At 44.5% G+C, this 463,744-nt stretch overlaps 2 protein-coding genes across 3 annotated transcripts in view; one reads left to right on the top strand and one right to left on the bottom strand.

Moving 5' to 3' along the window:
• The first annotated feature begins 17,252 nt into the window (after positions 1-17,252).
• On the top strand, positions 17,253-404,889 carry SLC2A13 (solute carrier family 2 member 13). 2 transcript variants are annotated; one of them, XM_075016269.1, is made up of 10 exons: positions 17,253-17,953; positions 112,555-112,714; positions 145,734-145,942; positions 215,931-216,039; positions 289,394-289,557; positions 303,610-303,730; positions 340,214-340,339; positions 400,982-401,103; positions 401,242-401,394; positions 402,765-404,889. In XM_075016269.1, exons 1-10 carry the CDS (start codon positions 17,401-17,403, stop codon positions 402,989-402,991), a joined length of 1,944 nt encoding a protein of 647 aa, XP_074872370.1. In that variant the 5' UTR covers positions 17,253-17,400; the 3' UTR covers positions 402,992-404,889. The 2 variants fall into 2 exon arrangements, with proteins under 2 accessions (XP_074872370.1, XP_074872378.1); XM_075016277.1 differs by lacking the exons at positions 400,982-401,103; positions 401,242-401,394; positions 402,765-404,889 and adding an exon at positions 345,836-346,379.
• A 57,945-nt stretch (positions 404,890-462,834) lies between these two features.
• REDIC1 (regulator of DNA class I crossover intermediates 1) overlaps positions 462,835-463,744 on the bottom strand; it is a 48,359-nt gene continuing 47,449 nt past the window's right edge. Inside the window, exon 13 of the mRNA XM_074984138.1 lies at positions 462,835-463,744. This exon is cut by the window's right edge and continues 233 nt beyond it. Within this exon, the coding sequence (XP_074840239.1) occupies positions 463,357-463,744 (388 nt within the window). The 3' untranslated portion in view covers positions 462,835-463,356.

The raw sequence follows: 463,744 nt of genomic DNA, 5'->3' as shown, positions 1-463,744 counted from the left end.
AGATACTGATACAGATGCACTCCCTCTCAGGGATGTCCTTTTTTTGAATGTTCAAATATCGTAATCCTGTTTCAGCCTCTGCTTTCAATTTACTTTGAAACTACACTGTTATTTTAAGTCTTCCCATCCCTTATATTATGATACATATTTAAAAACTTAAATCCGGTCTAACAAATTGTTTTGGCTGGGAATACAAAAATCGGATTTATGTCTCTTCACAGGGCAGATGAGCTTTACTTTTCTTATCTAAGTACAGGTTGATAAATATCTATTACAATAATCCTTTCTGGTAAGCAAATATTTTATGTTATTTTTAATCTGTTCACAAAAAGGATTTATTTGAGCATCTAGTACCAATGAGCAGATGGAAAAAAAAAGAAACTGAAATTAATCCTTTGTATTGCATGTAAAGAGTGAAAGCTCATAAAAGCTTTTTGTTTGTTCTGTTATAGTGATATTGGTTGCAAGATCTGAGAAAGGCAAGCTAGGTTAAGTAATATTTTTCCTAGACCATATTCAGTTGATGGAAGGGACAAGCTTTCAAGTTTCACACTGCTCTTTTACAGGTCTTGGAAAGGTAACCAGGGTCTAAGCTAAATCCAAGTTGGGACATATATACAGGGCTCATGCAACTCTAGGGGTATGTCTACACAGCAAAGTTATTTTGAAATAACAGCCCTTATTTTGGAATAACTTTGCTAGCATCTATACAACGCAGCTGCTCTTTTGAAATTATTTTGAAATAAGTGGTTGTGTTATTTTGTAATATGTAAACTTCATTCCATGAGGAATAGCACCTATTTTGACCTATTTTGGAATAGCGATTTTAAAATTGCGGGTGTTTAGACAGAGAATAGAGCCTATTTTGAAATAAGCCATAGTGCGCCTAATGGCTCTATTTTGAAATAGGTTACACTGTGTATCGATACTCTGTTTCAAAATAGATGAGGGCTATTTCAGAATGCATTTTGTGTGTAGCAGTATTATTTCACAATAAGATATTTGGGAATAGCTCTGCTGGAATAGCTTATTTCGAAATCAGGCTGCTGTGTAGACCCTAGAAGACCACTTGAAATGAAGTGGGCAATTAAGAGGTACTATGGTATGTTACAAATTGCACTGTTCCATAAAACCAGCGCCTGTTTAATCTATGATATTTAGTGTTTAGCAGATGTATGAATTTAGTTCCCGAATTTGTCTTTTAAGGTGTTGTACAGAATTTCTTTGAGAATGAGGATTGAGAAGTCAAATGTGGAACGATCACTTTGTGAAAAGTGTTTGCCCACTGATGACATGAGGTTTGTGTCTTTTATCATTTGTATGTACAACTTCATTCAAAAGTACAGTGATTGTCTGGTTTCGCCTATATACACTCATCCCTTGCTCTGTCAGCACAGTTGGTTGCCAATTTTCTGCTCGTAGGTGAAAACTCGTAAGAGGGACACTAAATTACCATTAAATACACATTAAAGTCTCCAAGTGGTTCCTAGTGCTCCTAACTTGGCAAAGGAGTGGCAGCATGTGGCACTGCTTTTGAAAGGTAAGTGAACCTTGGGGTGGTGGGGTGCGGGTTGGTGAGGGTTAAAGGCTGGAGGCAGTTTAGGACCGTGAGCAGTAGGGAGGGTTAAGACCTGGTGGAGGCTCTGGTGGAGGAGGTGGCTCGTTCCTCTGGGCTGCACCAGCAGTACCTGGGAGGGGTGCAGCTGGCTGGGAGGTTCGGGGACCGGGTGGGGGTGGGTGTTGGAAGTGGGCCGGGCCCGGGTGTGCTGTGGCCAGAGGAGTCTTGGGAGCGGGCCAGGCTGGGCCAGACGGTGTGGGGGGAGCTGTGAGCTGGGGGGGAGGGTGTTGGGCGGAGCTGTGGATCATGGCTGGAGGTGCCTGAGTGCATTGCTGCAGGCACCCCACTGTGCTGCCACAGCCACTTTGCAGCACTCAGCCGTGGCTGCCCCGCCATGAGGCAGGAGCCTCTTTGACATGGGTGGCTGGAGGTACTGGCGGCTCCTGCGGGCTGCACCAGCAGTAAGTAAGTTCTTAACTTCCTTGGGAGGGTGCGGGGAGCAGTGAGCCAGGGGGTGGGGGGGTGGTTCAAGACCCGGGGTAGGTGTGGGGAGTGGGCCTAGCTGGGCTGGAGGGTATGGAGGGAGCTGTGGGCTGGGCCAGGCTGGAAGGTGAGGAGAGAGCTGCACAGCGTGGCTGGAGGCACCTGACCACATGGCAGTGGGCACCCCGCCAAGCAGCCAAAGCCACTTCGCAGCACATGGCCGGCTGCCCAGCCAAGCAGTGGGAGCTGCTTTGCCACGTGCAGCTGGAGGTACCGGCAGCTCCGGTGGAGGAGGTGGCAGCTCCTCCAGGCTTCTCCAGCAGTCAGTCCTTAACTTACCTGGGGGGTGGTTAGGGGATTGGGCCCGGTGGGTGTTGGGAGTGGGTCAGGTCGTGGGGTGGGGTTGGAGCTGTGGGCTACAGGAGGTTCAGGCTGCAGCTGGTTGGGGCCACGGAACCGGCAGGGGATCAGGCTATGGTGGGATGGAGCCATGGGGAGTGGGGTAAGGCTCATATTAGTGAGGGGAGTTCACTTGTCTAGTGAACAAAGGTAGGTATATGTGTCCCTCATTTTAATGAGTACTTGTAAGTAAAGTATTCGTTTAATGAGGGGTGGGTGCAGCTGTTGTTTATGCAGTGGATGAGGTATACCACGTGTTGAGAGGCGTGTGTAGGGCCAATGGACCTTGAAAAGTGGATTTTGAAGGGTATTGATCATTGTAATAGGAGAAGGTATGTCTACCACTTTTGAATCTGTTGTCTCCAGGGTCTGGTGCTGTCTTGAGCTAACACAGCAAGGGATGAGGAGCTGGTTGAAGGCTAGATGGGGAGTTGGGAAATATTTATTTCAGGATCTGGTTCCTATCAAGGATGGGTTGTAATTGTGTGACTGTATCGGAGGGGTAGCCGTGTTAGTCTGGATCTGTAAGAGCAACAAAGGGTCCTGTGGTACCTTATAGACTAACAGAAAAGTTTTGAGTATGAGCTTTTGTGAGCAAAGACTCACTTCATCAGATGAAGTGAGTCTTTGCTCACAAAAGCTCATGCTCAAAACTTTTCTGTTAGTCTATAAGGTGCCACAGGACCCTTTGTTACTGTGTGATAGATACTCAACGTGATTTCTAGAGTTGGATGGTAAGTGACAACTAGGAGTGTGTGGTCAGTCCTCCCCGCTCCCACCACTGTATTAAAGCAGGTTCTCAGAGTTTTGGGTGGGTTATTCCATGGTGCAATCTACTTTTCTGGTGGAGTGTCCTTGTTTTACTAAAGTGTAAGGAATTTGCCAGCAGGAACGCAATGCTGCTGAAGGCTGGGAGGAATGTGTCACCCGGAGATCATTTGCATGACAATGAAAAGATGTGCATATGCGATATCTTGCAAACAAAGCCTGATGGGTAGCAAGGAAACAATGAGGTTTTGTCTATTGTAAACACATTGTAAAATCACAGTTTATGCTAACACTCAGTATAAGAATTGTGAAATCTCACCAATGCTCCAAGTCGTTGTGGGGGACAGGGTAGTCATCATAACTGCATAAAACATGGATTACACAGGGCTCCCCTGGTTTAAAGTGTTGTAAAGTAGAAGAGGGATGTGGGAGTGGACTAGCTATCTAACTGTTGTGGGCCTGCCTAAGTTTTAGCTGTAAGCTTGGCTTGAGTAGCTCTTTCTCCCTTTCTGCTAAAACATAGAAGGGGATACTTGTGTTCACATTTTGTACAAGACTCTACTTTGGTAGATGCTGCAAGCTGAGATCACAGGGTTTTGCTTCAGGCCAAACCTAGAACAGAGAGTACATCTGGTGGCCAGCTAGTAGGAGGAGTAGCAGTGGATGGACAGCGTGGCCAGCAGGAGGGGTGGCGGACAGATGGATGGCGTGACTGGTGGCCAGCTGGTTGGAGGAGAAGCGGATGGCTGGTAGGAGCAGGGGATAGATGGACGGGCGGATGGATGGTGCGACCGGCGGCCGGCGGGTAGGAGCAGTGGCGGCCGGCCGGCATGACTGGCGGACAGCTGGTAGGAGCAGCGGCGGATGGACGGTGTGACCGGCAGCCAGATGGTGTGGCAGCTGGCAAGGAGAAAGCAGAACACCGGATCAGCACAAAGGTGGCATTGCCTCAGATTCCATGAGGGAATGCATCAGCATGAGGTGTCAGGGCCTGCACGGACTGGACCGAGTTGTAAGTGGGGCATTTGAAATGGGGGTACGGAGAAAGTTGGGGGTGTGGACTGGACATTTACAATATTGGACTGGTGAGCCTGAGAAGCCCAGGACACTGCTCAATCTGTTTGAGCTGGGACAGTTACCTGAGGATTGTTTATGAACTCTGGATGTGGTATTTTCCCAAGCTTATGCTAATTGATCTTTTGTCCTCTTTCATAAAAGTTCTTTTCTACACTCCGGCTCTGTGCTTGCGAGTGGGGAGGTATTACCTCTCCGAGGTGCCCAGTGGTGTGTGAATTTTCGAGGCTACTGAGTGGGGGCCTTAGCTGGTTCTGTGTGAGATGGATGAAAAGGAACCCCTAGATGTTGAACCTGGCGCTGGTTGCTGCCAACTCCTTCCGGCAGAAGGGTTACAAAAGGTAGTTTTGTGTTTAGGTGTGCATCACAACTTTTATTCTTGGAGCACATTCTGTGATATCTAAGTGCCCAGCTGCAGAGAACAGATTTCTTGGGGTGTCTGGAGTGGAATGTTTTAGATGGAATTTGATGGATGGGGGGTTGGGAAGCTGGTTGTGGAAACTGATGATGGAGGTTGGCTGTTTGGTCCAGAGGTTAAAAATAGCATCATTTTATCTCAGTTATTTTGGTGATTTTATGGTGCAGTTTCCAGAAATTCCTCCTTGAGATGGCCTATTAAGAGGTTTTCATTTTGTGAAGCTGTTTTGTGTGAGGATGAAACAAATGAGTTTGGCAAAGTGTTTAGGCTGGATTTAGAAGTGTTGTAGGTTATATGATAGGTATTTGAGCTAAGTAGCTATGCCATCATGTTGAGGGAGGCTAGTGTAAGGGCAGTGACATCCATGGAGGAAAGGGTGGTATTCTAAAGGAGGTGGTTGATGCAGAGCTTCTGGAGGAAGTCAGTAATGTCTTGAAGGAATGTGGTCCTTGGTATGGAGAGTGATTTTTGCCATTACTGTCAGTGATGAAGAAATGTCCTTTGCATCTGCAATAATATCAGTATTACAAATATAAATGTAGTAGCTATAATAAAAATGAATCTTGTAGTGCCTGTTCAGTGAAGTGAGTGTGTTGTGGATTGGGTTAAATCTCCTGTTTGTAACCACCACTCCCCATTGAAGATAATGGTAAAACAGTTAAGCAGGCCACACACAAAGCGAAAATATATGGGAGATCACTGAAAGAATTAGAACTGTTTGGATGGAGGGCTTTGCTGAGGGTACATCTTCATTACAGCGATGATTGATCCTGACGCAGTCAATTTTCAGGAGTTCGATTTAGGGTGCCTGATGGGGACACACTAAATTGAGCTTAGGGTGCCCCATCAACCCTGATACTCCTGCCCCCCAATTAGGAGTAAGAGAAGTTGACGGAAGTATAGGCTCCCATCAACTGCCCTTATTGGAGATGGCATGGAAACCTGAATTAAAGTTACATAGTTAATGTAACTGGAACCACGTACCTTAATTCCACCCTCCTCTATAGTATAGACCTGCCCTGAGTATTGTTTCTGGGTAAAGTGAGTGTGGAAGTGCGGGGAGCTGGACAAGAATAGTAATGGTAGTGTGGCTCTGAGGAGCTACGTCTACACGTGAAGCCTACTTCGAAGTAGCCTATTTCGATGAATAACGTCTACACATCCTCCAGGGCTGGCAACGTCGATGTTCAACATCGACGTTGCGCAGCACCACATCGAAATAGGCGCAGCGAGGGAACGTCTACACACCAAAGTAGCGCACATCGAAATAGGGATGCCAGGCACAGCTGCAGACAGGGTCACAGGGCGGACTAGCGCTTCCGGGGCAACAGCTAGCCGCTTCCCTAAAGGGCCCCTCCCAGACACACTCAGCCTGCACAGCACGCGGTCTGAGGAGCCATAGGCACACAGACCTCGGGCGACGCAGTCATGGACCCCCAGCAGCAGCAGCAGCAGCCACAGGTCCACCCAGCCCTCCCTGCAGGAGCAGTACTCGCCCTGATCCATGCCATGCGGGAGGCAGCTGAGCACCTCCTTGCCACACCGGAGGAGGAGCGGCCCCCAGGGAAGCAGGGCTCAACCCCCAACCCAGCAGCACCCCGACCCCCACCCCGCCTCACACGCCACTGCCTGTGGAGCTACCCCACCAGCACCGACTGGTGGGAGCGGCTGGTGCTTGAGGAGTGGGACGATGACCGCTGGCTCAGGAACTTCAGGATGAGCCGGCAGACATTTATGGAGCTGTGCCAGTGGCTCACCCCCGCACTCAGGCACCAGGACACTGCCATGCGGCGTGCCCTCCCTGTGGAGAAACGGGTCGACATCGCTGTCTGGAAGCTGGCCACTCCAGACAGCTACCGATCCGTGGGACAGCAGTTTGGCGTCGGCAAGGCCACCGTCGGGGCTGTCCTTATGGAGGTAAGAGGACCCACGGGGGGGCAGGGGGGCCCTTGCAGGGGAGAGCAGGACAGGGCAGGGCAGGGCAGGGCAGGGGAGGGGAGGCAGGGGGGCCCTGGCAGAGCAGGGGAGGGGAGGGGAGGGCAGGGCAGGGGAGGGCAGCGCAGGGCCACGCACACCCCTCATTGGTGCTCTCCCATGTGCTTTCCCTGCAGGTCGCGCGTGCCATCAACGCCATGCTCCTCCACAGGCTCGTGAGGCTGGGGGACCCAGATGCCACCATCGTGGGCTTTGCCATGCTGGGCTTCCCCAATTGCTTTGGGGCTCTGGATGGGACTCACATCCCCATCTGCGCCCCGCAACACAGTGGAGGACGGTACATCAACCGCAAGGGCTACCACTCAGTGGTCCTCCAGGCCTTGGTGGACAGCCGGGGCCATTTCCAGGACATTTATGTGGGCTGGGCTGGCCTGGCAGCACCCATGACGCCCGGGTTTTCCAGAACTCGGGCCTGTGCCGCCGGCTGGAGGCGGGGACCTACATCCCCCAGTGGGAGGTCCCTCTGGGGGACACCACCATGCCCCTCTGTGTCATCGCAGATGCGGCATACCCCCTCCGGCCCTGGCTCATGCACCCATACACGGGCCATCTCTCCGCTAGCCAGGAGCGCTTCAACCAGTGCCTGAACCACGCGCGCCAGGTGGTGGAGCGCTCATTTGGCCGCCTGAAGGGACGCTGGAGATGTCTCCTGACCCGCCTGGATGCGGGCCCCAACAACATCCCCCAGATTGTGGGTGCCTGCTGCGCCCTACACAATTTGGTGGAGAGCAAGGGGGAGGCCTTTTTTCAGGGCTGGGCTGTGGAAGCCGGCAGGGGCGACGTGCAGCCACCCGCTGCCCCCAGTTGCCAGGTGGACCCCGAAGGGACCCGGGTCCAGGAGGCCCTGTGGGCCCACTTCGAGGAGGCCGCGGGGTGAACTCTGCCAGGCCCCCCACTGCGCCCCCCCCCCTTCCTCCACAACACTCCCTGCCCCTACGCCCACACCACGGAGCACCCAACAGCACAACCCCCCCGCACTTCTCCTGGACAAATAAAAGCACGCACTTGTTGGTAAAATGAAACTGGTTTTCTTTTTTCAACTGGTTTTTGAACTAATAACGACAAAACTATGTACAAGACCTACTAACTAAAGCATAACATAAGTGAATAATAAAAAAGTTTCCATATGTTTACATGTAACAAAAAACAGAAAACCAGGGATTGCAAGGAAGGGGAGAACTATTTACATTGGGGGGGGACTGGGCAAACGGGGGGCACAAAAACATAAGTCCAACTATATACAAGGGCGGGGGGCCATGTCCTGGGCCCCACGCCCCTATAGTCCAGCACTGGGGGTGGGCGGCCGGGAGCCCTGCCTTGGCTGCAGCCCTGTCCGGGGCTGGCTGGGGGCCGGGCGGACCGGAAGATACGTCCGGTGAGTCTCAGCTGGCCCCAGGTGTCCCTCGACAGTCCGGCCCTCGGTGGCGGGTGGCGGGGCGACAGCGGACGGCACGGCGACGAGCAGAGCAGCGGGTGGCGCGGCAGGTGGCGCGGGCAGGACGGGCACTGCGGCGGCCGGCGTGGCACGGGGGGCCAGGTAGTCCACGAGACGGTTGAATGTCTCCATGTAGGCCCCCCATGCCTCTTGGCGCCAGGCCAGCGCCCGCTCCTGCAAGTGGAGGCGGCGTTGCTCCACCTGCAGACGCTGCTCCACGACGTCCAGCTGCCAACGATGGATGGCCAGCAGCTGGGGGTCCATCGCCGCCATGTGGTGTTGCGGGGTCTGCCGTCTTGCCCGCCGTGGGGCCGGTTGGTCCTCCGCCGAGGGGCTGGCCTAGAGCGATGGCCCCGGAGGGGATTCCGGGACCACTGGAGCCTCGCCAGCGCTCTCCGGTCCTTCCGATGGTGCAGCTGCAGAACGCAGGAGGGGGGGAAGAAGAGTGGAGACAGGCGTTAGTGTGGGCCCTGAGCCGTGGCCCTTGTCCCCCCACCCCTGTGCTGTAGGTTCCCCATCCCCGTCCCCGGGAGATGCTGCTGTGATGGGGTTCACGAGTCCCCCTGCACTGCACCCCATCCCCTGGTGGGAGCGACTCTCACTTCACTCAGCAGGGTCTGACAGGAGAGGTTTCTTAGGCCACAGGTGCCCAGTTTCTCCCAGGAGTGACAGTACAGCAGTCAGAGACAGTCCTTCCAACCCGTCCTGGGGAGAAGACCCCAAGGGGTGCCCCTCTGGGGTGTAGCTTTCCCCCTCCTCAGGCTGGCTGCCTTCCAGCTCTCCCTTCCCCTAGCCTCTACCTGCGGTCCCCCCTGATTCAAAGCCAGTTCGGCTCCTCCCCCCTCTTTGTTCAGGGCAGGGGTGTCACCTGCCAGTTGTAGCCCCAGGATCATCCTTTGCCCCTGGGAACTATTCAGCTTGCTGCTCATATCTAGCCTGAGTCTCGCATTTGCACTCCCCCCACTCCATCACATGCTGCTGCGGCTGCTGCTGCTGTGGGGTGTCCCACCCACTCCTCCCGGGGGACCCTCGAGGTTCCGCTCCCCCTTGCCCCGGGGATGGGGCCTGGCACTGTCGTGCTGTGGGGGGGGAAGGGGCTGATGCCCTCCTGTGAGGGACATTGCACTGCTGTCCTTGGGGCCATGGCCATCTGGGCATGTGGAGGGCCCTGGCCACATATCTATTACCCCCGCCCCTCAACCCCGGGGGTGTACACCGGAGGGGTACATACCTGTAGGTCCACTCCCACGGTCCGGGGACACCCGGGGGGCGGACGCCCGGCTGCTGCTCCAGGAGGGGAGGATGATGAGCAGCCCCGTCTCAGCGGAGGAGGACTCCCCCTCCTCCTCCTCCTGCTGCTGCGATGCCCCTGGGGTGGGCTCCAGGGGGGGGCCCCCGGGGTGCGGGGCTTACCTCCGGGGCGGACTCCAGCTCTGAGGCCTGCTGGGGCTCCTCAGCTGAGGTGTCAAGAGTGGCCGGAGGGGAGGAGATATGCCGGGGGCCCAGGATGTCCCTGAGCTCCCTGTAAAAGGGGCAAGTGACGGGGGCGGCCCCAGATCGGCCGGCCGCATCCCGGGCCCGGGCGTAACCCTGCCGCAGCTCTTTCACTTTACTCTGGACATGGTCCAGAGTGCGGGCAGGGTGACCCCGGGCGGCCAGGCCCTCGGCCAACCGAGCGAACGCATCCGCGTTCCGCCTCTTGCTCCCCATTACCTGGAGCACCTCCTCCTCACTCCAGAGCCCCAGCATGTCCCGAAGCTCGGCCTCCATCCAGGAGGGGCCCCGCTGCCGCTTGCTGCCCTGGCTGCCCTGGCTCCCCTTGGGGGGGGTCCCCTGAGGGTACTGGGGGGGCTGCCGTGCGGCCATGAGGTTGGTTGGTGGTGGTTGGGGCTGCTCAAGAGCGTGCAGGCTGGCCGCGTGTCTGGGCTGCCGCCTGCACGCTCTCTCAGCTTCCTGCACAGAAAGGGAGGGAGAGGGGACCTTTAAGGGGCCACTCCATGCGGCCACCATTGAGCTGAGGGGCTGAAGAGAGCGTCTCTCAACCCCCCAGCTGATGGCCGCCATGGAGGACCCCGCAATTTCGAAGTTGCGGGACGCGCAACGACTACACGGTCCCTACTTCGACGTTGAACGTCGAAGTAGGGTGCTATTCCCATCCCCTCATGGGGTTAGCGGCTTCGACGTCTTGCCACCTAACGTTGATGTTAACATCGAAATAGCGCCCAACACGTGTAGCCGTGACGGGCGCTATTTCGAAGTTAGTGCCGCTACTTCGAAGTAGCGTGCACGTGTAGACACGGCTAGGGAGAGATCTCTGGGGACAGAGCACTGGCTAGAAAGACAGATTTGTAACAGTGAGGAAAGAAACTGTATCTTGCTGTTCAATTCTTACTGTAGTTGGGAAACCAGACTTTATGTATTGTCATTCTCAATAAACAAGACTGCATCAAAGAAAATACCTGTGTACCACCAGTTTCTCCTACCGTTGGAAAAAACTCAGATTTTGCTGAGCTTCTTGGGCAAGGCATAACATTATCTTGATTTCCTTCACTTGAAAGGAATACTTTCAAGTGAATAGGAATATAAATACTTGCATGGTATTTATAAAATAAATACTTGCATGGTGTTTATAAAATTAAAGAGCAGCTGTGCACATACCAAAAGAATTTGAATGGAGCAGGACAGTGGACCTGTCAGAGTTCAGCAGAAGGGCATTTCCACACTAGGAAAAAGTTACCTTCAGGAAACGGAAACTGTAAGCTATTTTGTACTGTGCCAGCTATATCCATATTAGGCAATCAATACCTATATCGGCGCAGGAAGAATGGGGTAACTTGTTTCAGTAGCGAAAAGTATTAGGGTTCTAATCCACCATGTGATGTCTGTTTTTTGCCTGTTTGTGAGCATTTATCATTGAAGAACACTTTTCTAAACTCTATTCCAGTTACTGCAAAGGTTATAGTTGTAAGCACCTGAGCGTTAGCCATTGTAAATTTTTTTTCCCTATTGAGTGGGAAGAAAGGAGAATCCAGAGCATTACTGTGTATGTCACTGAACAAAGGTAAGTGTAAAAACAAGTACAGTCCAAATTACTATTGTACCCATATAAAAATAAAATACATTTACCTTTGCTCTTGGCTGATACCTTAATTTAAGTCCTATTTGTTGATCAGGTTCTTACAGTGAAAACCCAAGAAAAGGCAGATAGACTGTGGCTGAGATTTTGAAAGCTGAAGATCAAGGCACACAATATCTGTTAATGTGAATAAATGTTGAGTGTATGTCTAAATCCTCTAGTTGATTTTCAAATCTCAACAAATGTATGTCTAATTTTGATCCAGCTTTTAGAATGCAAATCATTTTGTAATGTTAAATTAGAAATGGTCCCCATATATCATGCTTACAAATCATACGTATTTTTATGTTGCACATCTGTATGTCAGTATTTCTAAGGCATCTATTGCTGTGAAATCTAGACATTAACATAGATTATATAAGACGGTGGCAATCTGCCTAAAAAAGATAGGCAAATCCTCCATGTTTCTATTTTAGATTCTATTGCAGAGGTTGTTCTTGCTTTGGTTCTTTAGGGAATACTTTGAGGAGGTGAGTATTGCAGCATAATCTGAAGATAGCAAGACTATTTCAGCTCTCCTTTAGGAGAGTGTTATAGCATCAAGGGATAATTATGTAATTTTTCCACTGCCTCTGTTGGGTACATTCCTAGTCTATGTTAATGAGGACAATATACAGAATGATTGCAGCTTTTGGAGTGGTTGCTGTAAAGAGAGGTGGTCAGAGTAGTTGTACCACATTTTTTTTGTTTTTAATATGATTCTTCTAGTTTGTTTAATGCACTGTCTCCTGCACTTGGGAGCTGGGGTATATGAGAGTACTGAGTACTGAATCTGTAACACAAAGTTAAGATAGCAAATCAAGAGATTGACCTAACTCTGGAATTGTCATGTTCTCCTGACTGCTGGCATTTTGGGCTACATCTAGATTGCTGAGAACTGTTGGCAAAAGATACACAAATTGCACGTTGCATTTGTGTATCTTTTGCTGACATTTCTGTTGGGAGAGGCTTTTCCAACATTTAGTCCATCCACACAGGGCCAAATATTGGAAAAAAACCCTCTGTCAAGACATCCCTTCTTGCTTGTAGAACAAGGTATACAAAGGTGTTGACAGAATGGTCCCGACTGGCAGGTCTTTTCCAAGGGATCTGCAGTCTGAATGCGTGCTCTGTTAACAGAACTTCTGTTGACAGTTTTGTCGACAGAAGCCTGCAGTCTAGACATAGCCTTGGAGTTCCAAGCCACTCTATCATTGCACAGTTCTTGTCTGTGAAAAAAGACTATTTTGGCTCAGCATGGGTGTGTCTACACCAGGAATTAACTTTGAAGTTAAATTCGAAGTTAGGCACTACATCGAAGTAGCCAGCAGAGAGTCTACACACATTTTTTTTTTCCCCTTACTTCAAAGTTAACCCAACTTCGAAGTCCCTACTAGATTCCCGGGAATGTAGTAGTGCCCTACTTCGAAGTGTGCGTAGATGCTCATCTTCAGAGTTGCTTACTTTGAAGTTGTACTTCGAAGTAAGCAACTTCAAAGTTATTTTTGTAGTGTAGACACAGCCGATATGTCTCATAGCAAAGTAAAGCATCAGACCTTGATCCTGCAATCTGAGCCGTGGGATTGAGTGAGGCCCAATTGGCTTAGCATAGGAACTAGATGCTGCCTGTGCAGATCAAATTGCGTGATTCAAACAATAATTTAGAATAAATGAATGTTGTTAATTGTTATATAGGGCTGATATTTGCCTGGTGCAGGTCTCACTTTCCAGTATATATGTAATTAATATGGGAATGATTACATACCTTTCCAAGTTAAATACAGTCCCAATCTCTAATTGAGTGAACAAAAGACATAATTAATTGTTACCTTTTATTTTTAAAAGTCACTGCACACTTTTGAATCTACCCATTAGTACCCAAATCACTAGCTAATTAGTTAAATCTTTCATATTGTGTCTGGGCTCTATCAATCCAACACATACTGAAGTAAATGGAAAAGAAACTTAGGTTGCTTTCAAATGATGCTAAATCAGACCCAAGAGTGTAGCTTGAATGCTAGAGAAGTAAAACTGAGGCTCTTGCATTTTAGAGGCAGCATTTTTGCCACATGAACTAAAAAAAATAAACAAACAAAAGACAAAAGAAAAAAACCCTAGTCCTTTGATATTTGCACTAGCAGGGGCTCTACTAAACTTCCCAGGTGACAGTCACTTAGATTTGACTTAAACCTAACATTTTAACCACCAGGAGGCATGGTTTTCCTACCAATTCCATTAAGTTTACAATAATCTCTTTTCTGAAGTGAAATCTACAGATATTTATGGTTGGAGAAAACCCTAGTTAAAAACAATTCAAATGGAATTAAAGACTCATCAATATTTTATAATTTAGTTTCAGTTCAAACTCCAGGAACAAAAAATCCAAAATTGGTTCTGCATACTTTAAAATGTTAGTTTTACAATCTGAATGGATGCTTTTTTAAAGAGAAGAGATTATTGAATGTCTTCTCAAAAAGTGACTTCAATTATTTAAAAACTTATTATAATTTTGTGAGGTAGTAACTCTACTAAATCATATGTGCTATTAAAGGGAAACTTACTAATTTCATTTCATATTGTGGCTGTGCTACTATAATATAAACAATTTATACATTTCATATAGCATCTTCCATCCAAGAATTTCTAAGCACATTAAACTTCTAAGGAAATTGACAGCCATCATCTGAGATATGTAAGTACAATTGGAAAAATAAGGTAGAAAAGTTTCTTGCCCAAAATGATGTTGGCAAAGCTGTGACTATAAAATAGATTACCTGAGCCCAATGTGTCCATTAGCTGCCTAACCCCTCACCCTCTTCCTGGATAATAAAATCTGATTTTACAAAACATCACAGAAAGGTTTAAATGAAAAGAGGATTTTCTGAATGAGATTACAAGTTTGGGTAATAAAGGTAAAAGTGTTGATATAATATAGATTTCTGTAAGGTGCTTGATATGGTACTGCATGACATTTTCATGAAAAAAAGAGAGCAAGATAAAATTAACCTTGCACATATTAAATGGTTTAAAAATGGTCAACTGATAGGTCTCAAAATACAACTGTAATTGGGGAATCTGCAAGAAATAGACATGTTTCCAGTGGGGTCCAACAGGGATTAGTTCCTTACCCTGACAGGCAATGTTTTTAATCAATGAATTGGCAGAAATCAAAATTGCTGATAAAATTTGCAGATGGCACAAAATTTGGGAAAGTGGTAAATAATGATGAGGACAGATCAGTGATTCAGACTTGTTGCAAGCAAACCATGTGTTTCTTTTAATACAGTGAAGTGTATATGTGTATGCCATTCTCAATGTCCCCTCTAGTTTTTATGTCTATGTATGGACATCACCCCTGACACATCACTTCATATTGGTGCACATAACAAAATTTATTTTGCACATAGATGATCTGCAGTGGGAGTGTGGGTGAGGGTTTCAGAGTTGTGGGGGGATGAAGGCACTGGCTGGGGGTGCAGGCTCTGGAGGAGCAGGAACATGTCTGGGATGCAGAAGGGGGCTTCAGGCAGGGTCCAAGAGGTTTGAAGTGGGGTAGAGGGTTCAGGGCAGTAGATTAGGGTGCAGCATCTAGGCTGGAATCAGAGTGCAGGAGGGGCTCAGGGCCGTGGCGTACGGTCTAGGAGAGAGCTAGGGTGGTGGATAGTGCTCAGAGCTGGGGCAAGGGATTGGGATGTGTGCTTATCTGGGGCCCCTCCCATTCAGTGGCAGTGGGGAAACAGGTGGCTCCATTTGGATGGCTTTCACCTGTAGGTCACCCTCACATCTCCCATCAGCCACTACGGAAGTTGTTAATATCCTTGCCTGCCTGCTTGTTGAGGCCATGGCTGCTCACAGGGAGAGGAGGAGATTTAGTTGGCTATCCCATCCTAGAAAGAGTTGAGAAGGTAATGTGGCAGTCCTATCCCAAAAAATAAAGGGGTGATGGGTTATTTCTCATGCACGGCTGGCACATACACCCAGACTCCAGCTTTCTATTTTGCTGGTGGGAAGAGTGGGTGAATGCCCACAATGTTGTGATTAGGAATCCTGCCTCCACATGTCACACAGCAGCCCCTTCAATCTGTGAAGAGACTCCATACCAATGGCTGGCAAAGAGCCAGAAAGAATCAGGTGTGGGGGAGGACAGCTCAGTGGTTTAAGCCTTGGCTTGTTAAACCCAGGGTTGTGAGTTTAATAATTGAGCAGGCCATTTAGGGCTCTGGGGCAAGTAGATTTATTTAAAAAAAAACAAAAAACGGTTATTGGCTTTGTCAAGAGAGCAGGGGACTAGACTCAATGACCTCCTGAGGGGCCTTCCAGTTCCCTGAGAAGTGTATGCATGTAACTATTCTTTCTGCCCCTTAACCAGTGAAGTCCTGAATCCCAAGCAGAGACATGGGCCCAACTGCCTTTGAAAAGGGCAGGACTCTAATTGGAATTTCCTAGTGGCTAGGTTAGGGAGGCTGCTCTCAACTTGGTATCTGGCTTCAGTCAATCTAATTCTTAGAGCCGAATTCTCCTCATTTGGGCAAAATTTCAAAAGGGCCACGCTAATGGCCAAATCAGAGAATACTAATGAGGCACTGAAATGGATGCCACCAGCTGTTTCAATCACACACAGCTTGTCTACACAAAAGGACCCCTTAAGTTCATAGGGTTTTGAAAAAGGCCCCATGTAGCCTCATTAGTATTCCCCAATTTGGTATTAGTGTGGCCTTTTCAAAATTTTGGCCAAGTGTAGACACCGCCTTATTGTATAAGTAGTTTAAGTGCTTAACTCTTAAGTTGAGGATTTCCCGGGGCAGCAGACTGCCCAGAGTTGGGTGTTGTGAAGCTGAGCTTTAGTCCCTGCTGGAAGATCTAGCTCCAGCAGGAGGCTGCCTGGCAGAAGAAGAGACACTGGTTAGACGAGAGGACAACAAGAAGTCCTGTGGCATCTTATAGACTAACAGATATTTTGGAGCATAAGCTTCTGTGGGCAAATACCTGCTTCATCAGATGCATCTGATGAAGGTCTTTGCCTACGAAAGCTTATGCTCCAAAATATCTGTTAGTCTAGAAGATGCCACAGGACTTCTTGTTGTTGAACCTACAGACTAACACGGCTACCTCTCTGATGCTTGGTTAGATGAGAGGCAGACCAGTATTAAATGCCTACCCCTCCAGTCCTGGTATGTACATAGGTAAATATCACAGGGACATTGCATCACAATACATGCTTGGACTTTTAATTTTGCTTGCAGCTGAGAAACTGAAGTAGAAAACTAAGCAGACCAGGGACCCTGGCAGGGGTTTCCGCTGCTGCCCACTACCTGCCCTGCCCAGTTTATCTCTGTAATCTCCCCATTTTAGCCCTTCCAGCCATAGAGTAGCCTCAGAGGGGCGGCCTTGTTAGTCTGTAGTTTTAAAAAACAAGCAGTCCTACAGCACTTTAAAGGCTGACCATACATTCCTTGGGTAACAAGCTGCCGTGGGTGAGACTCGGGGAATCTGGAGAAGTGGGTCTAACCCACTGAAAGTGCTACAAGGCTGCTTGTGCTTTTAGGGCCAGGTGACTTGTTGCCACGTCCCAGGCTCCGGGGCGGTGAGTGTTGTGGCATGCGCGCACTGCTGCGAGCCTTGCCCCGCCCCCCGTGGCCAGGAGTCAGCATCTCACTACTCCACGGCGCGTGGCCGGGCGGCTCCCTGGTCGCTAGTCACGTGAGAGACCTTCAACATTAACGTGGACCCAGCCACGCTCCCCTCCCCGCCCCGTTTACATTTCCCGCCCTGCCTCCCCTTGTCGCTCAACTTCGGGCACCAGGTTAAGGCCGGGTGGCTTCGGTGGAGCTCATGCGCATGCGTCAATTTATCGCGCATGCTCAGTGAGAGCCAAGCGGCTCACCCTGTAACAAGGCAGCCAGGCGACCCCGCCCCCATGCCGGCTCCGCCCCCCAGGCCAGCTGGGGTCGAGTCTACACCCCGCCCGCGCGAGCCTCCCTTCGGCTCCAACTCCGCCTGAGCGCCGGCCGCAGCTGGTAACTTTCCCCCAAGTGCGGGCGCGGACAGGACCTATGCGCCCCGGCTGATCGCGGCCTCAGCAGGGCAGCAGCAGTGGCCCCAAGCCCGCCCCCTCGCCAGGCGGGGGGCGCTGAGCGCTGAGCGGCGGCTGCCCCATGTCCCGCAAGGCCAGTGACAATGTGGAGTACACGCTGCGGAGCCTGAGCAACCTCATGGGCGAGAAGCGCCGGAGGCAGCCGGACGGCTCGGCCGGCTCCAGCGCGGTGGCGGCCGGGGAGCGCAGCCTGATCGCCGCCGCCGAGTCCTGCTCCAGCATCAACAGCCAGGCGTCCGGCGGGGAGCTGGAGCTGGCGGCCCGGCGGCAGTTCCAGCAGGACGAGACCCCGAGCTTCGTCTACGTGGTGTCGGTGTTCTCCGCCCTCGGGGGCTTCCTCTTCGGCTATGACACCGGCGTGGTGTCCGGGGCCCTGCTGCTCCTCAAGAGGGAGCTCAACCTGGGCGCCCTCTGGCAGGAGCTGCTGGTCTCCAGCACGGTGGGCGCCGCCGCCCTCTCGGCGCTGGCCGGCGGGGTGCTCAACGGGCTGTGGGGCCGCAGACCCTGCATCCTCCTGGCCAGCTGTCTCTTCACCGCAGGGGCCACCGTGCTGGCCGCCGCCCAGGACAAGGAGACGCTGCTGGGGGGGCGCATCGTGGTGGGACTGGGCATCGGTGAGTCCTGCGCTGCCAGCCAGCGCCTCTGCGCCCCGGTTCCCCCCTTCCCGCCCGGCCTTCCTCCCTCCCGCTGCTTGGCCCTGCCAGTGACGTGGGACTTAGTTTCGGGAACTCGGCAAGCCGGATCTGAGTTCGGAGACCGGGCGGGGAAGCGCCGGGACTAGAGGTGCTTTGGCTGTGTCTCTGCCCGCCCCCACCGCACAGGGAAATGCCACCCGTGCGCAGAGTGGCGTGGGCGGGAGCTCCAGAGCGGGGACGCTCCTGGCACGACTGCTTGGGGCCATCTGGTCACCAGCACTGGCCCGCGAAACTGGGGCTTTTCCCTGGGGGTGACAGCTACTTCCCGGGTAGCTTGAGGGTCGGCTGGGAGGCTGGGTTCTCCCCCGGTGGTGGGGAGGAGTGACGGGGTTGGCGATCGGAAGGGGCTGAGTGTCATAGCGGGTTTTAGTCTGGATTTATCACTGTAGTATCCGATGCCTTCTGGTAGCAGTGTCCCTACATCATAGCTATACTGTGTGCTTCCTTTCACCATTCCTTTTCCCGTTGGGAGAAGGGGGTGGTAGAGTGGCAGGTTTTGTTAAGCTTTTTTGTTCCTTTTTTTAAATGCAAATATACCTGTTGCTATGTGTGTGTTAGAGAAGGCAAGGTCAAAAATGGTTTTTGCGTTTAGCAGAAAGCTATGGGGCTTTGGATGGAATGCTGATTGGGGCTCTGCAGTGGACTTGTTATATGGCCTTTGGCATGTTGCTTTGCCTTCCTCCCTCGATTTCCCCATCTGTAAACAGGGAATAATGGTGCTTCCCAAAGGCACTTGTGAGGATTAATGTCTGCCTATGGCTTTGAGTCTGAAAAATAATGTATCCGTGCTGAGTATTTGCAGAGCCTGTGGATAAGTATTTCTCCCACCACTTTATTTAGGCTCAGTATCCTGATCTGTGTGTTTCGCCAGTGTTCTGATTCTTTTCCATGTACAGTAGATGGCTGCGTACATGGATTCTCTCATTTGTTAGACAGCCACTTTCAAAGCTGCACACAGAATGTTGCTTCTTCCGAAATTGCCTCCAGAGATTTTCTTCTGGAGTCATGTGCCATGCCATAAAAAAAAACATTAAAGTACTTTATGTGAAGAACAGAGCCGTTATGAGTGGGTGGAGAGGCCCCTGGATATGTTATAAATAGATTTTTAATAGTTTCAGAATTTGTACTGAATTAGATAAATTATCTCTACGGATTCTATTATCATAGAAGATTAAGGTTGGAAGACACCTCAAAAGGTCGTCCATCCACTTGCTCAGAGCAGGACCAACCCTAACTGAGTCATCCCAGCCTCAGCTTTGTCAAGCCTGGTCTTAGAAACCTTGGACGATAGACGTTCTGCCACCTCCCTATGTAACACGTTCCAGTGCTTCCCCACTGTTCTTGGTATTTGCTTAGCAGTGATTATAGCTGTCTATATTTACTCAAAATATTGATTGGGAGTGTGACTGTGTGGGAAAACAAGCAAGTAGCAGCTCTCCAAATGGCAAGAGAACATAATCTTTAGGCTAGGCCTGCTCTAAAAAGTAAGGTTGGCTCAGTTGTGTTGCTCATGAGCCATGTAATTAAGTCAATCTGACCATAGGGCTGGACAGAAGACACTTTCTACCAAGCTGCTGCCTCTTAGGGAGGTGGATTAACTGGAGTGAGGGAAAATCCCTGCCTTTGCTGTGACGAGTGACTACGCTGAAGAGCTACAGCTGCTGGTGGGCTGCTGGGTTTGTTTAAGCACAGACATAACCTTATATTGTTTGTGCTAGGGCACCCCACAACCATTTTTAAAGTAGTGCAAGTCTGATGCAAATGTGTTAAGCAGCATAACAGTTGACCTTTTGACATTTATGGGACACACGCCGTGTAGAGGTGGGCATGAGAGTTAGGAAGTCGTGAGCAGTTGAGAGAGAGTGTGTGCTGTTTCTTAACTCTGCTTGGGAACATCATCTTTATTTGACCTCTGGTTAGTGTGGGATTGTATTCTATCTTTCCAGCCACCTAAGAAGGGAAGAGTGCTGCTTTTTGTTGCTGTGCTTCTGGTTAATGCAGTAGAATGGGAGAGAAGTTACTCTGCGATTCCCTTTTCCAACTTCTGGGATGACATTTTTGTCCCCTTTCAAATCTAGAGGCAAAGAGTAAGATGAAAGTAGAGAATATGAAGAAAAAAAAATAGATTCTGGATTAACACACTTAAAGAGTGTGTCAAGGTATCTAATCGTCTTACAAAGGTCCCTTCTATGTTTCTCTGCTTAGTTTTGCTCTGCTGGATACATAGTGAAAAATAACTGAAAATACATTAAAAATCTAATGGAGTTCTTTGGTTCAGCTAGACAGCATTTGTTTTGGAAGGCAAAGAATCAGGCTTTAGATTCGATTAGTTCATTTTTGAGCAATATGAATTGCTATTTTGTTTGTGTGTAGCTCGATACACCTGTCTATTGTACAGTTAATTCTGCCTAATGGCTTCTTCTGAATTCTTTTTCAAGGTGAGCATTACTTCAGTGGTGGGCAGCTTGCAGCGTGTGGGCCACCTGTGGCTTGTGGTAAGTGGCTGCGGGCTGCCAGACACATTGTTTCCCTTGTGTTTTCAGGTATCGCCTCCCGCAGCTCCCTTTGGTTACATTTTGCCATTCCCAGCCAATGGGAGCTGTAGCTGTATTTGTGGACGCAATTAAACAGCTTGTCTGGGGGTCTGCCACTGGCTTACCCTGATGAGCTACAGGGTGCCCACCACTGACTGACTGACTTCATTTTAATCTTGATGTGGGGAGGCTCTGCCTCCAGCACCCCCTAATGGCCTGGGGGCTGTGCCCCACATCAGTCACCTCTGTGGCTTGGAGGCTGTCTAGGGAGGGCAAGTTCTGGGTTTGGGGGAGGGAAGCTACTTACCTAGTCTTTGTGGCAGGTTAGATGGTGGAGCCCAAGCCCTGCTGGCCTCTCTCTTGGTGCTGCAGCTGACCCCAGTCGCCACTTGAACTGTTGTGTCCATCCTATCTGTGCCCCTCCCTTTTTCTTCCTTCTGCCCCTTTTTCCATGTTCTGTGAAATCCTGGGTTTTCAGGCATTTCCCACTTTCCAGGCACAACCAGGCTCTGAATTTGGCTTAAGTTAGGGTAAGGGGAAGCTGCATACCAAATTTTGTGGCCGTAGCTCTTATGATGTAAGAGGAATTCTTGAAAAATGTAGTGTGTGTACACACACACACACACACACACACACACACACACACACACACACACACACACACACACACACACACACACACACACACACACAGGCCTGATTCTGTATAACCTTATAAAGATGTTAGTTATGCTTGTGTACAACCAGTGTAATATTAGATTTTGTTTCCATATTTTTGAATATAGTATGGCTTTATGGGTTAACGTACATACTGGAAATCAGGAGGTCAGGATTTTGTTTGTGGTAGAGTCACAGACCTTCTGTGGCACGCTGAGTAAGTGACTTTACTTCTCTGTGCTTCCCTTTTCTCATCTGAATACCGGAGATACTACTTGTCTTGCAATGTCCCTGTAAAGTAAATAAGCTGAGTTTCTTGGATGTCACACACCGCAGAAAATGAATAAAATTCTTGGCTTCTCTTTTAAATGTGGCGGTTCTTTGTACATGTGGTGAAATTTTAATGCTGCTTTTTTTTTAAGAAAATGAGAAGCTATTCATTTATAATAATCTGAGGAAAAAGTTATTAATAGAATATTTAATGATCCCAACAGGATTTGAACATCCCACAACCTTCTGTATAAAACTAACATCCAGCACGTTACAGCCTTTTGTTAAATTTTGAGTTTTAAATTAGCCACAAGAGGGAGCTTGGATAACCTTATGAAGGCAGCAGAAATTTGGAGATATGCAAAATGTAGAAATTTAATCAGTATTTGGCAGTTCAACCAAATTGGAATCCTGGCATTACATACAAAAAGGAAGGGATAGCAGATGAACAAAAACTCTTCTTTTTCTCATATACTTTTGTGTAAAGAATTGGATGTGTTATAAAATTCGGTCCTATAGGGAAAGCAATAGGAAAGCAGAAAAATATTGTATATCTTGCCAATTCTGTGATGTTTAATTGTACCCTAATTTCATCTAAATGGGTTTTTATATTCTGGCAGTTGTCTAAGATGCATATCTCATTGCTTTTTCAAAAACGAAATCACAGGCTAGGCAAGAATGGTCTTGCATTTGAATTAGGATTACGCTGTTACACGTGAGTGACAGCTTTTGCAATCCAAAATAATTTGCCTCTGAATGGGGAAAAAAGCAATGACCAGGACTGTGTACTCATATCGAACTTCCTTTTTTCTGATTCTCCTCCTGTACCACTGCTAACTAAAGATTGTACCATACTTTCAGCCACCCAGTAGAGCAGCAATGGGCAACCAAGAAGAGTGAGTGGGCTGCATGAATGGCCCTCCTTCATCTCAGAGGGCCGCAGCATCCTGTGGCTTATTGGGATGCCACCTGTGGCCTGTGCATTCACTGTCTGCCCCTTGTTGTGCACTGGGTCCCTGGAGCCCAGCTCTTCATACTTCTCTCTTTCCTTTCCAGAGCTGGAATGCAACAAACCAGCTGTTTGGGCTGTTCGAGCCCTGGGAAGTGTGTATGTGGTGGGCGGCGGGGGGGAGACAAGAGCGAGCAGGGACAGAGTGCGAATCAGTTGATTTGTGGCCTTTCAAAAGTGCTGGGAGGGTGAGGGAGGTGTCAGAGCAGGGCTCCAGTGCCCCAGTGCATAAGAAGCATGTGGGGAAGGGGATAAAGGGGGGTCTGCAAGTCACAGGTGGAGCCTCGGTGGGCTGCAGGCTGTCCACCACTGCAGTAGAGCATACTCAGTAAAAATGAGTTAATACACATGAGTATGTGTGCAATAGCTGTGGTGCGATCTGAAACATTCACTGGAGTTCACACTAACTGCTCATTCACTTCTGGTGCAACAGAGACACGTCCATGTGTTAAAATGATTGTTTCTTTTCAGATTAATATTAAAGTGCTCAGAAAACTTGATCGTCACAAATATTGGAAAAGAGAACCAGTGAGTGAGGGGCATTGATATAGAGGCAAATTGAAAGATACTTACTCTTTCTAGTTTAAAAAGAGCCTAGTGTCCACAGTGAAGTTTTCCCTTCTTGTCAATGACTTGGATTAGGAGATGTTTTTGGGAAAGAGAAGCTTACTGTTCAAGGATTAGTTGAATAGTCTTTATATTGTGCTGGCTCCTAAAATGTATGTGTAGTTTTTGTCTTGAGTGGACAATCTGGAGAAAAAAATGACAAAAAACTGAAGGGTGGCATTTGAAGGGAGACTGTATGCAGACTGAATGGTTCCTGAATTGTCCATGTTAATTCCATGGATTCCGAAGTGTGTATTGTATTCATATTATAGCGTAGTTTTAGATAGTTTAGGGATGTTGAGCTGGCAGAGATGAAAGGGTTGTTGGAGTAAGAGTTCTTGTTTGTTTACAAAAGCACCCTGCTGGAATTCCATGCCACTACCCTACACAGAATTTGAATGAAATTAATGTTCACCGCAGAACTTTATTTTTTCATGCAGAATTTGTAATTTCTCCTCCTCCTCCAGGCACTCCTGCCTCTGCTGTCAGTTCCAGCCCAGGTCTGATGACAGGAACATCATTATGTTGTTTTAACAAATGAAATATGCAGCATTTTAAAATATTGTGCACAGAATTTTTAATTTTGATGCAGCATTCCCCTCAGGGTGAACCAAGAATATACATAAATTGCTGTATCCTGGAACACAGTAGGAGACAGTTTGCTTGCTCTCTGTTAAAGGCCTGGTTTTCCAACCAGCACTTTGCACCTAAAGATTTTTTTCTTTTAGGTGTGTCCCAGGGAAACGTTACTATCACTTACGCTGCTCTGTTTGGCAGTCTTTCTGGCTTGTTATCCTGATCTCCCTCATAACATTACCCAAACAGCACCTGTTGACCATCCTGCTTAAGTAGTTAAAATTTCTGAGGGTGTATCTATTCTGCAGTTAAATGACAGCAGGCCCATACTGACTGTCTTGCACTAAGGGGCTGTTAAATTGAAGATATTCTGGGGACTAGGCTGAAGCCAAAGCTTTAGGACCCTATGAATTGGGAGGATCCTGGGGGCTGCAGTTCAGGCTGAAATGTCTGCATCCCAGTTAAACAGTCTCACAGCCTGAGTCCCATGAGCCCAAGTCTCCTGTCACTGGCCAGCCATGGGAATGTAGTTACTATGTGAACCAACCGTAAACAGTGTTGGATATCTGTCTTGGTTGAAGACATACTTCTGTGTTTTGTGATGGAGTCCACTTAATTTTGTTCAATACCTGATCACAGTGGCTTCTTTACACTTAAAAATGTAAGGTGGTAGTTGTGCCCCACCCCTAACAGTAAGGTTTAATGTAAACTGTAGCAGTGTCCTGCTGAAACTGCTTCCAGCTGTGCCAGGCCTCTGAAAGCTCACAAAAGGTGGACCTTTGTCACTGTTTGAAAAGTTGGTGAAAGTAGGTATGTCAGGAGCAACTTGCCACGTTAAGTAGTAATGGTAGAAGCTCTGTCATCCACGCTTTGTGTCTGTATTCCATCAGCTACTGTCTCTCTTATGCTCCCCTTCCCTCTTCATCCTCCCTGTCTACCAGTCTGAAGTGTACCCTTCCTGTGTGGCACCAACACTCAAAATGTTTGCCAAATGCAAGAAATTTTTGTAATAGGTTTTTTCCTCAGTCTGTGTGGGTTACATTAGCTTTGTACATGCACACCCAACATGTGTGACCTCAGTAAGGCTTATGTAGCTACTGGAGGAAGCAAGGTTTAGGATTCGAAAGGGCTGGGCATTAGAGGTTGGGGTATAGTTCATGCAGGATCTCTAAACTGAGAGACTGAGTCCCCTTGACAGCAAGGGTCTGAACAAATATAATCTTGACTCTAATGCTTGACCAAAGTATTGTCTATTTAATACTGACCCCATGTGTATTCCACTGTTTTAAGATGCTTCAAGTGCCCTGGACCATTATTTATATTAAGAACAGTGCAAAATCCCTATTAAAATGTGGGCTTATTCCTCCATAATACCTACACATCATCTGGAAGTTTGAGCCTGCTTCTGCCTCTTGAGCTAAAGGCCTTAAGGCCAGATTTTTAAAGCTATGTAGGCACTTAGGTGCAGATAGCTGCATAGTGTGGTTTTTAAATAAATAAGTAAATTAAATAATGATCGTTCAAAAGGTGTGGGTGCCTAACTCCCCTTTACTCAAGCTGTGTATCCTCATGCTTTTAAATCTAGAGGTCTCAGGCTTATTCCCCTAAGAAATGTGGTTTCTTTGTGTACGGCCTGTAAGAAACAAAAGCTGAGCTGTCAGAATGGGTTATGTGTTTCTCCATGACCAGAGATGTTCATCCCAAGGTTTTAGAGAGCCACAGATACTCAGATCTTCGTGTGTCTGAAGGGATTCATTCCCTTCATCTCGAAGCCTGACCTGCTAGTACGTAGGTAGAAATGTCCGGTCCATTAGCTCAAAGGCTACAGTTGCATCTTCTGAAGACTTTTGCCCTCTTAATAAGCAGATATATTTTGTATATTACAGCATCCTGACCCTTTTGTTGTAATTCCTGTGCTGCTTCCATAGTTTGTCATAAGTAACAAAGAAGATGCTAACTTTTAGGAAGATTAACTATTAATACAAAACATAATATTTTTAACCCACATTTTGGAAAATATTTGGTTATGTAGAGCTTTTTGAAATATTTATTGGTAACATCCTTTTTTCCCCCTTCAGCATGCCCCTGGAAATTCATTTAGCTCACTCATGAATATGCATTTGAAATTGATCTTTTAACTGAATGCACATGTCTTGCAGAACACATTCAAGTTGTTACCAGGGAGATATGGCTGTGAATTTTTTCCCTGGGATGCCAGAGTTTTCTTGTAACGTAAGACGTTATTTGTACAATGGGTAGATTAAAGTATTTCAGTTCATATTATGAAGCATATCCCATGAAACCCATGTGTCTCTTGGATCCAGGTTAGCATGTTGTGAAAACATTAGTTTTTACACTTCCTGACTGATTTGAGCTGTGCAACTTTAACATTCTTCTTTGAATGCTTGCTCGTGTCTTACCCAAAACCTCCTGCTTCCCAGGGGCCTCGGTCCCTTCATACTGTAGAAGTTAGCCTTCGGGCCTTAGCCTTTTACCTAGAGCAGACAAAATCTTTTAGAAAGTCCATACAACTGTTTGTGGCAGTAGTGGACAGGAGGAAAGGTCTGCCTGTTACCTCTCAAAGCATTTCTTCATGGATTGTAACCTGTATTTATACTTGCTATGAATTGGCTGAGGTTCCGGTGCCTACTTTATGCACCCATTCCACGGAGCAAAAGCTTCTTCCTTGGCATTCCTTGCTCAAATTCCTATCGAAGATATTTGCAAGGCAACCACTTGGTCCTCTGTGCATACTTTCGGGATTCATTATGCAGTTTATCATCAGGCCAGGGATGATACCACTGTTGGGAGAGTGGTGTTGCAGACAGTTCACCCCTCCACCTGATAGCTGCTTGGGAGTCACTAATTGGACTCAACATGAGCAAGCACTCGAAGCAAAAATGGTTATTCGTTGTTTTTAACTGTTGCTCTTGGAGAAATGTTGCTCATGTCCGTTCCAAAACCTATCCACCTCCACTATACCAGAGTAGTTCTGTCAAGAAGAAACTGAGTAGGAGGACGGTTGGCTGTGGTACTATGCACTGTTATCTTGGTGCCGCTGTAGGGGTCTCCATAGCTGACCAACAGATGCTGCTGGGGGGAGAAAAAACTTCCGTGCATGTGGTATGCACACTCCTAACTGGAATGGCAACAAGCAACACATCTTGAAGAACAACAGTTACCAAAGGTGAGTAACTGTATTCTGTATTAGAATAATGTTCACATTTAATTTCCTGGGAACAAAGAGGTGCAGAAGTGAATTGTCAACTCTGTTTTTTAAAAAATAACTAATGTAGTTGAAGACGAAATTGTGACTTTTTACTGCTATTGCCAAGTTCATGCAGTTGTTATATATGATCTCGCTGCCAATATTTGTTTCTCCCCAGGGAGGAGATGGGTGACATGAGTCTAGTAAATATAAAGAAAATGATAAATTTAAATGAGCCAGCTGGACCTCCAGCAAATAAATTGCACAAGTGGAAGAGTGTTTATAAACGGTTTTGTCAGTAAATGTACATAGGATCAAGTATGGTATTGAAAGGCAACTACAACAGTAGCATTGAGTTTTGAATGATTTATAAAACCTTCTGGTATAGATTATTAGCATTGAAAGTGTATGTAATTTTACTCCTCAAATAATATTATTTGTGTTATGCTTCTGACGATGGTGAGGACAATATTATAGGATAGTTCTCTTAATTAAAAGTGGACACTGAAATGCTTAGTTTTTTTTACTTGAGATGTCAGAATCACTAACATTTCCCTGTTTAGATTCAAATAATTGAATTGACCTTGAAAACACTTTTTAGTAACAAGTGGTTCCATATTCTTGTGTGAGAGAAATTAGTGAATATTTAGGATTTGTTAATCTTCAGGAATTATATTTAATAGAAATGTGTTGGGCCTCCAGGCTGCAGAACCACACAACAGCTCTGAAAAAACATTTTTTTCAATTGGGTTTGCTTATTCTTGTGTAAGTCAGATTGTATCTTTGCTCTACATATCAATAGCATCAAAAAGAAAAAATTATCTGTAAATTTACAACCTTGTATAAGTTTTCAAATCATATTTTATAAAAAGAGTAGAAAATGCATGATAAAGACTTTTTGTTTGCTTCAACTCAGTTTAACAGGTCAGTTGTACCCACTAAAGCCAACTTTCACATGACAATTAGCGGGACGATAAGGAAATTTTCACAATGGAGGATTCATCCAAGCATTTAAAAGTGACTCTCAAGCTGATGTTTCACTGTGACTGATTTGCGCTTCAATCATTGCTTCATGGCAACAAACTAAATTCCTAAGGTTTCCAAAATATGTATCACTTCCTATGACATGGGCATATGGTGGACCATACTTGGGCTAATTAATTCAAAAGGGTTCCCACCCTATTTAAAGAATGCTTCAAAGGAAGAAGGTAAAAAATGGATCACAGCAAGCAGCTATTGTGACATTTCCTCCTATCTAAAAGAGATAAGATGTCACAGTGTGCCTGCTAAGTTTGAAGTGAGGAAACCATTGCAGGATTATTGATTGCATGGCATGGGTGTATCACTGTCCTTAAAATAGATGGCCTGTGCCTACAGAGCAATACAATTTTTGATAATTGTTTTGGTGCATTCCCTTATTAAATATGAGCTATGACTTTCATTATGGTGCAGTATGAGGTCACTGCTCTGTTCTGCAGCACCTGTTACTTTTTCTGGGAATAGGCTTTTTTGGGGTAACTTCCAAAATTGCCATTTTTAACATGGTGAAGAATTCCGAGAGTGTTTTTGCGGCAATTGTACGCGACAAGATAGGAGTGCTGCCTTTGTTGGTATACAGCAGTTACCTAAGGGATTGGATGATGTGGGAGAACAGCATGGCGGCTGTGGGACAGACCAGATGAGTGACTTTCAGGAATGTGGGTGCATGTGCATTTTTTTCTGTCTCTGCTTATGGTGAATGGTGTCTAGGATTTTGCCTTTGAAAAAGCAATGAAGCTAGTTTCAAAGTGCCTGCTCTCGCTGTTTTCAAGCTGAGATGAAAGCCCAAGAGAGCACTTATTTTGGACTGGAATCCAGTGCATTTTTTGGTGTGGATGAATGCCCTGTAAGGAAAACATGAAATATTCAGACTAAATTATTTTGAACCAAAGGCTTTTCTGCATGCTTTCTGATGCAGCTTATATTATTGTCCCCCAAAAACCTTTTAAAGTAGATTTTTGCTCTATGAGGTACAGAAAAGGCTAATTAAGAGAAGATTTGTTCTCTCCTTAGAACTGTCAGTGATTTCAAGCTTGATATGCCTTGATTTTGGTTGGAGAAGTTAAGGTTCTACATATACTGAGGTGGGAGTTCACAATACATATCTTCTAAAATAACTTTAATTTTCCTTCCTTGCTCAATATCTTCTGGTGCCCTTCTCCTGTTTTCTTTGTCATTTATCACTGTTGCCAGGTGGGTTGCCTGATAGAAAACCTGTGTTCTTTAATCTATTTGAAACAGAATAACTTGAGTTATCTGAGTGCAATCAAAGTAGTTTTGGTCTCCTAAGAAAGTCCTAATGAAGCACAGTGTTTTTTTTGTTTTTGTTTTGGACACTATGACTATGGTTACGCTGACCCAAAATGCTGGCAGCAGTATGCAAATGGGCGGTCTTGAAAATGCAAATGGCCAATCATTTGCATATTTACTCACCAGCAGAGCCTGCTGCCGGCAGAAAAAGCAGTGTAAATGTGGTTCTGCTGGTGAAGCTGCCCCTTTTGTCAGCAGCCTCAAGGTGTAAGAAGCTGCCGACAAAGTGGGGGCTTCACTGGCAGAGCCACGTTTACACTGTTTTTTTTCCCCCTGCTGGCAGCAGCCTCTGCCAGTGAGTGAATATGCAAATACACATTCATATGCATTTTTGAGACCGTCAATTTGCATACTGCTGCCAGCAGTTTCAGGCCAGTGTATCCATAGCCTAGTAGTTCTTGTCTTCCTGTTTTAATTTTTGTCTTCAGTGAGTTTAGTCACAAAAGCATGGATCTGACCTTGGATGAGACAGTTCTTTAACCACCTAACAAGCATGACTCCTGCATGGGCTGCGTGCACCTAATATTTTCCCTACATTGTCCAAAATAAGAGAGACAGTTCACTACCATTGTAATCCATGAATAGAAGCTGTAGTGTTAGAGTTCAGAAACAGTTAGCTCATGTCCTCTAACTTGAACTTTAGACAAACATGTTAGTAAAACCAACTGTGTTCTGACTGTTACAGCTTCCCTCTGGCATGGATTGGTGATGACCCATGGATTCCTCTCCCCTTATTTTTTTTTTGCCAGTGTAGGGTCACCATTATCTTTAACAGAGCATATCTAAAATAGGTCAAAACTTGGAGTATGGCCAAAATAAAAGTAGGAGTGAAAGAAAACAGTTATATATAGGCTATGTCTACACTTGCCCCCTTCTTTGAAGGGGGCTTGGTTATTAGGCTGATGGGAGAATACTAATGAAGTGCTGTGATGAGTATGCAGCACTTCATTAGGTTAATTCTCCCCCATGGCAACTTCAAAGTATCAAACTTCCAAGTGCCGGCATGTCGTATAGCAGCTGGCACTTCCAAGTTCCCGTGCTACTTTAAAGTGCCTTTACTCCCCCAAAATTTCATATTCGTCGGAGCACTTCATTAGTAATCTCCCGTCAGCCTGATTACCATGAAGTTTAGGGCAAGTTTGAAGTTTAGGGCAAGTGTAGACATAGCCATAGAGAGCCAAAAATATACATTTAGTAAATATGAGTGTGAACACTGAATTCCCAGTGGGTGACTTGATGACCAAGCAAGAGTTAAAGACTGATATTAGGGCAATTCAGAAGTCTCAGGACTGTGGCTTAACACAACCTGCATCAGGGGACACTTGGCATCCAGGATGAGGCTATTTGCGGGTGTAGTTTTTGTTGCAGTTAGGCACTATTAGCTATGAAGGGGCTTCATCTTTTTATCCACTGTTCTTTAGTAAAGAGGTTCATGTTAACATACAGTATTAAGTTTTTAGCTTAGTTATGATTTATATTCTGTTCAATCACTACTCTTCATTTTCAGTTTTATTTTCTATGTAAGCCAACCGTTTGAAATATAAGAAATTTAATGGTTGTTGAAGGAATTCTCAGTAAGAGTCTGGCATCCATGTAGAGAGAGGACCATTATAAAAATATTTGGTTTTCAAGGGAATCGGACAGAGAGCTCAGCATGTAGGCACTTAGTTAAACTGAGTGAACTTTGGGTGCTTTAAGGGGGAGCCCAGGGAGAGCGTAATAACCAGAAGGAATTGTAAGGTTAACACTGAATGAAGGGTTAACATAGGATAAAAAAGTACATTTGATATTTTAACCTATGAAGGTGGCATCGTGTGTGTGAACTTTAGCAAATGCTTTCATTAAAACAAAGAAGTAGTCCAGTAGCACTTTAAAGACTAACAAAATAATTTATTAGGTAATGAGCTTTCGTGGGACAGACCCACTTCTTCAGACCATAGCCAGACCAGAACAGACTCAATATTTAAGGCACAGAGAACCAAAAACAGTAATCAAGGTGGACAAATCAGGAAAAAAAAATTATCAAGGTGAGGAAATCTAAGAGTAGAGGGGCGGGGAGGGGAGGGGAGTCAAGAATTGGATTAAGCCAAGTATGCAAACGACACCCTATAGTGACCCAGAAAATTCCCATCCCGGTTCAAACCATGTGTTAATGTGTCAAATTTGAATATAAAGGAGAGTTTAGTAGCTTCTCTTTCAAGAGTGATGTGAAAATTCCTCTTCAGTAACACGCAAGCTCTTAAGTCATTAGCAGAGTGGCCCGCTCCATTAAAATGGCGGCCAACAGGTTTGTGGATCAGGAGTGTTTTTATGTCTGTTTTGTGCCCATTAACACTTTGTCTAAGAGAGTTTGAAGTCTGTGTGTTTTTGTGTGTTTACAGGTCCTTGTTTACTGGACTTTTGAGGTCAGTAGTAGCTATGTGAGCACAGGAATGGGGAATCTGCCTGAGGAGAAAAGGTAAGTGCAGTTTTATTCACTACCGAGTTGAACCTCTGAGGTTTTTCCTCGTAGATAGATTCCCTGCTCCTGCATTGATCATAGGTGCTGCTGACCTCACCAGTCCTGTTCACACTGGGACTGCTCACACTGAGTGAGAAGCCGGAAACTGCAGGACAACTACTTCAGGAACCCATCCAAGGACTAGAGGCAGATATCACATGGCTTATGCCTGGACGTTTGTTTTACAATTTGCAAAAATAGGCTGTGACTCTATGGAAGTGTTTGCTCTATGTACGTGGGGAATAATATGCACAGAAAACAAATCCTATCCATTCAAAATAGTGACTTCAGTGTTGCAGCTGGATTGGTGCCAGAATATAGGGGAAACAAGGTGGATGACATATCTTTTATTGCACCAACTTCTGCAGGTGACAGAGACAAGTTTTCAGTTTCCATAGAGTTCTTTTTCACATCTAGAAAACATGCTGAGAGCAGGTCCTCATTTAAAGTGCTGTATCTGCACAGCTGCAACACTTAAGTGACAATGCATCTACCCAGACATGAGAGCATCTCCTGGTGACGTAGTTAATTCCCCTCCCAGAGAAGAGGTAGCAATGTTGATGAAAGAAGCTCTCATGTTGACAGATCTGTTTACATGGAGGATTTAAGTTACAGGTGCTTTGCCAGTATTCATAATTTCAGATACAAAGATGGCATGTGCATATAAACAGAATAATCATACTCCGCAAATCATAACTTGACACCTTACGTGGCATACTTTTGTAAAAGATTTATTTAATTATATAACCATGATAGCAACAATGGTACACATGGTCCTCTTTCTTATACACAGCATCACAAGCATAACTACATTGCTTAGACATGTGGGTTTCTCATATCCTTGAGTGACACAGTTTTGTCACTAAAGGTCTGTTGTGTAGACCTGGCCTCAGCGTATGTCAGCGAAATACAAGGGTTAAAGAGATAAGGAGATAATGTGTTGCAAAATACCAGGGGCCTGGCAGACTTGCAAGGACGGTGGAGTTTGGGGTAGCCAGTCCTCAGCGCTGTCAGGAGCATGCTGTGCTGCCTTCTTCACCCCCAAGGTACCTAGGAGTCACTCGGAGCATGCCAGATAATGCTCTGGCAGTGATTTAAAGGGCTCAAGGCTCTGGCTGCTGCTGCTCCTGCAGTAGTGGCGATGGCAGCCAGGAGCCATAGACCCTTTTGAATTGCTGGGTCCTGGGGCAGCTGCCCCTTTTGTTTCCCCCAGTTGGCAAGAGACCATTCAATGCAAAGTGGACAGCTAACTTCTCTACAGTCACAGGACAAAGGAGGGTTAGTGGGTTACAGATGATTTTAGTGAGCTGTAAGTCCAGTGTCTTTATAAGCTCTGTTTTTCTGGTTTCTAATAGAATTATAAGTGTATATTTCCAGTTTCACCTTTTCAAAGTTGTTGTGAAGATTTCCTTCGTGGGGAAAAACCTGAGAGGTCAGATAAGTGATCATTTTGTGAAAGGTGTGTTCGCCCACAGATGACATGGTTTTCCTCTTATAGTTTTTTATGTTTAATGCATAGAGGACTGGGAGTCAGGTTGCTGTTTCCAGCTCAGCAGTTGGTGTGCTTTAAGCAAGTAATTAAATCTGTTTGTTTTCTTGCCTTAGCTTCCTCTGCTGTAAAGTGGGATGGGAGTATTTCCTCTGCCAAATACTTGAAAGCTTTTGCTGAAAGGTGATCTGTAAGTGCAATTTTATCTAAAATCTGTGTTCTAAACAGCTTTCTAAAAACTTGGAATTATTGAAAAACACATTTTAATAGTCTCAGAGGGGTGGCTATGTTGGTCTATAACTTCAAAAACAAGCAGTCCTGTTGCACCTGAGACACTAACAAATTTATTAGGCCATGAGCTTTCATTGGTAAAACCCACTTTATCAGATGGGTGGAAATAACAGGATCCAGGGTGTGTGTAGCAGGCAAAACAAACAATCCTTTTTTTTTAAATCGGTCATTAGTAGGACCAGTTAGTGAAGCAAATTAAGCTGGATGTGTCTGATTCATAGTGTGTGATGTATAAGTGCAAATATCAAAGGTGGGGAAATTGCCCTTGTAACGTCATCTCATTTTAAAAAACACATCAGCTCTGGGGGGGGCAAAAGCCAATGACAGGCTTAAACCAAAGGCGTTAAATTTTAGAGCATTCTAAGCATTTGAAGCGCGCTGCACTCTTGGAGCACAAATGCTCACTGAGCCAGAGTACCCTGCAAGCACTCAGAACAGCCAGAAAAACAGTACAGCAGACAGCCGGTGCTGTGCCAACTACTGGCTCGAGTTATGCAGCAGCGTCCAGACCAGTGCTGACTCTGGTAATCTCAGGGGAATGTACGAGGGCATCAAGAAGGCATTAGGACCCACCCAGAACAAGATGGCACCTGGTGAAGTCATCACTGACAAAGCCAAACAGATGGAGCGCTGGGTTGAGCACTACTCTGAGCTGTACTCATGCGAGAACATTGTGGTTGATACAGCCCTCGATGCCGTCGAGCTCCTGCCAGTAATGGATGAACTGGATCAGGAACCAACTGTGGACGGACTGAAGAAAGCCATTGTCAGCATTGCAGTAGGAAAGGCCGCAGGCCAGGATGGTATACCACTAGAGGTAATCAAGTGTGCCATGGACACCCTCCTGGAACCCCTACATGAGCTACTGTGCTGTGCTGGAGAAAGGGAGAGGTTCCATAGGATATGCACGACGCTAACATTGTAACCTTGTATAAGAACAAAGGAGACAGAAGCGACTGCAACAATTACTGTGGAATCTCCCTCCTAAGCATCACTGGTAAACTGTTCACTTGCGTCATCCTCAGCAGACTCCAGAAGATTGAGAGCGTGTATGCCGAATCACAGTGTGGATTCCGTGCAGAGAGATCTATCATTGACATGGTCTTCTCTCTGAGGCAGCTGCAGGAGAAATGCAGGGAGCAGAGGAAGCCACTCTATATTGCCTTTGTCGACCTGACCAAGGCCTTCAACTTGATCAGCAGGGATGGACTGTTCTAACTGCTCCACAAGATAGGCTGTCCGCCACGGTTACTCAAGATGATCCAGTCTTTCCAGGAAGACATGAGGAACCATCCAGTATGACGGCACATTATCGGATGTTTTCAGCATCAGGAGCGGCGTCAAGCAAGGATGCATCCTTGCTCCGACGTTGTTCGGGATTTCTTCACACTCCTCCTGAAGCATACCTTTGGATCTTCAACAGATGGCATCTTTTTGCACACAAGATCTGATGGGAAACTGTTTAATCTTGCAAGGCTGAAAGCTAAGTCTAAGATGTGGGAAGTCCTCATCAGAGATATGCTGTTCGCAGATGCTGCTGCTGGAGTGTCACACAGAAGACCAGCTTCAGAAACTGCTGGATCGGTTCTCCAAAGCATGCAAGGACTTTGGGCCTTCCATCAGCCTAAAGAAGACAAATGTTATGGCTCAGGACGTCGCTGAACCTCCATCAATTAGCATTGACAACTATTCATTAGAGGTTGTCCACGAGTTCGTTTACCTCCGGGTCCACCATCACTGAAACCCTGTCATTGGAGACTGAGCTAACTAGGAGGATCGGAAAAGCAGCCACAACTCTGTCCAGACTCAGCAAGAGAGTGTGGAATAACATCAAGTTGTACACCCACACCGAAATGCAAGTTTACAGAGCCTGCACCCTCAGTACGCTCCTTTACGGCAGTGAGTCTTGGACTCTGTACGCCTGCCAGGGAAAGAAGCTGAACGTCTTCCACTTGCGCTGCCTCAGGCGCGTCCTTGGAATATCATGGAAGGGACAGAGTGCCCAACACCACCTTCCTTGTGCAAGCTGGAATCCCAACCATGCACACCCTCCTCAGGCAGTGGTGACTCCGCTGGCTTGGCCATGTCCACACGATGAACGATGGAAGGATCCTAAAAGACATCCTGTATGGCGAGCTAGCCTCTGGCAAAAGACCTCCCAGATGCCCCTAGTTGTGCTACAAAGATGTTTGCAAGAAGGATCTCAGGGAGGTAGACATCGAGCTGGACAGCTGGGAGGAGCTGGCAGACGATCGCAGCAGATGGAGGCAGGATCTACACAAGGGCCTTCAGAAGGGTGAGATGAGGATCAGACAGCTAGCAGAGAAGTGAGCCCACAGAAAGCACAGTAAGGACCTGCCAGACACCCACTACACATGCAACAGATGCAGCAAGGACTGTCACTCTCATGTGGGCCTGCACAGTCACAGTCAAAGTCAATGCTGCAAATGATGATCCCAAATGGAACTACGAAGGGCGCGATCCAGAGTCTACGTAGACTGAAGGATGCCTACCACTAAGAGCATTCAAAAAAGGGCTTAAAATGGAAGTTCAGCTTCACCTACAACTGTAGTGTCAGTAGAATTAATATGAGCTGGATCTTGCAAGTGCTGAATGCCCTTGATTCCTGCTCAACACAGTAAGATTTGGGAATGGTGCTCTCTTTTCTCCCTGGTCCATTCCACTCACTCATATCTTCAGAGCAAGAAGGTTGGTTGATTTATTTTTAAGCCAGGCTGTTCAGTCTTTTTTTCAATGGTATCCTCAACTTTTGCAGAAGGTGTGTGGGTGGGCAATTCAGTGTGAGGCACCTCCAACTCCAACAAAACGATCTGTTGTTCTGTGCAGAAATGCTCTTTGTTCGAGATTAAAATATTGGCTTATGCTGTCGTTTAGCTATTTGGCCAATAAGCAAATTATCGAGGGACCCTAGTCTTCTGGTCTGTTCTCCTGCAGTGACTGAAATTATTTTGTGTTCTTCAGGTATGGATTTGAAACATAATTGGAGAATGATGATATTTTCCTGAAAAGCTAGTTTTTAGGCTTGTAGTATTAATTTGAATGAAAACTTGCTTTGCAGAATCAGTGTCCATATCTTTGGAACAAATACTAACTTACAGAAGGTGCTCATTGCAAGAGAAATGCATAACCCCTCGAGCCACTATGGATGTATAATCCAAAGGGATCTAGGTAGGTGAGAGGAACAGGTAGAAAATAATTGTGACGGGGCCTGGGTCCGTGCAGCTCAATAAGCAAAGAGAACCTTCACTGAAATATTTCAATTAAATACATTTTTTTTGTTTTTTTTTATTCATTGCAAATAAGACTTCAGTCTCTGGCCCCATTCCCCTTACACAAGTGAACAGATATATTATCTTGATGTTTTGAATAGGGCCATTTCTGAATATCCAGGAAGAAAGATGGTGGTTTAGCATTCTATGACCAGTACACACTGGCCGTGTCTACACTTGCCCCCTCCTTTCAGAAGGGGCATGTTAATGAGGCAGTTCAGAAGATGCTAATGAGGCACTGACATGAATATGCAGTGCCTCGTTAGCATAATGGCGGCCACACGCAATTCAAACGTGCCACTTTCAGAACACATGCCATGTGTATAGACAAGGACTTTCAGAAAGACCCCCCCCCCCAACTTCGAAAGCCCCCTTCTTCCTAAAACCAAATAGGAAGAAGGGGCTTTGAAGTTGGGGGGCCCTTTCGAAAAGCCCCTGGCTATGTGGGTGACATGTATTCCAAAAGTGGCACTTTCGAATCTCATGTGACTGCCATTATGCTATTGAAGCACTGCTTATTCATGTCAGCACTTCATTAGCATCTTCCTACCTGCCTTATTAACGTGCCTTTTCCGAAAGGAGGGGGCAAGTGTAGATGCAGCCACTGTTTCATGGGCCTGAAATTAATCCTGTCAAAACTGCGATGGAGTTTCAGTTCCATTTTAAACAGGCTGCCTGGGGGAGAAGTGAATGAAAATCACTGCAGTCCTGGTGTCTTCCTAAGTCTGTAGAAAGCAGGTCTACTGATTTTGGGGGGGTGGGAATAGAGGAGGCAGGGGACGACTTGAGGGTTGGGGAACAGAGAGAGAGCAAAGGGGGCACTTGCCTGTCAGCTGGCCTGGCTGCTGTGTGTGGCTTGGAGGCATTGGGGTGGGTGGGGCTAGTGCCATGGTCCCAACAGCACTGAGGCTTGAATGCCTCTTCTGCCATCAGCCCTGCCCCTTCTGAGGTATGGAGCCAGGCTCTGATTTTACCTTGTCCTGGGACCCATGCTCTCGGCAACGCTGTTCATCTGAGCCAGGAGTTCTATGGGCTCCATGATACCATAAATTGTCTTATTCCCAAGATCCTGCAGAATTCAGCATTTCTGTCATGGCATTCAACATTTTGTTGGGGTCAGAGTACACAATATTGTTTTGTCTCTCTGTCTTGCCAGGAGCTGCTGACACTTGGCTCTTTCTCCAAAAGTCTCTCAAAGGGGTGTCTTAACTGGAGTACAGTGCATATTTCCTGCATTGGTCATGGAGCCAGGCATCAGGATGCTGGAGTCAGTCCTGCTTGTGACCTTGGGAGCAGGTGTAATCCAAAGCAGTCTAGCCGAAGCAGTGAAGCAGCCAAGGCTGACACAGACAAATTTCTAGCTACCTTCTGCAACTCTGTTTTTCTGGCTCATATGGAGGAAATAAAATTTAGAGCTAGGCTATCTAGACAGCTGGGCGCACAAAAAAAAAAAACAACCAAAACCCACCAGTGAGCATTTTCAAAGATGAGGCATAGTTATGTGTTCTTTTCATGTGTGGAGAGATGGGAATGAAAGGGGTTTCACTAAGAGAGAGAAAAAATTAACTTTGCGGAATTTTAAGGCTCTTGCTGTTAAAATTGATCCTACTGTGACGTTTGACTATATGAGGAGGCACTGCTTATAACATGCTGTTTTTTCCCCATACAGAGGAGTTCTTTTGGAGGATAAAGAGCTTAGTTGACTTCATCAAGTATGAATAATTTGCTCTGGATAATGTAGAACAGGTAATTGTACATGCTAATTCCTACATGGAAATAATGAACTGTCATCTGTATAAGGGTGTTGAATGGAAAAGCAAATATGTGAAACTGAATTCACTGTTCTTATTTTACAATAGAGACCACTCCAGGGTTACGTTCATATGTATTTTATTTTTATTAAGTATCATTATTAGATTAAAGGAGAAGGGGGAAATAGCTTTCAAGCACACGCCCACACACACTCAGACCCTCCCGCAGTCATACACTTACGCAGCTGAACTCACACAGGTGAAGCATTGCACAGTGACAGCTGCCGGAGCGTAGTGGGTTCAAGTATTAGAGGGGTAGCCATGTTAGTCTGTATCCTCAAAAACTATGTGAAGTCCTGTGGCACCTTATAGGCTAACAGATGTATTGGAGCATAAGCTTTCATGGGAAAAGACCAATTTCTTGACATGAATCTGTTAGTCTGCAATAGTGGTTCCCAAACTTCAGCATCATGCCCCCATTTTGATTTTTGAGAAACCCTTATGCCTCCTACCTCTTCTTACCATCATCCAACCCTCATTTTAACAAAAATTCAGTTATTTACAATTTAAAACAAACTAAAAACTTGGTATAAAATTTTTATTTAATATAAAAAACACAAATAGTTTTTCTTAGCGCAGAAATGTAATAAAAGTGTAATTTAACCTCAGAAATGGCAGAAACAAAATGAATTTAATGTGAAAGACGATGCTGAATTTTCTTCAGGAGTTTGGAACTGCTAGGTTTGAAAAATGAAAGTGTGCAACGCAAATAGTTTCCAACATCAGGTTGATTTTTGTTCAATTTTTAATGTGACTATATTTGAAAAGTTTTTTTTTTCCACAGAGGTATGTTGACAAAAACAGAAGAATAATGCATAGCACTGCTTCTCCAACTTTCAAATACATTGGGAAATATTTTATCCAAAATTCCTCCAAGTTTTGTGTTTTCAAAATTTTATTTTTTGCAATTGAATCATATTTGATTTTGTGAGTGCTTGTTCTTGCAGTACTTCTGGCAATGAGTCAACATCAGCGTTGAATGGATTGCATAGTAATTTGTGAATGGGGTGGCCAGCAAAGTTGCCTGGAAAATAGGGGAGGAATTCATCAGCAAGGTAGTCCAGATTAAACGCAATTTTGGTCTTCGCATCCTCTTTACAAAGTTCTTGAAAACTTTCATTTTCAGCGAATGATGAAAACGTCAGAAAAGGTGACAAGTTAGGCATCTGAGCTTGTGTTAGACATTTCCAAAGCTGGATTTTTTCCCTAAATGCTTTGATGGCATTGTGGTGTGCTATGATGTTCGTAGCGTTGTTTCCTTGTAGCTTCAAATTGAGGTTATTGAAAGATTCAAAAATGTCCATGAGGTGTGCCAATGAAGGTTGAAACCTTTGGTCCATAAATGCATGATATAACTCTTCTTTGTTCTGTTGCTTGAGGAAAATTTCCACTTTGTCTTTGAGTTTGAATAATCTCGAAAGCATGTTATCTTTGGAAAGCCATTCTACCCCTGTGTGAAAGAAAGAGTTTTATAATCCACTCCCAAATCCATGTAAAGAGCTGCAAAAAGTCTTGTTTAAAGCCCTGGGCTTCACAAAATTGACAACTTTGATGGACAAATTCAACAAGTCACATAGGTCATCTGGAAGTGTTTTAGCAGGCAATGCTTCTCTGTTTATGATGCGGTGAGTTGTGGTTACAGCTGGATTTTTTTCTTTCGCCAATGTCACAAATCCAGAGTGAGAACCAAGCATCACTGGAGAACCGTCTGTGCATACACAACCAGTTTTCTCTGTGAAAGTGTTTTGTTCAAAAATAAAAAAGTCAGAAATCGTTTTTGTAACATCAGAGGCCTTTGATGTGGTCATTAATTCCTTCGAAAAAAGCAGTTGTTCTTTCACAGCTCCATTGTTAATGAATTGAACATAGACAAGCAACTGACAACACTGTGCTCCACCAGTGGTATCGTCACACTGAATTGCGAAAAAAGAAGTAGCCATCACTGACTTTTGCCAGGTCATCAATAGAATGTTTAATGGAATTGCCAGAGGAAAAAAAACTATCGGAAATTTTTCCTTGCTTTCGACACCAAGAACACTATCAGCTGCTTTCAACAAGCAAGGCTTCACTAGAGTTTCTCTGACTGTGTGTGCTTTCTTGGCTTTAGCAATGAGCAATGACTGTTCATAAGATGCCTCTACTGATTTTGCTGTGCCTGATGAAAAGTCCCAGTCGTGTCCATTTCAAATTTTGAAGTTTAGCAACAAAAAACTTTTGGTTGTCTGTCAAAGCGCTGTGGTTTTTCAAGTGTCGCTCAAGATGACTAGGTCTCGAGGTGTCGTTGCTGAGAACTGTGTGGAGTACTGTGCATTGAACATGATCGATCCCATTTTTTTCCATGGCAGTGAAGTCCTACTTAATGTAGCCTTCATCATACTTCCTTTTCTTAATCATGGCCATAATATATTAAAAAAAAATTAAAAAATCTATAAAAATAATTTTCCTGATTTTTGTGGGCAAAGGGGCAGGGTACTTGTGGGTGTCTGGGCAAGGGGGCAGGGTACTCATAGGGGTCTGGGCAAGGAGAGGGGACAGCTTGGCTTGTACTTTGGGGGGGCGAGGTCCCGCAGCTGCATGCCACCTCTGGGGCCTCAGGAAGTGTGTGCGCTGCTTCCCTTCCCCAAACAGCTGGCGCGTTTCCTGAAAGGCTGGGTCTGTTGCCTGCTGGTGACTTCCTTCTGCCTGCTGCATTCCTGAGTTGGGGGAGTGGGAGTCCTGGGGTCTGTGCCAGTTCCCAGTGCTCAGGTAGTGCACAACGCACTGTCTGTTTGGGGAGGGCAAGCAACCCACACGCTTCCTGAGACGCTGGCTGTGGTGTGCAGTTGTGTGACTCCCCCTCCACACCTTTGGAAGCCAGCACTACCTCCATTTTTACAGGAGGTGACACCAGGGCAGGCTCTTTCTTTGGATGGAGTGGACTCATGGGAGGGCTGCATCACCTCCCGCCCCCAAGAATTTCTCCACGCATCCCCAGTTCGGGAGCCTACAGTTTTTTACGGTGTTTTGTTATAGTGGGTTCAGTGTGTCTGGCTGCAGTCCTGAATCCAGGGTGGTAAGCTGTAGTCTTCGTCTTGGCGGTCACTGGATAACGAATAGGATGTCTTCATGTCACCCTCCTATTTGTGAGTCCGTTGATGGCTGATCAGCCCAATTCTGGAGCTACAGATCTTATCACAGAAGAGGCAGGGGTTAATAGCTGTGGGAGGGGTATGGGACAGTTTTTGATGCATTTTTCTTCCTCTCCACCTCTTGTCTGCAGTGTGGTGGGACCTCTCAAATTGCACAACTCCCTCATGGATTACCGTTCTCCACGGGGGATGGTCTTGGACAAGGTTCTTCCAAGTATTGACACTGATGCTCCACGTTTTCATATATGTCTTCAGCATGTCCTTATCGCTTCCGCTGGCCCCCAACACTCCTCTGTCCTTCCTCCAATTCAGAAAACAATCTGGTTTGGGAGGCACTGATCAGGTATCCAACTCACGTGACCAGTCCAACGAAGCTGTTGCTGAATGATAATGGCTTCAATGCTGGTCATGTTCAATTCTTCCTGGACGCTAATGTTCATGCGCCTATCCTCCCAAGAAATATTTAGGATTCTTCTGAGGCAGCGTTGATGATATTGTTAAGTGCCTTCAAATGATGCTTGTATGTTGTCCAGGTTTGACATGCATATAGTAGCTTTTGAACAATCACTGCATGGTATACAAGGAGCTTTGCCTTGCGATAGATGTCCCAGTTCTCGAATACCCCGTGTCTTAGGTGGGTGAAAACAGAGCTCGCATGGCTCAGACGATGCTGGATTTCTGTATCGATGTCGACTTTAGTGCAAAGATGACTTCAAAGGTATGGGAGGTGCCCTGCATTTTCCAGCGGTTGTCCATTGACTTCAGTGGAAGGTGCATGAGATTGTCCTGTTGGCAAAGGTTGGTGGAGTACCTTGGTCTTTTTGATGTTCAGTGTGAGGCCAAGATTCTCATATGCATCAGCAAAGGCACTTAAGATAGTCTGAAGTGCTGTGGGGGAGAGAGCAACAACCATGTTGTCATCCGTGTACTGGAGCTCCATGATTGAGGTTGTGGAGGTGGCTTGGTTGTGTTCACAACATTTTTCTTGCATTTGCTGGGCAGTGAAGATCATGTCTGCTGTTCCTCAGAATGGTCAGAAACCACACTGAGATTCTGGGAGAATTTCTTCTGAGAGTAAGTGTCAGTTTGCGAGGATTTGAGCTAAGATTTTACCTGCTGTTGCCAGGAGGTATAGGCCACGATAGTTTCCACAGTCTGACTTGTCACCTTTCTTAAACAGACTGGCGATCAGTGTGTCTCTGAAATCTCATGGCATCTGCTTCCTCTCCCAGATCTTGAGAATCAGGAAGTGGAGTTGTTTGTGGAGCTCTAGCCCCCTTCTTTGAAGACATCCATGGGGATTCCATCTAGTTCTGTTGCCATGATGCACTTCATTGCTTTGGTGGCAGCTTGGACCTCACTCGGGGTAGAAAGTTTTGCAAGATTCTCTCTAGGCGGTTGCTGAGGGATTTGGTCAAGAGATTCTAGAACTATGGTGGAGGGTTGATTCAAGAGCTCATACTAGTGCTCCCTCCAATGATAAGTGATGACTTCATTGTCTTTGAAGAATCGAGTACCATCCTTTGATCTCAGGGAATTGATTCCATGGTTTCTCAGTCCATAAATAGCTTTGGCAGCATTGAAGAAACCTCTTGTGTCATTGATGTCTGTGAGATGCTGGAGTTCTTGTGCCTTCTCAGTCTACCACTGATTTTTCGGAGTCCTTGTTTTACGTTGCATTTCTGCCTTGGACTTGGCATGCATTTCTCTCTTTGTCATGCAACTGATGTTGTTTTGCCAGACCCTAAACACTTTGCTTTTTGCCTCAGTCAAGTGTTCAATTTCCATATCATTCTTATCAAACCAGTCCTGATGCTTCCTGGTGTGGTAGCCGATGGTTTCTCCACAAGCTCCAATGGTGGCATTTTTCAGTTGACACCAGAGTTCTTCCTCGTCTTCAGAGTGTACTGTCAGCAGCTTCCTTTGCAGCACTATCTGGAAGTCATTTCATCTGATGGGGTCCTTCAAGTCTTATACATGGATTTTTTTGTTGGATCTGTTTCCTCTGACTTCTCTGTCTGATGACAATCCTAATTGCCATTGTGGATCGAATAAGGTGGTGATCAGTCCAGCAGTCATCAGCACTAGTCATTGCACAATGCTTGGGATTCTTCCGCTCCAGGTGCAGGACTCTACACTTCTCCTTATTGAACCGCATCAGATTTCTTGTGGCCCAGTCCTCCAATGTATCCAGGTCCCTCTGGATTCTCTCTCTACCCTCCAACATATCTACCTCTTCCCCCTAGCTTTGTGTCATCCGCAAACTTGCTGAGGGTGCAACCCAGTCCCTCATCCAGGTCATTAATAAGGATGTTGAATAACACCAGCCCCAGAACCAAGCCTTGCGGCACTCCGCTTGAAACAGACCGCCATCCAGATATTGAGCCATTGACCACTAGCCATTGGGCCCGACCACCAAGCCAGCTTTCTATCCATCTTATCGTCCAAGGATCCAATCCATATTTCCTTAACTTATGGACAAGAATGTTGTGGGAGACTGTATCAAAAGCCTTGCTGAAGTCAAGGTATATCACATCCACTGACTTCCCCATGTCCACAGAGCTTGTTACCTCGTCATAGAAGCTAATCAGATTGGTAAGGCAGGACTTGCCCCTGGTGAATCCATGTTGGCTACTTTTGATCACTTTCCCCTCTTCCAAGTGCTCCAAAATGGATTCCTTGAGGATTCCCTCCATTATTTTCCCAGGGATTGAGGTAAGGCTGATGGGTCTATAGCTCCCTGGATTGTCCTCCCTTTTTTTTTTCCTAAGATGAGCACTATGTTTGCCTTCTTCCAGTCATCCGGTATCTCCCCCGATCTCCACGAGTCTTCAAGGATAATGGCCAAAGATTCAGCAATGACCTCTGCCAATTCCCTCAGTACCCTGGGGTGCATTAAATCCAGACCCATGGACTTGTGCACATCTAGTTTTTCTAGATAGCTCAGAACTTGTTCCTTCCCCACAGATGGCTGCCCTCCACCTTCCCATACTGCATCGTCTAGGACTGTCATGTGGAAGTTGACTTTGTCCATGAAGACTGAGGCAAAAAAAGCATTGAGTACTTCAGCTTTCCCTGCATCATCTGTCACTAGGTTACCTCCCTCATCCAGTAATGGCCCCACACCTTCTCTGATAACCTGTTTATTGTTCACGTGCCTGTAGAAATCCTTCTTGTTACTCTTCACGTCCCTTGCCAGCTGCAGTTCCAATTGTGCTTTCGCTTTCCTGATTACTGCCCGGCGTTCTCCAGCAGTACGTTTATACTCCTCCTTCATCAACTGTCCACGTTTCCATTTCTTGTTTGCATCCTTTTTGAATTTAAGCTGACTAAGGATTTTCTTGTTAAGCCAACCTGGTTGCCTACCATGTTTGCATTTCTTACTACACAGAGGGATTTTGTTCCTGTGTCTTCAGTAAGACTTCTTTAAAATACTGCCGGTTCTCTTCAACTCTTTTTCCCCTTCATCTTCGTTTCCCAAGGCATCCTGCTCATCCATTCTCTCAGGGAGCCAAAGTGAGACCTTCTGAAATCAAGGGTCTGTATGTTCCTTTTCGCCTCCGGAAGTGTCCTGTATGTTTCTCACAAAGCTATGCATTGACCCTCCAAGTCTGGCTGCTTTGTTGTGCGTTGCCGTCAGGTGTGCAGGAAGAAGGTCAAAGTAAGCCCGCAGAGTTTTGATTGAATTTGAATTAGAATTTAGCAGCCCAGCCCTGCAAATAAAAAGGATGTCCGTTATGAAAAAATCCCTTTGTCCATTGTGTCACACTTCATCGGTAGCCATCGCACTCCAGAGATATCAATTTTTGGTAGACCTGTGCTGCAGTCATTGAGCACTCAGGGTAGTGATCCGACTAGCACTTCTCAGGCTCACAAGAGAGCCCCCAGTTGGACCCCCCAGGAGATTCTTGATCTCATTGCCATTTGGGGAGACTTTGGGTGGCCAAGAGAAACATGGCTGTCTATGATGAGATGGCTGCCCAAGGTTACTCCCAGGACTCTATGTAATGCTGGGTGAAGGTTAAAGAACTCCTGTCAGGCCTATCAAAGTCCAGGAAGCCAACCAGTGGTCACGGTGGCTCCATGGTCCTGCTGCTATTATAAACAGCTGCACGTATTTATGGGGAGTAACCACACCACGGATCCTGGACTGAATTATGACACTTGTGGAGACCCTGGTATGGAGTTTGGGGTGCGTCAGAGGAGCAGGGTGGCCCGGAAGAGGAGAGCAATGGGGAGAAGGAAAGGAGCAACGAGCAGGGGACAGAGGAAGCTGTTCCAGACAGCTCAGACCTCTTCCACAGCAGGTCCCTCCACACCGGTCCCTGAACCCCCTGAAGCAAGCGGTTCAGGTGAGTATTTATTCTGCATGCTAGAAGCAGTTGTGAGTGTCTATAGCTATAGGGCTGTGTATAGGTACAGGTTTGCTAGCTGTGTTTTTGTGCCCCTCAGGACAGCGAGTTAATTTTTGTTGGGATGGAGCGCTTCTCCATTCTGGAGATCTCCTCAAAGGCCTCATCCAGGCACTGTTGTATTTTTTTCCACAAGGTTCTTGTGAAGGCCTGATTTGTTGCGACTTCCATGGTAGCACACCTTGCCATGCCATGCAACCAGGTAGCGATCTGGTGTCATGGCACCACACAGGATTTTAGTAAATTTTCCAGGCTTTTGGTCACACAGCAGGAGTAGCTGTTCTTTCTCCATATCTGTTAGTTTCAGGAGGGTGATGTCATCTTGGCAACCTGCAGAAGCATGGGAATTCTCATCTTTTTTTTTTTTTTTCAAAAACATGCTTCCTGCCCCTCTCCATTGGCCTGCAGCAGCCTGCAGGCTCTCCATTCCCCACACCACAACATGGTTTTCAGCCTCTGGGGGGGTTCCCCCCATGTCCCTTTCCAACCAGTATTTCTTTTCATTTTTCATGACCCCTGCTGCTGCTGGGCTCTGCTGTGCTTTTACTATCTATCCCATGTCCCCTTTCTGCAGCATTTCTTTTCATTTTCCTGGGCCCCCACAGTGCCCCACAGCTGCTGGGCTCTGCTGTGCATTTTGCCTCACAAACCCCTTTCCCCCAGCATTTCTTTTGATTTCCACCCCACCCCCCCAGGACTGCCTGGTGCCATGTGGCTGCTGGGCTCTACTGGGTGTTTCCTCTTTCATGTTCCTTTCCAAGCACCATTTGTTTTCACTTCTCAGGAATGCCATGGGGGATTCCTCTGCTGTGCTTTGCCCCTTTCATGTCCCTTTACATGCAGCCGTTCTTTGGATATTTATTTTTATTGTGCATTGAAGCCCCACATGCAGCCATCCATTTTTCACTGCCACAGGACACCCACCCAGGACACCTGGTGGCTCCCCCTGCTTTGCAGACCTTCCCATTTCCACCTAAAGAGAACAACTGCTTATAACTTACCATGTCCACAAAGCCATCTGCTGGATAAGTGATGGTAAGTGAGGTATTATGAAATGTATGCTTACTGTCCTATCCTTAACGCATCTGTCCTTCAAAAGTATACTTTCAGTGATAGTACACACAGAGACCCATTCATTGCACTTCAAAGCCCATTGTCAATTGTATCTTAACTTTGACCTTCATTTTCCAGGCCCAGTGTTTCAGAGAAAATCAGGAGATGCAAGAAGTGCACACAAGATCTGATCCTGCAGCATGTAGAAAACACCGAGGCAGAGCACAAGAACCTCACAAAGGCCACTGCTCAGTGGTGTCATAGTGCAGCTGAGTGGCCTCAGAGTAAAGTAAACTTTAATGAGAGAATGCTTGACCTGCAGCAGGAGCAATTGTTAAAAATGAGTGAGGTCGTGGCAAAGCTTGTAAAAGTGGTTACTGAGCAGACAGAGGTCCTGCGCTCCCTGCTGCAGCTGCAGAGGCACTCCCAACCCAGCAGGGCATCACCTGACACCTGCTGGCCATAGTCTCCTGTGGAGAGGGCACCCACCCCCCATCTTCATGGTCCCAGCATGGGGGCACGGATGGCCAGGCTAGGCTGCTGCTCCAGTCCCAGAGGACGCTGCAAAAGGCTCTTCAAGCACCCTTGAGAAGGCTTCTTTTCCTAGCCATTTAAACCTCTCCTCCTTGCAAAATAAAATCATTCCTATGAGCTTGCTGTGATTGTCCCGGGGGTAGCGGGGCCGGGGGAGATACAAATCAAACCCAGGGCGTGGGTGTGGGGGTGAGTGGCGCTGAAGGCACAGCTGGGCAATGATCCTCCCTTGTCTGCAGCAGACATGTGGCTGAGGGAGTCAAACAGGTTGTGGGGACGGGGGGCTGAAGGCACAGCTGCCTGCCACATCCATTCCGCTTACTGCAACGTAGCCCCCTCCCACCAAGTAAGAGCATTCATTCATTACGGTAGGGTATGATTTATTGGCATTATGGCAGAGACATACATAGCTAGCGTGTGTGCTACAGCTCACTCATAATACTGTTTCTTAAAGTGTCCCTGATTGCTGCAGCCTGCACATGGCTGCTGGTGGATGGCAGTGTAGACAGCTGTGAGTAAGCCCTGCCTATTGCCTCCACTTCAGAATTCCCAATAAACGGGAAAGTCTCCCCTCTTGATTCATGTATGTTGTGCAAAGTAGTGCATGCTGTAATAATGGTGGGGACATTAGCTTCAGAAATGTCCAAATGGGTCAATAAACATCTGAATCTTGCTTTCGGATGTGCAAAGGTGCATTCCGTGATCATTTTGCACCTGCTCACACTGTGATCATAGTTTTCCTTGCGGGGGTCCAGAGCTCCTGTGTATCAGGCAGGGAAGCAGAGGGTAAGCAGGGTCACCCACTATGATTATGGGCACCTCCAGGTTGCCGATTTTCACTTTCCAATCAGGGAAAAAAAGTCCCATCCAGGGGCTTTCGGTACAGTCCCAAATTTTGGAACATGCACATGTTATGAACCCTCCCTGAGCAGCCAACGTTGATGTCGGTAGAATGACCTTTGTGATCTACCAACCCCTATGTGACTAGGGAGAAGTACCTCTTTCAATTAATATACTCTGAGGCCAGGGCCATGATGGGGATGTGCGTGCCATCTATTGCCCCACTGCAGTAAGGAAAGCCCTGGGCAGCAAAGCCATCCACTATGGCCTGTACATCTCCCAGGGTCACAATCTTCCCGAACAGATGCTGACAAATTGCATGAGCCACCTCCCTCACCATGGACCCCATTGTAGAGCTGCCTACCCTAAACTGATTTTTCACTGACTGGTAACTGTTGGGGGGTTTCAAACTTCCACAGTGCAATTGCCACTCGCTTCTGAATTGTTACAGCCTGCCTCATTTTGGTTTGCTGTGCTTCAGGGTGGGTGCCAGCACATCACAAAGTTCCATAAAGGTGGACTTGTGCATGTGAAAGTTCTGCAGCCACTGATGGTCATCCCAGGACTCCAAAACACTGTGATCTCACCAGTGTGTGCTGGTCTCTTGTGCCCAAAAATGCCTCTCCACTGTCAGCAATGCAGTCATAGCAGCCACCAGCTCTGAGTTCTTGGACCACAGCTGGGACAATTGCTGTTCCAAGTCACCATCCTCGTCATTGTCCGTCGTCGTTGTCAAGAGCAGCAGCAGTAGGATAGCCAAGTGTCACTGAACTTTGGAAATGAAGGACAAATTGCATGACAGATGCTGTGGTTGCTGAAATGATCTGTGCTATGAGATGGAGTGTTTGTGGATCCATGTTTGCACTGGAATGCTGTAGCAGGAGATGGTGCGATCTCCAGGTTTTTTTTTGCGTGGTTAGTGATGTAGAGAATTCTGGGACAGTGCTTGGAATTGTTGGATCCACATGAAACACCCACAAGCAATTGGGGCTAAGGCACTGTGGGCTAGGTGCCCACAATGCAGTGCTCATGCTGTCACACTTGCATGGGGCAATGGGGACACAGAGATTCGACATGGAAAAAAGATGGGTTGAATTTCAAGAAGCTTTGTGGACACTTTATTTGAATTCATAATATTGAGTTCAAGTGTTCAAGTGTATTATATATCGAATTTATCTCATCGTGTAGACACAGCCTTTGTACAACACATTTCACCAGTTTTAGGCCAACATGACTGTCATTGATATCACGCAAGTGTGGGACTAGTATAATAGAATGGTAGATCAGACCAGTGAAGTGATAAAAATAAACAAGCTACCCATTTGAATTTTCGTATGTCATCCTGCAGCTTTTTAATGTTCAGCCTAGAAATAAATTCTTGGTGAACATGCTGCATTGTGCTGAGATGTAGATCAAAACCTTACGTTTTGGGTTTTCTTTTAGCATCAAGTCACTTCCTGATACAATAAGAGAATGAGCAATTTTGTCATATTCATTTAGAAACACTTATACTAGTGGTCTTTTGTATGAAATCATTACTTTTGTGTAGTTTGTATTTCTTACCTTGAATTTGAGGTTTATTTTTCAGTAGCATTGCTGTTAAAGTGATAGCTTCCAATCTTGCTCATCACAATGCTGTGTTTCCTGCTTAACGCAAAGGATAAATTTTATTCAAGCAAAAATATTATGTTTAAAGTTCCCAGTTAGGGCTGCTGTTACACTACCATTGACCCATCGGAGGGGGCATGGTAATGAGGCAATTGGAAGCAGGCTAATGAGGTGCTAACATGCATATTCAGCACCTTATTAGCATAATGGTGACCACACCAACAAACTGCGAATTTCAGATTGACAGTAAAACTGGGGGTAGCTTCAAAATAAGCACCCCACACTGACATTCCCTTAGTCCCACAGAACTAGATGGGAGTCAGTGCCTCATTAGGCTGCTTTGAATTACCATGCTCCCTCTGACAGGACAATAGTAGTGTAGCAGCAGCCTAGTTCTCTGCTGGTAGTGGCGAATCTTGTGTGTTTACACAACCTGATTGTACGATTTCGTAGCGCTTTTACAGGATTTTTAGTTTGCACCTTGGACTTTTATTTAACTCATTATTTGGCATAAATTTCTACAAAGATACATTCTCACATTAAGTAGTGTAGTACAGTGGCTCTCAACCTTTCCAGACCGCTGCATTCTATTCAGGAGTTTGATTTGTCTTCTGTACGCCCAAGCTTAACCTCACTAAAAAACACTGGCTTACAAAATCAGGCATAAAAATGCATAAGTAGCAGCACACTATGGCCGTGTCTTCACTAGCCCCAAACTTCGAAATGGCCACGCAAATGGCCATTTCGAAGTTTACTAATGAAGTGCTGAAATGCATATTCAGCGCTTCATTAGCATGCGGGCGGCTGCGGCACTTCAAAGTTGAGACGCCTTGCCGCCGCGCGTCTTGTCCCGACAGGGCTCCTTTTCGAAAGGACCCCGCCTACTTTGAAGTCCCCTTATTTCCATGAGCTGGAATAAGGGGACTTCGAAGTAGGCAGGGTCCTTTCGAAAAGGAGCCCCGTTGGGACAAGACGTGCGGCAGCGACGCGCGTCAATTTCGAAGTGCCGGGGCCGCCCACATGCTAATGAAGTGCTGAATATGCATTTCAGCACTTCATTAGTAAACTTCGAAATGGCCATTTGTGTGGCCATTTCAAAGTTTGGGGCTAGTGTGGACATGACCTATTGCTGAAAAGATGATTGCTTTCTCCTATCTACCACATAAATATAAATGTGCTGGAATATAAATATTGTACAGTAAACCCCCAGTTTAGTGGACTTTGGGAACCATGGACATCCCCCCCCTTCGTTTCCAAAGTTTGCTGGGGTCTGTAAAATCACTCCCCATCTCCACAAGAAAAGGAAGAAACAGCAAGATTGAGACTTACTGCTGCTGCAGCTTGGAAGAATTGCCACCACCCCTGCCAGAGCTGCTATATGCTTCTCCTACCGGGGGCGGGGGGCAGGCAGGCGTATTTACAGGCAGGCTGGCAGTCAAGTATGCACCCCCACCCGGTGGGCGGAGCATGTGGTGGCTCCAGCGGCAGTGGCTCTGAGTGGCAGGGCTTTTTTGGGGGTGGGGGAGAGGGGTACTGGGCTGGAGGAGCCTGGCAGAGGTGGGTGGGCAGTAGACCCTCACATTTAACGGACTTTCAGGAATAGCCGGCACCCCTCCCCAACATTAGTTCATTAAATTAAAGGTTTACTATATTTGTGTTTGTCTCTCATATATAGAAGAGCACAAAAAAGTCATTGTCTCAATGAAATTTTAGTTTGTGCTGACTTAGCTTGTGCTTTTTCTGTAGCCTGTTCTAAAAGTAGGCAAATGAGTTGATGTACCCCCTAGTTGGGAAACACTCATGTGTAGACTTCATGAACCTTCACATCTGAGCACTTGCACTTCATAACAGTGAATCGGTAACTAAACAATAAAATCAGCTCTCGGTTTTAGCCTTGGTCTACCCTCGGCTTCTCAGTGAACTGCAGATACACAATTCTAACTATGGCAATTGGGTAGGTGGTATCGACTTATCTGCAATCAACTTACCTGGCCGTCTTCACAGAGGGAGGTCGATGGGAGAAATTTTCCCATTGACCTCCCTTACCCTTGTGATATAAAGGAGGACAAGGGTCGACTGCCAACCTCAGATAGTTTGATTTTTTTTTTGTGTGCCTCTACTAGGTGTGTGAAATTGAACTCCAGAAGATTGTCCCAGACCGGGTTGATCTCGTGTGTAAGCTAGACGTACCCTTAGGCCAAAGAGGATAGAACTGGTATTTAGGTCTCTCTTCTTTACGTTAAATGTTTATGTCGCACACGTTTGACAGAAGAGCAGTGGCAATATTTGAAAGAAAATTGTCCTAAACTATCATCTGATTATCTTGAATACTGTGTCTAGCTTTGCTGTAGGAGTTGCTTCCTACTTGCCTCAGCAGCTCTGTTTCATAGAAGTGATTCTCTTTCTCTTTTTTCCTTCAGGTAGATTATTTTAAAAGCAATGAGGCAGAGGGTCCTCAGATGGCATTGGCTCACACCTCCTCCAGCGACCAGGCTGTTGGGTGGGGGTATGTCCCCTTCCCTGGGTTACTGCGCCCCCAGGAGCTGTTGAAAAGGATGGACTTAAATGTGGGCATATAGGCAAAGCCTGATCAATATTTGAGCCAGTGCAGGTCCAGAAAGAGTAGCCTTGCTTCTCAATGAAATCGTTCTGCACCCTGTTAAAGCCTAGTGGCAGATTTCTGCATTCCTTCCCTTCCCATGTCAAAAAAAGAAATGAATGAAAATACTTTGTACCAGCCTGGCATTATGAGTTATTTTCAGGGTGAGCATCTGTCCCATTTTTGGCAGGATGAACCCATATTTGGCATCCCGCCTTATTTTAAAAAAGGGACTAATTGTCCCATATCTGCTGTGCAGGCACAGCCGCCTTTGGGAGAGCACATACTGTGCATCAGTATGTGCTCTCCAACAGAGGGAGCCAGCAGGTTAGCTGGGGGAGGGCAAGCGCTGTGGCTGCTCCGTCGTTGCTGCTTCTCTGAGGCTCAGGGAAGGGGAGTGGGGGAGATCTGCAGTTGCCCTGTTCCTGCTGCTTCCCTGAGCCTTGGGGAGGGGAGGGGAGCGCCCACCCCTTCGTCCCATATGTGACCATGGAAGATATGGTCACCCTAGTTCCTGTGCACTTGTCCCTGTCTCTCTCGTCCCCCGGGGTCGTATTTTCTGCTTATGAAAGAGAAAGGGTGGAGTCATTAATCCCAAAAACAAAGGACTCAAGAAATTGGATTTATTCAGTGGAAATCTTATTCTACTGGAAGGGTTACAGCTCAGGATTGCCAACCAATAGGCATTGCTGGGCAGATATGATTTCAGTGTTGAGGCATCCATGCAGACGTTCAAAACCCTACACCTTCATAAGGCCAGGCCAGTGTTCTCCTTAGTGGGGGACAAGGGAAAATCAGCAGTTTCCTCCCTGTGTCAACTGTAGGAATTTGGTATAGCTCATTTAATTAACCGTTTACCTTCAGAGAACGCTAAATGAGCAGGCAGATCAGTTAAGCGGTACCTTCTCCAGTCACCACACGTGGTCCCTTTTGCCTCTATGTGGCGAGGGACATTTTTCAGCAATGGAGAACTCCGGAGAGAGCTCTGTTTGTGACTCGCTACAACAGAAAGTGTCACCAGTTCTGCTCCCTGACAGGCCACAGTTCAGAGTCCAATGAGCTATCAGGATAGCGAGAGGTGCTACTCCTGCTTTACTGTAGCAATCGCAAATGTACAATGACAATCTAGGGTGAGACTGTCAGCAAAGGGATTGGAAGACTCTTCATCCGGTTCGCGACAGCTATGAATAGTTGGATGGACTTTTCTGCATGGGTTAGTCCGTTTTACACAAAAAGCTAGGGCTTGCGTAATATCCCGTGAGGGAAGGTAATGTACTTCTCTTTGTGCGTGTGGCTTCAGGTTATGACTGGTAGATTGCCTCATAATATCTTCAGTAGGCAACTGGGATGAAGATGTAACTGAACTTTGTGTATAAAGAAGTCTGTATATGGAGGCTTTGATGTGAGGACTCTGAGGTACAAGACTTCCCTGGCTGAAATGATGGCGACTAGGAAAACCACTTTCCAGGAAAAGCACAATAGGGGGCACATTTGCCAGTAGTTCAAATATGTGTTCCATGAGCTATGATATGACCAAGCTGAAGTCTTAGGGAGAAATGGGTGCTCTCACTTTAACTCTCTAGTCCCTTCAGAAATCAGATGCATATTCATGTGAAAACATGGACCGTTTATCAACCCGTAGGTGGAAAGCCACTATTGATACAGGGTGAACGTTGATAGAGGAGGCATTTAAAGTGTGCTGCTTTGGGTGTAATAGATACTTAGCTTTTCTTGTAAGGATGACAGTGTGGGTGAGACCGCACATTAGAATGCCCAGACAGAAAAGTACTTCCATTTTGGAAGGTAAATATCTCCAAAGAAGGGTTTCTTACAATGTAGTAGGACCTGACAAACTTCCACGGAGCAAGCCTGGGACTTAGCCATAGAGCATCCAGGCTCTTAAGTGAGTGGAGCTTTGGTTCAGGCAGTGGCCGTGTCTACATGTGCCCCAAACTTCGAAATGGCCATGCAAATGGCCATTTCGAAGTTTACTAATGAAGCGCTGAAATGCATATTCAGCGCTTCATTAGCATGCGGGCGACAGCAGCGCTTCGAAATTGACGCGCCTTGCCGCCGTGCGGCGCGTCCAGACGGGGCTCCTTTTCGAAAGGGCCCCGCCTACTTCGAAGTCCCCTTATTCCCATGAGCTCATGGGAATAAGGGGACTTCGAAGAAGGTGGCGTCCTTTCGAAAAGGAGCCCCGTCTGGACGCGCCGCGCGGCGGCAAGGCGCGTCAATTTCGAAGCGCTGCTGCCGCCCGCATGCTAATGAAGCGCTGAATATGCATTTCAGCGCTTCATTAGTAAACTTCGAAATGGCCATTTCGAAGTTTGGGGCACGTGTAGACACGGCCAGTGAGAGCACTTGTCCACAGACCTGAGACATCAGGTCCAGGTGTAACAGAAGCAGGACTGGAGCTGCCACTGAAAGGCCTAGCAGAGTGGCTAAGTAGTGTTGGCAGAGCTATCATGACTTGGTCCTGCTAGATCTTTAGAAGCGCTCTATGTGAGTGCAATGGGGGTCAGGGGGCGGAAGCATAGTAAAGGTGTTCAATCCATGGTACAGAAAGGCATCTGTGGTGCTTATCCACCCTGAGAGACCTAAGGAAGGACCCTCTCCCAGCTGCTCTAATATCTCACTAACTGCAGAATTAGAGAAGTTTGAAGTTTCTTGTACAACCCATCAATGGAGAGCTGCTTTACCACCGTACCTTCAACTACAAGGCTGTTAGATTTCTACGGCTGCACAAAGGATACAGTGACTTGTCATTCTCCTCTCATAACTCCTTCCTAAAGAATGTCAAGATAGTATCTCGGTCTGTTCCATGTATGCTGGACCTGCAGCTCACCTGACTGCCAAACTGAAGCATCCGTCAAAACTTCCTGGATTTTGAAAACTTAATTATAATGTAATCCCTACTAGGGTCTAACTAGATTTCTAGGTTTTAAAATGAAGTTTTCTCTATTCTTTAAAATCTCTTCGTTACATCAAGGCAAGAGCTGATGGTGCTGCTCCGGAAACATACAATGCAGAGCAGTATGAAGGAAACAGTGAAGGGAGCTGGGTTGAGGATGTAGCCCAGTCCTCATGTGGCAATTGCAGGAGGGAGAGAAGCAACTGTTGACTCTTTTAATTAGCCACAGTTAGTAAGGCCCAGACAAACAAAGGTATTTAGGGTCCTAATTGCCAGTGAAATCCTTCGTGGATCTGGCCCTAGGTTCATTTTAGTGCCAGTTGCTGGCAGCAGAGTTAGGAACCAGCTAGTCTGGTGACGCACATGACTATTTTAACACTCTCTCCTCTCCCAACTTCCTTTTCTCTCCCTTTTTCCATTCTCTGTATCTGTCCAGCCTGGAATGTAAACTTTCTGGGTCAGAGAACCATGTCCTTTCACATTTCTGTGATGTGCCAGGCCAAGCCATTGTGCTATGCGAATAAAGAGAAAATAGTGCAGCATTTGAAGTGCAGTGGTTAAAATTAGTGTTGCAAGCTTTTTCACAGTTGATGATAGAGGCTTGCACATGTAGAGTAGATTCATAAGAAATCCACATTCTCCAATACTGTCCTCTTATTCCAAGCACCCATGTAGAAAATGTGATCATAGGATTTTTTTCTAGGAGTATAATCCTGCTGATCCCTTTCCATAGTGGCACTCACTCCAGTGTAACGTAAGATCTAAAATTACTGCTCTTGTCTAGTCCTGCCAAATACATTGTGCTTATCTACAAACAGTCATTCAGAATTCTGCTGCTTACTGCACATGGAGATAATAAGGTTGAACCTTATCTTTAAAGATCTCTAGAGTTCAAATCAGTGAATGTGGACTTCTCTCTTTAATAACTATTTAGGAACTTTGTTTGCCAGTGAGTAAAAATCTCCTGAATCTTCCCTAGCTGTTCTTTGAGATGTGTTGCACAGGTCAGTTCCATGCCTGGTGTACGAGTGTCCCAAGCACAGTTACTAGATCATTTCTAGTGCCCTCTTGTGCCATGCTGTCAAAAGTGGCATGAAGTACCTGCTTGAGCCTGCAGCCCCTCAGATTTTTCTTTCCAGAAGACTCCCATGTAGAGTAGGAGGGAAGTTCATGGAATGTATTTGTGCACTGTCTCAAAGAACAGCAGTTACTGAAGGCTAGCAACTTTTACCTTCAAGTCTTTGCACTTGTGCCTTTCACCCGAAGTGACTACCAAGCAGTTGAATAGATAGAGAGATTGGAGTTCAGGGACACATGGACTTCAGGGTAACTCAGCCAAATTTGGCATCACCTCTGAACAGCTCCATGTTGATATCACGGGAGAGAACACATGCATTGCTGATAGTGAGCTAGCAGGAGAGGTAGATATACTGGAAGGTAGGGATAGGGTCCAGAGTGATCTAGGATGGGCCAACGAAAACCGGATGAGGTTCAGCAAGGACAAATGCAGAGTCCTGTGCTTTGGATGGAAGAATCCCATGCACTGCTAGAGGCTGGGGACCAACTAACTAAGCAGCAGGTCAGCAGAAAAGGACCTGGGGATTAGAATGGATTAGAAGCTGGTTATAACTCAACAGTTTGCCCTGGTAGCTAAGAAGATTAAATGCATAATGGGGTGCATTCATGGGAGCATTGCCTGCAGAGCTAGGAAAGTGATTACTCCCCTTTATTCTGCACTGGTAAGGCCACAGCTGGAGTACTGGGTCCAGTTCTGGACCCCCAATTCTGGAAAAGACGTGGAGAGATTCCAGCGGAGGGAGACAAAAATGATTAGGAGCCTGGAACACGTGACTTATGAGGAGAGTTATGAGGGATTTGGGCTTAGTTAGTCTACAGAAGAGTGAGGGGGGAATTTGATAGCAGCCTTCAACTAGCTGAAGAGGTGTTCTAAAGAGGATGGAGGCAGGCTATTCTCAGTGGTGACAGATGATAGAACAAAAAACATTTCCAAGTTGCAGTGTGGGAGGTGTAGGTTGGATATTTGAATAACTATTTCACTGGGAGAGTGGTGGAGCTCTGGAATAGGTTACTTTGGGAAGTGATGGAATCTCCATCTGTAGAGGTTTTTAAGGCCTTGCTTGACAAAGCCCTTGTTGGGATGATTTAGTTGAGATTGCTCCTGATTTCAGCAGCGGGTTGGACTCAAGGCACTCCTGAGGTCTCTTCCAGCTCTGATTCTATGACTGACTAACTAGGTCCCTGCTTTGCAAAGGTCCTGAATAGAGACCTGTGCTATGTATGCAGTTGCAGATGCTGGCAACCTGATAAGCTTGGCTGTGGCTCCACACAAAGTGCACTGATCTAGACTCTATTTGACTTAATCCTCTGGTCTGTCACACTTCATAGTTGCTCAGTGGTTCATTTGCACTGGCATAGGTGGAAGAACTTGGGAGGGTTCTTACACTTCTTTGCAAGCTTTTCTGGTGTTATTTCACTTAAAACTAGAAACCCTCGCTGCAGTGTCTTCTAAATCAGCAGCGATCAGCTTCACTTCAAAAAAAAAAAAAAACCCACTGCAGCCAAAATTGAAAATGTCCAGATAGGTGCAAAGGAAATTTCAAAGTTAAGATTGTTTGTGTGAGGGAGATATGTAAAATAATGCACATGGCAATTTTTAACTTGGGGAGCCTGGTACCCAGGTTCCATAATGTAGAAGTGATGGCTCCATTCTCTTTAGAACACCTCTTCAGCTAGTTGAAGGCTGCTGTCAAATTCCCCCTCACTCTTCTGTAGACTAAGCCCAAATCCCTCATACTCTCCTCATGTCATGTGTTCCAGCTTCCTAATCATTTTTGTCTCCCTCCGCTGGATTCTCTTTAATATGTCCACATCCTTTTTGTAATGAGGGGGCCAGAACTGGACCCAGTATTCCAGCTGTGACTTCACCAGTGCAGAATAAAGGGGAATAGTCGCTTAATAGAATTGAAAGAAAAGTGTTACCATTACAGTCTATTGAATCATCTGGTTATATCCTACAATGAAAATAACCGAGGCCAGAAAGATTTTTTTTTTAATCTTAAGAGGGACAATCATTATTGTTATGTTATCAAGATTCTACCAGACCTATCACTTGAAAACCAATTCCTAATTCATTCTTGCTTTCAAATACTGGATGAAAAATGGATTTTTCACTACTGTCTTTAGTAAGATTTATGGACAATTGCAAGTGGCAGAGTGCCGGACTATAGGATAGTGTAGGTGCTTTGCCACTGCAGTGCTCCAATTCTTATATTATACGGAATAGCTTTTATTAGGTTACAATTACTGGAATACAATGCTGATGGATTTTTAATTTTTTTCTGTTTTCCATAATATTTCTCTAGGTCACTTTTTCTCTTTCCGGATGATGTCCGTGTTATCACTTGCCATGGAAGCAGTCTTGGAAGCAACATTAAACTGTGTCCTAAACATATTCATAGAACTATCCTGAATTCTTTGTTGTTTGAGCTGGAACATGTCTTTTAAAAAAATCTTTCGTTGGACATAAACAGCACTGTATGCCCATAATCCTAGTAAAAATGCTTATTTTCATGTGTGACTGATCGGAGGATTACACCCCACGGACCAGCATCTGATGAAGTGAGCCTGTGCTCACGAAAGCTCATGCTCAAAACTTTTCTGTTAGTCTATAAGGTGCCACAGGACCCTTTGTTGCTGCTACCCCATGATAATGAACACCAACCTGATCATATGTTTGTGAATATCAGACTCTGACAATTGCAGCTCCTTCTTTAGGAAGGAAGCCAGAGACCTTGGAAAAAGCTCCCGCATAATTTAGAAATGCAGGTTTTTTTTGAAGGATTGTCCAGCTCAAGGTCTCTGTCTTAAAAGTGAAAACTGTGTATGGGATTGGCTACTGCCTTTTGTGGTCATGATCTTGTGCTACAGCTATATTCCACTGCAACTGTGAAACTGACCTCTCTTAGGAGGAGACTAGTGACTATGAGAGAGAATTTATATGCTTATTGGACCTAGATGAAGGAGCTCACTCCCGCAAAAGGAAAGAAACAGAACTTTCAGAACTGCATGAACTTCTTTATTTCATCTTGGCTATAACTTGAAGTTCACCACACCACAGTATTCCCCTTACCTCTTTCTGTTATAAAATGAACCTGTGAAATTAATCAAGCTATCTCCTCTCCTAGAAAAAGGGGGAGAGTTTTTGATTTTTAGGTACTTTAGAGGTGCTTAGATACCACACTGTTGAAACTCAATGATGTATGTAGACAAAAAGACAGGCACTATACAAAAATAAGGTAGTACTGTGTTGTGCCTCTGCATAAATCAGGTTTTCTTTTGAATTTGGCATGCTAGATTCAAATGTGAAACATTTTCTGCATAATAGGAAACTGAGTGTTTACTGAAAATGATTTAAAAATAGTTTTTAAAATAAAATATGTGGACCCAAAATGTTTTTTTAGCTTACACAATTATTTAGCTCTTAGTGAATGAAGGCTTGTGATTTTTTTTTTTAAATGGTAATACAGGATTTATAAACCCCAATTTGGTACCTATCTTTGTAAATCAGATTTTTGCCCTTTGTATAAATAAGTAATTACCTATGTGTAGGTACTTCATTTTCAGATAAAGACATTTGTGTCGTAACTATTGCAAGACATAAATTTTAGTCTGCTACACATAACAATTTTGTGCTTTTCATTGTCAGGGATGCAACAGAATTTTGCATCCTCCTTTAAAATTTTGGACCTTATTCTTTGCAGAATAATAGATCAATGCTTTGTTCATCATATGAATCCAAAATATCAAGGACATTTATCTTACAAATATCCTTGTATTGTTTGTTTGAGATTTATTTTTAAAGCTAATCCTGAGAGTCAGACTAGCGATCTGTCAAGCAAAAAAGAAAGAGGATTTCGGTCGTCGTCAGTGACAACTGACCCTAGTAGCAGATTCTGGGTTATCGCTCTCATATTAGTACTCACTGAAACTTTACAGTATTCTATTTTTGCCTAGGCATTTTAATGGCACATTTACAAATCACTGCAATAGCTATTCTCTTCCTTGAAAGAGTCATTGTTAAAATAAAGAGAAGTTTTTATTTATTACTTGAGCATCAAAACACATCAAAAATTAAAGGAGGCAGTTTGTAACTTGTCGTCTAGCTTCCGCCTTTTAATTTAACAGTAAGCTTCATAAAACATTGTGATTAATGTTAGGTTTTATAGCTATGTTTTACTGCAAAGAAATTAGTCTCTGATTTGCATATACACATTCTTCTGCACTGTATGACCCAAACACATTGCTGCATGAGTATCAAAGTGCCACCATCATGAATGAATGTATGAATGAAGGTCATGAATAAAGGTAAAGCATTAAACCAAGAGAGAGTGGGTTCTCTGCCAGCCAGCTGAGCCCATGGGAAGAGAGAGATCTTTTGAATTGAAGCAGGTGATTGCTAAGGGTCGGGGGGGGTGTCTTTCTTGTGTGTGGTTGGAGGAGAGAGAGAGAAAGAGATATGTTTAATCCTGAGCAAGTTCAATGACTCCAGTAAAGGTCCAGGCCACAAGATCTGGACACAGAAATATGTAAGTAGAAAGGAAATGTTTAGTCAGAAGTGGTCAGCTTATTTTTTATTTTGGGTTTGTTGTGGAACTTCTTAGGCTGGCTGCGATACCCCCCTGTACAGTGTAACTTTTAAACTTAATGCCAGGGAAGTAATTCTCTGTGCTTTAACCTACTTTTTTTTTTTTTTAAGTTGCTCTGTAACACCTAGAATCCAAGTATGCTTTATCATGTAAATCTTTTGTTAATAAACTGTCTTTTTTTAAAGGCAGTGGTTTGATTCCTGTGCCCTAGAGAAGGGTCATGTACATACATGTCTAAATTTTAAGGCCATCTATCAGATTATGTCTTAATTTCTTTCTCTTTTGTTTTCAAGATCTCTTCTCAGGGAGGGTTAAGAGCTTGGGGCTGCTCCACAGGGAGACATCCCAAGTGTACCTTCCTGGGTGCTAGAGAAGGGTTTTCTCACTTGAGTGGTGGCAGCTACCTCCCAAGGTTGGGGAATCTGTGACTTTGGGAGACTTTTAAGCAGAAGTCTATAGTAGCAAGGTATTTCTAAGATCTTCTGTGGGCCTCCACCTTCTGCACTCTCTGAGTCAGAATGAAGAATAGCCTTGACAGCCATTAGCTGGAAAAGGATTGTATAGCTGGAATGAAATCGATAAGTTAATTTGATCCAAGCTGATTGTTAGTTCTTGTGTTGTCTTTAATTAAACTTTTGTTTGTGTGTTTTCCTGTTATGGCGTTTTTGGGATACAGGAGAGCTATTCTTGTAGTTAACCTTTGAGAATTTGCAGGGTGAATAGTGGACTATTGCAGCCCAGAAGAAGAGGCTTCTTTCTTTGGTTTCAAAGTAGTGGAATGATGATATAAAATCCTGGTTTAACTGTTTTTTCCATAATATGGTTATACATTTATTTCCTTTTAGAAATAGCATATATGATACAAAACATTTCACATTCAAGTCAATTTAAAGAGAATAGTTCAACCATATAAAGCTTTGATATTGATTAAAAACATTCCCATTAAAAAGGATTAAGCTTTTTTGGTAGGACATAGTCACATGGGAATTTTGAACTGGTCTTCCTGAAAACATTTTTATGGGGAAAAGAAATGACTTCACTATGTCTTTGGACACATAATCTAAACATCTGAGCCTCTTTTCTTACATGCAATGATAGACGCAAAACTCACTTACCTTGCATGAAGCTTAATTTGTTCACATTTGTACAATTTTTTGCAATCCTGCAGTGCTGTAGCATTTTTTGTTTTTAAAAGGCAACTTACATGGTAGTAATACCAATGGGATTGCCCGTCATGGCATCTCTTTAGTGCAGTCACAATGGCAAGCACCTATGTAATTATTGTAGTTCAAAGAACCGATTTATGGCTGTTAGTAAACACCTTCCAACATAACAGCATCCTGGCCTGATCTCTGCTGATCCTTCCGATACAGTTTTAAGATATTGGCATCCTAGAATCATAGAATCATAGAATGTTAGGACTGGAAGGAATCCTATTTATCCCATATGACTTATCTCCCAGACATAAAGCTGAAAAGAAATCATAGTGGTTGGTGAAGGCGTGAGGGCACATAGAGTCCAGAGAATTAGAAAGAGATTAAGGGGTCCTCACATAAGGGGAGTGAGGGCCTTACAGCCCCTTGCAGGAGAAAAAGGAGTTGTGAATACAGTCTGTAAAATGGCGGGGGCGGGGGGGTGAGGGGCACACAGAACCCCTGACAGAAATAGATGGGGATGGAAGGGTGACAAAGTGTGGGAGAGGCAAATGGGAGAAATACAGTGAGCTTCTTGTGTGTATAATAACCTTGGCCTACTGGGTGACACCCCACCCACCCCACACATTATTACGTATTGAGACTTCTCAAGAATAGGAAGCTTAGTAGCTCCGGAGTAAGTTAAAATCCTTATGTAACTTCCTGCCTTCTTTATCCCTTCTTAAAAGGGTGGTTTTGTGTTTGTGTATATATAGACAACATTCAGAAAATGCTCAGTGTATTTTCTTAGTAGGAGATAAAGGTTTGCGTTACTATACCATTCCATTTTTTTCTCTTGAAATCCTTAACTTGCCCAAGTTTAATTAAAAATTAAAATGGTTGTATGTTTGAAATACAGTAAAACCCCATGTTAGGCAGGGGATTTGTTCTTTGCAATCTCAGCGTAACTGAAATTTTGTGTAAGTTGGGGGAGTGGGACCTCTCCCTCCTCTTTTGAGCCCCTGGGAGCCTGGAGCCAAGCGCAGCAGCGCCTGGTCACTTTTCCAGCTCCCTGCTGCTTGCAGGAGCCAGGAAACTGACCAGGCGCTGCTGCACCTGTCTCCTGTCTCCCAGGGGGATGAGGGGCTTCCCCCCCTGCTTTCCTCTTCCACCTCCCTCCTTCCCAGGGCCCCTGGGCAGCTGGGAGCCAGGTGTATCTGGACCTGGTCAGTTTCCTGGTTCCCCGCTCGGGAACCGGGAAACTGACCAGGCACTACTGCACCTGGCTTGCGGCTCCCGGGGGCTTGGAGGAGGGGATGGGGAAGGAAGCTGCTCAGTCCTGGGGAGCAGGGAGCCAGGTGCCGCAGCACCTGGTCAGTTACCTGGTTCCCTACTCCGGGAGCTGGGAAACTGACCAGGCACTACTACACCTGGCTTGCGGCTACTTGGGAGCTGGGAGCTGGGGGTGTGTGTGTGGAGGGGGGGGATAGGAAGCTGTTCAGCCCCGGGGAGCAGGGAGCCAGGTGCAGCAGTGCCTGATCAGTTTCTGGGCTCCCTGTTGCTTGTGGGAGCCAGGAAAGTGACCAGGCACTGCTGCTCCTGGCTCACTGGGGCTGAGGAGCTTTCCCCTCCTCCTAGCAGCGGCATCCTTCCAGCTTCCCGCAACTGGAGGAAGCCAGTGGGAAGCCATGCCCCTCCAGGCTCAAGCTGCCTGTGTACCGCAGGTGGGGGAAGCAGGCTGTTGGAGCCCGGGATTTTGACATTTGTGTTAATACAATTAAGACGTATGTCGAACTTGCATAAAGCGGGGGTTTGCTGTACATTACTGGTTTGTCACAGGTTGTTGTTAAGCACCTAATCTGCAGGTTATATCTTTGGGGAGTCAATTTAGCTCATTGAAAATGTCTACACTGCCACTAGACATCCATGCCTGGCCCATGCCAGTTGATGTGAGGCTTGGGTTGCAGGGCAGTTTTAACTGCAGCCTAATTTTAGGCTTCTGGCTCAGGCTGCAGCTAAGATCTTGGCTCTCCCACCTTGTAGAGTCCTATAACCTGCAAGTCTTACAATGCTACTAAACTCTATAGCCAGAGTCCCTGGGTCCTGTCAGCTGGCATGGCTCAGCCATATGTTTTTCATTACACTGTAAAAACGCCTAAAGAGGTGTAAGTCTCCTTAATTTTTAAATCATTGAGAAAATTATTACCTAAATTGGAGTTAAGTGCCAACCCTTGAAACAGTTTTTAAAATGCATTGAATCATTTTTAGAGTACTTGACTGTCTTAAGTAAACATAATCAAGTAGAGTTCTTTCTGGAAAACCTAGCTTGATGAGGATGTATTGCCTTAATATCAATCAAGAGAAGTTCTGAAAACGTTGTGCTAAAAATAATTTTTCGCAAAGCATCCAGGGCGGAGCAGTTTGACTGAGATGTTAAAGGGTGTAGGTTATTAGAGACAATACAGAAAGAGAGCTGTGTCAGTGCTCGTGCAGAAGACTGTTTGCTAGGAAAGCCTTAGTACCAGACAGGAATCCAGAACTCTGCGTGTCAGTGTTGGACACTGATACTGGCAACTGGCTATTTAACCACCTGTTTTCTCTTGTGCTTTTTTAGCTAAGTTGTAAGCTGATTTTATTTTTTTACTGGTGAGCTTTGTGCCACCAACTAGACTGATGTGGGATAATCGTACGTACTTCTTGTAACGGAGAGATAGCTGTGCGAGTCTATATACTATCGAAATAAAAAAGCAGTCCAGTAGCACTTTAAAGACTAACAAAATAATTTATTAGGTGATGAGCTTTCGTGGGACAGACCCCCTTCTTCAGATCATAGCCGTACCAGAACAGATACAATATTTAAGGCATAGAGAACCAAAAGTAGCAATCAAGGTTGACAAATCAGAAAAATATTATCAAGGTGAGCAAATCAGAGAGGGTGGGGGAGTCAAGAATTAGATAAAGCCAAGTATGCAAAAGAGCCCCTATCATGAGCTAGAAAGTTCCCATCCTGGTTCAAACCACGTGTTAGAGAGTTCAGCAGCCTCTCTTTCCAAACTACTGTGAAAATTCCTCTTCAGTAGAATGCAGACTTTCAGGTCATTAACAGAATGGCCCACTCCATTAAAGTGCCGGCTGACAGGTTTGTGAATCAGGAGTGTTTTTATGTCTGTTTTATGCCCATTAATTCTTTGTCTTTTTGTGTGTGTATGTGAATTCATCAGGTTTCTTTGGGATTGTTTTAATATTTGGAGTGGAGGTATTTCTGGGTAAGATACTAAATACCCATTTTTATATATATATATATATATATATATGAATGACTCTTCGGCAAGTGAGTATGTACTGTTTCATGTGAAGCTTAGTTTGGCATGAAATGTCATAATTTTTCTGTTCTGCAAGGATTCCTAGGCAGCTCTGTATGGAGTAGTATCTTGAGCGAGATAGACTCTGTGGCAGATGTAAAATAGGTGGAGTTGCATAGTATCTTCTTTCTGTTGTGATGAGCCTATTGAGTGACCTCAGGAAAGTGTAAGCAGAAACCATGTGACTCACTTCCTCCAAGGAAGCGATAACATTTTGTGTGTGTTTTCTGGGCTAATCATGAATTTCCCTCCTCCCCCCGGGAGTGAATTATGGCATTCCCTTCACAATTACCCACAAGGATAAATGGAGTTCTTTCCAGGGTCTTTTGATCTGCAGCAGTAGTAAACAGCATCACGTGAGGGCTGCTTATCTCCATCTTCTCACAAGACTACCCTGGGGTATTGTGGAGCAGGAATTTGGCATTTCTCTTAAGGTCCTGGGAGTGGGTAGCCAAGCTACTTTTTTTTTTTTCCTTTTGTCCCCCTTTGTGGAAGAGGGTCTGTTGGAGGTGGCAGTGTTGTGTGGGGATAGGGCCTGCTGTCAGCTAAGTTAGCTTCAACACCCAAACTTTTGGGTTCATAGTCAAACTCATCTCAAAGCTCTTTGTATGAATTTCATATATTTGAGCAAGTTGTCTGAATATTAACCTTGTTTAGTTCCTTCAGTGATACTGTTTTTTCCTGACAGCCTCATGTAGTAATTTTTCATTCTAACTTCACCAGTTGATGTGATCAAAGCACATTGTTTCAAGTTTATTGATCTTGAACTGAACTGTAAAATTGTTCACAGCTCCATCCAACCCTTATCTTGTAGATCAAATAGGTGCTCTAATACCTTATTTTTTTGTTGCGCTCCTAAATGCGTGTTGCCTATGGAGAAGTGTGTGTTGAAAAGTTTCTGTCAGTTGATAGAGGAAATAAGTAGTTAAAGCCACAGTCTTGAGTTGATGCTTTCAGCTTTGAAAGTGCCTTCAAGTGACAGAGACTCTATAGAGAATTCTTCCTTTTACTACCTTTCTAGTGCTCTGTTCAGAGAGTTCTAACATTTACGAGTAACAGAGAGAACGCCGTGCTAGTCTATATACTACCAAAACAAACGAGCAGTCAAGTAGCACTTTAAAGACTAACAAAATAATTTATTAGGTGAGCTTTCCTGGGACAGACCCACTTCTTCAGACCAGAGCCACACCAGAACAGTTCAGTTAAATTCAGTTAAATTAGTTCAGGTAAATTCAAGATTGTGGTTGGCATCCCTGGAGCAGCTGCACGTGGTGGACATTCAATTTCAGGTGAGAGAAACAAGGACCGATGTTGGGATTGTGTCGTTATGGAGGTATGGGATCGCGCGCTGCACTCAGTGGAGAAGCACGTGGCAGCTGGCAATTCCAGCCTGCTGCTGATTGGTTGTGAATCAGTGTGGACTCGGTAAATCCACCATAGGGGTTGCTATGATTCGAGCATGCAGGGCCATTAGCTATCTCATGCTGTGAAAGACTGTGACTCTGGGCAGTGTGTGAGAAATAGCAGATGGTTTTGCAGCAATGGGGCTTCTGAACTGTGGTGGGGCAATAAATGGCATTTATATCCCAGGTGAGACCCTTGACCATCTTGTGACAAAGTACAGTAATGGAAACAGCTGCTTTTCTGTGCGTTTGGAATGACCCGTGTGGGGATTCTGAGTGGCCCCCACCGGTCACGTTCCCCTGCTGCACCCTTTCCCCATCCTCCCCTGACGTCTACCTCTACTCCACCCTGTCTATCACTTCTGGTCTGTGCAGGCCGTTCACCTCTCTCCTGAGTGGTGTGGTCTAGGAGTAGCAAGAGCTAGGAAGCTCGTACTGCTCTCAGGCTGTTCCACTCTGGAAAAGGCCCCCACACTCGTCAGAAGGGGCATGACACTGTTTGTTATTGCGGGGATGTGGGTGAGGACACTGGGGGTGGGGTGTGTGGTCCCCTGTGCACCCGCACACATTGCCTATGATGATATTGCAAGTGTTGGTGGATCAAGAGGATTATTCCACTAACATCCCAAATTGAATGCTCAGGGAAGGTGCATGATGCGTGGGTCTTTAGGAAAACAGGCCTGTGCAGAAAGCTATAAGCAGGGGCTTTTTTTCCAGACAAGAGTATTACCACTGGGGATGTAGAAATGCCAGTAGTTATCCTGGGAGAGAGATTCAGCTTAAATCTTGGTCTAATGGCTCATGCAGCAAGTTGTGCTTCAACAGTAGTTCTCAGCAGGGGCAGAAGGACTGTTGAATGCACCTTTGGCTGTTTCAGGGATCGCTAGCATTGTCTCCCCTGCAGGTTAGACGTCAGTGACGACAGTATCCTCATGGTCATACCTGCCTGCTGTGTGTTTCATGATCTCTGTGAAGCAAAGGGGTAGCAGTTTTCCTGGAGTAGAGGTGCATCAGCTGTCTGCTGATTTTTGTTATTTAGATCTGGGTGGCTTTGAAGGAGCATTTTAACAGTGAGCCACAGGAATACCTGTTGAACCTGTCTTTTGCATAACAGTGTGAAACTTGTAAGGATAGTTATAGTAATGTATAAATGGTGATGCAAATATACCTGTTGTTACTGTCTCTGCATATTAGCAGCAGGCACCATATGTCAACTGTCTTATGGCTACCTAACTTTAGCTGCGTCTACACGTGCACGCTACTTCGAAGTAGCGGCACCAACTTCGAAATAGCGCCCGTCACGTCTACACGCATCGGGCGCTATTTCGAAGTTGAAATCGACGTTAGGCGGCGAGACGTCGAAGTCGCTAACCCCATGAGCGGATGGGAATAGCGCCCTACTTCGACGTTCAACGTCGAAGTAGGGACAGTGTAGACGATCCGCGTCCCGCAACGTCGAAATTGACGGGTCCTCCATGGCGCCCATCAGCTGGGGGGTTGAGAGACGCTCTCTCCAGCCCCGCAGCTCACTGGTGGCCGCGTGGAGCGGCCCCTTAAAGGCACCCTCCCCCACCCTGACTGCAGGAGGCTGAGGGAACGTGCAGGCTCCTGCCTGCACACGCGGTGCAGAGCCTGTCCAGCCCTCAGCCCCTGCAGCAGCCATGGCTGCCCAGCAGCCCCCCCAGCGCCCCCAGGGGCCCCCCCCCCAAGGGCAGCCAGGGCAGCCAGCAGAGCCAGAGGACCAAGCAGTCTGGCAAGCGGCAGCGGGGCCCCTCCTGGACGGAGGCCGAGCTGCGGGACCTGCTGGGGCTCTGGAGCGAGGAGGAGGTGCTCCAGGTAGTGGGGAGCAAGAGACGGAACGCGGATGCGTTCGCTCGGCTGGCCGACGGCCTGGCTGCCCGGGGTCACCCTGCCCGCACTCCTGACCATGTCCGCAGCAAGGTGAAGGAGCTGCGGCAGGGTTACTCCCGGGCCCGGGATGCGGCCAGCCGATCTGGGGCCGCCCCAGTCACTTGCCCCTTTTACAGGGAGCTCAGGGACATCCTGGGCTCCCGGCACACCTCCTCCCCTCCGGCCACCCTTGACGCTTCGGCTGACGAGCCCCAGCAGGCCCTGCAGCCGGGCTCCAGCCCGGAGGTAAGCCCCGCACCCCGGGGGTCCCCCCCGGAGGCCATCCCCGGGACATCACGGCAGGGGGAGGAGGAGGAGGAGGAGGGGGGCTCCTCCTCCACTGATTCCAGCCTGCAGATCCTCCTCCTGCCATCCCGGAGCAGCAGCAGGGCCTCCGACCCCCGGGGATCTCCGGACCATGGGAGCGGACCCACAGGTAGGTACCCCTCTCTGGTGGATACCCCGGGGCTGGAGGGGCAGGGGGAACAGAGATGTGTCCAGGGCCCCCCACACGCTCACATGGGCATGGCCCCAAGGACACCAGGGACAGGGCCCTCACAGCACTGCAGCCAGCAGCCCCTGCCCCCCGCCACCCTGCATGACAGTGCCATGCCCCATCCCCAGGCCAGGGGGGAGCGGAACCTCGAGGGGCCCCCGGGCGGAGGGGGTGGGACACCCCGCAGCACCAGCAGGCGATGGAGTGGGGGGAGTGCCAAAGGGAGACCCAGGCTACAGATGAGCCACCCGAGCCGAGGAGCTCCCAGGGCCAAAGGAGGATCCTGGCGCTACAGCTGGCAGGTGACACCTCTGCCCTGAACAAACAGGAGGGAGGAGCCGAGCTGGCTTGGAATTGGGGGGCGAGGGCGGGGGCCACAGGTAGAGGCTAGGGGAAGGGAGAGCTGGTAGGCAGCCAGCCAGAGGAGGGGGAAAGCTGCATCGCAGAGGGGCCCCCCCTTGGGGTCTTCTCCCCACGACGAGTTGGAAGGACTGTCTTTTCCGACAGCTGGTGCTGTCACTCCTGCCAGAAACTGGCCAGCTGTGGCCTAAGAAACCTCTCCTGCTCTCAGACCCTGCGGGCTGAAGTGAGAGTCGCTCCCACCAGGGGACGGGCTGCAGGGCAGGGGGACCCCTGAACCCCATCCATCACAGCAGCATCTCCCGGGGACGGGGATGGGGAACCTGCAGCACAGGGCGGGGGGGACAAAGGCCACGGCTCGGGGACGACACTAACGCCTGTCTCCATTCTTCTTTCCCCCCTCCTCTCCTGTGTCCTGCACCTGCACCGGCACCATCCGAAGGACCGGAAGAGAGCGCCGGCGAGGCGTCGGTCGTCCCGGAGAGTCCTCCGGGACCCTCGCTCCAGGGAAGCCCCTCGGCCGAGGAACCACCGGCCCCGCGGAGGGCAAGACGGCGGACCCCGCGCCTACTGCCGGCGGTGGCCACAGACCCCCAGCTGCTGGCCATCCATCGCCGGCAGCTGGAGGTGTCGGAGCGGCAGCTGGAGGTGTCGCAGCACTACATCCGGCTGCAGGAGCAGGCGCTGGCCTGGCGCCGCGAGTCATGGGGGGCCCTGGTGGACACTGTCAACCGCCTGGTTGATTTCCTGGCCCCCCATGCCGCGCCAGCCGCGCCACCGCCCGCCATGGCCGCTCCTGCAGCCCCACCACCAGCTGCTGCAGCCGCCGCCGGCCCGTCCGCCATCGCCCCACCACCTCCCCGCGAGGGCCACTGCGCCGAGGGACCCCTGGAGCCACCCGAGACTCGCCGGCGCCGATATCTTCTGGTGGAGCCCGCTCCCACCCAGCCGCGGACCAGACTGCAGGCCCGCCGGAGCTCCCGGCCGGGAACGCCCACTGGGGGCCTGTAGGGGGTGAGGGGCCCGGGACGTGGCCCCCCCCCCCCCCGATGGACAGACTTTGGGGACTGGGTGGGTGGGTGCTGCCCCTGCTTGCCCCGTCCCCCCTGTAAATAGTTCTCCCCGTTCTCCTCCCTGCTTTTTGGTTTCCTTTTGTGGATGGCGCACCCTGCTTGGAGTTTATTGTTGTACATAGTTTTATTTGTACCCATCTTGCTTTTGTTACATGTTTGTCCCTCCTTTTTGCTTTCCCTTTCACATGTGTATATTTTTCTATTTCAAAAAAAAAAAAGGTTCAGCCAAAGAAAACATTTACGTTCACGCACAAGTTCGATCTGTCATTTCTCCTGGACAAGGGGGGGGGGCGGTGGGGTGCCCCATGGTGGTGTGGGCGTTGAGGCAGGAGTGTGGGGGAGGAAGGGGCGGGCAGTCGGGGGCCTGGGCAGAGTTCACCCCGCGGCCTGGTTGTCGAAGTGGGCCCGCAGGGCCTCCCGGACCCGGGTCCCCTCTGGGTCCACCTGCCGACTGGGGGCAGCAGGTGGCTGGAGGTGTGCCCTGCCGGCCTCGGCGGCCCAGCCCTGAAGGAAGGTCTCCCCCTTGTTCTCGACAAGGTTGTGCAGGGCGCAGCAGGCACCCACAATCTGGGGGATGTTGTTGGGGCTGGCATCCAGGCGGGTGAGGAGACATCTCCATCGTCCCTTGAGGCGGCCGAAGGAGCGCTCCACCACCTGGCGCGCACGGTTCAGGCGCGCGTTGAAGCGCTCCTGGCTGGCGGAGAGGTGGCCCGTGTAGGGGCGCATAAGCCACGGCCAGAGGGGGTAGGCCGCATCCGCAATCATGCAGAAGGGCATGGTGGTGTCCCCCAGAGGGATCTCCCGCTGGGGGATGTAGGTCCCCGCCTCCAGCCGGCGGCACAGGCCCGAGTTGCGGAAAACCCGGGCGTCGTGGGTGCTGCCAGGCCAGCCCACGTAAATGTCCTGGAACCGTCCCCAGCTGTCCACCAAGGCCTGCAGGACGACTGAATGGTAGCCCTTCCAGTTCACGTATCGGCCTCCGCTGTGGTCCGGGGCGCGGATGGGGATGTGGGTCCCATCCAGAGCCCCGAAGCAGTTGGGGAAGCCCAGGGTGGCAAAGGCGGCAATGGTGGCATCTGGGTCCCCCAGCCTCACGAGTCTGTGCAGGAGCATGGCATTGATGGCACGCACGACCTGCAGGGAAAGCACATGGGACAGCCTCAATGAGGGGTGAGCAGGGTGTGCATGGCCCTGCCCTGGCCCCCCTGGCCCCCCCCCCCCCGGCCTGCCCTGCTCTGCCCTGGCCCCCCTGCTCTGCCCTGGCCCCCCTGGCCTGCCGTGCTCTGCCCTGGCCCCCCTGCTCTGCCCTGGCCCCCCTGGCCTGCCCTGCTCTGCCCTGGCCTGCCCTGCTCTGCCCTGGCCCCCCTGCTCTGCCCTGGCCCCCCTACTCTGCCCTGCTCTGCCCTGGCCCCCCTGGCCTGCCCTGCTCTGCCCTGGCCCCCCTGGCCTGCCCTGGCCTCCCCCTGTGGGTTCTCTTACCTCCATGAAGACAGCCCCGACGGTGGCCTTTCCGACGCCAAACTGCTGCCCCACGGATCGGTAGCTGTCCGGAGTGGCCAGCTTCCAGACAGCGATGCCGACCCGTTTCTCCACGCTGAGGGCACGCCGCATGGCAGTGTCCCGGTGCCGGAGTGCGGGGCTGAGCCACTGGCACAGCTCCAGGAATGTCTGTCGGGTCATCCTGAAGTTGCGGACCCAGTGCTCGTCGTCCCACTCCCCAAGCACCAGGCGCTCCCACCAGTCGGTGCTGGTGGGGTGGCTCCACAGCCGCTGGCGTGTGAGGCGGGGGGTGGAGCGGGGTGCTGCAGGGGTAGGGGCTAAGCCCTGCTGCCCCGGGGGCATCTCCTCCCCTGGGGCAGGAAGGTGCTCAGCTGCCCCCAACATGACAAGAGCCAGGGCAAGCCCTGCTCCTGCCAGGAGGGCTGGCTGGACCTCTAGCTGCTGCTGCTGCGGCTGCTGCGGCTGCTGCTGCTGCTGGGGGTCCATAACTGCGGCGCTCGGGGTCTGTGTGCCTATCTGGCTCGTCAGACCGCGTGCTGTGCAGGCTGAGTGTATGTGGGAGGGGCCCTTTAAGGGAGCGGCTAGCTGTTGCCCCGGAAGCACTAGCCTGCCCTGTGACCCTGTGTGCAGCTGTGCCTGGCATCCCTATTTCGATGTGTGGTACTTTGACGTGTAGACGTTCCCTCGCTGCGCCTATTTCGATGTCGGGCTGCGCAACGTCGAAGTTGAACATCGACGTTGCCGGCCCTGGAGGACGTGTAGACGTTATTCGTCGAAATAGCCTATTTCGATGTCGCAACATCGAAATAAGCTATTTCGATGTTGGGTGCACGTGTAGACGTAGCCTTTGTGGTGTAAATAAGGCCTTCATTTATGGGGAAGATTAATACATACAACCTGGAAAATTTAAATTGAAGTTGCTGGATGTCCTTTGTTTGCTATATGCCTGAAAAAGAAGGCTGCCTTCTTATTGTTTGTTCTTCTGTCTGATCTTTCACAAAAGCAGTCTCATTTGGACCTTTGCTACCATAGAAGCCTATATGAACACTTTTTTTTCCCCTTTGTAGAATGGCATTGTAAGTGTGTCTTCATGCGTCACCACTGAGAACACCAAGTTCAGGACACACTGCTGAGAAATAGACAGATACACTCCAAAACGCTATTGATTATTGTTTCAGAAGATTTGTTAAACCAGCCACCAAAGTAAACTTTTGTCACGCCCCACTGCCTAATGAGACGTCATAAATTTTCCTGAAGCATTCCAGTTGTATCACCAAAAACATGGATTCAGAGGTGTGTACTGCTTCGGAAGTGTCCTTTTGCTGTGTGCACATCTTTTTCTCTATACTTGGTGAAGGTGGGTTGCTTTACTTTTCTGGCTGGCTTATTGAGGAAGGTAGATGGTGCATCACTGAAGAAATGAAATTGCTTCCATATCTCATCTATCAAATTAATTGTGACATTGAGTTGTCACATGTACACTGTTGTGCATGACACATTTCAATGCTTCTCTGTATGCTTTGATACAATATGCTGTGTTGTGAGTTACAACTGTTCAAAAATCACAAGGCTGAGCTTGGTTCCTATTCGTTGACTCTAGGACAGCTTGTGAAAATGTGGAGTGGTTACAGATCTCCAGGAATATGACATCAGTCAAATAGTACTGATCTTTAATATCCAGAAAAAAAATCTATTTCCATCATTTTTCTACTTGTTTGGGACTGCAGGTTTTTGTTGAAGAAACACTCAGTAATGAAAAAAAAGTTCAAAATCACTATATAGTAAAGCCCTGGATTTACATGGAGGTGGTGTCCTGGGTAACCTCTGCCTAAATCAAATTTCATATAGATTGGGGGAGGGGGTTTGGGGAGAGCCCCAGAATTCCCCAGGCTGGGGGAGCAGGCAGCTGGAACCTCTGCAGAGCTCTGCTGCTCCCCGGCTTGCCCCAGCTGGGGGAAGCTGTGGAGCCACAGCGCTTCACCGCCATTCCAGCTGCCTGCTTCCCCTGTCTGGGAGAAGCGGCATGGCCGCTGGCTCCAGCTGCTAGCTTCCCCCAGTTGCGGGACGTGGAGGGGGCAGCCACATGGCCCCTGGCTTCTCTCAGCTGTGTGCCGGCTGGGCTCTCCCAGCTGGGAGAGAAAGGGCCTGGAGGTGGCGGAGTTGCGGGGGGAGGGCAGTTTTGATTTGCACTTAACTTAGCATTAATGCAAGTTAAGCTCAAATCAAAATTACGCTTCTCGAGGGTTTACTGTAGTGTTATTTAATGATAAACTATATACATATAACATTACAGGTATGTTGCAAAACACAGATTTCCCTGTGCATGTTAATTACAAAAGGCACGATATAATTTATTAACAAGCATCTAATAGAATGGCTCCAAAATCCCAGTGTGGTGGGTTTTGTTATCCCCCTCTTTCTGTTAGATATTTTAAGGAATTGCAGCATCTTAAATATTTTTTTCTAAAATTATCTGTACTTTAAATCCATACAAATGATTAGTCTTCTCAAAACATATTGTTTTTGTAAAGGCCAAAAATGCACATGTTATAAAAAGCCATCTTAGGAATCTGTCATTATAATAAAATAAGAGAACTTTCCTGTGACATTATTTAGCACATTGCTGTCTTGGATAGCTGTAGTTTTGTCAGTTGTCACTTTTTTCCATGATTTTGGCCAGTACTGTCACCATCTGCTCTTGATAAATGCTTGGCAGGTGAATCTGCTGAAGTGCGACTTCATTTTCAGGCAATGCCTCCACTCCCTGCAGTGTTCTAAGAAGAAAAGTTGATGCTTCTTCATTTTTTCCAACAGGGCATCAGTCTTAGCACAGACTGCAACGAAATCTGCAACAAACTCCTGTGTGGCATCTGCAGATTTCATACCATCTGCATTTGTTTTCTGGAGAGAGAGAGAGGTCTCTAATGATTCTCATCATATTTGGTGTGATTTTTAGGTGGGTTTCTGACATTAGCTGATTTTTGGAGGCATCCTTTCAGGTCTGGGCTATCGTGTGTAACTGCATTTCTTAGCTTTTTGTATGTGCATCTTGTAGTTGCGGAAAGCCTTTTAGACATGTTTAAGTCATGTACTGAGCTGTGGAGGGCAGAACTGCACTGGTACTGACACCTAATCTACAGTGATGGAGAAGTGCAAACATGCATATGCAATACAGCAACCCCTTGCTTTATGCTGCTTCAAGTTTGCACAAAATTCGCTTTAACGCAAGATTTGCACAATGTGAAGCTGCTGGGTTCTCAGCCTGCCTAACTTCCCACAGCTGCAGGCAGCTAGGCAGGCTGAGTCCCTTCCTCCTGCCTTCCCAGAGCGATGCTAGTTACTACTCTGGTATGGTAGGGGAAAGGGCTTTTAGCTCTCCTAGCTGCCTGCCCCTGTGGGCAGCCAGGCAGGATACAACCCCCTTCCCCCTGCTTCCCAGAATGACACCTGTTGACAGCCATGCTGGTTCACCCCCATTAAACCCCCCCACTGGCTGAATCCCCCCAACTTCCCCACCCCCATGGCTCCAGCTCACCCCCCCAGCACGTCCCGGCTCACCTCCCCCAGCGGGGGCTCCAGCCACATGCATGGGGCTCCCCTCCAACACCCGTGGACCTGGCTACAAGCCCCATGCCCTAACTCCCTTTGCATGTCCTGGCCCCAACCCCCATGGACCTGGATCCAACTCCCCCCAACTCCTGTGCACCCCCAGCTCACCCCTCCATGTGGCTGGCTCAGTGCATGTGGGGCTCCAAACCCTCCCTGCTCAAGCACCCCAAACTGGTGCATCCCCATTCAACCTCTCCTCCACCTAGCTCAACCCCCCTGTAGCCCCACCTCACTCCTCTGCATCCAGGGTTCCAACCTCTTCACTCAACCACCCCACCCTGTTGCAACCCCCCCATTCAACCCCTTTCTGCCATGGCCCCAGCTCACCCTCTGCACGGGGGCTCCAGCTGTCAGCTGCCAGCAGCATGCGCAGGGGCTCTAAACCCCCTGCCAGCTCAACCAACCCCTGCCCAGGTTCATCCTCATTGAATCTCCCCTTGACCTGGCTCAAAACTGCCCCCACCAACCCCATCTCACACACCCCGCTGCTGGCATGCGCTGGGATCCCTGTCCCCACACGTGCTGGGCTCCAGCTCTCAGCTGCTGCAGGCAGAGGAGATACCAAAGAGAGATGTGTTGATCATTGGAGGAGATCGGAACGTGAAAGTCAGAACAGATAACGAAGGTTGGGAGAGAGTGCTGGGAAGGTTTGAAACAGAGAAAGAAATGAATGAGGTGAGAAACTACTAGAGTTTACTGTGGAGCAAGAGACGTGATCAGTAACGCAAGATTCCAAAAAAGGACTGTAGGAAGTGGACATGGCGCTTGAATGATGGGAATTCGAAGATCATGATAGATATGATATTGAGAAGAAGATGGGTAACATCAATACAGCAGTGCTGAACTTTCCAAGGAGCAGATATAGACTGGACCACAGTCTCGTGATTGCAAACATCAAGATGAAACTCAAGAGAAAGTATAAGATACAGTTTAAGAAAAGGAGATATGGCAAGGCTAGGTGAGGAAGAAATAGCGAATGCATACAGAGCAACGTTCAAAAAGAAGATTAGGAATGCAGGCACAGAGAAAGTCCTAGATAAGAGAGTCGAAGGGATAGCCACGGTGGTAGAAGAGGCAATTGAGCAGACTGTTCTGGAAGAAGAGAAGATCAATAAGAAGTGGATTAACCAGGGGACATTGAAGTTTGGTTCAAGAGAAGAGAGCTTTGAAGATGAGAAGAGATGTTTCAGAGAGGGCAGAACATCAATATAGGTGAAATGCAATGAGGTAAGGAAAGCATCCAGAAAGTATAAGGCAAAATCGTTAGAGGAGCAATGTGAAGATAGAGGTATTCTGGAGTGTGTAAGACTAGCAAGGTGTATAAAATTATCAGGAATATTAATAGGAAGCGGCAGCTGAAGCAGATGGCGATCAGAGATGAGAATGATGACATGCTCATGAACAAGGAAAAGGTTGTGCAGCAATGGACGAGGTATTGCACTGATTTGTACAAAGTACAGTTGGACCTGAGTGTCTCAAGGGGACTGATCAGAGAACTGAAAGATCTGCATCGAGAACGAGACCGATATTTTGAAGGAGGAAGTAGAAAGAGCAGTGAAACAACTAAAGAACAACAAGAGCCCCGGAATTAAGATCACAGGAGAGATGGTCAAATATGATGGAGAAAGTATGATTCAGGAAATACACTGACTATGTAATATAGCACAGAAAAAGGGAAGGCGCCTGAGAAATGGACAAGATCTGTGTTAGTGACAATACACAAGAAAGGAAGTGCATTGGAGTGCAAGAACTACAGAACGATTGCCCTAATAAGTCATCTAGGCAAGGTGCTGGTGATGATACTGATGGAGAGACTGAGATCGCAGATAGAACAATATCTATCAGGTGAGCAAGTGGGATTCAGGAAAGATATAAGTACCATACAGAAGATATTGGCACTAAGACTGGTAGCGGAGAAAGCTTGATGAAAGAACATCTACACTTGCTGCGTCGATTTTTGGAAGGCATTTGATCGTAAAGATCAGAAAGTGACTTGGGTGGTGTTGGAGTTGTACAGAGTGGAGAGCAGACTGATACGGTTGTGGAAGGATATAAATGACAATGTGGAGGCAGTGGTGAGAATTGGACGTAACTTGAAACTAAAAAAGCAGCTTCAAACAGAAGTGGTTAATAGAAATATCTTTAAATTTTGTGTAGATGCACACCTATGTATTCATGGGCTTATAAGAAAAAGAAGTCAATGCTGGCATAGGCATAAGAGACAATATTCAGGAATATAACTATTCCCTGAGAAATTCTACTAACTTTTAGCAGAGCATGGATTAGCTACAGCCAACCACATGTGTTCAGCAGTCCCTCCCTCTACCCTGTTTCATCTGCAGCGAAGGTGCTCCTGCAATTCTCCTGCTAGCTGAATAGAGAGGGAAGTGGGTGGAGGAGAGAGGATAGTGCTGAAGAGAAGGTGTTCCCTGTTCCTATACCCTACCTCTGCAGAGCAGGGATCAGGGAGAGGAGGAGACACACAGAGCTGCTCCAGTCTGAAGCATGGATGGTAAGTGACTCAGAAGTACAGAGCAGGGGAGGAGGGAGACAACAGAGCAAGATAGATTTTCCTTAACGAGACAGAAACTTATCCAGCACCCACCAGTACATACACAGTCATGCCACGCGGTCACCATCACGTAGACACTGCAGCATGCAATCCGTGTAACTAAATTTGTCACGCACAAAGGCTACATCTACACTAGGCAAAGAAAGTTGACCACAGATATGCAATTCCAGCTACAGCAATTATGTAGCTAGAATCAAGGTATCTACGCTTGGCTAACTTGGCTGTCTCTACTGGGGAAGGTTCACGGGAAAAACTCTGCTGTCGACCTCCCTTACTCCTCATATCTTGTGAAGAGTACATGGGTCGAGAGGTCAATTTTGCGTGTCCATACTAGATGCCTGAAATTGAACCCTGGAAGATCAACCCTGATCTTCTGGGGTAGTGTAGACATAGCCAAAGCATTTCGCATTCACACTTGTACAATGTCCCTCCCTTTAGCCCCCAGCCTCATCCCTTCTGTCTAAGGCCCCGCTTCTTTCAGGGAGACCAATGCTGGCCTGCGACCAGCACCAAAATTCATGGAGAGGACCTTCTGTGAACATTACTGCCCACCCTGTTGTAATATTTAAGGTGCAGATTTGAGGCCGTTACATCATATTACCCAGAGCTTTAACATAAATTGTGAATTACTAGCTGTATTAGTGGGGATTTTAATCTTAGAGCTGCAAGGCAAAGGTTTGTTATTGAATATGAGGATATGGCCCCTTTTCATCTCGTGAGATGGTGGTTAGCAGTGGTAGTGAGGATCTATGGGCATTGTTTGAGTCTGCAGCTTCTCTTGTGGCTTATCTGTCCAATATTGGATTTGCACTGTTGATTGCAATAACCACATGTCAGTCTATTTCCGAATTCTTGAGTGTTAAAGTTTTTCCTTGTAAGACGAAGTTCTTTTGCATGGCTTGCACATGTACTATTGAAGGATCACGTGCCCTGTCGTAGCAATCGTTGCCAGGTATTTTGATCTGAAGATGTAGATTCCCAGGATTTTGGATTGATGTTGAAGTTTTTCATGGTGTTTTTGCATATATCCTTGAATCTTAGTTTTGTTCTCCATCTTGTTCTCAACCCACATGACAGTTCACCAAAGAGGATTTCTTTGGGATGATGTTCGTCACCCATTCTTCTCACATGACCAAGCCATCATAGTCTTCTGCTGTTGAAGATCTCTAAGAGGCTGGGTATGCCAGATCTTGACAGCACATCTGCATTTGAAACTTTATCTTGCCAGTTGATATTCATAATTCTGCAGAGGCAGTGAGGATGGAAGCTGTTCAATTTTTTCTTCCTAGTTTGAGTAGTTGGTCCATGACTCAGAACCATATAGCAGGATACTGAATATACATGCCGGGTGGATTAGTGTCTTTGTATTCACTGTGAGCTTCAGATTGTTCTATGCTTGTTTTGTAAGTCTGCCAAAAATGGTAGCTACCTTCACGATTCTGATGTTCGGTTCTTCGTCCATGGATAGGTTTGTGATGACAGTAGATCCAAGGTAACAGAATGGTTGAACCACATCTATTGGACTGGTACCCAGAATGACATTGGGTTGCTCTGGTGCATCTTGTGTGAATAGAACAGTTTTCTTCATGCTTATGTAAAGGGAAAACAACTTACAGGCTCTAGATAGTGAATCCGTCAGTGACTATAGCGTGTCTTCATTGTGAGTGACAAGAGCTGCATGATCTGCGAAGAGAAGTTCCCTAATGAGGACTTTCTTGACCTTAGTTTTGGCCTTGAGGCTTGCTAGGTTGTATAGAGAGCCATCTAATCTTGTTTGGAAAAATACATTGCTGCGTGAGTTTTGAAATGCACTTATGGAATATACTAATTTGAATAACTATCAAATGCACAGCTTCCTTTAGTCTTCCCTAAGCAAGCCTAATAATGCACTATAATCGTCTCTGATGTTCACATTGTCATTGTTAATAACACTTCAGTTTTCTATAACAGCACAAAAAAAAATCCTGGCTCTGGAATATTAACAAGCTTGATTAATTTTATTTTGCATCTAACAGAAAGTTGTCACTAATGCATCAGTGTGGGAATAACTGTAAAATGTAGTTGTTCTGAAATAGATTGAGGTAGCATGGGGGAGGAAGGGAAGGAGAAATACTGTGCTTCTGATTAAAATACACTTTACAATAGTTGTCCAAAAGTAGATTTTTTTAAAAAATATTTGTTTTCATCTTCCCTTTCTTACCTTTTAAACAGCTTCTCCCCCAGATGCAGAATAAAACAAATACTGTGATCATTTTCAAATGTGTTACTCCTTTTAATATGTTAGCTAGTTTGTGGACTTGTTAAAGGCCTTGAGTGACACAACTCTGAAATAGGAATACATTTTTCCCAAATAATTTTCCAACTGGCAACAGTGACTCATTTAAAGGTTTCATATAGAGAGTGGTGTCCTATTTGTTTCAGAAATAAGCTGTAAACCCTCAGGCATAATCCATGGGAGTAAATTTGAAAGGAAATACTTGATGAAAATGTCTTTTGGTCTGTAGATTTTGCTGTTCTTCTGGCACCAAAGGCATAGGCAGAAAATTTGGTGCCTCAAGCCTTGTATTTTATTCTAACTTCAGGTTACAAATCTGATAAATTTCTTGTATCTTGAGTAATAGTGTCATGCAAAATGTCTGGAAGAACGCATTATTTTGGTGTTCATGTCTAGCTTGGGAAATGTAATTAGTTTTTAGGCTTAAATCAAAACCAACACATTTATTAGACTAGCTCATGTCACAGGAACATCTGTTTTTAAGTTTTTTATAATTTTTTTTGATTACTGAAAAATAAAAGCATTTAATTCCTGATTTTGGTTTGCTCTAACCTTGAGCATCAAATTACTTCTGCACACCCTCTGTGCTTTACTTATGAGACAAAATATTTGCTAGCAGTTAAAGCCATGAAGGGCCTTTCTGTGTATGGTAGGATTTAGGACACCATGTAAATTGGATACAAGTGTTTATTTTTAGGGCTGTCAAATGATTAAAATTGATTACAGTTTAAATCACACCATTAAACACTAGAACAGCATTTATTTAAACATTTGTTTTTCATTTTCCATATATTGATTTCAGTTATATCACAATAGCGTTCAATGCTCACTTTATATTATTTATTACAAATATTTGCACTGTAAAAAAACAAGAGAAATGTTCAGTTAATCTCCTACCAGTATAGTAGTGCAATCTTTATTGTGAAAATTGAACTCACAAATGTGGGCTTTTGTTGTATAAATGTGCTCAAAACCAAAGCAGTATAAAGTTTTAGAGCATACAATTCCACTTGGCTTCTACTGATTGTTTAGCTAGTCACTAAGACAAGCAGGTTTCTTCACAGCTAAAGGAGATGAGGCTTTTTATCTACAGTTGTAGTGAGTTGAGGCTCCTGGGATGCCAACTGTGGTGCTGAGATGCCACTGAGTCAACCTATTCTGTCATCATGTCTTGCTGAGGTAGGCTCTAAGGCCTTGTCCAGCATACGTTTATGTAGGGCCATGCCAAAAGCAGAAGATTGGGACTGAGATCAGCTATGGGCAGACTCAGCTAAGGGAACTTATTCCAACACCCAGATGTTCATCTCCCTCCCAACCCCACCTTGAGTGCAAACTAAGTTATATGAGTAGTAACAGAGAGATAGCCGTGCTAGTCTATATATACTATCAAAACAAGAACAGCAGGACAGTAGCACTTTAAAGACTAACAAAATAATTTATTAGGTGATGACCTTTTGTGGGACAGACTCACTTCTTCAGATCATAGGGCCTATCTTGGAGTAGCTGGTCTCTGTGTATTCGTCTGGCCCTGCCAATTTGTTCTTTTATTTCTCCTGGTAGGTAATTCAGGTTTATGAATATTTGGTAAAGATCTTGTAGTTTTTGGTCTCTGTCAGTAGGATCAGAGCAAATGTGATTGTACGTAAGGGCTTGACTGTGAACAATGGATCTAGTTATGTGTAGGATGGAAGCTAGAGGCGTGTAGCTAAGTATAGTGATCAGTGGGTTTCCGGTAGAGTGTGGTACTGATCAGGCCATCCTTGATTTGTACTGTAGTGTCCAGGAAATGTATCTTTCGTGTGGAGTAGTTGAGGCATAAGTTGATGGTGGGATGCAGATTGTTAAAGTCTCTGTGGAATTCTTCTAGAGTCTCTATACGTGGGTCCAAATCATATATATGTCATAAAGGAGATCAAAACCTACCAGATCTCTACCAAATATTCATAGACCTGAACTACCCACCAGGAGAAATAATAATAATAAAAAAAAAACAAATAGACAGGGCCGGACGAATGCCCAGAGACTAGCTACTCCAAGATAGGCCCAAAAAAACCAATGAAAGAACACCACTGGTCATTACCTACAGCCCCCAACCCAAGCCACTGCAATGCATTATTAAAGACCTACAACCTATCCTTAATCAGGATGCCACACTCCAGAAGGCCCTAGGTGACAGGCCTGTCCTTTCCTATAGACAGTCTCCTAACCTGAGAGATTCTCACCAGCAATCACAGACTACACCACAGTAATACGAATCCTGGAACTTTTCCCTGCAACTAATCCCACTGCCAACTTTGTCCATATATCTATTCTGGAGATACCATCACTGGACCTAACCAGGTTATTCACAGAATCACGGGCACATTCTCATGTTCCTCAACTAACATCATATATGCCATCATGTGCCAACAATGCCCAGATGCTTTGTATATTGAACAGACTTCAAACTGTCTTAGACAAAGAGTTAATGGACATAAAACAGAATAAAAACACTCCTGATTCACAAGCCTATCAGCCAGCACATTAATGGAGTGGGCCGTTCTGTTAATGACCTGAAAGTGTGCATTTTACTGAAGAGGAATTTTCACAACAGTTTGGAAAGAGAGGCTGCTGAACTCTTTTTTATATTCAAATTCGACACATTAACATATGGTTTGAACCAGGATTGGAATTTTCTAGCTCATTGTAGGGGCTCTGTTGCATACTTGGCTTTATCTAATTCTTGACTCCCCCTGCCTTCTGCCCCCTGCTCTCTGATTTGTTCACCTCGATAATATTTTTCTGATTTGTCCTCCTTGATTACTATTTTTGGTTCTCTGTGCCTTAAATATTGAGTCTGTTCTGGTATGGCTATGATCTGAAGAAGTGGGTCTGTTCCACGAAAGCTCATCGCATAATAAATTATTTTGTTAGTCTTTAAAGTGCTACTTGATTGCTTTTTTATCAGTTATATGAAATTTGCCTCTTTCCTCAATCTGAAGACACAAAACCCTTTGCCTCCCTCTTATTAGAAATGACATAAATTGGGTTATATAATAAATCAGAAATATGTTAAACTAATAAAAGGTGCATTTTAAATGGCCAAAGAGGAAGCAACCAGAACAAAGCAGATTACTGAGAAAATAATGCAAATTACACAATTTAAGTTTCACTAAATAAACTTGTTACAGCTAATAATTTCTCACCCTCTAGACATTATTTCAGATAGAGTTCTTCATAAGCCAGATAACTCTTTAGTCTTTGTCTAGTAATTCTTCTCCCTCTCAGCTCTCTCTCATCTCCCAGTTACAATCCTTTTGTTTCTAGATGTTTTCCAATATCTCTTTGGGGTGGGCAGGCAGAGATTAAAGCAAGCTGAAGAAAATAATTTTCTTTTCTCATCTTATATAACAGTTCCGTAAGTTCAGCAAATCAAGATGTAGGTTAGTGTCAGGTGACCTGGTCACCTGACTCTACTGTCCATGAGCCAGTAGCAATATGGAATGTCTGTAGGAAGGCCAAGCCTACTCACAGTCCGTTGTACTAGCTGATGGGCCATCAAGCCCTGTCTGACTTTTCCACTGTAGTCTTTGAAATGTCAGGAGTGGGAGCGACCCAAAGCAGTGAATATGAAATACAGTAACACAGGCCAGTATTCCTAACTTCATGTGCAACATTGATACGTGCGTGCAAGTGGGATGATCATATTCAGTAAAACATAACCTTTCCAGTGATACCATATGTGAACCATCTTGCATAAGGCAATCTGTTATTCATGCCATAAGCATATTTTCATAAAGCATATGGAATGCCACCTCACAGGTGTCACCTGAAAATAACAGGTGTTTGCATGGCACTGTGGAAACTGGCTAGACGTGGTTAAAACATTCATATGATCCCTTCGTGCTTCAGCCACCATTTCAGAAGATGTGCTTCCATGCTGTTGATGTGTTCTGCTCAATAAAGATCCAAAGCAGTGCGGATTGAGGCATACTCATTTTCATGAGCTGAGTCAGATGCTGTGACATTGCACTCTGTATTCTTCATGGAAATATGCTTTTGAGTTGAAATGTGACAAAACTCAAGTACACTTTGTACAAAATACTTCATGTAATATATTTAAAAACTTATAATCTGCTGAATATGTATATTCTGTTTGTGTGCATGCATTATTCCTGTATTTGAAGTTAGAAATATGAGGTATAAACCTCTTTGGTTACTTCCTGTAAGTCTGGACTACGGTTTGTCCTGCCAAGACATGTGGTCAGGTCACCTGATGCCGGAACCTGTTTTGATGTACTTTTCCACTCAAGGTGTGAAAAGTTAGAACTGAACATAGAGGATTTCTGCTTCGTGCAAAATCTTTATGTAGGTGGGAAACTAAATAACTGTCAGTTGCCATATGCCAGAATACTTTGTTTGCCATCTAAGCTGTCTGCTTGCAAACACCTGGAACTGAATATTTAAGAAGGCTTGGGCCCAGGCAGGTAAGGCTATCCAGTCTGTGGGGAAAAAAGCGGATCAAAAGAACTTGAGGGAGAGATTTGTGTGTTTCATTTTGCTTAATAACTTACTTTAAGTTGTTTGCTATCACTTGCAACCGCTTAATTTCTAATCTTTACTTTTAATAAAATCACTTGTCCATTAAATAAACCCAGTGTAAATAATTGTCACATGGTGAGGGAGAGACAACAACTGTTTGTATCTTTCTCCCTTTGATAAGGGGAGTGAACAAGCTTGCTTGATATAATCTTTATACTGAGTAAGATGGATTTATCTGGGGTTCTGGTCCCATTGGGGTTGTGCGCATGAGTGCCGTGTCAAGTCCCTTTGACTGAGCCTATCCAGAGGTGATGTCAGTGTCTGGGTTGCTATGTTCTGGGCTGTGACCCCAACTTCGTACCATTGCTGGAGGAGATTGCCAGGTCTGGGTCAGCAGGACTGGGTGGTGGGGCACACCAGAGGGCGTCTAGGTAGACTCATTGGTATTTCGTACATGAAGTGACAATCTCAAGGAGATCTCCGAGACCAAACCCATCTTGGTAGATGTCACCAATAGAATGTTCGTTTTTGCTGATTTAGGTTATTTATTTTCCAGACTGGAGTGTTGCTCTTTGAAGGCTTCTGCCAGCATGTTCCATTATTCCTCTCAGATTTTGGAAGGCACTTCAGATTCTTAGGTGGAGTGCTCTAGCTATCTTTATAAATCTCAGATTGGTACCTTCTCTGTGTTTTATGAAACCTGCAATGAAAGCATTCTTAAATCAAACAACATGTGCGGGGCCATCATCTGCAACTGCCATAACACAAAACTTATTGGCAGAATTAAGATAAAACCATGGAGTAGCAAGCATACAGTTCTCTACCAAAGCAGCTCAGTCACAAATTTAATTCATGATTTATTGTAATTAAGGATAATATTTCTGGCCTTAATTGTAATTTTTTATGAGCATCATAATCATGGAAACATGTCTTTTACAATGGTGCTCATAAACATGATATGGTACATAAATGTTTTGTATATCTGACACATAAATACCTTGCAATTCTGGATATAGAAGTGCTATGTGAACACCTGTTGTCACTTTCAGATGACAGTTGTGAATAAGAAGCAGGTAGCATTATCTCCAATAAATGCAAATAATCTTATTTATTTTTGTCAATTGACTGAACAAGAAGTAGGACTGAGTGGACTTGTGAGCTCTGAAGTTTTATATTTCGTTTTTGAGTGCAGTTATGTAACAAATTCTATGTTTGTAAGTTGTACTTTCGTAATAGAAACTGTACCACAGTACTTGAATGACATGAATTGAAAAATACTGGTTTTATTTTTTTACAGTGCAAACTACTACTGATCACACAGTGAACATTTTGTATTTTGTATTCTGTATTGTCACTGAAATCAGTATATTTCAATATTTTGAAAACGTAGAAAAAAATCAAAACTAAAAGAAACTTCAGTTAGTATTCTACCAGTATGATTACAACCGCAGTTAATCATGATTAATTTTTAAATCAAGTCAGTTTGTTAGTCACTTGAGTTAAATGTGATTGACAATGCTATCTCTTTTTATTATAAACTCAATTGTGCAGTACTTAGTGTAAATCTTCCGTTCATAGGCTGAAGTAAAGCTCTGAAAACTTGATATTACTAAGCATTTTGGTGAAAAAATTGACCTTTTGATGTCTGTATGACTGTCTGTACATATATGTGGACCATGTTTATGTATTATAGTAGTTACCATTTAACTTGCATTTTTATTCTTCTTTCTTAATCTTAAATCTGCTGTGGAAACTTTGAGTGTGGAAGCTGAACCAGTTTTTCTCAGGTTAGGCTAATCTGAGGGGGAGCAGCCACCCTGAGAATATTTGAGCAACCCAGAGTGATTCAGTTAGTATCAGCTAAGTTAGACTAAAACTCAGATTAGCACTTCTTCCTTGACTGGTCTGTCAGCCTGAGTTAAAAGTACCATGACAATAAGGGTTTTTATTTGTGGACGGAATTGGTATTTTGATAGATTAAGGCCAGAAAGGACTATTTGATTATCTAATCTGTTGTCCTATATATTACAGGCATTAGTATTTTGCACAGTTGCTCCTATAATGAGCCCAGTAACTTGTCTGAGTAAAACGTACAGAACATAGTAAGATAGTTGAAAGTGCCATTAATTTATGTAACATTTTTTTCCACTAAGATGTTTATACTGCCCATCCTTTTCCCCTGTCCTCCGAGTGGTTCCTCCTAACTTTTGAGTTCAGTACTTGAGGGGAAGCTTTCAAGGGTCTGGGGCAGTTTAAATTATAAAAAAGTCCTGCTATGAATGCAAGGGACTGGACTCAATGACCTCTTGAGGTCCCTTCAAACTTTTTGAGATATGTATAGGATGCCCCATTTTGCTGTTGCATCTTCTTCAAAATGGTACAGATCTTCTTGAGAAATGAGAAAGCAGTTGCTATAAAATATTGTTCAAGGGACTGAAGAGTGTGATTTTTGTCAAGAAGGCAGTACTTCACAACTCCTGCTGGATTTATTCATCCTTGTTTTTATGAGCTGAAAGTTATGAGTGTGCTTTCACCACTTACCCCCCTGTCTGGCTCAACCCCTCCCTCATGCAGTCCCAGCTCAACCCTCCCTTCTGTGCCTGGGGCTCCGGCTGTGAGCCAGCCGTGGCATGCGCAGGGGCTCCGTCCTCCCCTGCCAGCTCAACCCACCCCTGCCTTGGTTCACCCCAGTTCAATCCCCCCTCTGCTCCGCTCAACCCACCCCCCATTCCCAGCTGAACACCCCTCCCCCCCACACACTGGGCTGTCAGCCACCAGTGCGTTTGGGGCTCCAGCTGTCAACCACTGCAGGCTCATGGGGCTATACCCCCCCCGCCCCCATTCAGTCCCCCTAATCCCACGTGGCCCCAGCTCAGACTTCCCGGCACACACGCTTTGGCTTCAACCTATTCCTGGGGCTCCTGGTGCCCAGGGTTCCAGCTCCAACCTCCCTACCCACCACCCCCGCAGCCCTGGCTCCAGCCCCTTAGCCGGGCTCAACCCCGTCCCAACCCTCTGCTGTCTGCATCCAGTCTCCTGCAAGCCCCAGCTCAACTGCACCCTCCCACCACCCTGCTGCCCTAACCCACCCCAGGTTTAACCCCCCTGCTCCCTCCAAGGCCCTAGTCCAAGCCCTCCCTGACGTACGCGAAATTCAAGGTACGTGAGGGTTGTGTGGAACCTTGAGGGATTGCAGCGTAAGGGTATTTCCGACCTATGACCAAATCGAATTACAACCAGGTGTTTGGAATGTCACCCGTTCGTTAAGTTGGGGACTGTCTGTATTGGTGTAATACACCCATCCCTTGTTTAATAAGTACTTTACATATGAGTATTCACTAAAAGGAGGGACACGTATACCCACCTATGTTCACTAAATGAGTGAACTTCCCCTGCTAATATGAGCAAGCTGTGGGGTCCCCGGCCAGGGAGCAGGGAGACCTGTAGCTGGCTTTGCTCCAGCCACAGGGTCCCTGGCTGGGGGGTGGGGAGACCTGCATCTCCCAGCAGCCCCAAACCACCCCCAGCCTTAGATTCCCTCACCCTCACCTTACCAGAGCCCTAAACGGCCCCAGCCTTAGACACTCCTCCTCCTTCCATAGCCTTTTCACTGGGGCTCCTAGGCTGGGTGGCTCCCGCAGCCCTCCTGCTCCCAGTAGGTAACAGTCATTAAAACCAATTAACTCAAGATTAGCATGGCTTTCTCTCTGTTACCAATTTACTCAAGTGTTAAGCTTCTAGCACCTAGGCAAAAGGTAACTGCTATCTCTAATGACAGATATCTGCCTGAGGCAGCTGTGTTAAGAAACTGCAAATGACTTCTTTAACAGCCACATGTAGCTCAAAACTGCCCAGCTGGTGACCCATAACAAATCTAATGGTGACCCATGGTTGGGTCCGGACCCATAAGCTGGGAATCCCTGCTCTACATACATACACTACATCCTATTTCTGGTGCCAAACTATTCAAATACATCAGAAAAGTACCTAAACTCAACTGATTTATGTCAAGTTACAAGCACTTGGAACAAATCAGAGACTTTTACATGTATTTTAATGGGAATTTAGTCTCGCTCTTATGAGTTTTTGCCTACAAGCAGAAATTTGGGAACCAGTTGTGCTTGTATAGCGAGGGATGAGTGTACTGATAACGCCATACAACTTGACAGTTAATTACAACATGCCTCTGACCTCATTTGGCTTGATGAAAAACAAATGGGATTCATATGTTCAGATAAAAATAATCTTTGCAATCCTTGAACACATGAATCCTTATGAAGAATAGTTGTGGAAAATCATATTTAAAATGATGTAACTTGAGGGGAAAACATCCTTAGTGTTAGCAGTACAGAGAGTAATTTATATTAGCATAAGGGATTAATGGTATAGATGGTAGATCTGAGTTATTACCACTCGCCAGTAATAGTTTGTGTCTTCCATGACAGCAGTAGAACTTCTGTTATTGGGCCTCAGTGTCATTTTTTTCTATACTTCCTCTGCATGGATATTTCTCATACCTATCCCTGCAGGATCTGTGGAGGAGCAAGGCTGTACAGAACTGTAATGCCAAACACAGTGTTCAGATTCAGATTCTCTCAGAAGCACTTACTTTGTATCCGGATGGAGGACCTTATTTATCTTGAAACACCTGCTCTTCTGAAGAGCAGTAAAAGCTACCCTACCACCTACTTCTTTGATCGTAACCATTCTGCTTTGTTAATCAGTAAAGCATCCTTTAGTCAGAGCTCAAATGATATCCTGCTTTGTGGACTATTACTGACTTTATCCACATTTAATGATCTAATGCATAGACTGTGGTGTCCAGGCGAGTGATGAATCCCTTTGTTCCAGAGAACTTTCCAGTGTAGCCAGTTCTTGTGATCTTATCAATAGGATTCTAGGATTCTGCCTAATGCCTGCCTTAGAACAATACCTGAAAGTCTGAAGCTGATTAAATACCATCTTCAATTATTGCATTACATCCAGCTAGAAGCAAAGAAATGTTATCAAACTGAGCAAAAGTTTTGCTTTGATCTGTTGGTCAGTTTTCTATTTTGTTTTTATATTAGAATTCATATTAAGATGCAGGGATTTGGGTCCATTAGTGAAAGACTTTTTTCCTTGATCATCACCTGGGTACTGTGCCAGAGTCTTACTCTTTGGTGGAAAAATAATGGAATCCGGGGACTTCCACAGTATTTGATCTTTTTCTTAAAGCCTCTGCCCCCAGAGTCTTGTTATTTATTTACGTGAAAATCTTATCTATTTTCAAAAATTAATACTATGTTTATTGTCCTCATGATTGTTGAGAGAAGCTTAAAATCATGCAGTAAGTAGCATCGTAAAGGCTTAGTTAGCAGAGGTCAATGAACCCCATCTAGTAAAACACCATAGAAGCTGTGTACACATACAGCCTGAGGAATGGTCTTGTCATGCATTTTTTGGAAATCTAAAGAGTTGTGTGTTTCCACCATCATGCAACCTGTTGTAAAAATGTTAAGAACTTTTGCTAAAGTTTACTGCATTAAAACTAATGTAAAACATCAGAAAGTGTGAATTGTGGGTTGGCTGCTTGATTGGTCAATGCTGGATTTCTTTGATGCATCTTTTCTTAGGTCATAATTGATGGTGTCTATACAGAACTTAGAATAGTTGCTTGTGTCAGATCCCAGCAATTGCTTTTAATGTTTTTGTTTCTAGCACATTGTGTCGCTTATTGTTACGTAACTGATAAGGCAGACGTTCTTGCCTACCTCAACAAAGCTCATGTGGTGAGAAGAGTTTAATATCGAAAGCAAATTAAAAAATGTCTTCTAAGTGTAAATTACAGCACTTTCTTATGAGAGACTGAGGGGTGATTACTTCCCAGGCACATTTCCTGTGCTCAGAATATTTGCCTCTTTTCTGGTTTAGTTTTAAGTTATTGTGAAAAATTATTAAAATAAGATTAAATGAAGTAATGATTAATTATATATTTCTCAATGTTATTAACATTGTAGTCTTAAAAATTTAACACAAGAAACACCATACAGAGAAATTCCATGCTTCGTATCAGGCTTTCTGTTAGTTCTCTCTAGGATAATGACTTTTTCCTATCTAAAGCTGAAAATAAAGAACAAAAACTGTTCTATACTGATATCTCAAATGCAAAGTAATATACTTAAAATAAATCACTAATTTAAATGTTACCATGTCAAATCTTAAATGTGGTTATAGTTTCTCCTCAAGTTGTGTATTCTTTCTGTGAGATGGGCTGATCCAGAATAGATCATGATGGTTTTTGAACTTGTTGCTGGCCCAGTAGATTTTGACACTCCCATCAATATTTATGTCCAAGCACCTTGCTGAATGACAACTTACCAGGTTAGTTTCTCTTTCAATCTTTTCCTCCCTTTTCCTTCTTAACTGTATTCTCACCTCTCTGTGATCTCAGGGAATGCATATTATTAATTTCAGAGTCCTGCCTTCGTTTCTAGCAGCCAAGAAGCTTGGCATTTCAATGTTACTTCTTATAATGGGAATCAGTTGGAGCAGTGGTTTTCAAACTGTGGTCCATGAATCCCTGGAGGCTCATAGACTATGTGTAAGGGTTGTACAAAAACTGACTGTAAAAATAAAGTTTCAGATACCAGAAATGGCATTCTGTTTTGTGACCACTCGTGAATATTTGAATACCCGCTTCTGCAAGTCAGAACCAGAAGTGTTGTTACCATAGAAGCCCACTGTTGAGTGACCTTTCTCACAGTGTTAAATGCCGTGTCAAGCGTGCAGCATTTGTAGTTGAATTGTGCTCTTAAAATTTTCAGTCTAAGACTTCTGTTCTAGGGGTTTGCAGATCACAGAGTGAAGTTAGCAAGTTACTGCATTATACCTTTCTCACTTGGGCTGTGTAAAAAGAACACTTCTCCCTCTCCAAACACAGCAAGTTACAGGGCCTGTAAAGAACCAGTGAAAATATGGCTCCCAGTGCAGGTGCCATGACCACGCAGGTAGTACATCATGTCCGATGATGACGTCTTGAGCTTGCACAGGCTCATCAGTTGTGCAATCGCATGTGGCTGAGGAGTCCAAGCTTTGAACAGCATGGGCGGTCTCGGTGGGGGCAAGGGAATTGTCCTGGCTCTGTTGGTGCGGCTGCTGCTGTTGCTTTCTTCCTCTTACGAGCATCAATGAGGCATACATCTCTGCTCTTCAAAGTTGTCATACACGTGTCATATGAGAGCACGCCAGCCTGTTGGTCTTTTGCATGCTGCTCTAGCTGATCTGGTTTTAAACCAGCATGAGCAATGTTAGCCTTCACACAGTCTTTATACCTCTTGTGAGGCCTACCTTGATTCCTTTTGCCTTGGGAGAGTTCACAGTAGAGGAGTTGCTTAGGGATTCTTGACTCCTCCATTCATATGACGTGCCCTGTCCAGCAAAGCTGGGCTTTCAGAATCATGGCTTCGATGCTCATGGTTCCTGCTCTGTCCAGGACTTCCCGGTTCATAACACTGTCCTGCCATCGAATGTGCAGTATTGACCTCAGGCTGCGTGTGTGGAAGCGCTCCAGCAGTTTTATATGTTTTCTGTGCAAGGTCCAGGTTTCACAGCCATACAGGAGACTGGTCAGGACTACAGCCTTGTACACTTTCAGTTTAGTGGACTGTCGGATGTTGTGCTGATTCAACACTCATGCTCTCAGATGTCCTAGTGCCCGGCTGGCCTGGCAGATTCTGGCATTGATTTCTTTGTCAAAGGAGCCATCATTGGCTATCACACTGCCAAGGTACTTGAACTCCTCTGCTATTTTTAGTATCAGAGGGGTAGCCGTGTTAGTCTGGATCTGCAGAAGCAACAAGGGGTCCTGTGGCACCTTATAGACTAACAGAAATGTATAAGCATAAGCTTTCATGGGGTTTTTAACTCTGTTACTTCAATAAAGTTTGAAGCGGGGAGAGCAGCAGATCTTGGAGCAGGTTGAAACAGTACCTTGGTCTTTCCTAGGCTGATGGTCAAACCAAAGAGGTGAGTGGCATCAGCAAACTTGTCGATGATGAGCTGGAGATCAGATTCCTTGTGTGCCATAAATGCACAGTCATCAGCAAAAAGGGCTTCGAAGATGAGCCTCTCAAGCATCTTGGTTTTAGCATTCAGACAACAAAGGTCGAAAAGTGACCCATCAAGTCTGTATTTTACGTAGACTCCGTGGTCCAGGTCCCTAACTGTGTGGCTGAGGACGCACGTGAAGAAGAGATTGAATAACACTGGGGCCAGTACTCACCCTTGCTTCACACCATTCGATATCTCAAATGGATCTGAGGACTCGCCATTTGAAAGAACAAAGCCAGTCATGTCATTGTGGAACAGGCGTATGAAGTTAATGAATCTTCTCGAGCAGCCAAGTTTTGACAGGATAATCCACAGGGCTTCTCTGTTGATGGTGTCAGATGCCTTGATCAGGTCTATAAAGACAGCGTACAGATCCAAGTTCTGCTGTATGCACTTTTCCTGGACCTGACGAACAGCAAAGATCATGTCAGTGGTGCTGCGGCCTGGGCAAAAACCACACTGTGCCTCTGGTAGGTTCTTCTCTGAGATGCTCGTGGTCAGATGGTTGCGGATGACTCGAGCCAAGATCTTCCCAGCAGTACAGAGAAGGGAGATGCCCCGGTAATTTCCACAGTCAGCTTTGGTGCCCTTGTTCTTGAAGAGTGAGGTGATTGTGGCATCCTTAAAGTCTTTGGGCATGTTGTCTTCTTCTCAGATGCTGAACAAGATGTTGTGAAAGGCTTCAAGTGACACTGGTCCTGCTACTTTGAAAATTTCAGCAGAGATACCGTCCATCCCAGGGGCTTTGCCAGAGCTGGTCTGGCTGATTGCCTTTTTGACCTCATCCATTGTAGGGGCAGGTCAAGATTGCCTATTGTGGGTTTCTGAGGGGTCTGGTCTAGGACCACAGTGTCGACAATGGAGGGTATGTTGAGAAGGTTGCTGAAGTGCTCTCTCCACCTATTGTTGATGCTGTTCTTCTCCCTCAGAAGGGTCATGCCATCTGCAGACAGGACAGGTGTGGTACTTGGCTTTGAAGGTCCATATATAGCTTTGATAGCACCGAAGAACATCTTGGAGTTCTTGGCGTCAGCGTAGTATTGGACTTCATCAGCTTTACTTTCCCACCACTCATTTTTTGATGCACTTTTTTCCTGGGTTATCTATGGAGATGCCATAACATGGCAAGCATGGATCCTGCTCAGCTGCAAACGGCTGTGGAAAGCATTGCAAACATCTGGTGCATTATGGAGCAGTTTCTCCTGAGCCTCGCTAGGAGCCAGCAGAACCAGAAAGAATGTGAGGAGGCTGCTAACACAGACATTCTGGAAATCATTGAGTGGAGCAATTGACATGTGCTGGAAGTACTCAATCCTGTTGACGCAGTGAAATACCAATTTTGATCACATGAGACAAGCACAGACTGGTGGGACTGCATATTTATGCAGGTATGGGATGATCGCCAGTGTCTGCAAAACTCACATGAAACTTTGCGAATTGTTTTTCCCCGCCCTGAAGCTCAGCAGTACCAGAATAAGACCTGCTGTGGCAGTTGTGAAGCAAGTGGCCATAGTGCCATGAAACTTTGCAACACCAGACTCTTACTGGCCTTCCAGAAATCAGTTCAGAGTAGGGAAATCTACAATTGGGGCTGCGAGCAATCAATATCCTTCTGCTAGGGTAGTGACTCAGGGGAATGTGCAGGAGATTTTGGATGGCTTTGCTTTGATGGGGTTCCCTAACTCGTAGGCATATTCATATCTTGACACCAAGCCACTTTGTCAAAGACCACATAAACCACAAAGGGTACTTCTCGATGGTATGCTGGCACTATCGGATCAGAAAGGCCGTTTCACCAGTGTCAGTATGGAAAGGTGAATGATGCATGTTTCTTTAGGAATTCTGGTCTCTTCAGAAAGCTACAAGATGGAACTTCTTTCCCAGACTGGAAAATTACCATAGGTGGACTTTGAAATGCCAATAGTTATCCATGACGCTCTAGCTTACCCTTTGCTCCTGAACACTTATACATGTGCCACACACAGCAGTAAGAAATAGTTCGACTACAGGCTGAGCAAGTGCAGAATGGTGGTAGAATGTGCCTTTTGCTTTCTAAAGGTTCAATTTTTAGCACTACTCTTCTCACCCAGGACGAGTACAGAAATCAGCTTTAAACACCCTAAAGTCAGTGGGAGGGGCTTTGTAATATGGACTTGGTTTATAAAATTGACCTAACACAGCTAACATCAACCTACATATGTAGTGTAGACTAAGCCTCAGTTTATCATATAACTGTTGCGACAGAGACCATTCTAGTTGCTGGTTTGTTAAACAAAGTTGGGAAGATTCACGATAAGCACACAATTATAGTAAATCTTCACACTTTCCTGGTGCCTTTCAACCAAGGTCCTTGAAACACTTTGCAAACATGAAGTAAGCTTTACAGCGCCCTTATGATGAAGATATAGTGATCAGCATTATATTGACAATTACCATTTCCAGGCAATAATAACTGTAGTGTTCATAGCATTCAGAGTACTCAGAATGCAGATTATTGAAAATACCATGTTAATTGTTAAACTTTAATGGCATCCATTGTATCTTGTAACAGTGGAGAAACAGGTAGATTGGTTAAATGGCTTCCCTCAGGTCATGCAGTAATTCTGTGCTTTACTGGAATCTAGAACTTCTGAATTCTACTCTCTTGCTTTTGCACTAAACTATGTTGCCTCCCATATGTCTATTTCAGTGTCTTTACATTAAATATTCTATGGTCAGAGTGTAACGGGTGACTTCTGATATCCAGCTAGACAGAATAATTTTCTCAAGTGTTTTTTGTGTCTCTTGATAATATGAACATTTATAACTTGGCATGAGATCAAAATATCCTTTTTATGATTTCATAATGATGCGTACATGATTGGCCTTGTTCAGCACGAACAGAAAAAACAAAGCCTTCTTACACTGAGCTATTTGAAGTATCACAGCTTGAAACAAAATATTCTCTATTTTCCAATTAGGCAATGAGTCAGAGTTTTTGTAATACTGGGATATTATGGTGCCTCAGGTATGAGGCCAATTGTCATGAACCTCCTAAGAGGTAGGAGAGTCCCAGCATGACACATGCCATAGAGTGTCTTAGGCTGGCTTTATTATTCCAATATTTCATTCTAAATTAGAGATCCAACATTTTTAAAAGCATTGCTTAGTTATATTATTGCACAAAAAATATGAAGTAAATAGAGTCACTAAAATGTTTTTTAACATTATGTATGGAGCTTCTTTTCCACTGTACTGGAGTCCTGTTTCCAATTCTATTAATCAGGTTGTCTTACAAAATGAAAATTAAATGCACACATGAGATACACAGCTGGCAGTATTTGGATCTCTGCTTCTTCCCCATGCGATAGTCCTCCAGGTAATCAGACTGGCAGGGAAACGATGTCTAGGGGCAGCTGTTCTGCACATTTTAGTGAATTCAGCTTACTTTAACGAGAATATTGCCACTGAGAGAAAGTTAGAAGTATTGGGATGGGCGAGCATCTAGGAATTTGATTGCTTCTCTGGACCTATGAAATCATTCTGTCAAGTAATTCAGTCTTCAGAAAAAGTTCTTGTAGTTTTTGGTCTCTGTCAGTTGGATCAGAGCAAATGCGATTGTACCTAAGAGCTTGATTGTAAACAATGGATCTAGTCACGTGTGCAGGATGGAAACTAGAAGGGTGTAGGTAAGTATAGTGATCAGTAGGTTTTTGGTACAGTGTGGTGCTGATCAGGCCATCCTTGATTAGTACTGTAGCGTCCAGGAAATGTATCTCTTGCATGTTGTAATCGAGGCATAAGTTGATGGTGGGGTGTAGATTGTTAAAGTCTCTGTGGAATTCCTCTAGAGCCTCTGTACCATGGGTCCAAATCATAAAGATGTAATCAATGTATCTTAAGTAGAGGAGTGGTAATAGGGGACGAGAGCTGAGGAATCATTGTTCCAGGTCAGCCATAAATATATTAGCATATTGTGGGGCCATGCGGGTGCCCATAGCAGTTCCACTAATCTGGAGGTTTATACCTCCAGATTAGTGGAACTGCTATGGGCACCCACATGGCCCCACAATACATTGTTTAAAGTCAAGCTCTTAGGTACAATTGCATTTGCTCTGATCCAACTGACAGAGACCAAAAACTACAAGAACTTTACCAAATACTCATAAACCTGAATTACCCACCAGGAGAAGTACAAAAACAAATCGACAGGGCCAGACGAATACCCAGAGACCAGCTACTCCAAGATCGGCCCAAAAAGTCAAGAACAGAACACCACTGGTCATCACCTACAGCCCCCAACTCAGACCACTGCAACGAATTATTAAAGACCTACAACCTAGCCTTAATCAGGATGTCACACTCCAGAAGGCCCTGGGTGACATGTTCTCTCCTACAGACAACCTCCACACCTCATGAGGATCTTCACTAACAGCCACAGTCTATACCCCAGGAATACTAGTCCTGGAACCTTTCCCTGCAACAAAGCCCGCTGCCAGCTTTGTCCACATATCTTCTCTGGAAATACCATCACTGGACCTAACCAGGTTACTCACAGAATCATGGGCACTTTCTTATGCTCCTCTACTAACATCATATATGCTATCATGTGCCAACAATGCCCAGATGCTTTGTATATTGGACAGACTTCTAACTCCCTTAGACAAAGGGTCAATGGGCACAAAACAGACATCAAAACACTCCAGATCCACAAACCAGTTAGTCAACATTTTAATGGAATGGGGCATTCTGTCAATGACCTAAAGGTATGTGTGTTACTGAAAAGGAATTATCGCACCATTTTGGAAAGAGAAACATCTGAGCTGGCTTTTATATTCAAATTCGGCACATTAACACATGGTTTAAATTGTGATGGGAACTTTCTGAGTTACTATAGGGGCTTGTCTGCATACTTGGCTCAATCTAATTCTTGACCTTCCCCCCCACCCCTCCACTCTCTGATTTGCTCACCTTGATTATCTTTTTCTGATTTGTCCTCCTTGCTTACTGTTTTTGGTTCTCTGTGCCTTAAATATTGAGTCTGTTCTGGTCTGGCTATGGTCTGAAGAAGTGGGTCTGTCCCACGAAAGCTTACCTAATAAACCATTTTGCCAGTCTTTAAAGTGCTACTTGACTGCTTTTTGTTTTAATGTAATTTATTAGTTGAGGAGTGTTGTGGGACAGACCCACTTTTTCAGATCTGGAATAACCTGATAAATAATAACTAAATTGATGAGAATTTAACAGAGAGGGAAAAAAAAAGCCTGAGGAATTAGCTAGCTAGGACAGCAGGTGGGGAGCAGAAAGAGGGAAGAAAAATCGTTCCTGCAAGTGTCTATTAAGTTAAGTGGGTTGCCTGGGATCACTACGAATATCAAAGGTGGGGACACTATCTTTGTAATTCGTAAGGTAATTGATATCTGTGTTGAGTCTGAGATGATAAGTATCAGATTTAAGAATCATCTCCAATTCAGATGTCTTGCTTTGTAAGCTGGTGTTTATCTCTTTGATTTAGAATGCAAACGCTCTAAGTTTTGCATGCTGTGACCTGCTAGATTGAAGTGCTCGCTTAAATGTTTCTGTGTATTCAGATTCCTAATGTCTGATTTGTCTGATTCGTTCTAGGGTGAAGTGATTGTTCAGTTTGTCCAATATACATAGCAGAGGGGCATTGATGGCACATGATAGCACATATCACATTGGTGGAAGTGCAGAAATATGAGCCCCCATTGATGTAACTGACGTGGTTAGCTCCAGTGATGATGTCTCCAGTGTAAATATGTGGCCAGAGTTGGCAATGGGCTTTGTTGCAAGGAAAAGTTTCAGGATTAGTGTTCTGTGGTGTGGCATGTGGTTGCTAGTGAGAATTTTTCTGTGGCTAGGAAGTTGTTAAAAGGATAGTTTCCCCACCTTTGATATTCGTAATGATCCCAGGAAGCCCACTTAACAGACACTTGCCGAAATTCTTTTTCTTTGCCCTTCCCCCACCATGTGTCCTATCTAGTTGATTCGTTAGTTTTTATTTCATTTTATTCTGTTCTGTTCATTCTGTTCTTTTCCTCAGTTGTCATTGATTAGGATTTTCCCGATCTGAAGAAGCGAGTCTGTCTCATGAAATCTCATCACCTAATAAATTATATTGTTAATCTTTAAACTGCACCAGGACTGCTTTTTTGTTTTGCGAAGATACAGACTAAGACGGCTACCTCTCTGAGACTATTCCCCTATATGCAATCCCACCAATCCTTGTTTTTTCTCACGAGTGATTGAAGAAGGTAGAGGCCCTCAGTCAGCCTCTGGCCAGAAGACATAACTGCTCTATTAACAAAGGCTGATTTTGCAGCTTTGAAAACCTTCAAGGCTGGGGCTACACTAGAGAGTTTTGTTGACAGAAGGGGCATTCTGTCGATATAACTCAGGGAGCAGCCGTCGACAGATTCTTAACAGAGCTCTGCATTTGCCTTGATAGCATTATTCCTCAAAAATCCGAGGCATAACAATCTCTCGATAGAGTACTGTTCACAGAGGACTTCTGGTTGCTGGGCCGACTTGTTTACAGAGCTGCCATTCTGCTTTCTGGCACCAGAGGGCAGTGCAGTCTGGCAGGTCTCTGTCGACAGAGCAAGTTGTACGTAGATACAATCTGTTGACAGAGGTTCTGTTGAGATTTCCCCATCGAGAGTAACTTCTGTCAATGGATGCTTCTAATGTAGACATAGCCTAAAAGTTTTAATCTTATGTTTATAAAACTTTATAACATATTTCATTTTATGTTATTTACTTAGGCTATGTAATAACATTAATAGTGTAACGATCCTGCATTTTTAATTTTCACAAATCTGCCTTATTTTTAAAATCAGCCTGCAGCTGCCACAGAGTTCCAGCCAAAATATCCCCTTGACCAGATCAACAGATGGCTTTCTAAACGACTTTGCTTTGAATGTGATAGATGTCTCCCGATGTCCACTTAGCATTTTGACAAAAAAAGCTTAGACATTCCTGACCTTAATGTGTTAATAAATTAATGCTAGTTACAGGCAGAAAGAGCTGCATGAAGACTTTTTGAGCCAAAGATAGGAAGGAATATATGCAGAGTCTTCTCATGATCATCCCTAATATGGTTTCTGCAACCCATCCCTGCCAAGAGTTGAACTTGCTTTTAGTTAATCATGATACCTCTGAAGAACATATTTCTTGCTTTTTGGCATACACCAAATGGCATACATTTTTGCAAATGCGCTGGCTATTACCCATGAAAGCTATTATTTTTACTGCTAGCACATTAACCCATTTTATGATGGACCCAAGTTTAATGGGAGGGAAGGGTACAAAATAGATTACATATTGAAAAAAAATTGTGAAGTCATCACACCATTACATTTGTCTACATACTGTACTTATTTACATTTTATTCTGCTTTTACTGCTCTGAATTCTTCAATTTTTTTCTCTGGTTTTAGTTGAGGAAAGCCATATCATCGTAATTCAAAGACCTGACAGTTTTTCTCAGCACTCAAGCACTGAGCTGGTCTAGAGTCATGGTGGACTAGAGGATATTTTTGACCCTTGTTAGAAGAGAGAAGGAGATGATTTAAATCACCTAAAATAATTGATTTAAATTAAGGTACCAAAAAAGTGAAGATTGACTGCACCTAATTTTGGAGTAAGCCCCATTGAATTCCCTTGCACTTCCATTTTTTTAGAAAACAAGCATACAATGGGTTTTCCTGGGGAAAGCTGAATTATGCTGAAATGAAATAGAAAATAGTTTTTTGGTATGACCATTATGGTCTGTTGCCAGGATGTTCCAAAATAATAGGCATGTATTATGTAGTATAAGAACATGACACTCAATGTCAGCTGGCAACTCAACATTTCTCTTACTGCAGCTTTGTGTACTGTATACTTGAGTGATAGATTCTGAACTTAGTTAAGTAATTAAACAAGCCATAAGGATTAGTTAAGCTAAACTTTTATTTCTAGCAACATTCAACACATCAACCATCTTGAGGGTTTACTTGTCAAATCACACTTATACTTGTCAAATCACACTTATATTAAAAGGCATAGAAAAAGTCTTGAAGATTTTCATTGTAAAGTCTTTGCATTGTAAAGACTTTGCGTTGTAAAGTTAATTATTTAAATTACTACTAACCCGTTGAGCCATTCAACAAAATGCACACCTTCATCCAAATCATTTTCTCCTAATAAGCAGTTTTCCTTATGTGGTTTCATTCTTGCAGCTCGGCCCTGCATCATCTTCTTGAATTGCTTATACTTGTCTTGTTTTCGTTTTTTTTACCCAGGGAATGATCAATCAGGGCTGTGGAGGGCGGGAGAGCGGGGGAATGGCAAGACCCATGTGCCAGCAGAGAAGGCCCAGGGTTGCAGCAGCTCTGCCTGCCAGTGTGTAGGTGTGTGTGACACGCCCCTTGCCCCAGCACGGTTGGCAGCTGGGCAGGGGCCAGGGAGCATACAGTGAGCAGGCCAGAGGCTGCCAGGCAGGGCAATGGAGTGAGTGCACTGCCCCCCACCCCAGCCCCCTCTCTTTCCCGGCACAGGCAGGGAGGAGATCTCCAGAGCTGCTGCTGCAGCAGAAGTACCGCTGCGTTCCCTGCCCCTGCCTGACCCTCTACTTTCCCTCTTCCTCTGCAGCCCCACCATGAACCCCTTCACTCCCTGTCCAAATCTGAGTGGGGAGGGTGTGAGGTGGCACATGGCTTGTGGGGGGAGCGGAAACTGCAGCCAGAGCATGCAGTGCTGGGGGGCAGTAGTGGGGGGGGAGGGAAAAGGAGTGCAGTAACATGGGAGGCAGGTGTGGCATGAGTGGGTGGGTGGGCGGCAGGTGGCTGTGAGCCTGGGGGTGCTCTGTGGGGAAGAGGTAGTCATGCATGGGGAGGTGGTGATGTGAGGGAAGGACAGGTGTGTGTAGGGCTGACATTGAGAAGAGGGGGATATGGGGAAGTGGTGATGGAGAAGATGGGGCATAGGGAGAGGGTTGTATGGGAAACTGTGCGGAGGCTGGAGTGTGGGGAGAGGGATAGTTGTATGGGAGCAGTGCTGAGGAAGGGGCAGTTGGGGGCTAGGGGAGCAGTGGTGGACTGGGCTGAGGTGTTGGGGGAGAAGACAGCAGCATATTTTCATTTTCAGTGAGGGTACAAGGAATGGAAAAAGCACACAGAGGTGTGTGCTTTGCGTATAACTGCATTTCTAGCTGGGCTCCAGTCAGTTTGCAGATGTGTTCATGACCTTAGGGAATGGGAGTAGAACGCAGGATCCAGAGAGTGAGATTGGACAGTGAATCATCACTCCCAAGAAAGATGGAGCTAGGATGCAGCAGGAGAACCCTTTTCACCCCAAACTCCACTGTTAATGAAGGAGAACAAAGAAGCAGAAATGTATCACTTTAAAGACTAACAAAATGATTATTCGGTGATGAGCTCTCAGTGTCGTGGGACAGACCCACTTCTTCAGATCAATTTCATTTCAAATACAGACTAACATATATAGTACAGAGGACCAAAAAGAAAAAAAAATTGAAATAAAAACTGACAAATCAAATAGGATAGAAGGAAGCGAGTGAGAAGCGAGGGGATGTTAATTGTCCTGTCTGAGATAATTACGAGTATCAAAGGAAGGGAAGCAGTCCTTGTAATGAGGTAGTTGATGTCTCTGTTCATACCACGTGTTAATGTGTTGAATTTGAATATGTACTCTAACTCACAAATCTTTCGCTCTAATCTGTTGTTAAATTCTCTGTGTTACAGGACATAAATTCTCAGGTCTTTAACAGAATGGCCCACTCCACTGAAGTGTTCAGTAACAGGCTTGTGTGTATTGTTTCTTGCTGTCTGCTCTGTGTCCATGTATTCTTTGGCGAAGGTTTTGCCGAGACGGTCCAATGTATATGGTGGCAGGGCATCGTCGGCACATAATAACATATATAACGGTGCTGAAAGTGCACAAGAATGTGCCTTTGATCTTGTAACTAACATGATTAGGTCCCGTGATGGTATGCCCAGAATAAATATGTGGACAAAGTTGGCAGCGGAGTTTGTTGCGGGGAGAAGTTCCAGGATTCGTATTACTGTGGTGTAGTCTGTGATTGCTGGTTAAAATCTTTCTCAGGTTAGGAGGCTGTTGATAGGAAAGGGCAAGCCTGTCAGCTAGAGCCTTCTGGAGTGTAGTTTCCTGATTCAGAATAGGTTGTAGATTTTTAATGATGCATTGCAGGGGTTCGAGTTGGGGGCTATAGGTGATGACAAGTGGAGTTCTGTTGTTGATCTTCTTAGGCCTATCTTGAAGTAGCTGGTTTCTGGGTATTCGTCTGGCCCTGTCAATTTGTTTTTTCACTTCTCCCAGTAGGTAGTTCAGGTTCATACATACTTGGTAGAGGTCTGGTAGTTTTCAGTCTCTAGCACTGCTATGGGCACCTGCATGGCCCCACAGTACACTAACATTTTTATGGCCGACTTAGAACAACAATTCCTTAGCTCTAGTCCTGTTACCCGTCCTCTACTTATGCTACATCGATGGCATCTTTATCATTTGGACCCACAGTAAAGAGACTCTGGAAGAATTCCACAGAGATTTTAAAAACCTGCATCCTACCATCAAGCTCAGCTTTGACTACCTCACCGGAGAAATACATTCCCTGTATACCACAGTACAAATCACTGATGGCCACATTGACACCATCCTCTACTGGAAACCCATTGATTCTTACACTTACTACGTGCCTCCAGCTTCCATCCAGCTCACAGCACACGATCCATCATTTACAGTCAAGCCCTTAGATACAGTCACATCTGTTCTGACCTTACTGCCCGAGACTGAAAACTACAACCAAGTACCGACTAACACGGGCTACCTCTCTCTTACTATTCAGTGAAGAAGCAGGTCTCCTGTACTGAATGAGCATGTAGCACCACTCAAGTATAGTGAACCTGGATACAGAGCAGTGAAACACAAACTGCAGGGCCAAAACTCATGACAACAGCAGGTGAATGGCAACCCTAATGGGGTGGGGGTGGGGTTTAAACAGTGTCACTGGAGGGGCCACTGCTGCAAGGCTAGATGGTTACATGATGCAATGCCCTTCTTTGCAGTGCTGCCAACCTGTAGGGGGCTCATGTGACAACCCTCACTTCTACCCTCCCCCCCCCCCGCCCCTGCTGCCTAGGAGTGGCCTCTTTTTTGAAAGTGTGAATATGGTAACCTTATCTGAGACCTAATCAGCACAGATCACTTCTCCAGTTTGTCCAGATCATTTTGAATTTTGACCTGTCCTCCAAAGCACTTGCAATGCCTCCCAGTTTAGTATCATCTGCAGATTTGATAAATGCACTCTGTGTGTCATTATCTAAATAATTTATGAAGATATTGAACAGACCTGGCCCCAAAACTGACCCCTGCACCCAACTGGTCATTCCCTTCCAGCATGTCTGTGAACCATTAATAACTACTCTTTGAGCAATTATCCAACCAGGTAGTCACGTGATAGTAGCTCCATCTAGATTACATTTCCCTAGTTTATAGATAAGGTCATTTGATACTGTATCAAATACTTTATTGAACACTAGGTATACCGCATCCACTGCTTTCCCTTTATCCACAAGGCTTGTTATCCTAGCAAATTAGTGGAGAGCTTTCTCTGTGTAAGTTGTTTCTGTGGCAAACTGCCCCAGGCATTTCAGAACGCCTACAGACTTACTCGGCTTTTGGTGGAGTTGAAGTTGATTTGTAAGTCCCTTCTAAAATGACAATCAAATCTGCTTCTGCTTAAATTCTAAAGTAAATAGTCTTTCTATGAATATTTAGTTTAACTCTCCAGGCAGGTTCAGTCATCAAGTGATAGATACAAGAATTAATGGCTGTTGATTATCTGTAATCATGGCTTGCTGAACTAAAATGAGACAGGTAACAGCTGCAAAACCTCCATATTTCTACATTTATTACATATTTCACCTTCTGTTGGACACAGATGATGAAGTGGGTCTTTGCCCTCGAAAGCTTATGCTCCAAAATATGTGTTAGTCTGTAAGGTGCCACATGTCTTCTTGTTGCTCTTGATCTATGACATTTTCTATGCCATATACGTTTATTGTGGAAGGCTTTGTGGACTGCCTGGAATCTGCCCCTCTTGGCCTTTGTGGTTATGGGATAATTACTTTTATAATTCATGCTGTTCGTTTACAGATTCCAAATGATTTTCTTTCTTTTCATGTTATCAGGTTTGTTCTGCTCTTTCACAAGTTCAGTCTACTTTGCTATTTGGCTTGCTGAGTTTAGGGTTAAATCTGTCTTAAATTTTAGTTGCTGGCAATGGTTCCTGTCTGCATGACCTATAATTAGCACCTCTCTGACGTTTGTCCATTCCCCAAAAATCAGTTTTTGGCCAATGCGTACAAAACTCTTCCAAAAGATTGAATATTTTCTCTTGGCTCTTGAGTTCTCTGGCAACAGCATGCTCTTAAATAAACCACATTTCTCTGATGTATAAAGTAAGAATCAAAAATAACCAGAACCCTTTCATAGTTATCTTTGTAACTATGATACAGTAAAGGCAAAAGATTTCAAGATATGTGCTGCATGCTTTCCCATAGCATAAATTATGGAGAATATCTGAGTATTTTCCATTTCTTTATGGGAGTCTGTAGCCATTCAAAATCTTGCAAAATACTGTTTCCAGTCTCTCCATTGTGAAGGTTTATCAACATGGAAGCTCTCTGGGGAACTAAGTGGCATACTGATGAAGTTGTTCTGATTGTCAACTTCATATTGATGAAGTTGCTTTCTTGTTCTTCTGTTTGCATCCTTTATTGCTGCTTTCCTTCTATTTCTGGCATAAATTTACTTTGACACCATTTCATGGAAACCTTGTGCATGGTAGTTTGCAGGAATGCTACTACTAGCAAGTCAGGATTCTGTACCAGATACGGAGTAGTCATGGCTTCCTTCTCAGGGCTTGTCTATACTTACCAGAGCCTCGACTCTCTGGAGGTTGATCTTTTGGGGTCCCATTTAGTGGCCCCACTAAATTGAATGCTCGGGGTGGCCCCATTCGTAGTCATGAGGAGTAAGGAAAGTTGATGGGAGAGTTTCTCCTATTGATTTTCTGCACTGTCCCCACCACAGCAGGTCAGTGTAAGGTATATAGACTCCAACTGCACAGTTCACATAGATGGAGTTGCATATCTTACATTGATTTTCTCCCCTAGTGTAGACCTGGCCTCAGAGATACATACATTTTGTTCACTATAAGATCCTTTCATATATTGCCAGGTATGAGTATTGTATGTTCAGATAAGTTATTTTACAGAGCACCACCTAGTGAGTCAACAATATAACTTGGTTGATATTCCATTAACTCCATGGAAAGGAAAAAACGAAGGGGACTGGGTACAAGGGAAGAAGTAGCAAGCTTTAAATGCCAGCATCTCATCCTCTTGGCTCTTCTGCAGCCTTTTGTTGTCTAACAGACACCTTCCACTGTAAGAACAAGTGGTTAGACCAGCGGTGTCCAATAGGAATTCAAAGATTGTCACACTTGTGGTTGTTGTCTTTCCATATTCACCGCATATTATACAAGGCTTTTTAGAGCCAGGCATCGCCAGTGCCACTACCCAGACATTCTAATTCAATGCAGACAGCACACCATAGCTGCTGGAGCTGCATCCAGGGCCACTGCCTCTGCTGCCACCACATGCTTCTCCCATCAAGCAGTGGGGCAAGTGGCGGATGGCACTCTTTGCATGCGCCTCTCAGGAGGAGTCTTGTTTAAAGGCTCCAAGAGCTGCATGCAGCTTGAGAGCCTCAGGTTGGCCACCCCCGTATTCACCGCAGCGTAGTGTGAGATTTGGTACACGTGGTGAGTGGTAAACCTATTGGACTCCCCTGTCTTAGACCCTGCAATGAAATCCAAGTGGAAGGATTCTTGGAGAATCGTATTGAACTCAAGAAACCCTTTGCAGGACTGAGGCCTAGAACAGGGGTATTGACCAGCTCCTGGTTTTAATTACATTACAGAAATAGAGTCTGAAGTGGCTGCTGGATCACAGATCTCTACAAAAAGGACACCTGGACTGAAGAAAGACCAGTGTGTCCAGGATATTAAAATTAGTAATAAAAACATTTTAAAAGATGTATACTACTTTCTTCTGTTATTTCTCTAAAAACTATTTTGCATAGTTTTAAAGGGTTTAATGCTATGGATTTAGGAAAAATCTTCTATTTGTTGTAAAAGCTTTTACATTGACTAACCTCACTTTAATAGCAAGAGATTTTGCAATGGTGTGTTGAAGCTAATTTCCTTTTTTCTTATGCCTCAGAGTGCACTTGAGGTGTGTAACTATGTCTTAATATTGAAGAGGCTCTTGTAGCTTATCATTATAGGCACACATACCGAGCAAGGGGTTAGAACATCTGATTTGAACATCTTTTCCAGAAAAAGTAACACCTCATAATCCGGAAAGCAACATGATTCACAAGTATCCTGCTGTTTGACTGATTCACTACACTAAGATCACAAAATTACCTTTAGTATGGAAGTTAGTCTTACATGCCTGCAGGAAGCCTTCTGAAGCTTGAGTGAGGAATACAAATTTTTTAATACAGTGGACTGGAAAAATATTTTGTTGTGATGGGTAAATGGTTGTGACCATCAGCATGGCATCCCAATCTACAGCCAGTTAAATTACTGGAAACACATCAGTACTTCTCTTAATGCTACCCACTGAGTGACCCATACTAATAAAAAGATTTGAGAGAGATATTTCAACCACTCAGTGCAAAATTAGTTACATGAAATATAAAAGCACCCAAATAGCTCATTACATGTTCTGTATTTTGCCATGTAATCAGATGACCAAGCTTTTACAGAGTCAGGTCATATATTTCAATAACCAGTATGATCCAGAGTTACTTAACAGATTGATATGTACTGAACTCCAAAGATGGCACAATAGTGTGCATTTTTTAAAACATTGCAAATGGTAAGCATGTAAAACTTTAAGAGGGGGAATATAGTGGGATATTAATCTGTATTATACTGTTTAGTCACTAGATGGCACTATTTGTAAAATACCTTTATCTGAGCATAGAACAGCTATATTTGGAAGTTTATTAAGGGATCTACTAATGAGCAGACCTGGTATGCCTGTCTCTCAACTGAGAAGGAAGCTTTGTGATCTGTCCATAGGTGGTACAGCAGCCTGACCTGCTTGGTGGTAGAATCATAGAATCACAGGGTTGGAAGGGACCTTAGAAGGTAATCCAGTCCAGCCCCCTGCTTCAGGCAGGACCAACCCTAACTAAGTCATCATAGACAGGACCTTGTCAAGCTGAGACTTAAAAACCTCTAGGGATGGTAGCAGCTCTGCAATCTATCATGAGCCAGGCATATGTGACGGTATAGACTTTCTATTTTTAAGCTGAGCTGAGAGTTCTGAAACTTCTTATAATTAAGGTTTAAATAATAGCTAACTTACAAAAAGAATTTGGGCGTTCCTGTAGCACTGCCAAAAGGATGGAAGAGGAGGAAAAGACAGTAATTTCGATGGCTGCAGGAATTTTGTTACATTTTAGTGATGAGGTGCCATCTGTGCTAATGAGAGGTAGTACGTATCAGAGAGGTAGCCGTGTTTGTCTGTAGCTTCGAGAGCAACAAGAAGTCTTGTGGTGCCTTATAGACTAATAGATATGATTGGTAGTGCATTGCTATAACGTCATCAAATGGCTCAGGCATACATTTAGCATGGGGCTTCCCCTTTGGACACTGTTTGTTCTGTACCTGAATGGTGCATTTCATTTAAATAAACTCCAACTCCTCTTCTTGTCCCTGTCCCAAAATTATCTTTAAATTTAATTAACCATATATAACCAAAAGCTGTTAGCTGCTTGTTTCTCTCTTCACCATCATTATCAACAACCATGGGCTCAGTGCTCATTGGTGTCCAATGCCTCCCTCACTATTTCATTCCATCGTTCCCTGTCCAGTGTGACGTGGCTTAGTTTCTGTAGACTAGCTCTGCACTAATCTATTATATCGTCTACCCTGTCTCTGTGGGGTCTGCCTCTCCTATTCGAACTGTACATTTTGCCAATACCAGGGTCTTGAGTTTTCACTCATCATTCATTCTACATATGTGCCTGAATAGCAGTAACTTCCATTGTATAACTTTCTGCAGTAGGTTCTATTTTGGCTGTATCTTCCTATATGATTCCTCATTGTTGATCTTCTGCATCCATCCTAGTCTCAGGATCTTTCTATAACAACTCCTCTTGAATGCCAATACCCTTCTCTTCAGGTCTTACATTATTACCTATGCCTCACATCCGTACAACATGCTGCTGAAAACACACGTTTTCAAGACTCTCACCTCCGTTTCTAATCGCTTTGCTTTTGCAGATCTTACCCATCGTCTTCAAACTTGCTCTTGCTTTCACTATTCTAGGAGCTATTTCCTTCTTACAATCTATATCATACGTCATATTGCTCCCCAGATGCATAAACTTTTCTACGTTCTCTAGTTAATCACATCTGCACTGATCTTTCATCATATTTCCTTATCTCCAGATACCATTGTCTTTGTTTTATCCACGTTCGTAATCAGCATGTACCACTTCCCTGCCTCATTTAACACCTGTACCCGTCTCACTAGGTTCTCTTCATCTTCCTCAATGATCACCATATAATCCATGAACCTCAAGATGTTAACTTTCATCCCGTGCACCAATATCCCTTCTGCCTGTTCCTTGATGTTGTCCATTGCTTTCTCTAAGTGCTTGATGAAGATACTCTGTAATATTGGATCTCCTTGTTTTGTACCTCTACTCATTCTAAACCAACTGCCCAACGCTCCACACATTCTCATCACTGCCTCTGCATTGTCACTGATGTTCTTCAATAACTGTGTCAGTCTGCTATCCACTCCATATGACTCCAACAACGCCCAAGTCACTTTCTGACTTATACTGTCAAATGCCTTCTGAAAATCAATGAAGCTTGTTTCTCTCTGCCAGAAAATATTTTTGTTCCCTGGAAACTATACCACACATTTGTGTAATACGTTCAGATTTTCTGGTTAGATACAGTCATCTGCTGTTGATATGCCCTGACGTTCTGTTTAATTCCTATTTTTCAACTTTTAAAAAAGTATGATGTTGTTTTCTTGCTCCAAAATTATATGTTTGGAAGCATTCTGTAATTTATAGAATCAATTCATGGAAGCTTTTAGCCACATTATGATAAAGCAAGAGACAACCATGTGTTAGCCAGAATATTACACTTTATATTTCTGATACAATATTTCAATGCAGTGGTATGAATTGCTCCTTTTAAATTATTTCAAGCTTCACAAGTCTTTTTCTTTATCCCATATGAGACAGCTACAGTTCAGAGAACTGTCATACAGCAGTGTTCCCTGGAAGCTGAGCACTTGGGCGATCCACCCAGGTGAGGTTTCAGGTGCTGCCCAGACCAGTGTTTCCCAAATGGTGTTCTGTAGAACTCCAGGGTTCGACAAAATGAAAATAAGGGTTATGCAAGAAAATTCCGTTACAACAGCTGACTCCTCTGCAGCTCCCTGCTGCCGCTGAAACAGTAGAACTATACTTAGTTGGTTTAATGGCCATCAGGGTGGGGAGAGGGAGCCATCTGTTAAACCAACTAAATATATTTCTATTATTTTGGTGGCAGCAGGGCAGGGAGCCACAGAGAGCCTCTCACTCACCTTGCTAGCTGAGTGGCCACACCCCTCCGGTGCGTGTAACTCGGCTAACCCCTGCCAGTGGAACGCTTCCATGCCAGCCTTCCTTCTGCTGGGCACATGTGGTTGCCCACCAGAGGCTCCCCAGCCAGTGCCACAGATGGGTTAATCCTGGGGCTGAAGGGGTGGGTTTGCAAGAAGGGGTGAGGGAGATTCAGGGATGGGGGGGCAGATTTGAGGCCTGAGGTGGATAAAGCCTGAAGATGGGGGCAGTGTTTGAGGGCTGAGGGCGGGGGTAGAAGCTGGGAGTGGAGTTCAGCAAAAGTCTTTTGAGTTGAAAGGGTTCCATGGCTAAATAAAGTTGGGAAACTCTGGCCCAGACAATTAGCAGAATGCCCCAAAGCCACTCATAGTGGGGCAACATGTGTTTCCTTTGGTGGTGCACATGTACACATGCCTTGGTGCACAAAAGAAAACCATTTCCACCCATGGATGGAAAAAATTAGAGGGAACACTGTCGTACAGTAAATGTTAAATTCTGCTAAATGTAAATGAAATTCAATACCCATATGTGAGCATGGGGCTGATTTTTTCATGAGGCAGAGAACAATTACAGTTTCCTTTAAAGCCAAGGAGAGTTGTGATGGTACAGCATCAGGCCCTTATTTGTTAATCGAAGCTTTTACTACATTGCTAATGATTGTCATGTATCTGTGTAGATTATAAATGTCTGACTCTATTTAATTAGAACTCAGTTTTGTGTGGTACACTACCAGCTTGTTTTCCCTTGAACTGAACCTGGGAGAGAGAGTGTGTGTGTGTGTGTGAATATATATTTGCTCATATTTTTGTTATCTTTAGTTCGGCTTAGAAGATGTTTGATAAAAAAAAATCTGTGATTTATTTCATTATATGAAACTCATTTTTTAAATTATTTTCCATATTGTGAATCTGTCAATATTCACAAAAACACAGTAATTATTATTACTTCCCAGTGCCTGTGTCCATCTGCCTCAGATAACCATTCTCTAGATCTCATTAGCAGCATAACAAAAGTGCTGTTGTTTGTTTTCTGAGGTTGGAAGTCAGAGAGCTAGCACTTACTGTTTCTTGTCTGATTTATTATATACTGTACTTTGATGTTTCGTGACTAAAACGAATATAGTGTACAGTTTTGTAAGTTTAATTCCACACTTTTCTTGTAGGTGTGGCTTCTATGACAGTACCGGTATACATCGCAGAGGTCGCTCCACCCCACTTAAGAGGCAGATTAGTTACCATTAATACCCTCTTCATCACAGGAGGGCAGTTCTTTGCAAGTGTTGTTGATGGAGCCTTCAGCTACCTCGCAAAGGATGGATGGAGGTTTGTAAATCTTACATTTAAAATGAAAATTGGGTTGTCATGACTTGGGAAGGAATTAGATCCGTGGTCTCCAAATTGTGGGAGATGCATCTTACACCCAGACTCCTGTTTGTGCACCCCTGTTGTTACCTGGGGCTTTCAGAACACAAAATAGTTCTAAGTTAAGTTTCACTCCAGGCAATGTCAAGAATATATCAGTTGGAATACAGTAGTTCTGTCTGATTAAAGATCAGTACAAATAAGTGTGCTCTTATTTAATACTACAGTTTATTAGCTATTAATACCACACACAGGTGAAAGCAATTGATTTGGGACATTACTGATATACAGGTTGAACATCTCTAATCCAGATCTCTCTCCTTGGCAGCATCTGTAATCCAGCATAATTCTAGTTAGCTGGACGCCCACTTATCATGGGTGTGGCCAAGATCCCGGTGGTCCCATAAAGTTTGTTTCCAGCCCTGCAGTCTTGGTTCTTAGTGTTCTGTGCTGTTATTTAGCTCTAATTTACCCCTTAAATGTCTTCTAAGAGCCCAGTAAGCAGTGGAAGTGTTGGTAATGTGCTAGACAATGTTGGTCTCCTGTAGTCTGGCAAATTGTCGCATCCGGCATTGGTCAGGTCCCCAGGGTGCTGGACTAGAGAGGCTCAACCTGCATTAGCACAGGATGACATGGCTTTGAGTGATCACCAGACAGACTTCTAGGGACCTTCTTTCCATCCAGCTGATGGGGAGTTTAGGTGTCAGCACCTTTCCTGAAGAAAAGCTCCCTTGGATTGCTCTGAAGCCTTTACTTTTACATAATCTTTAATAACTAACTCTAACAAAATACTTAACCTATAGTAGTAATTCCTAGTAGGTCAGCATAATAACCTCTGCTGGGTCACTAATTCTCCTAATTTCAGTAAATGACTCCTCTCAAAACATTGTCAGTTTTTCTAGGCATAAGAACAATATGTCAGGGCCTCCTAAAATCAAGGACACTACTCATTCATTTTCCTCTGTAACTTTCTTTCCCATCTTCTCATTCCTATTACCAAACTACAGCCATACAGCTATCTGACTTTGTCTCACAAAGACTTAAGATTATGCCTAGTTATGTGATGTTTGGTCTTTAGCTGCCAGTGTCTGAACATATAAAATAGCTGACTGTGGCACGGTCAAGTTCTGAGGTACACACAGGAATGTCAAATTGTGGGACAACACGAGGAGCCCCAGCTCCTGACTAAATTCCTGGGGGGGTGGGGGTGGAGATGAGTAAAACGAAGCACGATGTGAAAAGTTTGGAGACTGCTGAGCTAGACAGATAATCAAAATAAATCTAAATTTGTTGATAAGTACCATAGTTCATGTTTATAAAGCAGAGCTATTTGTTTGTATCTGCCTACTGCCATGCCCAATATCCTTCTCTCACTAGAAACATCAGTGTATCTAAACACTCTGCTCCCCCCAATATTTTGATTACAGTGTCCCCCAAAATAAAATTGTCACCCACGACTCAGAAATTATAGTAATCTCCAGCCATTCCATTTGAAACTCTTAGGTGGGGGCTTTTTCAGGCGGCGGTTATAACTTATGAACCTCTCCATCAAATGACCCTAAATGCTGCTAATAAATGCTGCATGAAACCCCTAAGAGGCATGCCAAATTTCATATGAGACAACTCATAATTTTATTTCAGAGCACTTACAAGAGTCAAATTTAAAGCTATATGCCGTAGGGTTTCAGTTCCTGCTATGTCATATAATGATGGGAGTGGAATCCCTATAGCCATTTTCTTTATTAATCCATGCACAATGTAGAGAAATGTAAATTGTCTTAAATACTCATTAGTTTGGGCCCCATGAATATTTTATAGGTGCCATGCACTGCCTTGAGTAAAACAAGTCATTTTTTGACCTGCTTCACATCAATAGATTGCTCTCCAATTCTGCGGCTGGGGAGGGTGAACTGCCTCCAAGAATTTAATTTAATTTAAAAAAAAGCTGCTTTTTTGGATCCTCTGTCTCCAATGAGTGAGTGGGCTTAACTGTTTGAATTTGAACTGCCATTTTGATTTCAGGAGGGTGAGTTTCAGTTTCAGCTTCAGCTTCTGTGGCAGTTGGGACTGCGTGCCTGACCTTTGTTCCCTTGATTGCCTTGAACAGCCTTCCCCTGTGTGACTCACAGCGGGGAGGGCCTGACCCAAGCCAGCAGGCTTTAAAAGCCAGAGATGCAAGGGCGACCAGGGGAGCAAAGCGGACAGGGAGCTGCAGACAGGGCACTTTAAGAGGGAGTTTGACAGAGGGAGGCCTACGATGGTTAGGAAGACCCGCAACACCTGTGCCAACACTACTACTGTCTCCTCCACCTGTGCCTGTAGCCAGACAGACTGCCTGACCATGGATGCCTCTACCCAGATCCTGGTGTGGCTTTGTGGGGACTGTGGCTTGCAATTCCCACTCACTGATATCCAGGCTGGGGGGACCATCCAGTGTGAAAGGTGCCTGCTGGTGGACTCTTTCAGACAGCAGGTGGGAGAGGTACAGGAGGAGGTAGCCAGGTTGAGGAGTATCCAACTCCATGAGCAGTTCCTGGGTAGTATTCATGTGGAGACAGCTGAAGTAACTATCCCAGTACACAGGACAGCTGATAAACCACTGGTGGAGGAGGAGATAGATCAGGGTGGACACTGGCAGCTTGTTACTTCTGGCAGTAGGCAGTGTTCCACCCCTGCTCAGAACCCTCCCACCGTGGTACTAGGAAACCGTTATGATGTACTTGATACAGGAGACAGAGAATCATCCCGTACAGCAGAGGAGAAGCCTCGTACCCCCAAAGCTGGGAAGTCTGCCACCACCACTGCAAGGAGGAAACATAGAGTAGTGGTGGTTGGGGACTCTCTTCTGAGGGGAACGGAGACACCAATCTGTTGCCCTGACATTTCATCTTGGGAGGTATGTTGCCTTCTGGAGGCCCGTATCTGAGATGTTTGGAGGCGTTGTGGAGGATTATCCGGCCCTCTGACTACTATTCCATGCTTCTCATCCATGTGGGCATGAATGATACTGTGAGCTGTGACACTGAGCAGGGTGAGTGACTTCAGGGCTCTGGGGGCACGGGTGAGGGAGTTTGGGGCGCAGGTGGTATTCTCCTCAAACCTGCCTGTCAGTGGTAGGGGCCCAGGCAGAGACAGGTGCATCCTAGGGGTGAATGCCTGGCTTTGAAGATGTTGTCGCCAGGAAGGCTTTGGCTTCCTCAACCACAGGATGCTATTCCAGGAAGGACTGCTGGGCAGGGATGGCGTTCACCTTTCGAGGAGGGGAAAAACTATTTTTGGACACAGACTGGCTAACCTAGTGAGGAGGGCTTTAAACTAGGTTCGACAGGGACAGGGGAGCAAAGCCCACAGGTAAGTGAAGAACATGGAAACCTGGGAGATGGGTCAGAAGTGGGAGGCAGCACGGACAACAATGTCAGAGTGAAAAGAGGGTCAGGGCGAAACAAGGAGGCAAGATCAAATCAATGTCTTAGATGCTTACATACAAATGCAAGAAGTATGGGTAATAAGCAGGAAGAACTGGAAGTGCTAATAAGTAAATATAACTATGACGTTGGCATCATGGAAACTTGGTGGGATAATACATATGATTGGTATGTTGGTATTGAAGCGTACAGCCTGCTTAGGAAGGATAGACAGGGAAGAAAGTGGGGAGGTGTTGCCTTATATATTAAAAATGTACACGCTTGGACTGAGGTGGAGATGGACGTAGGAGATGGACGTGTTGAGAGTCTCTGGGTTAGACTAAGAGGGGAAGAAACAAAGGTGATGTCCTGCTAGGAATCTACTACTGGCCAGCTTACCCACATGGAAGAGGTGGATGAGACCTTATTTAAACAACTAACAAAGTAATGCAGGGCCCAGGATTTGGTGGTGATGAGGGACTTCAACTATCTAGATATATGTTGGGAAACTAATACAGCAGGGCACAGACTATCCAGTAAGTTCTTGGATTGCATTGGAAACAATTTTTTATTCCAAAAGGTTGAAAAAGCTACTGGGGGGAAGCTGTTCTAGATTTGATTTTAACAAATAGGGAGAAATTGGTAGAGAATTTGAAAGTGGAAGGCAGCTTGGGTGAAAGTGATCATGAAATCATAGAGTTCACATTTCTAAAGAGGAAGGGAAAACAACAAAATAGAGATAATGGATTTCAGGAGTGCAGATTTTGGTAAACTCAGAGAGTTGGTTGGTAAGGTCCCACGGGAAGCAAAACTGAGGGGAAAAACAGCTGAGGAGAGTTGGCAGTTTTTCAAAGGGACATTATTAAGGGCCCAAAAGCAAGCTATCCCGCTGCATAGGAAAGATAGAAAATATGGCAAAAAGCCACCTTGGCTTAACCAGGAGATCTTGCATGATCTCAAAATAAAAAGGGAATCATATAAAAATGGAAACAAGGACAAATTACAAAGGTTGAATATAGGCAACCAACACAAGAATGCAGGAGTAAGATTAGAAAGGCTAAGGCACTAAATGAGCTCAAAGGAGCTACAGGCATAAAGGGAAACAAGAAGGCTTTTTATCAATACATTAGAAACAAGAGGAAGACCAGGGACAGGGTAGGGCCATTGCTCAGTGAGGAGGAAGAAACAGTAACAGGGAACTTGGAAATGGCAGAGATGCTTAATGACTTCTTTGTTTCAGTCTTCACTGAGAAGTCTGATAAAGATTTGCCTAACATAGTGAATGCTAGTGGGAAAGGGGTGGAGTTAGAAGTTGAAATAAAAAAAGAGCAAGTTAAAAATCACTTAGAAAAATTAGATGTCTGCAAGTCACCAGGGCCTGATGAAATGCATCCTAGAATATGCAAGGAGCTGATAGAGGAGGTATCTGAGCCATTAGCTATCATCTTTGGAAAATCATGGGAGACAGGAGAGATTCCAGAAGACTGGAAAAGGGCAAATATCGTGCCCATCTATAAAAAGGGGAATAAGAATAACGCAGGAAACTACAGGCCAGTCAGCTTAACTTCAGTGCCAGGAAAGATAATGGAGCAGGTAATTAAAGAAATCATCTTCAAGCACTTGGAAGGTGGTAAGGTGATAGGGAACAGCCAGCATGGATTTGTAAAGAACAAATCATGTCAAACTAATCTGATAGCTTTCTTTGATAGGATAACAAGCCTTATGGATAGGGGAGAAGCGGTAGGTGTGGTATACCTAGACTTTAGTAAAGCATTTGGTACAGTCTCGCATGATATTCTTATCAGAAAACTAAGCAAATACAACTTAGATGAGGCTACTATAAGGTGGGTGCATAACTGGCTGGATATCCATACTCAGAGAGTAGTTCTTAATGGTTCTCAATCCTGCTGGAAAAAGTATAACAAGTGGGGTTCCGCAGGGGTCTGTTTTAGGACTGGTTCTGTTCAATGTCTTCATCAACGATTTAGAGATTGGCATAGAAAGTAAGCTTATTATGTTTGCAGGTGATACCAAGCTGGGAGGGGTTGCAACTGTTTTGGAGGATAGGGTCATAATTCAAAATGATCTGGATAAATTGGAGAAATGGTCTGAGGTAAACAGAATGAAGTTTAATAAGGACAAATGCAAAGTGCTCCACTTGGGAAGGAACAATCAGTTTCACACATACAGAATGGGGAGAGACTGTCTAGGAATGACTACAGCAGAAAGGGATCTAGAGGTTATAGTGGACCAAAAGCTACGTATGAGTCAACAGTGTAATGCTGTTGCAAAAAAAGCAAACATGATTCTGGGATGCATTAACAGGTGTGTTGTGAACAAGACACGAGAAGTCATTCTTCCGCTCTACTCTGCACTGGTTAGGCCTCAGCTGGAGTATTGTGTCCAGTTCTGGGCACTGCAGTTCAAGAAAGATGTGGAGAAATTAGAGAGGGTCCAGAAAAAAGCAACAAGAATGATTAAAGGTCTAGAGAATGTGACCTATGAAGAAAGGCTGAAAGAAATGGGCTTGTTTAGTTTGGAAAAGAGAAGATTGAGGAGGGACATGATAGCGGTTTTTAGGTCTTTAAAAGCGTGTCATAAGGAGGAGGGAGAAAACTTGTTCTTTTTGACCTCTGAGGATAGAACAAGAGGCAATGGACTTAAACGGCAGCAAGGGAGGTTTAGGTTGGACATTAGGAAAAAGTTCCTAACTGTCAGGGTGGTCAAACAGTGGAATAAATTGCCAAGGGAGGTTGTGGAATCTCCATCGCTGGAGATATTTAAGAACAAGTTAGATAGATGTCTATCAGGGATGTGTTAGACAGTACTTGGTCTTGCCATGAGGGCAGGGGGCTGGATTCTTGAGCTCTCTTCCAGTCCCAGGGTTCTATAATTCTATGATAATTATTCTACTTTCAGGCTACCAACTTTACCAGGCACCCTCATGAGGCATAGTCATTTAAGACTAAGCTTGTCAATTTTATGAGACTTAGAACACCTTTAAACAAAGGTCATGGCACAGCCTTAACCTTAGTGGTGCTACAGCTCTACTATAATAAAGCCAGCTTGCTGCCTCTTGTATTTAAAATATATTAAAGTAAATGCTGATTCCTTAAAAAAAGAAATCTTCAAATAAATGCGCCACTTTAAAGATTACATGTGAATGTATGCCTAACAGTCTTGTTGGAGCAATTGAGAATTGGATGTCATTTGTACTTGAGGGCAGAATTCTATTTAAACTGTGGGATGAGACTGTTAGCTAGTATCTTTTGTTACATTTTCTGGATTTTGAGTTTGTCTTTTTTAGCTTTAGTCTGTTGAGCTTTGAGTGAGTGTCCTTCCTACGAGGCTGTATATTTCAAAAGAGGAGATTAAAATAGAAATGATGTTTGCAAACAAAATGTACTAAATTCTCAGTTAATGAATTATAACTTTGGCTTTCTTTTTAAAAGATGATTTATAAATGTGTTAGTGCAGGATAATTAAAATTGACTACTCATTAAAAGATCATTCCCATGTTTAAAATCTTATTTTTATTTAAGTTGGGGAGAGTATCAGGAACTTCTCTTGGGGAACAGAAATGCACTGAATCTTCAGAAGAACTGATATCTAGTATGTTTGTATCTGTATTTTGTAACTTTTTAAACATATCACCATGGAACTTCACTAATTGTCACTTTAATACAAGTTTCAAATGTGAGTAAAGGGAACCTTTCCCTTCACCTAATCTCTAGTGTGTAAAGGAACAAAAAGGCCTTTTACTGATATAAAGCATTTATTTCTAAGTTCTTGATTGATCACAGTTGTATCTGAGCATGAAATAATGATCATTGCTACAATATTGGATTATATTTTAAGAGTGCAATGTTGCATTGTATCTAGTTATAGAAGAGGGATAGGTTATACCTTTAGAGCAGTCATTTTATAGGCAGGCTAAACAGTACCTTTTATTAAGCCTTCCCAAAACTTCTCTTTGAAAAGTTCTCTTTTCAGCTGCTTATAATTTTGACAAAATTAGCCATTTGGACTGAAATTTCCATGCAAGGTGTCTGCCTTGGGCAGATATTTTTCTTCAGGAATAAAGATGCAGCCATTTCTCAGAATGAAGCAAGAGAAAAATACATTATCCAATCTTAATTAGGTGTCCTTATGTGCTGTGTGAGTAATCTTTAATGATGTAATCCACACGATCCATGCTTTATACTGTTCAGAGGGTAGCAGTGCTCATTTAGTAGGTACCTATTCAGTGTTCTGTTTTCTTCTTACTAGTCAGAGAGCAACACCATGCACACTATACAAACTCAGCCCTATGGATAGAACTGTTACTTGTCTCATGATCTCTTCTATGGTACTTATTGTTCTAGTGTTTCACAATTATTAACACATTTGTCTTCTCAACACACTTCTGAGAGGAGGAGATATTTATTATCCCCATTTTACAGATGGGGAGCTGAGGCACAGAAAGGTGAAGGTTAAAAGTGTCCACTTATTTTGAGTGCTCAAGTTTGTGACCTCCAGGCCTTATTTTTCAGACTAAATAGAATTACATAATACTTTACATATTCAAAGCACAGCACTTTTTGACTTGTTAATGCAGATTACACTCCAGAGCCTTAAGTTGAGCAGCCAAAAAATGAAGAACATACAGTTAATGACAACCTGTGAAGAGTTCCTTTAGGTGACTTAGCTACCATCACATGGCAAATCTGTGGCAGAAATAGGCTCCCATTTTTTAAAAGAGAAATTCGGCTGCTATAATCAAGAAACCATCTTTTCTTTCCCTGCAATTCTTGCCCTGTTCTATACACACCTTCTCATTTCTGCAGCAAGTTAAGTAGGCGTGCTAGTGACAACAGCTTCCTTCAGTACACAGCCATGATTGATCCGTGCCTCATGAGCTATGCTGTGCGCTGAATGAGGCAGGGGTTCTTTGGAAAATTCAGTTTGTGATCATTTCTTTATGACAATACTTGTGCGTAGGGGTCAGAGTTAAGTTTTCATCAGCCATGTTAATTTTGACATTTCCTAAATGTTAAATGCTTAGCTTTGCAATCCTAATGACATTCTTTTAGTTATTGTGTGTAAAATATATTCATATGTGTAAAATATTCCCCCTCTTTTTTGGCTATTAAATACTATAGCTCTTGGAATCACACTGTAATCCATAGTAAAAAGAAACATCCACCAAGGTTCCCACAGAATGAGCCCCACTCAGAGCTACCTGGCTGGGGAGATGCACTTCTCCCTCAGCTGCAGCAGCTGCCTGCTGGGGCGCAAGGACCAGGCCTCTCCCAGCTGCTAGGGAGGGGACATAAGGAGGAGGGAAGGAATGAATTAGTGGTTGGTGGAGGGTGGGGAGAGTCAGAGGGGAAGGGAGTTTCTCCTGGCTGGGAGAAGGGAGACTAGTATGATTATAGATATGTGGTTTGAGCATTGCTCTTTTAAACCCCTGGTTGTGAGTTCAGTCTTTGAGGAGGCCATTTAGGGGTCTGGGGCAAACAAATTTAAAAAAACCAAATCTGTCAGGTATGGTGCTTGGTCCTGCCAAGAGGGCAGGAGACAGGACTCAATGATCTCTCAAGGGCCCTTCCAGTTCTATGACATATGTATATCTCCATATATGGCAGCTGGGTTTGGCTGAGCATGCCTCTGAGAAACCCAGAACTCTAGGCTGGGCTGGAAGGAGGAGCAGCAAACTGCATGGGGTGGGTGAGGGAAATAGCATGCTGGGGTGGGTGAAGAAGGGCTGGGGAATTCATTTGTGGCATGCTCCTGACTCCTGTCCCAGCTGAGATTCAGCAGTCAGTGCCTGCAGTTCTGAGAGGTGGGAGACTACACCCCTCTGTCCTGGCTGGGCTGGGGCTGGGGAAAGCAGACTGCATGGAGAGAGGTGAGTGCTGGTGTCTCTGTGATGAAGTGGGGATGGGAATTTGTTTGGGGTGGTTTGACTCTCTCTATCTGGGCTGCAGTAGCTGCAAGGCAGAATTAGGCTAATGAAGTGCTACGTAGGCATCGCAGCACATCATTAATAATCTCCCATCAGCCTGATTACCGTGCACCCTTCAAAGAAGAAGGCAAGTGTAGACGTAGCCTCTCTGTCTCAGTACAGCAGCTCTTGCTGGGTTGCCAGCTCCTGGGAGAAAGACAGGAGACAGGACTCTCTCTTGAGCTGCGGGGAGGAGGAGGGTATTGGCATTAATATCAGATTTTTGCTATCCAGTATAGTTCAGGTCCTTATGAGTCAGTGAGCACAGTCAGAAATAGTAAACAGTAGGTGCAGTGGTAGGTATTGCATGCTATCAAGACCTTATTGGGAACTCTTTGAACCATGGATCTGTCTACTCTGAAGCCGCGAGTTAATGTGCTCTGGTGCTTCTACTTTTTGGCCGTGTCTACACTAGCCCAAATCTCCTAAATGGCCATGCAAATGGCCATTCCTATCTGCTGAATAAGGGGATTTCAAAGTTCCTGGGGTCCTTTCAAAAAGGAGCCCCATGTGGACGAGCCGTGCAGCCGTGGCAATTTCGAAGTGCCGTGGCCGCTGGTATCCTAATGAGGAGCTGAATATGTATTTCAGCACCTCATTAGTAATCTTCGAAATGTCCATTTGCATGGCCATTTCGAAGATTTGGGATAGTGTAGATGATGTCTTTGAGTTGGTAACACACAAGGAGGAAATTTCAAACCAGGAGAACTTTTGTGTGTTTTTACAGATCTCTGTTTCAGTGAATCGAATGGATTCAAAACATTCATTTAAAGTATCCTTAACTAACAATCTGATGTTTGACTTCCATTCCTATTTTCAGTATTGTCACGTGTTTGTGACTTTATTTGCTGCCTGTGTTGCTTTAGTATTCTGCAAGTATGTCCACACTAGGAAATTAGGTTGCATTTGTTAGGGTCAGTTTTGTAGCACCCAGTTTTGTAAAGCTGGTGATGCATGTTAATATTGGCATATGAAATCAATGGAGTGCATCCCCATTAGTGTGGACAGTTTCTACTTTGTCATCAAGGAACTGTGGGATAGGTTCCCACAGTGCATGCTCCCTCCTAGCATTGTTGAGTAAGCTCCCAGTGTCTGATAAGACAGAAAAGTGCCACGAGTGGTTCTGGTGCTCATAATGTACTTCTCTCCTCTCTCTCTCCCCTTGGAAAGCAACAGCAGAAAGTGTATTCATGCTCTTTTTTTATATCCATGTATATGCTGTTGCAAGGCTAGCACAGAGCCCGTTCATCTTCAACTGTTGTGGCAAGTATTATGAGCACCTCATAACATTGTGCTGTGGTGTGTGCAGAAGCGAAGCAGCTGTGAGAGTGATGAAGGCTGAGGGGGACACTGATGTATGTGAAGTGAAACACAAGGGAGGAGAAATGGGGAAATACTAACTGCTCTTGATGCTTTACAAATTGCTTCCCCCACACACGCTCTGAAGCTCTGCATGCCAAGAAGAGACCTGCTCTGACAGTTCAGAAGTGAGTGGCAGCAGCTCTGTGGAAGTTTGCAACACTGGGTCAGTGGGCAGTCAGTTCGGAGTGGGCAAATCTGCAGTAGGGGCTGCTGTTATCTAGGTATCAAAAGTAATCAATGCACTTCTAAGAAAGACAGTGACTCTTGGAAACGTGCAGGACATAGCGGATGGTTGTTCCTCCAATGGGGTTCCTTTAACTGTGGTGGGGAGATAAATGGTATGAACATCCTTATCTTGGCCCCAGACCACCTTGCAGCAAGCTTCCTAAACTGCAAGAGGTACTTCTCCGTGGTGTTGCAGGCATTGGTGGATCACAAGGGCCGTTTCACCAACATTAATGTGGGATGGTTGGGAAAGGTGCGTGATGCACGCATCTTTAGTAATTTCATTCAGTTCACAAACCTGCTGAATGGAACTTTCTTCCAAGACCAGAAAAATCACTGTTTGAGTCATGGAGATGCTAGTAGTGATCCTTGGATATCCAGCTTGCTTCCTTGGCTCATGAAACCATGCCAGGGCAGCCGGTACTGCAGTAAGGAGCAGTTCAGTTACAGGTTTGAGCAAGAGCAGAATGGTAATTGAATGTGCCTTTGACCATTTAAAAGCCAGATTCAAGAATCTCCTGACTTGGTTAGACCTCAGAGAAAGCAACATTCACCTTGTGCTGGCAGTCTCTGTGTGCTCTATAACTTACGTGAGAGTAAGGGGGGGAATTTCATGCCAGCCTGGAGGGTAGAGGCAGTGAGGATATAGGCAGTAATCTGAGCAGCCAGACACCAGGCCAATAAGGAGAGCGCAGCAAGGGCTCTACAGGTAAGGGATGCTTTAAAAAATAGTTTTATGAATGACCTGACAGCGACATGACAGTCATGTCAGTTGCTCTTAAGGAAGTGCCCCCTGTGTGATGGCCTGTAAACTGTTTCCTGCCCCCGCACCCAATGCAACACAAGCAATAAAGACACTGTTTTGTGATCTTAATCATGTTTGTTCAGGGGACTGTAAAGGAATTCGTGGCAGGTGCTTCGTGGCTAAGTAAGCAAGGGTAAGAAGAGTTTTGCCATCACAGAGGGGGAATGTCAGCTATGAAAAGCATCCCTAGGAGTGGAACACAAGTCTGTCCTTGACTCCCCCCACCCCCACGTTCTGGGCTTCCAATGGGGGGTGGATAGGGAACATAGAGAGGAGGGCATGTTGTTTATTGTGGGCTGCAGTGGGGCTCTGTGCTCTTGTACCAGGTACCTTAGGAGCTTTGCCTGCTGCCTCATCAGCTGCAATGTCTCCTCCAGGGTATGGACTTCATGCTCTCTGAGTGCTCTCCTGTTCTACCGATCTGTCTTCCTGATCCACCCTGCTCTCTCCCACCATGGTTCTCTGCCATGCATTTTAACGGTGCCTTGTCGGTGGGCGGCATATTTTTCCACATTTGTTTTCTTTTTTGGATCAGTGCCAGTCTAACAGTTGGTAGCGGGGAGAGCGGTGGTCAATGAGTCCACTGTAGAGCACACTGCAACAAAACATAAGTGATGGCGAGACATTAGGAGATACATTTACTGTAGAGCCGTGTCTACACGTGCACGCTACTTCGAAGTAGTGGCACTAACTTCGAAATAGCGCCCGTCACGGCTACGCGTGCCGGGCGCTATTTCGAAGTTAACTTCGACGTTAGGCGGTGAGACGTCAAAGTCGCTAACCCCATGAGGGGAGAGGAATAGCGCCCTACTTCGACGTTCAACGTCGAAGTAGGGACCGTGTAGTCGTTGCGCGTCCCGCAATTTCGAAATAGCGGGGTCCGCCATGGCGACCATCAGCTGAGGGGTTGAGAGACGCTCTCTCTCCAGCCCCTGCGGGGCTCTATGGTCACCGTGGGCAGCAGCCCTTAGCCCAGGGCTTCTGGCTGCTGCTGCTGCAGCTGGGGATCCATGCTGCAGGCACAGGGTCTGCAACCAGTTGTCAGCTCTGTGTATTTTGTGTTGTTTAGTGCAACTGTGTCTGGGAGGGGCCCTTTAAGGGAGCGGCTTGCTGTGGAGTGCGCCCTGTGACCCTGTCTGCAGCTGTGCCTGGCACCCTTATTTCGATGTGTGCTACTTTGGCATGTAGACGTTCCCTCGCAGCGCCTATTTCGATGTGGTGCCGCGCAACGTCGAAGTTGAACATCGACGTTGCCAGCCCTGGAGGACGTGTAGACGTTATTCATCGAAATAGCCTATTTCGATGTAGGCTTCACGTGTAGACGTAGCCTAGATGAGCTAAGTTTTATAACACAGAAACGCATTGCATGACAGATGCTCTGTAGCACGCAGTAGGGGTGTGTTATGTGCAAGGACAAGGTCTGGCTTTTAAGTGTCCTCTGTGTAGCTGGTACTACACAGAAATCTTAAGGGACCTGCTTGACTCGGTTCGATTCCAGTGCTGGTAAGGGATAGATTGGGGCATGCTTTCAGGCCTGTGAAGCCTGCACTTTTAAGGTACACGAGCAATACTGTAGTGATGCTGGCTTCCTATTTGTATTCTTTGTTACTTTATTTTTGGCTCACATTTAAATAATCTGAAATAATTTACTAAGACATTTAGTTCTGTAGCCATAGATAAGAAAATGATACATCTTTAAAAACCATTTTGTTTGATATTTTATGGCTCGAGTATTAAAAGTATCAGAGGTAGTTAATTTTATAATTTAGGTTTGTAGTATATGTAGACGTTTCTAATGGGATGTTTTATTAGCCACCATCACTGTTTTCATATCCATATTATAAGTCACATGGATTGACCTAGGAGGTATCTGTATGTGGATATGTTTGACCTCTCTGATCACATTGCTTAACTGGTGGCACAAGAATTTAATGAAGAGCAGGAAATAAAATGCCTGCCACCAGTCTGCTCTTTGTCTAATCAGGAATTTATAAGGCAACTTTCTGTGGACATGCTTACTTCGAAGTCCCATTATTCCCATGACTAGGCGGGGTCCTTTCGAAAAAGAGCCCCGTTGGGATGAGCCGCGCGGCGGCGAGGTGCGTCAATTTCGAAGTGCCGCGGCCGCCTGCATGCTAATGAAGCGCTGAATTAGTAAACTTCGAAATGGCCATTTGTGTGGCCATTTCGAAGTTTGGGGCTAGTGTAGACGTAGCCCTAGTGTGCTTGTGGAAAGAAAGTGAGCTCTTTTAAAACCCTAGTGGAAAATACACAAGAGAGTGCCACCCACACCAGAATTACCAGTAGTCCTATGGTTAGGTCGTTCACTTTGTTATGTGGGAGACCTAGGTTTAAGTCCTTGCTCCAAATTAGGCAGAGAGGGTCTTAAACCTGTGTCTCCCATATACCAGGTGAGCGACCAAAGTATTGAACCCACACACAGTCTGCAGTTTTTCGAGGATAATTTTTTAAAGCTCAGTTTTTTCATTCCACCTTACTATTAAGATTTAAATACCTCTCCGCCTAATTTGGAGGAGAGACAGAACCTGGTTCTCCCATATTCCCAGTGAGCCCCCTGAGTACCCACTTGTTGGTTATTCTGAACTTGGGACATGCGTGTGTGTGATATGTTGATAAGAAATCCTGTCCCCATCCTGAGAAATCTCCATGATGACATTTTAGCCAAAACTGATATAATATTTTGGTTTTGAGGAAATGCCATGTTTCAATGGAAAAGAACTTAAAATTAAAGTGGTAATTTTTTTGGAGAATCGGGATTAAAATGTATTGCTGTCTTCATGCTCTACAGATCTGACTTCCTAAATTTAAGCAGGAGGAGATGGAAGATGCACTTGCTAGGGTGACATGGTCCTTTTTCTCCCCTAAGCATTCTCTTCCTAGATTTAAAACTCAGGGTGGTTTTGATATCTGAAAGGTCTGTTGGGAGCAGTCTTGAGAGATTTTTGCAAAATACATATTTTGTTGTTAGTTGCTTGAATTACTGTTGCAATAAACATGAAAAGGAAATTGCTGCTTTTATTTACTGGACAAATAGCTTACCAAACTTTGAACCATAGAAAAAGTTAATCTAGAAGTGGTACATACGTATTCTTCAATGTTCTGCTTCATTATTGAACTGAAGAAAAGTGGTTTATGAAGCCTTTGCTGAATTACACTTCTTGCAACATTTTTATCTATGCATACACATGCACACACTTTTTTTTGGGTAGAAGTTTTAAAGTAACATTTTGGGTTTTTGTATTGGCTGGGAATTGAACCCAGGTCAACTGCTAGGAATGCAGTTACACTAACCACTATCCCAGGTATGGTGCGGTGTGTGTGTAATATAACTGTGTTCCTATCAGTTGACCTGGGTTCAATTCCCAGCCAATGCTTTGGTCTATTTTGGATTATGTACCTTTCTCTTGGCATTTACAGTCACAAATGAATTATAAGCGGTTTTTACTATGGCTTTGTTTACAGTAGGAGATTAATTTGAATTTAGGTGACTGAGGTAAAATTAGTAAGGAATCAGGCCACACTAGAGAGTTCATTCTGTCAACTTTAAGGGCTCCTAAAGTCAACTTTTGTACTCCTACTTTTCATGAGGAGTAACATCAAATTTTACTTTGTATGGTTAACCTTAGGGTAGTGCAGAAGCACTATGAAATTCGACATTCTTAGCCTCCTAGTGGTGTCCCACAGTGCCCCAACATGATCAGTCTGGCCATCATTTTGAGTTCCACTGCTCTCCAGGTATTCCAGAAGCAGCCTGGGAACATTTGAATGTCATTTCCTGTTTGGCTACCATGGCAAGTAGAGCAGGCAGCACACCTCAGCAGCATGTCTGCACAAGAATTCTCAGGGTCACAGACAAGCTCCAGCACGGAGTGTGAAGGAGATCTAGGACCTTATGGCTGTGTTGGGGGATGAATCTGTTTTGGGAAACTATGAAGTAGCAAAAGAAACACAAACATATGCACAAAGATCTCTCAGGACATAGAGGAGAAAGGATACACCAGAGATGCCCAGCAGTGTTGCATGAAAATAAAGGCGTTCAGGTAGGTGTACCATAAAACAAAGGAAGCAAATGGATGTTCCGGGTCATCACAGCAAACATGCTGCTTCTTTCAACAGCAGGATGGGATTCTAGGGAGTGACCCAACCAGTGTCTCCAAACAGTCTGTGGACACCTCTGACGAGATTCCTCGGAGTGCTGCTGGCAACAGGGATGAGGCAAAGGAGGAAGAGGACAGTGGTCAGCAGGCAGATGGAGCAGCTGATCTTGCCAACAGCCAGGGGCTTTTTGTAACATTGGATCACATCCCCTCCACTCAGGATGTTTTGTAGCTGGACCATATTGGCGGGTAGGGCACTTCTAATAAGTTCTGATTTTTGATAATGCTACAAGTGGGTTAAGGAGTTGGATGTCGTCTGTGGTGGGTTCTATACCCACACAAACTGGGGCCCCAGCATAGCTTGTTAATCTGGCTGGGGGTGGAGCATGGAACCTCCTTGCACATCTCCATAAAGCTCTCAGACCAGTAATCTTTGATTCTTATGAGGCTTTTGGGGAGGCCTGCCTTATTTCGAGCTCCTCGACAGAACACCTTTCCATGCCAGGCTGGAATCATGGGGCCACAGAGTAGTGCAGCATAATGACCTGCCCCGTTCCCCCATTGAGTTGGCATTCGTTCCTTATCAATTTTTCTTAGCTGAAGCAGAACAATGTCTCTTTTTGCAGCCTAGAAAAATCAGGGGGAGGAATATTAAGCTTCTATACGATAGCGCGAGCTGTTCCATCATGCCTGGACCACCTCATGCCTTTCTCCAGGCTGCTAGGTGAAGGGAAATTTTCACAGTTCCAGCAGAGCAGGGAGTGGAAGCACGCTGTGACTGCAAGAGACGCAGACCCCCAACAGCACAACCATGCTGCCATGCTTGCCCCGCCCCCCTCCTTTTCTTTCCCCTTACCCCTGGAGGAAAGGCTCAATGCCCCAGCAAAGGGGAAGGAGAAGCACATGGTGACTGACACTAACACAGCCCCTAAGCCCCTTCCCACATGCAAGCATGCACAGCTGCAGAAACTGCTTTTGCAATCACAGGCTTTGAAGCATGCGCCCCGGTCTGTGCCTTACCATGACTGGAAGCAAACTGTGTCAGGCAGGTCCCATTAAATCTCGACATAGTGCCTGCTGCACAGAGGATGCTTAAAAGCCAGATTTTGTCCTTGCAACGAACGACATCCCTATTGTGTTTCACAAAGGTTCTTTCATGATATTTCTTTGTGTGTTGTTACATTTACTATAGACAAATTTATCTCCTTAATATCTGGCCTTCACTTATGTGCTGTTGCAGTGTTCTCAGCAGCAGGCTTTTTGACCACCGCTCATCTGCCCCCAGCTGTTAGACTGGCAGAGATCTGCAGGAGAAAACGCACGCAGGAAGACATGTCCCTAGAGCACATGAAAGCTGCCCACAGGGACAGGGCGCGTTAAATGTGTGGAGGAGAATCATGCTGGAGGACAAATGAGCTGATTAGGATGAAAGGAGAGCCCGCAGCATGAACTGGAGACCCAGAAGGAAGTGGTGAAGCTGATGAGGCAGGAAACAGAGCTCCTGTGGTTCCTGGTAAAGGAGTACAGAGCTCCACTGCAGCCTGTGGTGAATCACATGCCCTCATCACCATGTTCCCTAATGACCCCCCATTGCCATCCCAGAATGTAGGGTGGAAAGTCAAGGGCAGCCTTGAATTCCACTCCCAGGACTCTTCTGAGACCAGACGGTGGACATTCACCCTGCTATTAACCCCTCTCCACTGTGTAAGACCCTTTGGTGAGAGAAGTCATCAGAGGTTTTCAGAAAGTTCTAGTACTGCACATCAGCTGGGTTATCCTTGTCCATGTGCTTGTTGACCATGTCAAAGAATTGTAACAGATTGATGAGGCACATTTTCCCTTTACAAGAGCCATGCTAACTTTTCTCCTAGTTTACAGTATCCATATGTGTATCTGATAAAGCCATTCTTTACTGTAGTTTCAACCAGTTTGCCTGGGATTGAAGTTAAATTTACCAGCCTGTAATTGACAAGATCACCTCTGGAGCCAGTACAGAGGCTGATTGAAAGTGATATGTTCATGGAACCGTTAGTAGTTCTTCAATTTCATATCTGTTTTTGCAGAACTCTTGGGTAAATGCTGTCTGGTTTTGAGGACTTTTACTGTTTAATTTATCAATATATTCTAAAACCTTCCTCTATTGACACTCCAGTCTGGAACATTTCCTTAGATTTGTCATTTAAAAGGCAATGGCTCAGGTATGTGGGAATCTCTCTCATACCCTCAGCAGTGAAGACCTATACAAAGAACTCGGTTATCTTCTCCACACCAGCTGTGACTTCCTTAAGTACATCTTTGGCACGTTGGTCCTATGGCCCCACTGATTGTTTGGCAGGCTTCCCACTTCAAACATTTTTTTGTTGTTAGTTTTTGTGTGTTTTGCTTGTTGGTCTTCATATTCTTTTCTAGCCCTCTAAGCTTTGCTTTTACATTTGAGTCACCAAAGCCAAAGTATATGCTCATGTCTATGTTCCTCAGTGGGATGAGACTTCCATTTTTAAAGCTTTTTTTTTTTCCCCCTGTAACTGTCTTTTTTACTCAATAGCTGTGTCTACACATGCACGCTACTTCGAAGTAGCGGCACTAACTTCGAAATAGCACCCGTCACAGCAACACATGTTGGGCGCTATTTCGATGTTAACATCAACGTTAAGCAGCGAGACGTCAAAGCCGCTAACCCCATGAGGGGCTAGGAATAGCACCCTACTTCGACGTTCAACGTCGAAGTAGGGACCGTGTAGTTGTTGCGCATCCCGCAACATCGAAATTGCGGGGTCCTCCATGGCGGCCATCAGCTGAGGGGTTGAGAGACGCTCTCTCTCCAGCCCCAGCAGGGCTCTATGGTCACCGTGTGCAGCAGCCCTTAGCCCAGGGCTTCTGGCTGCTGCTGCTGCAGATGGGGATCCATGCTGCAGGCACAGGGTCTGCAACCAGTTGTCGGCTCTGTGGATCTCGTGTTGTTTAGTGCAACTGTGTCTGGGAGGGGCCCTTTAAAGGAGCGGCTTGCTGTTGAGTGCGCCCTGTGACCCTGTCTGCAGCTGTGCCTGGCACCCTTATTTCGATGTGTGCTACTGTGGCATGTAGACGTTCCCTCGCAGCGCCTATTTCGATGTGGTGCTGCCCAACGTCGACGTTGCCAGCCCTGGAGGACATGTAGATGTTATTCATTGAAATAGACTGTTTCGATGTCGCTACATCGAAATAAGCTACTTCGATGTAGGCTTCACATGTAGACGTAGCCTATGTGGCCATGGTGGAATATTTGTTGTTTTGTTTTTTTTTTTAATTTTTCCTAAAATTTTGATCGTGTGTTCATGCTTGTGTATTCTGTTTGAGGGTAGGTCTCCACAGGTTAGTAATTTTGAAATAGCTTTGCTTGTATCTTATTTCGAAATGGGTAAACCTCATTCTATGAGCAGTAGCGGCTATTTCGAAATAACAAGAAGTCTGGTGGCACCTTATAGACTAACAGATTTATTGGAGCATAAGCTTTCGTGGGAAAAGACTCACTTCATCAGATGTGGACACAGACTAACACAGCTACCCCTCTGATACTGTTTTCAAATAGTTATGTTGAAATAGGTGCTTTTAAGAAAGGGAATAGCGCCTATTTCGAAATAAGCCATAGTACATCCAATGGCTTCATGTTGAAACAGGCTCTTTGTATGTGTAGATGCTGTATTTCAAAATAGCTAGGTGCTATTTCAAAATGCATTTTTGTGTGTAGGAGCATTATTTCTAAATAAATTATTCCAGAATAGCTCTTCTGGAATATTCTATTTGAAAACAGGCTGCTGTGTAGACATACCCTGATCCTTTATTATGTAGTTTCTAAACAATTCCATGCAATTTATAGGCATGCTAGTTTAGTGAATGTTCCATTACATTTCTGCCTACCTAGCTTTCTCATATTTATATAGCTCCTCTTTCTAAAGTTAAATCCTACCATGGTGGGTTTTTCAGTATTTTCCTCTCCCGCAAAATGTTGAATTTAATTACATTATTGCCTTTGTTACTGAGCAATTTAGTAATAGTTAAGCTTAAGATTTTGACCATGGTTATTTTTAGTAAAAGACAAGGGCAGGTCCTAGGTAGTAAACAGAACTTCACGGAAGCCCATGATTCGTTCAAACTTCACTAAAAATGAATGTGGGGGAAAAAATGGGACCAATAAGAGAATGAGAGCCTAAGCTCTGATGCAGAATGAGGGTCCTGCAACAGTTGACACAGTGACTGGGAGTTGCAGGGCCCCCTGCTGCTGCCCTGAGACTGACCCTGGTAGCATAATCATAGCCTTCGATATAGTCACCTCTTGGATTAGATCCTGTACTCCCCTTATGATTATATCAAGCGTTAGCTGCTCATTTGTGGAAAAAAATAAAAGCTACAAAAGAACAGCAAATATAAAGGGCTTTTTTATGCTGTGAGGATATCTGTATGACAAGCATGAAAGGCCTTATTATCTGGGCTATATTTTTATATAATTATGCAGCTAAATTAAACATTTTGCATACCTTACAGTTCACTGCAAATAAACTAATGAGCAGGCATATTTGGAAAACCTCTGTCACTAACTGAAGAATTAGTTTTTACAGTTTGGAGAGTTTGTTTTTAAATTTAAATGAAATATAGACAGAAAAACAGAGTACAGCTGAATGTAAGTCAGAACAGTGACCTTTTTAAAGTGCAAACTACTATTGCGATTGATTTCAGGTGTCAGTTATCTGTTTGTTTTCCTATGTAAATTTATTAAACTGAAGTAAAAGGTAAAAAAGCCTTTGTTTTTTCATCTTTTGCCTTTTAGTTTTTGAGAGATTCTAAATGCATGACTTATTGTAAAAGCATTTACCTTACTAGTATTCGTGACAAAATTATATTAGTTATTAGGCAGATGGCTCTTTACCTAACACCTGGAATTGAGCCCCCTTAATGAACTTGGCTTAGACAGAGGTCACTGGATCAGGTATCACAAGTATTTTCTGGCTGCCAGGAGTTAAAGAAGTCTGGGGTTTCATCAGAAGTAAATCTCACTACACCTTTTCATCAGGGCAGAAAATACCTGCGATCTCTGGGATGCATTTCCCAGTGTTTCATTAGGAACTAGTTGGTGGAAGTGGATAATGCCAAAAAAGCCTCACACAGTTAAGACTAAGGTTTTCAGAGTGGGGACTCTTTCTAATTTATGGAGAAGATGATATTTATTTGTGAATAATATATATTATATAAATGTCTATTGTCCTACCAAAACGGAAATAAAAGGAATAGCACAAACATGCAGGGACAGAATTAGAAAGGTTATGTAACAAAATGAGTTACCTCGAGCAGGGGATGGAAAAGGTAATAAGAAGAGGTTCTATAAATACATCAGGAGTAAAAGAAAGGTGAAGGAGAGTGTAGGTCCTCTACTTAGCAGGGAAGGGAGAGCTGATAACTGATGGCATCAAGAAACTTGAGTTTAATGCCTGTTTTGCTTCAGACTTCACCAAAAAGCTAAATTATGACCATATACTCAATGGTATTAATATTAACAAGGGGAAGGAATGCAAGTCAAAACTGGGAAATAACAGGTTAAAGAACGCTTGGATGTTCTTGTTTATACATATCAGGAGGTGTGAATGAAGCAGAGAAGAGAGTTAAAACAACCAAGACTTTACACAAATCTGATGTTACTTAAACCTTAATTTTTTCATTACTACTTCTGGCAATTTTCCCTTAGCCCAATAGCATCCATTCTGGGCTAGGTGAGAGACACTGCCTTCCTGAATTTTTCTCTGTTGCTCCATAAGCAGTGATTATCCATGCTTCCTTCCCTCCTCCCCACAACCACCCACGAACCCTAGACTATGTCTACATTACAGAATTAAGTTGACTTAAGTTACACTGACAATCCTAAACCATTGTGATTACATCACTTTGTGCATGTTCCAACAATGCTCCTGGTGTCAGTGGAGCACATCACAGTTGCTGCTGTATCTTCAACAGAAGCCGTGTCTACACGTGCACGCTACTTCGAAGTAGCGGCACTAACTTCGAAATAGCGCCCGTCACGGCTACACACGCCGGGCGCTATTTCGAAGTTAACTTCGACATTAGGTGGCGAGACATCGAAGTCGCTAACCCCATAAGGGGATAGGAATAGCGCCCTACTTCGACGTTCAACGTCGAAGTAGGGACCGTGTAGTCGTTGCGCGTCCCGCAACTTCGAAATAGCGGGGTCCGCCATGGCAGCCATCAGCTCAGGGGTTGAGAGATGCTCTCTCTCCAGCCCCTGCGGGGCTCTATGGTCACCGTAGGCAGCAGCCCTTAGCCCAGGGCTTCTGGCTGCTGCTGCTGCAGCTGGGGATCCATGCTGCAGGCACAGGGTCTGCAACCAGTTGTCGGCTCTGTGGATCTCGTGTTGTTTAGTGCAACTGTGTCTGGGAGGGGCCCTTTAAGGGAGCGGCTTGCTGTTGAGTGCGCCCTGTGACCCTGTCTGCAGCTGTGCCTGGCACCCTTATTTTGATGTGTGCTACTGTGGCGTGTAGACGTTCCCTCGCAACGCCTATTTCGATGTGGTGCTGTGCAACGTCGATGTTGAACGTTGACGTTGCCAGCACTGGAGGACGTGTTGACGTTGCTACATCGAAATAAGCTATTTCGATGTTGGCTTCACGTGTAGATGTAGCCAGAGAGAGCAGTGCTACTTCACAACCCTGCTGGGAGTTCGGGAAATTGGTTGCAGTGCATCATGGTTGAAAAATGGGTGGTAACTGCTGTGTGGAAGTTGGCAACTCCAGATTGCTGCTAATCATTATCAAATCATTTTGGAGTTGAAGTTTGTGTTGATTTTTGCCTTTGGGTCCAAAAAAATTCCAAACATTGAAAGAAGAAAAATCCAATGTTTTGTTTTGATGTTAAATGGATTTAAATTTATTTGAAATGACCCACTTCAAAATTTATTCCAATTCTATTTTGAAGAGTTAAAAATATTTTAATGACTGTTCAGCATGAAGTATTTGGTATTTGCATCAAGCAAAACATTTTATTTGACTCAAAGGTTTTTCCCCCGTTTGTGTGTGCCAAAATATTTCAAAACTATTGTTTTCAGTTTAATCCAAAATGATTTTTTTCACAATTGCCAACTAACTAAAAAAACCAAAAACATCAGTTATCAGTTTTGCTAACCAATAACATTGATATTTTAAAATATTTTTAAATATTTGTATTACTTAGACAAAAATGACAATATGAAGATTGCAGTACATTAACAGTATTGGAAGGTGAAACTAGTGGTTTAGAGATCAGTCAGTAGGTGGAAGTAAACAGTAGCTGCTTAGTTGATAAATAATATGATGCTTATAGGTCTATTTAAGTTGGTGCTAAGTAGCTCTAGGTTATGCATGGCGCAGCTCTTACTCAAATGCTCAGACGTCATTAAAATTTTACTAGCATAGCTGTTAGTAAAAGGGATTTTTTTTGCAAAGACTAAGTAAGCCAGTGAAAGCCCTATTTATACCAATATAGCTTTTTCTGCTTTGCCAAATTAGACTTACTGTAATGGCATAAGCATCTTTACACTGATATAATTGTGGATGCACCTGGCAGTGGTGCCTGTTTAGCTACACTGGCATAAAGGGGCAACAGAAGGCCCAAGAGTTGATATTTTTATTTTTTATTGCAGAAGCATCTGATTGGGACAGATGGGAGGATGAGGAAACATTCACCTGTTTGAGTTTTTTTTCCCCTGTATAAAAATGAGACTCTGGGCTCTGAGAAGCAGGGACTGTCCTTGATTATTTTGTACAACTCCAAAAAATAATTGGGTTATAACCTTTTGATTGAGGTTTCCAGATACCTACGCAATCACAGAAATATAGAACAGGAATGAACTCCGAGATGTCGTCTAATATGGTCCCCTGTGCTGACACAGGACCTAGCTTACCTCGATCATCCCTTACAAGTTTTTATCTAACTTATTCTTAGCAACCTTCAGTGACTGCCCTTTGGAAGCCTGTTGCAGTGCTTAACTAGCTTTGTGCTGGCCATTGATTATAACCCTATTATCCTTAGATGCTTACAGTAATTTTGTTCCAGTAACATTCAAGGTTTCAAAGTTGGGCTGATGGTTCAAGAACTCCTCAGCCATCTTTATTCCCCATTTCAAAGATCAGGTGCTATGTTTGCCCTTCTCCAATCCTCTGTGACCTCGTCCATCCTCCACTAGTTCTTAACAATAAGTGCTTAAGTGTTTCAAGATTGTTTCATCTAGTTCTTCAAATATCCTAGGCAGAATTGCCCTCTTGGCTTGAATACATCCAACTTATCTAAATATTTTTTAACCTGCTAATGCTAATAAAAATACAGGTTGACTCTGTCTAGTCCCCTGCCCCAGGATCTGATCTGTGCCAGACCATGGGAGGTCAATAATGTTTAGCAGTGCTGCCAACACTTCCCCTGCTTACTGGGCTCTTAGAAGACATTTAGGAGTAATTTACAACTGAAAAACAGCACAGAACACTGAGAGCCAGGACTGGTAGTAGTAGCATTGTAGTAGCATCCTTCAGTCTATGTAGACTATGGATCGTGCCCTTCATAGTTCCATTTGGGATCATCGTTTTCAGCGTCGACTGTGACTGTGAAGGCCCACACGAGAGTGACGGTCCCTACTGCATCTGTTGCATGTGTAATGGGTGTCTGGCAGGTCCTTACTGTGCTTTCTGTGGGCTCACTTCTCCTCTGCTAGCTGTCTGATCCTCATCTCACCCTTCTGAAGGCCCTTGTGTAGATCCTGCCTCCCTCTGCTGCGATCGTCTCCCAGCTGCTCCCAGCTGTCTGGCTCGATGTCTGCCTCCCTGAGGTCCCTCTTGCAAACATCTTTGTAGCACAACTGGGGGCATCCGGGAGGTCTTTTGCCAGAGGCTAGCTCACCATACAGGATGTCTTTTAGGATCCTTCCATCATTCATCGTGTGGACGTGGCCAAGCCAGCGGAGCCACCGCTGCCTGAGGAGGGTGTGCATGGTTGGGATTCCCGCTTGCTCGAGGAAGGCGGTGTTGGTCACTCTGTCCCTCCACGATATTCCAAGGATGCGCCTGAGGCAGCGCAAGTGGAAGACGTTCAGTCTCTTTTCCTGGCGGGCGTACAGAGTCCAAGACTCACTGCCGTAAAGGAGGGTGCTGAGGATGCAGGCTCTGTAGACTGGCATTTTGGTGTGAGTGTACAACTTGATGTTATTCCACACTCTCTTGCTGAGTCTGGACAGAGTTGTGGCTGCTTTTCTGATCCTCCTATTTAGCTCAGACTCCAATGACAGGGTGTCACTAATGGTAGACCCAAGATAAATGAACTCGTGGACGACCTCTAATGTATAGTTGTCAGTGCTGATTGATGGAGGTTCAGCAATGTCCTGAGCCATAACATTTGTCTTCTTTAGGCTGATTGAAAGCCCGAAGTCCTTGCATGCTTTGGAGACCCAATCCAGCAGTTTCTGAAGCTGGTCTTCTGTGTTTGACACGACAGCAGCATCATCTGCGAAGAGCATATCTCTGATGAGCACTTCCCACGCCTTAGATTTAGCTTTCAGCCTTTCAAGATTAAACAGTTTCCCATCAGATCTTATGTGCAAAAAGATGCCCTCTGTTGAAGATCGAAAGGCGTGCTTCAGGAGGAGTGCAAAGAAGATCCCGAACAATGTCGGAGCAAGCACGCATGCTTGTTTGACGCTGCTCCTGATGCTGAAAACATCCGATACTGTGCCCTCATATTGGATGGTTCCTCTCATGTCTTTGTGGAAAGACTGGATCATCTTGAGTAACCGTGGAGGACAGCCTATCTTGTGGAGCAGTTTGAACAGTCCATCCCTGCTGACCAAGTCGAAGGCCTTGGTCAGGTCGACAAAGGCAATATAGAGTGGCTTCCTCTGCTCCCTGCATTTCTCAGGCAGCTGCCTCAGAGAGAAGACCATGTCAACGGTAGATCTCTCTGCGCGGAATCCGCACTCTGATTCAGGATACACCCTCTCAGCAATCTTCTGGAGTCTGCCGAGGATGACGTGAGCGAACACTTTACCAGTGATGCTTGGGAAGGAGATTCCATGGTAATTGTTGCAGTCGGTTCTGTCTCCTTTGTTCTTATGCAAGGTTACGATGTTAGCATCGCGCATATCCTGTGGAGCCTCTCCCTCTCTCCAGCACAGGCACAGTAGCTGATGTAGGGGTTCCAGGAGGGTGTCTGTGGCACACTTGATTACCTCTGGTGGTATACCATCCTGGCCCCGGGCCTTTCCTACTGCAATGCTGTCGATGGCTTTCTTCAGTTTATCCACAGTTGGTTCCTGATCCAGTTCGTCCACTACTGGTAGGAGCTCGACGGCATCAAGGGCTGTATCAACCACAATGTTCTCGCGTGAGTACAGTTCGGAGTAGTGCTTGACCCAGCGCTCCATCTGTTTGGCTTTGTCAGCGATGACTTCACGAGATTTGGATTTCAGAGGTGCCATAGTGTTCTGGGTGGGTCCTAATGCCTTCTTGATGCCCTCATACATTCCCCTGAGATTACCAAAGTCAGCACTGGTCTGAATGCTGCTGCATAGCTCGAGCCAGTAGTTGTTGGCACAGTGCCTGGCCTTCTGCTCTGTTGTTTTTCTGGCTGCTCTGAGTGCTTGCTGGGTACTCTGGCTCGGTGAGCGTTTGTACTCCAGGAGTGCAGCACGCTTCTTTTCGATGACTGGAATCATCTCATCGGAGTTGGCTTCGAACCAGTCAGCTCTTCTTCCAAACACCGACAAGGCTGTGTTGTAAATTGTATCCCTCAGATGCTGCCATCTGGATGTCACATCGGCACCCCAGGGCTGCTGTGCAGAGTCTCCTTGAGGGTCTCTCTGAACTTTTCGACTCTCTCTGAGTTTGCTGTCTTTCTGCCATCAGTGCGGGGCCTTCCAGTTGATTTAAAATGGTACAGCTTCTTGGGAATCACCTTGAGTTTGGAGCAATCTAGCGAGTGGTCTGTATCGCAGTCGGCACTATGATAGCTGTGTGTCAGAAGAACATTTTTAAGGTTATCACGTCTAGCGATGACCACGTCTAGTTGATGCCAGTGTTTTGAGCATGGGTGTCTCCATGACACTCTGTGCTGTGGCTTGGTTTGGAATAATGTGTTTGTGATGCACAGATTGTGGTACGTGCAAAGTTTGAGAAGATGCTGTCTGTTTTCATTCATTTTTCCCACACCGAAATGGCCGAAGCAGGAAGGCCATGAGTCACGATCGGCTCCAACTCTTGCATTGAAGTCACCCAAAATGTACAGTTGTTCGTGAGCAGGTATTTGCGCTATGGCAACACTAAGCACGTCATAGAACTTGTCTTTTACTTCCGGTGCGGCGTACAGGGTTGGAGCGTAAGTGCTGATCAGGTGGACAGGACCGGCGCAAGTTTGAAGTATGACCTGAAGGAGTCTTTCTGATCCGCCCATGACTAATTCCACCATTTGTAGAAAGGTGTTTCTGATGGCGAAGCCAACACCATGCTCCCTGGGTTCTTCTTGGGCTTTACTCTGCCAGAAAAAGGTGTAGTCCTTTTCCTTTAGAGATCCCGAATCTGCGAGTCGCGTCTCCTGCAGAGCAGCAATGTCAGCTTGGAGCCTCTTCAGTTCCTCATTGATGACAGAGGTCTTTTGGGTGTTGCTGATGTCCTGAAGATCTTCAGTCAAACCGGTCAGCATGGTCCTCACATTCCAGCAAGCAAGCTTAAAACTTTGATGGTTTCCTTTTCTTGTTGATTTTCTTATTGGTTTGCCTGGTGCTCAAATTTCAGTCACTTGTCAGGTTTGGGAACCTTAAGCCTCACGCACCCAGTGAGGCAGGTGAACTGTGGCGGGACAGTACCCTACTGGCTGGGGGCTGCCCAGCTTGAGGTGGGCGGTGACTGTCCAGTGAGATGCGACGATCTCTCCCACCGTCGAAGGCAACCCCTGGCGCTCGTTCTCTATGCCAATCGAGCAAGAGCTTATAACTGGTATCTGTTATCTCCCGTGTTGGTTCAATGCTGTTAACCGATGCTGGAGTACATCTCCAGGCGCGAGTCTGGGCAATTTTTTGGGACCCTGGGCTGCCCAGATGCCAGTGTTCTCCTCTTGGCTTTACTGATATAGTCCAAAGGAGAGGATAACCTCTACGTCTGGTACCAGCTCAGCTGCAGGAGTTGCCGGGTCAATGCCAGAAGTTGGCACAGAACTGTCTTAGGACTCCCCTCCGGATTTTCTGTCAGGGTTTACTCCCTTAGCCTTGCTCCTTCCCAGGGTAACCCACAAGGCAGGACTGGTGGCTGTAAACAAACTATGGGACCATGGGAAACTTGGCCACACCAATGATAAGTGGTAGTCCAGCTAACTAAAAGCATGCCAGGCATGGACGTTGCCAGACCAGAGAGTGCTGGACTAGATAGGTTTAACCTATATCTTCCCTAGTATCTACATGCTCTTGCAAATGGTGAGCATTAAATTACAAACAAAGCAAAACAAAGCAATTTGATGTGACTCTCCTCTCACGTTTATAAACTCTCCTGGTGCCAACTCAGTAGTAATATAAGATACGTCTCTGAGGATGTAGAATGTTACAGAAGATGCTTTAAATTTCGTGCTGTTTTTTTATTTCTGTTAATCATTTTGTTTCAAATTCAAAGTCCTATTCTCTCTATGGAAAAGAAATATATTTCTGAATGCTAGCTTATTAGATATATGTTTTAAAAATTGCATTAGAACTTTTCTGTACTGTAATATACCAAATATAGGCTGTTGTCTACACTTACATGCTAATGGCCAAATTGAAGAATACTACTGAGGCACTGAAATGAATATTCTGCACCTCATTAGCATGCGGCTGTCTACTGCACTTCGAAAGTGCCGTGTTTCACTCGCCTGCGGCTCATCTACACGGGGGATGCTTTTTGAAAGGACCTGCAAACATCGAAATCCCTTTATTCCTGTCAGCTGATAGGAGTAAGGGGATTTCGATGTTTGCAGGGTCCTTTTGAAAAGGACCCTCATGTAGATGAGCTGCGGGCAAGCGAAATGCAGTACTTTTGAAGTGCCGTGGCCAGCGGCATGCTAATGACGGCTGAATATTCATTTCAGCACCTCATTAGTATTCTTCGATTTGGCCATTAGCATGGCCATTTTGAAGTTTTTTGTAAGCATAGACATAGCCATAGACTGAAAGTTATTCCCATTTCCAAACCTGGCACCTAATCAGTTTGCAGTAGAGTTATATTATTGGCTCCTCAGACATTTTTCCTCTTGGCTTTCTTTCCATACTCCATTGTGATTACAGACATAGAACTCAGGGATACTGTTTATATTAATAAAGCACTTTATTGTGGACAAAACAGGAACTGTGTACTTACTGTCTATAATCTAGAGGACTAAGCCTCATAGACCATGTTGAAAATTTGCTGTGCTGCCATGATCTTTGTAATTTAAAGGAATAAACCAGTTATGTATTATATATAATTGTAATATTCCACTCTTTTAAAACCTACAACTTACTAGTAGGTCTTGTCAAGTGGTTGAAGAATTAATTAGAATCAAAATTAGAATACGCAAATGACATACCAAATAAGCAATTTTATACCTCATTAACATTTTTGATTCACCTCATTTGCATACCTCTTTCGAAAGAGGAATGCAAGTGTAGACGCACCCTAAATGAAGGAGGACTGAATTTAAATTTTAGTGTTTGAATAATTCTTTCCCACTCTCCCCACTCCTCTTCACCCCCATGGCACTTTCTTTGGTCATCTCTCTTTGTACTGTGCTTTATCAAATGTTGAGGAATGACATTTTTATACCCCCGGTGTAAAAGCATGCATCTTAAGACTGAACATGTGTTTTGAAAGCACAGTTAAAATAATCAGTGTTAATTCTGTTAATTCATGGAATCAGTTAGAGGTACAAGGATAGTTTTTCAATAAATTTTGCTGGATAAACAATCTAGTAGAATTATTTTTGCAGCTAGTATAGTTGTGGTAATTAATGAAATGAACAAGGTGTTAGCTGTATTTAGAGTGGTTCCAGGACAAATTGAAGTAAAATACACAGATGTCTTCAGGTTTCTTCCAATGCTTCACAATTGTGTTCTCACGTATAATAAAAAGATTAATTTAAAAATAAATTACTTAAATTATGCTCTGTTACCTTCCCGGATGCTCTTTTTGGAATATCCATAATTTTAAAACAAATCAAACTTTGAATATAAAAATGGAATGACATTTTACTGTTTATGATTTTTTTTTTCAGATAGGTCATGAAAGAAGTCTTCTGCCTTTGCATGACCTTCTGTGACATTTTAAGTGAAATAACTTTTTGTAAGCTAAATAACTTTTATTTTGGATTTTTTCATTGCTAGTCTGAAAAACCAGGAAACTATATAAACTGTATACACATGGGGATGCTTTGGAGTATATTCAAAACAAAACTATGTGTAGAAATACTTTGTAATGAGCACATATTGTGAAGGATAGTTATGCATAGGTGGAAAACTGCTATAGGATTAGATATTGTGGCATAGCCTGGATTCATTTTACAGCTGAGACAAATGTCTACTCCTACAATTGTGTATGATTGGATCATTTATTTTATATAATTCTTCAGCGTAGTATGCTAGAAATATGTCATGGTTTTTAAAAGAGTAAAACTGAAATAAATATGCTTGTTTACAAATACATTATTATTGCCCATATCTGTCATTTTATTTTTAAAGAAATAAGCAAGCACACAGAAGGCAGTGTCACCCTAGTACTCCATGCTGTCAGTTTCCTTCTGTATTTTGTTCTCAGATCCCTGGCTAGGCCGGGCAAGGCATGATACAAAGTCTTTAATCGTTACTGGGTTACAGATTTGGCAGCCTTACTAGTTATCTGAACCATGATAACCCTGAAGATGATCATAGAATTTTGGATCAACCAGCATATTGGATATGGTCAATAAAAACTCGGTATATGGATGTTGTTATTTTCCATAGGACTTTTCATAGGGCTCAATAGAATCTGAACTTAAGAGACAAAACGTTTTCTAAAAGTCAGAAATCAACTCCTTGTTACATGGGCAAATGACATTTTACTGTTTGAGATCTTTTCGGAGAGGTCATAAAAGTGGAGGACTTCTGCCTTTGCCTGACCTATCAACTGTGACATTTTAAGCGAGACTTTTTTGTGAGCAAACTGCTTGCCAAAAGTCAGAAATAAACTTCATTTTAATTGACACATGATCGCCCATGTAACAAGGAGTTCATCTGTGTTGCATTTGTGCATATAGTCAGAAAATTGTAAATGTTTACCCCATCAATCCTTATTCTTGTGTATATTTAGATTCATACCAGCTTTACTGACAAAGTAAGTATGTTACTTTTGAGCCCTGTAAATCCAATATGACAATGGGAGGGTGAGGAAGATTTTATTTTAACTTGAGTATCAAAAACAGAATTTGCTCTCTTTCCCTGTAACCACTTTTCTTCTCTTAAAATTTGCTTTTCATATCCTCCCCTCCCACCTCTCACAGAGGAGACATACCCAAGTTCTAAAGTAATCAATATTGTAAATACCTCAGGTGCTTGCGTGGGCTATATATCAACCCAAGACTCTTGGTTACCGTGATTATGGACATCCCAGCTTTTTCCTCCAGCCTCATTCCTGTCAGCCATCAGGATTGAAATCAATGAGCATTGATTTCAGTGAGGTTCATTCTGATTTTTCACTAATGCTAAGTAAATACTATGTTTTCATGGGTGCTTGTAGTCTCAGTCTAGAATCATAGGACTGGAAGGGACCCCAAAAGCTCATCTAGTGCAGTCTCTGAAGTTATGGCAAGACCAAGCACCAGTGAGACTATCCGTGACATGTGTTTGTCTAACCTACTTTTAAAACCTCCAATAATGGAGATTCCATAACCTCCCCAGGCAATTTATTCCAGAGCCTAACCATCCTGACAAGAAGTTTTTCCGAATGTCTAACCTAAACCTCTGTTTCTGCAATTTAAGCCCATTGCTCCTTGGCTTATCCTTTGAGGATAAGGAGAATAATTTTCATCCCCACTTCTTGTAACAGCCTTTTATATACTTGCAAACTATTATGTCTCCTGTCAATCATCTGTTCTCCAGACTAAACACACCAGTATTTTCAATTTTTTCTCATATGTCATGTTTTCTAGACCTTCAGTCTCTAGTTTGTCCACACCTTTACTGAACTGTGGTACCCAGAACTGGACACAATATTGCCGCGTAGACCTGATTAAAGTGGAAGAGTTATTTGTCACATCTTGCTCACAACACTCCTGTAACACATCCCAGAATTGTTTAGTATTTTTTCCCAATAGTGTTGCACTGTTCATTAATATTTAGCTCGTGATCCACCGTGTCCCCCAGATGCCTTTCTGTGGTGCTCCTTTTTAGGCTGTTTCCCATTTTTTAGGTGCATAACTGATTGTTCCTTTCTTGTTGGCGTATTTTGCATTTTTGCTTATTGAATTTCATTCTGTTTATTTCAGGCTATTTCTCCAGTTTGTGCAGATCATTTTGAATTTTAACCCTAACCTCCAAAACACTTGCAACCCGTCCCAGCTTAGTATTGTCCACAAATTTGTGTGTTCTCTATGCCATTACTTAAATCACTGATGAATACAATGAATAGTATTGAACCCAGGACTGATCCCTGTGGGATCCCATTTGATAAGCTGTTCCAGCATGACTGTGAACAAATTTTTGAGTCTTCTCTTGATGGTGCTGAGAACTGACATCAGACATAAAGGCAGATATGTTGTAGAGTAATTGTATGGTAAAGAGCTAAAATTGAAAGTTGTCTTAGCAGTGAATTTTTTTTCTTTTTAAACCAAAGTTATACTTAAGCATCAGAACAGTCATTTCAAGATTCCTTTTGATTCTGATAGGAAAATCCTGGAAGCTGCTTTTATAAACCATACATTCATCCTTTTGGTTATTTAAGCTGCATGATGTGTTTTCAGAAAGTGGCTAATGGGAGCTGAAGCACTGGCATAGCTCACTATTAATGCGAGCATTTCTTCAGTTTGAATTAAAGATATTTTTGTTTGTTTGTAGGTACATGCTGGGCCTCTCAGCAGTTCCAGCAATTATACAGTTTTTTGGCTTCCTGTTTCTTCCTGAAAGCCCCCGCTGGCTGATTCAGAAAGGCCAGACTCAGAAAGCACGACGAATTCTGTCTCAGATACGTGGCAATCAGACAATTGATGAGGAATATGATAGTATCAAGAACAACATTGAAGAAGAAGAAAAAGAAGTTGGAGCAGGTAGGTTAGAAATTTCTTGGCATCTCTGTAGGAGACAAATAACAGGAAATTGTACATTGTGATAATTTAATGTTATCCTTTCCTGATCTTGTAAATATTTCAAGAATTACCATACTGGCAATTTAAGTCTAAACAAATTCATCTGTAGAACTGAATATGCTGGTGTAAATATTATGGGAGCTGGAGCACTGATTTTTTTTTTTAAAAAGTGAATAAAAATGTAGCTATAATTTAAGAGTCTACATTGTCACTTTTACTTTTTTGATATATGTCTATAATATTTATGTTTAAAGAAGGAATAAACAAGGCACATAGTTCACTAATAATTTGTATATTCTAAGATGCAGATGAGAAGTAGATGTATACTAAAGTGAAGTGTATCTATTTTATGTATCATTTTTGGAAAAAGAGATAGTGATGTAGGAAGAGGACAAAGTAGAGGCCATGGAATGATAGGAGGGTTAATTTCTCAAATGCCTGAAGTTATCCACAGCGTATGTCCTGGCTGATCAAAATCTTAGTGAGCAACTGTTGGCAAGACTTACTGAACTAGACGTGTGTAATACTAACAAGATTTTAGCAGTAGTCATTTGCAGTTTTTTATGCTCTACCTTTAGAATGTAGCATGTTCTTCAAATTCTTTGTATTTCTTTTACTTCTTTAGGCTCTGATCTGCAAATACTCAGGCATGTTTAAGTCTAAGCACGTGAACAGTTCCATTGGTTCCTTATTTTTCCCCTCTACGTTGTCTGTGGTTGACAACTAAGGGACAGTATTAATAGTACAGTAAACTTTCATATCTGGCATTCTATCATCCAGAATTCTCAAATAATCAGCATTTTAACCATAAGTAATTTAGTTACATTTTCCATAAGCATAGTATAATGAAAATAAATACAAATATATATAGTATAAGTTTACCATGCACGATACTACTGTCATTGGTAAATAAAGTACTCTACATACGTTTTTGTTAGTCTGTTAAAATCTGATCTTGTTTTTCTTTAGTGTTATGCATTGCTAGGTATACCTCTCTATTATCCAGAATATTTGAATAGCCGGCAACCTCCCAGGCCCAGTGGATGAAAGAGTTTACTGTAGTTATATAAGGGAGCAAAAAGTACAAGACAAAAGCTTTGAAATAATTACTTCTGGAATCACTACGGAGAAAACATCTGCCACTTAGAAATGGCAGGAAGTATAACAGGAATTTCCTAATAGTAGTGTAGCATTTACATTTTTCTCCTCTGATGGTATATAACTAAATTCCTTTGTTGCTGTTGGCTTGGCATCTGCCACAGGTTAAGCAGTTTGAAGTATTTTTGGAATCTCATACATTTTGGTTGGGATTTTCAGAAATGCATAAATCAGTTCATTGGCACTTGGTGTGGGTCTGCAAGTGTTATTGGGATGACTTACACACTTTTGAAAATTCCACTCCAAAGCAGCCATTTCAACTGCTGTAATTTTTTATGTGGTTTAAAACTCTGGTTCTCATGTATCACTGTATGGACTCAGAGGTACATGGAATCCATCAACTTATCTAGATTAGTGTTTCTCAACTTGGGGGGGGGCCATAACCTCTGGGGGGAGGTCACAGGACAGGTTTAGGGGTGTCTCAAGTGCAGGGTTGGCCTTAGGAGATATCAAGAAAGGCAGCTGTCCAAGGCTCCTTGCCATAGGGGATCCTCCAACCTATTTAACATGCTCATGATCTGGGGATGGGGGGCAGGGCTTGTTTTTCAGTAGCTGGTAAGGTTGAAACCACTGTTTTAAAAATTTGGCAAATACAAGGTCAAGCAATAATTTTTTAGATAAATTCTTTGTCTGATCACGTGACTGTTTACTTTAAAGACATAATCAGATTACAGCTTTTGCAGTGCCTGATTGTTAGAAAAATATGGGAAGTTAATGACCTAGTTAGATTTCACAAAGTCAAATAATGGAAAAGCCTCTGTCCACTTATTTAAATTATTCTGTGAGCTGCTGAAAGTACCCAAAAGCATTGTGGCTTGTGCTCATATATTCACTCCTAGTTCCTAGTGGTATAAAACATACAGTATAACAAAGCACATATTGTGAATGAAGCCCAGGCATGTTTAAATTTTATTCAGGCTCCTGGCAGAAATTTCTGTTTTCCGCATGCAGAGTCAATAACTGGAATTCACATGGATGATGCATGTGTGGGGCTGCCGCAGAATCTCCTCTTTTTTCAGTTTTTTCTCTCTCTCTCTTTCTCTCAACCTCAGGAAGACACAGTGAGGGTGTGTCTACACTTGCATTCCTCTTTCGAAAGAGGTATTCAAATCAGTCAAATTGAAAATGTAAATGAGGCATAAATTTACATATTCAGCACCTCATTTGCATATTCTACTTTCAAAAGAGCTTCTTTCGAAAGAAGAAAGCCGGTATAGATGCTGCTTTTTCAAAAGTAAAACCCATATTTGAAAGAATCCTTCTTCCCATTAAATAAAGGGAAGAAGGATTCTTTCGAAGATGGGTTTACTTTTGAAAGAGCAGCGTCTACACTGGCTTTCTTCTTCCAAAAGAAGCTCTTTTGAAATTAGAATATGCAAATGAGGTGCAGAATATGCAAATTTATACCTCATTTGCATTTTCTTTTTACCTCATTTGCATGCCTCTTTCAAAAGAGGAATGCAAGTGTAGACACACCATGAGTGTGCAGAGGGTCTCCCCTCCCCCTCACACGGCAGCTTCACATGTTGCTCTCCCTTGTAACAGACTGTGGTGCATAAGGGACGCACTGCACTTTTGCTTTTGGATGCAATTCACCCAGAACAATTTAGAAAATTCAAGAACATTGCAGTAGGCAGTGATCAATCTGATACTCTGCTCTTCCAGCAGACTCTACAGCAGTGGCCTTTGCTCTTTGGTTTACCATCTACTTGTGATTATACTATCTCCAATAGTATTAATCTTTTGTTTCTGGAAACGGGAGGGAAGCATCCATCTTTCTTTTTCCACATCTTCACCTTTCAGCCTGGAATGGTTGTGAATTTTTGTGTGTTCTGAACTCGGACCTGACTTTGGGCTGGAGAAGTTTATTTTGGCTCTGAGATGGTGGAGTTGATTAATCCTGGATTTCCCTCAGAACTTGCTGCTGCTCATCAGAGTCAAAGGGGGTGTTCCCACCTCCATGATTGGATTTTATGCTCTCCTGCTTAGGACTGGTGCGTTATTTCTTCTTGTAAATTAGTTCTTCATCGTCACGTGGTTTCAGCTTGCAACAAATCGTGCTGTAAGAGATTTAATTGTTCAGGAATTCTTCCTGGCCTATATTCTGAATAGATGGTTATTCTGGACTGTTATTCTGCTCTCTGGCTGTTCCATTATCAACCTGAACTTTGCCAATATTTTTGCTGAAGGAGAGTTTTCCAGTACAACCTCTTCTATCTCTTGTAACTTTTCCTTCATGACAATGTTTCGTTTCTGTTACTCTTTGAGTCTGTAGCTTTTTGATACATCACTTTTAAGCTGGCCCTCTGGATAAATGTTAGAGGTGTGCTGTCCATTAATTGTTAAAAGTAACTCTTCTGTTATTTCCCCTTGGAATGCCTTTATCTTTACCAAGCGTAGCTTTGTCTTGGCTGGCCTGCAGCCCAAAAAGAAGTTAGTGTGCTTACTGTTGTTGACATCAGCTAAATTTGAGTGCAGTGGAACAGGTGTTTCTATGTTCCTGCATTACTAATGCAGGGCTCATTTTTGTCACCCTTGCTGAGGGATGTTATGGTTTGTCACCCTTGCTGAGTTGTTATGGTTGCAGCCAAGTTTCCCGTGGTCCCACAAAGTTTGTTTACAGCCCCCAGTCCTGGTTCTCAATGTTCTGTGCTGTTATTTAGCTCTGATTTATCCCTAAATGTCTTCTAAGATCCCAGTAAGTGATAGAAGTGTAGGTAATGTGCTAGACAATATTGACCTCCTGTGATTTGGCAAATTCTTTCATTTGGCACCAGTCAGGTCCCGAGGGTGTTGGACTAGAGAGATTCAACCTGTAATTATTTCCAACTCATGCCGGTAAGTGGACCTCCTCTGTAAGCATGGTGTAAAATGGGTTGGTGTGTCTGACTGTATAAACTTAGGGGTTCTGAAGGAAAACCAAAGAACAGTGTGGTTTGTGTATACAGCTTAGCTTGAAGCTTTTGTTGTTTATCACAAACCAAATGTGAGGAAGGGTACAAGTCTGGATTTAGTCTTGTGCGTATACTTTGTGGGGAGCAGACAAAAAAATTCTTGCTTACAGGAAGATTTCACTTTTGTTCTTGGCTTTTCAATTGTTTAAATTCAGAACTGTTTTCTTTACATTTTTGTTCTTGAAAGGAACAAGTAGAAGTCTTCAGATCTTCTATTATATTGTCTGTAGTAGATTTTGACTTCGAGTTGAAGTCAAAGAATGACATTGTTAGATGACCTACAGTTCTGAGAATGTAGGCAAATGAAATGTGAAGATATCTGATGTCCCCAAAAGTGTCAAGGGAGAGCACTAAGCAGCATATTGTGAGAGAACATAATTACAAAATGATTTCTGCTGTCATTTGGCCATGAATGCAGAAAGTGTCAGATATTTAAGACATCTAAAATAGTAAACAGGTGGTAAACAGGGCAGCAAAAAAGTTGTTCTGATGATCCTTCCATTTGTTAACATGCCCTTGAAAGGCTGCCTTAATTTCTCTACTGCATCACTATTCTTCATTGAAAAGTGTACTGTATAATAAACGTAATGGTCATGTCCTCAGTGAGACAAATAAAGTGAAGACTGTATATTTTAAAAGGATATATTTAGTCTATTTCTAGTGTTTCAGAGCAGTGCTAAATTGTTACTCCTAAGTCTGTTCACAATTACCATAAACTCCCCAAAGCTTTTCTGTAGTATTGGAGAATAGATGCTGTGTAGTTGACTGCTATGAAGAAGCCTCCTATCTTCTCAAAATCTAGCAGTGAGCCCGGATTTTTTTTTTTTAATTTTTTTTTTTTTTATTTTAAGGCAGCATTTCGTAAGTAAATCCTTGGTCTGGAAATTTAACCTGCAAACAGAGGCTAATTACTTTGCCCTTTAAAGGTCAGATATCCTTCAGGGAAGGATGTGGTGCTGCACTGAACTACATTCTAGAGCAAAACATCTTTTGCGTACACCCAAAAATGAAAGACTTATTCAAAGGCCACTTCTGAAGACAAGACGTCTTTCAGGAACTCAGTACAAAAGTTCAAATTTGCACATTTCTGCTTCTGCCTTTTTTTAACTTTCTTGGGACAGAACAAGGATAAGGAATAGTCTCGTCTCACTGTAAGAAGACAAATTTGAAGTCAGTTTATTTGTTCAGACCTTACCAGTAGTAGGGGAACCGTATTTCCCTGTGATCAATACAGGACAACTGGTAAAATTACTTGTATTCAACTGAGTACCATGGCAATCAGTCAGAACTATGGAGTACAAATGTTCAAATTAACATCAAGTTGTCTGAGCCCCTGTTAAAAATACTGCATAGTTGGATTCTTTTTATTTAACTTGCTTTAGGAGGAATCACACAAAAGGAGGGATCACACACTTACACATGCCCATACAGCTCTCTCTTGCGTGTGTGTGTGTGTGTGTGAGAGAGAGAGAGAGAGAGAGACCAACCAATCTGTCTCTCTCTGCTCAGTGCTCACCATTTTTTGTGTCTGGCTGGGCCTCTGGAACACACCAACCTCTCCTGATACCTGGCACTCCAGTATTCTGAGGCAATGCATGAGGATGGGGGCAGGGTTGAGCAGGGCTCACAGGGTCACATGCCCCCCTCCCACGTTTACACCAGGGAGTGGCCAGCACCCGCCTTTCAGCACTGTGCTATTGGGAAGGGGCAGGAGCTGCTTCCAGCCATAGAGGAGGAGAAGGTGATGAAGGGGATGACCTGCCCATGTCTTTTCAGAGCTCATCTCTTGCCACCCCTTGTCCCCTACCCTTGTGTCTGGAAAAAGCTGTTCCCTTCCTTCCTACAGTGTTGAACGGTAGCTAGCACCTGCAGATTGCTGGCCACCCACCTAACCCAGCCATCTCCTGTTCCCTGGCTACACAGAGGGCAGGCTGGGATTAAGCCCTGAGGATGAGTTGTGCACCAGAACCCTGAGAACCTGAGTGCAGGGGCTTCAGTGAATCCAGCCAGAGAGGTGCCCTCTGGGGACAGGGCCCAGAGTAGGGCGAGGGTTAGTTGAAGAGAGTGCTGAGGAGCCTGCGGGATCAAGGTGATAACAGGCTGAAAAAAGCCATCCCCCTCTGTCACTACAGAACTTAGTGGGGGATGGCTTATCTTCCCCATGTCAGTGCTGTGCGGGGCTCTGGCACATGCAGGGCTCAGCTCCTCCTGGCCAGTGCTGGCAAGACTAGAGCTTTCTCAGAGTGCTAGAGGCAGTGAGGGAAAGAAGGAGCCTGTTGGTTAGCTGAGCACTTTGACCAGGTGCTGGTTCTCCACACAGTGCTGGGAGCGGGATGCAGCCTGCTGGGGGGGATATGGAGGAGCAGCAGCGCTGGGTGTCATGAAGGGGGTATAGCAGGGAGAGGACTGGAAGAGAGGGAGCATGCTTAAATACGGGACTGTCCCTTTTCAGCATATGATGGAAAACAGTCCCATTCCGGGTACATCCCATTCTCCTGGTGCTACCAAACCTTGACCTGGCTTTAAGTTAGAATACGAAGAAGCTGCATACCAAATTTGGTGATACTAGCTCTTACCATTTAGGAGGAGTTCTTGAACAAATGCATTCATGGCCAGTCAGACAAACGTACAAACTCTCTCAAATACATGGTGAATATTACATTTACTTTGGTCTAGCTGTGGGTCAAGTTTTAAAAATATATAGAGAGAGGCAATCATACTTCGCTCCCATAATGCAAAAAGTAAGAGTAACTAACCTTTTCAAGTCAGTTTCCAGAAGTTAGACGTTCAATTCTAATTTCCATGCCATTTATGAGTACTGTTGAGTTCTAAAAAACAGAAAACTATATAAGCAAAGACTGTTTCTTGGGTTTGAAAGAGAGTCACCCAAATGAATTCAGTGTTGTTAAGTGAGGATTATAGCACTGTACACTTGCCCAGTGATTTACAAGCTTAGTGCACATTCCACACTCCACATTTTTCACAACTTCATGGACAAGACATAGTTGAGATGCAGACAGCAATAGAGTTAAAAGATAATGTGCAGAGGTGGTTGGTTTGTCAGATTTCTGGAACAGGTATGCTTGAAAGGAGGTACAATTGTGTGGCTGACTTCTTCTGGGTTTAGGATAAGTAATGGCAATGGGACAAAAGAAACTGAAAGGAGAGAGGACTGAGGAAAATAAGGAAGGCAGGAGGAGCAAAGATGAAGTGGTAAGGTTCTGTAGAGCTGGGGGGAAAGCTTATTTTTTCTTTGAACAGTTCTGTAAAGAGATTCAAGGGAGGTGACATGGTGAGGTCAGAGAGACAACTTTTGCATATATAAATATAAAAGGCATATTCATATTGTGATTAAAAGGACTTCAGACTATCTAATGGTATTCAGGAATACATTTAATTAAAGAAAAAAAGCTTGTTTTTTTCCTCTACTGACCTGGAGGTTTCATCTTCAGAACTGAATACACAATTCCAAGAATACTCCTATTCTAGTCACATGTCTACAAGTAACAGGGATTTCAGCAAAAAGAATAGTAACAGAGAGGGAGCCATGCTAGTCTATATACTATCAAAACAAAAAAGCAGTCAAGTAGCACTTTAAAGCCTAACAAAATAATTTATTAGGGCTACGTCTACACGTGCACCCAACTTCGAAATAGCTGATTTCGATGTTGCGACATCGAAATAGGCTATTTCGATGAATAACGTCTACACGTCCTCCAGGGCTGGCAACGTCGATGTTCAACTTCGACGTTGCTCAGCCCAACATCGAAATAGGCACAGCGAGGGAATGTCTACACGGCAAAGTAGCACACATCGAAATAAGGGAGCCAGGCACAGCTGCAGACAGGGTCACGGGGCGGACTCAACAGCAAGTCGCTCCCTTAAAGGGCCCCTCCCAGACACACTTTCATTAAACAGTGCAAGATACACAGAGCCAACAACTAGTTGCAGACCCTGTATATGCAGCACGGACCCCCAGCTGCAGCAGCAGCAGCCAGAAGCCCTGGGCTAAGGGCTGCTGCCCACAGTGACCACAGAGCCCCGCAAGGGCTGGAGAGAGAGTATCTCTCAACCCCCCAGCTGATGGCCGCCATGGAGGACCCCGCTATTTCGATGTTGCGGGACGCGGATCGTCTACACGTCCCTACTTCGATGTTGAACGTCGAAGTAGGGCGCTATTCCCATCCGCTCATGGGGTTAGCGACTTCGACGTCTCGCCGCCTAACGTCGATTTCAACTTCGAAATAGCGCCCAACACGTGTAGACGTGACGGGCGCTATTTCGAAGTTACTGCCGCTACTTCGAAGTAGCGTGCACGTGTAGACGCAGCCTAGGTGAGCTTTCGTGGGACAGACCCACTTCTTCAGACCATAGCCAGACCAGAACAGACTCCATATTTCAGGCATAGAGAATCAAAAAAGTAATCAAAGTTGACAAATCAGAAAAAAATTATCAAGGTGAGCAAATCAGAGCAAATCACCCTCTGCTCTCTGATTTGCTCACCTTGATAATTTATTTCTGATTTGTCAACTTTGATTACTGTTCTTGGTTCTCTATGCCTTAAATATTGAGTCTGTTCTGGTATGGCTATGGTCTGAAGAAGTGGGTCTGTCCCACGAAAGCTCATCACCTAATAAATTATTTTGTTAGGCTTTAAAATGCTACTTGACAGCTTTTTTGTTTTGACATCAAAAAGAAGTGTAATGAGAAAGTTAAATGGGCATAGGAGAAAAAATGTTTTGATCACCAGGAGATGGTTGTAAAATTCCACTACAGTTCAGCAATATTGTTTTGTCACAGAGCATACTCTGACAGCGAAAATTGGAAATAAGCTTATAGCCTCTTTGCTCTTTAACCTTACGGATATGAGTGGGAAACTGTAAAATAGATGTTTAAATTTGGTGACTAAAATTCCATAAATTATTGAATACATTGAAAATCCTGTGATGAAAGGACTAGAGTTCAAGGGGTTCTTGTTTAATAAATGTTTGTTGATTCAAGCATTAGTTATGGGGAAAAAATCTCTTCACATTGTTAATAGTCACCTTATTAAGTCAAGGGTGCCATGGTTACAGAACTAGCTGTATCCTCCCCAACCCTTCTTAGCACTCTGAGCTTATAGATTCCAAAGCTAGAAGGGAAGGACCATTGCAATAGTGTGGTCTGATTTCCTAAATAACACAGGCCATAGAACTTTTCCCAGATAATTCCCAGAGAATATATTTTAGAAAAACATCCACTCTTAATTTAAAAACTGTCAGTGACAGAGAATCCACCACAACATTTGTTACATTGTTCCAATAGTTAATTACTTTTTTAAAATTAATAATTTGTTTCCACACTGAATATGTCCAGCTTTAGCCAAATTCCGGCCACTGGATCGTGTAATAACTTTCTCTAGTAAATTGAAGAGTCCACTATAATACATTTGTTGCCCATGTGGATGCTCATGAAGTCTATTCAAGTGAAACTTCTCTTCTAAATAGATTGAACTCCTTGAGTCGATCACTTTAAGACAGGCTTTCTAACCCTCTAATTGTTCTTGTGGCTCTTCTCTGAACCCTGTTTAATTTATCAGCCTTCAATTCTGGGCAGCAGAACTGGGTACAGCATGCCAGTATTGGTGCATCAGTGCCAAATATAGAGGTAAAATTGTCATGCCACCTTAAGTGGCTCACAGCTGTGCATGCGTACTTTAGGGCAGGCACCCTGCACTGGTGGTATGCTCTATAATTAGATTTCACCAAGCCAGTAACAAATGTGAACTCCTGGATCACTCTACCAGTTTTATCCTGGAGTCACCTACTATCCCCTTAGCCCTTCCAATTTTCTTGCCACCCTAGTGATAAATGGTCACTTGTACCAAAGATCACAACACATTTAAATTGCTCCCAGTCCAAGAGACCAGTCAACCCAGATCAATTAATTTGCTGGGCCATACATGAAGTTAAGGCTGGCTGCCAGTTCTATAGAAAACTAGCTAAAGGTTTATTGCTATGAAAAGGAGAGGAGAATTCTTGAGAGGTTAAAGTAGGTAAAATATTGATACAGGTGAATCATCATCTATGATAATAAGTGCTAGAGAAGTAGTAACCTGCCAGAAAGTCTGTCAGGGTTTCCCAGAATATCTGGAGATCTGTCTCATCATTCAGTTATTCTGTCTTTTTAGAATCCAAATGGTCCAGAAATAGTGTCTCTTTCCTTGAGTCTATTAATACAGCTTCTTCTCGTGGAAAACAAGCTTCACAGTATCACTACCAAGGTCGCCTTTTCATTGGATAATGAGTCAGGAATCTATTTAGAATCTTTGACCTCCAATTTATCACACACAATGACCACTTGCTTTCAAATTAGTACCGTTTAGTTAAAATTATTAATTTGCATTCTGCAAGGATTCTTCATCTTCTGGTGGTCATTTAGTTATACGGATATACAAAATGTAAATGTTTGCTATTATATTAAAAGAGGATACAGATAAGTTTGCCTGATAATTAGCATCTTCTCAGGGAAGCAAAGCAAGATGTTATTAAGGGAAATTTTGTACTTCTTGTGAATGAATTTGCTATAGCAGGTGGCTTCAACAGGCGGGAAAAACAGGCCCACAAGGATCTGCAGCAGTCATACCTTCATAGAAGAAAATATATTAATTCATCTCATCAACAGGTATAATAGATTTTATTCCATTTAAAATATTGCTTTCCATAAATGTTGCATTTACAGATCTGTAAAAAGAGGAAGTAAATGTGCTGACTAAAAGCAGAATTTTGTCAGTGTTGGCAATCTTCTCCAGTCCTTTTTTTTCATATATAGTGCCTCAGAATATTAAAACTTTGTTCCACAAAACAAAATGTGTTCAATAGTCTTTAATAACACAATGTATGCAACAGATTTTATCAAACCTTTGCATGGTCTACCTCAGAGGAGTTAAACTCATTGTGAAGCTTTTAAGTTAAGCTCATTGTGAAGATTTTCTCAACACTTGCAGGGAAAAAAAAGGTATTAATTGAAGTAAGAATAAAGATTTTACAAGTAAGAAGGCTTACCTTTTTGCACTGATTAAATTAAGCATTTAATACCCAGGGCCAGAGGTGCTGCAAACAGCTAGACTTTCCCAATCAAAACCAATATCATCTAGGACACTTTGCATAATTTGTTCTCCTGAAGCCTTATATTCTATTACTTAAGGATGAACTGTGTACATGCATACATTATTCTGAATGGGCCTGTAAGGTTTGTCTGTTGCTTACGAATGTTGAATGTATTAGAAAGCATTTAGTCATTTCTTTAAATGTTCCACTGAGAGATTTAAAAGTTGTTAATTTGTAACTTCTTTTAATAGTGTGGCCGAAAATTGCAACATGCAATTGGAAAGATATATGACAACTCATCTCCTTAAAATTTAGAATTCTCTCAGCTGGTATGGACTTGTTTTATGTTTAAGATGACTATAAATATGGAAATTATATTAGGAGGATGTGGATATGAGCCTATCACCTGGAAAGGACTTAAACATAATAAGTTTTTAATGAAGTTTGGCGTCAGTAGTTAGTTAATAGAGGGCATGAACTGTGAATGCATCACTTACATTGCCTCAGGCTTATAATGTGTCAGAACACAGTACCTGTCTTATTCTTTAATTATTAGCTGAAAGAGAATTGGATAAACTCCCTCTGAATATTGTAATTACTTCCTCTGGGTAAATTTACTACATTAGGACAAGTGGGAATGTTAATAGTGTCATCATATAAGGTGCACTGAGGAATCACTTCTGCAGTGTACAGAGTATGAGAGAGAGAGCTTCATGTTTCATTTCCCCGTTTTATTACAAGAACATTATCCCTCTAAGTACATTGCCTAGAAAAAATGGGGTTCTGGTTGCCACTGAGGGCTCTGTGCACATACATACATAATATAAGTTTTATATTAATTTAAAGGTGGTTTATAATAGTTTTGCTTGATGTACATTTTGTACATATTTAAAATCTGTACATCTTTGTAAATGCTATGGCTTTTAATGGCACCCAGTGCTAGAAAGTATCTGGGAACTTTAACAGAAGGTAATTAAAATCTGTGTTAATAAAAAGGTCAGTATAACAGAAATAAATAAAATCAAGCACGACGAGAAACCAGAGTCCTTCCCCTAATTACAGTTAGCGCAGTGCCAGGATTTAAAGCTTTAAATACTAAAAGTAATATTTAAAATATATTGCCCAAGCAGCAGTCCATTGCAGGGCACACAGACATTTCCGATTCATGGGTGAATGCTTTTAAAATAGTCCTCTTGCTGCTCTGCTCTGCAAAGCCGGGAGACCTGAATCTCCTTTGCTGCAGATTAAGCCCATTGCTTCTTGCCTAAGCTTTGGCTGATTTGGGGAACAGTTGATAGTTATCCATCATCTCTAGAACAGCCTTTAACGTATTTGAGGGCTGTTATTGAATTTCTCTTTATTTTTCTTTTCTTAATATCCAGTTTCTAATCTTTCCTCATAAATCAGGTTTTTTAAAACTTTTATCATTTTTGTTGCTCTTCCCTGTAGTTTCCAGTTTGTCCACCTCTTTCTTAATCTCCATTTTGGGGCATATCATTCCAGTTGAGGTCTCTCAAGTGCCAAGCAAAATGGGACGGTTACTCCTGTGTCTGGCATATGACACTCTGGTTAGTACACCACATGATATGAGCCTTTTTTGCAATTGTGTCAGATTTTTGTCTCATTAAATTTGTGATACACCATAGGATGTTGTCAAGGCTGCCACCCCACTCTGACACCCTGAGAGCAGAACGTGGGGACACACAAACCCTTACAATTACTTTGCCTCTACAGGCTCTGCTTCAAAAGAGCTCCCCAAGGTTACAGATTGCCTGACCCTGGGAGGCAGCACAGGAAGACACACTTGGGATGTCTCCCTGTGGGATAAGCCCCAAGCTCTTAACCTTCCCTTAGGAGAGAGCTTGGAAACAAAGAGCAGTAATCTGATAGCTGACCTTTCAGTCTAAGGCATGAAAACACACAGACTCTTCTCTAGGACACAGGGATCAAATCATGGTCTTAAAAAAATGTAATTTATTCACAAAAAGAGAGAAAACACTCAAACATTTTGCTGTTTCACTTTGCTGGGGTTCAGCATAGAAGTCAGAGTACAGTAAACCCTCGATTTTACGGACCCTGATTTAGTGGATTTGGGAAGAATGGACATCTGCCAGCCCCCCGCTCCCCTGTTGTTCCCCAGGTCCGCTTTATTAGGGTGCGTAAAATCCTAAAACCCACCCCCCACCCTCCAAAAAAGTAAGGCAACTTAACCTGAGCTGCCGCTGCTGAACCCTTTGCCATGGCCTGGACAGCTGCCATGTGCTCTTACCAGGGCTGAGGTGTGTTCGCGGGCAGATGGCATTCGTGTATGTGCCCCACCACTGCTGGGAGGTGCACGGGGAGCTCGGGGGGGCTCCAGCCATGGCGGGCTCCAGTGTCAGGGTTGCTCCAGGGCTGCTCTGGTGGCTCCAGCTGCAGGGGCTCTGGCGGTTCCAGCCCCGTGTGGCAGCGGGGCTCTGGCCATGTGTGATGCAGGGCCCCAGTGGCTCCTCCAATGGTGGCAGCAGGCTTCGGCAGCTTCTTCAATGGCAGCTGCTCTGGTGAGTTGCTGGCATTTTTTGAGGGAGGAGCAAAGGGGGCTGGGGGAACCCGGTGGGAGTGAGTGGGCAGTAAACCCTCATATTTAATGGACGTTCAGGTATAACGGACACCCCTTCCCCTCATTCGTCTGTTAAATCGAGGTTTTACTGTACAGGGGAAAAATCATTTACCAGAGAAGCTCCACACCATTTTCAAAATAACAAATAACCTGATTGTGTTGAAATGTTTCCCTTCTATTCACATATCTATGGCTGATTATGAGACAGCCAGGATATTTACTGGACTCCTTCCAACTGCTTCGAAGCAATCATTTCTTTCTGTCCCCTTTGCATCAGCCACACTGAGAAAGACCCTTCAGCCTGCAAGTGTTCTCAGTTCAAAAAGTTTCTTTTCCTCCCATTGGCTTACCTGACCGACCCCCTGCTGAGAGCCCTCTGTAAGGGTTAACCCTTTACAGGCATTCATTCATGGCAGACACGAATCCTTTTCAACAATACTAAACCCTAGCTAGTTATTCCACATTTTGTAGCTGTTCATTTGATATTCTCCTTTCTAAGTGACAACTTTGCACTTTCTTGACTTTCATTTTATTAATTTCCATCCAATTTTCCAAGGTCATTTTGAATTCTAAGCCTGTCTACCACGTTGCTCCATTATCCAAGTCATTAATGAAATAATGGATAGTCGTATACCCATCAATTGACCCCTGTGTGGAACTCTACTCGGTTTACCTTCCCAGTCTAGCAGTGAAGTGTTGAAAACTACTGTGTGAGTTGTCTTTCAATTAATTCTGCATTCACCCGATAATAATACAGCCTAAACTACATTTCTGTAGTTTTCTAATGAGAATGTCATGTGTAATGGTGTCAGAACACTTGATATAAATCAATATATCACATCTGTTTTCATCGCATCCTCTAGGAGAGTAAACCCTGCATACGTGCAGATGGCTGACTGACAGTAGCCTTATGCTGACATTTCCTAACTTTTTCAGTCCTTGGCTGTGCAACTTTCTTAGACAGGCATCACATTTCTAGATGCTAGAGCTAGAAAGGATCATGGTGATTGCCTTGTTTAACCTCATATTTAGCCAAGGCTATGGAACAGGGGTCTGAACTCAATGACTTCCTGAAATCTTTTCCAGCCCTAGGATTCTATGAGTCTATAAACCTACCTAAAATAATTGTGTGTGTGTGTGTGTGTGTGTTTACGTTAACAAAAGACCCCCATCTTGGTATAAAAACTGCCAATGATGGGGAATCTTCCGCAGCCCTTGATAACATGTGAAAATAATGTATTCTTAGTTTTAAAAATTGACTTATGTCTAGTATAAATTTGTCTAGCTTCAACTTTTAATTTTGTCTGCTAGATTGAAAAGCCCATCAGTAAATATTTGTTGCCAATTTAAGACTGTCATTGTCACCTTTTAACCTTCTCTTTGTTAGGTTAAACAGCTTGGGTTCCTTGAGTCAGAAGGAGTCTGTTGCTAGAGGGAATATTTTTTAATCCTCAACAAAACAAAGCAGCAGCAATGTAGCACTTTAAAGACTAACAAAATGATTTATTCAGTGATGAGCTTTTGTGGAACAGACCCACTTCATCAGATCAATCTTATTTCCTATACAGATTGACATTTATAAGTACAGAAGACCAAAAACAAAATTACTCTGTACTTATAAATGTCAGTCAGTATTAGAAATGAAATTGATCTGATGAAGTGGGTCTGTCCCATGAAAGCTCATCACTGAGTAAATCATTTTGTTAGTTTTTAAAGTGCTACATTTCTGCTGCTTTGTTTTGTTGGAGTACAGACTAATACAGCTACATCTCTGTTACTTTTAATTCTCAGTCATTCTTATAGCTCTTCATTGAACCTTCTCCAATTTATTAACTTCCTTATTGAATTGCTGGCACCAGGACTGTACATGTATTCCAATGATTGTTACACCATGCCAAATACGGGGATAAAATAACCCCTCTAGTCTTGCCCCCCAACCCTGCCTTCACTGGTGGGAAGCAGAGCAATGTGGCTCTGCTGTACAGTTGCCATTGAGTCACTCATGGGGAAGATGGGACCTTCCACCCCCATCTCTACCCTGCATGCATACTCTGGTGGGAAGTGGAACAATGTGGCTCTGCTTCACAGCTGCCATTCCTTCACTTGGGGGCCAAGGGGGGATGCGGGACCTCCTCGTGCACTCACTAGTGGAAAGCAGAGCCAACATGACTCTGCTCTTCAGCTTCTGGTGCAGAGCAACGTGCCCAGCAGCCATGGAGTGGAGTCGCATTGCTGTGTTTCCCCTCAGTGCCACCGGTGAGCGCTTGGCAGTCTGATCCCTGCTTGGGTGCCTTCCCCTGGTAGTTCCTCAGGCCACATCATTGAGGGAGGGAGTTTGGGGGAAGAGGCGGAGCAGGGGTGGGACAGGGCTAGGAAGAGGTGAAGCAAGGACAGGCCCGTGACAAAGTTGGGGATAGTCCCATCCCTCCCCCTAGGGAGCATGCGGAGGAGTCACATGGGAGGGTGGTCACATGGCCAGTGCCCCCTGCCCCATGCTTCCGAACCAGTCACCCCTGCTATGAGACCATTCCTGTAACAGAGCTGAGTGTGTTCCTGTCTGTGGATGTCTGTGTGAGTGCAGTGCCTATCAGAGGTTTGTAGCGTGATATGAGCATCATGGTATGAGAGACAGCTCAGGTTGGTGGGCCAGCGGGTTCAGCAGTCCCACAGTTTAGCTTGCACCCTGGAGACCCCATCAGGGATGGATATATTATGAATGCCTAGAGCAGATAAAGGATTGCAAATAAAGTTACTAGAAATGCTTTCAGCTTGTTATTTTGCTTTCCCACCTGTTTAAACTGATTTCAAAAACTCTGTGATGACCCTTTACATGCTAGGGCCAATCTTTTTTTTCGGCTCTCATTTTGCTAAGTACATAGGAGCTAATATGCATTAGGTATGCTGTCGTCCTTTTGCTCTGTGTTATATTCCATAGCAGATCTAGACCATCTTTGTTTACTTTTAGCAATAACGGAATTGTGATGTTAGCACTACATTTGTTAAAATAAATTTGTGCCTTATCGGTATTTTCTTTAAGATAGACACACTACAATCACCAATCATTTTTCATTTAAATATGTAAAAATAGTGTTTCAAAGAGTTTAGTTTGTGTTGCTATAGAGACACAGTATTTTTCCCAATATTTTTGAGCTTCTAGCATTTAAAACTGGCAAGGGAGAGAGAATAATGATGCTTCCATGTCCATATGATTTCTTTTTTCGGTCTTACCAACCACGGGAATGTGTATGAGCGAAAGTATCGATTTATGTATGACTATTTTTGGAATAAATTATTTGAGACAGGTGAGTCCCCCCAAAAGGGGGACATTTACATTCAAATATGTTACATCCAAATGTGCCAAATTATCTTGGAGTGAGCATTTTCATGTTTGAGTTTTAACCAACAAGAACAAATTTAGTGAAAGAAGAAAGTTTTTTAAAAAACTTTTAGGGAAGAAAAAAAACCAACCCTACTATTCTCCTTGGGACATGCTATGGATTTTCCTCTTTTCCTGTTAAACAAATGCTCCAAGGCAGTTTCAGGTTTATAGCTTAGTAGAGACTTTCAAGTATAGCTTGTACAATTCAGTAAATCTTGGCTGCTTTCCTTCTTCATTTTTGAAAGCAAATAAGCAATACTATGTGTACAATTAGGTAACTTGTATTTGTAAATGGGATGGTAGTGACAGTGTTTTAAGGTTACCTAATACTTGGTTGGAACTCGAATGATTTTGAGATTAGTAGGTTGATGGCCCAGGGGGCTTTTTTGCTGTTCCTGTAAAAATCTGTTCAGATTTTGCTGTTTGCAAACGACAGAAAACCACCATTTGCTTATGCACAGTGGGGACCTTCCCCCCCAAATAAAACAAAACAAACTAACTAGATTTGAATTTTCTGAGTATCCCAACAGTTCTCTGCATGCCCCCGATCCCAATGGATTCTCAAATGTCATTTTGAAACACCTGAGACTCAAACCCCTAGATCTCACCTATGTAGTCTCCCCCTCTTCCAGAAAGAGTCTGTGACCTTTGTGGTTAGATGTACTGACTCAAATTGGGGTTACTACTGTATATATAACCTACCTCAGTGTGTTAAATGCCTTTTATTAGTGGCTGGAGAATAACTGCCTACTTCTGCTTTCAGCTACTGGATCTGTTTTTTTAAGATCAACTCAAGGGGTTTGTAGGTCCTGGATTTAGACCCATGATAACCCCTGGGTCAGCTGTCAGTTACACACTGGTAGAATAGTTTTTTTATTTATCAAAAAGAGACTAAATAAAAATATTAAAGAACATTAAGGTTATTCTTCGAGTGGTGTCCCTGTGGGTGCTCCACTGAATGGGTATGCTGCACCTCTAATAGGAGGTTTTTGGTAGCAGTGTCCATTGACCCCATACAGTGCACTCTCCCCCCTGCATGGTACACCTCAAGGCTATCTAGCACTGTCGGGGTGGAAAGCTCCTCACTTCTTTCTCAACTGCCTTTGCCCTCTGAGGGAGTGAGCACTTGTCCTTATCTACATCATTAGCATAAAGATTAGCTGGTTTGAGTTTCTTTGTTCTCCTTAATAGTCTAATAATATAAGTCTAAGATAATTAATGTTCCCCTTCTAAACGCCATTAGGAGTTTTAAAAAAGGCAGCAAAACAGGAAACTTCAGTTTTCTTTTTTCTCCTGTCTGGGGGCTTGCCCCCCTCCCTCCCAGTTCTCTGCCCTTAGAAGACTAGTTGTTTTCTTTTCAGGTAAAGAAAAGAACAAGAGAGAAGAAAATCTTTCTCCTGCATTCCTCACAGCTGGAGCTACTCAGCTCTCAGATTTCCATGATTTCCATGACCAGCATCTGATGAAGTGAGTCTTTGCTCACGAAAGCTCATGCTCAAAACTTTTCTGTTAGTCTGTAGCGTGCCACAGGACCCTTCGTTGCTGTTTCAGCTCTCAGAGTTGCCTTCCTACAAGCAGTTCCAGTAATAGCTAGACACACTCACTAAAGGGCAGTTTCACAGGAACTGGGAGCTGAAGTTAAAATTCCTTATGCAGAGGGCACTTCCATCTGCACAGGACTCCTCTGCTGAAGGACCATCCCAGAGCCCTTAACTGAAAGTGAGGTAGACTCCCCTGTAAAGGACTCCTAAAACAGAGGGCTCCGAGAGATTGGCCAGCCAGAGAGGATTTCCCTAGTGTCTCCCGCCCACCACACTAGCAGAAGAACATGGCATCCAAGGAAAGCAAACTCCAAGTGATTGACCATGCAGAGGAGGCACACACACCCCTGCAGCCCATAGCATTGGAGGAAAGCAAACACTAAGTAATTGGCTATGTGAAGGGTTCCCCCATCCCTCCACCCACTGCTCTGAGCACAGATGAAAAACTCAGAGATCTGAGAGACAGAAAGACCTGCAGCTCTTGGCACCAACACGGGGGGCGGGGGCGGGGGGAAGAGAGAGACTGAGAGAGAGAAAATGATGGAGTATTTGGCCAGTCCTCTGTATCCAGTCAGTACCGGGCCCCCTCCCTCAGCTGTTCTTCATCAGGGGCTGCATATCACCTCAGAAGTAGTCAGGCTGTAAAGAGACAGGCAGTTACCCTTCCATCACTGAGAAGAGTGGCACTCGCAGAAACTTTTGGCACCAGGTGTGACACAAGTCCCATCTAGGACATGCTCCACATCTTCCCAGCCATTGGTCCTGAGAGCGTACTGTGCTCACTTCTCTGTGAGCCCATGGTAACACATGAGCTCTGTTATCCTAGTGAGTGCTCTGTACCCTCTCAAACATTGGTACTGATAAAGTCTCATGGATGCTCCTCAGTGGTACAGAGTGAACCCCGGGTACAAAGTGAACTCTGGTACCCTGGAGACCGGTTGGTTGGGGGCGAATGGCAATCCCCATTAATTGCACTAGAAGCCAGGCACCATGAATCGCTCCTGGCACCGAGCTGTATACCACCAATACCCCAGTCAGTGCTGCCTCTACCCAGAGACAAGTCTGAGAGTTGTCAGGAGGAATTCATGACCCACTGTCACTGTTCCATCCAGCCAACCCATAATTGTGGAATGGGAAAAAGGGGGTAACCCCATCGTCCATCCCTCCTCCTCTATTGCCTTACAACAGTCCATGGGCAATAGGGATACACATGCCACAGCCATCCAGTTTGTCTCAGAGAGAGTCCATCAGGATGGTCCCCATAGCATAGCTGACCAGAGCCCCTGAGCCAGGTCTGGAGGAGTCTTTTCAGAACAGGACGAAGGACTAGAAGGGGAAGCTACGCCTCCAGCAAGCATCTCTTCATCTCTAACAGAAAAGTCCCCTTCTACAGGCCGAAGGACTAGGAGGGGAAGCTACGCCTCCAGCAAGCATCTCTTTATCTCTAACAGAAAAGTCCCCTTCTACAGGCCGTTCTTAAGAGGATCGGATAATGATCACTTTCGGCTAGACATTGTATGTAGCTGTTACAACAGCCTTCCCGATCTTCATGACAGTGATACTGTGGCAGGCTTCTTGGCTGCAGCTTTCTGGTTTGCCCAGAGAGGTGGAGAGGACTTCCAGGATGAAGGGCCCAGACTCTTCACAGAAAAGACATATCCTTCTCTCCAATCCTTTGTTGCATTCCTTACAGATATCCCTATCTCAGCAGTCAGTAGGGTAGTACTTGGACCTCTCCCCACACACTCACAGAACATTATGTGATCATGAAGATTTGACTCCAAATGCCACCTTCAACTCCATCTATGTAGTAAGATTCCACTCTGAAGTTCCAGCCTGCAGCGTCGAGTACTGCTTAGGAGTCACCTACAGTGGAGCACCCATAGTGACACTGCTCGAAGAAGAAGAGGACGTTTCTCACCTTGTGCAGTAAGGATGGTTCTTCAAGATGTGTCACCATATGGGTGCTCCACAAACCACCCTGCTCCCCTCTACTTCAGAGTTCTTCATAGGGCTGTGCGGTAGAGAAGGAAGTGAGGGGCTTTCACCTATGAGTGCTAGATAGCCTCAAGGCAGATCACGTGGGAGGGAGAGCAAGCACATGTGTGGAACACGTCAGCCAGGGGAAGGCCCAAATACAGGACAATTAATCCCGTCTGAAAAATAAATAGGGACTCCTTTTTAGTGTCCCAAATACAAGACTGGCCTACCAAATACAGGACACATGGTCATCTTATCCAAAATCACCAATTAGTGGCATATGGGTGCACGTATACCTACAGTGGAGCTCCCATAGGGGGACACATCTCAAAGAACCATCATTACGGGACAAGGTGAGTCTCTTCCTCCTATGTCTATGTGGCCAAGTTATCTCAAAATAACAGCAGTTATTTCAAAATAATTTTGGCAGGATCTAAATGATACATACACTACTTTGAAATAAATTCGAAGTAGCAGGTGTGTTATTCTGATTTGGTAAACCTTGTACCCCAAGGAATAGCACTATTTCAAAAGAAGCCATAATGGGCTCCAGCAGCGCTATTTTGAAATAGCACTATGGACCTGGAAATGCTATTTTGAAATAGCTGGGTGCTATTTCAAAATGCATTTTGTGTGGTTGTGTTATTTAGAAATAGCTTTCAAGATACCTTATTTTGAAATAGGTCTGCTGCGTAGTTGTAGCCTAAGACTGCAAGGGAAAGCACTCAGACGTTTGAGCAAATAACAATTGACATTATCGGCCTTACTTGCTGCAGATAGGGAAATGAGGGACAGATAGGCAAAGCACCTGGCTCAAGCTTACACACAAAGCTGCTGGTGGCTCAACTCCGTTTTCCAGAGATCTGGACAAGCCGTAAACATGTTGCTTCATGCTTTGAATCCTTTCCTGAAGGATATATGCTCCTGGGGATAATGCAAGTGTCCGTAGGGAGGACTCTTCTTTATAACTGCTTCAGACTTGGTAACGGAAAAGGCCAAAATGAGAAGTGACGTTTTTGTCAAAAGTCCCCGGGCAAATTACTCTAAAACTATTAGTGCTCAGGCTGTTGTGCTGGAGCTTAGGTGTCTGGATGCTTACGTAGGTTTCCCTGCAGCAGTGTGGAAAAGTATTCTTGTTCATACCCTTCACTCAGGATTAGCCTGATTTTATTTCTCTGAATGGTACCGAAACAAGAGTGTCACCACTGCTGCAATGGAAAACCAGGTACCCCTAGGGAATAATTATCTGTGGCCAGAGGTGGCAGGTTTGCAGAAATGTTGGTGGTGCCCAGAATGTCCAGGGCCCGCATCTCTCGTCCACTTTGGGGATTGGTGTGCAGGAGGGGAGAAGTGTCTGACTCTGGTAGGGAATGTGGGTGTGAGAGGAGGTCTGGGGCGCAGGTTCTGGGATGGAGTCTGTGTGCTGCGTGCAAGCTCTGTTCTGGGACAGGTGGTGGGGGTGCAGGCTCTTGGAGGAAGATTGGGTTCTGGAGGGGGTGAGGGAGTTTGGGTCTGGAATGGTGGGTGGGGGAGAGAAGCTGTAGTCTCTGGGCAGGAGTGGGGTGTGCAAGAGAATGCAGGGGGAGAGGGTAATCTTCATAAAGTGTTCTTTTAAAAGAATTATTTGGCAGAAGCCTTACAGAGAAATCATATGAGATAAGCTAAAAACAGCATATAAGTAGTTTATCAGAGAGTCATCCATCATCCATGGTGAAGACAAAGGCTTCGATCCGCCAGGGGGAATGTGATCCACAAAGCCAGAGAGGGACCTAAACTCTCTATGAAATGGTTGGCAAGAGATAGGTGCCTTAGAAAGTGAGCCCTATATCCAGCATGCTAGGAAGAGAGCAGCTTAAATTAATTCATGGGAGATGCAGATGAAAGGGGTATGTCCTTTGCTGTTTCTTTCACGGAGATAGGTGCCTAAGTTCAGGCTGTGAGGACATGGCTCTCTCTCTCTTAACAATCCTTATTCCTTCCCCTAACTTGCATGAGTAGCTGTATCTACTAGGTATGGTCAGAGGCAACCTATGCCACAAAAATCAGCCTGGGGATGGGAGAAGAGCCTTTTTAAAATCTTTAACCTGCTGGCCAGGGTACCCAGTTGGGAGGCGCGAGGCCCCGATTCAAGTCCCATATTTGCCTGACGAGGAGAAGGAATTTGAACAGGGGTCTGCTACCTCTTGTGTGAGCTCTAAGCACTGGCCTGTAGACTGATTTTTGGAGTGGCCCAATTGAATGATTAAATATGAAGTGGAACAACCTCAATAGAAGAGATTGAGGGAGACTTCCATCAAAGTATTCCATTGGCTACTGATTAGAAAGCTCATCTGAGACATCAGTGAAATCCCATGCTATCAGGCAAAGGGAAAACTTGAACTCTGGGTCTCTTGCATCCTAAGTGAATATTTTTACCATTGGGCTAAAGACCATAAGGGAGGGATCCTCCCCAGCTGTGCAGTGTGGAGTTCGGTCATGTCTGATCAGGCCATGCACTTGAGATAGGTGAAGGAATGTCCATTGTCCCCTGACTTGTGGGTCACTTTAGGCTAAGATGGGAAAAACGCATTTGGGTGCCCAGGGGGAGGCAGCTGGATTCATGCCCAGAGGCAGGAACCTAAGTGCTGAGAGAACTTTTACTGCTTAGGGGCCAAACGAGTTTAGATACCTGAAGATTTAGGTGACAGCTGATTGGGTGTTTTATGGTTTGCAATGATGCCTGAAAACAGGGTTTTGGAAATAAGCCCCTGAGTGCCTTTGTGAATTTGGGCTAAAGTACCTCACACTCTTCCCACAGCTGTCTTCATCACAACTGCATGCGAGTTGTGGGACCAACTATGCATTACATCAGGGTGGACCTCTTACACCAGGGGTGGGCACTGGCCTTTGGATACAATCCAGTGGATCCAGTCCACCAGGTTTAGTCCCTGGTGGGCCACCATCATTACACTTGCCTGCAGCTTTACAGTTATCAAGTGATCATAGCTCTCGTTGGCCACACACACTGATCCACAGCCAACCAGAGCTGTGATCGCCTGATGTCTGTGGAGGTGCATGTAAATATAGCAGCGGCAGCCTCACAGGGACTAACCCTCGTGGGCTGCCACTTTTTTCACTGCCCACTCCTGTGTTACGCAACACTGCTTTCTGAGTTTGCAGCATCTCCTGAACCAGATTCACAGTTTTTCCCCCTTGGGACAAAGCTGCTTCACATTAGCTATCTGCTTAGGGACTTGCATTTATTTCTATCCCCCAAGGCTCTATGATTTTAGTTCCTGCAGTAAACTTCTATAATTCTTCGATGGAGCTAAAAAGCAAAACTAACCAACAGAGATATCTGTAAGGTTTATAAAGCTGACACAGTAGAACCTCAGAGTCATGAGCATCAGAGTTACAAATTGACCGGTCAACCACGCACCTCACTTGGAACTAGAAATATGCAATCGGACGTCAGTAGAGGGAAAAAAATAGAAAAATTAGTATAGTAATGTGCTAAATGTAAAAAGGAATAAGGTAAAGAGAAAGTTATTTTAAATATTGTCAAGGTGTAAAGATATTTTCTTTATTTTATTTAATTTAAGATGGTTAAAAGGAGCATTTTTCTTTTGCATTGTAGATTTTCAAAGCTGTATTAAGTCAAAGTTCATTTGCAAACTTTTGAAAGAACAACCAGAATATTATTCAGTTACGACTACTTCAGTTTTATGAACAGTCTCTGTTTCTTAGTTGATTGTAACCCTGATGTTACACTGTACCACAGTTTCAAAGATATCCAATGTGTCTGTAATATGTCACAGGAACCATCAAAGGACACCTGAACAAATTTTAACAGAGATTTGCTGCTAATTATTGAGTGCTTTGCAGTAAAAAGGTAACTGGACTCAAATTAGCTTTAATAATTGTCAAATTTTTAACAAGATTGAGGTGATGGATATTGCTCAGCAATATTTAGGTGGCACCCATATTTTTATGGACTTTTGATGGATCAGTATGCTTAAGCTGTCTTCCTTTGGGATCTTGATGAGGTAGCCTTCCATCCAATCTGTTGGTATATCCTCTTCTTCCCAGATCTTCTCAAACAGGGGAAACAGCATATCTGCTGTGGTGTTGATCTCTGCTTTGAGGGCTTCTACAGGAACGTCGTGTGGGCTTGTGTGAAAATTGAAAATACCTTCCATTAATTGGATGCCTGCACAAAATTGTGCTACTAAAATGCCCAGCACAGTTGTGAGTGTTGTGTTACATAAGTAATAATTCTGTTTTCTCCTTACCTTGAAGAAAGACCTACTTTAGTCTTCTTGATTTGCTCTTGTCTATTGGTGCCCAGTGGCCCTAAGATTATTGTAAAGCCCTTGGAAAGTGGAACAGTAAATATGGATTAGATAAAAATTATTTCATTCCGTTCAGTTTCAGGTCAGTTGCTGTGTTACAGTCATTCATTTTGTTTCTTCGGATCTTCCATATCTGTTTTTTTTTTTTTTGTACTCATGCGAGAACGTTGTGGTTGACACAGCCCTCAATGTCGTTGAGCTCCTACCAGTAATGGATGAACTGGATCAAGAACCAACTGTGGATGAACTGAAGAGAGCCATCGACAGCACAGCAGCAGGAAAGGCCCCTGGTCAGGATGATGTACCACCAGAGATAATCAAATGTGCCGCGGACACACTCCTGGAACCCCTACATGAGCTACTGTGCCTGTGCTGGAAAGAGGGTGAGGTTCCACAGGATATGCGTGACGCTAACATTGTAACATTGTATAAGAACAAAGGAGACAGAAGCGACTGCAACAACTATGGTGGAATCTCTCTCCTAAGCGTCACTGGTAAACTGTTCGCTCGCGTCGTCCTTGGCAGACTCCAGAAGATTGCTGAGAGGGTGTACCCCGAATCGCAGTGCGGATTCCGCGCAGAGAGATCTACTGTTGACATGGTCTTCTCTCTAAGGCAGCTGCAGGAGAAGTGCAGGGGGCAGAGGAAGCCACTCTACATAGCCTTCATCGACTTGACCAAGGCCTTCGACTTGGTCAGCAGGGATGGTCTGTTCAAACTGCTCCACAAGATAAGCTGTCCTCCACGGTTACTCAAGATGATCCAGTCATTCCACAAAGACATGAGAGGAACCATCCAATATGACGGCGCATTATCGGATGCTTTCAGAATCAGGAGCGGCGTCAAACAAGGGTGCGTGCTTGCTCTGACATTGTTTGGGATCTTCTTCGCACTTCTCCTGAAGCATGCCTTTGGATCTTCAACAGAGGGCATCTTGCTGCACACAAGATCTGATGGGAAACTGTTTAACCTTGCAAGGCTGAAAGGTAAGTCTAAGGTGCGGGAAGTCCTCATCAGAGACATGCTGTTCGCAGATGATGCTGCTGTAGTGTCTCACACAGAAGCCCAGCTTCAAAAACTGCTGGATCAGATCTCCAAAGCGTGCAAGGACTTTGGGCTTACTATCAGCCTAAAGAAGACAAACGTACTCGGTCAGGATGTTGCTGAATCTCCATCAATCAGCATTGACAACTATACGTTAGAGGTCGTCCACAAGTTCATTTACCTCGGGTCCACCATCACTGAAACCCTGTCGTTGGACACTGAGCTAAATAGGAGGATCGGAAAAGCGGCCACAACTCTGTCCAGACTCAGCAAGAGAGTGTGGAATAACAACAAGCTGTGTACACACACCAAAATGCAAGTCTACAGAGCCTGCATCCTCAGTGTCCTCCTTTATGGCAGCGAGACTTGGACCCTGTATGCCCGTCAGGAAAAGAGGCTGAACGTCTTCCACTTGCGCTGCCTCAGGCGCATCCTTGGAATATCATGGAAGGACAGAGTGACCAACACTGCCGTCCTCGAGCAAGCTGGAATCCCAACCATGCACACCCTCCTCAGGCAGCGTCGACTCCGCTGGCTTGGCCACGTCCACACGATGAATGATGGAAGGATTCCAAAAGACATCCTGTATGGTGAGCTAGCCTCCGGCAAAAGACCTCCCGGACCCCCCCAGTTGCGCTACAAAGATGTCTGCAAGAGAGACCTCAGAGAGGTAGACATCGAGCTGGACAACTGGGAAGAACTAGCAGATGACCGCAGCAGATGGAGGCGGGGTTACACAAGGACATTCAGACGGGCGAGATGAAGATCAGACAGCTAGCAGAGGAGAAGCGAGTGCACAGAAAGCACAATAAGGACTTGCCAGACACCCACTACATCTGCAAGAGATGCCGCAAGGACTGTCACTCTCATGTGGGTCTTCATAGTCACAATAGACGCTGTAAATGAAGTCCTCAATTGAAACTTTAAAGGGCATGATCCATAGTCTATGCAGACTGATGGATGCCTACTGGTACTACCATATCTGTATGCTTGTGGAATAGTAACAGAGAGAAAGCTGTGCTAGTCTATATACTATCAAAACAAAAAAGCAGTCAAGTAGCACTTTGAAGACTAACAAAATAATTTATTAAGTGAGCTTTCGTGGGAGAAACCCACTTCTTCAGACCATAGCCATACCAGAGCAGATTCAATATTTAAGGCACAGAGAACCAAAATAGTAATCAAGGTTGACAAATCAGAAAAAAAATATCAAGATGACCAAATCAGGAGTAGAGGGGCAGAAGAGGGGAATGGGGGGGAGTCAAGAATTAACTTAAGCTACGTATGCAAAAGAGCCCCTATAATGACCCAGAAAATTCTAATCCCAGTTCAAACCATGTGTTAATGTGTCAAATTCGAATATAAAAGAGAGTTCAGCAGCCTCTCTTTCCAGATTGTTGTGAAAATTCCTCTTCAGTAAGACACAACTCTTAAGTCATTAACAGAATGGTCCACTCCATTAAAATGTTGACTGACCGGTTTGTGTATCAGGAGTGCTTTTATGTCTGTTTTGTGCCCATTAACCCTGTGTCTAAGAGAGTTTGAAGTCTGTCCAATATACAAAGCATCTGGGCATTGTTGGCACATGATGGCATATATGATGTTAGTTGAGGAACATGAGAATGTGCCTGTGATTCTGTGAATAACCTGGTTAGGTCTGGTGATGGTATCTCCAGAATAGATTTGTGGACAAAGCTGGCAGCAGGCTTTGTTGCAAGGAAAAGTTCCAGGACTGGTGTTCCTGCAGTATAGACTGTGGTTGTGGGTGAGAATACTTACAAGGTTGGGAGGTTGTCTGTAGGAGAGAACAGGCCTGTTACCTAGGGCCTTCTGGAGTGTGACATTCTGATTAAGGATAGGTTGTAGGTCTTTAATAATGCATTGCAGTGGTTTGAGTTGGGGACTGTAGGTAATGACCAGTGGTGTTCTGTTCTTGGCTTTTTTGGGCCTATCTTGGAGTAGCTGGTCTCTGGATATTCATCTGGCCCTGTCGATTTGTTTTTTTATTTCTCTTGGTGGGTAATTCAGGTTTGTGAATATTTGGTAAAGATCTTGTAGTTTTTGGTCTCTGTCAGTAGGATCAGAGCAAATGCAATTGTACCTAAGGGCTTGACTGTAAACAAAGGATCTAGTTATATGTGCAGGATTGAAGCTAGAGTCATGTAGGTAAGTATAGTGATCAGTGGGTTTCCGGTAGAGAGTGGTACTGATCAGGCCATTTTTGATTTGTTACTGTAGTGTCCAGGAAATATATCTCTTGTGTGGAGCAATCGAGGCATAAGTTAATGGTGGGGTGTAGATTGTTAAAGCCTCTGTGGAATTCTTCTAGAGTCTCTATACCATGGGTCCAAATCATAAAGATGTCATCAATGTATCTTAAGTAGAGGAGAGGTAATAGAGGGTGAGAGCTGAGGAATCGTTGTTCCAGGTCAGCCATAAATATATTAGCATATTGTGGGGCCATGCGGGTGCCCATAGCAGTTCCACTAATCTGGAGGTATAAATTGTCCCCAAATCGGAAATAATTGTGGGTGAGAACAAAGTTACAGAGGTCAGACACCAGATTGGCTGTGGTGACATCAGGGATGGTATTCCTGATCGCTTGTAATCTGTCTTTATGTGGAATATTAGTGTACAGAGCCTCTAGATCCATTGTGGCAAGGATGGTGTTGTCAGGAACTTTTCCAATGTTTTGTAATTAACTCAGGAAGTCAGTGGTATCTTGGAGATAGCTGGGAGTGTTGGTGGCATAGGGTTTGAGGAGGGAGTCCACATAACTGGATAGTGTGGTGGTAAGGGTGCCAATACCCAAAATGATAGGTCGTCCAGGGTTCCCAGGTTTGTGGATTTTGGGAAATAAATAGAATAATCCAGGATGGGGCTCAGATGGTGTGTCTGAGTGAATAGGGTCCCGAGCAGCAGCAGGGAGTTCCTTAAGTAGTAGTTGTAATTTCTTTTGGAATTCCATACTGGGGTCAGAGGAGAGAGGTCTGTAAAATGTGTTGTTGGAGAGTTGTCTCGCTGCCTCCTGTTCATAGTCTGACTTATTCATGATGACAACAGCACCCCCTTTGTCAGCTGGTTTGATTATAATGTCTGGGTTATTTTTGAGACTCTGGACAGCATAGCTGAGATTGTGTCTCAGTTGGCATTGTTTGCGTATAATGTCAGTCTGAGCACGGTTGTGGAAGCATTGTACATAGAAATCCAGACTTTCACTATGACTGTCGGGGGAGTCCACATAGAGTTCTTCTTTTCACATTGGTAGGGGCGGTCAAGAGAGTCAGACTGTTGTTCATAGGTGTTTTGGTAGAATTCCTTTAGACGGAGGCGGCGAAAGAAGGCTTCAAGTTCACCACGGAATTGTGTTGTACTTTGTGGAGGAAGTAGGGCAGAAGGAAAGACCCCGGGATAAGAGAGACTCTTCTGCTGGGTTGAGTTAGTAGCTGGAAAGGTTAACAATATTGTTAGTTGAGCTGTCATTATTGTAGTTGTAGTATCCTGAGGTATGAAGTAATTTAGAAAATTTATTCTGTTTTCTTTTTTGTAGGAAGTGGAAGTGTGTTTTATAAATTTCTTGTCTAGTACAAGTAAAGCCTCGTTCTGTGGGGTGTTGCGTGAATGCCTGATTGTTGATGAGAATTTCAAGTTCACAGAGTTCATTTTTAATCATCTTTTGTTTATTGTAAAGGATTTTGATCAAGTGGTTCCTCAGTTTCTTAGGGAGCATGTTGCATAGATGCTCGCTGTAGTCAGTATAGTACGTTGATTATGCCTGTGGGTTTTACTTGCTTTTGCAGCTGATACCCAAATATGCGCTCTGGGGTACAGTATATCTCTTTGAAGCAAGGTTCTGATGAGGAAAAGGAATGAGATATTAGTGTGTTTATCGTTATTGGTCCTGACATTTCTATGTGCTGCAAAGAAGCTTGACTGCTGTAGAAAACTTTTATAAAGGAATATGGGAGAAAGGCTTCCAGAAATTAATTGTTTGGGTCATTATGTTTTGGGTGTATTTGTAGTACTTACGACTTCGTGTGCTCTTTGAAACAGAGATTTTCCTTCTTATGTTTGAATAGCTTTTGACACATTTCAGGTGGCACTGCAGTCTAGGAAATCCTCATTATTTATGATGGGATTTTCAATAGATCCTAAGGGAGTTGTGGGCAAGTCTTATCAACTTAATCTTGTGCACAAAGAACAAATACTTCTTTTATTACTGCTAGACTCGTATTAAACTGGAAAATGGGATTTCACATGATGGATTAGGTGTTTTTCTGACCTACAGCAGCACTTTATTAACATTGCTGAACCACCAGCTTTTATTAGTGTTCCAAAGAAATGTCACTTTGAATTGGAATAGCCACTCTACTGTTAAATTTTGTATCAATTAAAAAAATGTTCATTGTCCAGAAGTGGCTCTTTAAGTGTGGGGTCCTATGGATGCTTAATAGGGAAATATTGCTGCTCCATGATTGTATTTATCACAGAGTTGTATATATTCACAGAAATGGCCCCTGCTGATACCATGCAAAGGAAGAACATTTGGCATGTGTGAGGGGGAGAAGGGAGGGACTGGCTCTTTGGTAGTTCACTATCTGTGACAGTAGTTCTTGTCAGGCCTGACATACTCATCATCATCATCATCATCATCATCATCAATAACCATGGGCTCAGCGCCTGTTGGTGTGTGATGCCTCTCTCACTATTCCTTTCCATCGTTCCTTGTCTATTGCAGTTACTTAATTTCTGTGGACTAGCTCTGCACCAATCTACTATATCATCTACCAATTCCCTGTGGGGTCTGACTCTCCAATTCGAACTGTCCATTATGCCGAATACCAGGATCTTGATTTTTCGTTCTTTGTTCATTCTGCAAATATGCCCAAATAGTTGTAGCTCCCATTTTATAGTCTTCTGCAGCAAGGTCTCCTTTGGCTGTATCTTTCTATATAATTCCTCATTGGTAACTTTCTGCATCCATCCTGTTCTCAGAATCTGTCTATAACAACTCCTACAGCTAACTCACTGTTATCAGGTTATATACCCAAAAGGTAGCATGTAACATATCATTTGAAAAGTAGTAACACTGGTCATCAATACTCTTGAGAAATATATGTACAAGATGTGTACAAAAATGTGTGGATATGTACTAGAATTATGTTCTTAAAATGTGTTTGGCAAATGGTGCACAAGCCCAGTCTGTCCTAGACAAAGTAATGTGTGTGTTTATGTGACCAGTCTGGTTGTCAGGTGGAAACATTGGAAGGTACATTTACATTCAAGGTAAACAAAGCTATTAGCCTAGCAAGTGGCAGAGAGAGTCTCTGAACCTCAAATGATAAGTAATGGAATCAACTGATTGTATACAATAGTGTATTAAAGAATATCAAGTAATGTCTTTATTAAAGCTAATGCTGCATTAGCGATTAAAGTCACTGCAACATGTATATGTCAACACTATATGGAGAACTATGCTCACTCACTTATATTATGTTTTAAAAATTGTGACCAAGCACAGAATGAAACAGGCTTTCTCCCAGATAGGAGGGTAGGGGGCTTTCTCATGTGAAATTAAGGAAGGTATGATCAAAAACAATGAAAGCCCCATTTATATATAGATCAGCAGAAGGATGAGAAGTCCACAGGAAGAAGAGTAGAACATGAGACCATCCTGAGTTCTGGGACAAAATGTTGAGTTTGGGGAGATATAAGGAGATACACAAAGCCATTTTGTCCTATATCACTGGACACAAATAAGGAGGCCAGAGCCCTTGAAAGCTAAGAAGGAGGTGGGAGGATTTGGAGGGGGCATCGAAGTCTCTGAGAGCTAAATAGAAGTTAAAGATCTTTCATCTAGGAAGGAACAGGAAACCATCTTATACTTTTGTTGAACTCCCTGTCTAAGGTTGGTCTTCACTATGACAATAACTTGACATAAGTTATGCTGCTCCAGCTACATGAATAGTGTTGTCATAAATCAAATTAACAAAGTGTGGCTGTGTCTATGCTACAAAAATAACTTTGAAGTAAAGCATCTACACATACCCTACTTCGAAGTTTAACTTTGAATTAGGGCATTACTCCATTCCTGGGAATGGAGTAAGGCCTTCGAAGTTGGGCTCCCTACTTCAAAGTTAACTTCAAAGTAAGGGAAAATGTGTGTAGACTGTCTGCTGGCTACTTTGATGTAGTGCCTGACTTTGCAGTTAATTTCTAAGTTAGTTCCTACTGTAGATGCACCATCTTTGTACAACGGTGCATGAATGGGAGATGCTGTATGTTCAATTTCCCTTCCTCTTCTTGGAAAGCTGGATTATCAGATTCAGAGAGCAATCTGCTATCACTTTAGCAGGTCTACACTATACATGAGAAATCAATCTCTGATGCACTGATTACAGCGGGATCAATCTCGCTGATCATTGTGGCCAGCTCTGAGAGAGAGTTAGCCATGATTGGACTATGAAAGATTGTTAAGAATTCTACCAGAAATGAAGGCTGTAGCTTGTTAAGTCTTAGCCACTTGAGAACGCATTTTATTTGCTTGAAATAATTTTGTCTTCATCCATGTTTCTTAAACTCAAGACCAATGTCTTTTGTTCGCAAACTTGTTTTTATTTTTAATCTAAACCAACCCAGTGCTGTGTTTGAATTACAATAGTTGCTAATTCTAGTGAAATTAATAAGATGAGCTTTACTGTCTTCGAAGGAGCAATGGGACATTATTATTGATCTGTATCTTTTAGGAGAGGGCTGGACATTTTAGGGCAGATTGTTTTGGGGAAATTCAGGACTGAGCATGTTGTGGTCACTTGGGTAGTAATAACCAAGGTTGGTGGAGAATACAGTGTGGCTGTGGTATGAGAATCAGGCTGCTGGACTCAGCACTGCTGGATTGGGACTGTTACACACACACACTCATGCATGTTTTTATGCTGACTGGGAGATGCCAGATAGGGAGCTACCACAGCAGAGCATTTTACAGCATTCAGGGTTACAGGACACGACAACACAAGCCCTAACGGGACTGACTTGCATCACAAAATGTGACAGTATATGTGTATTGCTTGTGGCAAACATCTTAGTTATAGGGGCACAGGTTTCTCTCCAGTAATCACCTATTCCAACTGAGTCCAAGAAATGAAAAAGGTGAAAGGAAGATTCTCCTATTTATCTCTTCACCTCCATATTAACTGCACTCTTTGTTGACTGAGGGTGGAAAATGAGCCTCTTCTTATAAACTGAATGTCAGTGAAGGAGCATAAATTGAATGCCAATGTTGAGGTGAATGGCTGTTGTCATCCCCCAAGTACAGCTGCAATATCTCTGAGGAGACTCAGCTTGCCTGTACTTAAAAGGGTCAAAGTTCTTTGTGAATTTCAGTCTCCATAATGTAGCAGACTGCAGTTAATATTGTGCTGGTTTCTCTTGGATTTATTCTCCACTCTGATCTGCAAGGACGAATGAGTCAGCGTGGAAAAAATTCAGTCTGCACCTGAATAGTGTTAAACGTGGCATCTCCTGAGGTTTGTCGTTAATAAACTCCTAGTTCTCCATAGTTGTAGAGATGCTGGTGGAGGATTTGAGTATGTTAAGATTTTTGAGGGGATTTCAACTCTCAGTTCTAGGGGCACCTTAAAAACAGATGTTTGTCAGTACCATTTTGTTCTTTAGCTAGAAATGGGTTTTTTATGAAATTCATCATCAGCTCATTTTTTTAACACTTCACAAATACAGTTTATTAGGTGAGTTAATAAAAGGAATGTACCAGAATAAAATCATAATTTCAAGATGGGTTGATTTAATTCAAAGCAAATTGCAACTAATTTTAATCATGATTTAAATCAGCAAATGATAAACCTTGATTAAACCTAATTTTAATCTTGTTTTGCATTTGTACTTTTTAGTTATCCTAAAGAAAGGGATATATTCATTTACAACTATATATAGCTTGTCCTCAAAATTTGATATTTATTTTTGTAACCAGGAGAATACTTTATGAACATTTGTTTAAGCAATTATACAGGTTAGTATTTATTCAGCATTTTAATTTTTACATACTTGTTAGAAAATGGAGAGTGATGCATTTCTTAATTACTAGAGCAAGTTTTGACATGTGATTTGGATCAAATTCGAGTGGAAGGAAATTGAAATATAGTTCATGCACATTTTAAAGTTGGTTTTAGTTAGATGATTTGACTTTAAATCTGTTGGATACAACAGAAAGAAAATTTCTTTTGCATTTAAAACTAATAATTTGTTAAACAAGGGAATTATTGTCTGTGGTTAGTGAATTGAATTGACAGTTTCTAGTCTCCATGTCCTTGAGGATTTTAGAACTAGTAGATCTTCTCTCTCCCCACCTCATGAGTCGTCCATGAGTTCGTGTACCTGGGCTTGATGATCTCGGACAACTTGTCACTTGATAGTGAGATCAACAAGCGCGTTGGAAAAGCCACCACAACGTTCTCCAGGCTGACGAAGAGAGTATGGGCTAACAATAAGCTCACTGTACACACCAAGGTGCAGGTCTACACAGCCTGTGTTTTGAGCACACTGCTGTACACCAGTGAAACACGGACTTTGCGCTCAAAACAAGAGCAGTGGCTCAACACATGCCACATGCGCTGCCTTAGGTGCATACTCAGTATCTCATGGAGGGACAAGGTCCCCAGTAGTGCAGTGCTTGAGAGGGCAGGCACCGCCTCCATGTTCACCCTTCTCAGACAGAGGCGTATGCGCTGGCTGGGCCATGTCTCACGCATGACGGATGGCCGAATACCGAAGGACCTCCTCTTCGGCAAACTGGCATCTGGAAAGAGGCCAAAAGGGCGACCTAAATTGCGCTACAAGGACACGTGCAAGCGCAACCTCAGCGCTCTCTCTATCAGTGTGAACACCTGGCATTCGCTCACCTCAGACAGGCATGCCTGGAAACAGGGAGTGAAGGAAGCTCTTGTTATGTATGAAACTACCTTGGTGAAGGAAGCGGAAGACAGGAGAGCCCTCAGGAAGATCTGTGCCCGTGATACCCGAGCGACATCTGCCTAGTGCTGCTCACAGTGCGGAAAGGACTGCCACTCCCGGATTGGATTGCACAGCCACAGAAGACGCTGCTCGAATCAGTCCAACTGGGGCGTAAACCCATGATCCCTCGGGATTGAAGGATGCCTACTACTACTACTACTAATATAAAATGTAATTTCAAATTTAATTTTCAATGTCTGGGTTTTACAAAAACACTTCAAAATAAAACTCAAATATAATATTTTGTAAAAAAGAAGGTTTAAAAATAAACCTGTATAATTTTCAAATGGTCTTTATTATATATATTTTAAAAAATTGCTAAGAGCTTAATTTTGAGAAGTGCCAGTAGGGCTCTAGACTTCAGAGAAAGTAGCATTTTTGGCATGCCCAGTAGTTGCAGGAACAAGCCCTATCTGCAGTCAGTTTATCCATTTCTAATATGCCATCTGTATGCAGAAAACTCATTCTGAAAACCTTCACAATAAATAATTCCAGTTTAAAGAAGCATGTAATTGCTGCAGTCTTATACAGATTTTGAAACTGAGGAAAGCACATCAACTTGTCCTTTCTTATAGTAAAAACATCTGATTAAGCTGCAAAGCTGATAATGCTGTTATATCTCTCTATGTAATTGCATGCTATTTGTTCCTTTGAAGATTTTAAGAATATAGAGGTTTTCAAGAATTCTGTTTAAATGAACTGCAGGTTGCACCTCCCTGGTCCAGCACCCACTGAACCTCAGTGGTCCTGAACGAGGGATTTTGCTGGACCAGGGAAGGTTAATGCCATGCCCTGCTGGCCCTCTGGCTGCAGGGCCCTACCTCTCTGGCCACAGTTTGCCACTGCAGCTGGCCCTCCTGGCCCCAGCTCCAGGCGTACAGTTCCCCTGGCCAGGGCCGCAAGGGCACACCGGCACTCCGGCCCCGGTCTCGCGCCCAGGCCTGCTACACCATATCAGTGCTCTGGTCTAGGTCCCCCACCTGGAGTTGCTGGGGGACACCAGCACTTTGGCCCTGCTTCTCTAGTCCAGGAACATCCCTGGTCCTGCTGGGCGAGAGAGGTTGTCATACCAGAGAGTGTTGGCTTTAGGAGGTGCAACCTGTATAACCAAATCAGCTTGACTTCTTTCTTTTGTTTCAAGGGGCATCTCCTTTAGTCTGTGGAGTCCTGTGGCACCTTACAGATTAATAGATTTATTTGGGCCTAAGATTTCATGGGTAAAAACCACTTGTATCTGATAAAGTAGATTTTACCTGTGAAAGCTTAGTTCCAAATAAATCTGTTAGTCTGCAAGATGCCACAGGCCTTCTTGTTCTTTCTTTTGATTTTCATCAAGAAAGTTGGTGGTGGTTGAACATCCAACCCAGTGAATGCCAGTGAAAATGATGTTCGATTAGTGGCTTCATAGAGAGAGAACAAGTTAAAATTTACTTAGACAAATGAAATGTCTTCAGATCACCAGGGCTTGACTAAATGTCTTTCAGAATACTCAAGGAGGTGACAGAGGAGAAATATCAGCCATTAGTAATTATCTTTGGAAAGTCAAAGAATATGGGAGAGATTTGGAAACATTGGAAAAGGGCAACTGTACTGCCCATCTATAAAAAAGATAAAAAGGACAACCCGAAGAATTGCAGACCAGCCAACTTAACTTCTGTGCCTAGAGAGGTGGTGGAATCTCCATCCCTTCAGGTTTTTAAATTCCAGCTTGACAAAGTTCTGGCTGGGATGATTTAGTAAGGGTTGATGCTGCTTCAGGCCAGGGGCTGGACTTGATTACCTCTGAAGGTCCCTTCCAGTCCTAGGATTCTATGATTCTACTGGAAGGAAATGGAGTACATAATTAAGCAATCAGTTTATAAACATCTGGAAGATAATGAGCAACATAATACCTATCTTTGACAGGCTAACGGGCCTTATGGATGGGGGAAGTGGTAGACGTGTATATCTTGATTTTATTAATGCTTTTGATAATATCTTGCATGCTCTCATAAACTAGGGAAATGCAACGAAGGTGGGTGCAAAACTGGTTGGAAAACTATTCTCAGAGATGGTTTACAGTCATGCTGGAAGAACATAAGTAGAATCCTGCATGGATCAGTTCTCGGTCTGGTTCTGTTCAATATCATTATCAGTTATTTGTATAATGGCATAGAGAGTATATTTATGAAGCTTGTGGATGATGCAAAGCTAGGAGAGCTGGCAAGTGCTTGGGGGGATAGGGTTAAAATTCAAAATGATCTCTACAAATGGGAAAAAAGTAGTAAATAAGAATACATATACAAAATGGGAAATGACTCCCTTGAAAGTACTCTGGAAAGGGACATAGTGTACCAAAAGCTGAATGTGATTAGGCTTTGCTGAATAGGCCTGAACTGTAGTAGCATTGTGCCCACTGCTGGACCCCATATTTTAGGAAGGATGAAGACAAATTGGAGAAGGTCCAGAGAAGATCAACAAAAATTATTCAAGATGTAGAAAATGTGACCTATGAAGAAAGACTGAAAGAACTGGATTTCTTTAGTCTGGAAAAGAGAAGATTGAGTGGGGACATAAGTTGTCAAATACCAAAAGGGTTGTTACAAGAAAGAGGGAGAAAAATTATTCTCATTAACCTCTGATAATAGGACAAGAAGCAAAGGGCTGAAATTGCAGAAAAGGAGGTTTAGATTGGATAGTAGGAAAACACTTTCTCTCTCTCTGGGTGGTTAAACACTGAAATAAATTGCCAAGTAAGGTTGTGGTATCTCTGTCACTGAAGATTTTTGAGAGCAGGTAAGACAAATGCCTATAGGGGATGATCTAGGTAATACTTAGTCCTGCTGTGAATGCAAAGGACTGGACTCGAATCCCTCCCAGTTCTATGATTCTATGAAATCGCTGGATGACTCTTTATTCATCCCCATCTTCAGTCTGGGCAGATTTTTGAAACAAAAGAAAATGCCAGGGATTTTTTTCCTTATGGAGCAAATATTCAAGCTCAGAAAGAGCCATCTCCATGCCCCGACTGTCCCCCACTCTACATCTTGAGTTTATGGATACTGCCTGCCAGGGCCTGATCTGCCATGTAAGCAGACCTGCCAAGTGCTTGTTGGCTGAGCTGTCTGCCTTGCGCTGGGGCTTCAGAGCTCAAGCTCCCTGCTCTGGATCTGGGGAGGGAGCACTCAAGGAGGCACTGACTGACAAGCTGGCTATGTCTTCTGGGTGTGCTGCAACTCCCTGCCACCATGATAGGGAGCTTCACATACCCCCTCCAAATATCCCTTCATATCACATACACAGTACACACCCTCCAGCATCCTCCCAAATACTTCCTCCAGTTATAGCCCCCCACACCTGCCCAGAAACCTCCTCCAGCACCTTCAAATGCCAGTCCCATGCCAGTACACAAATACCTTCAGCATCCTAAAATAACTCCCCCAGTACACCCCCCCCCCCCCAAATAACCCCTCCTACCCTCTACCCCGAAGCACACCTTGGCTGTACCCTCCTATGCAGTTATCCTTTGCTGTTCCCCTGGCAATGTTTTCTATTTGAAAAACTGAAATATGTTAACCCTAAGCCCATCTGGAACAATCACTCCTAGATCGTGTCTACACTAGCCCCAAACTTCAAAATGGCCATGCAAATGGCCATTTCGAAGTTTGCTAATGAAGCGCTGAAATACATATTCAGTGCTTCATTAGCATGCGGGCGGCCACAGCACTTCGAAATTGACGCGCCTCGCCACCGCGCGGCTTGTCCCGACAGGGCTCCTTTTCGAAAGGACCCCACCTACTTCGAAGTCCCCTTTTTCCTATGAGCAGATGGGAATAAGGGGACTTCGAAGTAGGCGGGGTCCTTTCGAAAAGGAGCCCTGTCGGGACAAGCCGCACAGCGGCGAGGCGCATCAATTTCAAAGTGCCGTGGCCGCCCGCATGCTAGTGAAGCGCTGACTGTGTATTTCAGCGCTTCATTAGTAAGCTTCGAAATGGCCATTTCGAAGTTTGGGGCTAGTGTAGACACGGCCCTAGATAGCAAGTGTTATTCCCATTGATTCCAGCTAGCTCACACATACTATAGGAAAACAAATGTCAGTGGTGATTTTATTCTGATAAATTAAAGTGTTTTTAAATAAGTGGTCACCACACTCAGAAAACGATGGTGCTGTAAAAGCTACTTTTGTGTAGGAAATTGTGTGATTAGTCAACCCTGCTGAATCAAAAAGTTGCCTATAGTGTGTGTTCAGGAAGTAAAAGAGAGATTTAATGCTATATGCCAGAAGGGCTCCATCCTATAAAAATGTATTTATGGGAGCTAATGTTTTCTGTCATCTCTGTATTAATGAAAAAAAATAGATCTTTCCTATTTGAGCCCTCATAAGATTGTTATTGAATCGTGGGTTGGATATTTTTAGAAAGTGTTAATTTGTAGTGTGTCTTTATAATTGTTCATCAACAGGCATAACATCAACATGTCCTGTTCTGTGCAAAGCATTGAAATAATTTTAAGCAATACCCATCTTTGAAAAATGATCCTTAAATATCACATCATTTGTTGTATCTTTTTATCATCAAAGTATCTGTCAGCTCCAAGCATGGCATCTGTGATAAAACATTTCAATGTCAAGACTCGTTAAAGTGATTTACATCCACTCCTTTAAAATAAAAAAGTCCATTTCATAGAAAGTCTTCAAAACATTGTCCAAGTGTAGTGTTTTAGGATCTTCTGTCAAGAGTCATCTTCAAAGAACAGCAAGAAATCCTGTCTTTGCCCACGAAAGCTTATGCTCCAAAATATCTGTTAGTCTATAGGGAGGCATGGGACTTGTTGTTTTTGCAGATACAGACTAACACAGCTACCCCTCTGATAATCTTCAAAGAAGTGAAATGTCATTTTTCAAAGATGGGGCATTGCATCAAAATGATGTCTTAATGCAGCTAGGAGACTTTTTTGATATCAGTCAGTCTGGGGGGAGGGATAGCTCAGTGGTTTGAGCATTAGCCTACTGAACCCAAGGTTGTGGATTCAATCCTTGAGGAGGCCCCTTTAGGGATCTGGGGCAATTCTGTGAAATACATTAATTTAAAAAAAGGGAGTGGGAGGCAGGGATAGTGCTTGGTCCTGCTAAGAGGGCAGGGGACTGGACTCAATGACTTCCCACAGTCCCTTTCAGCTCTCTGAGATGTGTACATATAGTACTTCAGTCATCCCTGAGTGGAGACAAGTTTTCAGACCAATTTTTGTGCTCCCACTTGATTAACAAAACCTTTGTCATTCATTGGTGTGTAACACTCCTCCCAACCAGGAAAGACAAAGTTTTGACATCCCAAATGAAAGTGTGACTGCTGCTCCTGATGACAAAGTGAACCCCCCTTGTAGAGGGAGGAAGTATTTATTAGCAAAAGAGTTGACAAACAGCATTTACAAAAGCTGAATTTTTAGTGGCAAGGCTGTATGTGTAGACATACCCCTTAGCTGGAATGCTCCCTGGTGAAAAGAAGCTGAAACTCCTGCAGGTAATCCGTGTTACCTCATTCTTCTCACTTTCCTGTGATCTGTTTCTTGGCATCTGCAGCATGTGACTCTAGTCCTATTTTGGCTTATATTAGTGCTATAAATCAAACCTTGCCCACTTAGACACTAATTAAATTAAGCTTAGCAATGTTAAATGTATCCCATTGTACTGCGTGAAAAAATCTTCTTTCCTGGAAGGCTAAAGAATCACTATGAGCTTCTCTAGCTCCCTGCTTGGTTGGCACTCTTGAAGGAGATAGGGTAGTCGGGCATGATTGGCACAGTCATTGGGTGTTCCAATGACTCTTCTATTAGAAGAGGTGGGTGCATTGTATCAGTATTCATTTCCTCAGTGCTCTGGGGCTGGAGCACCCCCAGCCAAAAATTAGTGGGTACAGAGCAGCCAAGATCCCCCTCTGCCCTCCCCCAACTCCCAGTGCCTCTTGCCTGTGGGCAGCTCCTCTGATCAACTCCTCCCTCTGCATCACAGAGTCTTGTGCCCCTGCATAACAGATGTTCAGTGACACAGAGATGTTGAGTGGTGTTTGGAGCACTGTGGGAGGGAGGGGCAGGAGTGGGGACACTGCACGCTTACAGGAGGAGAACAGGTGGGATAGGAGCAAGGTGGGGGTAGAGCAGGGGTGGGAGGAGGCGGAGGCTCGGGGCAAGAGGTGGAATGGGGCAGAGGGGCAGTTGAGCATCCCTCTCTCTCACACGCACGTGCGCACACGCTCTGAGAGAAGTCTGCAGCTGTGGTGCATTGGTTTGTACAATATTCACTAAAACTGGTACCTGGAATGCAAAACCGCGATGAAATATAAACATGAAAGCATTCACATCAGTGCAGGGTTTCACCTACCTGTCATTAATACACAAATTAAAAAAAAAAGTAGAGGACTCAATTATCCTTACCTAAATAAGACTGCACAAATGAACAGAGGAAAAGAAAAGCCTTGAATTGAAATAAGGCATTATATCTATCTGTGCTGCACCTGCATTAATGACTGTCTGAAATTCCTGGGTTAGTAATGCTGGTTACTTTTAATAATTACATCATCTCTGCGTCTTTTTAGCAGTGATACATAAACTCAGCCTTCCCTCAGATCTCACCCACTTTTTAGGGGTCAGAGAATTTCCTTCTATATAGTTTCTTTTAAATGATTAACAAAGAAACCCAAATAAAATATTGCCATATGGAATTTCTTATAATTTCTAACTAACTAAAAGTAGTAAATGTTCAGAACCAAATTCATCAGTACCTACATTCTGAACTGGAACAGGGCAAAGCAGTCGCATCATCCTGTTGATTTAAACTGGTTTACATCTGAGTTATCACAGGTTTTTGGAAGGCCAAAGACAGTAGATTTGGACTTGATGGAATGTAAGAGAAAAGTGGTAGAAAAGTCAAGAGATTTCAAAAATAGCTACGGCACTCGACCCAAGATTTAATAATCTGAAGTGCCATCTCATGATGTTGACGAATTTTGGCAGACAGCCAAAGTGTCACAGGATCTTCCAGAGGGCCTCTTAGTTGACAGTTGAATGCTTTAGTCAAATTGAAGAACACTAGACAGAGGCTGATATCGATCCCTACATTTCTTTTGTATTTGGTGGGCAGAAAAGAACATATCAGTCGTTCCTCACCTTGGTTGGAAGCTGCATTGCGACTCTGGCAGAGCTACTTCTGCCAGTGGAAGGAGATGATCCAGAAGGACTTGGGTGAGAATTTTACTTGCAGTTGAAAGCAAGGAGATCCCTCGGTAATATCTGCAGTCCATCCTGTCACCCTTCTTAAAGATGGTTGCTATGATGGCACCTCTGAACTCTCTGGGTATGGTTTCCTCTCTCTAGATCACCAGAATGAGAGAATATAAGCAAGACAGCAGGGATGGACCTCCCTGGTTGAATATCTTGGCCAAGGTTCCATCAATGCCTTTGGCCTTTCTGTCTTTCATCTTTATGGCTCCTTGTATCTCTCAGATGAAGGGTTCATGATCCATATCAACATGGACAGGCAGAGTGAAGATTATGTTGAAAATGTTGTCATTGAGAGTTGCATCACGGTTAAACAGGTGTCTGAAGTGTTCCTGACACCAGATATTGATGCCCTCATTGGTCTTGGCAAGCAATGTCCTGTCAGCTGAACATAAGGGAGTGGCACCCTGTTTTGATGGTCCATAAACTGTCCTAACAGCATTAAAGAACTCATGACTGTTGTTGGAGTTGGCACAGGCCTGTTTTTACTTAGCTTTGTCTCTTCACCCATAATTTTTAAGGACTGTTAATTCTTTGTTATACTTCAGCCGTAGCAAGCTGATAGTCATATTTCTTCTGCTGAGATATGAAGTTGCTCTGGCAGGCTTTCAGTGCTCTACATTTAATATCAGTTATGCCCTGGATCTCCTTATCATTCATGTCAAAGCAATCCTGGATCCTTCCATTGGTATAACCATGGTTTCACCACAGATTTCCAGGACAGCAGTTTTCAGAAAGGATCATGGCTGAAGACAGTCCTCAGGCGGGTGTTGGCTGCCTAGTTTGTAGCTAAGGCTTTCCTGGGAGAAAAGCCTCATCTCATGGTCCTTTAAACCCTGCATATTAATCCTATTGTGTTGTTTTTTTAGGGTGAAATCATGCATTGGTGCTAATTTGAGCAACATAACGAAACCTATTAGTTGGTGGTCGGTCCAGCAGTCCTCAGCATCAATCATAGCATGAGTGATGCAGACATTAGCATGATCCCAAGACATGACAATGAGATAATCAAATGGGTGCCAGTAGCTTGACTGTGGGTATCACCAGGAGGTCTTGAAATGATCCTTGTGCTATGACAAGACTATGATCAGCACAAAGCATGAGAAGAAGGTGACCATTAGAGTTAATTTTTCCTGCACTTTCCCTCCCAATGACGCTATTCCACAGGTAGTAGTCAGTACCTACTCTGGCACTGAAGTCCCTGAGAAGTACAAACTTGTCCTCTCTAAGGGCATTTCTGATGATGCAGTGGGGTGTGCATAGACACATTCTATCATCATGTAGGGTGGGAGCGTAAGCACTGATTCCTGTTGCAAACTGGTTGTTGGCCAGGGAAAGATGTACTGTCATTAAATGTTTACTGGCACAAGTAGGGTGCTCACTGAGGCTACAATAAAGCTATTTTTATTACCAAAGACGATGCCATGCATGCGGTGCTCATCTTCTCATTTACCTCTTCAGATGAAGATATAGCCACCACTGGTTTCTCTAATTTGTCCCTCATCAGCTAGCCAAGTCTCACTCGAGGCAGTGATGTCAATGTTTTCTTCTTATTATTGTTGCCACCACTAATTGAAAGGTGTTTCCGCTCTGGCTGTAGTTACCAGGCAGGTTGAGTTGAGACAGACTTTTTTTAAGGTAACCTTTTCTAGTCCCCCCATCCCCCAAACTCGTGGTAAACAGAGTAGATCCCAAACAGGGGTACTCAGTTATATTTACAGCTGCCGGGGCATGTTTCTGTCTCGTCCAAATGCACCCCTCACTAGCCAAGAATCTCAGCTGTCTACCTGCAGAGTGTTCAGCTGATCGGCCAAGATCAGGAACCAGGGTGTGCCCAACAATGCATTCAGGTGGCTACCAGGAGGCAAACCTATGAGTTGAGCATGGCACGCAGACCAGTGCAGCTGGACCACCTGAAAGATACAAGCAGGGCCGTCACAAAGGCACTACCAGTCTGCCAGCTCCCCAAGCACCCTATGAAGATCATAGGTGCCCACTGAGTCACAGCGCCTCTAGGAATCTAAACTAGATCTTCTCCTCTGCATACTTTGGTAGTTAGGGAACGTGCACTTTTCCCATTGATTGTTTCCGCCCCCCTCTGTCCCACACCACAGCCCATCTGGGGAGGTACTAGTAGTGCTAGCTTCCAGCAGCTGTTGCTGGATGGAAGCCCAAATAGCTGATTGGCCCTGCACTTTCTTCCATCCCCTGACATATGCAGTGATGCAGAGTTTATCTCAATGTACCTGGGAAACTTGTAATAGTTTAAATAAACAGTTTGAAAAATGTTTGATACTGTAATTGCATTTTCCCCTAAGTAATTTGCTGCTTATTAATTAAAATATGTGATTATAAATATAATTTCAGTTTTTACACTTTGTCTCAGGATGAGATAAGGGTAAGGAATAGAGCATGTAGCCTACCTATACAAATCTGTATGCAGTAAACTGAGTTTATTTTGCATCTCCTATTGCCCACTTGGAAACAATTAGCCACCATCAGAAGCAGCTGGTAGTTGTAAACATAATTTTAAAAACTGGCTGACAGTGAAAATTGAGAAATCCCACCCAAGGCTTGCAATAAATCAAAATATTATCCTTAAATGTGAGTCCTGTTGTGTCTGCTTTCATATACTCTAAGAAAACTTTGGGTTGGTTCGTCACCTTAAATTCTTTTTCTATTTGCATCCTTCAACAAATAAATTATACATCTGAGAAATCATGTGGCACCTTATAGACTAACATATTTTGGAGCATAAGGTTTTGTGGGCAAAGACCCGCTTCATCAGATGCATGAGTGGGGGTTCCAGAGGAGGGTCTAAATTTATAGGCTCATGAAAAGGAGGGAGTCCCAGTCAAGAGGAGGGCCAGAGCTGACAAGGTCAGTTCTGTCACTGAGGATATGGCCCACCAGCAGCAGCTAATGTGGAGTTGTGAACATCAAGAGAGGAGAAACCAGGTCAGTTCAATCAGGGCAGATGTGGCCCATTATCAGCAGGTAATGTGGAGGTGTGAACAGCAAGAACAGAGAAACTGCTTTTCTAATTGGCCACCCACTCTGTTCAATCTTTGGTTGATGGTGTCAGATTCGCATATGAATTACAGCTCTGCAGTTTCTCTTTACAGTCTCTTTTTGAAGTTTTTTTGTTGTAGGATGGCTGCTTTTAAATCGGTTACTGAGTGTCTGGGGAGATTGAATTGTTCTACAGGTTTTTGTATGTTACCATTCCTGATATCTGATGTGTGTCCATCTATTCTTTTACATAGAGACCGTCCAGTTTGGCCAATGTATATGACAGTGGGGTATTGCTGGCACATGATGGCATTTATTATATTGGTAGATGTGCATGTTAAAGAGCCCTTGATGGTGTGGTTGATGTGGTTAGGTCCTATGATGTTGTCGCTGGTATAGATATGTGACCAGAACTGGCAGTGAGGTTTGTTGCAGGGATTAGTTCCAGGTTTAGAGTTACTGTGGTGTGGTCTATAGTTGCTGGTGAGAATTTGTTTCAGGTTGACAGGCTGTCTGTAGGTGAGGACTGGCCTCCCTCCCCAGGTCTGTGAAAGTGAAGGATCGTTGTCCAGGATGGGTTGTAGATCACTGATGATGCACTGGAGAGGTTTTATCTGAGGGCTGTCTGTGACAGCTAGTGGTGTTCTGTTCTGTTTTCCTTGTTGGGCCTGTCTTGTAGCAGGTGGCTACGTCTAGCTCTGTCAATCCATTTCTTCCATTCCTTAAATGGGTATTGTAGTTTCAGGAAAGCTCGGTAAAGTTCTTGTTTGTCTCTGTCTGAGGGACTGTAGCAAATGTGGTTATACCTTAGTGCTTGGCTGTATACAGTGGATCATGTGGTGTTCCCTGGATGGAAGCTGGAGGTGTGTAGGCAAGCACAGTGGTTTCCGGTATAGGAGAGTGTTTATGTGACCATCACTTATTTGCACAGTAGTGTCCAGGAAGTGGATGTCGAGTGGACTGGTCCAGGCTGAGGTTGATGGTGGAGTGGAAACTATTGAAATCACAGTGGAGTCTTCAAGAGCCTCCTTCCCATGGGTACAGATGCTGAGGATGTCATCAATATAGCGCAGGGTAGAGGAGGGGAGCAAGGGGATGAAAACTGAGGAAGTGTTGTTCCAGGTCAGCCACAAAAATGTTGGCATACGGTGGGGCCATCTGGGTGCCCATAGCAGTGCCACTGATTTGAAGGTATAAATTGTCCTCAAATCTGAAATAGTTGAGGGTGATTGGGATGCTCTCCTTTTCATAGGCTATATATTTAGACTCTCCTCTGGAACTCTCACTCATGCATCTCACAAAGCAGGTATTTGCCCACAAAAGCTTATGCTCCAAAATATCTGTTAGTCTGTAAGACGCCACAGGACTTCTTGTTGTTTTGAAGATAGACTAACTTGGCTACCTCTCTGATATATATCTGAGAAGTTGCTTTCTTCCATAGTAGTACAGCAATTTGTACAGTTAATCCCATGAGCAGACTTCAAAGTCATTAGGCCTGGACTTCCCTAGGCAAACTAAATGCAAGTTTTCTTTCTGTCTCCCTCTGCTCTTCTCCTCCCCTCCCCCCCCCCTTTTTTTTTCTTTGTGAAGGTTGGTTTCAAATAAGGGAAACTGAGAAACATGTCACTATTGGTCAGATAGCTATTGAGCTCATCATGTTCCAGATCTGATACACCAAAGGAAAGGGGATTCTGTATCCTAGCAACCAGAACTGAAATACATGGGAAAGATACAGACACACAGGAATCTAAGACCTCCACTGACTATTACAAAACGATCATCTGTGTGTGTGTTAAAAAAAAAAAGACTTGAATCCTGTACAATTTCAGTGCAGATGGTGTGCCTTGAAACCTACATCCAAACTGTCAGAAGCTTTGTGTGGGTGCATGTTAGAGTTGGTGATGGGGGTCAGTTTTTTTAATTATTAAAATTTTTTAAAGGTTTATACTAAACCTATAGCCTGTAGTGTGTTATTTGCATGGAGCAGGAAAGACTGATACCTGAAGTAATCAGATATAAAATATATTAAAAACAGTCCCTGATTTGAAATATTAAAATCTTTAACCATAATATGTGTAATGTGTTTTTTTCTTGTCGATATCTGAATTCCCTGTAGTTGAAAATACAGGCTTTGTTTTATTAAATCCATTAAAGATCAAAGCAGCAGCTTTATTACTAATAAGTACTATTGTTAATTTTTATATAATACACAAATTTGATGTCAGGCATATAGTAGAAAAGATTGTTTAAAATGCAAATCCACTCAGGCAAATACACACATGAACTTATAGTAACAGAGCGGAAGCCGTGCTAGTCTATACACTATCAAAACAAAAAGCAGTCAAGTAGCACTTCAAAGACTAGCAAAATAGCTTATTAGGTGAGCTTTCGTGGGACAGACCCACTTCTTAAGTGCTGGGGCTCAGGGCTTTGAAGGGTGAAGGGTTGGGGTTGTAACTACAGGGTTTTGGGTGGTTCAGGACTTCTCACCCTGGGGAGCGCTGAGGTTCAGGACTTTTGATGGGGGAAGGGGACCTGGGGCTTCAGCCCTGCTTCAGTCTTCCAGGCTTCAGCACAAGGGGGCATGTGCTGGGACCTGGGGCTTCAGCTGCAGAATGCCCCTACCCAGGCTGTAACTCAGAGTGAAGCTGTGGGGAGGCCTGAGTCCAAGCTCCCCATAAAGTGCAGAAGCCAGGAACCTCTGCCTCTTCCTCCCTGTGGGGCAGAAATCAGGAATGGAGCTGCAGGGCTGAAGGTCCAAGTCCCAGTGTTCCTTGTGGAGCTGAAATGAGAACTTAAGGCATGGTGCTGAAGGCCCAAGCTCCAGCTCTCTCTCTGTAGGTCTAAAGACCTGAGCTCTAGTGCTCAGCCAGGGCAGAATCTCTGAGCCCCCACCAGAGAAACTCCAACAACCACTCCCCTCTGCCTCACAGCTAGCACATGTGGCTTAGGGCTATAACCTTGTGCTCAGAGTTGCAGAGCATTTCAGAGTTACAAACAACTTCCATTCTGTAACTCTGAGGTTCTACTTTACATAGGGTTAGTAATGACCTATATTTATTTGTGGGTGTTAAGATGTTAGAATTCATGTATGTTTAGAACATAAGAACATAAGAATGGCCATACTGGGTCAGACGAAAGGTCCATCCAAGCCAGTATCCCGTCTGCCGACAGTGGCCAATGCCAGGTGCCCCAGAGAAGGAGAACGAAAGACAATGATCAAGTGATTTATCTCCTGCCATCCATCTCCTGCCCTTGTACTGAAGGCTACTGTACTGTTTAGTATATTCAGTGCCTGCAGTGAAGGATTCTCCTTGATCCTTTGGTTTTAGTGTAGTGAATCCATCCCATATACCTATTCCAGCTCTGGTTTATGTGGATTTTATTTTTTTGACACCCACACACAGTTCATGTATTATACCAGCAAAATCAAGTAGAAATTCTACATGTGGCTTTCATGTTTATAAAAGGACTCTGTCTCTGTGCAACAGTATTTCTTTTGTTGACTTAACAGAGATTGCTGTGTCAGTAACAGATGGGAACTTCCCATGTTTAGAAAAATAGTGTATGTTCTGGAGTCTTCTGTTACAGAGGCAGGTTTCATGTTCATGTTCAGCCTCCTTATCTACTTACATTTTTCAGTACCAGTCTTCATACCTTCTGTCTGCGTCCTCACCCCTCAGAAACTCTCTGAGGTAGCTACAAAGCTTGTGTGTGTCATAATTTATATGTAGGCCAAAAATATTGAAAAAACAAAATAATAAAAAACCCTGTGATTTCAGTTCCCATCCTTCTATTGGTAGGAAAAGATAGCTTGTCAGAGTGCGCCAGAACAAGTTTTTTATAAAATAAAAAAAGAAAAAACACACACATGCAAATGCTCTATAACATTTATAATCATTTCACAGAATTGTCCGTTTGACTGATTGCATGGCTGTACTACCACGTGTGCAGATGCTGTTTGTTTTCATTTATATACATAGCTCTACATGTCCTGCTCTACTTTTCAGTACTAGTCGTACATCTTCTTTCTTGTATGAAGAAGTGGAGCATAAGAATGGCCATACTGGGTCAGACCAAAGGTCCGTCTAGCTCAGTATCGTGTTTTCTGACCTGATGCCCCAGAGGGAGTGAACAGAACAGGTAATCACCAAAGTGATCCTGTCCTGACATCCATTTCCAACCTCTGACAAACAAAGGCCAGGGGCACCATTCCTACCTGTTCTGGCTAATATCTACTGATGAACCTAACCTCCATGAATGTATCTAGTTCTTTTTTGAACCCCATTAAAGTCTTGGCCTTTACAACCTGCTCTGTGAAGGAGTTCCACAGGCCCACTTTGCACCGTGTAAAGAAAAACTTCCTTTTGTTAGTTTTAGACCTGCTGTCCATGAATTTCATTTGGTGAACCCTATTTCTTTTGTTATGGGAACAAGTAAATAACTTTTCCTTATTTACTTTTTTCCAGTTGAAACAAATCATTTAGAAATGTTTTGATGTGTGTGTGTGCACACATGCGTGGGCATGCGTGTGATCTTTTTATATAGATACTTTCGCAGAGCTAACAATCACACGTAGGAAAAGATTTCTGGCTTAGCATCTCTGTACGAACAGTTTACAGTTAAGATATTGTATCTGTCTCCTTTATTACTGTGTTTCTCAGAAAAGTTATCATGATGATAGTTCATATTTTTCTTCTGTTTTTAGAAGATACCAATGGTACTAATGGGGGAGGGATAGCTCAGTGGTTTGAGCATCAGCCTGCTAAACTCAGGGTTGTGAGCTCAGTCCTTGAGGCCATTTAGGGATCTGGGGTAATTAGGTTATTTAATTTAAAATCAATAAATAAAAGGGGTGGTAGGATAGTGCTCGGTTCTGCCAAGAGGGCAAGGGGAGTGGACTTGATGATCTCCCAAGGTCCCTTCCAGCTCTATAAGATGTGCATCTCCATATATATAAAAGTAGAAGAATCTCAATTTAATGGCAAAGTTTAATTTCTATGATTTTTAAAAAGTAAGCAAAATGGTGCACTGTTTTGTTCTGTGGTGTAAGACAGAGTTTGAGACCATTAGAGAAGACACTATCTGAGCACCTATTCTGTCCTTTGAAATCTCTCCCCAAGACTCTCATCTTCAGCAAAATCCAGAAAGACTAACTTCCATAAGTAAAAATATTCTCATCCATTAGATTTTAAACCCCAAATACTTCAAGATAGGTCATTCCTCTGAGCATCTGATTGCCTTTTGAATATCAATCTTACACTCTGAACTCCTAAGGGAAGGAAGTGCCATTCATTTCTCTGTTATGCCAGTATGTTGCTCCATCTGGCATGGAATCTGGGGGATTTTTCTCCCTTTTCCAAGTGCTGGAGGCAGGAAAAAGGCTCGTCTTCTCTTCTTTTTTGCATTCCTTTCTCCTTGATCCTTTTCCATTGCAGTCTTCATCTTAGGATCCTCTGCAGAGCATCTGGAGAACTGAACTGATATTACTTCCCAGACTTCTGTTTTCATCTTCATAGGCAGAGACTTTCTCAGTATCTCAACAGCTGCCAAGTCAATAAACAGGGGAAGCAATGTGAAAATAATCCCCCACCTTCAAACTGCTAGGGTGGCTCCACTACTTCTGTCCCTTTTCCTGCTTCAACTCCCATCCTTACTCTCACTCCCCACTGCATCTCCTTTTCGTTAGAGAGTTTCCGCATAATCTTTCTGATCAGGAATTTGCTCTCTAGCTCATTTAGTAGATTAGGGGAAGCTGACAGCAGGCATACTCCAGCAACAATACTGATATTGACAGACCTAAAATTATATTCCCAGTGATCTGATAAAGATATGAGCTAACAGGGAGCTCTTATACATGACACATGAAAAATAAGTTTAATTGTTTCCTGGCCCAGTACATCATCAACTGATCTGTTATAATTCATAATCATATGACATACGCTCACTGACATTTTCAGGTTTACCCATCCTTGAAATCTGCCTAAGTTTGGATCGAGCCACTGCTTTCTTTTATTGATGAATGTGAAATTGTACTGATACTTTTGGGGCATGCGGGTTCTTCATACGTCGCTCACTTCCACAGTTGTGTTTTCATAGCAGGCTCCCTGCCTCCTACTGCAAGTTGTCCAATCATTTTGAAAGGTCCCTTCTGTGTGCTGAGAGACTTGCTTTTCTTGTAGGGTCCACTCCAGTCATAACTAAGGCTAAGATTTAGTCAAGGGTAGTTTTTCATACAATGGACAAGTTGCAGACAAACAAAAATTCACATCATCTGTCCTGTCTATTATTACAAATAACCCTGACCAGCCATTGGGGTGCCACTGCTCCATTTTGGGGGATAGTTGCCTCTGACAGCCCTTGGCGCTGCTGCTCTGGCCACTTCAGAGGCAACCCCAAGGACCGCTGCTGCTCAGGCAGTCCCAAGGCAGCTTCCAGGTCTGTTGCACAGGTGGTGCCTGGGCCCAGCCCAGCCCAGCCCAGCCCAGCCCAGCCCAGCCCAGACTGGCTGTTGTGGGGACGGTCCCTGGGCCCAGTTGCCCAAGGCTGCCTGAGCAGTGACCAGTGTGGCTTTCCCAGGGGCCACCTGAGCATATTTAGATCAGTTTACTGAAATCATGATCTAGAAGTTTGATCATGAAAAAATATCAAACACAGTAAGACAGATAATTTTCTTAGAATTTTAATTTGTTTCTTCCAAAGCATAGAATTACTTTGTTGCCCTGTGTTTCTGGGTGCCAGCTGGAATCTGAACAGCCCTGTACTATTGAAGTGATGTGATCTATTGTTACGTGTATCAGCTGTTCCATAGCTCTGAGTGTGTGTCATACTCGGCAAGACAGACATCCACAAATAGCAACTACAGAGCCTCCTGTGGGGCATGGAAGTGGCTCTGGGGAGCCAGAGTGACACTTGGACTTCTGCCTTTGTTCAGAGCAGAAGGCTGGAGTTCTCCAGATCAGGGTAGGGTGAGAGCTGGTCTGCCCCATGGGCAGTGGATCACCACTACAATTCTTAATTACCATCTGTGAAACAAAACATACTTAACAGCAACGAAGGGTCCTGTGGCACCTTATAGACCAACAGAAAAGTTTTGAGCATGAGCTTTCGTGAGCACAGACTCACTTCATCAGATGCATCTGATGAAGTGAGTCTGTGCTCACGAAAGCTCATGCTCAAAACTTTTCTGTTGGTCTATAAGGTGCCACAGGACCCTGCGTTGCTGTTACAGATCCAGACTAACATGGCTACCCCTCCAATACAAAACGTACTTAGTAAGTGGAATAATCCTCAATGTACTGAAACTATAGCATTTTAAGATCAGAATCATGGAATGCTAGAACTGGAAGGGACCTTGAGAGGTCATCAAGTCCAGCCCCCCTGCTCTCATGGCAGGACCAAGTACTGTCTAGACCATCCCTGATAGACATTTATCTAACCTGTGTTTAAATATCTCCAGAGATGGAGATTCCACAACCTCCCTTGGCAATTTATTCCAGTGTTTGATCACCCTGACAGTTAGGAACTTCTTCCTAATGTCCAATCTAAACCTCCCTTGCTGCAGTTTAAGCCCATTGCTTCTTGTTCTATCCTCAGAATATGACATGTAAATAATTAAAAGCCTTAATGTTTTGTAGATTAGAAAAACATTTAAATGAAAATGCGTAAAACTGCCCCCATACAAATTCTGATGTGTGGTGGGCTTTGGTTTTGCTGTGCTTTTGTGTGGGTGAGTTTTATTGGATTTTATTCAGTGATAAATTGTGGTTCAGAAGTGGTAAAATTCCATGGTTTTCTTAGACAGAATAAACCTGTGATCCTGAAGCAAATCTCTCCCATATATGAAACAGACTGAAATACGTACTCTGCCTTTAAAACAGAATTTGTAAACCAACCTTGTATGCTGCCATTCCCTATGCCTGGGGCACATTTGTATATCAAAGCAATGTTCTTACATTATTGTACAAAGTATATCATGTGAACACTGTGTAGTTGCACTGAAATTTATATTTGCCTCTTGAAACACTTCAGTTCTCCTACGTGTATGGCAAACTGTACTTGTTTGTGGGTCTGAGCTGCACTGCTTACTTTACCAGCTGGGCCTATGTTTGCTTTTGTTCTGAACTAGAAATAAATTGTTCCTGACATTCTTCCTTTTTATTAAAAAAAAAAAACAAAAAACATCTATTGATGCAACTTACTGCTAGTATTGTAGGAAACAACACTCTATGTCAATAATATTGTCATTCTGTTATTTTCCTTGATGAGAGCTCTCTATTAAAACTGAGCTTTTATCGCTTCAGAAGTCTGAAAAATTTCCATTTGCTTAACTGGGTATGCATAGTTTGGATGGACTTAATTACTTACACATTGGAATTAAAATACATGTATTTTAAATTATAAACATGCCAGTGGAGCCTAACGCCAATCATAATATTCTTAAACACATGTTGCTATTATTAAATATTTTCATTCGCAAGGTGTCTAGGAGCTCTAATCATGGACCAGGACCCCACTGTGCTTTGGCACCGTACAAGCACAGAATAAAGAGACAGTCCCTTCCTTGCAGAACTTAGTCTGAAAAGACAACAGACAGATGTGAGGAGTAAAAGGAAACAAATGGACAATATGTGGGGAAAAGCAGTGGACATGGTATATCTAGACTTTAATAAAGCTTTTGATATCACCTTGAATGATCTTCTCATTAACAAACTAGGGAAATACAGCCTAGGTAAAACTATTATAATGTGGGTGAATAACTGGTTGGGTAATCATTTCCATAAGGAGTAATCCATGGTTTACAGAACAACAAAAAGTCTTATGGCACCTTATAGATTAACAGATATTTTGGAGCATAAGCTTTCATGGGCAAAGACCCGCTTCATCATGCATCTGATGAAGCGGGTCTTTGCCCATGAAAGCTTATGCTCCAAAATATTTGTTAGTCTGTAAGGTGCCACAAGACTTTTTGTTGTTCTCGAAGCTACAGACTAACACGGCTACCTCTCTGATACTTGTCACCATGGTTTACAGTCATACTGGACGAGCATAATGAATGGGGTTCTGCAGAGATCGGGTCTGGGTCTGTAGAATAGCTTCTTCAGTGATTTAGAAAATGGTCTAGAGCATACTGCAGAATAGGATCTAGGGATAATAGTGGACCACAAGCTAGTACGAGTGTAACACTGTTGCAAAAAGAAAAACCCCAGTCGTCATTCTGGGATATATTAACAGGAATGTTGTAAGCAAGACACAATGGCCGTTTCTACACATGCAACTTTTTCTGAAAGTGGCATGCTAATAAATAGCCTGAAAAATGATAATGAGGCGTGGATGTAAATTTCCAGCACCTCATTAGCATATGGTCACATGATTTGGAGTCCAGAAGATGCACTTCCAGACTCCAAAACAGCATGTAGAAGTGCAGCCCCTGTGGGATCTCCTGGAAGGAAATCCCCCTTCCAGAAGCCCCTTTTTCCTGAAAATTTTCCTTGCAAGATTTCCTTTCAGGAGATCCCCTGGTGCCACACCTCTACATGCTGTTTTGGAGTCTGAAAGAGCTTCTTCCGGACTCCAAATCATGTGACCATATGCTAATGAGGCACCATAAATTTACATCTGTGCATTATTAGCATTTTTCGGGCCATTTATTAGCATGCCACTTTTAGAAAAAGTGATGTGTAGAAACAGCCAAGAAGTAGATCAATTTAAGCACTTCTGTAATGTTGTATTTGTTGTCCAAATGTCTGGAGTTACACAACAGCAATGGAAGCTCCTTGTCAATCATAGAGATTAAGGCCAGAAAGGACAACCAGATCATCTCGGCTGACTTTCTGAATAGCACAAAATATCAAAACTGCCCAGCACCTGCACTTTAAGCCCAACAACCACAATTACATTGAAGTATTGAAACTTGCGGATAACTAAATTTTTCAATGCTCCAGAGAGAATAGGAGAGATCAGGAATGCCAATTTTATGAGTTCCTGCAATGGCTGGGAATTGCTCAACTAACGTTCTCAGGGTCACATAGGAAGACTGTTACAGTGCCAGGAGGTGAATTCAAATCTTTTGAGTGCTAGTCTAGGGTCTTAACTACAAGGCCATTCGTCCTTTCTTGCTTTTCCTAATTATAGACCATTCTAGCCCATAATACATTCTGTGCTTTGTACAAAACTGTCCCTACTTCTTACATTGCCATTAACTCTGCAGCATAGAGTATGATTTGGAAGCTGAATGGCACATGGCATTATGCAAACAGTGGCCGTGTCTACATTTGCCCCCAAACTTCGTTCGAAGTTTACTAATGAAGCACTGAAATGCATATTCAGCGCTTCATTAGCATGCGGGCAGCCGGGGCGCTTCGAAATTGACGCGCCTTGCCGCCGCGTGGCGCGTCCAGACGGGGCTCCTTTTCGAAAGAACCCCGCCTACTTCGAAGTCCCCTTATTCCCATCAGCTCATGGGAATAAGGGGACTTCGAAGTGGGCGGGGTTCTTTCAAAAAGGAGCCCCGTCTGGACGCGCTGCGCGGCGGCAAGGTGCGTCAATTTCAAAGCGCCGCGGCAGCCCTCATGCTAATGAAGCGCTGAATATGCATTTCAGCGCTTCATTAGTAAACTTTGACATGGCCATTTGCATGGCCATTTCGAAGTTTGGGGCATGTGTAGACGTAGCCAGTGGGATCACCTTCTAATACTCCTGACTCTTGTGTTTCTCAACTTTGAATTTTTATCCTTCTGTGTACTGAGAGCAGACTCTTTGGTCGCATCAGCTGTTTGCATCAAAGCACTAATGGGGTGGCTAGATAAAAATTAAAGTACAATATAGTTTTGGTTTTTAAACAAAAACATCAGGATCTTGTACCTCACTTAATATTCCATAGCTTTATAAGGAACTCCAGCCAGTCCATACAAAATATCATCTTTTTAAATGCAAAGAAATTTGATTAAGGTGGGATGTGATTAGTGATATGTGTTTTCTCTTAATATGTAAATGTGATATTCAGCATTCAGCAGTGTCTTTTTGTCTTCATGATGCTGAAAATCATTAGAGATTAGAAACTAACCAGCTTCCAAATTAAATATACTTTGCAATACAGGAGATATTAGTGTGTCTGTTATGTTGATAGTATTTGCATTTTCAGTTTCTGCCTTTCTTCCTTGATGGTTTTGCTGATTTTCTGCCTCACTGTCCTGTGTAACTCTACCCTATACTTGTGAATTCTATTTTATCTGTTAGCCTTCAGTACCTCTTAAATCATTGTTGACAATAAACCTTGTCTTTCTGTTAGTTATTGAAATTACTGATTAAGAAAAGGATTTAATTAGGCCAAAAGCCACAATATACCCCATTGATCAGCTGAAGAAAAATTACTTCATCTTAGTGCATATATCAGGAACAGACTATTTCCTCCAAAATTCAAGTAGATCCAAAAAGGGTACCAAACAAAAAACTCACATAGATGTCAATACAATGACAGTCTTATCCCATAAATCTTGAAAACTAGATAGATGTGAGATCAGGCTTACAAAAACAATCGATAAATTGCCAAAATTGGTTGCTGTTTTCGAGAGTATTATAAAATCAATTATTGGAGAGAGACAGAGATGTTATGGGTTATCCACAACCTTACTCCTTGCGTAGTACTTACCACTTGTGCAAAATTAGAGTAAAATAGTCATTCTGCCTTTGCACTCACTTAGCACAGTTGCTGAAAAGCACACAAGGATGACGGCAGTGAAGATCATATACTTTGTTAAAGAATTAGCGTTCAAAACCCAAACTGTTGTGGACATGAAAATTGAGATGGATAATCCATTTCAGAACTCGGGAGATATCTGAAGCTTGATTGTGGAAGAATTCAGCTTCTGCTCACATCCTGGAGTTTCTGTTAATGGTTACTAAAAGATCTCAGGACCAATACTCAAGTGGTCCAATCATTTATTTCTTGTCCTGTCAAGGTTCAAATTCCTTTCATAATGTGTTACTTTGTTTCACTTAAGTGTAGTGTTTAATAAAATAAGTCAGGGTTTTTGATTTGCTGCATCCTACTTTATGAGAATTTTGGACTTTAGCCACCTGTACTTGGTGGTGTGCATAAGAGGACCTGGGTCTGGCAATTATAGTAGATTCAGGTCCTCTTACGAGTATCACCAATTACAGAGTTTAGTTCATTCAACAGAGGTTATGCTATCAGGCCCTAGTTCAGCAATGTTTTTAAGCATGTATTTGGGTCGTGCTGAGTACAATGATACTTACCATTAAATACATGCTTAGGGACTTTGCTTAATAAAGATTGACATAAGAATATGCTTAAGTCTTCTCAGTGAAGGTCTTGAATTCTGACCCCATTAGATGCTCAATTAGTGATCCTGGTGGTCGTTAGGAAATGAATTATTGCCTTTCTTTTCATGTTAGAAAACCAGATGTTAAACACTGAGGCAGAGAAATTAACTTCTAACTTTTTCTTTCCTGGTGTGTGACAATTTTGGAATCAGCCAGCCATGTTGTAATTCCATTGACTTAAATAGTTACTTCATATCATGCTTCAATGCAACCCTCAATTCTAACTTAATGTAATGTTAAATCTGTTTCATTTTAATAAAACAATATCTCTCTGCTAGGGGCATATCATTTTTCAGAATAAATTTACATAAAATGGAGAAAAAAATTGATAGGAATCTCTCATAAAATTGCATGAATGACCAACCAGACTTCCTAGGAGCCAGCCTATGCTAAACATATCATACTGAAGCAAACAAGGATTGAAGAACAAATCATATCTGAAGTTACCCAGAGAGACTTCCACTGAGCTCTAGGCTACTTAACCAGTTAAAATATTTCACTGCTTGTGTTTTTGTTTGTTAGGGACTATTTCCATCCATTTTAACTTTTCAGAGAAACTGGGTTCCCATTTCATAAATCATGATCCAAAGTAACCAGGAAAAATGAACAGCTATTTGGAAACGAGGAACAGAGACTGACCTACATCTAGCCTTATGTCTAAAGAGTATACATGAGACTGTTTCATATCTCGCGGCACAGGGACTGGGAAGTTGCTGGATATTTAAATATGCTGGATAACAAAGTTCATCTGTGTACCTCAAGCATTGGCTCCTGGTCAACCACTGCCCTGTTACCTTGTTGGTGGGGATGGTGAGGAGCCGCTTGTGGGGCTCAAGCATGAGTGTGCTGCGTGGGGAGGCATTGTTGGTGTTGGGCATTGGGTTGGGAGCTGCTCTGTGGGCAGCTGCTGCACAGCTGCTCAGGGAGCCTCTGTGGTGGCGAGCACTGGGTGGGGAGCTGCTGCTACACAGCTTCTTGGGGAGCTACTGCATTGACGGGCACTGGGCAAGGGAGCTGCTGCAGCGGTTGGCTGCTGCACAGCTGCTCGGGGAGCCACTGATGGCAGCGGGCACTGGGCAAAGAGCCACTCTGGGGGTTGTGGCTGCTCTGGGAGTTGCTTTGGGCAGTGGGCACTGGGTGGGAGAGGAAAGGAGCCAGAGGCCACCAGAGTAAGAACAGGATATCTGGAGTGGGATGAAATGCCAGTTAACTGAGAATTCCAGTTGTTTGAGTACTGGGGAAAACAGAGTTTACTGTATATCCTTCATTTCATCAGTTGGGGAAAAAAAAATCAGGCAAAAATAAACTAATTGAAAACAATATTGGTGTAGCCAGACAGAGTCTCCCCCTTACAAGCCAGCTTGCTCGCTGCGCCCCCCCACACCGAGGAGCACACAGGGCACGGAAATGGCTGCTGACAGCACAGTCTTTGATGCCCTCATTGAGGCCCAGATATGCTAGCTTATCGTGACCCTGAGAAAGAGAAAGTACAGCTAGAAGGCTAACAGGCCAGACTGTCAACATGGGGGGGGGGAACCCTCAGAAATCACCCCAGCTGGCATTGATCTATATGATGCACACACACACAGCATCCCAGAAGGGGAAGTGCCCCGCCCGCACAGAAAAGAATGTCCTGTACTCCTAAATTGCTTATCTCTTGTCTTACAAGTGCAAACTAAGTACAAAATGCCCTTGTAACAAACTGGCGTCACAAAGACAGACCAGTATGATCTGGCACCATAGATAAGAAAGAGAATACGTAACCCAGAAGGGGTATAAAAGATGTGTCCAGCAGAACTCTAACTTTGAGTGCATTCCACCAACTACCTGCTGGTCGGGTCAGGTGATTGCCTCCCGAGGTCCACAGCTGGGGACGCCCAACCTCGTATTCGTCTTTCCGCGGAATTGAGTGACCGATCCAGCTTGGCTACGCTGGTATCGAGAGATGCAGAGAGGGTAAGATACACCCATGCTAGGTCTCCGACTTTTTTGTGCACAGCTGAAGAATTAGAGCTCTGTAACTAGATGTCATTGTATCAAGATATTGTGTTAGATGGTAACAGATATCTTTGTATTGGATTGTAACGTAACTTGTTAACACCTGTACTTTGCTAGCATATAAGAAGTAAACAATAGCCTTTGTAACCCCACGCTTATAACTGTAGCTTAATAAACTTGTAACTAGTTAAGCTCTGAGCCTGACCCTGCTGTTAACCCTTTTGTCACTGCAACACAGCCGGCACAACAAAAAGAACTTTAACCGTTTGGTTACTACAGCCTGGCCGTGGGTGAGAGTGCTAGGAGCTGCCTGCTCTACAAGTAAAAAACTGGGTTGCTTAGGACCCAGGGGAGTACCTCACTGCACATTACCCGGCCACCGGCTAACAATTGGGAACAGATTTCTGAAGTAAAATTCAAAGGAAAGTACCTCGGGATCATCTCTTTTAAATCATACTGTAAACTTTTGCTATATTCGTCTTCTTATAACAGTTTTTCCCTTGTCAAAAGATATTTAGCAAGGCAGAGAAAGTAGAAAGGAAAGTAGAAAGTATGTACATACAGTTTATAGGGTGCTTATTAGTAGTTATAAAATTAAATCTCACATTGTTACCATGCTCTGGTGCTCTTTCTCTGTTGCCTCTGAAAGAGCTGACAAGCTAGCATCACAAACAGAAACCTCTGCTTTCATCTATCCAGTCCACTGCCTCTTCACACACACATCAGTAACTTCTCTCAGCTTCCTGTGGTATTCCTTTAATTGGCACTGTTTGTCTGTGAACCGCCTATTTCGTCATTACATCTGTGGTTTTGGAGGCTTTTATTACAGTAGTTTGTAGGTTCCAGAAATAATGTGTCATGAGGCTAAAATATTATTTCTTTTATTTCTCCCCCATTTTGTTTCCTTGTTTGATTCTACTTCTTGTCCCACTTAAAAGCATTCTTGAGAGATTCATCTTCTCACTTCTTTGTGAATGTGCTCAATGGCTCTAGTCTTCCCATCAACAAAGCTTCAGCTCACTAGAGATGTTCTCAAAGGATAGATTTTTTTTTTCTTTACTGACAAAATAAATTTTTTGTTTGCAGGATTCCCAGGTGACCAAACCTTGCTATTATAAAAGAAAACTTTGTTTACTGCTGGAGGTCTACTAGCTTCCCGGGTTTTTGCTTCTGGAGTTCTGCCAACCTTCCTACATTTTTTGGTCCATACATGTCACAATTGCATCCTGACCATCTATTCTACTAAAAGAAAATAGTTTGTTCTGGGCAATGTAATGTTACCCTAAAACTCATAAATATACCAGTTATGTTTACTGTAATTTTAAATAGGGCTGTTGCCAGTGTGCAAAGTCTCTGCCCAGAAAAAAGGGGTGAAGGAAAAAGACCAAAGTGACCAAGGAGCTTAGAGGAATAAAGCTTGCATCATATCTTGGTCCTGCTATGTTTTAGGCTTAATATGAATGATTATTTTTTTCTTCTCAGGGGATGGCACTGTGGGATAAAGCTGTGGGGATGAGGGGAATGAGGGTGGGGGGGGATGAGCGTACGGGGTAAAAATGGGAGGGGAGAGGGAAGGAGAAGACTCTGGGGTGGAAGAAAGGGACCAAAGTGGCTGGGGGAATGAGGCTCTGATGCTGAGGAATGTAGGTCAGAGGAGCAGGAAAACATCACTGCACCCAACCAGCTGACATGTGGAAAACAACCAGAGCTCAGGAACCTGATAGGGCAACCATTTGCCGCTGCTCCTGACTAATGAGCAAGACATTTTCAAGCTCTGAGGATTTTCTTGGAGCTCCTTCTGCTGGAGATAAGGCCTGTGGCACCTTGATGTTCCTTGTTAGGTCTTACTTGTTCTATTGTGAGGCAAAGAGTGGTTTGGGATGCTCTAATTTTATTCTTCTTACCTTTTGTGTGGTAACAGTGTTGACGTTTGCTTATCCCTAATAGGTGTGCTTTGGAGACTGAAGCAGCGCATATCAGGTGCTGGTTGGGCATGTATGTCTGGTGTTGGGCTAAGATTGGCAATTACAGGAGTTTTCATCTGCATTGGCTGTTCCTTTGTTGGGAAGACTAGGGCAGGGGAAAGCAAACTTTTTACATCCGGGCCCTGGTTTTTATCCCTGCAGTTGGCAGGGCACCCCAACCTGTCTAACATAATGCAAACTGACGAAAATTCCAGTTATGTACATTTGAAAAAAAATAAACAAACTGCCTTTCAGCACGTGTAAGAAAATAAGTATGTAAATAATGTAAAATAAGAATGTAAAAACTTTATTAATTGGTATATAAATGTGACTACTTCAACATTTTAATGAGATGGATGAGCCTGACACATAGCAGCCAATTGTGCGGTGCCCCCTCCTTATGACATTTCATTCATGGGCCCCCCCTCCCAAGGGGGTGTCCAGCCCCCAGTTTGCTCACTCTTGGGCTAGGGAATAGAGCATTGGACACCTGTTAAAAAGCATGAACAGCAGGGCTGATGATGCTGGACTAGGTGTGGAAGCTTCCTCGGGGAATGGAGTAAGTGCTATTGCTCTGTGAGAAGGAGTGAGAAAAGAAACAGACACACTCCTATCTTCCATCCTAAGTAGCTAGCAAACAGAGAGTGGGAAAAGTATTTCCCTCTTGACCTTTGTCTCTGGATAGGCAAATTCCTGTATTGCTCTATAATATGGCCCTTTTCGTCTTGAGAGACAGTGGTTAGCAGCGGTGGTGAGGATCTATGGGTATTGTTTGGGTCTACAGCTTCTGTTACGGCTTATCCATCCACTATTGGATTTGCATGGTCAATTGCAATAACCGCATGTCTGTCTATTTCCAGATTCTTGAATCTGAGAGTTTTTCCTTCTCAGACAAATGTCTTTTGCATGGCGTGCATCTATACTGTGGAAAGATGGTGTGCCCTGTCATAGCAATTGTCACCAGGTATTTTGATCTGATGATGTAGGTTCCCTGGATTTTATATCGATGTTGAATTTTTTCATCATGTTTTTGCATGTGTCCTTGAATCTTAGCTTTAGTCTTCTTGTTCTAACCCACATGACAGTTCACTGAAGAGGATTTCTTTGAGAAAACATTCATACCCATTCTTCTCACATAACCAAGCGATCATAGTCATCTGCTGTTGAGGATCTCTGTGAGGCTGGGTATGCCAGAGCTTGACAGGATATCTGTATAGCTGCCTTCCCAAGTCTGATGTTCAGTTCTTGGTCCATGGATAGGTTTGTGGTGACAGTAGATCCAAGGTAACAGAATTGCTGAACCACATCTAACGGGCTGTTACCCAGAATGACATTGGGTTGCTGAGATATACCTTGAGTGAATAGAACAGTTTTCTTCATGCTTATGTCAAGGGAAAACAACTTGCAGGGTCTGGATAGAGAATCCATCAGTGACTGTAGCGTGTCTTCATTACGAGTGATGAGAGCTGCATCATCTGTGAAGAGGAGTTTCCTGATGAGGACTTTCTTGACCTTAGTTTTGGCCTTGAGTCTTGCCAGGTTGTAGAGAGGGCCATCTAATCTTGTGTGGAAAAATACATTGCTGTGTGAGTTTTGAAATGCACAATTTAGTAGAACTGAGAAGAATATGCCGAAGAGGGTAGGGGCAAGAACAATTGCTTGTTTGACTACGCTGTTGATTGCAAAGTGTTCAGATATAGATCCATCATATTGCACTGTTGCTTTTATGTTTTCATAAAAGGATATTATGAGCTTGAGCAGGGTCAGTGGGCAGCCAGTCTTGGTTAATACTCTGTATAGTTCTGATCTACTGACTGTGTCAAACGCCTTTGTTAAGTCCACAAATGCTAAGAATAATGGCTTTTCTTGTTCTCTGCATTTTTCCTGTAGTTGTCGAAGTGAGAAAATCATGTTCATTTTTGACCTGCCAGCCCTGAAGCCACATTGTGGTTCTGGATAGACTTGATCTGCGAGTTTTTACAGGTGTTTGAGAATGACACGGGCAAATGCTTTGCCTGTGTTGCTCAGTAACGAGATGCCTCTGTAGTTGTTGCAGTCACCCTTGTTGCCTTTGTTTTTATACAGGGTGGTGATGTTTGCATCCTTCATGTCACATGGGACATCACCTGCTCTCCAACATTTTAGGATTAAATCATAGAGGAAGGTGAAGAGCACACACTTGTTTGCCTTCATGACTTCAGCTGGAATTCTGTTTGTTTCCTGGCACTTTTCCATTGGAGGAAACATTGAGAGCTTGAGAAAGTTCCTTCTCCGTAGGCTCTGCATCTAGCTCAGACATTTCTGGCAGAGTTAGGATAAGGTTGTCAAGTTCAGGTTGTATTGTATGCTCATGGGAATAAAGACTCGAGTAGTGTTCCACCCATCTGTACATCTGCAGCTTTTTGTCTGTGATCGCCTGTCCATTTAAATGCTTCTGTGGGGTGACTTTGGTGATGTTTGGTCTGAGTGCTTTCTTTAATCCACCATACATGGTTTTCAGGTTGCCCAAATCAGATGTTTTTTGAATATTAGAACACAGATCGTCCTGATACTTGTTCACACAGCACCTGGATTCTCTCTGAAGAACAGATCTTGCATGTCGAAGTTGATCTCCTGTGCTTTGAGATGGGTTCTTTGTTATTCAGATGTGCCTTGTGTTTTTCTTCAAGAAGAGGCCTAAGAATGTCAGCCTTTTCATCGATCCAGTCTTTGTTAGAGAATTTGAATGTTCCAAAGGCGGATTTGGCACGTTCGTATATTGCATCTGTCAGCATGGACCGCGTTTCATCAACGGTTTGTTGGTCAGGTTTGTGTTCCATTTTGCGAGTGAGATCATCTGTGAAGACAGAGCATTTCAGCGCATCTCTGGTATTGAGGGCATTGATTTTTGGCTTATTGCATTCTTTTGTCACGTAGTTTCTTTGGGACGATTTTCATTGCCGATGATCAAGAAGTGATCAGTGTCACAATCTGTGCTGTGATATGTGCGTGTAATTTTGACAGCATTGAGATGTTTCCTGCGTACCAATATGAGGTCAAGTTGATGCCAGTGACTGGATCTGGGGTGGCTCCATGAAACCTTGTGACACTCTTTCAAGTTAAAGAAAGTATTTGAGATTCAGAGGTGATTATGAGAGCTGAATTTGAGAAGGCTTTGACCATTTTTGTTTATTTTCCTGTTACTGTAATGACCAAGGCAGATGGGCCAGGACTGATGGTTTTGTCCGGCTCTAGCACTGAAGTCACCAAGGATGTACAGTTGTTTGCCATTTGGAAAGGAGTCAATAACTTTCCGAAGATTATAATAAAAGCAGTCCTTGTCTTTGGCGCATAAGCACTGATGATGTTGACATATCCTGACTTGGTGCAGAGCTTCGGGGATATAATGCATTACGATTCCATTGTGTATGTATTGATAGATTTCAGCAGATTGCTCCAAACAGCAAATACAACTCCACAGAAGTGGTGTTCCTCTGAACTCAAGCCCTTCCAGAAGAAAGTGTAGTTGGTTTCTTTTACTGACCCAGCGTCTGCCAGCCTGGTTTCCTGGAGAGCAGCAATGTCGACGTTCAGTTTGTGTAGCTGTTGGTCTATGACTGCTGTTTTGCATATTGAGTCCGTGTTCATAAGATTCAAGTCCTGGACACGTGGTCTGCACGTTCCAGCTACCGAGCCAGAGGCAAGTTGATTTATTATTTTGTTTTTTGGTGGGTACGTCATTTACATGTACGTTTTGATTTTTGGTCTATCCTCATGCACCCAATGAGGAAGGCAGATGTGGCAGGTCAGCACCTTATTGACTGGGGGCTGCCCACCTTGAGGTGGGCAGTAGCTGACCAGTGGAGCACAATGACTCCTCCCACTGATGAAAGTGACCCATGGCGTCATCCTCTTCGCCAGTTGAGGAGGGCTTATAACCTGTAACTGCCACTTCCCGTGTTGTTTCCAGGCTATCAGTAAGGACAGAATGTTCTCTCCATTTGGCACCCTCTGACAGACTACATTGCCTGGGCTAGTGTTTGGAGCAAGTGCGTTGCCCAAGCGGCACTATTCCCCTCTCGGTCACCCCAGTTGGATTCAAAGGAAAGACAGAAGTCTGTACGTTTGGAACTGAGGTGACTGCAAGGAGATGCTGGAAAGGAGGTTGGACAAATCCTCTCTGCTAACCGCTTTAGGGTCTCCATTCCGGATTTTCTGTCTGGGTTTATTCCCATAGCCTTTGTATCTCCTGAACCTACTCACAAGGCAGTGGGGAATTTTCTGACAGGGTTGTCTTCCGTGGGGTGACGTAAGGAGTCACGCTCCCTTGGATGCCTGTGACCAAATCATGGTTCATTCGCCATTTGGATTACCCAAAATAATCCAGGGATCCAAGTATCCCAGACCCTCATCTCATGCAGAATGAGGGTGCAAAAGCTGCTCAATCCGCCCACCCACTGTCACACTCAGAGGTCTGCACTGCTCACCCAGCGTATCTGGGCTGCTGGCACTGTTGCCCCTGCTAGGGGCTTGTGGGGGGACCATGTGAGAAAGAAGAAATACCACATGGCAAATGGCAGGGAGGATCGGGCCGGCTCAATCTTCACCACCACCGCCTGCTCCCCTGTCGCTGAGCTTACCCCCCTGCCGGCAGCCCTGCCTGCACCCAGTCTGCTCCCAACACCCCCCTGTCTGCAGCCCCCCCGCACCCCCTGGCCCAGTACAGCCCAGCCTGCTCCTATCACCCCTCTGGTTGTAGCCCCTGTCCCACACCCCAAGACCCGTCCCACTCCCAACACCCCTGGCCCGGTCCCCTAACCCCCCACCCCCAGGAAAGTTAAGGACTTACCACTGGTGCAGTCTGGAGGAGCTGTCACCTCCTGCACTGGAGCCACCGGTACCTCCAGCAGCGCATGGCAAAGCGGCTCCCGCCACGTGGCAGGGCAGCCATGGCTGTATGCTGTGAAGCAGCTCCAGCTGCACAGCGGGGTGCCCACAGCCATGTAGTCAGATGCCTTGAGCCATGCTGTGCAGCTCCCCCAACACCCTCCAGCTCAGCCTGACCCACTTCCAACACCCCTCCTGCCCACAGCTCCCCCCGACCCACCGGCCCTATCCGACCCTCTCCCCACACCCACCCCAGCCCAGTTCCTGAACGCCCCCAGCCCACTGCTGCCTGCAGCCCCTCCAGGTAAGATAAGGACTTACCGCTGGTGCAGCCTGGAAGAACCACCGGTACGTCCAGCTGCACATGGAAAAGTGGCTCCCACTGTGTGGCAGGGCAACCGCGGCCATGTGCCGCAAAGCGGCTCCGGCCGTGCAGCAGGGCACCTGCAGCCGTGTGGCCAGGTGCCTCCAGCCATGCTCCGCAGCTCCCTCTGCACCCTCCAGCCCAGCCTGCTCCCAACAACCCCCGGCCCGCAGCTCCCCCAGCACCCTCCAGCCTGGCCCAGCCCGGCCCGCTCCCAACACTCCCCCCATCCCACAGCTCCCCCCACACCCTTTGGCTCAGCTTGCTCCCAACACCCATCCTGGCCCAGTCCCTGAAATCCCCAGCCCGCTGCAACCTCCTTCCCAGGAACCACTGGTGCAGCCCGGAGGAATGAGCTGCCACCTTCTCCATCAGAGCCACCATCTTGAATGACCACTATTGAATTGCTTCGTAGAAATAGAAGAAGGTGCATGGTGTGGCATCAGGATAAGATTTAGTCAGAGGAGCTGCTCTATGGATTGAGCTCATTTATGCTAAACTCTTGAGAGGTGACTGTTTTTCTGTGACCTTGGTCCTTGGAAATATTCCTTCTCAGTAACTGCAGGATAAGATTCAGGCAGGCCTCCATTTAAATTGTTGCTACAAGCTGCTGCCTAGGTTATTTGGCAAGAAACTGTTGAAGACTCTGTTGCTAACTTTGCCTTGCCCTATATCCTATGATCATTGCCAGAGTGTAATTTACTTCTCTGAGACCATCACTCTAAATAAATTCAACCAATCTATTTTAGCGGAGGCCACATTTGAATTCTTTTCTATGTCTGGACTTTTTCTCTTGGATGAAGATGATTATAGCCCTTACCAATGGTATAAGACTCCGCGCCATGTTGACATGAACACTTACAAGCTTGTTTGCCTGAGGTGGTCCAACTATGCAACAATGTTGTTAATAGACAGGTGCAAAAACAAAAAAACAGACAAACAAAAAAAAAACCCAGTGACAACTCCTCTCCACTATTTAATGTCACATATCTTGTCTGAAAATTGTTCTGCTAAATTGCTGGCTGTCCCTGTTCAAGAGCACCTTTTATTTTGCTGGCAGAAGGAGATGCAGAGAGAATGCTAAATCCTGAAAACAATTAAGGGCAGGTGTTTTTAAACAATGTAAGAATCATTTCCAATGTCAAAAGCATCTATCTTTCATACAGTCAGGGTTTTTTGTTTGTTTGTTTGTTTGTTTTTGTTTTTGTTTATTTGGATATTCTTGTGATTGCAAAGTGTCTGTAATGCCAAGGTTAATGATGCTTTTTATTTGTTCAGTCACTTTATTGGGTTGTTTTGCCAAAAGCCGTGAATTTTATGAAAGGAAAGTCTTTAATTTTGTTTGTCTAATCATACATTCAACTGCTGTGAGACAGAGTTGTGGTATACCTTCTTTTATCTTCAGCACAAAGCAGAATAATTCTGACATAAGTGTGATTCTAGTCAAAAGCATGAAAAGTTACAAATTTACTGAACATAGCTGATGAGATATTTTAAAGGTATTCATGGGAAAAGACATGAGTCTCTAGGTAGCCATCTATGTTAGAGTCTGTTCATTAATTCTGTACATTCTGTTTTGTCTTATGCTGGCCCATGAATCTTCTTTTAACCATGAAGAGGGAGTTGATTTACAACGTTTGGGTGTCAATAAAAAATATTTTTAAGTTGTTGAAAGTAGTTCTTGCCTAGACCGGTTTGACCAGCTTTTAATAAGAGATTCTCTTTGAACTTGTTTTACTTCAGTTATTGAACCTACTAACAAATGTCCAGCATCCCTAAATATCTGTGTATTGAAATCTGTCTTTCTTTGTTAGTTAAAAGCCCTTAATTTCACAAGAAATTTCTATCATTCATGTTAATCATTAATAAAGAGCAATGCATTGACGTTGAGGAAGATCTAGCAATCCAACCATGAATCTTTGATCCTTGGGAACTTTGGATCTGAGTATTTTTGTGTAGCTTTTTCTGTTATTCCTTGAACTGAATCCATTCTGATTTGTATGCGTACCCTAATAGTTTTGTTAGGTGTTGCAAGTAGGTGTGCCATATCAATCGTGGGCAACCTGTGGCCCGCTGGGGCTCAAGTGCAGCCCACAGACCCCTGGCTATCCGCCACACACGTGGCGTGCCTCCTGCACGCTGCGGAACTGAAGCCCCACACTTCCCAAACCTTTCTCTTCCTCCGAGCACCTACAAAGCACTGCAGATCACCTGATTCACATTCTGTCCTTCCTCGTCTCCCTCCCTCCCAGAGCTGGAATGTGGCGAATCAGCTACTGCAGCCCACTGAGGTGATTAATGGTGCTAGGAGCACAAATTCGTTCTATTAGCTAATGGTGTTGAGTCTTACGCTCTTTTTGCTTGTTTTCATGTTCCACCTTTCTTTCTCAGACTGTTTTAGGACACTTGAACTTTAAAATTAAACTTGGTGGGCAAAGAGAAATGTTTTCTGTTTGGTAAAAGTATTTCTGTCCTCCTTGTGGAGCACAAGGTTATTCTGGCTGTTTTCTTTGCTCCTCTTTTACCATCTCCACATATGGTGGATGCCAGCAGAAGTGTGGAAAGCTTTTGACAGTTAACTTGTGCTCCTTCTGCTGGTCCGACTGCTGAAAAAGCAGAAACCCAGCTAGTTCCAAAATGCATCCTTGTCTGCAATCATTATACGAATGAAGTCAGTGGGAGTTGGAAGTGCATTCTGATTACAGCATCTGAATAAGAACAGTGGCAGAGCACACTCATTTAGTTTCATGGCCTACGTTAATATTAGTGGAAGTTATGAATCTAAATTTGCATAAGCTTTTTATTAAACGAGCCTCTTGTAATCAACGGAATTTATTGGACTGTAACCTTTTTTTGTTTAAAAGTTAATTATATTTTGGGCCTAAATCCCCTGTAAGTCTTCTGTTTAGGAGAATGCAGAAAATGGAAAACTAGATTAAGTATGAGCACTATATTCTAGATTTGATGAAAATATGAGGAAAAATGTCCTAACTGGGAGTATTGAACTGGTGGGTTCATAATATGTTTTGTGCTTTTCTGTTTTTAAAGGTGGTCCTGTGATCTGCAGAATGCTGACCTACCCTCCAACACGAAGAGCTTTAATTGTGGGTTGTGGTCTACAGATGTTCCAACAACTTTCAGGCATTAACACCGTCATGTATGTATCAGTTCCTTATTTTGATAAAATATTGGAAGAGCATTTCATGAGCTTTTCAAGTTTTGATTTTAGACTGAATAGTAATGAAGTTCTGAATGTTTAAATTGGATATATAGATAGATATAGAACCTGAGAAGTATACCTTATTTTAAATATCAATAGTATATTGATAGCACACTATTATTTAAAATTAGATGTTGATTTCCTGGCATCTTGGCTGTGCTCAGAAAGATTTTATTATTGTGCACTTTACTACTCTATGGCAGACCTGTACTTTTCTGGTTGACTAAACTGGATTCTACTGTGACCTTATCAGGAACAAATTGTTAACAATGATTTATTTGCAGAATATTTAGCTTACTGATGCCTCAAAGACATCTATGTGTAATATTAACACGCAACAAAACCTTCATTTGGTTGGACAGGGAATGGTGTATTGGTATACAGCCCACCAGTTCAAATCTTTGGGAGCATGAAAATAAGTGAAGGAAAGTGTTTCCAGCATTCCTTGTCACAAACACATAATCTACACATCTAGCATTTTGTCAATAACACACTCCAGCTCTCCCTTAAGCTTTCATTTCCTTCTCCAACACATACCAAACCCCAGTATGTTCAGTAGCATATATGCCCATGCATGATACCCTCCTGTAATCAAAAATCTGAAGAGCAATCTCCCGTTCTTTTCCATTGACAGATTGTCACTTAGGATTATTGTGGTCCCTGTCTGCCTTAATAGTACTGGCTCAAACATAACTTTAGAAAATGAGCGACTCACTATTTATGTAGGTGGAAAATTCTCCTCACCTCAGAATACAATAGCCAGGAGGGTTTGGCTGACCCAGTGTCCCAGAAGCCAGCAGTTCTTCATGAGGTTCTTTAAAGAGATCGAGTTTAACGTTATCCAGGGACTCTAGATGAATTAGGTGGTTGGCTCTTGAGCCATGAAGTAACATTAGAATAATTTTCAGTGCTGTGGTAGTTTTGTATAATTAAGATGAAACAGGCTCATTTGAGGGATTAGTTTATACTCTTGCCTCTTTGAAACCCTTGCTTCAAGTGGGCAGATTAGATTAAATATGTTGAATTCACACAAAATAGATTGAACTTCATGGATGCACACTGTATTGTCTACGGCATGGATCTGTGATGGCAATCATCTGGAAGACCCACAGTCAAAGTGAGACTGGCGGTTGTTTGGTTTCCTACGATAGACTGGAAAATAAACTGTAGAATGTATCCTCTACTTAATATCTGTAACTCATCAGTATTTTGAGTCCTGTCTTCATATATTGGAAGAACATGTTCCTTTGATCTGACTTAGAAAACCAGGGTGATTATAATCAAATAAATACAGGGTCTGGAATAGGGAGAGTAGGACGTAACTGTATTGGTAATGAATATGACAGCATATTAGAAATATGAAGGAGAGAAATGTAAAAGTTAATGTGTGTAATGTCTATATCGTTTTTTTATGAAGCAAGCAGATGATATTAGTGAATAATACGTGTCATGATACAAAGTTAAATAAGTAAACTTTACATTTTTAAGTCATTTTGTTTACCTCATATCCAAAAGTTCATTACAGAAATATATTTAAATGTCAGAAGATCTATACTCTGCATCTGACTTCGCTTATGCTAAACTGCAAATGTGTTTGGGTCAAACATCTTACATGGACTAGCTTTAACAAACAGCTTGTAATTGACCTAATAGACAGTGAAAGTATGAGTAGAAGAAATTACTTCTGTGCAATATAACTGGACTTTGTAGACTTTGCGCAGAAAGATTTCTTTAATGAACACATTAAAGCAGTGTTGATAAAAGAATAGCCTATACATCATTTACAGTATTCAGTGGTTTTTTTTAAAAATTCAGCGTGACGGAATTTCTATTTCAGTTAACAGATTTTGCAAGCTATTCTTCCATGAAAGCAGTTTCTTTAAATAGGACATTGGCCATATGGTGGTTTGATTGAACATAAATTGGGGATAGCTGTTTTTATTTACTTTTTTAGAAAATGGTTACTTTCAGGAACTGTCAAGCTGTGCAGTAGCTGTCTGTTTAACCGTATGGTCTTATTATCATTGTCCCCATCCTCTTTCTTCCTTTCAGCTTTTTTTTATTTGCTATTCTCACTCTTTATGCTTGATCTCAAATTAGACTGTGTGCCCATTTAGGGAAGGATTGTCTCTTACCTTAAGTTCATGCAGCACTAACAGAATGAGGCCTTGGTCTTGATTGAGACTTTAGGAGACACAGCACAAACAAATAAAAATAGTACAAACTTCTTGTAAACCTAGATTTATTCCACTAAGACCACATCTGCACTAGCCCATTTGCATGGCCATTTTGAAGATTACTAATGAGGCGTTGAAATGCATATTCAGCGCCTCATTAGCATGCTGGCGGCCGCAGCTCTTCGAAAGTGCCACTTCTCGCTGCCGTGCGGCTTGTTCAGATGGGGCTCCTTTTCGAAAGGACCCCGGGAACTTCGAAATCCCCTTATTCCTATAAACTGATAGGAATAAGGGGATTTCGAAGTTCCTGGAGTCCTTTCGAAAAGGAGCCTCGTTTGGACCAGCTGCAGCAGCGAGATGCGGCAATTTCAAAGAGCCGTGGCCACTGGCATGCTAATGAGGCGCTGAATATGCATTTCAGCGCCTCATTAGTAATCTTCAAAGTAGCCATTTGCATGGCCATTTCGAAGAGTTGGGCTAGTGTAGACATGGCCTATGTGACATAGTGATAGTTCCAGTTTGAAAGGATTTCTGTGACCACACCTAATGTTAGTTTCACAAACACCTATTGTGGCTGAATATGCAGCTGTGGGCTAGTGGAAGTCAGCCAGAATCGCTGGAAGGGCAAAAATGGCTTTATTTTTACCTTGAAATTGCCTTGGCTGGTAATGGATCCCCATGAGGCTGTTTTGTCAGATGAGGTCCAGCATAGCAAAGCAGCACTCTGGCATGTTTCCTTCACCCAGCATTATTGTTGGGCGGTGGGGGAGGGGGAGGGAGTGGCTGACTATTCTGGCTCACTGATAAGTGGGTTTTTCTTCCCCAGGAGAGGTCTCCATGTGACCTGGTAGGCTGGCTTTTTACCTTTTCTGAACAGCCAGAGCACACTTTTACTACTTGATTTAAAGCAGCAGGTTCCTTGTCAGTGCGTACTCTGTTCTAGTCTTTTGGCTGGAAACTTCCCACCAGTTGCGAGATAACAGATTCAGAGTAGCTGTGTCCCCTTTTAAGAAGACAGGGCTGTAGAAGCCTTGTAAGTATTGTTTTTAAAAGTCAGCAGTTTAATGAGAAGTTAATGGCAGTAATAAGATGAATTCAAGATAATTACTTAGTAGAAACCTCAGGCACATAATACCCACTCTTCATTATAACTGTGTTAGCACACTGTACTGAAAAGGATAATGCTCTCATCATCGTCCTCATCAATAAAAACAACCATGGGCTCAGCACCTGTTGGTGTCCAATGCCTCCCTCACTATTTCTTTCCATCTTTCCGTGTCCAGGGGCGGAGTGGGTTGGTTTCTGTAAACTAGCTCTGCACCAATCTTCTTTATCATCTACTCATTGTCTGTGGGGTCTGCCTCTCCAATACAAACTGTCCATTATGCCGAATAGTAGGGTCTTTACTTTTCACTTGTTGTTCATTCTGTAGATATGCCCAGATAGCTGTAACTTCCGTTGTATAACCTTCTGCAATACGTTTTCTTTTGGCTGTATCTTCCTATATAATTTCTCACTGGTGACCTTCTGTATTTATCCTATTCACAGGATCTTTCTATAACAACTCCTCTTGAATGCCAATGGCCGTGTCTACACGTGCCCCAAACTTCGAAATGGCCATGCAAATGGCCATTTCGAAGTTTACTAATGAAGCGCTGAAATGCATATTCAGCGCTTCATTAGCATGCGGGCGGCAGCGGCGCTTCGAAATTGATGCGCCTTGCCGCCGCGCGGCGCATCCAGACGGGGCTCCTTTTCAAAAGGACGCCACCTTCTTCGAAGTCCCCTTATTCCCATGAGCTGATGGGAATAAGGGGACTTTGAAGTACGCGGGGCCCTTTCGAAAAGGAGCCCCATCTGGACGCGCCGCGCGGCGGCAAGGCGCGTCAATTTCGAAGCGCCGCTGCCGCCCGCATGCTAATGAAGCGCTGAATGTGCATTTCAGCGCTTCATTAGTAAACTTCGAAATGGCCATTTGCATGGCCATTTCGAAGTTTGGGGCACGTGTAGACACAGCCCCATATCTCCCCGTTGCAAATATGGGACATGGGGGAATGATGCCATCCTGGAGAAAATGGAACGGGTGGTCACCCTATCTGGGAGTCAGGTGGTGGCTGCCCTATGGGGGTTGCCACTCTGCTGGGAGGGATGGGGGCTGTGGGGCAGCTGCAGCTGTCAGCTACCCTATGTCTTGGGTAATTGGAAACGGGACTTCTGCCCTTCCAGCGAAGCTCCCAGCTTCCACCAGCTATGGGAAGCTAGGAGGGAGCCACACTGATCCACCAGCTGGGGGAAGCTGGACAGCAGGCATACCACCATGCGGTCGGCTCCTTGCTTCCACAGCCAGGGGAAGCCGGGTGGCAGCCATGCTGCTGCACAAGTCAGGCCCTTGGCTCCCCCAGCTGGGGGAAGTTGGGCAGCAGCCATGCTTCCGCATGGGTCCAGCTCCCAGCTCTTCCAGCCATGGTGAGCCAGAACTGGGGGCAGCCACCTGCACTTGTAAAAAAAAAAGTGGAATATGGGGCAATAAGCCCCTTTGGCGAAATAAATCAGGACAACGGGATGGTGCCCAAAATGGGAGGGATGGCCACCCTAAATAACACCGTGTCTGGAAAAAAAACAAAAGTTTTGAATCAGAAAGCCAACATGACTAGGAAGCAGGAAAAAAAAAAACTGCAAGCTCATTAGAGCTTCTGAAAAGTTTCTGAACCAGCACTTTGAAATCAGATCTTATGGAGCTGTTGAGCATTGCAAAGCAAATTGACTATAGGAGAACTCTAAATAACACACATAAAATACTGAAAAAACAAATACAAACCACAAGTACCTTTGTGATTCTATATGTTTCCACTTTAAAATCCCAACAAATATATATGGAAAACACAGTAACAGCTGCAGCAAAGAAAGAGGTCACTTGCAATAACCTTTTATTTATTTATTTATTTATTTATTTATTTTTGGTGAGGAATGGACACAGGAGAAATGAGCTCTTGTGAGAATTCCAAGGGACTCTGTTCTTGCAATGCAGTTACATAGTAAAATTGACTTGTTCGACGGCAGTGACATCTGCATGTATCAGACTGCAAAATTCTGCAACGTATCCATCTGCATGAAGGACAAGAACCAAAGACATAAGCGGAAAGCCATTGGGTGTATGCAGTTAAAAACTCTCAGCTGGCCTGTTCCAGGGATTTGAGCATGTATGGCCTGGGTTGAAGGCCTGTTTAATTGAAATATAGACTTCTGGGCTCAGGCTCCAGCTTGTGCTGAGAGACTCTCCTTCCTTTCAGGGTTGTAGAGTCTGGGTGTCAACACAAGCCCTAACATCTATATTGCAATTAAACAGCCCCTTAGCCCAAGCCAGCCTCAGGTGTCTGATTGCAGTGTAGACATATCTTGAAACTGTGTGAGCTGAGTGCTGAACCATATTCTCTCCATCAAGGAAATTGATCTAAAAGAGAAATGAAAAAGCCAGACTATCTAAGCAGACAAATAACTTAGTATTCAGAGTGGAGTAAGTTTTAGAATGCTAAATTTGGGGACTAAAAGAATAAATATCTAGGATCAAAAGTTCTTTTTAGGGGACAAAGACGTCAGCACCATTGTTGCAGAAGAGTCCTCCTGGGACAAATTGGAACATATTACAAACTCTAAAGCTATGTCTACATGGTGATTGCTATCTTGGGGTACAAATGTATCCTGAAATGGAAAGGCCACTGTTTTCCCCTGTGCTCAAAATAGCAGTGCTGTTTTGCCTTGTCATATGAGGGATACTGGAACTTTTGAAATAGCAGCTTTTTTCCAAACTTCTGGTACCATTTGGATGGCATCAACTTTGGAATAAGGAATTTCAAAATTCCTTATGCAATAGTGTTAATATCTTGGATTCAAATGCATAGTGCAAATTGCGTAAATTTCAAAAACAGCTCACCATGTAGACAAAGCCAACGGCAGGGGTCTGCAACTTGTGGCTCCGGAGCCACGTGAGGGTCTTTAAGGACTTCTTCATGGCTCCCAACTCTGTAATTGCAAACTCTCCTGATTATTTTTGGTAAACAGTGAATGTCTCAAAGCCCAAAAATGAACAACAACTATCTAAATAGCAAATGATATGTGATCTTGAAACATTGGATAACTCCCCCTAGTATCCTCCAGAGAAAGAGAAGGTTCGGTGTGAAAATCAAGAAGATAGTGGTACAAACACACATGTAAAGTGTGAGGAAATAGAATATGTAAAAAGTTTGTGAATTTCTTGCAGTAAACATGTATCACATTACAAATCATTCTGCATGCAAACTGTTCTTAAAATAGGGGTTACAAAAAGTGTGGTTTAACATATTTTATTAAAGACTGTCTTGTATTCACATGTATTGCAGCTCTTGAATTATTGAGTTTTTCTACAAAATTGGAAAAAATGGCTCTTCTAGCTATTTTGGTTGTCAACCCCGGCCTAAAGGAACAAAAAAACCATTCCTAATGTACTATTTTACAGTCAGGTGGCTCATTTTGACTCTTCTCTTATTGCCACAAGATATAATATGAGAGCACCAGACCAGATAAAACCTAAACAAAAGATTTTCTTTTCCAGATGGAATTTACATATAATGCTAAAGAGCCTTTTATTTATCATCATCTGCAGTATATTTTTCAATTTCATGAAGTTTTTGAATGGTCACTTCAACAAATATAGCTTAAGTTCAGTGCTTCTTTACCATTTAACTTTGGATTTTCATAAGCCTGTTTGGTGTTTATTAGTCCTAATTAAAATAAGCATGCCACTTCTCTTCATTTAATTTAAATGAAATCCCAACAAATTAATTAAATTAAACTATATAGCTAGTGCAGCTGTGTGTGGAGTTGGTCCATCAACATCTTCAGTCCATAACAAGCTCACACTGATTTAAAAAAAAAGAAGAAGAAGAAGAAGAAATTAAATCACAAATAAGCATCCATTTCCAGCTGGCAAGGAATATCATAAGAGAATAAAAAGTATGACAAAGAAAAAAGCTTAGTAGAAAAAGAAGACAAACAGAATTAAATAAGGCCATTGAGAATAAGAGGTAAAAATGGAAATGGCAAAAGAAGAGAAAAGAGCTGTTGGTTCTAGAAACAGAGAAACTAAAAGAAAGTTAGAAAATGAAAAGTGAACAAATATCACACAGAGTATAAATAAAAGAATGAGAATGGAAACTACATGGAAGACCTAGAATTGGAGATAGGTAGGAATGAGGCCAGGATGCTTTTGAAGATGAATAGGTATTAGAGAAAAGTCATACACACCTAACAAAACGAAGAAAGCCATTTCTCAATAGGTTTAATATCAGCATAGTGCAATTATAGGGCCAGAGCACATGAGGTTCCGTGAGCCTACGGTGTCTGTTAACTTAAAGGGGATGGAGAAATTACTCACCTGCTCCCATGCCTGTGCCCAAAAGTGGTAAAGCAAGCTCCCTGTGCTACTGCATTTGCTAATATTGGCACTAACTGGGTAAGGGTATACAAATGACTTTCTTTACACTAGAATAGGGGTCTGCAACCTGCAGCTCTTTAAGGACTTCTTTGTGGCCCCCAATGCTATAATTGCAAAGTGAAGAATCCCTCTGGTTATTTGATAAATGCTGAACATCTAAAAGCCCAGCAATGAACAACTCATATCTAACTAGCAAACTGTAAGTGATCTCAAAACAGCCCTTTAATACATGCTGTTTTAATACATAGTGCATTGGGGGATGTGATACCATAGATCTGTGTTTTGATCGTGTTATTAATAAAGCCTTGATTTGGAAAGGAAACAGAATGCTGTGACAGGCAACACACTGTTTAAGAAAGAAAACTGAAATTAAATGGGAAGTAAAGTTGGCATAATTAAACTGGATTCAGGAGTGAAAGTCAGGAAGATAGTGGTACAAACACACACATGTAAAGTGTGAGGGAAATAGAATATGTAAAAAGTTTGAGAACGTCCTGCAGTGATCATGTATCACAATATAAATCACTGTGTGTGCACTGTTCTTAAAATAGGAGTTCTAAAAACTATGGTTTGGTGTTATTTATTAAGGACTGTCTCATATTCACATGCATTGTGCTTTGGAATTATTGAGTTTCTTACTGAATTTGGGGGAGAAAAAAGGCTCTTCTTGCTATTTTCGTTGCCGACCCCTGCACTAGAAGGAAGAAGGGTGGGAAAACACTACTTCTAATGTGAATTCGTCTTCAAAAATAAAACAGTGAGCTAGCAATTCATACAGCAACGGTACAGATTAACGTTTGTTAAAGATACTGTGGAAATTTCATGATTCTAATAATGTTCATACTTTAATAACATTTTTAACTTAAGAATAGTTTTAAAGGAAAACAATTATAAGCAACCCTCACCTATTCTCTTGAGGGAAAAAAGAACAGAATTGTTTTCTGTGAGGACCAAGTTCTCCAGTAGCTGTAGCAACCTCAGAGGGCCTATGTCACATTTCAAGATGTAACTGGAGAGTAATACTGGGATTCCAATAGTTTATAAATATATTTACTGTGGATATTGCAAACCAGCTGCTTCCGTTTGACAGTTATGAATAAAAACTTCAGTAACACATGAGCCTTGTCTTGGGGGTTGGATTTATTTTTGCGATTTCTCAAAGTCGGTAGTAAATTCAGGCTGAGACGTGTATGTGTTTTAAAGTATCTGTTTTTTGGAAATATACAACTAGTAATGTGTTCAAAATGGCACCCTAGTCAGGCAGAACAGCCATTCATTCCAGAATGGGATATTTTATTGTAGCATATATTTAATTTCTGATCCAGGAGCCATAGTGACAACCATTATTTATTTCCAATCAGAATACCATGAAGGCTTTATTGTTGTACAAGCAGTATTTTTTTCTAAAATCAATTTATAGCTCTTTGATACTAGAGAGCATTCTGTATATAAATGAATTATTATCAAAATAAGACCTTTGCTGCTCACTATAGCCGTGTCTACACGTGCACGTTACTTCGAAGTAGCGGCACTAACTTCGAAATAGCGCCCGGCACGGCTACACGTGTTGGGTGCTGTTTCGATGTTAACGTCGACCTTAGGCGGTGAGACGTCGAAGCTGCTAACCCCATGAGGGGATGGGAATAGCCCCCTACTTCGACGTTCAACGTCGAAGTAGGGACCGTGTAGTCATTGTGCGTCCCGCAATTTTGAAATTGCGGGGTCCTCCATGGCGGCCATCAGCTGAGGGGTTGAGAGACGCTCTCTCCAGCCCCTCAGCTCAATGGTGGCCGTGTGGAGCGGCCCCTTAAAGGTCCCCACCCCCTCCCTTTCTGTGCAGGAAGCTGAGAGAGCGTGCAGGCAGCAGCAATAACACGCGGCTCGCCTCCACGCTCCTCCGCAGCCATCCACACCCCCACCCAACGCAATGGCCACCCGGCAGCCCCCCCAGCGCCCTGAGGGAACCCCCCTGAAGGGGAGCCAGGGTTCCCAGGGCAGCCAGGGCAGGAGCCAGGCTGGGAAGCGGCAGTGGGGCCCCTCCTGGACGGAGGCCGAGCTTCGGGACCTGCTGGGGCTCTGGAGCGAAGAGGAGGTGCTCCAGGTAATGGGGAGCAAGAGGCAGAATGCGTATGCATTCGCTTGGCTGGCCAAGGGCCTGGCCGCCCAGGGTCACCCTGCCCGCACTCCGGACCATGTCTGGAGTAAAGTCAAGGAGCTGCGGCAGGGTTACGCCCGGGCCCGGAATCCGGCCGGCCGATCTGGGGCCACCCCCATCACTTGCCCCTTTTACAGGGAACTCAGGGACATCCTGGACCCCCGGCACACCTTCTCCCCTCCGGCCATGCTTGACACCTTGGCTGAGGAGCCCCAGCAGGCCCCGGAGCCAGAGTCGACCCCGGAGGTAAGCCCCGCACCCCGGGGGCCCCCCTGGAGCCCACCCCCGGGCCATCGTGGCAGGAGGAGGAGGAGGAGGGGGACTCCTCCTCCACTGAGACGGGGCTCCAGATCCTCCTCCTGCCATCGAGGAGCAGCAGCCGGGCGTCTGCCCCCCGGGTGTCCCCTGACCGTGGGAGTGGACCTACAGGTATGTACCCCCCCTGGTGTACACCCCCGGGGTTGAGGGGCAGGGGTAATAGATATGTGGCCAGGGCCCTCCACATGCCCAGATGACCATGGCCCCAAGGACAGCAGTGGCATGTCCCTCACAGGAGTGCATCAGCCCCTTCCCCCCCCAGCCCGACAGTGCCATGCCACATCCCCGGGGCAGGGGGGAGCGGAACCTCTAGGGTCCCCCGGGAGGAGGGGGTGGGTCACCCAGCAACAGAGCAGCAGCCGCAGCAGCAGCAGCATGTGATGGACTGGGGGGAGTGCAAATGCGAGTCTCAGGCTAGATATGAACAACAAGCTGAATAGCTCCCAGTGGCTAAGGATGATCCTGGGGCTACAACTGGCAGGTTACACCTCTGCCCTGAACAAAGAGGAGGGAGGAGCCGAGCTGGGTTTGACTCGGGGTCTGCAGTTAGAGGCTAGGGGAAGGGAGAGCTGGAAGGCAGCCAGCCTGAGGAGGGGGAAAGCTACACCCCAGAGGGGCACCCCTTGGGGTCTTCTCCCCAGGACAGGTTGGAAGGACTGTCTCTGACTGCTGTACTGTCACTTCTGGGAGAAACTGGGCATCTGTTGCCTAAGAAACCTCTCCTGTCAGACCCTGCTGAGTGAAGTGAGAGTCACTCCGGCCGGGGGACGGAGTGCAGTGCAGGGGGACCCTTGAACCCCATCACAGCAGCATCTCCTGGGGACGGGGATGGGGAACCTGCAGCACAGGGTGGGGGGACAAGGGCCACGGCTCGAGGCCCACACTAACGCCTGTCTCCACTCTTCTTCCCCCACTCCTGTGTTCTGCAGCTGCACCATCGGAAGGACCGGAGAGCGCTGGCGAGGCATCAGTGGTCCCGGAATCCCCTCTGGGGCCATCGCTGCAGGCCAGCCCCTCGGCAGAGGACCGACCAGCCCCACGGTGGACAAGACGGCGGACCCAGCACCAGCTGCCGGCGACGGACCCCCAGCTGCTGGCCCTCCACCGCCGGCAGGTGGAGGTCGCGGAGCAGCGCCTGCGGGTGGAGCAACGCCGCCTCCACCTCCAGGAGCGGGCGCTGGCCTGGCGCCAAGAGGCATGGGGGGCCTACATGGAGACATTCAACCGCATAGTGGACTACCTGCCCCCCATGCTGCGCCAGCCGCCGCTGCGCCCACCCTGACTGCTCCACCCGCCGCGCCACACGCTGCTCCGCTCGTCGCCACGCCGTTGCCCCGCCACCGAGGGCCGTTCCGCCGAGGGAGACCTGGGGCTAGCTGACACTCGCCGGACGTATCTGCTGGTCCTCCCGGCCCCCAGCCAGCCCCGGACAGGGCTGTGGCCGAGGCAGGGCTCCCGGCCGCCCACCCCCAGTGCCGGACTATAGGGGTGTGGGGCCCAGGACGTGGCCCCTCCCCCTTGTATATAGTTGGTATTTATTTATTTGTGCCCCCCGTTTGCCCAGTCCCCCCCCATGTAAATAGTTCTCCCCTTCCTTGTTATCCCTGTTTTTTTTTGTTAATATGTACGTACACTTTTCATATTTAAGTTAGTTAGAAGTTCCTGTATATAGTTTGTATTAGTTAGTTATAGAACAGAGTTGAAAGTAAACCAGTTTGATTTCACAAACAAGTGTCTGCTTTTATTTGTGCAGGAAAAGTGGTGGTGGGGGTGTGCTGTTGGGTGCTCCGTGGTGTGGGCATAGGGGCAGGGAGTGTTGTGGAGGATGGGGGGGACGCAGTGGGGGGCCTGGCAGCATTCACCCCGTGGCCTCATCGAAGTGGGCCCGCAGGGCCTCCCGGACCCGGGTCCCTTCGGGGTCTACCTGGCGACTGGGGGCAGCGGTCGGCTGCACGTCGGCCCTGCCGGCCTCCACAGCCCAGCCCTGAAAAAAGGCCTCCCCCTTGCTCTCCACCAGATTGTGTAGGGCGCTGCACACACCCACAATCTGGGGGATGTTGGTGGGGCCCGCATCCAGGCGGGTGAGGAGACATCTCTAGCGCCCTTTGAGGCGCCCAAATGAGCGCTCCACCACCTGGCGCGCGTGGTTCAGGCGCTGGTTGAATATATGTTCTTCCCACCACAGGAATATTAAATGTTATTACATTATTATCACTATTCCCAAGCAGTCCTGTAATAGGCTACGTCTACACGTGCAGCCAACATCGAAATAGTCTATTTCGATGAATAACGTCTACACGTCCTCCAGGGCCGGCAACGTCGATGTTCAACTTCGACGTTGCTCAGCCCAACATCGAAATAGGCGCAGCGAGGGAACGTCTACACGCCAAAGTAGCACACATCGAAATAAGGGTGCCAGGCACAGCTGCAGACAGGGTCACAGGGCAGACTCAACAGCCAGCCGCTCCCTTAAAGGGCCCCTCCCAGACACAGTTGCACTAAACAACACAAGATACACAGAGTTGACAAATGGTTGCAGACCCTGTGCCTGCAGCATAGATCCCCAGCTGCCGCAGAAGCAGCCAGAAGCCCTGGGCTAAGGGCTGCTGTCCACGGTAACCATAGAGCCCCGCAGGGGCTGGAGAGAGAGCATCTCTCAACCCCCCGGCTGATGGCCGCCATGGAGGACCCAGCAATTTCGACGTTGCGGGACACGGATCGTCTACACGGTCCCTACTTCGACGTTGAACGTCGAAGTAGGGCGCTATTCCTATCTCCTCATGAGGTTAGCAACTTCGACGTCTCGCCGCCTAACGTCGAAGTTAACTTCGAAATAGCGCCCGACGCGTGTAGACGCGACGGGCGCTATTTCTAAGTTGCTGCCGCTACTTCGAAGTAGCGTGCACGTGTAGACGCAGCTATAGTGACCTCATGGACCAGATCCTGCGCTCCACTCAGTACTAAATCGAGAATTGTCCCTCCCCTTGTGGGTTCCTATGCCAGCTGCTCCAAGAAGCCGTCATTAACGGCATCGAGAAATCTTATTTCCACGTCTCACTCTGATGTGACATGTACCCAGTCAATATGGGCGTAACTGAAATTCCCCATTACTGTTGAGTGTTTTATTTTGGTAGCCTCTCTAATCTCCCTTAGCATTTCCACATCACTATCACTGACCTGATCAGGTGGTCGATAGTATATCCCTACTGCTATATTCTTAGTAGAGCTTGGAATTACTATCCATAGTGATTCTAGGGAACATTTTGATTCATTTCAAATTCTTATTTCATTTGATTCTATGTTATCTTTCACAAACAGCGCCACTCCGCCACCCACATGGCCCATTCTATCCTTCCGATATATTTTATATCTTGGTATGATTGTGTCCCATACATTGTCTTCATTCCACCAGGTCTCCGTGATGCCTATTTTGTCAATATCCTCCTTTAATACAAGGTACTCTAGCTCACCCATCATATTAGTCAGACGTCTAGCATTTGTGTAGAAGCATTTTAAAGATTTGCCTTTGCTTATTTGTCTTCCCATCCCAGATGCATTAGATTCTTTTATATGTGATTGTTTGTCTGATCTAGCCCATTGTTTGATATCTCATCTCCTCTCTTTCTTACTAAAGCCTAGAGTATCTCTATTGACGGATTCTCCTCTAAGAGGAGTTTCTGTCCGATCCACGTGCTCCTCTGCACCAATCGGTTCCCCCATCTCTTAGTTTAAAAACTGCTCTATGACCTTTTTAATGTTTAGTGGCAGCAGTCTGGATCTCCTTTGATTTAGGTGGAGCCCATCCTTCCTGTGTAGGCTCCCCTCTCCCAAAAGTGTCCCCAGTTCCTAATCTATCTAAACTCCTCCTCCCTACACCATCGTCTCATCCACGCATTGAGACTCTGAAGTTCTGCTTGCCTACCTGGCCCTGTGCATGGAACAGGAAGCATTTCTGAGAAAGCCACCTTAGAGGTCCTGGATTTCAGTCTCTTTCCTAGCAACTTAAATTTGTCCTCCAGGACATCTCTCTTACCCTTTCCTGTGTCGTTGGTACCAACATGTACCACAAGCACCGGCTCCTCCCCAGCACTACACATTAGTCTATCTAGATGCCTCGAGAGATCCGCAACGTTTTCACCAGGCAGGCAAGTCCCCATACGGTTCTGCCGGTCCTCACAAACCCAGCCATCTATGTTTCTAACAATTGAATCATCCACTACTAACACCTGCCTTTTCCTAACAGCTAGTGTTCCCTCCCACGGACAGGTATGCTCAGTGTGAGAGGATACCATAACATCCTTTGGAAGGAGGGTCCCAGCTATGAGATGGTTTCCCTGAGCTTCCATTGGCTGCTCTCTTCCCCTGAACCTTTCGTCCTCCTTAAGAGCAGTAGGGCTCTCAGACTGGAGGTGGGATAGTACTACAGTGTCCTGTTCACATACCTCTCTGCCTCCCTGAGTTCTTCTAGTTCAGCCACTCTGGCCTCCAAAGCCTGAACTCGGTCTCCGAGGGTCAGGAGCTCCTTGCAACAAGCGTACACATACACCACCCACCCACAGGGCAGACAGTCATACATGTTACACTCGACACAATAAACAGGATAGCCCTCACTCTGCTGCTGGGCTTCTGCCTGCATTTTCTCTATTGAATAATCTGAATATAAATGGGGTTTTTTATTTAAAGGTTTGGGATATATGTTATATGTCAGAAGGAAATGACACCCTCTAACCTCCCCCCCACAAACTCCCCTCTTAAAACTCCCTCCTGTTTGCAGTCCCCCTGGTCGCTATCTAGCAGGGTTTATAAAGCTCTGGCCTTCCTGGTAGCCCCACTTTCTGGCTACAGCTTGATCAATGAGCCGAGCATTTTAGATTTCAATCCCAGTTATGACTCTCAGCTTCCAACTGCCACTCTGAGCACACAGCCTTTCAAACAAACAGACAGCTCAGCACTCAAAAACCTCCAAACAAACAGACAAACACAAGCCCAGAACCCCAAGCACAAAACAGCCACACACTCCAGACAGCCACTTACCTCAAGGTGCTGGAAATTGCCACTCCTTCACCAGGAGAGCCCCTCTCAAAACTCCCTCTTGTTTGCAATTGCCTGTTCACAATCTCCTTGCCCTGTTCCCACCTCCATGAGGCGCATGGCTCTCAGCACTGGGAGCCTGTCTACACTGGCAAGTTACTGTGCTGAAACTTGCTGTTTTCAGTGGGTGATTTTTCACACTTCTGATTTGAGAACGTTTCAGTGCAGTAACTTGCCAGAGTGTGGCTTGTTTAAGTGCCGAGAGGGAGGGATGTACATCCACAGATAAATAGTGTAAACACCCAGGTGAGAGAAAACTTAGTACAGCACAGCTAACACTTGGGCTAAGGAGATGAAACTGAGGCTTTGCCTACACTCGCAATGGAAGAATAGTCCTTTTGTCGTTCAAAGGTGCTACACACACACACACACAAACACACACAAGTGACAAAATGTTTGCTGTGGCAAGTACAGCTGTAAACAGTGCTTCAGGAGTGCTCTTGTGCCGATGGAGGAAATGCCGCTTACTCGTAAGGGGTGGAGGTTTTTTGTCATCAAAAGTGCTGACAAACAGTGTTTATACTCCCTGACTTTTAACAATGCAATATTGTTTAAGATCTAATTCAAAAACAGTAAAGTTTCAGCCTTCCCAATGTCCTCCAGGTCATTGAGAATGATGTGATGTTCTTACCAGTCTAGTTTGGATTTTACCTTTTGGAAAAAAAAACAAAAAACAAACAAACAAAAAGAACCAGCAGTCATGTAAGCACCTTAAAAAGTAGTTTATCACCTATAAATTATTTTGTTAGGCTTTAAAGTGCTACATGACTGTTTATTTAGTTAGAATACAGGCTAACGTGGCTACCTCTCTGTTACTTTTGTAAAAAAGATAAGTGGTACAAAATGCCCCTTCACTCACTATATTGCATTGCACCACTTCACTACAGGTTATTTTCCTTTCTGGAATGTTTACTGTCCCCCATTTTCCCACTATATGGAATGTTTGTCATCCTATTTTCAGACTATACTGAAACAGGCAAATGTAAATTTATCTAATGTATTATGTTGTATAAACCAGTCAGTTATTATAATGACACGTTAAAATAATTGCTATAATCTCTTTTAAATAGTTACTGTAACATCCACCTAACTGGATTGTTAAAGAATAGGACTCTACCACTTGAATCACAGAAGTAACTGTTAGCTGCTAGCAGTCGTAGGTTATCATTCTCAATTTGGACCAACCAGTAGTGAGGGGACACTGCATGGTTAGTTAACATGTAACATTTCATCATTTAGTATATTATGCAGTGCTAGTAAAGTGTTGTCCTATAACTGTGAAGCACCTTTACACTGAATCAGAGAAATGTAGGGCTTAGAAGTACCTCTGAAGGTCATCAGATCTAACCCCGGAAAGTGATTTAGACTGTAACTGATACTGGTTTTGTTCAATCATCTAAAAAGTGGACTAAAATTGGAACTAAAGAGGCTGAATTTTAATCTTAGTCCCAGTCTACACTTAAGTGGAAAGTTGATTTAAGGTATACAGTCCCAACTATGTAAGTTACGTATGTGGAGTTGATGTACCTTAATTTGGGCTTCCATGCTGTCTTCACTAAGGGAGATCAACAGGAGCATTTGATCCCCTTGACTTCCCTTACTCCTTACGAGGGGCATGAGTACTGGCGTTGATGCGGGCACCCTGAAAATTCAATTTAGAACATCACTACCAGGCATGCTCAATCAAACCCCAAAAGATCGAATGCAACAAGCATCCATCTTCCCAGAATTGTACATGTGCCCTAAACAAGCTATTAGTTCAGTCACCTTCCATGGTTAAAATTCATTTAACACTCAGTAAAATCAGGTGTAACTAGTATAAACTGAACAAGGTCAGATTCATTTTGACGTGTGAGTCAGTGTTTTCTATTCCAGGAATCACATAAAATTTCAAAGCACTAACTAATAGTCATTATTTTGAAGGAACGGCCAGGGTTATTGTCTTTTTAATTGAAACATTTTTTTCCAGAAAGAAACTTATTTAAAGAATATATAATAAGTTGTCAGTTTCTCATGCATACCAACATGGTTTATATCAGTAAATCATCCAGAATATTTTCAACAGCTTTATGGGAAATTGAAAGTCAAATAAACTTAATTATAGTGAGAAATGTATGTCTTTGTTCTGCAGTCATTTAACTTAAGAGATTGTACATGGTAAAATCAATGTGCTTTAGACAATTTTAATAGGGCTGCAAAAGCCTATGTAAAGATGGATTTTCACAATGGACAAAACTTGAAAACAGAAACCATTGATTTTAAAAAAAGAAAAGAAACATACCTAGCCAATCCATTTTTAGTGTTCCCTTTGCTATTATTGAAGGCTCTCGTGTTTTAATAAAGATTTCTCCTTCACTGCCCTGCTGCTTCTCCTACTTGAGGCTCTAGTGAAGTCAGAATATTGTTTGATTTCAGTGTGTTGCCTTGGTAATAACAGCAATGTCAAAAATTCAGCATTATACTTTCCCTGCAGGGTCAAAAAGGAGGGAGAGTATGGGTTGTGTTGAAAGGACCAAAGCCTTTGCTGAAATATGCAGCTTTAGTAATTAACAATCATGGGCTACGTCTACACGTGAAGCCAACATTGAAATAGGCTATTTCGATGAATAACGTCTACACGTCCTCCAGGGCTGGCAACGTCGATGTTCAACTTCGACGTTGCGCGGCACCACATCGAAATAGGCGCTGCGAGGGTACGTCTACACGCCAAAGTAGCACACATCGAAATAAGGGTGCCAGGCACAGCTGCAGACAGGGTCACAGGGCGCACTCAACATCAAGCCGCTCCCTTAAAGGGCCCCTCCCAGACACAGTTGCACTAAACAATACAAGATCCACAGAGCCGACAACTGGTTGCAGACCCTGTGCATGCAGCATGGATCCCCAGCTGCGGCAGCAGCAGCCAGAAGCCCTGGGCTAAGGGCTGCTGCCCACGGTGACCATAGATCCCCGCAGGGGCTGGAGAGAGAGCATCTCTCAACCCCGCAGCTGATGGCCACCATGGAGGACCCGGCAATTTCGACGTTGCGGGACGCGGATCGTCTACACGGTCCCTACTTCGACGTTCAACGTCGAAGTAGGGCGCTATTCCGATCCCCTCATGAGGTTAGCGACTTCGACGTCTCACCGCCTAACGTCGAAGTTAACTTCGAAATAGCGCCCGACGCATGTAGCCGCGACGGGCGCTATTTCGAAGTTAGTGCCGCTACTTCGAAGTAGCGTGCACGTGTAGACACAGCTATGGTAAGACAGCTATGAAAAAAATGTGAAGGATAATATGGCTTTAAGTCTTGTATCATCAAGAATTTCCCAGAGTATGTCAGCCAGTTAAACATATTGTATTAATACTTTTAATATGGAAAGCTAATTAATCACATGAAACCAAAATAGTAATGTTGCTCATCAATTTATGAAGGATTGCCAAGGAAGTGTTCCTAAATCTTCTCCCATTTTTTCTTTTGTTTTTTGTAGATGCTCATTGAAGTATTGTTCTATTTATCATGCTCTTCCCACACCCATGAAATGACTATGTCCTGTCAATTTGCCTTTTGCACCCTTGAGTAAAAATTAAGAGGCATAATAAAAAGATAATTTTGTTAGTATATATAGACTATGTTGAACAAGAGTCATTCTTAAGTTAAATAGCATCCCGAAGTCAAATACCTCATTATGGTTTGAAAAATTGTTATGAAATCAAATACTTCTGACATAACCAATTTAAATGTACAACATTTTCCTTCAGATGCAGTATAGACTTGGAATGATGTTTATTTAATGAGTTTTCTGTACTATGGATGGTAGAGACTGTGTAACAAAATGTTTTAACCAATTCATAGTCAAAAAATGGGATACTCTGTAATCTTCAAAGTAGTGGATTGATGCAAATGTAAAATAATTCAAAGCTGACAGTATGAAACCTTAGGAAGAGGAGTAAAAATAAATTGTGAGAGGTAACCTTGTCAGACACTGTCAGTGCAATACGAAAGGTTCAGTGCAACATGCCAGCGAAGACTTTACAAAATAAAAATGAACAAAACACAGCATAGAGTAAAAGACGTGATGCCTTTTGGATTTCTTTGTTCTGCTTTCTCTTGATGACTTGAGAACCAGTTCTCAAGCTCTAGTGTTCAGTGCTCTAGAAATACATTCTGTGTTCATGTAGTCTAGGATTGTCAAAGTTAGTTAGATTATTAAAAAGTCATAGTAGCCTGTTGCATTTATTTTGCTCTAATGATTTAAAGAGAGCTTCCTGTTCTTTCTTATATACTTTGCATTTGTGTATAGACATCAAATATGTTGATCAGATTCCCCCACTGTATTCCCTCTTGGAGTTCCTATGATCCTATTTTAAATTCCCTTTCTCACTTCCTCCAAATGTCCAACTCTCGGTCAAACTTACCTTTTCTTTTTATTGTGGGCTTTTGCACCTACCCCCTTTGAGTCTTGTTTATGGCCCTCCTCTCTATGTTGGTGGGTCTTACAGTTATTTTTATTCGCACACGTCAGTGCACTTTACTAAGGAAAGTATTGTCTCTGCTTTACAAAAGGGTAAACTGAGGCATAAATTGCCTGTAAGCAAGTCAGAGCTGGGAATAAACACCTGATTTACTAATATACAGGGTAGTATTTATATCTATTGGACCATAGTGACCCATTCCCTTGTGTTAATCTTCTGCCTTCCCAAGGCCTCTGTCTTCAGTAGAAACAAGCCCTTAGCTTGGCTCTTGAAAAACAGTTGCCAGTAAACAAAATAAGAAGACATCTACAAGTCCTTTTCACTCTTATTAAACAAGGGATCTCAGCAGCAGCATATTCCCTGGTCCAGAGCATTGTATGCAAAGCCAGAGGTCTTGTGTCTCCAAAGGTCTTCTGAACTTTCTTAGATGAGATAAACAACCACTTTCTATTAGCTCTAAAAGTATGTGCTCTTGCAGAAGGTTCAAATGAAGGAATAATAAAATGTCATTCCTTCATCTCCAGAGTCCTGAAAACAACTGTATTTACATGTTTATATTATAACAAGGATGTGACCTAAATTTAATGTTTATAATTTTAAACTTTACTTTGCATTGTATCTAAATCGGTAATCAAGGTTGTGGCTCGCCCTAAAGAAATTATTATAGAAAGCAAGCTAGTTTTGCTTACACTTCAAAGGACACAGATACAGCCCTCCAAATAAGCAGACGAGCAGTAATTTCTTCAAAAACAAAGATTTAAAGTAAGGAGCGGTTACAGTAATAGAGCAGGGAAAAACAGAGTACAATACAAAAATGATTATAGTTAAAAGAATAAAGGGTGAGGCAAATAAGACACTAACTCTGTAACTCAGTGGTGGGCAACCTGCAACCTATGGGCTGCATGTAACCCATCAGAGTTCTATTTTGTGGCCCATGAGACACGTTGTTTACCATTGCCCACAGGCAGCGTTGCCAGATTCTGCTGGTTTCCGTCTGTACCGTTTTATCCCCATTGGCATTACTAAAGTGACACACACCTAAAGTAAGGGCACACAAAATGCGGTTAATGCTGATTGCAAGACAACACTCACTGTGAAGCCATGCCCTCTTTTTGCATCCAGTCACAGTGTTGCTATGGTCCAGTATCTGTATCACGCAAAATGAATTCTTCAGTTACATCACAGGAAATGGGATTACAATCTCATCCTGTTTCTCAGAGATGGAGTTTTCCTAAATTTGCTGTTTTAGTTAGCTATGTTGGATTTCCTAAATCTAAATTATTAATTTTTATTTAAAGATTAATCTTAAAACTTATTGCTCTTCTATGTACTCCGATGGGTAATGGCACAACCCCCCACCCTTTTATGTTCAATTAAGAAAGTTATAATGTTTCCTGTTTTTAAACACCTTGCGAGGTTTTTCTGCAAGCATTCATTTAAGGTGTTCTAGGGTAAAACCAAACCCCTGGACATTCACTGTCCATTTGATTTGGGGGAAGTTAGTTCTTTTAGCAACCATAACTTAAAGTACATGAGTATGTACTCTGTCAGCCCTCCACTAATCCCATTTCACAAGGATGAGGTAGTATTAGGCATCTGGCACAGAATGATAGAAGACTGGGGTTGGAAGAGATCTCAAAAAGTCATCTAGTCCAACCCTTTCCTCAGAGTAGGATCAGTCCCATGAAATCATTCCATACAAGGCTTTGTGAAACTTGCCTTAAACCCTCTGAGGATGGAGGTTCCCTCTTGTCCTTAGGTAGCCTATTCCAGTGCTTCACCATCCTCCTAGTGAAATAGTTTTTCCTGATAACCAATCTCCCCCACTGCAACTTGAGACCATTGCTTGTTGTTCTGTCCTCTGCCACCACTGATAATGGCTTAATTCCATCCTCTTTGAAACCTCCTTCAGGTAGTTGAATGTTGCTATCAATCCCCCCTCGGGTGCACACACACACACCACACCACCACCACCACCCCAGACACACACTCTTCTCCTCTGCAGACTAAATAAATCCATTTCTCTCAGCCTCTTCTCATAAGTCATCAGTCTTTTTGACAACAAAGGCATATTGTTGAACCATATCCAGCTTCTTGTCTATTGTAATCCCTAAGTCCTTTTCTGCAGACCTGCCACTTAGTCAGTCATTCAACAGCCTGTAGCACTGCATCAGATTCTTCCATATTAAATGCAGGACTGTGCAGTTGTCCTTTTTGAACTTTATCAGATTTCTTTTGGCCCAATGCTCCAGTTGTCTAGGCCACTCTGGTCCCTATCCCTACCCTCCAGCCTATCCTCTCTCCTCCCATATTGGTGTCATCCACAAACTTGTGGAGGGTGCAATCCATCCCAGCATCCAGATTCTAACTTAATTCCCAAGATGTTATCAAAGTTCCATTTAAATTAGACTATTTACCTTCCAAAAGTTTCTCCTAACCCAAAGGGCCTTAAACAGAGGTTTTTGCACAATCTACGTGTACGGTGGGGTCTCAGCATTTGCAAGGGCTTGTTGTTGGTAGCCCTCGTGAATGCTGAATTTTGTGAATAGCATTTTACTTCATGGAGGAGACAGGAATCTGGACCACTGAGCTGTTCCTTCCCCAGCCTTCACAGGGGGATCACCTGGCCCCATAGTGGCAGCAGCAGCTGGAGCTGAGCTGCTCCTTCCCTCCCCCTTACAAAGGAGATTGCTTGACAAGGGGAAGGGAAGGAGTGGCTCAAAATCAGACACCATTGCTGTGGTGGAGCCAGGCAAACCCCATGTCAAGGGGGAGGGAAGGAGCAGCTCAGCTCCAGCCATGGCTGCCTGTGCGGAGCCAGGCGATCCCCTGGTCGTGAATAATTGAATTTGCGAATGTTAAAGTCATGACTGTCGCGACCTTACTGTATAAAGTGCCCAGAGTCCACCTTGCTGGGACATCTTCTTGTAGGATAGTAGTCTTTCTTTTAATATGCTTCTAGGGTCCTCAAAAGGCCACAGCAGCTTTCTGCTTTGCTCATGTCAAATGGGTTCCTGCATCCTTGGAGGATGTAATTTGAATGTCACTTTAGACCAAAATAAATGGTCCAAACGATAAGCAAGGAGTTATCTATGGGAAGAAAGAGAGATGTTTCAGTAGAGGAGCTTTGTAAGGCAGCTAGTTAGTTTTGCCACCACTTGGTGTTTAATAAGCAAAATAAAAAAAAATCATTTTAAAATCATGAGTTAAAATAATAAATGTTAGGTTCTTTTTATGTGCCATATGGTTTTAGACCAAATAGGATTAATGTTTTCAGGCTTTTCTGCACAGTTATGGGAACTATAAACCTTTTTTAAAAATGAAAGCTGAGATTCTGATATATGTGCAAGACTCTAAGCTCTGGGGCTTTAAGAAAAACATCAAATACCACAGAACAGGTTCACTTGGTGATCTTTAAATTTGCTTCATAAGTTGCGTTCAATGACCTTTTTGAATGGAGTCTTGCAGACAGGTTCATAGGGAGGTGATATTAAGATTTTCCCCTGGGGAATCATTCTTAGTTCCATTCGAATATTAAGTCCTTTTAATAGTAGTTTGCTTCCCAAACCTCTAAATTCAGGTAAAGTATGTAGTGTGGGGAGGAACTTGTATTTAGCTGGTTGAAAAGTTCTTATATATCATCCCAGTCAGCTGCAGCTTCTGAAGTTGCATATGGTATGGAGGGATGATGGGAACTGGGAAGTTGGTTGTGTGGTAGGCAGAGAGAAGAGGTGAAAACCTGGCTTTTCAATGGTCATTTCCTTCCTGGCCTATGGAAGAGGAAACTGCTATTGGTGTATATACTGTTATTTTTTTTTTAACTGTTAAACTCTGATCACTTTAGAAAACATGGTAGAAATAAATGCAGTCTACTTTTTCTTTACAGCTGTCTAGATAGGTAGATAGCATGCGTATATCTGTCTATTCTTATCCATATTTTTCTTGTGGTATTTTAAATCTGCTGGTCCAGATTGTCACGTGCACTGGAACACGGTTGGTGCCTGGGAGAGTGGGTAGAAGGGAAGAGTAGGCAAAAATAGCTTTCCATCTTCACCTGTCCCTGATGCTTCAAGGTGCACGTTCAGATGCCAGTAATAATTAGGCTTATCTCACAGCTCCTTCAACCTTGCCATCTTGTAAAAAATCTTGTGGGTCCTTATGCTGGAGAGGATTGCTGGAACACTGTGTTCTCTCCACATCCACTTCCATCTCTAACACACCCTGACTCTGAAGGGGGAGACCTATGCATAGCTACCTTACTTTGTACCAGCAAGAGATTTTACTAAAGACATCCCCAGCTGCCAACTTAGGATAGCTATACATCCTAATTGCACCTCTGGAGCATCAGAAAGGGCTTTGTAACCAGGCTGAAGATCTAAAATTGTCATCAAGGATTCATTTTCCTTACTCAGCTTTACAAAATTTTAGATGTTCAACAAATACCTTAATGTCATTTTAACATTCATGACTCTTACTTGTTCATATACTTGTCATCTATACTGTAACATGCTTTCTTTGTATTAAGTTTGCTTGATAGGTCACTAACTTAAAGCAACAATGCATGGCAGGACAGAGCTTGTATTTTGTCTGTGTCATTTGCTGGAGAATGCAGAGTGGCTTGTTAGGGAAATAGGGCACCTTTCTGGGAAGAAACACTCATTTTGAATCATTTTTCTCTCACACACTTTGTATGCTGGGTCTTATTAACTGTAGTGAAATGACCATCATATGTTAGACTATATGTGGTTGGAAAATTTTGTAATATAGGCCCAAAGCCTGTCCAATACTGTTTGCCTAATTGACATGTTTAAGATTATGTGAAGGAGAAACATTAACAAGGTTTGGCCCATTATATCTTCCAGAGGTAAGTAATTTTGGTTTGAAAATGTAGAATAGCTTTTAATAGAAAAAAATAAGTTTATTGATTCATCTAGCATGAGCATGGGGTCATGTTGTGACAGGTATATTCAAGAAAGGCAACTGTCAAGCACACGTAGGCCTCTCTGCGTGTGGGAGCTTCTGGCTGTTAATGTGTGTCACAGTCTGGCTCTGGAGACTGCAACTCCCATGAAGCTCTGGGAAGGAAAGCGTGTTTTTTGGCTAGGCTGGAAAAAGAAGCTGGTGGTCTTCTGTTGTTGGAGAGTTAAGGCTGACTGAACAGACCACTTCAAGGCAAGTGTGAGTTTTCTCCCAGCCTAGAACTGCAGCCTGCTAAAGAGAGACCTTGCAGGGAAGGAACTTTATCTGTGTCTGGTAGAGTGCTGCAGAGGCCAGCTCCAGGTCAGAGCGTCTGCACCTGGTCTGCTTGTTGCTTTGCCTGGACTGACACACACAGAACCCTCATCAAGTTGTCAGTGATCCAGTGAACAACAGCCGCACGCCCAGGCAAGCAAGTAACTGGAACTCTGGTAATTAAAGGGTGTACACTCTGGGGTGGGAAAACTGATGGCAGTGCACGTGCCACTTATGTTTCATTTCTTTATGTGTATATTGTTAATTGATTTCATTCATGTTTAGTCTGTAACCCCGTCTCCTCAAGTTGTTAAGTAAAGGCTTGTGTTGATTCTAATGTGGACTATTAGACATGTAACCCCTCCTGTTCATTTGCCCAGTGTGAGGTTTATCAGCATAGGGGAAGCCTTCCAAGTTCTTACATAACTTGGGAGACTAGGCCTGAGGCTCCTTGGCATGCTCTGCGTTGTGTATTAATGTGTGTGTACCTCAGACCAGACCCACTCAGACAAACCACCAAGAACAGGCATTATTCTGTACAAAAACACAAAACAGGATCACAGTTCAGCAGCCCTGCTCCTCTTCCTGCAGCCTGCACACTGCTCAGCTCAGTTTGTGCTGAGACCCTGCTGGGTGCAGGGTGCACATCCTGGCAGGAACTAGGGAGTTCTCTCAGCATGCTGCAGTTTGTAGTCCACAATTTGTAGTTCCCCAGGCTGGGGCTGAAGTGCACTGGTCCTTGGACTACAGACATATACTGTTTATAATTGCTGTTTGGGAGTTAAATCCAGATTACCACTAAAATAAGGTTCCTAGAGGTATCCAAAGGCACACCATTAAGTGTGTATAGGGGCCAGCCAGGTGGACGCACTGCTGTTTTACAGAGCTTTAGAAATCAGGGGTGGAAAGGGGATTCCCATCTAGCCAACATCACCACAGGGACACTCAGGATCTCCTTCAATATTGAACCCATCAACACAGAGACACACAACTGAGTGCTGCTTGCTGCTAACTAACCCACACAGGAAGGAAAAGGGGTTACACACAGATGCAGAAACAGGGTGTTTTTGCACAGTATGTGTGACTGGCTTACTGAGACTGTGCTTTGGATATGCTATCTGTGAAGACTGGCACCAGAGAGTTCCATAAGTATTGTGTCATTTTTTGCACCTGAAACTTCCACAGTTTACTAGTTAGAAAAAAAAATTAAGTAATATCCTTACCAGTAACTTCACCTATCACTCCAAATGTCTAAGTGAGTTATTTCCTCCTCAGGCATCACTGTGTGCAAAGACTCTATTCTAAATCATATTTTCAATTACATCAGTGCAACCCCACTGTATTCCACTTATGCACTCAGTCACAACTTAACCCAATTAACCTTTATTTGTCCTGCCTTTTTAGAGACTCTCTTCAGCGTAGAATTTCATTTTAATGTATCAGTCTCTAAATATAAGTAAACCTCTTGGGGTTGAGACTGGACTCCAGTATTGATTACCTCATGGGAGGAGCAACACAAAGAATCAGGGGCGTTAGAGATAGCTGACGATGCTGAAGAGGTGATTGAAGTTAAAGGGATTTGTATGCGGAGATATGTGTCATATAGAGGAGCGTGAGTGAACTACAAAGCATGAAGTTAGAGAAAAGGATAAAGAACACTAAGGAGAGAGGAATACAGATGTAGAGGCTGAGAGATACAGAGCTTAAAAAAGATAGCAGACACCTACTGGACTCATCAGACTAGCCTAATGGTTGAGAGGAAAACCAAAGCTGAGAAGCTCAGGGCCACAGGTGACACCATGCTGAGAAGCTGACTAATAGGAAGGAACAGGGGTTTAGATGCAGTCTAAACTTTTGCTTTATTAAGATAACTTAATAAATAAATATTATTTCTCTGTTCAACACTATATTTTTAAGCTCTCGCTTTTATAACCTTTTGAATTGTGACCTGTGGAAAAAAGTCTTATGCCAAAGTGTTGATTCATGGAAATTCAAAGCCACTGGCTGTCACAGAATTTTAATTCCCCTCTCATGCCCTTTTGGGTATTCCTGGAAGCTATAATCATTCTCTTTGATTATATTGAAGCAGAATCTTTTTCTTGAAGAGTGTAGAGCTTCTGAATTATTCAACTGGGATTGAATAATGAAATCAGTAGCAATAAGACTCCTGCAAGGAACACATTACTTTGCCTTCCTTTTTCACCCACACATTTATTTACTGCATAGGGGTACATAGTTGCATGCTGCTCTAAGTAATTATCTCTGACTCAGTGTAACTAAGTAGTGCCCTTTTGCCAAGGGAGAGTTTTTTCAGGCTGTCTGCTGCGTTTAGTCACCAGTCACAGTGCAGTCCATTCACAAACCATCTATCTCTTTCTTTCTCATTCATGTATGAGGAGGTTAGTTTTAGCAGCCTGAGCATGCTAAAGTTTTCCTTTAAAGGGGCACGCTGAGGGTGTTCCTGGTCCCCAAGAGTCTCTTTAGCTGGGTCTACCTGGAAGGGTATTGCCGGCAGCTTCATACTAATAAGCAGTTTTGCAATTGCAACTGGCCACTCATTAGCATAATCCCATGGCTAATTAGCATAGCTGCGGGAGATCTCACTCCCAGCAGAAGCTGTAAGCAGTAAGCAAAAACTTCCTAACCTGAGAGAGATTCTCTCCAGCAATCACAGGCTATATCACACTAATACCAATCCTGGAACTTTTCCTTGCAACAAATCCCGTTGCCAACTTTGTCCACATATTTATTCCGGAGATACCATCACTGGACCTAATCATGTTAGTTACAAGATCAAAGGCATATTCTTGTGCACTTCCAGCAACATTATATATGCCATTATGTGCCAACAATGCCCTGCCACTATGTATATTAGACAGACTGGGCAAAATTTTTGCCAAAGAATAAATGGACGCAGAGCAGACATCAGGAAACTCAATACACATAAGCCCAGCAGTGAACACTTCAGTGGAGTGGGCCATTCTGTTAAAGACCCGAGAATTTGTGTCCTAGAGCGTAAAGACTTTAAAACAGATTAGAGTGATAAATTTGTGAGTTGGCGTTTGTATTCAAATTTGACACATTAACATGTGGTATGACCAGAGACATCAATTACCTCACACATTACAAGGACTGCTTCCCTTCCTTTGATGCTCGTAATTATCTCAGACAGCACCGTTAACATCTCCCTACCCCTAACCTCTCTCCTTCAATCCTATTTGATTTGTCAGCTTTTATTGCAATTTTTTTTGGTCCTTTGTACTTATATAAATGTCAGTCTGTATTGGAAGTGAAATTGATCTGATGACGTGGGCCTGTCCCGTAAAAGCTCATCACTGAATAACTCATTTTGTTAGTCTTTAAAGTGCTACATTTCTTCTGATTTGTTTTGTTGGAGTACAGACTAACACAGCTACCTCTCTGTTACTATTTTGAAATAGGCACTTCCACATAGAATCAGGTTCACCAGTTTCGAAATAAGCCAACCACTATTTCAAAATCATTTCAAAATAACTGTTGTGTTGTGTATATGCTAGGATAATTATCTCAAAATAACAGCTATTATTCAAAATAACTTTGCTGTGTAGACCTACCCTTACAAATACCTTCTACCCGTAGTAACCTCTTTAACTAAGCATTCTAGTAGAATGGATTACTAGTCTAGGGATTTATCCTGGTTTCACAGAAGACTTTCTCAACTACAAAACTCTTTTCCCAGAACAAATCAAGTTCCATTCGCGGACTAATTCATTCCCTCATGACAGCAGAATGCTGTTTACTCTTCAGACTGGCTGTTATCATCACTGCCATAGACATATTCCCCAGAGACTTCATATCAGGGCCACATCTGCTGCTGCCCTCTCTAATGAGGTTGCAATATTCATTAGACTCGTTAATGCAGAAGTGAAGCAATGTGACATGGTTTGGCTGTTGGAGACAGTTGAGCGAGGTTTGTGGAAAATTCAAGTGACTCAGACAAATCTATATTTGTTTTTGATTGTGGTCGACAAAATAGTTTAAATGTCCAATTTATGACCTTCATTTGTTTTAAAAATACTTGTACGTATTCTGATTAAATATGAAGGATAAGAACCTGCTATGCAGTGGGGCTAAAATAATAGCAGAGCACGTCAGTTTGTAGTAAGTACAGGCCCAGTATGAGGCCTTAGGCCTGAACCAAAGTAATGGTCAACACTTTGCTAACAGAAAGCAAAGTGCAGCTGTGAGCTAAAGGAATGCATTGCTCACAGAAGTTGGCAAGAAGAGGGTTGATGTTGCATAAGCATATCTACCTAGCATATTGAAGTAGGTACATGGTACCAGAACACCCTACCCTGGAACATTCCACAGATAAGAAAGAATAGGCCAGTCCATCCCAATGACAGGGCCAAAAGGGTAATATGATGGACAGAGTTGTTTTGTTCGAACCAACATGTACAAGTTGAGAGGTGGCACCTGACTACGTAGAAGGGTTGTACCTCAGTACGTCAGGAGCGATGTGTAAATTGTTTGTACCTGTGTATAAGAATGTACTTCTGGGATGTGGTCTGGGTCCGGCCGAGGGGGCAGTGGAAGGTCCTGCCACTGACTGAGCCGAGTCCATTGACCGTGGGTGCATATTTGTAGTATGCCCTGACTTAGACTAAGAAGTCTACAGGGAACTACTGTTGTGTCCAATACGGCAATAAACCTGGCCGATGTGCCTTCGCACCTTACTAGACTCTGTGGTCACTGGGGGTTCTCTTCAGGTCTGCTGTGTCGGCTATCTGCAGAGCTGGTCAGCGCACAGAGGGAACACACGCACGCAGCCAAGTGATACCAACATTGGAGAGAGCAGAGCACCACGCTGGTGGCATCTGACAACACCATGGGGCTGGTGCATGCATGTGTACAGCGCTGTGGTGCCCTGTACTGCTGTAGCACTGGAGAAGGTAGTGAAAGCACCTCTGTGAGAGGGAGTAGCTGCACTGCTGAGAGAAGCCCTCCAACTGACAGAGCACTGTCTGCACCAACAATCAGGTGGATATCCCACACCCCCAGTGATGTACTTACAGAGACATTAATTTCAGTATCAAAACAAAAAGCAGTCAAGTAGCACTTTAAAGACTAGCAAAACAGTTTATTAGGTGAGCTTTCGTGGGACAGACCCACTTCTTCAGACCATAGCCAGACCAGAACAGGCTCAATAGTTAAGGCACAGAGAACCAAAAACACTAAGCAAGGAGGACAAATCAGAAAAAGATAATCAAGGTGAGCAAATCAGAGAGTGGAAAGGTGGGGGGGGGAAGGTCAAGAATTAGACTGAGCCAAGTATGCAGACGAGCCCCTATAGTGACTCAGAAAGTTCCCATCACAATTTAAAGCATGTGTTAAGGTGCCGAATTTGAATATAAAAGCCAGCTCAGCTGCTTCTCTTTCCAGAACGGTGCGATAATTCTTCTTCAGTAACACACATACCTTTAGGTCATTGACAGAATGCCCCATTCCATTAAAATGTTGACTAACTGGTTTGTGGATCTGGAGTGTTTTGATGTTTGTTTTGTGCCCACTGACCTTTTGTCTAAGGGAGTTAGAAGTCTGTCCAATATACAAAGCATCTGGGCATTGCTGGCACATGATGGCATATATGATGTTAGTAGAGGAGCATGAGAAAGTGCCCATGATTCTGTGAGTAACCTGGTTAGGTCCAGTGATGGTATTTCCAGAGAAGATATGTGGACAAAGCTGGCAGCGGGCTTTGTTGCAGGGAAAGGTTCCAGGACTGGTGTTCCTGGGGTATAGACTGTGGCTGTTAATAAGGATCCTCATGAGGTTGGGAGGTTGTCTGTAGGAGAGAACAGGCATGTCACCCAGGGCCTTCTGGAGTGGACCTTTGTTTGAAGATGTTTTGAATATGTTGTCTGTACAGAGCTCTCCCCCCCGCCGCCACTCCCACCCCAGGCAAAGCATAGAGCAAGGTAGGGGGTGGCTTACTCTACATGATGTGGGGAAGATGAGATACAGACGAGAAATAGGAGCAGAGCAGGAGCACATGCAGCACAGCACCTGCTGCTGGTTCAAGACTGCAGTACCCTTTCCACTGCATCTCTGTAAGCATGTGAGAAATAGGATTCCTCCTCTTGCTATGCGGAGATTCCTTCTGCTGTGTCCAATTATTTGGTCGGTGTGTTGGGAACAAGATTTGCTCAGTGTTACTTAGTAATGGTAACACCAGGTAAGTACCTATGTACAAATAGGCTGCGTCTACACGTGAAGCCTACATTGAAATAGCTTATTTCGATGTAGCGACATCGAAATAGGCTATTTCGATGAATAACGTCTACACGTCCTCCAGGGCTGGCAACGTCGATGTTCAACTTCGACGTTGCGCAGCACCACATCGAAATAGGCACTGCGAGGGAACATCTACACGCCAAAGTAGCACACATTGAAATAGGGATGCCAGGCACAGCTGCAGACAGGGTCACAGGGCGGACTAGCGCTTCCGGGGCAACAGCTAGCCGCTCCCTTAAAGGGCCCCTCCCAGACACACTCAGCCTGCACAGCACATGGTCTGAGGAGCCATAGGTACACAGACCCCGGGCGACGCAGGCATGGACCCCCAGCAGCAGCAGCAGCAGCAGCAGCAGCAGCCGCCAGAGGTCCACCCAGCCCTCCTGGCAGGAGCAGGGCTTGCCCTAATCCATGCCATGCGGGAGGCAGCTGAGCACCTCCTTGCTACACCAGAGGAGGAGCTGCCCCCAGGGCAGCAGGGCTCAACCCCTAACCCTGCAGCACCCCGCCCCCCGCCCCGCCTCACACACCGGCGGCTGTGGAGCTACCCCACCAGCACCGACTGGTGGGAGCAGCTGGTGCTTGGGGAGTGGGACGATGACCGCTGGCTCAGGAACTTCAGGATGAGCCGGCAGACATTTATGGAGCTGTGCCAGTGGCTCACCCCCGCACTCAGGCACCAGGACACCGCCATGCGGCGTGCCCTCACAGTGGAGAAACGGGTTGGCATCGCTGTCTGGAAGCTGGCCACTCCCGACAGCTACCGATCCGTGGGGCAGCAGTTTGGTGTCGGCAAGGCCACCGTCGGGGCTGTGCTCATGGAGGTAAGAGAACCCACGGGGGAAGGGCAGGGGAGGGGAGGGGGGCCCAGGCAGAGGAGGGCAGGGGAGGGGAGGCCAGGGCAGGGGAGGGGAGGGCGGGGGAGGGCAGGGCAGGGCAGGGCCACGCACACCCTGCTCACCCCTCATTGGTGCTGTCCCATGTGCTTTCCCTGCAGGTTGTGCGTGCCATCAATGCCATGCTCCTGCACAGGCTCGTGAGGCTGGGGGACCCAGATGCCATCATCGCGGCTTTTGCCACCCTGGGCTTCCCCAATTGCTTCGGGGCTCTGGATGGGACTCACATCCCCATCCGCGCCCTGCATCACAGTGGAGGACGCTACATGAATCGCAAGAGCTACCATTCTGTGGTCCTCCAGGCCTTGGTGGACAGCCGGGGCCGTTTCCAGGACATTTATGTGGGCTGGCCTGGCAGCACCCATGACGCCCGGGTTTTCCAGAACTTGGGCCTGTGCCGCCGGCTGGAGGTGGGGACCTACATCCCCTGGCGGGAGATCCCTCTGGGGGACACCACCATGCCCCTCTGCGTCATCGCAGATGCGGCATACCCCCTCCGGCCCTGGCTCATGCACCCGTACATGGGTCATCTCTCCGCTAGCCAGGAGCGCTTCAACCAGCGCCTGAACCACGCGCCCCAGGTGGTGGAGCGCTCATTTGGCCGCCTGAAGGGACGCTGGAGATGTCTCCTGACCCGCCTGGATGCAGGCCCCAACAACATCCCCCTGATTGTGGGTGCCTGCTGCGCCCTGCACAATTTGGTGGAGAGCAAGGGGGAGGCCTTTTTCCAGGGCTGGGCTGTGGAGGCCGGCAGGGCCGATGTGCAGCCACCCGCTGCCCCCAGTCGGCAGGTGGACCCTGAAGGGACCCGGGTCCGGGAGGCCCTGCGGGCCCACTTCGATGATGAGGCCGCGGGGTGAACTCTGCCAGGCCCCCCACTGCCCGCCCCTTCCTCCACCACACTCCCTGCCCCAACGCCCACACCATGGAGCACCCAACCGCACCCCCCTCTCACTTTTCCTGGACAAATGACAGCACGCACTTGTGGCTGAACTTAAACTGCTTTTTCTTTTAGAACTTTTTTTTTTAACTATAAATATAAACAAGAACAAACTATATACAACATGTGTGGAACCAAAGTAATATGTAGAAATAAAACAATAGTAATAAAAAAGTGTGTTCAGTAAAAAAAACAAAACCAGGGATGATAAAGGGGAGAACTATTTACATGGGGGGGACGGGGCAAACGGGGGGCACAAAATAATAAGTCCCAACTATATACAAGGGGGGGGGCCACATCCCGGGCCCCTCGCCCCTAAAGTCCGGCACTGGGCATGGGCGGCCAGGAGCCCCGCCGTGGCCGCAGCCCTGTCCGGGGCTGGCTGGGGGCGGGGCGGACCGGAAGATATGCCCGGTGAGTCTCAGCTGGCTCCAGGGGTCCCTTGGCGCTCCAGCCCTCAGCGGTGGGTGGCGGGGCGACGGCGGACGGGACGGCGACGTGCGGAGCAGCTGGTGGTGCGGCAGGTGGAGCAGGCACGTCGGGCGCTGCGGCGGCCGGCGCGGCATGGGGGGCCAGGTAGTCCACCAGGCGGTTGAAAGTCTCCATGTAGGCCCCCCATGCCTCTTGGCGCCAGGCCAGCGCCCGCTCCTGCAGCTGCAGGTGCTGCTCCGCGACCTCCAGCTGCCGACAGTGGATGGCCAGCAGCTGGGGGTCCGTTACCGTCGGCTGGTGGTGGCGCGGGGTCCGCCGTCCAGCCCGCCGTGGGGCCGGTCGGTCCTCAGCCGAGGGGCTTGCCTGGAGCAATGGCCCCGGAGGGGTCTCCGGGACCACTGATGCCTCGCCGGCACTCTCTTCCGGTCCTTCTGATGGTGCAGGTGCGGGGGACAGGAGAGTAGGGGGGGAAGAAGAATGGAGACAGGCGTTAGTGTGGGCCCCGAGCTGTGGCCTTTGTCCCCCCAGCCCTGTGCTGCAGGTTCCCCATCCCCGTCCCTGGGAGATGCTGCTGTGATGGATGGGGTTCAGGGGTCCCCCTGCACTGCACCCCATCCCCTGGTGGGAGTGACTCTCACTTCACTCCGCAGGGTCTGACAGGAGAGGTTTCTTAGGCCACAGATGCCCAGTTTCTCCCAGGAGTGACAGCACCAGCTGTCGGAAGAGACAGTCCTTCCATCCCGTCCTGGGGAGAAGACCCCAAGGGGTGTCACTGTGGGATGCAGCTTTCCCCCTCCTGAGGCTGGCTGCCTTCCAGCTCTCCCTTCCCCTAGCCTCTACCTGTGGCCCCCGCCCTCCCCCCCCAATTCAAAGCCAGCTCAGCTCCTCCCTCCTCTTTGTTCAGGGCAGAGGTGTCACCTGCCAGCTGTAGCCCCAGGATCATCCTTTGCCCCTGGGAGCTATTCGGCTCTTGTTGCTCATATGTAGCCTGAGTCTCCCTTTTGCACTCCCCCCACTCCATCACATGCTGCTGCTGCTGCTGCTGCTGCAGGGTGTCCCACCCCCTCCTCCCGGGGGCCCCTCGAGGTTCCGCTCCCCCCTGCCCCGGGGATGGGGCATGGCACTGTCGTGCGGGGTCAGGGGGGGCAGGGGCTGATGCACTGCTGTGAGGGCCATGGCCCTGCTGTCCTTGGGGCCATGGCCATGTGAGCATGTGGGGGGCCCTGGACACATATCTATTACCCCCTGCCCCTCAAGCCCAGGGGTGTACACCAGAGGGGGGTACATACCTGTCGGTCCACTCCCACGGTCCGGAGATCCCCGGGGGGCGGAGGCCCAGCTGCTGCTCCGGGATGGCAGGAGGAGGATCTGCAGCCCGGATTCTGCGGAGGAGGAGCCCCCCTCCTCCTCCTCCTCCTCCTCCTCCTCCTGCCGCGATGTCCCGGGGGTGGGCTCCGGGGTGGCCCCCGGGGTGCGGGGCTTACCTCTGGGGCGGACTCCGGCTGAAGGGCCTGCTGGGGCTCGTCGGCTGAAGTATCAAGGGTGGCCGGAGGGGAGGAGGTGTTCCGGGGGCCCAGGTTGTCCCTGAGCTCCCTGTAAAAGGGGCAAGTGATGGGGGCGGCCCCAGATCGGCTGGCCGCATCCCAGGCCGGGGAGTAACCCTGCCGCAGCTCCTTCACCTTACTCCTGACGTGGTCAGGAGTGCGGGCAGGGTGACCCCGGGCAGCCAGGCCGTCGGCCAGCCGAGCGAACGCATCCACGTTCCGCCTCTTGCTCCCCATTACCTGGAGCATCTCCTCCTCGCTCCAGAGCCCCAGCAGGTCCCGCAGCTCGGCCTCCGTCCAGGAGGGGCCCCGCTGCCGCTTGCCAGCCTGGCTGCCCGCCTGGCTGGGCTGGCTGCCCTGGCTCCCCTTTGGGGGGGGGTCCCCTGGGGGCGCTGGGGGGGGCAGCCGGGCAGCCATCGCAGCTGGGGTGGCTCTCTGTGCTGGCTGAGGAACGTGCAGGCTGGCCGCGTCTCTGGGCTGTCGCCTGCACGTTCCCTCAGCTTCCTGCACAGGAAGGGAGGGGGAGGGGACCTTTAAGGGGCCACTCCATGCGGCCACCATTGAGCTGAGGGGCTGCAGAGAGCGTCTCTCAACCCCTCAGCTGATGGCCGCCATGGAGGACCCCGCAATTTCGACGTTGCGAGACGTGCAACGACTACACGGTCCCTACTTCGACGTTGAATGTCGAAGTAGGGTGCTATTCCTATCCCCTCATGGGGTTAGCGACTTCGACATCTCGCCGCCTAACGTCGAAGTTAACTTCAAAATAGCGCCCGACGCGTGTAGCCGTGCCGGGCACTATTTCGAAGTTAGTGCAGCTACTTTGAAGTAGCATGCACATGTAGACACGGCTATAGTGTTTTAGTCTCTCACTGGCTGTAATGGTTTGCGTTAATTCTGGTTGTTAGGCTTGGTGTGGTAGTGGCCTGTGATACAGAAGTCACACTACATTTTCTGGTGACCTCTTCTAGCCACAAACCCTGAGACTATGTCATAATTTTTTAAAATTTCATTTATTGTAACCCTCTTCACTGATGCATTACTATTATTAAATTGTGATTTTTTTATATCCACAGCATGTGCTGTATACAGTAGGAATGGGAAGTTCAAAGCCTTTTTTTCATCTTGAATGGATTAAAGCTAGAGATTTCAGCTAGTCACAAGAAATTGTTCAATAATAAAGAAATTAAGCTATACACAAAGCCCTGAGTTAAAAGATAAGTAAGAAAAATGTGACTATTTCCGGTTGGAAGAAAAAAAGTATAAGGGTTTCCATTAGAATTAATGAGACTGATATGCCATATTTTGAAGTGTGTGTGTAAGCATCCGATAAGGCGCCGTCATATTGGATGGTTCCTCTCATCTCTTCGTGGAACGACTGGATCATCTTGAGTAACCATGGAGGACAGCCTATCTTGTGGAGCAGTTTGAACAGACCATCCCTGCTGACCAAGTCAAAAGCCTTGGTCAAGTCGATGAAGGCTATGTAGAGTGGCTTCCTCTGCTCCCTGCACTTCTCCTGCAGCTGCCTTAGAGAGAAGACCATGTCAACGGTAGACTTCTCTGTGCGGAATCCGCACTGCGATTCGGGGTACCCCCTCTCAGCAATCTTCTGGAGTCTGCCAAGGATGACGCGAGTGAACAGTCTACCAGTGACGCTTAGGAGGGAGATTCCGCGGTAGTTGTTGCAGTCGCTTCTGTCTCCTTTGTTCTTATACAACGTTACAATGTTAGTGTTGCACATATCCTGTGGAACCTCACCCTCTTTCCAGCACAGGCACAGTAGCTCATGTAGGGGTTCCAGGAGTGTGTCCATGGCACACTTGATTACCTCTGGTGGTATACCATCCTGACCAGGGGCCTTTCCTGCTGCAATGCTGTCGATGGCTGTCTTCAGTTCATCCACAGTCGGTTCTTGATCCAGTTCGTCCATTACTGGTAGGAGCTCGACGGCATCGAGGGCTGTGTCAACCACAACGTTTTTGCATGAGTACAACTCGGAGTAGTGGGATGCTTTCAGAATCAGGAGCGGCGTCAGACAAGGATGCGTGCTTGCTCCGACATTGTTCGGGATCTTCTTTGCACTCCTCCTGAAGCATGCCTTTGGGTCTTCAGCAGAGGGCATCTTGCTGCACACAAGATCTGATGGGAAACTCTTTAATCTTGCAAGGCTGAAAGCTAAGTCTAAGGTGCAGGAAGTCCTCATCAGAGACATGCTGTTCGGAGATGATGCTGCTGTAGTGTCTCACACAGAAGACCAGCTTGAAAAACTGCTGGATCAGTTCTCCAAAGTGTGCAAGGACTTTGGGCTTACCATCAGCCTAAAGAAGACAAACATACTCGGAAAAGCGGCCACAACTCTGTCCAGACTCAGCAAGAGAGTGTGGAATAATAACAAGCTGTACACTCACACCAAAATGCAAGTCTACAGAGCCTGCATCCTCAGCACCCTCCTTTATGGCAGCGAGACTTGAACCCTGTATGCCCGCCAGGAAAAGAGGCTGAACCTCTTCCACTTGTGCTGCCTCAGGCACATCCTTGGAATATCATGGAAGGACAGAGTGACCAACACTGCCGTCCTCGAGCAAGCTGGAATCCCAACCATGCACACCCTCCTCAGGCAGCGTCGGCTCCGCTGGCTTGGCCACGTCCACAGGATGAATGATGGAAGGATTTCAAAAGACATCCTGTAAGGTGAGCTAGCCTGTGGCAAAAGACCTCCCGGATGCCCCCAGTTGCGCTACAAAGATGTCTGTCTGCAAGAGAGACCTCAGAGAGGTAGACATTGAGCTGGACAACTGGGAAGAACTAGCAGACGACCGCGGCAGATGGAGGCAGGGGTTACACAAGGGCCTTCAGAAGGGCAAGATGAGGATCAGACAGCTAGCAGAGGAGAAGCAAGCACACAAAAAGCACACTAAGGACTTGCCAGACACCAGCACATCTGCAAGAGATGCCGCAAGGACTGTCACTCTCGTGTGGGTCTCCATAGTCACAGTAGATGCTGTAAATGAAGTCCTCAATTGAAACTATAAAGGACGCAATCCATAGTCTATGCAGACTGAAGGATGCCTACTACTGAAGTGTGTGTAAATATATTGCCTTTGCCTTGTTTATTTTTCTATCTACAAATCATAGACAGAAATCACATTGTAAAGACAAAGTGCAGGTGTTGATTTGACAAACACCTACATGACAACCCCCTTTCAGAAATACAAGTACTCAGGAACAGGTACTGCATGTGGTGTTTAGAAATGTAATGTGTCTAGAAAGTGTGCATTATGTAGGCTAACACTGGAATTTCTGTTGTAAATCTTATCAGTTTGAGCCAACAAAGAAGGAAATCCCATTTTGTACTAACAGTACAAAAGTGCACGCAACGGGGAGTCTGAGGTACAGAAACTGACATTTTGTATATTTTCACAGGGCTAATCAGAGCCACAGGTCAATGACAAATCATGTTGTTAAAGAATAAGACTCTAATAGTTGCCCATCATCACTCATATACTGGCCCTCAGATGCTCCAAACCCGCACTCTCCAGATGCACAAGAGTATTAAATCTGAGCTGATAATGGGAAACATGACTCCTATCTAAAGAGATGTCAGCCTGTTTATGGAATCCAATGCTATGGTAACTAGGAGGAGAACCTGAGTCCTCACATCCAGGGAGGGTGCATGTTCCTTTCCACATGAGAGCAACTGAGCTACAAAAGTGTAGTTGGTCATAAAACAGTATTTCCTTCAAAAAGTTTCTCTACCATTCACATTCACGTAGTGCTCAAAAAAGGTCACCTGGTGCAAATGATCTCACCCAAGTACAACTTGCCTAACATTACCTTTGTGATCAAGATTAGCAAGAAGTGTGTGGATGCAACAGTGTTTCACCTTTGCAGCTGTCTTGGGTCTCTGTTAATATGGGCACGAAGTGGAAAAGACTGGACTGTCTTTAGGATTTATGGGGCCCTACTCAGTGCTGTTCAACTGGTGCCCCTATGTCCAATGGAAGCCACGAGGAGAGGGGAAGAATGATGATTGTTTAGAAATGTGATTTTATAATCTTCAGCAACACACTAATAAAATATTTTTAAACTCATGTCTTGTAGACTAATGCAGTAAATTCAGAAAGTGACAGTATGTGCCTGGAGCTGGCAAATGCCTAGTAAATGCCTTCATTACCATTTGAATGGCTCCTTCACAGGTTCGGTGTTCTGCCCACAGGTCTGGAAGGCTTTTTCCCATTCAAGTTAACTAAATTGTCTGCACCGGAAGCAGACCCACAGAACAGGGAGAGGAAGAGACATGTAGGTGTACCTTGAGACCCAGCAGTGCCCCAAATTTTTGGGTGCCCTATGCAACTGTGTCTTCTGCATTTGTGTAAAGACAGCACTGAGTACAGAGAGAGCACTACAGGTTGAACCTCTAATACAGAACTCTCTTGCCCTACAAACTCTGTAATCTAGCATGATTTTAGTTAGCTGGATAAACACTTATCATGGGTGTGGCCAAGTTTCCTGTGGTTCTGTAAAGTTTGTTTACAGCCACCAGTCCCGGCTCTCAGTGTTCCGTGCTGTTATTTAGCTGTAATTTACCCTTAAATGTCTTCTAAGAACCCAGTAAGCAGTGGAAGTGGTACTAATATGCTAGAAGATATTGACCTCCCATTGTCTGGCAAATTGTCTCATTTGGCACCGGTCAGGCCCCAAGGTGCCAGATGAGAGAAGTTCATCTTGTAGTAGGTTCTCCTGGATATGGGTGGATGAGACTCTTCTGCACTGATACTATATAATATCTGCCTTCAGTACCACTATTGGCAAAGTGTGCTTGACTGCCCGATAAGACTTAACAGATGTGAGCAAGATTACTTTCATTAATCTGGTTTTGTTAATTTCTACTGGATAGATCCCTGAGTAGCAACACTATGGGCAGCTGTTCCTTCTTTTTGGGAGCCCTAACCTACAGAGTTCCATGGGGATTTAATTCTCATCAAATGCACATGATTTCATTACACAGAAATCTCTGAGCAAGTTAAAGACCTGAATGAAAGGAAGCTGACTTAAATGCAACCAAAGTAAAATGTTAGTGAGGCAGGTGGGAAGCAGGAAGCATTTTAAATTATCCTTGAAGTTTGCAGATAATGCACGCTTAGGAGACCAGTAAATAAACAAGAGGACAGGTCACTGATAGAGAGTGATCTGGACCACTTGTTAAGATGGATGCAAACAAATAATGCACCTTCTAACGTGTCTAAATGTAAGGAATAAAGAATGTAGGCCATAGTTACAGGATGGGGGACTCTATCCTGGGACTGATTTGTGGGTCTTGGTGTATAATGAGCCAGACATGAGTTCCCAGTGTGACACTGTGGCCAAAAGTGCTTATGTGATGATTTGATGCATAAACAGGGGACTCTTGAGTAGAAGTAGTATGGTTATTTTACAGCTGATGTGCCCACTGCTGGAATACTATCTGTGTCCCATTCCATTGCACAATAAGGATTTTGATAAATTAGAGAGAGTTCCGAGAAGAGCCATGAGAATGATAAAGAATTAAAAAAACCTCCCTTATAGTGACAGACTCTGGAACTCAGTCTGTTTAGCTTAACAGACAGAAGGTTAAAATGTGACTTGACTACTGTCAGTAAACTTGTATGTCAGGCACAGCTATCTGATAACGAGCTCTTTAATCCAGCGGAGACAGGTGTTACACAATCCAATGGCAGGAAGTTAAAGCAGAATAAATTTAGACTGGAAGTAAAGCTTACTTTATTAATAGCATGACAGGATGAGACCGGGGTGCAACTTACAAAAGGAGAAGATGCCTGACACAGCCCTGGCAATCAGGGAGCGTGGGAGCAGCCTGGGAAGAGTCTGCCTGGTAGACAACTCTAGACCAGTGAGTTCAAGTAACACTTGTGATCTGCAATCAAGACTGGGTATCTTTCCAGTGCTGTTTCTGTTTCAGAGTCCAGGTGCCTTTAGTAGAATGGAGCAAGGTTGTTTTCAGATTACTTCTCACACTGTTTGCAGTAGTTAAGGGCATCAAGCTCTTTGCTAGGTGAATAAATAAGTGTCTCAGTACTTTTGGTCCTGTACACAGCACTTGGTGTTGTAGTGAAACAGGCCATTAATGTGGTTCATCAGAATGTTGTGGGTAATAGAGTTATGCATTCTCAGTGGGTGGTCCTCTGCTACGGAATTACAACCACTTAACTTCAGGACAAATCACAAGTTGTACCTCTTTGCCTTAAATGACTGCTTCTTGGAGCAGCTAGTACAGGAAACCACAAGGGGAGAGTCAATTCTCGATCTAGTCCTGACTGGAACACAGGATCTGGTCCAAGAGGTAACTGTTACTGGACCTCTTGGAAATAGTGACCACAATATAATAACTTTTAATATACCTGTGTTGGGAAGAACACTGCAGCGGTCAAACACTCTGGCATTTAATTTCAAAAACGGGAATTACACTAAAATGAGGAAGCGAGTTAAACAGAAACTAAAAGGTAGAGTAACTAAACTAATATCCCTGGAAGCTGCATGGAAAATGTTTAAAGACACCATACTAGAGGCCCAACTTAAATGTATACCCCAAATAAAAAAATTCAGTAAAGCCGTGTCTACACGTGCGCGCTACTTCGAAGTAGCGGCATTAACTTCGAAATAGCGCCTGTCACGGCTACACGTGTCGGGTGCTATTTCGAAGTTAACATCGACATTAGGCGGCAAGACGTCGAAGCCGCTAACCCCATGAGGGGATGGGAATAGCGCCATACTTCGATGTTCAACGTCGAAGTAGGGACCATGTAGTCGTTGCGCGTCCCGCAACATCGAAATTGCAGGGTCCGCCATGGCGGCCATCAGCTGAGGGGTTGAGAGACTCTCTCTCTCCAGCCCCTGTGGGGCTCTACGGTCATCGTGTGCAGCAGCCCTTAGCCCAGGGCTTCTGGCTGCTGCTGCGGCAGCTGGGGATCCATGCTGCATGCACAGGGTCTGCAACCAGTTGTCGGCTCTGTGGATCTTGTGTTGTTTAGTGCAACTGTGTCTGGGAGGGGCCCTTTAAGGGAGCGGCTTGCTGTTGAGTGCGCCCTGTGACCCTGTCTGCAGCTGTGCCTGGCACCCTTATTTCGATGTGTGCTACTTTGGCATGTAGACGTTCCCTCACAGCACCTATTTCGATGTGGTGCTGCGCAACGTCGAAGTTGAACATCGACGTTGCCAGCCCTGGAGGACGTGTAGACGTTATTCATCTAAATAGGCTATTTCGATGTCGCTACATCGAAATAAGCTACTTCGAAGTAGGCTTCACGTGTAGACGTAGCCTAAGAGACCTAACAAAGAACCACCATGGCTTAACAGCAATGTTAAAAAGGCAGTGAGAGAGAAAAGGGCAGCTTTTAAAAAGTGGAAGTCAAATCCTAGTGGGGAAAATAGAAAGGAACACAAACACTCCCAAATTAAGTGTCATAATGTAGTAAGAAAAGCCAAAAAAGATTTTGAGGAACAGCTAGCCAAAAATTCAAAAAATGATAGTAAAATGTTTTTTAAATACATTAGAAGCAGGAAGCCTGCTAAAAAAGCAGTGGGGCCCTTGGACGATAAAGATATAAAAGGAGCGATCAAGGAAGACGGTGCCATTACGAAGCGATTAAATGATTTCTTTGCTTCAGTCTTCACAGCTGAGGATGTTATAGAGGTTCCTAAATCTGAGCCAGCCTTTTTAGGTGACAAATCTGAGGAACTCACTCAGATTGAAGTGACGTTAGAGGAGGTTTTGGAGTTAATTGATAAGCTGAATAGTAACAAGTCTCCAGGACCAGACGGTATACACCCAAGGGTTCTGAAAGAACTCAAATGTGAAATTGCGGAGTTATTAACAGTGGTTTGTAACCTATCCTTTAAATCCGCTTCGGTACCCAATGACTGGAAGACGGCCAATATAACGCCAATATTTTAAAAAGGCTCTAGAGGAGACCCTGGCAATTATAGACCGATAAGTCTAACATCAATACCAGGCAAATTAGTAGAAACAATAGTAAAGAATAAAATTGCAAGGTGCGTAGAAGAGCACGAATTGTTGGGCAAAAGTCAGCATGGTTTCTGCAGAGGGAAGTCGTGTCTAACTAATCTATTAGAATTCTTTGAAGGGGTTAATAAACATGCGGACAAGGGGCACACAGTGGACATAATATACTTAGATTTCCAGAAAGCCTTTGACACGGTCCCACACCAAAGGCTTTTATATAAATTAGGTGGTCATGGGATAGGAGGAAAGATCCTTTCGTGGATCGGGAATTGGTTAAAAGACAGAAAACAAAGGGTTGGAATAAATGGTAAATTTTCACAATGGAGGGGGGTAACTAGTGGTGTTCCCCAGGGGTCAGTCCTGGGACCGATCCTGTTCAACTTGTTCATCAATGATCTAGAAAATGAGGTAAGCAGTGAGGTGGCAAAGTTTGCAGATGACACCAAGTTGTTCAGGACAGTCAAAAGCAAAAGGGATTGTGAAGAACTACAAAAAGATCTCAGCAAACTGAGTGATTGGGCAGCAAAAAGGCAAATGAAATTTAATGTGGGTAAGTGTAAGGTAATGCACATTGGAAAAAATAACCCAAATTACACGTACAACATGATGGGGTCAGATTTAGCTATGACAGATCAGGAAAGGGATCTTGGAGTTGTAGTGGATAGTTCTCTGAAGACATCCACGCAGTGTGCAGCGGCAGTTAGTAAAGCAAATAGGATGTTAGGAATTATTAAAAAAGGGATAGATAATAAGACAAAAGATATCATACTTCCCCTATATAAAACTATGGTACACCCACATCTTGAGTACTGCGTGCAGATGTGGTCTCCTCACCTCAAAAAAGATATATTGGCATTAGAAAAGGTTCAGAAAAGGGCGACTAAGATGATTAGGGGTTTGGAACGGGTCCCATATGGGGAGAGGCTAGAGAGACTGGGACTTTTCAGTCTGGAAAAGAGGCGATTGAGGGGCAATATGATAGAAGTTTATAAAATTATGAATGGTGTGGAGAAAGTGAATATAGAAAAATGATTTACCTTTTCCCATAATACAAGAACTAGGGGACACCAAATGAAATTGATGGGTAGTAGGTTCAAAACTAACAAAAGGAAATTTTTCTTCACACAGCGCACAGTCAACCTGTGGAACTCCTTGCCGGAGGAGGCTGTGAAGGCCAGGACTCTATTAGGCTTTAAAAAAGAGCTCGATAAATTTTTGCAAGTTAGGTCCATAAATGTCTATTAGCCAGGGGTAAAGTATGGTGCCCTAGCCTTCAGAACAAGGGCAGGAGATGGATGGCAGGAGATAAATCACTTGATCATTGTCTTCTGTTCTCCTTCTCTGGGGCACCTGGCATTGGCCACTGTCGGCAGACGGGATACTGGGCTGGATGGACTTTTGGTCTGACCCAGTATGGCCATTCTTATGTACTTATGAAGATCGACTGACTGCCAATGTGTCCATTTCTGGTAAGTATAGACAGTCCCTCAGAGGAGTTTTGCCATGTCTCCGATAGAAAATCGTTTCCTTTTTCGTATAGTGTAACAGTGAAATAGACTGAGAAAACGTGTAAAGGCCTTGAGAATTCGGTGATTTTTGAGGATTGTGTGTGCCCAGTTCATTGCAGTAGTTAAGGGCATCAACCTCTTTGCTAGGTGAATAAATAAGTGTCTCAGTACTTTTGGTCCTGTACACAGCACTTGGTGTTGTAGTGAAACAGGCCATTTTACAAGGGACTGATCCTCTGCTCCTTTATCTTGCTGTTCTCCTTCAGATAAGTATTTAGCAACACTTTTCAGTGCTCAGCAGGATAGAGGAGGTAGAATATACAGATTGGGTTGCAAAATGGTGGGAAAGGATTTAGAAAGGCTCTGCTTGTGTTCTTTTCCCAGTACAGAGCCCAACTGGGAGGAGTAAAGTTATGGACTGCTGCTCACCCTGCTAAGGACATAGGGTAATTTACATCTTTATCTTCTTCCCTACTCCCTTTACACCTTTGTAAAGGGCATACAATACCATTCGACTGACCTCAAGAAGAGAAAAACACCAAGGACAAAAGGACATGGGCCAACCCCACTGAGCCAGCCAGGAAAATGCGCCCAGTTCCTTTTCCAAATCCACTTCAAACTGCCACAGGCCAGGTTCTTTCATTTCCACAGCCATTCCCAGTCACTTTCCTTCCTCCTCTGTGGGGCAGGTGTAGGTTCTGGGAGTCATTCTTTCCTTCCTCCTCAGAGGAGCAGTGTTCAGGCATGAGCTTGCATGGCTTGTTGCCTTCCCCCAGTGTGACATTCAGGACTTGCCCAGTATCCCACATCACAATTGTTTGTATTCCTCTGTAGAGTCTAGTGACATTTTCTTTTCCTGCCAACTCCACTGACCAAAACTGCTTTAGATGTTGTTTTTGTCATTGCAAAAAATGCCCTCGTGGGCAGCTACCACAGTGCAGAACTTCCTGTCCGCACTGAATGACCAGTGGTAACAACTCCTTTTCCCACGATAATGACAATGTATCTAGTAAGTCTGTGGGTTACCCACAGACAGACAGCCATTTGGAGACATGTCATCCACTCTGATTGGTACTGTATGGAGGAAAAGGGACTTTACTGATGATGACATCTGTCACCAGTAAATTATAGGCCTTAAAATTGTTTGACATGCCTGAAAGTGTTAAAATTTCCTGTTCTCTAGATAATGCAAGTACACACTGCTTTTGACTGTAAATTATAGTAATTCCAGCATAAAGCCTTTTCAGCGTCATTAATGGTAGCTGAGCATACAAGATGCATAAGAAACCATCATAATTTTGAAATTCCACAGTGTCGTTTATCTGTTATGTGATTCTGCCTACAATTGCACTAATCTCTGTGTATTGTATCCCTCAAACAAATGTTTAAATCTTGAACATGCCTAACTGCGTGGCATTTAAGAATTAGGAAGACTTTGGGAATTTAGCTTTAGTAATAGCTTGAAGCCATTTCCTTTTAATCTAAAATATTCTTTTTGATAAAGTCTGTCATGATGGTATATGTGAAGTAGAATAATTACATCTGCATGAGCAGGATACTAATGTCACAGTGAGTCGCTTGCTAGAGATCATAGACTATGTTTGTGAGCTCAGTGCAGAGCTCGCCCAGAAACATAGAATCCTCCTATTCTTGATGGCCTAAATACTTTGCAGAGGAAGACACCAGGATGCCACTTAGAAAGTCAACTTGCTCCTTTAGAGGAGCCGGTAGAACTGCGAAGTAAAGGACACTTCGAAGTACTGGCAGGTGAGCCGCGGCTAGGCATGAGCCGGCACTTCGAAGTTTAACACTTTGAATTTGCCACGGGGGGGAATTAGCTTAATGAAGTGCTGCATATGCACCGCAGCACTTCATTAATAAACTCCCAATACCTTGTTTACCATCCTCCCTTTGAAGTAGGGAGCTAGTGTAGACAAACCCTCTGAGAAAGATGGAGAGTGAGTTTTTGTTCTCTCGCCCACCACCTAGTTTTTTGGGGGAGGAACAGTGAGGAAGGAGGAAAACTTGATGTAATTTTCTGTTTGTGTCGCAAACTGGGGGGAGGGAGGCAGGCAGGCATCTGGGTACTGTAATAAGTCTCTTTAGATGAGTCTTCCCAGAGCTGAGCTTAGTCTGTATTTTCTGCAGTTGGGGATGATCCTGCCTGTGCATATGCTGGAGGAGGCTTTAGTGCCTGACTCAGCAAGATGGGGCTTAAGTGGGGGGCCAGGCTGGCAGAATAGGCTGATTCAGTGGTATCTCAGCATCTCATTTGGCATCCAGTGAAAGTGAGTGAGGGTGAGGGAGAGCGAGTGATGGAGGGAGGAGGCTGGAGTGATGGGGGTGGGGTGCCAGAGAAGGGCAGGGCAGGGAGTGGGGCCAGGATACTTGGTTTTCTGTAGTTGGAAAGCTGGCAGTATTAGCTACTGCCATGGCATGGCCGTACTCCTCAAACTGACCCACAGGAAGATTGGACTTCTTCAGCAAAGCAGAAGGGCAAGCCAGTTCTTCCCCAGACAGTATTGTAAAATTTGCTTGTTTTAACTGCAGTGTGTGTGTGTGTGTGTGTGTGTGTGTGTGTGTGTGTAAAAAACACTTATTGGATCCAGGCCTGTCAATCTTCCCCGGGGCCTGTGGTGTCTATTGGCACTGCTGATTGACTCTTTAAACAAATTGGCAGTGGTAACAATATTTAGTAACTTAGGATCCAGTTCTGATGCATGTCCTCATAGTAAATAGGATCTTACTCCATGAATGATGCTTTTGATATCAATGTGACTACTCATAGCAGACAGTAGTATTTGGAGGAAATAAAAGTATTGCAGTCTGGTTCTTGCATAGCACATGCACTATATACAGTAGACCCCTGACTTACATGTAGGTTGCATTTCTGGGCAACCACACGTAAGTCAAATTTCACATAAGTTAGGACCAGGTGAGGGAGGGGCCCTACCACCTTCGGGTCCCCTGGTCCTGGCTGCACCTGGCTCCCTGTTCCATGAGCAGCGGGGAGCCTGAAGCCAGGTGCAACAGTGCTAGTCGGTTTCCTGGCTCCAGGGAGTTGCTGGCAACCGGGAACCAGGCACAGCCTGGCTCCTGGTTCCCCTCCACTTGTGGGGGCTGGAAAACTGACCTGCGCTACTGCGCCTGGCTCTGGCTCTGGGGTCCCCACTGCTCGTGGGAGCCATGAAACCGAGCAGCCCAGCAGCACGGGTTGGTTTCCTGGCTCCCACAAGCAGAGGGTAGCCGAGAGCCAGCTCCCTGCGACTCAAGGTTTCGACTCACATTATTGCAAGAAATGCATAAGTTGAAATCGTGTAAGTCGGAGGTCTAGTATGTAGGTGTGAGTCTTCTCATCACCCTATGAAGATGGAATTTTTAATAGGTGTGTACAAAATTTATGATCCATTTTGATCAATTTTACTCATAGGATATTTTTTTTCAAATAATGAATTTCATTATTTCAACTCTCTGAAAATGAAATTTCACTATGGTGTAATTGTAGATGTCCTGACCCAATAAGGAGTTGTGGGTGATCACAACATTATTGTATCGGAGGGGTAGCCGTGTTAGTCTGGATCTGTAGCAGCAACGAAGGGTCCTGTGGCACCTTATAGACTAACAGAAAAGTTTAGAGCATGGGCTTTCGTGAGTTAACTCACTTCTTCAGATGCGTTATTGTAAGGGGAGATGCAGTACTGCTGCACTTACCCCTGCATTGCTGCTACTATCAGTGCTGCCTTAAGAGCGAGACATCTGGAGAACAGTGGTTTCAGGCCAGGATCCCAGACCTACCACCAACATCAGCAAGGAAGTAAGGATAGCATGGTATTACCACACCTATTTCTGTGCTGCTGCTTGCAGAGCTGGGCTCCCAGTCAGCAGCTGACACTCTCCAGCCACCCAGCTTTCAAGACAGTAGCACGTAAGTAAGGGTGGCATGGTATGGTTATTGTCAACCTTACTTCTGTACTGCTGCTGGGGGTGGGGTTGCTGTCTTCAAAGCTAGGTGCTTAGATAACAGCAGTTCTGCTCTCTGGCCACCCAGCTCTGAGGGCAGCACAAAAGTAAGAGTGGCAATACCATGATCGTCCCCTAAAATATCTTGTGACCCTCCTGCAATTGCCTTTTGGGAAACATTGGTCTCCCCCCATGAAATCTGTACAGTTAAGATTAAAATTACACACACACACACAGTTCATGTTCTGTGACGTTTTTCATGGCCACGAATTTGCTTGTGCACTAATGATTAATCACTCTCTACGTGTGGGAAAACTGAGGCAAAGAGGTTAAGTGACTTGTTCAAGGCTATGGCAGAATTTGGATTACAGTTCAGTTTTTGGCTCTCAGCTTCAAGTTCAAACCAGAACCCTCTCAGGAATAAGGAACATAAATTAAGAATGCCTGACTGCACCTGAACGTAAGGGATAATTGGTTTGAATATAGTGAACTGACAGAGGTTTAAAATACCCCAGCTTAATTGGATGCATGAAATAAATCATAAAAATGAAAGTATATTTTACTCAAGGGCACCAATGAAAAGCAGACAGCTGATGCAGAAAATGTATGGGTTGAATCAATTAGCCAAGAAACCAATACAGTATCCACCTTTTCTCATAAATCTGACTGGTTATTTAAGAAATAAGTTATAATGTGGGTTCAAAAGTCACTCCGCTTAAAATATTCAGCACAGAATTATTTAACAAAATCATCTGTCTATACATATGTTTTATGCAAGAATTCAACACAAGTAATTTTGTCTTAAGCCTTGAGGTTTTCTTTTATCATAGTTACAGAATTTGTACTGAATAATAAATTGAGTGTCTTTTAAACATTGCAATGGAAGATTTTAAACTCCAAACTGGTCAAAATGAGATCAGTGGATGTGATGTCAATACAGTAAACTTTTGAAATACGTAGTTTCAGGTTGTGCATAACTTGCTTTAAAGTGAGTTAAGCACAACTTGAAGCTGCTCTGTGGCTGTCAGCCTACCTAGCTGCCCACAGCTGCAGGCAGGCAGCTAGGCAAGCTAACAGCCCCTTCTCCGTGCCTTCCCCCCACTTGCGCAGCTGTCAGCCTGACAACGGTGCTGCTGGGGCAAGGCTGGGAGAAGGCTTTTGGCCTACAGGCAGCTAGGCAAGCTGAGAGCCCCTTCTCCCTGCCTTCTCACAGTGGCACCGCTGGCAGAGTGACAGTTCCACAGCTGAGGGAAGGCAAGGAGAACCAGCCAGGAAACTGATCAGCCCTGGTGGGCTGTTCACTTTCCTGGGTCCCGCAAGTGGTGGGGAGCTGGGAATCAAGAGGCAGCCTGGGTCCCAACTTCCCTGCTGAACTTGCGCAAAAATTTGAATTACACAACTGCAACCCCTGCCTAAGTTGAGGTGTTACTGTATAAAGGGTGATAAGCTAATAACACTTTTTGTGTTAACTCATACACAAAATAAATCTGCTACTGAATTCTCCCCTATATATTTGCCAAATGAAAGTATTTGCAAAGATTCTGAAGATTTGTTTATATAAATTAAGAAAACAAAAACAAAATGGTTATTGTTATATAGTAGGAGCATATAAAGTAATTAATTCTCTGAAAAGTTAGATGAGTTTATTGCCAAAATATTTAAGAATTTTCTGCTTAACCAAATATAGACCTTGTGACATTTAAATATTTCCTTTCATATGCTATAAGGTAGTTTCTCTAGTGTAAAGTATTTCTCTTGTATTTGTATTCTCATATCTTGTTTGGAAATGACATCTTTCATGTCTTCCTAACAGTCTTCGAATACTACTTTATATAGCGCTAATTATTTTGATATTTGCATGGAACAGCTTGTAGGGCTTCAGAAAAAAATGTTATTTTTAATAGGTTGCAGAGTCACAATTTCTGAATTTATGTGTAATAAGCAAGCTATGTAAAAGATGTGGACATGAAGGAACCATGAAATGTTTTTTCTTAGTTCTGCCATATCTTTTATAGTATATTTCTAAAAAAAAAAAAAAAAGGACTTGGATTTTGCATTTTCTGCCACAAACCTATCTTCTGACCATGTTTAACTACCTTTTAATATTATATATTAGTAATAATTGTACTTAGCTGTTATAGACAATCAGTGCTGTATTAATTTTATACTTTTTTCCAAGTGTGTAAGCATAATTATACCCATTTTACACATCAGAAAACCAAGATGTAGAGAGACTAAGTGACTTGTCACTTTTTTTTTTCCTGAAGGAACCCCGTCTACACTGCTGTTTCTGTTTTCAGAAAAGTCTGTTCCTGAAAAGTGATCACATGAGATTATGCAAATAAAGTACGAGATTTATAAATTAGTGCTTCATTTGCGTTTTAGATCTCCCTCATTTGCATTCCTCCTCTGAAAGGGGGATGTAGTGTAGATGCAGCCTAGGTCAGGGAAGGAGAAATGCCCAGATAGGGCAACTGCATTCTGTTCTATACCCTTAGTCCATGTGCTTGAAGAACACAAGTCCACATATGTCTGGTGCACATTGCTGAGTCCCCAGAGAAAGCTGAACCATCCGTCTGGTATGGCCTTATGCAGCTGACTCATTGGATTATAACTCTTCCACTGGACAATGGCTGGGGATGTCTGTTCGGCACCCACCTTCCTTGGTGTTGTGCCTGGAGAGCCAGTATTTAGTATTCCCAGACCCACAGCATGTTTTAGTGACAACCAGAAATTACATTGTCATAACTTCGTATGCATTACTGATATACCTATTTAGATATAACAGTGACTTTTAGGCGATCATAACCTTTGCCCTGATACCTCACATGGGCTACGTCTACACGTGAAGCCTACTTCGAAATAGCTTATTTCAATGTAGCGACATTGAAATAGGCTATTTCGATGAATAACGTCTACACGTCCTCCAGGGCCGGCAACGTCGATGTTCAACTTCGACGTTGCGCGGCACCACATCGAAATAGGCGCTGCGAGGGAACGTCTACATGCCAAAGTAGCACACATCGAAATAAGGGTGCCAGGCACAGCTGCAGACAGGGTCACAGGGCGGACTCAACAGCAAGCCGCTCCCTTAAAGGGCCCCTCCCAGACACAGTTGCACTAAACAACACAAAATACACAGAGCCGACAACTGGTTGCAGACCCTGTGCCTGCAGCATGGATCCCCAGCTGCCGCAGCAGCAGCCAGAAGCCCTGGGCTAAGAGCTGCTGCACACGGTGACCATAGAGCCCCGCAGGGGCTGGAGAGAGAGCATCTCTCAACCCCTCAGCCAATGGTCGCCATGGCGGACCCCGCTATTTCGAAGTTGTGGGACGCGCAATGACTACACAGTCCCTACTTCGACGTTGAACGTCGAAGTAGGGCGCTATTCCTATCCCCTCATGGGGTTAGCGACTTTGACGTCTCGCCGCCTAACGTCAAAGTTAACTTCGAAATAGCGCCCAGCCCATGTAGCCGTGACGGGCGCTATTTCGACGTTAGTGCCGCTACTTCGAAGTAGCGTGCACGTGTAGACACAGCTATGGTCTGCTTTATATATAATATTGCCATTATATATAAATAAAGATATTGAGGTTACAGACATTCCCCCAAAGTCTAGAATATCAGAGAGAGGCATAAAAGGACCATAAAACCCCTGGTTCAGGCCAAGGGAGGATGTTCCCAAGGTGGGCACTGTGGTAGATAACCCTAAGAATATCTTCAGAGGACTCCCTTGCAGTGACTGGGTGCTGGGGCAAGGAGGGGCATGTTGTGGGCCAGACTAAAGCACTCCGAGCTAACAGACTGTACTCTAGGATTGTCTAAGATTGTGCTGGGGACTTTTCCAGCTGCTGGAGCAGCCCAAGTTCAGGGTTGTGTATTTTTGTGTGTGCACATGTGCAGGTGAACCCTTTCCAATTTTTCAACATCCTGTTGAAGAGTGTATCCCACTCTTGTGTCAAATCATACATTGTTTAATGTGTACCATGGACATGATCATATCAATATTCATGTAAAAACAATGAGGCCTTTAAAAAAATCAATGACACCTTAAACACTAACAAATTTATTTGGGCATAAGCTTTTGTGGGGTAGAGCCCACTTCGTCTCTCTCTTCTCTTTGCTCTTCCATGTGGTTTCAACAGTTTTCCTGGATGTTCCATCCCTGTAAGATCAGAAATATTCTCTACAAGATCTGCTGCTTTTGTAGATTATTTGTTTTATGGAGTCAACATACCTGTTTTTTGCCTGTTGGGATACTATGCACTTCTGGGCCTCCCCATCAGAGATTCCTCAGATTGCACTCTGTGTCTGACGCAGGAAGACAGAGAGGCACAAACCACTGCAATGGATGTAGGCCCATTAGTCAGACTATACACAGTCTGTGACCTCTGAGGATATTACTGTAAAGATAAGACTTGGCTGGGGAGATTTGACAGCTAGGAGCTGCAGTTGCAAGGATAGGAGCAACCCTAGCTATGCTACAGGAAAATTCCTATTTAGTGGTAAGGATACAGATGGGTAGGTAAACTGTTATGTGAAGATACAACAAATGAAAAGTCTTTGGCATTGTAATAAGTCATCCAGCATATTATTGTATTCTTGGCGAATAGATCTCACCAAAATGTACTTGCTGTTCTGTAGCAGTGGGTTAGTGTGTTAAGACTAGAGTTGTACGTGTGTGTATAAACACAGGCTACATCTATACTAGAGAGTTGTGTCAACACAACTCGCAGAGCATCTACACTAAAACTGCATTCTGTCAACAGTAACTCGGCAGAATACAACACTTTTGTCGACAGCGTTCTGCCTCTCCCCCATAAATTTGTCAACAGAAAAGCCATGTGGATGCTGTGGGGGGCCCTCTGTCGACAGACAGAGCTTCTGGGTCCCGGGCAGCCGTGTCTGCTGTGCTTCCGGTTGGCTGTATGTCAAGAGAGCAACTGGGTTGTCTGACCACTTTCTGTCAACAGAGCAGAACAACAGAGTGATCCTCTTTTGCTTGTGGCCGCAATCTGTTGACAGAAGTGTTGTCGGAAGATATCTTCTGACAGTAGCCTCTGTCGACAGATCACTGTAGTGTAGACAGAGCCATAGACGTAGAATATAGAATATAATTATAATATTTGAAATGAGAAACTGGGACACACTCTTTGCAGTGGTGCATTGGTCTTTGGGAGCATAATATTCCTACCCAGTGGTTTTTTTCTCCCTCCTTCCCACCACAATATTAGTTGTTTTCCCTGTTCCTCTCCCTCTTCTCCAGCGCCAGGTCCTCAATAATGTAGTTTTCTTCCGCTTTTGGCTTCTCTTGCTAAAATCCCTTTATGGTGGGTCGGCCTCCTGGGTTACTTAGCCTAGAGGAACAGGCAGGAATTCTTTACCATATAATTGTACTTTTCCCTGTGCCAGCTCATAGACAAGGGATGCCTGTGCAGATGGTAGCTGTTTTACCTCAGGCAGTGCTCTAAGACAGACTGGAGTCTTCTTTTTATATCTGATTCCCCTCCTTTCCAGTGGTGCATATGCACCATGTTGCATGTTTCCTAGCTGGGCTGGGGATTGTGAGGGAAGTGCTTGGGACCTGATTCAAAGTCTGGTTCAGTTAGTGGGAGATTTTCCATTGACTTCAAATGGCTTTAGATCAGGCTTCCCAGTGCATTCTCCTCTTTGGCTCTGGTTTACACGCACAGTAGCAGCATCCTCCCAGCCCACTGATAATCATGGAGGTGGGAGGGAAGGTGTCAGTGCCATAACACAAAGCAATTGCTGGCTTCTCCAGCACTAAAATTGTCAATAGTCTAGTGCACAGCCACCTGACAAAGGAGGTTCTTCAAATTTGGCTCAGATGTCCAATTTCTGCAAACCCAGTCAGGACTCTTAGAAAGGGCAGTCACCCAGTGCAATCTTTATCTCCGCATCTTTGGGTAATTCGTTTGGTATCTTCATTACATTGATTCTTTGGTACCGTACTGCAGTATAAATGGCAAAGTTCCTTTAACTATGTGATCACCACTTTGTGGGCCTTTTGTGAGAATTAATTACAGACATTCCGACAAGCTTTGATCTAACAAAGTTAATCTATGCAAAATAAACATTCGTGATGCATTAGATTTTAATTAAAACTGAAAAGGAGAGAATATTAATAAGGTTATAAATATAAACTGGTATTTGCAGTGTCACTAGACTATCAAGTGCTTCCATTGCACCTCAAACTGAATTATGTTGATCAGGTGGATGATTTCATTAAGAAAACAGAATTCTGTGTGCAGGTCTGTAGTGTTTATTTATACTGTTTATAATCTTTTAAGAATTCCATATTTCTTGCTTTAAATGCTGTATGTGTGTTATTTAAAGTGTCACCTTTCATGTTCGAGATAAGTAAATCAGGCTCCTTTCATGGAAGTAAATCTATACTGTTAAAAAGTGTTTTGGTTCCATGAAAGTAATTATTTTTCCTAAAATTTGACATGTGAAGAAAAAAAGAGGTTAAAAGAAGAGGTTATGTTTAATCTTGGAAGAAAGATGACTGAAAGGGGACTTGATATAGTCTTCAAGAATGTTAAGGACTATTATAGAAGATGTGCATGTCCATGGAACGTAAGACAAGTAATAATGGTCTTAATCTGCAGTAAGGGAGATTCAAGTTACATGTTAAGAAAAACTCTCTAACTAGAAGGGCAATCCAGCTCTGGAAAATGTTACCAAGTGAAGTAGTGGAATTCCCATCACTGGAGGTTTTTAAGGTCATGTTAGATAAACATGTGCCAGGATGGTCTAAGTATACTTGAACTCAGGCTAGAGGACCTTGCAAGGTTATTTCTGGCCCTATAGTTTTGTGATTATCATGCACTCATACAAAGGGCCAAATTAAAGTTTACAGGTTGTCTAACTTTTTAATATTTGACTTTGTAACTTTAGTATTCTTTTAACATAGCTTCTTTGTATGCAATGTATGTTACATATAATGCAACTTCATTATATGGATATAGTATGAATTGAAGCTGGAGTCATTGAACCCTATCCCTTTCCTGAATAAAATGGCAAAAATTATGTTAAATCTGTGTTCTCTGTGAGCTGCTTTACTCAGACAGGAACATTCTCTTAGTTGTAACAAGATACTTGTGCCTTGTTATTAGAACAGGAGAATGAGATTTGTTAGCAATTATGTTTTTGGGAAATCAAGGGATAAGGAATCCATGATCATGTCACGTACTGTGGCTTCTGAAAAAATTAATTTTAAGAAAACTATGTTCATATATTTCACATCATTATAGAAACAAGGAATGTGCCAGCAGGAATTGAGTACTGCTGCAGGATTTGGAGAATGTGTCCTTTAGAGATCATTTGCATGAAAATGCAAAGGTGTGTATACATAATGCCTTGTAAACAAAGCCTGATGGGAGCAAGTGAAGCAATGAGATTTTGTTGATTGTAAACAACATGTTGTTGTAAACTCACAATTTATGCTATCACCCAGTGTAAGAATTATGGAGTCTTACCAATGCTTGAAGTTGTTGTGGGGGTGCAGGGCAGTCATGACTGCTGTGTAAAATATGGATTGCACAGGGCTCCCTCCATCTGAGCATTGTAAGTGGAAAGGCGGGAAGGATAATGGTTGAACTAGCTCTCTGGAAGCCTTTTGACTATACAACTGTAAGGCTGGTTTGATTCATTATTCCCCAACCGCCCTCTTCAAAAGTAGGTCTAAAAATGGGTCTGTAGTTATTCTGTGAGAATCCATCTTGGTGGATACTGAAATGCTGTGGCTAAGCCCAGAGCTGAATGTCACTATGCATCTTTACTGTATTGGACTGGTGAGCCTGAGAGGCAAAGGACACTGCTCAATCCATTAGAGCTGGGACAGTTACTTGAGGGTTGGTTATGAACTCTGGGTGTGGTGCTTTCCCCAGCTGATGTCATATGACTTTTCTGCCTCTTTCATTAAAAGTTTCTTTACTATACTCAGACTGTGTGCTTGCAAATGGGGAAGCATTGCCTCTCCGAGGCGGCCAGGGGTGTGTGAATTTCCCAAGCTATTGGGTGAGGGCTCGAGCCGGTTCTATGTGAGATGGATGAAAAGGAACCCCTAGGCGTTGAACCCAGCCCTGGTTGCTGCCAACTCCTTCCAGCAGATGGGTTACATATACTATAACTATTATTCTAACTAAAGTTTTGAAAATTTGACATTTTTATTAAAAAGGTAAAGATATCAATCTTTAAGAAATATTTTGATTTAAATAGCTCAGATCCTACAATGGGTGACAGTATGAAGTCCTAAGACAAGCATTTCAATGGAGTCTAATAAAATATGAAATGAGTCTCCTCAAACAACTGGAATCTTTATAAAGCTAAAACAGAGATGACAATACAAGTTGAACATCTGTAGTCCAGTACCCTTGGGACATGATAGGTGAAAAACAAGAGAAGTTGCCAAACTGCGGGAGGTCAGTATTGTCTAGCAGCATTACCAACACTTCCACTGCTTACTGGACTCTTAGAAAACATTTAGGGGTAAAGTACAACTAAACAGCACAGAACACTGAGAGCCAGGACTGGTGGCTGTAAACAAACTTTATGGGACCACAGGAAACTTGGCCATACTGATGAGTGGTCATCTGGCTGACTCAAATCGTGCCAGACCATGGATGTTGCCAGACCAGAAAGTGCTGGACTAAAGAGTTTAATCCTGTAATGTCCTTTGTGAAGCACTTGGAGATCTACTAATGAAAACTCCTGTATAAGAGCTAGGTGTTATATTAAGTAAGAATTACAAAAACACACCCATCTATGCAAGAGAAGAAAGAAAATGAGATTTGTTTTTATACTTTATGCTAAGACTCACAGCAGTTGATAATAAATAGACAAACCCAGCTTCTTATAATCTGAAAATGTTATCTCATTCCTTTTGTCTTGACTGCGTTGACCCCTGGTGTTTCCATTAAATTCCAAATGTTGTTGCTTGGTCTTACAGTTGCTGTTTCATTTCTTGCTCTAGCTGAACTCATTTATTTAATTGGTTGAACTTTAGGATTCTTTGGCTAAATACTAACTTGAAATTCTGGTGAGTGTTTGTGAGAGTTAAAAATAATTTGATTCACCTGCTATACTCCCGTACCATTTTATTTCACAATTATATTTTACTATCTTTTCAGTGATGTTTTTCTCTCCTTTTGGGGTATGAAAGACAAAAACAAACAAGAGAAAATGTCTCTGCGTATAAGGGAAATGGATTCTATCCAAAGAGCTTTCCAGTGCACATCATAAACAAAGGAAAATTGAGGAGTAATTTTTTCTCCGATCTTTCAATTCATATTAATAATGTTTGTTATTTGCAACAGAGTTTAAAATATCAGAGAGGTATGATTGTGTCCCTTGAAAGTGGAGACATTAACATATTTCAAGAATTGATGGGGGTCTTAAAAGCATTTTAAGGTATTATTAATCCTTAGTGCATCCTCTTTCTGGATATTATCTCTGTGCATATTAATGCATTCTTCCCCCGCCCCCCCCCCCGCACCGCCATGTTTTCTCAACAAAGTTGTATGATGATGATTCAAATTTTGACAGATACCTTTGTACTTTTTTTCTGCATCTACAGAATATCCTAGATATAGAAATTAAAATCAAGAGTTTGTCCCAGTTATCTTTTGTAAAAGTCACAGGCAATAAGCAAGAATTCACAAAAGCCCAATCTCTGCTGTCAGGGGAGGGACATATGGAATGTGGATCTTGCAATAGTACAGAATCCATGTAATCTGGTGAGGATAGTTGTGTAGCCTTTTGGCTGCTATAGTAAGCTTTGCCTCATGTTGAGGCATGATGTGTCCTCCATAGCTTCCAAAATATAAATATGGGCAAGGACATTTCATTGTGTGTTCCCTTCAGCCCTGATCTTGGAGTTTATTGTTAAAAGGAGGCTCTTACATCCTCATGGAACCCACTGACATCAATAAATCGCAGGACCAGGGCCTTAAAGTGATGGAATGGAACACGTGTATTCTTTCTCAAGTCCATATTCAACTTTTAGCAAGGGGAATGCATTTTTAATACAGGCATGGTTGCAGGGAGTAAGAGTTGGGGGGTGGGGGAGGGCTGCAGCACTCCGCCCCAGGTTTTACACCCAGCTTTCCTGCACCCAGGGGTCAGCCCCACCACCAACCCATCACCGACTTCGCTAGTTCCAGGTCCCAGCCTCTGGGCATCTGCTGTGGGCTTCCACCAGGCCTCAAGGATCCTGCCAGCCCCATGGGTTTTGCCACTGCCCTCTGGCCTTGTGGGCTTCATCAGTTCTTCGTGGTCCCATTGCCCAGTGCCCCAGTGCCCCACCTCCAGAGGAACCACAGCCCACCAGCCTTCTGGAACCAAGATCCGGGCCATTGGCACGGGAGACTGCACTGCTGCCTGGGATCCCACCGCCAGCCCAGGGCTGTCCTCTGGGCCCTTGGACTGGGGCTTAACAGGTGGTGGTGAGGCGCTAGGGTTGCCAGCTCTCCCGACTATATGGATTGGACACCATTGCCATGAATGGCGTCTGGTCTGGGAGAGTTAGCAACCTCCAAAAGGGCATGAAACAGATGTGTGTGTGGCGGGGGAGGGTACAACCCAACTCTGCCCCCTAAAAATTGTTCTAGCTCCACTGAGTACAGGCCACTGCATGCTATTGCATGCTGTCCTGCAGCTGGCTGTGAGAGTAGCTTGTGTTATCTGTATGGTGTGTGAGATGCTTGTTTTGCCTTTGATGCTTCCCTATGTTCATTTAATTAGAGAGCTAGAAAGCCAGACAACTACAGGGCCTTGTCTGAGTCCTACAGATAAAATAAAGAAGCCCTTATACATTATTACCACTGAGGTTTGTCTCACTGCTGCCACCACGGATATGACAGGCATACATAAAGCTGCTTAGTACTAATTGATACAGGCACATGTTAAGCATCTTTTGGGAGACAATGGAGACGACAGAACGTTCGCTTTTGCTCCAGTGAAATGACTGTGATTTACTCCATCATGCTGAATAATAAAATATGACGAATTATGTTTTAGATGAGCCATAAAATCATATTCACCAAGAAAGTCTCTCTGTAGTTAAATTTATTTTATATTCTCTGGTGCAACAAGCATAGCACCTGTTTAAAACATTTAAAAATCATGAAAATATGTATCAGAATCTGAAAACAAGTTTCCTTTATTACTTTCCTGTTTTTATAGACTTGTACAGAATCTGATATTTGGGGCTAAGTCACAAATGTATGGTGCTACTTAAACTTGAGGAGGGGTTAAGATGGTGATTTTAGGGGCTGACAAGATGCAACAAAATAATGCTAGAAATGTAAGTTGCAAAGTGCATTTTAGAAGTTGAACTGGGGAGAGATGTAAATGCGCAAGAGGAAAGCAATCAGATAATGTGATTTTCCAGAGAGGGTGTGTGCATAATAGTCTGGAAATCAGATAGCATGATAAGAGGCAAACACAATAAAGACGCATATGAGGAATGCACTGCTGGAGTAGGAGGAAGTTGGATAAGATTAGATTGACTTGGTGTATCTGGGTTTTGCGGGGGCTACCAAAGACTCTCACTTAGGTGGAAATACAAAGGATTAATTTAGTTGTTCAGGTCTATCAAGTCTTTTTTGATCGGTAGCTCCTCCATCAGTTTAATGGATGCTAGTCTTAGCTGAAGTTCTGTTCATTAAATGAAGAGCATAGAATATTTTCTCCTCTTTCGGTGAATAACATATGGCTACTGTGCTGCCATTGTGATCTAAAAGTCTAATTCAAATATGCACTATAATTTTATGGTGATAGAAGTAGTTATGATAAGTGGAACATATTCATCAGGTACAGAAAGACTTAAATCTTTAATGGAGAAAACAGAGTTTACTCAATCTCGAGAACCTTTGGATATGGAAACAAACAAGAAGCTGAAAAATTAATCCACTATACAGTGAAATGCCAAAGGGCAAACTGCATTTTTAGGCGATTTAGAAACTGCTGCAAACCTATTAGACAAACTAATGCTGAAATCTCTAAACTGGCTCTGAGTCAGAATAATGAAAAGATCATTTTGCAAAGTGCGTGTCCAAATTTGTTACACACACTAACAAAAGGGAAAGTGAATGTAGTTGTCATTTCAGTGACCTTCTTTTCCTGGCAAAGGCAAATTTAGCAAATCTTCATGCAGTTAGAGAAAGAGAAAGTTAGTCTATGATCAGAATTTCCAGCTCTGAAGAAGTGGGTCTCTCCCATGAAAGCTCATTACCTAATAAATCATGTTGTTTGTCTTTAAAGTGCCGCAGGACTGCTTTTTTGCATCATGCAGTTACTACACAATAGCTGAGCCATTGCTCTACTTGTTCTGTATTGTATTTCGGTGCTTTCTGGAGTTCCCTGTCAAGATGGACATAACAGTGAACCCCTTTTTTCCAACACACCACTTTAGTTGAACATTGTGATCCTGTGCCATTGCCCAGCAACACTTCGTCCCAACAAATGCAGCCTGCTCGCTCTGTAGTCACTTATTCTCACGCAGGTCCCATGCTGCTCCTCATTCAGCATACAAAACTGCAGCTTCTGCCCTCTGGCTCCTTCCTAACCAAAGGCAACTGGTACCTGCGGGGGTTGGGAGGAGGTGCAGAGAGAGGGCACCCGTTTAGCAATTAAAATGTCGGCAAGGGTTTAGGGGAGCAGCACATCTCCCCAATGCTGCCATGAGTCACCTGTGTTCCTAGCTGCAGTGTCTCCCTCTCCAGCTTTCATTGCCAGTGCTTCCAACCTTCATGTGCAGTTCTTTGCTTCTCCCTGCTGTCATTAGTTAGCTAGTCCTACTGCTCAGTAACCCCGGCAGCAGTTACTCAACTCGTGCTTATTTTCTTCATTCCGTGTCCTCTTCTTGTCCTTGTGCACTCTCAAAAATGCAGGGATGAAGGAGTTAATGTATTAAGACTGCAAATAAATGGCTTGAGCGGAAGGCATGCACACTGCTGCTGCTAGATACAAAAATTAATAAGTACAGCACCATTGAAACGGTTTCAGCCTAATACAGTGAACAAAGAAATTGTTTTACATGAAAATCTCCATTGGACTCTAATGCAGATGTGGTACTCACAGGACCCCTGGCAAACAGAAGCTTATAGGTTAGAACTGCTAGATCCCTGTTTCCCCTTCTCCCACACTCCCAGGACAACTGTCTTATTTTCCTGGCACTTTTGTAACCATCGACTTTGTAATGCAGTTTGTTGCAATGTAGATTTTCAGGTTGGACACATTTAAAAACTGCCTGATCCTTTCCTTACAAAAAATTACACTGTAAATTAATAAAGCTTTTCATGTGTTGTGATGTATTGAAAGTCCATGCAAGATAATTAGGAAAACTTATTATATATCCTCATTCACATGTGTAGCTGACAGTTGAGAAAATAGGAAACATGAAACAGAATAGAAAAATTTTAATGAATGTTTTTATGTAATTTGGCTCTTACTTAAATCAGTGGAAGGAGTTTGACAGTCAGGGTCCAGATACCCCAAGGACTGAACAGAACGTTTAAATGCTCAAAATGAACAATTAAACCACCTGATTGAATACTGTATTCTTGCATATTGAATAAGGTCTTTTATGAAAGCCTGTTCAAACTTGATGGCCATTATGTGTTGTAATTTCACCTATACCTCACAGCTGGTAGGGCCTCCTCACAAGCCAGGCATTTATGTGAAAACAGCTCCAAGTAAGCATCTGTTGTGCAGCCCAGAAAAAGACGATGATGGCCATTAACGTTAATGGGAGGATATTCGAGTAATCATGTTATTTCCTCCGCTCTGAATGATTATGGCTTTGTTTAACTCAGTGGTTCCCAAGCTTTTCCCCCAGTCACCTCTCCCAAGCCATTCATGGACTGCCATCAAAGCCAATTCTATCTACTGTATACACTTCATTAAATTAAAAAGGAAACCGCAACATAGATTTTTGGACAGCAGTTAATAACATTGGAAGATACGTGATTTAAAAATAATAATTTATTGTAACGTTGCAATATATTTTATGATCATTTTTATTTATCTTTTATTTTTTCGTGGACCCCCTGTAATACCCTCATGGACCCCCAGGGGCCCTGGACCTCAAGTTGGGAACTACTGGTCTATCCTTTCACTTTTGTTGACAAAATTTATTGGCTAGGGTGTGAAAAAGCACACCCCTGTCCAAAGTAAGTTTGTCCTGCAAAAGCACTGTTGTGGGCAGTGGTATGCCAGGGAGTGGAGATGGCAAGGGAGAGGGGAGGGAATCTGCCATAGAGCTACTGGTGCTCATTGGGTGTGGCTTCATTATGCTGGCAGGAGAGCTCACTCTCATTGGCATTGTGTGGCTACACAGTAAAACTTGCAGTGGTTGTGCCGCTGTAAGGTCGGTAGTGTAGACACAGCCTATGGCTACACCTACACTAGCTCAGAAGATTGACCTGCAGGGTTGATCTTCTGGGGGTTGGTTTCGTGCATCTAGTAGGGACATGTGAAATCAACCTATCAGGGGTTGCAGTCAGGCCTCGTACTCCTTGCAAGATGTGAGAAGTGAGGGAAGTCAACAGGAGAAACTCCCATCATCCTTGCTCAGTAGGGACAGGCAAGTGAGCCGAGCACAGATGGGTCGATTCTAGCTATGCAGACATAGCCAGAATTGTATATCTGCAGTAGACTTACTTTGCCTAGTGTAGATGTAGCCATGCCAGGAGGTGGAGGGACGAGGGGAGATGGAAAGGACAAGGATAAAATCTTTTTAAAAGGAGGATTAAATCTCAGATATTTGTCCAAAAACTGAGGGACAGCCTTCAGGAGGGAAGCTGTCTGTGAATGCAGCATCCCTCCTATAGCCAGGAGCAGGCTGGGAAACTGATGAACAACAAAAGAGATAAACTGCATGACAAAAAGGATTTTATCTAATATGGAAGTGTAAAGCCTGAGGTTCTGTTGAAAGTTGATTTGCCAGGTATCTTCTGTACATTTACGTCCCCTTACGATTTCATCTTTCAGTGTGTGGTTCCTCTATTAAATAAGCTGGAGTAGGAACCTTTTTCCTGTCTGGGGCCAAAAATCAGTCACAGGCCACATATAGCCCCCATGGTGGGAGGAGACATGGAAACTTGGGGCTTCCCCTACTCTCTGGAGTGAAACCAAAAACAAGGGGTTCAGGCTGCGGGAGGCAGGGGACATTTAAGAACAGGTGGGCCTGGGACAACACAGTCACAAGGCGTGCCCCCAAATATTAAGATATTAATTTATAGTTACATACCAGAATAACAAGCTGTTATAGATAAATCACTCTTCTATATAAATGACACAATATATTTCTTTTGTTTCATTAAAGAGCATTGTTTAAACACAAATTGGATTATGGAGCCTTGGAGCCCCTTATGCCTGGGGGCCCTGGGGCAACTGCCCCATGTTAATCTGTCACTGGTGGGAGGGGACTCTAGGCTGGAGCAGAGGGTTGGAGTGGAGGAGGGGGTGAGAAATCCAAGTAGGGTGCAGGCTGTGGAGTGGGGCTGCAGATGAGGGGGTTGGGGTGCAGAACGGTGCTCTGGGATGGGGTAGCAAGATTTGGGATTGAGTTAGGATGCAGAAGAGGATGTGGGGTACCTCAGGGGGCTCCTGGTTGGTGACGCAGCAGGGCTAAGGCTGGCTCTGTGCCTACCCTGGCCCTGCACTGCTGATGAAAGTGGCTGTAATATCCTGGGCTTGTGGCTCCTGGCAGAGGGCAGATGGTTCCATGCACTGCCCTTGCCTGCAGATGCTGCCTCCACAGCTCCCGTTGGCCAGTTTCCATGATTGCCATGATCCAGTGCTCATAGCTCCAGCCCAACGGGTAGGAACCAAGGCTCAGGGCTTCCAGCCCACAGTGCACAGACTTGCCACAGGCGGGACAAAATTAAGCAGGAGACGGATCCAGCCCATGGGCCAGCGGTTCCCTGCCCTGAAATAAGCTTTTTTTGTTTGTTTTTCTCCCAAGCAGATATCCGTTTTGCAAACTGTGTGGAGTCTGTGTGCCAAAGAGAACTGGTAACTGTGGGTCTGGTTTCATGCCTTCAGAGATGACGAACCAATGGGGAACAGTCCAAGTGCCTGGTAGCTGAGAATTTGGGGTAGATGAATTTGCAAAGACACATAACTGGGAAGGGAGTTCTGCCAGGAGTAACTAAGCTGGAAGCCATGGTGAGATCTTAGGTTTATGGGCTGCTTTTGTTGTCAGGGATCAGAGCCATAGCCACACAGCCTTGAGAGTTACGGTGTAGGCAGGGACACATGCCCTTACTGGTTTGGGTGATCCCCACAGCGTCCCAGAGAGACAGATGTTTACAGCTTGTGAATCCTCACTTATACTCGTGGGTGGGGCGATCTTATTTTTTTCATGCTCTGGAGATCTCTCTCCACTTCTTGACAAATAATTGTGTTATTCTTTTATGTTTGCTTTAATTGAAGTGTACACTTCACATTCCAGTAACCATCTTTGTCCAGGGATTAGTCTACTAACTGTCCAAACTCAAAGATGTCACGCAGTACTCAGATAACATGTCTATAGCCCAGCCACTTCTTTGTTTGATCTTGTGATCTCCTCTTGCTTCCAGTACTAACCCATGTATTTTGCGTTTGTGCACTTAAACTTTTGCATATTAATAGCCCTTTTCTTGTTCTTTGGGTTTTGTCGAATGCTTGCAAGCAGAAATTGTTCTTGTTGACGTTGTGCCCCCAGAGGTGCTGCTAGGGTGTAGGCATGTTTGAACAATCTGTCGGGGGGCTTTCTGTAAGCCTGGATGTGGTTGGTAGGTAGTAAGGGAATCAGTTATTTATGTGGGACAAGTCTCAGTGCAGACTTGGTATGGGTGACTAGTCTCGTGAAGGCCATCTTTTAGAAGTTGTCAGACCCATTATAGCATATCAGTAGTGTGACAGCTTGCGTCACAGAGATCCCCTCAAGGCTGTAACCTGAAGGGCTGATTATATCACTGAGCCTGCCTTCTTGCTCTTTGGGGACACCACCACCCTGTTCTTCTGAGTCAGATGCTCTGTCTCTCCAGCAGAGGAATAGAGTTGGAGTCATAGTTCAGAGCAGAGCAATACAGAAGCTGAGAACAGCTCAGCACTGGGAAGGCTTGGTCACAGGCACTTGATGCAGCACCCAAGTGCAAAGTCCCAGTAAAACCAGAATGCCAGATAAATACAGAGCAAACTCATAAGATATTTGCCCTCTTTATCAATAGGTATGTAGAGCTGTGGCCCAGCCCCAACCCCACCCTCACCCCAGTAATACTGGGTTTATTAATAAATAGAAATGATTTTATAAAGTACAGGTTGGACCTCTCTAATCTGGAATTCTCTCGTCATCAGGCAAACTCCATAGTCTGGCATGATTTCAGTCAGCTGCATGACCACTTACCATCTGTGTGGCCATGTTTCCCGTCGCTTGTTCACAGCCACCAGTCCTGGCTGTCAGTGTTCTGTGCTGTTATTTAGCTGTATTTTACCCCTACATCTCTTCAAAGAGCCCAGTGAGCAGTGGAAGTGTTGGTGAGGTGCCAGATGATACTGACCTCCCATCGTCTAGTCAGGTCCCAAGGTTGCCAGACATAAGAGGTTCAACTGTATAAAACGTAGGATGTAAGTTGTTGCAACTGATAAAAGACAGATCAATGTAATTTACTATGCCAAATAAAACAAAACGTGCTCAAGCTTAATATTCTAAGAAGCTAGTTACATGAAATTTCTTAGCCTAACAGTAGTTTTAATCACCTTTCTCATAAACTAGCCAGACTCCAGGTTTGGCCCCAGTCTTTCCCCATGTTCAATCTTAGGTGTTCCCAGCAGTCATGTCAGTTGTAAGCAGTGGGTATCTTTGTGTCAGTCCACTGCCTACTCACATATTATCTAGATATTGCCCAGACAGGAATTCTTTGTGTTCAGCTTCATCCCTTTTCACACATCCCAGTGGAAAAGTACCACATTCAAAATATGACCAGCCCACATATCTTGACAGGACCAACCATAATAATGGCTTACAGAAAGTACAAGAGCATTTACAAATCATTGTCTTGAGTTCCTTATGTACCACTAATGGCTTTCAGTAGAACACCTAGATTAATAAACAGATCTATACTTCATATTTCTAACTTCAAATACAGAACTATATGCAAATAAAATATACACATTCACGGAATTAGAAGCTCCTTAATGATAGGTTATGTGCCCCATTTTGCATAAAGCATATTTGAGTTATGCATATTTATATTAAAACATATTTCCATAAAATATTGGGGTGCAACATCACAAGTAGGATTTGGGACTAAGTTTATTGGGGCAGTTTTTTTTTAAGAAAATCAATTGGGGGTCCTAAGAAAAGATGAGAAAATCCTGTAATATATCTTCTTGTATATTAGAGACCTACCTTGATTGTAATTTTTAATTAAGTGATCAGATTTAAAGTTTCTTTGTAATAGAGGCTGTGATCACATATTTGTATTTCCTTTAATTTCCAAAAGTTTGAAGGATGAGAGTTAGATAGTTTACTCTTAGGCTATGCCTATATTTGTCCTCTTCTTTGAAGGGGGCATGGTAATCAGGGTGATGGGAGATTACTAATAAAGTGCTGCAATGAATATGTAGCACTTCATTAGGCAAATTCTGCTTTTGAGGAGTAAAGGCACTTCAAAGTAGTGCGGGCACTTCAGAGTGCCCGCGGCTACACGGCATGCAGGCACTTGGAAGTTTGATACTTCGAAGTTGCCACAGGGGAAAATTTGCATATTCATTGCAGCACTTCATTAGTAATCTCCCATCACCCTGATTACCATGCCCCCTTCAAAGAAGGGCATAAGTGTAGACATAGTCTTAGTTCAGTGATACTTATGTGTAATCAAATCAAACACAGCCGGTGAGCCCTATTGATGCTTACACAGGAGCTGCAGTAGCAGAATTCATTAATCTGTTGATATGTGTTTCCCACTGGATTTTTCTTTGGTCTTTAATAATTCATTTGTTTGTTTTCTAGTGCTCTGTTCACAATATCACATTGCCACAGGCTGAGTCAATGAAGACAGTGGACTACCCTTAACAAAATTTGAGGCCGCTCCCTTAATTTACTTGTCCGGGCATGGGCCGTTTTATTGGTATTGAGTGCGTAGTTTATGTGAGTCATGTGGGTGTTGAGTATTTCTTTTAACCCAAGCTGTAATAAGGAACATTTAAAAATGCTGAGGAAAGTGCTTTGGGGTTAAGAACAGCTGTACCTTATTTTGTACCAATACTGCAAATTATGTCTTTTCTGTAAAAAGGCTAACATCATTACACGCACATCCCTAGGAGTGAACTTCTTTTGTAGGATAGACTGGGAGTTGGACATTATAAAGGATAAGAGCGAGTGGAATTGGGAAGCTGAGAATCTGGCAGATGATGTCATTTTTTTATTGATAGATGCATTAGGGTTTTTTGTGTTCTGGTTAAATGCGCTAAGCAAGGAAGTCACATGTATAGCAAATTGTCTTGAGACCTGGCTGCAGATGAGGATTTTGCTTTCCTTGCTCCAGGATATCATTTTGAACAATGTCAACTGTATAGGCAAAAGAGATGAAATGTATTGTTGTATTAGAAGCTGAGCTCTCTTTCAATATATATTTGTGTGTGTGTGGATAGCAAAGAGCTTTGTTATGTGAAGATTGCTTTAAAAGACCATGTATATTAAACTGCTTGTGAATACAGTATTAGCAATGTGCCGTTTGCCTTTGTAGACTGTGATGTGTTAAAGGCCAGCTTACTTCAAGTTCAGAAGGAACATCTTCAAAAATAAGATACTGTTACAGGCTGCTCCTCTGAAATCTGGTACTCTATGGTCTGGCAACATCTGTGGCCTGGCAGGACCACAAGTGTTCTTGAACCACAGAGCCCAGTGGCCCAGATCACTGGCTAGCTGGGAGTTGGGCCTAGGGCCTAACTGGGAACAGTGCCCAGTATTGGCCGTGGAGCCTCGTCTGGGGCTGGGGAGCTGCAGCTCGGCAGCAGCCATGGAGCCACAGACAGGAAGTGGCTTATCTGCAGCAGCTGGGGAGCCGCAGCTGGGGAGCAGCAGACCTGCTGCCCTGGTTCCCAGTTCTTCTGTGGCAGCCTCAGAGGGCTGGAAGCTGGAGCCACAGCATCTGGGGGACATTGGGGGGGGGTGTCAGGTGGTCTGGGCAGCCCACAGTGGGGCTGGGAGATAGAGCAGCCTGGCAGGGTGCCAGCTGGGCAGGAAGTGGAACCAGGGCAGGCTGAGGGGTCATCAGCAGGGGACCACCCCTGTTCCATCAAATTCCCTCATTTGGAACGGGTCTGGTCCCAAGGGTGCCAGACAGGGAGGTCCAACCGGTATATGTGTATGAGTGCATAACTTTACATAACCTTATAATTGTCCTTCTGCATTCATCTGCTTTCAACAACATTACATGTTTCAAAGACTATATTTTGTTGCTTGCTTTAGAATTGTTAAAAACATTCTAGAACCACAGAAACTTTGCAAGGCTGTGTCCTGGGCATTGATTTCTATGGCCTTCGTAATATTGAGTACAAGTTCAGCATTGTGCATAAGGCTCAGTATCATGACTTGACCTTTGTGGGCCTGTTCTCCCCCCCACCCCCCCGGAAGAATTGTAAATGGCCTGTCAACAACCAATGCTTGTTACAGTTAATAATCTGCTACAGTTGCACAGGTAAAGGATAGAGAAAACGAAGTATGGACTCCAGTGCTAAATTCTTTCAATTCTTACAGCTCAGCTGTAACAGATACTTATTTGGCTGGGATTTTTACACCATTATGTTGCCATGCCATAATAGAAGTGGGTCAAAGCCAGAATGTTTGTGCTAACCAAGCTTCCGCACACCAGTGCCTGAGCCTTGATGACTTTTAGTTTTGCAAAACACAAACTGCCCCGGTTTGCTCACCATAGAAAGGAGGCAAAATAGAAACCTTTTATCCAACTCTGCACCCAGCCTCTGGAACTCGGGTTGTTCAGATAAGTGATTAAAGTCTAGTTAATGCAGATGAAATGGGGTGTAACAGGCCACTGGAAGGAATGTGCCAGGGGGATAAGGAAACCAACAATCACGATTATTTGTTTGCATAGGACATGCAAGTCTGCACCTACCTGTTAACAGCCAGCAATTTATTGTATTCATCATATTAGACCTGAATCTTAAGGGTGGGCTTAAGGGAGAAAAGAGTAGAGGCTTTTGTGTGCAACTTCTTTGGGTGAACTTCTGGTCCCTTGACGTCAATGTGTTTTGTATCAGAGACTTCTGTAGGCCAAGATTTCACCTCTGGGGTCTATTTCCTACACATAGAAGCAAACGTGGAAATAGTTGTAGGAGACTAAACAAATTAACTAACGAAGGCAAAGGGCAGGCAGCAGTAAGAGCAATGCTGTAAGTTACAAGGGTGGGGTAAGTGAGGAGGGGCTGGTGACGGGTTACAAAGATCAGGGGCTAGATGTTTGTAAATTGAGGAGGTGGGGATGGGTAGCCATCTTAAGGACCTAAGTAGGCTCCGAGGGGTAGCAATGTTAGTCTGTAGCATCACAAAAAAAAAAAAATACACCACAACTCCAGCAGTCCTGAAGCACCTTAAAGAGTAACAATTTCATTTATTAGGGAAAGAGCTTTCATGAAAGCTCATTCTCTAATAAATGAAATTGTTACTCTTTAAGGTGCTACAGGACCACTTGATTTTTTAGCAACCTAAAAGTGCATGTACAGTAGGAACTAACTTCAAAGTTAACTTTGAAGTTAGGCACTACATTGAAGTAGCCAGCAGAGGCTGTGTCTACACTAGCCCAAAACTTCGAAATGGCCATGCAAATGGCCATTTCAAAGTTTACTAATGAAGCGGTGAAATACATATTCAGCACCTCATTAGAATGCCGGCAGCCACGACACTTCAAAATTGACGCGGATTGCAGCCACGCGGCTCGTCCACATGGGGCTCCGTTTTGAAGGGAACGCACCAACTTCAAAATCCCCTTATTCCTATCTGCTGATAGGAATAAGGGGATTTTGAAGTTGGTGGGGTCCTTTCGAAAAGGACCCCTGGCTGGACGAGCCACGTGGCGGTGAGCCACGGCAATTTTGAAGTGCCGCAGCCACCAGCATTCTAATAAGGCTCTGAATATGTATTTCAGCGCTTCATTAATAAACTTCGAAATGGCCATTTGCATGGCCATTTTGACGTTTTGGGGTAGTGTAGACACAGCCAAGTTGTTTGCTGTAAATAAGGACTCGTTGCTGTCTGAAACATAAAATAACAGAATCATCAAATTTCAAAGGCTTTAAGATGGAGGCTTTAAAGTAATGAAATGGCATTTAATGCAAACTATTTTGAGACCAGAAATAAAAGATGAGCTTTGACATTTTGTTTGGCAGTTGCTGTGTCAAAACATGGAGAGCTGTTATGTATTTGAAAGAGGTTCTGAATGATCGAATAATCAATTTTTCAGTCCGCACAGTTTAACAAAAGACGGGGAAGTTTGTGCAAAACAAACTAAGCATATTATGTTGAAATATTAAACAGCTCAAACAGACTTTCAGAACAAAGATATATAAGAAATGTGTTTGACTAAGCTTGGGGAAAAAGCACTGCATTGGACCAGGGATCAGCAAACTTTTCAAACCAAACAGCCAAACTACTTCAAAATATAGTGATCCGCAAAGAACCAATAACGTCTATTTCTTAAAAAGAAATAGAAATTACACCAGCTTCCTGTGGTAACTCTCAAGGTTCTACAGCATGAGAGAAGGTTTTACCTTGCTTTGGAAAGAAGATTCTTTTTTTTTTCTTTAAATACAAACAAGTATTAAAATAAGATATTGAATAGGGATCAGAACCTAAACCCATCACTGTAAAAACAAATTAAAAAATCATTAGTTGGCACATTAGCTAGTATGCAATATCAGCATCTGAATCTTCACACAATGAAACAAAGACTTGAGAAGTAATCCAAATACATGAACCAAGAAAGATAAAACTAGTAGTAAATTGCGGGCTGGCTAGCACTATGGTTTCAACCTCGAGTAATATGTTGTTACTAGAAGCTATAGGATTACTGATGGCAGTGGCATCCTAATCCTGAGTCCTAGCCTCAGTGTATTTACTAACTGAATGGTTAGTGTGAAGACTGCTAATATCAGCTGTCAATAGTAGCAGTAGTTTGTTTCTGATGCTCAGCTTCTTGAGTCTAATGGAAAAGGAGCCATTACTGCTGTTCTCAAAAGCCATCTGTCCTGCACCTAGCACTGCAATGTCTGCATTCATTAGGACTGCCAGTCTTGCTCTTTTGCAGGAGTGAAACTTAATGTTTCTTATTTTCTTCGTTTCACCTGTGAGGGATAGGGACTCCCCAGTCCCCTCAAAGGCCCCTTCATTTTTAACCCCCCTGCCCTTAGTTTGTGTTAGATTGGGTTGGGGGTACTCTGAGCAAAACAGAGAGACAAAAGAAAGGTCTTTTCCTTTCCTTTTATTTATGAGAGTGGGGAATGCAAGTGAAGGCAGAGACAGGGAAAGGTGGTCTGTCCCTCAGGCCGTCTTTTTGAGTTCAGCTGTCTGGGCTTGGTCCTTCAGTGTGTCTGTCTTTTGTTAGGGTCTATCTGCTTTCTTGGTGTCCTGCTTTGCAGCTTGTCTGTGTGGTTTTCGGGCTATGAGGCCTACACCTGCTTCCCTCTTGGCTGATCTGCCTCTGGTGTGGCAGCCCTCTTCTTGTGGCAGGTTTTCCCTTTTTAAGCTGCCCTGCTTTCAGGAAGCTTCACATATGCCTTGTTAATGCTGAAAGGTCCATAAGAGCTCTTTAGTCCCTTCTCCTCCAAAGCTAGGTCCTCACCTCATCCTTTCTTCTTTCCCATTGGTTATTTCTTGTCTTTCAGATATGTAAATAGTGAAAAAGAGACAGACTCAGTGCTATCCCATAACAAAATGAGAACGGGAATTACATCTGCATTGCAAATGCAATTTAAACACACACTCCACAATCGTTTGCATTTGTTTGTCAATTTGCAGTAAAAATTTGCTGGAATTATTTGGGGCATATACAAGAAATGAGATGAACAGGCGAAGCACGAGTGAAGTTTGGATAATGGGAAGGTTTGGTTAAATGGAGCTGTGGTGTATTTCGCCTGAGTTTTTCGTTGACTCTTTTGATTCCAACACAACTATCCTCACTTTTCCAGTACCCAAAAATGCTATTTATCATAAGGGTAAGATTCTGATCAAGATCCAGTGACCCTACAGGTTAAAATAATGACCAATGTTCTTTTTTTCTCCCTTGTGAATTGTGATCCATTGTTTTCTATGTCAGTGCGAAAGCTGCTGGAGTTTTTCTTTTGTGTTTTTTGCTGCTGAAAAACTTGCAGCAATGAAATGGCATTTAATATATTTATGCAGCTCTATTTAAAACACTTTTAAAAGTTCTAAAATCTTCCAGCAGCTTGTTCTTGAAGTTAAAACCATTCTCTACATCGCTTTAGCTAAGACATAATTAGCTTTTTAACATTGAGGGTGATTACCCATTGTTACAAATGACCAAAGGAAGTAGTGGACTTCAAATCAAACCTTGGATGGCTTTCTGCAATCTGTGCATTAGCCAACCAAGCTAATGGGTTCAGTTCTGAGGTGACTGGGTGAAATTCTAGGGCCTGCCCTATGGGAGGTCAAACCAGGTGATCCAGGAGTTCCTTTTGGTCTTAAATTGTATGATGGAAACTGTGCTCTAAGCAAAGGTGAAATCAGTGGTGGTACTTACACTTGACTCTTGTTCATTTTACAGGTACTACAGTGCAACCATTTTGCAGATGTCGGGGGTTCAAGATGACAGTCTTGCAATCTGGCTGGCTGCAGTGACAGCATTTACAAACTTCCTTTTCACATTAGCGGGAGTCTGGCTTGTCGAAAAAGTGGGCCGCCGGAAACTTACGCTTGGTAGCCTAACAGGTGAGAGATTACTTGGGGAATGCTTATAGAACCATAATGAAGGTGAACAAAGTGAAAATAAGGCTCTAAACACATTGATCAGCACAGTCTTCTAAGGAAAAGTAAAATAAACTACTGACTCCTTATTTTGCTCACACATTCTGGCTACGTCTACACGTGCACCCAACTTCGAAATAGCTTATTTCGATGTTGCGACATCGAAATAGGCTATTTCGATGAATAACGTCTACACGTCCTCCAGGGCTGGCAACGTCGATGTTCAACTTCGACGTTGCTCAGCCCAACATCGAAATAGGCACAGCGAGGGAACGTCTACACGCCAAAGTAGCACACATCGAAATAAGGGAGCCAGGCACAGCTGCAGACAGGGTCACGGGGCGGACTCAACAGCAAGTCGCTCCCTTAAAGGGCCCCTCCCAGACACACTTTCATTAAACAGTGCAAGATACACAGAGCCAACAACTAGTTGCAGACCCTGTATATGCAGCACGGACCCCCAGCTGCAGCAGCAGCAGCCAGAAGCCCTGGGTTAAGGGCTGCTGCACACGGTGACCACAGAGCCCCGCAAGGGCTGGAGAGAGAGTATCTCTCAACCCCCCAGCTGATGGCCGCCATGGAGGACCCCGCTATTTCGATGTTGCGGGACGCGGATCGTCTACACGTCCCTACTTCGATGTTGAACGTCGAAGTAGGGCGCTATTCCCATCCCCTCATGGGGTTAGCGACTTCGACGTCTCACCGCCTAACGTCGATTTCAACTTCGAAATAGCGCCCAACACGTGTAGACGTGACGGGCGCTATTTCGAAGTTACTGCCGCTACTTCGAAGTAGCGTGCACGTGTAGACGCAGCCTCTGTGTGTAGAGTAACAGAGAGGGAGCCGTGCTAGTCTATATACTATCAAAACAAAAAAGCAGTCCAGTAGCACTTTAAAGACTAACAAAATAATTTATTAGGTGATGAGCTTCTGTGGGACAGACCCACTTCTTTAGCTTATCACCTAATAAATTATTTTGTTAGTCTTTAAAGTGCAACTGGACTGACTTTTTTTTTGATTCTGTGTATGTGTATTTAAATATATTAAACTGAGTATAAATGACTCTTCTAAGAATGAAAACAAAGTGTAGCAAAGAGCTAAAGAATAAATTCAGTTTTTAAATTTATCATGAGAATATTTATTCAGCTCCAATTTCTGCCTTAGGGCACAGTTGACAATAATATGTAAACTCCTTTACAGACTTTAATTTCGGATCAGTCAAATGTTCCTAGCTTCACAGTTGGTTAGTTTTCAAGTTATGTTTTAAGTTTTAATTTATGTAATTTTTAGACTGTAAAGTGAATTTGTAATGTTTTGTCAGAAACTACTGCAGAAAGCAAAAAGACATATAGTGGCTGCGTTTTTGTAAAAAGAGAAAGCTGTTCTGTTCACTGCCCCTCCAGATCTGAAACAGTAAAAGCATTGTAGTTACTGGTTTAACATGAAGTGGCTAATTATCGTAGAATCATGGGGCTGGAAGAGACCTAATTCAGTAAGGTCACACGAGAAACTGAAGTGTAAAATTCTGAATGCCTTATGAATTGTAGCCATTAGCTGAGCATTCTTGTATAGTGGCGTTGACCTCACTCTTAAACTCAATCAGAACAGTCAGTTCAAGGAGGGTAACATGGGCAGGGCTTGAGTTAATGTAGCTCAACAGTTCTGGTTATAAGATCCTATTTTCATATGTTTGTATCTTTACTAGATTGTTTGGCCTGGAATTTCCCATGTCAAGTGGCTGCCTGAGGCAGAGAGGTCTGGTTTTGTTTTGGAAAGTTTCTTTTAAAACAGTTCTCCCATTTCAGAGAACAAGATTAGGCAAACAGACTTTGTTTTGCCCATTTACTAGTTCATTTAATAACTTATGTGCCAGAAGGGAACACCAGTACCTTTGGACAAAATTCTCTACTAACAACACCTGAGCTGCATCTGCAAAATTTGTCTGCATTCGTTTTGCTTACAGAACATGCATTTGTGTGTGGTAACTGCAGGGGTGAAAGTAACTTACATTTCTTATGGGTACTGTTGTATTGCACAGGGCAGCATTTGGGGCTGTTGTGAGGAGACAGTACCTGTAAGAAATTTAAGTGAGGGATGGAGGTAGGGGGGGACACCTGGGCAGGGTGCTGTGTGTGAGGCTGTGGGGAAGCTCAGGGCAGGGGTTAATGGTGTGGAGTAGCAGGAATTAGGGCAAGAAGTTGGAAAGTCTGGGGGGTCTCAGGATGGGGGTTACAGGAGTCAAGGCAGGGGTGGGGAGTGCGGGTCTCAGGCCAGGGCTGTGGAGGCTATGAGGGTGCAGTAGGCAGGGTTGTGGGGAGGCTCAGGTAGAGGGGGCAGGGGCAGAGCAGGGATGTGGAGGTTCAGGAATCAGGACAGGGGGTTGTTGAGGTATGGAGATGCTCAGGGCAGGAGAATGGAGTATAGGGGGCCCAGGGTGCGGGGGCTATAGGGATGTGAAGGAAGTGCTAGGCTTGCAGTGTGGCGATCCGAGCACTGGGGTCATTGGGACTGTCCTGCCTGGATGCTTGAGCATCAGGGATGTTGCCTGGGTGCACTGTGACTGTGCCACCCGTGGTGCCAGCAGCCCTGTCCCCAGCCAGCCAGTCTCTTAACTGGTGCTCTGCACTGGAGCACTCTACCTTGGGATACTTCTTCATGTTGGTATGAACAGTTAAGCAATTTGTATACTAAAGTATACAATCGTGAGCAAATTTGGTATCTTCAACTTACAGTACATACCCACATTTAAAATAATGCCCTCTGAGCGCAGGTTTGGACAACCTGAATCTTCTTATACCAGAAGGGGTTGAAACTTGACAGAGAAAATGTGGATAAAAGAGAACAATCACCATTACCCATCTACCGAACTGAGATCAGAGCCAGAACGTTACATGAACTTATTTGCATCTGTAGTATCTAGTAACTCCTGACAGCAGGTAATTTAATGATATTGCAGGAGACAGTATGGTATGGGATAGCAAGATACATTTCTTGTACTCTTGTGATCCTATTAGTATGTCAAAATCTGTATGAGCATAATTGACTACAGCAACCCTGAGAAAGTTCTTCAACTGTAGCTCAAGCAGATAAGTTTGTTTAAAATTGTAAATTCCTGGGGAATGGTCTCCAAGTTAGCAACCCTCCATTACAATCACTAGTTAATGTTGAATGACTCACTCCCATCTTTGCAATCTGCGGCTTTGATTTTTCCGTATCTCTTAGCACATGTTTTGTGTGTGATTGTGCTCCCCAGACATGAACCCGGTTTATCAAATTCACCTTAATTCATTAGATTGAATTGTTGATAGATTCTGTGATGTTGACTTTTGTTTAGATTTCCTAACCGTTTAAAGCACACATCAAAATAATGTGCAGTTAACGTCTTGTAAGTGAATCCAGACCAGGCCAGCTGCATACTCACCACATTGTTTACTGTTTATCACTCCTACAGCATATATAACATGTGAATTTGTCTAACTCTGTCATCTAATCCTATTTACTCAGTGGATAGTCATCCTTTTTCTGTGTGGCGTATCGAATACTATCTTGGGACCTGAACAAAAGCAGAATTGCATGGCTTTATTATTACTCCCAAAATATTTTGCCTATTTCTTGCAATAATGTAAAACTCCTCTTGTACCAGGGTATCTTTCAGTGCCTCATGGCCAGAATTACAAACTGATCCTTTTGAATCCTGACAATCAGGTTTTAGTCATTGAGTCCAGAATTTCTTGTGCTTTGTGACCTGGCCCTAGGACTAACATATTCAAAGACCAGGGATCTGAAAATGTTCATGCAAAGATCTCTCACAAATCTGCTTACTAAAAGAGTGGGTGGCCACTGTTGTAAAACCAATACTGTAAGGAGCATGTGTTCTTATGTCACTTAGGCTATGTTTACATTAGAGATTTTGTTGACAAAACTGGTGTTTGATCTACAAAACCAGGGAGCATCCAGATTCCCAAGGTGTTCTGTCAATGGTAAATTGACAGAACACAGCACTTCTGTTGACAGTGTATCCCACTCTCCATGAGGTAGAATGCCTCTGTCAACAGAGATCTATTGACAAAAAGATGGTCTGGACATTCCAAGGGGCCCTCTGTCGACAGACAGGGCTTCCTGGACACCAGGCAGCCTTGTCTGCTGTGGTTCTGTTGGCCATTTTGCAAATAGTGCATCTGCAAGTCTGGCCACTTTCTGTCGACAGAGCAGATTGCTCTTGCAGTCTGGTGGGCAGTTTGGCCGTGAGCTGTTGGCAGAAGTTTTGTTGAAAGGCATCTTCCGACAAAAACTTTTGTCAATAAGTCACTGTAATCTAGACATAGCCTTAGAGGCGGAAAGGAATTAGTACATAAAGATGTCCTTTTCCCAGTCCGTTCTCTGGACTGGGTTGTCTTCTTTCAGTCATTTTAATTACTGTTGTGTTACTTTTAGCCATCTTTATCCTATGAGCTTTGAAAAGGAAAAATGTGATACTGACTTCCCTCAAGCTGAGCCTGAGAGCACCTACACCTACCATCTCTAAATACTATTTAGACAGAGCTTGTCATGTTGTGCTTAGCTTTTAGGGTTTGCAGGTAGGGGTCAGTGTTTTAAAAGTCACATATTCAATGATGATTTCATTCTTGCATATCTTCTATTATTTTAATTGTCTGCATGGAATACTGAGCATCTTAGCAGGCGGGATGCTTAATAAATAAACATTAGATCCTATGTTGCTCTTTAGATCCACTGGTGGGAAGTGTTTCAATAGTGGGGTTTTGTTATATTGGTGACTGTACCTTTTCCACTCTGCTACTTTGAACTGCCTTTCCCAGGATTTGGGAAATCTTGAACTCTAAACTGATGCTGCCTCTGTGGGTAACCTCTCTGCTGCCACCTCTCAGTATGGAAAATGAGAATAATACTCACTGGTTGCCTGGACAGATGAAAGCTAAGTGTAGGAAAAAATGTGGAAAGTGTGCACAAGTCTAAAACGTAATATAAAGCATTACATAAGTCACTTATATATTTTACATGTAACAGTATGGTACAGTAGTAGTAGGCATCCTTCAGTCTGCACAGACTATGGATCGCGCCCTTTAAAGTTTCAATTTAAGACTTCATTTACAGCGTCTATTGTGACTATAAAGACCCACACGAGAGTGACAGTCCTTGCTGCATCTCTTGCAGATGTAGTGGGTGTCTGGCAAGTCCTTATTGTGCTTTCTGTGTGCTCACTTCTCCTCTGCTAGCTGTCTGATCTTCAACTCGCCCTTCTGAAGGCCCTTGTGTAACCCCTGCCTCCATCTGCCGCGGTCGTCTGCTAGTTCTTCCCAGTTGTCCAGCTCGATGTCTACCTCTCTGAGGTCTCTCTTGCAGACATCTTTGTAACGCAACTGGGGGCGTCCGGGAGGTCTTTTGCCAGAGGCTAGCTCACCATACATGATGTCTTTTGGAATCCTTCCATTGTTCATCCTGTGGACGTGGCCAAGCCAGCGGAGCCGACGCTGCCTGAGGAGGGTGTGCATGGTTGGGATTCCAGCTTGCTCGAGGACGGCAGTGTTGGTAACTCTGTCCTTCCATGATATTCCAAGGATGCGCCTGAGGCAGCGCAAGTGGAAGACATTCAGCCTCTTTTCCTGGCAGGCATACAGGGTCCAAGTCTCGCTGCCATAAAGGAGGGTGCTGAGGATGCAGGCTCTGTAGACTTGCATTTTGGTGCGAGTGTACAGCTTGTTGTTATTCCACACTCTCTTGCTGAGTCTGGACAGAGTTGTGGCCGCTTTTCCGATCCTCCTATTTAGCTCAGTGTCCAACGACAGGTTGTCAGTGATCGTGAACCCGAGGTAAACGAACTCGTGGACAACCTCTAACGTATAGTTGTCAGTGCTGATTGATGGGGATTCAGCAACATCTTGACCAAGTACATTTGTCTTCTTAGGCTGATGGTAAGCCCAAAGTCCTTGCACGCTTTGGAGAACCGATCCAGCAGTTTTTGAAGCTGGTCTTCTGTGTGAGACACTACAGCAGCATCGTCTGCGAACAGCATGTCTCTGATGAGGACTTCTCGCACCTTAGTCTTAGCTCTCAGCCTTGCAAGGTTAAACAGTTTCCCATCAGATCTTGTGTGCAGCAAGATGCCCTCTGTTGAAGATCCAAAGGCATGCTTCAGGAGGAGTGCGAAGAAAATCCCGAACAATGTCGGAGCAAGCACGCATCCTTGTTTGACGCCGCTCCTGATTCTGAAAGCATCCGATAATGCGCCGTCATATTGGATGGTTCCTCTCATGTTTTCGTGGAACGACTGGATCATATTGAGTAACCGTGGAGGACAGCCTATCTTGTAGAGCAGTTTGAACAGACCATCCCTGCTGACCAAGTCAAAAGCCTTGGTCAAGTCGATGAAGGCTATGTAGAGTGGCTTTCTCTGCTCCCTGCACTTCTCCTGCACGTTAGACCTCTCTGCACGGAATCCACACTGCGATTCGGGGTACACCCTCTCAGCAATCTTCTGGAGTCTGCCAAGGATGACGCGAGCGAACAGTTTACCAATGACGCTTAGGAGGGAGATTCCACGGTAGTTGTTACAGTCGCTTCTGTCTCCTTTGTTCTTATACAACGTTACAATGTTAGCGTCACGCATATCCTGTGGAACCTCACCCTCTTTCCAGCACAGGCACAGCAGCTCATGCAGGGGTTCCAGGAGTGTGTCCGCAGCACATTTGATTACCTCTGGTGGTATACCATCCTGACCAGGGGCCTTTCCTGCTGCAGTGCTGTCGATGGCTGTCTTCAGTTCATCCACAGTCGGTTCTTGATCCAGTTCGTCCATTACTGGTAGGAGCTCGATGGCGTCGAGGGCTGCGTCAACCACAACATTCTCGCGTGAGTACAGCTCGGAGTAGTGCTCGACCCAGCGCTCCATCTGTTTGGCTTTGTCAGCAATAACTTCACCAGATTTGGATTTCAGAGGTGCCATCTTGTTCTGGGTGGGTCCTAATGCCTTCTTCATACCCTCGTACATTCCTCTGAGATTACCAAAGTCGGCACAGGTCTGGATGCTAACTAGCGGTGGTCTGTAGTATTGTTGTTAATGCTTTGATTTGAAAAAGTTGATTTATTCTGAATCCTCTTTCTTAAACTGAAATGGACTTTTTCCATTCTCTGCCCATGTTCTATAAAGGAGTATTTGCTACTTGAAGCGTGGCATCTCCACTGGCGTCAAAGGGTTGGCAACATTTTTCAAAAATCGTACCATGCTAATAGATTGTTGAAACGTTACAAAATTACCATAGCAATCCTTCCGCCCGCTTACCCCCTGCAAAACAAATAAATACATCGATCAATAAATAAAGTGAAGAAGACTGCCTGAATTTTAACATGGTTAACTACTTATTCCACTTAATTCCCAATTCCTGCTATATCTTGATGACAGTTGTCTTTCTTTCTTTTGTTCTGTGTTTTTAAAGGTTAGTCATTTAATGTAAAACATGCAGAGAGCTTGATGGGGCAATGTCTGTTTTAGGTTTTTTTCCTCAGGGTTTGGCAGTCTGAAAACATACTGTATTTGTACACCTGAAAACATTTTGGCAATATATAACAGAGAGGATATTAAATATCTTCAGGAAGCTTGCAGTTCTTAGACTCAGTTGATGATGTGCTATATTGTTTGTGTTGTGAACCAGAGAAAATCTTTAATTCCTGCTTGCGAAATCTGAATATTTTCCTCCTCGTCTCAACAAGGAGTTAAGGAAGGCAGATAGTTCAGTATTAGGTGAAACTCTGAAAAGATAAACATATCCTATTTAGAATTAATATAAATTCAGTGTAGCTCCCCATGTGAAACATGTCTAAAAATATTTGATGTTCTGGTTTATAGCATTTGGAAAGTACATTAAAATCCAGGATGAAATCCAGTATGCCCAAAAGTCTGTCATCATTGATGTAAATAGTCAGAGTAGCAGCAGAAAGCCAAGTATAGAATAAATTGAAAATCCACATTTTTATTTTGATGATGGCTTCATAATTTCTCCAGAGATTTAAGCTTCCTGATTTGGCCTCAGCTTTTGGCATTAGAAAAGATCTGTTAGCATAAGTAAACTGACTGTGTGCTCAGAAATCACACATACTTATGTTGGCAGCATTGCTGGCAAATGTTGGTGCACGGTATTTTAATACAAGAATAATATAATTATTACTACAGTACACCAAACAATGTTTGCTATGCTGAATTAATTGAACTGTACTAGTAGTAGTAGTATTTTTCAAATGTTGTAAATTGGTTCTCAAGAAATCCTGTTTTCTTTAAAAAAAAAAGCAATTAAGAACTAAATAATGGATAGTTCTTTAAAGAATATCTGCCTAAATTTTTAGTGTGTAAGCCAGGCACACAGAAGGGTGTGTGAGTTTTTGAAAGTGTGGGCTTGTGCTCTTCTTCTTAGTTACCATTACTTTCTGCCTGAAATAGCCTTGTTCCCCATGATGACTGAACAGGATAAAGTATATTTCACTTGTCCTGAACCATTTCAGAGTTTTGTTGTGCACTTCTCAATATCTGCTGCGCTCCACTTGTGTAGCAGTGAAGTGCTTTGTTAATCTGTCACTAAATGTTACAAAAGGACTTTCTGTTTCTGCATAAATAAACTAAGCCAGCCTCACATTATAAGCACTTTGTAGGCGCCTCAGGTGAAGATGCATTACAGTATTAGGTGACTGAAATAACGGAGATTTGGTGGGATGACCTGCATAGCTGGAGCACTGTCATGGAAGGATGTAAACTGTTCAGGAAGCACAGGCGAGGAGAAAAGGAGGAGTTGCGATGTAAGTGAGAGAACAATATGATTGCTCAGAGCTCCAGTATATGGAGGGAGAAAAGCCAGTTGAGTGCCTGTGGGTTAAGTTTAGAAGTGAAAGCCACCAGGCCACCAGATCACATAAATGAGGTAGACGAGAATTTCTTCAGACAACTAAGAGAAGCTTCCAAATCACAGGCCTTGGTTCTCAGGGGAGACTTTAATCACCCTAACGTCTGTTGGGAGACCAATATGGCAGCACACAGACAATCCAGGACATTTTTTGAGAACGTTGGGGGTAACTGGCTGGTACAAGTGCTGAAGGAACTGACCAGGGACCATGTGCAGCTTGACCCACTGCTCACAAACAGGGAAGAATTAGGAGAAGGAATAGAAGCGGGTGGCAACCTGGGCTGCAGTGATCATGAGATGGTAGATTTCAGGATTCTGACAAAAGAAAGAAGGGTGAGCAGTAAAATGCAGACCCTTCATTTCAGAAGAGCAGACTTCGACTCTCTGACTGCATCTACACTAGCAAGTTCTTTTGAAAAATCTTTCAAAGGAAGGGGGCTCTTTCGAAAGATCCAGCAGAGCGTCCACACACCAAAAAGCATGAAAGTAAATTGAAAGAATGTGGCACTCATTTCAAAATAGCTCTTCCTTTTCCACTTCAGGAAGAGTGCCCCCTTTCAAACACATAGATGCTCCACAAGCCCATTTTTTCAAAAAAGCAGTCCTCATAGGGCCTGATTTTTTGATTTCTGGCCTGTTCTTTTAGAAGAGCAGCGGGCTGTGTGGACACTGTCTTTCAAAAGAGCAGATCACTCTTTCATCTGCTTTTTTTGTATGTGGATGTGCTCCCTTTTGAAAGAAGTTCTTTTGGAAGAGATCTCGGACAGATGAGTAAGGAGTCTAAATATATGACCGGAGAATGCTGATGGGTAATCAGGAAAGAGAAAACACAACTGGAATTCCAGCTGACAAAGAATGCGAAGGGCAACAAGAAGGGTTTCTACAGGCATGTTAACAATAAGATAGTTACCAGGGAGGATGTGAGGCCATTACTGAATGAGGGATGTAACCTGAAGTCAGATGATGTGGGGAAGGCTGAAGTGCTCAGTGCTTTTTTTGCCTCAGTCTTCCTGGACAAAGTCAGCTCCCAGACTATGGCATTAGGCAATGCTGTATGAGAAAGAGGTGGTCAGCCCTCAGTGGGGAAAGAACGGGTTAAGAGCTATTTAGAAAAGCTGGATGTGCACAAATCCATGAGTCTGGATTTAATGCATCCGAGGATGCTGAGGGAATTGGCAGATGTCATAGCAGAGCCTTTGGCTATTATCTTTGAAAACTTGTGGAGATCATTGAGGTCCTGGATGATTGGAAAAAGGCAAATGCAGTGCCCATCTTTGAAAAAGGAAAGAAGGAAAATCCAGGGAGCTATAGACTGGTGAGCCTTACCTCAGTTCTCAGGAAAAATCATGGGGGGGGATCCCCAATTAATCCCTTTTAAAGCACTTGGAAGAGGGGAATGTTATCAAGAGCAGTCAATATGGATTCACCAAGGGCAGGTCATACTTGACCAATCTGATTAGCGTCTATGATGAGGTAACTGGCACTGTGGACGTCGGGAAGTCAGTGGGTGTTATATACCTTGACTTTAGCAAAGCTTTTGATAGAGTCTCCCACAATATTCTTGCCCATAAATTAAGGAAGTATGGATTGGATACATGGACTGTAAGGTGGATAGAAAGCTGGCTAGATGGCCAGGCCCAATGGGTGGTCATCAGTGTCTGCCTGGTGGTCAGTTTCAAGTGGGCTGCCCCAAGGATTGTTTCTAGGGCTGGTATTCTTTATTAATTACCTGGATGAGTGGACCGATAGCACCCTCAGCAGATTTGTAGATGATACTAAGCTAGGTGGAGTGGTAGATACTTTGGAGGGTAGGGATAGGATCCAAAGTGACCCAGATAAATTGGAGGATTGGGCCAAAAGAAATTTGATGAGGTTCAACAAGGCCAAGTGCATAGTCCTGCACTTAAGATGGAAGAATCCCAAGCATTGTCACAGGCTGGATGCTAACTGGCTAAGTATCAGGGCAGCAGAAAAGGATCTGGGGATTATGATGGATGAGAGGCTGGATATGAGTCAACAGTGTGCCCTTTTAGCCAACAAGGCTAACAACATATTGGGGTGCATTAGGAGAAGCATTTTCAGCAGATCTAGAGAAGTTATTCTCCTCTATTTGGCACTGGTGAGGCCTCATCTGGAATACTGCATCCAGTACTGGTACTCCCAGTATAGAAAGGATGTGAATGTATTGGAGTGGGTTCAGCAGAGGGCAACAAAAGTGATTAGGGGGCTGGAGCACATGACCTATGAAGAAAGGCTGTGAGAATTGTGCTTATTTAGTTTGCAGAAGAGAAAACTGAGGGGAGATTTAATAACAGCCTTCAACTTCCTGAAGGGGGGCTCCAAAGAGGATGGATAAAGGCTTCTCAATAGTGATGGATGGCAGAACAAAGAGCAATGGTCTGAAGTTACAGTGGGAGAGGTGTAAGTTGGATATTAGGAAAAAAACTATTTCACGAGGAGGGTAGTAATGCACTCTGGGATGCTTTACTTAGAGAGGTGGTGGAATCTCCTTCCGTAGAGGTTTTTACGTCCCGGCTTGACAAAGTCCTGGCTAGGATTATTTAGTTAGTGTTGATCTTGCTTCAGGCATGGGGCTGGACTAGATGACCTCCTAAGGCCCCTTCCAGCCCTAGGATTTTATGATTCTATGGTAGCAAACTGTATTACAGCTATAGACAGATACAGATTATTTTCTTTGTGATATGTATGTACAGTTTAATGAAGGAGTACCTGAAGGTCTGGTACAGTATAAAGATTTTATTAGCATGAGTTTGAGTTATCCACATTCATCATGACTTTTGAAGCCCATAAGTGACATTTACAGAGGCTGTGTCTACACTACCGCCCTCCTTCAAAGGAAGGATGGTAAGTTGGGTGTTGGGAGTTTACTAATGAAGTACTGCGCTGGATATGCAGCACTTCATTGAGCAAATTCCACCCCCTGCAGCAACTCCAAAGTTTAAAATTTTGAGGAGTAAAGGGACTTCGAAGTTGCCCCGGTACTTCAAAGTACCGGCGGGTGAGCTGCAGCTAGACACGGCTAGTTTAAAACTTCGGAGTTGTTGCAGGGGGAATTTGCTTAATGAAGTGCTGCATATACAGTGCAGCACTTCATTAGTAAACTCCCAACACCCTGCTTACCATCCTTCCTTCAAAGGAGGGTGGTAGTTTAGACACAGCCTCCGTAAATCTCACTTATCGGCTTCAAAAGTGATGATGAATGTGGATAGCTCAAACTCATGCTAATAAAATCTTTATACTGTACCAGACCTTCATGAATTCCTTCATTTAACTGTGCATGCATATCACACAGAAAATAATCTGTATCTGTCTATAGTTGTAACACAGTTTGCTATCATAGAAGTGTAGACAAGCCCAGAGAGTTCTAAATCAGCTTTCAATAAAATCACTCCATCATGTGTTTCCCTGAGTACCACCTATTTTAGAAAAATCTGATATAGAAATGTCTTGGGAAGGTATTTTTAATTATAGGCAGTAGTTTGTGTATTCTTCCATTCTTCCATCCTGACACCAAGTTCCTTAGCCACCATTAGTTGAACTATACGAAATTCAGAGGGAGGCATAAAACCTTCCAAAATTATCTTAAATTCCTTTCCTGTATCTAAATATGTCACATTTTAAAGTTCTAATAGCAGTAATCTTTCCAGGACTAAAAATGAGTGCTGAGTTCTACTAGGACGTTGACAATCAGGACTGCAAGGCATCAGGCTTTGAAATCATGCTATTTTTATGTGGAGAAAAGCTTTAACTGGTGTAGGATTGATTCTTGTGCAACCTGAGCCTTAAGCAGATGAAATTTGGAGGGCAAGAACCATTTTTTTGCGTAGATTGATATTAAAAGTCTATTTAAAGTTGCTTAGGCATTTAGAATTAGTCTTAGAGAGTTGGATTATTGGGGAAAGTGCAAGAGTGATGGTCAAAAGTGGATATCATCCTCAATCGACTCTGAAGTTTATCATATTTCTTCATAACTTATCACGATTATCAACTTCATATGCATATATATTCTATACAAATGTACGTATGTAAGTTCAAACATTATAAAATATGATCTCTTGATACACAGTGATTGAGCTTACTAGAAATAAATAACCCAAGATATAGGACACAATATGGAATTCTTTCTCCATAGCAAAAAAACCTATGTTAGATATTAAAATGAAGATGAAGACTGAGCAAGGTGCTATCAATTTATATGATCTAGGAATGAACTATTTTAATACATTGAATGTATTGAGTGTTACACATTGTAACAATACATGCACAGAGAATTACATGGGCTCAAGTTGTTTGGTAGAAGGGGATTGATTCATAAGTGTGTTTATATTAATAGAAGAATTTCTACAAACTGAGCTCTATGGGGAAAAAATCAAATTTATTTCCGTACTTCCAAATAATTAGGGATTTTATGCTGCAAAACTGTGTTGATGTTGTCTTTCTTTCAGGTGGGTATAAATGTCTGGAAGCTAGGAACATGCTGTGATTTACAAGCCACTGTTTAACTCTGCTTTTTGAACATTATATGTATCCCTTAAAGGAACGTGAGTTAAATCATACAAACTTCAGCTTTGTGTTAACAAACAAACAAACAAACAATTTAGCAACCGGATAAGAATTCAGGGCTGTTGAATTTTACAGCAATTTTCCTCTCTAGTCTGGCTCTCTCTTGTCCAGCAACATCCATAATCCAACATGGTTTTGTTTAGCTGGATGACCACTTATCCTGTGTGTGGCCAATTTTCCTGTGGTTCCATAAAGTTTGTTTCCAGCCACCAGTCCTGGCTCTCAGTGTTACATGCTGCTGTTTAGTTTTCATTTACCCCTAAATGTCTTCTAAGGGCCCAGTAAGCAGTGGAAGTGTTGGTAATGCTGCTAGACAGTACTGGTGTTCTGGCAAATTCTCTCATTCGACACCGGTCTGGCACCCTTGGGAGATGACTAGAGAGATTCAAGCTGTAGTCATTGCAGAGAAATATGGTGCTAAACTCATATAAATTGAGTATCTTCCTTCTTCCAGACATAGGGTTATGCGGCAGAGAATTATATTGCACAATTTGAAGTAAAATCTTTGTCATTTTTATATTTTTAGGTACTACTGTAGCACTCATTATCCTAGCTTTGGGATTTTTGCTGTCAGCTCAGGTCTCACCTCGAGTGACTCTTAACCCAACAGATCCTTCAGGTCAAAATTCTGCTTGCACAAACTACAGGTGAGATTTCATGATCATTTGTTTTTTAAATGTCTTCTGCAAGATTTTTCCTAATTTCTCAGGTGTTGCAAACCTGTTAAAATACACAGTCCAGTGAACGCAAAGCTCTGAATCACATTTTTATAAATATAAGTGGGGAGTGCTCTTGCTTTTACTAATCTGTTCATAGACATTACATTACACCACAACTGAGCTCTCCCAGAGAACTTTTGAGCCCCTTTCCCTTTATTTTACTGGTTTTTTTTTAAAAAGGGGTCCTGTCTTTTCAAATAATGATAATTACAGACATATTAATGATGGGTTCAAAACAGACGTGGTCAAGTTCATATTTAATAATGGCAACTTGAATTTGCACTTCCATAGACAGCCCATGTGCAGTTTTTGCTTCAAATAGTCATTTATTTAGATTTTTTTCTAAAAAATACTCTGTAGTTTTCTGTATTTTAGTTTTTGTTCCCTTTCTTCTCTCCTAGTAAATAAAATATCCAAACTGGTAAGATAACAAAAAGTGTTTCTTTCTTCACATAAGAATTTAAGCATCTTCAGACTTGACTTACTTACTTTAAATTCTTATGCTAACAATCTATAGATAGTCTTATCCCTTTGGAGACTTTAGTCTTTCTTATGCACGCTCCAGCATTCATTTGGCTAGCAGGCTGGAAAAGGCCAGTGTTTCATGGAGAAAAGATTAATTAAAAGTGACTGTGTTCAAGTGCTTTAAATGCTGAAGCAATTCTTGTTGGAATCCAGAGTCTTTGCTTGACACATTAAGACTGCAGAACAAATGAGTCTTGCATTTACTCTAGAAATGGGTGAATTAAATAATTTCCCAAACACTGTAAATATGTCATTCGGTATGCAAAATATTTGAGCACTAATATTCAGCCGTCAGTCCTGCTGTCAGCTATTCTGTCGTAGCAGCAGAACCCAGGCTGATCAGTGGTTTTCTCCAGATTCTTTGGATTCTAATAAGCTCACAGCGGATAACTAGCTAGTAAGAAAGATGTGGTGATGATGTTCCTAGTGGGGATACCTTTTTCTTTCACGTCATGCATCGTTGCAGTTCGCAAAAGCTTATGCCATAATAAAATTGTTTGTCTTTAAGGTGCCATAGAACTTGTTGTGTTTGCTGAAACAGACTAACATGGCTGCCTCTCTGAAACCTATCTCAGCAAAGTATCAGAGGGGTAGCCATGCTAGTCTGGATCTGCAAAAGCAATGAGGGGTCCTGTGGCACCTGATAGACTAACAGAAATGTATGAGCATAAGCTTTCGTGAGCAAAGACCCACTTCGGCCAGAAGCTTCTGCAAATTTCCACTACCTGCATCTGACGAAGTGGGTCTTTGCCCACAAAAGCTTATGCTCATACATTTCTGTTAGTCTATAAGGTGCCACAGGACCCCTCATTGCTATCTCAGCAAAGACTAGTTATATTACTTTGTAGGATTTTGACCACTGTTACACTAACAAGCTTTGCCGACAAAACTGGTGGAATGTCCCCAGACACAATGCGTTTTGTCGACACTTTGTGGACAAAACTAAGCACTTTTTGCCAGCAGCATTCTGCCTCAAAGCCATGAGGTGTAATGCTGCTGTCGACAGAGTCTGTCAGCAAAAAAGTTGTGTGGATGCTCTGGGAGGGGGGGCCTTCTCCTGACAGACAGGGCATCCACAACAATGGGCACCCCATCTGCTGTTCTTTCGGGTGCCTGTTTTATTGAGAGAGCAGCTAGGCAGTCCGCCTGCTCTGTCAACAGAGCAGAGCACTCTCGCAGTTGGATTTGTGTGTGGCTTCACTCTGTCAACAGAAGTTTTGTCAGGAAATCTCTCCCAACGGTGACTTCTGTTGACAGAGTGCTGTAGTGTAACGATAGCCTTTGATGGTTACTCATCCTGTTTCTCACATGGGTCTAATAAAGAGATGGGAGAAAAGAGTATCCAAACATAATGGTCACTTTACAGTTTGTGGAAGGAGATTTGGAAGAGGGGTGAATGGTAAATGGTGCAACATTTGTAGATGACCCAAAATTATTTCAGTTAATCATATCTGAAGAGGACTGTGAGGTCCTTCAGAAACACCTAACAAAGCAAAGTGATTTGCAACCTGATTCTAGATGAAATTTGATGGAGCCACATTCCAGATAATTCCCATTTAGAAGAAGAATTTGAATTTCTTGAGCACATTCATCAGAAGGATAGCTATGTTAGTCTGTATCCACAAAAGCAAAAAGGAGTCGTGTGGCATCTTAAAGACTAGCAGATTTATTTAGGTATACGCTTTCATGAAGAAAAACCTACTGTTTTTTGCCCAAGAATGCTTATTCCCAAATAAATCTGTTAAGCTATGTCTACACTAGCAACCCCCCTTTCGAAAGGGGGCGCTAATGAGACACATCAGGATATGCTAATGGGGTGATGCAATGAATATGCAGTGCCTCATTGGCATAATGGCAGCCGCGGCACTTTAAAAGTGTGGCTTTCGATTGCACACGGCTCATCTACATGGGGTCCTTTTCGAAAGGATCTCACAGATGTCAAAATCCTTTTATTCCTGTAACCAAATATTTGGTGTCTGCGGGGTCCTTTCGAAAAAGACCCTGTGTAGACAAGCGGTGTGCAGTCGAAAGCGGCACTTTAGAGGTACTGCGGCCACCATTATGCAAGTGAGGTGCTGCAGATTCATTGCAGCGCCTCACTATCAGATCCCGATGTGTCTCATTAGCATCCCCCTTTCGAGAGGGGGGTGCTAGTGTACACACAGTCTTAGTGTTTAAAGTGTCACAAGAGTCGTCGTTTTTGCACACATTGTTGATTTTGCAGTCAACTGTAACTGATACTATTGTGGACATAGCAATGTGCAGTTGCGGGCAAAAAAGCAAACAAAATGTTAAACAATGAAGGAAAAGGTGTCATTATGTGAATCAGTGGAATGCATTCAACAAACTCTTTCTGACAGCGACCAAAAGTGGACATTAAGAGATGAGGCCCTAAGAAGAGGGTAAAAAGGATTAGAGGTAATGAAAAACATCAATATGCAGAGAGATTGAAAATGACTAGAACTCTCTTTGCATAATGATAATAGCTGAATATGTGAGAGGTATGTGAAATAATGAGTGGTATTAGATAGAAAGTCTCAGGTGCGCCTATTTGTATTTTCATAGGAGACAAAATTAAACTAAAAAAACAACAAAGTTAAAACTGAGCAATAAAAATGGTTTTGTACACTGCACATACTTAACTTCTGGGCCTCATTGCCCGTGATTTAGCAGAATTCAAAACAGGGTTAGACATTTGTATAAATAACCAGAATGTCTACAATTACACAGAATAAAGCTGTATCTAGGATATCAGTTCTCTTGATTCAGATCATGAACATACTATTAACCTCCTGAGATTAGAAAAACCTTCTCTCATAAGCGTTTATCAGTAACAATCAATACTTTGGGGCACTCATACTTCCACCCCGAAGTATCTGGTATCAGCCATTGCGACTTGCAGTTCCATAAAATCTGAGTTCCTGGCTCCTCCAAACCTGACAATAGGAATAGAAAATTAACAGGTTAGTGGGTTTTCACCCGAAGAAAAAACAATTAAAAACGTTTGGTCTCCAGTGGAGTCTCTGGAGAAGTGCAGCTCCACCTTGTCTCAGTACCAGATCTTTTCATCCTCAGGAACAAAATCCAAGAGAACAGATTCTGTCTACCCTATGAAGTCTATTCCTATAATAAACTTCACACATAGACTTCACACTGTGGTTCTACTCTGAAAAGTGGCTGGGTTAAAATGACACCTTCTTACTGACTGGCTTTACTTGCTTTGTATTCAGAGTCCTATCACATGACTTCACCAGTTAAAATAAGTTTTAACTGCCCCTGCTACTGTTAGAAATGTAGAGCAGAAGAAGGAGCTGGATTTCTATTCTTTATCAGCGGAGCCCAATTAAGAGCTTAAGAATGGCCACATTGAGTCCAGTGGTTCTTCTAAACCAGTATCTTTCCGACAATGGCTGGTATAGGAACTCCAGAGACGATGAACAGTGCAACGTTATTGTCAAGTGAGCCGTGCCTTGTCATCTAGTTGCAGCTTCTGGCAGTCAAAGGCTTGGGGGTACCCAGACAAGGGAGTTACATTCCTGACCATCTTGACCAATAGATGAACGATGTTTCCAGAATAGCTGCATCAGTATCTCTTATTGATTAGACTTCTTATAAATAAAAAGGAGACATTAATAGGTCTTTCAAAAGCAAAAATGTGATAAGACTTCAAGGAGGTGTGCCAGCCATTAATGGAACAGCCATTTAGGCTGTGTCTGTACTCACCTGGAAGGTCGACAGCTGATACACAATTTTAGGTGCGCAAGTTGTGTACCTAAAATCAAATTTTCAGCCTCGAATTCCATGCCTGTCTTCACAGCAGAAGGTCGACAGGAGCGCTCCTCCCATCAAACTTCCTTAACCCTTGCAGCTCATCAGGAGTTCTGAGGTCGACATTGACCCTGGAATACGCTTTTCTGCACATGCGCAAAACAGCACCCCAGAAGATTGAACAGTTGATCTTCCATGGTCAGTGTAGGTGGAGCCTCAGTCACACTGGGAGAACTAAGAGGCACCTTCAAAAATGCCCTCAGTTAACAGAGATGTATGCAGGTAATGAAGCTACCCATGTCCCACCTAATATTGATCTAGAATTGGCCTATGAGGCAGACACTCACCTGTGGGTACGTCTGCACAGCCAAAAAGAAACTACAGCAGCAAGTCTCAAATCCCAGGTCAACTGATTCGGTCTCATGGAGCTCATGCTATGAAACTCAAATTAGTCGACATTCCCAGACGTTGCATGTACATGGGCTGTGATACCCAACCTCCTCACTAGACATTAAAGCCTATTTTTGCAGAAGGCCAACACTGATAAATTAAGCCTTGTAACGAGTCTGAGTGAGTTGGCCTGGGCTTTGAGATTCGTTGTGATGGGGCTGTGGAGTTTTGTTTTTGTTTTGTTTTGTGCTGTAGATGTACCATAAGTGTTGAAAGTAAGATGTTTACACATTTTGACTGCCTCTGCATGTTGGTCTATGGGTGTGTTTCTGGTACAGTCTGTAAAATAGGAATTTGAACGAAGAGTCTTATCCATATATTTTGCTGGAAAACAAAATTTCCCTAGCACTGTATAGTTGATAAATAATTTTTGGAGGTTTGTGGTATCTATTTTGTAAGCATGAGTGCCTTTAAAAGAAGCCTCAATACTACTGCACTTTCCATTTGTCTGCTCACTGTAAGGCTATGTCTAAACTGCAGGCTTCTGTCAGCAACCAGGAGGTCTCCCAGTAGAAGTCTACTGCTTCAGGAGCATGCTGACATCCCAGTCATCCTCGTTCCATGAGGAAGAAGGGTTTTCTCAGCAGAGGGGGATTTTCCCAACATTTGATCCCATGTGTACAAACCAAATGTTGGGAAAGCCTCTCCCGACAGAACTTTCAGCAGGAGATACACAAATGCATTGTGCAATTTGCATATCTTCCGCCAGCAATTCTCAATCTAGACAAAGCTTAAGATCTGTATTCTCCAGCCAACCTCTACAGAGACTGCTAGAGTAAGATTGAAGGTAGAACAGACTTAAGCAATAAACCCCCCCACAATTGCTTTCCTTACTCTAAAGTCATTTTCATGTGTGGGTGTTTTCGTAAGGTAGCTTGGGGACAGCTGTCACTGTATACAAGGGCTGTGCTACACAAACTGATACTTGCATTTGGTTTAAGAACAGAAATATCACAATCAGTAATGTCAAAATAATAAAGGCACAAAGGGATTGAACTGCTTTGGAGTCTAAATCAGTACAGAATTTGGGCTTTGTCCTTATTTACGAGGATATGGTGGAAATCTCATTCATGTAAACTCTGACAGGCTGCACTGTTCTTGAAGTTCACCTTACCTATTCAAAGATGGAGTTAAGCCAGGGCAATACTGGAAAAAAAACTGAAGGGTGTACGTCACTTTCCAAGCTTTTTCCTTATATTCAAGTTGGCTCACAAACCAGGCTTCACTCACATAAGATATCAAAAGAAAATGCCATCTCTCTTCCTACAATCATGCATTGCTCGGTAGCTTGTATGGTGACAAGCATCAGACAGGTAATCGTGTTAGTCAGTATTCACAACAGCAACAAGAAGCCCTGAGGCACCTTATAGACTAACAGATGGGCAAAATCAGGCTGAGTGACCAGATCTGGCCTGTGAAGCATTTCTCTCTGGCCCACCCAGCTGATTAGCAGAGCAAGCATACTTATAGTGTTCAGCTGCGCCCCCGCCTCCCCCATACCTTGTTCCGTCTGCAGCTGAGCTGCTCCTAGGAGACTCCTGCTAGCTGTTCAGAGCGGGAGGTGGTGGAGTGGAGTAGGTAGTGCTGAATGCAGAGTGTTTCTCATCTTTGCAGAGCAGGGATCAGGGAGAGGGAGTTGCACAGTGGCATTACTCCAGTCTGAAGCATGTATAGTAAGTGTTTCAGAAGTGCAGAGCTGGACAGATTTCCCTTAAAGAGACAGAAGGTGGTTTGTCTCAGAAACTTACCTAGCAGCAGCCAGCCCACACACACTGTGTCACTGTCACACATACCTAGTCTGTGCTGCACACACTGTGTCACTCTCACAGATACACTGCAGCACACATTCAACCTGTGTCACAGTCTGTCTCCCTCACACAAAGTATTTCTCTTTCACACTCACATAAGATCTATCTGTAGCTCCCCCAGTCCCAACCCTTCTGCTGAAGGCCCCACCCCTTTTGAGGGGTCAGTGCGAGCCTGTGACCAGCACCAAAATTCATGGAGTGGCCCCACTGTAAAAATTATTGCCCACCCGTGGTCGACACCAGCCTGGCAGGTAATTGTGTGACTTGCTCTCCTGAAAACCTCCAGTGATGGAAATTCCACAGCCTCCACAGGCAGTTTATTCCAGTGCTTAACCACCCTGACTCGAGGAACTTTTTCCTAATATCCAGTTCTGCAGGGTCAGTCTCACTTTTGGGCCCCAGGCCCTTGTTCAGATCACAGTCCCTCAGATACTTTGGATGCTGTGGTATGGGCACAACATGCCCTAGCTGTGGTTTGGAGTTCTGTCCCTTGGCTGAAAGGGTGCTGAGGGAGGGACCTTCTGGTCTGCCTGGGTTGGTTAAACAGTCCTCCCCAGCCACCTGCTGAGTTCTGAGGTTACATGGGGGAAGGGAACCCAAACACTCCCTGTGGGAACTCCTCACCTTCCCACCTGTCTCTGGCAAGGCTGGTGTTCTCCTCATCAGCTTTTCTGACTCTCTCCTTACCTGTTGTCTCCTCACCTCTCTCCAGCTTCCTCTCTCTCTATCTCCCTTTCCCCCAGCAGGAAGGCTTGTTAAAGGTCCCGTGGCAGCCTCAAGTGAGACAATCTATCTAGCTACCTAGCTGACTTATAGCAGCCCCTTCTCCTCTGGTTCCACAGGTCAGCTGCTCTTCACTGCCTTGAAGTAACCCTCTCCTAACTGACCAGGCCACCTCTGCTTTGTTTAACTCTGCCTCTCTCCCTTCTCTGAGCTAGCCCTTTGGCCTGACCCTGTCACACAGCCTAAACCTCCCATGCTGTAATTCAAGCCAAGTGCTTCTCATCCTATCCTCAGAGGTTAGAAAACATCTTTTTCCCTTCTCCTTGTAATAGGGTAACCATATCTCCCTGTCCCAAATACAAAACAGTGAGATATAGGGGGAGGGGCAACTCCTCCTGGCTGCACCAAGCCCTGGGGGAACTGCCCCTCCCACCCCCAAACCCCAGGGAAGCAGCAGCCATGGGTGCTCTCACCCTGGAGTCCTGGAGAAGCGGCAGCCTTGGGTGCTCCCAGCCCATCGCCAGCCCCCAAGGACCTAAATATGGGACAGTTTGTCCCTTTTAAAAATAAGTAGGGACTCCTTTTTGGCATCCCGGATGGTCACCTTACCTTGTAACAATATTTTATGTATTTGAAAACTGTTTTCTTGTTGCTCCTTAGTCTATACTCCAGACTAAATAAACCCAATATTTTTCAATCATCCGTCATAGATCATGTGCCCTAGAATGGTGGTGAGCAACCTTGAGTCTGAGCACCCTCTGTCTGCCCCACCCCACGGACCCCTTGCGCTCTGGGGCACTGGAGCCCCATACTTCCTATTCCTCCTCCTCCTTTCCAGCACTTTGAGAACACCAGGAATCTGCTGATTCATGCTCCATCCCCTTTCCTCCCTGCCCTTCCCAGAGCTTGATTGCTGCGAATCAGTTTATGATGCATGGGATAAGTTGGGAGAAAGAGGGCGCATGGGCGACAGGTATAACCCTATTGGGCTTTGTGCACCCTGTGGGCCACAGGTTGCCCACCAATGGCATATGGCCCACTGAGATGAAGGAGGGCCACTCCTGCAGCCCGCTCACTAGTCTTGGTTGCCCTTCGCTCCTCTAGCCCTTTAATCATTTTTGTTGCTCTTCTCTGGATTTTCTCCACTTCGCTCACATCATTCCTGAAATGCAGTACTCCAGATGAGGCTGTGTCCTTATAGAGTTGTATCCTTGTGTTGTACAGGAAATCTGGTTAGATGATCACAACAGTCGCTCTTGGCCTTGGAATTTATTAGTGTATCTATGAATATAACTCTTCAGCTCACACCATTGTGAGTGCACTATCTCAATGCAAGAACTTTCTCAGTCGGCTGCTTTCAGAACTGGTTGCCTGTGGAGTTCACTTAAGGTAAAGGAGCCAATCTGCTGTACCCAGCACACAAAATACTGTTGTGTTCATCTTTGCCTGAGTCATCCTCACACAATTAATCTTCCTAATCTCATCATGCAAGTATGCATCACTAAGGTGAAGGCATTCATGCTTGATAATATTATGCATCAGTTATAGTACATGATTAATAGCTGTAAGTATTTAAGAGTAATTAATAATTATAATTATAAATACTCATGCATACAAAAGCTCTCCTGATGCTGAACAACAGTCATAAAAACAATTTTTCATTAAGTAAAGAACATATATGTGACTTCAGCAATAAAATAGCATTTTCTTAGTCATGAAAAGCCCCGTAAAACAGATAATTTAAATTTGGTTTATGCAGAGCTCGTACTTTGGTATTCCATCAGTGAGTGTGAAGAAACCAGCCATTGTAGCTTACATCTGTCCCAGCTAAGTCAAATTCTTAACTATGAGTTATTTACAATGAAGTGATGAGGACTTGGAGAGCTGTGATATATGAATATTGCAGATTTCCAGTCCTTTTTAATATTATGCCTGTTTCATTTTTCTGATATTGAAGAGACAAAGCTGCCAGACATCCTAATAACTGAAAATTAAAATGATAAACAGAGTGATTGTTTTTCTCTCCAATGCCTAAAAGATCTAAAAGTACATTGAGGGACAAATAGTATTCCAGAATACTTTGCTTCCTCTAGTCAAAATTTAATAAAAATTCTAGAGCTTATGCTATAGAACTAAAGAATGACTAGTCCTGAAACATTGCTTAAGTAGCAAAGCCATTTCCAGATGTTAGTATTTAATTTTTTGCTAGGGTGTTGCTGCTCAAAATCAGACCTGACACGCTTAACTTAAAATCCTAGGAGGCAGGATGGTTCATTTCAGCTCAAAGTGTGTGGGACATCCTTCCTATAAGTAGTGTAGGTTGTGTGTAAAACTTCTCTCACATCACACAGACAACACAAACCTTGATCACTCTTTGTTTGAAACATCAGTGATGAATGTGATCCAAAGCCCACTGAACTCAACTGGAACTTTTCCATTGACTTCAGTGGTCTTTGGAGCAAGCACTGTACAAAAAGAGGAACCTCTAATTATTTCCACCTTCCTGCAGAAGATCCTTTCATCTTCATTCCCTGAGAGTTATTTTTTAAAAAGTGTTACTCACAACCGAGGGTTATAAAAGTACGTCTCTAAAGGTAATTTGTGAACCCTCCAAATGTGATATTACTGTACTATGCATGCTCTATACATTTTAGTGACGAGATGGGGCCTTTATAAGTGTGAGCAGACCTGATCTTTTTGTATAGCTGAGGGCAATGGAATGCTCTCTTTCTGTCTGAAAAGTCATAAATGCATATAAATTATGTAGATACTGTGTGTGTTCATGTCACAGGCTTCTGTACAATGAATTGATTGTTTTAATTATGTATTTATTATTTATATTACCATAGGATCTAAGGACTCTAGTAATGGGCCAAGTTTCTTTTATGTTAGGCACTGTATAGTCAGAGAAGAAAATATGGTCCCTGATCCGAATTGCTTACATTCTAAGACAGACAACAGGTGGATTCAGACAGAAGCTGGATCACAAGGAAGTAATGAAATAATGTTGGTCAATATAATAGGCAGTAAGCTCAGAACACGAGCTGACTAAGCATTCTCAAGTTTGCTTTTTAAATATCTCAGGCAAGAAGTGTTTTGAAGGTGGATAATGTTAGCTTCTTCTTCGAGTGTCCCCGTGGGTGCTCCACATTAGGTGTCGGGCTTGCCCGGCGCCGCAGATCGGATCTTCCAAGCAGTTTCTGCCGGACCGCGCATGCGCCGGTGCGCGCCACTCCCCCGCGCGTTCCCGGCCACGTGCGCGATCCGGTCCCCGCCAGTTCCTCTTAACCGCCGTCGGCTGCAGACGGAATCCGAACTAGGCTAAGGCCAAGTAGCGTATTCAATGACTTTAACTGTTTTTTTCTTTAAAGTTTTTCAAGTACTTAGGCTACTGCAAGTGAGCCGGTTGTTATTTTTCAAAAAAAAAAAACAACAACAACAAACTACAAGCGGGACAGCTTCAATCCAGTCCCAGTAACAAGCGCCGGAGGCCAGGAGCATAGGGCCATCAGCCCTCCTGCTGCAGCAGGCCATCAGAAGGGGAAAATAGCACAGAGAAGGTGCTAAGTACCCGTTTAACAACTGAAAGACTCACCAACAATGTCCTCTTCAGGATTTAAAAAATGTGAGTCCTGCCAAGAGGTGATGCCAGCGTCTGATGGGCACAGTCTATGCATAAGGTGCCTTGGGGAGTCCCATGTTGCACAGAAATGCTCCTTCTGTGCTAAATTAACAGCCAGAGCAAGGAGAGACAGGGAGATGCGGCTTAAAATGCTGCTTTTCGACAAGGCCCTCCAGCCAGACGTGCCGGAGCGGCCACAGCAGGAGGGACCCTCTGGGGCCCATAAAAGGAAAGCTGCCTCCCTCACCCCATCAGCGCAAAAACGGAGGAAAGTCTCCCCAGCCCGATCCCTGCCGGCAACAATAGCGAGCGGGACGGGAGGAGCGAGCAGCCCCCAGCAACAGCTGATCGGCGGCGGCACGAAGAGCCACGTGGAAGCGGCTCAGCCTCCAATAATCAGCCAGCCGCCCCGCACCGCAGGCAGGGCGGCGGCTAAACAAGCGCCGGTACCGGCGGCACCGCAGGCAGCAGCACCAACCCCCGGGGAACCGGCGGTGCAGAGCGCGCAGGCACGCAGCCTGCAGGCACCGGAGGACACCACACTTGCAGCACCGCCCTCGAGCGTGCCGAGCTCGGTGCGGACGGGGCCGGGATCCCCTGTACGTCAGGGGGTGGAGTTACCTCCTCAAGGGAGGGGGAAGGCTGCACACAAGAGGAGGCATTGCAGCCCCTCTCCGCACAGGGCTATGGAGTTGCTTTCTCACAGCCCTCCGCTTATGTTGCAGACTCCAACCAGAAGGCAGGGGTCCCCCCTAGCCTACGTGGAGCCCCCTTCTCCATTTTTGCAACCAGCCTCACCCTGGCTGGGACCACCATCACCCTTCCTGGGGTTTGAACCGCTGGACTATTATGCAAAATCGCTCTCTCCAGTGTCTCGACGATCTCCCTCCCCCAGACGCAGAGGGTATGCACCAAGGGAGTGGTCTAGGTCACCTTCCCAAGAACAGTGCCTATACTGCCATGGTCGCCCCTACCACGCGGGGCATAGACACCATCGGCAATCTACTAGGGAAAGATCCCCACAGACGATCTCGTACCCCCGAGGGCAATTGCGACCGGGGACAGAGACTCAAGCATCTCAGGGGGGACTGGTTATGGAACCCCGAAATTTTCCCTCGCAAACCTCTAGTGAGAGGGTGTACCATCACCAGCAGGAACCGGAAGGGTCCAGAGAGACGTACCCCAGCGGTTCCTTGCTCTCCTCCCCGGATGAGGCTATGGCCCCGGGGGACGTCCATCCTCCGGACGATCACAAACAGTTCCAAGAGCTGTTTTACGAGGGTGGCCTTCACGCAAGGCATCCAGACAGCAAAGGTGCAAGAGAAACACCATAAGCTCCTCAAAAATCTGAGACCTCCGGCCTCCTCCAAAATAGCAATACCGCTTGATGACGCAATCTTGGAGTCTGCCACTATGATATGGCAGACTCCTGCGACTATTCCGCCTGTCCACAAGAGAGCGGAAAAAAAAAAAAATACTTCGTGCCGACAAAGGGCACGGAGTTCCTGTTCAGCCACCCACAACCAAATTCCTTGGTGGTGGAGTCGTCGCAACGTGGGGGAACAGACAAACATGCCAAAAAGCTAGAGCTGTTGGGCAGAAAGGTCTACTCCTCCTCCACTCTACTGTTGCGAATGGCAAATTACGCAGCGCATCTAGCGAACCATAATTTTGACAACCACATTAGGTTAACCTCCCTCATGGACTCGCTTCCAGAGGGCAAGAAACCAGTGCTCAAGGCCATCATGCAAGAAGGCTACGCGGCCTCGAGGACGGGAGTTCAGATCGCCCTGGATGTTGCGGACACAGCAGCACGCTCCACAGCTACGGCAGTGGTGATGCGAAGGGAGTCCTGGCTCCAGACTCCGGGTATACCGAGGGCCTGCAGACAGAGATAGTCGATCTTCCATTCGACTCGCAGAAGCTGTTTGCTGAATTAACTGACTGGGTCCTTCATTCCAGTAAAGATTTAAGAGCCACACTTAGGACCCTGGGGATTTATACCCCTCCATACAGAAAGAAAAAGTACTACCCTCAACAAAGACGGTACCAGTACCAGTACCAGCAACAGCGTCCCCAGTACCACAGGGGTTACGAGCAAGGGCGACATCAACAGCACCAGCAGTACAGAACTCCCAGGCGACGTTCCCAACAGAGCCGTGCGTCCTCGGGGCAGGGCCAAAGGCCACAAGTTTGACACACAGATCCAGGGCTGCGCCATCACTACCATCGCAAGGTCATCCGAAGCGGTTATTCCACCATTGCCTCCGACCATTCTATAACCAGTGGCAAAGGATCACCACAGACAAATTGGTGCTGGAGATCATAGCCACGGGGTACGCCATCCCCTTCCAGTCGCTCCCACCGCCATGACCTCCACCCAGGCCCCACCTCCAGGAGGCCTCCCACATAGCGAGGCTCAAGCAGGAGGTAGACCATCTCATGCTCATAGGGGCAGTGGAAAGAGTGCCGGAGCAACTGCAAGGGAGAGGGTTCTACTCGAGGTACTTCCTCACGGGGAAAAAGACAGGAGGCGGGAGGTCCATCTTAGATTTTCGAGGCCTCAACCGGTACCTGCGCAAGCAATGCTTTCGGATAATCACAATCGCCTCCATCCTTACGGCACTAGACGATGGAGATTGGTTCGCAGCCCTCGACTTATAAGATGCGTATTTTCACATAACTATTCATCCGGCTCACCTACGATTCCTCTGGTTTTTCATGGTAGGCAAAGAACATTTTCAATACAAGGTCCTACCGTTTGGCCTCTCCGTGGCCCCCAGAGTCTTCACCAAGACCTTGGCAGTGGTGTCAGCCTACCTGCACAGACAGGGGGTATTTATATTCCAGTATCCGGATGACTGCCTACTCAAAGGGGCCTCGAAGGAGGAGGTACTACGCATGATATGCGTCACAGCAGGCACGTTCTCTTCGCTCGGCCTGGTTATCAATCTGACAAAATCAAAGATAGACCCCACACAGGACATAGAGTTCGTAGGGGCACGCATAAATTCTATTACAGCGAGGGCGTATCTACCAGAGACTCGCTTTCGGGCCATCGGCTCCCTTGTGCAAGTCTTCACCTTCAGCCCTACAGTGCCGGTTCTGACGTGCTTACAGCTGCTGGGCCACATGGCAGCAGCGACGTTCGTAGAACAGAACGCCAGGTTACACATGCGCAGCGTGCAGCACTGGCTGGCGAGCGTATACAAACCGGCAGCACACACTGTTCACAGGGTGGCGTCGCCCACAACAGAGGTGCGCAAATCCCTGCAATGGTGGGTAAACCCCGAGAACCTGCTAACAGGGGTACCCTTCCACCAACCACACATATTGGTTTTTCTTACTACAGATGCCTCCCTCATAGGGTGGGGAGCACACATGGGCGAAGAGGTGACGCAAGGGCTGTGGTCCTCCACGGAGCAGTCACTGCACACAAATATACTGGAGCTCAGAGCAGTGTTCAACGCCTGCAGACACTTTCGAGACCATATAAAAGGCAAAGTAGTCGGGATCAGTACAGACAATACCTCCACCATGTTTTATATAAATCGGCAAGGAGGAGCTCGGTCCCGTGCCTTATGTGCAGAAGCAGTCCGGTTGTGGAACTGCTGCATCGCCAACAATATAACCTTGAAAGCCTCGTACTTAAGAGGCGCTCACAATGTGAAGGCAGACCAGCTGAGCAGGCGTTTCGCACTCACGCACGAGTGGCAGATCCGTCCCGATCTGCTGCAACCGATTTTTCATGCATGGGGTTTTTCCCCAGATAGACCTGTTTGCTACTCAGCACAACAAGAAGTGCCCACGATTCTGCTCCAGGGCAGGACTGGGATGGGGGTCCCTGAGGGACGCCTTCGCAATCTCATGGAGGGGCCCCCTGCTTTACGCTTTCCCTCCCACAGTGCTCATCCACAAAGTGTTGCAGAAAGCCAGGAGGGAAGGAGCCTGAATGATCCTGATAGTCCCAACGTGGGATCGACAGCAATGGTTCCCCCTACTCCTGCGCATGTCAGACCGGCCACCGATGCCCCTTCCGGTGGCGCCGGATCTGCTCACGCAAGCCCAGGGGTCCATAGTGCATCCGCACCCCCAAGGCCTGCGACTACAAACGTGGTTAATCCATGGCTCAGCTCCCTAGAGAGCACATGTACGGAGGAAGTGCAGCAAGTCCTAGAAAGTAGCAGGAGGACTTCCACCAGGAAGACCTACAAGCAGAAATGAACTCGCTTTACGGCATGGTGTTCTACCAAACAGCTAGCCCCCCTTTCGGTGCCTATGGCTGTGATATTTGAGTATTTACTGGACCTCAAGAGAGGAGGACTCTCACTATCCTCGTTTAAGGTCCACCTTGCTGCCATTTTGGCGTTCAGACATGAAGAGGACGGGCACACAGTGTTCGCCCATCCCATGGTTACCAGGTTCCTCCAAGGGCTGGTAAACCTATACCCCACCTCGGAAACCGCTTCCACCTTCGTGGAACTTGGACCTGGTGCTTAATGCGAAAAGGGGACCACCGTTCGAGCCCTTGGCCACGGTTTCCCTCTGCCTCCTTATGATAAAGACGACCTTTCTTCTCGCAATCACGTCAGCTCGCAGGGTGAGCAAGCTTGCGGCAGTTATGGCAACGCCACCCTGCGCTGTTTTTTCCAAGGAGGCGGTAACCATACGGCTGCACCCAGCCTTTGTTCCTAAAGTTTCTTTCTGAGTTTCATACTAACGAACCTATTGTTTACCCTCGTTTTATCCAAAGCCTCATAACTCTAACAAAGAGGCGCGCCTACACCTCCTGGATGTGAGGAGGCGCTAGCTTTCTATATACACAGGACCAAGTCCTTCCGGAGAATGGATAGACTCCTAGTCTCTATCGCTCCCAAATCAAAAGGAGAATGTCTCTCTTCGCAGAGAATCTCGAAGCACATCGTATCTTGCATAAAAATGTGCTACAAACTCAAAAAGACTCCTTTACTGGCCATGCCCAGGGCTCATTCCACTAGGGCGGTGGCAGCATCAACAGCTTTTTTTCAAGGGCGTTGCGCTAAAAGACATTTGCAGAGAGGCGACCTGGTCATCCTGTGACACCTTCGCCAAACATTACGCCCTTCACAGGGTATTCCAAGAGGATACCCGTCTCTCGGCAGCGGTCCTCTCGGGGACAAGCTGCACATAATCCGATTACCCACCTCCTATCTTGGGTTACTGCTGGGTAGTCACCTAATGTGGAGCACCCACGGGGACACTCGAAGAAGAAAGAAAGGTTACTCACCGTAGTAACGGTGGTTCTTCGAGATGTGTCCCCGTGGGTGCTCCACTACCCGCCCATCCTCCCCGCTCCGGATCTCTGTTTAGTGTTTTGCAGGAACATCCAAGGCGGTTGGTCAAGGAACTGGCGGGGACTGGATCGCGCACGTGGCCGGGAGCGCGCGGGGGAGTGGCGCGCACCGGCGCATGCGCGGTCCAGCAGAAACTGCTTGGAAGATCCGATCTGCGGCGCCGGGCGAGCCCGACACCTAATGTGGAGCACCCACGGGGACACATCTCGAAGAACCACCGTTACTACGGTGAGTAACCTTTCTTTTGCAGACTTTTATGGGGACATCGTGGGAGAAATCCAGAAGGTGTTTTTTTGAAAATTTAACAAAGGGGCAGTGGAGGATGGTATCATGGGCCAACTGGAGGTAAGAGCAGACATCTCAGTAGTAAAAGAGGGTTGATATGTAGGGTTGTGATAGGCTGAAAGTGAAGACAAGCTGCATATCTTTGAAGCATTAGAGAAGGAAGACTCAACTCAAGGATGCGAAGAGAGCAACAATGGGCTAGGAGAATGATCATTACAGCAGCATTGTGGACATGAGCAAATCAAGTTTGCATTTGTCAATGTCGAGGAGAAAGAATATTGCAGGAATTATGATGTGACATGGTCAGACAGGACAAGAACCCTAGCTATGCAAATGGATGGAAATGGTTGTATCTCTGAGGTGTATACAGAAACAATCATCAAGATTTAAAACACAAAGCAGTCAAGTAGCACTTTAAAGACTAGCAAAATAGTTTATTAGGTGAGCTTTCGTGGGACAGACCCACTTCTTCAGACCATAGCCAGACCAGAACAGACTTAATATTTAAGACACAGAGAACCAAAAACAGTAAGCAAGGAGGACAAATCAGAAAAAGATAATCAAGGTGAGCAAATCAGAGAGTGGAGGGGTGGGGGGGAGGTCAAGAATTAGATTAAGCCAAGTATGCAGACGAGCCCCTATAGTGACTCAGAAAACTCCCATCCCAGTTTAAACTACGTGTTAATGTGCCGAATTTGAATGTAAAAGCTAGCTCGGCTGTTTCTCTTTGAAGAACGGTGCGAAAGTTCTTTTTCAGTAACACTTACCAGCTACTCCAAGATCGGCCCAAAAAAAGCCAAGAACAGAACACCACTGGTCATCACCTACAGCCCCCAACTCAGACCACTGCAATGAATTATTAAAGACCTACAACCTATCCTTAATCAGGATGCTACACTCCAGAACGCCCTGGGTGACATGCCTGTTCTCTCCTACAGACAACCTCCCAACCTTATGAGGATCCTCACTAACAGCCACAGTCTATACCCCAGGAATACCAGTCCTGGAACCTTTCCTTGCAACAAAGCCCGTGCCAGCTTTGTCCACATATCTCCTCTGGAAATACCATCACAGAACCTAACCAGGTTACCCACAGAATCACAGGCACTTTCTCATGCTCCTCTACTAACATCATATATGCCATCATGTGCCAACAATGCCCAGATGCTTTGTATATTGGACAGACTTCTAACTCTCTTAGACAAAGGGTTAATGGGCACAAAACAGACATTAAAACACTCCAGATCCACAAACCAGTTAGTCAACATTTTAATGGAATGGGGCATTCTATTAATGACCTAAAGGTATGTGTGTTACTGAAAAAGAACTTTCGCACCGTTCTTCAAAGAGAAACAGCCGAGCTGGCTTTTACATTCAAATTTGGCACATTAACACGTTGTTTAAACTGGGACAGGAACTTTCTGAGTCACTATAGGGGCTCGTCTGCATACTTGGCTTAATCTAATTCTTGACCTCCCCCACAACCCTCCACTCTCTGATTTGCTCACCTTGATTATCTTTTTCTGATTTGTCCTCCTTGCTTACTGTTTTTGGTTCTCTGTGCCTTAAATATTGAGTCTATTCTGGTCTGGCTATGGTCTGAAGAAGTGGGTCTGTCCCACGAAAGCTCACCTAATAAACTATCTTGCTAGTCTTTAAAGTCCTACTTGGCTGCTTTTTGTTTTGATAGTGTATAGACTAGCACAGCTTCCTCTCTGTTACTGATCAAGATTTAAGTGTTGCTTGGATAGGAGGACCTACAAGGAGGTCCAAATGGAGCATTCAGGTAATGGTGCTGAGTGACAGGCAGAACAGTGGTGGTGTCCGTGTGATCAAAAAAGGGAAATGGGAAGGTTGTGATGTGGGATGTTTTAGCCCATTTGTGTTTGAGCTGACATTTATATATCTGTGAGATGTCAGAGGGACAGACCTGAGTCTTAGATGAGCAGACAGAGACCAGTCAGGAATAGAAAAGATACATCTGAGAGACATCAGCATAGAGGTGGCAGCTCAATTTGTTTTGTGGATGAAACTATGCAGCAATAAGGAGTAGTGGGAAAAGAAAACCAATTATAATAATGGGTTATTTGTATTGCAGTGGTGCCTAGAAGCCCTAAACCTGGATCATAAACCCATTTTGCTTGGTATTGTTCAAAGAAAACCGCTGCCCCAAAGACTTTACGGTCTATCCTTACAGTCTCTTCAGTTCTGATATATTACTAGGATAATGTTTCATTTGAACTCCAAGGTCACACCTACTATAATAGCTATCTCGTATTCCTTGTGCTCCATATTGCAGCTGGTATTCTGTGACATTCTCATTGTGGGAGAGATGGATCACAACCAGATAAATCTTTTCCATTTTTAATGTCTGTAATTTCATGTGGCAGAATTGGAAGTGATGGGGAGGCTTTATTTGGAATTTGGGGGGTTGTGGGGAAGTCTTTTGTGGGTAGAAAACTGGAACAGGGTTTCCAGGATTGGACAGAGTAAAGTCAGTATATAACTCTGTGGTAAGTGGTATGGTTGTGGGGAACAGGGGCTTGTAGTTGTTGTCAGGAGCAAGCCAGGGCTGAAAGAAATTTTCTTAGAGCAGTGGCAGAATTTGCACCAACCTGACGGAAACTGCAGCTAGCAGAAAGGAAGTGAGATAGGGTGGGAGGAACTCTGGGATTCTACGGAAGTGGAGAGGAAGCAGGAGGGGGCTGAAGCCTGAAAGGGTCATATGCACAAGTTTTCAGCACATCTGGAGCAGGGTTAGATGAGGAAACAAAACAAACCTCTGTATCTTCCAGAGGAGCATCCTCTCCTGCCACTGAAATCAACAAAAATTGTAACTGCTCACTGAACTTGAGGAGCAGCTGAGCTCTTCACTGGAATATAAAGATTCCAGTGGCTTAGACGTGAGTCCTTATCTTATAAGGGCTGTGACCACACGAACACTGGATTTCGAAAGGGGAAATTCCGAATAACCGTTTCGAAATTTCTCCTTTTGAAACAGAGCGACTACTCACCAAAAAAGATGGACGTTGCGATCTGCCCTTTTGAAAGGAACCCCCTTCCTTTCCAAAGGGAGTGACTACACAGCGCAGAGCTTCCTTTCGAAATAAAGGGGTAGGAAATCGCGCAGAAAGGGTCAAATGGCTGACAAGCCCTTCTGGGAGCAGAGGCCAGCTGCTGCCTTAAGGGGCCCCTCCCAAACACCCTCCCTGTGCACATGCTGAGGGCCAAGGAGGTGTGCAGCACCTGTTCTCCAGCCAAGCACCGGCACAGCCCTGAAACCACTCCTTGCCACGAATCTGCAGTAGCTCCCCAGTGAGGAATTGCTGCGGCTTGTGGGCAGCCTGATGGGTGTACCTGCAGCTGTCAACTGCGGCTGTGGATGGCCAGCCAGGTGTCTGGCTTCCTGAGGGCCCCCACCATGGTGCAACCTGAGCACCTCCTTCCCCGGGTCTGCCATCGCCTCTGGTGGTGCCCCTCCAGTGGGGAACGGTGGGACCGCCTTGTCATGCAGGAGTGGGATGATGAGCAGTGGCTGCACAATTTTTGCATGACCAAGGCCACCTTCCTGGAGCTGTGCCAGTGGCTTGCACCCAGCCTCCAGCACCAGGACACTCGAATGCGGCCTATGCTTCCCCTCGAGAAAAGGGTGGCCATTGCCTTGTGAAAGCTAGCCACTCCAGATAGCTCCCACTCAGATGACCTCCAGTTCAGGGTGGGGAAGGCCACCATCAGGGTCGTCGTCCTCAAAGTAAGTCAGCCTGGGTCACCCACCCACTATGGGTCCAAGGGAGGGGGACAGAGGAGGGTGCCGGTTCTGCTACCACCACACAGCCGTGTATACTGCCGTGAGGTCCTCCAGATGGGTGTGACAGCGTGCTCACCCAGTGTGGTACACAGTCCTCAGGGGTGTCATCCTATCCCCCTTGCCAGCTGCAGCAGGATTCCCCGGGACATCCAAGGGGCAGGGCTGGCTCATGGACATCAAGGCAGTAAAGACATAAGGGAAGAGGGGGGCGCCCCATCAGTCAAGTGACCAGGCCATGTGGTGCCATGGCCCCAGCCCTATGAACCATCCCTCTCTGCCTGTGGGACTGGAGGCCCTGGGGCGTCCCTGGCATAGAGCGGTCCATGCATGGGTGGGACATATGCTGTGCTCACTCAGTGCCCCAGCCACATGTCCTCTCTTGCCATGTGCTGTGTGTAGGCTCTCCATGGGCTCACATGCAGAGATCCCCATGCATGGGCTTCTCCTGAACACGGACCACACCCATCCCTGGTGCCCCTGAGCTGAGGCTGCTAGCCATGTGGGTGGCCCTATGCCAGCTGTGGCTGAAGGCAGCCCCAGCCATGCCCTGAGGGTGCCTAAAACAACCTGGTCCTCCTACCTGAGGGTGCCTTGGGAAGCTCAGGGGAGGCCCGTGCAGAGATGTCCCGGCTCGTGGACTCCAAGGGAAGAACAATCATGAGGGTCCCCTCGCTGCAGTGCTCCCCATCACTGTTCTCCTTCTCCTGCTCTGGCTCTGGACACTGGGTGGATGGTGTCATCAAGGGCCCCGGCTCAGGCTCCTCAACCTCCATTCCTGGTTCTGCTGTGTCCAGGGTCTCTTCTGGGGGACCTACCTCCCTCACCCCAAGGAGCTGGTTGAGCTCATGGTAGTGGAGGCAGCTGGCAAGCGCTGCCCCTGACGTCTTGGCTGCGTCCTTCGCCTTGACGTAGGCCTGGTGCAGCTCCTTCACCTCAGAGGGTACCTGCTCAGAGGTCCGGGAGGGGTGTCTCTGTAGGTTTGGGGTCTGTGTGAGGTGGGCGAAAGCAGCTGCATTCTGCTTCTGCCCCACGGTCTTCAGCAGGACCTCCCTGGCCCCACCACATGGCCAGGAGGTCACAAACCTCAGGCTCCACCCAGATCAGGCCCCTTTTCTTAGCTGGCTGCAGTCCTGGGAGGCCTGTTGCCTGGTGCCCTGGGATCCCTGGGAGTAATGGGGGTCCTGGCTGTTTGCCATGACTCCGAGGGGAGCTTGTATGGGGTTCTGAGGGGTGCTGGAGAGTGTGCTCAGCTTTCTTCATGGGGTTTCTGGGTCCCTGCAGCTTTAAAAGCAGCCAGAGCTGGCAACCACAGAGCCCTGCTGGTGCTGTCCAGGGCATCTCTGTGCTCCAGGTGGCTGGCACCATGAAGGACTTGTTATTTTGAAATAGCAGCCAGGGGAGTGACGACACACATTTCCTTTTGAAATTAATTTCAAAATGAGGTGCTGTTCCCAATGCGGGAGTGAAGCAGTGCTTCAGTCTGTAGGACAGGGCCATTGGGTTCCAATCTAGCACTTCCATAGAATGTAACAGTGAGTTTAAAATGACTTAACAAACAACAATCCTAGGAAATTTTGTTAAAAAACAGAGGTAAAAGTGTTAAGATTGTACAGTTAATCACTCTGAAGTGAGAAAATGACAAAATTACAGTTGTACCAGGAATCTTAACTCTCTTCTTCACAATTATGTTTGTTAAAAACATGATATATTATCCTATTTTTTGTATAATTTTAGGTACACAGGCGTTACACAACAAATGGGTGCTTTTCTGTGCATACCAAACAATCCTGTGATTTCTGGGATTTTAACTGCTTAATAGAACAACCTTAACATTCTCCCTATGTTGGTTTTTAAATGAAATTTAATGTAATTAAATTTCAATATTTAATTATTTAGTGTCAAGATTTAAGTTAATCTTTGGAAGCAACACAGGGATAATCAGAAGTAGTAAGTGTGTACTAATTTCTTGCATGAGGTAATTAAAGGAAGTGACTGTATTAATGGGATTACATGACTAGAGTATGGCCTACTGCTACTTACAGCATGTTTGCTTCTCTAGGTGGCTGACTGTGTAATCTGCTTGTGTGTGGTAGAATAGTTCAAAATGATATATTCCAGCTATTAATCCTAAAATAGATTTTTCAGGCCCTGTCTTGATTTTCCTAAAAAGACAATATAAGAATACTAATATTGTCCTGTAATCAGTCTTTGGAAAGTATCAGTGAGCACACAAGAATTCGGAAGACAAAGCTGAAAATTGAGCAAAGGATGCACAAAGAACTCAGAAGTCTGAAATCAAGACTGAACAACCCCAAAACTGAGGAATCAGAGCAAGAGAAAAAACTAGACAATTCACTTGTCAAAAAGAGAAATTATGTCCATAGAACAAGCTGCCTCAAAAAAGCCTTTACTACTAAGTCACACCACAAAAAACAGGCTTTGTACAATTTGCGTTTCAAATTAAAGTGCTTCTGAAGCACATAGAGAAGTTAAACTGAAAAGGACTTTGCAGAAAGTTCATGCATGAGGCGTAATGTCTAACAAAATACAACAACCGAACACTTCAATCAATGAAAAAAGCGAGGATAGACATAATTGCAAAGCTTTATATGGACAATAATGGAATCTTTCTCACTCTGGGAAAATAGGGAGATATAGTCACACTTCATCTGTAGTTGTACTAAATTATTTGTTCTGTGTTGGGAAAATCCTGTCTGAGTGGCAAACAAGCTGTATGCAACAAGCCCCAAAAGGCTGTCTCACAAATGATTTCCCATTGTGAAACAACATTCTCCAAAGCTAATTTTCATAATAAAATAAGGACTGGTTCCAAATCATTTTCATTTCTAAAGCTGTGATAGTTAAAAATAACTCTGCCATGAAGCCTCTATGAGCTCCATGCCAGTCCTAAGCGTGGATGAAGGAGGAGGGTTGGTCAGATGATGTGCTGACCATCAAACAATAATACAAATGAAATCTGTGGCGAGTTCAACTAAACGATAAAAGATGCTGGCTCAGACGTCGCCTGGATAAACAAGGTTCGCGATACCAATCGAGCAATCGGGGTTGGGTCGATAAGTTGGCTACCGAAAGAAAATTAAAACTCACACATATGGAACATCTGAACACTGTGGGCAACTAGAAAATTAGAGCTGCTTTGGAAGGACATGGAGAGACACCAGTGCAATGTACTTGGAGTGACAGAGATGCGTTGGACAGCATCAGGAGAGATATGCGGTTGCGGAGTCATTTGGTCAGAAAACAAAACTAAGCATGAAGCAGGAGTCAGATTCCTTCTTAGCAAAACAGCTACAAGAGCATTATTAGGATACAAACCGGTGAGTGCAAGAATGATGGTAGCAAGATTTGAAGCAAAACCATTCAACATCTCAGTCATTCAGGTGTATGCACCCACATCAGACAGTGCAGAGGAAGAGATTGGGCTATTCTATAAAGACTTGACAAAGACGGTGGAAGAGATACCGAAGAAAGATGTGTTGATAGTCAGAGGAGATTGGAATGTGAAGGTTGGAACAGATACCGAAGGTTGGAGAGAGTCATGGAAAGGTTTGGATATGGAGAAAGAAACAAACAAGGTGAGAAACTACTATAGTTTGCTACAGAGCATGAGATGGTGATCTGCAACATGAGATTCCAACAGAAGGACTGTAGGAACTGGACATGGCAATCGAATGGTGGGAAATCCAATAACATGATACATATGATTTTGATAAGATGAAGATGAATAACATCAATACAGCAGTGCCGAACTTTCCAAGGACTGGATATAGACTCAGACCACCATCTAGTGATTGCAAACATCAAGATAAAATTCAAAAGAAAATGTAAGACACAGTTTAAGAAAAGAGATGTGACGAGGTTGAGTGAGGAAGAAACAGGGAATGCATACAGAGCAGTACTCGAAGAGAAGATTATCACCACAGAGAAAGACCTAGATAAGAGAGTCACAGGGATAGCCACCGCTGTAGAAGAGGCAATTGAGCAGACTGTTGAAGAAGAAGAAGAAGAAGTGGATTACTCAGGAGACACTGAAGTTAGTTCAAGAGAAGAAAGCTTTGAAGATCAGAAGAGATGTTTCTGAGATGGTGGAACAGCAATATAGGATGAAATGCAATGAGGTAAGGAAAGCAGCCAGAAAGGGTAAGGAGAAATGGTTAGAGGAGTAACATGAAGATATAGAGAGATATTATGGTGAATGTAAGACCAGGGAGGTGTATAAGACAATTAGGAATATTAATAGGAGATGGCAACCGAAGTAGACGGTGATCAAAGATGAGAACAAAGAAGTGCTCATGAACAGGGAGAAGATTGTGCAGCGATGGACAACATATTGCACCGATCTGTTCAAAGCACGGTTGGACGTGAGTGTGTCAGAGACTGATTGAAGAACTGAAAGAGATCTCTCCACTGAGCATTGAGAGCGAGAGCGATATTTCAAAAGAGGAAGTAGAAAAAGCAGTGAAATGACTAAAGAACAACAAGAGGCCTGGAAATGATAAAATCACGGGAGAGATGATCAAATACGGTGGAGAAAGCATGATTCAGGAAATACACCAACTATGTAATATAGCATGGAAAGAAGGCAATAGCAAAAACAAAAGCAAGTTTGAAGGCGATGGATAAGATCTGGAAAAGCAAAGCAATTAGCTTAGGAACAAAGCTGAACATCTTGAAAACGTGTGTATTCAGCAGCATTTTGTACGGATGTGAGACATGGGTGATAACGAAAGATTCAAAAAGGAGAATATTGGTGTTTGAAAGGAGCTGCTATAGAAAGATACTGAGAATAGGATGGATGCAGAAGGTCACCAATGGGGAATTACATAGAAAGATACAGCCAAAAGAGAACCTGATGAAGAAGGTTATAAAATGGAAGCTACAACTATTTGGGCATATTTGCAGAGTGAACAGCAAACAAAAAATCAAGACCCTGGTATTCGGCATAATGGATGGCTTGAATAGGAGAGGCAGACACCACAGAGAATGGATAGATGATGTAGTAGATTGGTGCGGAGCTAGTCTACAGAAACTAAGCCACTCTGCACTGGACAGGGAAAGATGGAAGGAAATAGCGAGAGAGGCATCAGACACCAACGGGAACTGAGCCCATGGTTATTGATGATGATGATGGTGGTGATGATGATGATGATGATGAACAGTTAAAAATGGAATGGTTGCCTTTGTCGGTTGAGAGTATCCTACGTGGTGAATGGCTTTTCAGTTTTTAAAGATCTTTTAATAAGTCCCATTCTCTTGACATTTTCTCTCCCTCCCATCACTCCATCTCATTCTTTGTCCTCATCTTCTCTCTTCTTTCGTCTCTTCCCTTCACTTTTATTCCCTCCTTTTGTGCCTTAAAAGGCCTTCAGCACAAGAGGAATGCTATAAGGCCAGTTGTCAGTCCTGTTTGGCTAATTTGTGTTCTGAGGAGAACATAGTAGCGCTGATAAAAATATTTCCCCTATTACAGCCACAGTCTTGGACTCAAGGTAGTACAGGGATCCCAGTTACACCTGCCTGTGAATCATATCATCCCCATTATAGATTTCCAGCTGAAAGGTTTTCCCTAGTGGTTATACCCACTCACTATAGCTCCCTCAGTGTGTACGAGTCAGGACAAAGAGGTGTTGCGGGAACATACTGGGCTCCATCTGGTGTATGGTCCATTGCGGACTGTTGCTCGATGGTACAATTAGAGGTTAGGACAGAAATCAGGCAGCTGTAATGGGTTGTTTTCATTTCCACCCCTCTCCTGGGCCACCCTGGATGGCTCTGCAGAAGAGGGGAGCCATTCCTTATAGGCAGAGCCAACAAGGCGCCTCTCCTGCTCTCCCAAGGGCGCCATAGCCTGGTAGCAAAACAAATGTGGTTATTGGAGCAGCTGCTGCAGCACAGGTACGACAGCTCCACCTGATTCTTGCTTAGATGCACCTCTCTGTGAGGTGCTGGTGTGCACCATTCCATGTCACTGATGGTTTCAGGACTCCAGTTTGGCACTTCATCATTCCACCTGGCAATCTGAAGGGGAGCCAGGAGGCCGCAAGCCCTGACGAAGACAGAAACTTCAGCACTTGAGAGTTGTTTCTCTGAGCCTTCCGGGTTCCCAATTTTCTATCACAACACCAGGCAGGCTGATGAGGAATTGGAAGCCTTCGTCTCTCTGGTCTGCACCAACACACCTGGTGAATTGTGTCAGAGCTTGATCCTGGAAGCTCTGTGAGTCCCACTACATGGCTACCTGGGAGCTTTGGGAGTCAGGGCATCCAGACCCTGTGCACCATCTTAGCTACCAAGGACCAGTGCTGGCAAAGTTGCAGGCAGTCAGGATGATTATGAAGCCTCCTTGACAGGCACGGTCCTGATACAACTTTGTTGCAATGGAATGTCTCCATGAAACATTTTCATTTTGACTTGTTGACTCTTTTCTCTGATGAAAAAATGTTGCACTGGAGAATTTCTGGACAGCTGTGTTCTGGAGGATCAGTGGAAGGCTGTTGGGGGAGACGGCACTGCTTTCTTTCCTGTCCAGTGCTCCAAGCTAAAAGCAGAGGGGACTGCTCAGGGCACGCATTTCAATTTGTGATCAAATAGTAACTCTCTTAACACAGTTCCTTTGAGGGCTACAGAGCAGAGCCATGAAGGCCACAGGTTGGACACCACTGCTCTGTAGATAAGGTTGAATATGTGTCAGTGGTTGTAATGTATATTTCAGATTTCTTTGAGAGTTGAGCCCATGGCAAACGTTCAGGTATGCCTTGGGATTACTGGGGAAATTTAAGAATGCTTAGAGTCCATAATGATACCAGCTAATTCAGTGATGTCCAGTGCACAGTATTTGTGTGTGTTACATGTAAGCCACATCGCTGTGCCTAAATACGTAAGAATATGTGAGTAACATACTAAATGTACCATTACAGCTGCTAGTTAGCAAATAGTTGTAAAATCAGTGTCATCAAAGGCATAAGGTTGGAAAACCAGTTCCTCTGTAAGATCTCTTTGTTACAATAGCTCCTTCTGGCTTGCATACTCTTGAGTATGCAAGTTCAGGGTGATAACGCTCTGATTTTTTCCTTTCTCTTCCTCTGCCACCCTTTTCAGCTGCGTTTCTTTACTTTTTGTTAACTGGTATACGTAGTCTGTTGTACTGTGAAAAAATTGTAATATACCAGAGCTGCTATATACTGTCAGGAGATACTGCAATAAATGATCCAACTTTACTCAGTCTTGATCTTGGAAAAAGCTACACATCATCTTCATAGATGCAATCAGTGCAAAAGCTTCAGCTTCTCCACTTCTTTTAGTGCATGGAAGAATGCAAGATGTTCTGAATCAGCAAGCCACCAGCTGCACCTAAAGTTTAATTATAAATTACATCAGAAAAGGCTTTGACACAGACTCATCTTCCCTCTAAGACTTAAGGGCAAACCCTGACACAATGTGAATTCATGTACAGCCAGTAACAGGAACATCTGGTCCAAGAATAAATGGCTAGTCAGTGGTTGTCATTTGATTTTCCTTTGAAACACAATTCAAAGCTACAAGCAGGTGAAATAGAAAGAAATCATTAAGGTGGTGCTTCAGGCTAGCCACAGAAGAGAACCCTGGTCTGTTGTTAGAAATTTATTAACATTGTGCTAAATACCGGTAGCTTGTGCTACTGAAAACAAGTATCCCTTATTTTAGTTGCTCAGCTGAGTATGCTCACTAGAGCCTGAGTAAGAGTTTAACTGGGAATCACAGGAGTCTAGAGTCAGTAACTGAAGCTTGCTATAATTTTCATGGTTCATTCTTCCTCATTGTTTTAAACGCATGCCACAGCTTGATAATCAGTGGGACAGGACAACTTGACAGTTTACCTAATGCTCAGTACCTGAAATACTTAATGAGTTCATTGTTTTAGTTTTCACCAAGAAGGTTGGTCGTGACCGGATGTCTAACATAGCGAATGCCAATGAAAATGAACTAGTGTGAGAGGCTAAAATAGGGAAATAACAAGTTAAAAAATTCTCAAACAAATTAGATGTCTTCAAGTCACCAAGGCCTGAAGAGATGCATCCCAAAATACTTGAGAAGCAGATTGAGGAGATGTCTGAACCATTAGTAATTATCTTTGAAAAGTTATGGAGTATGGGAGAGATTGCAGAGTACCAGAAAAGGTACTAATCTGTAAACAGTGTTAAATACAGTGCTGATCTATAAAAAGAGAAGCAAAGACAACCTGAGGAATTACAGACCAGTCGTCTTAATCTCGGGCTGTGATTTTTGGTCTCCCCCCGGAAATCTGCTGTTGTTTTGCAGGGAGGTGTGGGAGAGGAGGCGGACATCACAGTATTGTCACCCTTACTTCAAATTTACATGTCTATCATAAATATTCATGATTTGTGACCACACCCTGAAATTTAAGGTTTAAATATCTGTTATCATGAAATTCAAGATTTTTAAAATTCTAGGAGAGTGAAATTTACCAGAATGGATCATGAATTTAGATTAATTGCCACCTGCGCTAGCCAGGAGACAGTGAGCTAAAGACTGATTGTGCTCTGCCCTGGTAAGAAGGTTGGAGCTCACTGGAGGGGGGCCTGCTAACTGCTGCCCACCCCAGCCAGCAACTTCCTGCTATAGTCTATTGTTTGCCATTTGCCTGTAGGAAGGCAGAGGCTATGTCTGCACTACGAGATAATATCGATTTTAAGTCATTTAGCACAATTTTGCCAAGTGCCTGTCTTCACTCTAAATTCCATTAGCTCGATTTATGGTGTACTAAAATCGACATCATATCGATATCCTAATATCGTAGTAACCTGACGGGTGTAGCATTCAGTTCAAATTTAAAATTCAGAATGAAGGGTAGTGCCTGACTTTAAATCAAACTCATTAGCCTCCAGAGATATCCCATAAATTATGTGCCCCACAGTGTTCCACGGTTTTCTGCTCTGGCCTCTTCTGTATCCACTGCTCTCAGGAGTGGAGGAATTAGGCAACAGGAATACTGTTTCAATTCAGCACCTGGAAGCCCATGGCTGTAGTGTCATAAGAGGCTAAACAATCTTCTTTCTTTTTGTTTGCTATTAGCACGGCTGTGGGGTCTGTGGTTCTGTGCCTACGTCTGCTGTATTTTCCTCCCTGCACTGCCTGGCGCCAGCCACTGGCCCCCCACCTCGCACCGCGTGGCAGCCAGGCTGTGGGTGGGAGACATGCTTTTACGATAGGATGAGAAACTACTTTTCAGCCACTTACATGTTGTCCTGACCCCCATGTCCCCTCCCTTCCCTACCCCGGAGGCGCCACATAGTCCGGAACTTTCCCACTCCCAGCCACATCACGTGGCTAGACCCCGGGCCAATAAAAGGACATGCTGCACAAGGTGCCATGCAGCATGCGCGCAGTGAGGGTCCTGTAGCCAGCCAGGGGAAGTCTCCCTGATCAGTCACAATTTTTGGTGAAGAGAAGAAAATACTTTGTTACGAGCATGGGTGTCCTTTCAGAGGAAATTTTTATATGGGCTTTATCCAAAGGCCAAGGAGCTGGCTGTAGTCAGGGATCTTTTAGCAGCCCGGGCGAAGTCTCCCTTAGCAATCATGATATTCAGGTGCTGGCTGCAGTCTGGGGTTTTTTAGCCACCTCGAGCCATAACTGTTTCAGTCATTCATTGCAGTTCCTGTGGAGAGCCCATGTCTACTTAAATAAGCAGGTCTTCTTTGTCAGGAGGTCTAAATCCAGATGCAGTTGGTGGGCCACCTCCGCCTTCACCTGGACTTCCTCCATGTTGCAGTGGAGGGTGGCCTTGTTCTGCCAGGATGGCAGTCATCCGGCGTAGGGTTGCACATTACAGTGCTTCACCTTGGGGTCTTGGAGTGGATCTGCCTTGCCCCACAGATCCAGGAGAGTCTGCCCCTTTCACCCTGTCCAGAAGGGACCCAGTTCTTGGTGCCCCGGGCTGGTTCTCAGGCCTCTGAGACAAAATTATTAATCTGAAGATTTTCTTTGCCAGGAAGTCTAAATCCAGATCCAAGCCTGCAAAGAGCCAGGGCTTTTGCATCCTGTTTTGAAAACCTGTGGGTTGGGAAACCCAAAATCTTTTTTCTAACCTTTCCTAAGCGTTTTGCTACTCCTACCCTCAATTTTAAAAAGCACATCTCTTATCAAGGCAAGCCAGACCTTGCCTGGAAAAAAGGGCATTTGGTTAACATGGCAGGGGAATGAGGAAATTGAAATTTATTAAATGGATTATGGGAAGATGTCATCAGATACCCACATCCACTTGTGGGGTATTTTTTTCCCAAGCTGAACCAGTGAAAACAGCTATGGGGCTCAGGGAACTGTGGGATAAGTTCCCTCAATACACTGCTGCAGCACTCGATTTAAGCTACTTGTGCGTGGCAAAAATAAGTCGATTTTGTGGGGAGCATGTGGGAAGGTGAGGATGCTCAAAATTGCATTGGTAAAACCAACATTCATAAATCAAATTTAATACAATCGATTTTAGCTCATAGTGTAAATGCAGCCAGGGTGTCCTCCTTTCACCCAGGAGAGCAAGGGACTGCCGCACGTATGTATGTTCTTGCCTGTTTTATTTTTTATAATTTAATTACAAGTTTTTAAAATGTTCACTAGTGGGTGAGAGATTAGTTGTGACAAAATACAACTGATTTTAGTGTATTTGTACATGTACAGCAGTCAAACTGATTGTAAAGCAGTGTGTGGCTTATAAGAATATCTACAGTTACATTGAATAGGAAGAAGTTTCTGGAATTGGACACTTTTCAAGCTGGGATACTGGCCTAGATCATATGGGATTATAGCTGTGTCGCTGTGGTAAATATGTTCCTAAAAGAAGTTTGAAGGTTTTCTCACATTTAAAAAAAAATTGTGTGAGGTGTTAACACAATGTTAAAAAATCAGCAATATAGCCTTCTGTTGTCATCACAGCATCATTTCCACTAGTGTAATTTTTACATATCCATTATATGCCATATGTGAATTCTGCGGATGCACACCCACCCCTTTATAATTTCTTAAAGGCACTTTAGCCTGGCTTATTTGATGTCTTCTGTTCCTGTCAACTGTTTTTGCAGTTGACCCCCGCTGCCAGAAATAATGGTTAACAAAATTTAATTTAGGCTCTCTGATGTAATGTTGGAATTATTGTTTCCTTTGCAGGGCTACATTTTTCTCATTAAATCTTGTAAGAGAAATATTGTTATGATGAAATTACCTTACTTGCTGTAAGTTTTTTGTATTTTTGTGTTATAAATTATTAGATTTGTGTATATGTATCAGAAGAAGTGAAGAAAAGTTGGTTTGTGGTTATACTAATACCTTTTTTTTGAAAACCATCACTTTTCTGTAGCTTATATCATTCTGGAAAATAAAAAAGATTTAATACAGGATTCCCAGGCAAATTATTTTATTGAGCTTGCTAGGATTGTAAATGCATATATGCCTTATATAAAAGGAAAATGTGCTTAAAACTATTATTTTCTCCAAAACAGTCTGGAAATTATAGGTTAACATTCACATTTTTTAAAATATCCACAATTAATGAGTCAGAGACATACATAAGTTTGCTGAAATAACCTTAACTCTGTCCCCAGTCCCTGTCAAACTAATATCTGGCAAACTTATTGTATCTGAATGCAGTTTTGAATTATTTTGAGGGCAATTTTGAGAAATAGCATTTTAAGCCTGTATCTGTGGACCCCATGAATATGTAAATCTACCTGTTGGTTTAATTTTCCTGTAAAACTGAGGAATTTTGGAGTGCACAGGTTGAGAGTACAGTTAGTCTGTCAGGTAGTTCAGTTACATCACTAGTTGGTCTTTGAGTCACTCTTGTGATAAAAATGTACATCGCAAAAAGGATTGTTTCCTGTAGATTTTTTGTGATACAAGGACAAAGTTAATCTGTTTCTTTAGTTTTATATAGCTACTTTCTAATGTTGGATTTTTTTTTAAGTTCAGTTTGGAACTTCAAGACTTTTTGCTGTTGTATTTTAGGATAAATACAACATTATCCTATTTTTCACTTCTCATGCAATTGATAAATATTTGCAACCTAACAGTTTAATGAAGTTTTGGCATGGAAATTATCTTAATTCAAAAAAAAAAAAATTAAGACTTGTTCAGTGACCTGAGTCTAGGTAGGGCTTGAGAGAACAATTAAATTGCAGGACACAGGATCTGACTCTCCAATGCAGCTCCATTTCTTATGCTATGAACTATGTACCATCATCACCAGAAGTCACAACAAGATGTTACGCTGTGCTCTGAAGGTCAGCAGATTGAGGCTCAGAAAGATCAGAGGGGGAAAACATTCTAGGGTATATTGCTGCAGCATTTGTCATTCATGTGAATAAATGCTGCAGACGTGGCCTTGTTGCAGGGTGGTTACAACCTGTCACAGGGTGTTCAGTCATGTGACAATATAGGAGTGGCAGATCAGATGGCTGGACTAGATGCTGCCTGTTGTCCTAGCCTAGAAAGCAAGGCAGCGTGACTTAGTGGCCAGAGTCCTCAGGGCTGACCTTGCTCTCAGGCAGCACAGACTGGCCACTAGAATCCTCAGGCCTGCCCTTACTCTTGGGGCAGTGTGGGTTAGTAGCCAGAGTCTTTGAGGCATGCCTATACCCTGCAGCAGGGGGTGGCGTACAGTCTGGGGTCCTGGGCCCTCTCTTCTCCCCTGTGTCCCAACCTAGGGCCCTGTGAAACTAGTAGTCTGTGGTTCGGCTCTGTTTCCTATGTTAACAGTCATGTTCCCTGGGTTGCTTTCGACCTTGAGTTCCTGCTCTTTTGGTTCTCATGGGGTACTGGGCTTCCATCTCACACTTGTCCTCCAGGGCTATCAGGGGTTATCCCATTGGCTTGACCTTCACATCTGTAGCTCCAGAAATTCCCTGTCAGGAGCCAGCATCATGTGTCCACTCTGCTACTCAACCAAGCTAAACGGAGCTGGGCCATTTCCTTTTATATTCTTTCTCCAGATTGAGTATGCCAACCAGTGGTTACGGGGTGTGGCCTCCTGGGCCAACAGTGTGCAGTTAACACCCCCCCAGGCTCAGTTTGGGTGGCTATACCCCATCAGAAGCCCCCTAAGAACTAGTTACTTGTATACAGTTTTACTAGGGTTACCATATTTGAATAGGGTGACCATACCACCCTGTCCCAAATACGGGACAGTGGCAGCCACCAGTGTTCCCCCAGAGCCCCAGGGAAGCTGCAGCTGCCTCCTCTCCCCCTGCTTCCACGAGGTTGGGATGGAGGGGGACCAAATATGAGACAGTGAGTCATTTAAAAAAAAAAAGAGTCCGGACCATCCCACCCAGTACAGGACGGATGGTCACCCTGTATTTGAACTTTCAAGAAAGAGGACATGCTTGAGAGGGAGTGCATCTGTATCGGTACCTACCAACTCCCCTTGTATTAATGTCTTATAGTGTGTATATATAGTATAAAAAATACAAATGCTCCAAAACACTTTCCCTGGAATAATCTGGTATTAGGACGTAAGCTTTTTCAAATTCTTGCTGCTGAAACATAGCAACAAAGCAGCAGTAATGTATGTGTGTAATGTATGTATGATAGTGTCCTCAGGCCCCTTTTGATATTGAGGCTCTATTTTACTGGGTGCACTAAAACACAGAGAAGAGTTCCTGTCTTGCAGAACTTCATTACTATCCTGAAAGCATGCTTTATAACAAAAGGCATGCTGCTGTTTGGTAGACTTGATTAGCTTAGCACAGCTATCTTTTATTTATTTTTTCATTCCTTTCTAAAATTATTACTGTATTATTATTTACTGCTGGTACTTATTTGAATAAGTTTATGTAGTTCAGATTATTTTTCCTTTTCACTATTGCTTTTCATACCATACATGTGTTTATCTAATTATATGCAACTTATCTTTGAAAGGTCTAATCATGAATATGAAAGGGACTACAACACTTCAAGCAGTAAGATTTTTGTATTTAGATGCGATATTATTAATTCAAAAGCTCCAGTATTACCAGTTTCCAAAAGGGAGGGGGGATAAAATTTGGATTTTCAACCTCCAGAAACAATACCAGAATAAAAAATAAAAATACCAGAAAATATAAAAAATATTAATTTAAAATAATAAACTTGAACAAATGGAAAAAACAACAGAAAACCCCACATGCTTCTTGAATTCTCTATCATTGCCACTACTCTTGTCTTTTTGCTGGGATAGTAGAAGGGGGAAGGCCACACCATTTCTTTGGCACTTACACCAATAATAGGGAATACATATGTGTATACCTCACAGTTTTTAATGTGCTTTAGCCTATCAAGACCCTGCGAGGTAGGGAAGTGTAGTTCTGAGAGAGTGAGTGACTCTTAGGAAACAAACTTGATCTTTTAAGGCCCAAAGTAGCATTCTTACCCCTCGACCATCCTCCTTCTTCCCTGCCTTTTACACTGTAGAAAGAGGCAATGAAACAAATGTCTATACAAGTACTATATTCTTTCTGAAAGATTCTTTTCTCATGTAATGGCTTAAGAGGATTCAACATATGTGGTCACTGTGACTATAATTATTGCATTATACTGGGTGTGTTAGGCATTCATTTTAGCCCCTTAGTGTGTAAAGTAAGACCAGTATATAAACATGTCCCAGTTATTTAGTCAAGTAAATTTTGATTAAATTTAGCTTCTAGATAAATTCTTCTTTTTAAAAAGTCCTTTGATCTACTTACTCACCTTTGCATAAGTCTTGTGTGAGGTTCTCCGCTGTTCAGCGATGCCGGAGTACCTCTCCGGGCACGAGCCTGGGCATTTGTTATGGAGACTCTGGGCTGCCCAGACACCAGTGTCCCCCTCTCGGCTTTACTGATATAGTCCAAAGGAGAGGATAACCTCCACGTCTGGTACCAGCTCAGCTGCAGGAGTTGCCGGGACAGTGCCAGAAGTTGACACCGAACCGCCTTCGGACTCCACTCCAGATTTTCTGTCAGGGTTTACTCCCTTAGCCTTGCTCCTTCCCAGGATAACCCACAAGGCAGTGGGGTGTGGAGAATGTGGTTAAGGATCCTACTACTTCATACCTCAATGTCACCACGAGTCACCATAGCTCCCTGTGGAGCCATGACCTCATATCCCCGGGACCCTCCTCCCTACCTTTCGCCCCCCTCCCCCAGCTACCATCACCATAGGACCCTCCCCCAACCCACTACCCCCATCTGCTCCCATGTCCGCCCTCCTCACTGCACTGGCCCCTCTCCCACCAGCTGCTCTCAGTGCCCCCAGGTCCACCTTCCCCCATCGCTCTTCAGGCTCTTTTCTTCAGAGACTTCTTCTCCTGGTAGTGCTGCCTTGCAGGGCACAGGTGGAACACCATACCTGAAAAGGACAAACAAACACGGGGCTCCTCCCTCAGCAAACTCCCAGAGGCAAACTCCCTTCCCTGTTAGCTGCTGCCCCCTGTTCGCTGCTACCCCTTGTTTGCTGGGAGCTCTCTTCTTATAGGGAGAGCTGCTGGCTGGTCAGGCCTGGCTCAAAGCCTTGCCTCCAGTCTATTCAGCCCTTGAAGGCTCACCTGGCAGGGAACTCCCCCAATTCACACCTTGCAAACTGCTCTTCTCTGCACAGCACAAGCTCAGGCTCTGCAAAGTAACATACCTGCACAGACAGACAGACGTTCACCCACCAGCTCACCACACAGCCCCCCAAATCCCACACTCACCCAAACTCCTCTAGGACGCTTTGCCCAGAGGCAAACTCCCTTCCCTGTCACTCTTTCTAGATCAGGGGTCTTTACATCCTCATACAATCACAAGCACTTTCTCTGTTTCTCAACCAAAAATGTTGCTGTTGTATTTTCCGAGAAGCCGTGTGGAGGAGCTCCAATTTAGTATTTCTTGTTTTACTATTCACAACAGCACTGATAGGGGAAGCACAGACCACTTCATGAGAAAGTGGCACAAAGGAGAAAAGACAAATAACGTCATACTTTTAAACTGGCACGTTCAGGACAAAGTCATAGATGAATGTTCACGTTACATGTAGAGGTAAAGAAAATCTTATTTAGTGTGTCTTTTTGTTTCTCTCTTTCAGTTATTGTAATGGATGCATGTTAGATCCAAATTGTGGTCTCTGCTACAAACTGAACAAGTCAAATGTTGTTGAGTCCTCATGTGTTCCAGTTAGAAAAGAATCTACAATGGCAGCAGCATGGGGCAGGTATGTCAGTTTGAGAGTTTGTTTCTTAATTCATAACAGGCCTCAATCAAAATTTAATTTCAGACTACTGTGGGCACTTATGCCTTCATTGAAAATGGTATTCTTAAACGTCTTTCCAGAAGATGGATCTTTTGACTGTTTTTTTCTTTTTGACATTATTTCATTATAGTGCAGAATATGCATTTCCAGTGTGAAAAGGTCTCATGTAGACTTCATTTTTCAAGAAAAATAAAAGCTGTCTAGGAATGAATTATTGGTGATGGTTGACTTAAAGGTCACATCAGATTTTTCAGAACACTAATTGCAAAGAACGATGAAAAATTAGTACTCGTGCCATGATAGAATGATAGCTTTGAAATATATTAATTATGCAGACTTCTGTGCTGCACAGATGAGGTGATTAAAAAAGGCAAGATATATTGAGCATGTTTGTTTATTGACACAGCTGCACGCACACACATGTTTAAGCGCTGCTACAATGTGTGGCAAACCTCAAGGACTAGCGCTAAGGGCACTTTTCATTTCCCTGCTGCTTTGGATTTTTAATTCTGAGACAATTAGTTTTCCCTCTCCTCCCACCTTCCTACACTCTACGGCTGTATTGGAAGCTATGCAGTTTCATTTTCTTTTAAAATGGTTTCTTTTCCCCTACTTTTATTCAAACATTTGAAATTAAGTCAAGCTTATTGGCCTAGTCACTCAAAACTGAACAAATCTAAAATGCCAGCTGCATGGTCTGTGTGCAAGAATTTGTGGGAGTATTATATACCAGTGGCGGGCAACGGACCATATGCTGCCCATCAGGGTAATCTGATTGTGAGCTGCAAGAACATTTGCCGTCGGTGACTGCTCACAGACTCTGCCCTCCGCAGCTCCTAACAGCTGCGGTTCACTGTTCCTGGCCAATGGGAGCTGTGGGGAGTGGCAGCCTATACCCAGCCACTTTGCCCAAAGTCAGACTACCCTGAGGGGCTGCAGGTTATCCACCACTGCTTTATACTTTATGCTCATGTGTGAATATATATTTATACACACAGACAAGTTCCCAGTAAAATGTCAGTAGTTGCGTGTGAGGTAGCAGAATATTTCCCACCCTTAGTAAGATTCTGTGTAGTGTTAACTTTTATAAAGCAATCGTATGCTCAGGAACCTGTGATAGTGTGTTATGAAATTTTTATCAACATGCATTTGGGATGATGTGAAGCCACAAGGGAATTATATGTCATCCATGATGGCTGATACACCCTTTCTCCCCCATTTCTTGCACTATCACGTATTTTGCTTGTGCCATATGTTCCATAACAGAGTCTCAGCAAACTTTTTAAAACTTTTTATTGGTGCTATTTTTTGTCCTTCTCCAATTTCAAAATCAGGCACATTAACCATGATGAGTCACAGTGCTCAGGGCTCAGATGAAATGAAAATATCAAACTAAGTAAATTGTAAGTGTGACGTATATCTTAAAAAAGACCTCATATTTCTTCTATGTACATTAGAATGTTACGTCCAATCTCTTGGGCTTTTCCAGGCATAGAGGAGAGTGATATGATTCCATTAGATCAGTGGTTCCCAAACTTTTCGGCATCATGCCCTCTTTGTGATTTTTGAGAAACCCTCATGTCGCCCACCTCTTCTTTGCCATCGTCCAACCCCCTTTTAACAAAATATGCAATTCGTAATTTAAAATAAACAAAAAATCTTGATATAAAAAGGTTATTTAAAATTAAAAATAATCGCAAATAGTTTTTCTTGGCCCAAAAATTTAATTTAACATCAGGAACAGCAGAAACCAATCAATGTATTGTGAAAGATGCTTCTGCATTTTCTTCATAAGTTGGGAAGTCCTAGGAGACTGACTGTGGACCATTCAGGCACACAGCACAGGCCCCACCTTGTGGGTGCCTAGCACAGCCCAAGCTGGCCAGCTGCCTAGGCCCCATGCCAGCTGCCTGCCTGTCCGAGCCCCAGCGCTGCTGGGGCCAGCCACCCCAGCTGCCTACCCGAGTTGCGGGCCAGCCACCCACCCAAGCCCCTGCCCTCCCCCAAACCCAGGCACCACCAGCCCCCCCAGTCTAACCCCATCCTCCCCCTCCCACCCCAACCCACACTCACTCACCTCTGCAGGAGGCAGCTAGCTCCATGTGGGCCTTTGCCGGCTGCCTACTTTTTATAGTGACTATGCCGTGTCGGCCAAATGAAATGGCAGGGGCTGAGAGCTGGAAGCAAGGGCTGACTCTTTCTTGGGGTGGGGGAGTAATGGGGAAGACTGGGTCGCCTTGCACCCTGCCCCAGAATTTCTTCACGCCCCCCTAGGGGGGCAGACCCCCACTGTGGGAAACTATGCGTTAAATTGAGAGCTACTGTAATTATTCACTTATGCTGCTTTGCTGTGTCACCACATTGTGGCTTGATTTTTGGTTGATTTTATGACCAATAAAATTTGTAGTTAAAACACATTTAAGAAAAAAAAGTGGGAGGATATAAAATTTCATGTGTGAGGTATCAGAGTGTAGGCAAGCGTGGCTGGTATTTACAAGTCAGGGATGACCAGGAGGCAGTACTCCATGAGCAGAGATAGAGTTAGCATTGATAAGCAAGAATCAGGGTCAGAGTCTGGCTTGGGTCAGAAACCAGAGATCAGATAGTGAGGTGCTGTCTGGATTGACAGTCTAGAAGCCTGTGTGGTTGCTTCCTGAAGCAACCTTCTGAGTTAAATAATGCTCATAGACCAGGGGTGGGCAATAAAAAAGTGTGAGTCCTGTCAGGCCACTGCCACTATATCCACAGGTATTGGGTGATGGCAGTTTCATTAACCACAGATCGCCGCTTATGGCCCATGGGAGGGGTGGGAAGCAGTGTGGACTGGGACACTCCTATCGGCCACGAACAGAGATCCATGGCCAACAGGAGCTGTGATTGTCCAATACTTGCTGAGGCATGTGAAACTATAATGGTGGGGGCCTGCCAGGGATTAGCCCTGGCAGACCAGATCCAGCCTGGGGCCAGTATCTGCCTACCCCATCACAGTCCAAAGAGAGGGACACTGGGTGGTACTTCCTGCAGCACCTAACCTCAGAGTGTACCTTGAATGGGACTCTGGCTGGCCTGCCAGTGATGAAGTGGGAATGTCAATTGCCCCAGGCTCCATAGACCTGGGCTCTAGTCCTGCTCAAGCTTAGGAGCATATAATGAATATCCTATCTGCAGCTTGCACAGTCTTGATTTTCAGAGGCGCACCCACAACTCCTATATTCCTTATTTCTCATAATAGATCTTTCTTCATATTCATCATCAGGGTTTATTTCATTTACTCTACCATTTTAAGTACCATTTCTGTAGCTAAGGAAGATGTAATCGTGTACAGTAAGATGTAAATGGAGACGAACTTGTTACAAATAATTGCTAGCTAAATCAAACTTACTTATTAAGCAGTTTTCTTGTTAACTTACAGAGAACATGGGCACCTGTAATCTTTTATATTCTTGATTTATGCTTCCGTAGTACAGTACTCTTCTTTACAAAGTCTGTTGACACAAATAAGAGAGAAAGGTAAAAATTGTCTCTGTTTTATAATGGCAGTTACGGTAAAGACAGCGGTTTAAACATTTCACTAGAGATCTCGATTCATCTGGGTTAATAGTTACTCTGACAATGCTCCCTAATAGGAGGGAAGCCTGCTTCAATGCCCAGTGTAAAGATGAGGGGGCTAGCACCCAGGTCTGCAGAGCTAGGACAGCTGACACCCACATTGCCAGTAGGAGGCCATGCAGAGCAACAGCCAAATAGCACTGTGGAGAGTAAGTGACTCAGGAATTACCTCCCCTGGAAACCTCTGATGGGCCAGCCACGTCTTTTTACCTTGGAGGTTTCCCAAGGAAGTTGTCTGGGCAACAGAGACTTCAGGCCTTCTGCAACTCCAGACTTCATCTCATCTCCTGATCTCTGTTCTCCAGTCGCAGCCTGACCCTGACTCTTGTCTCCTGAGTCTGGCCTCTTACTATCTCCGGTGTCTGACTCCAGCCTGATTCTGACTCTGGTCCTGTCTCCTAATTCTAGCACAGGTGGGAAAAGTACCCCAAATGTTACTTGAGTAAAGGTGTAGCAGCTTTCACTTCTGGATACTTGAGTACAGTAAAGCTGTAATATGTGTGTGTGTGCGTGCACACGTGTTTTTACTCAAGTGGTTTTCCAGAGGGACACCGGCGACTTGTACTTTAATACATCCCTCCCCTGGCCCCTCTCAAGCAACAGCACTTTTACTCAAGTAACTTTTGGGATATTTTTTCCACCTCTGAATTCCAGTCTGGTCATACTGGTGATCTCTGGTCTCCTACCCCAGCTGGATGTTTACCCTGACTTTGTGAATCTGGCTCTAGTGATTCCCCTGACCCCTGAGTACTGGCCCTGATGTGTGGGCTCCAGCTCAGCTGTCACTTTGACTGAGTTTTGCTTATTGAACTCAGCTCCGGTGATTCCTCTGGCCCTTGCTCACAGACTCCTGATGTGTGGATTCTAGGTCAGCTGCAGCCGCTACTCTTACACTCACATTGTAAGTGCAGAAAATATAGCCTCATTCCCACATTTAGCAAGGACAGCTTTTGGTAGCTCAAGGTCTTGGCCCCATCGCATTGAAAGTTAAGGTCGTGTGTTGGGAAAGTTCTCTGAAGGTGAGGGCTGCAGGATGTGAAGTGGCATTGGACCAACTCATCTTGGGGTTTGTTCCAAACTCAGCCATGGACCAGGAAAGTGGCTCTTAACTATTTGCTCCCTCCTGCATGACAATTCACCAAGAATCTCCATGGATCTGGGTTCCAAACTAGCCTCAGTGCTTGTTTCTCAAATCCTGGGCTCCCCACGCAGAAAAACCTTTTTATAAAGAGAAGAGGAAGAATTTTCACAAAACTCGAGTAAGGGGTGAGAATTAGACCCCAAATTTATTATTAAGAGCATTAGGTATATAACAGCTGTATGTTTAGTTTCTTGGGAAGCAGTGCCTCATATAGTGCGTACATAGTGACACTGGGGTGGAAACTGCCTTCCTCTGCATGCTTGAAAATGTGTCCTTCCTTTGTCCATTTGACAAAGTTACTCAGTCTGAAACTGGATTGATGTTGGCACAATCCCCTTAAGAATCCTATGTATGTTTAAGAAGGAAAGCTGTTTAGATGATCCCTAAAAAAAAATTCTGTACTCTGTCAAGATCTCTACTTCCTGCACATAAACAATTTCTTTGCAGTGCGTGCTCATGTCTCTTCTGGGGTATGACTGACTCATGAGTTGGTACTGTTTTTCCCCTGTGTAAGACAGGATTGGCAAACTGTGTAAGCCTAGAATGACCTATAGAAAGTGAGGGATTTTAAAAATAAAAGCAAAACCTTCACTATTCTTGAGTAAGGGCTCTGAAACCTCATAACACTACTGTAACTTGTATTGTTTTGGACTATTTCTGTAGAATTATAGATATTTTTTAATGTTTCCTCTGCTCCTATTTTGTAGCAATATCATTTTGTGTGTATTTACAGTGAATGACAACTATTGAGGTACAGTATGTTCCAAAACAAGAATATCTGCATGGTGGAGGAAAAGAAGATAGGGATTTCAGTCCCTTGAGACTGCCAGCAAGGCTGTTTATGTTGTAGAAGTTGCCATGGATACTGGAGAAGACAATTAGAGTATCATAATGTTTTTACAGGAAAAATATGACATGTTGATTCTCTAAAATGTAGGGAAGCCCAAAGCAGACAGTGGCACCAGGGGAAGTAAAGAAGCACACAAAATAAATCCAACCCACACCTATGCCACAAGAAATGTGCAGCCCGCATAACTGTCTGGTTGACAGCAAGGAATTGGGAGGGGACAAGTTTCCATAGAGGAAAGGCAAGAAGAGATGCTGCATGTTTGATCTGTTACATAAACATGACTCATATATCAGGTATATTTGAGGGTGAAACATAGAGGAACAACTCATCTAACTTATTAGCATAGACATCGCAGATCTTGGCATTTTTGTATCAGTCTGCAAAATATTTTTCGCATGCAATGCCAGCCGTCCTGGCTCCTATGTACATTGGTCACACCACCGTTCCTGGGCCTGGCCCATGTATTTTTAGGTTGGCTAGCAAGAGTGTTCTGTACTGATTTAAGGCAGGAAGAGGAGTGGGAATCTTCAGCTCACTGTCAGCCACATGGTGCAAGAGAAACAGGCCCCTTTGCAGAATTTCTGGGGCATGTGCGCTTTATTTTTTGTTCTTGTTGTAAACATGGACTGCGAGTTTATCAGATATAAAGTAGTTCAAAATAGTCATGCAATGAGTGTGCATAAGAGAAGTCAATGAAAAATTTGAGTGGAAACTGATTGATAAAATGGTTTTGTTATAACATACTAAAAATGTATACAGTAGTAAAGGGTTTATAGAAATGATCTTCTGGGATCTTGGTAGGGAGGGCAGTGAATGGAGGCCACTAGCATCCCTAATGAGACCTAGGACAAAGCTGCCTACTCCCTGTGCACCCACATTCTCTCTACTCACAGGACCACCCCTTGCAACAGCCCTTTCCATGCACACTAAGTACTGTGCAGGGGTGTCTAATCTTCCTCCTTGTCCCCCTTCCTTTCCTGCTGCTAGCAGGGAAGGATGTGCTGGCCAGCTGTCTAGGCAGGAAGCTGGCCAAGGAACTACAGCTCCCAGGGTGCCTTGGGTGCCCCCATCATGCCGTGCAGGCTGCCCCTGCACAGCACAGCAGTGAGGAATGGTGAGAAACTGCACAGGGGAGGGGAGCATGGCATTCACACCCTTTGCACATATCCCTGCATACAGTCCTGAGAAGTGAGAAACCAGAAGGTGGAGCTGATTTTTCACAAAACGATGCCTAATCACCTAGACTGCATTGCTCCTCCTGAGCTCTCCTTCACATGCTAACAGAGTTACCAGGGACAGTCTATTGCTGCAAACAAATTGGGGGTGTCTTCTCAGAACTATGTGACTTCTGCTGTTCATTTCATTGACACGCCTGCCCCTAGGCCAGTCCACAGGGCTGCAAGGAGAGACTATTAATTCTCAAAATACATTTACATTTTAAAGAATTTATCTCCGCCAGGAAAAAAGAGTAATGAGACCTATAGGTACTCTTGGCATGTCTGTATCCCCAATACAGTGGGACTGTGCATGTGGGTCCCCAAGACTGGGTCTGGGCACAGTCAGCCTGTGGATAGAAACAGATCAGCATCCAAGGCTATGATTTTATGTGCTAGATAGCTCATTAGCATGGAGGTAGGTAAGCGTTAGCAAGAATCTTGGTCCATCAAAAAGTAAATTGGTTACATATCAGATTTTGAGAGACCAGAAATCCTAAATAGGTTCCTGATATTGTTTAATTTCCAAAAGATTTAGGTATTATTGATTATCTTGGTTACGAACTTCAGAGAAAATTATTTAGAAGACCTTGTAAAGACTATGGAAGGTTGTAAATTCAATCCATCTTTTTCTGTTGTACCAGTGCATGTCAGATAAAATGTGGAAAGGCAATTAAAATACTTTTTTCTTTATGAAGATGATAGATTTTAATGGAGGGCTTGGCAGGTGGAAATTTAGTAGCAAAGGGTTCTTTAGCAGTTTGTAAATGGCTCTCCTGTATTTGTTGGTATCTAGTACAATGAGCTACTCATTGTTACTCAGTTTTCCAAGCCAATGAAAAATTTGTATAGCAGCTTCTGATGTATGACAGATGTACTATGAATAATTTTTAAAAAGGCATTTTATTTATGCTTAAAATGAAAAATATGCGTATGCTTTTGAATATTTAAAAACTATGAGTCTCTTTTAGTGTCTGTATTGGAGTTAGCTGTGTAAATCCCCCTTGTACATCTGTCTGAGAGTGGTAAAATGCTGAGAGTGAATTTCTTGTCAATTCAAATGAAGCTGTTTGCTTTGCATTACATGAAGTAGCAGAAAAATGTTGTAATTGAAGCTACAGTCTTCAGAATCTTTCTGCAGAGATTTTCATATACCAGTTATTTTAGTAAAAAACAAAGTATTGGGGAATCAGTTTCTCTTGCAGAGACCTATGGTTAATAAATTACAGGCAAGGATGTAGTTGCTTCTGTATTTTTAAAATGGTAGCACAACTGAGTGAATAATTAACTGAAGAGACTAGCTAGACCCACCATATTGCCTGCACACAGAAGGACTACATTAACTAATCAAGTATTCTCAGGGGGATTTTTCCCGGGTAGTGTATGTAACTCTTAATCTAATTATTCAGTCAAGTAAAATGTCTACAACTTTAATAGGCTGCCGGAAACAGTATTTTAAGACTTTTCTCTCTCACTATGTTGTTTTCATACATAAGAAAAAAATATTTTCTGAATTAAGTAGAGAGAGCCTTGGTAAGAATACTGCCATTCTGACTGCAGATTTGCCAAAAGCTGTAAGCTGCCAATCTTTGTACAGGAGGAATCCCCATTATTGGTGCCGTCCTAAAATAACAATCTGGCTATATTGTTCCATTTGAATAAAATACATTATGCAGCATAGTAATATATTAAATACAAGAAAATATGAAAATAGAAATGAAAAAATAGTTTTTACTGTCATTGGTTCTTCAAATTTTACTATAAAACCTAAAATCTGACAGACTCTTTCTTCTGAGCCTGGAGTATAGGTCACTTTCATTTTTCCTGTGCTGATCCTGACAACTTCTATACTGTATAGTAACAGAGAGAAAGCCATGCTAGTCTGTATACTATCAAAACAAAAAGCAGTCAAGTAGCACTTTAAAGACTAACAAAATAATTTATTAGGTGAGCTTTTGTGGGACAGACCCACTTCTTCAGACCATGGCCATACCAGAAGAGACTCAATATTTAAGGCACAGAGAACCAAAAACAGGAATCAAGGTGGACAGATCAGAAAAAAAAATGATCAAGGTGAGCAAATCATAGAGTAGAGGGGCAGAAGGGGTTGGGAGGAGGGAGTCAAGAATTAGATTAAGCCAAGTATGCAAACGAGCCCCGATAGTGTCCCAGAAAATTCCCATCCGGGTTCAAACCGCGTGTATAGGTAGCTGGAAATTATCACTATTCTTTATTGACTGCTAACAGATGAGATGGCAGGACAAAGCAATAGGTTTAGATTCACAATCACAAATAAAGCTGCTGCTTTTGTTGCATTTATGGCAAGGTGTAGAGTAAATGGTATTTTAGCCATCCTGGAAAAATCTACTGAGGGTTACCTTTAAAATAGTAAGATTACCTGTTGGGAATTTCAACTTTGGCAGTATCTCTTTAAACAGTTTTAAAAATAAAATATCACATTTTCATAAATGTACAAAAAGAATTCTGAATAAAGCAGGATTTTTTCATAACTGTCACAGAAGATAAGGATGTGGAGATTTTTTTTTAAATGGGAGGAGAGGAGAAAAAAATAACTAAATCCATGCTGAGAATTGGAGTGAGGACTGGAAGGGCTGGGAGCATTGGGTTTTTGTTATTTTCATTTTTGTTACACTAAAATGGCTGCTGAAATAAAATCAATTGAGACAGGGCCCACTTTGGGGAGCATGAAATTACAGAAGGGGGATGCAGCATGAATGGGTGCTAGATCTCAGGCTCATCCATCTCATTAAAAATGTTGAACTATGTGACTGTTTTTATGTCTGTGTATTCACATTTATATACTGATTAATAAAGTTTTTATATTCTACATGCTTTTCCTACACATGCTGAAAGATTTTTTTTTCATATGAATGTCACCGAAATTTCCATTGGTTTGGATTGCATTAGACAGGTTGCGGGGGCCCTGTGAATTGCAGGGATGAAAAGTGGGACCGGACGTAAAATGTTTGCTCGCCCCCTTATTAAGAACTCATAAAGCGCAATCTGAGGTTCAGCTACCAGGAGACCTGAGTTTATGTGGTTCTGAGCGAGTCACTAGTTACTTTGTGCCACAGATCCTCATTAGTAAAACGGGGATGCTCCTTTGTCTTAGAGGTGTGCAGTGAAGGTAAAATCAGTTAATGGTTGTGGGGTGCTCACATACTAGGGGGATGGAAGAGAGGTACCCAAATGGAAGGATAACAAACCAAAACCAGCGCCATCACTGTTAAAATATTTTCTTCAAAGATAAAACTTGCTAGTGACCCAGAAAATGATGCTTAGGCAAGTACTCAAAATAGCCTCACTAAGTACTTTCCAAATTGCTATTTTTCTTTCTTCGTTAAAGTTGAATTAAAAATAGTGGTGATTCAAGTTCAGCAGCAAAATTCTCGTGTTCTCAGATGTATTGCAGTCTGAAAGATAAGACATAAAGGTAGGATGAAATAAACAAGCTGATCACAGCTGGAGGAAGCAGGATAAGAAATATGTGCAATTTTTAGATAATCAGGCATAGTAGTTGCAGCTCACCATTTTCCTAGTCAGTGTTGGGTTGCTGGGTACTGTTTGCATTATGGAAGAGGAGGGACTAGAAGATGACTTCAGAGATTTAAACAGTGAGCTTTACCCACTTAGCTGGCAGTATGGGAAAAGACCTGAACACAGTTAGTGGAAAAGCAGAGAATCCGGCAACAGAGCTGGTGTCAGTGTCAGACGTCAATCTCATAACAAGGTACAAGGTCAGGTAATTCTGCATTACCAAAGTTGTGCAGGCTTTGGAAGCAAGGAGAAGAAATTTGTCTTTTGCAAGAGGTGTCATCAGTTGAGGAACATAAAGAAGGGCTGATGATCTAGACAAAGCAACAATTAAGGAGAATGATCTTTGCAGTGGGATTTTGAATGGATTTGAATGGGTTGAGGTTGATTTGTTGAAACCACAGAGGAGGAAATTATAGCAGTGAACAAGTGGGATGATTAAGGCTTGAAAAAGATTTGACAGTGGGCAGAGAGGATTGGGCATATAGGAAGAAATGGCAAGACTTAGCTACATCCACACAAGGAATACTTTACCAGTGTATGGCATAGCTATGCCAGCAAAGCTGGACTTCGTACCTACATAATAAAATGATGCCCCACAAGCAAAACAAGCTATACTGGTAAAAGTGCAGTTCTGCTGGTGCAGTTGCATTTCTGCTCGTGGCTGTTGCCAGCACAGCCATGCTGGTGATCATAGCCCTGACCAACATAGCCATCCCAACAGAAGTCTGTAGTGTAGACCTGGCCTTAGGTATGGGAGTCAAAAGATTACAGGGAATTTTTTTTTTAATAAATTAACACACGTGATTCTGAAATTCATTGCTTTGTTGTTCTAGATCAAATCAGTCAGTAGGAGATATTTTCAAAAACACCTAAGTGATTTCAGTAGGATTAGTGGTCCTTATTACTTAAGTGTTTTTTGACAATCCCACACGATCACAATATAATAATGAAAATTTCTTTTCCTGGAATGAAATCTGTCCTCCCCATTTCATTCTTGTCTTAAATCTTTCCTTCTCCCCTCTTCACTTATCTTTTTATTCTTTTAAAGATGCTAGTTAGTGTTCAACAGTCATTTAGGGGAGAAGGAAAGAACAAAGGAAGAAGGGAGGGGAGAGAGAAGGGACACGTTTGTGCCTTGCTGGCAGTTTATATTGTTAATTATAAGAACAGCTTCAAATTCTGTAACATTTGAAGTAGCTACGGAATAGGAGAAAATAAGTGGCTCTCAGTGTAAAGTATTCACAATTCGTGCCTTATATGAGTGAAATATTTGGTTGTAATAATATGTATGCTAAGATGTTGAAATCAGTATTCTGCATCAGTGAAAGGACAATGGTCTGTGTCTTGAATTTCAATTCATATCCTGCAGGAATATGAAGGGTCTGGCACATTTCAGTTGTCCTCTGCTCCCTTATGGGGGAGATGAAGGAAATTAATCTTGTCTCCCTTTTAAATAATTCTTGCCCTGGTACTAAGCTTAGATGGTGAATAACAAACAACAAATAAACCTAGAAGCGAATGTATCATTTCCCAGTTACACAAAGGAGCAGAAAGAAATCCAACCAGAATACTTTTGTACCAGTATGTACTTTCTAAGTGCATAAGAGAACCCACAATCCCACTGCTATAGTAATTCTTATTACTATTAGGGTACCTGGTGGAGCCTGCAAATTTTCATATCCTATCTCTGCCGAAACACATGGGGGAGAAAACTGAAAAATAGCCCTTCTATCAATATAATGCACATAAGAGCCTGCTGATAATTAGTTCCCGTCTGATATATTGTTTCACAAGACAGCAGCTTTCCCTCTCCCTCTTGCTGTCTTTCCCGAGTAGCTCTCCCAACAGAGAGATGAAAGGGGAGGTCTCATTCTCATTGCTGCTGGGAATTGATTTGATGGGAAGAGAAGGTGCAGGTACCTTTGGAGAAAAGGAGACCCCATTGTTTTGGTCAGTCCTGGGACCAAACCAGAGATGTGATTTTATGGATGAATCACTACGTCTCAGCAGTGAGGAGGGGAATAAGACATAATGTTTTGTTTCCTGCTCATCTGTAATGTTCATCTCTCAATACAATTTGAAATAGATTTTTTTTTCATCTTCTTTAATGAATTCTATGCAGGAAAGCCACCAAACTGTTTCTGTTCACATTCATTCAATACTGACTTTAATCATCAAATTTAACATTCAGATTTAAGCATCAAGGGCATGTTGTGAGATCCAAAATTATACCTGGATTCAGAAAAGAGTGAGTTGGGTTCAAGGAAGATAGGACCATCACTGGCTATTGGGCAAGGTAGTCAGGGACTGAACCACATACTCTGATTGTGTGTCAGGCTCTGCGTGCCAGAGAAGCTGGGTCTGGATGACAGCAGATGGGTCTCTCAATAATTGTGCAGCTCTGTTTATTCCTTCTGAAGCATCCAGCACCGGCCACTGTTGGAAGACAGGATACTGGGCAAGATGGACCTTTGGTCTGACTCACTGTAGGTATTCGGAGCTTTTTCTTTTATTTAAGGTAAACTTTGTAATGTGGTGGTACATCACTGGGGATATCCACTATGTTGGATTAAGTTTCAAGCTTAACAGAGTGAAAATCAGTTCTGTTAGTTGGTTCAGATATAGAGCCTCTCGGAACACATGAAGACCAAATGTAGCCAATTTTATAAAAATCACGATTACCCACACATGGCAATTATATATAGACCTGTGTGCAAGTTACAAATACAGTTATACGCACATCCTTGACAATGGCGTTAGCATCTGATGGGTCTCTCATGGCTGGATCATCAGTAGAGGGTTGTCTCCTACTGGAGTCTCCCACAGGGACCTCAGTTTTCCCATTCTGGGCACCCCCTTTTTATAATGTGAATCTGTCTATAGCTACATTGTGTATGTGTGTGTCCATAAAAATGTATGTCCCCTTTTCTCTTTTTGGTCTGCATCCCCCTGGAAATTTAGGGGACCCCGATTTTCTGTAGTCTGGATAAATTCCCTTTATTCTCATTATCATTGACACACAACCTGTATCCCATGATTAAGACACAAAACTGAGACAGATGTGCCTGTATGGTATTTTTATGATCTAATATTAACTTTCTGGATAATTGTTCACAATCTTATCATTTAGTGTCTCTTTTCCCATAATCTTAGGGCACTGGGTTCTTTTATGGTCACTTATGTCATCATTTCCTGTCTTCCTGGCTTAATATAGCTAAACTAGAACCTTGCAGGGCTTAACCTATGAGTGCTTGTTGTTCAGCTTGTCTTATTCATGTCTAGAACATAGTTCAGTATGTAGAGGAACAATCTTATACTTTTATAAACCTACAAATTAGTGTACAATGAATATATAATAGTAATAAATGATCTCACATAACCATAACATCACAAAATAAATGAATAATAATTAAAATCATTGGATTCATCTTCTTATGGGCTATAGCATCTGACCACTCTATGACAAATTGTCTGGGTAGTTTTCTTGTAGAGTTTCATACTGTGGAATTACTGAGATACCAGGTCAAATCTTAAATTAAAAAGTATTTTTCTTTATTTTGAAAAGAAGTTTGAAGGTTTGTCTTTGTTAAGTGGCAAAGTCAGTTCAGCAGAACGGAATCTTTCTCCTGATGGACACTTGCATAGAGCTTTCATCTCTTCATTCTTAGAGCCACCTTCCTTTGCCAGTCATGGAGATGACCATTATATGGGTTCTGACTAATCTTGCTACGTGGGGCTATCTCCACACTACCACTGATTTTGGCAAAACTTATGTCACTCTGGGGGGGTTGAATATCCCCCCACATATACCCCAAGTGACATAAATTTCACCAGAATAAGTGCCAGCGTGTCCATCATTGTATGAGCAGCAGAGCTTCTCTCCCCAACATAGCTTCTGCTATTCGTGGGAGTGTGGTTTTCTATTCCAACAGGAGAGCTCTTTCCCATTGCCACAGAGCATCTTCACCATGCATGCTGCAGCGATGCAGCTGTGCTTCTCAAGCTAGTCCAATGCAGGGCTGTAAGTGTAGACATGCCCTCTGCCATCAAGTCTTCTGATTTAATAACGGTGATTATCTGTACTCTTCTTAAAAGGCAAGAGACTTGGGTGGATTTTTCTTTCTGAAGGAACACAGATTTCTACACTAGGACCATTGAATAATTCAATATCTTTGATTAGTTTAATTCACATGATTTATTATATGTGCTGCCTGCATCTGTAGCTCATTTCCTTGAAAATGATATTAATCCTTCACTGGCACAAGTTGAGCCACAATTATTGATTGATTTGGTCCAAAGTCAAATTCCCCCTTTTAAGTTAATTCATGTGTTAATACGGACAGAAATGAACAACCAAATACAAAGAATATTATATGTATATTTGTAGACAGTGTCTCTGCTTGAGAGAGAGTTGGACGTCTAGTTGTGTATATAGATTATTTTCTGTAGACTTCTTGCATTATAATGTACACTTCGAATAGGTTGTAAGGAAGAAGCTCTTTAAGAATCTGTGTCATTATTTGCTTCTTAAGGACTGTCGCTTCAGATAGTTTTCATTACACTCAGCACTTGTTTTCTTTGTTTTAATACCAAGAGAGGTACCACAAGTACCTTTAAAGTTAATTTTTTATTTTACTGAGGTGTCTTGTTGATGGGGGTCCATTTGATTTTTGTTAGGCTACAGGCTGGACAGAACATTAGGAACACTCTGGGACCATAGGAGAACTGGCAGCCATATCATGAAGACCTCCAATTCTCCCAAACTTTTTTGTAGCCACAAAGATTTCAAGATAAATATAGGATTCCTGGTGTCTCAGTGACGAGTGTAATACGATCTTTTCATCTTTGTATTTGTTTGATAAAATTCCTTATCTTGTAATAGTCTTGAATACACTCTGTATTTGAATCCAAAAACCGAGACACAAGTAGGAGTATGACCAATTATTACTACTGTAAACCATGAAATGCTTTGTCCAGACTCATGCTGGACAAAGTGGATGAGGCAATACCTTGCATTGGGCCAGCTTCTGTTAGTCAAAGAGACAAACTTTACAGTTTGCACGGAGTTCTTCTTTAGGTGTGGAAAAGGCACTCGTCATCACAGCTAAATACAAGTTGAAACAAGTTGATTAGCATAAGGAGTTAGCACATTGTAAGAGGCCATAGAAAGTGAAAGCGGCAGTTAACACCTCTGCAGGCACAGAACACAGATGAGTGGATTATAAGCCCATGTCTTTATTAACTCTATGATTTGTAGGCTACATCTACACGAGCCCCAAACTTCAAAATGGCCACACAAATGGCCATTTCAAAGTTTACTAATGAAGCGCTGAAATGCATATTCAGCACCTCATTAGCATGCAGGCGGCCGCGGCACTTCAAAGCTCATGGGAATAAGGGGACTTCGAAGTAGGCGGGGTCCTTTCGAAAAGGAGCCCCATCTGGACGAGACGCGCGGCGGCGAGGCACGTCAATTTCGAAGTGCCGTGGCCACCCACATGCTAATGAAGCGCTGAATATGCATTTCAGCACTTCATTAGTAAACTTCGAAATGGCCATTTGCGTGGCCATTTCGAAGTTTGGGGCTCGTGTAGACACGGCCGTAGTGTCTCACCAAGTTACAAACATAAGCTTTCAGGATTGTCTTTGGAAGGTGTGCAAGTTTTTTTAAGATGAGGACTCAGAGTTCAGATACAGAGTGTTAATTGTGTGAAAACTGTTCACCCTCGGGTGATGAGGTATTTTTGTCTTTTATTGTATTTCTGTACAAGTTCATTCAAGAGCATCATCACAGTCTCATTTCACCAGCATAGTTTTTACTGGGGTATGTAGTGCAATGGATGAGGTACACCTGGGTATGGTAAAGCATCTGTAAGATCCAGGGGTCTTGAAAAGTGTGTTGTGGGGAGTAATGGTCATCATGGCAGTAGAGAGATATCTGTGGGGTTCGCATGTTTGTGTTATGTCTGGGCCTGGTGTCGCCTTGGATTGTCAGGTAAGGCGCTTATTTCAGATGCTGAGTTTGAAGAGGTTGGGGGTGAGGGAATCGTGTGAAGGCAGGAAAGGTTTCCATCAGATGTCGTTTCCAGCAAGAATGACTTGTCATTGTTTAATGACACGGCATGTGGGTTCCAGAGTAAACTTTCAGTGAAAAATGATAAAAAACAACAACACCCTATCATCCCTGGGAAACATTTTTCACAAAAAGATCACTTTGGTTACGGTTACACTAGCAAGTTTTGCCAGCAAAACCCCGTTTTATTGACAAAACTTGAGGACTGTGCATGCACAAAATGGGATTTGTCGACAGTATCTTGACAAAACTCAGCACTTTTGCCAGCAGCGTTCTGCCTCAAAGCTTTGAGACATAACAGTGCTGTTGACTGCTTCTGTCAACTGAAAGGTTGTGTGGACGCTCTGGGAGGGGGCCTTCTGTCAACAGACAGTGAATCCACAACTATGAGCAGCCCTGTCTGCTGTGCTTCCCAATGCCTGTTTTGTTGAGAGAGCAGCCAAGCAGTCCAGCTGCTCTGTTGACAGAGCAGAGCACAGTCCCAATTGGGTTTTATGTGTGGCTGCACTCTGTCAACAGAAGTTTTGTTGGAAAATCTTTTTGGACAGTGACCTCTGTCCACAGAGCGCTGAAGTGTAACCATAGTCTCTGTACTTCGACCTCAAAGAAAACCTGCACAACACTTTCAGAAGATGGGCCTGGGAGCTGTGATTCATAAATGCATTAAGCTAACAATCACAAGCTACGTCTACACGTAAATGCTACATCGAAATAGCTTATTTCGATGTAGCGACATCGAAATAGTCTATTTCGATGAACAACATCTACACGTCCTCCAGGGCTGGCAACATCGACGTTCAACTTCGACGTTGGGCAGCACCACATCGAAATAGGCACTGCGAGGGAACGTCTACACACCAAAGTAGCACACATCGAAATAAGGGTGCCAGGAACAGCTGCAGACAGGGTCACAGGGCGGACTCAACAGCAAGCCGCTCCCTTAAAGGGCCCTTCCCAGACACAGTTGCACTAAACAACACAAGATCCACAGAGCCGACAACTGGTTGCAGACCCTGTGCATGCAGCATGAATCCCCAGCTGCCGCAGCAGCAGCCAGAAGCCGTGGGCTAAGGGCTGCTGCACATGGTAACCATAGAGCCCCGCCGGGGCTGGAGAGAGCATCTCTCAACCCCTCAGCTGATGGCCGCCATGGCGGACCCCGCTATTTCGATGTTGCGGGACGCGGATCGTCTACACGTGCCCTACTTCGACGTTCAACTTCGAAGTAGGGCGCTATTCCCATCCCCTCGTGGGGTTAGTGACTTCGACGTCTCGCCGCCTAACGTCGATTTCAACTTCGAAATAGCACCCAACACGTGTAGCCGTGACGGGCGCTATTTCAGAGTTGGTGCCGCTACTTCGAAGTAGCATGCATGTGTAGATGCGGCCACAGACTTGATAAAGATATTGGATCTGTGGCACATTTTGAACATCCATAACACACTAAACCTCCTTTGTCTTCTGACTGCGGAGCCATTAACCACCCACAGTCCCATCAGTGAGGGGCAAGGTCAGGGGGAAGGTGGCAGCTGCCCCAATGCCTGGTGATTCAAAAGGACCTAGAGCTCCTAGTCACTGCAGCGGCAGCTGGATTTCCAGGTCCTGTAAATCTCCACTGGAGACCTGCATGGAGAATTCTGGGTGGCTCCGATGGCTGTCATGGGGTGGAGAGCCAGCCTTGAATGGTCTGAGCAGTACTGATGGCGGGCTAGGCTCAGCCCCACTGCTTCCAAGAACACAGAGCCTCTCCCTGCATATCTTGCCCAGGGAACCATCAATTCTGTCAGTCCCCGGACTGGCCACTTCACCATGAATGGTGTCTCACAAGATATTACTTCCATCTGTTAAACAATCTGTTCCACTTTGTGTTTAGCTATGATGCTCTGAGTACCTTCCCAGGCTGGAACAAGAGCTCAGAAACTTGTCTCTCTCACCACAGAAGTTGGTCCAATAAAAGAGATTATCTCACCCACCTGGTCTCTCCGATATCACGGGGCTGACATAGCTACAGTAACACCACAAAATACTTACATAGCATTTGTTTTATATTTTCTGCTGTAAAATGCTTTGCAGTAAAGAATTAATAAGACTAATATCACAAGACTTTTGTTTTGCTTGTGGGGTAGCTTATGTATCATTTGATTGTTTGATCTGTTGATGCCAGTGTGTGTGTGTGTGTGTGTGTGTGTATATATTTGTTGTTCATTTTTCCTCAGTGGACTGCCTGCTTCCTTATTTATCCCTCAGTTAGCGCACTCTTTGCAGCAAGGACCAGTCTACCTTTTATGGTTAGGAAGCATTTACTTGGCAATAAATACATGTGTTCCATGAATTTTTTACTTTGTTTTTAACTCCACAACAAAAGTTCCATACCTGAAGTGCTGAGGCACAGTGCAGCCTTGAGCGCCAAGAAGTACAAAAACCAGCACTGGAAGTTCTGAGTCCCATCCCACAGGCCAGGCTGTCCCAGTTGCAGACTGGGTCACCCCAACCTCAGCTCTGGCCTAAGCTGTAGGAGCATCACAGGAACTGCAGGAAGGCAGAAGGCTAGTTGGACGTAACATGAGTGAGGGCCATGCTAGGCCATTTGCGTAGGCTCAGCCTACCCTTGTCTGTGATACTCGCTGCCTATGCATGTGATGAAATATAATGCTCAAGTCTAAATCCCTATTAAGTGAATTTAACTCTGTCATTCATCATTCTATATTCCAGGAGCCTTTTGTTGGCCCCCAAAAAAGGCAGTTCATGGAGATGCTAACAAAAAAGGCTTCCCTATTTTATCCAGAATTGAAAATGAAAATAGTAGAATGAAACTTCAAAAGGAGTGACCTTTTCTATGTAATTGTTACAATAGATGTCTCAAAATATATTGTAGATGCAGAGAATTTTCCTTTACATTCTTTATTCCTTCATACTTTTTTTATTTAGAGAACTGAACTTAATTATGCAGGAAATGCTTCTAAGCCTCATTGCAACTTTAGCAAGGCAGTTTTGAAGGATATGCATTGTATATCAATGAAATTCATAATGATTCAGTTTAGAGTACCACCTGCTAACTTGTAATGGTTCTGATTGTGTCAGCATTTACAGTACCAAACATGGTTTTTGTGAAGCTTAAAATTAGACCATAAAAACTCACTGTTCTGTGAAACTTGCTATACCAGGCACGAGAGCAATTTTTTCTTTAAAATCGTTTTGGTTTGTCCATGAATATATTAGATTCATAAAGTTCTATTATTTTTGCTATCTATTATTGTTTTATGGACTGTACTGAGACACTCAGAAGAGTGAAACTATAGCATTAGAATAGGTTGTACTTTCTTTAGAAAAAGCTCTGGATAATTCAAAAAATATTCCCCATAAGGCACCTTTAATAATGAATTACAAGCAACATTCTAACTTTATTATCTTGGCCATCTTCTTAGAACATAACGCAGAATAACTTCTTGCAATTTTTAATTAAATGATGACTTTCAAATTCTAACAAATATCTATTGGATGTTTGCACTAAGATTTTTGGGAGTCCTGCATGTGTATCAGAGGCCAGTATAACTCTAAATGAGGCCATCAAATGAATTTTAATTTCTGATTCTAGTGAAATTTGAACACTGAACCCAAAAAACTGCTATTAGCTTCCCAGCTTCCACTGTAAATGTATGTTCTTTACATGTGTGTAATCAGAATGCACTCAGAATGAAAAGCTGAAATTTGATAAAAGTCTATAAATGGTGCAATTAGTGTCAGTAATTTGAAGGGGAATGTTAAATAGCTGAACAACTTTTCTACAGATACATTCCCACAATTAAATACATATGTTGTTTTTAATCAAATGCAAATAAAACATAAGCAGAAACAGCAACTGCAAACCAGCGGGATCACTTAATGAGCCATACAAAGGGAGACAACTGGGACAGAAATCTGTGTAGTCTGAAACTTCAGCAATGTGGATTGCTCTGTCTTTCTGAACAAAGTAGCTACTAATGCTGAACCTTGGGTGCTCGATAGCCACATGGCTACTTCTTGTTCTCATAATAGTTCCTTATGTAGTAGCAGAACCGTAAGACTCACTACCAGGAGCTTGCATTTTCTGCTGCTGTATTTTTTCAATGTCAGTGACTGAAAAGTAATGTGTTACTTCTGTCAGTAGCATTCTGAGTGTCTTTAAGAATCAAAGAAGCAATGACATCCTGGTTTAGCCATTGCCTGGTCCACCTGTGGAACTAACCTTCAGCATTTCTGACCTCAGTTCCCGTGGTACATCAGGTACTTTGGCTGATTGCCAGACACTTTGCCATCAAAGCATCTCACCCATTTGCAATGAAAATAACTGTTGTAAAAAGTCTCAAAGGGGTATATTAGTCTGTTACTTTAAAAACAACATACAGTCCTGTGGCACCTTGGAGACTAACACATTTATTAGGTTATGAGCTTGGTAAACGCACTTCATCAGATGACAAAGCAAGCAGTCATGTGGCACCTTAAAGACTAATAATATTATTTATTAGGTGATGAACTTTCGTGGGAAAGACACAATGGCTATGTCTGCACTAGCCCCAAACTTCGAAATGGCCACGCAAATGGCCATTTCGAAGTTTACTAATGAAGTGCTGAAATGCATATTCAGCGCTTCATTAGCATGCGGGCAGCCGCGGCACTTCGAAATTGGTACGCCTCGCCGCCACGCGTCTCGTCCCAATGGTGCTCCTTTTCGAAAGGATCTCGCCTACTTCGAAGTCCCCTTATTCCCATCAGCTCATGGGAATAAGGGGACTTTGAAGTAGGCGGGGTCCTTTCAAAAAGGAGCCCCGTCTGGACGAGATGCGCAGCGGTGAGGCGCATCAATTTCGAAGTGCCATGGCCTCCCGCATGCTAATGAAGCGCTGAAAATGCATTTCAGCGCTTCATTAGTAAACTTCGAAATGGCCATTTGCGTGGCCATTTCGAAGTTTGGGGCTAGTGTAGACACGACCAATGTTATTTATTAGATGATGAGCTTTTGTGGAGATACAGATGAATATGGCTACTTCTCTGAGACTGTTCATCCATGCTGGAACCCTGAAATTGACAAGAGAGCTGGGCTGCTAGGGCTTGGCTTCACCCAGCTCCCAGACAGGTTGTGTCCATCTGGCTCCCAGCTCCCCGCTCTGGGAGCCAAGAGCCCAGGGAGCAGCTGGTCTCCCAGCAGGGAGCTGTGCAGAGCTGAGAGCTCTGTCTCTCAGCCCGCCATTTAGCTCCTGTTTAGCTGGTCACAGTACTTTTGTGAGGGTGCTTACCACCGGCAGATGCGGGCTAGTGTGGACATCTGCTAACATAGGTTAACGTAAATCTCTAGTGCAGCGGGGTCCAGCAGGACTTCAGAGATCGCCACACTTGTGGTTGTCATCCTTCCATATTTGCAGCAGGCCCCCCCCGCCCACTAAATAAATGCCTTCCACATCCCCCAGAGCTAGGCTCCCCAGACCCCCGCCCCCCCATTCTAATTTAATGCTGGCGACTCACCAGAGCCGCTGCCAAAGCCACCACTAGACCTGCTGCTACCGCCACGTGCTTCTCCCACCAAGCAGGGGAGCTCATACAAGGAACAGACAGACAGCATTCCCTGTGTGCAGCTTTCAGGAGGAGCCGCATTTAAAGGCTTCAAAAGCAGCATGCTGCTCCAAAGCCTTCAAGAGCTGCATGCTGCTCCAGAGCCTTATTTACCACAACCTGGTGTCCTGTTTATCACATATGGTGAGTGGTGAATGTGTTGGACACCACAGCTCTAGTGCAGACACACCTGGAAAGGGAGAGGCAGAGACTGATTCTATAGGCTCTGAATTAGGCAAAGAAGGTACTTGAATGTGGGCCTCCTGTATCCAAATAAGTGCCCTAACTTAGCTGCCAGACTATCAGCTGTTCTGGGGCAGGCGGGTCTCCTTGACTTTGTTTTTTCATGCAGATTTTGGAAAACATAGTTTTCTCCCAGTAGAGAATTCAAAGAGCTTAGAGATCTCAACTGTGGTGGGATGGGTGAAACCTTTTGCATATGCCTCTACTTTTGAAGTCAAATGATGTTAAAAACTAGGTGCTGAGACTCTGCAAGGAGCAAACGTTAATTTCAGTCATCCCTGCATGTTTTCAAGAGGGCAAGAAGAAATAAGAAGTGGGTTAGGGTTAGGGAACAGAGAATGGGCTTGGCTAGAAAGTGTCACATTTCCGTATTGTGATCCTCCGTTCGGATGTGGTGGTTTTCTTCCTATTACTTGAGCGGAGTAATTTTGAGGACTGTGCAACAGCCCTCCAGTGTGGAAAATCAGGTTCTTTCCTGCTTTTCACTTTATATCTTGCATTCATATTACAGCAGCCCACACCTGCAGTGCATAGAAAATATTTTCTGTCTGTGTGAATGAGTGAATGAATAAGTAAAATGCAAGTCCTCATGAAGCTAAGAAGATTTTGTGCTTCTACCTTTAATAAAACTTGTGTGTGTTGGGAAACCCTGCTGACAAGGCTGTTGAAACGTGGCTCTCAACACACTTTAAATCCATTACGGAATCTTCTTTCCATTCTTCTGTGAGCCATACAATACCATACCAAATATTGGACTTCCTCAAACTCCATGAAGCCCACAAAAGATACTGTATTGTTTCATAAATGTCACTGGCACTTAGCTCCACGAAGTTAAAAAGACTGATTGCAAGAAAGCCATGTAAAATATTACACAATGGCTGTGTCTATGCTACAATAATAACTTTGAAGTTGCAGACTTCGAAGTAGAGTGTCTACACAGCAGACTTCGAAAAGTGGGGCTGTACTCCCTTCTGTATTCAGAAGTTAACGTCGAAGTAAAGGAAAACTTGTGTAGATGCTCTGCTGGCTACTTTGAAGTAGTGCCTAACTTTGAAATTTAGTTCCCAGTGTATACATACCCAGGCTACATCTACACTAGCACACTACGTCGAAGTAGCCTATTTCAATGTAAGATGCGTATTGTCTACACATCCTTCAGGGCTGGTGCCATGGACATTCAACGTCGAAGTAGCGACAGAGAACGTCAAAAGGAGCCGCCCCAGAAGGAAATGCGGAGCATCCACACACACAAGCTCTCCCTGTCGAAATAAGGGGCCAGCAAAGTCCCAAGCCGCTCCCTCAAAGGGCCCCTTCCAGACACACTCGGCCTGCACAGCACAAGATCCACAGAGCTGACAACCAGTTCCAGACCCCGTGCATGCAGCATGGACCCCCAGCTGCAGTAGCAGCAACAACAGCCAGACGCCCTGGGCTAAGGGTTGCTGCACGCGGCAACCATAGAGCCCCACAGGGGCTGGACAGAGCACCTCTCAACCCCTCAGCTGATGGCCGCCATGGAGAACCTTGCTATTTCGACATAGCGGGACGCGGATCATCTACACACACCCTACTTCCACGATCAATGTCGAAGTAGGGCGCTATTCCTATCTTTGGATGGGAATAGCAAGTTCAACGCCTCGACGCCTAATGTCGATTTCAACTTTGAAATAGTGCACGGTGTGTGTAGACATGATGCATACTATTTTGACGTTGTGCCAGCTACTTCGAAGTAGCCAGCTAGTGTAGACATACCCCCAATGTCTTTAATTCCTACATATTGTTCCACCAACTGTATTTTAAAGAAAGAACAGCACTTTATGATTACATCAGCTCTTTTGCTTTTAATATTTCTGGATTAAATTCCCATAAACTTTACTGTAATTCTGAGCTGTTATGATTGCTTAATAGAAGAGAATCTTTGTGTCTCTTTTCATAATATCACAAAACAAGATCATAATCAAATGTTGAAAAAAGGAAGTTATAATTAGAAAGATAGCATCTTTAAAGTAATGGAATTCTTATTAATTAGTTTAATTATATGACTCAGCAACTAAGGATGAATGGTGTATAGTTAATAATTATTCTTGGGAACCACTAATTTAAAAAAAATTATCTCTTCATCCTAAATTCTTCATCAGTGTGTTCTATACAGAGATATGGGAATTCTGCACCCTGGGGATAACTGTTGTTTATGTACTCACAGAATCACACAATCATAGGGCTGGAAGGGACCTCAGGAAGTCCTCTAGTCCAGCCCCCTGCTTCAAGCAGGATCAACCCCAACTAAGTCATCCCAGCCAGGACCTTGTCCAGCCGGGACTTAAAATCCTCAAGGGATGAAGAATCCATCACCTCTCTAGGCAATGCATTCCAATGCTTCACCACCTGCCTGGTGTAGTAGTTTTTCCTAATATCTAACATACACCTCTCCCTCTTCAACTTCAGACCATTACTCTTTGTTCTGTCATCTGACACCACTGAGAACTGGTTCTCACCTGCCTTTTTAGAGCTCCCCTTCAGGAGGTTGAAGGCTGCTATTAAATCACCCCTAAGTCTTCTCTTCTGTAAACTAAACAAGCCCAAATCCCTCAGCCTATCCTCATAGGTCTTGTGCTCCAACCCCTTAATCATTTTTGTTGCCCTCCGCTGAACCTGCTCCAGCAAATCCACATCCTTTTTATACTGGGGGCCCCAAAACTGGACACAATATTCAAGATGTGGCCTCACCAGTGCCAAATAGAGGGGAATAACTATTTCTCTAGATCTGCTTGAAATGCTCCTCCTAATGCACCCTAGTATGCCATTAGCCTTCTTGCCTACAAGGTCACACTGTTTACGCATATCCAGCCTTTCATCCACCATAACCCCCAGGTCCCTTTCCATCGTATTGCTGCTGAGCCAGTTGGTCCCTAGCCTGTAACAATGCTTGGGTTTCTTCCGCCCCAGCTGCAGGACTCTACACTTCTCCTTGTTGGACTGCATCAGATTTCTTTTGGCCCAGTCCTCCAATTTATCCAGGTCACTCTAGATTCTCTCTCTACCCTCCAACATATCTACCTCTCCCCCTAGTTTTGTGTCATCTGCAAACTTGCTGAGGGTGCAATCCAGTCCTTCATCCAGGTCATTAATAAAGATGTTAAACAACATTGGCCCCAGAACCGAGCCTTGCGGCACTCTGCTTGAAACCGGTCACCATCCAGATATTGAGCCACTGACCACTACCTGCTGGGCCCAACCCTCAAGCCAGCTTTCTATCCATCTTATAGTCCAAACATCCAATCCATATTTCCTTAATTCATGGACAAGAATGTTGTGGGAGACCATATCAAAAGCCTTGCTGAAGTCAAGGTATATCACATCCACTGACTTCCCCATGTCCACAGAGCTTGTTACCTCATCAAAGAAGCTACTCAGATTGGTCAGGCAGGACTTGCCCCTGGTGAATCCATGTTGGCTATTTTTGATCACTTTCCCCTCTTCCAAGTGCTCCAAAATGGATTCCTTGAGGATTCCCTCCATTATTTTCCCAGGAATTGAAGTAAGGCTTTTTTAAAGATGGGCACTACGTTTGCCTTTTTCCAGTCATGCGGGATATCTCCTGATCACCAAGAGTCTTCAAGAACAATGGCCAAAGGTTCAGCAATAACCTCTGCCAATTCCCTTAGTACCCTCAGGTGCATTAAATCCAGACCCATGGACTTGTGAACATCTAGTTTTTCTAGATAGCTCAGAACTTGTTCCTTCCCTACTGATGGCTGCCCTCCACCTTCCCATACTTCATTGTCTAGGACCGTCCTGTGGAAGTTGAGTTTGTCCGTGAAGACTGAGACAAAAAAAAGCATTGACTACTTCAGCTTTTCCTGCATCATTTGTCACTAAGTTACCTCCCTCATCCAGTAATGGCCCCACAGCTTCTCTGATAACCCGTTTATTTTTAACATGCCTGTAGAAACCCTTCTTGTTACTCTTCACATCCCTTGCCAGCTGCAGTTCCAATTGCACTTTCGCTTTCCTGATTATTGCCTGGCATTCTCCAGCCATATGTTTATACTCCTCCTTTGTCAACTGTCCCCATTTCCATTTCTTGTATGCATCCTTTTTTAATTTAAGCTGACTAAGGATTTCCCCATTAAGCCAAGCTAGTTGCCTACCATGTTTACATTTCTTACTATGCAGTGGGATGGTTTGTTCCTGCCATTTTGCTTCAACTGTTTTCCCCTTCATCTTTGTTTCCCAAGGGATCCTGCTTATCTGTTCTCTCAGGAAGTCGAAATCTGCTCTCCTGAAATCAAGGGTCTGTGTGTTCCTTCTCACCTTTCTTCCTTGTGTCCGGATCCTGAAATCTATGATCTCATGGTCACTGCAGCCCAGGTTCCCTCCCACTTCTATTTCTTCTACTAGTTCTTCCCTGTTTGTGAGCAGCAGGTCAAGTTGTGCACAGCCCCTAGTCGGTTCCTTCAGCACTTGTACCAAGAAGTTATCCCCAACATTCTCCAAAAACTGCCTGGATTGTCTGTGTGCTGATGTATTGGTCTCCCAACAAATGTCTGGATGATTAAAGTCTCCCATGAGAACTAGGGCCTGTGATTTGGAAGCTTCACTTAGCTGCCTAAAGAAAGCCTCATCTGTCTCATCTCCCTGATCTGGCGGTCTATAGCAGACACCAACCACAACATCACCTCTGTTACTTGCACCTCTAAATTTAACCCAAAGACACTTAACTGGATTTTCTCCTTCCTCATACTGGACCTCTGAGCAGTCATACTGCTCCCTCACATAGAGCGCAACTCCTCCTCCTTTTCTCCCGTCTGTCTGTCCTTCCTAAACAGTTTATAACCTTCCATGACCGTGCTCCAGTTATGCAAATCTCCCCACCAAGTCTCCGGTATTCCAACCACCTCATACTTCTTCGACTGTGTCAGGGCTTCTGATTCTTCCTGTTTGTTCCCCAGGTTCCTGGCATTAGTGTACAAGCATCTTAGAGAAGGGGCTGATTGGCCCACGTTCTCCTCTTCACCCAGGAAACCCACTCAATTGTTCCCTCCTCTTTCACCACTTACCTAAGGGCTTGTGTCACTTTCCTCCGACAAACCTAGTTTAAAGCCCTCCTCACTAGGTTTGCAAGCCTGCCTGCAAAGATGCTCTTTCCGCAAAGATGCTCTTTATGTGTATTACAATATCACTGAAATTGGATCCCATTGTGCCAGGCACTGTACAACCCACACAGTAAGACAGTCCCTGCCTCAAAAAGCTTATTATAATGCACTTTTGGCCTCCTGGCTGCTTCTACATTGGAGCAATCTTTCAAAAGTTCTTTTGGAAGCACATCCACACACAAAAAGTGCATCCAAACATCAATCCATTCTTTCAACAGAGAGCATGCACACAGCCCCCACTCTTTCGAAAGAACAAGCCAGGGATAAAAAAAAAAAACTGGCACCATGAGGACTATTCTTTTGATAAAAGGGCCTGCCGAACGTCCACACGCACCTTTTTTTTCAAAAGAAGCTTTCGGAAGGAGGTGCTCTTCTAGATCCAGTAGCAGAAGAGGGTTATAGAAGAAGACCTACATTCTTCCAATTTCAGAACAGAACAGCACATTTTGTGTGTAGACACACCACATGTTCTTTTGAAAAAGGGCCAGATTTTCCAAAAGAACTTGCTAGTGTAAACGTAGCCCCTGTCTTGAGCATCCTGACAGCCTGACTGAGTTCTCAACTGTAGCCACCCTTACGGACCTGATTTATGCCCATTGAAGTCAATGGGAAGATTTTCGTTGGCTTCAGTAGTTTTTCAGTTTGACCTAAGCATGAGCATTTCTTATGATTAACATACAGATCATCAGTTTCATCATTAAGGGGCAGTATGTTCTCTCCTGGATGACTGACATCTGGTTCACAACCAACCAGTGTGAGATAAGAGAGCCTGCAAGATCGGTTACAGAAATACTTTGAAGTCAGAAACATATACTGAACTGACAACTGTCGGCAGTGGACACCTTGAATCTCTAATATGATGTATTTGATTGTAGATGGTCCACTCAAAACTGTTTAAAATGTGAGGCAAATAATCTTCAGCACAATTTGTTTCTGTAATTTAATTATGTATCCAATAAATATTAATTCAGCCAAGGCAATTTAGCTGGAGAGACAAGAGAATGTAATGTTAAGTCTCTAATCTCAAATCTCTGTCATTGACTTGCTGTGTAAATGAGGGCACATTCCATAACTTCTGTCATCACATCAGAAACACAGAACAAACTGACAACTTCTGCACACACAGGTTGTAGATCTTTGTTAAATTAATTTATAGTCAACTGTTTTTAAAATCTCTGCTTTACATTGCTGTTGGCTCTTTGAGCATAATCCCCATTTCGAAGTTTTGGCCAAGTGTGGCCACAGCCTATCTGTTTAACAAAAGGGAAGACATGACAAGTGTTTCATTTCCAGAGGCAGAGTTCAACAACTTCATGAGGTGCATATAATTAGAGCAGACACACGCTTGCTCTAGATTTCAGAACTCCATCCCAATGTAGAACTTCAAAGCAATATCTCTACCGCAATTTTTAGAGTGCTAGTTTGCACCCCATGACCCCAAGTCTGTCAAGCTGGACTGGGAGGCTTGTTTCCACAGCCTGTGTAGATATGCTCTTAAGTGCCTGCACAAAACAAAAAAGCAGTCCAGTAGCACCTTAAAGACTTACAATATTATTTATTAGGTGATGCGTTTTTGTGGGACAGACCCACTGTTTCAGATCTGGAGAATACTTACCTGATAAGTGTACGTAGTTGGGTATTTAAAGGATGAAAACAGGAGAAATGGCTGAAGTTCTTCTTCGAGTGTCCCCGTGGGTGCTCCACCATAGGTGACGGCTTGGCCGGCGCCGCAGATCGGATCTTCCAAGCAGTTTCTGCCGGACCGCGCATGCGCCGGTACACGCCGCTCCCTGGCGCGCTCCTGGCCATGTGCGCGATCCGGTCCCCGCCAGTTCCTCTCAACCGCCGTCGGCTGCAGACGGAATCCGACTAGGCTAAAGCCACATAGCGTATTCAACGACTTTATTTGTTTTTCTCTTTAAAGTTTTTCAGTTCTTAGGATACCATAAGTAACCGGTTGTTATTTTGCAAAAAAAAAAAAAAAACAAAAACAAAAACAAAAACAAACAACAAACAAGCTACGGAGGGACAGCTCAAGCCAGTCCCAGTAACCAGCGCCGGAGGCCGGGAGCTAGGGCCATCAGCCCTCCTGCGGAGGCAGGCCATCGGACGGGGAAACAGCACAAAGAAGTGCTAAGTACCCACAAGCAAACTCAAAGACTCACCAACAATGTCCGCCTCAGGCTTTAAAAAATGTGAGTCCTGCCGAGAGGCGATGCCAGTGTCCGATGGGCACAGTCTATGCATAAGGTGCCTGGGGGAGTCCCATGTGGCACAAAAATGCGCCTTCTGTGCAAAGTTAACGACCAGAGCACGGAGAGACAGGGAGATGAGAATTAAACTGCTGCTTCTTGACAAGGCCCTCCAGCCAGACGTGCCGGAGCGGCCGCAGCAGGAGGGACCCTCCGGGGCCCTTAGAAGGAAAGCTGCCTCCCTCACTCCATCAGCGCAAAAACGGAGGAAAGTTTCTCCAACCCGATCCCTGCCGGCAGCAACAGTGAGCGGGACGGGAGGAGCGAGCAGCCCCCAGCCGCAGCAACAGCTGATCGGCGGCGGCACGGAGAGCCACGTGGAAGCGGCTCAGCCTCCGATGATCAGCCAGCCGCCCCGCACCGCAGGCAGGGCGGCGGCTAAGCAAGCGCCGGTACCAGCGGCACCGCAGACAGCGGCACCGATCCCCGGGGAACCGGCGGTGCAGGGCGCGCAGGCACGTAGCCTGCAGGCGCACAAGGACTCCGCACGTGTGGCACCGCCCTCGAGCGTGCCTAGCACGGTGCCGACGGGGCCGGGATCCCCCGCCCATCAGGGGGCGGAGTTACCTCCTCAAGGGAGGGGGAAGGCTGCACACAAGAGGAGGCATTGCAGCCCCTCTCCAGACAGGGCTGTGGAGCTCTTCTCTCACAGCCCTCCGCTCATGTTGCAGACTCCAACCAGAAGGCAGGGGCCCCCCCTAGCCTACCCGGAGCCCCCTTCTCCTTTCCTGCAATCAGCCTCCCCATGGCTGGCACCACCCTCGCCCTTCCTGGGATTTGAATCGCTGGACTATTATGCAAAATCGCTCTCTCCAGTGTCTCGACAATCCCCCTCTCCCAGACACACAGGGTACGTGCAAAGGGAATGGTCAAGGTCACCTTCCCAGGAACAGTGCCTATACTACCATGGTCGTCCCTTCCACGCGGGGCATGGACACCATCGGCAATCTACCAGGGGGAGATCCCCACATATTACCTCGTACCCCCGAGGGCAATCGCGATCGGGGACGGAGACTCAAGCATCCCAGGGGGGGCTGGCCGTGGACCCACGAGATTTTCCCTCGCAAACCTCCAGCGAGAGGGCGCACCATCACCATCAAGAACCGGAAGGGTCCAAAGAAATGTACCCCAGCGGTTCCTCGTTTTCCTCCCCGGATGAGGCCACGGCCTTAGGGGACGTCCATCCCAAGGACGATCTCAAACAGTTTCAGGAGCTGTTTAAGAGGGTAGCTTTCACGCAAGGCATCCAGACAGCACAAGTGCAAGAGAAACATCATAAGCTCCTTAAAAATTTGAGCTCCCCGGCCTCCTCCAGAGTAGCAATCCCGCTTGATGAAGCGATCTTGGAGTCCGCCACTACCATATGGCAGACCCCGGCAACTATTCCGCCTGTCCAAAAGAGAGCGGATAAGAAATACTTCGTGCCGGCGAAGGGCATGGAGTTCTTGTTTAGCCACCCCCAGCCAAACTCCTTGGTGGTGGAGTCCTCGCAGCAAAGATTAAAAACATCTCAATTTAAAACAGGGGGAATGGACAGAGATGCCAAGAAGCTAGAGCTGTTCGGCAGAAAGGTCTACTCCTCCTCCACTTTAACCTTGCGAATGGCAAATTATGCAGCGCACTTGGCGAACCATAATTTCGACAACTATGCCAGATTAACTTCCCTCATGGACTCGCTTCCAGAGGACAAAAAGCCGGTCCTCAAGGCCATAGTGCAAGAGGGCTACGCGGCTGCGAGGATGGAAGTTCAGATTGCTTTGGACGTTGCGGACACGGCAGCACGTTCCACAGCAACTGCAGTGGTGATGCGACGGGAGTCCTGGCTCCAGACCTCGGGCATACCGAGAGATCTGCAGGCGAAGATAATCGACCTTCCCTTCGACTTGCAGAAGCTGTTTGCTGAATCAACTGACTCGGTCCTTCATTCCAGTAAAGACTCAAGAGCCACACTCAGGACCCTGGGGATTTACACCCCTCCATACTCAAAGAAAAGGTACTACCCACAGCAAAGGCGGTACCAATACCAGCAACAGCGCCCCCAGTATCACAGGGGTTACGAGCAAGGGCGGCATCAGCAGCACCAGCAGTACAGAACCCCCAGGCGACGCTCACAACAGGGCCGTACGTCCTCGGGGCGGGGCCAAAGGCCACAAGTTTGACATACAAATCCAGGGCTGCGCCATCACCACCATTGCACAAGATCATCCGAAACGACTTTTTCACCATCGCCTCCGACCATTCTACGACCAGTGGCAAAGGATCACCACAGACAAATGGGTGCTGGAGATCATAGCCACGGGGTACGCCATCCCCTTCCAGTCGCTCCCGCCGCCGCGACCCCCGCCCAAGCCCCACCCCCAGGAGGCCTCCCATGTAGCCAGGCTCAGGCAGGAGGTGGCCCACCTAGAGTTCATAGGGGCGGTGGAAAAGGTGCCGGAGCAACTGCAAGGGAAAGGGTTCTACTCTCGGTATTTCCTGACGGAGAAAAAAACAGGAGGCTGGAGGCCCATCTTAGACCTTCGTGGCCTCAACAGGTATCTGCGCAAGCAACGTTTTCGGATGATCACTATTGCCTCCATCCTTACAGCACTGGACGATGGAGACTGGTTCGCAGCCCTCGATCTACAAGACGCGTACTTCCACATAACCATTCATCCGGCTCACCGACGTTTCTCCGGTTCATGGTGGGCAACGAACACTTCCAATACAAGGTCCTACCGTTTGGCCTTTCCTCGGCCCCCAGAGTCTTCACCAAGACCTTGGCAGTGGTGTCAGCCTACCTGCACAGACAGGGGGTGTTTATTTTCCCGTATCTGGACGACTGCCTGCTCAAAGGGACCTCGAAAAGGGAGGTTCTCTGCATGATACGCGTCACAGCAAACACGTTCTCCGCACTTGGCCTGGTTATCAATATGGCAAAATCAAAGATAGACCCCTCACAGGACATAGAGTTCATAGGGGCTCGCATAAACTCAGTCTCGGCGAGAGTATACCTTCCAGAGGCTCGCTTTCGAGCCATCGGTTCCCTCGTGCAGGTCATCACCTTCAGCCCTACGGTGCCGGTCTTGACGTGCTTGCAGCTGCTGGGCCACATGGCAGCGGCTACGTTTGTGGTACAGAACGCCAGGTTGCACATGCGCGGCATGCAACATTGGCTGGCAAGTGTATACAAGCCGGCAGTACACACCGTTCACAGGGTGGTGTCGCCCCCACCTGGGGTGCGCGAATCCCTGCAATGGTGGGTAAACCCCGGGAACTTGCTAACAGGGGTACCCTTCCATCAGCCGCAAATATCGGTTTTCCTCACTACGGATGCCTCCCTCATAGGGTGGGGAGCGCACATGGGCGAAGAGGTGGCTCAAGGACTGTGGTCACCCACGGAACAGTCTCTGCATATCAATGTTTTAGAGCTCAGAGCAGTGTTCAACGCCTGCAAACACTTTCGAGACCGTATACAAGGCAAAGTCGTCGGGATCAGTACAGACAATACCTCCACCATGTTTTACATAAACAGGCAAGGAGGAGCTCGATCCCGTACCTTATGCGCGGAAGCAATCCGCCTATGGAACTGGTGCATCGCCCACGATATAATCCTGAGAGCCTCCTACTTGCCGGGCACGCACAACGTGAAGGCAGACCAGTTGAGCAGACGTTTTGCGCTCACCCACGAGTGGCAGATCCGTCCCGATCTACTACGGCCTATTTTCCACGCATGGGGGTTTCCCCAAATAGATCTGTTTGCCACTCAGCACAACAAACAGTGCCCACGATTCTCCTCCAGAGCAGGGCTGGGCCGGGGGTCCCTGGGGGACGCGTTCGCGATCCCGTGGGGAGGCCCCCTGCTTTACGCGTTTCCCCCCGCAGTGCTGATCCACAAGGTTCTGCAAAAAGCCAGGAGAGACAAGGCTCGGATGATCCTGATAGTCCCAACATGGGATCGCCAACCATGGTTCCCCCTACTCCTGCGCCTGTCGGACCGCCCACCGATGCCTCTTCCGGTGGCGCCGGACCTGCTCACGCAAGCCCAGGGGTCCATAGTGCATCCGCACCCCCAAAGCCTGCGACTGCAAGCGTGGCTAATCCATGGCTCAGCTCCCTAGAGAGCACATGCACAGTGGAAGTACAGCAAGTCCTAGAAAGTAGCAGGAGGACTTCCACTAGGAAAACCTACAAACAAAAATGGACTCGCTTCATGGCTTGGTGTTCTACCAAGCAGCTGGCCCCCCTTTCGGTGCCTATACCTACAATTCTAGAGTATTTACTGGACCTCAAGAGAGCAGGACTCTCGCTATCCTCGTTAAAGGTCCACCTGGCCGCCATCTCGGCGTTCAGACATGAGGAGGGAGGGCACACGGTGTTCGCCCACCCTATGGTTACCAGGTTCCTCAAAGGGTTGGTAAACCTATACCCCCCTCGGAAACCGATTCCACCTTCGTGGAGCTTGGACCTGGTGCTTACCACACTCATGGGACCACCGTTCGAGCCCTTGGCCACGGTTCCCCTTCGCCTCCTTACAGTAAAGACGACCTTTCTTCTTGCAATTACGTCAGCCCGTCGGGTGAGCGAGCTTGCGGCAGTCATGGCAACGCCACCCTGCACTGTCTTTTCCAAGGAGGCGGTAACCATACGGCTGCATCCAGCCTTTGTTCCCAAAGTTTCTTCCGAGTTTCACATCAATGAACCTATTGTTCTACCCTCGTTCTATCCAAAGCCTCATAACTCCAGCGAAGAGGCGCGCCTACACCTCCTGGATGTGAGGAGGGCGCTAGCCTTCTACGTAGACAGGACCAAGTCCTTCCGAAAATCGGATAGACTCCTGGTCTCCCTCGCTCCCAAATCTAAAGGAGAAGGTCTCTCATCGCAGAGAATCTCAAAGCACATTGTATCCTGCATAAAAATGTGCTACGAGCTCAGAAAGACTCCTTTGTCGGCCACTCCCAGGGCTCATTCCACCAGGGCGGTGGCAGCATCAACAGCCTTTTTCAAGGGCGTTGCATTGAAAGACATTTGCAGAGCGGCGACCTGGTCATCCTACGACACGTTCGCCAAACATTACGCCCTTCACAGGGTATTCCAAGAGGATACCCGTCTCTCTGCAGCGGTCCTCTCGGGGACCAGCTGCACATAATCCGATTACCCACCACCTATCTGGGTTACTGCTGGGTAGTCACCTATGGTGGAGCACCCACGGGGACACTCGAAGAAGAAAGAGAAGTTACTCACCGTAGTAACGGTGGTTCTTCGAGATGTGTCCCCGTGGGTGCTCCACTTCCCGCCCATCCTCCCCGCTTCGGATCTCTGTTAGTGTTTTGCAGGGGCAACCGAGGCGGTTGGTCGAGGAACTGGCGGGGACCGGATCGCGCACATGGCCAGGAGCGCGCCAGGGAGCGGCGCGTACCGACGCATGCGCGGTCCGGCAGAAACTGCTTGGAAGATCCGATCTGCGGCGCCGGCCAAGCCGTCACCTATGGTGGAGCACCCACGGGGACACATCTCGAAGAACCACCGTTACTACGGTGAGTAACTTCTCTTTTTCAGTTAAAACATTAGTTAGTTAATTAGTTTTAAATGAAGATTTAAAACTAATTAACTTTGAAAATTGTCACAGAAGTGTTGGGTTATTTTCCTCTCTAAATATTCCATTTTTTTATTAAAAAAAACAACGTGGGAAAAATTGTGATTTTTAAACTGAAAACCAAAAAGTCATGACTATAGTCATTGTTCTTCTGACAAAACAGGTATTTGCACTTTTCTACTCTGTTCTTATTCGTTAGATGCTCTTTATTTTAAAGTTGCTGTAATGGATGGGGCCTAATGAGAGCTAACATTATTGTAAAGTTTCAGATAATAGATCTTTAAATACAGTGAGAGAGAGGCATGAGAGCTCAGTAGAGCATTTAAAAAAAGCCAAATAAATATGGCTGATATTGTCCTGCCAGGAAATCAAGAGATGTCTTTATTGGTTCATAAAGGTTATAATGAGGAGTGAAGCTGGAAACACATGAAGACAGTGTGATAGAAGAAAAGGGGCATTGAACCTAATGGTGTGGAAAAAGCCACATGGAAGATGTCAGTGACATATAAAAGAGGGTCTGAAGGAGAATAGCAATAGAAATCCAAAGGTGTTTGGAAGTAGAATATATCAGTGTCAAAGAGAACGCTCCATTCAGAAATCAATCCAAAGCTGAACATTTTTAGTCAGAAGCTGAACTTGTGTAAACATTTATATTATGACTCCTAAGCAGTAATTTTTGAATAGTGCCAGTGCCGCAAAATGGCATTTTTGGTGAGTTTCCTATTTGGCCAAAGGGCAGTGTAAACACTCTATTGTAATTCAGAATTACTGGCATCCAGGTGATGACCCAGAGTAGTCCAATGTGAATGTTCTGGGAAGCACTTTGAACACCATTGCTCTTCAGCCAACTGAGCAAGAACAGGCCTGGGGAGCTTTTGAATGGTCATTCCTTGTTGGAGCAGTCTTGGGAGTTCAGCAGTACAGCTGAGGATGCTTGGTGGAGGGGAGAGTCCTTGCAGGCAGAGCTTTGAACCAGGAAAACATGGACTGATGATATGCCCAAGTTGTGGATAAGGGCTACACCAGGAAAACACAGCCATGTTTTCAACCCATGAGGTATTGGGACCATAACCCAGAATTCCTGTCAGCTGCAGGGACTGTGGGATAGCTACCCACAATGCATCTCTCCTTGAGTGAATGCAACCCCTGGCAGTGAGGATGTGCTCTGTTGACTACAGCCATCTACTGGGGACATGCAAAATCACATTTGTTAGAGTGGATGGTCAAAGTCTAATTAAATAAGATCAACCTAATTTTGTAGTGTGGGTATGTCCTTAGTCCTTGACTACACATGCCCCGCCCTTTCAGAAGGAGCATGTTAATGAGGCACTTTGAAACAGGTTAATGAGGCACTGACATACATATTCAGCACCACATTAGCATAATTACAGTCAGCCATGTTTCAAAAGTGCTGCTTTTGAAATGCACACTGGCTGTATAGACATGGGTGCTTTGAAATAAACCCCACATCTCGAAATTTCCTTTTGCTAATGAGGCCCTGAATATGCATGTCAGCACCTCATTAACCTGTTCCAAAGTGCCTCATTAATATGCCCCTTCCAAAAGGGAGGGGCATGTGTAGAGACGGTCTTAGAGAAGTTAGATGTCTTGAAGTCAGTAGGGCTGATGAAATTCATCTGGGAATACTCAAGGAGATGACTGAGGAGATAGTTGAACCATTAGATATTATCTTTGAAATGTCATGGAATCCAGGAAAGACAGCGGACTGCCGGAAGAGGGTAAATATAGTGCCCATCTATAAAAATGGAAATAAGGAGAATCCAGGGAATTACAGATCAGTCAGTTTAACTTCTGTATGAGGAAAGATAATGGAGCAAATAATGTAGGAATCCATTTGCAAACATGTCTAGAAGATAAAGTGATGAGTAACAGAATGGATTTGTAAACAAAAAAATCATGTCAAGCCAACCTGATAGCTTTCTTTGACAGGATAACAAGCCTTGTGAATAAGAGAGAAGTAGTAGATGTAGTATATTTAGACTTTAGTAAAGCTTTTAATATAGTCTCACTTGAGCTTCTCATTAATAAATTAGGGAAATACAACCTAAATGGAGCTTCTATAAGGTGGGTGCATAACTGGTTGTATATCCAGGGCTGCGTCTACACGTGCACGCTACTTCGAAGTAGCGGCAGTAACTTCGAAATAGCGCCCGTCACGTCTACACGTGTTGGGCGCTATTTCGAAGTTGAAATCGACGTTAGGCGGCGAGACGTCGAAGTCGCTAACCCCATGAGGGGATGGGAATAGCGCCCTACTTCGACGTTCAACATCGAAGTAGGGACGTGTAGACGATCCGCGTCCCGCAACATCGAAATAGCGGGGTCCTCCATGGCGGCCATCAGCTGGGGGGTTGAGAGATACTCTCTCTCCAGCCCTTGCGGGGCTCTGTGGTCACCGTGGGCAGCAGCCCTTAGCCGAGGGCTTCTGGCTGCTGCTGCTGCAGCTGGGGGTCCGTGCTGCATATACAGGGTCTGCAACTAGTTGTTGGCTCTGTGTATCTTGCACTGTTTAATGAAAGTGTGTCTGGGAGGGGCCCTTTAAGGGAGCGACTTGCTGTTGAGTCCGCCCCGTGACCCTGTCTGCAGCTGTGCCTGGCTCCCTTATTTCGATGTGTGCTACTTTGGCGTGTAGACGTTCCCTCGCTGTGCCTATTTCGATGTTGGGCTGAGCAACGTCGAAGTTGAACATCGACGTTGCCAGCCCTGGAGGACGTGTAGACGTTATTCATCGAAATAGCCTATTTCGATGTCGCAACATCGAAATAAGCTATTTCGAAGTTGGGTGCACGTGTAGACGTAGCCCAGGAGTGTTACAAGGAAGACACAAAAAGTAATTCTACCACACCACTCTGCGCTGATTGTGCCTTAGATAGAGTTTTGTGTCCAATTCTGGGTGCCTCATTTCATGAGAGATATGTTCAAACTGGAGAAGGTCCAGAGAAGAGCAGTGATTAAATGTCTAGAAAACATGACCTATGAAAGAAGATTGAAAGAACTGGGTCTGTTTAGTCTGTAAAAGAGAAGAGTGATAGAGGACATAAAAGCTTTCAAGTATCTAAAAGGTTGTTACAAGGAGGCAGGAAAAGTATTCTCCATATCTTTCGAAGATTGGGCAAGAAGCAATGGGCTGAAATTGCAGCACAAGTTTAGGTAGGACATTAGAAAAGCATCCTGTCAGGGTGGTTAACGACTAGAATAAATGTCCTAGGGATGTTATGGAATCTCCATCACTGGACATTTTTTTAAGAGCAAATTAGACAAACGCTTGTCTGGGATGGCCTAGATGGTGCTTGGCCCTGTCATGAATGCTGGGAATTGGACTTGGTGAGCTTTTGAGTTCTTTCCTATTCTATTATTCCATGATTTTTGCATTTGTTTCAATATATTTGTCACAACAGAAATTGTTTTCAGATCATACCTATAATGCTCCTGGAACAATTTGGTGCTAACACATTAAAAATTCTGTGCACAGTATTTTAATATTTTGTAATATTTTGCATATTTTTAAAAAAATAATACAATGTAATCACTTTGTTTTCAATTATTTTGGTAATTTATTTCAAACTACTTGTCAGCAAGCATGTCTGTAGCCATACAGACAACAAAAGAGATTTAGAAAATGATTTTGACAAGTAGATTCTTCAGTAGGCATGTTAATACAGAACTTTCAAAAATTGTGTATTTACACTACAATACAGAAATGTATTTCCTGCATCCCTCAGAAGCAGCATAAAGGCTTGGGAAGGCAGTGGCCAAAGAGGATTCAGTGAGGGAAATGATTGCTAAAAAGGATCCTGGGAGTGGACCTGGAGAGGTGTTGAGTATGGGCTGGAGAAATACGGAACAGACTTTTTGGGAAGATGGAATTGTTGGGGAGCCTTCCTCATGGAGACTCTGGCTAACCCATTCCATCAGGCTCAGCTGCATCTGTCTGTGTGTGTCCATGCACCTGCACTTATCCATCCTTCCCCCCTCCATTCCGCTGTATTCCTGCATCCCCTATTCAGCTACCTCTCTTCCTTGACCCCATGTTTCCCTGCACCCCCCACTCAACCATCTCCCTGCCCCATATGGCCCTGCACCACCCATTCAGTCAACCTTTAACCCTAGGGGGCCCTGCAGCTGCTGTTCCCCATCACCCAGTGTGATCCCACATCCTCTCACTCCCATTCAGTCACCAGCTAAGCACTGTCACCCCCTATCTCCTGTGTGCCTCCCCAGTCTTTCCCCCCACAAGGCCTTTGAACCAGTCTGTATTGCCCTCACGGGCACCATTTAAGAAGGGCAGCAGCCAAGTGTGCAGGGGGACTGCTTGCTCCTCTTTCTATTTCCTGAACTATCAGGGAGCAAGTGAAAGTTCACAGATTGAGTGGATTACTCATCTGCTCCTTCCACTCACTGACCAGGGGTGAGAGGCATGCACACAAGCCGCATCCTTTCCACTTGCTCTCTGATAGTCAGAGGTACGGAAAGAAGAACAAGCAATATCCTGGTATGTTTAGCTGCTGCCCCCCCATCTCTTGCCCTCAGAAAATGGTGCCCGTGGTGGCTGCCCAGCAGCCCCATGTGCCCCTCTTTGTCCCTCCCCACCCTATATCTGATGCCTCACCTGATCCTGTGGGCAGGGGATAGAATTTTCCCCAGGAGTAATAATATATGGGTTTTCAATAGACACATAAGACAGTGTCTGATGCAGGCTTGCCTCTGCTGTCTATGAAATACCATTGTTAAATCCTGTTAAAAATTAGGGGTTATTAACTGAATTCCTAAAGTAATTTTGTTATTGAAACTTTCAGTGAAAGCTTGTCTCCCTCTGCTTGCTAATTTTGTAGAAAGGTAGAGACATTGTAAAAGTGTGTTAAGATGAAAATGGATTAAAATGACATCTCGTGAGGCATTGAAATACCATTATTAGTCTAGTAGAGAGCTATAAATCCTTTCAGTTTAGTGTAACAGTGTTAGAAGTCATATTATCCTGTTTATGTGGATCATTTTGAGATTAGGAAAATAGACTGTGTTAAAAACATGCTATTTCCTTTCTCCTATTCCTTGTCAGCCCATTCTGTTTAGACCCTAAGCTTTTTGGGGTATGGACTCTCCTGCTACATTTTGTAGAGCACAATAGGCCACTAATCTTGGTTTGGGCCTTTTGACACTTCTGTAAAACAAATGATAAATCCCGTAACTCTCATGAATTATGACAATCTGTAGGTATGCAGGATCTGATGTAAAGCCCTTCAAAGCCAATGAAAGGATTCTCAGTGACTTCAATGAGATTTGCATCAATGCATATTGCCTAGGGCCCATTGGAAGAGTGATGGTAACACAGTGGTCTGAACCAGGAAAGTCAAGATCTTAAAAAAAAGTTGATACAGGATTCAAGTGGGAAAGAATTAAATAATAAATATCATTAATGTCAGTCACTATATCTTTATGGAAAATAGGTGTTGAAAAATAAGCCTCAGCTCATTGTTTGATGTGCTTACAAGTTTGGCTGTTAAGAGTAAATACGTAGAGGTAGTATACTTACTTTTATTACACATTTGACCTAATATCTCACAGAATATTAGTTTTAAAAAGCATTGTATAATAGCAATGTAAGAACATGGTAAAAGGTTAAGAACTGGCTAAATGACAAATCTCTAAAAGTACTTTTCATTGGAGAATCATCATTGAAAGAGGCAGTGCTAGTAGGGATCTGAATGGATGCAAGACTGTTCAACATCATCATCTTCAGTTATGTGGAGGCCCTGATCAGACATCCGGACCATGTGACCAGTCTAACAAAGTTGTTGGTAAATGATAATGTTTTCAGTGCAGGTCATATTCTCCACTTTCGGGATGTTAGTGTTCAGGAGTCTGTTGTCCCAAGAGATATTCAGGATTCTCCTGAGGCAGCATTGATGAGATTGTTCAAGCGCCTTAAGATGACATGTTTGTTGTCCAGGGTTCACGTGCGCACAGTGAACAATTACTGTACGGTATACAAGGACCTTTGTCTTGGCACAGGTGTCCCAGTTCTAGAAGACACTTTTTCTCAGGTTGGTGAAAGCAGAGCTTGCACAGCTCAGATGATGGTGGATTTCTATGTCAATGTCAATGTTAGCAGAGATGACTTCCAAGGTATAATAAATGCTCCACATTTTCTAGCTGTTCTCTGTTGACTTCAATCAAGGGTACTGAGATTGTGCCATCGGCAAAGGTTGGTGAAGCATCTTGGTCTTTTTGACGTTCAGTGTAAGGCTGAGATTGTTGTACACTTTGGTGAAGGCACTTAAGATGGTCCAAATGGCTATGGGAGAAAGAACAGGGACCCTGTTGTCATCTGCGTACTGGAGTTCCATGACTGAGGTTGTGTACGTCTTGCTTTTAACCTTCAGACTCGTAAGGCTGAAAAACTTGCCATTCATTCTATAGACAGTCTTCATACCAGCTGGATACTTGCCATCTTCAGTGCCACCATAGCTATTTATGGACCAAGAAACCATGAATTTACATGATCCAGATGTCTGACCAGGGCCTCCCAAAACAGATTCTGTTGTCTGAGTTGAAGGAAGGATCGAGGAGCATTGGGGGCCAGAGAAACATATTTGATCCCCTGAGATCAGAGGATGGTACACAACTCTTGAAAAACAATGAATCCATTACTTCTCACTGGAGGAAGCACTTCTATGGGCTCTTGAACTGCCCTTCCACCGTGGTCCTAGAATCCCTTGAGTGACTCCCTCAAACCAATAGGGATGATCTTGCAACACTTCCTACCCTGAATGAAGTCCAAGCTGCCATCAAAGCAAGAGCAACAGGGCAACTGGACTAGATGGAACCCCTGCTGAAATCTTCATAGAAGGTGGGTCAGAGCTCTACAAACAAACTCCACCTTCTCATTCTCAAGATCTGGAATAGGGAGCAGATGCCATGAGAGTTCAGAGATACACTGATCATTAGTCTCTTCAAGAAGAGCAACAAGTCGGACTGTGGAAACTATTGTGGCATCTCCCTACTGGCAACAGCAGGGAAAACCTTAGCTCGAATCCTTGCAAACCAACTCCTGCCACTCTCAGAAGAAATAACGAGAAGTCCTGTGGCACCATATTGACTGACAGATTTTTTGGAGCATAAGCTTTCGTGGGCAAAGACCTATTTTGTCAGATGGGGTGTGGCTTCCAACCATTCCAAAAAAACAGTGGACATGATCTTCACCACCCAGCAACTGCAAGAAAAAGGTTGCGAACAAAACCAAGCCTTATACATGAGTTTCATTAACTCAGTCAATCATAGCGCCTTGTGGAGCATCCTCTCAAAGACCAGTTGCCTTCCCCAAAATTTTTTGTTTGTGTCTGTGTGCAGCATTAGTGAGACTGATAACGAAATCAGAACTGAATGTTGAAGAATTGGAGCAGCACAGAAAAGAGTCCAAGCAATGATTTGAGAGCTGGGGAAAATGCCTTCAAATGAAAGTTAAAGTGCTCCATATTTTCAGCTTGTCAAAAAGATTTGAAAGGTCACTTGAGTACAATGTATAACCTTCACACAGTGGCACCAGCAGCTGCTGCAGACTCCAGGGCAAGCTGGGAGGGGGCCTGGCTTTGTGCCCTGGAAATGTTGGGGCCAGGGGCAGACAGGGCCGGACCTTGGACATTCGGTTTTCCCCACATCACAGCCATGTGCTGCAGCACTGTGGTGGCAATTCAAAGGTCCCCTTTGCTCTCTCTTACCCCAGCTCACCATCAGTGGACCTGCATTCACAAGAACTAATACTGGGTACTAGAGGGCTCTTGAATGCAGCAGAGAGAGGCATAATAGGAACTCATGGCCAGAAGCTGAAGCCAGATCAGAAGGGAAATAAGGCACACATTTTTAACGGTGAGGGTGATTAATCACTGGAACAAACTACCAGGATGGTGATGAATTCTCCCTATGCTGAAGTCTTTGAGGGCCTTTCTGGAAAATATTGTTTAGTCAAACATAAGCTGTTAGGCTCAATGCAGAGGTATTTGGTTGGATTAGACCTTTGATATGTAAAAGGTCAATCCTGATGATCTAATGGGCCCTTCTAATCTTAGATTCTGTGAATCCATTAACTCGTACTACAGTCTTTGACATGTCAGTGGTACATTATCCATTTTCTGTGTATTCTTAATAAATGGCTATGAAGAAGTGGGTCTGAATTTCTTACCATATTCAGCAGGTAGAGCCTCATATTTTAGGTTTACTTAGCCAACCTTAGATGAAGTGTGGAGCAGCTAATTTAGAAATGTGTAGCATGATTTTGTTAGCAGCAATTTCATGATAGTCACTGCTATTTTACCTCTTTTGATAGTCTGTTGACTGAGTAATAGCTCCATCATTTTATTGATTGGGTAAAGAAAGCTGCAGCTGCAAAGCAGGAAGACAGCACAGTATCAGAATAAAGCATTTTAAGCATTTTAGGTTAAATCCTTGGAAATTAGCAGGCATTCATATGCATATTCATATGGGCAGAGTTAGATGCACATTGAATAGCATATAAAAATTGATATAAACATGCAACATTCTGCAGAGTGCCAGAATTTGAGACTCATGAGTGAAGAGGTAGTTTTCTTAAGCGTGGGTATGACAGGATAAATGAAAGTATTGAGTTTTTTTACATTAAAATATGTATTTGGTAAGGAAAGCTTTGTTATTGATTTGAGTTCTTAAGATGCCCGTTGAGATTCCTGGGAGGAGGAAGATGACAGAAAGTCCAGAAAGCAATATCCAATATACAGAAACGGCACTCGATACAATTCATTGACAAGTGTTTCTGTATAGTGCTCTTTACTGGAATCAAGCCCTTTCAAGTGAATTTCACAAGCCCCAGTAAAGCTACTGCAGAAGGATATTTTCTTTCAGCTAAAGTGACAAGGCGCAGACATTTCGAACAGAATAGCCTAAGTTCTGTCACCACTTGCAAATGGTGATGTACTGGGTGGTGGCAATTGGATAGTGATGACCTGTAGTGGTGCCTAGGAGTAGAGAAACAGTCCATTTTGGGAGCACTTTAGGTAAACAAAGGAGTATGTGTCGAAACCATCCAACACATTGGAGTCATGCTGTATTTGCAATGGCACACATGACAGTATGGTCAACAAACATGCTTGTATTATGCATGATATAAAAGCAAAATGAGGTATGCACAGTGTTTTCAACATATAGCTCTCTACTTAAAATACCCTTACCTCAGTTAGCCCTCTTGTTAGCAGTCAAAAAATGGGCCACAGACTGAAATGGCAGGGATGCTGATTTGCTATAAAGAGGATCCTTTCAGGTTAATGTTGAGTTGCATTGTTCAGACAAAGTAAAAAACTTGCACTGCAGTTGCCCAGATTATATTTACTGCGAGTGTTAACAGGACTCCATCCACCCTGCTGTCAATTCTGCATTTTTAACCATAACATAAATAATATAATTAAAATATTCCATAAAAAAATAAAATAAAATAAAATAAAAGAATAAAATTAGCCCCATTGTCCTAAGCATTATTATTTCTGATTTATTTTACTGGAGTCTCCAATTTTTTTAGCACCCTCTCCAAGGCTATGTCTGCACTGCAGGGTTTTGTTGAAAGAAGCTTTTCACAGATGAGATCTTCCAAAAAAATATTCTGTCGACAGAGCGCAGCCAGACACCAAATCACATCGAAAGATGGGATGCGCTCTCGGTAAGAAGGCCACCCAGAACCAAGTCAGCCAGGGTTGCAGGTCACCAGTTGCTATTGCTGGAGACCTGTGGAGATGTGCGTTTAAAGGGACCTTCCAGTCAGCCATTCCCCTGCTCCCACTGGGGACTTGCCTACCTCATAGAGGGACAGCACAGCTCTCGCAGTGCCTGCTGTGCTTGCCCTGCATTTGCGGATGACACAGCTGGTCCCTTGGCATCATTCAGCCGGAGCTGCCCCTGGGCTTGCAAAGGCCCCACATCGACATGCTGCAGCTTGTGCTGCACTTTCAGGCAGCTGCCTTCCTGTTCCTCAGTGAACTTGGCCCTGAGCTTATCTATGGGACCATCTCCCTGGCTGTGGGAGCTACACCCTGGAAATTGAACCCCAGAGTGGACAGGCAGTAATGGAGGCACTACAGCAGTTCGGACTGGTGGGACCAGCAGGTCATGGAGCGGTAGAATGACCAGCAGTGGGCCCACACATAGTCTTGGCACAGCGCCTTGACTTTTGTGTGGACCTGCTCCAGGGTGCAGCAGGGGTCCCGCATTCCACCAGGCCCTCAGCCATGTGACCATAGATGTCTGCGTATCATCTTGTGGCTCAGGGGTCAGGAAGGATCTTTTCCTCTGCCCAGATCTCCAGGAGAGCCTGGATTTTAGGGCAGGACCAGGAGGGTGCCCACATCTTCGATCCCATTGGCAGGCCCTGGGACCCCTGGTAGTCAGACTGTGGAGACCAGCGCGGCATGCTGCTGCTCTCCAGACCAGCTTCCTGCCATGGGGCTTCTCCAGCCCCCTTGTGGCTTCAAGAAGGCCCAGAGGCAGCAACCATAGAGTGCTGATTGCTGTGGACAGGGTGTCCTCTGTGGCATCCCAGAGGCCTCTTCTGTTGAGAGAAGGCCCTCCGTTACATCCACACACGCCTTCTTTCAAGAGATCTGTCTCAGAAGAGAACTTCCTCTTCATAGTGAGCAGGGTACGGCTGTCGACAAACCCCCTCTCTTCTGTCGCCTTACTGTTGACAGAATGTGCTTGCAATGTGGCTGCAGACCGGGTTTTATCAACAAAACCGTGGAACCTAGACATAGCCAAAGACCAGAAAAGACTAATCTTCTTTTTTCTACCAGCAAGAGAAAAAGATCCTCTTTTTGTTCCCAGAATAGCTTGAAATTGGCATGACTTTTGGTATACTTTGTTTGTGCATCAGTCTAATGGCTGTCAGCCCAGCTCTGGAAATAAAATCTGATATTTCGTTTAATGCTTAACACTTACGGGAGGCTTGACATTTTCAAAATGCTGTAAAATTAATATTCCTCACAATTTCCCCGGAGGTGAAGTATTAAGTATTATCATTTGCATTTTACCAGTGGCGAAACAGAGATGCTGAGAGCGTAAGCTCAAATCTACTGAAGTCTGTGTAAAGACTCATACTGAGTTCAATGGGCTTTGACACAGAAGCCCCTAATGTCTGGAATCAAAATCACACAGCAGACTAGCAGTAGAAACAGGGAAGGAGCCCCTCCCTGCCAACACGAAGCTCCTCAGTCCACTAGATTTGGCTGTACAATACCAGCTGTACAGCATAAATTTTCACCTAGATCTTGTAAATCAGTGTTTCTTAAACTTTTTTGGAACCACAGAACATCAAACAATAATATTTTTATGTGAAACACCTATGAACATTTTCTTCAAAAAACGTTGTTTTGAGACCAAAAACAAAAAACAAACAAAAACCCCAGGAACATATGCAGCAAAAACCAAACTGAAATAATTCAATTGGGTATCATAGCAATGAAGAAGATACATTGTATCTGGTTTTAATAACAGAAAATATATACCCTCCATGTATGATACCAAAAAAGCATCAGACACTCGTAACGCACCTATGAGTTGTTCATGGAACACAAGTGTTTCTGTGGAACGTAGTTTAAGAAATGTTGTTTTAAACAATGACAATGTAAGCATGTTGCGTAAACAAAATTTATTACAGGTGAACAAGTAGCACCATCTATAATTGATTGCTCAACACTTCCAATTATAAAATAGCCCTTATAAAATCATGTACATATTTCAGTTGCTTAAAACTTTGCCAAATGCATAGAAAGCAAGGTTTTCCCTGCTACCTTGCCATATTTGCAACATAGCTTCATTGCTAAGTGTAATCAGGTCAGTGCTGACCCTGAAGACAAGGGTGTGAAGTTTTTCTTTTAAATAGCCTCTGATAAACTAGTTTAAAGTGTCTGCTTTTGTCAGAACTGTCCAAACCAGTGGTGCCTTTGCAACAGGCTTCTCTGAAACACCAATATTAATGTAATGCTTTTATTGCAAACATAATTCACAGCAAAATGCAGTATGCAGTATAGAACAAACAGTAAAATGTCTGAGCTTGCGTGAAATTTTAATTTTTGCTTGTAACAAGTGCTTTTTATTTCCCATACCTGCAGAAGGAATTGCCAGTCATCCAACTCACAGTAGATGTTTGCACATTGGGATTGCTCTAACCACACTAGCTGCTACTGAATTTCTGTGCTGTGCACTGCATTGCAGAATGACAGAAACTGCTGTTACCATGTCAGTTTGACCCATATTAGATACTGTGGCATGCTGCAATTGTTATAGTGGCTATTCAGTTAAAGTGCCCACTAATGTTTCTGTTCTTTGGTGAGGAACATATACGCTGTGATTCTTCATATTTAGTCTGAAGACACTATAATGCTGGGACCTATGAAAAGCTCTAAGAATGACCGGTAGATAAAGGTTAGTCATCTCCTAGAACAGTATTCATATTTACTGCTGTTCAATCTCACTGAGAACTTAGTGAGCATAATATGAGGTTTCATGGCCAAAGTAATCTATTTTTCCAATATCTTCCCTTTTGGTGGATGCCAATATTTCAGAAGTTAATGAACAGTTTTAGCAAAATGATGCAACTACCAGAAGATGCCCTTGATACTGTTGTGTAATTAGAGGTTAAATTAAACAGCATTGAGCTAAACGCAGTGTCAAATGTTATGTGCATGTTTTTCAAGCCTGGATATGATTTGCTTTTTATCTTGAGTCTAATCATCTGGCATAAAATACTTTGCTCACATATTGGTAGCAGTGTGTGTTTTATTTATCAGGACATCACTTCAGATATATGTTACAGTTGTAAGGACTATGGATGTGAACATTAGCTCTTCTGGAATGGACCCATTGAAAATATAAGCCTTTCTGAGGCATGTGAACCGGTGAGTCAGCAGCTGTGAGAAAATACACTTGCTGATATTTCAGAACGTAGTTACTTTTGAAAACAATTCCCTGCTCCTCTTTCGGCAAAGAGAAGTACACTTCCAGTCTTAGTTCAGACGGCATATGTACCATCAGGTGTCTGCACTGAAAGGAGTACCGCTCTTTTGCTCCACAATATGTGTTCTGCTTCATCAGTTGCTTCTCCAGATTTGCTGAGGATTCCAGAACATTTTTGCCAACTAACCATTTTCAGACAATTTGTCACCTTTGTCTCAGTCTGCAGTCTCAAACTTTCTCAGTGTGCCTGAGACTCTTGAGCCATATGTCTGCAGATGGTTCAGTTTACCATATTGCATCTTTACCCTTTTGAAATGTGGCTCAGGCCAGTTTACTGTCCAGCTCTTCACCCCTTGACAGGTTGGTCTGTTTTTCTCCACTGATCCAGAACTTCTTGAAAGTCCCCTATCAGAATTGCCTATTCGTCTAAATGGAAGTGGGTTTCAATGTGGTCATTGGCCAGTACAGCTAACACTGTTCTTGCTGCAGCTTCAGGTGTCAGGTCTTGGAGGTGATCTGAACATTCGTGGAATTCATGGTGCTCTCAACTACCCATTCATGGAAGTTTGGCATTGTCCAATGCCACGGTGGCAAGTTTCTTAAAAGGAATTCTTTGTCAGGGTAGGAAATAATTCCTTTGTGGAATCTTGGCATGGTCTTAGGACCTCCATTCAAGCTTCTGACATTTTGTGCCTATCCTCTCTCTTATCAGAAAGCTGTGTTCCTGGAGGCAATAGCATCTGCAAGAGGAGCATGTGAGCTGTAGCTTTTGATTTGTAGACAGTTGTTATATACAGTTCTCCAAAGACAAAATGGCCATGCAGCTGCACCCCAAATACATGTTTAAAGTGGTCTCTCAGTCTTGTTGGACCAAGGTGATACATTTTCCTGTGTTCTTTCCTAAATTGCACTCATCTCACACGTTACATGTTAGATGATGTCCAGCCTTCTATCTGGACAGGAATATAATATAATATAATATAATATAATATAATATAATATATGGAGATGCATATCTCATAGAACTGGAAGGGATCTCGGGAGATTTTGAGTCCAGTTCCATGACCTCTTAGCAGGACTAAGCACCATCCCTGACAGATTTTTTTCTTTTAATGTATTTGCTTTCCTATTTGTATCATCTGCTGACCCTGGGAATGGACAAAAGGTCTCTTCACAGACATTCTTTAAATGGGTAACATCCTGTATCAAAACTGCATATGAAACAGATTAATCTATACCCCCCACTCTGTGGAAGTAAGCCCCTTCTAAAGGATGCATACGATGTCAGTGTCATTTTAAGTGACCTCCCAGTACTGGGCATTTGCAGAGCTGCCACCTTGTCATCAACATATGTGTTTATGAATCATTATGGTATTACCACAGCATCCCGAGCAGAGGTAGACTTTGGCAAGACAGTCTTGTTTGAAAAGACTCTGAGCCCCAGCCACTTGCAGTACTGCTTGTGAGTCAAGTAAATGAAATTCACGGCTACATCTACTTGGAGAAGAAACAGTTACTTGTTGTAACTAGCTCTTCAAGAAGTGATGCAGCTATGTATTCCGTTGCCAGCCTGCCATGCTGTTGGCATCAGAATCTAGTCTTTCAGCGATGAGTGGGAACAAACTGAAGCTGGTTGAGGAAGCACTGTGTCAGATAGCCAAGGGACGGGTGGTCACAAAACAGGAGTGCTGCCTACTACAAGTACTGCTAGGAAAAATTCTTTGGTTCTGGTGCATGCGTACATCTCGGAGAATACACATCTGCATCGTATCTCGAAGAATCACAGTTAGAGGAAGTACTTCTTTCTTATTTTTGCATTAAAAAGAATTTCATTTTACTTGTTGTCCTAAGCAACTCACTTCATCTCAGTATTTTTTTTTAACTAGAATATTTCTTTTCCACTGCAGCACACACGGGAATAAAATACCCTTATCATCTCTATTTCTCCTCTTTTTTCCCTCCTCTCCCGGAAGAAACATTGTTTTGGGGGAGAGGAACATTTGTAAAACTGCAGGTGGTGAAACCAGGTTGAATATGAAGGAAAGGATGGGTTTATATTGTATATATGTGTTAGGTTTTATAGTTGAGTTCTGCCATTCTTCAAATACATTTTCAAAATGTGTTATAAAACATTATGAGTTTTATTTATAAAATGTGGTTAGTAAGATTCTTCCATTTCAGAGACGTCCCAGCTACAACGTAAAGATGCTAGAGGGAAGATTACCTGGAGAGTATAGTGGGAGCTGTTTTTAACATACATGCTAGAAAATGTATCCAGATACTAAAGTGATTGTTGCAAATCCTTGAGTACATGAGAAGAGCCCATGGTGTAGATCATGAAGGAATGCAAAGACATCTTTGAGCTTTGCGCTCCTCTGATCCCGGGGGCCAATGGTGTCTGTAAGACAGTCCCACGTGAAAAACAGATTGGCCTGAATGTTGAGTTTTAGTAGATGGGATTGTCTCTGAATTACTTGAAAATCCCTATACCCATGAGAATTCTCAACTGGCCAGATCAATTAATGGACAAATTCTGCTTTACACCAGAGGCTACAGGTATTAATAGCTCTGAAGTGGATTTACACTCCTGGAGCAGTGAAAAGGGAGTGTTATGTAAATAAGAATCAGACCCAATGTCTGTACACCATCAGCAACGAGGATCATACATCATCTCCAAGTACAGGACATCAGTTTAAAATGTGTTTATTTTACCAAGAGTTTAAAGAGATGAGTCATAACACTGGTGAGTCTGGAGAAAAGTATTTTATATCCTTAGACTGCATGGATTAAAGCTTTGACATTTTAACTTCATTAATCTAAAAGGTTGCCAGATAGACCAGCATGGTGACAAAGAGGAGACCATCAGCTTTATGTGTATATGCATATAACCTCCTTCAGTATATGTAGTGCTTTTTTTGTGCTGGTACTTGCTGGTACTGAGTACTTGCACCTCAGCAGCTCCAGTTGTGGGACTGGCTGGGTGGGGAACTGGCTGAGTACTGGCTCCTCCCCGCCCCTCCCCCCGTGTACATATGGGCATCGTATATAGGTTAAAATATCAGACTCCCATGAATGCCCTAAGTGGTAAGAGGCAATGATGCCCATACTTATGAGACTAAAACATTTTTCTGTGCTAGTCATATAGAATCCTGCCAATTGTTTCTATGGCCGCCCCTAAACCTCCCACTACCTGAAACTGGGACTGGATGATATTCAACTGCCCTGTTCTGTTCATTTCTTCCAACATATCTGGTACTGGCCACTGTCAGAAGACAGCATAATTGCCCTAGACAGACCATGAGTCTGACCCCTTATGGCCATTCTTAAGTTCTAATAGTCTATTTCATGATGTTACACCAATTTGTCACCCTTATAGAGTAGGCATCTTTCAGTCTACGTAGACTATGGATTGCACCCTTTATAGTTTCAATTTAGGACTTCATTTACAGCATCTACTGTGACTATGAAGACCCACACGAGAGTGACAGTCCTTGCTGCATCTCTTGCAGATGTGGTGGGTGTCTGGCAAGTCCTTAGTGTGCTTTCTGTGCGCTCGCTTCTCCTCTGCTAGCTGTCTGATCCTCATCTCGCCCTTCTGAAGGCCCTTGTGTAACCCCTGCCTCCATCTGCTGCGGTCGTCTGCTAGTTCTTCCCAGTTGTCCAGCTCGATGTCACCCTTATAACAGCAGAAGTTACTAGGAATTAGAGAAGGAAAAGATTGTTTGAGTCACATTCTCTTGCCTTGCTGATTTTTTTTCCAATATACTTCCTAATGATTTCTCTAATGTAGCTCTAAATTACATCCATGCTGGTATTTCCAGCAGTGGTCAGGGAGTTATTTTTATAGTCCAGTTGGCCTCACTGTTATAGTCCAGTTGGCCTCCGTGTTAGTGCATGTATGCTATCAAATACAATGTCCTTTTCTCAGTTTCATCCCGTTACTTTGTCAAAACAAAAAAGCAGTCATGTAGCACTTAGAGACTAACAAAATCTCTAACATGACTGTTTTTTTGTTTTGTTAGAATACAGACTAACATGGCTATCTCTCTGTCACTATCCCATAACTTGTATCTGTAACACTTTGGGCAACCTGGAACAGGTCTTTCTCCTCCTGATTATGTTTTAAAAAATGTGTTAATCTCTTGCATAATAAAAATAGGCATTTGCAGTTATAAAAATCTAAAGACAACTGAAGTCTATGGAAGGACTCCAGTTAACCTCAACAAACCTTGGATCAAGCTCTTAGAAAATACGGGTTTTCAACTCTTCCTAACTACAGAATTTTTTTCTGATAAAGAAGTTCAGGCTGTGTCTGAAGTGAATTCAGAAAGTGACACATTTTTCAGTAAGCATGTAAGAAATTTAAAACTGTTAGCAACATTTGACCCAAGATGGTGCTAGTGGTGACTTACTATGTATAAATAGATGTATTAAAAATGAATAACCCAGTAAATTAATTATCTTCGTCAAATGAGTTTGTACCATGTTGATCTCAAGTAATGCAGAAGGCACACTTGTCATAAAGTGACATTGATCTTATCTAGCATTGATAAAGGGAAGAGGTAATAAGTATCTCATTTGGAGTGCAAAAGAAGCAGTGTGACCATGTTGATATGAGTTACTACAAATTGGCTTCTGACAGGAGCACCTTTATTTGTTATTACATAAACTATTGCTCTTGTTTTGTTTCCAGCCCATGAGGATGATAAAATCTCCCCTTAGCAGTCTGCCTGCTTCTGAGTAATTTTGGGTGATTTCTCAGTATGCTTTGGCCATTTAGTTTCCGTTAATTAGAGTAAAAGGTGCTTCTTAAAGTGTTTGCTGAAAATACATAATAAAAGCAACTGTGAGACTATTATGTTTTCACTTAAACTGCAATTTGAGAAGTGATGTGATATATCCTTCCAATTTATAGTTCTGTGATCTGACACGTTGTTATTTATAAACTCTTTCTGCTAGGACCTGATTTGCATAATTCCTTTTGTAAACTATTGTCATGAAATTTTCTCTTTGTATTTGCATTTCCTTTATATTCAAGAGCTTGCTCAGAAAGCATTTGGGTAACTACCATAGGTACTCCATTCATGCAGTTCCAAATACAGCACTTTATTTAGTAACATGCTGTATAGTAATTATTATTAAGCCATATTCTCAGTGAAATGGTAGATGATTGCATTAGAATGACTACATTAACTGTACTTCATGCAGCGAGTGTCTAACCTATTGGCCTTTTATTCATTTTATTTATTTACATATCACAATGTGTCAGGTCTTCAGGAAGTGCAAATAAGTATCTCTATCTTTAGCTAATGCTTTTCTTCTGGGAGTTATATGTCACCTCATTATAGAGAATAAAAACAAAACCCAGCAGATCTGACCTGCCCAAGTTTCCAATAAAGTTGTTTCTAATGTTGTGCTTTCCTACTCCTGTGGCTCTAGATCAGCTTTTTTAGAAACAGAACTTCCTCTCAATTACTGACATTTTTCGAGACCAAATCGGTGGCCTTACAAAAGGAGGTTTTTCACTGCAGTAGGGGAACTTTTCACCCCATATGCTCTATGTTTATTCCATTCTGTCAAAAGCAGGAGAGCACATCTGGAGAAAGACTGCAATTGAACGAAACATCCAAGCCTCTTGGTGGTGGTGCCTCTGGGAATCAGTTAGTTGATTTATGCTAGTAGATAGAGCTAGAAGACAATTAAAACAATTGTAACATCTTTGTTTACTGAGAGCAAAAAATCATGAGAAAGCAGGGGACTCTTATTTGATGGGCAGCTTCTGTGCAGACTGACAGGAACACAAAACCAAATTGCAGTATTGTTTGCAACAAGACATTTTAAAGTGATAATCAGCTTGTATTCATTACTATGCACCTGCAAATGAATTAAAAGTAACAGTGAAAGAAGCAAATGTGTGCTAATGAAACTCTAGGGTATTGTCTGAGCAATTCCATGATTTGATGGTGATGAAAATGCAAAGAAGGTAGCCATGTAGAAGTGCCACCCTCAAGTGCTAGGATATGAAAAGTAACAAAAACCATTTTCTCAGTATTTGAGGATATTACATACAAGGATAGTCTTCCTGAGAAATTCACAATTGTGGGTAAATTACACACACTGGACATTGCCTGTGAACTGAACTCTTAACCCATCAGTGAGGAATGCATGAAACCTGTCTCTACTGAAAGGTTTGGGATGTTGTTTCTCTAGCTAGATCAGTGCACAAAGTAACATTGTTCTGCAAGCCACAAACGAAAAAATATCAGAGGTGGGATAATACAATACGTGGTGTAATGTTAACAGTTGGGTGAGCCAGCTAGAAGAAATTACAAAGCTTATAGCCATTTCCTTGATCCCTCAACCTGCAACCTGGGGTCTTGGTAGGTTGGTAGCTGCTTCTAGATACCCTTATAGCAGAAGTTGCTAAAGATCTGTTTGTTTTTTCTGCCTGAAAAGTTGATAGTCATCTTTTCGAGGAGATACTTAACAGATGTAGGTTATTGATATGTTTGGCATCTGAGGGCCGGAGACGAACCAACAGACACAGAATGAGACAGGGTTACTAAATGTGCTCTTTACTGCACAGAGAGTGGATTACGGTTCCATAGGTGCAGTACTTTTCTTGCTCTGGTACTTGCCAGTACTGACTACCAGCACTTCAGCAGCCCCTGTGATGGGCGTGGCTGCTGGGGGGGAGGAGTCGGCTGAGTACTGTCTCCTCTTTTTGTCCATAGGTGATCAGCATTAGGAGATGAAAGGTATCACTTAACAGCTATGTTGATCATGTGTTCATAACTCAGCACTCTTTGCTTAGACCATTTATGTAAAAGTACAGTAGGGTCTCAACATTCGCAAGGGTTCTGTATTGGGAACCCTCACAAATGTCGAATTTTGCGAATGTGGCAGCCCCCGGCTGCTGGTGCTCCTGTCTGGGGGAAACAGTGGCTGCCGGTGCTCCTGCCCAGAGCCCTGGGGAAGCGGCCACTCCGTAACTGAATTCGTGAACCATAAGTTCATGAATATTGAGACTCCACTGTACTCAAAAGCATAAAAATACTGAAGAGATGCAGACAGTGATGTAGAAATTCTTATAAATCACTTAAATTAGGGAAGAGTTAGAGTTGGTTTTTGGCTTTACATGTGCATTGCAATCTGACGTTTGGATTATTTTATATCTATCTTAAACATGACTGGATTTTGGACTTCCAAACATTCTGAAGTTGGGATTTGGGTTTGATTTTAATGTGAACATGATTCAAGTTGGTAGCGCTTAACGGTAAACAGTTAATTGATCTGTATTCGCAAACGTCATGAATATCTTTGCCTTAGGATACATAGTGAATTAATTCCAAGTTGGAAGTAGTAGGTCTTTTCAGTCTGGTTATGTTTAACAGACAGGCCATGGCCTGCTGCTCCTGTCTTCATAGATATTTGTTTCTAACCACTATGGTGTAGTTTATTTCCACTATATTAACACCATCCGCTTATCCATGCAGCAATTCTATCACCATCCCTTTTTGACCGAGAGAAAAGAGAGGGCAGAGATCTCTCCCCACAGAGAGTGCCCTGTTATGTGGCCCTGCTGGCCTGCCCTGTATTCACCCTTCTCTGTTTTCCTCCTCATACATCCCTCTTGTGCTCCTTTTCTACTCTGGCAATAACATCCTAGTTAGCAACTGAACTCTCCCAGCCCAGACTGTTCTAGTAATTGTCCATTCCGTCTCTCGCTTAGGCCCTCTGGAGGGAGCTAACTGAATTTGCAGGGTCCAGAGTTCTGCTTCAGCAGCTGGTTCTCAGCACTCTGTCACAATCTATCAGAGACTTCCTAAACCAGCTGAGTACTAAGTTTCAGGGGGGTTACGGTGGTGTTCTTCTGGAGTTTTTTGGGAGCCCGCCACGGTACTGCCAGGCTCAATAATACGTTCCAAATGGTCATTCCTGCTCTTCCTCCTCACTACTTATTGCCCACTTACACGGTTGCATCCTGTGTGTCATGCTTAAATGGTTGTGCAGCTGTATCTGGAATATTTTGGCCATCCAAATATTCAATTCTTCATGCATTTTCATCTTCAAGTAAGTGTGTAACGTGTTTGCTGTGGGGACACGGTCATCTTAAAAATCACACTTCCAATTGGAAAAAATAGTACTATGGTAGTCAACAGTAACTGCTAAGATTGTAATAACTAAAAAGACATTGAGAGAAGGAAATATCTCCTTCAAGCTAGTTTACTTGACACATATCACAGCACAATTTGCCATTGTAGAGTCATCTAGTTAATTTCTGTCTTGTTGACATGGTCCTTATAAAAACATCATCAGGAAAACACTAAAAATATTACCATAAATAATTAATAGATTCTTTAAAAAAATAAAAATAAAACATCCTATTGACAGAGTGCTCTATCAGCACATGGATTTTTTTTTTTAAAAAGTCGTGGTCGTAGGCATCCTTCAGGCTGCATAGACTATGGATCGCGCCCTTTAAAGTTTCAATTGAGGACTTCATTTACAGCGTCTATTGTGACTATGAAGACCCACACGAGAGTGACAGTCCTTGTAGTGGGTGTCTGGCAAGTCCTTATTGTGCTTTCTGTGCGCTCGCTTCTCCTCTGCTAGCTGTCTGATCTTCATCTTGCCCGTCTGAAGGCCCTTGTGTAACCCCTGCCTCCATCTGCTGCAGTCGTCTGCTAGTTCTTCCCAGTTGTCCAGCTCGATGTCTACCTCTCTGAGGTCTCTCTTGCAGACATCTTTGTAGCGCAACTGGGGGCGTCCGGGAGGTCTTTTGCCGGAGGCTAGCTCACCATACAGGATGTATTTTGGAATCCTTCCATCGTTCATCCTGTGGACGTGGCCAAGCCAGCGGAGTCAACGCTGCCTGAGGAGGGTGTGCATAGTTGGGATTCCAGCTTGCTCAAGGACGGTGGTGTTGGTCACTCTGTCCTTCCATGATATTCCAAGGATGCGCCTGAGGCAGCGCAAGTGGAAGACGTTCAGCCTCTTTTCCTGACGGGCATACAGGGTCCAAGTCTCGCTGCCATAAAGGAGTGTGCTGAGGAAGCAGGCTCTGTAGACTTGCATTTTGGTGCGAGTGTACAGCTTGTTGTTACTCCACGCTCTCTTGCTGAGTCTGGACAGAGTTGTGGCCGCTTTTCCGATCCTCCTATTTAGCTCAGTGTCCAATGACAGGGTGTCAGTGATGGTGGACCCGAGGTAAACTAACTCGTGGACGACCTCTAATGTATAGTTGTCAATGCTGATTGATGGGGATTCAGCAACATCCTGACCGAGTACGTTTGTCTTCTTTACACTGATGGTAAGCCCAAAGTCCTTGCACACTTTGGAGAACTGATCCAGCAGTTTTTGAAGCTGGTCTTCTGTGTGAGACACTACAGCAGCATTGTCTGCGAACAGCATGTCTCTGATGAGGACTTCCCGCACCTTAGACTTAGCTTTCGGCCTTGCAAGGTTAAACAGTTTCCCATCAGATCTTGTGTGCAGCAAGATGCCCTCTGTTGAAGATCCAAAGGCATGCTTCAGGAGGAGTGCGAAGAAAATCCCGAACAATGTCAGAGCAAGCAAGCATCCTTGTTTGACGCCGCTCCTGATTCTGAAAGCATCTGATAATGCGCCGTCATATTGGATGGTTCCTCTCATGTCTTTGTGGAACGACTGGATCATCTTGAGTAACCGTGGAGGACAGCCTATCTTGTGGAGCAGTTTGAACAGACCATCCCTGCTGACCGAGTCAAAGGCCTTGGTCAGGTCGATGAAGGCTATGTAGAGTGGCTTCCTCTGCTCCCTGCACTTCTCCTGCAGCTGCCTTAGAGAGAAGACCATGTCAACAGTAGACCTCTCTGCACGGAATCCGCACTACGATTCGGGGTACACCCTCTCAGCAATCTTCTGGAGTCTGCCAAGGATGACGCGAGAGAACAGTTTACCAGTGACGCTTAGGAGGGAGATTCCATGGTGGTTGTTGCAGTCGCTTCTGTCTCCTTTGTTCTTATACAACGTTACAATGTTAGCGTCACGCATATCCTGTGGAACCTCACCCTCTTTCCAGCACAGGCACAGTAGCTCATGTAGGGGTTCCAGGAGTGTGTCCGTGGCACATTTGATTACCTCTGGTGGTATATCATCCTGACCAGGGGCCTTTCCTGCTGCAATGCTGTCGATGGCTCTCTTCAGTTCATCCACAGTCGGTTCCTGATCCAGTTCGTCCATTACTGGTAGGAGCTCGATGGCATCGAGGGCTGTGTCAACCACAACGTTCTCACGTGAGTACAGCTCGGAGTAGTGCTCGACCCAGCGCTCCATCTGTTTGGCTTTGTCAGCAATGACTTCACCAGATTTGGATTTCAGAGGTGCCGTCTTGTTATGGGTGGGTCCTAATGCCTTCCTCATACCCTCGTACATTCCTCTGAGATTACCAAAGTCGGCACAGGTCTGGATGCTGCTGCATAGCTGGAGCCAGTGGTTGTCGGCACAGTGCCTGGCTGTCTGCTGTACTGTTCTTCTGGCCTCTCTAAGTGCTTGCTGGGTACTCTGGCTCGGTGAGCGTTTGTACTCCAGGAGTGCAGCGCGCTTCTTTTCAATGACTGGAATCATCTCATCGGAGTTAGCTTCAAACCAGTTGTTCGTGTTTTTAACTCTTCTTCCAAACACCGACAAGGCCGTGTTGTAAACTATCCCTCAGATGTTGCCATTTGGATGTTGCATCAGCGCCCCCAGGGCCGCTACGCAGATTTTCCTGGAGGGTCTCTCTGAACTTTTCAGCAATTTCAAAAAGTTCAAGTTGTTGGTGTCTCTTTGAATCGTTGTTAAAATATGACCCTAATTCACTGATACTAAATTATTTGACAGTACATTTTGATATGCTTTTTTATGCCTGGATCATAAGCTCTATTTTGAACATATTGCTGGAAATGCATAATATACTATATATTTGAAAGGGTCTGTCTGTCTGTCTGTCTGTCTGTTCAAGAATTCCTCCTAACAGTAAGAGCTCAGACCACCAAATTTGGTATACAGTGTCCTCTTATCATAACTTAAGCAAGGCAAGGGGTTGGTGGTGCCAGGAAAATGGGATGTGCTTGGCATGGGATTACTTCTCATAAAACCATATGGAAAAGAGGCAGAATCACCAGGCAGGTGAAATGGTTTGACTGGGGGTGCTCCATCTACCTGGGACTGCTCCAGCCCTGAGGCTCCCACCCATGCAGGTGCCTTTAGAAAGGGAGGGGGCTGAAGCTCCCCCAGTTTGTATGGGGACCTTGCTGGTTGTACCCCTTCATCAATGAGCAAGCAGAAAGTGCACAGTTTGCTGAATTCCTCACTCTGGCTGCTGAGTGCAGGGGACACACAAACCTGGACCTGCCCCAGCCAAGGGAAATGCACCTCTCCCTGTCTGTGCTTGCTGGAGTTGCAGCAGCCATGGAGAGGCACTATTCACTGCCCAAGCTGCTGCAGTGAGATAGGGTCAAGGTAGTCCTCTCTCCCCAGGGTAGCCTGCATACTGAACCCGTCATCCCCAGCCCCTCACTGGAGCAATGGTTTAAATGAAACGTGTGCATTTTCATTTTATTTTCCAAAAAACAAAAATTAATCGAGTTAAAAGACCTGAGCAGCACTGGCCAAATCTTCTAGTGTATAAATAAATTCAGAGGGGGAGAGAAGGCGATGGAGAAGCATACTATTCCTCCAGCAGTTCCAGTATGTTCATTCACACATTTTAGATCCTAGACCTTGGTGTAATCGTTAGAGGAAAAGAGCTTTTCTCCCCTGTTGCACAAACTTGTTTTTCCTGCTTTGGGCACATGCCAGTGCTTTACTGGTTACATCCAAAGATTTCAGTGTAAACCTATGTACTTTATGCGTTAAAAACTCAGCATCCCACGTTTCTGGCATGAACGTGCCACTGCTGTGGCACTTCCAGCTTACCGGCCTGACGTTGAACCTCTTACTCAGATTAGTGATATTTATATGAATGTGTAGCAATGACTAGTCATCTGAAGAGCTGTAGGATTGGACCCTAAGAACACAAGTACAGTATTTCAGTGAGGGGCTTCTGATTCTATTTTTTGGGCCCCCATGTCTAACACAAAATGTCTCTGAATGGCTCTGAAATGACTTGTATCTGAATGTAGTATTTAGCTCAAACCATCTTTATTCAATGAGGAAATAATTCAGCTTTCTAACGTTATACTTGCTGGATCTGACATGAAAAATATTGAAAATAGATTTGCTTGTTGTTGTTTTTTATTTCCTTAAGACATTCTAGGTATCACAGTTATATTGAAATGCCTCTAATTTTCCTGAACGTGATTATCTAATGGTCATTTTGTACGGTTATTTTTCAGGTGTTCAAATGAAACCAGATTCAGAACAGAAGAATTATTTTGGGCATACAATTTCTGCCCTACTCCATACTCTTGGACAGCACTTCTAGGCCTTATTTTGTACTTGGTTTTCTTCGCACCTGGTAAACAAATATTTCTTTTCGCATAGAACTTGAAGTAAATAGCAAACATTTGAAGTTCTTAATGGTCAGACTCTTTGAGGCTTCTCTTACTGTTCAATCTGCTTCTCATATTAAAACTGTTTGTTTTTAAATCCTCAGGAATGGGACCTATGCCCTGGACAGTAAATTCTGAAATCTATCCGCTTTGGGCTAGAAGTACAGGAAATGCCTGTTCATCTGGTGTAAACTGGATTTTCAATGTTCTGGTGTCACTGACATTCCTGCACACAGCAGAATACCTTACATACTATGGTAAGATGTTTCTCTCTCAGACCTGCAGTGTAAATATTTGCATTGTTTTACATGACATGTAGATTTATTGTGGTTTAAATTATACATATTTGCTGTTTTGTGGTATGCCATTTTATCTGCAAAGCTTGTGATCACACTAGTTTAATAAGTTTCATTCTTTCAGAAGGGAATGTAGAAGGATCATTGAAAATGAGCAAAATGAAGGGAACCTTCTGTTTAGTGTAATACCGTGGTGCCATTTAAAAGGGTGGCACTTGCCAATTTTTATCACGTAGTAGTATCTGAGATACACCTTCATGTCAGCACCTTCACAGGTGCTGGTGATAGGACTCACATGTCTAGTCATGTCGTCATACAGTCATTGCAAATCATAAGTAAGTATGGGATAGATTCAAGAATCTTAGTTTAATTGTCATCTTTTGGGCTATTTTTGCTGACATTTCTCTGTTTTTGGGTCACCTCAGGGCCCAGTCAAACCTTCCTTTTCTTGAGTCTCTTTACCGTAGACTGGGAGTCTGCAACCTGCGGTCCTGCAGTTGCATGTAGCTCTTTAAGGACTTTTTTGTGGTTCCTGACGTTATAATTGCAAATTGTAAAAAAAAAACAAAACAAAAAAAAAACCTCCTGATTATTTTTGATAATGGTGAATGTCTAAGAGTCCAAAAATGAACAACTCATATCTAAATAGAAAACAATATGCGATCTTGTTGGCTAACTCCCGCTAATGTCCTCCAGAGAGAGAGAGAAGGTTCAGGAGTGAAAGTCAGGAAGACAGTGGTACAAACACACACGTAAAGTGTGAGGAAATAGAATATGTAAAAGTTTGTGAATGTCCTACAGTAAACATGTATCACATTACAAAATCATTGTGTGCACACTGTTCTTAAAATAGGGGTTACAAAAAGTTTGGTTTGATGTTATTTATAAAGGACCCTCTTGTATTCACGTACATTGCGGCACTTGAATTATTGAGTTTTTACCAAATTGGAAAAAACAGCTCTTCTAGCTATTTTGGTTGCCAACCCCTGCTGTAAAACTTCAGTAATGTTCTGCTATTTATTTATTTTAACTGATGGAAAGATAGAAGGATTTGTATGGGGTTCCAGGTTACTCTGAAATCAAATGGAGTATTGCTCCTTACTAATTTGTTTTATTATAGAGCAATGTGCAAGAGCAGTCTTTTCTCAGGTCCATAGGCATAGTCTTTTATTGCAATATTACAGTTCATAGTTCACCAACCTCTCTGATTTCTGTAGCCTGCTAATTCAGTTGTTTCATTTGTTCTGTGGGAGATGGGGGAAAGACAAGCTGTGTGTATACGTGTTTATAAAATTCTGTAACCTAGTAACGTGGGTTGTTTTGTATTTCAGGAGCATTCTTCCTCTATGCAGGCTTTGCTGGTATGGGACTCATTTTCATCTACAGCTGCCTCCCTGAGACTAAAGGGAAAAAATTAGAGGAAATTGAATCTTTGTTTGAAAACAGGCTATGTACATGTGGTGTTTCAGATTCTGATGAAGGGAGGTATATTGAATATATTCGGGTGAAGGGAAGTAATTATCATCTGTCTGACAATGATGCTTCTGATGTGGAATAATTTTCAGCTGCTGATGTATTAATCATTTAAAAGCCTTCTGGGGGAAGAGCAGCTCTCGATGACCTCACTGTCCTGCTTCTGGTCTGGTTCTCCTTTCTACTGCCTAGTTACAAATGCCTTCGTGTTCTAAAATACTTCGTTTGGGAGAAAATAAAATGTAACACTGTTTTCTTAATCTTGGAAAATAATGGTTTCCAAAGGGGATTTAGTTCTTTGGTTTGAATTTACCAACAGTGTGCAATACAGGTATCTGCATTATACCAAATGAATGCATACAATGTACCATACTGTGTATCCTTTTTTTTTTTTTTTGCTGACAAATGTTAAAATAATGAGATAGCTAATCAGAAACCAGATAAATCATAGAAGTAGAGGAAACCTGGGGGTGGGCTGGATCCACAAAAGCACTTTAGCTTCTAAGCACCTAAAAATCACTGGGATTCACAAAATGTGAGTTACACATACAGGCTTCCTGTCCACTGACTGGTGGTATGCAGGCGTCTAACAGTGGGATTTACCGCATCAAGCACCCTATGTTGTTTCCCAGCTAAAATAGCCAATGGAAGATGCCAGGGCGGAAGTGTATCCTCACCCTTGTCCCTTTTTGAGAGTTTGGCACCTAAATCCAAACTGGCATCTTCCTCACCCTGGCACCTCAGCTGCAACCCCTCTCTTGGGGATACACCTGGAGCTTGGGCACTTGCCTGAGAGGAGACAGATGGCTATTTGAAGCCATTCTGTCTCAGGTGACTTGAACCAGGGCCCTGATGAGCACCTCTAACTACGGGGCTGAGAGCTGAGTGATGTTTTCCTCTGCATGCTCCTCCCTGTGGGTATGCGTCTAAGATTCGGTCTCCCAGGTGAGTTAGACCAAGGAGTTCCTACCTTCCCCTAGTTTGTGCGTTGCACTGGGATTTGGACATCCAGACACGTAAAGGGGAGCCGCAACCTTCAGCCCCAAGGAAAACTTCTGATGCCAACTCTTAGGAACCTGCAGGGCTTGACAAGAACTGAGGTGGGGTTTTGTGGGGTCTAGTGGTGCCTGATCCTGGAATTTAGGTTCTCAAAGTGGCAGTTAGGTGCCTAAATTCCCTTTGTGAGTCTATCCCTATGTATTAGGTGTTCTTGCTACAGCAACCTGACTGTGATAGAAGCAGAATGAGGAATTCATGGAATGCTGTAGCAATAAGCACTTGAAAGTATCACACTGTTTGAAAATACGCTCCTAAATTTCCCTGATGGGATTCCATTCTTGTTTCTTTTCGGAGCTATCCAGGTCTATACTAAATAGTTCAGTGTTTCAACTCTAGTGTCATAGTGGATGTTGGTTATGTTACTCTATCCAGCTATTGATCTCTGACCAAATGTTATGATCGGTAGTTGGGTTTTGTGAGCTAAATTGCCAAAGAATGACCTTAAGCTCACAGTAAGGTGTAATTAAATTTGATTGCCTGGGCAAATAAACTGACATACATTGTTAAGTGCCACTTAATGTCTTAGAGTAACTGGAAAAAAGTGATTTTTCACTCCCAGTGAGCATTTGGGTATGTATCTAGCTTTGAACAAAAATTATCAGCTTAATGTAAAAAGAAAGAAAAATAGGGAGAAGATTCCGTGTTGATGAGTTCTCAGCGGTTGCCACCCCTTTGCTCATTAATATACATGTCACTTTCAGTTTGTCTTATGTGCAAAGTAAATGAATTCTGTCTAGCATGTCTTTCCTCCCGTTACTCACTGTCTTTGGATCTGAAAAGAAAATTAGCAGTATTCAAATGCTGATATTTACTCAGATTAATTGTCTTATGAAGCATTGCAAAATTGTCAGGAAAATTCACGATGTCAGGTTCAAAAAGCTGCTCACCCATATTCACCATGGTAATGAAAAAAGTAATGGTATTTTTTTCACCTGCCACAAAAAATTACATGTATTGGAAAATAGAATCTTATAAGGCAGCATTAAAATAGTATGTTTTTCTCCCTTTTGGCTCTTACCCTGTTAATGCTTCTGAGAAATACGTTTTTAAAAAGTTGGAAGCTCAAACATCTGCACCTGAAATTCTGACTGGAGGAAAAATCCCTTTTCACACTTACCATTCCTGCCTTTCTTTTCATGATGTACAATTCTGATGAAAATATGTTGGGCTTTTTGCTATAGGTTTGGGAGACGTATTTTGAACGTGTGTTTGCTCTTAAAGAACAAAATGTTATTGGTTGCCTAATTATTTTAGTGAGTTATGTAAGTTTTTTCATTGTAACTCTTGGCTGACTCTGATTAATATTGTGCTATATAATTTTATACTGGGGCTTTCCTAACTCTTTGAGTTTCTTTTAATTCGGTATATTTTCAGAGTTGGGTGTGGCTCTCTTTTTAACTTTGTAAAACTGTTAATGAAAAGAAATGGTCTAAAAGCAAATGGTTTATAACGTCCCTGTGTAATTTGAAAGGGAGAAAATAAGCGTGATATAAGCATGACTTTTAAATAAGTCACAGTACCTAAGTTTTGGATTGGTTAGATTCTGAAGCGGTATTTGCTCAATTACAGGGACAGGCTCCTTGGCCACGAATCTCTGCTCTCATTTAGGCACACAACGTTTTGATGGTCCAAAGTGTGAGATACTGAAAATGTTCCAGCATGCACAAGTTCAAATGTATATTCTCTTAGGTGTACCGTTGCCAGTTTATACCTTCAGTGAATGCATGACATGGTCCCAAACATGTTTATGGATAAACTGGTTTCTGCCTGACCCTCAAAAGTCTATTGTCTCAGGCTATGATTCAGAAAAGAATCCCTGTTCGGGACAGTCTGTAGCCACATTTCTAAATGCTGCCCTGAATAGAGACAGATTTTAGCATATCTGGCTCCTGAATTTTGGCCTGAGGCCCCGACCCAGCAATACGTTTAAGCATGTGCTTCACTTTTAGTATTTCATTAGTGCCATTGATACAAATGCTTTTTCTGAACTGGGGCCGAAGCCGCTTGAAATGCAGCTGATCATTTGGCTTTACTGATCAACTGTCTCTCTATTTCACCAAAGTCTGTGATTAGACAGAATCATTGGATTGCTGTCACTCTTTTGGCATAACTGAAGACAAGCTAGTGCAACAGAAATTGTCACAAGATCCGTGAGTTGTTTTTTCTGAAAATGCTGGAGCTTTTTAGGAAAAGCAGACCATTATGTTTTATCAACGGTGCTTCTTGGATGTTCTCAGAAATGATACTCTGCTGTGCACCATACTCAGCTATATTTCTGACACTTATGACTTTTATCTTACAGTAGACAATATTCTAAAGTCATGCATGACATTTCCCTAGTCTCCAGACATAGAGACTAAAACACAATGCATTTCAGCTGTGAACGCAGCTGAGTAACGAGGGCACAAAATGTACTGGCTTCTTTTCTGTCACTTTTTTTTTTTCTCCCCAGTAGAGTTGGATTTAAGTCTTCCTTTTACTGTTGCTTTATACAAAGATAATACTCCCTCTCGTATAAGTATTAGACATAATACCAAGAATTATTTATAATAAAAAACAAGATCAACTGAATACTTGAAACGTATCTTACATACTTAGGGTTTTATTTTTAGAATCCGTGACATTTATAATGTATGAAGAAAACTAAACAAATATTTCTATTTTGCAAAGGTTTTTATACTTGTGAGTATTTTAAGTTCTAAGAGATTTTGCTAGTTTGGGATAGACTTACTTACATTCCAGATAAGAGGGTATAAATACAATGTAGCTGAATAATTTCTTATGACAGGATTTTAATTTATTTAAGAACATACACAGTATGTCTAAGCACAATATCATTTTGCAGAAGACGTGGAGTTATTTCTTCATCAGTACTACATATTTTATTCAGGGGCATCCACAAAGTTGAAGTAGGATTGGTGGTGCAATTTTGATTAAATTGGCGTATCAGTTACATACCTACAGTATCTCTGATGCTTCACATCATGTTGGTCAGATACTAGGTATAGAAGATATTAGCCTAGATGCATAATCTGTTTTTTTTTAAATCTAATTTAAAATAATTTGTTAATGCATTTTAGAGTTCTAAAGCTTCTTTAATGTAATTTGCAAGTTGCTACTGTCCCTCATCAAAATTGCTAGTCAAAAACATTGGAGTCTTTTGGTTTTTGTTCTTTTTAATTTCGTTTTGAAGATAATCATTTAAGTATAGTAAGCCCCATAAGAATCATTTAGAGATCATTTAGTAATGAATTTAGTTGCTGTGCAAATACCGTAGATAATTTTTATCTCGTGAGCAGTAGTGATCGCAAGCCAGCACCTTGTAATAAGGGGAGAAACATTGAAAGAAATGGTGTGTTAACTTCTTTTTGAATAAAATGGCAGTTGCAGTGTCTGTCTTGTGTAGGAATCACTGCTGGAGAAAAAAGAGCAAAGATGTCAAATTAGAAGACTCTTAAAGCAACATTACAGTTGAGACACCAATCAAGGAGGGCAAGTATCTCATTATACATACCCTCATTACCAGGGAGCTGGGGGCAGGCAAAGTTGTTCAGCAAAGTGAATATGCTTCAAGAGCTAATCCTGCCACCTTGTCTGCAGGAGCAAGTGGACCTCTGGCAGGGGCAATGCTCTAATTCTGCTCTGGGGAAAGTATAGAATGCAGATTTCCCCCTTTGTGTGGCATGGAGCCCAGTTTCCCAGGGACATCCCATTAACATCAGAGCAGGAATGCCACATAGGATTAGGTGGCATGGCAGGAGTAAGCTGGAAATAGAATGTAACTCCTGCAAGTATTCCCCAGCCCCACATTCACCCAGGAACATGGGAATACTGGGCTGGAGCTTGAGCAGAGATCTGGAGCTCCCCACTGCTCACTCAAGTTCCTTGGGTTGGACAATGGAGGGAAGTTTTGACCCTAAGGATCCAAAGCTCATTGCATTAATGGGAGTCTTTTCTTTGACTTCCTAGGTTTTAGAACAGGCCCTCTGGACAGAAGTAGCTATGTACAATGGAATAAAAATGCAATCAGAATTCTGTTTGTATGTTTCTTACCTTTACTGTGATTTTAAGAAGGATTTTTTTGTTTTTAAACTTTACCTGTAGTTTACAAAAAGAAGCTTTATTGTCTGGACATTGTTCAACAAAAGAGAGATGTGGCTTTCCATGCTCGAGAGAGATTTTAGTATGAAAAGCAAAGTTTTGCTAAGCACTTTAAAAAAAGCAAAGAGATTTGTGCACTTTTTCTGAGAGATTGAAACTGACCAAATCCCATTCCTCTTCATCTAGAAGAAAAGAGAGTTTTGTGTACCAGGCCGGAAGCAGATAATCCACAATATGTGCTTTACGGCAATGTGTTTTATTGCGGGTAACATTTACAGCTTACATGTAGCTGCTGCCTTTAAAAATGATTCTGAATTATTCTCCAGATTTAGACCTTTTTTGTGCAAAAATACTTGTTGTTTTCTATAAAACTTCATAGCCTTGTGTACAGTACAGTTAAGCATAATCCATGAAGTGGTTTAGGTTGTGGCAGTGTTAAAAATGTTAGACCAGTAAACTCTTCTAGGTGAACATTGTTGAAGAAATACTGATGTTGCGTTACTGGATTGACAGACTCCCTAAAGGCAACTATATATATTTTAGAAGTCAGAGAAAATGGTAGTTCTTACCTATTTTGTGTATGTTTTCACATAGAAGAGTTTTTTATGTGCCAATAATCATCACTGTGGTGTTTTGTACAAAGTGTTAATGGTGTTCCAAAGTACTGTAGAGGAAAATACTTTAGCCACACTGTTTTGTGTTAACTAAAGGCCCATTTTTAATCTCACTTACACCCATTTCTCAACAGTTGACGTCAGTGGCGTTGCTCCTGAATCACACCAGTGTGTAAGTTAGACTAGAATCAGGCCAGATGAATCCAGAGTTTCCGTAAATCCTTACTTTTTATGTAATTGATGTACAGTATGTTACATTTGAGTGATTTTGGCATGTGTAATTTTAGAGCTTTAAATATGATTCTGTTAAACTGTACGCTCTTTATTTGGATTTTACTTTTCAAACAAGTAGTTTGACATTTTATCCTATTTATATAACTAGCAAGGGGAATCACAGATCATTATTGTTCATATGCTTAATCAAGTTTGTGAAGGCCTTAAAATGCAAGCAAACTTACTGAAATTTTTTAAACATTCCGGAAAATTAAAAAAGGATCGAAAATGTAGCTGTCATGATTTGTGAACAAAGGCTCGGATTTGTAGGACAGCTTTTCAGTGGGTGTCCGATAGCATGGTTTCATGCTTTCAAAGGCCCCCTGCTATTTCCACAGAATCTCAGTCCAGCGGAGCACATGCTCAGTGTTAAGCACTTGAATAGTCCCAGTGAAGTGAATGGAATTAGGTTCAAAATTAAGCACATGCTTCTGTGCAGCACTGGATCAAGCTCCAGACAGGAATCAGGCCCTGTATAAACAGCATTCTCATTTAGACTTTCTCAGAATCTTTAACCTGATAGTTCTCTAATTAAATGCAATTTAGAATACTTGAAACAAAATGTTATTTGAGACTAAATTTAGTTATATTTATGTGCTTATTACTAACACATACACATGTGAAGCCAATAGGCATACACTAATCCCTGAATGCATGTTATAGTATGTAGTACTTAACTAATGAGTTTTGGCAAAACTAATGTGAATATGTTATTCACCAGCCTGTTGAACATGTGTTGTTTCCTTCTGCAGCCAAACAAGCCTATAATGTATGAAAGTGTTGTACATTTTATGACATTTTAGTGATGTAAAGTTAAATGATTGTTTTATGTTCTAATGGCTTTACATAAAAATAAATATCTTCAGAGAATTGTCATTGCCAGACTTGTAAATGAACAAAATAAAATGTGAAATAGTTAATTACAGAATCTTTCGGAGAGTTTTATTTGTACTAGGAGTTAAATAATTGTTCATAGCTGGTAAAAATCATCTAGCAAAATGAGCTAGAAATGAGATATAAATGTTGCCCTACATGATATTGAAATGTTTCTTAATCTATTTGATGGCTGTGCTGTTAAATAACACTGGTAGCTGAAAGGCCAGGGTGACAAAAAAGTGTAACTCACAGTTGCGTATAAAAAAGCCAAAAGTGGCTGAAAACTTAAAAGCCATGAAACCCACTGATGAGCAGGTAATATTCTCAATGAAAAGAGCTCTTGGCCGTGCTTGCAAATCTCTTTGCTCTGACTAAATAGATATTTTAGGTGTCAGAGTCCCTGGAATCTTATTGTTGTTCCTTTTTGACACAAATGGCCAGCCAAAGTTTTGGCCTTGGGGGTGTTACCATGTGGAATAGAAATTGGTGGTAGTATTTCTCTGAGGCACTCTTGTTTATTTACAAGGAATGTGAAAAGTCCTGTGTGTCTGAATGCAGAAGTCATCGAGAAAAAAAGAAGCAGCTTGTTAGCTGGCCAGCTCGTCTTTACCCAGACTGGACCCAACAACACTCACTATAGCTTTTCCCCCAGGCCACATGATGCTGACAGGATCCTGCTTGTTTTTCAGTTACCTCCTGTCTTTTGCTATTCTTTCTCTTTTGCTCTGCTAACTCAGTAACTATGTGTCTTAAGACTCACTCCCCCACCTTCCCAAAACTGTACTCTGCCCAAACACTTCTGGATGGGGCAACACATCCCTTTTTTCTGAGGTGAGTATATTTACAGTTGCTGGAGGATGAATCTACACCTACCAATCTCAATCAGGATTTCTAAGGCATAGCAAGGTTGTTCTCAGCTCAGAACATTGTTATATAGACATCTCAAAAACAGGTTGTTTTTTCTAGTGATGATGCTAGCCCTCACTTAGAAATGGACTGGTCATTCCCTTCCTGGAGGTTTCAAATGAAACATACAATGGAACTCAGGCTCACAGGGCCACCCTGGAAAACAACTCTCTGAGTAAAACGCAACAACCATTATGTGATTCCTTGCCAGCAAGTGGTTTTTAGGGGTGGAAATGAATGATGATAACTTCACTTGCAATTACAGGTGGCATGGAGGTAGGCAGAATGTAATTACCCAAGATGGAATATGAAATGACTCCAAATGGTGGGTGCATTATGTGTCATCTGAATGAAGGAACTCCAGCACCCTTAACATCTTTCTGTGATGCTGTTTTACTACCGAGTGGAAGGGAAAAATGCCACCTACTGCCGCTTTCAGTGTCACGCTTGTTTGTATGAGTCTTCCATCAACATGCAGGCCAGACCCTAGCTCTGCTTTAGCTTATGACAAAGTCTAGAGCTTTAGGGTGGCAACTGCTACTCAAAAGATTGTCTCCAGATCTGAAGAAGTGAGTCTGCCCCACGAAAGCGCTTCGCCTAATACATTATTTTGTTAGTCCTTAAGGTCCTACAGGACGGCTGGTTTGTTTTGTGAAGATACCGACTGACACAACTCCCGCTGTGTGGCTGTTGAAAAGACTGACTGCAGGCACTGGAGAGGGAGCAGAAGTCAAAAATGTCCAGCCAAAACTGCCCAGGGCCACACAGCACGTATTTTAATCCAACTAATTTGCAGCTAAAACTGTTCACAGCCATCTGGTGATGTGTAATGAAGTATGACAACCGGCTAACCCTGTCATCCTCGCGGCTGCTTGTTCAGACATGCTACCGGTGCTGGGCCAGGAGTGCAGCTGCTACTGCCTCCTCGGCACTGCTTCTCTGACTCAGCCGCTGTGCAGGGAGCAGGGCCCCGTGGCACAGCTCAGAAGCACCCTTGCAGCAGCCTGACCGCAAAGGCCATGATTTGGTTGTGAGTATCTTTGATAAATGTCATGGGCCGGTCATGGCAATAAACAACAGTTCACGGTCCTGTGACTTCGTGACTTACACCTCTGAGTAAGGTTGGGGTGGGAGGGCTGATGGGGTGGGGGCTGCTTCTTGGAGGCACCAGGAGGGCAGCTGCTTGGGTGGCTGGAGCTAGGGACCAGCTGCTGGGTGCCACTGCAGGGCTGCTACCAGCAGCTGCCAAGCCGTGGTTGCTGTGGCCACCCCAGGGCTGCTCTTAGGGGAGCAGCTGCCGGGAGCGCTGCTGAGCTGCAGCTGCTCCCCAAGCACGGTTGCTCAGGCAGTTCCCCACAGCCAGCTGCCCAGGGTTGCCCAAACAGCTGCTGGTGCGGCAGGCTCCGGAGTCAGCGGCTTGGACAGCCCTGGGGTCAGCATATTGGCCACTGCCAAACTCACAGAGGCCTACTTACCACCTCCTCACAAAGCTGAGCCAAAGAGGCCAGTGAATGGATGGAGATGGACACACACAGGCACACGCCAGCTTGACAGTTAGCCCCACCCCAGCGCTAAGCTCCTGCTCAGTTGCCCTCAGCAGGGCTGCAGCCTTGCCAAGACCATGGGCACGCTCTGCACTCCCAGAAGGGGCCGGCCTCGGGCAGCCAGCCCCCAGCGCTGCCTGGAGCATGCCACAGTGGTGCTGTTGAAGCAACTTAAAGGTCTTGGGGCTCTGTCTGTGGCTGCTGCTGTGGTAGCAGGGGCCTGATCCCCTGCCCCTTTTGAATTGCCTGGCCGCAAAGCAATGGCCCCTTTGCTCCCCCAGCCAGGTCAGAAGACCTATTTACCCTCCCCGGAAGGCCAGGTTTAAATGAGCCGCCCAAAGGATGCTGAGTGGAGCTGGTCTTGCTGTATAGTCTTACTGCGTGCTGTGATGTCCCTCTACCCCCACACAAAGCTCAGACCTCGCGGCCGCATCTCACAGCTCTGACAAAGCTGCACCCTTTTCACGTGTGACACGATGAGCTCACATCCTAATGCCACTGGACTCCGAGGTGAGACCGTAGCAAAGGCCATTTAGCAAATCCCATTTATCTGTGCCAGTGTGCAGCGCCAGGCATGAGCAAAGGGTAGCTAAGCTGGCGGCACTGACAAGCTATGCTTTGTTAGGTTCTGTGCCAAAGCGGTTGACCCCAGCCAGCCTGTCACTAGCAGCAATAATCAGCTGTGTGGAAAGTGAAAGAGGACAGAATAGGGCTGGTCAAATACGCCTCTCCCAGGCTGCCTCCCAACCCATGCTGCCCCAGCAGTTTTCGGAGCCCAGTTACAGGCTAGTCAATGGGCACAGCTTTAAGCAGACGCCAGATGCTAGTTCGACTTGGCGTGAGCAGTGCTGTGCCCAAGCTCGTGCTCGCTAATATACATGCACTTGCTTGCAGGATTCACACCCAAAGCTTTGCAGAGCTGGGGTTAAACCCAGTCAGCAGCCTAGGCCAACCTTTGCACGCGTTCCATTTTCCTTGTGAGACAAGCCCATGCCCCTGCCTGTTGGCTGATGCAGTTGGAGTTCGTACCACAGTAACACAAAGCTGCTGCACAGCATCGGAGAGGTAAGTTGAAGAAAAAGGTTTGCTCGGTGGAGGACAGGCTTATGTGATCTTCCTACTGGCACTCTTGCAGCTGTCTCAGCCGCCTCATCCCACCTTGTTTAGCTCTTGCTTTATAGGTGCTCATGCCCCTCACTGTCGCGTGACAGATTGTACTCATCTTTGGGGTAGGGACCGTAGGTGACATCCTGGCTTACTGAAGGCAATAATTTTGCCATTGATCTCAGTACAGCTGTAGTTTTATCTCTTTATCCTTTCAGCTGCCTGTCCATTCTGGTTCCTCAACCATAATGTGCTCTTGAACATGCTGTTACTCAGGTAATCCGAATGACATTCACACTGGTGCAGAGGGCCAACACAGGTGTGAGCTACAGATCTGAGTGTTGTCGAGGCCGTGGACTGACCCTCCACATGGGGTAGAATTCCACCCCTGTTGGCATACAGTGTTTGACAAACAGCACCTGCTCAGTTAGCCTTAATAACCACAAGTTTTGCTCCAGGTGTGCTTGTGTGAGCCTTTTAAAATGGCAGTCAAGGCATAGTTAGCCTTTGTTCTCTACCCTGTGGTTACCTGGACTGATATCACCTCAGAATAAAAGGTAGCATCAGCATAGCGTTATTTTAGCTGAAGTGCTCTTCAGCACCTAGTCTGGCCCCTCGGGCTTGTCCACATGAGCTCATTGCACCAATTGAACTTGAGCTGCGATTAGAACCTCAGTAGGTTCAACTTTAAACCAGGCCGGATCCCTGTGTGAATGCTCATATTGGGGTGGAAATGCCTCGTCATCAACAGAAGACTGTTTCCATGACCTACGTACTGTCATACAACAGGAAAGTACCTGCCATTACCGTAGGCTGCCTCTGCCCCGTGGGTGTGGCTGGCATCGCTGTGGTGCCGTAGCTATACTGCTGGAGCGCCCAGAGTAACATTTTTCAATATGGCATCAGTAGATTAGACGCAGGGTTAACCAAGTTGAAAGAAGCCCCTCGAAAGGTCAGTGCCTCTCTGCCCCCTGTCGCCTCCCAGCGTTTACTCCCTTTTTGGGAGCAGAGAACCAGCCAACGGGAGAAGGGGCTTCACCTTGCTGGTTAGTGCAGCATGGCTGCTGCCACATCACAGCAGGATTTGCTCTGCTCCCACACCAGGCAGGCAGGATGCCCTTCTGTGGTTGGTCAGCGCCTGCCTTGCCTGCCCCTCTACAGCCTCTGAACACAGAGCAGGGCACCAGCTACAGACTAAGCCTTGTCCTCAACAGCAACTCTTCCACTTTGCCCCCAGGCCGGAGGTGCAGGTGGGAGAGCAGGAGCTGGAGCTACAGGGCCCCTGGAAAGGAGGCAGCGGGGGTAGGTTCTAAGTCTCACAGTTATGGTGAAGGGTGGAGGGGGCAGTGACAGACAGGCCTGGGCACTGGAGCAGGAGAGGCGCTAACAGGAAAGGGTGGAGGCACCGGCTTGGCAGGCACCTGAAGCGGAAGGCTGAGGGGCAAGGAAAGCCCTTTCTGGGACACTTGGAGGACATGGGAGAGGAGCAAGGGTGGGAGCTGCTGTGTGGGAAGTGGAAATTGTTGACACTTACTGGCACCCGCGACTGGGAGACTAGTGGGGAGGAGCAGCACAGAGGTCCTGTGTTCCCCTCACACCACTGCCTCCATTGCCTCCAGCTGCAGCTCACCACCGGGTGGAGCCCCGCCCCACGGTTGGCTCATTTGCTAAGGGTGAGTGTAGCCTGCGTGTATTGATGGGGCTATGTATGTTAATAATGAACACCAGCTCTATGGGAAAAAGTAATCTAGGACAGGGTAGCTAAACACACACTTCATAGGCCAGGTCTGGCCCTCCCAGCATTGCTATCCAGCCTGCTCAGCTGATTAGCAGAGTGTGGTCAGCTGCCCCTCCCGCCACTTGCTCTGTCCTGCAGCTATTCCCAGAGGTTCTTTAAATGATAGGTGACTTCCTCACACACACTTTTTTTTACTTTTCTTGCTTTTTTTTTTTCCCCCTTCTTCTCTCTCCTCCGCTATGTATTTACCCCGTTTGCTCATTTCTGCTCCAGAATCTGAAGAATTGGGTCTTTCCCAGGACAGCTCGTTACGTAATCCAAAAGTTTGTTAGTCTTTAAGGTGCTACAGGACTGCTTGTTTCTTCTCATACCTGTTGCTCTTTAAGACCTGTTGCACAAGTCCAGGATGTTGTAAGAATGTATGTGTTGTGCCCTGCTACTGGTGTTACGGGTAGGGGCGCCCCATGTGTGCCCTGGCTTCTGCGAGGGCCTAAAGGTGCAAAGCCACAGTGGCAGTTCTATTGCACTGGGATTCAGAGGATAGGCTCTGATACACTGCAGAAGGAAGGTGGGTCCTGCAAAGGCCACATGCACCATTGCTCAAAGACCAGCAGTGAGGAGAAGGTAATTGGCTGTTAGGTCTTGCAGTGCTTGCAAATGTTTGTTACAATGTGTGTGACTCCAAAGCAGTGTTCATTCTAATTTTTTTTCCATTTGTGGGTGGATTAAATTTTGTCATGTGCACCTAAGCATGCGTGGATGTGCACCACCAATAGCAACACATGCTGCTGGCCGTGGGCCCTCTGCTCATCAGGTGGGCGGCACCTGACTCTCTCCTGGGCAGCCACCAAAGCATGCAACTTAAAGAGAACACTGCTCCGCAGCCAGTATCAGTGGAGGTGGGGTTAGGGGCTTCAGCCAAAGAGATACTCTAGGACCCTTTTCTGACTTTCACCACTTCCCTGGTTGCAGCTGTAATTGCACAGTAGCTAGTATATGTGTTGACTGAGGATCACATCGCTGGTCTGCAGATACCCCCAACAGGGACCTGACTCATAAACAGTATGAAAGTTGAGTGTCCTCTGGCTGACTGCACAGAGAGCTTCACAGGAGATGTGGTACTATTGGCAACATGCCAGTGTCACTGCTAATCCATTTAGAGAGTTGTTTTATAATGCAATGTCCTCTCAGCTCATTTATTCTGCATAAGCTTTGAAGAGCTGAGCCGAGGCCTGAAAAAAAAACAAAAAAAAAAAAACGCTTTGGGCTAAAAAGCTAAGGGCTAGCACACATCAATGTCTCTTCATCCTCATAGGTGTATAATAAAAAAGATGGGAAACTCTATACACGGGGTTAGGTGGAAATCAGGCACCAGCTTGAAAACCAACAATTGGGTTGGGGGCCCTAAGCTTCCCATTGTCCTGAACATAGTGTATGGAGGCTCTATTGCCAGGACATGCAGGTATCATGCTCTCCTAGCAGAGAGAATGGCCACTAAGAAGGCTGCTTCTACTGAGCAGTGCAGCAAGAAGGCTGCAAAGGACTCGAACGGAGTACCCACAGGTGCCGACAACACTAAACTGAGGTGGCATTGGAGTCCTGATAGGTGGAAACTGCCTGGTCTTTAAGAAATCTGGTTGGCATAGATATGGTGAAAACCATCCAAGGAACTCAGGGCTGCAAGGCTGAAACCGCTGCCAGATGCATCTTAATGGTGTTGACCCCTAATTCTGATTCTCTGAGATGTTTAAGAGAGGCTAAAATCTTTGGAACTGTGGTTTAGCTACACAGAAGGAGAAATGCCTCCATTTGCTAAGGTACTTAGCTGTAATGGCAGGCTTTGTGCTAGTAAGGAAGACATTTTGAACTGCTACTGAAGAGCTTACCTCATTTGTATTTAACCACTTAATAGCATCTGCCCCTTGATCAGAGACCCAGAGTGACCATTATGAAACAGTTTACTTCAGCCTTTGGCTGATCCATTGTTGGAGGTCATTTAACCAGGAGCAGTATAATGTCTACTTTTAGGGCATGTCTACACTTCTGGAAAGACAGACCCGGTTAGGTAGAGAGGCATGAAATCAGTCTGTCTTGGATCACCAGTGCGAGGATTAAGGGAGGCTGACAAGACAAACGCGCCCATTGACCTCAGTGAAGACAGTCACGTAAGGCAATTTTTTTATATGTCGGTGCAAGCTTTGCAATTGTCATAGCTAGCATTGCATATCTGAAATCACTGCCTAGCATAGGCATGGCCCTAGTCACCATTTTAGCCTGGTTGCCTCCCAGTGTTGATACATTGACGTCAGGGGCAAGGAGGAGGACAGAGTTATCACCCTAACTGTCCTCCACTTTAGAGATGTCATCTGTCCCTTCCATTTCATCATCACTCCAGATCTCTCTATCCCAACTTTCAGGGTCCCTACACAAGGCTATTTTGCACCACTCACTTTGTTATTATAGGCAGCCACACACCTTTCAGTAGTCTGCTTTCCTACTGATGCTAAAAGTCTGTCGAATGGCTTCTCATGGCTATCTGCAAAACTCCGTGACGCTAGCATTCCCTGCTGTATATTGTTTTCAGCTTGATCCAGTTGCAGGTATAATATGTGTCGCTCACTGGTAACTTGATCTAAATGTTTATCTCCTACCTCTAAGGCGGTTAACAAAAGCCAGGCAATTCACTCATAAAGAAGTATTCAATTTTTGCCCCTTATCCCTTTCAAGAGGTCTACGAGATCACCAGGCCTTTGCCATATCACCTGGATTTCACCTCTATCCCAGCCAAGTGGTGGCTGACTTTGTGCTAAATATTAAGCTAGAACAGCCCAGGGATGGCCACCAGGCCATCCCAGTATCAACCTCTGACATGTTTTTTTTTGGGCCTCCAGTACATTTACCCAGCGGCATCTTGCTATTTTTCCCTACTGCTCTGTGTACCCTCAGATACTGCCAACTATGCCAGTTGTCATGGGTTCAAGTTGGTGCATCCAAAAGGAGACAGAAAACACCAAGGCTAGTCACTCGATGGCTATGTTATTACAAGTCTCATAATCAATGCTAACAATACTTCTAGGCATGCATACTGTACAGTTCACCTGTTATGCAGACTTACAATGCCAGCTAGGGCTACGTCTACACGTGAACGATCGAAATAGCTTATTTCGATGAATAACGTCTACACGTCTTCCAGGGCTGGCAACATCGATGTTCAACATTGACACTGCGCAGCACCACATCGAAATAGGCGCTGCGAGGGAACGTCTACACGCCAGAGTAGCACACATCGAAATAAGGGTGCCAGGAACAGCTGCAGACAGGGTCACAGGGCGGACTCAACAGCAAGCCGCTCCCTTAAAGGGCCCCTCCCAGACACAGTTGCACTAAACAACACAAGATCCACAGAGCCAACAACTGGTTGCAGACCCTGTGCCTGCAGCATGGATCCCCAGCTGCAGCAGCAGCAGCCAGAAGCCTTGGGCTAAGGGCTGCTGCACACGGTGACCATAGAGCCCCGCCGGGGCTGGAGAGAGAGCGTCTCTCAACCCCTCAGCTGATGGCCGCCGTGGAGGACCCCGCAATTTCGATGTTGCGGGACGTGCAACGACTACACGGTCCCTACTTCGACGTTGAACGTCGAAGTAGGGTGCTATTCCTATCCCCTCATGGGGTTAGCGGCTTCAACGTCTCACCACTTAACGTCGATGTTAACATCGAAATAGCGCCCAACACGTATAGCCGTGACGGGCGCTATTTCGAAGTTAGTGCCGCTACTTCAAAGTAGCGTGCATGTGTAGACACGGCTTAGGAGGTCATGGCCTTTATTTTTCCCACACATGGAGGCACCCACAATGTAGCTGCCAGTCTGAATGCTTCGGCTCCTTTGAGTTGTTGCCATGAGCAAGGTATGTAGGGGGATGTTGCTCTTTCCTTCCCAATGATCACCTCATGTCTGCCTGTGTGCACATAATACATACTATCCTACACTGCACTCGACTTGGTTGTTTACATTTATGATTGGATGCCCACTGTATATAGCTGTTCTAATTTCTTATTCCCTAAACTAAATTACTCTATTTTTATCATTTGCTGGTCACTTGATAACGAGTAAGACATTTTCATACCACCCTCCTACTTGTGAGTCCACTGGTGGCTAATCAGCCCAATTCTGGAGCCTCAGAGCTTATCACAGAAAAGGCAGGTATTGGTAGCTGTTGGAGGGGTGCAGGGCAGTTTTTGATGCTCTTTGCTTCTTCCCTGTCTGTCTTTGTCTGCACTGCAGTAGGACCTCTCAAATTGTGCCACCTCCTCACGGATTACCAGCCTCCACTGGGGATGGTCTTGGGCAAAGGTCTCGCTCAAGCCTCAACACCAATGCTGCACTTTTTCATGTGTGCCTTCAGCATCTCCTTATATCATGTCAGCTGCCCCCCCCCCCCCAATACTTCTCTGTCTTTCCTCCAATTCAGAAAACATAATCTGTTTTGGAAGGCACTGATCAGACATCTGACCCACATGACCAGGCCAACAAAGTTATTGATGAATGATAATGGCTTCAGTTCTGGTCATGTTTGACTCTTCCAGGATGCTATTACTCATGTGCCTATCCTCCCAATAGATATCTAGGATAGTCCTGAGGCACCATTGATGATATTGTTCAAGTGCCTTTAAATGATGCTTGTATGTTGTCCAGGTTTCACATGTATATAGGAACATTGGAACAACCACTGCATGGTATATAAGGAGCTTTGTCTTGGGATAGACATCCCAGTTCTCAAAGACCCTTTGGCTCAGGTGGGCAAAAGCAGAGCTTGCATGGCTCAGATGATGCTGGATTTCTGCATCAATGTTGACTTTAGCGGAATGATGACTTCCAAGGTATGGGAAGTGCTCCACGTTTTCTGGCAGTTGTCCATTGACTTCAATAGAAAGTGTACAATATTGTCCCATTGGTAGAGGTAGGTGGAGCACCTTGGTTCTTTTTGATGGTCAGTGTGAGGCCGAGATTCTCATATGCTTCAGCAAAGGCACTTAAGACGGTCTGAAATGCTGTGGGAGAAAAAGCAACCACCATCCTGTCATCCGCATACTGGAGCTCCATGATCAAGGTTGTGGCGGTCTTGCTTTTAGCTGTCAGTCTCCTGAGATTGAAAAGCTTCCCATTAATTCTGTACACAATCTTCAAACCATCTGGAAGCTTGCCGTCAATGAGGTAAAGGGTCATGGTGATGAATATGGGGCAGTGATGCAGCCTTGCTCAACTCCCATTTTGACCTCAAAGGGGTCACTTTGGGATCCATTGTTGCTCAATACTGTGGCAGTCATGTTGTCATGAAGCAGCCTTAAAAGGCTAATGAATTTTTTGGGGGCAGCTGATCTTTGAGAGGATGGTTCACAGGGCACTATGAATGACTAGGTTGAATGCTTTGGTCAGGTCGATGAAATGCATATATAAGACTTGTTTGTATTCACGACATTTTTCTTGCAGTTGCCAGACAGTGAAGATCATGTCTGCTGTTCCTCGGAATGGTTGGAAGCCACACTGGGATTCTCGGAGAATTTCTTCTGAGAGTGGCAGGAGTTGGTTTGCAAGGATTTGAGCTAAGATTTTCCATGCTGTTGCCAAGAAGAAGATGCCACAATAGTTTCCACAGTCTGACTTGTCTGCCATCTTGAGAAGACTGATGATCAGAGTGTCTCTGAAATCTTGTGGTATCTGCTCACTACCCAGATCTTGTGTATCAGGAGGTGGAACTGTTTGTGGAGCTCTGGCCCACCTTCTTTGAAGACTTCGGTGGGGATGCCACCTCGTCCTGTTGCCTTGTTGCACTTCATAGCTTTGGTGACAGATTGGACCTCACACAGGGTAGGAAGTGTTGCAAGATCATCTCTAGGAGGTTGCTGAGGGATTTGGTCAAGGGATTCCAGGGCCACGATGGAGGAGTGGTTCGTGAGCTCATTCAAGTGCTCCCTTGAGTGATGAGCAATGGCGTCATTGTCTTTCAAGGGTTGATCTAAGGGAATTTATTCCATGGTTTCTCAGTCCATAAACAGCTTTGGTAGCATTGAAGAAACCTTTTGTATCGTTGATGTCTGTGAAATGCTGGAGTTCTCACGACTTCTCAGTCCACCACTGGCTTTTCAGAATCCTTGTTTTACGTTACTTCTGCCTTGGACTTGGCATGCATTTCTCTCTTCATCACGCAATTGATGTCGCTTTGCCAGGCCCTAAAGGCTTTTTACTATGCTGTTTTCATAAGCTGTTTTCTCTTTTTGTGGCCAACAGTTTTATGGCTGGTGAACTTTTGAACTTCTCTGACTGGAAATTTCTAGCATAGCATGTTGTTTTGCACTGCTTGTGGTCATACTTGGCCAGACTGCCTTAGGCACAGGAAGCCACATTTATTGCATGAGACTTCACACAGGCCTAAGCTTGTGTTGTCACATGCTCGTACTTTGGTCAAGCTAGGACTATTCAGGCTCCCCAGCACCATTAATGAACCACATTAGCTGCGTCTACACGTGCACGCTACTTCGAAGTAGCGGCACCAACTTCGAAATAGCGCCCGTCGTGTCTACACGCGTCGGGCGCTATTTCGAAGTTAACTTCGACGTTAGGCGGCGAGACGTCGAAGTCGCTAACCTCATGAGGAGATAGGAATAGCGCCCTACTTCGACGTTCAACGTCAAAGTAGGGACCGTGTAGACGATCCGCGTCCCACAACGTCGAAATTGCTGGGTCCTCCATGGCGGCCATCAGCTGGGGGGTTGAGAGATGCTCTCTCCAGCCCCTGCGGGGCTCTATGGTCACCTTAGCCCAGGGCTTCTGGCTGCTTCTGCGGCAGCTGGGGATCTATGCTGCAGGCACAGGGTCTGCAACCAGTTCTCGGCTCTGTGTATCTTGTATTGTTTAGTGCAACTGTGTCTGGGAGGGGCCCTTTAAGGGAGCGGCTTGCTGTTGAGTCCGCCCTGTGACCCTGTCTGCAGCTGTGCCTGGCATCCCTATTTCGATGTGTGCTGCTTTGATGTGTAGACGTTCCCTCGCTGCGCCTATTTCGATGTTGGGCTGAGCAACGTCGAAGTTGAACATCGACGTTGCTGGCCCTGGAGGACGTGTAGACGTTATTCATCGAAATAGACTATTTCGATGTCGCAACATCGAAATAAGCTATTTCGATGTTGGCTGCACGTGTAGACGTAGCCATTGAGAGGTATGAGGCCTGAAGATTAGGGTGTATCACTCACTCTGACTTTAGGTTATGAAGTCTTTGCTTAGTGACAGAAACAAGGGTTCTCTGGTGGCTAGCCTGTGCAGATTTGAGTACCAAGAGTACCTTGGCCAGGTTGGAATTATAAGAAGCACTCTGCTCATTATTGCTTCAGCTTGATGATAGCAAGGAATAAGTGGCTGTGGTGGGTGTGTTACAATACAGCATGCACTGTCCCATGGGAAGAGAAGAATGTCAGCAATTAACCCAGGACTGTGGAACATTTCCTGGTCTAATGAATTGCTAATGAATTGATTGTCAGAAGTGTTGCTATCCAAAACACTGAAACTAGAATTGGTGTGTTGAGAGACATTTGTCATACAGGATGAAGAATATTCTCATGTCAAGCCATTCCGAACTGTCACCATACCTTGACCATTGCACGCTAGTAACCTGAGCTCATGGCTGATCCACAAGCGCTGAGTCTGAATATCACAGATGGGCTCCCCACCAGTAAGTGAAGTATGCAATGCCGAAGAAGGGAGACCTGGTGAGAAGTGGCCTCCCCCCTGCACACATTGTCCTGAATCTGTCAATTCAGAGGTGACCATAATCTCTCTAATATTCATAATGATGTGTCCATATAGACTCTCATAAACATACGACAGGCAGAGGCCTCAATAGATCATCTAGTCCAGCCCCCCAGCACTGAGGCAGATATCTAGATCATCATTAACATGCAATTGTCTAACCTGTTCTTTAAATACTGAAGACTCCACAACCTCCTAGGTAGTTTGCTCCAGTGGCTAATCCTAATCACATCATAAAGAAGTCTTTTTTTCCTGATTTGTCACCTAACTCTCTTGTGCCAAAATTTAAGCTCAATATTTTTGTTAGGAACAATTTATCATCTTTGCAATAACTTTTTACATACATGAAGAATATTATTATGGCCCACCCCCCTCTCAATATTCTCTTTTCCAGACTAAATAAGCTTTCCTCATAGGTTATGTTTGCTAGACCTTTCATAATTTTTGTTGCTGTTCTCAGGACATTCTTCAATTTGTCCATATCTTTCCTGCAGGGTGGTGCTCAGAACTGGACACCGTGCTACAGTTGAGGCCTTATCAGTGCTGAATAGAATGTAAGAATTATTTCTTGTTTCTTCCTTACAACACTTCTGTTAATATATATTGAAATGGTGAACCCGAGCACCATGTCAACATGGTCTAGATGTACAACGTGACACAAGGGGTCACCTATCCACGAGCAGCCATATGAAGTAGGAGCCATAGGGAATTCCTTATTGTTTGTTGGCTGGTGTTGCAACTCACAAGGCCAAGGCTGGACAGGATTGCGGGATTCACTTCAACACAGCCGATTAGGGATAATGTACATTGTGAAGCTTACCTACTCCAAGCTACTCCAAGTTATTCACCAGTTGCAATTTAGCAAGAAAAGCACAACAGGAACGTATATGACTGGATAAGATGCATTTTCGTGTGCTTACATCCCATCTGCCATGGGGAGTTGCAGTCCCAAAGCACCTCACATCAGGGCCACAGCAGACATTGCTTCAGCTGGGGGAAAAGGGCTGAGGCATCCCCTGATGCTGAGTCCCCAGTGAAACTCAGCTGGGGGACAGGGGGTTCTGACATTTTTATCCCTTAGCTGTTTGCTGGGCGTGCATGTACGGGGTCAATACCACTTTCAATGTTCTCATGGGGCTGAAGCCAAGGTTGCCCTGGTTACTGCTTTCTTAGGTTCCCACATCTAAAGACAGGTGTCAGGGCTGATAGGGCTATTTGGTGATTATGTTTGCAGGGTTTAAGGCTGTAACAGGCTATAACATAGGGGTGGGAAGTTGGCTGTACTACAGGAATGGATGTTTCCACTCTTACTCTCTGAGGCCTTAGGGTGCTACTTGACTGCTTTTTTGTTTTGATAGTCATGAGAGACTTCGTTATTGTCAACACCGATGTGGCTGCTCTTCTGTAAGCAGCAATGACAGCTCTATGGCCATCATGGACTAAGTCATTGGCCTTGATGGTCCCAGACTGAGAAGGAAAGAGACCATTGTGAGCTGGTTCAAGGGAGCAGAGCGCCAAAGGACACAGTCTTTAGTACTGGAGCAGCCTGCTGCTGAAGAGGGGTCCCATGCTGCAGGCTGTCATCGGGAATGGTCCGAGCTTTTAAGCTTCAAAGTGGATGGTCCTGGTGAAAGGGATCTTTCATGATCTGCTTCTATATGCAAGTCCAAGGGAGCAGGTACAGGTGATGAGCGGCCTTCTGCTGACCGAGGGGGATCCATTGCCAGGCAAGGAGCATGAACCAAAGAGCACCTCTTAGGTGCTCTTCTTCCTGATTTCTCCATGTCTTTGAAACTGCAGCAGATCCTCTAACATGACCTTAAAGAGTGAGAGTACAAGTCACTGAGGCTATGTCTATACAGCACAGTACACCTGATATAATAATAAGCTTGAATAGATTTTGAAGTAGGCTATTTCGGCATGTGACACTGTGTAAAAATATAGACCTATTTTGAGGCTTTCCTGTACTCCTCAAGTGATGAGGTTTACTGGGGTGCCAGAATAGTATGCCCACTATCTCAAAAACTGTTTTGACATAATAGACACATTGCACAGACATGGGCAACTATTTTGGGATACCACCATATCCCAAACTAGTGCCTGCAATCTGGACATAGCCTAACAGATACTGACTTATGACTGCCAAAGCAGGTCTTAAAACCAGGGGACCTTGGCATAGGCTCTCCAGGTACCAAACAAGGCCTTGAGACCATTGGAGCTGAAAAAAACTAAGATTAAAAAGAGAAGAAAAAATTAACAAAGATCATAGGATACCCAGTGCATGAACAAGTACAACTAGATAACATAGTAACTATGAGCAATTTTGTTCATGGATAAACAAGGTTGTAAAGCCCATTGACAGTCCAACTGCTTACCACAGTGGTAAGAAGGAATGGAAGGATGGTTGAGGTGTCCCCACACCTTTATGTACTCAGTTGAGAGCAGAAGGAAGCCAGGGTGCAAGAGGGACTGCCCTGTAGATCCCGCTATGGAAAGCTCCAAGGCACTGGAGCACAAGGTGCACACTCACAGCTACAGTGCCATGGAGGTATTAAAGCACTTGAAGAAGAACTTTTATCCCACAATCAAATGAGAGGCACATAAATAAAAAGCAACAGCATGCCATGTATCAAGAGACAGAAATCCATACGAGCGCTAATGCTTCACCAGTTCTGTGCACAAGCCTGTAAGAAGAATATAGCTACAGGCCACAGGCAGCTGGCTCCACATATTTATTAACAACATAAAAAAGGGGAAAAGGAACCAAATCCCACAAATCCCTATTCTGTGTGTTATATCTGTAGAGTGCCAAATGCAGTGTGAATAGCTCATTTATGTAGGCACACCCCATGTACTGAATGGATTACAATCTGCCGAGCGTACACAGCTCTTACTGTTCTGGCCTAGTTAGAGAAGTGGAGACATGTGAGTGTAGTTTGTACTGGAAAGGAAACAAAGTGAATTGGAGTGCAGCTGGGGTGGAGTTCCAGGGATCGAGGGTGGCACTATGAAAGACACCAGGCCGTGTGTGGAAGGAGTAGAAGCAGAAGCACCAATTCAGCAAAGGGTTGCTGTCTCAGAAAGCCTTTAGGCATTCCCGTAAATCCCACTGAAGATGCCAAAAGAGAAGGAAGCAGGAGGGCACATGTCAATGTTTGAGGAAGTAACAAGGAATCCAGTTGGCTCAAAGGAGCAGTTGGTGATGCAGCCAGGAATCAGGGAAAGGGATGATGTGGAAAGTTAATTTGCAAAGCTTCAGAGTGATGACGGTGTATGAAACTCGAGGATTGGATTTGGTTGTCAAGGAAGTGGGGGTGCAAGGACAAAAGGCAATTGAGAATGAAGCCCAGATGGATATCAGAGGGAGGAAGCAAGAGATACTAATGTAGTGTCCATCAAGAGGAGAATTAGGAACATACAGAGATTTGGTTTATTTGGGAGAAGATCTCCTGGCACAACAGCAACGCCAGTGTCCAAAAGCAGCAGAGGCCAGTGAATGAGTATATATAGATTAGAAGAGGGAGTTCCCACAGCTCACAGTCCACAGCCCATGTTCAGTTGTAGGACAGATGGGAAGTCTGAACATCTGCAACAACTTAAGTACTTGTACTGTAATAGCAGCAGTCTCAGGGGGGTAGCGGTATAAGTCTGTGTCTCTGCAAAACAAAGCAACCACTCTGGTAGCACCTTAAACACTAACCATTTTATTTATTAGGGGATGAGCTGTTGTGGGAAAGACCAAGATCTGCTTCAGAATCTGAAGAAGTGGGTCTTTCCCATGAAAGCTCATTCCCTAATAAATAAAACTACTAGTCTTTAAGGTGATACAGAACTGTTTTGTTTTGTAATTTCAGTAGGCATTTCCAAATAGTGTCATGGGTTCCAGGAAACAATGGGAGCTCATTGGCCTTTAGCTATACCCAGAAAAACAAAGAACCAAAGTTATATACATATGGCTTTTTTCAGTATCTTAAAACTGTCTTTTTGGCCATCAGCATATTTCACAGGAAATACTTTTTGACATCACCCTCAGACACTCCAACAGATCAATGATCTCCCACATAAGAATCTCAGTGTTATTTTCCAAATCAGGTTCCAAAAGTTGAATTTGGACTTGATAGTTAATGGAACATTTCCAAGCCAGACCAATCAGTGAAGTGACCTCATTACCACCCATCCAGGACAACATATAGTGTGTTCAATTGTACAAATCAGTCACATGGATACCTTTTAAAATGGAACTAAATATTTGCAGCAAGATACTATGTACATAAAATCTCACTACACCAGATGATGACTCAAATGCCTAGAGATAAAGACAAATCATCTGACATTTCTCTTATAATCCCCAATTTTCAGAGACTTCTGACTCAGAGCTGAAATGTAAAATACAAGTTGTCAGCCCAGGTGCAATTTTGTTTTCAAGATCCATTGTGATATGTGCAGCTGTGTAGCTGACAAAAATAAGGTTTATAGTATAGATTCACAGTTTAAGGCCAGGAGGGAACATTAGGTCATCTAGCACAGTACAAGCCATTAAATTTCACCCTGCTACCCCCTATTAACTCTAATAACTTGTGTTTGGCTAATGCATATCTGACTGCCACCACTTCTCTAGTAGTCACCCCAGTAGTTAGTCACCCTCTCGTTTAAAATGTGTGCCTTGGTTTTAATTGTCCAGCTTCAGCTTCCAGCAACTTGCTCTTGTTATGCCTGTCCCCACTAAATTAAAGAGACCTTTAATACCTAGTATTTTTCCCTCAAGAAAATAGTTATATGGTGAAGTCAAGTCACCTCTCGATCATCTCTTTGATGAGCTAAACAGATTGAGGTCTTTCAGTCTGTCACTGGAAGGCATTTTCTCCTGCTCCCAGATAATTTTTGTGTCACTTTTCCTCACCCTCGTCCATTTTCCAACATCCTTTCTACAATGCAGAACCCAGAACTGGTCACTATGTTCCAGTAGCAGGCTCACTAGGGCAAATAGAAAGGCAGATAATCGTCTCCATGCTCCTACTTGCTACTGTTCTGTGAGCAAAACACCAGCTCTTGGAGAGGTAGAGAAGACTACTAAGGAAATTGAAGTTGGGAATCCATCAGGAAATGACCAAGTACTTCCAGATCTCCTACAGCTTGCAAGGAAAAAGCTTTCCAGTGACGTCTGTGCACTTCTGTTCATCTTTTGAAAGACAGATACAGGAGGATCAGTGATGTAAAGATAATTACACTATATAAAACTAAAGGGGACAGAGGAGCAGATTGCAACAACTATTAAGGGATATCTTTGCTTTGTGCAGTGGGCAATAGACTTCCTGAACAAGTCCTTGCTGAAAGAGTCTATCCTGAGTCCAGTGTGGGTTCAGAGGGGGATGCTCTACCTTGATGTCCTTCACGTTGCATTTGTTGTAAGGAAAAAACAACAGGCACCTCTTTATAAACCATTTGTTGACCTACAAATTCACTTTGCTATGGCAAACAGGAATGGCCTCGAGAAGATCATGTAGAAAATTGGCTGTCCACAAATGATGCTCTCCCTGTTTCCAGAGTTCAATGAGGGAATGAAGGCAACCATCCAGTAAGAATATGAAACATCACCTGAGTTTAATATTGATACTGATATGAAGCAAGGTTGCCTTTTAGTGCTCATGGAGTTGGCATCTTCTTCTCTATTCTTTCTATGTACTCCCTTGCAAATGATCAATCTGGTGTACTAATTGAACTGCAAATGGATGGTGGCTTGCTTAGCATCAAGCTATTCCAGAGCAGAAGCTGTGTCAAACAGTTTACTATTCAGGATTTTCTTTTCACAGATGATGCTGAATTCTTCTCTAGTTCACCTGATAAAATGCAGGTCTCAATGAACACGTTATCTGATGCATGTACCAAGTTTGGCATGGTAATCTGAATCGAGAAAACAGTTGTCATGTCAGAAGTTATCAACATGCCAACCTGAAATCTGTATCAATAATGAAGCTCTGGAAAATGGGGCTCACTTTTGCTAGTTCAGCTCAATGCTTGCCAAATCTCTTAACCTTGCTAGGGACCTTAAACTTCTGTCACTTTGGGCAAACTTACTGCCTGTGTTTGGAACAACACAAATGTGTCCATCTATCAGGCTTGCATCCTTAGCACCCTCCTTTATGGTTGTGAAGGCTTGGTTATGTTATCTAAGCAGGGGCAGAGACTGAACAGCTTTACTCTGCTGTCTTAAAAAAATCCTTGGCGTTACCTGGGACCAGTAAAAAATATATCCCTGACAGAACTGGTCTACAGTCTTTGCAGACTATACTGGACATTGCAGGCTTCACTGGATGGGAAACATGCAGTGTATGCTTCAAGAGGACCTGCCAAAAGCTGAGCTCTATGGCCAGTTTAAGAAAACCACCCACGATGTACAGGATGGTCAAAGCATGGATACTGCCAAAAACCATAGGTCTCAAGAAATTCAATCAGAAAAATCCTGCCGATAGTTGTTCCATTTGGAGAAGCCAGATTTAGGCTGGTGCAGTTGCTGTGGAAGGGCATCAGATAACCCAGCATGCAGGGTATGCTTCAAATTCCATCTGGCCAGTGGGATCTGTGGCCATTGTGGGAAGGTTTGCTGCTTGTGCATCGGGCTCTTTTCACATATAATTGCTAAGCCCCATTGAGGAACCAACTTTATCATGTCTCTTTTCATTTATCAGGATGTTGCACAGCCACAATGTAACATGATACTTTAGGGGTAATTATTTTGCTTAATAGGCGCCTTAATCTTTTCACACTAGAACAACACCAAAGCCTGTGTTATCGGTCCTACTAATCTTCCTTGGTTTGTCTAAGATACTTGATCAGATAAACTTGTCTTCTTTGACTGTTGCAGCGATGAGATTGCAGTTCTGGTGCTTTATTCTCTGTGGTGTCTTCCCCCCTTTGTCCCTCTGTTTTATATGTAACAATGTCTGACAAGTTTACTGAGGGATAGACCGGGAGGCTGGTTGTATTGTAGAAAATCAAAGTGAAGTTGGGAGTTGGTATTGGTGCTCTGACTGCTTTTTTAATCTTTGGGCAGAGATTGAGTGGTAAAGATAACATAAAAATAGTCACAACAGTTCAAGCAGTTTTCCTGTAAGATGGGTATCTGGATGACTTACACTGTCTCTCTGGTAGCCTCTGAGACGCCCTTAACATAAAGCCTTCTACTATGTCAGAATTTATTATTGTGTATCAGATTCCTGGGGAAAAGTTGAAAGCTGAAGGTAGGCCCATAGGATCCAGCATCATGTATTCTTTCAAAATGTGGTTTGCATGAGCCCCTACTCTGCCCAAAACTGTAGAATTGGGCTCACCACAGCTGTTAAGTATCTGTTAATTGTATTTACAAACACCTAGACCAGGGGCAGGAAACTCAGTCAGATGCTCCTCGTGGCCGTTGCCAACGAAATCTGGAGCAGTGACAGGCAGGAGATTTGAGTACAGCAGGCAGAAGGGAGGTGGGCCAGCACTGAACAGATGCCTCCCTTCATTCATTGCACACCTGAGTTTTCGGTTCCATCAGCCCTGCAGCTGGAATACATACTGTCCAGGGGAAAAATATGAAGCTGCTGCCCAGTCTACTGGCCAAAGGAGGAGAGCTGGGCTCAGATTTCCCCATTACTCATGACAATGGCTATAAAAGAGAGAGCTACCATATGAGCACATCCTGCTCTAGCCTGGGGGTGCATTATGTGCTATTGCCTGCAGTCTCCTGGTGAGTACCCATTTATGAGCAATGGCTGAAAGACAGGCCAGCCCAGCTGCTGCTGTTCTGTTGGGGAAAGAGCGACCCAGCTGCTATTGCTACTGCTTTCCAGACAGTCAAGACTGGGGCATGATCCACTCCCACAGAAGCAGTTTGCACTCACATTTATTGGAACAGTAGTCTAGCCGAGCCCTTCTACTGATCTGGGAGGAGACCCCACTACGGAGACCCCAGTGTTCCAGCAGCTGGTGCTTGTGTGGGTGGCCTGTGCATTATCACCCCAAGCAGCAGTAGCAGTGGTGGTGATACGGCTGTGACAAAGGACTGGCCCATTGCTTGGAAGTGGGACCATCCGGTGGAACAGAGCCGTGGCCATAGAATGAGACTGTGGCGGTGTGCCTAGCACCTGAGGTAGTCTTAACCCAGTCCTGATTGGGACTGGGCAAGCAGGAGAGATCTTCTGTGTGTTGTCGGATGAATCTTGTAGAATGGAGGGAACAGGAGGAGGGCCTCTTCCAGTGCCTTGGATAGCCAACCTCACTGCTCTGATGCAGTCCCCAGACCCCGGGTAGGGTAAATCAGAAATATATTATTATTTGACATGTGTAATGCAGTAGCTCCTGGAGGTCCTGGCCAGGTTGGGCCTCACTGTGCTGCGCAGATTGCAGACATGGAATATGGCGTAGTCCTTCGCACCAACAGTGTTGTACACAGGCATTTAGGTAAGGTGAAATATTTGAGACGTGGGCAGATGACAGAATTGGCCCCCTTCCTGTGTCCCAGCCTTCCCTGTCCCTCCTGAGCCATGCCTACCTGCTTCCTGTCCCTCTTCACAGAGCTGTGGGCCCACTTCTTCTAGCTTCCAGCTGGTATCTCTCTTCCTGACCTTCTGCTGCCTAGGCTATCAGGTAACTTGTGTAACTAATCTGTGTGCTTTATATGAATTCAGTACAGGGTGTTGCCTGCTGGATTTGAGCTTCTGTCATTCTCAATTAACTGGGACATTTTGCCTATCAGTGGAATATAAATCACATTATACTATACTGATGCCGGAATCTGTGTGTGTAAGAGGCTGTCCTCTAGAGGCTGGCTCATAGCAACGATAAAAGACCTATTAGCAGAAATACAGGAGTTCCCTGCTCGTTCAGGTTTTAGAGGCTTGTTCTTTTAAAGGCAAATGAACAGGCTTGATCCACAAGGTTAGGCTAAGAAATAGTAGCAAAGGGATTGTATACCTGTGAGGCTGGAGGACAGGAGAGTCTAGACGTATTCCAGTGTAACCTGATCTATAGATTATGTATTAATTATACTGGTTACTTAAGAATTCCCAGGTATCACTTTGAGATTTGTCACATTCTTGTGTGAAGATGAGGCCCAGTACCATAGACCCTCGACTTACATGGAGTTTGCGCGCTTGCACAACCCCACATCAGTGAAAATTGGCACAACCCGTGGGAGCCAGGAAACCGACCAGCACCGCAGCTCTGGGCAGTTTCCCTGCTTCTGTCAGTGGTGACAGCAAAAAGTCAGGCCGCTGCCCCTGACAGGGACTGGGAAACTGCTCCTGTCAGGGGCAGCAGCCTGACTCTCGCTGCCGCCCCTGAGATGAGCTGGGAAACTGACCAGTGCAGCAGTGCTGGTCAGTTTCCCAGCTCCTCTGAGTGGTGAGAACCTGGAGCCAGGCATCAGCGCCCCACCACTCAGAGTCACGTTAACCCGAGATACACGCAACTCGAGTGCATGCATCTCAGGGGTCTACTGTATTATTAAAAGTACTATATAGTTGGTTACCCGGATGTACACAGTGTTACACTCACACTAAAGGAATCCTTCTATATCTGCAATAGTTAGCTGCAGTTAGCAAAGTCACACACATCCAAACTCAGTAATGTAGCCAGCAATACTACAGAATGTACTTCTGGACATCCATGTACTCACACCTGCCCTTGCAACCTGCTGTATTAGCCAGCGTCTTCCTCATCACTTCCTCTTTGTAACTAGTGGCCATCACCCTGGCACGTCCCAAGGGCTACAGCTGTCTTTCCTCCTGCATACAGGCTGTGATACAGCTTTTATATGTTACATTGATGTCACTATGTCTCATGCATATTCAGTAGAGGCTTTTCCCTCCTTCTTATCTGTATTTCCTCATCATACTAATGTTAGGCTATCATTTGCCTATAGGTCAGTATATTAATTACCTTATTTTCGTGGGTGTTAACTTGTTGATATAGCATCAGGCCCACCAGTGGGGGCAAAAGCATAGGGGCTCCGAGTTCCAAAGGGGCCCAGAGCTCCTGGCCACCGCCACCACTAATAGTAGTAGTAGTAGTAGTAGTAGCATCCTTCAGTCCATGTAGACTATGGATCGCGCCCTTCGTAGTTCCATTTGGGATCGTCGTTTGCAGCGTCGACTGTGACCGTGAAAGTCTACACGAGAGTGACAGTCCTTGCTGCATCTGTTGCATGTGTAGTGGGTGTCTGGCAGGTCCTTACTGTGGTTTCTGTGGGCTCACTTCTCCTCTGCTAGCTGTCTGATCCTCATCTCACCCTTCTGAAGGCCCTTGTGTAGTTCCTGCCTCCATCTGCTGCGATCGTCTGCCAGCTCCTCCCAACTGTCCGGCTTGATGTCTACCTCCCTGTGGTCCCTCTTGCACACATCATTGTAGCGCAACTGGGGGCGTCTGGGAGGTCTTTTGCCAGAGGCTAGCTCGCCATACAGGATGCCTTTTGGGATCCTTCCACCATTCATCCTGTGGATGTGGCCAAGCCAGCGGAGCCGCCGCTGCCTGAGGAGGGTGTGCATGGTTGGGATTCCAGCTTGCTCAAGGACGGCGGTGTTGGTCACTCTGTCCTTCCATGATATTCCAAGGATGCGCCTGAGGCAGTGCAAGTGGAAGATGTTCAGCCTCTTTCCCTGGCGGGAGTACAGGGTCCAAGACTCACTGCTGTGAAGGAGGGTGCTGAGGATGCAGGCTCTGTAGACTTGCATTTTGGTGTGGGTGTAAAACTTGATGTTATTCCACACACTCTCATTGAGTCGGGACAGACTTGTGGCTGCTTTTCCGATCCTCCTATTTAGCTCAGTGTCCAATGACAGGGTGTCAGTGATGGTGGACCCGAGGTAAACGAAGTTGCAGATGACCTCTAATGAATAGTTGTCAGTGCTGATTGATGGAGTGTCAGCAACGTCCTGAGCAAGTACATTTGTCTTCTTTAGGCTGATGGAAAGCTCGAAGTCCTTGCATGCTTTGGAGAACCGATCCAGCAGTTTCTGAAGCTGGTCTTCTGTGTGTGACACTACAGCAGCGTCATCTGTGAACAGCAAATCTCTGATGAGGACTTCCCACACCTTGGATTTACCTTGCAGTAGCATTGGCTGCAGCTAGAGCTCTGGGCCCCTTGGGAATGCTGTGGGAGCATCAATCTGCCAATTTGCATAGCTCCTGAGGATGAAGGGGGGGCAGCACCATGCTTTGGGCAGTGCTAAGGGCTGATTCGCTTTGCCCTGCCCCTTCCACCCGAGGCCCCACCATTTCCATAGGTATGGAGTGGGAACCCCATACACATCTCGTCACTGGTCCCATGGTGGCTGTTGGACCTATTGCATGGCACTCTTCTGATCAAACACTTGCCGACATTCTATCCAAAGTCTGGCATTAGCTCTTGTTTCTGTGGTTGGCTGATGTCATGATGGACAAAATTTCCCTCATGCTACATTTCCAATTCCTTAAAACTTATGGGTGCTTGTTAAGACATTTATATATGCCAACGTTCATAAGCCTCAATCCTTCTGCAAACTACTGAAGTTACTAATTTACAAAATATGATCCTGTAAGTTCCTTGCCTTATTGCTGAATAAAGGCAAGATATAGTGAAGACAAAGCAGTATATATAAAAAAGGCTCCACTGTGCAAGAATTGCAGTCCCATATTACCTTCCAACAGTGGTAAATGAAGCTCTCCAATACAACCCTTAGGGAAAAAGGCAGCTCCCAAATGGTCTCCACTTGAGAATTAGTCAGTTGTCTGATGACTTAAAACAAACTTTGCATTTCATATAGTGATGATATTTTATAAAAATAGAACAAGTATTTTTGATGAGTTCACAGAGACTGAAGTTAGCTTTGCATCCACTGCTAATGATACAGACTAAAGTAGCACTGTTGGGGTTTGCCTAAAAAACATACTTATTTAAATATATACCCAGCAGGACTACTGTAATTAGAGGCCATTTTATTTTGCAAGGTTACTAACTTAGCCATTAATATTGGTTCAGACTAAGACTTGATAAAAAGTTTTCAACAAGGGAATGAATTTATTTAGAAAATTGAGTCAAAAGTGGGTGATTTAGATTTAAAAATGCTGAAGTAATAGTAAGGGAATTTTGTCAGTTTCAGACACCTTGCTGCACTCTTCCTTAAGAAACCCCAGACTTCTTTTTATAGGTCAACTGAGAAGTATAGATCAGACATAAGACAGAGAGTTTACTCACCCTGTGGAGTAACTGGTGTTCTTCAAGATGCTGTCCCCATGGGTGCTCCACCTTTAGGTGTGTCAGTGCCGTTGCACCCACTGGCTAATGATTTGTGCGTAGCAGTGTCTCCGTCCCTTCCCTTGGCTGCCCGTGAGTGCAGGGCACAGGCACAAGATGACTGTGGCACTTACTGTGCACGTGCGGGGAGTTGGTTTCTCAGTTCTTCTCTGATCTGGAAACCAAAGCAGGAATCCAAAGCAGAGGGGAGGAACGTGGATGGTGGAGCACCCTCAGGGATAACATCTTGAAGAACTCCTGTTATTGCATAGGGTGAGGGTGAGTAATCTTCCCTTCTTTGAGCATCCCCGTGGTTACTCCGCCTTTAGGTGACTACAAAGCAATGCCTTGGTTGGAGGTGGGTCCTGCAGATGGTGCATATCAGCTGATAACAATACAGCCATGTGCAGTCTGTGAGTCAGCAAAGGTTTGTACGGCACAATGCTGAGTGAATGTGTGAGCAGATGCCCATGTAGCTGCTCCTGAAATGTCCTCAGTGGACATACCATGGAGGAAGGCTGTAGAGGCGGACACTGCATGTGTGGAATGGGCATGAATGCCCACCAGAGGTTCTTTCTTAAACTTATTGTAGGTGAGCTTTATACTGCGCGGGATCCATTTAGACAGCCTCTGTTTGGAGATAGGCATGTCACAGGAACTTTTGGCTGAGGAGACGAAGGGTTGGGTCCTCTTCCAGAATGGCTGTGTTCTCTGCAGGTAGAAGGTCAAGGCCAGGTAAACGTTGAGGGCATGCATGGCTCTGTCCCTGTTGTTGGTATGAGGTTAATGGTAGAAGATGGGTAAGTACACTGGTTCGTTGCAGTGGAAAGAGGTAGGTACTCTAGGGAGGAATTTAGGATGGGTGCGGCGGATGACTTTGTCTGTGTGAAAGGTCATATATAGTTGTTCCAACATCAGTGCACTGATCTCCTCTACCCTTCATGATGAAGCGATTGCCACAAGGAAAGCTACTTTCATGAACAAGTGCAGCAAAGAGCAGGTGGCTATCGGTTCAAATGGTTTGCTGGTTAGGGCCTTTAGGACCAAATTGAGGTCCCATGGCTCTTTGATAGGTGTGAAGGTGTTGTAGAGACCTTTAAAGAACCACTTGACAGATGGGTGGGTGAAGACTGAGTGGTCTTAGATAGCTGGGTGGAAAGATGATATGGCTGCCAGGTGGATCCTAATTGTGCTGGTGGATAGATTTGTTTGCTGAAGGTGAAGTAGGTGAGTATATGTGGGATCCCCACGTGCATGGGATTGCATGGTTGGGAGAGGCACCAGGCTCTCAAGCATTGCCCTTTTTGTAAGTAGGTCTTTCTCATGGCAGGTTATCTTCTGTTCTTAAAGATTGTTTGGACCTGAGGTGGACAGTGCAGCTCTGACTCTGTCAGCCAATCAGGAATCGTGCATGGAAGTGAGGGCATGGACCCATTCTACTGGGTTAGGAGCAAGAAGACAGTAGGAAGATGGTATTGGGGATGTCTGAACAGCTGTAGAAGCTCAGAGAACCAGGTCTGTTATGGTCACGTAGGTGCTAGCAGTATGACCCAAGCCCTGTCCCGCTTTATCTTAACCATGAGCCTCTGAATGAGAGGGATTGGTGGGACTGCATACAATAAAGGTGCATTCCATGTGAGTTGTGGCCTAATCCATGTCTGGAGCAGTAGTGGAAGTGGTGAGTGTTGGCAGCTGCAGCAAACAGATTTACACTTGGAAATCCCCATTTGTGGAAGATGTGGCAAATGGTGGATCTGTTGATTTTGAGAAGACCCTTGGTGCTGTGCAGAGGCCAAAGGGAAGCACCCTGTATTAGAAGTGTCATTTTGCTATCACAAATCTGAAGAATTGCCTGTGTGATGGATGGATCATGATGTGAAAATAAGCATCCTGGAGGTCGAGAGTGGACAGCCAATCCCCTTTCTGTAGTGCAGGGATGATCATGGCTAATGTTACCATCTTGAATCTTTGACAGAATACATACTGAGTTCATCTCCAGCCCCGTTTTCTTCTGTATGAGGAAGTAGCATGAGTACAAGTCCCTTCCCCTGTGCTCAGTGGGTACCTCTTCACTGTAGAAGATGTTGTGCCTCTTGCATGAGTACAAACTCATGAGGGGGTCACTGAAAAGGGATGCGGATGAAGGCTGGGGTTTGGAGATGAATGGAATGACTTAACTAGTGTGTATTATCTCTAAGACCCACTTGCCAGTGGTAATGGCTCACCATGCAGGGTAGAAAGCTACTGGCCTTGAACCACAGGTGGTGTTCAGCTTGGCTTGGGGCCTACAAGCTCTGGAGGGCATCTGACTCTTGACCAAATCTTCAAAACAATTGACAGGTCAGAGCCTGCTGGGTCAGAGACTGGTCTGTGGTTTGTCTCCTCTTCGGTTGTTTCTGACGTCATCTGTTAATGTAGTGTCTACTGCTGGATGGATATGGTTTATAGTTAAAACTAAAATTTCTGTTTTATTTATAGTTTGCAGCAACCGTTTGGATGCCCAGGGTACATAAGGTGACCAATGAATCTTTGAGGGAGTGAAGCATCTTGTTAGTGCTTTCAGTGAAAAGTTGAGACATTTGGAAGGGAAGATTATTGACAGTGGTTTGGCCATCCCTAGGAAAACTGGATAGTTGTCGCCAGGACACCCACTGCATTGACAACTGCTGATGCTAGGGACCTAGGGGTGGTATCTGCTGCATCCAAATCTGTTTGTGTCCTTGAAATGAGAGAGCCCTCAATTGTATTGATCGCCTTTGTTATCTGGAATTGTTTCAATAAAGGTGTAAAGTTGATCAAAGATGTGGTGTGTATATTTTGCAAGTAATGCCACATAACTGGCAATATGAAACTGTGGGCTGGTTAATAAGTACAATGTTTTCTCCATCACATCCAGCCTTTTCCACTCTTTGTCTCCTGGGGTGAATCTGGTATTCTGCTGTCTACCCATTTGATTCATGGCCTCTACTATCAATGAGTTAGACGGTGGGTGGGAGAAAAGGAATTCAGCCTGCTCTGAGGCCCCATAGTATTTTTCGATCCAGCCTCTTTGATGTAGGTGGAATGAAGGCTGGAGTGTTCCAGAAAAGCCTGGCTGCATCTAGAAGGGCTTTGTTAAGTGGTATTGCCACTCTGTTCCGGGTGGACAAGTGTAGGCTATTAGTCAGCTTGTAATGTGTATCACTGCGGGTCAAGAGGAATATCTCGATCCTGTCTGAGACCTTCCTGAAGAGGTCTTGGAAGGTCCTGGAGACATCACCCAAGAGGGAGGCAGGTGATTGCATCGTTGAGCCTATGAAGAACGAAGAGGGAGAGAATTGTGATGGGAGTGGAGAATCTGATCGATCTCCTCTAAAGTAAGTCCCATAGTCCTCAGCCTCTGAAATTTCTGACCTGTCCAGTGACTGAATACTTGGAGGTCAGGGTCTGTTCATCGCTAGAGATTGAGACAATGTCTGGGAAAGGGGCTGGTGCTGAAAAGCTGCCCGTGGATCATAATAGCCATGTCTACATGTGCACGCTACTTCGAAGTAGCGGCACTAACTTCGAAGTAGCGCCCGTCATGGCTACACACACCGGGCGCTATTTCGAAGTTAACTTCGACGTTAGGCGGCGAGACGTCGAAGTCGCTAACCCCATGAGGGGATAGGAATAGCGCCCTACTTCGACGTTCAACGGCGAAGTAGGGACCGTGTAGTCGTTGCGCATCCCGCAACTTCGAAATAGCGGGGTCCGCCATGGCGGCCATCAGCTGAGGGGTTGAGAGATGCTCTCTCTCCAGCCCCTGCGGGGCTCTATGGTCACCGTGGGCAGCAGCCCTTAGCCCAGGGCTTCTGGCTGCTGCTGCTGCAGCTGGGGATCCATGCTGCAGGCACAGGGTCTGCAACCAGTTGTCGGCTCTGTGGATCTTGTGTTGTTTAGTGCAACTGTGTCTGGGAGGGGCCCTTTAAGGGAGCGGCTTGCTGTTGAGTCCGCCCTGTGACCCTGTCTGCAGCTGTGCCTGGCACCCTTATTTCGATGTGTGCTACTTTGGCGTGTAGACGTTCCCTCGCAGCGCCTATTTTAATGTGGTGCTGTGCAACGTCGATGTTGAACATCGACGTTGCCAGCCCTGGAGGACGTGTAGACGTTATTCATCGAAATAGCCTATTTTGATGTTGCTACATCGAAATAAGCTACTTCGATGTAGGCTTCACGTGTAGACGTAGCCAGTAAGACCAGCTGGGTGGCCTGGGTGGGAGCACCCACTGCTGTTGCCACTGTTGCAATTGTACTGGCTCGGATGAAGAGTTCCCCACTTTTCTCAGAGAACAAATTTCATTGTCTGAGTCAGAAGACCTTGATGAATCAGAAGCTGCAGTGAGTGAACGTTGAAAGCCTGGAGCCATGTAAACATCCCTCACTAAGCCAGGGGGTGCCCGGTACTAAGGTGACAGAGAGGCCCCCCCGCAGTGTTACAATGCAGCATAAATGGTGGAGGGGGAATTGGTTCTGGACCCCTCTGCGCTGCTGGTACCAAGAGAACAGAAGCAGCTTTCGCGTGCTTTGCCGGTGCCAGCTTGCCAGGGTTAGCAGCTGCCAGCAGTGGTGCCATGTTCACAGGAGCCGGTGTTTGCTTTCTCTTTGCCGACTTGTTCTGTGGTGCTGGGGCAGTGCCTGTATCAAAGAGCTGCACTGTCTTGTCTGAGGTGGGGTGAATCCTTTCCTTCTGTCACCTTTTTGGCAAAGCACTCAAGGCCACCCCTTAAAAGTAAGGAGGGCGGCAGTGCGGTGTTTGGAACTGGTCAATTTCACTGCCGGGGAGACAGACTCCAAGGAAGTATGAGACCTCTTCTTAGCTCCAGGGGATTTCTCCTTATCTCTAGGGCTCGTCCCAGTCAAATCCCTGCCTGTAGCCTCAACCCCGTGTGGGCTATGCCTGAGGGGGAAGTCATTGTGGTCCACAGGTGTGAGAGCCTGCTCCTTTTGCCAGATGTGGAGCTTTTGTTGCTTTGCTATCCTGGACTGTTTTGTCAGTTTCTTACAGTGTGGGCAGCCTTCTGTGCTATGGTGCTGACCAGCCACTATATGCAGAGAGAGTGGTTGTCAGAAACTGAAAGGTAGGGGCCACAAGTAGAGCACTTTTTAAAACCCAGCAAGCTGGGCATGAGTGAAACTGATTAGACTGGTTGCGTTATGGAGCGAGCTGCTGGCAGCAGCGAGAGCCGCTTGGGAGAAACCATGTGTTTGTCTTTCCTGCGTTGTCATCTTGTTTTTGTTGTATTTAGTTGTCATTTAAGATAAGTTGTTCTGACTTCAATTTTTTTTTCCTTTGGCTAAGGTGAGGGACTGTTCTTGACACTGAAGCCAGCAGTGATTGGAAAAGAACCAAGGAACCAACTGCCCGTGAATGTGCAGTAACTGCCACAGGTGTCTTGTACCTTGCATGCACATGCAGGCATCTAGGGGACACTTCTCTACACAAATGTTTGGCCAGTGGGCACCGTAGCACTGATGCACCTAAAGGTGAAGCAACCAGAGGGACCCTCAAAGAAGAAGTGATTCCTGCTAAATGCATACTAAGCAAATCTATATTGTTTTAAACTTTCAAAGGTGCCTTTGCAATTGCAGGAAGGAAAATATGGCTTGATAAACATGTCTCTGGAAATTTCGTTAGATTAGATAAATCTGAAGTGATTGCTCTACATGCAGTCGATGAAATCATAGTCTTCAGTACAGATGATCAGTACCAGTTGTTTCAATGCCTCAGTGGGTGAAGGTGTAAGGATATTTTTATTAGACATAGCTATTGGAAAAGACTGAAGAATTCCCTATTAGTTTAGCCTTCAATCTTCCAAAATTTCACAAAAAAACTGAAATGCAAAGGGATGTGCTATGATGTCTTGGCATTGGAGAAAGAGGTGTGAAGTGTGCTAGCCCATCTCTGCTTATAGATCCAGAGAGGTAGCCATGTTAGTCTGTAGCTTCACAAATAACAAGCAGTCCTCTTGCACCTTCAAGACTAACAAATTTATTTATTAGGTCATGAGCTTTCATGAGTAAGAATCTGAGGAAGTGGATCTTACCCATGAAAACTCATTACCTAATAAATAAATGTGCTAGGTTTTTAAGGAGCTAGAGCACTGCTTGTCAGCTCTGCTTATGGTACTTAAATGTTATTAGATTCAACCTGCACCATCTCATTTAAATTGTTCGTCCCTGGAGCATTACATCAATGCTTTCATACTCCTGAGCTTTTTATTTGAGATGACAGACATAGCAGGTTTCAGCAGAGGCAAGTCTGTTTGGGAGCCTGCCTGTAAATAAACATTCCTGTGGTGCAAATTCTGTTTCAATGAAAGATTAATGGTACAAATGCTGAGGTTAGGATGCAAGGCATGACCATTGGTTCTCGCTAATAAGACTTCACTGTGGAAGCATGGTTTTTAATTTTTTTGAGCTGTCAGTGTGATATTGAATGTGCTTTGATTTCCGTTGGGAAGAACATGACCAAAATGGAGGAAAAGGTAAATAAGACACATGCCTATTATAAAGCCAGGTTGGCGACATGGGGACAAAGGGGGCAAAGGGCAACTATCCTGGGACTCAGTGCGTCAAAATGGCCATGGCTCTTGGCCACTGCTACTGTGGTAGCCAGAGCCCCAGACCCTTTAAATCCCTGCTGGAGAACCAGGTGGCACACTCCGGGTGTTCTGAGGGCTGGCTGGGGGTGTGGGTGTGGCATAGCTTGCTTCAGGCAGGGCTGAAGGCTGGCTGTGCCAGCCCCACCCCTTCCACCAAAAGCCTTGCCTCTTCTGGGAGCACAGAACCATGCCACCACACACAAACATTGCCTGGCAATTTGGCAGCCCATCCCCGAACATAGTTTGTCCAGTCTGTGAATTATATAGAATGACATGGTAAAGGTATTTGGATTATTTGCTTATATATAATATCTATATTTAAACTCTTTAAAAATGCTTTTGGAGTGGCCCAAGGAACCACACTACCATATTTATAACTAGAAAAATCCATTTATTTCTTCTCAGTGGTTTAGCATTGTAAGTGAGAAGTGTTGGCTTTAACACACTCTCTTCCAAGGATTTAGAATAAGCTTTTAGAATAAGGTTGCCTATTTTGATAACGTTCTTGGCACAGAATTATTACAGACATTTAGACCTATGTCTGACTATGTTATTTACACAATACAGTACATTACCACTTTCCTACATGTGCTCAGTACAGTGCTTGCTTCTGCCATTGAGCTGCATATTTCAGTCTTAACTGGAAGGTCATTTAGTCTAAACTGAAAGCCAAGTAAACGGGTAAGGACATTCTGTGCAGACTGAGCTGTGGTGGCCATGGCACCAGAGGGGAGGTACAAAACTTTCCTGTCATGGAGCTGGCTTGCCTCCCCTCTCCCCATACAATACTGCAGAGACCCAAGCTGGCTGTAAACAACCTGTATCACCAAGACACCTTTCTAGCATCCCCCTTAGTGGAATTTCACCACAGCCACTACCTTTGTCAGGGGAGAGGTTGGCCAAGAGCTGTCAAACCAGTCTGCACTAAGCAGTGATTGGTCTTGCACTGGAAAACCCTCCGGAAGCTGGTTAAAGCAGCTTTACGTCCTCTTTGCAGTGACATTTGTGGGAGCACGAGCACCTGGTGGCCGGGCCTCACTCGCAAGGCAGAATGACCATACACTCCATCTTGGAATGCTATCATACAGCGGCGGGAAGGTCTGAAGTCAGGCCAGGAGAAAGAAATCAGAAAGTTGACAAGTAGTTGGAGAGTCCCCAAAGAGAACATCCTGACAAGCAGATAGTAAGCCCCCAAAGAGAACAGCTGGGGCTAGTAGCTGGAAGCCCCCCAAAGAGAACATCTTGGTTGTACAACATCAGAGGGTCTCAGGGGAGGTTCAGAAAAAGACCAAGGACAGAGGAAATCTTGTAACATGTTCTAACAGGCCGGGAGGATAGAAAGCCCAAATTAGGTAACAAACGCTTTAATTGGCCAGGTATCGAACCCCCAAGTAAGAAACAATATAAAAGGTGATTTAACAGGAATAAGGGGGTGGGCTCCTGGACACAAGGCGGAGGCTAGCAACTTCCAGTCCAGACAGCAGACCCCGGCCTGATCACCCGGACGTCACCACCACGAAAGGTCCCAACCAAGCCGTATCTCTGACTTGAAGGGCCGCTGTAACGTAGTTATTGGTGAGATGTGGGAGCATTGGATGTTATTGGTAAGTCACATGTAATTATATATAGTTATATGTAACCTAGTATTTAGCTTATGCCAAATAAATAACTATATATATATATATATATATATATATATATAACAAGTGTTAAGTAATTGTAGTTACAAATAAATGAATAAATCACTATTGGTAAATACCACTAGCTGGTCTAGCTGGGTCTGTATAGAGAATTATTGGGACTTAGAACAGCCACAGGGCATTGTGGTGTTCACAATCGGAGTGTTATTGTTTCTGGTACTCATAATACTGTGGAAACCTAGGTTTTAAAGTGAATACACTGAATCACATATTGCTGCTACACTATATCAGGCTGCTATAAAGGTGGGGTGGTTGGTCCTGGGCCACCCGACTCCCCCCGCTGTATCACACCCCACGCGCACCCACGGGACCCAGAGTAGGTCGGCACATAGTCATGGCGTCACGGACAGAATGTCAAGGGTCTTATCCCTTGGGACGTGGATGCCCGTGGGAGTCAACAGGGAGGGAGTCAAAGCCTGAGGAGTTATTTTATCATGCTCAGTTCCATAAATTGGAAACCGAGCAGGGCGGAGAAGAGGGACTTGATGTATGTCTGTTTGATAAGGGGGATGACAGAAAGTATACTATGAGAGTGTCAGTTGAGGGACTGGCTTGTGTCTTAAGAAAACACCCAGGGTCGAGGTTTTATCCCAGGGAGGAAAAGAAGCAGCTGCAGTTGGAAGGGATACAGAAACCGCTGGATCCCAAGCAGAATCAGATGCATGCTTATAAAGTGTTTTTAGGATGTGTAGAGAGAGCTACAAAAGAAAAGAACCCGTGGTTTCCGAAATATGCCTTGGAAGACGGGGGACAAGCACATAGGTTGCTGGTAGAGACAGCTGAGGAGTGCTGGGAAGCGCGAATAGCTCATAAAGTAAAAGCAGATGATCATGACCCAAGGCGATTGTTAAAAATCGTGGCAGAGAAATTTGTTAAGTTATTATGCACCCTAGACACTTTAGAAGGATTGGCTAGGTCGTTGGTCAGGGAACAGGAAAAGGCATCTGCTCTGGAGAAAAAACCAGGAGGACTAGGGGAAGTAGAGAAGGGGGGCACCCAGCTCGGGGAGTCAGCTCCTCTGAGAGAGCCACCCCCCCCATATCCCCCAGAGGTGATTGAGTCAGCGGTCCCCTCAGCCCCGACGTTGTATCCAGATTTCAGGCAGCTGAAGGAAAAGGGGGAAGGACCAAGTAGCATAGGAAAAGGGGAACGTGAGCAGACTATGGCTGAAGGGACAGGAGTAGTACAAGGATTTCCTATAGCAGTCACACGAACAGAGCATGATCAAACCGGGGGAACAACTACTAAGATTGTGTTACGGACCCGGACCCTGGGGGAACGGAAAGAGTTATTAGACAGCACTAGCAGAAAACCCGGTGAACCGTTGCCTCAGTGGTTAGGTCGGTTAGTATTACAGTTTGGATCAGATCTAGTAGATAAAGAAGAGGCTAGATATTTAGTGCGAAACTCTCGATGGTCAGGGGGTGTTGCGAATAGCCGGGAGATAGAGGATAACACCCAATGGCCCGTCACTGTCCCAGCTGTCGTCTCCTTGATGACAGAAGGCACGTTACAAATGTTTAACATACCGTTGGGATCAATTAGGACTGAGGAGGAGCTGATAAATACCATTGCTGGCATGTCATTTATCATGTGGCAAGCTCGCCAACACCCCTTAGGACTAACAGCAGCTCAGGCTAACAATCCCCGTCCTTATTTGTTTTTGGCAGACCCGTCTCAAGTACCCGTTAGTGCAGTAGCTGTTGAAGGGGCTGGTGAGGCAGCAGGGGTTACAGCAGGAGATCTCATGTGGCTGCAGACAGTAGTCGGACGTCCTTTGGGTACTTTGTTTACGGTCACAGGCAAACTCAAGTTTCCAACAAGCGTAGGGGAAACAAAAGTCCTAGCAGCAAGCAAGAGCAGGCAGAACCAAAAGCAAGGAGAGGGAGAGCAAAAGTTTTCCCCCCTTGAAAGGGCAGTATTTGGGTTCTTGCTGAATAACAGCAATCTTACAAGAAGTGAACTGAGAAAATTGAGTCCGGAGGAGCAATTCACCTTGGCAAAATCGAAGGGTTTTGTCCCTTACGGAGACAGTGAGAAGGGGAAGAATGGGGCAGACGACAAGGCAAAAAACGATTAGGGGTTGCTTCAGACAGGGCCGTATCTGAAGTAACCGAGCTTAATCAAGACACAAGGCCCTACACTAAAATACATATAGAAGGGGAAGTAATCAGATTTTTGTTAGACACGGGTGCACAGGTTTCAGTAATTAAGCCATCTGTCCCACACACTAAATTAGGGAAAAAATTATGGGTCCAGGGACTGCACGAAGTAAAAGCCGCAGAAATGGCTATGGTTAAGGTTAAAAGGGGTAATAAATTTTATAAGATTAGAGCTATTATAGGGCATGAAAATTTACTAGGGGTAAATGAGATTCGACGACTGGGCCTGAAGACATTAATATGGCAGGCCTTACCAGTAAAATTAGAAAGTGCTTCAGTGCATAGTCCAAAAGTAGTTAACGGGAGTCCGTGGAAGTTCAAACTAATTCCTACCCCAGAGGAAGGGAAAGGGCATATAAGAACTTTATTAAAGAAATTGCTGTCAGAACAAAAAATAGAGTTAGTACCAGAGTCAAGGTTTCTGTCTCCCGGGTGGGGAATAAGGAAGCCGAGTGGTGATGGTTACCGGCTGGTGGTGGATTACAGACAGGCTAATACACGAGTAGAAAGGGTACAATTTACAACACCATACACCTTACCGGAACTCTGGAAGATGTTACAGTCTAAGAAACTGAGATATGGGGCGAGTATTGATCTTAAGGACATGTTTTTTCAAGTCCCCCTAAGGGATGATCAGGGCATCTTAAACTTTTCAGTGTTAGGAAAATTATATAAATGGAAAGTTTGCCCTCAAGGCTATGTTAACTCCCCAGCAGTGTGCAGTTTAAAGTTGACGGAGACTTTAAGTAAGATAAAGGAGGAACCGGGAACGGTTGTGTTAAATTACGTAGATGACATTTTAGTTGCCGGAGAGGAGAGGGAAACCACACAAAGGCTTCTAAATAAGGTATATCAACAGTTAAAACTGAATGGATGGCAGGTCAGTGAAGATAAGTCGTCCAAGGTCGTGCAAACAGAGTTCTCTTTCCTGGGCCTGCAAATAGACTCTGATGGCATTAGGCCAAGGGAAGGAAAAGACAGACGATTAAAGGAGTGGGAAAATAAGCATCCTGAGAATAAACAACAAGTACAACAAATCTTAGGAGAATTAAACTATATTCGACAGTTTCTCCCCCTAGAAATTAATTGGGCAATTAGGCTATTGCAGAAAAAAATCACTAAGAAACACCCATTTTATTGGAGCACAGAGGATTCAGAGGCGTTGACAAAACTTATTGAAGTTAGTAACCAGCCGTTAACCCTATCCAGGGTGAAACAGGAGATTCCCATAACTATATGGCTGGCATGGACCGCAGACCATTTTTTAACCAGGATAACTCAAAGGGGCAAGATAATACATTTGGAGCAATGGAGCATAAATGGATCAGAACGAAACTATGGGCCGTTAGGGAAGCTGTTGTTGGGACTTGCACACTTGCAATTCTGGTCAAAGGGGCACGCAGGAATTATAGAAGCTCCTTTAATAACTGCATTAAAATGGATTACACCGGACTGCCCTGCCCCGGATTTTTCCGGGACCCTGCGCACCTGGGCACAACTAACAACACAGGCCCAATATTTTTGGGGAAATTGGGAGCTTAAGGATCAGATTAATGAAATGGAGGATATAACTACCCGCCCTGTGTTTTGCGAAGCAGTAGGGCAACCGTGGATAGTTACAGATGGGAGCACAAAGGGAGGACAGGATAGAGCAGCAATGTACTGTGTAAAGTGTGAAGCCGTAAAGGTTAAAGCATTGCCTTTCAAGCACGGAGCTCAGCATGCAGAAGCTGAGGCATTCTTTATGGGTGTAGAACATGCATTGGAGAAGCATTCACCAAAGGAGGGGTTAATTATGGGAGTTGATGCACACTATATCATCCTTATAGCTACGGGTAAGGGAACTGCAAATTTAAATCGAGATAGGTGGGAAAAAATGTTACAAAGTGTTAGGGAAAGGTATCACCGAGCATATATAGTGCATATACGGTCCCATAGGCCAGATACCTACTGGGCTCATAAATTTGTGGACGAACAGGCACAACAGCCCATTGTAGTAGAGGTTAATAAGGTTCCAGAGGAGGAAGTGCAATGGTTAGCAGACTGGCTACATAATGAATGGGGACATTATGGGGCTAGAAAGAACTATCACCGATACCAGCGGGAGATAGTGGGGAAAACGGAGATACCGCTGAATATTTGGGAACATGCAGGACGGCAGTGTTTTGTGTGTCAATCAGAAAAATCCATGGGAACAATTGCCCATGACAAAGGTGCTTTTGCAGCTGAACAATTCAAACCGGGAACAGTTTGGCAGGTTGATCTAATGGGACCATTAGAAGGGGCCCGTCAATACCCCAAGGGGCTGGTAATAGTCGATCTGGGAAGCAGACAAACATGGGTCTTGCCCTTGCGAAGGACAACAGCCAAGGAGGTAATAAGAGGCCTTGAAAAGGCAGTGGCACATTGGGGAATACCCACAGAAATTCAAACTGATGGGGGACCACCATTCACTGCATGCCAACTAGAACAGTGGCTTACATTTTATAACATCAAACATCATGTTCATTTACAATACCATCCCCAAAGCAATGGTGTAGTAGAACGAAAAATAGGGGTACTGAAATTAGGAATTAAAACAGGTAACAAAGGAAAAGGTTATAAGGGATGGGATTTAATTTTGCCAAAGGTACTTATTAATTTAAACCAGCAAACATCAAGGTGGCCAGATTTGCAGCCCAAAATCCCAATGCCGTGGCAAGGAAAGTTTGCGGCAGAAGAGTCAGTATGGGTTCATATACCCCAATTGAAGGGATCAATCCCAGAGGAGGGAAAGATAATACGACAGGCCCAATACCCTAATACCTATTGGGTAACTCGCTTACAGCACAAAGGGGAAGTGCTGGTGCATCACAATTGGCTTAGCAGAAGATAATTTGTAACATATAATCTAACCATATGGCCAGGATAATTTTCTGAGCCTAATGTGTTTTATTACAGGTCAGCCTAATTCATGCTGGGAGCGGCAATCCCGTATGGAAATCGGCAGCACGAAACTCCACCAATACTGTTGAATTATGGGCAACTGCATTCGCAATTTTAGCCAATGCCACTGAATGTGTAGTTTGTACTAACAAAGTACCCTCTGCTAATGAGGCTCCATTTCGATTGGACCCTGTGTTTATGAACAGTTCTAATTTCAGTTCTACTAACCTCGGATATTTCCCCGATTATCAAGAAAGAAATTCCAGAGCAAGTACACTTATAACGTTGGCTATAACGGATACCCCTGCCCCAGAAGGAACTTTTTGTTGGGACTTTCCGCGTTTACATGAGACAATATATCGATGTATTGGAGAACAGCGAGAAGATTACAAGCCAATTTTTGTTGGGTTTCAACAAAACTGTAATTTGACGCTTTCGCTGTTTGAGTTATATAATCATTCAAATATAAATGTAACCGATAATTTTGTTAACAAGAATAATACCCATTGGTTATCGCTTGCAGATGTGTGTAATAATGATAAGTTGCATCCAGCATTTTTTGCAGCCAACGGGGTTTTTCGGCAATTGGATATGGTTGAACGGGGGTGTAATATTACCAAATACTCCACTAAGCACTTTAATGCTACCATCATAAACCCCATGACGTGTTTGGGTCACTCACCCAAAAGTAAGGCCAAAAATACACAAAATCAGGGTGTGCTGGGCGGATGCCCATGGTGGCACAGGTTTAATAATACACGGCCACAGGCCAAAGTTCCTGACCACTTATTGGCACATAAGTGGATAAAACAAAACAGTTTACCCCCAGCCTGGTTTTGGATTTGTGGGAGTCAGGCTCATTCAACGTTGCCGAAGTACCCTATCGGTCGCTGTACTATAGGAAAACTAGCAATTTCTGGTGGCACCATTTATACCAGAAAGAATTCCGAATCACGATTTATAGGCCGGAAAAAGCGAGGTTGGACATCGGATGGTTGGGTTGCTTTTAAAACTTGGGTATCTAAAACAGCCCAAGCTATTGTTAGCTTTAATCCATTAGGTAACCTAGTTATGCAGGAGCAAATATTAGCTTTAGGCGTAAGTATAGAACATTTAGGGAATAGAACTGCAGAAGCATTAGGGTTAACAAATGATAAAATGGAAGAAATTCGTACCTATGTTATGCAAAATCGCTTGGCATTAGATTATTTACTTGCTAAAGAAAATGGGTTTTGTGAATGGCTAGGTAACAAGTATCCACAATTTAATGGACAATGTTGTTTTGAAATTAAGTCAATCAAGCAAAATGTAAGTGATATAATCCAGGATATAGAACAAATCGGTCAACAGGCCAGAGAGGCGGCATCTTGGTGGGACAAATGGTTTGGTGGTATCCCATCCATATTTGGATTGGGAGGGTTAAAACAATTATTTTGGTCTATTTGCATAATACTCATAGCATTATTATTTGTCGTTTCTTTGGGGTGTCAACTTATACGCAGGATAACCTCAATAGGGACTCAGGTCAACTCTCTCGCCCTCCACGCAGATACTGAGCCGTTGTTAGCTGCTAATAGCAGTAGTGATGTGGAGGTATAGGTCCTGCTCGCTCGGCCACGGCCAAAGGGGCATGTGGGAGCACGAGCACCTGGTGGCCGGGCCTCACTCGCAAGGCAGAATGACCATACACTCCATCTTGGAATGCTATCATACAGCGGCGGGAAGGTCTGAAGTCAGGCCAGGAGAAAGAAATCAGAAAGTTGACAAGTAGTTGGAGAGTCCCCAAAGAGAACATCCTGACAAGCAGATAGTAAGCCCCCAAAGAGAACAGCTGGGGCTAGTAGCTGGAAGCCCCCCAAAGAGAACATCTTGGTTGTACAACATCAGAGGGTCTCAGGGGAGGTTCAGAAAAAGACCAAGGACAGAGGAAATCTTGTAACATGTTCTAACAGGCTGGGAGGATAGAAAGCCCAAATTAGGTAACAAACGCTTTAATTGGCCAGGTATCGAACCCCCAAGTAAGAAACAATATAAAAGGTGATTTAACAGGAATAAGGGGGTGGGCTCCTGGACACAAGGCAGAGGCTAGCAACTTCCAGTCCAGACAGCAGACCCCGGCCTGATCACCCGGACGTCACCACCACGAAAGGTCCCAACCAAGCCGTATCTCTGACTTGAAGGGCCGCTGTAACGTAGTTATTGGTGAGATGTGGGAGCATTGGATGTTATTGGTAAGTCACATGTAATTATATATAGTTATATGTAACCTAGTATTTAGCTTATGCCAAATAAATAACTATATATATATATATATATATATATAACAAGTGTTAAGTAATTGTAGTTACAAATAAATGAATAAATCACTATTGGTAAATACCACTAGCTGGTCTAGCTGGGTCTGTATAGAGAATTATTGGGACTTAGAACAGCCACAGGGCATTGTGGTGTTCACAATCGGAGTGTTATTGTTTCTGGTACTCATAATACTGTGGAAACCTAGGTTTTAAAGTGAATACACTGAATCACATATTGCTGCTACACTATATCAGGCTGCTATAAAGGTGGGGTGGTTGGTCCTGGGCCACCCGACTCCCCCCGCTGTATCACACCCCACGCGCACCCACGGGACCCGGAGTAGGTCGGCACATCGTCAACATTGATCTGGCTCGGCCCAGAAATGAGTAGAATAATCTTGGGGGGCACAGAAATTGCTAGTATATTTTTTGAAAAAACATCCAGTGTACAGAAAAACTCTAAGTTTTACTATTCAAATTATAATGCTTTTATCAGGAGGTGTTGCCTCCTTTCAGGCTGCTGTGCTTAGGAATCTATGAGGCTTTTCTATGTACTTTTCTGAAATTTCCCTTTTTAGACCAGCGTATACACTACACCAAGGTAATAGAACGTTGTCCTGCAGAGAGGTTAGACCTAGAGATCAGACATTCTTGTACAAAGGTGCTGTGGTGCTGTAGTAAGAGAACAAACACAAAACTAAAGAAATCTTGAAGCCATGTTCCTCTTTCTGAGGTAAGTCCCCCACCTTGCCAGTTTTTTAACTGCAACCTAATGCCAATTGAAAGCAGAATAATTTGTACTCTTCAGAATCTGCCCAGGAATAGTCACTAGACATCTACCTTGCCTCATGGGATTTTTACATTTACCAGCAAAAGCAGCAGCCCAAATGTAAAATGTGTCACTCAGGAACATTTTGGTGTGACATGTCACCTGTAGGAGGCTGATTCATGCCATGCCAGGATATTTGTAGTAGCATAGCACAGCCTCAAGGACAGAGGCAAAAAAGAGACCTGTAAAGTCACGCATGATGTATGACACAAACCACTGAAAAAAGTGACAAGTAAATATGAGAGATAAGGCAAGTAAGTTAATAGCTTTTATTAGACTAAAGTGTAAGGGGGCAAACTTTCACACCTCACAGCGCTCTTCTTCAGATCTAGGGAGTGTAACCAGAGTATCCAACCTACATAAAGATTGTTGAGCAGATTAAGGGTTTAAAGTCAGCAGTATGTGTTACAAATTGTAATGAGCTATAAAACTAGGACTGCTATTTGGTCGATGGTTCTATTATCTATCAGGATTATGTACATAAGGTCTCAGGCTTGTCTTTTGAAGGTGTTGTTCAGGATTCTTTTGAGGATGAGAACTAAGAGTTCAGCTGTGGAGTGACCATTCCATGTAGTGTTTGCCAACAATTCATATGGCAAACACTACATGTCTTTTATAATTTTTCTGTGTGAGTTCATTCAAGAGTGTAATGACTATCTGGTTTCACCAACACAGATGTGGAGCATTTGATGCATTGGATGAAGTGTGCCATATGTTATGATAGGCATGTGTTGGACTTAGGGACCTTGAAAAAAGTATTGGCGGAAGAGTATTGATCATCATAATAATGAAAGCTGCATCTCCAGGTTTTGCATTTGTTATTCTGGTTGGGACTGGTGCCATTTGCTTGCTCAGGAAAGATGGGCATGGACTAAAGGCAGGGAGCATTTCCTTATATATTAAAAATGTACACAGGAGAGAGACTTTTTGAGAGCCTCTGGGTAGGGATAAAAGGGGTAAAAATCAAGGATGTCATCATAGTATGAATCTACTACAGACCACCTACCCAGCTAGAAAAGGAGGAGGCTTTTTTATTAAACATCTAACAAAATTATCCAAAGCACAGGCTTTAGTAGTGATGGAGGACTTCAAATATTCAGACATATGTTGAGAAATTAACACAGGAGGCCATAGATTAGCCAACAAGTTCTTGGAATGTATTGGAGACAATTTTTGTATTTCAGAAGGTAGAGAAAGCTACTGTAAGAAGGCTGTTCTAGATTTGATTTTAACAACTAGGGAGGAACTGGTTCAGAATTTGAAAGTGGACAGCAGCTTGGTGAAAGGGACCATGAAATGGTTGAGTTCATGAAGCTAAGGAAAGGTAGGAGGGAAAACCAAAATAAAAGACAGTTGATTTCATGAAAGCAGACTTTAGCAAATTAGGGAGTTGATTGATACAGTCTCTTTAGAAGCAAGACTAAGCAAAACAATTGAAGACATTAGGCAGTTTTTCAGAGAGACATGAATGTTGCAAGAGCAAACTATTCCACTGCATAGAAAAGATAGGAAGTATAGCAAGAGAGACCACCTTGGCTTAACCAGAAGATCTTGAGTGATCTAAAAATCAAAAAGGTGTGTAACAAACAGTTGAAAGTAGGTCAAATCATGAAGATTTAATTTAAGCAAACTACACAAGTATATGGGGCAAAATTGAAAAGAAAAGGTAAAGGCACAAAATGAGCTCAAGCTGGCTAGAGAATTAAAGGGTAACATGAAAATAGTCTACAAATATATTAGAAGCAAAAGGAATACCACAGACAGGGTAGGTGCATCACACAATGGAGAGGGAAAAAACAAGAACAGAAAATGTGGAAATGACAGAGGTGTTCAAAACTTTTTTTTTTGGTTTTCACCAAGAAGGTTGGTGGTGACCGGATACCTAGCACAATGAATGCTGGAGAAAATGAGGTAGGCTCAGAAGTTAAAATAGGAAAAGAGCAAGTGAAAAATTACTTAGAAAAATTAGATGTCTTCAAGTCACCAGGACCTGATCAAATGCAACCTAAAATACTGAAGAAGCTGGTAGAGGAGGTAAGTGAGCCATTACATATCTTTGAAAAGAATGGAAAATGGGAGAGATTCCAGAAGACAGAAAAAGGGCAGATACAGTGCCCATCTATAAAATGTGAAATAAGGATAACTCAGGAAACTATGTTGAATAGTAACAGAGAGGAAGCCGTGCTAGTCTATACACTATCAAAACAAAAAGCAGTCAAGAAGCACTTTAAAGACTAGCAAAAAAGTTTATTAGGTCTGAAGAAGTGGGTCTGTCCCACGAAAGCTCACCTAATAAACTTTTTTGCTAGGCTTTAAAGTGCTACTTGACTGCTTTTTGTTTTGATCAGGAAACTATGTATCAGTCAGGTTAACTTCTGTGTGAGGAAAGATAATGGAGCTGATAATTAAAGAATCCATTTGCAAACAACTAGAAGCTAATAAGGTGATAGCATGAATTTGTAAAGAACAAATCATCTTAAAGCAACCTGATAGTTATCTTTGATATGATAACGAGCTTTGTGGATAAGGGGAGAAGTGATAGGTGTGGTATACCTAACCTTTAGTAAAGCACTTCACACAGTCTTATATGAGTAAGCTAGAGCAATACAACTTAGATGGGGCTACTGTAAGGCGGGTGCATAATTGGTTCAATAACCGGTCCCAGAGAGTAATTATTCATGGTTCACAGTCATTCTAGAATAACATAACAAGTGGAGTTCCACAGGGATCAGTTTGGGGACTGATTTTGTTCAATATCTTCATCAAAGATTTAGATAGTGACATAGGAAGTACAATTATAAAATTTTCAGATGACACCAAGCTGGGAGGGGTTGCAAGTGCTTTGGAAGATAGGATTATAATTCAAAATGAGCTGGGCAAACTGGAGAAATAGTCTGAGGTAAATAGGATGAAATTCAGTAAGGACAAATGCAAAGTACTCTACTTAGGAAGGAACAAATAGTTGCACACATACAAAACAGGAAATGACTGTCTAGGAAGGAGTACTGTGGAAAGGTATCTAGAGCTACGTCTACATGGGGACGCTATATCGAAATAGCTTATTTCGATGTAGCTAATCGAAATAAGCTATTTCGATGAATAGTGTCTACACGTCCTCCAGGGCTGGTGTCGTCGACATTCAACATAAGGGTGCCAGGAACAGCTGCAGACAGGGTCACAGGGTGGACTAGCACTTCCAGGGCAACAGCAAGCCGCTCCCTTAAAAGGCCCCTCCCAGACACACTCAGCCTGCACAGCACGCAGTCTGCAGAGCCATAGGCACACAGACCCCGTTGAAGCAGTACGGACCCTCAGCAGCAGCAGCAGCAGCAGCAGCAGCAGCAGCAGCAGCCAGAGGTCCACACACCCGCCGCTGCAGGAGCAGTGCTTGCCCTGCTCAGTGCCATGCAGGAGGCAGCTGATCACCTTTTATTCGTGGAAGAGGAGCTGCCCCCAGGGGATGAGGAAACAGCCCCAGACCTTGCTGCCCTCCGACCCCGCCCCCTGCCGCACACACTGCCAGCTGTGGAGCTACCCCACGAGCACGGAGTGGTGGGAGCGGCTGGTGCTCGGTGAGTGGGACAACGACCGCTGGCTCCAGAATTTCCGCATGAGCTGGTAGACATTCCTGGAACTCTGCCAGTGGCTCACCCCTGCCTTACAGCACCAGGACACCTCCATGTGACGTGCCCTCACGGTTGAGAAATGGGTCGGCATCGCTGTCTGGAAGCTGGCCACTCCAAACAGCTACCGATCCGTAGGGCAGCAGTTCGGTGTGGGCAAGGCCACCGTCGGGGCTGTCCTCATGGAGGTAAGAGGACCGGGGGAGCCCGGGAGGGGGGAGCCCTGGGGCGGGGGAGAGCCCTGGGGTGGAGGGCCAGACACACCCTGCACACCCCTCACTGGTGCTCTCTCATGTCCTTCCCCTGCAGGTTGTCCGCACAATCAACGCCCTGCTCCTCCACAGGCTCGTGCAGCCTGGGGACCCGGATGCTGCCATCACGGGGTTTGCCAGCCTGGGCTTCCCAAAGTGCTTTGGGGCTCTGGATGGGACCCATATCCCCATCCAGGCCCCGGAGCACAGCGGAGGATGCTTCCTCAATAGGAAGGGATACCATTCGGTGGTCCTCCAGGCCTCGGTGGACAGCCGGGGCCGCTTCCTGGACATTTATGTTGACTGGCCTGGCAGCACCCACGACGCCCGGGTCTTCAGAAATTCGGGTCTGTGCTGCCGGCTGGACGCAGGGACCTACATCCCCCAGCGGGAGATCCCTGTGGGGGACACCACCTGCCCCTCTGTGTCGTCGCAGACGCGGTGTACCCCCTCCGGCCCTGGCTCATGCACCCTTACACGGGCCATGTCACAGCCAGCCAGGAGCGGTTCAACATGTGCTTGAACCATGCGCGCCAGGTGGTCAAGCGCAATTTCAGCCACCTCAAAGGAGGCACTGGAGGTGTCTCCTTACCTGCCTGGATGCAGGCCTCCCCAACTTCCCCCAGGTTGTGGGCGCATGCAGCGCACTCCACAACCTGGTGGACAGCAAGGGAGAGGCCTTCTTCCAGGGCTGGGCTGTGGAGGCTGGCAGGGCCGATGTCCAGCCACCTGCTGCCCTCAGTCGCCAGGTCGACCCTGAGGGGATCATTTTGACTAGGCTGCGGGGTGAATGCTGGCAGGCCACCAACTGCAACCCCCCCCCATCCTCCACAACACTCCCTGCCCCCATGCCCACACCACAGAGCACCCAAGAACACCCCCCCTCCACTTTTCTGGCAAATAAATGGGCATGTTGTTTGAAACCAAACAGTGCATGCTCTTATTAATAATATATATATATATATATAGAAAAAAAGGGGGGAACTATTTACATGGGGGAGCAGGTAGCAGAACAGAACAGGGGTCCAACACAAACTATTTACAAATGGGGGATATGTACAAAGGGGGGGGGGGCCACGTCCTCGGCCCCGCACCCCTAATGTCCGGCGCCCAGGGTTGGAGGGTGCGACCCTTGCCTCGGCCGGAGCCCTGGCCGAGGCTGGGTGGGGGCTGGGCGAACCAGAAAATACAGCCGGCTGGTGTCCGCAGGCCCCAGGTCTCCCTCGGCGGCAGGCCCCAGGGTGGAGGATGGCGGTGGGATGGCGGTTGGAGCGGCATGGGGGGGGGGCAGGTGTTCCGCTATGCGCTCAAAGGTCCACATGAAGGCCCCCCCCAAGCCTCCTGGCGCCAGGCCAGCGCTCGCTCTTGGAGCTCCAGCCACCGCTCCTCCACCTGCAGGCGCCGCTCTGACACCTCCAGCTGACACCGGAGGGTCACGAGCAGCTGGGGGGTCCGTTGCTGTCCTCTGGTGGCTCCGCCGTTGGCCCCGTCCTGGGGCTGGTTGGTGCTCGGCCGAGGGTCTGGCCTGCTGGGATTGCCCCCGTGGGCTCTCCGGGACCACGGGCACCTCGCTGGCGCTCTCCGGGCTCTCTGATGGTGCAGCTGCGGAACACAGGGGGGAAGAAGAGTGGAGACAGCCGTTAGTGTGGGCCCTGACCCGTGGCCCTTGTCCCCCCACCCCTCTGCTGTTGGTTCCCCATCCCCGTCCCCGGGAGATGCTGCTGCTGCTGCTGGTTGTCCCCCCCCACCAGGGGGACCCTAGGTTCCGGTCCCCCCATCCCCAGGGATGGGGCATGGCGCTGTCCTGCTGGGGGGCAGGGGCTGATGCACTCTTCTGAGGGACATGCCACTGCTGTCCTTGGGGCCATGGTCATCTGGGCATGTGGAGGGCCCTGGTCATGTCTGTTGTTCCCGCCCCTTAACCCCAGGGGTGTGCACTGGGGGGGGGTACATACCTGACGGTCCGCTCCCACAGTCGGGGGACACCCACTGGGCGGATGCCCTGCTGGAGCTCCGGGGTGGGAGGGCGATCTGGAGCCCTCCGTCGCTGGAGGAGTCCCCCTCCTCCTCCTCCAGCACCCCAGGGGTGGGCTCCTGGGAGGGGTCCTTGGGGTGCAGGGCTTGACTCCGTCTCCGGGGCCTGCTGGGGCTCATCGGCCAAGGTGTCAAGAGTGGCCGGCGGGGAGGAGGTGTACCGGGGGCCCAGGATGGCCCTGAGCTCCCTGTAAAAGGGGCAAGTGGTGGGTGGGGGGGGGCCCAGATCGGCTGGCTGCATCCCGGGCCCAGGTGTAACCCCGCCGCAGCTCCTTAACCTTACTCCTGACATGGTCAGGAGTGTGGGCAGGGTGACCCCGGGCAGCCAGGCCCTCAGCCAGCCGAGCGAAGGCATCCGCGTTCCGCCTCTTGCTCCCCATTACCTGGAGCACCTCCTCCTTGCCCCAGAACCCCAGCAGGTCCTGGATCTCGGCCTCCATCCAGGAGGGGCCCCGCTGCCTCTTCCCTGGCTGGCTGGTTGGCTGGGAGCCCTGGCTCCCCTTGGGCGGGGGGTGCCCTGGGGGTGCTTGGGGGGCTGGCAAGTGGCCATCAGTGCAGGCTGGTGGATTGGGGCTGCTGCGGGTGTGCAGGCTGGCCGCGTGGCTGTGCTGCCGCCTGCATGCGCTCTCAGCTTCCTGCACAGGAACGCAGGGGGCGGGGAGCTTTAAGGGGCTGCTGCATGTGGCGACCATAGAGCTCAGGGGCTTGAGAGAGCGTCTCTCAACCCCTCAGCTGATGGCCGCCATGGCGGACCCCGCTCTTTTGATGTTGCGGGACGTGGATCGTCTACACGTGCCCTACTTCGACGTTCAATGTCGAAGTAGGGCGCTATTCCCATCTCCTGATAGGGATAGCGACTTCGACGTCTCACTGCCTTACGTCGATTTCAACTTCGAAATAGTGCTCACCACATGTAGATGTGGCAGGCACTATTTTGAAGTTGGCGTGGCTACTTCGAAGTAGCCGGCTCGTGTAGACATGGCTTAGGAGTCATAGTGGAGCACAAGCTACATGTGAGTGATATTTGCAAAAATACCAAACATCACTCTCAGATATATTACCAGGAGTGAGGTAAGCAAGACATGAGGGGTAATTCTTTTGCTGTACTCTGTGCTGATTTGGCCTCACCTGAATTATCTGTGTCTAATTCTGGATGCCATATTTCAGGGAAGATGTGGACAAACTGGAGAAAGTTCAGAGAAGAGCAACAAAGATGAGTAAAGGTCTAGAGAATATGACCTACAAGGGAATGACGGGACTCTTTTGACAGACAGGTTGTTAATATAGATGTTTAAACGAGTCCCTCAATAAGGAGGGCGTAACCTTCCAGATTCACAGATCCCAGGACCCAGGTAGAGCCCTGCTACAACCCCCAGACAGGAAAGTGCCACCCCGATACGCACCGGACCCTGCCTAAGTCGCCTGGAGGGAAGTGGCTGGCACAGACAATGAGACCAGGACAAAGAAGTGAAGGTTAAAACAAAATAACTGCTTTTATTAAGGCCACACTATTGAAAATAACAAACTATCTATACTAAAAGCTAACAATGACTATGCACTTACTATAAATGTTGTTTCCATCTTGTGTCTCTTGGATGATGTTTAAAGTTTTATTTTACCAGAAGGCAAAAATTAATGTTAGGTTATTCAATGAGGGAGAATTAAAAAGGTGAGGGTATTTAAATCCCTTCCGCTACCTTTAAAGGCGGAGTGGGGGTGCTATTCCCCACCACCGACCGGGGGCAGGGTGCTAATCCTGCCCCAGAAGATTGGTCCCCAGAGGCGGTCAAGGCTGTTCCTCTTTTCTTTTTGGGAGGCCTTCTGTTTCTCCTTTTGGGTCCAACAACTATGTGTTCCCGGGAGGCACTTGGCTCTTCCTTGGGTCACGTGAGGTTAGCGGAAAACAGGAGGCAGGGAGGCTTATGCCTTCACCTGCAATTATTTGAAGAAGAGTAATGGGTAAGAGGATATAGGGATTAAACCTTCTCAATAAAACAATTATAACATTCACAGGCTTTACTAATGATAATAATAACAATAACTAACAATAATAATTAATAATTAAATGTGCTGTGTATTTATATCTATATGGAGAGACCCAGCCTGGGCTTATGGGCCCGGCCCGAAGGGTCAGGCCCCCAGGTGCTGCCCCTCCCCCGTCAGGAAGAGGCACAGCAGAGGAGCGACCTCTGCCCCCCGAAAGGGGTCCCGGTGCCTCAAACTAGTGTATTTTTGTATAAGCAGGTAAGTTTACGTGTCCAAAGTTGGCAAGGAAGTTCCAGTAGAGAATGTCCGGTAGAATAAGTCACATCCAGTAGGTTGTCAAAATTGGTGAGTCAGTTTTCAAGATGGCAGCAATGCTGGCTGAAGATGGTGGTGTCGCAAGTGTGGTGGCGACCTCAGGGTTCAGTGACTGGGTACGCAGTACCTGCCTTGCGGCAGGCCAGTTCGCCACCCAGCCACGTCCCCGCTGAGGCCACTTGCCGCTCCTCGGTGGTGCTGCTGGGGAGCGCTGGCGCCGCGGTGGTGTGGCGGCGCTTTAGTGATTTCAGCAAGTGATTTCAGGTGGTGCCTTCGCTCCTCAGAGCTGGCCTAAGGGCTGGTGGATGCCGCTTTCGCAGCTACACCTCCCTGTGCAGGGGCACAGAATCCTTGCCTGTGTCCCCAAGGGCCGCAGAATGACAGGGGAGCCCTGCTTATATACACTAATCTCATTAATAATTCATGATTCTATTTCCCTATTCATGATCTGATTACCATAAAGGTGCAGTTCTCAAATAGGTCCTCCTGGGCATGGAAGATTCTGGAAATCCAGACTTTCACCCAATCAGAGGCCTGTATTCAAATTCATGATCATTAATAATTCATGAGTTCAGGTTGCCGGGGGAGCTAACTGACAAAAAGTGACCATTGGTAATGCTGCTAAATGGCAGCCTGTGACACTTTAGAACTTCATGTGTCTGCACTGATTTTTATATAGCCAAAGGCATGTAATTCCTGGCCCACGGGGACGATTATGTCCAGAGATGTTAAAAAATCCTGACAGGGAAGACTGAAAGAACTGGGTTTGTTTGGCATAGAAAAGAGAAGAGTGGGAGGGACAAGATAGATTTCAAGTACCTAAAAGGTTGTAACGACGTGGAGGATGAAACATTATTCTCCTTAACCTCTGCTGATAGGAAAAGAAGCAATGGGCTTAAATTGCAGCAAGGGAATCTTAGGTTGGACATTATATAAAGTTTCCTGTCAGGATGCTTAAACACTGGACAAATTGCCTAAGGAAGGTTGTGGAATCTCCATCATTGGAGGTTTTTAAGAGCAGATTAGGCAAACTCTGGTTAGCGATGGGCAGATGGTGCTTGCTCCTGAAACTAGTTCTAGTATTCTATGATTCTCTATTATTTTCTTATTCACTTTGAATTGGTGTATCCTGGTCTGCGTAGAGCTTGCTTCTGATGATGAGGCTGGGGAGCTTGTTTGAAGACCATAAGAGGGGGCTTGGGAAAAAATCTATTTCAAGATGCAGTTCCCCTCATATAAGGTTTGTAATTGTTTCATGTTATTCTTTAGGGGTTATAGTGTGGGGTGATAGGCGACAACACAAGGTGTGTGATTAGTATGGGATATCCATCCAAACCCCCATGCTGAAGTAATTCTCCCAGTGTATTTGGGTGTCATATTTCCTGATACAATCTATTTCTCCTGTGGCGCACTCTTGTGTAATGAAGGAGGCTTTAAATGTGTATCCCCTACCTAAATTCCCTCATACATTTCCACCACGACGTCGAACACAATCACCCATCCATCACTCTCCCTAAATCACTCCTACACCAGTCTCAACCTCCCAGACACCAGCTTCCTAAGTTTGACAATGGAACCCAACAGGTAATATCTGAGAGAACCATCGACCGCCACCCTAAGCTCCATCAAGAACTCTGCTATCTATAGGTACTCTGATACCACACTATTGACTCTGAAAAGAAAATATGGGAAACAGAGACTTAAAACCTCAATCCTTAAAACATCCTTCATGTGATAAAAGTCTGCCCAAGTGTTGCAGGAGTGTCTATCATGTATAATGTCCCTGTTATACTACCTTATGTACTCCTAGCCTATAGTTGTGATACTGTATATCACATTTTTACTCAATATTATCAGGAACTGTGGGAACAGTATATCAGATTATATGCTTTTAGCAAATCATAAATATGATTCAGATAATTATACCTCCCTGTGTAACATTAGGTAAGAAAATTACTAGGAAGCTTATGTCCTTTGAAGTCAGATTCAGATAACGTGAATGAAGAAAATCTGTTTGTCTGGCCGTAGGAATCAGACTTTGTTTTGGCTGAGTGTTGGTCCCATATTTCAGAAGTATGGCTGTATAAACACTGGACCACACAAGATATGAGAATGTGAAAAGGCCAATCACATAAATTTTGGTGCAAGTTCCAGTGACATGTCCAACAAGCACTGTTTTAGAACTGTCCTAAACCTACACATTGCTGAACACCGTCAATTTCCTTTTAAAATAGCTCCATGTAAGTGACCCTTAGCAAAAAAAAAAACAAGACATAGATAGTGTGACCTATAGCTTAATGATGGGCCTGGGGATTATGTTCTGCTTAGAGAGGAAAGGGATTTTAGCAATGCGCACATCCCCTAGGCCATGAATCATGTCTAGTCAGAACATGGTAAGAATGGAAAATGATCTCATAGGAGCAGAGCTAGTGAATCTTGCAACAAGGGTCAACAAAAACAGAAGCCGCGGCACATTATCATTCCTGTGGGAATACAGCAATTTTACTACCCTGCTAAATGCAACAATTGAAGAATTCCCTATTAACCTTATGAAGAAAAACCACAGCGCTGTTCACAGAACTATTGCTAATGCATCTTTTGACTAAACCCATGTTTTGACAGATGGGATCCTTGCAAGGAGTCAGGAGGCTAAAGTGTGAAAGGAAATGGAGACTCCACTCTAAAGGTGAGTTTTGCTAACAGGAGTGAATTGAACTGATGGGGGATGTGCATTTGTACTGTTGGTCACGTAGGTAAATAGAGGATTTCAGTTTTAGTCTAGGTGGCACCTTTCATGGGAACTACACTTAAAAGTGTGTGTGCGCACGCATGTGTGTGTGCGCGCACACACACTTGAGGGAAGGGGAATAAATATAAACAGTGTTATAAGAAATACAACTCTTTATTTTTCAAGATTTATGGATTAACAAAAACACTGAACTAAACAAACAAAGGTTAGAACTCATCATTTTAATCAGCAGACAAACTACTATGAGTAATTTCAGGTTATTCTGTGTGTATTGATATGAATTTGGTGGTTTTTACTAACCCCCGCCACCCTGCCCCCCACAAAAATTGGATCCATTACTATAAAGACTGTGTAGGTTAAAATGGATGCATAACCATACACATGCACTGTGTGCAGGCCAATGCCCTTTCAAGTCAACTAGAGTATTTCCACTGACTTCCATAAAGGACAGAGTCCATCCCAAACCACAAAAATCTTATAACTGTATTGTGGGAATGTATCTAATGAATAAAGCCTATTTTCAAAATACTGAGTACATTATAAATAATTTGTAAAAATACCTTGTCCACACAACTAAAAGCAAATGTAGCAAATAAAAGGAAATGATATATTGTGGAAGGAATAAAATCCCCCCAGGAGTACAGGGTTTTTTGATGTACCCACAATATATTCAATAGTTTTCCTTTGTACTCAGTTGTTCTCATGTCTTTTTTTCATTATGTTAAAATAGTTCAGTAAACCTACAGTTGATTTGTCAGGCAAAGTCAGATACTCAGTTTCAGGAGGAAATTCTGCAATAATTGTGACACAGTCTGTGCTTGAGGACTGAAATGCCTTATCAGCTGTAATTTCCTGCCCTCCAGTGGTATCTGCTTTACTAACGTTAGGTAGTATTTCAGCACTATGGACAGAGGAATCAGGGTTTCTACAGCAACAGGCTTCCATTATATCACATTGTACAGCAGCATTTAATTTTTCTACCCTTACAGTAGCACTCTCAGTTTGTGACCAAGCATCACGTTTTTCATTGTGATTCATATTCTTCCTTTTAAATGATATATTTGATGAGTTGTGCTGA

Source organism: Carettochelys insculpta, chromosome 1 (assembly GCF_033958435.1).
Source record: "Carettochelys insculpta isolate YL-2023 chromosome 1, ASM3395843v1, whole genome shotgun sequence".
NCBI lineage: Eukaryota > Metazoa > Chordata > Testudines > Carettochelyidae > Carettochelys > Carettochelys insculpta.
The sequence above is the reverse complement of the archived record's forward strand: the minus strand, read 5'-3'. Positions and strand labels throughout refer to the sequence as shown.

Coding starts and splice junctions, on each gene's coding strand:
- SLC2A13 (XM_075016269.1), top strand. CDS start 17,401: ATGTCCCGCAAGGCCAGTGACAATGTGGAGTACACGCTGCGGAGCCTG. Junction 145,943..215,930: donor AGAAAAAGAAGTTGGAGCAG/GTAGGTTAGAAA, acceptor CTGTTTTTAAAG/GTGGTCCTGTGATCTGCAGA. Junction 340,340..400,981: donor ATGGCAGCAGCATGGGGCAG/GTATGTCAGTTT, acceptor GTTATTTTTCAG/GTGTTCAAATGAAACCAGAT.